Consider the following 471,770-nt stretch of genomic DNA (forward strand, 5'->3'; position numbering starts at 1 on the left):
TGTATCTTTATTCCTGTCCTGCCCCTAGGTTCTTCAGAAGTTTTTTTTTTTTTCTAGATTCCATATATATGTGTTAGCATATGGTATTTGTTTTTCTCTTTCTGACTTACCTCACTCTGTATGACAGTCTCTAGGTCCATCCACCTCACTACAAATAACTCAATTTCGTTTCTTTTTATGGTTGAGTAATATTCCATTGTATATATGTGCCACATCTTCTTTATCCATTCATCTGTAGATGGACATTTAGGTTGCTTCCATGTCCTGGCTATTGTAAATAGTGCTGCAATGAACATTGTGGTACATGACTCTTTTATTTTATAAAGTGAGTATTTATTTATTTATTTATTTTTGGCTGTGTTGGGTCTTCGTTTCTGTGCAAGGGCTTTCTTTAGTTGCGGCAAGTGGGGGCCACTCTTCATCGCGGTGCGTGGGCCTCTCACTATCGCGGCCTCTCTTGTTGCGGAGCACAGGCTCCAGACGCGCAAGCTCAGTAGCTGTGGCTCATGGGCCTAGTTGATCCACGGCATGTGGGATCTTCCCAGACCAGGGCTCAAACCTGTGTCTCCTGCATTGGCAGGCAGATTCTCAACCACTGTGCCACCAGGGAAGCCCGACTCTTTTTGAATTATGGTTTTCTCAGGGTATATGCCCAGTAGTGGTATTGCTGGGTCGTATGGTAGTTCTATTTTTAGCTTTTTAAAGTAACCTCCATACTGTTCTCCATAGTGGCTGTATCAATTTACATTCCCACCAACAGTGCAAGAGGGTTCCCTTTTCTCCACACCCTCTCCAGCATTTATTGTTTGTAGATTTTTTGATGATGGCCATTCTGACTGGTGTGAGGTGATACCTCCCTGTAGTTTTGGTTTGCATTTCTCTAATGATTAGTGATGTTGAGCTTCCTTCATGTGTTTGTTGGCAATCTGTATAAGTTCTTCAGAGAAATGTCTATTTAGGTCTTCTGCCCATTTTTGGATTGGGTTGTTTGTTATTTTGATATTGAGCTGCATGAGCTGCTTGTAAATTTTGGAGATTAATCCTTTGTCAGTTGCTTCGTTTGCAAATATTTTCTCCCATTCTGAGGGCTGTCTTTTTGTCTTGTTTATGGTTTCCTTTGCTGTGCAAAAGCTTTGAAGTTTCATTAGGTCCCATTTGTTTATTTTTGTTTTTATTTCCATTTCTCGAGGAGGGGAATCCAAATCAGAAAAGAAGAAGTAAAACTGTCACTGTTTGCAGATGACATGATACTATACATAGAGAATCCTAAAGATGCTACCAGAAGACTACTAGCGCTAATCAATGAATTTGGTAATGTAGCAAGGTACAAAATTAATGCACAGAAATCCCCTGCATTCCTATATACTAATGATGAAAAATCTGAAAGAGAAATTAAGGAAACACTCCCATTTACCACTGCAACAAAAAGAATAAAATATCTAGGAATAAACCCACCTAAGGCAGAAATTAAAGATGATACAAACAGATGGAGAGATATACCATGTTCTTGGATTGGAAGAATCAACACTGTGAAAATGACTCTACTACCCAAAGCAATCTACAGATTCAATGCAAACCCTATCAAACTACCAATGGCATTTTTCACAGAACTAGAACAAAAACTTTCACAATTTGTATGGAAACACAAAAGACCCTGAATAGCTGAAGCAACCTTGAGAAAGAAAAACGGAGCTGGAGGAATCAGGCTCCCTGACTTCAGACTATACTACCAAGCTACAGTAATCAAGACCATATGGTACTGGCACAAAAACAGAAATATAGATCAATGGAACAGGATGGAAAGCCCAGAGATAAACCCACGCACATATGGTCACCTTATCTTTGATAAAGGAGGCAAGAATATACAGTGGAGAAAAGACAGCCTCTTCAATAAGTGGTCCTGGGAAAACTGGACAGCTACATGTAAAAGAATGAAATTAGAACACTCCCTAACACCATACACAAAAATAAGCTCAAAATGGATTAAAGACCTAAATGTAAGGCCAGACACTATAAAACTCTTTGAGGAAAACATAGGCAGAACACTCTGTGACATAAATCACAGCAAGATCCTTTTTGACCCAGCTTCAATATTTATTTCCCATCCTCACTCTTACTAACACTCCTCACTTCTTGCAGTTCATGCACAATGTCAGTTACAAGTGTCTCTGTTAATTCCACTCCTTTAACCCCATGTCTCTGAAACAGCTGTCTTTAGGAACCCATCTTCTTAGAAAGTTGTATAGTGATATTCTCATCCAACCTTCCCTTCCCCTCACCCAAAAAACCCAGTCCAGCTGCCTCTTGAGACTGGGATTCAAGAGGTTAGCTCAGCCGTGAGCATGTGCCTATTCATCTCCAAAGTGCGGAGAGGCATAGGCCAGGCTGCCTTGACTACACACATAGTGCCCCATCTCTTTAACGTTAGGAAACAGTGAGCAGTTGAAGGCTTGATGCTGTAGCTATTCTGCCTAAGTTGCATGTGGGCTCCCCCACTTCTCGACTGGATGGTCTTTGACTAGTTAAACACTCTGTGCTTCCAATTTCTCATCTGTGAAATGGAGATTATAGCAAGATAATAATTTTGTAAAGAAGGGCCAAGAGGTCAACTGTGTTAAATGCTTCAAAGACTGACACCTAACCGAACAGTAGCTATTATTATCATTAAGCACTCCTTCCACTGGGAGAAAGTTTGCTCAAAATACCCAGTGTCCTGATGGAAAATATCTTGGTCCCCAGGCATTCTCACATGGCGCCCTCACAGCCTGTATCCTATGGTTCATAGGACAAGCATATTCTGGGAGATAAATTCAGCTCTTTTGTTTTTTCCTTCCGCAGGACCAGGGGCTTTCTGATGTTCATATACACAACCTCCACCCTCCCTTTTCCTTGGGGCATGTGTGTTGAAAACGTGACTGAAGCAGGAACATATTTCTAAGGAAGAGGTATAAGGGAAGAGTTTAATGTTGACTAAGATTACAATTTTTCAACTGAGATAAAATTCACTACCCAGCTTCTTTCTAAGTCCAAAAGATATTCATGGAAGAAGAAAGAAAAAGAAGGGAGCTGATATTTGCTGCAAGTTCACATGCGGGTCTTCAGTCCTGGCTCCCACAATAATCCTGCATGAAGGGGAATAGTTATCCTTATGTGGAGAAAAAATCCTAAATCCCTGAGATATGAGCTCACACAGGGATTAAATCCTCTCACCATGCCCCAAATTAAAAAATAACGGCATTTGTTCCTACTGAAATTCAATATCCTTGACTTTTTAAGACAGAAGGTGCTATTTTAGTTACTTTTAAGTAACACAATCTGCATTCTCTGGGAACAGACCCCTCAAGACTCACCCCTCTCCCTGCATATTTGAAGAGACCTCTAGAGTGAAGCGTGTCTCTCTCTGCAGAGTGAACCAGTGTAGGGTGGCTGCAGGGCAGGCTAAAGGAAGAAGCTGGAAAGCTGCTGAACCTTGGCACACAGAGCCACACCGTCTGCAGGTCAGAAAATGGCAGCCAGGACCCCGTCCTCACACCTGCTGAGGTCCTCAGAGCTGCCAAGAAGCTGCTCTGCTCCTAACCTGGGCATTCCCTTACAGCTTGCCAACTCCTGCCTGGCTCTCCATCCAAGAATGTTAAGTGAGGCTTTGAACAGAGTAAAAGTCCTGGTCATCCCTACCTCCCAGGCATGACAAGTTAATCCCCTGTGAATGAGCCAAGATTTAAACAACAACAACAACAACACACCTTGCAGCTGCTGGACCCACAGGTGCCCAACCCATTCAGGCATAAACCATTGGCCATGCTCTAGCCTGGAATTTGTATGACTCAGAGTGGAGAATGAGAGCCCGGTCAAGACTCTGGCCCACAGAATTGTGTTGGTGGTTAATTACCCTGGTCATCTATGCTAAGGTTCTCTTTCCATAGCCTTTGCCAATGGTCACAGTTTGTCATTGCCTTTTAATTTAGCTCTTGGCAGAAGAGGACTCTTGTTTTGAGATCATGAGAAATTGCAGGGTCTTTCCCTGATGGAGAAGGTTGTCTTCACTCCTCCTCTTAAAGTGTCTTTTTCTACTGGAAGCAGAGTGCAGAAGGCTGCTGCAGTAGAAAAGCAGCTCACCTGGAATCAGCCAGATATCAAATCTTGGTTTTGCTCCCAGCTCTGCCACCTGCCAGCTGTGTGAACTTCTGCAATCTACTTGGCCTCTCTTCACCTCAGTTTCCTACCACACAGCTGCTGTGGAGATTAATTCCAAATGAACAAGATAATGACGGAAAGGTGCCTGGCAAATGGTGGTGGCTCAGTTACTGTATCTTTCTTCTCTTCCTGTGTTTAGATCTGATGACTTTCACCATGGGCATTAACGATTGTGCTTTATCGATCACTAAGCGCAAATTCAAGACTCTTTTACTTGTGGTTATGGGGGATATGGTGGTAATATTCTGGAGAGGTTTAACATCTTACTGGGGAGAGAAGACATAATTAGAGAGTAGTACAGTCTCCCATAAAATGCTTAATTAGTGACTGCACACTCTGGGTTCAGGGCACAAGGAAATCTGTGTGGGCTCTGGTTATCAGGCTCGGCTTCATGGAGGAGATGATATGGAATGAGGAATTAACTGGCACATTGCCCTAAACATAGAAGCACACTGCCCTATAACGATGAACTGTGCGGAATGATTGTACGTGTTCAGTGTTTGGAACGAATAACTTCTAGTTTACAACCTAAGCAGTTCAGAGGAAGAGTGAATGCCCATGGGTGGTAGAGAACAAATTTTAGGAAGGACAAGGACAGAATTCTTAAGAGTTATGGACTTATTTTCATGTGGATTAGAAAAAAATTAACACATGAATTGTGTGAATTTGTATATTCTATATCCTGGCAGAAAGCTAAAGTTTTTTAAGTGTATTGATTTTTTAAAATCCATTAAATAATATTAAAGGTAGTTTGTGGATATGTCAACAATGTGAATGACTGAAGTTTGGGAAACTCTGCTGGAAGTAATAGGATTCATCTCTGGATACCCTGTGGATGAAAAGATATGAACCAGAATCTTCACCTCTCTGCTGCATAAAGCTGCAATCTTAAGCAATTGCTTTCACCTCTTTGTGCCTCATTTATTAAATAGGAATAATTATGATGCTACCATATCGGGTTGAAGGTTAATATCTATAAAGCATTTGTAACACTGCCTGGCACATTTTAAGAGTTCAATTAGAATAAGAAAAAAAAAACCAAAGCCCATGGGGGTCATATTTGTTTGGGGGCTGTCACTGACTAAGTGAACCATCTAGTAGGTCTTTAAGTGTTAATCTGCCCCACACTGATGCAAAATGATAGGTCAACAGATTGCACTATGGTTGCCAGGAAGGGATTCCCAGCTCTGTCATTCAAACCCTTGTGGGTTATTTAAGGTCACAAGTCCTTTACTGTATGACCAGAGAAATCACAGACTTGGGCAGCTGGGAGCATATTTCTGCCAATGTACAAATGCTGATGTAATTCTACAAACAAAGGCATGGGTGGTTTTTTCTGTGGACAAGTAAGAGCCCAGTCAACTGAGTTGAATTTACTCTGAACCCTCAAGTCGGCTCCAGTGAAGTACTGGGCTCCTCTGATTCATTCCAGAGGCATATGAAAGAATTAACCGAATCTTGTCTCTGTTTTTTTTTATTCAGTTGATAAACATTTTATTCTGACAATTCCAAAAGCTTGCCAATTTAACTTGGATGGTACACAGTTTGTATAAAAAGGTATTTGGTTCCACCCAGAGGTAGATATATTTTAGCATTCACCTACATTGCATTTCCAACTCATGATACATAGCCACTGGTTTCAGAATTTTAAAAATATATTTAGCAACACACATTAAGTGAGCAAGCACTGTCACTGACACAGAAACGCTGTCAAAGATCTGCTGAATAAAAAATAATGCTCAAAGTTCTGCCTCCAGGCCGGCCCTCTTGAGTACCAGACCCATACTGCCAGGACATCCCCCCAGTGCCTAAGGAGCAGTTCTCTTGGTGATTCCCAATGCACAGTAGTGTTTACACATGTTGAGAAGTCCTGTGGCAAACAATCCTATTAACCCAAGCATGTTTGCTAATGGGCTCCTTTTGAGTGATAACATTAATATTTCTCTTCCCTAGAGGACAGAATAAAAAATGCTGCCCCAGCATAGATGTAGCCAACCATCCACTCATTCATCAAGCTAAAAACCTGGGTGAATTACTCTACTTCTTTTCCCTCATCCAGCTAGTCCCCAAGTCCTACTGCTTCTACCTTGGGGATGTTTCTTGAGTCCCTCCCCACATTCATTCCTGCTACCAAAGCCTTAGCTTAAGTCTTGTTCAGGTCTATTTTGAATGTCCAGGCAAATTTTGAATGTCTTTAGTTCTCCCTGCCTTCAGCCTCTCTCCTCTATAATCCATCGTTCGGAGTTATTTTCCTAAAAATAAATCTCATCATATTACTTTCCCACTTCAAACCTCCCCTGGCTCCCCATTGCCCACATAAAGAAGCCGAAGTGATTATCATAGACATTAATTCTAGGGCAGAATATAGCATGGTAGTTACAAGCATAGAATCTGAAATCAAATAGCCCTGGATAGAGCTTGGGCAATTTACTTAGTCCTCCCAAGCCTCAGTTTTGTCATCTATAGGATGAGTATAATTATAGTGTAGATTTAACAGGATTGTGGTAAGGATTAAATCAGATAATAGATGTATAATATTCAACACAGCACCTAAAATATTGAAAATGCTTACAATTATACCATTCTTATTAACATTACACAATACTCTGAGTAACGGAGCCCTAGCTCTCCAAACTCATCAATGTACAGCCTTTCCTCACAGTGACCTATGTTCCAGTCACCCCAAACATCTAACCCTTCTCCAACACACCCTTGCCCATCTCCACGATTTTGCACTCCATTCCGTCTCTGCACAGTACTGTTCTCCCCTCCTCCAGTGGATATGTCCTCACGCCAAGACACCTCTCAGCAGGTTGAAAAAAATAAATGTCATAAAGCCCATGTACTTCTCTCTATGGGAAGATTCTGAAGCTTTAGTCTGCTTGTTTAGAATTGGGTGGCAATTTAAACCCACTGATTTAAACACACAAGATTATCCAGTTTCCTTAAAATGAAAGGCAGTATTCTTCTTAGCTTACACGGAGATCAGATTAAAAGCAGCAAAGGGAAGGACTCTAAAAGAAAACAGGCTAAGACACAAAAGCTAAGAAACAGGAAGGATCAGGAACAGTGACAGATCACTTAGCACAAAGCACAGCCTAGAAGGACTTCACAGTATTAACATCCACTTTAATGAACACTTATATAAAAAGACTGACTGGGCTAAGTGTAATAATTGACATACTTTATGATGACTCCCAAATCACCAGAAATTAGTAATGACAATAACATTTATATCTTTTATTAAGTGCTTACGATATGCTAGCATTAAGTGCTTAAGATATGCACCTCATTGTAGGTGGTATGATCAAGCTCCAAGTTCCATTTGCAGAGGAAAAATGAGGCTTAGAGAAATTAAGAGACTCTTCCTAGGTACTCAGTTAGTGAGTGGCAGAGTTCTATTGATTCTAGAGCTAGTGATCCCAACCTTTTATAAAATCGTCTCTTTACAAGGTTATTACGTTTGGTAAACTCTGTTTAAACAGACATGGAATAATATCAATGCATGATATTTACTATGCTGAGTGTGTATGACTTAAATGTATTTTATTAAAATTTTTATCTAGCATTGTTTATATTTTTAAATGCTCGTGTTAGCTGCAGAATTTATAAATAGGACATCTCATATTTCTCTGCTGCTGGATAAATGATGCTTCAAAAAGACAAGAAAGCCAGCTTCCACAAGAAAATGTGATGGCTGTGAGCATCTTTGTGTTGCAAATATCTATCGTGAAAATTAAAGTTTTAAGGAAAATTTTGTTTTATTTCCTCATAGGTTTTTCCCACAAACTAGAGTCAAAAGGCCATGTGCGAATTGGAACGAGTGGATTCAGTGTTCTTCTGACCTTGGTTTTGTTTCAGAGAGAGGTAAGTGTAAACTTGTTTCTCTCCTTGGTTCTTCTGCAAAAGCAGAACCACCCCTGTGGGGGACATTGCCTATTCCCTGTCCCTTCAAGCTTGTCCTTAGGGTGTCACCTTTTAAAGCCAGCTCTTGTCTCTCCTCCTATTCAAGCCAGATCCTCCCTCCCTTGTCTAATTCTTAGCCAAGCATAGCAAGGCCAGCTGGTGAGAGCCTTGTAAAAAACAATGGCACCAGACCCTGCTTAATGGAACGCTGCTCGCGCCAGTCAAAGCTTCCTGGATGGGAACAGTTGATTTTGAGTTGTGGCCCATTCTCTGACCCATACTGGAGCACTGTATTCAGTGGGGATTAAAAACCTTGTGAACTGGAGTAAGAAGAGATAGAAAAAAGAGGTCATTGTAGGTCTAGAGGGAATCAATATTGTCTCTTTGAAAAAGCCTATATCTGTTCCCAGACTGACCATCTGGGGCTGTGTGGCTCACAATCGGCTGCAAAGGAAGGAAAGAATTAAACTGGGGCAGAGGGAGAACTTTGTGAGGGCAGGTTTCCAATGTGGCTTGTCTGGGAAGACTAAGGAGGATCCAAGGAGGTTGTAGAGAGAAATAGTTCAAGAAAAGGAGAAAAACCTTAAATTCCTATACGTACCTGTAGTTCATCTGTCCCTCCTTGTACCTCTACCAAATGTTTCCAGTTGTGAATAAAGAACTATTTCTACAGGGCTCACAATTTCTTCCTCAATTCTTGAATGCTACTTTAGCATAATCTTACAAAAGTGTTTTTTGTTTTCAATGAAATTAACATTTCCAATAGATTCCAAACTTGAGGCTTATGGGCATGAACACGGGGTGGGGAGTGGTAAAAACTTAGATGGGTGTTGCTGCCTTAGTGCCCCTACAGCAGAGAAAGTGTTTCCTCTACCTGGGAATTCATGGCTTCACTTCTCTTTGGGAGAGAGTGGTAAGTGGGTGAAGACAGAGCAACAAATGTGGCCCAAAGAAATTGAGAATACAGATGTATGATGCTGAAGGATTCTTGGGCTAAAACTGAGTTTGCTCAAAGCAATGACCTTGCTCTGGTTTTAAGATACCAATAAAAACTGCTCCAGGAAACTTTCTGGATTTGGAGAGACTTTTACAAAGATAGATACATTTCCCCAGGAGGCGAACAATCCTGGGAAATGATGCAACTCTTGGTTCTTGAATCTGGGATTCAGCGGTAAAATGGTGCCTGGTAAATGTGTTGTTTAAGCAAGAGTGCTGAGAGCTTGAGTGTTGAAAAATTCTGGTTCTGGGATGGATATGCTTTGTGTCCCTGGATGAACCCTTAATATTATATAATCCTCAGTCTTCACTAATCTATTAAAATGCAAAACTGAATCTACTAAAAGGATCTTGTAATAGTAAGGTAGGAAGTTAGTGATTTCTTGTACATGGATCAATATTTTGATTGAGACGGGAGTTTCATCCATAAGGCTTGTCCACCAGGGTGTCCTAGAGCTCTTCTCCTCCATTATATTCCAGGAGCCAGTGGTCCAGCTGACTGTGAGAGAGAGCTCCACCTGCACTTCCCAGGCACACCCATCCTCATGACCCAACTAAACTCACTGTCTTCACACTTCAAACCTGATCTTCCTCCTTATTCCCATCTACAGCAACGTAGCATCAGCTCTTCCAGGTGAGAAGCTTCAGTACCACCCTTCACTCCTCCCTCTCTCCTGCTCTCCTCCATCCAGTACCACTCTCACGGTCTGCATCGTTTCCTCCTTTGTCACTGTCCGCTTGAATTCAAGCTCATTATCTTTCATCAGGGCCAACGGCAGCTTTTTAAAAAATTGAGTTGAAAATCACGCAACAGAATATGAACCATTTTATTTATTTATTTTGTACTGAGTTGTCTGTTTTGTAATTTTTTTTCAGCTTTACTGAGATATAACTGACCAAATTGTATAAATTTAAGGTGTACGACATGATTAACCCTTTTAAAGTGAACTTAGTACAATTACAGTATTGTGGAATCACCACCATTAACCCTGTTCCAAAGAATTTGCATCATCCCAGAAGGAAAACTGTACCCACTAAGCAGTTACTTTCTATTCCTTCCCACTCCCAGCACCCCCAACAACCAGTCTGCTTTCTGTCTCTATGGATTTACCCATTCTGGGTATTTTGTATAAATGGAATCACACAGTATATAATCTTTTATGTCTGGCTTCTTTCACTTGGTATAATGTTTTCTAGGTTCCTCCACATTGTAGCATGTATCAGTACCTCATTCCTTTCTGCGGCTGAACGATATTATTGTACGTATATATTATTATATTTTGTATGCATATGCCACAATTTGTCTATCCATTCATCTGTTGATGGTTATTTGGGTTATTTCTATCTTTTGGCTGGTGTGAATAGTGCCGCTATGAACATGCATGTACATGTATTTGCTTTGCAATTTGGGGAGTCTATACCTAGGAGTGGAATTGCTTGGTCAAACACTAATTCTATGCTTAACTTTTTAAGAAACTGCCAAACTGCCTTCTACAGCAGCTGAGCCATTTTATATGCTCACTAGCAATTACAGAGGTTCCAATGTCTCCATATTTTCACCAATATTGTTACTTTCTGTTTTTTGATTATTGCCATGCTAGTGAGTGTGAAGTGGTATTGATTTGCATTTTTCTAATGGCTAATGATATTAAGCAACTTTTAATGTGACTTTTAACCATTTGTATGTCTTTTATGAAGGAATGCCTGTGCAAGTTCTTTGCCCAATTTTTAATTGGATTGTCAGTCTTTTTGTTACTGAGTTGTAATGGTTCTTTATATATTCTGGATATTAGACTGATTAGATATGTGATTTGCTAAGTATTTGCTAAAAGCTGCTTATTGCTTTTCAAATCCACCATAGTGCTTTTCAGTGTCACCTTCGTGCTGGTATTTCCTTAACCTGAAATGTCCTACTCCCTTGCTTCTCCAGGTATGTGACCAACATTATTTAAAACTTGTTAGAAAATGCAGAATCACATGCTCTGCTTCAGTTACTATCAGGTCTTTCAATTCCAGTGATTTGGATGCAGATTTTATTTGAGAAGCATGGCTTTATTTTCTCCTTTTCTACCAGATCTCTCTTTCTATCGTTCAAAGCCCAACTCCTCTATCAGTTCCTCTGGGACTGGGAAGACTTTATCCCTGAACCCCAACCCAGTAAAACTAATCATTTCCTCCCTCTGCTATTTCCTTTACATACTTCTACTGTGTCTGTTTTCTCTACTAGACTATGAGTTCCTTGAGTAAAGAAATTGAATCAACTTCATTTCTGTGTCTTTTGCAGGCTATCAACCTACCATAGATATTTGATGAATTAGGTGAATAGTCATCTACATGAGGGAGATTTTATTGTCACCATATTGCAAATGCAGAAATTGGAGCTCAAGGAGGTTCAAGTGGTGTAGTAGGTGACAGAGTTGAAATTTGAGCCCAGGCCTCCTCATTTCAACACCCATGTTCTCACCTCTACGTCATACAGCCATTTTAAGAATTTCAGACAGTAAAGAGAAATATCTTCTTAGGTACTGCATGTAGGCAAATATCCATCCTAAAGTCAGGTAGTAACTCAGACTAAGGAAAACTAGGCCATTCAAAGAGATTGGTGCTGGAGAATGATGGCATGCCTTGAGAAAGCAAAGAATTATTTTGTGATTTTTAAGGTACATTTGCAAAGATCATTCCTAAAATGCGTTCTCTATGAGAACACACGTCTAAAGTGGCTGCCCTTTAAAAATTCACTCAAAATTACTTACTACCTAAATGAATGAGTAAACGTCTTTTTCTCAACCTGTGTGGGTGTTCCAGCTCACACATGTATACGCATGTTGCACATCTTTGAATATCTCTGTATTTGTGACTGTGTGTTCTAAGCTTTTGCTCATGAAAGTTTGGTCTGAGGATCAGCAGCATTGTTATCACCTGAGAAGTGGCAGAAAATGCAGATACTCAGGCCCTACCTCAGACATACTGAACCAGAATCTGCATTTTTAATCAGGTCCCCTGGTGCTTCATATGTCCATGAAAGTTTGAGAAGCACTAATGTAAATCATCCCAGGTATGTCAGGATAGACCTGAACATGACATGATAGCCTAAGCTCAAGATACTGAAAAGCTGCCAGAAAGAGAGATGTTTCAGCTACTTGCAGTACACTGGGATCATTATCTCAGGCCTCGGCTGTTCACACACCTGTAGGCAAAGATCTAATTTACCACTTAGAAAGGAGAGCACACACGTGCCACAAGCATATTTAAACCAATGTTGATACTTTATGATCCAGATTGGCCTCAAAGTCTTCCTCTGCCAGGATGTAGTCATCTTTCTTCAGCATGCAGAGAAACTTGCCCCTTTCACTCAGTAGAGCTACTCACCTGCCCATTTCTTCTTCTACCTGTTTTTCTTCTTTCCTTCCTCCCCAGCCACTCATTTAGCAAAACTACTGTTCTCTTCGCTCACTTCAATTCTGGCAGTTCATAGATTATTTTCTCCACTGCCCCATGCCTAAGAATTAGATGTGGAGCTTGTTTTGTTTTGTTTAGAGGGAGTTAAAGAACTGATATTTCTAAAATTGTTAAATATTTTAAAGAAAAAATGTTCTCTTCTTTCCTTAAATTGTCTTGGGAATCATAACATTGGTTGCTTGCACTGACACTACTTCCTTTCTTCATCTACTGCCACCCACCTGTCCTAAGCCTTTTTAAGACTGTAGAAGTTATACTAGGGTCACATTTTCTCCCTCTATTGGAGTGACACAGCCTTCAGCTTAAAAAAAAAAATTGGCACTTGGAGCAAGCTAAAGATAACAACTAGTGGTTATTTCTGAACATCATTTCTCTCTAAAGCGCTCTTCTTCAGGAACTGATGAAGTTCCTTCTATATTCTTTAGCTGGAGATGGCAAATGATCATGTGATGCAGGTGGTGCAATAAAATTATACAGGGTATAATGCAGATATGAAGTTGGAAAGCCAGCTTAGTAAATGACTATTTGATAAATAGAAGTACATATTTGATGCAGGTTGGAAATCTATTTCACAAATTCAAGAGTTCAGAAATGTCCATTCTCTTATTCTCTGCAGTTAAATTAGATCTACATCTAGCACCCAGCTATCTGTCCTTGCAGGATATTTAAGTTATTAATAAGACTTTCCCAAGGACTGCACAAAGACCTTGGGGTCTTACACAGCAGCACATCATCAGAGAGATCCTTCTGGCCATCATTTACCTACCCACTCTGTATATGTTTTCTTTCTTTAATAGATCTTTATTGGAGTATAATTGCTTCACAATACTTGTTAGTTTCTGTTGTACAACAAAGTGAATCAGCCATATGGATACATATATCCCTATATCACCTCCCTCTTGAGCCTCCCTCCCATCCTCCCTATCCCATCACTCTAGGTCCTTGCAAAGCACCAAGCTGATCTCCCTGTGCTATGTTGCTGCTTCCCACTAGTTTATTTTACATTCAGTAGTGTATATATGTTGATGCTACTCTCACTTCGCCCCAGCTTCCCCTCCCACCCAATGCCCTCAAGTCCATTCTCTATGTCTACATCTTTATTCCTGCCTTGCAACTAGGTTCATCAGTACCATGGTTTTTTTTTTAGCTTCCATATGTATGTGTTAGCATACAGTATTTGTTTTTCTCTTCTGACTTACTTCACTCTGTATGACAGACTCTAGGTCCACCCACCTCACTACAAATAACTCAATTTTGTTTCTTTTTATGGCTGAGAAATATTCCATTGTATACATGTGCCACATCTTCTTTATCCATTCATCTGTCGATGGACATTTAGGTTGTTTCCATGTCCTGGCTATTGTAAATAGAGCTGCAACGAACACTGTGGTACATGACTCTTTTTGAATTATGGTTTTCTCAGGGTATGTACCCAGTAGTGGGATTGCTGGGTCATATGGTAGTTCTATTTTTAGTTTTTTTAAGGAACCTCCATACTGTTTTCCATAGAGGTTGAATCAATTTACATTCCCACCAACAGTGCAGGAGGGTTCCCTTTTCACCACACCCTTTCCAGCATTTATTGTTTCTAGATTTTTTGATAATAGCCATTCTGACTGGTGTGAGGCGATACCTCATTGTAGTTTTGATTTGCATTTCTCTAATAATTGGTGATGTTGAGTATCTTTTCATATGCCTCTTGGCCATCTGTATGTCTTCCCTGGTGAGATGTCTGTTGAGGTCTTCCTCCCATTTTTTAACTGGATTGTTTGGTTTTTTTGATACTGAGCTCCATAAGCTGTTTGTATGTTTTGGAGATTAATCCTTTGTCTGTTGTTTCATTTGCAAATATTTTCTCCCATTCTGAGAGTTGTCTTTTTGTCTTGTTTGTGGTTTCCTTTGCTGTGCAAAAGCTTTTAAGTTTAATTAAGTTCCATTTGTTTTTTTTTTGTTTGTTTTTATTTCCGTTACTCTAGGAGGTGGGTCAAAAAAGATCCTGCTGGGCTTCCCTGGTGGCGCAGTGGTTGAGAGTCCGCCTGCCGATGCAGGGGACACGGGTTCGTGTCCCGGTCCGGGAAGATCCCACATGCCACGGAGCGGCTGGGCCCGTGAGCCATGGCCGCTGAGCCTGCGCGTCTGGAGCCTGTGCTCCGCAACAGGAGAGGCCACAACAGTGAGAGGCCCGCGTACCAAAAAAAAAAAAGATCCTGCTGTGGTTTATGTCAAAGAGTGTTTTTGCTATGTTTTCCTCTAAGAGTTTTATAGTGTCTGGTCTTACATTTAAGTCTTTAATCCATTTGGAGTTTATTTTTGTGTATGGTGTTAGGTAGTGTTCTAATTTCATTCTTTTACATGTAGCTGTCCAGTTTTCCCAACACCACTTACTGAAGAGGTTGTCTTTTCTCCATTGTATGTTCTTGCTTCCTTGGTTGTAAGTTAGGTGCCCATATGTGAGTGGGTGTGTCTCTGGGCGTTCTATCCTGTACCATTGATCTATATTTCTGTTTTCGTGCCAGTACCATACTGTCTTGATTACTGTAGCTTTGCGGTATAGTTTGAAGTTGGGGAGCCTGATTCCTCCAACTCTGTTTTTCTTTCTCAGGATTGCTTTGGCTATTCAGGGTCTTTTGTGTTTCCATATGAATTGTAAAATTTTTTGTTCTAATTCTGTGAAAAATGCCATTGGTAGTTTGATAGGGATTGCAATGAATCTGTAGATTGCTTTGGGTAGATTGCTTTTTCACAATATTGATTCTTCCAATCCAAGAACATGGTATATTTCTTCATCTATTTATGTCATCTTTGATTTTTTTCATCAGTGTTTTATAGTTTTCTGCATACAGGTCTTTTGCCTCCCTAGGCAGGTTTACTCCTAGGTATTTTATTCTTTTTGTTGCAATGGTAAATGGGACTGTTGCCTTAATTTCTCTTTCTGATTTTTTGTTGTTGGTGTATAGGAATGCCAGAGATTTCTGTGTATTAATTTCGTATCCTGCAACTTTACCAAATTCATTGATTAGCTCTAGTAGTTTTCTGGTGGCATCTTTAGGATTTTCTATGTATAGCATCATGTCATCTGCAAACAGTGACAGTTTTACTTCTTCTTTTCCAATTCATATTTGTTTTATCTCTTTTTCTTCTCTGATTGCTGTGGCTAAGACTTCCTAATCTATGTTGACTAAGAGTGGTGAGGGTGGACATCTTTGTCTTGTTCCTGATCTTAGAGGAAATACTTTCAGTTTTTCACCATTGACTATGATGCTTGCTGTGGGTTTGTCATATATGGCCTTTATTATGTTGAGGTACATTCCCTCTATGCCCATTTTCTGGAGAGTTTTTATCATAAATGGGTGTTGAATTTTGTCAAAAGCTTTTTCTGCATTTATTGAGATGATCATATGGTTTTATTTCTTAATTTGCTGGTGTGGTGTATCACATTGATTGATTTGCGTATATTGAAGAATACTTGCATCCCTGGGATAAATTCCACTTGATCATGGTGTACGATCCTTTTAATGTGTTGTTGGATTCTGTTTGCTAGTATTTTGTTGAGGATTTTTGCATCTATGCTCATCAGTGATATTGGTCTATAATTTTCTTTTTCTGTGCTATCTTTTTCTGGCTTTGGTATCAGGGTGATGATGGCTTTGTAGAATGAATTTGGGAGTGTTTCTTCCTCTGCAACTTTTTGGAAGAGTTTGAGAAGGATCGGTGATAAGTCTTCTCTAAATGTTTGATAGAATTTGCCTGTGAAGCCATCTGGCCCTGAACTTTTATTTGTTGGAAGATTTTTAATTATGGTTTCAATTTCATTGCTTGTGATAGGTCTGTTTATATTTTCTAATTCTTCCTGGTTCAGTCTTGGAAAATTGTACCTTTCCAAGAATTTTTCCACTTCTTCGTGGCTGTCCATTTTTTTGGCATATAGTTGTTTGTAGTAGTCTCTTATAATCCTTTGTATTTCTGCAGTGTCAGTTGTGATTTCTCCTTCTTCATTTCTACTTTTATTGATTTGTTCCTTCTCCCTTTTTTTCTTGATGAGTCTGGCTAAGGGTTTATCAATTTTTTTTATCTTCTCAAAGTACCAGCTTTTAGTTTTATTGATCTTTGCTATTGTTTTCTTTGTTTCTATTTCATTTATTTCTGCTCTGATCTTTGTGATTTCTTTCCTTCTACTGACTTTGGGTTTTCTTTGTTCTTCTTTCTCTAGTTTTTTAAGTGTAGGATTAGATTGTTTACTTGAGATTTTTCTTGTTTCTTGAGGTGAAATTGAATTGCTATAAACTTCCCTCTTAGAACTGCTTTTGCTGCAGTTCTAAAGTTTTGGGTCATAGTGTTTTCATTGTCATTTGTTTCTATGTATTTTTTTTATTTCTTCTTTGATTTCTTCCATGATCTCTTGGTTATTTAGTAGCACATTGTTTAGCCTCCATGTATTTGTGTTTTTTATAGGTTTTTTTTCCTGTAATTGATTTCCAATCTCATAGCGTTGTAGTCAGAAAATATGCTTGATACGATTTCAATTTTCTTAAATTTTCTGAGGGTAGATTTGTGACCCAAGATGTGACCTATCCTGGAGAATGTTCCGTGTGTGTGCACTTGAGAAGAAAGTGTAATCTGCCATTTTGGGTGCAATGTTCTATAAATATCAATTAAGTATATCTTGTCTAATGTGTCATTTAAAGCTTGTGTTTCTTATTTATTTTCTGTTTGGATGATCTGTCTATTGGTGTAAGTGGGGTGTTAATGTCCCCCACTATTATTGTGTTACTGTTGATTTCTCCTTTCATGGTTGTTAGCATTTGCCTTATGTATTGAGTTACTCCTATGTTGGGTGCATAAACATTTATAATTGTTATATGTTCTTGGATTGATTCTTTGATCATTATGTAGTGTCCCTCCTTATCTCTTGTAACAGTCTTTATTTTAAAGTCTATTTTATCTGATACGAGTATTGCTCCTCCAGCTTTCTTTTGATTTCCATTTGCATGGAATATCTTTTTCCATCCCTTCACTTTCAGTCTGTATGTGTTTCTAGGTCTGAAGTGGGCCTCTTGTAGACAGCATATATATAGGTCTTGATTTTGTATCCATTCAGCCAGTCTGTGTCTTTTGGTTGGAGCGTTTAATCCATTTACATTCAACATTATTATCGATATATTTGTTCCTATTACCATTTTCTTAATTGTTTTGGGTTTGTTTTTGTGGGTCTTTTTCTTCTCTGTGTTTCCTGCCTAGAGAAGTTTCTTTAGCATTTGTTGTAAAGCTGGCTTGGTGCTGCTGAATTCCCTTAGCTTTTGCTTGTCTGAAAAGCTTTTGATTTCTACATCAAATCTGATTGAGAGTAATCTTGGTTGTAGGTTTTTCTCTTTCATCGCTTTAAGTATATCCTGCCACTCCCTTCTGGCCTGCAGAGTTTCTGCTGAAAACTCAGTTGATAACCTTATGGGGATTCCTTTGTATGTTATTTTTTGTTTTTCCCTTGCTGCTTCTAATATTTTGTCTTTGAATTTAATTTTTGTTAGTTTGATTAATATGTGTCTTGGTGTGTTTTTCCTAGGTTTTATCCTCTATGGGACTCTCTGTGCTTCCTGGACTTGGGTGACGATTTCCTTTCCCATGTTAGGGAAGTTTTCCACTATAATCTCTTCAAATATTTTCTCAGACCCTTTCTTTTTCTCTTCTTCTTCTGGAAACCCTATAATTCGAATGTTCGTGCATTTAGTGTTGTCCCAGAGGTCTCTGAGATTGTCTTCAACTCTTTACATTCTTTTTTCTTTATTCTGCTCCTTGGCAGTTATTTCCACCATTTTGTCTTCCAGCTCACTTATTCGTTCTTCTGCCTCAGTTATTCTGTTATCGATTCCTTCTAGAGTATTTTTCATTTCAGTTATTGTGTTAATCATCTTTGTTTGTTTGTTCTTTAGTTCTTCTAGATCTTTGTTAAACATTTCTTGTATTTTCTCAATCCATGCCTCCATTCTATTTCCAAGATTCTGGATCATCTTTACTATCATTACTCTGAATTCTTTTTCAGGTAGATTGCCTACTTCCTTCTTCATTTATTTGGTCTTGTAGGTTTTTACCTTGCTCCTTCACCTGTGACATATATTTTTGTTGTCTCTTTTTTTTTTTTTTTATGAGTTGGATTGTGTTCCTGTCTTACTGGTTGTTTGGCCTGAGGCTTCCAACCCTGGAGTTTGTAGGCTGTTGGGTAGAGCTGGGTCTTGGTGCTGAGATGAGGACCTCTGTGAGAGCTCACTCTGATGAATATTCCCTGGGGTCTGAGGTTCTCTGTTAGTCCAGTAGTTTGGACTTGGTGCTCCCACTGCAGGAGCTTTGGCCCGACCCCCAGCTCGTGAACCAAGGTCCTGCAAGCCATGTGGGGTGGTTAAAAAAAAGAGAGAACAATAAAAAAATAAAAAATAAAATTAGACTAGGAAACTAAGAGATATGTTAGAAAGAATATAAAAATAAAAATATAGACAAATAAACAACCATAAGGTACATCAGTACCACAATAGTAAAGAAAGAGGAGGAGGGAATAGAAAAAAAAATAAATAAAGAAAAAAAAAGGCGGGAAAGGCCTTGGCTGTGGAGGGCAGAGCCTAAGCAAGGGTGAGGTTTGGGTGGTGGGCGGGGCCAATGTTCAGGACCCACAGGGCTGGAAAAGGTCCTGGGGGCTGTGGGGAGTGGGTCTTAGGCTAAAGGAACAGAAGGGGCCTAGGCGTGTCCCCCACCCCTGGTTTCAGAGGGCAAGGGACCTCACCTGGGAGCCCAACAGGCTTCCTGGACTCCAGTGGGCAAGGCAAATGCCCTCCTCTCCTCCTCCTGGAGGGGCCCTCCTGCCTGCCTCTCCTGATCTCCCTGGTGTATATGTTTGAGATACCCATTATCCCTGGCACATGATCCTTTCTGGTCCAATTAAAAAAATAGTTATTTGGTGTAGTTGGGAACTCTGTGTCCAGAGCCCATCTGCCCTAGATTGCCTCTTCCTTCTCTGACCTCCAGCTTTTTTTTTTTTTTTTATTCTATGTGAAATCTCTCCCTCTTCTCTGTAAATACCCTCAAATGCACTCCTCAGCTAAATCCCTTCATTGGGTTTAGGCTTTTGTAAAAGACAGGAGACATAACTGTCTTCAAATAGCTGCTGCTTCCAACCCTACAAAAATCCCCAAAGCAAGGACATATCAGGGTTCCAGCTACTTGCCTGAAATGCAGGGGAAAAGGAAAGATTTAGTAAATCAAATCCAAGTTATTATTTCAGAATAGTATCCAGACTGCTCTTGTTATAAGGAGCTTGTACCTATCTCTCCATCATCTCTTTCTGACCTTGCTGCAGAGAGGTCATCGTTCTCTTTGGTTTGTGGTCTACAATCATCAGTAAAGCATGGTCCCACTCTTCGTTTTATTTATTTTTCTCCTTTAACCCTGTCTCAACTCACACTCCTCCAAGGCACCCACTAGAATGCATTTAAGTATGCCTTTAATTGCGTGTACCTTGCTGAAATTTCTTTGAACTTTTAAAACACTTTAATATGAGTTCAAACATACGAAAAAGTCACAAGAACACCAGGAGCTGACTTATATACTTTATCCAAATTCACCAACTGTTTATATTTTGCCCATTTATCATTCTTTCTCTCTCCCTCACTCCCAAACACACAGAAAAAATATATAATTTTCCTTACATATTTGAATGTAGATTGGAGATTTACCCCTAAATACTTAAGCATATATATCCTAAGAACAAGGACATTTTCTTACATCATCACGGTACTGTTATCAAAATCAGAAATTTAACATTGCTATAATACTGTTCTATGAACAAAGAAAAAGAAAGAGCATTGCTCACCACCCTGTTCTACGTACCCACAGCAATTGCCCCGACAGTGGAACCTGAGAGGAATTTGGGATGAAAAACAGGATGTGGCGCTCTGTGCTTTGGGTAAACATGCCCTTAGATAGTTAGATGTATATCTTAAGAAGAATTTCAATGACCCCAGATTCTTGCATTTTCCTGTGCATAGAAAAGCACTAAAATTATTAACTTGATTTATCTGTTATTTGTGATTAGCAGTAATCTTTTACCAAGATGTATGCTTGACTGCATGTATTCCCTAGCCAAAAAAATTATATGTAAACTGGCTTCTTTCCTACCTTTTCAGAGCAGTTCCCTCAGAGCCACTGAGAGGCTGTTTCCCAGGCTATAGTCCTCAGCAATTCCCTAAATAAAACAAACTCAAAATGTTTATGTTGTGCATTTTTCTCTAAGTTGACTGTTCTCTAATACGGTTTATGTTCCAACTTCATTCAAATTTCCAATATTTCCCTTTATTTTCAACATTTTCCTCTAGTCCATGATTTAATCCAGGACCACTCTTTACTCTTATCTTGCATTTTTCTTTAGAGTCCTTTAATCTGGAACAGTTTCTTAGTCTTTCTTTTGCCTTCATGACATTGAAGTTTCTGAAGAGTACAGGTCAATATTTTTGTGGAATGTCCCTCAATTTGGGTTTGTCTGATGTTTCTTCAGGGATTAATTCAGGTTATGCATTTTGGGCAGGAACAGTATTGAGTTAATAGTGTCTCTTTCTCAGTGCATCATATTGGGAAGTACATGATATGGGTTGGTCCCAATTTTGGTGATATTAACTTTCATCATTTGGTTAAGATGGTGTATTCAAGTGTTACCAAACCAGGTTTGTTTTGCCCAACTTGCAGCAAGCCAAAATGCTGAGATGCTGAGGTTTGCAGCAAAGAGAGGGTTTATCCACAAGGCAGCCAAGTGAGGAGATGGGAAAACAAGTCTCAGATCTGCCTCCCCAAAGGTAAGGGGCTCCGAGTATTTACAGGATAAAGAATAAAGAAGCAGGGTGGTCTGAGGTGTGGGAGCATGGAGAAAGGTGATTGGAAAAAGATGCAGTAATCATCGTTCTGCACAGGCATAATTAAGCTACAAGCCTCTGCATGTTTGAAAATGGAGGCACTTAGCACGATCTGGCAGAGTTTTCAGCCCGCTGACATCAAAAGGCCACCAAGGGGACAGTCACACATGCCCACTTGGAGGGCTGGTGGTATGAAGGCAACCAAAGCACCAGTATGTCTGGAACCATTCAGCCTACATAAATGACTTTACACTTTAGGCTATATACATGGCTGAATGCTTTCTCAAAGCATTAATCACGTGTCTCCATGTATCTTCCTTTTTTTTTTTTTTTTTGCGGTATGTGGGCCTCTCACTGTTGTGGCCTCTCCCGTTGCGGAGCACAGGCTCCGGACGCGCAGGCTCAGCGGCCATGGCTCACGGGCCCAGCCGCCCCGCGGCATGTGGGATCTTCCCGGACCGGGGCACGAACCTGTAACCCCTGCATCGGCAGGCGGACTCTCAACCACTGCGCCACCAGGGAAGCCCCTATCTTCCTTTTGATTAAAGGATAAATTACTTATTTTCACATGCAAAAAAATTTTTTTAAATCTCCCAACTTTTAAAGAAAAATCCCTGCCAAAATCCACAATTTTCATATCCTCTATGATTTGTTTAATTATATATTTATACCAAGTATAATATCAAAGATCTGGAAGCACGTTCCATAATGGTTAAGAGCTCAGACTCTGCAGAATGTACAACTTTGAATCCTGTCTGGCAATTATTTGCTGTGTAATCTTGGCAAAGTTACTTTGCCTCTCTGTTTCCCAGTCTTCTCATCTGTAAAGTGGGGATGATCAGAATGATACCTCAGGGGGTTGGTGAGAGGAGTATATTAGGTAACACAGTTAAGCACTCAATGAAAGTTTGCTCTTATTGTTATCATTTAGATTTGATGAAATTAAAGCTACTTCTCTTGGATTCTTTGGAAACGAAATTGATGTTCAGATCTAGGGGTTATACTTGCCTTAAAAGTTAGGGAGAGATGAGTATACCACTGACAGAAAAAGGGATGTGTTTTCTAGGTAAACACTGGGTACCAGGCTTTGCCCTCACCATCTTAGTGTTGGGCCCTTCCTTTAAGGTCTATGGAGCCCAAGCAAGTGGGAAGGTGCTCGTGAGATGCATGTTTCTCTTCCACTGTGTTTTCTTACAATTGCTAAGAGGAGGCTGTACCAAAACAGCTTATTCTGGGGAGGCACTGGAACTGAGGGAACAGCAGGTCAAATTTAGAGTTTGAAACTGGGAATGAGACTGGGACTCAGGGCAGAGATCCACAGAGGATTGATTCTGTTGGGAAGAGGCCAGAAGCCAGTGAGGAGGGCAGGACTGAGCAATCTGGTGACTAGAGGAAAGAGGACTGCATAACTGGTACGAAGAAATGTTGCCACTTAAGACTGTAAGATGCAGATCTCCCCAGAAATGGTAAGGTGGGGAGATAGGAGACCCTGGCTGGCAATCAAAACAAATGTTACTCTTCAACAACATAAACGCCAGGGCAAAGAAGAGGGTCAGGAAACCAGTCATCAGATTAGCTGAGGTCAGGTGTTGAGTACATACTCAACAACTCGTGTGGGGCAGTGTGTAGTTTCCAAGCAGTCTAGAGTGCCAACAAAAAGGACCTGACGACAATGGCCAATCTGTCTTCTGCTTCTGCTCCTAGGTTAAATGCTGAACCCATGGTCTCAACAACAGGTGAGAGCAGGTAAATATTTGTGAGACATTTCACCGCACCCCAGCCCTGTGTGGCTAAGAGTGCAAGTGAAACCAGTTAGGGATAATCAGTGGTTAGAGCCAGACTGAACTGTACTAGATGTTACTCGGCTTCTTTTGAGGGTCTACACGTGTATATCTAAAAATGAAATGAAAATAAATTCTTGGCGTAACAACACACACACCATGAAAAAGTTTAAAACCTAAGTTGACTATGTACCCAAATTAAACAAATATAGCTAATTCTAAGTGTTTCATTATGGTTTAAAGGAAATCTACAGAAATGGGTCTTTTGGGCTTCCAGGTCTTTTCTCAACACTTCATTTATCCGAATGGCTTGGGTCATGCCCAGGTCCCTTTCTCTTTTGATCTGTTGTCTTTTCCTGATCTGTTTCTGTTGCTTCTTTTACCATACCCTATGTGAACACAGTCCTGTGAAGTTTTACTGTCCTTGTAGCTATTCATGTTGCCAGAGCCTACCTTACCCATTGCAATTAGCCACCTGTCCAGCCTTTGTTTATGACTGCAACTGGGCTTTGCTGTCCCTGATGGCACTTTCTCATATGTTCATTGCATTTGTCTTATTTTATTCATCTTCACAAGAAGATGAAATTTTTTATTGCTGTGTCTTTCAGACTGCAGCACAGGGGTCTGAGCATCTTTTATCCAGAGTTGGGCTGGAATCAATAGACAAAAAGCAGAATATTAGAAGCAATGAGCATGTCTTGAAGGAGAACAGTGTTAAAGCCAGAATAAGCCATCAAAAACCAGGTCTCCAACACAGTGAGCAAGGTGAAGAGTCGGAACCCATCTTGGATATAGAGCAATCACAGGAACTGATGTGTGGCTTGACAATGAAAATAACAAAGAAACGGGTCACCTCTTTTGGTTCCCTACCATATGCCAGGTATTTTCCATCCTATGAGGAGGTATTTTTTATCATTCCTTTATAGATGAGGAAATGAAGTTCCAAAAATGTTCTATGACTTAGCTAAGATGTGATGGAGCCATACTCAGGTCCATCTGATTCCAAGCTCACTATTCCCCTCCAATTCCACATTACCATGGATGGACAAGAGGTACAGAGAAGGAGACAAACATGGAAGAATGCATGTAGTATAGTTCAGGCACACTTGGAGGATTTTTTTTGCCATACTTCCTTCATGGAAATGCTAAGTACACTTTAAGAAGGAATATCAGATTGCACAGTCAAGATGTCCAAGAAGTGGTTAGATGAGAGAAGTGTCTGTATGAAAGCTGACTAGGAGCCAAGAAGTAAGGGAGCCCAGAACAGCTATGCTAGGATCTTGGGACTGGAGGCTGGATATCAAAGACCTTTAAATCAGACCCTTTGTGTCATTTTGGCCTAAATCAATCTTGGTAATCCCGTTTCCCCTTGCCTGGGATGGATAATTCTATTATCCTCCCTTAGGGATGAATGTGTGACCTAGTTTTGCCCAATGAAAACTTAAGAGCAGTCTGCTGGAGTGGGGACTTCTGGGAAAGATTTTCCTGCCTGATAAAACTTTGAGAAAACCTTCCTGCTTGGAACACTGTCATATAAGTATGTGACATTCGGCTATGGCAGCCATCTTGTGACCATGAAGGAACCACAGAGAAGCAAAAACATTCTATAAAATAACAATATCTGACCTTGGTATAGCCTTTGTATATTGTTAATAATTTGGAAAGTACTCTTATATACCTCATCTCATTTAATGCTTAAATAATCCTGTGAGCTGGTTATTTTGTGTTCTCTGGAAGGATCTAAAAGCTGTGGATTCAACCAAAGTGACAGCCGGGTGATAGAAATAAAGTTATCCAATATTTCCAGGTGGTTTTCTAACTAATCCTATATGGTTTAGTTTCGGAAACAGTTTCCAATGTTGCCTATAATGAGCTCCTGAAAGAGGCTTCTGACTTCAGACCCATGGGATGTTGCAAGGAAAATCAATTAACAGTTTAAAGCACAGGTTTGTGTCTTGCTCAGAAATGGATATTGGAATGGTTAAAGGCAAAAACAGGTAAAACTCTAAAAAGTACACAAGCACTTGTTGACACAATTTAGGGACAAATTACTGAGGAAATGCCAAAGGCTCAATGCTGCTTCATAAACTAGTTGGGAGTACAGACCTTGGGAATCATTTATCATAGAGATTTGATTATCATTCATTTGGAGAAATTTCACCATAGCGTTTCAAGGCAAATTCATAATGGCTTTAAATCACAGGTGCCCATATCTCTACCTTCTAAGTACAAATAATTTCATCCTGTTAAGTCTTAAATTAAAAGAAAAGTACTATTTGATTATATATAATCAAACGCTATAGAGTGGCATTGACCTATAAACAGTAGCACTTATAAATAAAGCAGAATACGGGGGAAATATATTTATTCAGTGCTTATCATGTACCACGTATATATTACATAATCTAGTTGACTCTCCCAACATCCTTATGAGATAAGATTATCAGTAATCTATGAAAGTGAGTACATCACAGACTCAATGAAATCACTTTTCAATGTGCAATAGACCAGAATATCATCCTGAATTATTAGACTCTGTGTACGGAAACAAAACATGCAAATCATTCAGTTAATTCAATTTTTACAATTGAGTCAAATGACCTTGTTTCATTCCTTGACCAAAAAACCCTACTTGCTGAGTAACTAATTAAAAAAAAAAAAAGAAAAAAAAACTTTTAATTATTAAGAGGTTGTACAGCCACAGCATTTGAAAGGATCTCAAACAAGCTGGTTAAATGGATTTGGTTTGGGGGCATCTGATGTAATTATCCTCCTACTTCAGACTTGATGAGAGCAGTTTACATAAGTTACCTTATTAAATTATCCCAAAATCCTATGAGGTATGAATTATTCATATTTTACAAATGAGAAAATAAGTTCAGAAATGTTAGCATGATGCCAAGATTGCAGAGTAAGACAATGGCAAAGGCAGGACCCCAGTCTAATGTGTCTTTTGCTCCAAAGCCCATGTCTATCTACTACTTTTCGTGGTAATCACTACACAACTGTATTTTTAACAGATGATAGGAAGAAATTCCTTTGAATTTTAAACCACAAAATGAACTGCTTCACTAAATGTAGGGTCTGTTAGACAATTTTTCTTAAATGAGAATTTTATGTATTTCCTATTTTTCTCCTTTAGGGAGTCACAGAAGGAGCAAAGGAGAAAGCTTTGCTGTTATTTCCAAGAGATTCTACATGAATCATGCCATGGCTGTGTGTCTACTACATGAACACATGGGTAGCATCATTTTGATAAAGTCCAGCTCTCAAGTCCAATTTCTATGCTCTGGAATGACTCGACTGACCAGCAATAGAAAGGCCCAGTGCCTACCACCCTCCTCTCAGCCTTGCAAAATCAAGCTTAGTGTCATTGTTTAAATAGGCAGGTATGGGCAGGCACAGTTCTTAGTCAAGTTGGATGTTAATTTTAATAAAAATAAAGTGAGTTGATGGGCATTGGATTAGGACTTGAGTTTGAGTCTTGCCTTGCCTCTTAATGACTAAAACTGCGGCAAGTTACTCCATTTCTCTGAGCCTCAGTTCTATTATCTAGACATGTTTCTTAAACCATATTTCTTAAATTTCCAATCCATTTGAGGAAGAATACTGATGTAAAATTCATTGAAATTAATTACCAGGAAAATAAAAAGCATAGACATAAAATATACGCTCTTTTTAGATGATTAGATTTAACAGTCAAAAAATTACTCTAATTGTTAAAAGTCTCTAGACACCTGCTGTCAGTGTCTCATCTCACTGTGGACTGGAAAGAAAGAGCTCACTGCCTGCCACCCAGTCCAGGAACTGCATTTTGAATAGCACGGATCTTTGAAACTAAGGCTAAAAATATCTTTAATCATTGGAGGGTGGTTGTTAAAATTCAATGCATAATGTATGTGAAATGCTTAGAAAAGTGCCTGGCACTTACAAAACATAAGGAAATTCCACTTTCTTCAATAAAATTAAACCCAGAACCTCTAAGGAAACAGCACCAGGTAGAGAATCTCCCAGGGAAAGTGAGTGAGGTAAGCCCCTGACTGAAGGCACTTGACCTTGTCCCCCAACTTCACCTTCCCATCGAGGTTTTCTTCTTGTTCTTTCTCTTGCTCTCACTCCCAACTCTAGCTCTGTCTATTCTCTTCCTGTTGCCACCATGATATTGGTCTCATGTGGGATGAAATTTGTTCCCATGCAGAGTCAGAAACTACATACAAGGAATATAAACAGCCCAGTTTACAAAGTATAAAGTTCTGGTCCCAACTCAACTTGTCTATTTGGTTCCATAAGCCCTTTGGCATAGAGGTTCTTGAGCCAGATTTGTGACCACCCAGCTCTATTCTTCATTTTTTTTTTTTTTTTTTTGCGGTACGTGGGCCTCTCACTGTTGTGGCCTCTCCTGTTGCGGAGCACAGGCTCCGGACGCGCAGGCTCAGCGGCCATGGCTCACGGGCCCAGCCGCTCCACGGCATGTGGGATCTTCCCAGACCGGGGCACGAACCCAGGTCCCCTGCATCCGCAGGCGGACTCTCAACCACTGCGCCACCAGGGAAGCCCTATTCTTTCATTCTTATTTGTCTCTGGGAAGTCACTTAAGAGCTCTGGGCTTCAGTTTCCTCCTGTATAAAATGGGGGAAAAAGTAATACCTATCTGATAGGATTGTTATAAAGATTAAATGAGCTAATATATATCAAGGGCTGAGTATAGCACCTGGGACATAATAAGCAACCTGCTCAGTAAGAGTCAGCTGCCATCATCATCATCATCATCATGGTCACATGGAAACACCTGGGTCCATCAATTCTCACCTGGTCAATACCTGCACAGCTAAAGCATTCTGAATGGACCGTAGAGAAACACCCTCCTAGACAAAAGCTCCTGCCTAAGAGAGATCCTATCATAACACCCACCTGACTATAATCCTTAATCTTAATTTCCACCTGGAGAGAGACTCCTTTTCCCTGAGCAAATGGTGCAAAAATGATCTCATCTTTTAAGTGAGACCCCTTCTGCTACTTACCTGGATGTGGCTCATTCACACAGGGCTACAGTCAACCTTAACACAAGTCCCTACTGTCACTTGCACATAACATGCAACACAATTACAATGTGTTTTGATATCCAGAAACCATTTCCTCACTGTACGTTTTCTATCGATTATCTAGTGCCACAATAATACTACATAACAAACCACCGCAAACCACACAATAAACATGTATTACTCATGCATCTGGGAGGTGTGCTCAGAAGCTTTGCTGATCTTGGCTCAGCTAAGCAGTTCTTTTGGTCTTGGACTTGCTTATATGTTCACGGATTGCCTGGGTGTTGACTAATCTAGATTGTCTCAGCTGGGGTGACTGGCATGACTTCACTCTGTTCTGTGTGTCTCTCATCCTCCATCAGGCTAACACAGACATGTTCTCATGGCGATGGCAGGGTACAAGAACAAGTGGAAACTCAAGCACCTTTTGGGTTTCTGCTTGCATCACATTTGTTAACATTCCATCGGCCAAAGCAAGTCACAAGGCTGAGCTCAGAATAGGAGTGGGACAGCAAGTGTTGTAAAGTTACATGGCAACAGGCATGGGTAGTGTGCTCATTAAATGTTAATTCTGACTTCTATTTCCTTATATTCCTATCCAATTAGATCAGGAAAACCACTTGCCGACTCATATTACCAAATCAGGACCTTATGTCAAGCCAAGATTTTATTGAATATACACTCTAGGATTTGGTTTATTTGTTTGTTTTAGTGGAATCTATATGGTACTTTTCCTTTTCTTTCTTTTCCCCACTAGGAAGAAAAGTAGCAAAAGAAAACAGATTCATTTTTAATAATGGATATCTGAACATTTCATGTCATAATCCCCAGGATGACTTATAACTCCTACTGGGACCAGTCTCCATCCCGTGGTATTATGTTGGTCTCAACAAATGAATTTAACACACAAGGAATAATACTCAAATAGCTACTTATTAGAGCTGAATGCTTTTCTCATAAAACTTGCAAAATACAAAATGAGCTTTCCTACTGAAGGTAGACTCTAGGGAGATTTCCTATGTTAGGAATTTGATATTTTCCTCTCAAATAAAAAAAAAATACTGCATTTTTCCTTTCTGAGAGTGTTTCCTAACTAAGTGGAGAAATTACTATTCCATTTCTTGAGGGGGAAAATGATTTTCATATGCACGAAACTTCCCAGGTAACATCTTGGTCAAAGGGAAATATGAAGTCACTCCTCCAGTCAATGACTTTGTGGGAGGGTTCCTGGAACGCATCAGTGATTTCAGAAAGGGTCCCCTTCCACTTTAAGATCAAAATCAGAACTTCCTCTGCCCCCCTGCACAAGGAGCTACTTGAGCATATACATGATTGTGCACGGAGGGAGGGTGAGGCAATGAGAGAAGGTAAGGTCCTTGTCCAAACTCTAGTTTGCAGGTGCTTTTGGTCCCTTTGTTATATACAAGGTCAGCTGGATAATTCACCATAAAGACGTGTGAAGGAAGTCACCAGCAGTGTGTAATGGTGGGGTCACGGTGTGGCGTAGAGTCCCTCCCAGTCCTCCCCATATTTATGCCACTGACCTCATACTTCTGTACAAAACCTGGACTCTGGGGTCAGACAGCAAAGGGTTAGTATTTTAACTAGGCCCTTTATAAGCTCTTTGACAATGAAAATTTGAAACGATTTCCATGAGTTTGAGGCTACTCATATGTAAAATAAAAATTTTTTCTTATACCTACAGTGATACCTGACATACAGAAAGTCACTAAATACCAATTTCCTATATCCCCACTTCATCTCCCACCATCCTCCCACCACCACCACCACCAGCACTCCATCTTCTAACTTTCTCCCCTGCCCCTTCTTGGTCCTTTATTCTCACCTCAGCCTCAAGCCTCACAGCCACTGCTTACCCCAGAGAGAGAGAGAGCCAGAGACAGACTAAAAGTAGCTAAATCTTGTTTGCAGAAATGTTCAGCTTCAAATTCATTTCTGCAGAAAAGCAGTAATGCACTTGAAGAGAAGAGATGCCAGAAAAAAAAAGAGGGAGCATGGGGTTTGGTCCTGAGGAGAAGGGGAAATGTGGAATGTTTATAGTGTTTCACTGGCATGAGACCCAGGCTTTCAGGGAGAGAGGGAGACTGAAATTACTTTGATTTTCATGGAAATTATCATTTGACTTTGATCTTGACAGAATGTCACTGAGTCAAATTCTGAAATTTAGGTTTGGAGGGAGAGATTTGGGGGAGGGAGTGCAGGCTGCGAGAAAGAATAGACGAAAAAAAGTAGATTTCATTCTGGGAAAAGTAGTTGTGTGTGTGTGTGTGTGTGTGTGTGTGTGCACGCACGTGTGTGTTGAGAGCAATGGGGGTGGCGGATGCAGAAACAGGGAATTCCCTTTTCTCCCCTGCCTTAAGAAATTCAGGTTTAAAACAGAAGTCGTAGAGAAGCTGAAAGAAGACTGTTCTTAATTCTCTCAGTTCCATGCTAGTTATAAACATTGGAGAGAAAATGGGATTGCAGACTGTCTGGTAACACAGGCACTGTAAACCTTTTATTATCATATTTTTGGCTTCTGGGCTATGATTTTAACACCATCTTTTAAGATGTTGCTCACTTAAAGCAATTGTGTTTAATTTTAAATTAAGTAAAAAACCTAACGGAAGTATTCTTCCCTTCAATTAATTTTCCATTTAAGCATATGATTTCCTTGCTGAAGAAACTCATGCCCTGAAAGTAATGCATAGATTAAGTATTTTCACACTTAAAGAGATCTATTAATTATGTAAAATAATATTAAAATAAAAAGCAGTGCATTGTAGAGACAGGTATTCCTGCAAATATTCTGGTCCTGGCTGGTCACAACTGGCTGTGTGATCCTGGCTTAAGTTGTTAACTTCTGAGCCATAACTCCTTCATATGGATTATGTAAGTGTAAAGGTCCTTTTAGCTCTAAAAACTTTATCACAGTTAGTCTTAAGGTGAATACAACACCTTAAGGTTAATATGAAATAAGTCCACCCACTTCTTAGATTCTGCAGATCTTAATTCTATAAGCAAATTAACTTCTCCAAACTCCAATTTCCTAATCTATAAAATGGAAATTATAATAGTGTCTATCCTATTAGGCTTGTTGTGAGGTTTGCATGAGAAAATGTTTGCAAAGAGCTTAGCATAATGACTGGCACTTAGGAAGTGCTCCAAGAATGTAGGTTTAAAAAGAAAAGAACAAGAGAAGCCGCTGTGCTTCAGAGTCAAATCATTCTCTGTGATTCTATTTTGGGCACTGTGGGCTCCCCAGTGTTTAGATGGACAATGTTAAAGAAGAGTTAGCAAAAGGTTATGGTGATGATGATAACGGCACCTAACCAGGTGCTATTCAAAATGCTTTTATCTGTGTTAACACATTTAATCCTCATACCAACCCTATGAGACAGATAAAATTACTATTTTATAGATGAGGAATATGAGACACAGAGAGGTTAAGTGACTTGCCCAATGCCACACTAGTAAAGATCATCCTCTACTTTCTTTAGTGAGGCTGGAAACTGACACTGACCCTGAGGTATCTGAAAACAACAACAAAAACAGAAAATTAATTCTTTGTTAGCCTCTTTGGTTTTTTAAGGATGCTCATAAAGTTAGATAATTAAATGATGCATAATCCTGAATCATCCCCAAAAGTTCCCTGCCTGTATCTAGCAGTTTCTTCCCACCTGGTGCTAATGAACATGCAAAAGAAGATCAACATTTGTCTAATGACGTTAACTAATGCTGCCCCCTGCATGGTGATTATGAGTGGAGCTGTGCTGTGGCTTCAGCAAGCAGGTGGTGGGAGTTCTTAATGAAGATTGCATACAGATTATAGCATTCTGGTATATTTTAGGATGAAATTCACCAAGGGTTCAAAACCTTTTCCAATTTGCTCACTCATCTCACCGCTAATAGGAGGGCTTGATGTAAGGAACTAGAAGCATGGGAAGAACTAAATATAAATCACATTAGAGCTACCCCCACAGTAGAGAAACCACTCAGAATGCTAATGAATAAAGCTTCTGTGATGCTCTTCATGAAAGGAACTGACAGGAAGCAAAATATGGACTCAGAAGACCAATTCTGACTAAAGAGCACTGGCATAGATGAGACTTTCTTTCTACTGGGGAATGAGAAGTCTGCTAAGAATTAAGAACTATATACACCTATGTGTAAGAGAACAAGTGAACTTGAAGGATTGGATGTGGTTAAGAGAGAGAAAGGAAACGGTGAATTGCTTTCTATACTGAGAGGAGAAATTTATTCATGCTAATGCTGGGAGGTGAACTATTGAAAAACGGTTCAATAACAGTGAACAACTTATGATTTATTCCCGGGAAACAGAATGGAGAGAAAAAAAATTCTCATTCTCCTTTGCTTTGTACACTTCATAAGGTCATGCTAAATGAACGTGTTCATTTTTTTCGCCTATAGTTGCAGTAAGTATATTCAAATATAATTAAATGTATATTTGCTAAACATGAAAACAAGACAAGTAGAAAAGCTCAAAAACCTACCTCATCATTTTCTGAACAATTTTCCACGGTTAAGAAGGAAAATTTGCTTTGTAGTAATTGTAAAAGCCATAAGACTTTTGTTTGTAGTCATTTCTGTTCATTTTTAATTTCTTCTACTAATTCAATTGCTTGAGAGGAAAGAATTTGTATTCAAAATCCCAAATTCTCAGCAATTGCATTCAGACACTACCATTTTGTTAGTCGGCATATCCACTTTTTTGTTTGGATTTCAAAGTTTGTTTTTAACCATAGACCAATATTTTCCTGTGTTTATTTTTCCCTATAAACATTCAACTTGTATTTCTCATTTCCCAAAAGGACAATGAGTTCAATGGTGACATGTTTATTAGTAAGGATGGGCTTAGCTGTGTGCAAATTAAGCCCAACTGCCCTAGAAGAATATTGAAAGTATCTCAGGGTTGACTGTATTATTTTTTCTGTTTATGATTTGAATTTCTTTTAATGACAAATACTAATTTCTGGTAGTTTGATCTTATCTAAGAGACATCAGTGGCTCTAAGTATGCTGAAGTGCTCTTTGTATTCATACTTACTCATCATTGAACAAGGCTGCCTTTTCATTGGAAGCAAAAAGATTTAATTTATACACCATTATTATATGCTCACATATATTATTATGGGCATGCACACACAGGGGTCCAAATCTATCCTTAATTATTCATGTTAGCAGAGACAATACAGAGCTATACACAATCCAAAACCCTTAAATATTTTAGTTTAGAATGTCCTGTTTGACTTCCATTTGGAGATGGAAAATTTACCAAAGTGATATATGAAATAAGTATTGATATTAGGCACCTGCTGTACAGAGAATTCTAAGTACCAGGGGACATTACAGGGTATAAAAGGAATACCTGGCAAGTGATTTGCTGAGAGATCAATCAAAAGGAGGGATAAACTACACAGTTGTGATGCTCTCTAGAGAGAGCAGGACAATAATGGATCAACTCATACGAAGTAATTGCCAGACTAAAATTCTGGTGATGAGGCAGTGAAATACAGAGCAAGCTTCTTGGGTTAAATTCATCTTTACTCCAAAGTTGAAGGGCATAATGGCTATAGTTTTCAAGAATGGAAAAGCCTTTCAGATCCCCAGAAAATTACAGAGAAGAAAGGCCAAGTGAAGTCACTGCTTTCTGGCTCCAGGATAGGTTGTGTTAAGTGACTTGTCCGGCGTACAGTGTGTCAACGGCAGAAGAGAGCTTAAAATTCCTGTTCTCTGAACCCTCACTCAGTGAAGGGATAGGGTCCTGGTCTTCTGTAATTGGATTAAATTCAATTTATCCACAGAACAGTTTTAATAGCTACTATGACTATGGCCACATAAGATACAGCAGGTTAAATCAGTTTCGTCAATTCCATTGACTTGAGTAACTGGGGTTTAAAACTACAGCCACACACCAAGCCAGCCAATGTTCCAGTCACATTAAAAACTCATTCCTCATCACATATGCCTCACATGTTTTTTCAGAGCTGCCATACAGCTAGAATGCACTAGTATAATAGTACCAGTTGTTAAAATATTAAAACATTTCTGTTCCAATTGGTAAATAGCCACATCTCTGATAGATCCTCCAAATGCCTTAACCACAAGAGCCACCCAGACTTCTCAGATAGTCTCCATAATCCAGTAATTGAAGGGGACACAATCAGGGCCCTTGAGGACCCTGCTTCATTCTGATTGGTCAGTGCTGGAGCCAGAGTTTGTTCTGATTGGTCAGTAGCAATGGCATGCCAGTGGTTAAGTATTACTCCTACTGTTCCCTTCCATGTTTTTGTTCATGCTATTCCCTCTGCTTCGAATGCTTTTTTTCATTTCACCTGTTCATATTTTCTCTCATGTCTGTCACAGGGAACTGGACTACACAATTGTGGGAGGTGGTAGAGCAGTATCTGTAAGGCTCTTGTCTCCATATCTGAGGCTGGTGCTCCAGGCAGTCAGGAAGGCTGGCATCCCAGAAACAAAGAAGGGCTGAAGCCTTGTCTGGTCTTGCTTTTCACTTTGGTGATGAAAGTGTCCTTCAGAAGCAAAAGCTCTTTATCACAGAGCTAAACATACACTCTGAACCCAGAAGTCAGAAAAGCTGAAGGAAGGCGCAAGGGAAGGTAGAGAAATTGCAGGCCTGGCTGCTGCTTCACACTAACAAGGTGAGTTAGCAGATTAGCATCAACATGTGTGCACCACAAATTGGCTGCTGCTTCCCTTCTGCCTGCGGCAAGAATCTCCTTTGTGGCCCACTCTAAACAGAAATGTAGAAGAAAAGGAATTCTGGGAAATGTAGTCAGCCTAGACAAGGTGACTCATTACAAAGCCATCACACCTTAGTATGAAGGCTTAAGTGCCATCCCCTCCCTTTCATCCCTCTCTCATCTGGCCAGGCTGGAAGTTCTCATTTCCTCCCCTGAGTTCCCAAAGCCCTCAAAACAAAACCACATGGTGGCATTTAGCAGGCAGCTCACCTTTTAATTTTTAGTCTGCTTATTTCCACCACTGGACTGTAATCTCCTTCAAGTTAGGATCTGAAGGTCGTTACACTGCCTGACACATGGTGAACAATTCATAAAAGTTCATGGAATGAATGAGGGAATTGTTGAATGAATAATGAACTGCCTGATGGAACACAGAGATGCTGTGAAGTGGGATTCAAGAGTAGTGCAGTCACTATTACTATACAACAAATCATCTCCAAAGCTTAGCAACTTGAAAAAACAGTTATTATTTCACAGGTTCTGAGAGCCCTGAATCTGGGAGCACCTGTGTGAATCGTTCTGGCTCAGGGTCTCTGGTGAAGTCACAAACTATTGGCTGGGGCTGTAGTCTTTGAAGGGGCTGCAGGATCAGCTTCCAACCTCACTCACATGAGTATTGGTGGGAGGCTTCACCTCTTCATCACATGCACCTTTCCATGGGGCACAACATGGCAGCTGGCTTCTCCCAGAGCAAGGAATCCAGAAGAGAGGGAGGCAATACCACACTGCTTCCTATGACCTAATCTCTGAGTCGTACACTGTTTTCCACCTTTTCCTCTTAGTTAGAAGTGAGTCACTAGGTCCAGCCCAACAGGAGGAGGGGATTACACAGAGCATGAATCCCATGAGGCTGCCTCACAGGTGGGAAGGAGTAAGGCTTTGGGCAGGGGCCATGCCACAGAGTTCCTTAACTGACCTCAGAAGAATTCAACTCACTTCCCACTACTTAGTGTGTACAGTCATGTTCTTTTCTCTCTTTTTCTTTAATTTTTTTTTTTTTTTTTGGTGTGTGCAGTCTGCTCACTGAAAATAAGCCTTTAATGTCAAGCCAAAGATTGGATTTTGTAGAAATACTTGAGAAGAACAAGGAGAGGGAATCCAATTTGGAACTAACCTTTCTTTACTAAAATGATTTCCACTGCTGCAGCCAAGTTTGTTTTGGCCTCTAGAAAATACTGGTGAACAAAGTTAACAGCAATTCCAATTTCACACATACACATACACATGTGCACATGCACACACACAATCCTGAGTTTGTATCATCAGAATAGATATTGTAACCTAGCCTGGGGAGTTCAGGCTAGCCTTAAGTGGTTGGACAGTAATAACAGATATATTTGTTCAACAGCTAATATAGCCAATAATAGTTTATTGAGCACATACTAAGCACCAGGTGCTGTGCTAAGGGTTTTCCATGTGTTATCACATTTAATTCTTAAACAATCCTATGGGGTAGGTACTACTATTTCTCCCATTTTTTACAGATGAGTAAACTGAAGCTTAGAGGAATTACATGACTTAGAGAGAAGCTTAAAGAAATTACTTACGTAAACTCACACAGCTAGCTGGTGCCAGGATGAGCACTCTACATTCTTAAATGCATCAGTACATGGCTGTCACCGTCCTTCTGGGAGACAAGCTACGTGCTAGGGTGGACGCCTATATTCATTGCTCATTCTTCTCTATAACCCTTTGAAGTAGGTATCATTATCCCCCTTTTACGGATGAGAAACAAAAGCTCAAAAGAAGATGTTGCTTGCTTTAGCCCGCACAGTTAATATAATAGCAGCCCAGGATTCAATCCCCACAACTGTCTGAATCAAAGGTCCATGCTCCTTCTACCACCTCTATTGTTTTCTAGCTCAGGGGTTTTCAAACTGCAGATCATAATCTATTAGTGTATAGTGAAGTCAAGTGAGTGTGTCCCAACCAGCATGTAAAACACTGGAGTAGAATAGAATGTAAGAGAAGGGAAGGAAAGAGAAGAAAAGTGAACAGAAAAAATTAGTATGCATCGCACATAGTGATGGTAAGCACTGCTTAAAGTTTTACTTCAGTTATGTATATAGGTATGTGTGACTGTGTGTGTGTGCACACGCACGTGTGTGTGTATGTGTTAGAATTTAAAATGCATTTCTTACTTTGGTTGCCATCAGAAGCATTTGAAAGCCTCTGCCCTAGCCATTCCATCTGTTCTTAAGGTCACTGCCAACAGTGCTCAGGTATTAATGATACCTTACCTTCATTGTACACACTTTCTTCTGGCTCTAACCACTTAAACAAATGTGGTTATAAAGATCCAATTCCTAGTGCCCTTTCTACTAAAATAATTACAGAAACCCATATGCAACTTACTAGCTGTGTGACTTTTGCCAAGTTACTTACCCTGTCTAAAGGCAGCCTCCCTGAATTTTACTTTCTCCATGTTTAAAGTACCATAATTATGTGCTCACTTATGCTGCAAGGATTGACTGAGATCATGTGAACGTCTCAAGCACACATGTGCCCAACACAACCATTAAATAAGTACCAGCTATTATTAAATTATCTACAGACGGTCCCTGACAACTTACAATGGTTCGACTTTATGATGGTGGGAAAGCAACATGCATTCAGTAGAAACTATACTTGGAACTTTCAAGTTTAATCTTTTCCCTGGGGTAGCGATATGCAGTACAATACTCTTGTGATGCTGGGCAGTGGCAGTGCCACAGCTCCCAGTCAGCCACGCCATCACGAGGATGAACAACCCAAACACAACCATTCTGTACCCATACAACAATTCTGGTTTTCACTTTCAGTACAGTATCCAGTAAATTACATGAGACATTCAACACTTTATTAATAGGCTTTGTGAGAGATGATTTTGCCCAACGGTAGGCTAATATAAGTGTTCTGAGCAGGTTTAAGGTAGGCTAGGCTAAGCTCTGATGTTCGGTAGGTTAGGTGTATTAAGTGAATTTTCGGGGACTTAACGGTATTTTCAACTTACGATGAGTTTCTTGGGATGTAATCCCATTGTAAGTGGAGAAAGACCTGTACGGAGACTGGAGGAGTCTTAATTGAGGGTCTCACATTCAAGGAAATAAAAGAATGAGGAGGGAAATGTGCTCTTTTCTAGCTTTGAACCCTCCAACCCCATGAAAACATAAATTAACCTAAGTAGGTCTGCAATCTTTTGGTTTATTCATCAAACACTTATTGAATGCCTACTATGTGCCAGAGACTGGACTAATCTACAATGACATAGTAAGAGTTTTTAGGGTGAGGCCCAAGTTTATAGATGCTTCCTAAAGTTGGGGTTTATTAGAAGAGCAGAGTGACAAATCACCCTGGCACCTTATTTTATGATTTTGGACAAGAGTGATCATTGCTTAACTCTTACACATAAGCTCTATCAAATGGACTTCAGTGATAATAGCCTCATTTTTTTTCAAGCCATGTCCACCTGGCATCGACACTGAATCTGAGGTCCTCACTTTCCATTTTTATAGCTTGGTTCCTTCTCTCTACACGCCACAATTGGGAGGATTAATTTTCTTTGTACATTGTCTTTTCTTCTCTCCAATTCCCAGGTCCCTCTTTTTCTTTTCTACCCCTGCCGTCCATCACTGACTCTCCTGTGTTCTGCCGATTACCTCTAGCCCTGAGCTAAGGGACCCACCTCTTTTTTCCTATACACATTTCTAATGAGAGGTGGATTAGCAAGAATCAAAGTGTGGTTCTTAGGAGGAAAAGCCACAGTATCCCAGGACAATGGTTTCTAATTCTTTACCACACATCTTTGCTTTGGGGGGCAGGGAGCTTGCCAAAGGAAAATTGCCTTTCCGTACCTAAGGTGTGTGCGTACAACTTAACACTCCTTCCCAAAGGGTCAGGTCCAAAAGCAGGGCCTCAGAAATGTTGGTTGACTTTAATTGAACATAAAAATGATGACATTTTAGCCTGGATTTACTATTAAAATCATAAGCAGTTATTTTTACATTTGTGTGCCCCTTAAAACTTAAAAAAATATTTTCACACACATTCTTTTACTTCACACACTTACACTTACACTGTCTCATAAAACCAATGAGAACAAGGACTGTTTGATGTAATAAGAACCCTGTGAAGTAGAGAGAGCAGGTATTTTATTCTCATTTTCTAAGACAAGGAAACTGAGATACTGTGTTTTACCCAATGTCACTTAGCTCTTCAAGAGCAAAGTTAATGGCGGAGTCTGAGCCTCGTGGCAGCCAGCACTTGTCGATCAGTGCCCGAGGCCTGAACACGTTTTGTGGCCAGCACACCATGGCTTGGTTCCAACTGCACCACATCCAACAGACATGGGTCTTTGAAGCCTTCTAGCTCTGGAACTCAGGCCATAGGCAGCCCCATAGTGGCAGAGAAACAGAACCTCTGGATAAACTCTTCCAGGGAAGCTTTACTAATCTGGGTGGCTGGACAATGTCCCTCATGAATATTTGTCAGCATGACTGTCACATTATTTCACTGTGGTCATAGGGACTCAGCTCCAGAATTCTGCAGTTAAAGCACCTGGATCCCAGTCTTTCAATGGCTTTGAGAGAACTCCAAAGGCCTGCCCTTGAGCCTAGTGGGCCTCTAGGCAAGATGTCCCTCCCCACCAGGATGTACTGTCAGTTATTCAGCCATGACAATGCCCTCAAGGGCCCTACACCATGTTACCTCTTCCTTCAGTTATGCGCAGCATCCCCTGGAAGCCAGTGATTCCAGACACAAGTAGCAGAACCTTGCCAAAGTAGACTAAGGAGACGCCAGTATGCACACCACCTGCCATGACCCTATAGCACTGACAATGTGGACAAGTGGTAAAGGCTAGAACTACCCATGTTATCATGAATTCTCTGATCACAAAGCAGACCCAGGAGAGCATTCACTGTTTTGAACAACATGCAGGGCTGAGAGGTGCCGGCTGCACACCCCACAAGGGCTTTCCCACCGAGGGAGATCAAGTACATTCAAGTGGTAAAAGCATGCCACAAACTAAAGCTACACAGTGGAGAGACAACAAAAAAAGAGAGGCAGCCTGCATCGACCCAGCCCACCCTAGCAGCACCCCTCACTCTTTCTCTAAGCGGAAACCCAGAGGCTGTTACACTACTGTTCTTCCACAGCTTTACCTGGCCCAAGCCCAGTGCCATGGATTCTGTAAGTGGGTATAAGGAGAGAAACTCAGATAAATGGAGCTTCTTTGAGCCAAGACCACTCCAGAAGTCTGACTCAAGTTTTGCCACCAGGCCTACAAAGAAGCCCAGAAGCCCTCTCCAATAGAGCTAATCCAGATCGAGGCCATCTGAATGGCTGAGGATCCAGCAACATTCAAGCCACCCAAGATGGACGCCCCAGTGATAGAAGGGAAGAAAAAATGACTGCAGATCCATAATCTCAAACTTGAATGTGCTCATGCCTACTGAGTTCTAGAGCTCTTTCTATTCCAGGGACTCTGGGTAGAGGGTGTCTTGTTCCCTTTTACCTTACCATAGGAAAGGTTTTGTATTTTGGGGTTTAAGTTGTTAAACTGAAGGTAGAGCTGGAGATATATTCGGCTTTTGAGAAACACTAGTGCAAAGCTTGTCTTTATTGTATGGAAGAAGCCATTCTATACTGCTTTAATTTACAGTCAGACTAAATCATTAACCAGTGATGTATGAGAGAACTCTTTACCTATTTTTATATCATTCACCCTAAACAAACACTTTGATTATTGCTTATTAGGTAAATATTTGTGTTGTTCCAAAACCCAGGCTCCTCAGTTCCATTACCACTGGCAATGTCCCTAAAAAGCATTGGCAAATAGTGGAGTAGAGATATTGACTGACTAGTTTAGACAACTTTGGCCCTCTTGACCCTGTGCTGGTACTGTGTGCTCTGGTCTTGTCAGTTAGGGGCACCTAAGATCTGATTGAGATCTGGGTACAATTAAAAATCAGACTTGGCAGGCATTTCTTTGCTGAAACTGGACTCTTTCTGCCCTTTTAGTCGACCTAATGGATCCCTTTTCCGGCAGCCAGTTTTATTGTAGTACCTCTTGGGCCAGTGCTGTTAGAAGGATGCTTTTTTGTGTGTGTCACACAGAGCAAGCACTTGTCTTACATATTCTTTTTTGCACTTTAAAATGAGATTAATTTAATTCCAATTTGGTTAAAAACCTTGTAAGGGAGAAGATTCAGTGTACTGGTTTGGAATGGATAAAAGGATGCTAAACTTTTTAAAACTAAAGAAGATGGTAACTACAGTCAGATTATAGTTTTGAGGTTCATGTGAAATTAGTGTCACCCTATTTTGTTTGGCCCAGGGGATTGAAACTCTTTTTTTTCTGGATGATGGAAGAAATTAAGATTTTTCTATATGAAGGCATTTTTTTCCCCAAAATGAGCCTCATACATTTTATACATATATATATACACCTTACTAAGGAAAGGAAATAAGAAAATTGCTTTCTGTTTCTCACTGTATCTCATTGTTAAGACTATGTCCTTGTTAAGACTCCCTGTCTTAAACATTGTCTTAAATGCCTATAGTTTGAACAGCATCTTGCCCTCATAAGCAACTGACCTTTTCATAGAGAGACCCTAGAGTCTAAAATTCAGAAAAATTAATTTATGTATTCTGTTATGCTTGTATCTCTTACTTGTTCTGATAATAAAATCCTTACTGTTTTCTCAAAAAAAAAGGGAAGAGAAACTGAGACTTTCTTCTCATATTTCAGCTCTTTATTTATTCATTCTACCACGTTTTCTACAAGCTAACAATATTTATTGTTGAAACTTCACATCACTCCAACACGATTATCATCTTCGTATAACAGATGAACTTTTTATCTTTAAATCTAAGACACCATTAACTATAAAGACATATAATATATCACTCCACAGAAAACAATGCAGTCAATTAAACTATGCTTAATCATGGGACAAATCCTTATTTCAGAGATAACAAAATGTGGAGCTGTATGTGTCTTAGAATTGGTGAAAGGGAATAACTGAGTTACTTACACTTCAGTTTGCTAATTTATAATATGTAATAGTTAACTTATGGAATTGTTGTGTTACTAGTTCCAAGTTTTGCTTCTTATAGACGTGGGCTAAAGAACTTCTCTGACAAAAAGGCAACAGCTCAGCATCTCATATGAAGAGGTAGAAGAGGTTTCCTCACTGAATGAGGATTCCCAGAGATGGACATTATGTCCAAAATAGGACTCTGTTGCATTGCTTCCTCCAGAGGAGGGGTTGGAAAGCCCAGGGAAATATTTCAATATTCTTAGAATCAGAAACAGACATAATAAGAGAGAATGAGGAAATCTGGTAGAAAATGCTGTTTTATTGGCTAATACATGCACAGTCCTGCTGAAGTTGCAAAATCAATTTCCAATCCTTCCTAGGGGGACATACACGTCCCTTTGTCTTGCATAGCCCATGTTTATGCCTGTTTTCCCAACATTACTAAAATTTTTATCAAATGGAAAAGGACTTAGAGGAGTCAAGACAATTTTGTGAAAGAACAAGGTTGGAGGATATACACAGCTTAACTTCCAGATTTATCATAAAGCTACAAAATACTGTGACATTGGTTTAAGAATATATAAATCTAAAAAAAAAAAGAATATATAAATCTGTAATCCAAAAATAAACTTTATTTACAGTCAATTGACTGTTGATCAGGAAGTCAATGTGATTCAATGGAAAAGGATACTTGTTACAAATTGTGCCGGACACTGAGTATCTGTAAGGGAAAAATGTGAACCTTGACCCTTACCTCACACGTTATACAAAAACTAACTCAAACTGTGTCACAGACCTAAATACAAGAACTAAAACTATAAAGATTCTAGAGGAAAATTTAGGGGGAAAATCTTTATGACATTCGGCTAAGCAAAGAATTCTCATATAGGACACACAAATAACACAAGTCATAAGAAAAAAAATTGTTAAGTTGGACTTGATAAAATTCAAAAATATTTCCCCATCAAAAGACACAATCAAGAAAATGAAAAGTCACAAATTTGAAAAAAAATCCAGAATATATAAAGAATAATGACACCTTAAGAAAAACCACACAATTTTAAAGAAATGAGTGGAAGATTTAGACACTTCCCCAAAAGTTATATGAATGAGTTCCCATTATGGTCAAGCATCTCCATGAGGAAGTGATACTTCCTGGTGATAATTATCAAATGCCTCACAGAGGGGGCCTTTGCCTGCTCTTCAGCAATGGCTGAGCCTGGTCAGGAACTTAGCTGGAGACCCACCAGCCCAGCTCCACACTTAGCAGAGTCTTCTGACTTTGCTGGAGAATACAGATTTCCTATGGTCACAAAGTCTCTCCACTGTGCAAAAACCTTGTTGGCCCTACATGGATATTGTAATAACCACAACTTCATAGGCCCCAGGAGGTTTCAGTATTTTTCACTTCCTCTTTTTATGGTGTTTAAATTTTCCAAACTAGTGATCAAAAAACACAACCTGAACCACAACCTGATAATGAGACCCAAACTTGATCGATAATTGCCATCTCCATGCCCTCCCATCTGTTCCACTAAAATATAGTCTTCATGAAGGTGGAATTTTTGCCAGGTTTCTTCACTGAAGCATGCCCAGCACCTAGAAAAATGACTGACACATAGGAGGTGCTCAGTAAATATTTGTTGAATGTAAATAAATTTTCTTGTAAGATCATCTTGAAAGAGCCAAGATATGTGGTTGTTTCAATTATAAGCATTGACACAATTTCTACCCTTCTCCAAATCTTCACACAGATCCATTATTTTAACAGTAGATGAAGTTAAGATATTGTTTTGACATCTTTATCAGGGACCAGATGTTTAAACAAGACAGAAGTTAACTTTTTGTAATAATAGTAAGTCTTTATATAGCTTTACACCAACCTATTTACATTATCAACTGATGTCATCTTTACAATAACCTTATGAGGAAGGTATTAATACCCCCAATTTACAGATGAGAAATGTGAGTCACAGGAAGTTTTAGTAGTTTTCCCCAAGTGGCACAGCTAATTAAGTCACAGATTTGGATTTGAACTCAGGAACTGCCTCCAGAATCTATGCTTTTAACCACTATATACCCATGCTTCTCAACTTTTAATGTGTATACAAATTGTCAGGAGATTTTTTTTTTAAGTGATTATAATTCAGCAGGCCTGAGGTGGAGCCCAAGATTCTGCATTTCTAATAAGCTCCTAGGTGCTGCTGACAATCTGAGGACCACATTTTGATTAGCAAGGCACTACACTGAACCACCTCTCTCGAGAATATCCAAGGAAGCAGGCAGTCTAGAGATATGGGCTGGTTCTGTACCATGAGGTGGTCTAAGGATGCAGGTGCCTTCTTTCTATTCACCATCCACTAGGGATTGCCCTCATCTACATGGTCAAAAATGAACCCCTACCACCATAGCCACATTCCAGTCTTTGGAAAGAGAGAAAGAGAAAGCGGAGAGCAAGCAGCTTCCTTTTAAGGGCATGACCAGAAGTTACATATCACTTCTACACACTGTTCATTAGCCAGACTTGATCATGAGGTCACACCAAAGCTGCAAGGAAGGTGGGGAAATGTAGTCTCCAACTGGACCAATGCACAGCTAAAACTCAGGTGGTTCTATTATTGAAATAAAGTTTCATAATGAATTAACGTAGATTGGTGAGACAACTTACAGTCTCTGCCACAGTAGATTTAAAAGCCTGTGATTTTCATCACATCTTGTTATCTCTTTCTTCTTAGTGTGAGCCAATACAGTATATCTCCTTTCCCCCCCCCCATCTTCTGCTGACCTGCACAGGAGTTCCTTTGGGTCTAGAAAAACCCATTTTACGACTAAGTAATCTTCCTTAATTTGATTCCTCCAAAGCTCTGATTAAATGGAAACAGGGAGTCCATTCTTGCACACCCTAAAAATAGTACCTTACGATGAATAAATAATAAGCATTTTAAACATCTGAGTCCCCCCTCCCCATCTTTCCTTAGCCACATTTCATTAGTGGCCCGTCACCTCTCAACCTCTACCTGATCCTCAGGAAACACAATGAAGCTGGAAATATTGTCCTTGAATTGATTTTGATTAATTTTTCCTCTTTCTCTAACTAGAAATCTTGAGGAGCAGCTTTTTGGCTTCTTATCTCTATTATAGCCAGAGTGGTCCCTGAAGAAAATATAGTGAAAGTAATTCATTCTAAGTCATAAGTCAATGTGATTTGAATCAAGTTTAGGCAAAGACTGGGAGGCTGCCCTCATTTTTATTGGAAGGTCTTAGCCTAAACCTAGCAACTCAGAGACATTTGGATTAGGCAGCTCACACAATGCACTCATCCTGCCAGCAGTCACGGATGAGTTGGCTGGAAGTAAAGAATGCAGTGAGGATCTGTGGTAGCTTAATACATCCAGTCACTTGTGCAGGTTATAAGAAAGGGCTTACGAGTCCTGCATATCACTCGGGAACCTGGATCTTTTTTAAGGAATTTTATCTTCACAGTTGGGAAATATATTTGAGACTACTGTTCTTTTTACAAGCTTTTGAATTAAGCACAAAAGCTGAAGATACCCAAAGAAGAAAAAGAGAAGCAAGTTGGGGTGAGGCAGAAATTATTGTTTATAGATCACAGTCTATAAACTCTGGGTTTCTGAACAGGTCATTCTGCAAAATCTACCAAACAGAACATTCAGAAATAAATTGAACTAATCCCTTTTGTGGCAGTCAAAATGTGGCCTTGCTTTTAGTTGGACCTGAGAGTTATTACTAACAACTGGTTTTCAAAAGATGGCACCTGTCTGTATATTGACAGAGGTTTTAGCTACTGAATGGGCTTCAGCAGACAGCACGGCCAATCCATTTGTTTTAGCTTTCTCAATAATCAGTGAGTATCACTGCAGGCTCAGTTGGTCTGGCTGATTGATTGTAAAGACAGCCAAAATGAACAGCTCGACCATCTCACAATCTGATTTCTCCGCCATGTATTGACCCAATCCAAGTTACATATGTTACAGTATTTGCAAAGCTGTCACTGTTATAAAACCCTTACTGGGTACTCACAATCGACAGGGGCTTTATGAGAACCCATTAAAATTGGAATCCAACTCACCCTGGCCTGTTTGAGCTGTGAAAATTCTTCTATATGGGAGCACGGAAGTGGTTTATTAGATATCTACATATTCACACAAATATAGCAGTAACAACAATGACAAAACAGATAGCTCTTTCAGAGAATTGCCTTGGATGCGATTAACTGAGCAGTAACTGGGAATGAAAGCAGATAGAGAATAACCTTTGGGTGTATGTGTGTGTCTTGTTTGTTTTTGTTGCTTTTAATCTGCCTTTATTTTACAAATCTCAGGATGTGTGGAGTGGAGACCAAACTCCTGGGCCCTGTCTTATCCAAGAAGAGGAGGTGCTGGCATCTGCTGGTAGAGGTGGGGACTGTTCCTTAGCAGGAGTTGTCTCATTAACTCAGGAGATGCGCTGGTCTGTCTGGAAACTGTCTGCATTTCAGACCCCCTGGCTGATTTACGGTTAAAAGCAAAATGGGTTGTTTGAAATCGTGGAGCCAGCGGTTTGCTTTCATTCATCCTTAAAGCCTTCGGTTGAATTCAGGATAGATCAGAGAGATCTCTCATTGCACTAAATAAACTTCTAACGATACTGATTGAGCTCCTCGGATGGGACACTATGGGAATGCAGGAAACTCGAGGCCCATTAAATTACTGAGCACACTTAGTTGAAATTATGATACTCTGTTCATCCGTGGCTAAATGAAGAGCAGAGGTTTAATGAGTTTACCAGGTTAAAAATGAGCCTGTGTCAAGCAGGAATCAGACTCATTAATTAGGACTCTACTTAAACTACTGAGTAGTTTTACTTAGCACAGTACTCAAGAAGGGGGAGGCAGGAGAGGCTTGGTGATGGGGATGGCCACCTTTGCTTGTGACCAATTATGAACCACTAAATGAGGGTTAAGAGGGCGCAAGGGGTAGAGAGAAGAGCATTTTAACCAGTTTTATCCACTGACCACAATAAACCTGAAAATTCAAAATCCCTGCAGTTTTACTTTTGAAACTGATTGTCACTCAGAGTGACAATTTTCTCCACTCTACGTGGAGAGGACAGGAGGTTCTCAGACCTCGAACAATCCCTGAACTCCCAGGCTGCTTCTAAAGCGTCAACCAGTGTGAAATGGGAACTTGTCAGGCTCCTTTGGAAAAAGACTGACTTTCTTACTGTCCAAGTCCTCAAGGGACATATGGACAAAACCAGTCTGTTCCTACAGTAATGGGAAGACACCTGCATTTCAATTAGCAGCAATTAGTTGAGCACTGGGAACTCAAGGTGAGGGCTTTGGAGAAATATTGGCTGCCTCTTTCTGTGAGATCTTTGAGCCTCCATCTTACCCTCTTTGAGCATCCATTTCTCCATCTGCACAATAAGGGTAATAACAACACATAACTCAAAAGGGTCTTGTGGGGATCCCTAACAATCATCTGTGCAGCTTGCTTAGTTAGTGTCTGGCATTCTAAACATTCTACAAACTAAGGTGACTCCTGTGGTCCACAGTCGACAACAAGGCAAAAATTGCTCCTTTTCACTTCTTGTTTCAACTGTGTGAAGCAATGAACATGGAAAAGAAAAAAGGAAACATAGATGTAAAATGCTTGGGGGAGTTTAGTCTGGTGAACAGCTGAAGGCACTGAGTGACTGTTCTTACATGAAGGGAGTCCATTTCTACAGACTTGCTGCTCTCTGGCTCGCTCTCTCTCTCTCTTTCTCCCTCCACACCTCTCATCCTCCCGTATCCCTCCACCCTTTTTGTTAGTACTGAAAGAGCCTGGTCCTGCCAGCATTTTCTTATAAAGCAAAGGCATTTTGTCCTTGATTCAAAGAAATTGCAAATGAAATTGTCATAGCCGAGTCTGCAATTTAATGTCTTTTATGCTTGTCTGTGACAACTCAGTGCTGTGTTCAACATGCTAATCTTCTGATTTGGGTGTCCTGATTTTTTAATTCAAAGAAAAGCAGCTGAGTTAGATGTGTATGATTTGACTGATCAGGGCTCTCTGCATGCACGAAAAGAACGTGTGTGAAGAAAGACCAGTTCATCCATACTGAGGGGATATGCTAGGGTGGATCAAACAGGAATTGGACAACCTTTTTCTCCAAATGGAAATCTGACCAAATGACTCTTTAAGTCAGCAGCTCGGAATGGTCTTTTTTTCTTCCTTCTGTAACTATCAAATATATATAATACATATCATATATATATCAAATATACAATCACATATATATCAAATATGTATATACAGTTATGTCACACACACACACCTATGAGCAGATGAGGACCAACTATAAGTGAAAAAAGGTCTCTAGCTTCCAACTCACCTCCTTCCTCTTGACACCTACAAGTGTATTATACTGCAGTGAACATTATGCCTCACGGTCTAATAGAAACAAAGGGACACTGAAACAAAAGGGACACTTCAGAAAGGCACTGGCCCATATAGGATGTTGCAGAAGCCTAATACTGGTAGAAAATTGCATTTTTATCTTGAAATACAGTCTTGTTAATGAGAAGAGAATCATATTATGAACTAAACGTTCTTTCAGATATTTATTAAGCCTTATTTTTAAGTTGTGCCTGTTCTGATAGCTCCAATTCATTCCTTCTCCTTTTCCCCCTTCCTTTAAATTGTCTAATGTTTAAGTTCCTAAGAAAATGTGGTGTGAAAATTAAGCTCCCTGAAAGGGACTTTTTAAAAGATCATTTTTGTATTCCCAATTTCTAGCTCAGTGTCTTACACCAAGTAGAACCTCACAGTTTTGATGAATGAAGGTTTAAGTTGCAGAAGCTTTCAAATATCAGTGAATAAAATAGGCTAAATAACTTAAAAAGAATTTTTTTAGTAACAGGGAGCAGTATCTTTCTTACTTGAGAAACTGAGAAAACTGAAACATTGGAAATAATACCATTCTGTATCTTAGGTCAAACAAAAAAAAAGTATATAATATAAATATACACAAATATATACATCCAAGCGAATTATCTGCAAAAATGTCCTTCCACTTAACAATTTCAGAGCAGAGGCACAAATGAACTCTCGAGGCTTCTTTCAGTAAGATGCTTGCTAGCAGCTAATAGTGTGTTTTGAGCAGTTGCAGGGCTCAAAAGCACTGTATAAACTCTAAAACAATAAAGAAATAGCTTGAATTGTAGCTAAAAAAAAAAAAGAACTAATGAAAAGGGACATAAGAGATATAATGGAAATAAATAGTTCTTCTTCCAACTTCCCTCCAGGGAGCAGGTTATGAAAGATAGCTGGAATAGTAACTGTGGAATAAAATTCTTCCAGGGTAGAAAGTAATTAGGGGTGAGTACATGAAAGCCCAGGTTTAATTGTTCTTTTTAATACAGTGAAAGAGGGCATTCATCATACAACTCTGAGTGTCGCATTAATGGAGCCTACCCCCAACAGAATATTATAAATTAATATTTTTATATGTCCTGTAATTATTTTGTGAGTAGCACATTTGTAGTGTATTGTACTGGGGGAATGTTAGAAGCATTAATCAGGTAAATGTCATCATTGCTTAAATACAGTTGTGTATTCTCAATTTTAAGCAATTTTTTTTTATATTTTAATATTCCAAGACACTCATGAAGATGACCAATAATTTCTTAAGCTTCTGAAAGGACCTATTTCTAGTTCTAATTCACTCTCTGACACTGATTTCTAAGATTTCTCTAGAAAGCTTATTTGGGGCCATTTTTGGATCCAACCAGTGGACAAGATAGTGAATTTTATTTACAACTTCACATTTCTGTTGGCTCATCAGTGCCTGGAGGTACAGTGTAAACATCTAGGACACCGCTGCCCGATTATGGCTTCACTTTCTCTTGTCTAAATTCTTCTCTGGAGCAAGTAGGGATTTTGTGACACAGATGTGTCTTCCTGGGCACAGTGCCATATGGACATAAATGGTGGCCTTAGGGCACTTTAGGCAATCTGGTTATAAATATCTTCTTATTCCTAAATACTCGACTGATAAGGTGATTGTGTCAGCTAGGTGAAATTAAAAACGAAATATGCTGTTGAACCATGTTAAGCTGTCCTTTTCTTTCCCCTAAGAAATTCCCATATGCTTTTGCAGTTGATACAAACATTCCCACAGCCTGGATTGTGACTCAAGATGCAGTTTCCTTTCAAATTCATCCTAGTAGCTTGGAAATCGCCTGGCTGTAATCCTGAATCAGCTACTGACTCTTCACGTGACCCTGGGCAAATTATGTTAACCTCTCTGAACCTCACTTTGCTCATCTATAAAATGGCAGTGGTAATAGTATCTGTATCTTTGAGACTTGCTGGAAGGATCATGAGTTAACATTTGTGATGTATTCAGAAGAACTTGGCCACACATAAAGGCAATATCAAGCTTACTACTATTTTCCCCCCAACTCTGCTACTGAAAGTTATCAAACAAGATATTTACTCCTAGTGTATTTTAGTTTCGCAGATAGTTGATAGAATGAGATAAAATATGTGTAAGGCTTGGAAAACTATTCAGGGCTATGTGAGGGCTTGCAAAATGCCAAAGTAAAGAATTAGATTAGTAAATAAAACAAAGTAAGATTTTTTTTTAAGCTGCTAAAATAATTATTCTCTGTTTTTAAATCCTACATTTTCATATTTATCTTTCAAGAGAAATCCTTATTGTACACATGAACATGCATATGTGTGCGTATACATACACACAGCCTCCAACAAAGGGTCCCTCATGGAATTAAACTTCTAGTAATGACTCCTTGTCAGTACTTTCTTGTGTTGATCATGTGTTTTATGGAACAGAGACAGAATTTTGCAGCAGGTATATTCATCCAGTATCTTGTTATATACAATAACCTTAGTAACATTTATTAAAACAAATTTATCATATGCTTATAGTAAGTGTGGAATTATAAATGCCATGTGATGGGCAATTTAGCCCAGATGTGTTCAGAATAGGTGAAGTCATCCCTCCTTTCCACAACACAACTCTTTGTTTTATACACACATATACAGACATACACTCCCAATCCTCTACAAAATCTGGTAAATAAACCTGGTGGCTTTCTAAAGCAGGTGTTGTTGGTGGGGTTTTTTTGGGTGGTGGGGGGGACTGGGTAGCTTGAATATATGATGTTTCCATCCTAAAGCAGGCCTTGAGAAGGATGGTGAAACAAGTTAAGACCAGACAAAACGGAGGCTTTAAGGGGCTGTGCCATCAAGCTTGGAGTCAGCTCATGAACACGAAAGATGCTGATGAATCAGAAAATCAGAGAAGAAGGCTTCAAGTTTCAGTCTCCAGAGACAGGTTGGCCTCAGAGATTTATTTTCAGATCTCTTTTTATTTGTCTCCACTGCATGGTAAAACTTGGGTGGGCAAAATTCTCCCCATTCCAGGGACCCTGTATAGACTGCTGTAGGATTTTATGGGACTGATACTCTGTTCTTTTTTAGAGGGCCATTTATGCCCAGTGTCTTTCCTCCTCTTAGCCAGTGTACATCAGACTCTAAATCTTCCTCCCCCACCTTTGAAAATTTATGGCAGCTTTCAGCCAGGCTTGGCTTAAAGCCATTGACCTCTGTGGCCTGCGTTATTGACCAGAACACAGCATCTTCTGCCCACATAATATATGTCTCTTTATCTCCCTGAAAGGAAAGGAAATGACTCTTGGAATAGCCAGGAACACAATAAAAGTGAGAGAGGCTTTCCCGTTTTTTTGTCCGTGGCTTTTGGCTTTTCAAAAAGCCACACTGGGATTCATATATGTGCCAGGCAGTACTTTGAACAGAGCATTGACAGGGCACCCTTGGGAGCAGGTATTGTAGGAAAGAAGCCCTGTCCCAAGTAAAATCACCATTTTTTAAGTTCTCACACCCTGAGCATAAGTGGAATGAACAGCCTTAAGGCAGCAATGCCTCAGAACTGAATACATAGACACACTGACACAGGAAACCCATGGAGATACTCATGAAAAACACAGCAGGATTCACAGCTCCCGCCATGCCCTGGGAGGTGGAGGGTCACCGTGGCACACAAGGTGGGAGCTGGGAGCGCCATGAGCGCTCATCTAGCCCAAGCTCCTAAATTCCCAAGTGAGGAAATCAAGGACCAGCAAGAAGATACAACTTATCCAAGGTCACAGAGCAAAGAGGTGTTAGCAACGGACTCCACTAGCGTATGAAGCACTGTATGACCTTGTCCTGAAAAGTACCCTCCCTCCACCCTGAGTGTTAATTCTCCACAAAATAAAGATGCAGAATGCCGTGTAGTAGCAAGGCTTGTACATAAAAGTCAGCAAAAGCCTCTTGCCTTCCCCTTTGAGGTATTATTTCCCAAATCCAAATCCCGTACTCAGGAATCCTCAGCTGCCCACAACAGGATACCAGATGCTTCTCACTGTCACCTTCAGACAAGAGTTGAGAGCAGCCAGAGAAAAACCCTAAAGGAAAACGATGCAGAAAGGGGCACTTACAGCTTTGCAGCCTTGGACAAGTTTCTTACCCTCTAACCCTTCACTTCTGTGGGTACAATAGGAATGGGAGCGCCACCCCTCCCAGGGTTGTTGTGAGAAGTCATAGCTGGCAGAAGTGCTCAGTCTATTTAAGTGCTATTGTTACAGCCTGGGGTTGAGAAAAACTGTGTCGGAGGCATATGCTGCTGCAAAACACTCAACACGAGCTGGAGCATTTTATCTGAGTGAGCCAGGACTTTCTGGAGAAGGGCTTTGGCAGAAGTCATGACTTTTAGCATAGCTGTAATTCTCTAAGAGCTGGCTGCCTACGTTCCACCTCCAGCATTAGTCCTCAGGTTTAAAGGGCAGAAAACCTAGGTGGTGCCATAGCCTTGCAAAATACCAGGAATATGTTGATATAGTCAGTTCTGTTACATAAACTAGAATCCAGAAACAAGATTACTAGCAGAAGACATTTACTATCTATTTATCTCTGTGATCTACCATAAGCAGTCATGTCCATTTAAAAAAAAGTTAACGGGATTAGACACAGAAGGCTCCTTATGAGTTTTTCCATCACCATTTGATTGCTGCTTGCTCCTAAGCTTTGTAAGCAGTTTCAAGGAGAAAAAACTTTAGCATCGGCTACAGTTTAAGTGAAATCTGGGGAGGGAAAACTTTGAGATGAGAAAATTCTACCTGGTACCTTTTTTTTTTTTACTTCTCCTGGAAATTTAGAGAAAACATGCATTATTAAATTTTAGCTGTAAAACATCTCAGCCCAGCTCATATAAACACCAAGGATCCATGGAGCCATTTAAGAACCAGTGCACTAGAGGGTTAATCCAGGACAAGTCATATTTCCTGGTCATCTAAGTGTCAAAATAAGGAAGAGAAAACTGGAGACTTGTAGGCAGGTGAGGTTTTAGTGTCTTGCCTAACCAGTAATACTGAAAAATATGAAACTATTTCAGGGTCTGTAGTTAACTCCTTAGACATTTTAATGAGCCATACTCCTATTTATGACCATAAAATTTCCCTCAAAAATGAAAGTGTCAAACTACTGGGATGTTAATAGCACCCTTAAAACTATGTTCATGTAAGTCAAATGGGACCTTAAAATATTTCTGTCGTCTTTAAAAATCTCAGGTTTCTCAGATTTTTCTTTTGGGAAATAGCATAATTAAGGGGCCTAATAATTCAACCCTAAAAATTGAGTTTCTACATCATGTTTTTAAAAATCAATGCCCCAAAAAAGAAAAAATCAATGTCCAACAGTCGGGAATTGGATGAATAACCCAAATATGTACCAAAATGATGGGTTATGCAGACTTTAAAGTTTTTCAGGAATGTCTAATGACATGGAAAGATAGACACTGGATTAAGAGAACTCAGTTTACTTACAACATTTTTAATCTATATATACACATAGAAAAAACTCAAATGGCTAATAGTGTTAATGCAATTAACAGCTGTTTTAAGTTTTTTCATATATTTGCACTTTTAATAAGCATATTGCTTTTATAATAACCAAACCACAATTGTTACTGTAAAGTTAGTTTCTGTGCAGTGTTATTTAATTGCTGAAGTACTAGAAATATAACTATTTCACCTAGAAGGCTGTCCCACCTGAAGACACCATTAGAACACAGCTTCCATGCCCAGAGAGAGGCACAGGACATGTGTATACATATACTGTGTTTCTAACAGTACTTTGTTTGCATAGACAAATGTCATATACAAAATATCTCAACTTGATTGGCTGTCAGGGTACATGGTGAATTTCAACAGACAACAATGATTAGTTGTAATCCAAGTGCTTATTAGAAACTACAGTTTCAAGCTCAATGTCACCTAATAATTTTAAGTAGCTCAGTGGTGAGAAATTCGATTTTAATTTTTAAAAATTAAAGGGACTTCCTTGGTAGTCCAGTGGTTAAGACTCCACGCTTCCAGCACAGGGATGCAGGGGAAGCAGTTTCGATCCCTGGTCAGGGAACTAAGATCCCACATGCTGTGAGGTGCAGCAAAAAAATAATAAATTTTAAAAATAAAATAAAAATTTGAAAAATTAAAAATAACACATCTGTTATTTCAAAACTACATCTCCAAATATTCTAAAGTCTATCCCTAGATCAAGCAGGGAGCTGAGTTCCCAAGGAATGATTTATCTGACTTACACCTGGGTGTGACACCCAACTATTTCTGTTAAGAATCATACTAAGGGGCTTCCCTGGTGGCGCAGTGGTTGAGAGTCCGCCTGCCGATGCAGGGGACACAGGTTCGTGCCCTGGTCCAGGAAGATCCCACATGCCGCAGAGCGGCTAGGCCCGTGAGCCATGGCCGCTGAGCCTGCGCTCCGCAACGGGAGAGGCCACAGCAGTGAGAGGCCCACGAATCGCAAAAAAAAAAAAAAAAAAAAAATCATACTAAGAGGGGAAAATGTGATACATGTCAGTGAGGTTGTTGAGAGTGTTAACAATATTACCATGTTTCCTTTAGAAAGACCTCGGGAAGAAATTTCATTTTGACCTTTTAGTAGCAAAGAGCAGGCAAGAATTAGTTTGTTTTTATCTTGTGGGTATTATGAATCCACTGACCCAGGTCCCTTTTCCAACTGCTGCCACACAGCTCGGAGCCAAATGTGCGGCCCAGCTGCAGCAAATGTGCAAATCAACGTGGTGTGTGTTTTTAAACCTAATTCTTGACTCAATTTTATGTTCCCACCATGTTTTCCTCTTTTTGTTTCTTGCTTTTTAGAGGAAAAAAAAAATTTCTGCTTAAGTCATACACATGCGTGGGAACAGAAGGACAGAACTTAGGGTGAAAAGCAGCAGCCTCTTGCCCCTCTGCTCTGCCTCCACCCCCATTCCACTCCCTAGATTCAACCTCTTTTAACTGTTTGTTTTTAGTTCCTTTAACAGTTACCTCCATAAATCTAGATAAGAGGCTTAACCTCTTTTTCTCCATTTATCAACTTGAGATAATATCTCTAGACACCTTAATATGAAAAGGGAGGATTTAGCTCATTTACTCTAAACCTCCTCCTCTTCCAAATGTTTTATATTATTATTTTCAGTTCTTCTACCATTTTTACCTTTGCAATTTTAAATACATAAACCTTCCAATCAGAAGCCCCCACTTCCAATTTTTTTTACTCATTTGTAGTACTATAAGCTGCCTAATTTTTAAAAGCAAAGACAACTAACAACGCAGATGCCAAAACAATAAGGCCAAAAAGTCTTCATGATGAATCCAAAGCTAAATAGTTAAGGAGCCCTAGAAAATGTGAAGGATGGTAACACAGGCTAGGTGGTTCTCAGACACCAGCGAAAGCTCAGCTTTATCATGGTGTCAGCCTCATTTATGGTTAAACTTAACATTAGGGCTTAAACTGAAGTTTGAATGATGAGTTGCAGGCATCTACCCTGATACTCAGGTGAATTCCTTTCAAAATTTGTTGTGGTTACTTGAAGTCTTAGGTTTCAAAGTTTGTCTTTCCCTAAAAATTTTAAGGCACTTGTTAAATACTCCTTTTTTCCAGCAGAGAAGTTTTTTTCTCCTCCTAGTCTCCTACTGCCTCCCATCCAAAAGTTGCTTCAAGGGCTCAGCGTGAGGGGTTGTGTTGACTTCCCGTGGGGTGGGGGGTACAGGTCTAACTCCATAACATCCTCGCTATGGTTTAACTCGGTGACACCCTTCCCATGGGCTCCTCACCCTGACACACAGAAAAAAGGGGGACCTCCCAGAAGAGCAGTTAGGGTGGCTCTGGCAAAGACAACAAGGGCAGCGAGTTGGACTTAGCCTCCCACCATTCAGCACCGGCCTCGCCCTGAAAAGACGATAAGGCAGGTCCTGACTGCAAGTATGGCGGCTGCTGACCAGACAATAATTAACCCTGCACCCTTGTCTCTTCCATGAACAGGTGTGGTGGGCAGTTGAGAGGACACAGGGAAGCAGCAAGGTGATGTGGGAGAAGAATCAGGGAAACAGTTGCGGCTGTTAGAACTATCCAGGGGTTATAGTTGGGATCTAATGTAGATGGTTAGGAAGCATGGCTAAAGAAGTATGATAGGATGGCAGGAATTCTTACGTGAGGGTATGCATGCACTTGAAAAATATGTTTAACATTATAACACTGTATGTTTGAGAAACATCTTAAAAAGGAGTACATGAATACCTTGCTCAGAAATTTCTTGAGTGAAAAATCAGGAGTTACAAAAGGTTGAGAAGCACTGCTTTAGAGAGAACCTGTGTACTTAATTAAAAACACCTAAAACGCTTTGATTCAAATCTGCCATAATTGATTACATTTGCCTGCTGTTAATTCTCTTGTATAATAGAAAAATTTATAACACATCATTTTAAATACCACAACATTGCTTTAAAAAAAAGAGTTAAACACCACCCCCCCTAAGTCTGAGCTTTGGGGGCAAGTGAATAAATGAAGTGGCGATTAAAGGGGAATCATTTTAAACACCACAACATTGCTTTAAAAAAAAAGTTAAACACCGCCCCCCCCCCCAGTCTGAGCTTTGGGGGCAAGTGAATAAGTGAAGTGGCGATTAAAGGGGAATCCGGTGGCAGCTTTGTTTTCTAATTTCTTTTAACAGAATGGGCCATTAGTTTGTATTTCTACCCAGTCCCTCTCAACCCTGCTGCTCTTAAGTGCTATTTATTTTATTTTTTTTTGCTTTTAGTTCCTTCGGACCCTCTTGAGTGAGCCTCAGCCCATCCACGACTGAAATCTTCTGCAGCAAGGGCTTGGTGCCCACCAGAGGCCCTTAAGCTTTAGTTTGCTCAATAATCATCCAGCAAGGTTGTTAAAGATGGGCGTTTTTCACCCCACTCTGTCCCCATCCCCACCACCAAGGCTAAAGGAGAAACTAAGAGCCTTTACCACCAGAAAAACAAAATTCCAGGGCCACCAGGATGACCAAATCCCACATCTCTGAGATCCCTGGCAGCCCTCCCTCCTCCATCCCAAAATCCACATTTAAAATCTTCTCTTCCACCACCTCCTCCCTCTTCTCCCCAGAGGAAAAAAAAGACAGAAAAGGACGCGCCACTAAGTCCTTCCCAGAGGACACTCCCAGGAGAGGGCCCTTGGTTAATTAAACCACCACTCTTAGAGGTTCTCATCAAGCAAAAGAGAAAGTTCTCTGTCTTTAAAACTCTCCGGGAAGTCCAGGGTAACATTTCCTCTCGGAAAGCTCTCCGCCACGATTTTCCCAGGGCTGCACTTGAGTGAAACCCCCAAAGGAAATTACCACTTAAATTAGGCAGGATGTGCCGGCTGCTTGTTCAGCCTCTGCCGCGCACGCCGCCCGGCAGGCAGCGCAAGCGGCTAACGAGCCTGGCGAGGGGCGCCCCGGCTGCGCGGGGCGGAGCCGGCGCCCGCGTGCGGGGTCTCAGGGGCCAGGTGCGCGCACACCCCAGTGAGCAGGGTGAGCACGCGGGGGAAGACAGGCTTCCGGAGGCCACTGGGGACACTGACGCTGGGAAGCAAAGCCATCTGCTCCTTTCCCGGCAGGTCCTTCACTGCCCTACCCCTCTGTCAGGTTGGGGGTCGGGGGGGAGACAGAAAATGATGGGCCTGCTTTGGGGCCCAGTCAACCCATCTTGGAACCTCCCAAGCTAAGTGCGGAGGCCTCCATAGAGCCAGAGTGTAGGCTCCGTGAAAGCAAGAACAAGATCTAGTTTGCTTTGCTTTTTTCCCCTTTTTTTAAAGATATAATTCAAATACCATAAAATTCACCCTTTTAAAGTATAGCATTCAATGATTTTTAGTGTGTTCAGGCGGATGAGTAACCATCTAATTCCAGAGTATTTTCATCACCCCAGAAGGAAACCCTTCTACCCATTAGTAGTCACTCCCCAATCTCTCCTCCCCAAACAACTAGTCTACTTTCTCTCTCCATGGAATTATCTATTCTGGGGGTTTCATATAAATGGAATCATGCTCTATGTGGCTTTTTGCATCCGGCTTCTTTCACTCAGTATCTATTTTCAAGATTCATCCACGTTGTAGCATGTGTTAGTACCTCATTCCTTTTTATTGTGGAATAATATCACTGTGTGGATTTACCACATTTTGTTTATTCATTAGTTGAACATTTGGGTTGTTTCTACTTAACTATTAAGAACGTACCTGAATCTTCATGTACAAGTGTTTAAAGGAACATATGTTTTCATTTCTTTTGATTATACTTAGGAGTGGACTTGCTGGGTCCTATAGTAGCTCTATGCTGAACTTTTTGAAAGGATCTGTTTTTATCCACTGCTGCAGTTCCCAGTTGATAGCCTAGCCCCTCGCACATTTCTTTGACAAGTGGATGAATAGAGTTAAATAAAGAAATCAGAACTCAAGTGCGATTATGTGTTTTTGAACATGAAAACATTTTATACCCTATTAAGAGCAACACAAATGGGATTTACTGTTATTCTTAAGTAATGAAGAAGAAATAAATTCCTAATCTGGGACCTATGGAAGAGCTACAAGAGGGTGGGGAATCCTCAGAAATTGTCTATAGAATTGTTTGAGTACATACAGATGTAGTGTTGCCTTCAGATCAAACAAGAGGAGTGTCTAGGTGTGCCCTGCTCTGGCATTGCCCCTCTCAACAGGACATGGTGCTGGGAAACCAAGGGAACATGCCCACTATAAGCCGGCCCCCTCCTTTTGTGATGCAAGGTTCTGCTCTCAAACCCTGGACTTCCCAGCCTACAGAGCCCAAGCTTCTTCCCCAGGTCCATCCTCCTGAGCATAACCCATGCCACTCTGGACAAAGGACAGCTGTAGACAGAGGTGGAATGTGCAGGGTAGGATTTTATAGCACAGGTGCTCAAGTGGCCCACCCACAGGGAGGGATGGCACCAGTGATGGAAAGAAGGGGGGAGGGTAAGCTGCAGGCTGAAGTTTAGCAGCTGAGGGATGAGGCCCAGCTCCACTCCCAGCCACCACTTTCCAGTGAGAAATAACAAGTAGTCCAAGAATTCTAAATATGAACCTGGCCTTCCAATCTTGGATTCCTTTGAAGAGCTCCAAAAGGGTGATAGCATCCATGACATTATGGGCAGAGGAGGACTGAGTGGGATGAGGAAAAACCTGTGGCATATGGTACATGGGCCTGCATTTCCCTTTGTGCTCTGTCCCAGGTCTTTCTTGTGAGTGTTGCAGAGGACCAGTGCACCTGGATATTTTTTCAAGATGGCATATAGCTGTCAGATTCTCAAAAGGCCTCAGGAAGTCTGAACCGATGAAAAGAATTGAAAACTAAAGGGAACACCAGAAAGAAGTCAGAAGTTGAGTTTCAGCCCTTCTTTCTCCATATACAAGCTAGATTGAGAACTCCTGAGCCAGATGGGCTTTGAAAAGACTCTGGGGGCAAAGTGTATGATATGTGAGTTTTTGAAAATCAAGTGTCTTTAGCCTTTTTCAAACCAATTTGGCAGAATGTATCAAAACTTCCAAAATGAGGAATGCTACTGGCTTGCTCAGAGGCAGTAGGCATCCTGGTCTCCCTACTGCAGAAGCCCAGCAATGGAAAGAACCCCAAATCAGGGCAGCAAAAAGTTCTCTTTGGTGTCAGGCTAAGGTACTTGGAGTTAACCTTGTTGATGGGGAGACCTGTTGACAGTTTTGAGAAAAGAAGTGGGTCAATGAAAGCATTACTTGGGGGAAGGATCAAAATAGAATCAATGAGGTAAGATGATGCAGAAAGAGGCTGAGGCTGTTGGGGTACCAAAGAAACCCTATTACAGAACAGCATTTCCTCAACTCTGTTCCTGTTATTCTAATGATCTGACATGTTAACAGGCGTTTCCTATTGTTGGCCAATAATCTAAGGACATGCTGAGTTAGAAAGAGGTTTTCATCACGTGATTCCCAGGACCTCTAATAGAGTTCTACTCAGCACAGTATTTTCCCATTATTAATTGCCCATGACACTCCCCATCAATGCCTCTCACTCCCTCATAGTTCACTACTGATGATAAAGAGCATGGGCTGGGATGTGCAGTGGATACAAACACTGCTGCTGCCACTAAGGATGACTTTGTAAATCATGTGTTAGGTTAGAATACCTTCGTCTCTTTAGGACTTGGAACTGCCACCCATGGACAGCTGTTATAAAGTTCTTGAACTAGAGCAAAAATCTACATTATCTTTTCTATACCTTTAAATTAAAAAAATTTTTCACTCTAAGTCTTGGGGATACAAAGGTAAAAGACATCAACTGCTACTACCTAGTTGGGGAGACAGATAACTGGTCAGACATTGACCACCCTTGAGAGGCAGACCCAGAAGCTTCACCAAGATCACCCAGAAAGGGCATTTACCCTTACTTTGGGGACTTGGGGATTACCCTCGAGGTTAGGGGATACCTAAGTCACATCTTGAAGGATTAGGCAGAGACTCCCCAGGATGAAAAAGAGAAGAAGAAAGTCTGTGCAGAGCCTTGAGGTATGAGAACTGGGGCAGGGTGAGCAGTTCTTTGTTGTCAGAGAATAGACTAGAGGTCAGGAAGTTAGAAAGATGGCACTAGTCAAGTACCAAGTCCTGAAGCATTACAACATGAAACACTGTGTGTGCTAGGTTAAAGAATTTAAGAAACCTATGGTAGAGCTTTTAACTAAGAACTAACATACTAAACTTATATTTTAGAACGGTCATTCTAAGTCTTTAAGTCTCTATTTCCTCCCTATAAAGCGAGAATCACACTGCTTCCAAGGGCTAGCTACCCAACATGCATAGATGCCAACACTATGGCACAAGCTTTTTGAGAAAAGAAAGAGCTTTATCGAGAGGTCGATGGGCAAAGAGACAGGAAGCAAGACTCTCAACCTGTCTCCCCACCCAGCGTTCCGGGCAGAATTTAAGGGGTTGGGGCAGAAGCTGATTGGCTAGTCTCAAATCAGAAATCAAACTACTCATGCTGCTGGAAGACAGATTTTCCTTATTGAAGGACTTAATGCTTTGTAAACGGCTCAGGTGACATTTCTATCCTTTGAGTTCTGCAGGCTGAAGATTCTTGGTTGGGGGTCGGGGGCACCGCTGTCTTGCACATGCGCAGTGCTGTCTGTAAAATAACTCCAGATTTGACTAATCAACAAGTTATTTAACAAGCCAAACCACTTTAAGCTGGTCAATGTTTTACATGCTGTTTCAAGACCTACCTTACAGAAGTGTTCTGAAGATTAAATGAAATTACTCCAATGCATTGAGCACTCAGCACACTTAGTTTTGATGAGTAAAATTATTATAAACCCTAGTTCTCATTGCAGTCTTCTGATTGGAACATAAGTACAAAACACATTGGGGTAGAGAGGGTCAGATGCAGAGTGTATTCAGTGACTCTCTCAAGGTCACTCAGCTATCAAGGGTGTGAGCCAGGACTGTCTGCCTTTAAAGCTCATGCTTTTTGCTTCCTACCCTGACCAGAAACTTCTCCTTCCATCTTTTTAAACTTTAGTTCTGCGTTAAGAACATCATTTCAGAATCCCCTAGAAACCATGCTGGCTTTTCAGAGAGATACTAACAATTACCTTTTAAGAGAAAAGCTTCTAGATCTCCATGCCTTAGCCCAAACTCTCAGTGTGCCATGGCTTTTCAACTTAGAAGGTATCAATGGTTTGGAAAGAGCTAGAACCTGCTTCCCTGGGGGAGAAAAGCCTGGCCACGCCTCTGCGAGTCTCTCATCACAGCCTCACTTTTTCAGTGTAACCAGCTCCTCGAGTCCCCAAGACAGCTTCTGAGGGCGCTGGCACGGGCCTGCTCCAGGGAGAGCAGGGATTTGCTCCCAGCCGGGGCAGCAGCCCCTTCCTCGTGGAGCTCAGAAGTGGCCCGTTCTTTGTGAGCTCCAGCAGCACTGAGCAAGGCGGAGGGTTTGGCTTGGTTTGATTCCTTACTGAGCTCAGCACCATTGGACTTTTCAGAAGATATTCTTGAGTTTCAGTTCACACTCCATTGGATTTCACTTCAACCTGAAAACTCACAGGGAAGGTCAGCTGAAACAACTGAGTTTGGGCGGCTCTCCCCTCAGAACCATAAATCACACTGCTGCCACGGAGGAAAGGAAGAGGGGAGCTGAGAAACTTGGCCTATCCTGATCTCATTTGCCCCAAGTGTATGTGAGGGTTGTGAGGGGGAAATTGGAAAGGGCAGGAATTTTCATTCCACACCTGCTTGGGTTTTCATTATGAAATGTTTCCATCACGACGCTGAGGTGTGTTTCCGTAAAACTAGATTCTGCCTGATGTGAATAGGCTACCAATACGGGCCTAAATGAATAATAATAAATGATAACCACTTAGATGCACTTTATATGGGCCAAAATACTGCACTAAGCCCTTGACTTTCATTATTCCATGTGATCCTCAAAACAAAACCCCATGAGGTAGGTGCCATTGTTATCACCATTTTATAGAGGAGGAAACTAGACTTAGCTAGAAACTTGGCAGAGTTGGGATGTAAATCCAGGCAAGAGACCATCACCACTCACACTACACAGGGAATTTTCTGGCCAGAGGCCCAGGGAACCCCCTGTTTAGCAGATTGGAAGCTAAAGGGTACTGGGTGGCCACGGGGCAGCATTCCCTCACCAAGGTGGAGCTGGAGGTGCTGATGAAGGCCACCTGCTAAGGTCCTTTCTGACTTGATGCCTCCCTGGTGCTCTGGCAGGTCCAACTGGAAGAGAGGACTCTGTCCCTCTTCTGCAGCATGGAAGCACACCCCATTAGGGATTCGTCCTGGAGTCTCCCCCACTCTTGCTCTCTGTGAGCATAAATCTCATTAACATTAATGGGAGTCGCCTCTGCCTCAAGGGGGACATAGGCTTCTAATTGCTGCAAAAAGAGGCCTGGGAGACCTCACCCCCACTACCACCCCCCTCCCAGTCCTAGGAATCCTTTCCCACCGCCCTCCACTGGGGCAGCAAAGGCCTGGCAGCTGCTCTCCCCAGCTTTCGAAGGCCTGCAATTCGGCATTTGATTTGGTTCCTCAGATTATTAAGTCATTCACCAAATAAAACTCACGTGCTCTTTAGAATGTCCTTTTAAAAAAATCTATCACAGCAGCTTGTTTCCTCCAGCCCCCTCTGAATTCCTTTCTGGGTCCCTATGGTGAAAGGCCAATTCCAGTGCAGTATGGAGACACGGCGGGTCTGGGGTCGGTTTGGTCTGCATTCCCTCAACAGAATCTTTTTTTTTTTTTCAACCCCCATCACAAGATTATAATATTCTGATTCACACGGTCTGAAGCTGCTTTCTTTTTTTTTTTTGTAATACCTGCATGAAGAGCGCTACTCCCGCTCTCCCCTCCCCCTCCCCCAAGTTATGCAGAGCACAGGCCCATTCTGAGACAGGGACACCTGGCCGGGGATTGGGTGACAACTGAAAGGAACTGTGCGAAGTATCTGGAGCAAATGTTGCGTTGGGCGCGGGACAGCCAGGGTCATCGCAAGAGCCCTGTGTGCGCCCAGCCCACGCGGCCCGAAACGGGGCCAGGCCGGCTCTCCTAGAACGGAGGTGCTAAAAAGCCAGCCACGACGTAACTACAGCTGAGAGAAAGCGAGAGAGAAAATGGTGAAGTCAAACAAAGGGGCAGGAAGAAAAAGCAGAGAAACAAAAGTGTTTCTCCCCCTGCAGGGTGACAGGAGCCGCCGCCGGAGCCCCAACTCAGTCCCCTCTTGCCATCTAGTGGCCATGACGTGTGACTGCAGCGCAGGCTGCTGCGGGCGAACTTGATGCGGGGTGCTGCCGGGAGATGGCTATCTCCTGGTACCCAGAGAAGACGTACCCAGCAGTGCAAAGGCTAACTTAAGCCAAATTCAAGCCGGGAGAGCAGACCCTTCTTCGTGGAAGGGCTTGTTTGTTTAGATTCGAAGTACTGTGCAGTTAAAGAACAGATGTGTGTCTCGCTCAATCTGCAGGTTAAGGGAGGCTGGGATTGGAAATTCCCCAGCCCTGAGCAATTTCTTTAAAAGGATTCACATGGGCAGCACACATTTAAATCTCCCTCAGGAAAAGCCGGTTCTCTAGTAATAAAGACTTTTCTTCCATTTTCCAACACTATCCAGAAGCCAAATATTCCTAAGTTTTGAAGCGGATGGAGCAAGGATGATGTTACATGGCTTCGTCTGCCGGAATCCACTCCCTAATGGGGGAACCCCAAGTTTTATCCTCATCTAATAACTAGCTTTCCTTTGAAAAACACATAATGCAGGATCTGGCCATTTTTTTCTCCTCAAGATTTTACCCGCTTCCAAACACAAAATATTTCAGGTTTCCGACGATAAAAATCTTGGTACTAGCGTTCACTGATGAAGTAATGTTATAAAATGTAGAGCTTCTCAGCAGTGAGAACTAAGATATGAATTAAATACATATGTACATAGTTAAACTTTTATATGTATACCCACATGTGTACCCTGAATGATTGTTTGCTACAGACTTTGATATCTGTCCACGCCAAAAATTCTTAGGTGTGTTAGATTCTAAGACAGTACAACAAAAAGTATATACAGCCGCTCAAAATTCCGTTTCTCTGTGCCTATATATACACAGGATGAACAACTGTAGATCTAAGCAGCCGTCTGCTTTCACTAGGCTCTTCTGTGTTCTTTCCTGATCACTATAAATGTATACACTTTTGCCACTGACAGATAAAGGTGCAGTCTAGATCTCTCTCTCCATACAGAGAAGGTCCATGGTGTTTGTTCCACAGCACATCCCAGTGCAGATCTGGGAGGTCCCTGACCATCCTGGGGGTGATAATGTATGCTCCTTTATATGAGGCAAGCTATGCTTTACTTAGGTACTGAAGACCGAAGGCCTAAGGGTCCTACAGAAACTTCCAGTTAGATGCATTGGCTTGCTCTGGGGCCAAAGGCCCTGTGGTAATGGACTCCACTTGAAGCCTGACCTCCAGAGCACTTAGCATGGCACAGTCAGACAAGCTGGCTTGGTTCTGTCTGTACTGAATTCAAAGGGGTGATTCTTCGCTTTAAGAGCCAAATGAGCTCAAGGATGGCAATTACAGGGAAGACAATAGACCCTCATGCAGATAGGAGAGAAGGAAAATGTTAAGGAGTTTGGCAGTCGCTTTGGTTAAGAAGTTATTTCACTTTGTTTTGTGTTTTACCCTCAGAGATTTAGTCTTCTTTTCTCCTCATGTATTCACCCAGGGCCTAACCTTAGGAAATTAACTTCTGCAGGCAATGAAAAGTATTTATCTTGAGGCAAATGGCATGTGATCTCTGTGGGCTCTTAGGTAGGAATCGGTTGGGAAAAGAACAATTTTCTGAAGCAGCAATGCCTGTGATAGATGATTAGATGCACAATAGCATTTAGTATGGGCTCTTATAAATCCATCTTCTAAAATTTCAGCCCCAAACTGGATGCTAATAGAATCTGCTACAGCATGACCCTTGAACTCAGCAAAGACAGGTGAGTCACTCCCTCTCCCACACTCCTCCCAGGTGCCCCAGATCATTGATAAAATCCGAGTTAACAAGGAAGGTGCCCTTAGCAGCTTCTGCTGGGAAGATGTCTGGAAGCACTGAGCTTCCTACCATCAGTGTAGACAGCTAACTAAAGCAGTGATGGAGACTTGATAAGACAATATTCTAGAAGCCACAGGGGGCATAAGCCATGGAGACAGGAGGAGCAGGAAGCAAGGCAACTGGTAATGTCAAGAGAACTGAGTGACAGAGTCCCCGGAAAGCAGCCATAATGGCAGAGCTCTTGGGAAGGGAGCAACTGACTTGTGAGGGTGTCAGATGACACAAAAACACAGCCACTCTACATGACCTTTCACATCTCAGTTCAGCTGGCTGAGAGGATGCACTGGCCACTCTCTGCCATTTGTTTCCTCACTCCTTGGCAAATAGCTCAACAATAACCCCCACCACCTGAGCGTACTGGGTATGTCACCCATTCCGTAAAGAAACAGGGATGATTGTGGCACAACAAAATGAGCAAAATGCCACTTCTTTTTGTTCATCACCCTTGCCACCCACTTCCCTTTAGAAATGATCCCAACTCTCTATTGTCTCTGGGGTGGGGGGGATGTTTAGCAGATTGAATTCTCCAAAGGTGCCCACAACAATATTTCTCATCCCACTTGTCCTTCTACAATATGACCTTGTCATTCTGCCATGGATGTGTTTGGGCTTGTGACTGCTTCAACCAAGAGGATAGGAGAATTGATCTTTGTGTGGCTTCCAAGGTTGAGTAATAAATGACAAAGGAAACACCTCTTGATGTGTGGCCAGGTGATTGGGAGGGTAAAGAGCCAGGTCAAGGACAGTTCCAAGAGGGATGCCCATTTTTCCTCATCGTGGCTAGGGTACCATATCTCCTCCGGTCTAAGATGTTACATATGCAAGAAGGATCATCAATTCAATGAGGGCATTTAGGAAACAAAAGAACCACCACTACCATGTTAAATGTGCCATCTATTATATGACGCATAAGAAACATTAAAATAGGAGACAAATGCACAAAATGCAAAGAAATATGGTAAGTCCTTCAGAATGTCTGGACGCTTTTCAGTACGGTCTAAAAGTACAGGGCAGGAAGGTTTCTGGATTTCACTTGTATGTGCAAGCAAGACAGGTTTATCTCCTAGGCACAGTGCCTATGGCCCACAATACATCTAGGGCTCTACAAAAATATTTTGATTTCTTTTTAAGTCAAAAGAAAAACAATTAACTTTTAGGCTGAATAAAATGTTTTAATATAAAATAGGAATATATTCATTTTTATACCAGCACACTCATAAAATATAATTTTTAATATGTAACCTATTCAATTTAAATACTTATAATAAATATTTAATATTTAACATGTTTTATCTAGGAAAGTCATTGAGCAGCTGCGTTGTCTTGATCACCTGCTAAAGAGGGTCCGACATGTACAAGCTTCGCTTTTCACCCTCTCAATACCCAGATCCCAGAAGGGATTTTTTTCCCGCTCAGTACTTCCCTGTTTGGAGTCTAGATGGCCCCACTGCTCTAAAGTTAGCTGCGTGAAGTTCTATGATTTACAAGGACTGTCCGATGCCTCCTGTGGAGCAGGCAGAAGTTACTTTTTGGTGGCGATAGGATTCTGTGTGCCCCGCTGGAGGCAGGCCTGGGATTTTTCATGGCTGTCATTCTTTTAAACCCTCAGTCCCCAAAGATAATCCATGGAGAGTAAAACCTGGCCATTTTACGCTATACTTGAATTACTGAGCATGCCAAGCCTGCATGAAAATTTTAAATGTCTAGGAAAATAAATAGGGTGCATAAAAAGATTTTATTGAAGTTCTCCAAATTGGAAAAAAACAGTAAATGGCTGCATTTTTTTTTTTTTAAAGCATCAGAGGAAGTCCCTGCAATTCGTTAAGAGATCTCTTGGCTCCCCTGAAAATAATGGACTCATATAGTTAGGGACAAACTGGCAGGAAAAAATACAACTCCCTGAAGCTATTTCATACTTAGGGAGATAGCTTATAAAATTTTTGAGTGAAACACTAAATTTTCCACTTTCAGAATTCTTGGCCTAGTCTTTTAGACTAGATGATTGCTCATGAAACCACGGAAACGGTCTGAATCATTCAACACTATTTTCTCTAGCTGCTTGGGATGGACATACATGCAAATGTGTGTGAAGGGAAGCAGACGAAGCAAGGTGTGTTCTAAGAGCTTAAACCCCTACTCAGAGCATTCTTGGGACAGGAGGATCATTTCTTATATATCTGCTTTTAATTTGTGTCTTAACGTCCATAGAGGCTTCTTAACCCTTGACTTCCATCTTGGCCACTATGATTTACTCCAATAATATAAACTTCAAATTCCATATAAATAATAGACATGTTTTCTGTAATGTGAGTTACCAGCAAGACATGGGACCTCTTGCCTGAGAAGTAACACAGATGGAGGCTGAAGGGACAAGGCAGGAGTAGGAAGCAGCCTTGTACCACAGCGTTCCCTGTGGAGATGTGTGCCCAAGCACTGTTATCTTTGGGAAAAAATAAGAATCAACTAAACTTTCTCAAAATGTGCTCAGGTGAGAGGTTTAAATGCTCACAAACTGATGATTACATACTTATGTGCGTGATGGAAAATGAACTTTATTTTCCAGTCGAGGTGAGATTACTCAGTATTGCACATGGCATGGTAAGTTCTAAGGCCTTAGTAAAGATATTAAAACTATGAAAAGGTGTTTAAGTCAGCAATTGAAAGTGAGGGGAACACAGGTAAATGGTCTTTGTTTACCACAGGTGCACTGCTGGGAGTGGGTTGACAATTTACTTTGAAGCCCCCAAATAGTAAGTATGAATAAACAGCACATATGTTGTGTCAACCCTATTGTAAGTTTGTTACCTGCATTGATTGACCCACTTAATTCTCACAACAAGCCTACCAGGTTAGCTTCTATTATTATGCCCTTTTTACAGATGAGGAAACGGAGGCACAGAGAGGTTCAATAACTTGCCCAAATCCCATGCGAGCCATTTTCACTGCTCTCTTTAAGCACATTTCTGTCCTTTCATTCTATTTTCAATTAGAGACTACATCAATAAAAGGCAAATTACAATGTCTAAGTTTTAGATTAAGCGATGTACTACCATCACCTTCCAAAGCACAATAAAGTAGAACACTCTAAAAGTAATTATATAAAGAGGGCCGGGAATCCCGCTCAGTGATTGTTCTCTAAGTGCCTCTCATTGGGCCTGTTTGCCAAATGAGCTGAACTCCATTGGAAGCAAACAGAAGCCAATACTAGTCTTTCGAATAACTACCCCCACTCACTCTGCTCTGTGAAATCGTTCCCCTTGATACACGCTTGGATAGGTTCCACAGCTTTCTAGGCACTTTCTGGTGAGAAAAAGTTCTCCGGCAGTGTTAAATAATTAAATACCAATCAGTGTAATATCAAAACTGCAACCTTCATTTAATTTAATCTCCCCACCTCCCCTCCCCACCACAGCCCCCAACACTGGCCTATCTCAGGCAAAGAGAGGCATGGGTGACTTTTCATCCTGTTCAAGGTTTAGGTCCTAGGTAAGGGAAGACTTCAATGATCTTACTTGCTTGGGACATTGTACTCTGACAGCAGAACCTCCTGTGTGGTGCTTGTACCATAGTTGGCCTCTTTTTCACTGGGCTTTGGTGGTTTCCTTGGCCTTCTCTCTGCTGGGAGGGGTAGCTTCCCTAAGACAGACAATTCTGTCTGCCTGGCAGGCTGACTGCTCCCAGTCTTTGGGCTTCTGGTGAACCACCTGTGGCTGGGTCTCTTTGCCCCTTGTTTCATATGGTGCCCTTGGTGAATGCCTTTAAGATGGCTCACAATGGGGCCCGTTTAAGGCATCCACAACTAAACTCTGGGGAAACACACCCATTGGCAGCAGGCAGGCAGGCAGCATCAACCTGCATCTCACCCTTGGATTCCCCACAGTCCAAACAGTGACATGGGTGAGCAGGAGGTGAAAAACCCAAGGTGTGGGAACGGAGAGGGGAAAGTGTCACAGAGGAGCAAGAGAGAGGAAATCACACCGAATGAATCTAAAACCTACAAACTATTCCAGAGCACAAAAAAGGACAGAATGCTTCCCTTTGTTTTATAAAGCCAGAATAAACAATACCTAAACATAACACAAATAACACCAAACAACAAGAAACACTCCAGGTCAATCTTACTTATGAATATAGACACAAAAAATCCTAAACACTAACAAACACAATTCAGCAGTATATTAAATAAATGATACACCAGAATCAAATAAAACATTTCTCAGGAATGTAAAGATGGCTAAGTATTAGGAAATCAGTCTATGTATGTGTTTATATATATAGTTGTTGGAACAGATGTACAGTTATTTCAAAGGATAATGACAAGATAGTAATAAAGTTCAATCCTGATTCCTTATTTTAAAATATATATATATTTTAGCAAACCAGGAATGTAAGGATCTTTCCTTAACACGAGGAAGAATATTTAACTTAAACCAATAGCCAGTCATTTTCTTAACAGCAAAGCAAGAACTAGCGGCATTCCTATTAGCAACAGGAATAAGATGAAGATTCCTTCTGTTCCCATTATTATGTACAGGCATACCTTGTTTTATTGCACTTCATTATGCTTCACGGATACTATGTTTCTTACAAAATTAAGGTTTATGGTAACCCTGCACCAAGCAAGTCTAACAGCACCATCTTCCCAGAGCATTTGCTCACTTTGCATCTCTGTGTCACATTTTGCTAATTCTCTCAATATTTCACTTTTTCATTGTTATTTTGTTTGTTATGGTGATCTGTGATCAGTGATCTTTGATACTACTGCTACAACTTACTAAAGGCTCAGATGATGGTTAGCATTTTTTAGCAATAAAGTATTTTTTAAGGTATGTGCTTTTTTAATACATAATGCTATTGCACACTTAACAGACTACACTACAGTTATTTTATACAAAATAACTAAAATGTTTGTGTGACTCGCTTTATTGCCATATTTGCTTTATTGTGGTGGTCTGGAACCAAACCTGCAATATCTCCAAGGTATGCCTGTAATAATGTCTTTAAACAGTGCATTAATATTTGAAAAAGAAAAGAGATACAGTTATTTTAAGTGAAGAGATTACATAATAACTACAGGCAAATAAGTATCACATCCTATAACCTTAAAACTCCAAAGCATCTACTGAAAAACTGTCAAGATTTGATACAAATTTGATACTTGAGACAGGAACATAAATTAAAATATTGATTATAAGTGAGAATATATTTTAAATAGAAAAACAGCAAAAAAAGTCCTACTCACTATTTTAACAACAAGGCACACAAAAACCCTAGGGATAAGCTTATGTGCATGAGCTATATGAAAAGAATCACAAAATCTGCTCATGGGACAGAAAAGTAAAGAGATATATGATGTTACTGGATGGGAAAATGAATGTTGTAAAAATGTCAAATTAATTTATATGTCTAAATGCAATCCAAATCCAAGTGTCAATGAGATTTTAATAATATTTGACAGTGTAATGATAAAAGTCACCTAGAGGCAAAAATGCACATGAAATGCCAAAAAGACCACAAAAAGAAAGAATAATCAATGAACATCAGCTCTACCAGAAATAAATGTTAAGGCCATAATAAATAAAATAACATAGCTGAAATTTTAGGAAAAAATTAAATTAGATCGCTCCTAAGGGTAACACTAAAGTAAACTCCAGGTGGCTAAGTGAGCTCAAAACCCGAAAGTAGACAAAGAAACCAGTACCTTTGTCGTTCCTTTGCGAATAAGGACATTCCAAAACATTCCAAAAAGCTGTTGAAGGAAATACAAAAAGGAAAACTTAGAAGATTTAATGTAAAGGAAAATGTGAAATTTCTGTAAGTCAAAGAATATAATTATCAGAACCAAATGAAGACCTCTCCCCTCCCCCTCAACAAAACTGAGAAGAAAATTTGCTACAAATAAGACAGACAAGGTATTTGTATCTATCCATAATGAACTCAGAATTCATACACTTCATTAGAAAACATACTAAAATCTTCACAGAATAATGGATATAAGATATAAACAGTCCGAGGAACTCCGATAAAACAGAGTGAATATTCAACTTCAGTATTAATTTTTAAAAGGCTGAAAAAACAAAATACTGTCATCCCACCAAACTAGCTAATGCTAAAAACTGATACTATTCAGTGTTGGCTGACTGCGGGGTATGGCATTTTCATACCTCAATAGGATTTACAAATTATTGCAATCTTCACAGAGAAATGTAACCATAAAAATCAAGAGCCTTGAGGCTTCCCTGGTGGCGCAGTGGTTGCGAGTCCGCCTGCCGATCTAGGGGACGGGGGTTCGTTCCCCAGTTCGGGAAGATTACGCATGCCGCGGAGCGGCTGGGCCCGTGGGCCATGGCCGCTGAGCCTGCGCGTCCGGAGCCTGTGCTCCGCAACGGGAGAGACGACGGCATGAGAGGCCCGCGTACCGCAAAAAAAAAGAAAAAACAAGAGCCTTAAAATAGAATTTGATCCAGTAATTCCACTTCTAGGCATCTATCCTAAAAAAATATATTAAGAATGTACACAAAGATTTTTACAGGTAAGTTTATTACATCATTATTTTCCGCGGCGTTCTGCCTCCACTGGGTTCCCCCTCCGCCGGGTTCCCCCTCCAACGGGTTCCCCCTCCAACGGGTTCCCCCTCCAACGGGTTCCGCCTCCAACGGGTTCCGCCCCACCAAACGTTCTGCTCCACCCACCCACCCCCCACCCCCGGCGCGGGTTCCACCTCCAAGGGTTCAACCAATCCCTGATCAAAAATGTTTTTTTTTTAATCCAGAAAGTTTCAAAACACAAAACTTAATTTTCCTCATATGGAGCAGTGCGCGGAAAACATGAAAGTGACGTGCTATGTAGGCACACCCCGGTGTAGCCTCCTTCCGGTTCACAAGTCATCGTCAGTCTCTCCTGAACGGGCGTGAGCGTTGAGCGCGTAACTTCTCATTCGTTGGCTATTTGTATTGTGTGCAATCTTTGTTTCTATGAAACAGTCTCCTAAAAGCAATTAAGTGGTCAAAGCAATCCCTCAAAGGCAAAGAGGGAAGGTGAAGCGTCATCTCTCAACGAGAAAATGGAAATCTTAGATGTTTTGAAAAGCGGCATTTCGCCTGTGGGAGTCGGCCTTGAGGTCAGAAGGAACGAATCAAGCATTCGCACAATAAAGCAGAAAGAAGCTGGAATTCGTGGAAGTGTTAGTGCTGCCGCTACAAGGGGAAAAAATTGTCTCCCTGGTTCCTGATAAAGAGCTTGCAAAGACTGAGAAAGCGTTAAATATGTGGTTAGAGGACAAGTCACAGAAGCATATCCCTGTTGATGGCAAAATGATGTGTGAAAAAGCACTTAGCCTCTGTGAGCCCTGCTGTGAGGGGCTGAGGAGAGCGAGCCTAAGGAGCAGAAGACTAGTAAGGGATGGCTGGCTAGCCACGCAAAGCGCTGCAGCCTCAAGAACTTAAAGATCACAGGAGAATCGCCATCCACTGATACCAAGGCAGCATCAGCGTTCCCAGAAGAGCTCAAGAAACTCGTAGAAGAGAAAGGCTACTTTCTGGAGCAAGTCTTCAATTGTGATGAAACAGGCTTGTTCTGGAAGTAGATGCCCCATCATACCTACATCCACAGGAGCGCCAAGCAGGCCCCGGGGTTCAAGGCCTGGAAAGATCGCCTGACTCTGGGTCTGGGTGGCAACGCAGCAGGCCACATGATCAAACCAGGCCTCGTTTGCAGGGCACACAATCTGCAGGCCCTTAAGCCCCAAAACAAAAATTGCCTGCCAGTGTTCTGGTAACACAAGAAGGCTTGGGTAACTCCATCTTGTTCTTGGAATGGTTCCACCAGTGCTTCATTTCTGACATGAAGAATTACCTCAAAAAGCAAGTGCTGCAATTCAAAGCCCTGCTCATAATTGACAATGCTCCCAGTCATCCCCAGCCCCCTGCTTCACTGATGAGAATGTGGAAGTGACATTCCTGCCTCCTAACACTATGTCACTGCTGCAGCCTCCTCCAAAGCATCAGTGTCTGCAATAGGAAGCCAGTTTTCCTGGCATAGATGATCCTTCTGACATCCTGTAAGAAGGTGTGAGTTGGCCTGTTGTCTCATGGCTTACCTGCAGTACCACACATGTCATCGACTCATAGCATCAGCACTGTAGGCCCCATGCAACAGTCATCACCATTGTCCTCGTCATCATCATCATCATCATCATCATCACAGCAGGGTTATCAAGAGAGGAGAACCAGGGTTTCGGTGAGTGTTAACACTGTGTGTGTGTGTGTGTGTGTGTGTGTGTGTGTGGATGTGTGTGTATGAGAGAGAGAGAATGAATTTATATTTCTCTATTTATAATTATATTTTCTATATGTACTTGTATTTTAAATATTCTGTGTTTTATTGTATGTATTTCCCGTTCAGGTCATTAAACAAAAGCAATTTATGCATTGGAAGAAAGAAAATGTTATGTTGTTGCTGACATGTGCTATGTAGTTAGGTCTACCGTGGTTGCATCTATACTAAACATGTAGACTTCTTTCCTTGACATTATTCCCTGAACAATACAGTATAACAACTATTTGCATAGCATTTACATTGTTTTAGGTATTATAAGTTATCTAGAGGTGAGTATACAACAGGATGTGCATAGGTTATATGCAAATACCATTGTACATAAGGGACTTGAGTATCCACAGATTTTGGTGTCTGTTGAGGTGTCTTGGAACTAACCTCCCGAGGATACTGAGTGATGACTGTGTGTAATATTGTTCACGTAGCTTTTTTCCATGGCAGTTCCTCAAAAGCTAAAGTTTTACCAGCGATTCCACTCCTAGAAGTATACCCAAAAGAATTGAAAATATATATTCACACAAAAACTTGCACATGAATACTCATAGCAGTATCATTCATAATAGCCAAAAAGTAGAAATAACCAAATGTGTATCAACTGATGAATGGGTAAACAAAATGTAGTATATCCATACAATGGAATATTATTTAGCCATAAAAAGGAGTGAAGTCCTGATACCTGCTACAACATCAATGACCCTTGAAAACATGCTAATTGAAAGAAGCCAGACACAAAAGGCCATATGTTGTGTGATCCTGTTCATTTGAAATGTCCAAAATAGCTGAATCCATAGAAACAAAGGATTAGTGGTGGCCAGGGGACAGAAGGAGGGCAGAATTGGAAGACAACGTGTTTCTTTCGGGATTGATGAAAATATTCTGGAATTAGGTAGTGGTGATGGTTGTGCAACATTGTGAATATACTGAAAATCACTGGACTGCACACTTTAAATGATTAAAATGGTCAATTTTATGTTATGTGAATTTTAATCAGTTTTTTTAATTATTAAAATAAATTTTAAAATGAAATTAAAATCATATGTTGCAGAACTATTGAAATACCTGGAGTCAGGTCTTTTATGTGACAGGATTTTACAAAGACCTGTGTCTAGAGTCTGGGTCCTAACTGACTGATCACATGACATTAGACAGGACATTTGTTGCTTTAAGGCCATTTTCTCATCTATGAAATGGGGTGCATTCCTCCCTTATCTGCCTCTCTGGGTTGTTTTATGGTTCAAGTGGTATAACCTTGACATACTTATCCCAAATGGGATAACCACAAGGCATAAGGGAGAATTATTGTTGTCTCTTTTCACCCTTGTCTGGATTCAAAACTCTCTGAAGCTGAACAGAATGCCTTAAGAGGACATGTCTTTGGGCTTCCCTGGCGGCGCAGTGGTTGAGAGTCCGCCTGCCAATGCAGGGGACACGGGTTCGTGCCCTGGTCCGGGAGGATCCCACATGCCGCGGAGCGGCTGGGCCTGTCAGCCATGGCCACTGAGTCTGCGCATCCAGAGCCTGTGCTCCGCAATGGGAGAGGCCACAACAGTGAGAGGCTCGGGTACTGCGAAAAGAAAAAAAAAAAAAGAACATGTCTTCTGCCTAGGTCAGAAAAGATGATTTTTGAGCTTGTTTTAAAGGTTGAGTTTACCAGGCAGAGATGTGGGAAAAGCCTTTTTAGACAGAGAGAAATGTGTATTAGAAAAACACAAACTCGGAAGATGCTAGATGTTTCATGTAGTTGGAAATCACTGGAATACAACTTGCTGGAGAGAATGATAGAGAGGAATCTGGGACCAGGTCATGTAGGCCCTTTGTAAAAGGAGTCTGTACTTTGTCTTTGGGGCAGTGGGGAGCCAATGGACATGCTTAGGAGGTGGGTGTCAAGATCAACAGGTAGAGCTGATAAGAGGTGGTGGAAACATTGCAGGTGAGAGGTGTCAAGGATCTAATCTGAGGCAGGATAAAAGTAAGGATAAAAAGGAATGTCTGAAGGGAAGGATATTTTGTAGAGGTACAATCCAAAATATTTGGCTAGGGGCTGGATATGTAGTGAAGCAGAGCAAGAATGAATGGCAACTATAAGGATTTTGCTTTTGAAAACTGGGTGTGCCACTCACCATACCCACTGATCAAGATTGGGTTTCTGGAGAAGGAGCTGGCGTAGTGAGGAAGACAAGTTTGATTTGAGATATGTTAAGAATTAACTTATATACTAATCATGGATCTTTGGATTGCAAGAAACAAGCCCACTCAAACATGTGCAAGTAAAAAGGAGTTTACTGTGAGAAGGCATTCAAAAATAAGATTTGTGAGGTCAGAGAACATATTTTTCTTATTCAACAAAGTATCTCTTGTACCTAGCAAAGTTCCTGACATAAAGTAGCTTGTCAAATGATATTTGAAAAGTGAATGATTGAATTTCATGAATTACAATGAGGGCAATAGAGCAGAGTCTCATTAGCCCTGGAAGATCCTCAGGCAGCCACCCACTCTCTCTCTGAAATCATATTGTACTTTGCTTTGCTTCTCTTTCCCTGCCTGCCCCAGATTCTCTCTGTACTGGCTTACTCTGCTCATTTATCTTCAGGACAAGGTCCCAAGCCCTATATCACCTTACTGTTGCAGGGCCCACTGGCAGAGGATTCCCACGTAAGGCAATCTGATTGGACTGGCTTGCATCAGGTAGCCAGTCTGATCAAATCAGCTGTGGCCTGAGAGATGAGGCCAGATAATGATTTACATGACTACTCTTTATGGACTGTGGGAAGACACATTCTCTAAGAGGGGAGTGTTGGCAGACAAAAAGTGACTGCATTTCTGATATAAGGCTGCACCCAAACATCTACATGTAGCTGGGACTATGGGACCTACGTTTGGACAGGGTGGCTGTAGATCTTGGAGTCATCAGTTTAGAGGAGACAGCTTGAAGAGAATATGTAGAATGATGTATGAAGTGATGGAAACAGAGGGAAAGAGCCAGTGAATGAGAGAAGTAATTGTCAGAGAGACATGAAGAAAACCAGGGGAGAATATTAAGAAACAGAAAAGTTTCATCTTAATTTTTTAAGGATTTGTCGATTGTTTCACAAGCCTGTGAGTTGAGGGGAAAATTAGACACAGTGTTTTGAGTGTCAGCCAGGCATTTGACATCTTTAATGACATGATTTGGGGACAAGGTAGAGAAATATAAACTGGATGAAGTTCAGTTAGGAGGATGATCAATCAGGCAAATGAAGAATCCCAAAGGGATCTGGGTTAGGGGATGATGTCCACATATGAAAGTCTAATATGAGCTAAAAGGCCCTGGTATAGTCTTGTCTTTGTGAACACTTTATAAACTGTGTGGATGTAAACAAGGATGGTTTACTTATCCAATTTGTGAATAGCATGAAGCTGAAAGCAATAGCAAGAAACTTTTATGACAGAGAGAGGGTCCCACGTGAATTCAGTGGAAAAGACAGGGGGATTATATTTCATTAGATAAATGGAGTGAGGCCATATGTTGTAGTGTGGAGAGCAGAGAACCGATACTTAAATCCTGACTGTGACAGGATAACTTGGCAACTCACTGAAACCAATAATTTCCAACCCACACCTGAGTCAAATCCCTGCTGGTGGGATGGGAACAGGGAATTCACATTTGTAACCTTTTTTCCAGGACAATTAAATGCATGCCAGCACTGTCCATAGGTAACATCTGAGAACACTAACTTAAGCCTTTAATAGGCTCAGTTTCTGGATCTATAAAATGAAAGTTCACCAGCATGATCCCTAAGGTCCTTTCTGGCTCTAGCGTTTGTATGTGTGTGTGTGTAAGGGGAATGTGTGTCTCCACAGAGGGTTTACCTATCATCTAACTGCTGGTCTCAGTCCTCACACTGGGGGCTTGAATACCTTCGTGACACGCCATAGTCAAGAATCCTCATTCTGTGATCGTAGTGAAGCTACAGTGACTTTAAAAGAATGCTTAACATGTAAATACACATTTATACACATTGGGTGATAAATAACACCTTAGGTCTCAGACACCGAAAGCCTCAATGACATGTTACACAGATAGTTTCTTTCTCAAGTTTATCCGTATCTGTATGCTCAGCCCCCAAGTTCACCCTTAAACATCTGATTTTCTTCTCCATAAAAAGAGAAGCCAATGTGCAGGGGTAAGAGCTAGGCAGGAATTAAAAACAAGTGATCATGACTGTGCATCATGGGTGTTTCCTCAGATCAAGGTGATTTCCTGCCACAGAAAAGGCTTAATGGAGCAGTAGTGAAAGGCTAAGGTAGAGCCATTGGCATCTCATCTCTCGGAGGAGATGCTGGCTTTCCAATGACACTGCAGAATCAAACCGCCATTAGGACTGGGTTCTGTGTCTATAGTCCTGGGAATCTCATCCAGTCACAGAAAAGCCCAAATCAAGGTCTATTTGGGCCTCATTCCACAAATAGTTATTGAGTGCCTACCGAGCATCAAACACTTTTCTGAAGGAGCTCACAGCTTGGTGAGGAAGACAGAATGGAGAGTTAGAATATAAGAGCATAGTGATGGGTAGACACACACAGCCACTGTGGAAGCTAGAGGAAGGACACCCATCCTTCCCTCCAGGAAAGGGGACTATCTGGTAAGGCTTCTTAGAGAAGGTAATAAAAAGCTGAGGCTTGAAGAATAAAGCTAGGAAAGTCTGCAGGTAAATGTAGCTAAGTGTCACTGTGCAAGAAGAGCCCAGGAAAGAGTGTTCGCAGTTGTTGTGAGCTTAAGCACATACACCTACCGAGCATGCCATATGTGGAGACCTACAAGGACAGAGTGCAAGTCAGGGAGTTATGAGACATAAGGTCAGAGACGAAGGCTGTGACAAAAATCTGAGGCCCCACTGAGGAACTCAGATTTTATCCTGTAGGAAATGGAGAGTCATTGAGGGGTTAAAAGCATTAGAGTGACCTCTATAGCTCCCATCTGGAGGACAGATTTAATGGAACTGAAACTAGAGGCAGGGAGACCCAGCGTAATGACCACTGATGAGCAAGGGATGATCAAGGCCAGTCTAGAAACATGGTGGTCGGAATGGAGAGGAGGGGAATCATCTTTTGAATATTTAGGTAACATCACCTGGACTTAGTGATGTGTGGGGTGAGGAGCTGGAGGAAACTGAAATAAGTTCATAGGTTTCTGGTTTGGGTGATAGATAGCTTGGCACTAATTTAAGGAGAGATTATACAGGAAAGTTCAGCAGAGTAGATTACTCTGAGATTTGGATGAAAAGGAAATGAGATTGGATGGTAATTAGAGGGGGTAGAGACAAAAGACTAAATTTCAGGAGGATAGGGACTATGTCTGCATTATTCACCCACAGTATCCTCAGCAGCTAGGTCAATGCTTACTCTTGGTAAGTCCTCAACAAATATCATTCTGAAGGAATGTGGAAGGGCCAGTGGAAGGATCGCTAAGATGAGAAGGATTTGAGCACATTTGCAAGAAGAGAGGAAGAAGCAACTGGGGACAGAGATGAAGCTCTAACAGAGGGAAGGCATGCTTGATACAATAAGGGGGATCAGAATATGCCACCCCAAAGTATGTCACCGTGGATTATTTTGAGCTGAAGGCAACTGAGAATCAACAGATGCAGGAAAAGTTCTCTGCCCTCCTCTCATCTGCCTAGTAGGGCATAAATTTCCCTTTGTGAAGGTACCCCCACCACCACCTGGAAGAGCAATTCTTATCACCAGAGTCAACATCAAGACGAGTCTGAATAAACAGACATTACTAAAATAACCCTTATCTTCGCATATGTTTCCTTGTTGCTTCATGTTTTATCATCCCTTAAAGCACAAACACTCTTTCCTTCATTAAAATGGTATGTAAGCCCCTAAGTCTAATAGCTTCCTTTAGTTTTACTTCTTTTCTGTCAACTCTTGTACATGTAAATATTAATAAAAATTTTGTGGGACTTCCCTGGTGGTCCAGTGGTAAAGAATCCGCCTTCCAATGCAGGGGACGCGGGTTCGATCCCTGGTCGGGGAACTAAGATCCCACATGCCACAGGGCAGCTAAGCCCACGCATGCCACAACTACTGAGCTCGCACGCCTCAACGAGAGAGCCTGCATGCTGCAAACTACAGAGCCCATGCGCTCTGGAGCCCACCCGCCACAACTACAGAGCCCACACGCCCTGGAGCCCGCACGCCACACTAGAGAGAGAAAACCCACAGTCCTCAACTAGAGAGAAGGCCGCGCACTGCCATGAAATATCCCACATGTCTCAACAAAGATCCCGTGTGCCGCAACTAAGACCCAATGCAGCCAAAAATAATAAATAAATAAATATTGTTTTAAAGTGCTAAAAAAAAGAGGTAATGAAAAAATAATTTTTAAAAATTTTGTGCTTTTTCTCCTATTAATCTGTCTTCGTTCATTTATTTTGCAAGCCCCCAGACACTGAACCTGAGAGGGTAGAGGCAAGTTTTTCTCCTGGACAATAGCGAGGTCCCAAAAGAAGTGGAAGAGGATTGGGCACAGGTATTTTACAGAAAGTGTAACATCACATCCTCTGAGACAAAAGTTGTTGAGGATGAATATAAATATAGGTGCTTATAGGGAAAATACTGGGGAATTGAAGGACCTTATGCCTGATGTCCTCTCATTTCCTTAATGAAGTAAGAGACAGTCTGAATGAAACACCTCCCCTCTGACCCTGCATTACTGTCCTTGAACCAACTGGACCAGAAGCCTGGGCTTTTCATTGCCACTCTGTCACATCCTGAATTATGCCTCCTTAAGCAAAATCGAGTCCCACAAGGCCTGGCACTTTATCTGTTGAATGGGAGTTAAAGATGTTTAGAAACTTTTACCAAAAAAAGCCTAATTTAAGATTTGCTGTATATTTTGAGACTCAACAATCATTTTTCCTTTACTTCTACTCTTTTCCCTCAAGATGAATTCTTTATCATCACGATCTTTAGTCCCACAAGTAGATAGCCCTGCCAGGCTTCCCTACCAGCTGCACAGACATGTCCAGACTTAACTAAATCCTAGGACAAAAAACAAATCTGGCTTTAAGCTGTATTCCCTGCTATGCAAATTTATAAAAATATTTCATGTCATAGACCCATGGATTCACTCATTAAGAGGTGAGTCCAAAAAGTTAAATATACAAAAGACTCTAAAAAGAGGTGAGTAATATGAAACAGTACATGAGAAACCATGCAATTCAGTATTCATCTTGTCTGAGTGAAAATCCTGACTAATAAAAAACAGACAAACATGGAAATAGTCTTTATTCACTCTGCCACTCAGATACATTGATAATATTATGGCAGTCCTTATAATTTAACCCTGCTACTTTTAAATGCGCAAAGAAAATGTAGTTTCATCATTTTCTACCACTGATTTAATCTTGGTGGGGGGGGGGGCCAGCTTGGGTCCAACCCAGTAAACTTGGTCCAATTCAAAAATTCAGACAGTCTCTGTAGATAACGGAGTCTCTTTTGGGTAATGCTCAGTCTTTCACAACTTCTCCCCATCCTTTTACTTCTCTCTAAAAGAGCACATGGCTATAGAGGGTGATTGTGGCATGCAACTCATGGTGGGCTATAGGGGAGAGGTAGAGCCTTTGACCCACCCAATATCTTCTGGATCAGGGCTTCTGAAACTTAAATGTGACACCAATTATCTATGTATCTTATTAGAGTACAGACTCTGGTTCAGCAGGTCTGGGATGATAACCCAAGATTCTGCATATCTAAGAAGAGCCCAGGTGATACTGGTGCAGCTGGTGTTTGGATACACCATAAGTAGTGAGGCTCTTGACCTTTGCAGAGGCTCTTTGACCTCTACTACCCTCCTGGGTTCCCCAGTTGGTGCCTTATAAATTGGACTGTCAAAAGACAGAATAACAAAAGAAAAGCATACACATTTATTTAACATAAGTTTTATGTGACAATGGAGCCCTCATAAGGAAATGAAGACCTGAAGAAATGGTTAAACCTGAGGGTTTTTTTAATACTAGGTTTGATGAAGAGTGGGAAGTCCTGGTAAAACATGAAAGGACCAAAGGGAATGAGCTAAAGGTAGTGAACACGGGGAAACTTAGCAAGGCCTGTTCATTCAGTTTCCTCTTGCCCTCCCTTCAGCAATAAGGATGCTCCTTTCCTCCTGGTATAGGGAGGGCCCCTCTCACATGAGGGTCTTGTGACCTGCTTTAGCAGAGAAGGTGGAGGTCAGAGAGTCCTTCCTGCTTCTCTGTTTCTCAAATTCCTTCAGCTTAAAATTTCACGGCATCATATTTTGCAGTAGTGTGTTCTGAATCCTGTCTCCCATAATTTTCTCATATCTAGCTGGATATTTCTGAAGTCTCATATCAGAGTGCAGCTTCAGGAAGGGGGAAACAGAATCATAAAATGCCTCCCCCTGGCTCTCTTTTTCTTTTCTTGCTGCAGCCCACCTGAGTGAGAAAAGCTGGATATTTCATTTCCTTTCTGTCATATCCTGAGTTATGCGTCCTTACTATGTTGAAGTCTTTAATTCCTATTTTGGATCTGTAATCTCCAATGTTATGGTATTTTGGGGGCCTTTGGTAATTAATTAGGTTGAGATGCAGTCAGATGGGATAGTTCTCTTATACAGAGATGAAGGGACCAGAGCTCGCTCTTTCTTCACCATGTGAGGACACGGCAAGAAGACAAACCATCTGTGAACCAGAGGAAGGCCCTCAACAAGAACCCAACCGTGCTGGCATCCTCATCTCAAATTTCAAGCCTCCAGAACTGTGAGGAATAAATACCTGTTGCCTAAGCCACCCAGTCTATGGTATTGTGCTGTAACAGCCCAAACGGACTAATATACTCCCTGAGCATAATCAAGTCCCAGGAGATCTGACACTTGATCTGTTGAATGGAAGTTAAAGAAATTTAGAAACTCCTGCATTTAAAAAAGCCTGATTTGCAAGACTTGCTATAGACTTTGAGACCCAATGGGTCTTTTTCCTAGGCAGGATCTGTTCTCTCTTTCCCTGGAGTAACAAGCCTCGCCATGGAGGTAGAAGGCAACAAGGCAACATGATTTAGGGAGGAAATAAAGCTATATTGGTTAATTATGTCAAATATATTTGATCTATAACCATACTCATACATCTCATAAACTTACCCATTTCTGTTCACATAGCCCATTTCTGTGCCTCCTTCCCTTCTAACTTAATTGCAGTAGAGTGATGACCTTACCTCACACTCCTGTCCTCCTGTTTTAGAAATCTAGCCCTTTCTGGAGACCCAGCTTTTCAATATAATGTTCATTATATGTTATGATACAGTAAGAGTGTGACAATTGCAGAGACTTAAGCAAGTGGCCCAGTCAGTATCCTCTTCCAGAGTGAACCTTGGTTGATTAGGGAGAGCACCCATTCTGCCCAGGTCAGACCCTGTGAGGCAACACTTGACGGCTCTGTTGGTACTTCGGTGGTTGTTGATGCAGCTACTGGTGATGATAAGAAGCTTTTTGTTGTTAAAGGGTTTATCCATTTTTTAAAAATCTGGTTATTAATTATCTAGCCCTCTGATTTCTGTAAGGTTAGGATTAATCTGTTTTAAGGGGAAAGGCTTTTCTCCTTGTCTGGAATGTCCTTTCCCCACTGTCTGTCTTGAAAATTCCTATTCAGTCTTTAAACCCAGCTGCAATGTTGCCCACTCTGTGTAGCATTCTCTGAGTCCTCCCCTCCACCCAGGAAGACTGAAGTTCTCTTTGTTCTGCGCCATTGCTGTATCTTGTAATCACCTCTATCATCACATTGTTCACAGGGTATCAGGAGGATTCCCCACCCTGTCTGTCTTCCTTACAGAATTCTCTGTGCTGTTCATACCAGTCCACCGTAGATGATCCATAAACATTTGTTGACTCAGTGAATAAATAGCACCAGGGCCAAAGGTCCTCCAAGTGGTAAAAAGGAATGCTGGAATTCAACATTGGACTGTTACCCCAAGGCCCATGTTTGCCCTGCACCAAAATGCTTTGCACTTTGGGAATTTCACATTGAGGAGGCTTGCTGTCTACCCATGATACATAGTCATGAGCTGCCATGAGCCCTGAAAGTTTTTCCAGTCCTTTCTCTCCTCCTCACCCTTCCTTTGATGAAGAGCAGATTTCCCAGAATTGCCTCTGGGACTGGGTTTTAGGGTGAGTGTTAGCAAGAAAACAGAGTGGACTGTCACCACACTGAGCCCTAAAGAATCAAGAGCAGGTTAGAACTCCTTTCCTTGAAGTCTTTCTATAAGAATCACTTGCATTTCTCATATGTTTACTGTGTGCTTGACATGTTAGTAAGTCTTTGCATACTTTATTTCATCATAATAACTTACTTTACTTTTGCATACTTTATTTCATCATAATAACAACACTTTGACATAGCAAAGTCAGTTATGTTATATCATAACTAAAGATAGTAATCATAACAATTACTAGTATGCCTTATTTCACAAACAGGGAACTGAGACTCATAAGAGAGATTGCTAATTGCCCAAGGCCACACGGTTTTAGCAGTAGTAGAACTGGGACCTAAGCCTGCCCAGGCATGCCTAATGCCAAAATCTACTCTCTTCAGGTAATGGAGTCCACCAGGAATAGACCAGTAGGCAAGAGTGCAGGGAAATTAATTATGAATTAATATTTATTGGGGGGTAATAGATATCTGTTAAGCTTTGTGGCCACCCAGCATCTTTGAACATCTTTCCTATATTTGAGTAATTTTCCACATTTATTATTTTTAATTGAAGTATAGTTGATTTACAATGTTGTGTTAATTTCTGGTGTATAGCAAAGTGATTCAGTTTTATATTCAGTATAGCAAAGTGATTCAGAATATATATATATATATATATACATATATATTCTTTTTCATATTTGTTTAATAGAGAATACTGAATATAGTTCCCTGTGCTATAGTGTAGGACCTTTTTGTTTATCTATTTTATATATAGTAGTTTATATCTGCTAACCCCAAACTCCTAATTTATCCCTCCCCTACCCCCTTTCCCCTTTGGTAACCATAAATTTTTCTATGTCTGTGAATCTGTTTCTGTTTTGTAAATAAGTTCACTTGTATTATATTTTAGATTCCACATATAAATGATATCATATGGTGTTTGTCTTTCTCTGTCTGACTTACTTCACTTAGTATGATCATCTCTAGGTCCATTCGTGTTGCTGCAAATGGCATTATTTTCCATCTTTTTTATGGCTGAGTAGTAGTCCATTGTGTGTGTGTGTGTGTGTGTGTGTGTGTGTGTGTGTGTGTGTGTGTGTATGTATGTGTATATATATATACACCACATCTTCTTTATCCATTCATCTGTCAATGTACACTTAGGTTGTTTCCATGTCTTGGGTATTGTAAATAGCGCTGCTATGAACATTGGGGTATATGTATCTTTTAGGACTAGAGTTTTTTTCTGGATTTATACACAGGAGTGGGATTGCTGGATCATATGGTAACTCTATTTTTAGTTTTGTAAGAAACCTCCCTACTGTTTCCCATAGTGGCTGCACCAATTTACTTTTCCAGCAACAGTGTAGGAGGGTTTCTTTTTCTCCACACCCTCTCCAGCATTTATTATTTGTAGACTTAAAAAAAAATTCTTATTGGAGTATAGTTGTTTTATATAGTTGTTTTTAAAAAAATTCTTATTGGAGTATCCAATAAAAAAAAATTCTTATTGGAGTATAAGTATAGTTATAGTTGTTCTTATTGTGTTAATTTATACTGTACAGCAAAGTGAATCAGCTATATGTATACATATATCCCCTCCTTTTTGGATTTCCTTCTCATTTAGGTCACCACAGAGCATTGACTACAGTTCCCTGTGCTATACATTAGGTTCTCATTAGTTATCTATTTTATACATAGTATCAGTAGTGTATATATGTCAATCCCAGTCTCCCAATTCATCCTACCACTCCCTTTCCCCCTTGGTATCCATATGTTTGTTCTCTACATCTGTGTCTCTATTTCTGATTTATGAATAAGATCATCTATACCAATTTTTTCAGATTCCACATATATGCGTTAATATATGATATTTGTTTTTCTCTTTCTGACTTACTTCACTCTGTATGACACTCTCTCGGTCCATTCATATCTCTACAAATGACCCAATTTCGTTCCTTTCTATGGCTGAGTAATATTCCATTGTATATATGTACCACATCGTCTTTATCCATTCATCTATCGTTGGACATTTAGGTTGCTTCCATGTCCTGGCTATTGTAAATAGTGCTGCAATGAACATTGGGGGTGCATATGTCATTTTGAATTATGGTTTTCTCTGGATATATGCCCAGTAGTGGGATTGCTGGGTCATATGGTAGTTCTAGTTTTAGTTTTTTAAGGAATCTCCATACTGTTTTCCATAGTGGCTGTATCAATTTACATTCCCACCAACGATGCATGAGGGTTCCCTTTTCTCCACACCCCCTCCAGCATTTATTGTTTGTAGATTTTTTGGTGATGGCCATTCTGACTTGTGTGAGGTGATACCTCATTGTAGTTTTGATTTGCATTTCTCTGATAATTAGTGATGTTGAGCATCTCTTCATGTGCCTATTGGCCATCTATATGTCTTCTTTGGAAAAATATCTATTTAGGTCTTCTGCCCATTTTTTGATTGGGTTGTTCTTTTTTTGATATTGAGTTGTATGAGCTGTTTGTGTATTTTGGATATAAAGTCCTTGTTGGTCACATCATTCACATATATTTTCTCCCAATCTGTAGGCTGTCTTTTTGTTTTATTTGTGGTTTCCTTTCCTGTGCAAAGCTTATAAGTTTGATTAGGTTCATTTGTTTATTTTTGCTTTTATTTCTATTGCCTTGGGAGACTGACTTAAGAAAAATGTGAGAATGTTTTGCCTATGTTCTCTTCTAGGAGTTTTATGGTGTCATGTCTTATATTTAAGTGTTTAAGCCATTTCAAGTTTATTTTTGTGTATGGTGTGAGGGTGTATTGTAACTTCATTGATTCACATGCAGCTGTCCAGCTTTTCCAACATGCTGAAGAGACTGTCTTTTTCCCATTGTATATACTTGCATCCTTTATCAAAGATTAATTGACCATAGGTATGTGGGTTTATTTCTGGGCTCTCTATTCCATTCCATTGATCCATATATCTATTTTTTGTACCAATACCATGCTGTTTTGATTACTGTAGCTTTTGTAGTATTGTCTGAAGTCTTGGAGGGTTATGCCTCCTGCTTTGTTCTTTTTCTTCAGAATTGCTTTGGCAATTCTGGATCCTTTATGGTTCCATATAAATTTTAGGATTATTTATTCTAGTTATGTGAAAAATGTCATGGGTAATTTGATAGGGATCACATTAAATCTGTAGATTGCTTTGGGTAGTATTGCCATTTTAAAAGTATTAATCCTTCCAAGTGCATGGGATAGCTTTCCATTTCTTTGAATTATCTTCAGTTTCCTTTATCAGTGTTTTATATTTCTCAGCATATAAGTCTTTCACCCCTTTGGTCAGGTTTATTCCTAAGTATTTTATTTTTTTGATGCGATTTTAAAAGTGATTTTTTTTTTACTTTCCCTTTCTGATATATTCATTGTTAATGTAAAGAAATGCAACCGATTTCTGTATGTTAATCTTGTATCCTCCTAGTTTGCTGAATTTGTTTTTCAGTTCTAGTAGTTTTTGTGTGGAGTCTTTAGGGTTTTCTATATATAGTATCATGCCATCGGCATATAATGACAATTTTACCTCTTCCCTTCCAATTTGGACACCTTTTATTTCTCTTTCTTGTCCAATTGCTGTGGCTAGGACTTTCAATACTATGCTGGCTAGAAGTGGTGAGAATGGGCATCCTTGTCTTTTTCCTGATTTTAGAAGAAGGCTTTTCACTGTTGAGTATTATGTTGGCTGTGGGTTTGCCATAAATAGCTTTTGTTATATTGAGATATGTTCCTTCTGTACCCACTTTGGTAAGAGTTTTCATCATGAATGTATGCTGAATTTTATCAAATGCTTTTTCTGCATCTGTTGAGATGATCATGTGGGTTTTGTCTTTTCTTTTGTTGGTGTGGTATATCACATTGATTGATTTGCATGTGTTGAACCATCTTTGTGACTCTGGGATGAATCCAACTTGATGGTGGCTTGGTAATTTTCCATATTAAGAGTCCTGCCTCCCAAAGGTAGAAACCAGGCATTTGCTCTTGTGCAAAAAGGGAAAATGCCACTCAACACACACACCAGGACTAAATGAATGGAGCTTACAAAGACAGAAGCAGTAGCAGATAGGCACGCCCCTCTAATCCATTGTATTCTAAGGGGGTGCACAGAGATCTAACAAGGCAGCAGACTCATAGAGACTCCAGTCTTGGGCCATGGGGTTTATGAGCTACATGGTTAGGAAAGCACCAGCCCCTCCCTTCAGGTGATCAGGGTTCAGGGTACCATGGTAATATGGCATGGTAGAACACTGGCTCCAGGCCTACCCTTGTCTTTCATGACTTCAGGGAATACCAGGCCTTTCTCTGGTATTTGCATAATATAGTTAGCTATCGGCTTGAACCCCAGCAACCAAGCAGCATTCAAGACCAAAGAAATACCACCCCTTCCTCTGGTATGATCAGAGTGCTAGGCTTTAAGTCTCATAGTTAACCAGAATTGACTGCTTTAAGCACCAAGCTATCGCCAGTTTCCATCATATTTGCAGGGGAGCAATTCATTTTCTAGAAGGCAGCCTGCAGAGAATTTATCTTAGACAAATTTCGCCTTTCTCTCCCTTGCTTTCCCAGCCTCTCTTGCAGAAAGGGCACAGGTATGTGATTTAGGCTCTGCCAGTCAGATGTACACATGTGAGGTTTTGGCTTAGAAAAGAGTAGGAGAATACAGGAGCATGAAATCCATTTCCTGGAGTGACTGATAACAGAGGCCTTTGGTTTCTGACAACAGTTGTGGTGACTCTAGAATCCAGGGCCCAGTATCAGCAGTGCCTGATGTCAGTGTCTGGAGGAGGCTGCAACAGGGCTGCTTCTGGGATTGACTCATGGTGTAGTTTGACATCTTTTCTGTCTGTGTGCCTTCCAAGCTGATCTGGTCCCTCATGGAAATTCTCTGAGCTACCTAATAACCTGGAATAAATGTATAGTCTGCTTTAACCAGCTGAAGTCATTTCTGTTGTTTGCAGCTTACATCTGTTTTGTGCCAGGCCTTATCCTAAGCATCGTTCCATTCTTTATTTCATTGGATTCTCACACAAAACCTACCAGACAAGTACAGTTCACAGTGCAGAAGAAAGATGGAGTAAGGCAGTGGCATAGGATGAGGCTGATGAGATTGACAGAAGAGAGATATTGAAGGCTCTAGTTGTCAACTGATGAGTTTTGGGCTTTCTTGCATAAGTGTCTATACATGCCCCAGGGTGTATGTGAGACTGAACACCACATATCTGCTGCAGACCTGGGGAGCAGCAGCTTCCCTGATGTGCAGACTTCCACAGACCCTTCCACGAGCTTCTCCACATTGGCAGCTGGACATGTACAGCATCTCAGATTCTCCCACAAGCTCTGACTTACCCCCGTGTACCAGTGCTTCACAGGAAGCGGCTAGAGCTGGTTCTCTGACGCCGTGATATCTTCTCCTACCTTCAAATTGTAACTCCCCACAGCAGTGCAAGATCTAATTCTTACACCAAAATACATAGTTCTTTTTTCTTGACTGAACTGTGACTGATCCAGTCAGTGAAATGAAAAGTGGGGTGGGTAATAACATGTGTGGTAAAAATAAATCTGAAGTGCACAATTCTGTTCAAAGCAGCCTAGAATAATGGAAAACACTTGGGCTTCAGGAATCATAAAGGCTTGGGTTCTAGTCTCAGCTTTGTCCCTTATAGCTGTGTGATGCCCTGTAAATTAATTATGTACTCAACATCTCTGAGCATCAGTTGTCTCATTTTAAAATGGGCATCATAATACTTACCTAATGAGCTTGGTGATGATTAAATACTTTGAAGTGTTGAGAACATAGTAAACTGAGCTCTCAGGCCCTTTCTATTTTATGTCCAATGTTTAGGAATCAAATATAATGAAGACATGTTGTTGGCCATTTGAACTAAGAATTCTTGTTTTTAATACTTATTTAAAAGGACTTTCTAGTAAAAATAAATACCTTTATAAAATACATTTTAAATAATAAGAATATGAATAAAATTGGGATTGCTCTGGGTTTGCCCTCTCAAATTGGTTTTTAAAAGTACTCTGTGCTATGTTTCTTTTTTTGTTTGTTTGTTTCTTTTAATATACTTCAAAAAGAAGTGCAAGTTTTCATGGGCTATGGATATTTAAGTGTTTAGAAAATTAAAATTTCACTTTTCATTTTTATAAATATAAAAATTTTTAAGCATAACATATATTTGATTGATAACTAATTGTTTACATAATGGCACATTCAAGCAATGAAATAAAAGCAGAATAACAGATAAGAGTTCATTGTACTCCCATGGAGAGGTTTATCAGTAGCTTTGAAAGCAGTTCTACCAAGTGTATACTTCTCCTAGTCTCAGTTGGGGTTTCAGTTTCCTCATAAATTACTACAAAGAAGGCTTAATGTGAAGTCTTCCAAGTTCTATCAGTCCAGGACCCTGAATGTGAGCTCTGATGGCAATAAGTGACATTTACTCAGTCTAACTCCTACTCACCAAATGAGAAAAAGGGGCAATAACTAGATTCTTCCCAACCCTTGAATGTGATAATTTGAAAAAATGATTAATGGCATGGTAGGTATAATAAAGTATTTTACTGAATGTTTTATAACCAGTATATAATTCAATCTCATAATCCCAATGATACAAAATTATTCTCGTTCCCCTTTTACCAACAAAGAAATTGAGGCAGCAAAAAGCTAAGTAACTCTCACAGTGGCAGCCAGTTGAGAAGAGCAAAGGCAAAGGGAGTACCGAAGTGTGGGGAAGGATGTTGGCTCTGGGAGTCAGTCAGGACTGACCTGGGTTCAAATCCTGACTCTGTCATTTAGTACCTTTGTGGTTTGGGGCCAAATTACTTAATCTCTCCAACCACACATTTTTGTTATCTGTTAAATGATAACAGTCATACGTCCTTCCAAGGGTTGCTGTGAAGATTAAATGAAATGATTTTAGTGTTCATTAAGTGGTAACTGGGCTGGAGATGTTAACGATTTATATTACCTCCCAAAGTGTTTCCTTTTAACAACATCCAGTGTCCTACGCATACTGCTGCTGCTTTAAAACCCAAGCACCTTGCACCAATGTTGTTAGACAAAGGTTAACCTTTTCACCAATTAGAAAGACTAATGCCACATAACTAAGTTGTTTCACGTTTTATATGTATTCAGAGGCAAAGTTCAAAAAATTGGCTCTTTCCGGCAGATTGCTGTGTATCATATTTCCCACCACTCATGGAAAGGCACTTGGCAATCCAGAAGGAATTTTCAACATGCTAGTTAATGCAAATAATGCATCTTCCCTGCATTCGAAAAGGTTAGAGAAATGTATTAGGTCTCTCTTTCATTGATTAGAAAACACATCCTCTTCTGACCTTTTCCCTATTTTACACAGTAGAACTGACAATCCGCCCCCCCCCCCTCAGGCATTATTGGATAATCCCCTACACCACTGCCTAAGGGCGAGAAACATCTTGACGCCTTCAGGCTCAGCTGTGCTCATTAGGTACAGAAATGACATGAGAAGATAGCAAATGTATTCAGATTTTAGTTTGTCTGCAGTTTGATATAATAATGTTTTATTTTTGGCCCCCAATTGCTCAGCAAAAGCAAAAACAAAAACCCTTGGTTAAACTGCTGACTTCCTCTAAATTGCTGAGCACAGGGATTGTAGCTTGATAAAGTCATTTAGCTGCTGGATGTTTATAGTCAGTCAAACCATGTCAATGGCTTTTGCTGGAGTTCTTCATGGGGGATGTGATGATGTTTATTTCTTTATGAGGTTGAAATAACTGTGAATTCACTTATACTACCTTGCAAGGGATTTTTAAAAATTTATTTCATCTTTAGGGCTTTGAAATATGGAATTCTATTTAGGTTTTCAGTGAAGAAGTCATCACAAAGAGAAAAGTATGTAAACTTTGGCTGAATAAAATTTGTTACAACTTCCCTAAATACTCCTAAATTCTGAAACATTAATACATCGGTCATCAGTCTTGAATGTGTTATACTCGGGACATTTCTTAGTAAGTATTATGGAGGTCCATTTAGGTAGAAAAGTTCATGATTGTGGCATGAGTACTAAAGAGAGAGAAAGAAGTAGGGGGTGGAAGAACTTGTGTAAATATATCTCATCTTCTGTATCCTTTTCCCTTTCTTTTCTCCCAATCCTGAAGGCAAAGGCTGTGTTTATCCAAAATCAGACAAAAATGTTGAATTAGGAAAGCTGTTGACTTTCCAGCCAGCCAGCCAGCCAGCCAGCCGTCCATCTATTCAATAAACATGTATTTGTTGAACATCTGTGAAATGCCAGACAATGTGCTGGAGTTACATAAACAATATTGGGTTGTTCATTAATTCAGTCATTCATGTAATAAACTTACCAATTAGCCAATGTTTGATTCATAAAAACTGAAAACAAATGATCACAACATATGGGATAAATTTATAAAAGTATTCAAAATGCTGAGGAGTAAAAAACTGAGGAAATAACTGACCTCGTCTGTAGCATATGTGTCAGAGGCTGAATTTCAGAGGAACACAAGCTGCCCCAGGACACATGGCAAAGCTGTCTTTGGAACCCTTAGCTGCTAAGGTGCTCAGGAGGCGGGGGATAGGAAGACAGAAAGGTTATGATCTCCAGAACCACACAGCCCTGTGTTTATGTCCCTATTGTAGCAGACTGCTAATTGTCCTCTAAAACCCATTTCCTCTTCTTCCTCAGGATAATGTAAATTGTGAATTTAGGTGGGCACATGGTCACTGAGATTAGACTATGTTTCCCAATCTCCCTTGCAGCTGGGCAAGGCTTTGAGATTAAGTTCTGGTCAAAGGTTACAAGTAGAAATAGTGCTATAGATTGAATGTTTGTGTCCCCCCAGAACTCATGTTAAAGTCCTAATCTCCAATTATATTAGGAAGAAGACTTTGGGAGGTGATTAGATCGTAAAGGTGGAGCCTCCATGAATGGGATTAGTGCCCTTATAAAAAAAGACCCCAGAGAGCTTCCTTGCCTCTTCCACCATGTGAGGACAAGAATATGGCTATCTGTGAACCAGGAAGAGGGCTCTCAACAGATGCAGACTCTCCTGGCCCCTTGATCTTGGACTTCCCATTCTCCAGACAATCTTCTGCTGTTTGTAAGCCACCCAGTTTATGATAACTTTCTATAGCCACCTGAACAGATGAAGAGAAGTAGTAACTTTGTAACTTCCAAGAAGTGTCCTTAAGAGAACTGGGATTTCCCTCCGCCCCCTTTTTTTTCTTCCTGCTGGCAAGTAGGTGGCCATGAAAGCTGATGCTAGAGCAACCATCTTGAACCATCAGATAGCCTTGTATGGAGGATGGAGAGCAACATGCATCAGAGTCTGATGGTCGTGAAGCCACCATACCAGCCCATGTGGCCTGTGAGAGGAACATCAAGCTTGCAATTTGTTTTAGCCACTATTGGGTTCCTGTCACTTACAGCTGAACCTAATCCTAACTGATACAATAAGATCTTAAGCAAATACAACATTAAACCCTCTGAGACTCAGTTTCTTCATCTACAAAATGAGGATAATGATATCTATGTTTTACAATTGTTTGAGGGACTGAATTAAAGTGATAAATAAATTTAATTCACCTAGAATAATGCCAGGTATCCAGTGGTGCTATTATAAACAGTAGCTATTATTATAGTAATGTTCTTTGTCTATCCAAAGCTCGAGCTCCACAAGTATCTAAACTTGAATAGAATAAAAACTCCTGTTCCCTGAGAGTTGTACCAACTGTCCTCAAGGCCAAGCACCAGCTGAAATCAAGGGTGCTTTACTTGAGAAGAGGGGATAGTGGGGTAGGAGGTGATGGGGGAGGAGGGTAGAGATGGAAGAAATCAATAGTTCTTCTTTTAAATATGAAAAGTTTGATACATGTATCAGACCTCCAAGTGGGAATACATGTTAAGTAAGCAGTTAGGCATATGATTCTGGAGCTTGTGAGAAAGATACTGGAGGAGCCACAAATTTGAGACTTGTCAACACATAGATGCTATTAAAAGCTATGGAATAGAATGAGATCAGCTAAGAATGTAGATATAAAGATGAGAAGGCCAAAGACAGAGCTTTCAAGAGTGCCAGTATTTAGAGGTCAGTAGAGGAGAAGGGGTCATTAATCAGAAAAACTTAACCAGTGTGCTGTCTTAGAAACCTAGAGACTCAGTGTTTTAAGGAAGAAGTAATCAATTGTATCAAATTCCACTGAGAGGTCAGGTGAGCTGAGGGCAGAAAATTGCCCATTGGCATTGCTGAGATATGGGTCACTGGCAACTTAGATGTAGTAGGCAGCCTCTAAAACATTCAGTAGCTTCCAATGATCCTTGACTCCTGGTATTCATGCCATTGCACAGTCTCTCCCCTTGACCATAGACTGGACTTACTGACTTTCTTCTAATAGAATACAGCAGAAATGATGCAGTGTCACTTCTGAGATTAGGTTACAAAAGACTGGGAGTCCATTTTGCTCTCTCTCTTTCCAGTGTTTGACTTGGGTGCTGACATAGAGGAAACAGATAGGTTTAAATTGCATTGGGATTTTTCAAGGCAACTATGATAGAGGAAGAGAGGGGTGTAGGACTTAAAAGAGTTTGTAATAGAGTAGTTCTATTAGTGGTCTCTAGGCTCTAAGCTAGGCAAGAAGAGAAGTGACGACGAAGTGTGTAAGGGAAAGAGAAGTAGTAGGACAAAGGATTAAAAACTCAGTGGGAGATGAGGACTTGGTGGAATACCAGAATAACCGAGGAGGAAGAATAAGAGGTAATGAGGTAGAGAGAAGAGTGCTTCAAGGGAGATTTCAAAACTTGTACTGGTGAATGTAATGTGTACAGTATAACCTTAAGAGTAAGTGGCTCAGATAGACTGAAGGAAACTATAGAAAGAAACTAAAGGTGCAGAACAAATCATTGATGTAGGTGTGGAAGTCATCCAGGATTTTGACAGACATATGGTAAGGATGACAGTAAGACAGAGGCCAGTACCACCAGACACAGGGGTAGCAGATTCTGTACTCAGAATACATTTCTTAGTCCAGATCACTCTGGCTGAGTCTGCTTCCCTGATCCCTCTAGCATCATACTTTAGAAAGTGGTAGCCCAAATTAGAACCATAATTTATCCAAATACAAACCCTTCTCATTTCCACTCCTCCAGGATACCTCTTACACCTACAAATAAATGGTATATTTAACAAAACAGCACAGAATCCAAGTTAAAAGGTAACATAATACTGGTGCCCAAGATTTAATCCCTCTAAACAGGGACAGTCACATCATACACTAGAGGTTGGAGGTATTGAATGATCTGAAGAAGAAATCAGGCTGGTTGATGCATGCTTCTCTGCCACTTTAGGTTTGGTCAGAGAACAAGAAAGATCAGGAAATTAGTGGGAATATAGAAGGAAAAATAGCAAATTTTGGCAAAGGAACTAAAAGGAAGGCTATGGGTAAATCTTTCAAATCATTTGCACATGCTCAGGGATGAACTTAACAGAAACACTGGTATATAAACATTTTTCAGAAATATTAAAACATATGGAGCCACATCAGTTTACAGGGTGACAGTGTGAAAAGCCACTTAAAGTTTGGAAGGCTACTTTTAAATTATCCTAAATTTTTATTTATTTTTTTTGCGTTATGCGGGCCTCTCACTGTCGGTGCCTCTCCCGTTGCGGAGCACAGGCTCCGGACGCACAGGCTCAGCGGCCATGGCTCACGGGCCCAGCCGCTCCGCGGCATGTGGGATCTTCCCGGACAGGGGGACAAACCCATGTCCCCTGCATTGGCAGGCGGACTCTCAACCACTGCGCCACCAGGGAAGCCCCTATCCTAAATTTTAATTAAGTGTTTAATTACCACGATAGCATGTGCTAGCTGCAGAACCCTGAGCCTGTTTCCTCAGCTATAAAATGGGGATAATAACCAAATTTCATAGGGCTTCTGGGGAGACCAACAGACATGGTATATGTGAAGGTGTTTCTTAACGTTGTAAAGTCCTCCATACATAAAAGCATCTTCATCATCATCCACATGAATCAACCATGATTCTCATTGTTTTTGTCTACCCAGACCCCTGCCCTCCTTCTTCCAGTAGTGGTATAGCTCCTGTTCCCTTGAAGAACTGTTCTTCCCTACTATTGGAATAAGAAATTCAGCATACCCCATGCACCTTGCCACAGTGAAGGGCCAGAAATTGGCATGTCATTTAAGCCAGCTCAATCAGAGTTGTTCTTGGGGGCCTTTTTTTCTTTTCTTGCCAGGAGCTACAAGGATATGTCCTCAGAGATGCTGGTGGCCATATCCCCTGCCACATAGGATAAAGGATATGCAGAAGGATAAAGGAACTGACATGCAGAAAGAATGAGAACTGAAAAACAGAATCCTGAAAGCATTTCCATCATCCTGTATGGCCAGCCCAACTTCATTCATCCATTCCATAATTTTCTTTTATGAATATATATATATATATATATATAGAGAGAGAGAGAGAGAGAGAGAGAGAGAGAGCATTTGGATTGCATTTTAGTCACTTCCAACCAAGAGTCTAGCTAATACAGATTCTACAATGAAAATATTTCAAATTTTAAAATGTGAAGAGAAGAAAACTTACACATTGTCTCCTTTTTAAACTATAGAATAGTGTTCAAAATAGTGAATAACCCAGATAATAACCCAGGGTGGTGCACACAGAATGAGAAGCTATCCATCCTCCAATAATCATCAAGTAGCAATAATATTAATTAGCAGGCATTTTGTAGAATTTGGTAGAGGAAACAAACCTCTTTAGGAATATGGTTCATAAATATTGAGTTAAAAAAATTTCTGGGTTTTGGTCCAGCTATTCTACACTAATACATGTTGTTGTTGCCATAAAGTCCTAAGGGGAAAAAAAAACCATTATAGATCAGTTTTTAGACTGGGTGCATTGATCCTCCCTGACTTTTTCCAGAACAATAGTGCCCTTTATAGAGTAGAGCTTTAACAGGACAATTTTTGTCTATATGTACCACATATTATGAAGCTCTAGAGTAGAAGTAGCCTTCGAGATACAGATAAAGTGAAGTAAAGATATATCGTTTTACAGATAAGGAACTGAGCCCCCCAAACGTGAAGCAACTTGGGCAAGTTCACAGAGTTTGCAGAGAAACTAGGTGAAGAGTCTTTGCTTATAAAATAATTCTTTGCTTTACAAAATGCTACACTATATTTTGCAAAATTTTAATTGATGCTAACAGTATAAATTTCCTAACCTGTGACCATATTAAAACATTAAATTCATAAAACTTTGATTTGTATACATTTCAGGAAAAAAATTATTATACCTGTAACTAATTCCAGTCCAGACACACTACATACGATATCAGAAGCTTAGAGTTTTTGCAATGAGTCGGTGTTGGGGTAGATAAAATGGTTTCAATTGCCAAATCCCAGTATCTTGAAGAAGTAGAGACGTTTGCCTGCTGCAAACATGAAATTCCTATTAAATGTTCTAGTAGTTCTTAAAGTAGTAAATGAAATCCTCATTGCTATAATTTTTGTATTAGGTAATTTTTAATCATTTCATGTTCTAAGTCACAAATGTTTAACCAGTTTCTCTTAGAGTGCAATTATTTTCATCAATCTTTCTGCATATCTAATGCAACTGAGAGATCTCCAACAGCAATCATATGTCAGCTGCGTGCATGAACTAGCCTTTTGACTCAGCAGAGCACAGCTCAGAATAGGAGAGTTTAAAGGGCAGCATTTTTCAGGTGTTATTCGACATTGCTTGCTGTTTGTCTTTATTCAAACTACTGAGCTCAGTTCTACAACTTGTGGGTCAGTTTTTGTATGTCTTTAGAAAGTGTTTGCCTAGTAGAGGACTGGGTGGAAGCTGATTCTTCATTTTTTTGCCATCTCTTATGCCCATCCCTGTAAATTCTCAGAAAGCCACTGCAGAGGGACCAAATTCCCAGTGGGTTAAACAGACAGTGGACAATACTGAGTCTTGTCTTAGACTCAGAACTGTGATTTCTGTATACTTTCTGTGCCCCCTTTTTCCTCCATTGCTTTTCAGGAGACTAAAGAAAGTATGAGGGTTAAGATTGGTGCTAGCCTTAAAGCTACAATCACAAGGAAGAGACGCCATACTTATATCAAGATACATACAACCATAGAAACCAAAAAGGTGCAAAAGAACAGGAACAGAAATGTCTCAGAAGAAAACACGCAATGCTTTCTTGCCATATAGCTCTCCTTTTTCCTGTACTTGCTCTAGTGGCAGGCTCCAGCTTACCTTCCACAAAGGAAATTTTTGACTCTGATTTCCCTATTGGAAGTCTAGGACCCCACCTTTCACTGGGACCTAATGAGAGGGGAAGAAAATTACTTTTTCCTCACCCTCAGTGTCAGGCCCATTTTTTAGACAATAGCATAATAGTCCACACAGATGTGAGTACCCTAAAAAAGGGCAAAGTTTCACATTAGTATTAAGAGAAATTTAGCTCCCATATTATCCATAGTTCTCCATTCTGAAATAAGATTTTTGGCTTTACCTTTGCAAAAGATAAATGAAAATATTTTTCTTAACATATAAAATAGTCCTTCTTAAAAATGAGTCCGAAAACAGCTGGCAGCTTTAAAACAGCAGCTTGAACTAACTTTGAGCCATTAAGATTTCAAAACTAATGACTCAGTGTATTTGGTGGGCCACAAATATGGTTCTAAATCTTCTCAAAACCACTGTGAAGGGAAATATGATTCACTTTGTGTTTCAAGGTGTCCATAAGATAAAAATAAACTTTCACCGTGGCTGTCAGAGACAGAGGGAAAACTGTGTAATGTGACAAAAACATCTTTCATAATCTCTATGTAGTTAACATAGCAACAAGCTTTATGAGGCTATTTCTTACAGTGACCCTCACTCTAAATTGGAGGCATCGTCATTCAGTAGAGGCAGTTCTATGGAGAGCCATTTGAAAGTGGGTTAAGAGCATATCTTCTGTTGATCTGACTTAATCCAGAGGCGGATTTTAAAGAATTCAGCCAGAGGTTCTTGATGTGAAGTACATAGCCCCTTATAGATGGCTTCCAAGAGTTCTATGAATTGGCTTACATGCATCCACCAATCAAATTTTTTACTTTAATTTATTCCTAAATGGTCTTTGTTAAAAAACATACATTTTAATGTCAGTTTGTAAGTCGAGATATTGTTTCATTCTAAATAAATGTGAGATGGCACTGGATACTATTGTATATGCTCAGGATCTTAAAGAGTGTAATGATGTCTCATGATTTCTTACTGCACATGCTCCGACATTTATGTTAGTAAACATCTTTCTATGTTTATGTGAGCTTTGCCTTCAATTGGAAAGTATTCAAGAAAAGGAGGTATAGTAACACCAATGTGTCCTTTGATTTGGCTTTTGTAACCAAATTTGCTAGGTAACAATGCTGGGGGAAAACCTTCATTAACCAGATTTGTTTTTTAAGAAAAAGGTTTGGGATCCTACTAAATCTTATAATTTTCCCAAACATAAAATCTTGTTTTGAAGCATTGAATAAGGTTGCTTATCACATTACCAAGCACAACTGGAGAAGCTTTAGTTAATCCATGTGCCTTGGAAACAGCTGAGCAAGTATGTGACTTGAAACAGAGGAAGAAATCTGAAGCAGTGTCTTTATTCAAGTAACATCACCTACCCCCAAATCCTTCTCATAGTTTTAAGCACATCATAGAAGAATTGGTGGCAACTCACCCTTTCCTTTCAACATGCAACTGGATGAAACCACTGCATTCCACAACTGAATTTTAGCTGCTGGGTTCGGGCCTATACTTAAAAGTAGAATTCTTCTTTCCTGAACTCTATTTTGAAACTTCAAAGGCCCTTACTGTCTCCAAAATGGTGACAAGTTTCTTTGCCAAGAAAACCTCCCCATGAGGATTATCTAGATATCCTGGGCACAGATGGAGCCCTTGCAGGACTTGGTAACACATCTGGTTTGCTGTTTTGATGAACAAAGAGGCTCTGTATGTCGTTCATGACTCATCACTGTCCTCAACGGCTTGCATTTCACTCAGAGACCCTGCGAAAGGACTCAAGAGAAGTTTTGCCATCATCTACTCAAAGTAAGTCCTCAATTTCACCAGAGCCAGGGCCTTCGTTCACCTTGTTTTCAAATGATTTTGTTAAGAAATAAGAGCAAAGTACAAATGTTTTCTACTAAACCAAAGTTCACTGGTTTTCTTGAGGACAAGTCTTTAAAGAGTAGATTGAAGCATCAGGGAGAAATATCAGTTTCATTAGAGAGAAAAGGAAAGCCTGCTCAATAAAATCTGACAGGAAGGTATTCATTCATGATTTGATTTTCTCAGCAATACTTTTGGCCTTGGGAGTGAGTAAAATCTTCCTATACAGTCACTGTTAGGGATGCTAGTAAAAATAAACAAAACAAAAACTATTTTGGCCAAGATTTTTTTTTTTTTTTTTTGCTATTCTGGAAGATAAAATTGGACATAGAAAACTAAGCTAACTAAGCTAATGTTTTAAAGCTAGAGAAAGGGCTTCTATAAATGGAGGAAAGAAGATAAAGCCTTAGAGAGTTTGGTATAGGCAGAAATCTGAAGACACAATCAAACATCGCAGAAAAATACTTCTCAGATTATTTGCTTAAGATTTCGAAAAGCAGATTCAGAAGACATCCTTTCCTTGATGATATAGGCAGCATCAATAACGCAGCCACAGACAAAGCTGACAGTGACACAGGACGAAGAAAATGATGCATTGCGAATTCAGCTGGAAGAATCTTGAGGGAATTCAAGTGCCAAGAAATAAGCTTGTCCTTGTCTGGCAAAGGGAGCTATTGGTACAATGTACATTTCTAAAGTTTTTTAGCTGTTAAAATGAAAAGTTGGAAAGCATTTGGGTCAAAGTCATACATATTCAAGACACCATTTCCAACTTCTTGTACAGGCCAAAAACAACCTCCTTGATACTGAAATAAACCTTCAGAATTAGTTTCTACTTTTAACTTTGTTTGCAGTTTTCGACCCTTTTTTTTTTATAGCAAGTATTCAATTATGTTTATATGAAAAACGAGAATGAGAGATATAATTATTTCTGGACAACATTTTCCTATTCTATCTATGAAGGAAATCAATTTCCAGTGCAATAAAGGATATTGATTGAAAAATATTATATGTATCAGTTTACAGAGTTTTTGCCTGAAGTTGGAATCTGTAGCTTTTAGCAAATGTTCAAAGCAGTCCATGACTCCAAAAAGTTTTAGAACTGCTGATCTAGAGAAACAATTGCACTAGTTATCCTTAAAGCAGGCAGTAAATACTGTCTGTGAACTGGGCCTTTGGTGGATATTGGGAGGTGGTGATTTGGGCTACTGGGCAAGTACACAGAGTCCAGTCAGATTATTTTGCAGTTTGAGTGCTGCATCATATGCTTTATCCCTCAGCATTACTAGGGAAGAATTAAAATCCTCATAATAGAACTGAGCTGTCTACCTAATAGAAGCCCATCCCTCCTCCTATCAGGTGAAAATTCTCTTCTGAATGCAATTTGGATTAGCTTTACTGCCAAGACAAGTGGATACTTGAAGCACCGAAGTTCCACATCATAGAATACAATAATTTCAACTGGGAAAAAAATGTATGATTTCCATTAAAAAAATAGAGTAAATCTTCTCTCTCATATCACAGAGACTGAAACAAAGAGTCGAAGAACTTTTGTGAAATTAGAAAAAAAGTCAGCTCTCTGTGGCTCATTGAATTTGTATGCATTGAAAATTAACCTTTGGAATCTTTAAACACTAGAATGTAAAATTGTGGTTAAATTCAAAGAGGGGAAAGTGAAATTCAGGGAAGGATTGAGTTTTCTATTGTAAATGCAGGTTCACTTTGCAGAACATCCAAGTGCTAGACGAGGCTGCTGGTGGAAGTGGGAAAATAAAGAGAAGATTTAGATCAGAACTGGGCCGCACAGCAGGAGGTGAGCGACGTGGGCAGAGCGAAGCTTCATCTGCTGCTCCCCATCACTCCGCGTTGCTCCCATTACCACCCGAACCCTCCCCCCAGCCCCACCCTACCCCCGTCCGTGGAAAAAATTGTCTTCCACGAAACCCGTCCCTGGTGCCAAAAAGGTTGGGGACCACTGGTTTAGATACATTCCTTGGTAGTATTGAGAGCTATATGTATATTATTTCATCAATACACGGTTCTTAATAAATAAACCCACAGCTGTCTGATTTCACTACCCATGCTTTTCCCACTAAGACCATGCTACCTCTTGAGACTTTTTGAGACTCTTTCCAGACCTCTGAGTTACTCCTCAGAGGGGTCTTCTCCCTGGACAGCAGTCTATGGAGTAGGCTCTCAGGTGTCTCCAAACTGAGAAACCTACCTGGATCTCCAAATACTTTCTGTTTCTATATCCCCCCGGGGGTTATGATTTGCCTTTCTGTTACTACATATTAAGCCCCTCTATTGTTCTTTGTGACCTACTGTCCCAGCCAACAGGTTCTACAACTAGGCTTGACCCCCAGGGAACTACATCTGCCACCCCTTAAAATTAGCTCAGTAAGACTGATTTTGGACTTCTTACCTTTAGAACTGTAAGATAATAAATTTGTGTTGTTTTAAGCCAATGAGTTTGTGATCATTTGTTACAAAGGCAATGGGAAAATAATATAGTTGTTAAGATGGCAATCTTGCCAAATTGGTTTCTAGATTCAACAAAATTCCAATGTGATTTTTTTTTTAGAAACTGACAAGTTGATCCTAAAATTTACATGAAAATGCAAAGGATCTAGCATATGCTGAAAATGGCTCAAGGGAATTTGGGGGGAATGATGGCATATGTTCTAAAATTGGATTTTGGTGATGGCCGCACAACTTTAGAAATGGCTAAAAAATCATTGACTTGTATTCTTGAAATAGTTGAATTTTATGATATGTAAATTATATCTTAATAAAGGTGTAAATAAAAGACATACATACTCATAAGGAGGTATAATTGCTTGTACATAATGCTTTTGACATTAAAAAAATTTGTTGAATCTAGGTAATGAGTGAATCTAGAACAATTAAGATGTTCTACTTTCTCATTTTTTTTCTCTGTGTTTGAAAAATGTTCTTAATACAAGTTGGAGAAAAGAATTATTTGAATTTCTCATTTGTTGCATTGTAACCTAGAAATTATAGAGAAAGAAGATGAGGTCATTGAAATAATACCTTATGCTACTGTATCATTAAATATAATTTTAAGTCATTAACTGCCTTTGATGCCTGCCTAATTGATTTTCACTTATTTTAAAATCTTCATAGTGTACAGGCATTTGTATAATCTCAGGGGACCATTCTGATAAAGAATTAAAAACCAGGCCCTTACTCAGTAACATAGCTCTTTATTATAACATTGATTCTATAAGAAAAGCAGGTTTTATTCTTATGATTTAGACTTTGGGCCTCCTCTCTGAGAAAATAACCTGCTAGGAATGTGTTAACTAACTGTTTTATGAACTAACTGTTTTATGAATTTGTTCACATATATCAGCTCTTTGTTTTTTCCACAACAACCCTTTAAGAACTTTCTATATCTAAATCCATCATAGAAGCGTTCGTTTTAAATATTCTTGATTGTTGATGAAATATCATCTCAGTGTTTTGGTCTTCACAGTTTAGATTGGTGCCTGCTATATTTATGTCTTCCTAGAGTCATAACATTCCAGACATAGAAAGATAAAGACATTTTCTTGGTTACTTGACAGAAAGTCTATAGCATGAAAATAGACACATTTCTATGCTATAGCCTTTACACTGGTTAAGTAAAATTTTATTGTCACTCATACTCACAGCTATGTTATAATAATGCATTCCATTTTAAGAATGGACATAAATCTTTTTTTCCCCAGTGTTGCTTTTATTTCTCTGTTGAAATATTTGCAAACTAGGGTCATAAATGTAATAATAGTACAACGCCTTTCATTGGCCCATGAGCAGAATCTCATCACATGCACATTTAAGCTAATTGAATTGAATGCTATAACTTCAGCAAGATAATAATAATGATTTTTAAACTAAAATACTGTAAAATATTGCTTGTGTACTTACTATTATATACTTACGATTACCAGAGATAGTTCACACATGTACAATGTGTATCTGTGCAGGATTTATTCTATATATACTTAATGAGGCATTAAGAGGTTTTTCAAGGGTGATTTGGCCCTATTTGTACTTGATTTTTTTCTTGTCTTACTGGCTGATGTTAGTATCTAAACCCCAAACACAGAGCAGAGGGAAGGTAAAGATTCATTGTCCCACTACCAGGAAAGCCTCCTGTGACACCCACCCTTCCCCAGGGGTCTCCCAGTGCCCACTTGGTGTCCCCCAGCCCTGCACATTTCTCACACATGCTACTTCCCTGGGAGTGCAGCTGTCTCTTTACCTGTCTGCCTGCCCCACTAGGGTGTGCTCCCCTTGCATGCAGAATCCATGTTTTATTTATCTCTGTATCACAAGTCCCTGGGGCATCCTTGGCACTCAATAAATACAGCCTTTGAATAGCTACTCAGAATTCAGATTATTCCAGGTCAACGTTTATTGAACATCTGCTGTTCAATAAGTGCTCCGGTCAAGCAGGGCACACAAGAATAAGTGAATCCAATTCTATTGACTGCAAGGAACTTGAAGTGTGTCACAGTTTAATAATAAAGAATAGTCTTCTGTGGTGAGAAGATTTTTACATTTTTTTATCTCACCTACTGCTCATGAAATTGTATATAACATAATGAGAAAGTAAATGTTTAAAATATCTGTTTGTAATGCTTATTATTTATGATTATATTTCTATAGTTCTAAAATAGTAATAGCTAACTCGTGCCTGGGACCATGATAAGTGCTTTACATACAATACTGTATATCATTTACACACAATACTTCAATGCATATGCTGTGATACATAAATTTATATAATACTTTACCTATGCTACCATATATCATTTGTTCTCCACCCAGTTACTACCATTTTGCCCATTTTATAGATGAAGAAACAGAAGCATGGGGAAGTTAAATAACCTGCACAAATCACTTTACAGTTAGAACATGATAGAGCCAAAATTTAAATCTGTTTATTTTCTCCCCCCCGAGTTTTAGCACAAAATTTTCAAATTTGAAAATCTACAGTTTAAACCGCCTCCTTTGTACACAAAAAGTTTAGTGTTATCAAGTTAACTTACTTCTAAATTCAGAAAAATCCATCTGTTCTGAATAATTTAAATCACAATGCCAGGGATTATAACACAATCTGATGCCACACCAAAACTGTGGTCACGAGGGAGTCGCTGATGGTTGTCCAATGTGCACTGCAGCTTCCTCTTAAAAAAAGAGAAGCCCTTTGATGGTCAAATTCAAAGCTAGGCTCAAGCTCTAAGCCAACCTAAGCTGGAAGCTTCTTCCATCTAAACAGAAAATGGCCAAATAAATAGGGCAGGCCGTGTGAACTTGCCATCGTTTTGTTCCGAGCAAATTAAGCCCCTTGTTTACTGGTGTGAAGAAAGAAAAGGAATTACTCAAAATAAATTCACGAGGATTAGGATGGCATGCAAGTGCTGACGTGGGAGTAGCAAAATATGTGTAGTGCTTGCCTTCTGTGTAAGAGCCCAGTTTTCTTACCAACACGGAGAATTCTGTTTATTGATGATGCATTTATTAGTTTACCTTTCCTGCTTTCCACAAAGTAATTGAGATAAGTACCTAAAGAACATATATACGTAAGGACAGTTTTAAAAAATCTGAAAAAGAGACTAAGCACCAGGAGGGAGAGATTACATCAGCAGCCACTGAGAAGATAGGTTAATGCAATTGAGAGTTAGATTTAGCACTGAACTTCTTGGCAGCCAAGGCTAAAAGAGGAACGTTATAAATTATGTAGTTCACATTATCTGATAAAAGAATGCAGTTTGTTCTTTGGGACACACACAAGATTTTTTCCTAACATTAAATTCTAAGAGGAACTTCTCCCTGGGATATATAAGGAATGAACAATGTTAAATTAACAGATCGATAGCAGTTTTGTAAAAGATGCAGAAATTTATACCGTGTCTTACCTTGTGAATCATTTTCTTTTCTCACATATTTTCTTGCATTTGTGTTGTATTAGCCGGCCCCCTACTCCAAATAATCCAATATAACAACTGCATAATGCCAAATAATTAGGAAAGATATTTTTCCTCCCCCTGAATTATCTCAAAATCATATGAACGGAACCTAAGCCAGATCTGCATTTCTCTTACAACATTTAATACAAGTGGAAATTTCTGAACAAAGAGAATTTAAGAGAATTACCAGCTCTTCAAGAACAAGGACTCACTGATTAGTGAAGTCCCAAGTGAGTAAACACATATTAAACCACAATCCCAAAAGGTATTGCACTAACGGTTATGTGCACTACTTTTTAGACTTTGGAATTTTATCATCCCTCACATTTGGGTCTACAGATAAAGAGCTTCTGATTTTTCCATTTCATCAAAGAAAGATTTCAGGAAACCCTATCATCTATTATTATTATAATTTCGAAAAAGAAGGACCATATTGACATAAGGAAAGTATAAAGGACATATATAAAGGATAGTCCTCTAAATTGAATATATTAGCTTTTTAAAATCCTGAATACATAATCCTTATTTTTTCCCCTTTGCTACAGACTGGTGACAGCATCACTCATGGGCTGGCACCAACTGTTACGGGGTGTATACAGAAGTATAAAGACACAACTCTTGCTTCAAACAAAGCTACAATCAGCTGGGGGGAATAAAATATAAACACTGGAAAACTAATAATAATTACAAGTGATAATACAACATTGTCAACGAGATTATAAAGTGCAAAAGTATTTATTATGTAAGGGGGAGACCTCTGGGAGTGGGGGAGCTATTGCAAGGCTTAGTGAAAGCACAGTGATCTGAGTGGAGTTTTGAGGAATGAAGAGAGATTGGAAATTTTAGAGAGGGGATATCAGGTAGAATTATTGTGTGGAATAGACAAAAACACAAATGCAATAGAGCTATTGGTTCAGTGGTATAAGGAGTTCAAAATTTCTATGTGGTGGTGTCATAAATTTCAGTTTGGTAGAACCATTGCTTTGTCTGTTGGTGGAAGCATTCTCCCTTGAAGACTAAGAAATCTATACCAGCATAGCTCAATGTTGGCAGGACAAAAAGCAAAATTTCTGTGAGTGAGTTATTAGGTGTAATAGTGAGAGGAGCCCGTACTGCTTCCATCCCTTGATTCCTGGACACACGTATTCTGGCTCTGGGAACTGCAGCATATAGTGGTCTCTGATTCAAATAATATACTGTGTCCTGTATTACAGAACCCCTTCTTTTCAGATGTTGTCTCCCAACTGGCATCATAACTGCGTCTTCAGTAAGCCATTGTACCTTTCAATTAGGCTAGCTGCTTCCAGATAATGAGGTCTGTGGTAAGGTCAGTTAAGGCAATGGATATGAGCCCAATGCTGCACTTCTTTTGCAGTAAATGAGTTCCTTGATCACACTCAACACTGTGCAGAATGCCATGATGGTGGATAAGACAACCTGAGTGTCCTTGGCTAGAGATGCTGGCAGAAACATTACGGACAGTGAAGGCAAATCCATATCCAGAATATGTGTGATTCCTGTGAAGATACATCTCTGCTGCCTCTGCGGTAAAAGAGGTCTAATGTAATCAACCTGCACCAGGTGGCCAGCCAGTTCCCACAGGGAGTGGTGTTGTGTCTAAGACTCAATCATGGTATTGCTTTTTGCAGATTAGATACTCAACAGTAACATTAGATCATTCTTGATATGGGAAAGTTCTTGTTGAGCCCATGCATAGCCTCCATCCCTATCATCATAACCACCTTATTCATGGGCTTACTGAGCACTGGTGGCTGGCATCCAAAGAGTGAGTAATTTTGTCCACCTGAGTATTAAAAATCTCCATTGCAGGGCTTCCCCGGTGGCACAGTGGTTAAGAATCTGCCTGCCATGCAGGGCACACGGGTTCGAGCCCGGGTCCGGGAAGATCCCACATGCCATGGAGCAACTAAGCCCCGTGAGCCACAACTACTGAGCCTGTGCTCTAGAGCCCGCGATTCACAACTACTGAACCCATGTGCCACAACTACTGAAGCCTGCGCACCTAGAGCCTGTGCTCTGCAACAAGAGAAGCCACTGCAATGAGAAGCCTGTGCACTGCAACGAAGAGTAGCCCCCGCTCGCCGCAACTAGAGAAAGCCCGCGCGCAGCAACGAAGACCCAACGCAGCCAAAAATAAATAAAATAAACAAATTTTTGAAAAAATTAAAAAAAAAAAACTCCATTGCAGTGAATCCCTGTTGGTAGGCATTCAGATGGGACACAAATATCTTCACAGTCTGTGCCCATTCATAGAAATCCAACTACATATCTTTTCCCCAGATTTCGTTGTCACCAATATTCCAATCCTCTTCAGTGCCCCGTATTGACAAAGCTTCAGTGTGAGCTGACAGGGGAAAAATATTTAAGGGTCGCATATCCAATTTCACAAAGCATGCAAAAAGGGTGAATTCAGAGCTGAGAGGCAATATATTGCTAACTGACTTATTATCATACCTTATAAGCCCTTCCCACTACTTATTATCTCTCTCTGATCCCTGCAACGCTCACCTCACCTACGCACATTTAGCACACCAGATACACTCCTGCCTCAAGAGCTTTGCACTGCTCTTTTTTACCTGAATTGCTCTTCCCCTAGATATTCAGATGACTTGCCCTTCACCTTCTTAAAATCTTTGCTTAAATGCTGTCCTCTTAGTGATGGCGTCCCTGACCACCCCAATACCACTATCCCCCTCCTTTGCTTTACTTTACTCCATAACACTTATTGACATATGCTACAATATATATTTTTTACTTATTTACCTTGCTTATTTTTAGTCTCCTCTCCAGAAAATGACCACCACGAGAACAGATTCTTTTTTGTTCACTGCATCCTCAGCACTTAGAACAATGCCCATCTCAGAGTAGGCACTTGATAAATATTTGTTTAATAAATGGTCTTTAAAAAACTTAAATGTTTGTGTACATTTAAGTTAAGGGTGATGAAAAAGTATATGGTTCCAAAAAATTAAAACATATGTCCATGAAATGACTTGTACAAGAATGATTATTGCTTTATTCATAATGGCCCCAAACTGTAAACCATCTACCTGTCAACAAGAGAATTGATGTATATTCTTACAATGGAATATTACTCATCAGTAAAAATGAATTAACTACTAATACACACAGCAGCATGGAGTCTCATTCTCAAAAATATGCTGAACAAAAGAAGCCAGTTATAAAATGTGCATTCTATATGATTCCATTTATATGTTCTGTAAATTGTAAAATGAATCTATGATAATAGAAATCAGAATAGTATTTGCCTAGGGAGAGAGGAGGGGAGTTCAAGGATACTTTCCAGGGTGATAGAAATGTTCTATATCTCAATTGGGGTGGAAGTTACACAGGAGTATACACTTATCAAAATTCATTGAATGACACACTTAAAATGAGTACACTTCATCCTATGTAAGTTTCATTTTAATGAAAAATTCAGTAGTAATTTGGATACGTAATAAAGTCACAAAAACAATCAGTAATCCCAATTGCTGGTAATTTATTCATTAAACCAGGAAAAGACTCATGACTCTCACATTCATCAAAAAGACTAAAGCAGAAACACAAGTCTTGGCCATATGGAAAGCAAGGTTTGAGTTCATTTCCCAGAAGTCAAGTCACAAAAGAGAAAGTGGCAGAGAGTTCAGGTATAGTTCGTATGTGGCTGAACAGGGACATAGGAAGTATAATTAAGTCCCCTCAACTCATTAAAAATTAAGAGACCTATAGTTCTTCTTTCCTTTTCCAGTATGACTCTTCCAGTCCTGTTATTTCTGATGATGGCTACTGCTGTTCAAGGCTGGATACTGGTTTGATTGTAGAAAGAGTTACAGTTATAAGGATTGTAAAATATTGAAAGAGACTACCTGGGAAAATGATAGTTTCCCTCCTTTACTTTTAATGGCTGAGTACTGTCACAAGCTGAGTTTGGATGACAATAGTTAGTCTTTCTGTGCAGGGTCTTACAAGCAGAAATTCAATTGTCCTTTAAGTTCTGTGATTTTACCACTTACGTTGTTTTCAACTCTGTTTTGCCATTTTTAAAGTTACATACTATACTTTCTTGGAATTGTTGCTAGAGTTAACCTGTGTTTTCGAGCCTGATAGGAAAACATTCACCAACTGTAGTAAGTTCCTAAGTTGCATGGACTTTCTCCATCAGCTTCCACCAGTCCAGACTTTGACCCATTCTTCAAACAATTATGACTCATTGTTCTTCTCTCTTGAATGATGTGATCAATCTCCTACACAAAAGAATATGTCAGGAAGTTCCATAAAGAAATTAAAAAAAAAGAGAGAGAGAGAGAAAAGAGAATTCAGACTAAACTGGCCTATTGGCATTGTTTAGGCATCTTACTCTACTCTGGGCAGAGTAAGAATGAAGAAAGCACTTTGCCATTATACCTAATAGAAGTCATCCCTGTCTCTGAGCATGTTGCTAAAACAGAAATAGCAACAAGTAATTGGAAAATTAAGATGGCCCTCAGGTAACTGAAGGTAAAGCAAACAGATCAAGCTCTTTGAAATCAGTAAGAAATCTGTATTTGTTTGCAAATTTGTTTGCACCTTCTTGGCATAAGACAAAGATGGCTTCTGAATAGAGGCTGTCATAAACCTGTCTTTTCAAACATTAAAAAAAAAGAAAAGATTAATTAGATTAATTAGATACAGGCTTATCTTAGTCTGTATCTGTAATAGCATAGACATTCTACACTAAAAACCCTGTTTACTTGCACTTAACACTGTATTTCTCAAGCTCAGAGGGCCATGGATTATGTTTTTAAAAGTATCATCTTTTAGCGTCTTAATGAATTGGTGTTGCACTGAATTCTCTTCAGAAATTTCTAGTCAACACATAAGACTTGGTCGATCATTTTGATGGAATCAGTTACTTAAGCACTTCTATAACTCAGAGCTAGTATATAATAAGGTTTAAAAAGATTTGTTTATTGAATGATAACTTTTCTCTGATATAAATTGGAGTAGATAGTAGTTTAACGTCAGCCAAATGATTCTGGAGACATAGGTTGTGGACTTCCTTTTTAGCTTCTAAATGGTGCAGATGTTTGGGGTTATAGCTGGAGTATTCACTTACGAAACCAAAATCTGGGAAATCCTCTTTTTCTGTGCCAGTTGGATTCTGCCTGTTCTGAAAGAAGCATCCCTGACCCAGCTTTGGCATTTCATCAAAGAACTGTGGGAATGATTGTTAAGAGTGCAGACAGGCACAGGTGTGATACAAATCTATCCCACCACTAAAAAGTTCATTTCAAACTAACAAGCAAAAACCAAATAGTCAACTGAAACTGAATCAGCAATGCTGTCTTTTCCATTATGCAAGAATATTTTTAATGTGGTGTGTATCATGGGCAAAATGTTTGCTTCTAGAATTGCTAACATTTCTAATGCATACATTCTTCTATTCTAAGTTTAGCATGAAAAAGCAATTAAAATTTGAATGGTGTATTTGGCCCTAAATGGATTCCTTATTTGGAAATCAATAACTTTGTTTCAGAAGGAAAATAAATATTTGGCATGTTGATGATTTGAGATTTTTTTCTCACCGCCAGAAGTCTTTGTCCCTTTCTTTTCTTTGTCTTATGAACCACTGAATAAATTTTAAGACAATATTATGTCTTCCTAATTAAAAATCATTTTTAGAATTCAGTTGGAGAAAATAAGCGGCCTGTGAATCAAATGTAATTGAGAATCCAGTGACATTTGTAGCACAACTATTGTTCAAGCTGATTTGATTTCAGATTTATTTGGGGACATGCTTTAAAAATGCATGCTTTTTTTTTCCTTCAAGTTTCAGCACAGTTTATAAGCAGCTCTGTTTTATGGTCTAGCAGAGAGAAGGTATTTCAGATGGAAGGGACAGTGAAAGAGTAAGAGCAGCAGAGGAATTTAAAAAGAAGCATAAAAACAATGGACTTGCTTTTTCACCCAGACTTCTAGGCAAGAGATATATCAAGGAGACCTTGAATTGTCTTCTCCCCAGGCAGTCAGACTGAAATACATACAGGTACTTGATATAACTGGTGACCAGAATTCATACAGTTAGGCATATGCCAGCCATGCAGTGTCCTCTGCTTGGTTCTTTGTCTCATGGGTCAATGCCAAAGTCTTCAGAGTCCTGTCCAGCTAGGAAAGGGCAGGAGTCTGGAGTCCCCTGGGTCTGGATGATCTGCCACCCAGAGAAACTGGGAGACTTGGTCTGTTTCATTCCATCTTGAGAGATCCTAATGTAGTTGGGGGTTTTGGTTTCAAATAGATGATTCCAGGCCTAACTCTTAGCTGTTCGGTTTGGGGCAAGTTATTTAACCTTTTCTAAGAGTCAGTTTCCTGATTTATAAAATGTAGCTACTAATAATACTTATCTCACAGCATTATGGTAAGAATCTAATAAACTGATGCACGTCAAAATCTAGCAGTGTCTCATGACAAGTAAACACACAGAAAGTGTATCGTAAAAAATATCTTAGTTAGGGCTTCCCTGGTGGTGCAGTGGTTGAGAGTCCGCCTGCCGATGCAGGGGACACGGGTTTGTGCCCTGGTCCGGGAAGATCCCACATGCCGCGGAGCGGCTGAGCCTGTGAGCCATGGCCGCTGAGCCTGCGCGTCCGGAGCCTGTGCTCCGCAACGGGAGAGGCCACAACAGTGAGAGGCCCGCGTACCAAAAAAAAAAAAAAAAAAAAAAAAAAAACTTAGTTAATTTAAAAGATCTCAGATTTCCGAGGGGCTCCCAAAAAGAATTTACTTTTTCTGGAGCAAAGATGTCCTGTCATACCTGAAGCAAAACACAGTCGCTGGCAGAATTTTTTTAGCCATGAAACCCAGTATCTAAGATAGACATGTTAGTGGGCTGTCCTTACAGCAGCCTCAAGGCCTCCATGGCAGTCCTGGAGAGGTGCCTTGGCACTTTTGGAAAACTACTGGAAAGACTCATCCATCTCCATCATAGACCTGCTCCCTTATCACCCATCTGCCCCTTCCCCTTGGGAATAAGTCTGGGTCCAAGGGAGCCAATTAGGCCAATATTATCCCAGTTTGTGTTTATTTACTCTCCTTACATCAAATTTTTTTAAAAGATTAAGTCTGTAGAAAATCCAGAATCAATAAATCCAAATTTTAAGTAATAAAAAGAAAAGGAAAAGAATAATTTTACTGGAATTAAAGTAAGAAAAATATTATAATTTTATAAAAGGGAGAAAAAGAAAAGAAGGAAGGAAGGGAGGGGGGAGAAAAGGGAATGAAGGGAGGGAAAGAAGGGAAGCCTTGATCTTCCCGACAGCCAAGGCAAAGTGGGAAAAGTGACAGTTTCTTAAGTTCCATTCTCTGCTTTAAAGACATTGACCAAATCATCAGAGGAGGCAAGCATTTTCTTGGCCTTATACTCTGAGATTCATTTATCAGGTAGATATCTAAATAAGAAATATTGAGCAACATGTATATAGGCCTTCAATATCATTTGGAGTTATTTTTTCAATGAAATATTATTCTGTATTGCACATATAACTCTTTTTGCCCCGACTCAGTCCTCATTAAAAGCAAAAGACCACATCATAGGTGGCAATTCTATAAATCTAGTGTTATGGAGAGGTGGTTCATGTACAGAAGAAGATAATCAGTGAAAGAGCTGGAGCAAAGTTCTTGCAGGGGATGAAGATGTTCAAGATGAAGGTAATTAAAATAGAGGCTGGTAAAGAATGGTGAAACCAAGGAACTGGAAGGGCCTCAGTTTGGACGTTGAAATACCTTACTAATTTGTGAGCCAGATGATAAACTCATCTAGTTCTCAGAAATTAAAAGATTTTCTAGGAATTGTGCAGATGGCAGAATCAAGAATGAGGAACGGAGGGTAAGAGAGAAAGTGAACTGAAGAAATAGCCGAGTGCTTGCAACCTGCTAAGCCTTCTGCCAGATGTTCCTGAGCAGTGAATTATTTAACCCTCACCACCACTCAGCATGGTCTTAGAGTCTCTGAGCGGTGGAGGTCAGTGTCAAACTGTGCTCTGCACCCCTTCACACCATGGAAGCCATGGAAGTGACCCCTATGGGCTTCCCAGGAGGAGAGTTTCAAGAGAGAGGGTAGAGTAGAAAGAAAATGGCGCAGAGGAACAGAACTGAGCAAACCCTCATATCCTATGAGTTTCAGGTACACGAAGAAAGTGTGGTCTCCTCAGTGAGAGTTTTACAGGGAAAGTCAGATTTCATTTCTTGTGTAGAGACAAAAAGAATGAGAAAAGAGTTGGAGGTGAAAAGGAAGGGTAAGTTCAAGAGCGTGGGGAGAGAAGGGCAGGCAGCGTGGGGAATAGAATAGCTGGCAGTGGAGGAAAGAGCTGCTGGAGGTCCGTTAGTGATCTGGAAGAAGTGTTAAATTTGTTGAAAGAGTCCCACCCAGACTGCAGATAGAATGTTGGTGTGGTGCCAGAGCTACTGTGGTCCTGAGCGGCAGACCCTCTCCTCGTTTTAAACCTCCCCTACCGCACCCCCCTGCAGCTAAGCAGCTAGTTCTGGGTTACCCGCCAAGGTGTCTTTTATGACACCTTGTTTACTTTTAGAAATCCTTTGCATCTGTCCAATCTGTATACTCCAACCAGATTTTATCCAGTTTTTAAATCTTGGGGTGAAAAATTGAAAGCAGGGAGAGGATATGACTTGCCCATCCCTCACGTGAATCTCATTATGAGTCCCTCTCATTGATGAATTTATACTCAGAGTTCAAGGAAAACAACCTCATTTCCTATTTTTGAAAATATTTAATTTATATGCTGCTTTCTGGGGAGATATACAAAGCTGTCTACCAAACAACGTTCCTCTACTTCTACTTGTAATTGAATCATCATAGAATCATTTCTACATAAATAAATAATAATAACCATCACAAAAAGCAGGCTAGGATTGTTAAAAATTAATCCCTTGCTGCTTTCTGTCATGATGGCAACATGAGACAGTTGGACGTCGGAAAGACATGTGCATGTGGGAATTGTTCAGATGAGACTCGGTTTATAGAGGAAAGGGTGTTGGCTGATGGAAATAGTCTAGATGTGTCTTATACATGAGTGACTCCAGAGTTCATGGAATCCTCTAGGGAAGGATGCTTAACCATCAATAGGAAGTTTTAAGTAGATGACTTCTCCTCACCCAGTCAATAAACAGAAGGGGTATCTCTAGGGGATAGGAGTGAGGAACAAGAAAATATCATCCTATTCCCTTGATTGTAAGACAGCGATTTAATAATACCTTTTGGTTTGTTGGTTTGAGTTGGGGAGGAGGGAAGAGGAAACTAGGGGCGGCGGGGGGGTGGAGAAAACAAGGAGATATCACATTAAACATGCATGTTGAAGGTAAGCCATGCTCCCATTTCAGAAACATCGAAACATGTGAAAATGTGCATCTTAGAATCAAGGCGATATGATAATAAAGCTAGTCATACCTTTTAAAAAATAACACTAGTAGGCATTTGCTCTTTCCGCAATGGTCATTTGCATGCCCTTAACAAGAAAAAAAATATTACGGTAACTTTTCAGAGGAGCCTTAGGTTGGCATCCTCAGGAAGAAAGCACTCTTGTAAACTCAGAGAGTTTCTAACATGTGCATCCAAATTATCTTGGACCTAGAACAGTGGCATATTGGGAAGTGGAGGCAACCAGCTAATTTGACTAAAATATTGAACCTGGTTAGAGCCTCATATGCCAGCCTTGCCAAAATGCACTGTCGGGAGGAGGCAGAAGGCATTCCTCAGATGACCCACAGGACTCATTTACTATGCTGGCACATCAGCATCCCTCACCTTGGTGGTTTTGTGACAACCTACAAATATGAATGTTTGGCCCTGGACTTTAACAGCATGGAGTAGGGCTGAGTGTATGGAGAGTGAGAATGGAAGGAAGTCTCTGTCCAACCTGGCAAAGGACTCTATTTGAGAGTAGGTCTCTTGACGCCAAGAGAAAAGAGCAGAAAAAGGAGAGCGTACAAGTAAGAGGGAAGGCCGAGAGGGAGGGAGGAGGGGAAACAAACTGCTCCCAGGATTCATATGCAGAACTATGGAGGAAATTCGCTGGAGACCACGCTCTAATGTGCTCCACAGTCTGCCCCCAATCCTCTCTCCACCCTGCTTCTCACTATTCTCCCACAAATGCTTTGTGTCCCAGAAGAATGGGGCTCCCCACCCTTGGTGCTTTTGAGTGTCCCATTCACTATAGTGCTTTCCTATCTCTATACGTTAACTATGCTGATACACCCCGTGGAATGTAAGTTCCCAACTTACATTGCTCAGAAAACTTTCCCTCTTTTAATGACCATCTTAAATGCCACCTTTTCCATGAAATCTTTCCTTGAGCCTACCTCTCTGCAATCCTTTTTCCTTCTTAAATCCCTTCTCTCATATTTTTTTCTAAATATCATTTGTGTCCTCATCTTATTTTCCCTGGTATAAGTTCATTCAGGGCAGGGGTTTTGTCTTAATAATTTTCCATCCCCTGAGCATGCGAAACAGTCATTCAAAGTCACGTCATATGAGTATTTAACAGAAACTAGTTTAATAAAGAGAATGAGAGAGAAATAATGTAAACAATGAAGGTAATTCAGACCTCTGTGGGCACGTGCCTAGAGAGAGCCTGAGTCAGCGGGCCACCAGAACCACCTTCAGAGGGTTCCATCTTCCCACCTGCCACTCTTTAATTCTGGTATTTAAAAATACTATTTTTTTTCTAGACAACATGGTCCCTATAAGCAAAATAACTACTTCATCAGCTGCTTAACCAAGAAATGATCTGTTTCAATGTAGAAGACAAAATCAAGCTGCTCTGGATTTATTGTAGAGCAGGATGTGAGACTGCAACTGGGCAATTTTCACCTTCCATACACCGCATGTTAGATGAGTCCCCACTGAATCTCCCCACATACTGCACTACAAGCCTAACTCATTCTCTAGTTACTGGTGCATCTACTTCCTGGAGTAGATGTGAGCTGCTTAAACGTGAGGACCCCTTCTTCCCCACCTGAGTCTTATCAATTCCTGGCACTTAGTAGGCACTTACTAGTTATTCATAGAATTACATTTCAGGCAAAGTAAAAAAGAAGACTCGAAAGCCTGATCTGCGATTTTTAGTGCTATAAAAGATATTATTGAGACAATGGGCAAGATCTATTAGGTAATGGAATTGAATAATGTTAATTTCCTGATTGAAAATTGTATTCTATGTAAGAAAATTCTTTATTTTCAGGAAAAACACAATGAAATATTTCAAGGGAAAAAGACATCATACTTGCTACTTTCTCTTAAAGGATTCAGAAAAAAATCACACACACACTCACACACACAAATGTTAACATTAGGGGAGTCTGGGTAAAGGTATTTAGAAATCCTTTGTACTATTCTTGCAACTGTCATGTAGGTCTGAGGTTATGTTTTTTAAAAAGCATGAGGGGAGAAGACTCTTTTGGACTGGCCAGGAAGTCCCTGAGGCCCCCAGCCCATCCTTGCTTAAGCCTCAGTAGGTCAGAGAGATTTTCATTGGCTTTTGCCTAAGTACAAAGGGCACAAAAACCCAATAGCAAGGTAAACCCTACCACAGGCAGCTACAAAAGACTTGGATTGTGATCAACCTAGGATTCTGTGATTTCTTCCCCAACCATATTTGGGAATCCAGGGCTCCTCCAAGTAAAGGTAACCTTCAAGTTTCTCAACTTTCTCCTAAGCAGAGAATTCCAGCAGCACTGAAGGATAGTAAGGATAATAGTGACAGTTATTATTCACTGATGACTTGCCATGTGCCGGGAACTGTGCTTAGGATTTTCGTCCATTGTCAAAATTCCTACTCATAGAACTCCTAGGACTTAAATAATATTATTTTACCCACATTACTGCTGAGATAGCCCACGCTTACCAGGATTCATCTAAGCTAATAAGTGGTGTGGTAGTTCAGATCCTCCAAAAAACAGATGCCAAGCAGAGGTTAGATGGAGAGACTTTATTGGAGGAAACCTCCACGAAAGATAAAGAGAAAAGAAGCAGGAGTGGGCAGGATGAGCATTCTGACAGCGACACAGGTCTGACTCCTATGAAGGAGAGAGAGGAAGGGAGGCCTCCCCCACCTAAGGCTCCCTCGGCCCCTCTTCGCCCCCCATTCTTGGATTAGGGGTCTGAGGTTTTTGCATGAATCAAAGTATGTTTATCATTTTTATGTGTTAAAGAGCTAGGGTGTGATGGTACCTTTCCTCTGACAGGTGAGTACTCCCTCCCATCCTGCAATGTAGTCCTTATAATTTGCAGTCTTATTTTAAAATTCTGAATTAGTGCTCCTATTGTTCATAGCATATGCAATTACATTTTTTTTCAGAGGTACTGCAAAATGAGCTATAGTTTAGCAGATTCCCTAATTAATGAATCAGGCCTGATATTTTCCCTAGCCAATTCCTTGTGCTATAAAACATCAAACTTTAATCACAATTTCACGGACAAGAGTATCATTTCAGCCATGATAAGGCTTTAGATCCACTCAGGATTATCAGAGGTCACATCTGGCATCAAGAAAAGATCAGACAGTGCATTCCCTGGTGGTCTAGCGGTTAGGATTTGGCGCTTTCACTGTGGTGGCCCAGGTTCAATCCCTGGTCGGGATCCCACAAACCTTGCAGTGTGGTACAGCTGGAAAAAAGAAAAAAGAAAAAAGATCAGGCATTTTATGGGGGGAAATAAGAACAGCATCAAGCCTGGGCCTGGAAAGAAGTAAGTTTTACTTAAAGCTCTCAGGCCTTTGTCAAGAATGAATTTTCATAACTTAAAAAGATGTCCAATATACACTACCAAATGTAAAATAGCTAGCTAGTGGGAAGCAGCCGCATAGCACAGGTCACATAGCTCCGTGCTTTGTGACCACCTAGAGGGGTGGGATAGGGAGGGTGGGAGGGAGACGCAAGAGGGAGGAGATATGGGGATATATGTATACGTATAGCTGATTCACTTTGTTATACAGCAGCAACTAACACAACATTGTAAAGCAATTATACTCCAATAAAGATGTTTTTTTAAAAAAAGATGTCCATCATCAATTATATATATTTTTTTATATTAACCAGTACTTTCCTGTCTCTGGGTAACAAGCCCTTGAAGGGGCTACAAGCTTATATGAAGGCCAAGCATCAATGGCATAGATAACATGCCCCTTATAAATAGCTCTTATACTTTTACAAAAACATGGTGATGCTGTGATGATTAATGACATGAGAATATATCTTAAAGCATTGCTATGCTCAAGAATAGATATTATCATTAGGTTATTTCTCAATCCATAGATACTAAAAGTATAACTTCCAGCTTTGTGATGTTTTTCTGAGTTTCAAAAGTAGCCTATATTCAAAAAGATTGGGAACCTCTGCTGTTGAAATGATTCCGTGTACCATCAAAGACATTGGACACTGTGTAAAGTCCCCCCATGTCCTTGGGCTAGGTTTTCCTTAAAAGTGATATCACATTCTCAATAGATTCTTTGGGGGTACTTCCAAACCCACCTTAACAAGGCGAAAAGTAAATCTATTTGCTGTAAGACGAATAGCAAAGTGGAATATCATCACCAGTATGTTAATTAATGAAACAAAATTAAGCAACTGTGTATTTATTTGTGTATTCTAGAAGCAGAATCTAGATTACAAATTCTATGTGAGCAGATTTAATTTGGGGGACAAGTTTCATTTAGTACCAATCTATTTCATCTGTTTATGAATCCTTACAATACAGTACAAATTGGCACCACTCTAAAGGACACAGAATAAGGACAGTTAAATTGGTCTTTTTCACACGTAGATGTAAACTCTTCTATGTAGCAACCATTCAGAAACTACCAGTACCAACAAAAAAAATTTGTTTCAAAATAAGCCACAGGGCTTCCCTGGTGGCGCAGTGGTTGAGAGTCTGCCTGCCGATGAAGGGGACACGGGTTTGTACCCCGGTCCAGGAAGATCCCACATGCCGCGGAGCGGCTGGGCCCGTGAGCCATGGCCGCTGAGCCTGCGCATCCGGAGTCTGTGCTCCACAACGGGAGAGGCCACAGCGGTGAGAGGCCCGCGTACCGCAAAAAAAAAAAAAAAAAAAAAAAAAAAAAAAAAAGCCACAGCCATTCAGAGAGCACTTAAGATTTTGAAATAACTAAAAGTGCTTTTCCAAAAATGTAGCATCTTAGGGGCTTCCCTGGTGGCGCAGTGGTTGAGAGTCCGCCTGCCGATGCAGGGGACACGGGTTTGTGCCCCGGTCCGGGAGGATCCCACATGCCGCGGAGCGGCTGGGCCCGTGAGCCATGGCCGCTGAGCCTGCGCATCCGGAGCCTGTGCTCCACAACGGGAGAGGCCACAGCGGTGAGAGGCCCGCGTACCGCAAAAAAAAAAAAAAAAAAAAAAAAAAAAAAAAAAAAAGCCACAGCCATTCAGAGAGCACTTAAGATTTTGAAATAACTAAAAGTGCTTTTCCAAAAATGTAGCATCTTAGGGGCTTCCCTGGTGGCGCAGTGGTTGAGAGTCCGCCTGCCGATGCAGGGGACACGGGTTTGTGCCCCGGTCCGGGAGGATCCCACATGCCGCGGAGCGGCTGGGACCGTGAGCCATGGCCGCTGAGCCTGCGCGTCCGGAGCCTGTGCTCCGCAACGGGAGAGGCCACAGCAGTGAGAGGCCCGAGTACCGCAAAAAAAAAAAAAAAAAAAAAAATGTAGCATCTTAGAAAAGTTTTTGGTTATTCAGTAGAGACTTCTTTACACAAACATAAGATGGGGGTCTAATGTGCCCACCTCCTTGAGGTTGCAGAAAATACAAATGCTACACCTAAGCTCTTTAATGCAAGCAAAAGTAGCCTATTCTAGTATGATTTAAATGGTCCAGCCCTCCTCCTTTTGTATCATATAAATCTTAGCTATGTAACTCCCTACACACACACATGCACACACACACACACACACACACACACACACACACAGACACATAAACACACACACGCAGAATCCTGGGCTACCTTTTTCATTAATCCATTACCTCCTGTCGTATCTCCCTGGTGATTTTTTAGTGAACGTTTTTCTATTACAAAATCACTTTTGTTAAGTCCCTAGATCTTTATTTTTGATTTAGTTTATCAGATCACATAGCAGGTTTGTCCCCTTGAAGCTGAAGTCCTTTCCGGGCTACAGATCCTCTGATTCTCTGGTTCTCCTATCAGTCAGAATAATTAGGACAGGTAAGAACACGGAGCACCTTGTAGGAGGTGGGAGTCAGAGACTCAGTGAGAAACGGAGCTGGATGAATCGGGGAAATGTTACAAAAATGGGGAAACTAGGAAGGCCTGTACTGAGACTCTACTACAGACGAGATGTTACACTAAAGATTAAAGGTAAATAAATCTTACAGTCCTTGCTAATCTTGTAAACTTCGTATTAAAGCTGTATACTTAGAGATATATTATAAGGCTCAAATTTAGAATTTGGTGGAAATATAATTTCATTTGTTACATCATCAAGTTCTTATATTTGAAAATCAACTCTTAATTATAATGTGGAATGAGCAAAGGTGTTATTTTAAACATGCAAACAACATAATTACAATTCCCTGATGTGTTCTATATACGCCTAGTTTCAAATATATAATCCTTCAAATGGCCATTATAAAAGTTAATATATATGAATATATATACTCACCCAATGGGAACAGGTCAGTTTGCACAAAGATTTTTACCTAAGGATTAGTTAGCCTAAATTCAACTACTTTTGATTGGTTATTTATCTGCTCTTAGGTTATACTCTCTTTTTCCTCTTTTGGACAATTAACTCATGATGCAGTTTGAAATGGCCAGGATAAAATCCATTCTAATGGGCTTCTCAGACATAATTCACCAGAGTTGCTTCTTCTGTTTCTGTTGATGCATTGTGCCATGATACTAGCCCGCAGACTGAAACCAAGATGTAAGAGTGATGTGCCCAGCGTGGTGCATTCTGACATACTAAACCTGAGAAAGCAGTCTCTCCTGGATTATTATTTTGAAGCTATGTAAATTAGGCATCTACACTGTAATGGAACTGCTGCTCCTCCAAACTCTGTACACCAGGTGTGAAATTGCTATATTGCTGCTCATCATAAACTACCTCAAACAATTGCATTCATTCTGCAGATATTTGTTGAGTACCTACTGTCGGTTTGCCATTATGCTAGATGCCAGTGGTACACTATGGTGTGGCAGAGATAGGCAAATGCCACTAAAAACTCATGCTCCCTCTTCCAGTGTTGAGGAGTCCCTAGGAAGTGGCTGCCTAGCTAGGAGTTATACTTCCCAAACCCCCTTGCACCTTAGGTGGGGCCATATGAGTAGTTCTTATGATAGAATATGTTTGCAAGTGATCTGTGTCATTTTCAGGTCAAGGTGATTACAAGTGGGTGCCTTCTCCGTCCTCTCTCTCCGCTACTGGAAGCAGAGGACTCTGAGCTCCTGAAGACAGTGGAGCCACAAGATGGAAAAAGCCTGGGTCCCTGAATAACCATGTGGAGGGAAGCTGCTCATCAACCAGATAAGAATAAGGAGGATTTAACTATGCAAAGAGAGAAAGAAAGGCAGAGAGAAAAGCATGTAGAGGGTGCTCCTAGTAGGAAAGTACGTATGTGAGGGACTTAAAGCAATTAGAATGTATCTGTCAATTTCAGCAGCTGGTTGCCACAAACGATATGCCTGGGGAAAGTCATCAGGGCCATCAAAAAACAACAAATTCTGATTAAGGTAAACAATAGAGCAAAAGATAAATGGATAATAACACCTGTTCCAATATGGAAGTCTTTGGTGTTACTTGTACTCCATTGCCCAGCATGTTGGCTACCCCTGTATATAGTTCTTTATGTTTTATAATCCAATATGACGTTATGAACTGATGTTGAAAGTAAAATGTTCTCTAGTAGGGATACAAAAGAGCCTCATTGTTTACAAAATGTTCAAAGTCTGATAAATATATATTAGCAAGAATTTAAATGCATTATATCTCCTTTAGTATAAAAGATATAAAATTTGTCCTTGGATGGGCTCCAAGGAGTCTACGAATTTCTTGCAGGTGCAGGCAAAAATCTCTGGGATTGTGCATAGATGCCTTTTTCTAGAGATAGATTCTGCAGCATACATCTGATTCTACAAGCTTAATGGATTAGTGTGTAGAAATATTTAAAAGTGAGGATGGATGGAGGAAAATACTTCCAATACTTCAAAAAAATTAATAAAGTGCTGAATTTTAAGTGAGCTAGTAATTAGGCAAGAACAGGGTTTAGGGAAATTGGCCCAGAGTCCATCCAATAAACTCAGCATCATTTAGGTTATTATTTCATTAGTATAAGCAATATATCCTCAGAGGTCATATTTTATTTTCTATAACAGACTGGAAAAGGAAGAAATCAGAGTTAGGAAAATTAAATCCCTTTTTCAGACTTTGTAGGAGAATCCCAAGGACTTCTCTAGTTACTTTTTTTCCCCTCTTAATCATCTGATTATTCCCATAAAATTGAAATGGGTGCCAAGAGAGCTTTTACCCTCAGAATTTAGATCTCTTCTGTGTGTTAGGGCCCAGTGTTTGCAGTGATTAACTTAATAGGGAAGTTCTCTCGCATTAGCCAAAATCTGTATTCTGCTCAACTTTAAAAAAAACAAACATTTTTTATAACCTCCAAATTGCAGACCAGTCAGTCTGAGAGACAAATCTTTTAGAATTCTCCATGAGTTTTCTTTTCACCAAATTTCAGGACCACATTTTCCATCGGCATATCTGGCATAATAAGAAACTAGTTTCAGACATGATCTTTCCAGTGTTCATCACTGTTATAAGATGTTTCATCTATTTATTGGAAACTTATGTATCATTTGCAAGATCTTTCTAACAGAGGATTCATTTTTTTTATTCCACAGACAGGAATTGCTGATAAATTTAGAAAGAGATGCCTAATATCTAAGTGTTGACAGTACTTTTGTAAGAATGTCATAGAAACAATCAAATTCTGGTAGGTTAAGACACTTTATTTTGTCATTTTATCCAGGGCAAAGTGAGCTCAAGAAGTCTGATTCATCATGCAGGTCGTGACACTATTTCTTATTATTTACCTTGAGAAATATAACTGCCGAACTGATTGGCACATGCATACCTGGTGATTAGCACATTCTCTCCAAGTCTTTAGGGAAAGTCAAATGACTACCTCAAGGTTGTTTGGTGAGCATGGATCTGAACACAGAGAGCTGAATGGTTTTGATAGCTGGGGTTAATCAAGTCATGGTTGTTTTATGAGCTCACTTAAGTCACAGGTGTGTTCTGGCAACTCATATCCCCACTGTATGAGAAGACCACTCCCATCGCACCCTGAAACTATAACTGGCTTCCACTACCCACTTTGGAACAGAGTGCTAGTTGCTAACCCTAACACCCATTCTTCCCATCTTTCCTAGGAATGGAATCCTGATTTTTAGTTATGCATATTGTCCCTCAGAATGTTTGAAATTATCTTTCACAGTGTGGAATGTAACCATATGACTAAGTCTGGACAATGAGATATTGTTGGGTATGACGAATGGCTTACAGCAAACTAGCACTTCCACTGAGAACAATTAGCAAAGCCAAATAAAAATACAAAATATGCAAACAACAAATATGTTTACAGCCATGAAAGGGCTGCTAAAGCAACCAGAATTAGAGGGACCGAGGATTTGGAGAGGGGGAAACAGTAGAGAGGTGAGTTGACCATTTGCAACTGCTATTTCTCTGAGAGTATTTGTCCATTCTGAACTAAAGCAAGAGGTTGAGAATCCAGGCTTTGCACCCATAGAGGGCTATGAGGGCTGACAGAGAAACCAGTAGAGATTTTGACGCTTTCATGGGGCCAGAGAGTTAAACTTGGAGACATCATGGGCCAAGATAGAGGTTGGGGGTAGGGGGCAGACAGAAAACTAAGCCTGACATGTGTCTGGCTTATTCCTTTAACTCTTCACCAAATTATGAGACTACACAGTGCAGGAGGCTAAGAGGCTAAGTAGAAAGCCCCTGGAAAACAGAACAGAGTTTCAGCTAAAAAGCAATGATTAGAGTTCAGGACCTTCCAGGCAGACAGGTCCAGAGAACACATCAGGTTCTTAGTTGGAAGCCCTGGAGGGCTATAGCTTAGGAGCAGAGGAGGACAGAGGTAGGTAGAGACTTACTAAAACTGCATAGCTCAGCACATAAATAAAATGAGATAATCAGACCCAATTCTTTTTGCCAAGGAAAGAAAATGGTGAATACTTCCTGGAGGGAAATAAAATCATCTGGAAGCCATACAGTAATAAATAGTATTTGGCAGTCAATCAAAATTATTACACATGTCAAGAGGCAGTGCAGTCTGACTTCAAATGGAGAAAAAAATTAGACAACAGATGTAGAACTACAGGTGATTCTTATATTGGAGTTACTGAAGATTTTTGTTTTTAATCTTTATTAGAGTATAATTGCTTAAACCAAGGATTTTAAAACAGCAATGATTAATATGTTAGAGAAAACAGATGAAAGGATGAAGAATTTCATCATAGAATTATAATCTATAAAAAGAATCAAATCGAAATTCTAGGGCTAAAAACCCAATACCCGAAATTCAAAATTTAATAGATGGGTTTAACAGCAGATTAGAGATAGAAATAGAGGGGATTTGTGAGGTGGAAGAGAGGTTGTTAGAAACACTAGAGTGAAGCACTAAGAGAAAAAAGGATCAAGATTTTAGAAGAGTATAAGACACACATAATAAAAAACCTGATGTAAATATAACTGGACTCCCAGAAGGAGAGAAGAAAGAATATGAGAAAGAAAAAAAAGTCAAGAGATCATGGCCAAGAATTTCCAAAACTGATTTTTAAAAAATCAGAGCAGCTGAGGAAAAAAAAAAGTATATTTATTACCTTTAAAAAAAAACACAATAAAAAAACCACAATAATGCTGACAGCAATTTCTCAACAGAACTGCAAGTCAGAAGATAATGAGATGACATCTTGAAAGCAATGAAATAAAATAAATCTAAAATTCTATTCAGTAAAATTATCCTTCAAAAATGAAGGCAAAATAAAGAAGTTTTTAAACAAACAAAACAGCATTTTTACCAGAAAATTTGCACTAAGAGAAATACAAATGGATGTTATTAAGGCAGAAAGAAAATTATCCCAGTTTAAAACACAGAAACGCAGGAAGTAAAGAAGAGCAATGGAAAGGATAAATAAAAATGAACTATAATAACAATGTCTTACAGGCTTTAAAAGATGTATAGAAATAAAATGCAGCAGTTAATAGGGGTGTAATTGAGTTAATCTAAAGTTTTAATATTATCAGGAAAATAAAAGATAATCCATATTAGACTGCAAATCAAGACTGCATGCTGAAATCTCTGATAACCTCTGAAAAAATAGTGAAAGAATGTAAAAATAAAAGTTAATGAGGGGCTTCCCTGGTGGCGCAGTGGTTGAGAGTCTGCCTGCCGATGCAGGGGACGCAGGTTCATGCCCCGGTCCGGGAAGATCCCACATGCCGCGGAGCAGCTGGGCCTGTGAGCCATGGCCGCTGAGCCTGCGCGTCCGGAGCCTGTGCTCTGCAACGGGAGAGGCCACAACAGTGAGAGGCCCGCGTGGCGCAAAAAAAAAAAGTTAATGGGGAAAATGGAATGATAAAAATTATTTGATTGATCAAAAGAAGTCAAGAGAGAAGAAGATAAACAGGTAAGTCAGAAAGAAGTCTGAAATATATTAAAACCACATATAACAGTCATCAGCACATGTAAATGAACCCATTGCAAATTTAAGTTCAGTAATGTAAATGAACTCAATACAGCAAATATTTGGAAAGATACACAGCAAACTGCTAACTCTGACGCCTTTGGAGAGTGAAAAGTGTCTGAAGGAGAATAAGGGGAAGGATTTTATTTTCCAAAATTTTGGGTTTTAGAAATGCTCCCAATAAGCATATTTTACTTTTGAATTAAAAAAAAGAGAACTGTGATACAATATTTTATATACCTATTTATCTAGCCAAGTATTCTACAAGTTTTGTCCATTTCTTCCTATGGACCTCACACATTTCTTGATAAGGTTATCCTTAATATTGGTTATTTTATGGTTTAAAAAATTATCATTGTCAGATATAGAAAACAAACTAGTGGTTATCAGTGGGGAGACGGAAGAGGGGAGTGGCAGTGATAGGGGTAGGGGATTAAGAGGTACAAACTATTATGAATAAAATAAGCTACAGGGATATATTGTACAGCACAGAGAATATAGCCAATATTTTATAATAACCATAAATGGAGTATAACCTTTAACATTTGTGAATCACTATATTGCATACCTGTAACTTACATAATATTGTAATCAACTATATGTCAATGAAAAAATAATAAATAATAAGAAATTATTATTGTGATAAGATCCTATTGTTCATTTTGTTTTCTAAAAAGTTACTGGTTGTATACAACAGAGCTATGAATTTTGTCATGGTTTTTTGTGTAACCTGCTACTTTACTGGACTCGTTAACTGAATTAGCATCCCTCTTTCAGACATTTGGATACTTTATCATCTTAGGACACACGAGTGCGCCCTCTTTCTACTTGGTCATGAGTACACACAATGCTGATGAACTGTTGGAACCCAATTCCACCTGTGACCATTAGAGCTGATCAGTTCTTCACGTTCTTCATGTTCAATACAGTTCCTATTTTTTCTGGGATTAGTCATAGTTCCCTATGCTCTTTCCTATCTACACAGTTTTTTTTAAATCTAGTTCTATAAACAAACACATTATTAACAGATTAAATTAAATGCCCACATATATGAATTTCATCTGCATGAGGTGCTCATTCTCATGCACTGGGGTCCCTCTGCTCTGGTTATCCAACCTCCCTGCAGTTGATACCAGCTCTCCTGAGACTGTGCTTGTCTGGCCACAAGGACTTCTGAAGGAGGTGGGACAACGCTGGGTCAAAGTGTCCGACCCAGCCTCACCCAGTACCCAGAATAACCCGTCCTCCCGTCCAGTCCTTCATTAGGACACATTACTCACACAGGGCTAAACTTTTCTTTGTTGTTTCCTAAGGTTCCAGCCAGCAGACTGATTTCTATGCCCCAGGGGCTGGATCAGAGTTTCCCAAACTGTGAAATATTCTGGAGGCTGTTGATTGGTGTGCTAAGGAAATAATCTTCTGCCAGGTACATAGTTTTCAATATCCTTAAAATTTTAAAGTTTTTCTGTCTTTTCATTCTGTTATATCTCAGAGCGTTTAATCTGTTCCTACATGATAGGAAAATCCAATAGGGTTTGGTGTGTTGTTTTGTTAATATATTGTTGATAGATTTGTTTTTAAACATAGGTGTAAAGAAGGGAACCAAAAACTAGCCTATCCTTCTATTCCCCGGATAACTACTGTGGACATTTAAAAAAATTAAACTAATACGTGCACATAATTAGAAAGTAAATAACAGGGGAACAAAACAAAAGGTGAAAGGTGTGTTCATTAACTCATTTATTTGTAAATGTGTAACCATTGGTCATGACAGGACCAAAAGTAAACTTCAGATGCTGCAATCTTTGGAGGTCAGGGGCCCCTCCTCGATAAGTCTTCATCGTGGTCTGGATAGAAAAGCCACCTTAAATAATCTTGAAATGTTCATTTCCCACATTGTATCAGAAAACTCTTTCTCTTAATGTTGTTAATCATTGTTCTGGAAACAGAGTTCTGTGGCCAAATACTCTATGTAAATGTCATCCATTTCTTTCATGAAATAGGAAGTGAGTTCCAATTTCATTACTCATGCTTTTAAAAAACAGAACGCATATATGTCCTTTAAACTTAACAGAGATGAGCGAGAATACTGTAGCCAATTCAAGAACATCTCCGTAACCTGGTATTGCTGACACTGTTATAGTGGTTTTATTTCAGGCACCTGCCGGTACAATCTATATTTAAGGACAAGGAATTGTGGCTATTTCTTTTATGAACCTGAAACAAGATCTGGAAAGAACTCAGAAAGATCACTCAGTATCACTCCTCATCTATAGGGAGTCTATGGAGAGCAGAACCGAAATTTATCTACCTGAGTTTCCCCATAGTACCCTGCAATTAGAATTAGCTCTATGAATGTTCTCTGAACTGACTGAAAGTCATAACCATTCAGAAGGGATGGCTTACACTTTAAAGATTTTTGGGTGGGTCGTCATGCTCTTCAACACAAAAAAAAGTATCCTGCGACTCTGACTGAACAAATGAAGATTTGGAGTCACAATATTGGGACTGGTGTAAAGTAGCCCTTACACAAGGGAACGCAAAGCATTTGGAAAGTCCCAGGGCAAAAGTTTTGTTTAAAGCAGATTTCACCCAGATTTCACCTACTATGGGGTGGCGCCCCCTCCCTTTTTGACCCTTGAGGAGCCTTTCTGCGCATGTGTAGTCAGGAAGGTCTCCTTGACCTCGAGAATGAGAAATATGTTGTCTCTTTATCTCGTATCTGGGCAGGACTCAGCTCCTCTCTGCCCCTGCCATTACCGTTATCTTAAAGTGTCCACCGAAGACGCAGTCCGGCTATTTACCCTGTTCCTCTTGTTACTTCTATCTGGAAGTGTAAACAGGAGGCTGACTGTAAATGTCTAACCTGGAGCCCATCTATCTCCTGCCTCAGTACAAAGAAATGAGGAACCTAGTCAAGGTCCCTCACCTGGTTAATGGCAAGTCAAGCCCCCTGTTCCTGATCCATGTGTTCTTTACACAGTATGCCCAGTCTTCACACCATGCTGATTCCACTATGTTACTGAACTCATTTTCGGGCGCTCACTGCTGTAAAGCCAATAATTGAGAGACAAGTGTTGGTTGGAAAGGAAAGGTTGCATTATTCAGGAGGCCAGCAACATGGAGAGAAGACAGACTCGTATCCATGAACCAACTCCAAAGATTCTGCTCGACCATGACAGTATTTAAAGGGAGAAAGGGAAAGTTATTGGCATTTAATCATTTGGGGAGAGGGTCAGAGTCTTATTTATCTTCTACCATGTGCGGACTTTCTTCTGATTGATTGGTGGTGAAGTAACAGGGCCATGTTCCAGGACTCTTGTGCTTAGCGTGAAGTTACCATCCTCCAGCTGGGTAGGGGCCTTAGTTCCTGCAGAAGAACTCAAAGATTAGATAGATAGATAGATAGATAGATAGATAGATAGATAGATATCTGATATTTATCTGTCTATATATACTTTTTTGGCTGCACCGCTCAGTTTGTGGGATCTTAGTTCCCTGACCAGAGATTGAACCCGGGTCCTCTATAGTGACAGCGCAGAGTCCGAACCACTGGACTGCCAGGGAATTCCCTCAAAGATATATTATTATGTATATTCTTTGAGGAGGAACCAGGACCCTGTCCCATCACTACACCATTATTTCTTGATTGCTCCTCCTTTGTTTCTGCATTCCCTCACTTTTCTGATTAGCAACTGTTTGAATCTGCCCTTTGGTACTCAGGGAGGTTCTAGGAGGCCAAAGCCTCTTTCTTACAAACAAGAAATGGGGGACACGGAAAGGATTTGTACCCAGGGTGGTGGTGGGGACCCAGAGGGTCCTGCTTGGTTTCAACTATATTCCTTGAAACTTTAAATTTCAGTTTTTGGGTTTTTTTTGCTATGATTTTCCCAGATAATTAAATCTTAAAAATAAAATCAGTAATACTCTTTCATCTGAATTATCCTAATATTTGATAAATAGCATTCCTTTTCTAATTTCATCTGGTTTAACATCCAAAGCCAAACTGAAATGAGGCAATGAAAAAGTTTTGATTTAATTTTTAGGAGGAAAAAGAAAGAATTTCATTCATCCATTCATTCATTATACAAGCATCAATCCATAGTGACATTTTAGATAAGGCAATTTACTGAGAAGCTAAGAAAGCTTAAGCCACAGGGACCCACACTTGTTCAGACCCCTTCTAAGGCCCTATAACTAAGTTGGCTTTTTTTTTTTTCTTAGGCCCATGAGAATGTGTGAGCTAAAGACCATATAACACCTGGACCTAACAATGAAAATAAATTGTCAAGCTCATAATTTAGATGCATTTGAACACATGGGTTCCCCAAGAACTAATCATGTAACCTAATTTGCTTTTCTTTTTTGATTGCTTTCTAGGTTAGTACAGCAAGGAATTTAATTCATTCACTCATGTAGCAAACGTTTATTAAGAACCTTCTATGTGTCAGCACTGTTCAAGGGTTTGTGGCTGTTGAAATGAAACAAAGAAACTGCCAGATATTTCTCTAGCAAAAACTGGTTTATTTGGAATCAGCAGAGAATTGTAATCCGGGGTCTGTAACAGTGGCGAGCCACATGCAAGCCCCTGCAGGGCAAGGGAAGGAGAATGCTTTAATAGAGAGGAGAAGGAGTCAGGAGGGCTGGTCAGGAGGGCTGTAGTAAACAAAGGGTCCATGGCTTTTCATTGGCTGAGTCCTTGCCAGGAAAGGAGAGGGGTCTGTCTTCTTCCTATTGGACTCTGCTATTGTTGCAGGGCGTGAGAGCGCCTCTTCTGGTCTCCCAACTCTATGTAAGTGAAGTTTCTATTTAATAATCTTTTTTACTGGGAGCACAATAACAAAGTACCTCAAAGAGCACAGTACAATGGAATTAACCATATATATCTTTAGTTTGAGTAAGTCTCTTAAGATGTATTTTTGAATAAGATGAAGTAATATTCTCTGCATGACAGCATTGTTGGGTGGATTACTTATTAGAAGAATGGCCAAACATTCAAGTATTGATTAATGGATTCATGTAAACTTAAACAGTAGTCTCTAGAAGAATATCACAGGGAATGTCAGTCCATGGCATTGTCTGATTCAGTTACTTTACTAACAACCTGAATGTAAAACATAAGCATCCTTATTAAATGTTAGCTGAAGAGGGTAATTCAATATGATAAATGACAAAGTCAAAACTTGTCGATATTTTCCATGAAATGTAGGTGGGCTTTCATACAAGGCTATTCCGTTATTGACAGCATTATACACCTTTATCATATTGTGCTGACAGGTGTCAAGAATAATATGTTAGTATGTGTTCAGTCACTGTGGTAGTTTGTCAAATATGTCGGCTTTAGTAATTGAAACATTTCTTTCTTCTAAAGTTAAAGAAAGTATCTGTTAGATATCATTTATTAAAACCAAACCTCCAAATATCTGAAAATCATTAATATAATACACCATATTAATAGAATAAAGGACAAAAACTACACGAACATCTTAATAGATGCAGAAAAAGCATTTGATGAAATCCAGCTACACTTCATGATTTTAAAAAACTCAATAAACTAGAAGTAGAAGGGAACCTTCTCAATCTGATAAAGCCATCTAAGAAAACCCCACAGCTAGCATTATACTTAATGGTGAAAGATTGAACATTTTCCCCCTGAGATTAGGAACAACACAGCTCTTGCCACTTCTATTCAACATACTACTGGAGATTATAACAAGGGCAATTAGGAAAGAAAATGAAATAAAAGGCATCCTGATTGGAAAGGAGGAAGTAAAACTCTGCAAATGACATGATCTTGTATATAGGATATCCTAAGGAATCCACTAAAACTGTTAAAACTAATAAATGAGTTCAGCAAGGTTGCAGGATATAAGATAATATACAGAAATTAATTGTATTTCTGTATACTAGTAATTGACAATCCCAAAATGTAATTAAGAAACAATTCCATTTCTAATAGCTTTAAAAACAATAAAACACTTGGGATTAAATTTAACAAAATATGTATGAAACATGTACTTGAAAAAGTACAAAACAATGTTGAAAGAAATGAAAGACCTAAGTAAATGGAAAGAATTCACATATTCATGGATCAAAAGATATAACATTGTTAAGATAGCAACACTTTCCAAATAGATCTACAGATTAAACACAATCCCTACCAAAATCCCAGGAGGCTTCCTTGCAGAAATTGAGGAGCTGGAGCTGGTCTTACAATTCATATGGAAATGCAAGGGGCCCAGAATAGCCAAAACAATATTGAAAAAGACCAAAGTTGCAGGATTCGCTCTTCCTTATTTGTCCACAACATCAGATGTTTCAGACCACAGTCTACTGTCAATATCATTTCTTCTTCACTAAATATCACTTTTCCTTCACTAAAAACAATTGAATTGTACATTTTAAAAAGATGAATTTAATGGTATGTGCATTATATCTCAGTAAAGATGTTTTTAAAAACCGCAATTCTGTAATGCATTTCAAAACTTATTTTTTTTCATTTCTCAAATATTCAACTACCTCATTTCACAGTTTGTAACAATGGCATGATTTCCAAACTGCTTTTCAGCTCTAGCACTATAAGCTGCCAACTGAGATGCAAATATTTCCCTAATTTCATTTTCCATCTCTTCCAGAACACTGGGTGAATCTCTCTGATGTTTATTTGATGAATAGTAGTAAATATATAATTATCAAGAAAACATTTATTCTATAGCTTTAATTGCATTACCCAGAAATGATTGAATAGGGGGGCTTAATGCCAAATTAAAAAATCCAGAACTTTTTAAAATTATGGTTAAAAATCTAACATTACACTGGTACATCTGTATAAATTCAGTAAGGTTTTTATGTCAGTATATTTCACAGAAATATTTTTTCTCTGACATCAATCACAAAAACTTTTATAGCATTTCAGATTTTATTCACATCAGCTCCCCAATATTAAAAAAACTTCCAACTCTCTTCAAAGTATTGAATTTTTCATTTAAAGGAAATTATTCCAGTATGTTTACATAGAACAATCAAAACTTCATCAACAATGTGAAATTTTATTTTCTTGATTTATGTTTTCCAACAAGAAGTGTTTTCATTTCAGGAGATATGTTTTTAACAAGCCAGGACTATAAATATAGATTATAATTATGTATCTATATTGATAGTATTCTTTTTTTGAAGTTCTATTAAATATTCATGCCTAAAACTGTCCATTATTTTTAAGGACTTTTACTTTTTTAAGAATTGGATTTTTCAAACTTTTGAGTTTTTTTATTTCACCCATTTTTTAATTTAAAAAATTTTTCTTAATGATGATTATAAAGTTCCTTTGTTTTTTTGTTGTTTTTTTTTTGCGGTACGTGGGCCTCTCACTGTTGTGGCCTCTCCCGTTGCGGAGCACAGGCTCCGGACGCGCAGGCTCAGCGGCCATGGCTCACGGGCCCAGCCGCTCCGCGGCATGTGGGATCTTCCCCGACCAGGGCACGAATCCGTGTCCCCTGCATCGGTAGGCGGACTCTCAACCACTACGCCACCAGGGAAGCCCAGTTCCTTTGCTTAAATCATGAGATTTAACAGAACATGTTTCCTAATTTAATAAAGATTTAAGTATTCAACATTTTTACCTTTTAATAATATAATTTTGATATCATTTCTTTTTTATACTCCAACAGATCCAAATTGTTCCTGTTACTATATATAACAGAAATGTTGAGAAACATATCCAAACTTTTTTGTTCCTTCATTCTTGGTGTTTGTATTCAACCTTTTGTTATAAATTCTTAAATCTCAAAACATTAAAATATGCACTTACTCAAGAATTACAACACAGTAACTATAAAAGACAAATAAAAAAGCACAATATTTAGATGAAATAGCAACTATAATTCCATGATGAACATAAACTGGTGATTCTCCCAAAACACAGAGAGTTTTGTAAAGAACACAGCACTGCTTACTGGACATTGGCCAACTGGTGGTAGAGCTACAACTATTTCTCAGATGTTGTTATGACAGGTGGCCATTTGTCAAGGGTTGTTATAGTAGAACTAATGAATTTATATTAGAGTTATATTATAAATTAACTTTACTGCTTATCACTGTTACTATCAATATAATAAAATTTACCAAGTGGTATAGAGTACTTCAATACTTTAACAACCAGTCAGGCCGTCAACTATCAGTCCCCTCAAATTCTGCATAAACCTCTCCTTGTAAGCGACAAGAGATACTCTTAATAAAGGACTATCTCCATTAGAGTCTGATGTGTGCCTGGCATGGAAAACTAGTAGGACTGGAAGTATTTGAGGAAAAACAGTGACTCTTTTCTAACACATTTTTTAACTGAAGTATAGTTGATTTACAGTATTGTGTTAGTTTCAGGTGTACAACACAGTAATTCAGTTTTGTATATATAGATACAAAACTGAATAGATATATTCCTTTATATATATAATAAATGTATTCTTTTTCAGATTCTTTTCCCTAATAGGTTATTACAAAATATTGAGTTTAGTTCCCTGTGCTATATGGCAGATCTTTGTTGGTTACCTATTTTATATATAGTAGTGTGTATATGTTAATTCAAACATTCTAATTTATCCCTCCCTCCCCACTTTCCCTTTGGTAACCATAAGTTTGTTTTCTATGTCTGTGAATAAGTTCATTTGTATCTTTTTTTTTTTTAGATTCTTCATGTAAGCGATATCATATGATATTTGTCTTTCTCTGTCTGACTTATTTCACTTAGGATGATAATCTCTAGGTCCATTCACGTTGCTGCAAATGGCATCATTTCATTCTTTTATATGGCTGAGTAGTATTCCATTCTGTGTGTGTGTGTGTGTGTGTGTGTGTGTGTGTGTGTGTGTGTATACATATACACACCACATCTTTTTTTTAATTAATTAATTTATTTTTAGCTGCGTTGTGTCTTCGTTACTGAGTGTGGGCTTTCTCTAGTTGCAGCGAGCGGGGGCTACTCTTCGTTGCAGTGTGCGGGCTTCTCATTGCAGTCGCTTCTCTTGTTGCGGAGCATGGGCTCTAGGTGCGAGGGCTTCAGTAGTTTTGGCACATGGGCTCAGTAGTTGTGGCTTGCGGGCTCTAGAGTGCAGTCTTAGAAGTTGTGGTGCATGGGCTTAGCTGCTCCGCGGTATGTGGGATCTTCCCGGACCAGGATTCGAACCCGTGTCCCCTGCATTGGCAGGCGGATTCTTAACCACTGTGCCACTAGGGAAGCCCCCTGCAAACGTTTTTAAGTTTAATTAGGTCCCATATGTTTATTTTTGTTTTTATTTCCATTACTCTAGGAGACAGATCCAAAAAGATATCACTGTGATTTATGTCAAAGAGTGTTCTGCCTATGTGTTCCTCTAGGAGTTTTATAGTGTCCAGTCTTACGTTTAGGTCTTTAATCCATTTTGAGTGTATTTTTGTATATGGTGCTAGAGAATGTTTTAATTTAATTCTTTTACATGTAGCTGTCCAGTTTTCCCAGCACCACTTATTGAAGAGACTGTTTTTTCTCTGCTGTATATTCTTGCTTCCTTTGTCATAGATTAATTGACCATAGGTGCGTGGATTTAGAAATCTAATACTTTTGCTAAGGACTTTGGCCAAGACAGGACTGGTAGCCCATTGGCTCTCCCAGTGAATTAATTACAAGGAAGACTATCCACTGGTTATTGGGAGAAGTGGAGACCTCCATGGAAGAGCATCAGCAGAGAAGACTCATCCTCCCCAATCCACTCACGAGAGAAAGACACACATGAATTCCCAGAGTTCCCAGTAGCAAGAAACATACTTCAAGGTAAATGAGAGTGTGCACACTGAGTTACAAGTATAATGATGTCCACTGCAGTGTTATTTGTAATTGAAAAATAACAGTAGGGTAATAGGGAAATTGTTCAATAAATTATCCACCCATAAGATGTAATGTAGGCCTTTGGGGGAAAAAAGTAGTCTTTTTATAAAGGTAGTACTGTAAATGTATGTTTTCTTCACTTGTCCCACTAAAATGCCTCCAAATTAACAATAAAATAAAATCATACAGTGAAGGGAATTCCATCTACCATGAACACAATATACGGCTCTATCCCAAACTACCAATAATAAAGAATTTCTATAAAACATAGTGATATTGGGCAAATTAAGGGAGAATTCCAAAAAAGTAATAGATAATGTTTCTGAGCTCAATGATATTCCCTCAAAACAAATGACAAGGCATGAGAAATCTAATCTCTTGCTTGGAACAACAAAAATTAAAGATACAGGTTGAGGAGGAGAAAATACACCTTGGTGCCACAATTTCGTGTAGAATTTGCAAGGCTGGAGTGGTCAGAATGTGGGCCAACCTTATTATTTTCTCAGACCTGGACTCTAACTTCACATGTAGTAGGTTGAATAATGCCCCCCCCCCAAATTCATGTCCACCTGACACCTCAGAATGTGATCTTCTTTGGAAATTTGGTCTTTGCAAATGATATTAGCTAAAGAACTCTAGATGAAATCATCCTGGATTTAGAGTGGGTTCTAAATCCAATGACTGGTGTTTTTACAAGAAGTGGAGACGATACAGAGAGACACACAGAGAAGAAGGCCATGTGAAAAAAGAGGCAGAGAATGAAGTGATGCTGCTACAAACCAAGGAATGCCAAGGGTTGCCAGGACCCACCAGAGAAGCTAAGAAGAGGTGAGAAAGGATCCTACCCTGGAGCCTTCAGAGGGATCGTGGCCCTGCCAATACCTTATTTCAGACTTCTAACCTCCAGAACTGTGAGAGAATACATTTTGTGTTGCTTTAAGCCACAAAGTTTGTGGTAAGTTTTTTGGAGGCCCAAGGAAACTAATGCACCACATAAATAAACTGGAGTGTGAAGAAAAAGAGAGAGGGGAGTATTAAGCAGATTTGCAGTGCTGATCAAAGTGGACTGAATAAAGCCAAATCATTAAACACAAAACATCTGTGATCTACTAGCCTTCATTAGGAACCACAAAGAGAGATTGAACACTGACCCCAGCTGACACCCATCAAAGAAACAGAGACTTCAGTCCTACAACGGCATGGAATTAAATCCCCCCAACACCTGAATGAGCAAGAAACATTCTCCCCTAGAGCCTCCAAGAAAGGGGCTTTGCTGACACCTTGATTTTAACCCAGTGAGACTATACTGGACTTCTGACCTATAGAACTGTAAAGTAATAAAAGTATGTTGTTTTAAGACACTAAGTTTATGCTAATACATTACAGCAGCAACAGAAAACCAACTGAGCAGGGATACAGGATGGGGCTGAAAATAGGAAGCTTGGTTGAAAGTCTTAAAGAAGCAATGAGACCTTTAAAGGCTTTCCCCATCCTGTGTAGCCAGGAGACAACTTCTCCCACCTAGCAGAAGACTGAGGTTGACCCTTTGAAGAAACTCAATCAGAGTTGGCTGGGACATCTGGCAAAGCTGTGGTCAAGTGTGAGCTACCTTAAAGTCTATAAATTGTATAGAGATCCTGATGCTTGTGCTTCCTGCAATGGAATGGCTGAGTCCCTTCTTGATTACCATAGAGTAAAACCCTCTTCCTGAGGGTCCCATTTTAGCAGGAGCTTTGAATTAGCATTTTAGTGTCTCACCCAGCTATTTACAGTTACCAAAGTGGACCAGACATTTTAGAAAGGCCTGTGACATGATAACTAAGCCAGAACAAACAGCAAAAAAGGAACTTGCAGGAAACTGAAACTTCAGGGAGAAGAAGGAAATTTGCAATAAGCATAATAAATATTCTCATTCATTCAAAGATATTTATCAAATGCTTATTATACTAGGCACTCATTTTTTCTAGGAGTTGAACCATAAAGTAGTGAACAAAGCAGAAAAAGCCCATGGCTTCATGAAGCTAACAGTGTCTCAGAGAGAGAAGAGATGCTAACAGACCTAAGAAATAAAAACAGGAAACAATACATAAAAGAAATGTGCAAAGAACAAGATAGAGCTTTTAAAAATTAAAAATAGAATAAGCTGGGGGACTTCCCTGGTGGTCCAGTGGATAAGACTCCATGTCCCAAGGCAGGGGGCCCGGGTTCAATGCCTGGTCGGTGAACTAGATCCCCCATGCATGCTGCAACTAAAACTCTGCATGCCACAACTAAATATCCCACATGCTGCAACTAAGACCCAGAGCAGCCTAAATAAATAAATATTTTAAAAAATAGAATAAGCTGAAAAATTTTAACACTAGAAGGGTTAAATGATAATGTTGAGAATCTCTCAAGAGATGGAAAATGGAGGGAAAAATACCTTAATTAGAGGATCAGGTAAGGAAGTTCAAAATCAAAGTAACAGAGATACCTAAAAAGGTAAAGATAATGGAGAGAAGAAAATTATTATTTTATATTTTTATTATTATTATTTTTTTGTGGTACGTGGGCCTCTCACTGTTGTGGCCTCTCCCGTTGTGGAGCACAGGCTCCGGACACACAGGCTCAACGGCCATGGCTCACGGGCCCAGCCGCCCCGCGGCATGTGGGATCTTCCCGGACCGGGTCACGAACCCGTGTCCCCTGCATCAGCAGGCGGAGTCAACCACTGCACTACCAGGGAAGCCCGAAAATTATTTTTTACCTATATACAAAAGTAATTTTCTCAGATGTATATGAGTTTCTAGAGCAGAAAAAAAATGAATGAGTAAAGATCCACTCCAGGGAACATTATCGTGAAGTTTTAATGATAAAACTAAGGGATGGTTCTAAAATCTTCTCAAAAGAAAAACTAGATCCCATCAGAAAGGACTGGGAATCTGAATGGCATCAGGCTTCTCTACAGCAACAATGAAACATCAAAGACAGGAAATAAATAAATGCCTTAAAAATTCCAAAGGATGATCATTTGTAACCTAAGAATTTACACAAAGCCAGACTTTGAACAGAGTATGGGAGGAGGATAAGGGCATTACAGACACACAAGCATTCAAAATTTCTCCCATGTCCCCTTCTGAGGAAGATACTGGAGGTTGTGCTCCAGTAAGCAGGAAAGTAGACAAGAAAAGAGGATTTAGGAAACAGGGCTCTCAGCACAAAGAGAATTCTCAGGATGCCAACCATGAAGCAGGCCCTGACAGCTGTTGGTCCACGTGGCAGCAGGAGGGCACGGGGCTCCAGGACTGACGTTCCCTGAGGGGGAAAACATGAAACTGGTAGATCAACTGATATTCCCTCCGTCTGAAAATGCTGAAGGGAAAATGTACAGTTCTAACAGAGTTTGAGGCGAATTAGTATACTCTGCAGCTCAACTAACTGATGATTATGTTTGCATAATTTCAAGATGTGTTCATTGACGTGAATATTCATTTATTCAAAATGGCAACACAACCTTATTGAAAGGGTGGGGAGAGGGTTATGTGGCGATGAGGGCTTCAGGGAGTCGGGGGTGGGGGGCGGTGGGTTGGCGAATATTGTAGGAGGAAGAACTCTTTTTCTTCCCTAATAGGAATTTAACAGCTAGCATTCAAATCAGAAAAATCAAGAATAGTAAACCGAGCCTACTTCTTCACAGAATTGTGATAAGCACCAGAGGAAAAGATATAAGACACCTGAAACGTTTGAAAATGGTTATTTCCAGGGCCCAGGAAGCAGGACTTATAAGCCTTGTAGAAATATCTGGAGTATTTGAGGTGCTCATTATATATCACCCGTCTTCCATCTTGACTTTGAACAAATTGAGAAGTAAGCCAAAAGGAGCGGCAGGTGAAAGAGAAATGATCACTATTTTCACCAATAGCGGCCGATCTGGGGAGATGGGGAGCGTTAAGCATCAAGCAGGCTTACTGACTGAATCCCAGTGTTGGGCCGGGGGGGGGGGCCCGCCTCCCCGCAACACGTGCATATGTTATTTGGAGGGGGGTCAGGTGTTGCTGAGCGGAATAGTGTGAGACCCCTGAGCTGGGAAAATGACTAGTGTCTCATTCATTTTACTTGTATGAAGTGAATAAAGCAAGTATTTTATTTCAGTATTCAAAACCAAGGATACAGTAGCATATTCCTACCGGCTCAAGGCACAGTTCTCTTTTATCCCAATATTTTAACTTTATATTGAAATTCTGAATCAGAGATAGGTAAAGAGAGAATGTAGTTTAAGGAGGAAAGCAGCAGGAGCACAGTGTTTTGAGCTTTTAGAAAGAAGTGCTCCTTGCTTGCCCTCTGAATGGGCTGTCCTGAATTCCTCTTCAGGAATTGCCTCTTCCCCAGAGTATCTCCTTTTTACCAGTATTATTTATCCTTATTTCCTTGCTGACGTGGCTCTGAGAGACTGAGGGACACCCTAGAGGTCACTCGGGAAGTCCCTGCTGGAATCAGGAAGACAGCCAGAGTTCTAGACTGCAGGTTTCTTGATGAAATCGATGGCCTGTGCTTCTGCACTCCTCTGAGCCCTGCCTCAGCACTGCGCCTGCCTCGGTGCCCAGGAGCCTGGAGCTGAGCTGGTGCCGCAAAGAGAAACTCAGTTTTTGTGCTTCCTGATTAAGCCGGGGAAAAAATTCCTGTCTCTAATGTGAAAATAACAGGCATTCATCATTTCTCATCTCCTAAATAGATTAAAAAAAAAAAAGAAAAGAAAAAGAAAGAGCAATGATTTGGGTATGTTGCTTTAAGTGCCATTGCAGAAACCACTGTCAAAAGCAAAGAAGCCTGTACTGCGTTCCTTAACCCCACAGATATTTGTTTCTGCTTTTATGGTTCTCATTGACCTGGAAGACGAGAGCCCCTGGCCAAAAAATGAGCCAAATGCAAAGGAAAACAAAGTCAGCTCAGGGTTGGGAACCTGAGGAGAACATTTTTTAGAGCACACTGGGATTCTATTTTGATATTTACACCTGTGATTTTTAAATAAGCAAAACGGATCCTTTTAGGAAGTAGATAGTTATGCTAGATTACAGACCAGCTGGTGGTAAAAAACATCCACCGGAATCACCTAAGGATGTAATCCCATCAGGAAAAATGCAACTTACTCTTACTTAGGCAGGGACCAAAAACCTCAGTCACATACAGTGAGGATTAGCAGAAAGAATGGGCTTTGGAGCCAATATCGGGTACAAATGAGAGCTGCTTAGTATTGGGCAAGCTACTTAGCCTCACTGAGCCTCAGTTAATTCATCTGTAAAATGGGAATAGTAATAGTGCTAAAACTCATGAGATTGAAAAGGGATAGGTGAAAACTTCTAGTTCATGGTAAGTACATAATATATGTTAGTTCCATTTTTTTGCTCCTATTGTCCATCATGATAGGCATTAGTGCTGGTCACCAAATCTTTCCATTCTTCTCCCAATCATGTAGTGCAACTGCACTTTCTTGCTCCTTTGAAGATAGATAGGGCCAGGCTTTTTGCTTTAGCCAGTGAAATGTGAGTAGCCGTAAATGTATCACTCCCAATCTGAAGCAAGTACAAGATTTGCCATGTGTCTTTTCTTTATGACAGCAACTGGCAATGTTCTAGATAGTGACCAACTTGGAGACAGGAGTGAGGATGACACAGCAGAATTCACAGAGGACAGGTAATGTGAGTGAGAAACAGAAACCTTTGTTGTTTTATGTCACTGTGATTTTCTGAGCTCTTTGTTACTGCAGCATAACCTGCACCCTCCTGACTGACCCACTCTCCTTTAAGGAACTGCATTTGCCACAACTCAGTTCACTCCACAGCCGTGTGCTGAATAGATGTCAAGCCCTGTGCCTGATGCTGGAAAATACATGATACTGATTCTTGTTCTCAAAGAGCTCATGATAAGGGGGGAAGAAGAAGGTCATTGTCAGAGTCTTTTATTTATTTATTTATTTTAAATTTTATTTATTTATTTTGCGGTACGCAGGCCTCTCACCGCTGTGGCCTCTCCCGTTGCAGAGCACAGTCTCCGGACGCGCAGGCTCAGTGGCCATGGCTCATGGGCCCAGCCACTCCGCAGCATGTGGGATCCTCCCGGACCGGGGCATGAACCCATGTCCCCTGCACCGGCAGGCGGACTCCCAACCACTGCGCCACCAGGGAAGCCCCTGTCAGAGTCTTTTAAAACTATCCCCCATTGATTCTAATGTTTAACAAGAGTCAAGGTTGGGAACTACTGCTTTTGTGCACATTGAATCTTTCATATATGTTCTGATTGCCTGCAGATGTTGATAACAGAGAAGCTAGAGATTATACTAGAAAGGAGAAAAAAAAAGCACATCAGAAGAGATTGAAAAAAGTGGTTAAACTGACAAAGTAAAACCTAAATATGTCATCTTTACCTTTGTTGCCCACAACTTTCTGGCTCACTCAGCTTTCTTTCCTCCACTTTCCTCTTATGAAAAGTTGCTAGAATTTTGTTTTCCTTTAGACTAAATGTCAAGTCAAAAGCAATGTAAAGTCGTTTATTATCACAATAACTCTAGAGCCACTTACTTTTGTAAAAAAAAATCCCAAAGATGTAAAATAAAAAGCCAAAATAACAAATTACTCATGGTGGAATTGTAGGCACTGTGCCCATTGGGGATGTCATTTTGGATGGGGGAAAGGGAACCTTCCCAACCCTACCTTAAATCACACCATCCTGTGTTTCTATGTGAAAATGATACGGGTGCTTAGTAAGTTTTACTAGTATCCTTTTGGCAGTTTTCATTAAGGTTTTTGTTTGTTTGTTTTGGATTTATTTTTTTTTTTTTTTTTTTTTGCCATGCCACGTGGCTTGTGGGATCTTAGTTCCCCGACCAGGGATTGAACCTGGGCCCTCAGCAGTGAGAGCGTGGACTCCTAACCATTGGACCGCCAGGGAAGTCCCTATCTTGTTCGTTCACTTGGAACATATTCCTGTTTCTTCCTTTTGCTTGACTCTCTGTGTGGTTTCTATGCATTAGATAAAACAGCCACCTCTCCCTGTGTTGAAGGAGTGGCCTCATGTAGAAGATGAACCTCATCATTCAACCCTACCCTAGCTCTTGGTTGCCTGTCAAAGTTTCGTGATTGTCCAAGCAGCTTATTTTATTTTTAGTGGCTCTCAGTAGTTGAGGGTGTGCCAAGATCTGTCAGTGTCCCAAAGTGGGGAATCTCAGTCAGCACCTAGATCTAGGCTGATTGAAGCCAAATGCTCAAGTAGCAGCTTTTAAAGAATACAAATATATACAGTCCTATGGGACAACAAGTGTAAGCCCTCTTGGTTACCAGAGCCAAGTGATCCAGGGTTATCCTCTGGGTGACAGACTGGGCACCAGAAGTAAAAACCGGGACACCAGACATGTGTAAAAGATCCCTTCCGAGAGATACTGGCGCTCTGGAGCGAGGCAGAGGGAGAGCACAGAGATGGTGCCCGCTGGGAAAGAAAGAGAGAAAGAGAGAAAAGAGAGGAAAGAAAGAAAGAAAGGAAGGAAGGAAGGAAGAGAGGAAAGAAAAGAAAGAGAAAGCAAGCAAGCAAGCAAGGGGGAGGAAGAAAGCCTAGAGTTTTAAAAAAAGAAAAAGATGGTGCCCCCAAGGCAGAGGGAGAGCAGAAAAAATGGTTCCCATCAGTCTCTGTCCCCAGAGAGCATCCCAGCAGGCCCCCAAATGTGTGTCAAATCAGATGTCTGTCCCTCAGGCTAACACGCCAAGACAAGAAAAGAGGCCTCTCTCAACTCTGTGTTTAGTTCCCTCCTGACTCTGGGTCACCACACTGAGGGTGGGGCTTACAGTAAAATTGTGTCCCAGCCTTTCCTACCCAATGGGTAAGAGTCACTCAGCCAGTTTTTGTTGTTGCTGTTTGTTTTTTCAGAGGACGTTGTTCTGTGTGTAGACTTGGAGTGTTTGTCGGAGGAGGTGAGTGCGGCATCCTCTTATGTCACCATCTTGAACCAGAACCTGGTTTCTTTTTTCCTTTGGCAGTTTTATATGAAAAAGTCCTTATTAGCTTAAGTATGACCCTGTACCTTTAAACAGTCATTACTGAATTTTGAAAGGCTCCTCTCCAGAATTACAACAGGAGCCCATCCCATCATTCTTAACTGGTAATTACCAATGACCTCCATAAACTCTATGTTCAAATAAATCATACAGTTAGTAGAAGGATAAATATGATGCCAACTAATGTGTATACTTATGCAGATATCTAAAAATAAATAGAGTTGGCTCTTTAATAATAATTCATGCCCATTGATTACTCTACTTAAATCTCTTAGCAAAGAACTTGATCAAGGCTACTCTGTAGTAAGTCATCATGTGGTGGTAGTAAATTTTCTCATGAGGCTCCCTTTTTCTTCATGACCAGGCAGTAAGGTGTGTGGACCTGGGACACCTACAGGTGTGGTTCAGTTTTACTGCTTTCGTATCGTGTGACCTAGACAAACGATAGGCCAGCTTTTCTCCATTACTACAATGACAGCAGTTTTAGCCTTCTCAACTGTCATGGCAGTTGACTGCCAAGTTCAGCTGCTAAATCTTCAGTCCAATGTGGATCTCATTGAGCTACTATAGAACTGTGTGTCAAATACTGCTAGTCGCCCACCCAACATTTGTTTCCCCCTTCTGTATTACTAGTGTATCCCTGATTTTCTACATGCTGATTAATAGCCCAGTTATTAGTCTAACTCCTTTGCAGCTAGACAGCTCCATGTGACCAAGTTGTGACCAATGAAATGTAAGAAGTTTTGACAGCATGTCCTTTCCTAAATAAAAAGGCCAAGCCTAGCAAGGAGGCCTTCTGTCTTTCACTCTTCATTTTTTCCCTTCTTCCTGCCTGGAGCACAGATGTGATGTCTGAAAGAGGTAAGCATTTTGTGGCTATGAGGATAAAAGTCATACATTAAGGAAGATAGATAAAGGATTTGGGTTCCTTGATGGCATTGTGGAGCTCCTCTGCAAACCCTGGACAGTCTGCTTTCAGACTTCTTTTTATTTTTATTTATTTATTTATTTTACAGCTTTTTTTCTTTATTTTGAAATGTGCTTGACAAAAGTTTGAAACAGCAAACTTAGAATAACAAATCATTAAGTTTTAAAATCCTGATAATCATTGCCTAAGCAACGATGTAATCCCAACAATAAAGTTGAATTAGTTCATTATTGAAGAGCCACGGAAAAATACTAATTTGATTACTTACATTAAAATGTTTTTGACAGTATATTAGAAATCAAGATTTAAATCAGACTTCTTTTTACATGCAAAAAATAAACTCTTATTTGGTTAAATCACTAAGGATGAGTTTCTGTTATACGCAGCCAATACAACCTGCATCCGGGCCTCATTCCCCTTCCCACCAAGTGGAGCTTCAGGGTCATCTGTGGGCTTTGGGGGGAGTCAGCTGGAAAACATTTGTAAAGATCCTAGTAGGAAGGGTGTGATTTTTAAAAATATATATAATTGTTTTCTTTTAAGCAGAACTTTGTATACAAGATCTTCTTAGCCAGATGCATCACTGTATCAGGGAAGATTAGGATTATTAGACTAGGAAAGCAAAGACAAGGGCAGGGGAGAAGTAAAGGCTAATTGGTTACCCTGAAGTCCAGTTTGTATGGAAAAGGCAGATTAAATGCATGATTGTTTTCTTTTTTCTAAAACAATTTCAAAATGAGTTCATTCCTTCTTACCCATCAACAGCGACCAGTCGAGTTACTTTAGAATCATTATGAACTTATAGATGTAATCATATTTGATACGTTTGAAACAATTGCAATTGTTATCAATTTTTGGTGCTCAGATTGGTCTATCCTTGTCTAGTGGGAGCCTATTTGAATTGATTCCTTAGTCTTCCTGACACAAGAAATGGTTGATAGCTTCCTTTATTTCTGTAAATATTTATAAATAAAATGATAGAATGTCTGGGATTTGCTTTAAAATGATGGCACGGGGAAAGGGGACTTGGATGAAACTATGATTGACCGTGATTTGATAGTTGTTCAAGCTGGGTGGTGGCCCCATTGGAGGTTTATTATACTATTATATTTGTAAACGTCTGGAATCTTCCAAAATAAAAAATATTTTTAAAGTTCACACTATGACTTCCATAATAGGACCTTAAATCCTTAGCAAGACAATAGTCTTAAATGCCTGGCTTTGGTGGGAGAAAAAGAGATTTCTGATTTCTCCAGGCTGCTCTTGACTTATCAAGAGGAAATGTAGAGGTCTGAGTATAGAGTTTTACCCAAAGTCAAAGGTAGTGAGTTTTCCAGATATGACCAACATTCCTCCTAGACCCAGGAAAGCATGAAGAAACCCTCTCTAAGTGGGAAACAAGAGGAGAGTGGAGGGTAAAGAGAGCAGAAAACGTTTGATGAAAGGTTTCTCCTGGTGGGTACCTCTTGGCAGTTTTGGTGGTGATCGCAGGGCCGGGTAAAAGTGGCTTCCCGCAGTAACCCGTCTGCCTTACCTTCGCCCACTCTTTGGCCCAGATTCTTGCCTCCAGTCCCCAACAAGCCTGGATCAACTTATTGTGGTGGGGGGATCTTGCTTTCACTGGGCTTGGAGTCCAGAGGCCAGCATACGAACGCTGTCTATGACTCAAAATGACAATGTCTTGGGTCTCAGTTTCATCACCCATGAAATTAAAGGTCCGACTGCAAGACTAAAGATCCTTCAGTGTCCCAGCCAGCCAAACCAGAGACCTCAGAAACCCTGGGCCTGAACATACAACCCTGCAGCCCTTCTTGCCTTTTCACTGATCGTCTTTGTTGCCATTACACATTACATGGCCTCCTAAATGTGTGACTGCTGTCACTTTTTGCAGATAATTGGAGAGGAGGGGCCCAGCAGAGATGACCCTAAAGTTGGCAACACTTTCAGGCTTTGGTAATCAGGCGCGTCACCGTCCTGTACGATTTCTCCTCTCCGTCCTTGCTCGCCTGCAAATCCTGACCCCCGTCCTCACTGCAGAGAAATCTGCGAAGGGACGGCTGCCGGCGTCGCCTCTGCGCCCAGGAGGCGTGGAGCAGAGAGCGCGGGAGCAGAGCGTCCTGCGGGCACGCTCCCCGCGCGGAGGCGAGAGGGAGGGGCCGGAGGGGGCCCGGCAGCACCAGAGGCGGCGCGCGGGGCTCGCGGCGGCTCAGTCTCCTCCCCAGCCCAGCCCCGGACGGCGAGAGCGGCGGCGAGTGCGAGCCGCAGCCCGGGCCTCGGAGCGAGGAGGCGGAGAGCCGGAGAAAGCGGAGGACCGGAGCGGCGGGCCGCGCTCGGGCCCCCGCCGTGTGCGCGTTCTCCTGGCGGATCCCGGTAAGTGCGGGCGGTCGAGCCCCGGCCAGCCGCCAGGCATGGTGGCCGCAGTGGTCGTTGTCCCCGTATCCCGGTTGCGCGCATCCCGCTGCAGGCTCACAGGTAGCTCCGCGGTGGACGTGGTGCCCCAGGCCCCGAAAGGAGTTAGCCAACTCTCTGCGCTCCCAGGCGGGGTTTCCGAGCCCCGACTTCTCCCACCCCAACCGCCCCTGCTTCCGGCTCGGGGTAGGGGGCGCTGGGCAGGGCCTGCAGTCGGGGAAGGCGCAAAGAGGGGCGCTCCCCTTCCCCACCTACTCACCAACGATTCGGGAAGATGCCGGCCAAGCCCCTCCTCAAACTGCATCCCAGCCTCTGGCTCGCTAGTGGGGCGTCTGTCCTTCAGTTTTATTTTCCTATGAACCCACCAGGGAAAGTTTGGGACCACACACGGCAAAGTTGGGGCGCGGCTGGGGGTGCACTTCGGCGGCGGAGCGGTGGGTTTTGCAGGTCGAGCCCGGCTCAGGCTGGAGCCGATAGCGCACCCTGGGAGTTGAGTCTGTCCCTGACGTTTGCCCCGGCCGAGCTTTGTGACAATCCCGAGCGCAGTGAGTTGCTTAATCGTTCACGCTAAGCATAGACATCTGTCAGGCCAGCTGAGAATCTCTGTGCTGGGTTAGGTTTATCTCAGGAGTAATAGCATCTCAGCCTGGTTTGATTTGGGCTCCCTCTGCAAACCTGAGTTCCAGCTAATCTCAGTGTGTCACTGGCGTGTGTTTAATTAGCTTATTTTACACCTGAGATGATCTCAGCGAATGCCTCTAAAATGAAATCGTTGATACAAGAAAAAACCAAAACCCCAAAACAAAACTGTTTTTTAAAGAAAATTAAAAAGGGGAACCTTCGCAATATCAGCTGTCATGTGTGGGTATTTTACCCTTCTCTGTGGAGACAGAGAATGAAAACTGCTTGGGTATCTCACCTACTAGAGAGTCAGTGTCAGGGCTATTTTTGGCAGATTTTGTGGACAGAGGTATCACTGCAGCTTGCATATTGTTTATGAAATACACATTTGATGTCTTGAAGCAGCCTACTTGTTAGAAGTTGTTTGATTTACTAAGTTGTCTATTTTAAATACGACTAAAGGTTGTTTTTTAAAATAAGCTTTAGCTGAATACAGTGTCTAGATATTTAGGGAAGACAATTTGTTCATGTCATCAGAACATTCTTTTGTAAACTTAAATTTTTAAAGGGCTACTTTTCTGCATTTGCTATAGGAGGGGCTTTCCATGAAAAATAGGATCCTGAGATCTTTATGTGTGCAGGAAAAGAGTGCTGTCTCCTCCAACACTCAGCCCTTGCCAAGTGATAGATTAATCAGAAAAGTGTGCCTGCAACTGGAATTATATAATTGGACCAAAAGAAAAGACAGTGGTTTTGGTTGTCAAATACGTAGATAATTCTAAAGGAAGTGATACCTTTTTTAGCCCTGGGAGGTTATTTGTTACATGAATTAAGGTGGGATAAATAAAGATTTCCATCTAAATCTATAAAATTTTTGTATTTAACAGACACAAATACATAGTCTATGTCTAACATTGGATTTACCAAAATGTTTGCCTTTGTACATACACTGTCATAAGTGCCTAGTATGTGTCACGTCCTACTCTTAATGCTTTATGTATTTTAACTCATCCTCAAAGCAGCACTTGGTGGTAGGTGCTGTAATTGTCCTAATTTTTGAAATGGGGAAACTGAGGCACAGAAAAATTAAGGAACTTAATCCAAGGTCACATGGCTATAGGATAGGATTTTTTCATATCTGCCAAGTTGTTTTGTAAAAAAGACATGATTTTACGATTCACATATCCTTGTTTTTATTTTTATTTAAGCATAAATGTTGAAAATATTTCATGTGAAGCCTAAGAATCCCTGATTGTGGAAGCACCCCAGAAGCACTGTTAACTGTAAAGTGAGGAAAAGTATGAAAGAACCATCTGGTTGAGTGTACAATTCGAAGACCACCACATCCACCAGAAGACCCAGGATGGATCTGCACCAAAGCACCACCACCATCTCTTTCCTTGAGAAATGGTGTTCAGATAAGTCACCGTCTGGCTGCAGGAGACATTATAATGTCAGAAAAAAACTGAAGTTGATTCGAATCTTAGGCCTTTTCATGGGCCTGGTAGCCATTAGCACTGTTCCGTTTTCAATCAGTGCCTTTTCTGAGACAGAGACACCGAGCACAGGAGAGGCCAGTGGTGCAAGTGGCCCCAGGGTAGCACACGATTACCGTCAAAGAACTCTCTTAGATTTAAATGACAAGATTCGAGATTATACGCCACAGCCACCTGTTTCTCAGGAAGGCAAATCTGAGAATAGTACAGATCATGCCCAAGGAGACTACCCAAGAGACATCTTTTCCCTCGAGCAGCGGAGACAAGGTGCCATCATTCTCCATGTCATTGGAATGATCTACATGTTCATAGCCTTAGCCATTGTCTGCGATGAGTTCTTTGTTCCCTCTTTGACTGTCATCACTGAAAAACTGGGCATCTCTGATGATGTGGCTGGAGCCACCTTTATGGCTGCCGGGGGCTCAGCCCCAGAACTTTTCACGTCTCTCATAGGGGTATTTATCGCTCACAGCAATGTTGGCATTGGCACAATCGTGGGCTCAGCGGTGTTCAACATCCTCTTTGTCATTGGCATGTGTGCTCTGTTTTCCAGAGAAATCTTAAACCTGACGTGGTGGCCACTCTTTCGGGATGTGTCCTTCTACATCATTGACTTGATCATGCTGATCATATTTTTCCTGGATAACTTTATCATGTGGTGGGAAAGCTTGCTTCTCTTAACAGCTTACTTTGGCTATGTGGTTTTCATGAAATTCAACGTCCAAGTAGAAAGATGGGTGAAGCAAATGATAAACCGCAACAAAGTCGTCAAGGTGACAGCGCCAGAGGCCCAAGCAAAGGTTGGTGGTGGTGGTTGTTTATTTAATGTCTTCTTGACCATAGCTCTGAACTCTTATGTTTTTTAGATCTGCCACTTTTTAAATGGGATGGTGTTTGGGGCTGTAATGAGTAGCAGGGTGCTTTATGCATTTCTTTGACAGCCAGACCAACATGACAGTGGGAAAAATAATTTGGGGGGTATTCTGGGGAATGTCTACTAAGTTCTCAAGCTACTTGCCTCAGAGTAAAACATTTATAAATATAGGTTACATAAGCTTCTCAGAGCAGGCTCAGCAGTTATTTGTTGCTTATTTTCTTATTTTTGTGAGCCGTTTTATTTTCATGGGAAAGTGTGTGTGTGTGCCTTGCAAGTTGCAGGGCTTTTTCGATTTAAATGAACATGTGACAGTTATCAAGAACCATCTCTTTAAAGGTGCTTAGTGAAGAAAGTTTGTTTGTGTCAGCAGAGCTGGATCTTTAAGTCAGCAGCCTAGGGCCTAGCAGGACTGGTCGTTAGAATGGGTCCTGGCCATTCTTCTTGATGCACACAATAGTGCTTCAGACCACTCGACCAGGCACCGATCGGGATATGTGAAAGAGTCAGTGGCAAGCCATGCTGCCTGCCTCTGTAGCTCGAGGGCCCATTTTGCACGCCGTGATAAACATGACCCAAAATATTTTTTATGGTAGGATTTGAGGGAGTTTTAATGACATTTTAGTGGCCATCCTACCACTTAGGTAGCAAGCAAGTTGGTAAAGAGCTTAGAAGAAATCGATCTGCAAAAATACAGATTAATTATTAAAAATAATCCATGGGCCACATCAATAAAATTTTCTGTTAAGTAGAGTAATGCCATTCTGATCTATATCCTAACATTGGAATGTCGTCTCGGAATGTGATTTTAAACAGTAAAACAAAATACATATGCAGACTTTTCATACTTGCATCTGGGGAAATTCTCATGTATGCAAAAAACGGATGTTGAGTGGAGGGTGAGATGTTTTGTCCAGAATGAAGGAAAAAATGATATTAATTTAGCATAATTCCTTTATGTTCAAGTTTGATGACCATCCATCATTTTTGTAGCAGCCGTGAAATAGAAGCAAAGCACAGACAAAAAAACCACTAGTAATATTTCTATTTATTCCATGCAAAAAAGAAATGTTCTATACTGTATTTTTTCTAACGTATCACTCAGTGTATGGTTGGTTGTTAGAAACTGTAGTAAAAAAAAAAAATCGTGGCAAATAAGCATTCAGATGTGATAGTGAGTCTGTATCCTTGAGGGCGTAAGACAGGGTCATCACTGGAGCCCAGTCCCTGATCTAATTTTGTAGCCCAAAGGATGATCCCTCAAGCCATCTCCTCAAGACTGGCTACAAGTTTGAGTGGTTTGCATTAGTCGTCTATGTGTGTATTCCAATTAGAATGCTAAACAGTTGCTAAGGGAAAGGCCTGTTTTTTAGAGGCAAGGGAATGATTTGGTGTCTTATAAATATCCTGGGCCCATCAAAGCTAAAAAGTCTTTTTGAGAACTCAGTACTTTTTCGTTTTGGTATGCCGCAGTGGAACTTTATTAACTTAGGCACAGACTCGGCTAAAGGTTATGTTGGCAACGTGTATGAAAAAGGAATTTGCAGAGCAGTCCAATGGTGTATTGAAGATTGCAGGGGGATTTTGTCTTCTGATAGGGAGGAAGGAGGTGGTTTTGTGCATTTAGTAATAACCTTTTAAATATGGTTTACAGAAGGTTTTTAATAAATTATAAGTCACTCATTAAATCAGCTCTTGCAGGATTTTTACCTACTATATTAGGTGACTGTCATGTCATTTTAATGGTAATTTAAAAGTCAATAACTTAGGCTGGCATTCCTTAAAGTTGTTACTCATATCCATAATTTTTGCTATGCTTAATATTGTGCATTTTAAAAATTTTGGAATTCTGGATTTACCTAATTAAAAAAGAAAGCAAATTATATTCATGACTATATCTCCTGTTTCTGATTTACCTCCAAAATATGTTCATTTTATTATTTTCCTTTGAGCACCAAATAGCTTTAGTTTATTCCACTTAATCGTTATTATTTATTTTGTCATTCAGTAACTAGATTGAACTATAAATTATCATGGGACCAGAATTTTTTAACATAGCTAAGTCTTGTTCGGTATGCTGGAACACAGATATTTTTAGGTGGAACAGTACATAATGATGTGTGATTTCCTTTAGGAAATTTTACCTTGCCAATTTCACTTTTGAATAATTGTTGGAAAAAAATTTTTTCAGCAGTTGGTCTTTATCAGATGTCTGACTTCAGAATCTTACGAAGATTTTGCTCTCTAAGCACTGAACATAAGGTGTCTCAAGGAGGGATGAGTCTTTGAGCTTGGCTGTCTTGTTCTCTGATCTGCAAAATCGATTTCTGGCTGTATACTCCACCTTTCCTACCTAAGTCAGTGCTTCTGACATCATCAGAACACTCAGAAAAAGACCCCAAGCCAAAGACAGCCCTCAATGGAGTCTTCATAGAGAGGAATGTGCTGTACAAGAGTTTAGGAAGCAAAATACTAAGTATATTTTTAGGCAAAGCTACCTCATTGTCTTAATTGCACAATTATGGAAGAGGGGAGTATGGGAAAGTGGAGGAAACATATTTTAGATATTTTTATACAAGTCATCAATGGTTCTTACTAAAAACTCATCAATTCTGCTGGGCTGTAGACAGTGAAATATCTTTGAAACTGCTTGCTTCCTGGACTGGTTGAAAATCTTAATTTGGTTTCATTATTGATGATGGGGCAACCATGGAGCATGAAAAATTAGAAAATACAAACATTTTTCTCATATTTAAAGTAATAGTTTCCCATTTTATTTAACTGTTCCACCTGGTGTTTGGTTTTTTAATTTGATATTTTTATTGCATCTTTTAGTGATAATATTATTGTTTAAAAAAATGTCGTGTAGTGTCATGACATGGTAAGGAGATCCTGGGCTTTGATTCAGGGAAAAAGGGTGTTAGCCCAGGTGTATAATAAGACTTGTGACCTCAGAGAAGTCACATAAACTCACTGAGCCTCATTTTCCTAATTAGGAAAATGAAAATAATAATACCTACTTCATAAAGTTGGGAAAATTACTAAATGAAGAAATGAATGTTAAGCAGCTAACATAGTCCTTGGCAAATGTGGGTTGTTCACTAAGTGTTAGTTCCTTTCCTTTCATCTTTTGTTCTTAAATGAAAAGTGAATCAGGATAAATTATTTCAAATTTGAGAATTTCAAAATATTCCTTGAAGATTGTAGTTCATGCCAGTGAATCACTGAGTTAAGCAGGCTGTTGTCTCCCTTAGGGGCATGTGATATTTGTCATATTATAATATTTTTAAGCCTAATTTCATATACAGTGAACGTATGCAGGGAAGACATTATTATAAACTCCAAGGAAACCTTCAAATGCCTTTGTTGTCCTGAAAGTTTATTTCCTAAACTGTGGTTTAGAAATATCTATGCTAAGCAGAGATTTTTGTTTTAAGGGTATTTTTATTTATAAATGATTGGGACTATCTTCCAAAAACCTCTCCAGAGCTGGTTGGGAATTAATTTGAATCCTGCAGGATGTGAAGCAATGGAGTTTCAGGGCATCTGGCATGTTTTGCAGTGTGCCTGGCCTGCCTGCTGAGGTCCCCTGATCTGCTATGGTGCTAGGCTGTCATTGGCCTAGAAAGCAGCTGTCCATGGTATTTAACTTCTTCTTAGACTTGGCACTGTAATCTGACAGCATGTCAGCCCAGTTCAAATGAAGGGAATGGTCTAAATAAAGATGCTTAAAGCTGGATAGTTGAAGGCAGGCTACTTAGTAATTTAGGTGTGCCTTGCTTTATTCATTTTGTGTGTTCCTGAAAAGTTGCTTGCCAGCAGAGTGTTTGCAATGCAAATTGTTATTAATGATCATGGGGAAATCGAAATTGAAACAATATTATAAACTTCATAAAGTGAAGTATTTCTGGTAAGATGCTAAACCATAAACAATTATATAAATACAAATGTATAGTCCCAAGCATTCTTAAGGCAAAGAATATGTTATAAATTCAACCTTTGTTTCCCCTCCATACCTAGTATGTAAATTAGTAAAATTAATGTACAGATTTCAGTGAGATCATCCTTATAGTGAGTATTACGTGATAGACTTGGAAACTCTCTGTCCTCAAAAGAAAGAAAATGTAGGCACTAAAATTCTTAACTGACTAGATGCCTGTGATTGTAGCATTCTTTTGAGTTCCTGGACCCAATTCAAACGTGTAGGGGTCGGGTAGGGGGTGCTTCCCTCCCAACACCAAGAAATTTTCAGACACCAGCAGGGTGTCCAAGAATTTAACTCAATTCTGACACTGTCCACCCAGAGAGAACATCAGTTTTCCACAAGTTAAGGGTTCAGTCCTACAAGACTGCCCCCACTCCCCATGCAGGTCACAAGTCCAGGTTGTTACCTGTAATTCTGACCTACTGGCTGTAAGTTAGAGGTTCCAGTGACCCCCTCCTCGGGTTCAATGAATTTGCCAGAGGATCTCTCAAAATTAAGAGAAACATTTCACTCACTAGATCGCTGGTTTCTTATAAAAGGATATAACTCAGGAGCAGCTGGCTGGAAGAGATGTCTAGGGTGAGGCACGGGGAAAGGCATGGAGCTTCTGTGCCCTCTCCAGGCACCACTCTCCCAGCACCTCCAGGTGTTCACCAACTCTGAACTCTGCCATTTTGGGGGGTTTTATGGAGGCTTCATTACGTGGGTGTGGTTGATTAAATCATTGGCCACTGGCGATTGATTTGACCTCCAGCCCCTCTCTCCTCAGTCCCACCCTTCAATCACACAGTTGGCTCCATTGGCAACCAGCCCCCATCCTTAGGTGCTTTCCTAAAGTTGTCTTCTTAACATAAAAAAACGACACCTTTATCACTCTCCACACTTAGGAAATTCCAGGGGTTTTGAGAGCCTCGAGCCCGGAACTGTGAACCAAGACCAAATATATATGAGAAATATATTTTGGTCATCTGAATGACCAAATATATATATTTCTTATAAATCACAGTATCACAGTCTGTTTGTTGATCTAGGGATACAGCATGGTGCTGTTTTCCTTGTTTTGCTTCCCTCTACTTATGTTAAAAGCAAACCCTTCAGTTACTGCATATGATTCAAAGGGTGAAGGAGGCACTTTGACAGACTCAGAAAGCCCAGTGGATTTTAATACACAGAGGGCAGATTGCCCATGGCTGTTTCCCTAGCTACTCTGGTTCCTCCAGCAAGAGATGACCTAAACTTTGTGAATCCTGGCAATGTTGAGAGTGAGGACTTATCACCACTTCCCTTCCTGTCTCCTTTCTTCCTCTCTCCTTTTCGCCTCCCTTCTCCCCCTTTTTTTCCCTAGAACCAGATAATTTGTATTTTAACTTTAACAAGGAATGAGATTGTTAAGTTGCTCAAAGATGAGTCAAGAACATCTGTGTGGATTTGACTGGTTTAGTTTCTTCATTCTTCTATTTTCAACCTCCTTTTGTTTTAGGTTAAGTCTCTAGTAAACAGAATATAGCAGCATTTTGTTTAATTCAGTTTGACAATCATTATCTTTTAGCTGGAAAGTTTAGTTTATTTACATTGATTGTGATTACTATTACATTTGGATTCTTTTCTATCATGCTATTTTAAACTTTCTATTTTTTATAACTTTTTTTTGCTTTTGTTTTGGATTGATTTTTTTCTAAATCTGCTTTTCCCATTAGTAGTTTGGAGTTTATACATCTTATTTCTAGTCTTTCACTGTTTACCCTAAAAATTTTAATGCATATATTTAACTCAACAGAGTGTAAAGCTAATATCTTTACACTCATGCTAAACATCTTGAGGGCCTTAGAGCGTTTTAACTAAGTCTCCTTTCCCCCAATGTAAATGATTTGAAGTCTACAATTTAAGTTCTACCTTGATGTTTTATAACAGCTTTATTGAGGTATAATCTTCACTTTTTAAATCCTACAAATTAGACATTATGCCATCAATGTTTTTAGAAGTATCCACATTTTTACCAGTTTTTCTCTTCATTTCTTTTCTCATATCAGACCTTTTCTCTATGACTTTTTCTTGTACTAACATTCTTTATAAGTTCCTTTAGCAAGAATCTGTTAATAGTATCTGCTCCTGATTTTTATTTGCTTACAGATCTATTTTACTTTTGTTCTTGAAGGATAGCTTTGGTGGGTAGAAAGTTATTTTCTCATTCCACTTTGAAATAATAATTCTACTGTCTCCGACTTCCACTTTTGCCATTTAAAAGACTGCTGCTGGTGTGAATGTTGCTCCTTTGTAAGAAGTTGGTCTCTTCTCTTTGACTACTTTATAAGGTTTTCTCTTTGTTTTTGGTGTTCGGCATTTTCCTGATGCCATGACAGGTGTGATTTTCTCACTTAATTATCCCCTATTTGTGATTCATTAGACTTCTTGAATTTGAGGATTAGTGCCTTCCACCAATTTGGCCTCTACCTCATTCTTCCCATAATCTTCTAGAATTCTGATTGGATATATGTTATACCATCTCAACCTGTTCTTCATGTCTTTTAACTACTCATCTTTTTCTGTGTTCTTCTTGCTGATCATTTCTTTATATCTGCTTTCTACTTTCTAATTTTCTCTTCAATTTTGTCTAATCTGCTCTGGTGCTCATCTGTTTAGTTTCTAATTGTAATTATTATATTTTTCATTTCTAGGTTTTGTGGCTCCTTTTCACCACTGTCAGGTTGATTTTCACTGTTTCTTCTTCTTCTATTATTTAATGCCTTCTTTTATTTTTCTAAACATATTAAGTATATTTATAATTCATAATTGGTATTTCTAGTGTTAGTGTCCTTGCAGATCTAGTTGTGTTGTTTTATGTTTCATGTGGGGTTGCTTTCTTATGTATTTAGTGATTTCTTTTAAAACTTTTTTTTTTTTGCTGTACGCGGGCCTCTCACTGCTGTGGCCTCTCCCGTTCTGGAGCACAGGCTCTGGATGCGCAGGCTCAGTGGCCATGGCTCACAGGCCCAGCCACTCCGCGGCATGTGGGATCTTCCTGGACCGGGGCACGAACCCGTGTCCCCTGCATCGGCAGGCGGGCTCTCAGCCACTGTGCCACCAGAGAAGCCCTCTTTTAAAACTTTGAACTCATATTTCATGGAACTTGACCTGTAGGGAGTCACTGAGGCCTCGGTTCTAAGTGTATCCCAACAGAGAGGACTTGTTTGCTCTTCTCTCAAGTTCCCGGGAGCCCAACCAACCTGGAACCATTCTAACATAAATGTCTGACTTTTTTCTACCCATGTAGTGTGAATTCAGACTCCAAAGCCAGGAGTGAGGCTGTGCTTAGAAATTCTTAAGGGAGACTCTTTTTTCTTGCTCTTTTTTTCAGTACCACTCAAAACTAAGGCCAAAATAGGCACATTCTACTATTTCCCTTTGGTAGGCAGATTTGTTTTTCCTTATTCACCCACTAAGAGTGTCCACCCTTCAGGGTTTCCAGCTTATTGGGAGTGGAGGCCCCTGAATTACCTCCTCCCTATCAGGCCTCATGTTTGTAGCTTCCACAATCCTAGTTTCTGACCACTGGGGAATGGCAAATACCTCAGAGGCAAAGCAACACAGACCCCTCTGGATTTGTGCTTAGTTGGTGTTCTAGGTTCTAAGAAATCCCTGCTTCCTCACTAATATAGTTGGGTAATTTAAAAAATATATCAAAGAATATAGTATCCAATAATTTGAGGTGTATATAGTGAAAATGGTTTCTCTGAATGTTTAATCATCATACTGCCAAAAATTATGTTTTAGACTTTGGATTTGTCAAGTGATAATGCATATAACAAGGGATGATAATACGTGTTTTAATTGTATACTTTCAGAATGTTTAATATAGCCTGACGTTGTAATAAAACTCCTTATCAACAGATCCTACCAATGGCAAATTTTGAGTCAAATCAAATGTAAAAGGCAATTCTAACAGAAAGTTTAAATTGTAGATTTGCCTTTTAAATAATATTTTTACCAGATACTTAAAGTAATATATTCATTGTACAGGATTATAAAAACACATCAAAATACAAAAAAATTTAAATAGCCTATAATCTCTCCATCGCACCATCCAGAAATAACTATGAACATTTTTGCATTTATTCTTCCAGACTTTCACTCACACACACACACACACATATGCACATATGTACCTATATATCTAAATAAGTTTGAATGATATTGGATATGCACAACTTTAAACTTATATTGAATATATACCATTTTAACTTTTTTTTTTTTTTTTTGCGGTGCACAGGGCTCTCACTGCTGTGGCCTCTCCCGTTGCGGAGCACAGGCTCCGGAAGTGCAGGCTCAGCGGCCATGGCTCACAGGCCCAGCTGCTCCGCAGCATGTGGGACCTTCCCGAACCGGGGCATGAACCCGTGTCCCCTGCATTGGCAGGCGGACTCTCAACCACTGCGCCACTAGGGAAGCCCCATTTTAACTTGGTTTATTATGAGCATTTCCTCAGATCATTAACTGTTTTTCACAATGGTTATTCACTGTTTAGCATTATCATAAAATAGAAAGTTATTTTCATATTAAATTTCACTACTATAAAAAATGCTACAGCCAGCAGCCTTACACATGAATTTTTGATTTTGGAGAAGCAGAAATTCTGGAACAAAGTTTATGAGCTTTTTAAAGTTTCTGCTAGGTTGCTACATCCTTGGTAGTGTGGACTATTATCATTTTTAATGTTTTCCAATTTCATAGGTGAAACAACATTACATTGTTTTAATTTGCATTTCGTTGATTAATTGGGAGGTTGAAAATATGTTTCTTGAGAATTCAAATTTTCATTTATAGATTGCCAATTTCCTGTGTGTCTTTTGTGTCATTTTTAAAGTTTGCTGTGATGACTCAAAAATCTCTTACAAACATATGCTGAGAAACCCTAACTTTAGCTCTCATACTTCCCCACATTTCCACACCTAAATCAAGGCAGGAAGTTGTTGCAATTTTTGTTTTAAAGGATGAATTATTCTAAAGAAGGAGGCCTTGTGACCCAGGAGTTAAGAAATGATGTTCCCAAGGGACGGGGTGTGCCCCCCAACCACGTGACTTTGGTGGATCCTGTACGTCCTAGGACCCTATCTCCAAATCTGGAAAATGGGTGATTTGACCCACATGACCTAAAAGATTACTTTAGCTTGTCATTTCTGTCCTCAGAGGCTCTCATCCTTACTATGTGGAATACTCTAACCATACCAAACTAAAATCTAACACATTTACCTAAAACAGAAGAACAGATTCTCACCATAACCACAACACCAAACTCTTTTCCTAACCTGGCTTACCTGTAGTATTTTCGCTGAAATGATTTAATTGACTTGGCTAAACAGTAATTTTTGTTTAAGCATGCTTTGGGAGGCAGTTCTTCCATACAGACAGGAGAACAACTTGCACAGGAGAAAATCATTTAAAGTTTACTGCAGGACTCTACACCTCCTCAGCTTTGTGGCTTCTGGCAGTGGAAACCCTCAGTGGCAGCTGCATGTGTGTCCCTGGATCACTGGTCTCTGCTGGTCTCTCCAAAGTCGAGAGAAGAGAGAGATCTGAAAACTGGACACGTGCTTAATACCCGATCTTTACCACATCAATGTTCTGAAACAGGTACCATCTCCACTGGCAGATCAGGAACCTGAGGACCAGAAAACAAATGATTGCCTAAGGTCCAAATTTAGTGGTAAACCGCATTTGAACTTGGGTCTGTCTGACTCCTAAATGCATTCTAGTTTTCTTGTTGCTTCCTACTGGACAGTTGGGAATAGAGACAAAGCAAACCTCCAAATTAGATGCACATTTCATATTAGGCTGTGTTAAGTCAGTGACTTTTAAATATTTTTTACCATGACCCCCACTAAAAAATATATTTTACATCTCAATTCAGTATATACACATACCCATGCACATATACATACATATGTATATGTTTACATATACATATAAAAATAAAATCTAAGTGTGAGGCGCATATATATATATATATATATATATATATATATATATAGCATTTTCTACTCTGTTAAAAATGCTAGTTTCAACCCTAAAATAATTTCATGACCCACCAATGGATTGTGACCTAAGTTTTAAAAAATAGTATTTTTAGAAATTCCTTTTTCTTCCTTCTTCCTCTTAGTGGGGCTGCCCTTCAAGGCTATGCTAATGTACTGCACAAGGGCATCTGTCTGACCAAGGGGGCAAATAGGGACATAAATCCAGACACCACTCTACTGGACAAGCTGTGTGCTTTGGTGTGGGACTGTGTCTGCCCAGGGGAAAGGGTGCCTTTTCTTAATTCCACAAAGGTGCCCTTTAAGCTGGTGGTGGCTTTGCTTCTTACGCCCTCTGGCTCTGACAGAGACTGATTGCAGGGTAAGGAAGGTGCAGATCAAAGCATGATGTGCTCCCTGAGCCTCGACTCATCCTTGGTTCCCAATGAGCTTGTCATCGGGTGGGAAAGAAACGTGGATGAAACAGGGAGATATGGCGTCAGAAAGAAGCAGAACCTTGCCAAGAAGGCTGACGCTGCATTTCAATTAGGTTGGTTACCTTTTTATGAAGGATTGGATTTGTAAACCAAATGATGCAGACACGGTTCTTGTCCTGGTAAAAGCTGATGGGTTTGGAAAGGGTCTGGGCACCAGACTATATTAATGCCATGTTTACAGCTTTAAAGGATGCACTCAGAATCCTGCACTGGCAGGAACCAAGCCTGGAGAGATGGAGTCCCTTTCAGCCCACACACTGGCAGTCTAACCCTAGTCCAGGTACTTTGCCCCAAGTGTCTCCTCTGAAAATGAAGGGGCTAGTTTATCTCCAGGGTCCCCACCAGCTCTGATAATTCTGTGCCTCTCTGTTAATGGGAAAGAAACAAATATATGTCCCTAATTATGGACTGACCAACAGAAGAGGTGGTCAGGTAATGAAGCCCTGAACTTACCACCTTCAGAGTACTTTTCCAGTTAAGAAGACCAATGAAAGGAGATTAGTTCCTTTGAAGGGGTAATGCAGGCTTCTTCACCTGTCCATAGGACGTTCTTAGAAAGGGTCAAAGTTGCTGGTGCTCTGTACTTTCTCTTTTACTGCTTGATGGACATTGAGCTGGGCAAGGAGGTTGCAAGTAGAAATAGAGGTGTCCCCTTCAGCAGCCCCATTCCTCCCACTTAAACTGTCATCTGTTGCCCTAACCACTTGTAGACTAAGGCAGTTTTATTTTTCCCTGTCACCTGATAGCAATGAAAAAGATGTTGAGCCACTTCTATTATTTTAGGCATGCGGTAGGCACTCAGTATTGGTGCTTGTGTTCTAGGAACCTGTGACTTTGTTTCCTGAGAGGGAGGATGATGTTTAAGGGTTAACACAATAGAATTATTATTTAAGACTGAGATAGAGTGTGACCCTCCTTGCTGTGTGATCTTGGGCAAGTTACCGAACCTCTCTGGGCTTATGTTTGCTTATCCATAGATTAAGAAAAAATAATAGCCCTTCCCTCCGAGAAAGGCTGTGAATTTTGATGCAATCACATAGGAAAAGTGATTAGCAGAATACGGTCCCACTCACGCACATATATTCTATTCCTGGTCTCTTTTCCTCTGAGTCCCTCCCATATGCTGTTAGCCTGCCCTCCTGTCATTTCAGGACCTTGCCTCACTCCCTAGGCCCTCTTCTCTCTGCCTCCCAAACAGCCAGATGAAGGAGCAATTCCCCAACTGATCCCTAGCTAATAGTCAAATCCTCAGTGTTTGGACTTGAACCTGCTTTCCTTCTGTTCTTGCAGAGGGTTTAGGAGAGAAGTAGTTTCCCTGTTTGGAAACTGAACCTTGCTCAACCACGAAGTTCTCTCGAGGTCCCCTGTCACTGTCCTGTAAATGTATTTACTCTTTTCTTGTATACATCATCAGTGTTCAATCTTAGCTTGTCACATCTCCATCCAGTCGTGGCTGGGCCTTATGTTGGTTTGCCAGCATCTGTGTTTTCTGCCTAGGATCAAATCACTCCCTTTGACTCAGGAACTAACCAATCCCACCTGCAGTATTTGGTGTCTCGCTTGGTATCTAGGGTAGAAGGGAAAAGGGCACTGAATACCCTTCGGAAATTGATAATGGTGCTGATGAGTGTTCACGATCAAAAGTCTGGGCCTGAATCATTCATAAAACAGAGTTGCTTATGTATTAAAGTCAAGGAGCAAACAACAAATATCTGACTTGAGAAACAGAATTCATTAGACATTCTCCAGTCTCCTTAGGTTGGAAGTGTGGCTGTCAGGGCAGGTAAGGGCCATCAATTCTAAAGGCCAGATCACTCCAGCTGTGGCCTCGAAGTAGCTCTCCTTACCGTGTAGCATTATGTAGTGTTTCTCTCTGTTGACTTTTTTTTTAAGATTTTCTGCTTTTTTTTAAAATTTATTTTTGGCTGTGTTGGGTCTTCATTGCTGTGCGTGGCCTTTCTCTAGTTGTGGTGAGCGGGGGCTACTCTTCGTTGTGGTGCGTGGGCTTCTCATTGCGGTGGCTTCTCTTGTTGCAGAGCACGGGCTCTAGGTGCACGGGCTCAGTAGTTGTGGCGCACGGGCTTAGTTACTCCGTGGCATGTGGGATCTTCCCAGACCAGGGCTCGAACCCTTGTCCCCTGCATTGGCAGGCGGATTCTTAACCACTGCACTATCAGGGAAGTCCTCTATTGACTTTTTATAACAGTTTTTTTGAGATATAATTCACTTATCATAGAATTCATCCTCAATGTGGAATTCACTGGTTTTTCGTATATTCAGAGTTGTAAAATCATCACCACTATATTTAGAACATGTTCATCACCACCAAAAAGAAACCTGTATCTATTAATAATCACTCCTCATCCCTCTTTCTGTCCCCATCCCTGGTAGCCACCAATCTTCTTTCTGTTGCTATAGATTTGCCTATTGTGGACATTTCAGATCAATGGGAATCATACAATATGTGGCCTTTTGTGTCTGGCTTCTTTCAGTTAGCATAATGTTTTCAAAGTTCATCCGTGTTGTTGCCTTTTTATGGCCAAATATTCCATTGTATGGATATACTATATTTTATTTATCCATTCATCAGTTAATGGACATTTGGGTTACTTCCACTTTTTGGCCATTATAAGTAATGCTGCTATGAACATTTGCTTACAAGTTTTTGTGTGGATATATGTTTTCAGTTCTCTTTGGTATACACTTAGGAGTAGAATTGCTGGGTCATATGCTCACCATATGTTTAACATTTTAAGGAACTGCCAAGCTGTTTTCCAAAGTGTCTGTACTATTTTGCATTCCTACCAGCAAGGTATGAAGGTTCCAATTTCTCTACATCTTTGCCAGCATTTGCTGGTATATGTCTTTTTGATTATAGCCACCTTAGTGGATGTGGCGTAGTATCTCATTGTGATTTTGATTTGCATTTTCTTGAAGGATGATGATGTTGAACATCTTTTTCATGAGCTTATTGGCTACTTGTATATCTTCTTTGAAGATATGTCTGTTCAAATCCTTTGCCCACTTAAAAATTGGGTTATTTGCCTTACTGTTGAATTTAAGAGTTCTTTATATATTCTGGGGGCAAGAACGTATATATGATTTGCAAATATCTTCTATTCTGTGGAATAAGGAATATGCTCCCTAGATGGGGCAGCTCCTCAACTGGAACTGGGTCTCCAAGCTGTTCGCTATTGTTCTCTAGGCATCTACTTATACCTAGAGTGATTTGGAACCTTTGGATCAACCCGAAAGCTGCCTGTTTCCTTGAGTTGGTCTTGGAAAGCTGGATGCCCTTGAAGCTAAGGACTGGAGGAAGATTTAGGGGTTGTTTGAGGTTCAGGACTTATTGATTATAGAGAACCTGGGAACGTGAATCTACTTGAACATTGGACCCAGGATGTTTGTTGTCTGGTTGCTACATCACCCTTTTTAACCTACTCCTGATTCTTCTCTGTATTATCTAAGAGAGTTTCTTGTCGTCAAATCCCTTTCCCTACGTATTATCCTGAAGCGTTGTCAAGAAAGCAGTTGGATCACAGTCCTTCTTTCCCAGATGTGAACTTCGCCCATGTTGCTGTTTGAACCTTGGCACTTAGCTTTATACGTCTTGGCTGTGGGCCAATCCTGCCCATCTACCCACTCTGTCCCAAAACCTATAACCTCTCCCACTCCAGGTCCTAGGAACGTTTGCATCCATTTCGAACAAAGGTTTGTAAGTATATGGAGCTACATACAGTACATAATAACAATACTAGTAATGATCTACTCTGTCATTGCCTGGCATGAACAGTAATTGCACAAACCTAATTAATGAGCACACTACGAGGTTAAAGAGAACTTAGCCATGCGATCCTGCTGTGTACAAAAATGCACAATTGGTTCAAAGCTCCAGTGGTTTTCCAAGGGGTTCAGGAAACATCCTCTCTCTTGCTGCTAGCTTGCTACAGCTGCACAGGGACTAGTGGCAGGGTGGATGGAGTTTGGGGGCCCTGAACAAGAGGCTGATTTATTTAAATAGGTTCAGATGTGCCAGGCTGCTCGTTTGGTGCTTACTTTGAAGGGCCATTACAAATCTGCTGTTTCCTGCTGCCTTTTATTTTAAGTCCAATTAAGCGGATAGCCACAAACAGCTCTGACCTTGAAAGTCTAAGTGAAGGTGAGAAATGAGAACAGGCTTCGGAAACATATGTTTTGGCGTCTTAATGCTCTGCAAGTCACAGACACTTAAGAAAAATAAATAGAACTGGATAAGATAGTGTTATGCTTTAGGAGGAAGAATTTAAATGCCCTGGGAAGTATTACCACATGCTTCACTGGTGCCTAATCATCAACCAGGCTAAAAATTAATCCAACTCTCTCATTTCACCGCGTGGCTCTGGGAGACCAGCCCCAAATGAGTGGTATAGCCAGTGACATTCAACATATCATCACCTTGGATCGCAGCCTCCGCCAAGCACCTCTCCTGAGCACTGCTTCCTGTCTCTCAGCAGCCCCAGTACATGCTTTTGGTTATTTGTTTTTAGTAAAACTACTTAGAGTCTTATATGACTATTTCCATTCAAGTTCTTGCAAATGTGGATCACAGGATGAACCTGTAGTTGAATAACTTGTATTGGATATGATCAGCGTGGGGCTTCTTATTAAAATTCTTAAAGTCCGGGCTTCCCTGGTGGTGCAGTGGTTGAGAGTCCGCCTGCAATGCAGGGGACACGGGTTCGTGCTCCGGTCCGGGAAGATCCCACATGCCGCAGAGCGGCTGGGCCCATGAGCCATGGCCGCTGAGCCTGCACGTCCGGAGCCTGTGCTCCAAAAAAAAGCCACCTGAAAAAAATAATATTAAGTATTTTGTGATGTGCTGTGAACTCCCCTTCTCTCTTTTTTAACCTTAACCTAACCAGTCCAGGAATAAAAAAAATGCTTGTCTGAGACTCTTTCTGACTCACTCTTTAACTCATTGTTAAATTTTAGTCTCTATACACCAATTTAAATATTTTAATGTTCCTACTCCCTTATTAAATGCTGACATTTTATGAGTTATATGTGTTTATCTGTCCCCAACTTTCTACATCAAGAAATGGGAGCAGATGGCTTTTTTCCCTTGTCTCATAGGATAGTGTGGTAGCTACTGAGGAGATATCTGAGCTCACATTCAAATGAAACCAGAGACACGAAGAGACAGTGGCAAAGGCTGAGTGAGAATATTAGAAAATAGGATTAGAGTGGTTTCAAGCACATTTTTAGTGTGGGGTTCAAGTAAATTGTCTTTATATAAAGGATTGCTCAAATGTGAATATCCTGAAAAAATGTTCATGTAGTCAGCTTGAGAGATTAATAAAGCACTTTCTGGCAATCTGTATTTGCATATAATTGCAATCCCATAAACTTCCATTTATCTGGAAGTCCAATATCCAGATGTCCAGAACAGAACCAAGATCCAAAGTCCAGATGACTTTTGAGCAGCCAAATAGATGCTAGAAGATCAGTGTTCAAAGTTCAGGCACTTAATCATACAATTTCTTAGACTCTTTATAAGAGTCTGTTTACTTTGATCGTATACAAAATTCAAATAAATTAGGTTGCCTGGTTTTCCAGCCCATAAAGAATTTAGAAGCAGCAAATGTGAACTGTTTGGAGCAGGGGTTGGGCAGAGTTCTGAGTTGGGGTAGACTCCTGTGTGCACAGTGATGGCCAGGTCTGCTACTGGCCTATTCAGTGTCTCTAAGCAGTTTACAAAAGGCTCCCTGCTCTGAGCAGACCAGTTAGAAAAAGCACACACACCCGTTAAGTGTGGACAGCTCTATAGGTACAGGATGTGATGAGCAGAAGACACGTTGGTGCAAAGAGAAAGGTGCCGTCTCCTCTGGGTAGGCAGATACAGTGCCCACCAGAACTCCTGGCATGGTGGGGTGCACAGGGTCCACTTACCCCGCAGCCATGTGGCTGTGGGCAGTACACATATACAAGGCGTATGCTGCCCCGTAGATCCCATCAGTATGACAGCCAGTGGCAACAAGAATCAGAAGAACTCTAAAACCGTACGACAGTATATCTATCTGGGGTAACTGCAGGTTCAAAACAGAGTGCTTCACCTTCTCATGGCGCCCGTGGACGTGAAAGTGATATGACAATTAACGTTGATAATACCCACAGAAACACTGAGAGAGTCTAAATCATGTTCAGTGTGCCTCGTGCTAGAGGCAGTGGCACTTTCGAGACAGGCTGTAGGTGGGAGAGGAGTGATCTACATATTTGCATAGCTGGTGGCATGACCCAGGCTGGTGATGATGGTGGCCTGGCCAGTGTGGTCACAACAGAGGCAGGGAGAAGTGGTCAGATTCTGGACCTCTCTTGAGGGTAGAGCTAACAGCATTTGCCGATGGATTAGATGCAGGGTGTGATAAAAAGAGAGAGATCAAAGGTGATACCAAAATTTTTGGCCTGAGTAACTGGAGGAGTGGAACTGCCATTCACTGAGATGGGAAGACTTCACGGGAGCAGGTTTCAAGTGGAAGATAGGAGTTAAATTTTGGATTTAAGTTTGTGATCTAAATGGTTAAGGTAAACATCTAAATGGGGATGTTGAGTAGGCAGTTGGAGATGAGTCCGGAATTCAGACTGGAAATACAAGTTCAGAAATCATAAGACTCTAGATAGTATGTGAAGCCATGAACTGAATAAAGTCACCTGGGAGTGAGTGTAGATAAAGAGAAGAGGTTGAAGGTTGAGTCCTGAGGTTTATAACGTTGAGATGGGAGAAAAATGAGGAAGAGCCAACAAAGGAGCCTGAGAAGTGGTAGCTACTGAGGAAATAAAACCTGGAGAATGAGGAAGCCAGGTGAAGAAAGCATTTCAAAGAAAAGAGAGTGATTGCATCAATTGGTGACCAAGTAGGGAGAAGACAGAGAATTGAACATCAGATTTAGCCACAAGGAGGTCATTGGTCATTTGACAAGACCAGTTTTGGTGGAGTGAGTAGGGTGAAAATCAGGGTAAAGTGGGTTCAAGGAATGGGAAAGTGGGAATTAGAGATACCTGTAAAGGGAAACAAATAAATGGGTGCAAGCCAAGAGAAAATGTAGGGTCAAGAGTTTTTTTAAGTGGAGGAAAGAATAGCACATTTGTGTGGTAATGGGAATGACACAGCAAAAGGGGGAGAGTTGATGATGCAAAGAGGGGAGAATTGCTGTGGTAATGTCCCTGAGTAAGTGGGAAAGGGGTGGGAGATTCTGGGTACAGATGGAAGGGTTGGCTTGGATGGGCACCACCTAGTAAGGGGTGAAGACAGGTAACGGCACGGCTGCAGGTAATGGGTGAGTGTGTTGGAGGGATTTGTGAAAGTTCTCTTTTTGTTTCTGTTTTCTCAGTAAAATCAGAAGCAACAGAGTTCCAAAATTCGATTGAAAAATGCTCTGATGAGTAATAAAAATTAACTGTCGATCACACCAACATTCAACAAAATGAAGTTGTGTGGCTCAGACTGAAGTACAAAAATCTGTCCTGCTTGGGAAACCAAGAAGCAGAGTGATAAATATTAACCCATCGTATTTTAAAAGACCATGTTATTTTTTTAACAACAGGATAGAGCAGGGCATTTATCAGCAGTTCAGTAACCTAAAGGGTGACTTTCTCACTCCCTCAGGAGCCCGAGCTATGCCAGTACATGGTTTATGGTAGAAACATAGAAGTCAACGAAATATAAGCTTCGTCAGGACAGGAATTTTTGTTCACACGTGAATCCCTACTACCTAGAAGAGACCTTTTAGGTAATTGTACATGTTTATTGAGCACCAAATATAGGTGCTTAGTAGACAATTAATGAATGATTGATGCCAAACCAAGGGCAACCAAAGTATTTTTCACTTAAAAGGATAGTTACCAATTACTTTAAGTGATCAGTTTCCACATTTTCAGTTTTTCATCTTTCAGGTGAGACTGTCCATATGGCTGCAGTGCTGCCTTTTTCTCCAAACTCTTTATTCTTGAGAACTGACTGCAGAATATTGCTTATAGCTCTGTTTTTATGGATAATTTCAGAGGCTTTTACGCCATAAATTCACTTTGCTGTTGAAAAGCCGGCAGAATCTCTGTGCAGAATGAAAATCTGCTCTCTGATCTTATCTGGTCCAATCTTATTATTAAATGGTTATGGAGATCATAGAGTTTAATGGGTAAAATGCCGGGCAACATCTGTTGGCAAGTTGGACACCTACACTGAGAAACCAGATATGGTCATGGAATTTCAAAACAAGGTCCTCTGATATTTAAATTATGCCAACTTGCTACCTCATGGCAGGCATAGTAAAACTCAGAAGCTAAGTAAAACTGTTTCGCTTTGTATTCCAGGTCTAGGTGCCTGTTTGTAGTTGTGTTTCGTTTGACTTTCTTTATAAACAGTAGGACCTCAAAGTAGGCGCATTGTTCTTGATTTCCTTTTCCGCAGCAAGATGAGCATCTTCACATAAATCAATAGGCGGCATACTGATTGCTGTGTAATCTTGACACAAAATAGCTGCGCAAGCACTTTTTGCACTCTATCGCAGGAGCCTCAGAGGAAAGGTGCATTGCAGCATGGGATAAGCTACTGAGGGAAGGCGAAGAGATGATTTTACCTTAGTAGAACGACAGGATATATTTTAGTTGCAACTTGCCTGATTAGCAGGAATTATCGATGGACCCCAGTGATTGGTAAGGGATAAAATAACTTTGAGGTATTAGATTGTAGTGCTCTTTAAGAGGAATCACCTTCCTTACTACAAACAAACCAAACCTGACAAGGGTCTCCCGTCCCCTTGGGCCCTCACATTCACAACCCAACCCCACTTGAACAACCTTCAAGGTACACACTACTCCCATTGGATGTTCTGGTCCCAAAGGCCGACAGAAGGAAACCATGCTTTCTTGTTCCTTTTTAGCAAGGGGAATTTATTTTCCAAATAATGTATATTCTAACTCTTAGGTTTGTTTTGTTTTTTCATTGAAGACTAATGGAAACAAACTACGGAAGGTCAGAATTTCATATGAAATAGTCCCAATTGCAAAGTCCAGAACAACTTTCTGACTGCCAACAGGTTACTTGTGGTTGTTCTTTCCCTCCCTCTTCCAGAGGAGGGATTGGGTCATGTTCATGGGGACAAGCAAAGTGTGATGGGATCTGGGCAAGTTGATGGGCTCTCCCTGTGCCTGTCTTCTTCACCAACTTAGTTCAGACAAAAGGCTGGACTTCATGTCCATGGCCAGGTCGTAGGTTATTTTCTTTCATGCTCTGTAAGCTAGTTCTTCCTTTTTGATATTGAAATTACCCTAATAAAGACTCAGTGGTGAAATCTCTTCTCTGTTGGTACGTCTAGATCTTTGTCAAGATCTTTGCTGGGTTGTACGTGATTTTAAAAGACTAGGAAATCCCACTGGCTTATTGGGGTGTTTGGGGTGTTTATTTCAATTCTGAGCTTCACCTTTTTTTTTTTTTTTTTTTTTGCGGTACGCGGGCCTCTCACTGTTGTGGCCTCTCCCGTTGCGGAGCACAGGCTCCGGACGCGCAGGCTTAGCGGCCATGGCTCACAGGCCCAGCCGCTCCATGGCATGTGGGATCTTCCCTGACCGGGGCACAAACCCGCGTCCCCTGCATCGGCAGGCGGACTCTCAACCACTGCGCCACCAGGGAAGCCCTGAGCTTCACCTTTTCTTCAAGCTATTTTTTAGCTGTCATGGGGATATTTCTGTTTTGTGTCTATTTTCTGATAAAGAAAAATAACCTTGTAGAATTTGAAGTGATCATTATTTAAAGCAAGAAGAAGAAGGAAGAGGAGGAGAAGCAGAAGAAACCAAATAAAAGAAATTACTTTAGAATTTTTTTCCTTTCTTCTTTGCAACTAAATTTATGAGTCAGTGTAATTTTCTAATGAGTATTGATAATTTTTTAAATGCAGCCATATATTTTGCTGGCATGCTTAGTTTCATCCAAAACTCTTGAATTTATCAACATACAGTGTACCGAATGCAGGACAGATCCTGCATTGGCTCTTGGGGTACAGAGATAAATGAGACACAACCCTTGCCTTCAAGGAATTTACAATTTACCATCATTTGGCCAGTCAGTTGTTTCAGTTGTGTGTTGGCAAATTGAATACATTGGCTCCAGAATTTTGAGGTAAACATTTCAGTTTTTTAGAGGCTGCAGTGGAAGCCTGGGGCATGGATTCCAAGCTCTAGTTTTATACATTTGTGATACCATTGCCTTCTCGCCCCACAGTCTCCCCTGAACTTCAGCATTTTCTAGGAGGACTTTAGAAAGGTGGTCTTTCTCTGCATGAAATGAACAGACTTAGGTCAATACCTCTTGCAAAGAGCCTAGTCTGAAATAAAACCAGATGAAATCTGGTTGTCTAGTTCCAGAATAATCTGGAACTCTAGTATAATCTTTAGTGCTTGCCAAAGGTGAATTAGTTGTCACCTAATAACGTGCTTGCCCAAACTAAGAACGTAGCTGAGCCGTGCTGTGCCTAGACTCCTGACCTGTGGAAACTAGGAGATAATAAATGGATGTTGTCGTGAGCCTCGACGTTTGTGACAGTTTGTTTTACTGCAGTAGAAAACGAATCCACTCATGATAGTAACAGGATATAAATAGCTATCCAGAAATGTAGGAATATCAATAGCTAGGCTTTGAGTGTTTTCGAAAATCACCATAGAATATTTAAGCCCACGATTTTCCTCTTCTTGGAATCCCTTTGGAATTTTCTTTTTCTCTTTGTTTCTATAGTTTTTTTAAAAAAAAAAAACTCCTCTGCAGAAGGACACATCCATTTGTTTATGGATTTGTGCATCAAATGTTTATTACGTATCGACTGTGTATGTGCCTGGCACTCAGGGGGGCATTTGGAGGTACAATCTGACTGAAGCATGGTCATTGCACACCAGGAGCTCACACAGACGTGAAAGCAGATCATCGTATACAGTTTGGATGCTCAAGTTTGAAGGTTATATCATGACACAGTGCACTGGAAGCAGGTAGCATTTACCTCAGTGAATTTGCCGTGGGCAGGAGCCTGGCTCTCAGCCCAGTGGACTCATAACCCTGATTGTAATGGCCCATTGCAAAGGGATTGTCTGTCAGAGGTGGACTTGTATTGCCCAAGCTCATTATGACTGCTGTCTATTAATATAAACCCAATTAGAGCCCATTAAAATACAATGAGAACTACATCTCTAAAATCGAAAGGAAAGCCCAAATCAACAAATCAGTGCCTTATTATCCCCCAGTAGACAAGTACTTGGAAAACCAAAGTATCATAATCAGGGTGACAATCTGTTAATTTAAAATGAGGAATTAAACTGTCAAGTTGACTGGTCTGACCATAGACTCTGTATAGATAACAAAACGGGAAGCCAGTTGATAGCATCATCATGGACTCAAGAAGTGTTGCTTTGCTAAAATGCTCGACAGACTCTCACCACAGCAGGGATGACCTTACTGAGGAAAGAGGAACATTTGCTCAGCCAAGATTTCCTCTACCCTTGACAGTCCTTCGACAGACCTGGCCAACTCTGTCTAATTGTGATACTTCCCTCTCTGTGCAATACCTGACCACCTGTTCACACTATATCTCCATAACAGGGTACAATAATATAGATTGCTACGTTTCCACCTGGTCAGTTACAATCACTTGTCAGTTCTCCTTCTTTAAGGTTACTCCCAAGTCACTTTGTTTTGAGTTTGGGATATTCCTATACTTTTTACTCCCACATCATAGACAGTCCTCTGGGTTTGTGTTCACAGAGGGCTAATCAATACAAGTTCTGGAATAGAGGTGTACAGAGGGCTCTACAGGAGCTTGGGGCAAAAAGACACTGACACTTACTGAATTCCTACTGAGGACCAAGTACTGTGGCAAGCATTCTACAAGCATTGCTTATGTGATCGATGAGAACCCCACTGCGTAGGAATTGGAGATTAAGGGACTTGCTCATAGTTATAGAGCAAGGAAGAAGCAGCAGGGTTTAAGCTCAGGCCATCTGAGCCCAGAGCTTATGCTCTTAACTGCCTCCTTTTAGTCTTTTAGTCCTCACACCCACTCTGAAGGAGGGAGAGATGTGTCAGTCTGGGTTCAGTTGCAGAAAATACAGAAACCACTCTATTATTTTAAAGAGGCGGTGGGGGGGGGGGGGCTTCTCTGGTGGTGCAGTGATTGAGAGTCCGCCTGCTGCTGCAGGGGACGCAGGTTCGTGCCCCGGTCCGGGAAGATACCCCATGCCGTGGAACGGCTGGGCCCGTGAGCCATGGCCGCTGAGCCTGCGCATCTGAAGCCTGTGCTCTGCAATGGGAGAGGCCACAACAGTGAGAGGCCCGCGTACCGCAAAAAAAAAAGAGAGAGAGGGCTTTAATGGAGGAACTGGGTGCTTACAGAAATCACTGGGAGGGCAGGAGGAGCAGTCTGCGTCTTCAGGAATTGCTCCCAGAATCTCACGGTAAGACTGGCCTGCCTGGAGAGCTGCCACTTCTGCCTCAGTTGGGAAGGTGAGGAATCAGGAAGCTGCCATGGGAATTGGTGCATTCTGGAACAAGCCACCAGTGCCCTGCCTCTCAGTACTTATGAGCCTAGTCACTAAACACCACAGGTTAATAAAAAAAAATCCTCTCCATGATTCCCAGGAGAAAGAGCAAAGGAGCAGTATAGCTTCTCAATGTCACCTTCTGAATGTAGTTTGAGAGTCTCTGCTTGGCTAAGCCTAAATAGCACCCTGCACCCTAGCTGCAAGGGAGGCTGGAAATGTCATTGTTTCTGGCCTCTGCAGTTCAGGAAGGCATGCTAGAAGGAAGGTGGGACAGATGCTGAGTGCCAGTCCCTGTGTCACTGTGGAGTCCCAAGCTCAGAGGGGGGATGTGCCCACGGTCATATGATGAGAATGATGGTTGGCCAGGCTCTCAGTGAATTTGTCACACTCCAAGCTCTGTGTTCACTGCCTCCCCACTGCCTGACTCAGCCTAGTTGGAGAATGAGTGTTTACAGGGGCATCTTCACGGAGAACCTCGATCTTGGAGGAGGGATGGACTGTGGTTCTGGGAAGGCAGGCAGTGCAGCAGGGTCTTCAGAGGCAGGTGAATCCTTCCTCTTACTCTGCCACCAAGGGTGTGACCCCTTTTTCAGAATCTGTGAGGACTCAGTGCAGTGGCTTACCTTGTTGAAAGCTAAGTAGTGAGCTTTCTCACCTCTGTAATGTAGCTTAAATTGTTAGTATTGTGGAAAGTGTTGGAGGCTCCAGTTTTTCCCTTATTTTTTTTAAAGAGTATCTTTCTTGGGCTTCCCTGGTGGCGCAGTGGTTGGGAGTCCGCCTGCCGATGCGGGGGACGCGGGTTCGTGCCCCGATGCGGGAGGATCCCACATGCCGCGGAGCGGCTGAGCCCGTGAGCCATGGCCGCTGGGCCTGCGCGTCCGGAGCCTGTGCTCCGCGGCGGGAGAGGCCACGGCAGTGAGAGGCCCGCGTACCAAAAAAAAAAAAAAAAAAAAAAAAAAGAGTATCTTTCTTGCGTGCGTGTTCAAATATACGATTTAATCAATCATTTACATACCTTTGCTGCTAGAAAGACCACTTGGTTCTCTCAAAGTTTCTCTAAAAGAAGCTGCGTGGTTGATGTGAGAGATGCTGGCAGCTGCCAGTTGTGAGAATCAGAAGGGACTCATGAGGAGCATCTCCTGCTCCTTTAGTGACAAGGAAACTAGGAAGAGGGTCACTCTTCCCATCAAATCTACATTCAGATGCCACAGGGTGCCTGTCTGGTCCTTTGTGCACTTCTACGGGGCTCTTTTCCATCCAGCCAGAGGGTGCAAAGAAAAGGAGAGGGTGTGATAGAAAGTGAATCTAGGTCTAAATGCCACTCCTGGTGGCTGAGGGATTAGGGGACTCCTCCTTTGAAAGCTGTAACTTAGGGATTCTGGCATTTCCATTTTTCTTGCGTTTGACATTTTTCTTCATTTACTCTGTTAATACCTGCAGAGAATTTCGAGCATAGTATAGCAGTTCAGAGCCTAGATGCTGACACCAGATTGCCTTGGTCCAAAATCTGGCTTAGCCACTTATTATCTACATGAACTTGGGGAAGTCACTTAATTTCTCTGTTCCTCAGTTTTCTCATCTGTGAAATGCTAATAGTACCTATTTCCAAGGGTTGTTGTGAAGATTAAGTGAATAGATTTCTTATACACACACACACCACCCCCCTCTAGAAGCATTAGCTATTATTGCTGATGTGGATTCTTCATTTCTTCCTTCCCCAAATTGTATGAGGTAGGTGTTTATTATTAAGAATATTTTGCATATGAGGAAATAGGCTCTTTGAGTTTAAGGAGTCTGTGCAAAGTGACAGAGCTTATAAGGGGCTGAGCCCAGATCCAACTGCCTGGGATTGCATGGCTGCACAGCCTGTGCTAAACAGCATCTTCACTCACCGTGATGATCATTCTGACAGATATAACCCTTGAAGATACCACCGTGTTCTTATTTCAGCCATAGGGAATCCTCGGCTTTTCTCATTGGGATCCAGCTGTAACCCCTCAGTTTTTGGGTCAGAATTGATCTCTCCTGCACTGTATGAACCCCACCGTGGCTCCACATTTGATTCCTCCTAATACATCTACAGTAACTCACCTTTCCTAGGTCTTTTATATCTGTCAAAAAAAAAAAAAATCCCCTGCATTCTTATCCTTATTCTGGATCAGGTCCTCATGCTTTCTGCATCAAGTTTCTCTCGTTTCTGTTCTTATTTCTTCCCTGGCAAGCAGCTGGCAGTGATGTCACATAACCAAATACCTTTCAGGCACTCATCAAATGAACATTCTTATGGTCAAGTCCTGCCTTTTGACAACTTTTTGGCTCCGTGGAAAGTGGTTACTGCATTACACATTCTAATTTTGGCAAGGGAGTGATTTCAGAGAAGCAGCTGGTGCACCGAGAGAAACAGGACCAGTTCTGTCCTTGGAGAAGATTAGGTGGAATCATAGTGCATGTGCTCAGAAATGCCTAATTCAGCCAGAGCCTTCCTCTGTTGCCTGGTAAAGTGCACACCCAGGTTGGAAAGGAGCCGTCTCCACCTCCCTTCCCACTGCTGATCTCAAGCCAGCCATGTGCTAAGGAAAGAACGTGGTCCTCTCTGCAATACTCAGGAAGGACGCAGAGCAGCATGTCAGGTGGGCCTGGCACCGCACTCCTCTACAGCAGCCTAATGCTTGATGGGGGACTTAGGCACGTGGCCGCAGAGCTTTGGAGCCCCCAGCTGTCAGTGTCCTGGTCCCTTTTTCCCTCCAAAATTCTCTGGCTCCTCTCCTCTCCCCCCAACATTGGTTCAGGTTTCTTAGGATGAAGCAAGTAGGTCAGTGATCCTCAAAGCTGGTACCTTAGAATCACCTGGGAAGTTTTAATAAGCCCCTCCAGGTCCCAGCCCACCACAGGTTCTTTTTTTTTTTTTAACCTTTTGAATCGGCTTTTTTATTTGGTAACAGCTTTATGAGATATAATTCACACCTCATACATTTCACTCATTAGAGTGTACAATTCAGTGGTTTTTAGTATATTCACAGAGTTGTGCAACCATCACCACAATCAATTTTGGAACATTTTTCATGTCCCCCAAAGGAAACCTTGTATTCTTTTGCAGTCCACCCCTCCCCTCATTTCCCCCTAATTCCTTCGGCTCAAGGCAGCCACTAATTTACTTTTTGTCTCTATAGATTTGCCTCTTTGTGGACGTTTCATATAAATGGAATCATACAATATGTAGTCTTTAGTGACTGGCTTCTTTCACTTAGCACAATTTTTCAAGGTTTATCCATGTTGTGGCATGCATTAGTATTTTTTAAAAATTATTTATTTTATTTTTGGCTGCGTTGGGTCTTTGTTGCTGCACACGGGCTTTCTCTAGTTGCGGCAAGCGAGCGCTACTCTTCTTGTGGTGCACAGGCTTCTCATTGTGGTGGCTCCTTTTGTTGCGGAGCATGGGCTCTAGGCGCGCGGGCTTCAGCAGTTGTGGCTCGCGGGCTCTAGAGCACAGGCTCAATAGTTGTGATGCACAGGCTTAGCTGCTCCGCCACCACAGATCCTGAGGCATTGGTTCTCGGTGGCTCTGAGCATCAGTATTTTTAGAAAGTTTCTCAGGTGCTTCTACTTTGCAGCTGAGTTGAACCCACTGGCCACAGTGCTTTGGCCAGCCCTTCACGTCTTGGCCTCAGTTTCTTCTATCAAATGGAGATAATAATGGTACTGGGCTTATAGGGTTGTTGTCAGGATTAAAGAGTTAAAAGTAGATAAAGGGTCTAGAAAATTGCCCAGCACATAAGCAGTCCTCCAGTATTAGCCACAGTAATCATTACTGCTATAATCATTATAGTCAGTGCTTGTGCAAAGTCCCAGGGATTCAAAGACGTGGTGAACAAGTCCCTGCCCCCAAAGCTCATCATCCTCTGGGGAAGACAGACCTACCTCTGCCACGCTCAGTGCGAACTGGTGAGTCCTAGAATGAAGGCAGGTCCACGTGCTATGGGGGTACAGACCAGGGAGCAGCTAACTCTGCAACACAGAAGGAAACAGCTTACCGGGAGCAGGCCTACCACTTGAGCAGGGTCTGGAAGGACGGATTTGCCAGACAAAAGCAGGGTAAATGAAGGACATGCCGGGTAAAGGAACAGTCTGTGCAAAGCCCTCCTGACCTGAACGAGCATCAGATGGCAGACAACTGGCTGGTAGTGGGGCCCCATCTGTGGATGGGGGAGAGTGCTGGTTGAGAGGCCAGAAATGAAGATCACTGCCAAACCTTGAAGGACCCGTGTGCCTGCCCCAAGGCAATTTGGAGTTTATTCTCCAGGCATGAAAAGCCGCTTAGGTTTTTAAGAAACGGTGAAACCTCCTCAAAATTGCGTTTCTGAGAAGAGAAGATAAAAAGAGGAAACGGCTGGGTGGGGAGGGGGCTCATTAAGACCTTTCTGCTGATGTGGAGGTGAGGAATGATGACAGCCTGAATTAAGGGACAGGCGGGAGGTGGGACTGGAGAGACATCTCAGAGGCATCCTCAGAGGCGTTGGCATTTCACTGACCGAGGGAGGAGGGAGGCTGGCAGCCTTGGGCTGTTGGTGCCTTTGTGCGCTGGCTGTACATGAGGCAGGAATTACCGGAGGACAAGTGGGTCTGGAGAAGAGAGAACGAAGGAAGTGTTGAGCATGCCGCGCGTGAGAGCCTTCTGGGACACCCAGGGGGAGGATGTTTACGTAGAGGTGTTCACTGGGCAGCTGGGAAGGAAGAGAGGGATTGTTGTGCCCGCTCAGCCTTTCCAGCCTTCTCTGTAAATCTTCCCATCTTCTGGATATCTGTAAAAACCTTGTCCTCCAACGAGCTTCACAAGCTAGAAATCAGTCATCGTCAAAGACGCCTTCCTTGAACCGCCTTCCCGACCCCAGTCTACACCAGCAGCATCCAACATCCATCCTCCTTGTTCAGGAGGCACTGGTAACTGCGATTCCTCTTGTATTGGCTTGAGTTCCTGGAGAACTCTGTGTGCATTGCTCCCCAAATTAGTATACTATTCCACTGGGCTTAATGGACAAAGGGTGATCCCAGATGGAAGAATTTGGTTTCTGGTCCCTGTGGCAGAATGCACTGCAGTGCAACCCTCACTCGACATTGTGAAAGAGGAATGTTACCAAGTCCCACGTGTGGGCATGTGACCTAGCTGCTGCTGCCTGGCTCTGAACCCGAAAGAGCCTCACCTAGTAAGGACTGCTAGATAAAAAACTGGAGACGCATTGTTTGAGTTTTAGGTAAACCATGAACCATTTCTTAGTATAAGTATGTCCCAGATATTACACGGAATAAGCTTATACTAAAAATGATTCTTCGTTTATCTGCAATACAAATTTAACTGAGCATCTTGGATTTTTATTTGCTAAATCTGACTACCCTAAACCCAGTCTACCTCAGGTATTTCTTGTAATGCGTAGAATCTCTCCTAATGAGAAATAAATGGCTCCTTTTGCTTTCAGCACAGGGAGACCAGCTGAACTCAGTTCTTGAGTAACGTAGCTCTGGTTCTCACCTACTGCACAGGCAGTAAACTCAGCTTTGTGTTTGTTTTTTTTTAAATCGCTGGTGGTATTTGTTTTTTCCTTTAAATACCTTCTAAAAATAGGACACCCAACCAAATATAAAAATACAGCCAAAAAAAGATCCCGGTTGGTGTAGTAGAATTCAGACAGTAACACTGACCAAAAGAAAATATGTGCTATTTCCCTGTCTTCTTTATTTTAAAAAAAAATTTATTTTATTTATTTATTTTTGGCTGTGTTAGGTCTTCATTGCTGCAGGGGGCTTCTGGTTGTGGAGCACGGGCTCTAGGCACGCCACTTCAGTAGTTGTGGCACATGGGCTCGGTAGTTGTGGCTCTCGGGCACTAGAGCTCAGGCTCAGTAGTTGTGGCGCACGAGCTTAGTTGCTCCGCGGCATGTGGGATCTTCCCAGACCAGGGATCGAACCCGTGTCCCCTACATTGGCAGGCGGATTCTTAACCACTGCACCACCAGGGAAGCCCTCCCTGTCTCCTTTAAACAGAACGAATAAATACCCGTGTTTTGCTCAAGGGGATTCTAGGTATCTGGATTGTGCTGCTTGTTTATTTTTGTTGTTGTTTATTTAACCTTTTTCACCTAAGCAACCTGAGCCGAGGGCAAGGAAGAGAGGTGAGCTGCCTCTGTGTCTGGAAGGCACACACTGGTCCTGCTGATTCATGAGAATCTTAAAGGTTTATTGATGGCATCTGGAAATAACTCTGGACGCTGGCTGTGCTGATCAGATGTGTCTCATCCTGTACCACAAGGTCTTGGGAGAGGGAAGTTGCACAATCTGGTGCAGCAACCTGTTCCAGAGAGGAGCAGTTTCTTTCTTTTTTTTTTTTAGGAGCAGGTTCTTGTTGTTTTAGTTTAGCACAAATGCACTTCCTCTGCACTCTCTCCCTTTGAAATGAAGGGCTACCATCATCCTCCGCTGGGGCTGAACTGTACCTTGTGATTCTTCCTTCATTTTACACCTAGAAATGCTTTGTCCCTTATGGCTAGACCAGCGCCATCGGGAAACTGGGAAGATGTTTTGAGCTGTGTTGGTAAAAACCAAAAAGGAAGCACAAAAAATAATTGGGCCTAAACTACCTAAAGAGGCTGACCAGGATTGCTGAACAATTAGGTTAAATTACAAAGGTCATAATTTTCACACTAACTAGCCATATCCGGCATCCGTCCTGCAAAATCCTTACTGCTCAGCCGGGACTGTAGGAGGTTTAAACACGCTCACACAGGTGCCCTCAACAGTTTTTTCTACCATCTACCCCACTGCATCAACAAAAGGCCAATCTTACAAATTCCTATGTCATGACTTCGTGTCGTTTCGGAGGGAAGAGAATGATGGTTTGTTGTTTGGCTGAGCATAAAGAAACCAGTGTCTCATGATAAAGAGGGAAATCTGCCTGTTTGTTTGTGAGGACTGCTGGGAGGCAGGGAGGCGAAACCTCGGATCTGCTCTCCTGCACAACGTATTTATATCTGCTTCGACTGAGCTGAGTGTGAGCTGCTGTCCAATGCTAATGGCTCTGGGTATTTGTCTTTAGTAAATAATTCAGTAAATACCCTGGGAAGCACACATGACGTTTGCTGTTGCATGTCTCTTTTGTGAACGTGCAGCTTTTGAAAAACCAGAAAATAGAGAAACCTATGCAGGCTTCGAGGTGGAGAAGCAGCCGAGTATCAGCCCTGAGCCCAGGCTCAGGAACAGGACTTTCTGAAATTAGCATCCAGCTGTGGCAGCACTGACTCGATCTGTGGTCTCCAGCATTTATGAACCTCTTTGTGCTTCAGTTTCCTCACCTGTGAAATGCATAGAGTTGTGTGGGTGAGACTGGTAAATACAGAGCAGCTCCCGTCGGTTCCTGGCACACAGATAACCTTTGTGCGTGTGGCGTGTGCGTGTGTGTCTGTGCCGTTGTGTGTCCAATCAGCCTGTGGTGCCGCTCTGTCCTGGGGTCATGTGAAGTAGCTAGAAATCCGTGAGTTTATGTAAGGCATTCCTAGGAGAGCTTAATTGCCAAATAAGGCAAGGAGAATTTGCTTTGGCTAATCTCATGAAAGGCAGCACGGCGTGTCAGGTAATCGTAAAATGTTTGTAATTAACTGCTGTCAAATGCGTATCACATACTGGACATCGTGCTAGCACTTCACCAGCATCATTTAGTCCTCTTGTAGGCAGCACCATTGTCTCTCTCTGACAGGTGAGGAAATTGAGACTTAAAGAGGTTATGTATAAAGGATCAACTTGCATAATATACCATAGGGCAAAAAAAGCAAGTTGCATATGTATATTATAAAACCATTTATAGAAATGCTTTAGACATATACATATATATATATATATATATATACACACACACATAATGGGAGAGAGAGAAAGGAAAGGTTTAAAAAAGTGCATGGGAATGATAACTAGCAAAGGGATTGAGGAAAAGAAGAGAGGGGAATGGGGTGGGAGAGTATGAGGGGCTTCAACTTTAATATTTTCTTTCTTTCAAATCAGTGTCAACATGGCAAAATGTTAAAATCTGAATAAGTCAGGCAGTGGATTCACTGGTGATCATTGTATTTGCCATATCTCTTTGAATGTTTAAAATATTTCATAATTTGAGAAAGAGGTTACAGCAGCGATCTGGAGAGTGCCAGCGCAGTACCGGCACACAGCAGACACTCCACAAATGGGATTGTTCTTGATAGGAGGCTTTCTTCCCTACGAACACTGCTCTGAAATAAAACTGTTGATTTCATTGCTGGGATTATATTCTGAAGTGAAGGTCCAGCAGGTTAGGAACTCTTACAAGAAACCCCCAAAGGAACTCAGAAGACCTTTGCACATGTTCTTGCTAACCAATGAGATAACCAAGTGTGGCTAAAAATAAATATCCACAAGTGCACTGAAAAAAGGCTCTTTGTCTGAAATAGCACTTTGGTTGGCCTCCCCGTGAATCTTCTTCAGGCTTTTGGGCCTTTGTTTTTTAATTTTGTATGTGAATTAAGGAAGTGAGGAAGGGAATACTGGATTGCCAGTGAGGAATGCCAGAATCAGGGAAAACTAATTCTCTGGGTCCATAAAAAATTAAAAGTTTCCCATTGCATGCCCTTGGGTATATTTTCTAATTTTTGGCTTATTGCAGGAGCAGTCTCAATTTTATTGACATACTAGGCTGTTATGGTAATGAAGGGTGTTTTTATTATTGGATTCTATTACAGTTAGTCACAGTGAGCCTGCACACACACCCTCTGCAGTTGGCATTGCCTCGGGCACCCCTAATAACATAGAGATATTGAATATTTTCATATCAGGATTAACAATTTCCCCTGTCTGTCATGACCTCTAGAAAAATCAGCAAAGCTGATTTCCTTTCATTTAGGTTTTGCATCTCCTTTCAGAGTTACTTATAACTTTGATGAACAATAAATAGAGAAAATAATTCTTGAAGTTTTCCATTTATGATCTCTCCAGAAAGTTAGCATAGGCTCTGAGGACAAGGGAGCTGCTTATCTCCTGACAATATCGTGCGACAGAAAAGAGGGCTGCTCCTGTGCGGGTGTGGGCTCATGCACTTAAAGAAAAAAAAGAGGTAAAGAAAATGCACAGTAACAGATGATGGGATTCTGGGTGATTTTTTGGTTTCTTCTGTTGTAGTTTCTGTGCTTACCAGCTTTTCTGCAGCTAATGTAGTTGACTCTTACAGGAAGGAAAAAATGCTATTTCTGAAACACAGACAAAAAGAAAAGGCTGCGATTTATGTCAGGAAACCAGATTACTGGTCTTAATTCTGACATTGTACTAACTGCGATTTTAAGAAAATCACTTAACCTCTTACTGCTAGTGTTCACATTTGTAAGATGGCCAGATGGGGATAATAAACTTGTTTGGCTTGCTCTGCCTAACATGTAGGATTCTTACGCAGAAAGTAGATGATAAAACGTGAAAATCCTTTAACAAAGAGTGCTCCATCAATGCAGAGACATTCCCTGACATGTAGAAGAGGGATTGCAGTTGTAGGGCAAGATACGGAGAGATAGATTAATTCCCCACACGTAGAATTCTTCCTCCTCCATGGATTCACAAGTAGGTATATTTTAGGGCAGTGGTTCTCAAACCTGCAGGCATCAGAATCACCTGGAGGGCTTATTAACACATAGATTGCTGGATTCACCCCCAGAGTTTCTGGTTTTGTTGGTCTTGGGAGGGGCATGAGATTCTGCATTTCTAGAAGGTTCCCCGGGTGATGCTGATATCGCTTTGCTTCTCCTGGGATCCCTTTGAGAACCACTGTTTTAAGGATGTACAAAAGTATATATATCACACAGGCGTTCTGGAGTATTTGGTGACTAGAAGCTTCCTGGTGACCTTCAGGAGTGCGCTTTCAGCAGAGTGGAAAACATACGGAAGCTGGCTGGTGAGAGAGTCATGGGTGTGGAAAAGGATAACAGTTACAGACTAGATGTTTGGGAAGTTCTGAGAGTGAAATAACATTCAAATAGGAAGCAGAGTCAAATGAATGTTTAAACGAGAGGTTGTGGTTGGGGCCCACGAGGTATTTGGCCCACTCAACCGATCTTTTGAGTTGTTCAGTCTTTTAAATTAGTGTCCACCATTTAAAAGTTATCAGATTTCATATGGAAATCTAGATTCCTGTCTGCTTTTCAGAAATCAGATGTGGTCTGTATTCCCCCATGACAGCAGTCGGCTGAACCAAGTGATAGCTGCTCCCTTTTTCTGAGACATAAGCTTTGGGGTTAATCAGCCCCATCTAACCCTTCCATCCTTTAGATGACCCAGCAGATCTCTATGAACAGATGAGTCTGCAACCGCAAAATGCAAAAAGAGGAACCTGCACACTTCTAGTCTGAGGACAGAGTAGAACAGGAGATGCTGGCGAGTTGTGATCATGACATGAGCAGGGTCCAACAAGAGGAAGGAGGAGATGGAATCAAGGACACAAGTGGGAAGGTTGATTTGGGGAAGGAATGGGAACATCTGCCGCCCAGTATGGTAAGGAAGAAAGAAAATAAGATGGAAGTAAAGAAAGAGGTATTTTGAATTGAAGATGGTGGTCTTGATCTTCTAGGAGTAGAGTAGATCTTCTTAGTAACGTAGACAAGACCTTCTTCTTGAGGGAAGAGGGCTTTGTCCTTGGGAAAAGAAGAGAAAGTTTGGCTGGACTGCTGTGCAGTGTTCTGGGCAATTGACACGAAGCAGGAAAACATGGCAGAGCAGCTCTCTGAGCCCATTTGAAATGAAATACACTGTGGCTTTCCCCTCCAGCAACACTGTGCTGCACGGGCGTTGAGGTAGTGATGATCCAGCACTGGAATTAGGACTGAAGGGGGTGAAGCCATCCTCATTTTAAACCACCGAATAATCAAATAAACACAACCGTACAGTTTAGGGATGGGTTAATCAAGCTAGGGAGTATCCTCCTTACCTGCAAGCCACCAAAACAAGGCATCAATCCATTCATGCTGTTGTCCCATGTGCCCTGTAGAGCATTTTTAGAGCCCTAAGAACTGTGCCTAAATTTCCATGCTTTTTGAATTAGGAGAGACAGTAGCATGCCTTAGGACAAACAGAATCCTAGAATCTGAGCATAATTTTCTTGGTAGCTATTTTAGACCGGGGCAGCAGTTAAATAATTTACCTAGCAAGTAATTTAGAATATTTTTATATTAAGCAAACAAGAACAGATTATGGAATGCAAAAAATCCCTCTCTTTGTTGCATATAACACAAATTCAAAGAAATTTTGCTTCATAGTAACTGTTTTGGGCTCTGTGCCTCCACCCAGCCCTAGCCCACACCCATCCTGTCCTTGGCTTGGGGACAGTGGCGAAGTCTGAGAAATGCCGCTGTAGGAAAACACTTCATTCTTCCAAGTTATGCTTACAACACAGTAAATGATCGTGTAAAAAATGTACAAAATCGGTGTCACCTGTATTTCAAATACTGTTTCCCTAAAAAGCAGCTGATTAAAATTCTGTATAATTTGTAAGGTGAATTACAAATCAGTGCATGATCAACTTCCCATGAACAGAAGTGGTAAACTGATTGACCCTATGACATAACCTCAGCAGTAATTATCCAGCTCAGCTCTAACTGCTCTCTTAGCCCAATACTGATTTTGACTTTTTAATTTTTGCATGCTGTTGCTTTGAAAGAAAGGTGTTAAGCACAGAATTCCTCTATTTTTCAAAATAACAGGTTTTTCTGACTTACGAGAAAAAATCTGAGACACTTAAAATGTTTTAAGGTTTTCATTGAAACAAAAGCGTTCTCTGGTTTTATTTGGAAATCCCCATGTCCTGTTGAGAATTCCATCTGTTAATAAATGGTCTCAGTTGTTTCCCTCCAAATGCAGCACGATGATTCCGTGAAGCTGTCATCCATTCCTAAGGTAGTGCTGCTGTCTCACTATTAGAGGTACATTTGTGGCCCATAGAAACCAGCTGACTCAATGTCCTATGAGGAGACATTCCCGAGGACAGGTTTGTGTGCTGAGCAGGGTAGGGAATAAGTTCACTGATTCCTTTTATAGGTTACTTCTTAGTTTGCCTTGCTTCTGAAAGGAGACATGTTGTAACGCTAGCTAGGGCACCTGTATGAAAGGAGAACCAGGCTGTGAATCAGAAAACCAGGGTCAAGTTCCTTTGGCCACTTTTATACACTTGAACTAAGAAAAGGTTCCAACGTCCCTGGACTTAAAAAAATCTAGACAGCGGGTATAGAGGAGGGAGCACAGAGAAGGGTAGTAATAATACAGCTCTATTCCATATGGCTGATGTGAGAATTCGGGGGGCGGTCACACTAATGAACATGCTTTGGGGAGGGATCTTCTTATGTACAAATATCACGTATTATTAAACAGAGTAACTGAGATGGCTGTGATTAGGGTATGTCTCAAATTTATTCAGAGATTTACTTACAGAAAAACATTGATTTTTCTTTTCCTTAGGATAATACCTGTCGATCTTTCCACAGCACATTTTGACTAAGTTCCCAATAAGTTGCTCTCTGTTTTGGGCAACACTAATTCATATAATACGCAACTTTCCTCTCATCTGCTTTTTTTTTTTGGCTGTGTTGGGTCTTCGTTTCTGTGCGAGGGCTTTCTCTAGTTGTGGCAAGCGGGGGCCCCTCTTCATCGCGACGCGCGGGCCTCTCACTATCGCGACCTCTCTTGTTGTGGAGCACAGGCTCCAGACGCGCAGGCTCAGTAGTTGTGGTTCACGGGCCTAGCTGCTCCGCGGCATGTGGGATCTTCCCAGTCCAGGGCTTGAACCCGTATCCCCTGCATTAGCAGGCAGATTCTCAACCACTGCGCCACCAGGGAAGCCCCTCATCTGCTTTTAAATTAAGCACCTACAGTATAGCTTCCACATACTTATGACATCAACACTTTGATGACAATTGCCTTTGGGATGGAATTCGGCTTTTCTGCCTCAATTTCAATATTGCCATATCAGTTTCATTCACAATGGGAAGATTTGAGAGAAATAATGTAAACATGTGAGAGACATGTGACTTAAAGCTCAGATATACAGTCAAAAATTATCCCATTATTCACTGTGTGAATGACTGAATCGTTAAGGCAAAACTCAATTATTTAATTTTCAATAGTCATTAAAAAAAAAGAATTGAGATAGCTGAATACTTGAATAATTGAAATTGTTTTTCTGCTTATCTGAGGTGAACGTAGGAAGGAGAAGAGTTTATTGATTTTTTTTGTTAAAGACAAATGTATGTTCAGTGAGAGAAAATAATTAATATTTTTATGTCAAGCATAGAGGCAGCAAGGACAGAGTAACTCTGGAAGGTTGTATCAGTCAGGATCCAGTAGTCGGCAGAAATCTCACCTGATGCTTGAACAGAGCGAGCTTGACATAAAGAATGGTTAACCAGGCAGAAAGTTGTTAATTATCTAAAGTGTAAGAGAACTTTAAGGTACCAGGGAGGTAGAATTTCAGGAAACAGCTGCCACTCCTAAGACTGGGGAAACAGAGGGAAAAGGCTAGAATTATTAAAACTTAGAAACTCGGAGGAGGGGGCTGCTGCCCTGATGCTCCCATCTTTGAGCCGAGGACAGTGAGGCTGGTTCTGTGAGAAAGGGCACGCTGGATTCAGCTGCTGGGAAGGGAAGGGACTGCCACCCCTGGGGTGAAACTCAAAGGATCAAGAAACTGACAGGAAGTGCCCAGGAAATAGAAAGGAAGGAGCAAGTTCTTTCTTCCTTCTGCCTCTTACAGACTTCCCATCTCCCTCTCATGCCCCTTTTTGGCAGAATCAGAAGGCCTGTTGGCAAACCAGAAGCATAGTTTGCAGGGAGTTCCCTGGCAGTTCAGTGGTTAGGACTCTGCACTTTCACTGCCCTGTCCCTGGGTTCATTCCCTGGTTGGGGAACTAAGATCCTGCAAGCTGTTCAGTGTGCCCCCCCTCAAAAAAAACCATAGTTTGCAGACCCCCATCCCCAGCTTCAGAAAGTTGGAATATGTATAGAACAGCAGGTTTGAGCTGAGAGGTAAATAGCTTAATCACTGGCACAAAAGTTTTCAGGCAAAAAGGTTAGCTGGCAGCAGCAGCAACCAAACCTGTGAGCTCTTAGAAAGGGAGAGGCAGCACTCTGGGTGCCAGGAGAGGCATACAAAATGTAGCATCATTTCATTGTCCTCAAATGACATTTAGCTTTATCTGTGTTTATTTACCCTCAGGTAGAGCCAGTGAAACTGTGATTCAGAGAGGGCAGTAAACCATCACGAGGCTGTCATAGGTCTCTATGGATAGTTCTTTTATTTTCTGGCCCTTTTTATAATGGAAAATTTTAAATGTAACTAAAATACAAAGAATAGCACAATGAACACCCTACCCAACACTCAACTATAACAGTCATAGTTGTTTGGCTACTTATGTTTTATTTAGCCTGCTGTACCCCCTCTCCATGCCTCCATCTTCCCATTGAACTATATAATTTCATTCATAATAATTCATTATGTTTACTTACAGCTTGATGAATTTCCAAAATCGAACACACTCATGTAAACGCCACCTAGATCAGAAAAAAGAATACTACGAGCATTTGTGCCCTTTTATAGTACTCTCCCAGGTCCTCTCACCACCCTTTCCCAAAGGAGTGACCACTATCACCTGTTTTGAACTTTGTATATATGGACTCATAGAGTATGCACTTTTTTGAGTTTGGCTTCTTTTTCTCCACATTGTTGGTGAGATTTTTCCATGTTGCATGTAGCCATAGTTCATTTATTTTCATTACTCTGTAGTAATTTATTGTATGAATATACCACAATTTATTCATGTATTCTGCCATTCATATACAGCTGAGTTGTTTCCAGCTTTTGGCTGTTACAAATAATGTTGCTATGAATATACTTGTACATGACTTTTGGTACACATTTGTACACATTTCTCTTGGGTATATATCAAGAAACGAATTATTGGGTCTTATAATATGCATAGGTCCAACTTTAATAAATACCACCTAACAGTTTTTCAAAGTGATGAGGCCAGTTTTCTTCCCACTAGTTCCAGTTTTTCCGTATTCTTGTCAACACTTGGCATTGTCTGAATTCTCCATTTTAAACATTCTGATAAGTGTGTCATGGAGTTTCATTATCACTTTAAGTTCTGTTTCCTTGATGATCACATTTTCTGATGCTTAATTGGCTATTTGGGTATATTTTGTAAAGAGTCTGTTCAAGTCTTTTGCATGCTTTTGTTGGGTTGTCTGCCTTTTGTCTTACTGATCTGTAGGAGTTCTTCACATATATTCTGGATATGAGTCAGACATAAACATTGCTGATGTCTTCTCCCCTTGTAGATTGCCATTTCATTCTCTTAATATTGTCTTTGATCATAAAAGTTCTTAGTTTTTAATGTAGTCCAATTTATCAGACTTTAAAAGTTAGTGCTCATTGTGTCTTGTTTAGGAAACTTTTACCTATCCCAGTGTGATAAAGATATTCTCCTATGTTATATTCTGGAAGTTTGTGGGGTTTTTTTTAACTTTTCACATTTATGTCAACAATCCACCTACAATTGAACTTTGTTTATGATGTGAGGTAAGGATCAAGATTCTATTTCCCTATATGGATATACAATTGACCTGGCACCATTTATTCAAAGGATTATTATTTCTTCACTGCACTATAGTTTCATCTTTGTCATAAATCAAGTGATTTTATGTGTATGAATTTGTTTATACTTTTTCTATTTGTATATCCTTGTGTGAATGCCATGTTATTTTGATTGTAGTGAGGACTAAGACATCTGATGGTGTACATTCTTGAACTTTGTTCTTCAGAACTTTCTTGGTTATTCTTGGCCTTTTTAACTTGCATATAAATTTTAAATTAGCTTATTAATTTCCCAACTGCCTGGTAGGAGTTTGATTAGGATTGCATTCAGTCTGTAATTTGAGTAGAAATTACTTCTTTGTGATATAGAATCTTCTATCCATAGCATTTTGTATCTTTACATTGATTTAGACTTTTCAGTTTCTCTAAATAATTTCATTTTCCTCATAGAGGCTTTGCATATCTTTTATTGGATTTATCTCTAGATGAATGATTTTTATAAATTCATGCTATTTTGACTGCAATAATTTTAAAATTTTTTATTTTCTTTTTTTGAATATATGGAAATGTAATTGATTTGCTAAATTCAGTTATTAATTCAAATAGTTTCTTTGAAGATAATTTTTCTTCTACATATGCAATCATGTTGTCTGCAAATGATGACAGCTTTGTTTCTTCCCTTTTAATCTTTATACCATTCATTTGTTTTTCTTGCTTTATTGCACTGGTTAAGACCAATACCTCTTTTAGACCAGCATATCATAAACATATACTGAACATAATAAATTTATTTTAAAATGCATGGGCTTCTCTCTTACTTGAGATCTGTTACTCTAAATATTCACTTTTACCCTAACATCATCCACCCTCCAGGAAAATGGTTCTCCACGTCTTGTGCATTGTCTTTGAAACAGAGGTGATAGCATCCAGATTCCATGACAATTTGCAAGTTGTGTTCATGTTGATAATGGGAACTAACACTGCTTTGTAGTGAGAGGAGGTTGGAGTGGCAAAAGCACTTAAGTAAAAGACAAATTAATTAAGTTGACAAATCTTTCTTTCTAGATAGCATGAATGCATATCTTCCTTGTATAATAAAGTATTGTTTCCCAGTAGTTTGGGCTTCTGTTTTCTTACTTCTCTTGTACTCTTATTTGTATTTCTGGGAAATAGCAAGTTATGCGTAAATTAGCAACATTTTTGCATCAATTGCATATCCCAGCTAAGGAACATTTTACAGTAGGAAACAATTTATATTACTCTTAAATTTGCATACATATAATTCTAGACCTAACATATGTGATGCCTCTTACTGATTCACTTCATTGGCATTTGGAAGGACACTGAATGATAGAGTTGAAAATATTTTACATGCATAAAAATATTTAATAAAATTTATTAAATTTTCAAAAATTAAATATAAGATATCAGGTTTCTTAAGTAATTTAAAATTTTGAGATTACTAATTTACTTGTATCTTGCCATCAGTTTTAATATATAATTTTGAATATTTTAGAAGAAAAGTAGTATTTTTGAAAACAAAAATGTTTTGGTATTTTATATTTTCTTTATTTTTTATAAAAATATATTAATTTACATACCTTGAATGCAATTGCATTTTATTTTTTAATCCTCTAAATCATTACTGTCAATAGTACCAATTATATGAAAATCTTGACTATAACAACGTGAGAAATTTGCTAAAATAAAGGTAGTATAAAAATAATTTTATGGAATAAATATATGAAAATTGATGGATTTTTCTTGCCTTCATTTTTTGACTTATTCAAACATGGCCAGCCCATCAACAGAGCACCTGACATGTACTATAATAATTACATTTAATCATCTTTAATATTTTGCCAGTTTTAAGTCATATATAAATATTAGCTTTGTACTTTTTTGTCATTATAAAGGTTTATTTGTCAAGGCAGGAGGACAGAACATATTTTGACAGTTTCATAACTTGATTTGGGGAATGTAGGCTCCATTTGTCTTCTTACCCCTGTTCCTGCAAATGAGCCTGGATGAGCCTGGCTCAGACCTCGGGTGCAGTGCAGTATAGAGGAAAAACCAGCGGGCATCCTTGTTTATCACATTCTTCAAATGTTCAGTTATTTCAATACTGATTTTTTTTTTTGTCTTCTCTATCAATTGCAGGGAGAAGTACATCAAAATCTCCCACTATGGTTGTAGTTTTTCTGTTTCTCTGTTTACTTCTGTTAATTTTTGCTTTGTATATTTTGAAGTTATGTTATTAAACACACAAATTGAGCATTATTATATCATTATGCTGAGATAACCCTTTCATTTTTGTGAAATGGTCCTCTTGATTTTTAGTGATTCTTCTGACTTTAAAGTCTACTTTATCTAATTTTAATATAGCTATACCAGCCTTCTTTTGGTTAAGTTTTGTCTGCAGTTTTCTACCCTTCGCTTTCCATCTTTTCATTCCCTTATATGCAAAGTGTGTCCCTTGTAAACTGTGTATGATTGGGTTTTATTTGCAGTCATTTGTTTACAATCTTTGTCTCTTAATTAGAGTATTTAGTCAATGTATACTTGATGTAATTATGGATATATTTGGGTTTAAATCATCATGCTGTTTTCTGTCTTTCCAATTAAATGTTCTTTCTTTCTCTTTTTTGCTACCTTTTTGATGAGTTATTACATTCTTTCTCTTTCCTCTATTTTATTATTCTTTTGTTAAAACTGTAGAGAATACATTATGCATACTTTACTTACTAAAGTCCAATATAAATGAGTACTTTTACCACTCTCAGGACATTGTGTATTAAGAGCCTTTTTAATCAGTTTAATATCTCCGATGTTTTGTGTTTCCATTGTCGTGTATTGTAATTCTAGAGACATTTTTTGCATGGTTCAAACTGACTGGCAGACTGTTCTATACAGTCTCTGCTCAAATGTCACTTCCTCACAGAGCCTTGCCTGTATCACCCTAATTCAAATAACCTCACCCCACTGCTTTCTTCTCCATTACCTTTCTTTTGTTTTTTTTCATGGATTTATCACCTGAAATGGGAAAAAATTGTTTGTTTTTTCTGTCTCTCTCATTAAAATGTAATCTTCATAAAGGCAGGGACCCATATGGCTTTGGAGAACTGCTGCAAACCACAAGTCAGAGGATTTTTTTTTTTTTTTGCGGTACGCGGGCCTCTCACTGTTGTGGCCTCTCCTGCTGCGGAGCACAGGCTCCGGACGCGCAGGCTCAGCGGCCATGGCTCACGGGCCCAGCCGCTCCACGGCATGTGGGATCTTCCTGGACTGGGGTACGAACCCGTGTCCCCTGCATCGGCAGGCAGACTCTCAACCACTGCGCCACCAGGGAAGCCCCAGAGGATTTTTATATCAAGAAAACAGGGGAGGGATACTAGGGTCACTTCAGAAATAGCTAGGGGAAAGATTTCCTCTAGGCATGTTTTTTACTCATCAACACTTCCTGAACACCTGTTCAAATCTGGGTGCCAAGCTGTGTACTGAGGACTGTGCTAGACTCCGTACCCTGTGCAGCAAGCAGCGTTCTCTATAAAATTCTTTCGTAGATCATCACTAGAAATAAGACCTGGTCAAAAGGTGCGAGGGAGTGATGGGCTGGATGACTGAAGAGAGTGTTGAAACAAAAGGGAATGGAAATGATTCTGCTGTTGAGGCATTTTTGGGCTGAAGGACATCAAGAGCATTGGTTCTGATACCCTTAGGTCAGCAGTGTTGAGATATGATGCAAAAGGCCATTCACATAAAAGGTACTGAGAATTCTAAAAGAGAATTCTAAATCCAGAGGACCTGGATTGATAGAGCTCTGTTTTCTTCATTGCTCAGACTCAAGAACCAAAGGCCACCAGGCCTGGATGCTTGGACCAGAGCACCACCCAGAGAGCAGCGCAGATGCGCAGTGTTTGCTTGGAACCATTTTAGCCTTTTTTATTTTCTAAACACCAGTCACATCTTAAGACTTCCAAAATATTCCACCCTTATGTGACTTCAGAGTCACTGTTGTCTTCCTCTGTAGCAGTCGGGCCTGGGGTGGTGTAAGGGATACTTCCCTGTGGCTTTTGCCCATTTCTGAAATTAAAAAAAGCAAAGAGGTCACAGATTAATACCTAGGTTTTACTCACAGAATGACAACTGAGAAAAAATCAAGATTTCCTAACAGTTGGGGCTGTATTATTTTCCCATTTTCAGCTCTCGGCCTTTTCTCCGGCCTGACAGGCAGATGGGAGAGCAGCTGGGCCTGCAATAAAAAGTGACCCTGGCAGTCAGTCCCTCTGTTTCATGGTCAGAACCATGGTTTTGTGTGTGAAGTGCAGTTAGCATTTGCAGGCAGAGTAACTGCAGAGGAAGATCCAGCATGGCTTTGGGAAAGAAGTGGATCTCAGGTTATGACATTGGGATTATATCCAAACACATACACGGCATTGCTGAAGTCTCCTTGTGAGGCTGCCAGCCCTGAAGGAGTTGCATGGATGGATGTGCTCACACAAGTATTTCTAGTATTCCTGCAAGTGTTGGTCTCAAGGTGCCCTGTCAGTCCAAGCCACGAATCAGAGCTCTTTCTAGAAGCTAATTGGACTGTTTGGAGATTAATCCCACAACCTGTACCTCTTCAGTGCCAGCCAGTGGAGCTAAGCTACTGGAATGTTTGGGCGGCAGACATAACTGGGTGCCCTCCGGGGGTCAAGCGCTGGACTGAGTGTAACTAGACAGGTATCTGCATCCGCCCTTTTATGGATATATCCAAATGTTCACTGGGAAGAGATTTTCTTTTAACCTGGTAGCAACTCTGAGGTTTTATATTGGACATCCATAATAAATACAGCAATAGGAATCATTTTTTGAGCACTTGCAATGTACCAACATGACCTCAATGCTTTTCCTCCATGTTCTCACAACGTGCAGGGTAGGTATTTTTATACCCATTTCACAGACCTGGGAGATAATGCTCAAGTGGTTAAAGAAACTGACTCCCAATGACTGGGTTGCAAAGCTTGGGTTCATATCCAGCTCAGTTTGACAATGCTGTTTCTGGTGAGAGCTTTTTCCTGCTTACACACTGTAGCCTTCTCACTGTATCCTCACATGGCAGCAAAAGGGAGAAAAGTGTTTTTTCTGTTAGGTACTTTCATAAGAAATCCAACCCTATCGAATCAAGGCCCCACTGTTATGGCCTCGTTTAATTATGACCTTAATTACTTCATTATAAGCCCTATCTCCAAATGCAGTCACACTGGGGATTAGGTCTTCAACAAATAGATTGGGGTGGGGGAAACAGAGACATTCTGTCTATAACAGAGTGGGTAATCCTCACAAGAAACACGTTTTACAGATGGAGAGACTAAGGCTCAGAGAAAGTAAGTCATACTCAGGACAGAGACAGGATTCAAACTAAGACCTGATTTTAAAATCCTTACCTTTCCCAACAGCTAGACTACTTCCTAAACTTTATTCAGTGGCTCAATGTTGAGACAATATATACATGAGAAGAGTAGCTAAACTTGATTTATCAGTTGCTTTATGTACTATGTTAGTTTGTTTTGTGCTGGCTTATTTTCAAATATGTACCTCGAGATAAATCAATATCCCTCAGCATTTGAACAAATAGATTATAAAGCAAAATAGACTGAAAAGCCTGGGAGTTTCAAGTATGGCCAAGTGCTTGAAAGATGAGTATCTTTTTTTTTTTTTTTTTTTTACATTGTCAGAAACTTTTATTACCAAAGGTAAAAAATAACCTAAGAACTGTAGGGCTTATGTGTAGGAAGGAGTAGGAGTTATGATTTAAAACACTGTTAACTGTGAATTTAAAAGCAGTCATATATGCTTAGAAGAGTATGCATTAGATAATATCTTAAATGTGTTTAAAACTTTTAATGCAAAGGTAATATATCCATATTTTAAGCAATTCAAGCAGTAGGAAATATACATATAACTATACAGATATGTGTTTTTTAAACAAAAATGACTCTTATGCAACTTGCTTTTTTCATTTAATACATAAGTTGGATTCATTTTCACGTTGCTACATGTAGATTGGCCTTCCTCTGTGACACAGCAGCCTAGCATTCCATAGTGGGGTTGTAACATCACTGGTTTAACTATTCCCCTACTGGTGGATATTTAGGTTCTTTTCTACAATCACAAAATCGTAGCATTGAACATCTTTGCACATCTTTATACACGTGGGCAGATAAATTACCTGTTTTGTCTATAGGATAAAAGCATGCACATTCAAGATGTTGACAGACATTGCCAAATTACCTTCAAGATAAGTTTTCACACTTAAGCTTTCCAAAGACACGTTCTACATCTGCTGTGATGAAGCATTGTCAGAGTTCTCCCTATGTTGCATATCTCCTCTTTGGTGACATTTGATCAGAAGCTTGAAGGAAGTGGGGGAGATTGCCATGCTGCTACAGAAAGTGTTCCCCAAAACAATAGTCCGGTAAGTGTACCTGTGGACTTGAGTGAGGTGAACTGACATTCTTTCACTGAAATGGTAGTTCCCATCTCCTTCTCATCCTTGCAGTTCATTCCACAAACATTAACTCAGTGTCTGCTGTGTAGATTGCAAGGTGATGGACACTAAGGCTGTTGGAGAGATAAGTAAGACAGGTGACGTACCCCAGACTTGTGTGCATTACTTTTCTTTTTTTTGGTCGGCATTTTTTTTTTTTTTTTCTGGAGAATCCTGACTAATACACCCTCAGTATGTGAGAGTGCACATTTTCCTCTATCCTTAAACACTGATATCATTCTTTGTATTTTTAAACTAGATTTTAATGACTGGGAAGGAAATTTTTCTGCTGCTTTGCAGTCTTCCAAACTCCACAGTGGGGCTACTTTTTCCTCATGTCTTTTCTCTGGGTTCTATGCTCCTGTCCTAGTCTGAAGCAATCTAAGGAACCCTAGGTCCGTAGCCAAAGGACTTAGCACCAAATCACATTACGCTGCTGATCGCTAGGCAGTTATTTAAATTTATTTTTAAATTTACATGCAGTAAAATTCACTCCTTTCGGTGTACTGCTTTGCTTTTTTAATCCAAGCCTCAACTCAAGTAAAAACAAATTGTTGCTATTGAATATGCCCTTGGCTATGGTTTGAATGCTTGTGTCCCCCCAAAGTCCATATGTTGACATCCTAATACCCAAGGTGATGGTATTAGGAGGTGGGACCTTTGGGAGGTACTTAAATCATGAGGGTGGAGCCCTTATAAATGGCATTATTACTCTTATGAAAGAGACCCCACCAAGCTCCCTAGCTCCTTCCACGACACGAGGATACTAGGAGAAATCTGCGACACGGAAGGGGGCCCTCCCCGACCATGCTGGAATCCTGATCTCAGACTTTCAGCCTCCGGAGCTGTGAGAAATACATTTTTGTTGTTTATATGCCACCCAGTCTATGGTATTTTGTTATAGCAACTGAATAAACTAAGACAACCTTTATCCCATCAGTGAATAAAATCAGCTAGCCTAGAATTCTTTGGGCCTCTGACTGTACAAATATTAAGGAGCCTTTCGATATTCAGAGTTTCCTAAATCAACAGTCTGTACAATTAAACTTATTTTTTGATGTACATCGTTGGTTACAGCTGTTTTTGTTTTATACTGAGGTAAGCAGTATGTGGCCTTTGAAAACTGTGCCTGCCTTTCCTGAGCCTTTCTCTCCCCAGAGTTGAAAACCTTCTATAATCATTACATGTGACAACTTAAGACTTTTTTTATTATAACAAAGCAGAATGAATAAAAGAGTTTTAATGAAAGGCGTTAGCCTTCAGAGCTGAAACTACATTAACAGCCTGAAGCCCTGGAAAATGCTAATACTCAGTATATTAAAAGGAGAGCTAGCTTAACCTCCTTAATGCCCATTTGCCTGAATTTATGAGATATCATTCTTTTCAGTTTGGTATTTTTGAAATTATCCAGCTGGGAATGAGTCAAATTTTTTTTGTCACTAATTCAATAAAAATGCCAGTCATACAAAGCAACGCAAGTGAGACCATCTGTCTTTCAGAATACCCAAAGAACAAGAAGGGACTATACTCTTTGGACCTGAGCTGGGACTGATATGCTTAGAAAGGAGGGCACGGCTTCCAAGCCCAGCTCACCTGACCCCACTCCACTCCCTACTTCCTTACCTGGTGAGAATTTGAACCATTTAGGGCTTCAGTTATTTCATTGGAAAAGGGTTAATGATGTTGATCTCTCGGGGCTGTTTATTTTGTTTTTTCACATCTTTATTGGAGTATAAATGCTTTACAGTGTTGTGTTAGTTTCTGCTGTACAGCAAAGTGAATCAGCTGTATGTATACATATATCCCCATATCCCCTCCCTCTTGAGCCTCCCTCCGACCCTCCCTATCCCATCCCTCTAGGTGGTCACAAAGCACCCAGCTGATCTCCCTGTGCTATGCAGCTGCTCCCCACTAGCTATCTGTTTTACATTTGGTAGTGTATATATGTCAATGCTACTCTCTCACTTCATCCCAGGTTCCCCTTCCTCTCCCCGCATGCCCTCAAGTCTGTTCTCTATGTCTGCGTCTTTATCCCTGCCCTGCCACTAGGTTCATCAGTACTGCTTTTTAAAATTCCATATATATGTGTTGGCATACGGTATTTATTTTTCTCTTTCTGACTTACTTCACTGTGTATAACAGATTCTAGGTCCATCCATCTCACTACAAATAATTCAATTTCGTTCCTTTTTATGGCTGAGTAATATTCCATTGTATATATGGGCCACATCTTCTTTATCCAGTCATCTGTTGATGGACATTCAGGTGGCTTACATGTCCTGGCTATTGTAAATAGTGCTGCAATGAACATTGTGGTACATGTGTCTTTTTGAATTATGGTTTTCTCTGGGTATATGCCCAGTAGTGGGATTGCTGGGTCATATTGTAGTTCTATTTTTAGGTTTTTAAGGAACCTCCACACTGTTCTCCATAGTGGCAGTATCAATGTACATTCCCACCAACAGTGCAGGAGGGTCCCCTTTTCTCCACACCCTCTCCAGCATTTATTGTTTGTCGATTTTTTGATGATGGCCTTTCTGACCGGTGTGAGATGATACCTCTTTGTGGGTTTGATTTGCATTTCTCTAATGATTAGTGATGTTGAGCATCTTTTCAGGCATTTGTTGGCCATCTGTATGTCTTCTTTGGAGAAATGTCTATTTACGTCTTCTGCCCATTTTTGAACTGGGTTGTTTGTTTTTGAGATATTGAGCTGCATGAGCTGCTTGTATATTTTGGAGATTAATCCTTTGTCAGTTGCTTCATTTGCAAATATTTTCTCCCATTCTGAGGGTTGTCTTTTGGTCTTGTTTATGGTTTCCTTTGTTTCATTAGGTCCCATTTGTTTATTTTTGTTTTTATTTCCCATACTCTAGTAGGTAGGTCAAAAAGAATCTTGCTGTGATTTATATCTTAGAGTGTTCTGCCTATGTTTTCCTCTAAGAGTTTTATAGTGTCTGGCCTTACATTTACGTCTTTAATCCATTTTGAGTTTATTTTTGTGTATGGTGTTAGGGTATGTTCTAATCTCATTCTTTTACATGTAGCTGTCCATTTTTCCCAGCAGCACTTATTGAAGAGGCTGTCTTTTCTCCATTGTATATTCTTGCCCCCTTTGTCAAAGATAAGGTGACCATATGTGCGTGGGTTTATCTCTGGGCTTTCTATCTATATTTCTATGGATCATGCTCCATTGATCTATATTTCTGTTTTTGTGCCAGTACCATACTGTCTTGATTACTGTAGCTTTGTAGTATAGTCTGGAGTCTGGGATCCTGATTCCTCCAGCTCTGTTTTTCTTTCTCAAGATTGCTTTGGCTATTCTGGATCTTTTGTGTTTCCATACAAATTGTGAAATTTCTTGTCCTAGTTCTGTGAAAAATGCCATTGGTAATTTCATAGGGATTGCATTGAACCTGTAGATTGCTTTGGGTAGTATAGTCATTTTCACAATATTGATTCTTCCAATCCAGGAGCATGGTATATCTCTCCATCTGTTTATGTTATCTTTGATTTCTTTCATCAGTGTTTTATAGTTTTCTGAGTATAGGTCTTTTGCCTCCTTAGGTAGGTTTATTCCTAGGTATTTTATTATTTTTGTTGCGATGGTAAATGGGACTGTTTCCTTAATTTCTCTTTCTGATCTTTCATTGTTAGTGTGTAGGAATGCAAGAGATTTGTGTGTATTAATTTTGTATCCTGCAACCTTACCAAATTCATTGATTAGTTCTAGCAGTTTTCTGGTGGCATCTTTAGGAATTTCTATGTATAGTATCATGTCATCTGCAAACAGTGAAGTTTTACTTCTTCTTTTCCAATTTATATTCCTTTTATTTCTTTTTCTTCTCTGATTGCTGTGGCTAGGACTTCCGATACTATGCTGAATAATAGTGGTGAGAGTGGACATCCTTGTCTTGTTCCTGATCTTAGAGGAAATGCTTTCAGTTTTTCACCATTGAGAATGATGTTTGCTGTGGGTTTGTCATATATGGCTTTTATTATATTGAGGTAGGTTCCCTGTATGCCCACTTTCTGGAGAGTTTTTATCATAAGTGGCTGTTGAACTTTGTCATAAGCTTTTTCTGCATCTACTGAGAAGATCATGTGGTTTTTATTCCTTCATTTGTTAACATGGTGTATCACATTGATTGTTTTGTGTATATTGAAGAATCCTTGAATCCCTGGGATAAATCCCACTTGATCATGGTGTATGATCCTTTTAATGTGTTGTTGGATTCTGTTTGCTAGTATTTTGTTGAGGATTTTTGCATCTATGTTCATCAGTGATATTGGTCTATAATTTTCTTTTTTTCTGATATCTTTGTCTGGTTTTGCTATCAGGGTGATGGTGGCCTTGTAGAACAAGTTTGGGAGTGTTCCTCCCTCCGCAATTTTTTGTAAGACTTTGAGAAGGATAGATGTTAACTCTTCTCTAAATGTTTGGTAGAATTTGCCTGTGAAGCCATCTGGTCCTGGACTTTTGTTGGCAGAGTTTTAAGCACAGTTTCAATTTCATTACCTGTGACTGGTCAGTTTATATTTTCTAATTCTTCCTGGTTCAGTCTTGGAAGGTTGTACTTTTCCAAGAATTTGTCCATTTCTTTTAGGTTGTCCATTTTATTGGCATATAGTTGCTTGTAGTAGTCTCTTATGATCTTTTGTATTTCTGCAGTGTCAGTTGTTACTTCTCCTTTTTCATTTCTAATTTTATTGATTTGAGTCCTCTCCTTTTTTTTCTTGATGAGTCTGTCTAAAGGTTTATCAGTTTTGTTTATCTTCTCAAAGAACTTTTAGTTTTATTGATCTTTGCTATTGTTTTCTTTGTTTCTATTTCATTTATTTCTGCTCTGATCTTTGTGATTTCTTTCCTTCTACTAATTTTGGGTTTTCTTTGTTCTTCTTTTTCTGGTTGCTTTATGTGTTAGGTTAGATTGTTTATTTGAGATTTTTCTTGTTTCTTGAGGTGATCTTGAATTGCTATGAACTTCCCTCTCAGAACTGCTTTTGCTGCGTCCCATAGGTTTTGGATCATCTTGTTTTCATTGTCATTTGTTTCTAGGTATTTTTTGATTTCCTCTTTGATTTCTTCAGTGATCTCTTGGTTATATAGCAACGCACTGTTTAGCCTCCATGTATTTGTGTTTTTTACTGTTTTTTTCCTGTAATTGATTTCTAACCTCATAGCATTGTGGTCGGAAAAGATGCTTGATACGATTTCAATTTTCCAAGGTTTGATTTGTGACCCAAAATGTGATCTATTATGGAGCATGTTCTGTGTACACTAGAGAAGAAAGTGTATTCTTCTGCTTTCGGGTGGAATGTCCTAAAAAGATCAATTAAGTCTATCTGGTCTGTTGTATAATTTAAAGCTTGTGTTTCCTTATTTATTTTCTGTTTGGATGATCTGTCTATTGGTGTAAGTGGGGTGTTAAAGTCCCCCACTATTATTGTGTTACTGTTGATTTCTCCTTTTATGGCTGTTAGCATTTGCCTTATGTATTGAGGTGCTCCTGTGTTGGGTGCATAAATATTTACAATTGTTTTATCTTCTTCTTGGATTGATCCCTTCATCATTATGTAGTGTCCTTATCTCTTGTAACAGTCTTTAGTTTAAAGTCTATTTTATCTGATACGAGTATTGCTACTCCAGCTTTCTTGTGATTTCCATTTGCATGGAATATCTTTTTGCATCCCATCACTTTGAGTCTGTATGTGTCCCTAGGTCTGAAGTGGGTTTCTTGTAGATAGCATATATAAGGCTCTTGTTTTTGTATCCATTCAGCCAGTCTGTTTCTTTTGGTTGGAGCATTTAATCCATTTACATTCAAGGTGATTATCGATATGTATGTTCCTTTTACCATTTTCTTAATTGACTTAGGTTTGTTTCTGTGGGTCGTTTTCTTCTCTTGTGTTTCCCGCTTAGAGAAATTCCTTTAGCATTTGTTATAAAGCTGGTTTGGTGGTGCTGAATTCTCTCAGCTTTTGCTTGTCTGCAAAGCTTTTGATTTCTCCATCAAATCTGAATGAGATCCTTGCTCTGTAGAGTAATCTTGGTTGTAGGTTTTTTCCCTTTCATCACTTTAAATATGTCCTGCCACTCCCTTCTGGTTTGCAGAGTTTCTGCTGAAAGATCAGCTGTTAACCTTATGGGGATTCCCTTGTATGTTATTTGTTGTTTTTCCCTTGCTGCTTTTAATATGTTTTCTTTGTATTTAATTTTTGATAGTTTGATTATTATGTGTCTTGGTGTGTTTCTCTTCGGGTTTATCCTGTATGGGACTCTCTGTGCTTCCTGGACTTGACTGACTATTTCTTTTCCTATGTTAGGGAAGTTTTTGACTATAATCTCTTCAAATATTTTCTCAGACCCTTTTTTTTCTCTTCTTCTTCTGGGACCCCTATAATTTGAATGTTGGTGAGTTTAATGCTCTCCCAGAGTTCTCTGAGACTGTCTTCAATTCTTTTCATTCTTTTTCTTTATTCTGTTCCCTGGTAGTTATTTCCACCATTTTATCTTCCAGCTCACTTATCTGTTCTTCTGCCTCAGTTATCCTGGTATTGATTCCTTCTAGAGTATTTTTAATTTCAGTTATTGTGTTGTTAATCACTGTTTGTTTCCTCTTTAGTTCTTCTAGATCTTTGTTAAATGTTTCTTGTGTTTTCTCCATTCTGTTTCCGAGATTTCGGATCATCTTTACTGTCATTACTCTGAATTCTTTTTCAGGTAGGTTGCCTATTTCATCTTCATTTATTTGGTCTCATAGGTTTTTACCTTGCTCCTTCATCTGTAACATATTTTTTTGTTGTTTAATTTTTTTTTTGATGGGTGGGGCTGTATTCCTGTCTTGCTGGTTGTTTGGCCTGAGGCATCCAGCACTGGAGTTTGCAGGCAGTTGGACAGAGCTGGGTCTTGGTGCTGAGATGAGGACTTCCAAGAGGCCACACTCCAATTAATATTCCCGGGGGTCTGAGGTTCTCTGTTCATCCCATGGTTTGGACTTGGAGCTCCCACCACAGGAGCTCAGGCCCAACATCCAGCCTGGGAACCAAGATCCCACAAGTCGTGTGGCATGGCAAAAAAAAAGAAAAAAAAGGAGCAATACAATAACAAAGAATAAAAAACAAAATAAAATTAGAAAGATAAAAAAATATATTAGGAAAAATAAAAATATGATTGAAACAACTGCAACAAGGTAAAATAAAACCACAACAGAAAAAAGAAAAAAAGAAAAAAAGGGTAACAAGCCAAAGGAGTAGAACAATGACAAAGTATAAAGAATAAAATAAAATTAGAAAAATAAAATATTTATTAGAAAAAATAAAAATATAAATGAATCAACAACAGTGAATCAACAAGGTAAAACAGAACCCCAATCTCAAAGAGGAAGAAAGAAGAAAAAGAAGACCTTGGCTGTGGGGGGCGGAGTTTAGGCATGGTGGAACTTAGGGGCAGGGTTTAGGGTGGGGCTGGGCCTCTGCTTAGGACCTGCGTGGACAGGGAGAGGCAGCACATGGAAAGGAGGGCCTCTGGAGTGTGGAGTTCCAGAGTTTGGAGGTAAGGTCCTGGGTCAGCGTGTGTGGGTGGGGTTTAGGTCCAGTGCGGTTGGAGGGGGTCTCAGAGGGGGTCTCTGAGTGTAGAGGTAGGGCCTTGGGTGGGGTGTAGGGGCAGGGCTTGGGCTCTGAGTGGCAGGAGGGAGGCTCCGAGGACAGAGGATTAGGCCTGTGAGCCCAACAGGCTCCCCAGGGCCTAAGTGAACAGGAAAAGCACCTGCAGCGTTCCCTTCTGTTCCTCTGCTCTGCTCCACCACTGTCTGCCCCAGTGTCTCCCCTGTCGCCACTGGACCCCTAACCATGGGTGTGTCCGGCTGGGTGTAGGAACTCCTCCCCTCCCCCCAGCTGCCCCTCAGGGGTGCTGGTCCTGTAGGTCTGGCCTTTACTTTTGCTCCCCCTTCCCTCCCTCCCACTCCCTCAGGACCTGGGTGGACTGGAGGGGCCCTCGGTGGGCAGAGATCAGGCCCTGGATCTCAGCAGGCTTCCGGGGGCCCAAGTGGGCAGAGGAAACCTGGCCATGCTCCCTTTTGACACTCTGCCCTCCCAGTGGTCCCCCAGTTTCCCCCTTTGGGTGTGGGATCCCTTCCCCTCCCCCAGTTGACCCTCAGCAGGGGCGCCAGTCCCTTCCCACCTCCACTTCTCCTCCCCACCTCACTCCCCCTCCATGCCCCATGTCCTACCTGGTTGCCGGGGGTTCCTCCCATCCCCTTGGGTGTCCACGGTCTCCCACCGGTGCCTGGTAGATGCCCTAGTTGTGCGGAGACACAAATTCCACGTCTTCCTAGTCTGCCATCTTGACTCCGCCCCCCAGGGCTGTTTAGACCCTTAGGGTTAACCTGCTTTCTTTTATGAACTTCTGGAGGTGTGCCATGAAGACTGGAAGCAACCCCTTTACCCCCTGAGAAGGAATTGGGAAGGATCTTGGTTTATGATTTCTGGTATCAATAGTAAATGACCATGTTTTCAAATAAATGTAAAACTGATCTGATCTTTGCTTAGAGGCATATAAGGTAAATATTAGAGGGTAGTTTTTCAAATAGAGTCTTCTTTTCAATACTTAGCATAAATGAATCTTTAAAAACTTTTTCTTCTAAAAATAAAGTGACAAAATCTTTGCTTCTTTAATGGTGAAAAAGTTTTACCATAAATTATTTCGGTGCCTAAATGAAATGGGTACAAGTCATAAATCTGGGACTGACGTCAGAGAGGAAGCCAGCAGGATGATGACCTGCTGTGCACCACCGAGCAATAAATAAAATACGACCTTTCTGACATGAAGAAAAAACCCAAAATGTACCCAGGGCGTTCATTATAATTTTAAAGTTAATTGGAAAACTTTCCTTGGTTTGAAAGAAAAGAAACGCTCTATAGATCAGGTTAAATTTGCCTTGAGGTAAACAGATCAATTCTACAGGATGCAAAAATATTCTATAGAACAGTTGGTGAACGGCAGATGAAGTGAACTGAGTTAACCATATGTGCTATCCTGTAATGATTTTAAGTGAGTCATCTGCATGACAACTAGAGAATATTTAATGCCAAATGGTCGTATTAGCCAACAGGAATTCGGTTATCATTCTAAAGAGAGCAAAATCACATTTCATACTCTGTTCAGTTTGGAGAAGGTCACCAAAGTCTCGGAGCTCCGACACTGCCTTCTCTTCCACCTCTCCTCCTGTTTTAGGGAGAGTGCTATGCCTTCTGATTGCTGCTTGGAAACAAACACTGCAATTTTATTTGCCTTCATATTAAAACAAAACAAAATGAATAAGCAAAAACAGTACACTCGAGAGCAATATGGACGCACGCTAATACACAAAGGAAGACTGTACTGTTGTTTATGGAACCAGGTTTAACCTTCTTCTTTTTACCTTTTTAGTTGGATATAAGATATTCTTGAGGTTATAGTCTCTTCCAAGCAATTAGAATATTGTTATTACAGGAAGGAGACTGCCTCTTGAGGGGAAGTGTAATCCTACACCATGTTTAATGTGAAATGCTTGTCCACATAATGAAAGGTCTTGCCAAGAGGTGACTCCAGGGAGATTGGTTTTTGAGGTGCTGTAAAGCTGAAGAAATCTTGATCAGGACACAAAGGCCTTGACTCTGCTTACTTTCCTTGATGAGGATGTGGCCTCCCTAGAGCTGAGTTTGCTTCAAGAATCAAGAGATCACAATGTTTGTAAATAATCCTTGTTAAGCAGAAGCCCAAAGACTGGGAGAATAAGGGTACTTTTTTCCCCCAATACCATGCAGGTCTGAATATAAAAGGGCCAGGGCATAGCAAGAATTGGACTTTTCTTTCAAACCTGTCATACCTCAACCCCAGAGGGGAATATAAGTAGCTGCTATGTATCCTGGGAGTAAGGGGAAAACCTCCCTAAGACATGCTACATCGAACGCTGATCTGTGGACCCACATCCATTCAGTTCTGCATCTTTAGGAACATGGAGAAGGAGTACATGTTAGCAATTTCCCCGAACTCTCACCCCTCCAAGACCACAGGAAAGTGGCCTTCGTAATGTGTTTTTAATGCTGCCATCTTTAGTCATACAACCATCTCATCATATTCTTATGTATATTTCTTTTTAAATGGCAAAAATAAATGTGAATATAAAATGATGTGGTGTGTGTAAATGAAGCCCTGGAAAGATAGTTTATTTTGTGGACAGATTACCTCCAAATCTGGGAGCTTTTGTCAAAAACATTTCAACAGTTTGTATGCTTTTCATCCTAAGCCAAAATAGAGTAAAAATAAAACGTTGAGCCAGATTCTCTTACCTCGACTGTTTGCTTATTCTGAAGGAGGTATGTTTGGATTGACATTACCTCATTTAGCTACTAAAGAAACAACTGATTGAGTTGTGTGTAATTACAGCGTGCAATGTGAAATTAACCATTTACCAGATCTGCAGTGTGCACGGTTTCTCATTCCCGGCACTATTGACAGTTTGGGCTTCTTTGTTGTGGGGTACTATGCTGGGCACTCTAGGATGTTTAGCAGCACCCCTGGCCTCTGCCCACTAGATGCCAATAGACCCTCCCTAACCCCTAGTTGGGACAACCAAATATGTCTCTAGACATTGCAAAATGCCCTCCGTGGGACAAAATCACCCCACTGGCATATACTGCAGTGGATAAATGTAACTACAGTATAAGGCAGAGGTTGTTAATGATGCAGACCAGGGCTGCAAGAGTTGTGACAGAGGGTAAGGAGCAAGCTCTTCTAATGGGGAAGATCAGGTAGGCTACGAGATTAGGGAGATTTAGTAGGCACCTGAAGTTTGTATAGGATTTTGGATTTAATCTGTGGCTTGCTTATTGGATTACCTTGAATGGTATCTTTTGCAGTTTGATGTTTGTATTTGAAATATGCCCTGTTGGTTTCAAAGATGTTTAAGTTGGTAAATATGCCAAAATTATAATGTGTGCATTAATTAAAAATTGGGGAAATTTAAGTAATTTTTATTTCTTTCTTTAAACTAAGACTGAATTCTTTTTGAACTTAATAATGTGGCTCTTTTGGAATTAGAGCAGCTGGAGGTAACTGGATTGGGCATAAACTCACTGTTTTCCCTTTACAAATGCCACAAAACAAAGCCACTTGGCATTGTTTTGCTGAAAGCGAAGCACTATAACAGACTTTGTATTAGTAATGTTATTTTTTGGCAGGACCTCAAAGCATGTCAGGTCATTTAGACATTTTATCCTGTCTGCAACTCATCTTTTACAGATCAGAATTGTGCACACTTATATTTCAAATATTTGTGCACACTTATCTTTCAAATATTTGTGGAATCTTCAGTGTGGTTTTAACTTTGAAGACATCAGCTTTCTCAAAGGAAATTATTTGCTCAAATTGTGTTCGCGTTTGAAAAACAGATGTTATCGCATGCTGCCCTGTTGGAATGTCATTCTCTTTGTCATAGCATCCCTCGTTAAATCTGACTGAGCAACAGTCAGCTATGCATTTAACCAAGTGTCCGAGATTAATCATGATTCTATGTTCACCAAACTTCGTGGCTCTAAGTTTCCAAAAGAGAAGTCTTCTAGGAAGACATGCTCTTAAATTCTTCTTCAAAGGAATTACCATTCTCTACCAGGTATTATAATTGTGTTGTATCAATATCACTGCATAGTAAATTAAATTATAAGACTACGGAAGAAGTTGTATTTGGATAGTAACCTTACTATGGTTGTACTACAAATCATGTTATACCATGAGTTAGATTACTTCATAAATCAGACATCTAAATAGTTCAATGCATTCAACCCATGTAAATTTATGAGTTGCGAACACTCAATGTGGCAGAATGCTCACATTATCAAAGACACACCTTGTACAGGACCCAGTACTTAATAAGTTCTGAAGAAACATTTGTTGAATTAAGCTCTATACGTTAATTTCAGTCCTGAAGTATGGTGTATAGAAGGCTTCTTGAACTGTGAACTTCCTTCAATGGTTTGTTCTCACTTTGACTCTGGCCCTGGACTTCTATTATTAATTATTAACAGAAATTCGCTTGAAATTATTTTTCAAGGAGAATTACATGAATAGGAAAGTAAATGATCTGTCTCTGTCTGATTCAGCTATACTGGAAGGCAAGGTAATAGCCGTAATATTTATTAGGGTCCCTTCTAGTGCTTTACTCGATCCTAAAGTCTTATGACAAAATTTGCTTACTTCATAGTCTATGTTAAGTCACTATGATAAGATGAAAGATTCAGTTTATGGCTTTAGATAGAGTTTAAGGGGAGAAAACTTTGACTGTAAATTAAATATAAGGTGCTAGAATATTTGGAATGGAAACACCCATATTAAATATCAGTTTTTAGATGGGGGAGGAGTACCAGATGCTCTGTGGGCTCATTCTTTTCTTGGTTCATCATATTTCTCTTTGTTGTTAGCAAAAATATGAAATAAATTAAAACTCCTTCACATTGATGCAACAAAAATAGAAAAAGAGAGCAAATGACATGGCTGCTATATAAAGCAGCCCTTAAAATAATTGCCGTAAGTTATTTGGAGATTTATGGTGAATTAGATTGCAAGAATATGCGTGATAAAAGTGGCATATGTCATTTAAAAACAGTATAATTCATTTAAAAATGAATCCAAGTATACTGCTTAGATTGACAGGTTTTTAAATTTTGATGATAATTTTATCGCTGCCACCCCCAAGCCCCAGTATTTCATGTGCCATTTGCTTTGGGATTTTCCTTGAATTAAAAATTGAGCAATCTTATTGCAGTGCAGAGAGGATTTCATTACTTTCAGAGGTGACCTTCCAGATTCTATTAGGACAAGAAAATAACCTTTAACAACGTCACTCAAAACCTATCTTCCCATACTGGCTTCACCTCCTTCTAGCACCTCCAAATACTGTAGGAACTCTTTCTTTGACATTTCTCCCTCCCTCTGCCCTTCCCTTGCAAAGTTGGTAATACATGTTAGGGTTGTTTGGAAGTCTTCTTTATCATTTTGTTTGTGTGCTGCCACTTGCATTTTGTTGCCTCAGCTCTTCAGGTTGAGAGTTAGGACCTTGAAGATACGGATTGAATATGCTGTTCGGGACCTTGAAGATACGGATTGAATATGCTGTTCCTGTGTAATTTCCCAGAGAGTTTAATTCAGATCCCTAATGGGCATCCGGTAATATTAACTGGTTCTTTCTGATGAAACATCTGTTCATAAGAACTACAAACCAAATATTAATTAACTATTCATGGCTTTCCTGTTGAAGATGTAATAGTGCCAAAGGAGGCATGACTTGTATTCACGTTTATTATATAACAAGTCATAATATTTTTTATTTCAAAGTGATACAAAAATGTGTCCAACCCAGCATTTTCAGCTCAGCCTAACTAACTCCTATGAAGACTCATACTTTCTATTGTTTCAGTAGAATTCCTAATCTCATAAGCTTTCCTAGGGAACATTCTGGAAAGTGGTATCTGATTTCATCTGCTCTAAGATTTCTTAATCAGTTTTTTTTTTAGCCTAAATAAATCTATGTGCATCCACCTCCTGCTATACGTGAAACTACTTGAATGCTGTTTACTGTAATTTCCATTTAAATTTAAGCAGGTCATATAAATAGCACATACAAAAAATATAATAGCAGTTGACAGATAGTGTCTGAAATGCTTTCTCCTCTCAGGGAGGATTGTATAACCAATGGGATGTGGGGAATTTGAAAAAATATCATGGAAATTAACCTTATATTAGAAAATGGGGAGTGAAGAGTACACAAAATAAGGTTGAAGAAATGAGGTCTACTTACCTGAAAAAGAACAACAAGCCTCACTAATTTAGTGACTGTTTACATTTATATGAGGAATAATGACCAGTATTTTCCCCATGGATGTGCAGACAGAGAGACTTTTTAAAAAGGACATAAGCTTTAGGTGGCAAACATTAAGGTTAGATAGGATGAAATAATATTTCATCATTGGATGAAAATGAAGGCTGTTTTGTGTTAGGATGATTTATTTAGAAGGACTGTGGAGTTGTTTCATTAGGAAGACAAGAACGAGGAAGACACATAAGTGTCTGAAATGACGGGGACTAAATGACATTTTAAAGAGCCTCCTATTTTAATGGTTTTAAGATTCTTTCCATTTATTATTTAAATTCTTTATTAACTTCCCTGATTCCATCATATTTATCATCTCATGATTAGAGCTTTTTTTTTTTTAACATCTTTGTTGGAGTATAATGGCTTTACAATGTTGTGTTAGTTTCTACTGTATAACAAAGTGAATCAGCATACGTATACATATATCCCCATATCCCCTCCCTCTTGCGTCTCCCTCCCACCCTCCCTATCCCACCCCTCTTGGTGGACACAAAGCACCGAACTGATCTCCTTGTGCTATGCAGCTGCTTCCCACTAGCTATTTATTTTACATTTGGTAGTGTATATATGTCCATGCCACTCTCTCACTTCGTCCCAGCTTACCCTTCCCCCTCCCCATGTCCTCAAGTCCATTCTCTACGTCTGCGTCTTTATTCCTCTCCGGCCCCTAAGTTCTTCAGAACCTTTTTTTTTTTTTTTTTTAGATTCCATATATATGTGTTAGCATATGGTATGTGTTTTTCTCTTTTTTTTTAACATCTTTATTGGAGTGTAATTGCTTTACAATGGTGTGTTAGTTTCTGCTTTATAACAAAGTGAATCAGCTATACGTATACATATATCCCCATATCCCCTCCCTCTTGCATCTCGCTCCCACCCTCCCTATCCCACCCCTATAGGTGGTCACAAAGCACCGAGCTGATCTACCTGTGCTATGTGGCTGCTTCCCACTAGCTATTGATTTTACATTTGGTAGTGTATATATGTCCATGCCACTCTCTCACTTTGTCCCAGCTTACCCTTCCCCCTCCCCGTGTCCTCAAGTCCATTCTCTACATCTGCATCTTTATTCCTGTCCTGCTCGTAGGTTCTTCATAACCATTTTTTTCTTTAGATTCCATATATATGTGTTAGCATACGGTATTTTTTTTCTCTTTCTGACTTACTTCACTCTGTATGAGAGACTTTACGTCCATCTACCTCACTACAAATAACTCAATTTTGTTTCTTTCTATGGCTAATATTCCATTATAGATATGTGCCATATCTTCTTTATCCATTCATCTGTCGATGGACACTTAGGTTGCTTCCATGTCCTAGCTATTGTAAATAGAGCTGCAATGAACATTGTGGTACATGACTCTTTCTGAATTGTGGTTTACTCAGGGTATGCCCAGTAGTGGGATTGCTGGGTCATATGGTAGTTCTATTTTTTTTAAGGAACCTCCATATTGTTCTCCATAGCAGCTGTATCAATCTACATTCCCACCAACAGTGGAAAAGGGTTCCCTTTTCTCCACACCCTCTCCAGCATTTATTGTTTGTAGATTTTTTGATGATGGCCATTCTGACTGGTGTGAGATGATAACTCATTGTAGTTTTGATTTGCATTTCTCTAATGATTAGTGATGTTGAGCATCCTTTCATGTTTTTGTTGGCAATCTGTATATCTTCTTTGGAGAAATGTCTGTTTAGGTCTTCTGCCCATTTTTGGATTGGGTTGTTTGTTTTTTTGATATTGAGCTGCGTGAGCTGCTTGTAAATTTTGGAGATTAATCCTTTGTCAGTTGCTTCATTTGAAAATATTTTCTCCCATTCTGAGGGTTGTCATTTCATCTTGTTTATGGTTTCCTTTGCTGTGCAAAAGCTTTGAAGTTTCTTTAGGTCCCATTTGTTTATTTTTGTTTTTATTTCCATTTCTCTAGGAGGTGGGTCAAAAAGGATCTTGCTGTGATTTATGTCATAGAGTGTTCTGCCTATGTTTTCCTCTAAGAGTTTTATAGTGTCTGGCCTTACATTTAGGTCTTTAATCCATTTTGAATTTATTTTTGTGTATGGTGTTAGGGAGTGTTCTAATTTCATTCTTTTACATGTAGCTGTCCATTTTTCCCAGCACCACTTATTGAAGAGGCTGTCTTTTCTCCATTATATATTCTTGTCTCCTTTATCAAAAATAAGGTGACCATAGGTGCGTGGGTTGATATCTGGGCTTTCTATCCTGTTCCATTGATCTATATTTCTGTTTTTCTGCCAGTACCATATGGTCTTGATTACTGCAGCTTTGTAGTATAGTCCGAAGTCTGGGAGCCTGATTCCTCCAGCTCCATTTTTCTTTCTCAAGATTGTTTTGGCTATTCGGGGTCTTTTGTGTTTCCATACAAATTATGAAATTTCTTGTTCTAGTTCTGTGAAAAATGCCATTGGTAATTTCATAGGGATTGCATTGAATCTGTAGATTGCTTTGGGTAGTATAGTTATTTTCACAATGTTTATTCTTCCAATGCAAGAACATGGTATATCTCTCCACCTATTTGTATCATCTTTAATTTCTTTCATCAGCGTCTTACAGCTTTCTGCATACAGGACTTTTGTCTCCTTAGATAAGTTTATTCCTAGGTATCTTATTCTTTTTGTTGCAGTGGTAAATGGGAGTGTTTCCTTAATTTCTCTTTCATATTTTTCATCATTAGTGTATAAGAATGCAAGAGATTTCTGTGCATTAATTTTGTATCCTGCTACTTTACCAAATTCATTGATTAGCTCTAGTAGTTTTCTGGTAGCATCTTTAGGATTCTCTATGTATAGTATCATGTTGTCTGCAAACAGTGACAGTTTTACTTCTTCTTTTCCGATTTGGATTCCTTTTATTTCTTTTTCTTCTCTGATTGTTGTGGCTAAAACTTCCATAACTATGTTGGATAATAGTGGTGAGAGTGGGCAACCTTGTCTTGTTCCTCATGATTAAAGCTTTTGAAACTTTCATCGTGAAAGAAAGGAGAAGACTTAAATGTTTGGTTATTTTATTGGACCACATATTTTTGTCTACATGTTTTTCTTCTTTTACTGTTTTTACTCCAATCAAGGCAAGTTACTAGGTCTAAAATTTTTTTTTTTTAATTCCAGATTTGCACAAAGACTCCTGTAGCCAGTATCAATGTAGGATCAACATTTCACAATGTTTATAATGGAAAAGGGTGACTGAAATCCAGCCAATATCATTTTGCTCTGGGTTTTGTGAGCATACAGAATTGATGTTTTGATTTCAAAATAAATCAGGTGAATTATATTTTAAAAGTAGTTTTAAATTTTTAGAGTGGAAAATTTTCTGTATTAGATGCTGTTTTCACCCTCCTTTTTTGTTTTCTTTTTTCTTTCTTCTTTTTTGGTGTGTTATAAAGAATTTTAAATTCCCCTCGCTTTGAGACAGTAGTAATTTTTCTTAACTTTATAAAAGGCAGTAGTTACCAAGGAGTGAAACTTGTAGGGAGAAGGATCAGAAATTGGCATTCCTATAACACAGAACTGCACACTCCAGAGCAGAATTACTGGTACCTAAACAGTTATTTGTATCAAGCACTGCACTTTGGAAACTTAGAGAATCAAGTCAGGATATTATTAACATCAGGGGAATATATGATGCTGGTGGAAGCTTTCAAAGGTGTCACACACACACACACACACACACACACACACACACACACACACACCAACCACCCTACACGCATAAATTGTTTCAGAACTACAGAAAGGAAATCGAGGACATGAGTTTCTGTTTAAATATTTGATATGAGTTGAGTGAAGAATACATCAGATCCTCCTGGGCTACACCGAGATGATTTTTTTTTTTAACACACAATATGTTCAGTGTAAAGTATTCCCATACCACAGACTCTGAGAAGAGGCTCCAGCTTTATGGAGAATTCTTAAGCACCATGGACAGCTGCAGATTTCTTCTTGCAGTTGTGTAGTTTAATACTCAGGGACCAGTTAACAAATTCTCTCGTAATCCATGTATTCACAGTGAAATTTCACCCTTGCACTTTCCGACAAGGCTGTCTCAGTTGGGCACTTTCATCTTCAAAACAGTCTTTCCGACTCCATTGTTGAACAGTTTGTGTACCATCTTCTGCAGGTTCTTTTGCAGTAGCTGGTAAATTATTATAGATTCTCAGAGTCAAACTGATGTCCCCAAATCCCAAAATCAGCCTCATTTGGTTTTGTTTGGCACACACAGAGGTTTTTAAGATACAGTATAGCAAGGCAAGAATTGCTTGTATTGATTGGTCATGACACTAGTAGCATAGCGTCTACAGGTTTATCTATAGCCTGCTTCATCCATTTATGTTACCTCCTTGGCCCCTATAGAAATTTGACTGTGTGAACCATATCATAGAGCTACAGTAGAATTTGGAGGGAATTTAGTGTTTTCTCAAAGACTAAGACCCTGCAATGTGATGTGACTTGCTTGAAGTCACATAATGTTGTATTTATTTTATGTATGTATTGCTAAACGTGGTTTCTAGGTGTAATCGACTCTATTATATGCAATAATGGAAACCCAAAGGGAGGATAATCCAGAAAGGTGGATAATAACATGAGGCAAAATATTCTGAGTCATTGAGGTGGTTATATGAAGTTTGTTGAGGTCTGAGGTCCATTTTACTTAGTGAGCTTGTTGGTATTCTTCTAAGTACTGAATATTTGACCTCAGTTGAAACTGAAACTTTCCATAAACCCCTAAATTCAGCCCAGGTTGGTTCCTGTCTTTCTCTGCTCTGCCTCTCACCTTCTGGACACTTTCTCTTCTGCCATTAGTGGAGATTTTAGATGCAAGTACTCTGATTCCTCTCATTTCCCAGCCTAAGCTCTTACCTTGCACAATAAAGGTGTCGGAACTAAGATGTAAAGGCATCTTGAGAGCACTGAGCATCATCTGAGAGCTTTGTGAAGAACTCAGATAAAACAAACAAAAAATGATGTGAAATAGTCTAGGTCAGATGTGAAACAGAGAAATAGTGCTAAAGAAGTTAGTACTGGGTTGCAAATAATATACAAGGTTTTAAGATGTTAGCCACACTTCCTCTCCCACTAATTTGGTGACAAGAGCGTTACAGTAGGTCCCCTGAGGAATAGTATGACTCTCCTGACCCAAAATTTGATGCTGGTAACCAAGGAAAAGAATATCTTGTGACTGTGAGTACCAGGATAGCACATTATGCCTCCGAAAACTCCTTCAAACAGTGAAGTCTTAGCAGTACATGCCCAGAAGAAATATTCATCAGGAACTGGCATTTGGGGTATTATATGAAGTGGAGGTGGAAGAGAGCGGGTGAGACTTTGCAGAGGACTTGATTGCTTTCTGCCAATATTCCATTTTATTGCAGCTAAGTTTCTCTTTCTCATACAGCTTGAAATATGTCAGGGGAAGTGTGTCCCACTTTCCTCAGACCAGCTCTACAATTTCAAAAAGGAAGACAGTGGTATAAATTCAGAGAGAGTCATGAGGGAAATAAGTTGATACCACACTTTAAAGTTCCAGAAGTTGAAGAGGACTTGAAAATGGGTCATCTTTTAATGAGCTAATATAAAGCCATTTCCACAGTGGGAACTATTGATCCAAGTATTTGAACGTGCATGAGATTTATATCCGGTCCTAGGCATTCAGTGACTCTGATACAATTAATGTAAGCCTGGCTGGCAGTAAGGGCCACAGTGCCAGTCTGAGTAACACAATTACGCTGGACCAGTGTGAAGTCATCGAGTTGTCATCATTGTCTTCATCTATCCCAATCTGATTAGATCTTAATACATGCATGCGCTGTTTTTTTGTGACTAAAATTTTCAGTGGAATTTTTATGTAGTTGAGTCACTGAAAAGTGAATTGTTTGACCATTTTATGGGATCGCCTACTCCAGTATAATTACTGCAAGAGGCTTCAGATGATTTTAGACAGAGAAAAAGAGGAGAAGCTGTACAGAGAATCTAAGAAAACAATTTAAGAGCCAGGTAAAAAATTCAGAATCTCAAGCAATACATTGAACCCAGATTAGGTGAGCTGGTGTTATATAACTTTATTGTTCATCAGTTTAACTTTCAAATTTAGATGACTTTGTATAGAATTCCGCTTTTTCTAGAGTTCTTTAAAAAAATCAAATAGGCTTTTTTTGGCAGCATCTTTTTGATCCGTTTTGGTTTTTGTCTGTTTGTATTTTTGGGTGTTTTTTTTTGCGGTACGCAGGCCTCTCACTGTTGTGGCGTCTCCCGTTGCGGAGCACAGGCTCCGGACGCGCAGGCTCTGCGGCATGTGGGATCTTCCCGGACCGGGGCACGAACCTGTGTCCCCTGCATCCGCAGGCGGACTCTCAACCACTGCGCCACCAGGGAAGCCCTGGCAGCATCTTTTTATTGATAAACTCATTTCATCCTATTCTTTGAAAATCAGAAGTCCATGTATGGTGCATATGGCAATTCTTGGTTAGTCAAAGAATTAAATTGACCTAACCATTTCAATCTGCCCCCATTTCCAAATAAACTGAAGTGTACTGGGCTTCTTATAGGGTACCTCCCTTCCATGGAACCTTGGTGTAGGTCTCTTTCTGATCTAACATTCCCATTTCTTCTCTGAAAACTTGAGAATCAGTGAGTCAGCACGGTCTGTCCAAGGTTTCAGAGAAATATGCTGCAATGTTTATAGCTCTTTGGCCTGTTTTCTAAGGTGCTATTCATTAGCTCTTACATTCTGATTCAGTCTCTACGTTTTGTCAAATGATGTGAGCGTGCCCAGTGTCTCAGGAAGAGCTCTCACTGTCTCTGGCTAGGTCAGCTACTGTAGTCCATCCATTATCCAGAACTCAGATGTCAGATTGCGAACAACTTTGAGCCTCTGGAATGGCACCAAACCAGGTTTGATGGGGGAGAGGGAACAGTGTTGGTAACAGATAAATGTGTGTTTTAAGGAATTCTTTATCCAGACTTTGAGCAGATAAAAGTAAGAGTAGTAACTAGGAAGACCTGGAAACCGAGATATTTTAGTAGTACCATTGACTGTCTGACCAGACTGAGATAATGAACACAGAAGCATTGAAGACATGACTGAGGCAAAAGAAAAAAGATAATTGAAGTAGAGAATATTTGACAGACAAGAGGATAGGAAAAGAAAAGAGACTGTGTGGACGAGAGAGGGCATGGTAGCTATAAGATAGAAACACTAGGAGCCTGAGAGAAAGAAAGGATCAAATAGAGGAGGCCAGCAAAGGGATTTATCAAAAAATTATTATAGATCTCAGCCATCTCTCAAGATATGGTTGGTCTAAAGGTAGATATCAGGCATCAACCCTGGAATAACACTGCTGTGATGTGGAGGGTTACATTTAATATAAGGATAAATCACATCACCCCAGGGATCACACAGGGTTGTCACTGCATAAAAAATTTACTGAAGGCCTTCAGACATACAGTGCCATGGTGGCCAGTGACTATGAGGTCAGGGGCCCACACGTTGCCTGGCATATAGTAGGTCCACGATATGTATGCTGAATGCAGTAATGAATGAGCTGTCATCACTGTCATCTGGTAGAGTCTTTGGCTGTAGAAAATTGTAACTACGCGCAGTTGGATTAGGAGTGAGTACGTTATATGTGGTGTCCTGCAGTGTGGACTGGGAAAGGCAAGGGGGCATGGAAATTGGAAGTGACTTGAAATGAGCAAGCCTAGGAAACCTGGCTGGATACATATGTTATTTAAGTGTTGTGTAACTTGTTTAAAAAGGGATGGTCTTCACAAGCCTTCTGCTTTTGTAAGTGTGTTTTCCATTCTGTTGATGTATTGTACGAGCCGCTATGCTCGGCTGAATGGGGGTATTTATTTCAGTATTTCTCAATAAAAAGAGAGAGTACGTTTCCCTTCTCCCCGTCCCCTCAATGACCTGCAACTCAAAACAATGTGAAAAGACAAATTTTAAAGAGCAAATTAGAAAAAGAATAGATTCTTATAGTTGACCAAGGCATGGCTACTTTGACTGGTTTTAACTTTTATAAACAGCCAGTATATAATGCAGCTATATAAAAATTGTCCATTGTTTATTCTTTACAGAGAACACCTTTGTAAATAGACTGCCACCCTCTGAGTAGTATTGAATAGCGCACCTTGGTCATATTAGCCAGGTTACCGGTGGACTGTGCCTCGTTTCACACACAATGAGAGCAGGTTGACTGTGCCCGCAGGAGCTAGTCTTGGAGCCTCTGGACAATAAAACCTTTAACTTTTAGAAAAAAAAAAATCCTTAGCACAGAGCTTTCAGAGGAGTCTCTGTGTTGATTCCAGAGGACAAACTAATGCACAGATAGATGCAGAATACTTCCCAAGAGTTTCCATCATTTTTTAGTAGACTGTCAGGGAAAGGTTATTTCAAATCTGAGCCTTACTTGAGGACACTTCAGCTACTCTCCAGCTAGGCAATTATGGCTCTAACCTTGAAGAGGCAGCATTGCTATCTTCAGTCATCTTTCTGCCTGCCCATGTGTCAACTGGGATATTATTCAGAAAGTAAAATGTTATTATGCAAGAAAATACAAGAAGAATTTGATATGTCCTATAGATACTATGGAAAACATCCAAACATTGTTCATTAAAATGCATTTTGTGGATGTCTAGAATTTTGTTCAAAGTCAAACAGTGAGTAATACTTTCAGAAAAATGTAGTCTGGTATTAAGTCTCTGAAAATGGTCATGTTCTGATGATGGTGGTGGTGGTGATGGGGATGGGGATGGTGGAGTTAGGAGAGGACAAGGCACCTTAGGTGTAGGTTTTCCCTACCTGTTCTCACATCAGTTCTTGGACTAATAATGAGGACTCCTTCTTCTCCATACAATGAGCCAAACAGAAATAGATGAGTGATGTGAGTTGCCAAGAGGGCTGACTAGACATCACAAACAAGGTTTGGAAGGTTACCAGAAGTTGATAAGACTCTAGAAAAAGAGTAAAGAAGATGATGATTTTTTTTTTTTAATCATGAAAACCCCAGGATGGAAAGGCTACTTTTCGTCTTTGATTTAGCCATCAATTTTGTAAAAGGCAGGCTTGTGGCAATGCATCATGGTTCCGCATGTGCTGCACTCCACCTGTGAGAGGAAGTAAGTTCCAGGCTACTCTTGGGAACCTCATCCTGAAAACGGGAGACCTGCGCTGTGCTCACCCTTGCTTGTGCTATGCACAGCTCAGAAAAGGACTTCTGTTCATAAGGATGACCTTAGGTCCCTACAATACACATACACACAAAGTTACAGATAGTCTATTAGGAGAGGAAGTATTATGCAGTTTCGACTTTAATCAGTGAAAACTTGGAAAAGATGAAAGTAGAATTAATTTTTAAAAGTTGTATTTAATGTATTCAGAAGTAGTCCCTGGAGACTCTGACCATTCACAAGGACCTACCACCAGTCAGGAGATATCTTTACCTCCTTCTCCAAAATATGCAATTTTCTTGGCACTTGTAATTTCTCTTGAATACTTAAAGTTCTTTCCAGAAGAAAGTCGGCCTCTTAGAAATCAGCCTAATATGTCTTCAGGAATTCAGAAAGAATATAGCAGATTTTCAGGGAAAAAAAAAAAAGTCAGTCTTACAATTAAGTAAGGACTTCACTACATGAATAAACTTACTAGTGCTGGGAATAACACCCACTGAATTGATAGGCCTACACAGTAATGCTAATCAAAACCTCTTAGAAACACATTTTCAACGAATAAGTGTGAAGGAAAATGCAGGTCTTTCTTTAATCAGACACTTTTCTAACTGTGACAATGTTTTTTTGCTCAATGGCAAGCAGGTATCAATGTTTATAATGGGTGAGATAGTTTCTTGCTGATATGAAATGACTGTAATTTTAGGTCTCAAAAGTTCATACCATTCGTAAATGTGGCTGAAAATTTTTAAATGTTTTATTTCTGCATTCAAAGCATCCTGATAGAGAACGTGAGTAAAAGTATGCCCATTATTAGGAAATTCCCTAAAACCTCATCATTGCTGTATGTAACAGGCAAGACAGCTTTTAATAGCTAAATAAAGCTGAAGGCTTTCTGTTGGTGCTGTGTTTCCCTTCCCCCAGGAGGAGAACTTCCTGTCTCTCTTCCAGCTTTCCACAGGGTAATTTCTTCCTTCCGTCCTTCGTAAAGCATCTACCAGCCGTTCAGGTTCCTGGTGCTAGGATTATAGCAGTGAACAAAACAGTGAAGACAGACAATAAACACAGAACTATCTGATATAATGTTAGCTGATGATAAGTACTGTGAGGAAAAATAAAACCGGGAAAGGGAACAGAGGAAGATGGGCTTTCTGTTTTAGCCTGGATTTTGAAAAAGTTTCCCTAGAGGTGTCATTTGAGTACAGACCTAAATTAAGTGAGGGAGTGAATCCTGCCGATATGTAGGACAGTGATTCCTACTAGGAGTGTCTCAAGGGACATTGGGCATCTGGAGATGCTTTCGGTTGTCACAATCTGGTCTGGAGGTGGGAAGTGCTACTGGCATCTAGGAGGTAGAGGCTGGAGATGCTGCTAAACATCCTACAATGCACAGAACAGCCCCCTGTAACAAAGAATTCTTCAGCCCAAAATGATAACAGCACTGAAGTGAAGAAACGCCCATCTAGGGAAAGAATATTTCAGGCTAAGAAGGAAGTTAACAACAGCAGGCTGAGAGATGGGAACTTGTGTGGCACGTTTGAGGAAAAGCCAGCAGCCTTGTGTGGCTGGAGCACAGTGACAAGGGGTATTTACCAGGAAAAGAATTAGAAAGGAAGCTCACAGCCAGGTCACATGGGGTAACAGTCAAGACCTCTGCTTCTTTGTTCTCTGCCTCTGCTTCCTACTTTACTAAGCTCCTGTTCCGTGACTCTCCCAGGAGAACTAGTCAGCTTTGCTAGCAGATGTCCTAGGAAACTAATTCTGGGGTTTTGTGGGAGAAAAGGGTTTCACCTACTTGTTTACCTAAACAATGAGTTCTCCCCAGCCGTCTTGCCCAGGGATGGAAGATCTTACTGTTGGCTATCCAAAGATTGGGAAGATCAGTTCATTGAAGTTCTGAAATAGAGGTCTCTGATATGGTAGTTACTAGTCTTATGTGACTGTTTGTATTTAAATTGATAGAAATTAAATAAAATTAAAAATTCAGTTCTTCAGATGTACTAGCCCACATTACAAGCCATATAGCCACATGCAGCTATGGCTGCCATATTGGACAGCTCAGACATGGAGCAGTTTCATCGTTGTTCTTTTGGGCAATACTGTTTTCAAATAATTAAATGTTAATAATATAGGGAACCTTTGAGTTGAACAGTTGTTCTTTTTGTGAGAGAAAAGGAAACTAGAACCAAGGAAGGTTAACTGACATGCCTAAGGTAACTCGATCAGTTAATTTTTGCCCCATAAAAACCACCTGAAAACTTAGTAGCAGCTTAAAATAGATCATGAGTTTAGCTTACAGTTCTTTGGGTCAGCAGTTTGGTCTGAGCTCAGCACGGCAGTTCTTCTGGTTTGCTTTGGCTTCATTTATGTGACTGCTGGGTCAACCGCTGACTTAGCTGGGGGTGGGTGTTCTTGTATAGCCTCAGCCGTGATGCTCATCATCTGCTCTATGTGTCTGGTATTTCTAGCTGACAACTTCATGCTTGTTCACATGGTGGAAGTGGCAGGGGTCACAAGAACAAGAGCCAAAGCCCAGGTTTGGAACTGCCACAGCGTCACTTCTTCATTGTAATGGCCAAAGCAAATCATAACACCAGTCCAGATTCAAAGGGTAGAGAAACTGACTTATGATGGAAGGAGCTACAAGGAATTGTGGCCATTTAAAACAATGTACTACCATCCTATAGCTAATAAGTTGAAAATTGGAACTCACACCCAAGTCTGGTATGTCTATTGGTGTTACTCTAAATTTCTTCAGGGTTTTTCCTGTGCAGTTTCTCTGACACGTTCATGAGTCCTGTTGCATTAAAACTATGTCTTTGATTTCCCAGCCATTTAGAAATTTTTAAAAAGTAAAACAAAACCCCTGAATTGTAGTAAATGGTATACTCAGTTAGCACTCAGCACATTCTCTCTCTTACCCTATCCAGGAAAATGACAGATACTTGTAAGTAAATAGCTAAAGAATAGTTTATTTTATAAAATATGTGGGAAGAATTTTGAGGAGATGCTTCAAACCATTGATATGGGATAGCAGCCAAGAAAATGGTCATCTAAAGCAGAAGCCTAATTTTGGAAATGGAGACACATTGAGGAGAGTCAGACTAAGAAGCTGGAGCACCTGAACATAGGAGGGTCTCAGAGTAGGGACAGAATAAGGATTTCGGGTCAGTGCTGCTATGGTAGGTAGACAAACATTGTAGAAGATTGCAATCCCAGGTATACAGTCAGGTGTCAGGCAGACTCTTTCAGCATGGCTACAATCAGTGTTTTCTTATGCTAGTAATCGATTTAAAATTATTTTCACAGTTCTGCTATGAAAATTTAAAAACCTTTCTTGAAAGTAGGTTCCAGAATGTATTAAGGGACTTAAAAATGTTGCTGCAGTCAAACAATCTAATTGACAATGTAAATGATAATAAAGCAATTAGTAAATCAATTATGATAACCACTAAAAATAAAGTTTTTTACATCCTTTTTTCATTAAACCGCAAAATAGTTACACAGCAAGGTTAAGTGGGGTAAAATGGTCAAATCTGTGTATATAGCTTTATTCTAACTTTTAAATAACTATTTTTAGTTTCTACAATGAAACATGTTTTTAGAATCAGAAAAAAAGTTTTAAATTTTTATTTCATACAATATAAAATATTTGAAAACTGTTCACCTCTGAGCGGGGTTAGAGTCAATGCTATTGCTTTTAGACAAAAGGTCAAAAATTTACCGAGGAATAAATAGATTCAAAGTAATTCGTGCATTTATCTAAATCCTTCCTGAAGCACCTCTTAAGGATAGTAAGTTGAAAAGATGTTTTATTTACTAAATAGAGTTCTATTTAATTTTTTTAAAAACCAAAGAAATCTTGAACCTTTTTCAGAAACTTCAGGGACAGTCCTCAGTTTTATAATCCAAGACTAGAAGAAATCCACCCCTTTTGGGGTTTCGCACACTTGAGTCATGAGCACTTCTTAGTCTTCTTAGATTTACCCACTAATGAATCCCATTTTTTTACATTCAGATTCTTTATTTTCATTGTAACTTTTTTATTACTTAAACTCTACCTGATTAAATATTTAAACAGTACAAAAATGGGCACAATGAAAAATAAGACTCCCAACCCAGAGCCTGAGTCCCCCATTTTCCCTTCCCACAGGACACTGTTATTTTCACTTCGGATGTATTCTTTCATCAATAGTCTATGATTTACAAGCATTTGCATAGACTCCCGTCCCCCGACCTTTTTTTTTTAACAAATGAGACCATATTATACACTGTTCTCCTGTTGGCTTTTTTCCCCTACTTTACTTATAGGAGATGATTTCATATTAGCACTTAGAGATCTCTCAATCTTCCTGAAAACCGTATGGAATCCTGGTCTCAAGTCTTGAGCTTTAACTGCTGTCAGTCTCGTGGACCATTTTTCTATGTTGTTCTTATCCTGACCTTCCCCAGGCTCTTCATGCTGAGACATCCAGTGACCTCTTGGAAGGGCAGACTCCCCGGTATTCTTCAGGAGCACAATAAAGTTCCCTTCACGTCTCCAGACCTTTTGGGTGGCAAGAAGGGGACTGCTGGGTTTACGCTTGATTAGCTGGCCCAGTTCCCTCAGGTTTTAAAGGCATGGTCCATAGAGGATCCTGAAGTCCTCTCGGGGGTGGAAACTTGAGTTTGGAACTCCTGGTTCAGAGTCTACTTTGCATCATTCCTCCTCACTGTTATTCTCCACTTGCCCACACTGCAGCTTCTATTTTGCTTTTCTGCCCACACAGCAGAGATCTTGTTCTAAGCTATGAGTATTACTCAGTGACTTTGTTTTCTAACTTTAAAAACAAGTTTAAAGAACAAAGTATCTTCAGCATCGCAGATACAGATTTCATGTTTCTACTGAGTACACTGTGTGTTATGTACTTTGATTTCCTTAGTTAGATGCCATCTTTAAAGTCCAGGCATTATCCCTATGTTATACAGGCAGTAGCTCTGATTTGAAAGGACACCAAAACTCAGATAAGAACTAGGCTCTTCAGTAAGTAGAGTTTACCCTTATTTATAAATTTGCTGAGCTCTTGGTAGTAGATGCCTCTAAAATGTTCTTTAAATGCTTATGACAATGGCTCTCAAATTTTGTGGTCTCAGGTCCCCTTTACGCTCTTACAAATTACTGAGGACCCCAAGAGCTTTTGTTTATGTCGGTTATAGCTTTCTATATTTACCATATTCGAAATTAAAACTGGTAAAAATTTAAAGCCCAAGAACATATAATATTACATCAGAGCCATTGCATCATTCCAGACACTTAGCCTCTGGGAAACTCCGCAGTATGCTTTGCTAGAATGAGAGCAAAAAAGGCAAGTATGTCTTATTATTATTGTGAAAATAATTTTGACCTCACAGACCCCCTAAATGGAAATGCAGGGACGCTTAAGGATCCCTAAACTTCACTCTGAGAACTGCTAGCCTACTGTATAAATTTGAAACAATTACTTTTTAAGGAGAGCCAGGTATTGTGTGTCCAGAAAATATTTTTTTTCCCCTGCTGTTTAATCTTCCCTTGGCCTGAAGGGGCCAATAGATCTCCACGGAGAGGACAGGAAGGAAATAAGCATTTATTAAGTACATTCTCACTGCCTTTTCCATCATCCCCACTTCCAGTTAATCACCAATCTCGTGCCATTTACAGTCATCCCTTTCCACTGACATTGGCCTAGTTCAGACTAGGATCATCTCTCACCTGCATTAATGCATCAGCCTTGCAGCTGATCTCCAATTCTACTCTTTTGCTCCACACTGTGGCCAGAGCATTCTTCCTAAAACCCCAGACAGATCATGGTAATGTTCATGACCCTTCAGAGGAAGTTAAACTTCCTTTGCATGGCTTACAAGGCCCATTCATGGATGGACTCTGCTGACCCCTTCAGTGTTACTTACCTTCTTTCCACTGCCCCCATCCTCTACCCCAAATTCATATCTTAATCATTTTAGTTTGCTGAGCACCTGAACATGCATGCTCTTTCTCACCCTTGAGCCTTTAATTGTGATACCCCCGCTGTCTGGAACTTCCCAGCCTTCCCCAGCTAAGACCCACTAGTCTGTCAGCCCTCAGTTCAGTGTCACTTCCTCCAGGAAGACTTCACCATCACCACCCCTGTCGTTGGGTAAGGTCCTCCTCTTATTGGTTCCCACGATAGCGGGCCCTCTCCCTATCATAGCACTTCTGACGCTCTACAGTAATGGTGTTGCCTTGGTTATATCCCTTGAGCCTAAAAGCATTCTGGGTTAAGGGAACATGTCTGGGATCATTTATATTCTCTGCCCTCAGCAGTTTCCAGCATATAATGGACACATGGTACACAGTTGTTGAATGAGGAATGAATCAACCAATCAATCAACTTTTTAATAACTTCCTAGTACTCCCTAATAAATGCTTTATTTTATTTAATCCTCTTAACTAAAGGAGATACCATTCCCCCCAATTTTGTGTTAAAGGAACTTGGACCTTTACTTCTGTTGTCTAATCCTCCCTGTAGCTAGGAAACAGTGAACCTGGGATTTGAATCATTTTCCTACCACAGTATGCTGAAATAAAGGGGTCACCAAAATGGGGGACAACTGACAGAAATGAGTAAAGTTTCAGGTAAATTTTCCAAGAGAGAATTCAGGCAAAGAATCATTCTGACAAAGCAGCTGGATCCTCTTTGAACTTCCAACTAGCGTGGTTGGAATCTTCCCATCCAGAACTCAGAATAAAACCACTGAAAATACTTGTTAAGGGAAATTGATGTTTCATCTTAAAAGCACTTTCCCAGTTGGCAGTCTTGAAAATGTCTATGCTCCTGTAGCTTTATAGCCTTGTTTAAAAAAAAAAATTATTTTATGTATCCCAAGAGCTCCAGGGACTACAACGTGAAGGTTACACAGACATTTCACACCTAGTGGAAAATTCTTATAAGTCTCTCTCTCTTCTGACAGCACCTTGTTACACTGATGAAATCCCTGTGGGTAGTTGTCTTCCAGTTCAACCTGTTGGTTCATGTTTATTTTTCCAGAAAGAACTCAATGAAATTCTGAGAACAGAAAAGGAATTAAAAATATAGTTTTATTGCTTTTATATTTTAAAGAGGCATGTTCATAGTAGAAAATACAGATAAGCAAACACAGAAGAATATTTAAATCTCCTTTACTTCCACTGCTGCTGGGATTTTGGGAAATACTCTTCTTATCTGTCTTGCTGTCTTGTACTGGCCCTCTTGCTCTCTCTGTCTCTTTCCCTGTATGTCTGTCTCTTTCACTCATATGTATCAATTTATACGTATTTTTAAATTTTACCAGTGTAGTACCATATAGAACTAATTCTTATGAAATCAGCCTGTTTAATTGCCACTTAATTGCAATATCTTTCCATGCCTCTAATCATCTACCTCAGTGCTTCTCAAACTTTAACGCATTGTGAATCACTGGCAAACTGTTAGAAATGCAGAATCTCAGACCTGGCTCCAGACCTACTGAATCAGAAACTGCATTTTAACAAGTTCCAGGTAAAAGTGATGGGGTTGGTCCAAAGACCACATTTCAGTAGCAAAGGTTGACATCCTTTCTGAAGTCTGCTGTGTCCTCAGTGTCAGTGTGTCAAAGTTTATGTAACTAAGTCCCATGTTGTCAAACATGAGTTATTTCCAATTTCCCCGTAAGGATGAGGCACATCTCTGTAAGTATTAGCCCACATCCGACATTATTTCCTTAGGAAAAAAATTCTGTAAGCAGTTTTCTGAATCATACATATTTTTAAGGGGGAAATAATTTATTTTTAAAGAGTCCAAGACAGTAATTGATTCCACCTCATAGCACATGAGACTAAAATGTAGCTGTAGCACTTCCTGTCACATCTGCATTCTCCCCTATCTGCAGGGAACCATAACAGAGCTTTCCTTGATATTTTTGGTAATTGTGATCACAGTTGTTATTATTTGAAATGCCTTCCCTCTGTCTTCTCTTCATCTAATTTTATCCACCCTTTAATCTCACCTTCTCCAGAAAGCCTTCCCTAATGGTCCAACTTACCGTGAACTCACTTGCTAAATATTTTCACCATTATTCTCTGGGCTAGTTATCTCAAAGCACACTTATTTACTTTCCCTTGATGCCATTTAAATATATCACTTGGCATCTCTCATCTCCATGACTAGATTGTGAACTGCTTGAGGGAATGCGTGCTCCCCCCAAGTCCTCTGTGACTCTCCTCACAGGGATTTACTCCAGAAGGGATTTTGGTACAGTAGAAAGAGCCACAGTTTGGAATGAGGAAGTCTGTGTTTGAGACCTAGCTCTGTCATTTACCAGCTTATATGATCGAGGAGCAAGTCCTATAACCTCTGAGAGCCCTAGTTTTGTCATCTATAAATAGGGGATAATATTTGTGCTGCTTACTTAACAAATTACTTAACCAGGTTGTTGTACAAATTAAGATTACAATCCATTATATTGTTTTCCAAAATTTAAATAATTCACTAAAAAAGTTGAGCTTAGCTGTCTTGAAACTTTATCTCATACATGCAAATCTCTTTCTTTCATTTTCCCTACCCCTCACAAAAAAGAGCATATCTCAGGCCCAGAGACCTTTACCCAACAGCAGTATGCAGCAGGAATTAAACAGTGTTGTCTTGTTTTCATTGCATTTATTTACTTTCTATTTATGGCAAGCAGTGTTGGTTTTCTAGTTATAGGAGTGATATAAAGTTCACTTTTTAAATAAACTTTAAGTTTAAAAAAAAGGCAAGGCAGTATAAAGTAAAATGGTTGGTAAATAATAGAGCTTAAGTTATGAAAATATGGCAGGGCTTCCCTGGTGGCGCAGTGGTTGAGAGTCCGCCTGCCGATGCAGGGGACACAGGTTTGTGCCCCGGTCCGGGAAGACCCCACATGCCGCGGAGCGGCTGGGCCCGTGAGCCATGGCTGCTGGGCCTGCGCGTCTGCAGCCTGTACTCCGCAACGGGAGAGGCCACAATACTGAGAGGCCCGCGTACTGCAAAAAAAAAAAGAAAAAAGAAAATACGGCAAAATATCATGCTGATGTTATAAAAATGACTGAAGTTTGAGAAACCTCTAACCATAGGAAGCCACATTCCAACTGTAAAGCAATATATGGATGTCAGTTGTTATTTTAGCTATTATTATGTAACCTCTTGGAAGACCAGTTCTGTGAGTTGTTCTCCAACAGAGCTCTAGACATAACAGAGTCTCAATAAAAATTGTACAAGTGTGATTAAAAATAGACCCAAAAGTCAAGTGTTCTGTTATTTGATATATGACTATTCATTATTTCAGCTTGCAGAAAAACCCAGTGAACATAGAGAAGAGAGTTTGTTTCTGATCAAGAAGTGAGACATAAATGTGATGAGGGGGTTGATCAAATTGACTAGGATGGTACAATGTATACCAGTTACAATTCAGAGAAAGTAGAGAGTATGTTACTTGACAATGAGTCATTTCTCTTCTTATCAAAAACAATAAGTATTTGAGGAGCACCAATTGTACAGAGGATACTTTGCTTGGAAAGATTTGACTAAAGCCTGCATTCATGGAAAAAAACAAAAGATTTACTATGCCCTGAATTAACATAATTACTGCTGTTGTATTAGAACTCAAAACAAGTTCACATAGAATTTTTCAGTTAACACTGTGACATCTCTCAAAGAGGACAGGTCTGTTAATTCTAACTCTACATAAAGAAATGAAATTAGTCAGACAGAGATAAAGTGATTACACTAAGGTCATAAAGTTATTTATAGCCAGAATGAAAAACAAAAGATTCTGACTGTGGATCTTGTCATTTCATCATTGATTTCCATCTAGGGTGAGCTTCTAGGATACTTCCTACATCTTCCTGATGGTCTAGGGGATTAAAGGATTTGACTCAATGGTTCTAGACTTGGATTGTACAATAGTGAGATTCAGTTAGATGGGATTAAATTAAATCATGGGATTAATGGTGTATTGGTTTGAAGACAGCAGAGAGAAATGTACCTTCAATTTGAAGGATGATGACCAAGCTCCTAATGCAGGTAGACCAAGTTGTGGGTGGCTTGTCTGCATGAGACCTGAAGGAGCCTTCCTGAATTCCTCTTCTTTAAAAAAAAAAAAAAAGGCAGGAAAATGCAGTGATTAAAATCTGAGGCTCTGGAGTTGAATAAACTTAGTTTCAAATTCTGCCTCTACCACTGTCCATAGGATCTTGGACAAGTTACTGAATGTCTCTGATCTTTAGTCCGAATATAAATTGGGAAGAATAATGGTAATTACCTCATATGCTTATAACAAGGATTTAATGTGGTAAAACAAAGAACATGTTTAGAACCATGCCTGCCTGGGGTATAGAAAACACTCACTAAGAAGATGAAAAAGATCTCTGAAAGGAAAGTATGAGCTCATGTTTTAGACATTTCAGGCTCCTCTGGGGTTCACAGTACTGCCTCTGGAATCAAATGATGGCAGTGCCCTTTATATCTCTTGTTTATTTCACTAACAAATTGTTATTATCCCAAAAGTTCTAAGTACAATATTTTCCATCATGTCTCAGCGCCTTCACCTCATAGGAGACACCCTACCCCTTTAACTGACATTTCCACTTTGTTGTCCTAATGTCACCTCCACTAAAATGGAACTCATTGTCTTTCTCTCAAACTCAGATCCCCTTCTGACTCCCCATTGTTATTATTCTCCCCTAACGGCCCAGTCTATCCTTGACTCTTCCCTCCACCTCCACTACTGTAGGCTTCTCCCCTCGTAATATTTAAGTTTGGGTTGCCCTAGAAGCAGACCCCAAGACACGACTTTGAGGACATGTGGTTTACTTAGGAGCTTCAGAAAACACAGATAGGAGATCAGAGGAGTATTCAGGGAAGGGGAAGCAGGCATGGAAGAGTGAGTTATAAAGGCACCACCACTGGGGATGATTAGAGCTTATTCCTTGAGGGGAAACTCCAGGAGATGGTGTAAAACATGCATGTGGTAGCCCAAACAATGTGCCCCCCCTAAAGATGCCCATGCTCTAATCTCCAGAACCTGTGCATAGGTTACCTTATATGGTAAAAGAGACTTTGCAGATATGACTAAATTAAGGATCTTGAGATGAGAAGATTGTCCTGGATTATCCGAGTGGGCCCAAAATAATCTAAATGGTCCTTATGTGAGGGAGACAGCAGGGTCAGAGTCAGAAAGAGATTTGAAGTTGTTAAATTGCTGACTTTGAAGATGGAGGAAAGGACCAAGAGTCAAGGAATGTGGGCAGCATCTAGAGGCTGGAAAGGCAAGGAAATAATTCTCCGCTAGAGCCTCCAGAAATAACCCAGCTCTGCTGACACCTTGATTTTAGCCCATTTTGGACTAAGACCCATTTTGGAGTTCTGACCTCCAGAACTGTTAGATAATAAATTTGTGTTGCTTTAAGCCTCTAAGTTTTGGTAATTTTTTATAGCATCAATAGGAAACAAATACAACACACTTAGGGTTCTTCCACCCAAAAGGCAAGGTGTTTATGTATTGACTCCTATCACTCATTGGCTGAGGGCTGCTGGGCGTGAGGGTGTTAATTCCCCAACTCTCAAGTAAAGGGAGGTAGACACAGGCAGTTCCAAATGAGGCAGAGCACAGCAATGGGCTAAGACTCCAGGGAAATGGACGGGGCACCAACAGTGTCTGCCATAACGTGCCCTTCACCTGCTCTTCCTGTCTAATCTGCCTCCATCATCATCTCCCCTGCAGATCAGTCCTTCCAGGCAGTCTCCCAGCATTTTACAGATTACTCTTCCTAGAATAAGGAGGGCCTTGAGTGGGTTGCTCCCTTTCTCAAACATCTGCAACGCTTTCATACTGAAAGATCCGCACAAAAGGAAGCCCAGAGGTCAGAAAATAAAACAGGGCTGAATCCCCTGATACCCTGAACTTTGAAATTTGGGTGTGCGGAAGAGAGAGCAGATGTGCTTGGATATCTGTTTGTGGACAGAGTTCCAGGCTTGGCACATGGACCTCTGAAACCTTGAAATGTGGATCCCTTAGGTCTGCGTTCCTTAGAATAGCAGTAACACCATGAGGAAGTGAGAAAACTGATTTGAAAATGGAGAAGGTTAATTAAAGGAAACATTTAAGACATGCGGTTGTCAATTGACACTAGAGACACCGAGCCTGAGAAATTCTGCACATTTAGAGAATGTCACACATATATTTAGATAAACCCAGAATTCAAGGAGACATAATATGCTGAAATCACTTCAGCGCACCAAAGCAAGGACATTCACCCCTCCTACTCTGCCTGCCCTGATGGGAAGTGCTTAAAGTTTGCATGGCAGACGTCAGGCTCGGATGACTCTCTTAAAATTTGTCCACCGTCCTCACATTGATTTGCCCGGGCTGTGCTGACTTTGTACTCCTTATTGGTCCAAACCATTAAAGGGTAGAGAAACGAGAGAGTCTGTACATGTTTAACATATCAAAAATAAGTATGCTTTAAAATTAGGACACATACTGCTGATGCCGGAGAGTTGGTTTGTTTTTGTTTTAATCCTTGTTTCGGAGTAAGGGTGGGGTGGTGAAAGGTAGAGCCTAAGAAAGGAAGGAAACTAACTTTTACTAGCATTGCACAAGGTGTTTAGTTCACAGTGACCCTCTGAAGAAGGCGTTAATAGCTCCACTTTACAAACGATGAGGCTAAGGTTCTAAAAGCTTATGTAATTTGACTGATGTCCTAAAACTAAAAAGATGGTCACTTGGGATTTGAGCCTCAATCTGGTTCTAGCATCTGTCCTCTATCCTATTTCTCATGTAAGACAGAACTTGCATCTATATAGTGCTTTTCAACACATTTTTCTTATGCTCTCTTTAAAGTTCATCTGTGGGGCAAATATCAGTGGCCACATTTTACAGGTAAAATTACAAAGGTTCAGAATTGTTTTTCCCCAGAGATTCAGCCAGTAAGCAGGGAAACAGGTCTGGGTCACAGGGCTTTTCAAGTCCATTGTAGTGTCCAGACCAGAAGGGGCTGAGTCGTTGTGGCCTAAAACCAGCTGGTAGCAGGCAGTTCATTTCAGAGAATCAATCTGGTCAGAAAAAAATTAACTAACACTTAATACTATTTATTCCTAATTATTAAATTAAAAGTCTGCTTATCAAAAATTTGGACAATACAGAAAAGAAGAAAATGAAAATCACCCAAGTATTATTTTGATACATTATACCCAGTACACGCATGCACCTATATGCACACTGTATTTTTTAGAAAAGTAGGATTATGCTGTATATAATTTAATATCCTGGTTTTCTCATTAACATTAGATGATGAGTATCTCCCCAGATGATTAAATAATCTTCAGAAACTGCCTCATGTACCATAATATTGCATGAATGTAAACTTAATTTATTTAAATTACTGTTGAACATAGAAATCATTCCTGGTTGTAAACTATTACACATGATGCAGCGATTTTGGCATGTAAACATGAAATTTACTTTTCCAATATCAGTGGGTAAGACGGCCAATTTCTACATCTCGAGTGCTGTTATTTTTAAATTTTTGCAAGATTGGTAGGTGAAAAAAATGCTTCTAATTTGCATTTCACAGATGACAGCCAAGCTGAACTTGCTTCCCCACGTGTACTGTATCAGGTGTTCTAATCCACAGAGTACCAGGTGTGTTTTCATGCTGCCTCAATCCTCAAAGACCCAGCAGTAGATACCAAGACAATCCAACATTCAAATGATTCCCGAAACTCCCATGTCAAGCCAGTGCCAGCATAAGAGTGTTAAACACCTCTGGGCAAGAAGTGGTTCTTAATCATCTTTCTTGTCCCCAGTTACGGGCTCTGAGCCAGACACCTGGCAGGTTCTGAACACATTTGTAGAGAGCATTACAGCAGAACATGTGTTCTAATTTTGGCCTTCTAACTTGCTCTGTGACTTTCAACAAGTTAGGTCTCCTCTCTGTGTCTCCGTGTGTTCAACTCTAAATGGATGGAAATGCGATGTGCTATGTGAACTAAGTGTTAGAGAAATGCTGGATCTTGTGTGCCTGTCACCTGGGCAAGCTTCTTTTTCTTCTCGCACAGAATGTGGAGAATTCCATGCAGATTACAGACTCCCCGTGTTTATAGTTCCCTCCCACCACTCATGCTGATGCACTGTGGCTGGAGCCCATTTCATTATCTTTCTCTTTCTACTTTCAAAGTCTAGCCCAGTGCATGGCACATAGGAAGTATCTGGAAGGGAGGAAGGAAGAAAGGAAGGCAAGGATGAATGGATGAAATATTAGAACTGCAGGAGATCTTACAGGTCTCACTGACCATCTTCTCGGTTACAATTTTATTTTTGCAAACACAGCTACATTAGCATCCTTACCTTATAGACACTTGCTAGGATAAATTTGAATAACTAGCCAGGGAATTTTAATTTGATAAAAGTTTTTCATATTAAACCATTTTTATTTCTTTGTGTTTTGCTTTGTTTTGTTACTGGCCATGGTCTTAATATGAATTTACTAATTGAAACGTATAGAGTGTTCCCTTTTAGTGGAAGCACACCATGTATGAAACAATGATTAGATTACAAATTTATTTTTTATATGAATTTTTCAACCATATCAAAAAAGGGTAAAGTTATCATTTCAGTTTCCAAAGCTAATTTAATGAGTACTTATGAAGCCAGTGAAACTGGAAAGTATAAATTATGTCTTTGAGGATCTTTTTTTTCCTGAATAATGAACATGTTTATTTTATACTTGCTAAATGTGTATATGTTTTAATGTTTTACTACTTGGCATATAAAATTTCTAAAATAACAAAATACTCTTAGCAAAGCCAGTGTAAGGAAATTAAAACTAATCCATTCACAGTTTTTCTTGTATCACTTATTTATACGATTAAAAATGACAGGCTGGGCTTCCCTGGTGGCGCAGTGGTTGAGAGTCCGCCTGCCGATGCAGGGGACACGGGTTCGTGCCCTGGTCCGGGAAGATCCCACATGCCGCGGAGCGGCTGGGCCCGTGAGCCATGGTCGCTGAGCCTGCGCGTCTGGAGCCTGTGCTCTGCAACAGGAGAGGCCACAACAGTGAGAGACCCGCGTACCGCAAAAAAAAAAAATGACAGGCTTTTTTTTTTTTACACATCTTTATTGGAGTATAATTGCTTTACAATGGTGTGTTAGTTTCTGCTTTATAACAAAGTGAATCAGTTATACATATACATATGTTCCCATATCTCTTCCCTCTTGCATCTCCCTCCCTCCCACCCTCCCAATCCCACTCAGAGGTAGCACTAACGATTGCAGCTTAACCTTATGAGACATTATAGTTATTCAAAACAACAGACTAAGAGAATTTAAATTCTGGGAGCTTTGAGGATGGTATCAGGACATACAAAACAAGAAACATTCCTCTGGCTTAGAGAAAGCCATGTATGCTGGGGACAGATAAGAAACCCAGCATCAGTGAAATGATTTTAAAAATTTCTACAAATGCACTCCTAGTATATTTCCTTAGTGAAAGTTATTCACCAGGAACACATTCTGATTTATATCTTTAAAGCAAAGGTAAAAACAAAACTCATTGTAATGAAATTTGCTTTCTAGTCAACTGAAGTACAACTCTTTTTTAAAACAAGAAAAATCCCCAGCAATTTCTCATAGGCCTCAACCACTATTTGCAGTCACTTGTAGGTTAAGTTTTCAAATTCAGATTCAACAAAAATGTAATCAGCCTATCAAAGGGTACCCAGCATCTTATTAGCAACAATTACATGTGTTCTTTAATTTTGGCTTTGCCATCATACAGTGAGGGAGATGTTATTCCCTCATTTTGCATTCAAAAAAACTGAGGTTCTGGAGAACTTTATGATTTGCCTAAAGCCACACAGGCAGGAAGCCAGAAAGCCCAGGTTATCAAGCCCAGGTTTGCCCTATTCTAAGTCCAGGGATCTCTTCACAGAATATTAGTAGCATACTCTACACTAAAATGAACTTTTTGGTTTTTCACATTTAATAGCACCTTTCTTTTTTCTTAATTACTGTCTTATTTTATTTTATTATTTTTTAACATCTTTATTGGAGTATAATTGCTTTACAATGGTGTGTTAGTTTCTGCTTTATAACAAAGTGAATCAGCTATGCATATACATATATCCCCATATCTCTTCCCTCTTGGCGTCTCCCTCCCTCCTACCCTCCCTATCCCACCCCTCTAGGTGATCACAAAACACCAAGCTGATCTCCCTGTGTTATGCGGCTGCTTCCCACTAGCTATCGATTTTACATTTGGTAGTGTATATATGTCCATGCCACTCTCTCACTTTGTCCCAGCTTACCCTTCCCCCTCCCTGTGTTCTCAAGTCCATTCTCTAGTAGGTCTGCATCTTTATTCAAGCCCTGCCCCTAGGTTCTTCATGACCATTTTGTTTTTTTAGATTCCATATGTACGTGTTAGCATACGGTATTCGTTTTTCTCTTTCTGACTTACTTCACTCTGTATTACAGACTCTAGGTCCATCTACCTCACTACAAATAACTCAATTTCATTTCTTTTTATGGCTGAGTAATAATAGTACCTTTCTTCATCAAGATTTCTACAAGCAGAACAATTGATTTGCAAGTTATTTATAGAAATCATTTCACCCATCACTGAAAGCAGCCTTCACAGAGCTTTTCAAAAGCATACAGAAATATTGCAGGTTAATGAAATGGAAAAAGGAGAGAGAAATTATTGGAAACTACCGAGCGTTTATGCATAAACACTGGAAGACACACATGTGGGGCAGAGGGATGACTCCCCACTGAATTGCCAAGGCTGAGTAACATTTAAGTAACACGGGTCAGGGCATTTAATTTTTTAGCCATTGCCCTGGTCCTTTCAAGGGGTCAGGGCACCTGACTGGAGAATTTGTCCTTCAAATTACTGGGTCCAAAACCAATCCTCTAACTTGGGGAACTTATGAAGACAGCCTAAAGTAGTAACTGGTGGGAAACTAAGTTAGACTCAAGGCAAGAAGCAAAGGTCAAAGCCAGAGAGCAAGTACTGGAGTCACGTGAGTGGGGAAGGGAGAACCCCAAACAGGAAGTGAGCCATGAAATGAAAAACTCGGAAGCTCCAAAACAAGTTGAGAACCATGGTGTGGGGCACATTGGGACAGTCGTTTCAGAATGAAGACTGTGGCCAGCATGAGGAAGTCAGAAGCCCTTTTCTGTCCTATCTCCTGCCCGATGTGTGGGACCACCCACATGGGTGAAATGAATTCACTTTTCTGTTTGCTCCCAAGTAGATGCCTCCTTCAAGTCTTCCACATGAATTCCCACAGAGCTTCATAAAGGCTTGTAAAATTTAATTAACTTAGGTCTATGCACACAGGAGTAAGTAATGTCCCATTTTACACATTCCGTACCCAAAGCACAATGACTTGGCTAACCCATGCTGCCTACTATGACAGAGCCAATGTGGAACTGGATTAGAACTCAGCTCTGCAATGCTGCCATCTTGTCATCTTTTGGGATGGATTTTTCCGGTTTCTTATATACCTGTGGCTCCCATCAGTGGGAAGAACCATATTCTAGATATCAATAAGTCTAGAAGAAACTCACCATCCTGGAACCTCCAAAATGGAACCCTGTAATGTTTCCCTGTCAGGTACACTCACGGTTTCACCTTCTTTCATTTTTACTGGTGTCATCGTGCTTAGTTACAGTGTGGGTCTATAAAGTGCAGCCCTTCCCAGCCACATGTACTAACTGCTTGAGGACGTGTGCACTGTCTCTCCTTGACCATCACAGAAACTGGTTTTGACCATCTTGGTCAAAAGGCATCATCAGTACATCCTGAGTGGAGCTTCAATCTAAGGATGTCACCCTGGTTCTAGAGGGAGACCCCTGAGGGGAGGGGCTCCTCTTCCCTTAGCTGCAGCATCATGATGTCCACTGCGGGAAGGGATCTGTTCTTCTAGCACCAACCACACAGCTAAAGGAAGTCTCTCTGTCTCTCCCCTGGGCCTTAGACATTTGAGAGAAATAATACAAAAACAGAAAATTTTTTTTAAAACTTGGGGCCGATTGACCCCGTAGGGAGATACCACATCAGTTCCTGCTGCCCGGAGCCCCAGAGAACGCTATGCCTATTGTTTCTAAACTTGATTCTTGATTTTCTTTCAATCCAGTGAATTTCTCTCCAATAAATTCCCTTTTCCATGTTAACAGAAAGTTTCCTTTTTGCTTGTAACCATAGAATCCTAAGGGCTACCCACCGCTCCCGCCCCCGCACCAAGAGGGAGATGGTGAGGACCATAGACCCATAGACCCAGGGAGGAACTGCCAGGAAGTATGAGGAAACAAAGAGGTGTGTGGAGCCCATGTGCCCACGGCTGGTGGCTCCCCACCCGGAGTCCTGGGCATCAGGTCACCAATAGCGTTCTTAAATGTTTCCCCCCCAAATTTTTCTTAATTCCCCCATTTAAGCACAGGAAAGCTGCCCTGTCTATATTTCAGTTGTTTGCTCTTAGCTAGATTTTCATCACCTAGTGTAGTGATCCTTGCTACTTCAGAAGGTCTAACTGGAAGCCTCCAATTAATAGAAGTGGAGAAATGAACTAAACGTTGTTTAATCAATGAAGCTTGGTTGGCCACATCTTCATGAAAAAATATAAAGACGTTTCGAGGAGATTTTTTAATAGTTCAGAGCACAACTTCCAAGCAGGATGCTGGCTGCTGAGTGTGTAATGCAGGTCACTTGATCAGAATGGCTGTGTGTGACCAGACCAGATGGCCATCACCTTCTCCAGACCCTTTCATTTCTAGAAGGACAGTGAGCTCCCCTGTATCCTTGAAAATACAATTCAACATCCATGTCATCTCCCTGGAACCTTCTCAATTCCCTCTGCTGAGGCAATCACTCCTTGCCTTTCTCCAGTACACTGAAGGCCTGTATTTTCCACTTTCCAGTTTTGTAATTGTTTCTGTCCCTCCATCTCTCCCACTAAACTGTGAACTCCTTGCCTGTGGTAGCTTTGCTTTCAGTGTGTTCACTACAGCACTTATTACAGTGTCTGACCATAATAATATGTAAACACTCAGCTAATGTTCTTTGAAGTGATTTGCTCTCCTCTCCTTGATGAACTCCCTGCACTAGGCTTTTACATCAGCATTATGCTAGGAAGAGGCCTGTGAAGCTGAATATTCATTGTGGATTCATGACTTTACTGCAACCTTAGTTAGTCTTCATTTTTTACCTTAAGTCTTATTTTGAAACCACTGCTCTCAGTTTTGTTTTGTTTTTTAATCCATCTCGCTCCACCGCAGTACAGCCAATCAATACATAAAGTAAAAAGCGTTGGAAATGGATGAAAGCCATTACTTTTTCTGGTGTTTCCCTTTGGGCCCTACCTTCAAAAATCTTTCACATCTTCCATCACTTGCTTAGAATCAGTACAAATTAGTTTCAACAATTACGTAGTTTAAGATCAACTATAAGTATCTCTTTGATCCCAAGTTAAAGATGCCATGCTATTTCATACCGTGCCTTCATGTGTTTACCCATGCTCTGTTTCTCCTGTTCCCTGGACTGCTGCTGTGTCACACAAAGTAATTTGCTGGTCAGACTTTACCGTGGGAACAGGTCTTTCCTTCGGGGTTGTCTGCATACCATGGCCGCAGGGATTGAGATTGTTCCACACCTGGGGTTAGGTATTGAAGTTTTTTCTCCTTTTGACATTTTTGTTAAAATTCATAGGAAGGGAAATAGCTCTAAAGGAGAGGATTACTATTTCATGAAACTGACATCTTTATGCCTTCTGGTATTCATTAGCAATTTAATTTAAGGTAAGGTTTCTCCCACTTGGGCTGACAGAATGGCTCAAGTTTTGCACTCAGCTACCTCAGTTCTGTATGTACCTACTACCAGTACCGAAAGGAAGTTACTAAACATAATTTCGTGTGTGCTGCCTTAGCCATTGAGAATCTTACTCCTGGCCCAGTGAACATTTCCGGATGTTCATCACTGCAAGTCAGCACTGTTAAAATTAGAATCTCAGGGGCTTCCCTGGTGGCGCAGCGGTTGAGAGTCCGCCTGCCGATGCAGGGGACGCGGGTTCGTGCCCCGGTCCGGGAGGATCCCGCATGCCGCGGAGCGGCTGGGCCCGTGAGCCGTGGCCGCTGGGCCTGCGTGTCCGGAGCCTGTGCTCTGCGGCGGGGGAGGCCACAGCAGTGAGAGGCCCATGTACCGCAAAAAAAAAAAAAAAAAATTAGATTCTCACTTCAGTAAATGTTCACGTAAAGCACATCCATGATGCAGGATAATGAGTTTCAGAGGCTCCTGTCTAGGTCCCAATTCCAATTAACCTGTGGCAGAGAGATCTGCATAAGAAATGTCAACAGGAAAATGAAGCTGGTGGATTTGGGCAGAAGAAATGATTATAAATCACCCTGGTGGAACCCATTCATCAGTGCCTATTTCTGTTGTGTGAAGGAATTGTTTTTGCAAACGAGTGTTTGTCAGCCCACTCAAATATTCTGCAAACATAATATACTGTCTCCCAAAGGTTGACTGAATGAGTCACTAGTGAGTAAAAGTAAGTGATCTCCCCACTCATTAATCTACAGATCCTAAATATGTGTTTGTAATGCTCATGCTAACTGAGAACAAAGACAATAGCCAAACTTCCTGTTGTTATATTAGCAGGCTCTGTTGTTGCCCATCACTTTATAGTCTATGGTTGTGCTACGTAGAGGGTGTCTTGACTCAAAAACTCTTTTTAGCTGAGCAATATGAACTAGGGACAAAGGGAATGGAGACACCGAAATCCCAGTGAGACCCCATTTCTCCACTGGATCATAGATGGTTCGCTTTCTGCACTGTGCCCCAGACGTCACCTCGGTTAACCTGAGGGTTATAGCAGTGAACAAGAGAGCCAATAGTTCCTGCCCTCTTGGAGATTAAGTTCTAGAGGAGGAAGCCAGAAAATAAAGAAAATAAATAATTTAGTAGGTGAATTTGCAGCAACATGGATGGACCTAGAGATTATCATACTAAGTGAAGTAAGTCAGAAAGAGAAAGACAAATACCATATGATATCACTTTATGTGGAATCTAACATATGACACAAATGAACTTCTCTACGAAACAGAAACAGACTCACAGACATAGAGAACCGTCTTGTGGTTGTCAAGGGGGAAGGGGTGTGGGGGAGGGATGGACTGGGAGTTTGGGATTAGCAGATGCAAACTATTATATATAGAATGGATAAACAACAAGGTCCTACAGTATAGCACAGGGAACTATAGTCAATATCCTGTAATAAACCATAATGGAAAAGAATATGAAAAGGAATGTATATATGTATAACTGAATCATTTTGATGTACAGCAGAAATTAACACATTGTAATAAATCAACTATACTTCAATAAAATAAATTTTAAAAATAAAAATAATAAATTAGCAGGTGAGAAGGGTAATGGAGACACATGAAGCAGAGAAGAGGGGCAGGGAGCCTCAATCTGAAATGAGGTGGGAAGGCCTCCTTGGAAAGAGTGGTATTTGAGCAAAGATTTGAAGGAAGGGAGGGAGAGATCTGAAAGCTTTTGGATATCTGGGGTGAAAGGCATTCCAGGAGGAAGAGCAAAGTCAAGATTCTGAAGTGTAGCTGGAGAAGATGAACAAGGACAGGTGGGGTCAGAGGCGTGGGGTTGGGGGCCCTTCTATACCTGGAGGGTCTCTGTAAGGGCTTCAGCTTCTGCTCTGAGATAGTTGAAAGGACAAAGTATCTGTATTTGTTCATTATGAGGAGATCTTTAGATTTCCTCTTGACGTGCTATGGTAATACCTTTGATTTCTTTTGGGTAAAAAGTAAAATTCAAGTAAGGAGGACCAGAAAAAGACCTTTCATTGTTTATTAAATAGAAATAAAGTATCACGCCAGACAGCCAAGTTAAAGAGAAATCAAAAGGCAAGGGCTTTACTCGGTTTCCTTAATCACTTCATAGGTTTACCTGCTCAGGCTGCTTAGGAGGTTTTGAAGACTACAGATGCATGCAAGCTGGATGTGCATTGCAATTTGGAAATCCTCCTGCTGAGTAGGCAGCCGAAGAGTGGGGTGCAAAGCTCCTTACCAGAAATAGATGTGGGAGAGGGTACTGAGAACTATATAGACTAGCGCCTTATGGTGTTGTGGTGCAAAGAGCACAGAATTTAGAGTCAGAATAGCAAACGGAAGCAGAAACCAGAATAATTTTCCATTACTGAGCACTGACTCTGTGCTGGGTCCGCTACTTCCATCACCTCTTTTCATCTTCATAACAAGGCTGGGAGTCGGTATTATGAGCCCATTATTAATCATGAAGAATGAGACTCAAAGAGGTTGAGTCATTTGCCTAAGGTTACAAAGCTAGCATGACAGAGAGAGAGCTTGAGACCAGGACTGTCGGGCTGAAGCCCCATTTATTTCTTTCAGTGGCACTCTGCTGCCTGGGGCCTGGCTCTGTCATCACTGTTCATTGGTTTTTTCTATGTGCTTGTGTATGTGTTTATATTTTATTTTTATATTTTTACATATTTATTTACACACATTTGTATGTTATATATATGCATTTGTTTATATGTTATATATAAACATACAATATGTGTATGTTTATATATATTTATTGTATCTATATATAAATGTATAATAGATTCCATAGTCTAGAATGTGTATTATATTAATATATACCACATATAACTGAATACAGTATTTATATACACATAAATATGTTTACACAGGTAATTGCCAAAATACATGAAACTTGAAGGTTTTATTCACTTTAATTTGGATTTTTCTTAAAAAAACACTTTTTTATTGTTGTAATGTTTATAAAGAAATCCCTTGGGTTAAGAAATTAATATTAAATAATAAAATCATTTCTCTCCAAAGCCAAATCTGTCCTTCCTAATACGTCCCTCAATAGAGGACAAAGTTTTATCTGTTTTATGTGACATTTTAATTGGAATGGGGTTGCTGATAGTAAAAGTTTCCAGTAATCAAGAGTTCATTTATGTTGCTTTATTTGCTGTCTTTAGTCTTTATCTTACCTAATTTCTAATGAAAAATTCTTTTCAAAAACTTTTCCTGCTGTGTTAGATATACATGTGGAAAAAGTACCTTCATTGTGGGAAAAAACAGAAAATACAGATAAACAAACAAAAATTACCTGTAATTTTACCACCCAGAGATGATCACTGCTAATGTAAGAGTGTATAAAGTCCAGGTTATTTAAAGCATCTAATTTTTAAATACTGTTTTCACTTATTCATACATTCAACAAATAATTATTGAGCACAATAATTAGTAAATGCCATTGTTTAGGAAAACTCCTTGAAACAAAGATCTGAGTTTCTTTTTATTACCAAAACTCCCGGGAAACAGTAAACAACTTGTAATGATTGCAGACTTAACCCCAGTCTACTCTGACTGCTCTAGGCTAATTAGCTTGAGGTCTCGACGCTGATGGGTGGATTGACAGTTTTTATCAGGGATATCAGAAACGTTCCTTAGAAAGCCATAAAGTTGGTCCAGTGCAGATAAAGCAGGCTTTGCTCTACCACCTGGTGACCTGGGAAGTGAAGGACGACTTATGGAGCACACAGAACAATTATCCTCATCCCGAGACATGCAAGAGTCTGGGCAATGTCTGCCTCTTCTCCCCCCCCCAACCCATTTTTATGGGCCTAGACATGCTCCAGAGGCTGGCAGATCACAGCACATTCTGGCTGTGCTTATTAGCTATGTGCTCTTGAACAGATAATATAATCTCTCTATGCCTCAATTTTCTCATCTATAAAATGGGAAAAAACTGCACAGGATTGTCATAAGGAACAAATAAAATATAGTGCATAAAGCATCTGGCACTTTGTCATGGTAGCTGTAATAACTATGATTATTATTTTAGGAACAAAATCATGCATGGGATATCATGAGTTCTTTTCACTTCCCAGCTTCATAGAATATATGACTGTTGTAGGGAGTTGGGTTTTTTTTTTTTTTTTTTTTGCGGTACGCGGGCCTCTCACTGTTGTGGCCTCTCCCGTTGCAGAGCACAGACTCTGGACGCGTAGGCTCAGAGGCCATGGCTCATGGGCCCAGCCACTCTGTGGCATGCGGGATCCTCCCGGACCAGGGCACGAACCCGCGTCCCCTGCATCGGCAGGCAGACTCTCAACCACTGCGCCACCAGGCAAGCCCAGTTTTTTAAGATTACCTTAGTCATAAATAGCTGTAAATATGTTGTTGTGTGGTCACACTTGGAAGCTTCTATCAGTATCAGCATTAGGAACGAGGATGCCAGAAAACCTAATAAAGTTCAGGGCTAACCAGGGCTGGATGAGATAATATGCCTCCCTATGACCTTAATTCTCACCTGTGCCTAACACCTGTAGCTGTAAATGAGGAGGGAATCTCAGGACTGGGATATGATATTCCTGAGGCTTCCCACGGGTACCACGAGGAATGGGAAGGAATGTTGAGGTGGTGGGCTTCTGAGCATGGAGTGATACTTACACCGGGTGCTGAGAATTTCACTGGGGATTTTGAATTTTGGATCTCTCTGGGTTCAGACCATTTCCTGAGTGCCTGTCTTGAGGGTGACCCATCTAACACAGAAGATAATGACCAATGATCAATAAGTGTGGGGTTTCCTCCAGTGTTTCTCAGTGGGGGGGGGGTGTCTCTGTGATGGCAGAATAATGGCCACCAAAGATGTCCACTTCCTAACCCCTAGAACCTGTGAATATGTTATGTGGCATGGCAAAGGGAGTTGCAGTTGCAGATGAAATTAAGATTGCTAATCAGCTGACCTTGAGTTGGGGAAATTACCCTGGATTCTCCAGATGGGACTAATATAATCACAAGCATCCTTACAAGTGGAAATGGGAGAGACAGAAAAAGAGATTGGAATAATGCAGTGGGAGAAGGACTCAACCCGCTATTGCTGGTTTTATAGAAAGAGGAAGGAGGCCAGAAGCCAAGGGATGTGGGTGACCTATAGAAAGCGAGGAAATAGATTCTTCCCTAGAGCCTCCGGACAGGTATCAGCCCTCTGATACTTTGATTTTAGCCAGGTGAGACCCATGTGAGACCCCTGACCTACAGAATTGTAATGTGATAAATTTATGTTAAGCCTCTAAGCTTTTGGTAGTTTCTTACAGCAGCAATAAAAAACTAATACAGGCATATAAGCATTTTGAGCAGCATAATTCTCTGTTATGTCAGACTGCCCAAAGCATTCTAGTGCCTATAGCATCTCAGGCTCTGACCATTAATGCTGCCAGTCATTGCATCATCCAGCCACACACACACACACACACACACACACACACACACGCACTTCCACAGGCACCATAGGAGAGTATACCACCCCTGGTTGAGAACTGTCTCCTGAGCAAGAATTCATTGTCTCTCTCTCTCTCTTTCTTTCTTCTTCTGGTTTTGGAGCTCAGGGACTGAGTCCTGAAGTCCCAAATTACATATGCCTTCCCCCTTCCTATTCTCTTTCCTTTTCTCAAACTATGAGGAACAATTATACTGTATAAGATGTAATAGTACAATTGAGCCAAATAAGGTAAGATATTTATTTTCAGGTTACCAGGGTAAGGGTATTTAGAAAGCCCAGCATGCTTCGAGATAGACCAATGAAATATGACATTCCTATGTGCACAGCATTGTATTGGGGCTGGGGCCATACAAAGATGGAAAAGGCCTGGTCCCTGAACTAAGGGCACTCCAGCTTAATGAAGGAAAAAATTTTGCAGTAATAACCATTATAGGAATTAGCAAATAACTGAGGCCATGGAAGAGAAGTTGTAGATCTGGGCATGTGAATGAGTACGTGTGTGTGTGTGTGTGTGTGTGTGTGTGTGTGTGTGTGTGAGAGATACTGTGGGTTGCACAGGAAGGGGACCATTATTTCTAATTGGCAAGAATAGAAAATATTTCATAAACTCAATGGCATTTGAACTAGACCTTAAAGGGGGAGTAGGACTTTGACAGGTGGAGAAGAGAAGCACAGACATGGAGATATGAAATGTTTTATGTTTTAAAGAAATTGCTCTCAATCTACTGCTTATATCCTAGGAAAGCAGCAGAGCGTAGTGCTAGAGCATCTGGGCTATATGATCTCATACAGCTCTGGGATCAAGTCCTGACTCTTACTTACTAGCAGTATGATATTAGGAATGACTTACACGCTCTGAGCCTCACCTTCCTCATCTATAAAATGAAGGTAAGAGTCTGGTGAGATTGAAAAATAAAATAGGCTGGGAGGTTATGGAGTGGTAGGAGATGATATTGAAAAGCAATCATGTTAGGATGTTGGCAGTGAAAAACTGGGATCATAAATCACTTCAATAGTTGATGGCTATCTATCATGTCCAGGCACTACGTGGCAGGCTGGGGAGGCAAAGATGAATCAGTGGCTGTCTCCACATCCAAGGAGCTGCCATTGTGGCCAGGAAGACAGATGTGTAAATTAAAACATTGTAAATGGAGTGGGAAGTGGAGAAGAATAGAATTAGTGTCAAAGCACCTCCAGGCTACTGAGGTGGAAGTGGGTGAGAAGGAAACGTCCCAGAAGGCTTCCTGGGGGAGGCACTGTCAGAACGAGCGGTGGGTTTAAGGATGGTTGTCTAGGGTCACAAGGTGGAGAAAAGCATTTCCAGGCAGAGGGAGCAGCATGACGTGGCTGGTAGACCACAGGCAGCACGGAACAGCTGGGATGTCAAGTGCTGGCTGGGCCGGGAGAAGCCCAGTAGGAGGCTCCACAGGAGGAAGAGGTCCTTCTGGCAGGCTTTCCAGGCCATTCCAAGGAGCTGACACTCCGGTCTGTAGGTCTCAGGACCAGTGAAAGGCTTCACCAAGGAAGAGAGAGAAGGCAATTTAGAAAGCTCCTTGGACCATAGTGGAGGATGGATGAAGAGCTCCAAGATGAGAAGCAAGAACACCCTTGAAGGGACTTCCCCAGTGGTCCAGTGGTTAAGAATCCGCCTTCCAATGCAGGTGACGTGGGTTCGATCCCTGGTCGGGGAACTAAGATCCCACATGCCATGGGACAACTAAGCCCACACACCACCACTAGAGAGCCCACGTGCCACAACTACTGAGTCCAAGCGACACAACTAGAGAGAAGCCCATGCACTGCAACAAAAAGCCCACACACCACAACTAAGACCCCGTGCAGCCAAATAAATAAATAAATATTAAAAAAAAAAAAAGAATACCCTTGAAGAGGCTATTAGAGAAGCTCAAGAACACCTGGTCCAGGGTGCAAACGTGGGGATAGAGAGAATTGAGGAGGTGAACCAGTGATCAGGAGGTGGCATCTCCAGGATGTGGTGACCAGTCAGACCTGGGCAGCGAGCACAAAGGCCTAGGATAGCTCCAGGCCTGTGGCTAGATGCTGGAATCATTATTGAAGAAAGGGAATGTGGGAGAAAGAATGGACCTGGGTGGGGGAGTAGAAATGGTAACTCACAGCCCGTTCACTTTTGAACATTTTTATTTTGAGACACCTGAGGGAAATAACCAGGTTGGAGAACAAATGGCTTTGGCAAGATTTCTGTCATTATTTTAGCAACTTCCTCCTTTCATTATGATTCTTGAGATTTTATTTTGTCTTTTTATATGATAACTCATTTAGGTTATGTGTTTAAATCGCAGGGAAATTGAGTTACGTCTCACTAGTAGTGGCATCTAGATTTATCAATATCTCAGCTGAAAGAACAGAGCCCAGTTATACAAACATAAAAGTGCCTGATCTTTATTAATTTGTACTGTTTTATTTCAGATATTTTAAGAAAAGTGAATTGTTTGTGTAGCTCTGTGAATGTGCACATAAATAGCACCTGTCGTGGCCACACTGTGCTTTATAATAGATAAAATGTTCTGAACAAAGAACAGGGCCCCACTTAGGGAGCAGTTTACTGTCTGAAACCATGAAAGGCACCAAGTAATATAGCCTCAGGGAAAAGGACAAGATGTCCTGCATTGAACAAAACTTAGTGGTTTTAGTAGCCCTTTAGAGTGGAAAAAAATCTGTTAAGGAAGAGAAAGTGCTATTTTATTACTGGTACATGCTGTTCCCATGAATCGTTAGAAATAAATATATGCTCTCTACACTACTTGGCTTTAATTCACTTACATTCCCTTTTTAATCAAAAATGTTTCAATCTCTGCACTAAAAATGATGGCTACTTTATAGTTGCATGGACAGAGCTAGAAATAATTTTTATTTTCTTATGACATCAGAGGGAGCTTGCACTGGTCCTTAACCACTCTATACCACCCAAATTAACTCACATTTTTCTCATGTTTAATTGAGGTAATGAAAACAAGGTCCCTGTACCTCATTTGGAAATAATGAGAATGAATAAGATGTGCCACTGAAGCATTCGAAGAAGAAAGCATTCTATTAATTATAAAATATTTTATCAAAGCTAACCATTCATCCTGTGCTTTCCATTACTTTTTACATGTATTAACTCATATCATTATCCTTACTTTTTACAGATGAGGAAACAGTAACCTAGGGAGGTTAAATGATTTGCCCAATGTATCGTAGCTCATGTGTTGCCATTCCGGGGTTCGTACTTACTTTTGCCTGATGCCCTTAGAGAATGCTACAACCAATCTATTTCAATTTGTGTCTATCAAGTCTAGATCACTCACAGTGAACGGTTCCCTTCTTCTCACTATGGAACCACCAGCCACCCAGTTACCCAGGTCAGAAACCTGGGCTTCCCAGCTGACACCCTGTCATACTTACCCCAAATCCAGTGTGTTGGCAGTTCTACAAGTTTGCCTGCCCAGCACTTCTCAAAGTCATCAATCTCTTCTCATTCCCACTGTCAAGCCGCCTACATTTCCTCCTAGATAGTAGCATCTCTTCTGCATACTCTCCATCTGTCCTTGCACCACTTCAACCCCCATTCCCCGGGGCCATGTTTGGGAAACTCACCTCTGATAGATTGTATCATTCCCCTGCCTAACCCCTCTCACTGGCTTTCCTTGAGAGCAAACGATCAGATGTAGATAAGAGTGAGGACCTATGATGTCACTAACCACAGCCAGGCAGCCTTGATGTTCTGGGAGGGGACGGCGTATCTGCACGATCAGAGAACCTGCGGTTTCAATTCCAGGTGTGCTAGTTTCTTAGGGCTGTCATAACAAAGTACCACAAACCAGGTGGCTTGAAACAACAGAAATGTATTCTCTCACAGTTCTAGAGGCCAGAAGTCTGAAATCAAGGTGTTGGCAGGGCCACACTCCCCCTGAAGACTCTAGGGAAGTGTCCTTGCCTCTTCCTAACCTCTGGTGGTTGTTGGCAATTCGTAGCGTCCCTTACCTGGCAGCTGCCTCACTTCAGTCTCTGCCTTGTCATCATATGGCCACCTTCTGTGTTTGTGTATGTGTGTGTGTGTGTGTGTGTGTGTGTGTGTGTCTGTGTCCTCTGAGTCCAAATCTCTCTCCTGATGAGAACATGAGCCTTCAAATTTAGGGACCACCTTAATCCAGTATGACCTCACCTTAACCTGAGTACATCTGCAAAGATCCCATCCCAAATAAGGTCACATTCAGAGGTACCAGGGATTAGGACTTCAGCATGTCTTTGTCGGGGGGACACAATTCAACCCACTACACCAGGTTTGCCCCCTGGCTTTGAACATCTTTAAACTTTGGATTTCTCATTTATACGACAGGAATGCCAGTATCTAATTTCCAGGGTAACTGTGAACAGTAATTGAGATAATGCACATAAAATGTTTATCACAGTCCGTCTCATAGAGACTACTCAGTAAATGGCCGCTATGATTTATTGCCAGACTTTTTCCTTTAAAAAAGTATCGGGCTTCCCTGGTGGCGCAGTGGTTGAGAGTCCACCTGCCGATGCAGGGGACACGGGTTCGTGCCCCGGTCCGGGAGGATCCCACATGCCACAGAGTGGCTGGGCCCGTGAGCCATGGCCGCTGAGCCTGCGCGTCCGGAGCCTGTGCTCCGCAACGGGAGAGGCCACAACAGTGAGAGGCCCGCGTATCGCCAAAAAAAAAAAAAAAAAAATTATCTGCAAACTAACCCCTGTTCTAAGTGCACCAAGGAAACTTGATATTTAAAGAAATCCTGCATCAAATACCCTGTGAAACAAAGCAAATAATTGTCTCTACTTTGTGTTTTTATTCTGATTTCTGTATTTTGAGTCTCCTGATGGTAGGATAGATACATGGACTGTCATAAAACAAACCAAAATTTAAACTCAAACGTTTATGCAAGGGTGCTAATCTATGTGTGATGTGAATTCAGACTAAGCCTGCAGAGAAGCTGGTTGAGGAAATCCATCCATCCCCCTATGGGGTCACAACCCTTCAGTGCTCAGGACAGCAGAAGCTTCTAAGCGCAGCCCTGCCAATCTCTTTTGTTTCCAGCTGTCCAGCTGCTTATTAGAAAGAGATGGGAAATTGGAGGGGAAATCATCCCTGCTTGCAAATTCAGATCCACACCCCGATGCGCTGCTCGCTGCCAGGTTTGTTGCTAGAAGCTTCAGTGCCTTGCAGGAGATCTCAGAGGCCCTGGGATTGCCTGTGACAGCACCAACCACAGTGCCAGGCATTTGTGCACACAGTTTAATCAGCGCAATTGGGTGAGGTTTCGGCAGACTCCAGTACAGAGGGTGGCAGAAATGCTTAATGAGAGAGAAAATGAGAGCCTCGCTGGAAAGCGGGATGGGCACAGTAAAGCTATTTCTCACACTCAGAAGCTGGAGTTGACCCCTGCCCTCCGACAGCTTGTGGAATGTAGACCCAGGGCTTTTCCTACTGTTCTGATCCACCCCCGTGTCCCCAAGAGTCTATTCTGCTGCCAAGTCAGGAAGCATTTTCTGTCACTAACCTTTATGGTTGACAGGGCAGGGAGGCGAGCAGCTTATCCTGGTAGGGGGAATAGAGATGGAAGAGATGCCTGCCTGTGCGTTGTGCTCTCCTCCATTATCTGTGAAAAGAGGCCACCTGAACTCGGGTTTGTTTGAAGCCATCAGAAGGCTACTGCTCTAGAACTTTGTTGTAACTGGGACAGCAGCACAAAGATCAGCTTCAGAGACTCACTTCCCTCTTTGGACACTCAGTAGCTATGTGGCCTTGGACAAGTCTCTTGACCTCTCTGAGCCTCTGTTTCCTCATCCGTGAAATTAGGGTAATGATACTTCCCTTGCAGGGTTGTCATGAGGGTTAAATGAGATGGCGTAAATAAGTAAAAAGTGCTCGGTGAATGTTGGATTCCACCTTTCCCTTTCCCTTTCCAGGGAATGGGTCAATATATTGAAAACTTAACCATTTACCTGCTTTGCAGGTGATAAATGCAGACTGTATCTTAAGTTAGAAACCTGTTTCCTCTCAAAATTATGAAGATAAATTAATATTTTGTTTAGCATATACTATGTACTATTCCCGCATTAATTTTATAGGTATGGGTTTGATATTAGTGATCTAAAACCAGTAGGACCTGGAATACACACACACACACACACACACACACACACACACACACACACACAACTCTTAGGGCAGTAGATGAGACCAGTGAGCAAGTTAACTGTGAGAGTACAACATAAATGCTGATAAAAAATGTTCAGAAAATAAGCATTAAATCAAACAGAAATGGCTGGGGACAGAGTGCTTTTTTGAGAATAGGTGTTACTTTTTAAAGGAGAAGTGGAAGAAACATTCTGGGCAGGAGGGACAGCCTGTATGTACCGAGACGAGACAATGAGGATTGGGTCTCCAGGTTCAGGGACCACAGGTGGCTCGGCATGCTTCGTGGGAGAATCAGCATCAGCCTTGGTCTCTGCCCAAGGGCTGGTAGATTAGTTGGGGGAAGTGCACATGCCTTGGAGGGCACCATGATCGCTGCAAACTGAGCAGAACAGACAGAAGTGTAACTCAAGGAGAGAGAACTTTAAACAAGCAGCATGGCTCCTTCTGTGTACCAGGCACCATGCTTGTGCCCTCAAGAATCATACAGTCTCGTGCTGTGCTGTCCAGTACGTGTCTTTACTGAGCCCTTGAAATGTGGCGAGTCCAACTGAGATGTGCTATAAGTATAAAACGTACTCTAGCTCTCAAAAGACTTGGGACAAAAAATGTCAATATCTCATATCTCATTACTAATTTTTATATTGATTACATGTTGAGATTATACTAATGTGGATATACTGGGTTAAGTAAAATAAATGATAATAACAACTTTTACCTCTTATTACTTTTTTTTTTTTTTTTTTTTGCGGTACGCGGGCCTCTCACTGTTGTGGCCTCTTCCGTTGCGGAGCACAGGCTCCGGACGCACAGGCTCAGCGGCCATGGCTCACGGGCCCAGCCGCCCCGCGGCATGTGGGATCCTCCCAAACTGGGGCACGAACCCGCGTCCCCTACATCGGCAGGTGGACTCTCAACCACTGCGCCACCAGGGGAGCCCTCTTGTTATTCTTTAAGTGTGGCTACTAGAAGATTCACAGTTACAAGTGTGACTCACATTATATTTCTATTGGACAGCGCTGGTCTTGAGATTGAAAGGTCTTTGCCTGGGGTAGCAGAGAAGGACAGGAGCTTGAACACTACTGTGGAAAATGAGTAGGGCTCAGGTGCACAAAAAGGAAGAGAAAGGATTTTCCAGAATAAGGAGAATGATATGTGTGTAAGCACCAGGAGGAATGTGCAAGGCGTATCTAGGGAATCATGAGTAGGCTGTCTGCATGCAGCAGGTGAAAAGCTCTCCATGGTGTTTTGATAAAATGACATATGTTGGTCATGCACTCTCAGGTATGTTGTTAGGCTTCATATGAATGATAAATAGGAAGAAGTGTCCGTCACTGGCAGTAACAATGGAAATTTACAAGGAGATTCCCTGATTTTTCTCTTTGGATGGGTTTGTAGTCAAGGGTTGTGCTAGAGAACATTAAAATGCTATTTCATGATTAAAGTTTTGGAAAAAATGAGAGGGTTGATGACTTTTGTCGTGCCCCTTATTTGAACTTCCTCAACCCAGTGACTTCTTGGAGTTATAAATATAAATGTGCCAAGGAATATATGGATGAAAGCACAGGAGACAGACCCCTACGTGAGGCTCTTAACAGGGGAATTAAGAAATGCCTCTATTCTCTCATGATGACAGCCTGTGAGACAACACTAGAAATGCCCCACGTGGAGCAACAAGAGATATTGAGCTGACCTGTTCCAACATGGTATCTTTTTATTCTTGTGTTTAAAGTACTTAGAAGAAAGATCCCTGCACATAATGATTTTATAATAATTGCTCGCTCTTCCTTAACCATCAAAAGGATGATAAAAAGCAAGATCCTGCCTTGATATTGTACGATGTGCTTTATCTAGTCGTTTATATAGAAATATCTGTGATATTTGGGGGTTCATACTCTACCATGGGCGATGTGATAAGGACTTGTCAGTTACATAATTAATGTCATAATTAAATAATAAATACACAAAAGACTGGGATATGAAAATACATAAATAAGGGTAAATTACATTGTGGTATTGGATGAGGAGGAATTACAAGAAAGGTTATTTAAACCAAAGTGCTCGTAATGGCAAGATTTTTACCCTGTTTCTCTTAGCTAGCAAACCCACAGGATCACACAGGTAGACTCTCTCATGACGGAGGAGGTCAGTTCATTCCCAAGTGGGAAGTTCTGCCAAAATGTTCAAAAACTTATCATCTGACGGGGATCACTAGCTGGTAGACTCTGGTGTACCAGCAACACCCCAGTGAGCCAGAATTACCACATGTCTGAGCTCAGCCAGACCTGAGTTCCAAGTCTGGCTTTGCCATTTACTAGTATGTTACCTTGAGAAAATTACAAAACCTTTCTAAGCCTTTCTAAGCCTCAGCTTCCTTTTCTGTAATATGGGAGAGTAACACTACTTGTCTTATAAGCGTCCTGAGGACTACATGAGATTAGGTTTGTAAAGTGCCCGATGCCAAAGGTTTGCAAGCTCGGTGGTGGTTGTGCTGGGGGTTCTAATATAAGCTTTCCTTTTGCAAGAGGAATCAGGAAACTGCCATTCCAGAATGAATTGCTTTTGCCCCAAGGCTTCTAAATCTTCCAGTTCCTAACACAGTACTTTCCCAGCTGCTCCCATAATAAAGAGTGAGGCACTCTGAAGTAGCATTGTTTCGATCTTTCTTTCCACTTCCTGGCTACTCCCTCACCTATCCCTCTTCTCAGGAAGACTTGCAGCCATCTCCCCTTTCTTCCCCTCACTCCTAAGGTTTAGAGATTTTTAAGAACTTTCCCATTTCTTAGATATCTGCATGGAGAACACTTTAAATTATTCACTTGAGGGGGGATAGGTGTTTTTCTTGGTGCCCTGAATCAAAACTGGCCTGTGGTGATCATCAAGAGAAAGGATAAGGTGTGAGGATAAATATAAATACACTGAGACATTAAGGGTTAAGTCATCCCTAAGAACTAACCCCCCCCCGACGCCCCACCCCGCCAGTGCACCTACTTATATGAATGAGTCACTTCTGCTAAAAATAGTGACATCCTTAAGAAGAAATGGTAAAACAATAATTACTTAGACAGCAGCTTCCTCCACCTGCTTCCCTGGGCAGGATGTAAAGACAGAGGCTCTGAGATGGTCCAGAGGGTAGAACAATCAGGGGATCCTCTGTGACAAAGGAAGACTTTCAGGTCTATACCTTTCATCTGTTTGCTTTTTAGTTCTTTTTTATCTGGAAGAATTGCAGCTTGCCAAGTAGCCAGCCTATTTGCATTTAAAAGGGACTTGGTCGCCTCACAATTCCCTGCCTGTTCACCTTAAAAATGAAGCTAAGGTCCTGTAGTTTTAGGCTTTGATGGTAATGGAGGCCGGGACTTGAGCTCCTGCTTGGCTGTCCTCCTGATGGTATTCACGAGAAGTGCGTGAGCATATTTGAAAATCCTGACCCCCAAGGACACTGGCTTCCACTTGTCCCATTCTGAGTGTGTTTGTGCCTCTTCAGAAAATCAGCTTTCTCAAGAGCTTACTCTTCATCACAGCTCTGCCGTTTAACACAGACCCAGCCGGTCTTACATAGCAAAAAATCAGGCATGTCATCAACACTGAAAGTACAATCTGCAGCTCTGCCCTCAGGCCAAGCGGCATTAAGGGAGTTAATAAAAGCACCGTATAAGTTTAACCTATGATGTTATCAGTATTATGACAGAGGATGAGCACTTGTGCTTTGCCACCCGGGATCCAGTTCCTAGCTTTTTCACCTTAGGAAAGTCAGGGACCCAGCAGAAAACATGTAGCACACTCAAAATAAGCAAGTGAAGAGAATGTAATGAAAGGACTGTTTCCAAAGTGTAGGGAGTTGGATTATTAGTTTCTTAGGGCTGTCATAACAAAGTACCACAAACTGAATGGCTTCAAGTAACAGAAATCTAGGGGCTTCCCTGGTGGTGCAGGAGTTGAGAGTCCGCCTGCCGATGCAGGGGACACAGGTTCGTGCCCCGGTCCGGGAGGATCCCACATGCCGCGGAGCGGCTGGGCCCGTGAGCCATGGCCGCTGAGCCTGCACGTCCGGAGCCTGTGCTCCACAACCGGAGAGGCCACAGCAGTGAGAGGCCCGTGTACCGCAAAAAAAATAAATAAATAAATAACAGAAATCTATCATCCCACAGTTCTGGAGGCTAGAAATCTGAAATTAAGGTGTTGGCAGAGCTGTGCTCCCTCAGAAACCTGGGGAATCCGTCCTTGCCTCTCCCTAGCTTCCGGTGCTGGCCAGCAATCTTTGGCATTCTTTGGCTTGCAGCTGCCTACCTCTAATCTCTGCCTCATTCTCCCTGTGTCTGTCTTCATATGGCGGCCTTCTTACAAGGACACCAGTCCTATCAGAATTCCCTTAATCCTTAACTCATTGCATCTGCAAATAAGGTCACATTCTGAGGTACTGGGAGTTAGAAAGTCAACAGGGGATACAAATCAACTCATAACAGTGGGGTTCAGGAAAGCCAGCCAAGGTCCCTCTAGCACCTGGGTCCATCGGGAGCCCTGGGTTACTGGAGCCCTCTGATACCTGTGCTATAGGAAAGGATGCCTGGCAGAGCTGTGCCTTGGGGAGAGATTGCAGCCATGCAATGAACAGTCAGGCAGGGAGGGAGCTAGAGAAATAAACGTTCTGACCTCTCTCTCTTCCCAACCTCTGATCTCGCGGATCTCCTGCTGGCACCTCCCGGTGATTGTGTCCAACAGGAAGCCCAAGGGCAGGAACCCGTTCATGCAGTCCCTAAAGGTTGGCCTCCCTGTGCATGGAGCAGGGTGAAAGGTTGAAGACTGGATGTGGAGGGGCAAACAGAGAATATTTAGCATAGCCTGTTAACTTCTCCAAGCCTCAGTTCACCTGTCTGTAAGTTAGGGATAATAATAGTGCCACCTCATAGGCTTGCTAGCTTGGTGCTCAGCAGATAATAATCATAAATATTAGCGATTGCTTTATGATGAGTTCTGGTCGTCTTCCAGTGACCCAGCTTCCAGGCCACTACCTTATGCACCTGGTGAATGTGAGAGGAATAGGTGTCATGCTTGTGAATGAACACAAATGTGCACACAGACCTTTTTCCCAGCAATGTTCTCTGATTTTCAAAGTCATAAACCCAAGTGAATGTTCTTCAACACCCGGGACCCATACTGGCCAGACGGCAGCTTGGGCAAAGGCTGGGGTAATTTCCACAGTGGAGGTAGGACCAATCCAATGCCCAAAGCACATTGTTTGGGAGATGCTATGGCTGATGCCCTCAAGAGCAGGACACAGATAACTCTCACGACAAGTAGAAATGCTGAGGTTCAGACTGAGAAGAAGACCAATTGTTATGCAGTGGGACATCGAGGAGGAGTTTTTTTTCATCTGAGAGGATTTTGTGGAAAGGATAGTATTAGGGCTGAACTGGAAAAAGTAGGACTTGGGCACATGGAGACTGGGAGGCGGGGGAAGCAACAGCCTAAGCAAAGTCAGAGTGGACCACACAAAGACCACATGGGTCAGGAGCAGACGTGGTGGCATCAATGAGAGTGAAAGGTAAGATACAAGACAACAAATAGGATTATGGAGGAAATGGGCCTAAAAACTGTAGTAATGGAGAAGGATCTAGAGTACCTGGTTGTCTGCACCAAAAGCATGGCACTCAGTACGTGATGTATCCTTGGACTGTCTAGGTCATAGCAGTTTGTCTTTCATGTTCCAAATGTAAACTGGCTCTTCTTCCCTCCTTAGAAGAAGATTGGAGATTGTCTGGAGAGCTGAGCTGAGAACAATTTTGAGTTCCTATCCGGCTGGGATCCCTGGGAGAGTCTGCTGAGATTGACTAGTGATGTCTTCTGTGGGCATGGGAGGAGGGCACGGTGGCTTGAAAACCGAACGTTTAACTTTCCAATCCGAAGCTGCCATCGTTGATTGTGAAAAAGTATCACGGGAGGCCACAAGTTCTAACTGCCCCTGCAGAGCCTAAGTCACTTTCTCCAGGCTGGATTTCTGAAACTTGGCCTGCAACTATGACAAGTGGGCCCTCCCTCCTAAATATATGCAGTTGTTTCAAGGTCCTTCTGAGATTAAGTTGAGACTCTAGTCTGGAGTTGAAAGAGGCAACTTCTGGAAGCCAGAGGTGGGTAGTTATTCTGCCACTACAAAGGTAGGAAACGCAGAGCCACCAGTCATTAAAGTGTCACCACACAGAAGGCAGCTCCCTGGGATTTTCAGGAGGGCCAGAGGGAGAGTCACCCTGGTGGAAGGAAGCCTGGGAAACAAAGAGGCCCCCTCAGATTGGTGGAGGTGGGAGGAGGTGGGAGTGGTGTGTGGTGGAATCAGGGAAGGGAATTCAGCTTTGCCTGGTGGGTGAGAGGTCCCACTGGACTAGACCCAAAAGAAGTTCGGGGGAGGGAACAGGTGACAAAAGAGAAATTGAGGCCCTTCAACTACCACAGTTGCAAAGAAGTGGGAGGAGAAACGGGTGGGAGGTGTGGAGAGATCCCAGGTGCACATCATATTTCAAAGAGGCAAAGGAACTGGAAAGAAGATGCAGAGAGATAAGAACAAGGAACATAGGAGCAGGGGGAGTCTGGTCTGTGGGCTCTGAAGGTGGGAATAAAAAATGGGAATCTTCAGGGCTTCCCTGGTGGCGCAGTGGTTGAGAGTCCGCCTGCCGATGCAGGGGACATGGGTTCGTGCCCCGGTCCGGGAAGATCCCACATGCCGCGGAGCAGCTGGGCCCGTGAGCCATGGCTACTGAGCCTGTGCGTCCGGAGCCTGTGCTCTGCAACGGGAGAGGTTGCAACAGTGAAAGGCCCGCGTACCAAAAAAAAAAAAAAAAAAAAAAAAAAGGGACTCTTCCAAACAGGACAAGTGAGAATCTGTGAAAGAGACTAAAGGCAGATCAATCCATGAGGATTTTAGAGAGTGTGTTTGGAATCCAGTAGTAATGACAGAGGCGAATGAAAAAGGAGAGTCTTGAGATGGAAAGTGAAACACTAAAGATTTTTAGATTGGCCAAAAACAAGAGAAGATCATTCTAGAGTTCTGAAGGCCAAAATAACGTAGGTCGTGATAGCCACAAACGGGATAAAATCAAATTGATATAAATTCAACAGAACTAACCACACAGAACAATCCCAATTTCCCAGCTATAAGTTTGTAGTATTTCTACTTCCATTATTTTTTAATATTGGTTGTAGTCTTGGCAACCACAGAAACTTTGTATTCTGTGCATTGTGCTATCTTACATAGCAATTTGACATAAATGGAAGTTCTCTCTATGGAAATCATCCATTCTCTGGTTTCGGAGAGAAACACAGTCTGGTTCACAGCATTGAAGCTGACAGTCTGAGGTTCGCACAAACAATTCCAAAAGTTTCAGAAATCCAGCCGGGAGAAAGTGACTCAGGCTCTGTAGGGACAGTTAGAACTTGTGGCCTCCCGTGATCCTTTTTCACAATCAACGATGGCACCTTTGGATTGGAAAGTTAAACATTGGTTTTCAAGCCTCTGTGCCCTCCTCCCATGCCCACAGAAGACATCACTAGTCAATCTCAGCAGACTCTCCCAGGGATCCCAGCCGGATAGGAGCTCAAAATTGTCCTCAGCTCAGCTCTCCAGGCAACCTTCCACCCACCAACTGTAATTGCCAGGGGACTTGAGACTCATCTGCCACCAGCCACTCTTCTTACGGATATTCATTGCTTGTGGTCTGTAACTTAGTTCTAACCTGTGATTCGTATTAGCTTGTTTTAGATAAAACAAGTAATGTAGGCAAAACAAAAGAAAATAATTTTCAGGTAATGCCAAAGTAGTCCATTCATCTTGAAATCAAAATCCCAGAGCCTCACACATCTGTAACACAGCCTCAAATTCAGAAGTATATAAAAAAGATATCCATCACTGCAGAGAGGTAAAATTCCTCACGAAGTCCATCTACCTCACTGTGGTGATGTGTGGAAAATGGTTAATGATTTAACATTCTTAATTACCCAGGGTCTTTGATAACCTCGCATACTGTCTATGTAGACTCAGGCAGAAAACTGGAAGACAGTGAGAAGCTGACCAGTGGCATTCTAGAGATGTAGAAGCTGATGGGAAGAGGGGAAGGTGTCTTCTGAGCCGTCTCTAGGAGTCCACAAAGTATTTTTAAACATGTGCAAATAATGAAAGGCTAAATTAAGAAAAAGTTAAATTGTCTAATATACTCTGTTTGCCAAGCAAGGAAGGATGTAACGAGTGTTCCTTAGAGAGGTTTCCATCAGAAATGACACTTGAAGTGAGCAGGGTTCAGTTATCTGGAAGATGCATTTTTCGTAATTCCTGTTCGATGATGTGGCGAGATAAATGAGGTATCGCGACGTTAATCAGTGAAGGATTTTCTTCACTACAGATTTACAGAGCTCCCCAGTTGTCCGAATTCCAGTCACATAAACATCTTCTAAGAAAGCACAAGAAAGATTCTCCAGTAATGAGTGCAATGATGACCGTGAGTCTGCAGCAGTCATTAAGGTGGCCAAAGGGAGCATGTCTGGGCTGAGCAAAGCAGCTGGACAGCAGTGAAATCATGAAACTGGGGTGATAAGCTGGGTGGAGGACGGTGGGGGCAGGTACAGAAGGATATTTATAGCTGAAGGAGAAAGGATCTCTGCCTTCGAGTTGTTCTTAAGTAATTACAGCGGGTGCGAAGTCCTCAGACCTACCAGACAGATTATTTTTAGGATAATATTAAACACCATATTTTGCAATGCCCCCTTTCTTTACCTGGAATGAAATTCACAGGTAATGTACCTAAGGGAGAGGGAAGGTGGACGATAACCTTCAGGTTCCTCACCAGGACAGTGAGTAGTCAGAGGAAGGGGGACCATTAACCAAGTGAAGAGAAGGGCAGGTTCTCCAGGCAGTTGGAAATGGTAGTGTGTCACCCAGGAGAAATGCACACGATTTAGGAACCCTCAGCTCTCTGGGAGCATGCAGGTGCTGCAGGGCAAGGCAGCCAGGCCAGATGTCAGGACTGCACCGAAGCCAAAGGCCCAGGCAAGACAGAAGATAAACTCATGCATATGCATATGGCAGGATGGATGAGTCTCAGAAACATATGAAAGCCAGATATAAAAGACTACATTCTGTGTGATCTTATTTATATGATAGTCTAGAAAAGGCAAAACTATAATAACTGAAAGCAGATCAGTGGTTGCTTGGGACCAAACGTACATCGCACGTCTACTACGTGCCAGGCACTGTGCTAGGCCCCAGGTATATGATGATAGAGGAATCACAAAGTTAAAGTCGGGACTTGGGATAAAACTCGACTCCAGATTCAACATTCTACTGTATTTGGACTGTTTTGTAGCAAGTTTATCAGCATGGCTACTTGGGTAACTTCAGGAGATTAACTTTTCAACTGGGAATGATACTTTCATAATGAAGAATATTAATCAGCATTGATAAATTATGAAGATGCTACTCCACTCTGGCAGGGATATTTATCCATGATGAGTGCTAGCTTGTACTTTTCTTCATTCAGCACATTTCTTCTTCTTTTTTTTTTTTATAAATTTATTTACTTTTGGCTGCACTGGGTCTTCGTTGCTGCGTGCGGGCTTTCTCTAGTTGCGGTGAGCGGGGGCTGCTCTTCATCACGGTGCACGGGCTTCTCATTGCGGTGGCTTCTCTTGTAGCGGAGCACGGGCTCTAGGCATGCGGGCTTCAGTAGTTATGGCACGTGGGCTCAGTAGTTGTGGCTCACGGGCTCTAGAGTGCAGGCTCAGCAGTTGTGGCGCACGGGCTTAGTTGCTTCGCGGCATGTGGAATCTTCCTGGACCAGGGCTCAAACCCGTGTGCCCTGCATTGGCAGACGGATTCTTAACCACTGTGCCACCAGGGAAGTCCCATTCAGCACATTTCTTGAGCACCTATCATGTGTCAGGCACTGAAAATGACAGGCATATGAATGAATCCCTATACTTAAGAGGATTATAAACTAGAAGAAGAGAGAAGACAATCTTCCTACTCTGATCATAATCAAGATGGCATGTGATCAAGTATCCTTGATACTTGAGAGAACATCAATGCACTACAGTGCTCAGGAGAGCTTACACTCACTTCTTCAGGCTGTTGAGGGGCATTTCAAAGACATTGTTTGCTCTTGATCCCTTGTTACCTGAGGCTGGGCCCTGAGAGTGAAAGGCCTCTGTCCTCAGGGAAGCAGGTTCACAACTTAGCTGTATGTGTCCATGGTTGGGAGGTGGACAGGAAGCAGCCTGAGGTGGGCTAAGTTTATCACTAGTCAGTTTCGAGGTCCCCAACTGGAACAGTGAATGTGAAGCAAAGCCAGGTGAGTTGGCTCGTAGTACGACTAGTTGAATTTTCCCCAGCAGATAATGGGACAGGGCATAAAAGGTAGAAAGCGTGGCTAGTGCAGAAGCAGAAAGAGCAGGTCATGCCACACCGTATTGTGAAAGCAAATGAGGTCATCAGGGTTTCAGATCTGTGCTGCCTACAGCTGTTAGGTCCACATCTGAGCTTGTTTCTGAAGAGGTGCCTCTTTTTCAGTTTTCGGATTTTAGAAGGTAGCACATTGTTTATCTTTGAGGCAGGTTGATTTCCTATCAATGCAAGTTGACCGCTTAGCTATGAGGTCTCTTCAAATGGAGGTTATAGCATATAGTACTCCCCTTCAGAAGTCTTTCAGGCCTGCCAACAGGACTGACTTCGTAGAAGGCTATTGATGTTGGCACCAGAAAAAAATAGAAGCTGATGTGTAAAAATATCTGTGAATTAATTCCTATTTTAGTTGTAAATCCTGTTTGCTGTTTGCTTTTCTGTTTTTATGTGTGTATGTGTGTGTGTTTGCATATATGTATGTGTATGCCATATTTTGTTTTCTTTGCAGGTCGCTTGGCTGTCTGTGAAAAACTGGTCTACTCAGGGACATTGCTGACTCTTTCTAATGAGGCCAAGGTCATGGTTTCAGTTCCCATTTGGCCAGTTAGCTTTGCTCTCTGCTTCCTTTAGTAGCCAGAGGCTGGTCCCTAATCATCACATCCAAGCTGTCTCCCATGGGATGGGAGGATGCGGGGGAAAGGCAGATTATCAGGGCTGGTCCACAACTGCAGTCAAGCTTATGGTCAGCCAGAGGCCTCCGGAAATGTTAGCTATGATCTCTCATCAGGTTGTTCTTTGTCTTCATGTGAACCGCTTCTTAATTTTCTCTGGGTTGGGTCCCTGCAGAAATCTGTTTTAGGCTCCATTCTCTTAACCAGTAGACTAGATTATTTCAGCATCCATCTTCTTTACCCCAGAGTAGACTGCTGGGACCCAATTAGTACTATTAGTTTTGGTCTTTGGAAAGTGTTGCACCTCTGGTTTCTTACATTTTCAGCTCTTGAGTCTGTTGCCAAAGAATCTGCTAATAAGAGCTAACATTTATTGAGTACTTGTTACCTTGTGCCAAGGCCTTCTACGTGAATTATCACCTTTAATCCTCAAAATAACCTATGAGATAGAACATGCTGTTCCTTTTTTCCAACAAGGACCAAGGTGTAGAGCAGTTACATTGCCAGGTGTTCAGAAAGTTGGGATTCAAACTCCTGCAGTCTGCTTTCAGATCCTGTGCCCTTTAGACACCATTATGATACTTCCCTGCAAACATGACACTGTAGGCAGAAGATCTAGCAACTGAGTGATTACTGCAGGTTCACACTGCTCTGAATCGGTCCGCGATTTGGAGCGGGGGTGCCCTTTACTGTATCACCCTTATTGGAGCTAGATCCAAGACGGCCACCTGGCAAACTGTGCTAACTGGACACACTCTTTCTGTGCGAGCCGTTAAATCTTATTCCTGTGCACTGTCCATATTTCTTAGTTGAATCACATGCCACTGGGGGTAGGTGGACTATTATCTGTACCTCAGAAATATTTTATCGGACAGAGATGCTTGAACACCCTAATACTTGTGACCCAATGAAGCCTGTATTTGAGGAATCCCTTGATCCAGATGTACTCTCTCGAAATGTCTATTTTGGGAAGTGATTTTCACATGCTGCAAGAAACTCCATGTTAAAGTCCAAACATAGTGTTCTGCCTAACCACCCATGCCCACAACCTTTATCATGAAGATAGGTTCTAGTGGCTTCAGAAACTGAATGGTATAACATCAGTGGTTTTTTTTAGTGTGCTGGTATTTCATATCTCCCTGTTGATTTTGAAATACCCAAAACATTTTGTGCAGGACAACTCAAGCTGAAGATCAACAAATATTATTCTGAAAAAAAAAAAGCTTAATACTTCTCAATTCTTATAATAAAAGTGAATACAAAATGCCTACTGCCCCATCTCAAGAAACAAAGTTTTGTATACTTGTATTTTTGTATACAAGTTGTATACAGCTTGTAGTTTTGTATACAAAGTTTTGTAGCTTGATTCTCGAAGCTATTTAGCTATTACTTCAAACCTCTGGATGCTTACGGTGCTTACAGGTTGGCTAATATTTGGCACTGATTCCTTTCTAGTATTTAAATGTCTCTGACTGATCCCTGATCTCGAACTTTTCTCAATGATTTCTACATTTCCCATCATCCACATCTTCCGAAGACTTGCTGGGGCGCAAGGGGGAAGTGGGTATAGTTTGTTTTTAATCAACGTTGGTAAAATTCACTAAGTCCTCTTATTTTGGAATGAATATCTTTAGGCCCAGACAGTTTCTGTAAAGCCAGTTTTATTAAGTAACTTTGAGTCATTTCCTTCCCTATTTTAGCTTTCTCAGCCTGCCAGCACACGTGGGTGGTACAGAGTCTGTGAAACTGAATACAGAGTGACCCTTTTCAGAGATTGTTTTATAAACATAAAACCCAATAACTAACCCTAACCCCTTAATCTTCAAAGTGTCCTCTTGTATTTAATGTCCCTCCTTTTCACTGAATCAGTATCTACCCAGTTCCCCTCTGCCCAAGAGAATTAAATATTGCTTTCCAAATAATACCCTTACAAATTATCTCCTTACAAATTGTCTCCTACAAATTGTCTTACAAATTGTCTCCTAGTTTGGGCTTTCTTTCTTACAAATTGTCTCCTAGTTTGGGCTTTCTTTCTACAGGTGAATTTTATTTCCTTCGCTTCTCCTTAAATGATCTGGTTTAACTTCCTTGTTTTGTAGCAACCTCTTATGTTGTGCAGGCTCTAGCTTTAGCCCATTTGATTCCTTTTCTTACCTTAACTTTTTCTCTCGTGTTCTGAAATTCTTTCCATAAGCGGCATCCAACTCTTTTGAGGGCTTGGGTTCTTTAGTTTTTGTTTTCTGATTTGCCCATCTAATCTGCATCTAATGTTTTTGAAATGTATCATCCTTATTTGGCAGATGTTTCTTCTTTATTGGAATCAGGCATCGTACTACTACTTATTAATTGGATGCCTTATGACTTGTTTAACTCTGCTGTCCATCTGGAGAATGAAGGCGATAGTAGTGCCTACGTTACGGGATTGCCGGATGGGTTTTATGAACTAATGACTCCCCACTGCCTCAGAGAGCTTATGGCGCTTCAGTTAATGTTAGCACCATTTTTATTTATGAAACCTAGTTCATAGGGCTGTCGTGGCTCGTTGGCTTTTCACCTTTCGTTCTCCTTTCTTGCCTTTCACAACAGCCCCCCATCTCACTGTCAGCAATAGGAGGAAGGGATTTCAAACTCAGAGTTCACAATCCTTATTTGAATATCCATGTAAAATGGATGTTGGCCAGCTCAAGTGTATCCTTGTTTATCACAGGCCTTCTCTTTGTGCTGCTTGTGAAATCAAGCATTTCCCATCTATTGATAGGAGCTAATGATTCTTATAAAGGTAAGAACCTAAAGGATTGGGGTTAACAGCAGAGATATAACTGGTACTCAGTTGATTCATGTGGCAAGCATTCTTTCCTGCTGATAATGAATCTTGTATATTTTCCTTTTTCATCTCAATCCAGAAATGTTTTTCTTTTGTATATGTTCATGTTAAATTACCTTTTAGTACTCCATTTCCTGTCCCTCCCGTGGTGCTCCTTGATCAGGAGTGCTGTTCTGAGCAGCGCTTGCTGCCCCCCTCTTCTCAGGGACATCTGTCACGTGAAAAATACAGCCGTGAACAGCCGCCTCTATCCCATCCTTCCCACTGCTCCTTATTTCTCTAATTTTAGAGACCTCTTTGTGGTCTTGTCCTCTTTGATCAAAATTTCCAGTGAAGGAGATTTAGGAAATCCCAACAGACCATCTGTAAGTTCCCGGAGATGAAAAGGATAACTTTGAACCAGAGTTTTGACAGCTAAATGTTCCTATAAATACCTTCACTGAAGTCTTAGTTTCTATGGGAGAGGCATAGATACTACAGCTTACTTCTTGTCAAGGAAGAGTTCAAACATAGGAGGGAAACAGAAATAAAAGTAACCTGCTAAATCAAGGCAGACTGTGGGTACTACTGCAGTAGAGGAATCCTCATGATAAGAAGGAAAAGGAAATTAATTTTATCTGGGAAAATCTTGGAAGGCTTCATGGAAGAGCTGAGAGTCAAAGGACAGAAATTCAACAGACTTCTACAGGAGAATGAATCAAAGATAGTATTCCAGACAAGGGCTACAGCTAAACAACTGGCAACTCCTTTCCCTCAGAGTGTGTGTGTGTGTATATACAAAAACATATTTGAAAATGAAGGAAAGAATTGTAGTGGCAAATAGATGCTTGGCAAGATCGGTTGCTGCCATATTTTTAAGGCTGTAAAAACTGCAAAAACTTACTTTCACTCTAAACATGCTCAAAGAGATAATATCAGAGAGGGGGAGAATTGGAGGACAGTGTGTTTAAATCTCATTCCTGTCTGATTTTTCCCTTGAAAGGGGAAAGCTTTTCATTATCTATCCGAATCTTTCTGGTAGAACTGTGTCTGTCACTCTTATCCCACCCAATTTGATGCCCTGGACACAGGTCCATTCCTCACAGCAGTGACCTTTCTTTAAAAGGCAAACCTGGCCTGACATCACTGATGTTTTGAATTCAGCATTCAGAGCTTTAGAGGGATTTCTTTCTGAAAGAAAGAAAGTGTGTCAGCCCTAAAGTGACAGCCCCCTGCTTGCTGCCAAGAAGAATACCGGTTTTTGTCATAATTAGCGGCAAGGGCAGTTTCAGAGAAGAGAAATGATCTGTTGGTGAAGTCTGAGAACAAGCAAGAAACTCAAATAGTTTATATTTTACTTTGTGAGGAAAAAAGACCTATAAGATTTATATGCACCAGAATAGACCTGTTTGACTCTTAGTTGTACAAAAGGGCTAGAATTCCTTGCATTCTGGCTAAAGCTCAGATCCTGCTCAACTGTGCACCTAAAGTAAGTTACTTGATGGCAACGACTGCATTGCTTTACATAATTTTCTAAGTGATTTCATATACATTGTCGCATTTATTCTTCCTAGCATTCCTAGGAAGGATTATCATAATGTTACAGTTGGGGATGCTGCATCCGGAGAGGCTGATAGCTTTCCCAAGGTCACACAGGTTGGGAGATGCAGGAACAACCCCAGATCCAGTGCCCTTTGCATTTCAAACAGAGCTGCTTCTCTAGGGATGGGCTTCTTCCTCTGTACAAAGAGAGGACCCAGCAAGAACAATTCTCTCAGAGGTTCCTTACAGACCTGAAAAGTTTATGTTTGTGATTCATAGTGAAAAATTAGTGTCAAGTCTTCTTTCTTGCAGAACCAACGTAGGGAACCCAAAATTGAGGTACGGGGTGGGCTGGAGCCCCTGGGTACTTGGGCTACTGGAGATGCCCCCCCCCCACTATCACCCAACCCCGTGCTACTCTTGACCTCAGACCCGCTGTCATTGGGACCTGCCTAGCAAATGCTCATCCTTTCACATTCTGTCCTGAGCGCCACTCTTTCCACGCCCTTCTTTGCCATCAGGTGTTAAAAACACACATTTATTTTTTGCCACCATGTTTAAAAAACATACCATGTTTATTTTATGTCGAAATTGTACTCTGAAGTACAAAATATGTCCTTATTTTTCTCTTACAGTCACAAGCTCACAAACTAAAATATGCTAGATCAGAGTCCTGAATAATTAATTGTAACAGTGCAGCACACTCTGTGAGGAGCAAAGAAATATTTTAAGTTAAAAAAATAGTGTCAAGTTTACAGTCAACCACAATATAAGATATTCCTGAAATGGTGGCAATTCCAGATATCATGGTCTTTACAAATGAATATGAATAGAAATTACATTAATACAATAGCTAATGTAATCTCTGGGAGTTGGATATATTATAACATCCAGGCATTTTTTTATGTCCTTGGTTATGTGCCCCTTCTCTCTGTATCTTTACAGTGTATAGCTTGAATACTAAAATTATTCTTTTCACCAATGGGGATAAGGAGCATCTAAAGAAACTGTACCGGCCTTCCCTGATGGCGCAGTGGTTCAGAGTCCACCTGCCGATGCAGGGGACACGGGTTCGTGCCCCAGTCCGGGAAGATCCCACCTGCCGCGGAGCGGCTGGGCCCGTGAACCATGGCCGCTGAGCCTGCGCGTCCGGAGCCTGTGCTCTGCAACGGGAGAGGCCGCAACAATGAGAGGCCCGCGTACAACAAAAAAAAAAAGAAACTGTACCAATAGAATGTAATAAAATAGGACGTCTTTTCTCACTTTTAAATACTGTATATTTCTTATTCTCCTTGTGTAGTTTCATGCCTGGTCAAAGTTTGTTCTGGAAGTTCCAATCCAAAGTTAGTTCAGGAAAAAGGCCCTATTTAAATAAATGTACTCTTAGACTTAGAGGTCACAGAATGAGAATTACTAATATAATCATTTACCTACAAAATTTTCAATGTGAATAAGCAGCATTAATGATGACAAATATTCCTAATGAAGAGTCCTATTTTCAGATATGTGCAAGTATCCATTAAGCGAAACATGAAAGTGGCATGATTTTTTTAATAAACATGAACTTTTTATATCAAGCATATTACTTGTGTAAAAATAGAGAGAAAATGTACATAAGCTAAGGTCAGATGAGAAAAACAGGATGGTAATTTAACATTAAACCAGTTGAAATTGGAGATAGAGAGTAGCATGATGATTAAGGACACAGACCTTGGGTGGACTGCCTGGCTTCAGACTCAGCTCTATCATTTACTACAGTAAGCTTTAGGCAAGTAATTTCATCTTCCCCTTCCTCAGTTTCCTCAGTTTTGCCATTCTGTAACATGGGGATGAAAATAGAACTTATCTCACAGGCCGTTATGAGGATTCAATGAGTGAATCTATGTGAAATACATAGACCCTTCCTGGCATAGTAAGCAAACAGTGTCAACTTAAAAAATTACAAACGTGTCAGTTTAGGCTGAATGTCCTTATTCCTCAGAAGCCAGTCTTCCACCTACATTCATTTGAATCTGACTGTCTTAATACTCTTACCTATTTCCAGAAGAGAACAGAAATCAACAATTCTAAGCACGATCTCTCCCCACCATCAATAATACCAGTGCTTCCATCATCCGTATCTCCAACACTGCACCTTACTCTCACTTTACATACATTTTTGACCTTTAGATGAGATGTGGTATTTCTCAGTAAGCTCCAGGTTCACAGTGTGGAGAGGGACTAGTGTGTTTCCAGGTGTGAGGGGTGTCATAGGTAGTTTATATTCACAATGACTTAAGTACCCAGGTTCATAAATTTACTTGCACCAATTAAAGTAGTTTCAAGGTTATCTCAATAACCTGAGCCTCACTCAACTGAGTTCCGACAAGCTTCCACAAGGAGGAAGGAGGCAAAGACGTAAAGTTCTGGGAAATCCTACGCTCTGTGGATTAAGCATATCATTGGCCCTTTGCAGTGCGAGTGTCACACACATCAGTATCATCCTCAAGTGTTACAGGAAAAGTTAATGTTGAGAACTGCTGTCCTAAGCAGCATGTTAATAGTGACGTACTGCAAGTGCTTTGCAAACTGGAAAGGCATACACAGATGTTCATTGTTATTTTCAGTAAATATATGTTATAGAAAGAAGGCTCAGACATGACACGTCTGCTCCTTCCAAAGGATGCAAGAGTGTTTGGGGCAGTTGTCCTGGGACATGGTGTCTATGGCAACAAGCCCCTCTTACCCACCCTCTGGAGCATATCTGGATTAGACTCGCTTGCTGGCCCGTCAATAGCAAACACTCCACATACAGAGAAATATACCCCAATGGTTCCATGCTCAATTTGCTAGCATTTTAGGGACATTTGCACCAGTTATTCAAATTTAATGATGGTGGCAAGTGTGGAGTAGCAGGAACATGTCAAAAAATAAGCTAGAGATACTTCAAACAAATAAGATCAATGAAAAACATAACTGACCTGAATAATGGACCCTTTGATCTCTGCAACAGACAATTTAGTAGAAAAGAGCTATTAAATCTAACATTTTTATAGTATAGTATCCACTGAATTTAGTAAAATGCAGGTATAAGTAAAGCACGTATTTACCATTTTTCAGTATTTAACATTAAGATAAAAATTCTTCATCCGATAGGGTCACGACAGCTTACATTTGATATGCAAAGAGCATTCAAAATCAGTAGTTACTAAATAAAATCCACTGATTTTTGTAAGTGGGAAGAAGATTAATGAATTCATTCCGATCTGTATTTTAAAAAATTAATACCATCTCTGGAAGCTGGCTCTTGCAATCAGGAAGCATGAAAAGTCATGGCGTCACAGCCCCATATAAGGCACCTTCAAAGCCAAATCAAACAACAAATCAGGTGAACGAACTTCATTTGGTCTGTGTGAGCAGGACCCATGGGCATGCTGCTGGTTAGATGGCTCTGCATTAGTGAACTCATCTCCCAGAGGAGTTAGCTTAGCACACTGACCCTGTGGTTTCGGTACACTGCCCCCTGGTGTCAGCCCTATGCCAGGCCGTGGATTCTGAGCCATACAAGCTGAGTTCCGGCTGCGCACTGTCACCAACCTCTCTGCTTGGGCAGCCTCCCAGATGATAACTAGACACATCTTCACAGAGATCACCCTGCTCCCTCCAAGGTCGACCAGACACACCTCCCAGGGCCTGCTGGAGTATTTATTTCTTCCTCTGGTCCCAGATCCAGATGTGTGGCCCCAGCACAGGACGTGAGGGAGTGTGTGCAGTGGGCCTAAAGCTAGGACGCCTTGTAGCCTCTGTGCCACCTGGGGAGTAAAACCCAGGCACATGAGGAACCAGTCCTCTCCGGCCTGCATCTTCCCCCTCCCAAAAGCCAAGCCAGTCTCCCTCCCTACAACCCGTGCTGGAAATTTAACACTCCTGTTCCCACATTCTTTCCCACCCCCAACCCCTTGCACCCCAGCTTCTTCCATCCAGGCAGACCCTACCCTAGGTATGTGGGAGCTAGGTCCTCAGCCTACTGAGGTTGGTGCTGATGTTTTTAAAAGAAAAATGGAGACACATTTTGGCAATAGAATTGATGGAATTTGCTGGTAGATTGTTGTAGGAGAAAAGAGAAAAAGAAAAATTCAGCAAGACTCCTAATTTTTTGGCTTGAACAGTTGGGTAGATGACAATGCCATCCTCTACTCAAAGGGAGGGGGAAGAGTAACAGGTTTGGGGAGCAGAAAAAAACTTCCAGTGAACATGTGTTGCTTTTATAGTCCAAACACATACATGTTATTTTAAGTGTTAAAAAAATGTTTAAACAAGCTAAAATAAACTAAAGAAATCTGAAGATATTTTGTAACATCTAAGTTTGTAATTGGACTGATCCCAACAGTACAGATAGAAAGGCACCTTCCTTAATATCTATGACCGTGAACTTTGACCTGTGAGGTCTGCCCACTAGAAATGGAATGGAAATGGCGGATGGGCAGTTGGATGTGCATGTTTGGAGAGGACAGAGTCAGGACTAGAGATGTCTGTTGATGGTATTTAAGGCCAAGGGATTGTTTGAAAACAGAAGAGAGCAGAGTCCTCAAGACTGGGAAGGAGGGGTCAGTGAGGTAGAAGGAGAGTCAGGAGAGAATGACAGGAAGAAGACAGATGCTGAGATGTCCAGTGAAGTGTAAGCACAGGGACGTGACCACTGCCTTTACACCAAAGTGGTCTTTGATGACTTCGATAAGAGCAGAATCACTGGACTAGAGCATCAGTCTCCTAACTAGTCTCCTAGTTTCCACATTTGACCTCCTTCCAATCTATACAGCAGCCAAAGCCATCTTTTTAAAACTTCAATCCCATCAAGCCCTTGCTTGAAAAACTTCATTTGCTTATCATTTCAACTTAAAATAAAATCTGAACTCCCAGGGCTGGAACTGGGGTGAGGTGAGTGAGGCACAAAATTTAAGCAGGCATCCAAAATCTCAGTTCAAGATAAATCATATTTTAATGGAGTATTTTTTAAAAATCACATTGACAAACAATAGCCCATGGGCCACACAATTGTTTTTTTTTTTGTTTTTTTGTTTATTTATTTATTTGTTTGTTTATTTTTGGCTGCATTGGGTCTTCGTTACTGCCCAAGGGCTTTCTTTAGTTGTGGTGAGCGGGGGCTACTCTTCGTTGCGGTGCGCAGGCTTCTCATTGCAGTGGCTTCTCTTGTTGCAGAGCACGGGCTCTAGGTGCACGGGCTTCAGTAGTTGTGGCTCGCGGGTTCTAGAGCGCAGGCCCAGTAGTTGTGGCGCACAGGCTTAGTTGCTCCGCGGCATGTGGGATCTTCCCGGACCAGGGCTCGAACCTGTGTCCCCTGCATTGGCAGGCGGATTCTCAACCACTGTGCCACCAGGGAAGTCCAGCCGATTGTTTTTATAAATAAAATTTTATTGGAACCAGGGCCAGGATTAGGATAAGGTACATGACAAAGGGTCATGCAAGTACAGGGTCGGAGCCTATCTTTATTTAAAATTTTGATCTTTTGTTCAACATGGAATTTGTGCATTAATTTTGATTTTTGAAAGATTGCATTTGTATCATTTATATTACCAAGTTTTTTGATGCCCCCTTAAATTTTGTGCATGACGCCAATGAGACATTTGCCTCACCTTTGTCCTGGCCCTGCAAACCCCATATCAAGACCTTTACTTCCCGGTGAACATGTATTGTTTTTATGGTCAAAAACATAAGTATTAGTTTTTTTAAATGTTGAAGCAACCTAAAATAAACCCTAGACATGTGAAGATGTTTTGCCCAGCAGTCCAGAGAGAAAGGCACTGAACACTAACATCTAAAAAGGTGAAGATTCAACTTCTTATTTTCCAAATGGATCTGATGTCACTTATGCAGTGAGTGCTCAGCAAAGCATATGGATTAATAACAGCAGGGGAGCCATTTTTAGCTAAAACTGACGGCGCTTTCGTGGAAAGGTTCCAGGCAGATTAAAGTTGTATAAGACATAATGCTTTTCGACTGCTTAAATGTGTTATGATCATAATTTTATTTTGTGACCTCTTCAGCAGAGAGAAGAGGTTTTTCTTATTTACCAGGTTATCAGTGACAATAACCAGGAAGCTTTAATTTCTTCATTCCTTTAATAAATTCAAGTTATTATACTGAAGCATGAATGATCTCAGAAATCTATTAACGAACATATTTTTAAGAGTGCATATGGTTTGAGGTTTGATTAATAGGGTAAATATTTGTAGATTTTCCAAATTAACAAGAAATATTCTCTTTCTCTTGACCTCTCCCTGCCCCCTTCCCTCATCACTGTGCCTTATGTTTTAAAAGTTGGTTTGCTTCCTCTGAATAACTGTGGATAAATGGATTCAGAAAGGCCTAAAAGCTATTGACTCTCATCTTAGTCAAGCTCTTATATTAAAGGAGGTGTGTCTATCTCAGTTTCCATATTGGAGATTTGAGAATCTGCTAATGCAAAATATTGTCATCATTACACTAAAAATTCATTATCCAGATATTGCTAATATGACCCCATGTCCAAATAAGATCCTTGATGAGAAAGACACATAGGTATGTACCGCGCACATACACATCCCCAAAGTATTTGCCTCACTGCTCAGTGGTAATTCTGTCATCTGGCTGGATGATGGCTGGCCTGACAGGGGACAGCTAGCAGGCTAATCTGGGCTGGCTCATGTGGTGGCTGGGCAGAATTCTAAGGGAACTTCTACCTGCGTGCAAGGGCCCTTGAGACCTAGTCTGGCATGCTGTCCCTTCCACCACATTCTCTTAACCAAAGCAAGTCATAAGACCAGCCCATATCAAAGGGAAGGGAAGTAAACTCCATCCCCTGATGTGGGGGAACTACAGTCACTGTTGCAAAGGTTCATGGATATAGGGAGGAGAATAATTGTAGCCATTTTGCAAACAAACCACCACACGTAAGTGGAAAACCCACACAATTACCTATAATATAGTGGCTTCACCCAGTGACATTTTAACAAATTTATGAGAGAGGGATGAAGAGCTGTGAGAAAGGATCTTTGCGCTGGGAAAACCACTTGCAAATGCAAAATGACCATTATTTGATGAGAAAATGGAAAAAATTGAAGCAGATTCCATTCTCATCTGTCTAGGGTGAGCATGACTGACTTGCCCACTTCTCTGCAGTTCCATGAAGTTGAAATTCTTGGCCAAAGCTTCTGAGAGATTCCAGATTTGTTCAGGGGTAGGAATTTAAACCTGGCTGTCTGCCATCTCTGAGTTTAGATATTTAATTCTTCCAGTTGTAGCTTCTTGTAATTTCATATTCTCATGTATGTTTGTTAAGTGCTATGTTAGAAATACAGATGTGACAGTCTAACTCATTGGGAAATAATCATTCCATTACAAAAAAACAAAACAGAGATTCCTTTAGCTATTCCAAGTTGTTTAAATGCATGTGAATCTCCAATTCAACAGAAGGAACAAGTAAAGGGAAGTATTAGAATCATGTGCCTAATGAATATTCATTGACAATAATGATAAATTCAATTTACTAAAACTTGATTTCCTACAGAACTTCTTAACAATGTGTGTATTGGATAAAAGGGGGACTCATTTGGAGAAAATAACCTTTCCTCATTCAACTAAGTGCTCTCTAGTGGCCTGAAAGTCTGTGCCCTCCAGATGTTAACATAGTCCCTGATCCCATAGCCTCCAGCCTGCAGAGAAGACCTGCTTCCAGACCAGATGGTGCTGGGCATGAACCCCAACTTTATCTACATCTGTAACCTTGGGCTATTTAGTCAGCCTCACTGAGCCTCACTTTTTTCCAGCAGTAAAATGGGATTGACAAAGCTTACAGAGCTATAAATATTAAATGGAATAGAGAGGTACAGCTTTAGAAAACAAACTTATGGTACCAGAGGCTAAGGCGGGGAGGGTAAAATTGGAAGATTGGGATTGACATATACACACGACTATATATAAAAAAGGTAACTGGAGAAGTAACAACTGACACTGCAGAAATACAAAGGATCATGAGAGATTACTAAAAGCAACTATATGCCAATAAAATGGACAACCTGGAAGAAACGGAAAAATTCTTAGAAAAGCACAACCTTCTGAGACTGAACCAGGAAGAAATAGAAAATATAAACAGACCAATCACAAGTACTGAAATTGAAACTGTGATTAAAAATCTTCCAACAAACAAAAGCCCAGGACCAGATGGCTTCACAGGTGTATTCTATCAAACATTTAGAGAAGAGCTAACACCTATCCTTCTCAAACACTTCCAAAATATAGCAGAGGGAGGAACACTCCCAAACTCATTCTACGAGGCCACCATCACCCTGATACCAAAACCAGACAAGGTGTCCCAAAAAAAGTAATCTATAGGCCAGTATCACTGATGAACATAGATGCAATAATCCTTAACAAAATACTAGCAAACAGAATCCAACAGCACATTAAAAGGATCATATACCATGATCAAGTGGGGTTTATCCCAGGAATGCAAGGATTCTTCAATATACACAATCAATGTGATTCACCATATTAACAAATTGAAGGAGAAAAACCTTATGATCATCTCAATAGATGCAGAGAAAGCTTTTGACAAAATTCAACACCCATTTATGATAAAAACCCTGCAGAAAGTAGGCATAGAGGGAACTTACCTCAACACAATAAAGGCCATATATGACAAACCCACAGCCAACATCGTTCTCAATGGTGAAAAACTGAAACCATTTCCACTAAGATCAGGAACAAGAAAAGGTTGCCCACTCTCACCACTGTTATTCAACATAGTTTTGGAAGTTTTAGCCACAGCAATCGGAGAAGGAAAAGAAATAAAAGGAATCCAAACCAGAAAAGAAGTAGTAAAACTGTCACTGTTTGCAGATGACATGATAATATACATAGAGGATCCTAAAGAAGCTACCAGAAAACTACTAGAGCTAATCAATGAATTTGTTAAAGTAGCAGGATACCAAATTAATGCACAGAAATCTCTTGCATTCCTATACACTAATGATGAAAAATCTGAAAGAGAAATTAAGGAAACACTCCCATTTACCATTGCAACAGAAAGAATAAAATACCTGGGAATAAACCTACCTAAGGAGACAAAAGACCTGTATGCAGAAAACTATAAGACACTGATGAAAGAAATTAAAGATGATACAAACAGGTGGAGAGATATACCATGTTCTTGGATTGGAAGAATCAGCATTGTGAAAATGACTATACTACCCAAAGCAATCTACAGATTCAATGCAATCCCTATCAAACTACCAATGGCATTTTTCACAGAACTAGAACAAAAAATTTCACAATTTGTATGGAAACACAAAAGATCCCGAATAGCCAAAGCAATCTTGAGAAAGAAAAACGGAGCTGGAGAAAATCAGGCTCCCTGACTTAGACTATACTACAAAGCTACAGTAATCAAGACAGTATGGTAGTGGCACAAAAACAGAAATATAGATCAATGGAACAGGATAGAAATCCCAGAGATAAACCCACGCACATATGGTCACCTTATTTTTGATAAAGGAGGCAAGAATCTACAATGGAGAAAAGACAGCCTCTTTGATAAGTGGTGCTGGGAAAACTGGACAGCTACATGTAAAAGAATGAAATTAGAACACTCCCTAACACCATACACAAAAATAAACTCAAAATGGATTAAAGACCTAAATGTAAGGCCAGACACTGTAAAATTCTTAGAGGAAAACATAGGCAGAATACTCTATGACATAAATCACAGCAAGATCCTTTTTGACCCACCTCCTAGAGAAATGGAAATAAAAACAAAAATAAACAAATGGGACCTAGTGAAACAAAAGCTTTTGCACAGAAAAGGAAACCATAAAGAAAACGAAAAGAGAACCCTCAGGAAGGGAGAAAATATTTGCAAATGAAGCAATTGACAAAGGATTAATCTCCAAAATATGCATGCAGCTCATGCAGCTCAATATCAAAAAGACAAACAACCAAATCCAAAAATGGGCAGAAGACCTAAACAGACATTTCTCGAAAGAAGATATACAGATTGCCAACAAACACATGAAAGGATGCTCAACATCACTAATCATTAGAGAAATGCAAATCAGAACTACAATGAGGTATCACCTCCCACTGGTCAGAATGGCCATCATCAAAAAATCCACAAACAATAAATTCTGGAAAGGGTGTGGAGAAAAGGGAACTGTCTTGCACCATTGGTGGGAATGTAAATTAATACAGCCGCTATGGAGAACAGTATGGAGGTTCTTTAAAAGACTAAAAATAGTACTACCATATGACCCAGCAATCCCACTACTGGGCATATACCCAGAGAAAACCATAATTCAAAAAGAGTCACGTACCACAATGTTCATTGCAGCACTATTTACAATAGCCAGGACATGGAAGCAACCTAAGTGTCCATCGACAGATGAACGGATAAAGAAGATGTGCCACATATATACAATGGAATATTACTTGCCATAAAAAGAAACGAAATTGAGTTATTTGTAGTGAGGTGGATGGACCTAGAGTCTGTCATACAGGGTGAAGTCAGAAAGAGAAAAACAAATACCATATGCTAACACATATATATGGAATCTAAAAAAAAGTGGTTCTGAAGAACCTAGGGGCGGGACAGGAATAAAGTCGCAGGACAGGAATAAAGGGGCAGGACAGGAATGAGGACACGGGAGGGAGAAGGGTAAGCTGGGACGAAGTGAGAGTGGCATGGACTTATATATACTACCAAATCTAAAATAGCTAGCTAGTGGGAAGCAGCTGCATAGCACAGGGAGATCAGCTTGGTGCTTTGTGACCACCTAGAGGGGTGGGATAGGGAGGGTGGCAGGGAGACACAAGAGGGAGGGAATATGGGGATATATGTATACGTGTAGCTGATTAACTTTGCTATACAGCAGAAACTAACACACCATCATAAAGCAATTATACTCCAATAGAGATGTTTTTAAAAAAAAAGAAAGCAAAGAAATTTTTAAAAAGTAAATAAATAAATTTTTAAAAATTAAATACAATAGATAACTAATAAGGACCTACTGTATAGCACAGGGAACTCTAGTCAATACTCTGTAATGACCTATATGGGGAAAGAATCTAAAAAAGAGTGTATATATGTATATGTAGAACTGATTCACTTTGCTGTACAGCAGAAACTAACACAACATTGTAAATCAACTATACTCCAATAAAAAAATTTTTTTTTAATATTAAATGGGATAATGCATCTAAATCAATTCATTCAGAAGCTAAGTGCTATTGATTTGTCCCTCACCTGCATTTTTCAATAGACGCTAACACAAAACAAAGCACAGTAAGCGAACGACCCCACAGAACCAGGGGATTTCACTTGTTTATTTTTCTTTATCATTTGTGTGTTCCACGTCTATCCTCCCACACTAAATATTTGTGGTGGGCAATGGCATTCAAAGACACGGGGTCTGACGCCGGCCTCTGCTCACTGGGTAACTAGTTGTCCTTTTCCCATCCAGTTGCTTCATTCGTTTGAGCTGCACTTCCTTCCAGCTACCAAACGGTTTAAAGGAGATACTCATAGTTCTGCTAATGCCGTGAGATAGCCATGTGAGAACACCTAGCACAGTACCAGTGCTTCTTTATGCCCCTGTTTTATTCCCCTTGGCATTTATTCTCATTTCCAAAATGGCCTGGCAGGTGAAAGAGGAGACTCTTTTCCTTTCTCTCACTTGTTTACTTTGGGTTTTTCGGCATCCTTCTGTGTTTATTCGAGGTGAGCATAATCACAGTAGTAAGCCGCCCTAAAGGCTGCCAAAGCCTGCAGACGGGGGACATCTGCAACAAACACAGTTGTGTGAGATGCGTGCCTGGTCCATGGAGCTGCCCTTTGGCACTCCGCCCAGTCTCTGCCCACTGAATAGAACTGGATCATCTGCAGTGACATTCAGATCTTTTTCCTGAAGAGTCTGAACTAATTGAGAACTTGTCGATGTGTGTAACATGCTTTGTGCTGCCTTCTGCTCTAGCTCCCCTCTGCCAGAACACACTTCAGTGGCATCGAGCTGTCATTGGATAGACTAGATGGGTCCTTCTGGAATTCCTTCTTTCTGTCATTTAGCAATTGATCATTTGTGCCCTTTGTAATAATGTCATCGAGCTTCCAAAGGGTGTTTTGAAAGCATTAGCTCAGCAATTCTTAACCTTTTTAGGGTCATAGACACTTACGAAAATCTGCGAGAAGCTGTGGATACTCTTCCTCCTGCCCCTGAAAATTCATATGTACACCAAATGTTACACATCATTTCAGAGATTTCACAGCTCCCCTCCTAAATCCAGACTGTGGACCCCAAATTCCAGCACTAAGTAGTATTTGTATTTATAAATATTTGTATGGACAGTATTGTCCACCAATAAGCTAATAGCAAACATAGTCAGGAAATGAATATTTGTGTCTAGAGCAATTTTTTTAATGAACCAAATGATTTTTCTTGATCTGCTCTCATGGGTTGGTGGGATAAGTAAGGAAAGGAGGAGGTCTTCACAAGTAAAACAGATACTTTGTTTTACATACACTTAATAACTAGCCTTGAGGACAAAATTATAAATATAAAAATAATTGACCATGTTTAAAAAAAAAACACCATTAGGAGGTGTTAGCCAGTTAAGGCAACATGCCACTTATTACATACAGACAAAATGCACACGCATTCAGTATAATGATTATGCAGGAGAATGACCATGTCCTTAGAAGATAACATGTGAAATGTTTAGCATGACATCTGCCACTTACTTTAAAATGATTCAGAAAAAAATTATCAATATATACATATATTGATAAAGCAAATACAGAAAATGCTAACAATTACTGAATCTAAGTGGTAGGAGTATGGTGATTCATTGTACTACTCTTCAGGCTTTTCCTGTGTTCGAAATTTTTCCTTATAGAACCTTAGAGGATAAACACACATTATTTTAAGAGAAATGTCAACACAAGCACAATCTTTCACTTTTGGACAGGATTTTCTTCAATCAGTGAGCATCATTTTCCCACAGGAACATAATTTCACTATATTAGAATCCTGTTGTAAGATGTCCAGCATTCCTATAGCTGAGTAAATAATATACTTTCAGTGATGATATTATACAACATTATATGATTATTATCGTCATTTAAGATGCTCTCTGGGCAGTAAGCTTGTGCCCTGGGACCTGCTGCAAAATGAAGTCTCTAGAATTATCTAGAAGTTCTCAATGTCTAAAGCCAAGGCTTCAGAGTCAACAGCAATTAGAAAGAAAGTTTTTTCTACAGGATATTCCTCATGTCGTTTTCCCCTAATTCTGCAACAGATTTTTAATTCCAACACTGAAAATACTGCTGAGTATTTGGCCAAGAAGATGGTACTGACTGTAATATCGGCACTTCCTGGCTCCAGTTGACAGTAATGCAGTTAGGATTCCCAGAGCATATCTTTTTCCATTTCTGTTATTGTGAGGCTACATCTGTTCTCAATGGTACACAATTTCCGTTGTGCTATTGACAGGTAGCAGATAAGATATGCCCTCAGAGACCACAGCCACTATGTGGGACCAGAAATTTTATTTTAAGGCCTGAACTTCCAACATTGTCAGTCCTTTAATACTTCATCAGCAAAAATAGAGCACTGTCCTTACTTAATGGCAGATCTCAATTTCATCTCTGTTTTTCTGGTTTGAACTTTGTCTTCATGCTATTGAAAGGATGCATGACATTGGAAATAATAGTTTATTTTTTAAATCATGTATTTTTTGTTCAAAGCAAGGCTAATGAATAAAACTCTAGATTTTCTTAAATAGCTCTAGGGAGGTTAGATGGCTTCCATTTTCTGAATAAATTTCCTTCTGCAGGAAGGTGAATTCAGAGTGTGTTTCATGTTTACTTGAGGAATGCAGAGAGAGTGATGCCTTGGACCCAGGGAAGTATAGCCATTAAGAGCACATAGTTTCAAGTTAGACTTCCTGCATTTCAACCCCAGTGCCTTCACTTACTACCTGTATGACTGTGAGCAAGTCAGGTAACTTCACTAGACCTTCCACTCCTGATCTTTAAAATGGGTATAATAGCAATTGGACATCCATAGGCAAAAAATGGATCACAACCAAAACTCATATTTTATTCAAAAATTAACTCAAAGACCACTACTCAATACTCTGTAATGGCCTATATGGGAAAAGCAGCTAAAAAATAGTGGATATATGTATATGTATAACTGATTCACTTTGCCATTCACCTAAAATTAACATAACATTGTAAACCAAGTATACTCCAATAAAAAAAACATATCGGGGCTTAAATGTGAAACATAAAACTAAAAACTTCTAGAAAATAATAGAAATAAAATCTTCTGGACCAAGGACTAGGCAAAGAATTTTTAGATGTGCTACCAAACCCAGTGTGTCAAAAGAAAAATTGATAAATTGGACCTCATCAAAATTAAAAACTTTTGCTCTGTGAAAGACAATGTTAAGAAGATGAAAGGACTAATTACAGGTGGGGAGATAATATTTGCAAACCACATATCTGGCAAAGGACTTGTATCTAGAATATATAAAGAACTCTTGAAACATAATATTTTAAAAAAATCCAGTTAGAGGGACTTCCCTGATGGCACAGTGGTTAGGAATCTGCCTGTCAGTACAAGAGACACAGGTTCAAGCCCTGGTCTGGGAAGATCCCACATGCTTCAGAGCAGCTACGCCCATGCACCACAACTACTGAGCCTGCACTCTAGAGCCCATGAGCCACAACTACTGAGCCCGAGTGCCACAACTACTGAAGTCTGCGTCCACAGAGCCCATGCTTCACAACAAAAGAAGCCACTGCAATGAGAAGCCTGCACACCACAACGAAGAGTAACCCCCGCTCGCCGCAACTAGAGAAAGCCTGCGTGCAGCAACGAAGACCCAACACAGCCAAAAATAAAATATAAATAAATTTATTTTAAAAATCCAATTAGAAAATGGGCAAGCGATAGGCACAAACATTTCACTAATGGGGATATACAAACAGCAAATAAGTGCATGAAAAAATGTTCAACATCATAGGCATTAGAGAAATGCACATTAAAACCACAATGAGATATAACTATACCTATTAGGATGGCTAAAATAAAAATTAGCGGCAATACCAAATGCTGCCAAAAATGCAGAAAAACCTGGATCACTCATACATTGCTGGTGGGAATATAAAATAGCACGGCCACTGCCACTCTGGAAAATAATTTCGTTGTTCCTTTTAAAACTATAAATGGTTTTATAACCCAGAAATTGTATTCTTATGCATATATCCTACAGAAATGAAACTTATCCTTATGCAGAAACTTGTACATGCATGCTCGAAGCGTCTTTATTCACCATAGCCCCCAACTGGAAACTATCCAGATGTCCCTCAATGGATGTATGTGGTTGATCCATATCATAGAATACTACTCAACAATAAAAGGAACAAACTGTTGATATCTGCTACAACTTGGATGACCCTCTAGGAAATTATACTGAGTAGAAAAAGCCAGTCTCAAAAGGATACATACTGCATGATTCCACTTACATAACAATCATGAAATTATTATAGAGGTAGATAACAGATTAGTGAGTACCAGGTGATATGGATGAGGAGAGGGGTGGATGTAGATATAAAGGGGTAGCAGAAAGGAATCTTATGGTAACGGTACAGTTAAGTATCTTGATTACAGTGATGGTTACCTGAAGCTATACATGTGATTAAATTGCATAGAGCAACACAGATGCCATACACACCATACACAATCACAAGTAAGTGCGCATGAAAGTGGCACAGTTCGAGTGAACTCAATAGATTGTACATGCCAACTTCCTGGTTTTGATATTGTACTATAGTTGTGCCAAATGCTGTCTTTAGGGGAGGCTGGGTAAAGTGTACACAGCACCTCCCTGTACTTTTTTTTTTACAACTACCTGTGATTCTATAATTATTTCAAAATAAAAAGATTTTCTTTCAATGCTTCCTAATAGAACCTTCCACCTAGAATTATGACAAGGATTAAATGAGCATTTAGCACTGTCTCTAGTGTAGTTAGTACTCAGTAAAAGTCAGCAGGGATTTTATATATTAATGGCCACCTTTGCTACTTAATTGGAAGACTACGTCTTAGAAGAAAGATTTAAACTAGAATATAAATTCCATGAGAGCAAGGATTCGGGCTGTTTTGTTCACTAGACTATTCCCATACCTAGAACAGTGTGAGGCATATAAGGTACTCATTAAATATGTGTTGAAGAATGAACGAAAGAGTGGTTTTGAAGATACCATGAAGGAAGATATTTGGCAAGTAGAGCACAAGGGCATAACTTGGTAATATCCAAGGTAGGACATAGATGAAATAGCTCAAATGGCAATTTGCCTGGACTGCCTATGAGAGCAAAGGGTAGGAAAGATAAGTGATCTGTGTAGATAAATTTGAAGCTTCATGTGATTCTCGTTACTGTAGATTGCATCAGCCTTAGGGGGAAAGTGCAATGGTAACTGTCTTCGTGTCAGGCCCCAGTGGTGGGATTCGTAGTCTTTATTGTGTACCGTACTTTTCTAGGGTGCCCAGGTATGTAATGGTCAGTGTCCAATGGAACTGTTCCTTACTCCCATGCTCTCCACTTCACTACATGGTGGTCCTGTTCCATTCAGTGCTTCCACCACACTCGCCTCTGCCACTACTATTGCAGGTCCCATTCAACCACCAAAAAGAAGACTGGCTCTCTGAGTTTAAAGGACCCATGCAATAGTGTTTGGGCACAGGGTCTAGGGATTAAGCCAGAGAATCAGTACCACTCTGTATTAGTCCAAAGAGTTTCTGCTGACCGTGACCTAAGCCCAGCACTGGGTCTAGGTCCCTCAACTCTTTTCTGTCTCAGAGTGAGTTTCCTGCCTATTTCAGCATCCTCCTTCCTTGCAAAGCACGAATCCCACAACTTTCTAGCTGTCAATCAAGAGATCCGTGTTTGCTGAGCATCCGCAGGATGCTGGCACACGGGCAGGCAAAATATAAAATACAAAGATGTGTAATGTGTAAGACACCCATGTTCAAGAAGGTTACGGTTCCAACCAAGCAAGCAAAATGGCAAACAATCAATGGGGAATAACTGTGAAATGATGATTCTAACTACAGTCAGAGTTCAAAGAAGGGAGCTTTTATATTATGACATTTCTACAAGTATGAGGAAAGAGTAGCCTGGTCGGTGCACACATCTCAGATACATGGGAGGAGAACGGTTCAAGAAGCAGTGGGTCATTAGCAGTGTCAGATGCTTAGAGGAAAGTGACACGGTTCGGTGTTGGACTAGAAAGAAGCCACGTGCCTCCAACCTCATTATATATGAGTGTGTGGGCTTGATTTCACTTATTTATTATGAAATGTGTATTTGTTGAGCATCTAGCACTACTGTGCTGTGGAATAATATAAAATGAAAAAAGCACTGTCTCTGCCCTCAGAAGGATGCTCAGTAGTGGGAAAGAGAGAGATGAAACAAATAATACAAAAGAATGAACTAGGGAGAAAATGGCGGGACACACAGAGCCTGAGTAGAATATGAAAGTAGCCAAGCTGTGTTCGAAATGAACCCACGACATGGGTGATCTTAGTTTCCTCCTGGCCTCTCTTAGGAACAGGAGAGCAGATCAAGGAAGGGGACCAATTCTCAATATGACTGCATTTGCAGTGGAAAATGTTATATATTTGTTATTTGTGCCCTCTGTTGTTTTCCCAAAGTTTAATTACACTTTTATTTTTTTCTACTGAAGTATAGTTGATTTACAATATTGTATTAATTTCTGCTGTACAGCAAAGTGATTCAGTTATACACATGTATACAACATTCTTTTTCATATTCTTTTCTCACCTACTGCTGAGCCATAAACTCCTTAATACAGGTCACTTTGATGTATGGATAAACTAGTTTGAAGTGTTACTTGAACCTACGCCATTGTGAAGGTTGTAGAAGTGCCTCTGTGACCTTCAAGACATTCAGAAGAAAATTTATGACAATTGTAGACAAGTCTAAATAATAATGCTGGAGGAGGCGAAAGATCAAAAAATAACCTCTATACTTTCTGTATTCCCAGGCACCAACTTTGCACCAAATGAACACAAAATCTGTCGTTCTGTATTAACAGCAATCACCTGGCAACGATTTTCTGGCTTCCTTTGGAAGTCAGAGCTCATAAATAGTTCTTAATATAAAATAGTAAACTAATTTTACTGTATTTGCAGTTCTAGTGACTCCTTCCCACAGGCCACTGCAAGGAAAATTCCAGTTTCTTGTTTCCCCAATACTTAGGCTCTGGAGCCCAGCTGTCTGAGCTCATATTCCAGCTCTGCGTCTTACTGGCTACATGGACATGGACAAATTGTCCAACATCCATTAGCCTCGGGGTCCTCATGTATTAGAGGGGGCAGGACTGGTTATAATACCTGTTATTGTGAGGATACAATGAGATATTATACACGAAGCTCTTGCCACGCACTGAGCTTTCAATAAATATTATGCATTATTACTGGAATCTGCTTTATTTGTGGCAAATTATTCTGTGGTATGACCAGCGCCAGCATTTGTCGGACTTTTAAGTTCACATCATCTTAGACACTCTTCCTTGGAAGTCAGGTAATCCAGACTTAACATGTGAGAGCACTGGGGTACTTTACCAATCAAAGGAAATTTGTGTGACTAATGCCAGAACGCCACTAACAGATTGTGTTTGATTGGCATATCAAAATGGCTCATTAGCAATTGTGAGAATTGCTCAAATGACACAACAAAGTATATTGGCAACATCTGGATTCCTAAGGGGGAGGCGAGAGATGGCAGTGGTGATCAGGGTTGTTAATTCCTAAATTAAGTGTATTAACAAAGGTGCTCAGTATCCCGAGTACAGAAACAGCCTGAGGCACTTCCTGCTTCTCTCTTTCCATTTACAGAATGGGGATTAATGTCTTTTATGTACCTACTTAATAAGAAGGATTCAGTAGGGGCTCTTAGGGGTAGATTTAAATAACCATCATTACTATTAATTCAGCCTCTGGAGCAAGCATTAGAGGAGCTTTGGTTCCTGACGCAGGACCGCACAGTCCCCATTCTGCCTGAGTGGCCTCACTCTCTCCTGCCACCTGGTTGCAGTTTTAGTAGCCACGTCAGGGACCCTAGGAGGCACAAGGTGAATCCTGCTCTCGGGGGTCTTACGCTTCCACTGTTTGGGAGGCTGGCTAGGGCAGTTGTGGTACACACCCAGTACAGCTTACCAATTCAGTGAGAAGCATTTAAACTCCTTTTTTGTTTTTATTTTACTCTTTGCAGCTTTATTGAGATGTAATCGACACATAATATATATAACGTCCGTAAGTGTAGGGGTCCTACCTTCTCTGAATCTTCCAGCCTCCAGAGCTTCCTGATCAAAACCAGGCCCACTAAAGTATAGGAGATGCAAAACGCTAGCCTCGCCTTGCCAATCCTGTATCCTTCAGACAATGCTGATTCATGGGACAGGGACAGAGTCAGGAGCCAAACCAAGGAAATATAATCTGTTGTGACATCTCCTCTCCCCTGGGCTGCCAACCTTGGGCATGCTCAATTAACCGTACTCTAGTGTCCTACACAAATCACCTCTCACCATCCTAATCAATGGAATTTTCCTGCTTCCCTTAGAAACCACCCTGTTCTCTAAGCCGGTTCACAACGCTGAACCTACTTGTGGCATATAGTTTGTCTTTATTCTCCCCTGTGGCTCTTATTATTAATAGTACTGATAGTAGAGCTAATACATAGCATTTACCATGTACCAAACATGGTCTAAGCACTTTACATGTATAAACTCATTTAATCCTCTCAACAACCCTCTGAAGTAGTTACTATTATTATCCCCATTTGACAGATGAGGAAACTAAAGCATAAAGAGATTAAGTAACTTGTCCAAAGTCACATGGCTAATAAGTGACAAAAATAAGGAAATGAACTTGCACAGTCTGGGCCTGAATTCCATATTCTTAATAACTGTATGACACCACTTCTCATCCTACGTTATTTCTTCCCTCATACAACTATTTAAAAGGTAAAATGTTGTTCCTAGCTGTCTCTAAGCAATTTCACTTCCATTTCATTTCTTTGAAGGGTATCTATTCTTCTGAAGTTTCTTTCTACTATCCCAAGTATTTTAAGATCATGGGAATTATTCAGATAAATCGTCAAAATGCTTTGCTTCCAAAGTTTCTATTACCGTGCTTTTTACTTAATTTCTGTCCTTTCTCTCCATCCCACTGTGTTTCTTTAAACCAGAGTTGCAAGTGGGTATTCTTGCAGCCTGGGCTGCCACCTTCAGCGCTTCACTGATCTTTGAGATTCTTACTTTCCTAAAGGACAGTGACAGTGGCGTAATTACCTGGCAACCAGTAGTAAAAGTAATTTGAATTTAAATCTCTTCGTATTTCTTCCTTTAGGAATTTATTTAATCCTGTTCCCCTTAATATTTTAGGGAGTATGTTAGGGGCACAATAAAGGGAGGCAAAGGGACATGATTTTGCGTCTGATTAAGAAGTGGTTGGGTTTCTTTCATTTTAAATTTCAGATTTGAAGTTTTTGCACCTTTTATCCAGTCTTCCCATAGGCTTTGAGGTTTATTCATCTTTAACCAGAAGGGAGATTTTAAATGTTTTTGCTTATTGAATGTAAATGTATTGAAAGCACAAGGAGGCATCATTTAATACTTCCTTGTTAATTTTTTAAATGAAAATCAATCATTCAAATCATCCCTCACCCAACCTTTCTAAATTCTAAGACATTAAAGTTAATATCAATTAAATAATGGATTAATATTTCTAATTGCCAGCATATATGTTTTGTATCACATTTATGACGAAACAATTATACTTTTAAGTCTGTTCTTGTAGACTTTATAGTGCTTCTGAGTCCTTTGCACACTGAATTTAGGTGCATTTCACAGGACTTAGTGAAAGGTTATGGTGGTGGAAGTTTATGGTTGTTACTTGACTGTTGTGAAAAATTGCTTGTCTTTCTATATCTGTTGCCAAAGCCACTGGCCAGAAAATCCACCCTTTATTTTACACACTTGTCTTTTGGCACATGAAATCTTCCCAGTAACCCACTTGATAATGTAATCTGCAGGTAGGTGATTACCAACCAGAGTAAACCGGGGGCTGTGTGTTCATGATGTAGCCATAAACTGTGCAGTATTTGCCTCATGTTTATGTGTGTGAGGTAGCCCTGGGGGCCTGTATGCAGGGTAAGCTCTGTACAAAGTCACATCAAAACTATACTTAGTAGTCAGGGGAATCATTTCTAACCAGTGGCTTTTAAGGGCCAAAGGAAGAGAGGTGGTTTAAGGGTTTGTGAATGATTGATAGCATTAAAAATACTTTGTAAATGAGATGTGTGTTTTATTATCCGGGATGGAGGAATGTGGTACTTTCAAAACACCTATCCAACGGGTAGCAAAATTCCCACTTAGAATTGGGTTTCCACCAGGAAGGACAACAGATATTAATGGCATCATCTCAGTTGCTCAATTATTTGCAGTAATTAGTGAGAGGGTCAGTTTAAATTAAAGTATTGAATTACAGGATACTTCATGTTAAGTAAAAGAGGTATTCTTCAAGAATTGCTGTGGAATACTATGGATGTGGCTTAACAGATCTTTCCTATAACTGGCACAGCCTTTGTGAACGGACCACCAGGAATTGGGCTTTGAAATTGGTACAGCCCAAGTGTATGATATTTCGGTGCGTTTAAAATTAAGGAAATTAAAAAAGCAGAATGCGTAATAAATATGCCGAGATTAATCCTCAAAGTCACATCAGTCCTCTTTTGAAGTTGTCTTTTCTGTGACATCCAGTGGGTTAGCATAGACTTGCCAGATGTTCAATGGCCCTGAAAAGAAAATCACCACACAGAGGCCAAAACCCAGATACTGAGTTAAATAATCCAGTTCTTAGAAACACTACGAGCTGTGCATATCTGGATCATTTCTCTGGTCCTTCACTAGTCACTTCCAGTGTAATTAAAGCCCCTTTAAAATTGAATTCCTAACATAATCAGAGGCACATTTCCAGGACTGTGAGTCTGCTTCAAGATGCGGTTAGAGGGGGGCTAAGTCAGGTGAGCATCAGGAGTCATCAGTAGAGGTGGGCAAAGCCCTGAAAATGAGCAATTATCATCATATGTCACATTTCTCATCTCTTTTGCAACAGGGCTACATAAAAGGAAAGTGCAGGGGTGTTTTAATGGCCTCAGCTGCCATTTGTGTGTGTCCCTAAATTTACATGTTGTAACCTGATGTATATTCATGTCTGCAAATTACACTTGAAAGTAAACTAATGATGCCAACCTCTGCCGACATTAAGCAGTGGGAAATTTTGTAAAGGATTGAGACCTTTCTCTGCACTGAGTTTTATCTTTGTAGAATCTATGTACAACACACTTTCTCTACGTTTATTGTGTCTTATGAGCCTCGTTGCTTATGAGAGAAAAAGCAAGTCAATGGAATAGAAATTTTTTTCCTCCTTTCAGACCAAAGGACAGGTTGGGATTTTTTTTTTCTTCCTCAAATATTTTTTAAATCTATCTTTTAAATCCAAACTCTCTGCTGGTGATATTTTTGTTCTTAGAAAGACCACACTTTTCTTTCCTCAGTTTCATCCCGTTCCTTCATGTTCTGTGATATTGCTGTGGTATCAATCCCAGCTCATAATTATTTGCCTCCCGTTTAGCCACAAGGTGTAAATTTGCTACCTGAAAAGGCGTGCTCTGACAGTTAATCTCCACGTGTGTCCAAAGGCTGATCTGGATGCACTGGATAATTTGCCTGGGGGATTGTTCTGTAGAAGGGGGGGCCATCTGTTGAGCTGTCTAATGTGGGAGACGAGAAAATGAAAGGACTGCCAGAGAGAAACGGGATCATACGGTGGCTTTTAGAGCAAAAAGGAAATCAAAGGACAATTTCAGGTCCAGTCTAGTTCCCCAAGCATGTTTCTGGAACTAGGGAAGCAGGGATATTTTCTTGTTAGTGTTTTTAGAGAAGTCACCGAGAGAGAGTCCCAAATTAGGAGGTTCTGGCAAATTTAGTCATGCCTGCGGGCTCTACTCAGAAATTATCTCCAGCCTAAACTCTTCCGTTTGTGCCTGAGCCTTACAAGTTCTTCAAGGGTCTGCAAAAGTGTTTGGGACCAGAAGAAAAAATATATGTTGACATTGACTCTAAGATCCAAAAATTATCTACAAGATTATGAAATGTTTAATTGACTGTTGACAAAATATGTACTATCAACTTCATTAAGTATTAAATTTAGCCTTCTTAAAAATTACATGAAACCAAATCACAGATTCAGTTTTCTCACTTTCCAAGATTTCTAGCATGCCAATCATGAATTAAGTGAATTGCATATAGCCAATAATTTGAAATGCAAAATTATAAGAATCCTTTCCATGTTTTTTTTTTTTTTTACACAAAAATGTATATCGTAGGTGGGATGTGAGGGCATCTTCACGTTCTTTCTGTGATATGTGTGGTAGGACTAAAAAAAGAGAGCCCAGGGCCCATGAAGATTTTAAAACAGCTCTGCCCTCATCTTCTCTACTCCGAGTGTGTGATTAGTCCTGAAGACACAGGTTAGCAAAGACGCTAATTGGAGAACCAGTGTCTTCTTGCTGTATGCACCCGTAGTTGAGGTGAAGTGACAGAGGCAGTGGTCTGATCACGAGGAAGTTCCCAAGGCACCTGCATACCGTTGGAAAGATCACAGGACAGTGCCTGGTTCTGTTGAAGAGGGAGTGTTCGTATTAAGCGGGGGAAGCAAAGCCATCCAGTTTGGGACATGTTAGAAGAGCACCAGTGTCCCATGTCTGAGTTGTGTTCTCTCCCAACAGATGACCAGCTCTCACGTGCCCTTGTGTTTTAGTCAACTTTTCTCAGTGTGACAGATATTTCCTTTTTTAGAATGGAAAATGTGAAGTGGTGGGGCAGGAAAGAAGGTGGATTATCTGGATTCCATGTGTGATGACCTTGGTCTTTCCTCCAAAGGCTTAACGTCTTCAGGCTTTTATTTTATTCATCACACTTGGGACGGTGAATGTCAGTTCCCTCCGAAAGATAAGGAATATGACAGGTCCTTGTAATCCCAGCCCCAAATGACGACCACTAATAAGAATAACCACTAATGATTCTTGCAGAACTTTTTTCTTTACATATACTGCAGTATTATTAATTTATTTTCTTTTATAAAATGAGGTAATAAATAAGGCTTTTAAATTTTTTTCACTTAACGATGTATCTTAGATATTTTTCCTTGTCAACACATGTGTACTTAGCTCATTCATTGTAGTGGCCACATGACATTCCACTGGATGGCTGGACCACAATTGATTCAACTGCCCTCTGTTACGGGACATTTAAGTTGGCCATTCGGCTTTGATCTTTCAAGCGAAAGTACCATATGCCTAAATAAACCATGATATATTAGCTAGAAATAGACACTCTTGACCCCCTGCGTTGGCATAGTCCTTCCCAGGAGCAGAAAGAACCAAATCTTTCCCTATACTGATGCTTGTGATTAAATGTAAAACCTATATGTGTTTAGTTATTTCTGTGTCTTCTGTTTCTGCCTTTTCCTCTTATGCAGTCATCTGCAGCCAGGGACAAGGATGAACAGGCTCTACCGGTAGGAAGCAGTGGCCTGGCCTGTACCTGTTCATGTGCCTGTGGAGGGTGTGAGGGCAGGGGTGGGCAGAAGGGGCTCTTGTGCTCAACATCCTCTCCCTTGGAATACTTAAAGGGTTTAATCTGCTGGTGTGTGTATGCTCTGTCCTATAATTAGTGTCAACTGAATTCTTACATTCAATGACAGATTATTTCTGGGACCGGGTTTCAAAAAGTTTGAGTTCTCTCTTTCACTTGAAATGGAAAAGTTGAAAGAGTGAGATATTTCCAAATTACGTTCCAAGGGATGTTGAGCAGATATTTGGGGACAGCGAGGGATCTAATGCTTGGTATCTGTTTGTGTACCTGCATGCACCTATTTTTTTGGTTGGAAGTTTCTTTTGGTTCCATGAAAAGAAATGCTGCATGAGATCTTTATATTCAATATATACATAATGCCCCGAAGACTGCTTTAAGTTCTGTAGACAGAATCCTAGGCTAATGAAGATTTCCACAAGAGAGTTCTTTCGGTTTCCCAAAATAAGGACCATAGTAACAGTGATTATGACAAATTATTAACAACAAACACATTTTCCAGTTCCTGTCCAATTAACCTGTCACATTTTGTATTGTGCAGCTTGGCAAGGAAATGACCATCAGTTTTTGTGTTCAACCATCAAACAGTGATTACATTTCAACTCTATTCAAATCTTTTAACCTTGCCCCTAAAATTTTTTGAGCCTTAATCTTCTGAATCAAATAACACAATGCATTAAAAAATGTTCCAGATTTTTGAGGCTGAAAGGACTAATAATGAAGATATATATGACCCCATTCTTCCTCCTGTGATGCTCAGAGCAGAGACTTCTGACATGCATTGAGAGCACATAGGATATGCCTGATCCAGTACTGGGCTATGGGTGCAAACCCAGTCTCTTCCTTTGTGAATCATGATCTGGTTCACCAGTGAGACGCCAGTAATCCCCTCTGATTCTTCTCCAAACCCTGTAGAGTTGGAAATATTATTTCTAATAGAATATCAATTATAATAAAAATCACACTAAAAAATTCAGATTTCTCCATGTATCTCACACTGACATTTTACCCATACTTCAAGCTTACTCTGGGTTTCATGTTTGTCTCCAAACATGTGGCTCAGTTTTAATAAGTATTCTGTAAAACAAGGGACGAATGAGCAATAGTTTGGAAACACTGTCCAAGTTAATCAAGTTAACCAGACTTCTTTAGTGTTAGACTTAGTGGTCTAATGTGTATCTTAAAACTCTAAAGGTGAGTTGGTCTAGGATGTAGCAATGTCCAAATATATTTGGTCATGGAGTCTCTTGTGGGACTTTTCTTGGGAAACCCCCTTGTGGATCTGGAGTGTGATGGAATATTTTGCAAAACCCTGTAATGTAAAGAACTCTTTGGAGCCAGGAAGGTTGTCTGTGGATTCATAATAGGGGATTCTCTCTCTTCAAATCTCATTTAACATAGACTGTAAGGCTTCATGGATGAGAGCTGTGGTTCCCATCATGGAGATGAGGTACCCCAGAATGTGTGCAGGACGTCCCTTTGCGGAGCAAGGGGGAAATATTAGTACCTCTATTGTTTGCTTTCTTTGTTACTCTTCATTATTTCTACTTTTGCAAATGTTTTATGATATATATGCCCATATTTTAGTATGTGTCTGGATATAGATAGAGATACATATGGATATAGATACAGATATAGTTAGATGCATATATACACACTCAAAAATTTGACTGATAGGAGGCACAATACAGACATCTTAGAGACCACCCACTGGTTCAGAGAACAGATTTTGAGGGAAGCAGAGCTGCAACCCATTCCTCTAGCCTCCATTTTTTATCTGTGTGACCCGAACACCTCATTTCACTTCTCTGAGACTAAATTTCCTCATCTGTCTAAAGGGAACAATAATGGTATCTAGTTCATAGGGTTCAGTCAGAGAATGGAGGTGAAGGCTATGGCACGTTGACTAGCATATAATAAGTTCTCAACAGATGATAGCAATTAATCCCTTTAGTAGGAGAGGATGTGAGAATGCCATTCCTTCAGGAGACTTTGAAGGAATGTGCGCGGAAGATCTTTGGTTCCGTTGTGTGTGAGCCTCTGACAGACTAGGTGAGGACTTGCCTTGCATTTCTGAGCACTAACGGCCTCTTTGTCTGGTCCCTCTGCTCAGGCGAAGCCGCGTCTGCAGCGGGGTGGAAGCTCCGCCTCCCTCCACAACAGTCTCATGAGGAACAGCATCTTCCAGCTCATGATACACACCCTCGACCCGCTCGCTGAAGGTAAACATCAGGCTTTCGCTTGGGGGGGGGGGGGGGGGGCGGAGACACGATGTGCAAAGTGCTCTTTCACGCTTCCGTCACAAACCGGCTGATGTCCGCGTGTTAACCTCTGCCAGAGGCAGCCCTGGCCCTTCTGCGTGCTTATCTGCAACCGCCCAGCTCACGATCAGAGATTTTTCACCACGAGCAGGAGTGGCGGTTCGTTTGCTGATTCTGTCTTTTGATGCCTCCAGCATAAATACAGTACGCTACGAGGCGGAGAAGACAAGAGCGGTTTCCCTCCCTTCCAGCTAGAGTAACAGTTCTCTTTCGTCATCCTGCTAAGTTTCAAAATGAAGTTATAGGTGAAGAAAAATTGATAAATTGTACATCTTAAAAAAAGAAAAGGGCTTCCCTGGTGGCGCAGTGGTTGAGGGTCCGCCTGCCGATGCAGGGGACACGGGTTCGTGCCCCGGTCCGGGAAGATCCCACATGCTGTGCAGCGGCTGGGCCCGTGAGCCATGGCCGCTGAGCCTGCGCATCCGTCCGGAGCCTGTGCTCCGCAACGGGAGGGACCACAGCTGTGAGAGGCCCGCGTACCGCAAAAAAAAAAAAAGAAAGAAAGAAAAAGAGGAGACAAGAACTCCATGACTTAGGAGGGCTGTGATTAGTTTGGGGAATGATGTTCACTGCAGAGCACTGATGTTGTATCTATTCTTTGGCAATTGGAAGATGGGAGGTGAGCTTCTAAGCACCCAAAGAGCGCTCTCTAAGATAACTGCTTAGGATAGACTGAAGAGGCCTGGTTCACCTCCTAGGGACATTATATAGACCATCACCAAGAATTCAGTATTGTGATCTTCCAGTTTTACTCATTCACAAGGAAGCCAGGTACATCTTGTTTCTTGAATTGCATAAGTATCCTAAAAAGTTAATTTTTCAAGGAAGCAGATATCTGATGCATCAAATAAATATCAGAGTTAGGCTACTAGCAAAGGGTTCAAATATAACAAAGTCTTCTGTTCTCCCTTCATCCCTGGACCTTACAGTGAGGCCTGATGTTACACGGAGGCGAATGGCCTGGGAAACAGGTCTCTGCCACTGACAAATTATCCCCACATAAATCAGAGCTCTTAACCAATATAAAGCTTGGCTAAATAATTTCAAGGGTTCAGGCCATCAGGAGATTCGGGTGCAGTCAAGAAAACTCTGGGACCTCAAGAGCGGCTCCCCAGGTCCTGTCTCCCCTCGTTGGACACGCACCTTCACCCAGAATAATAAGTGAGGATCACGGGCTCACCTCTCACTGTGGAGCATTTCAGTTATAAAACATTTCCGCCTTATACCCCAGAGAGTTACGTAGCTGATGTGATATTTTCCAAAGAGCCTTCTTTCATAGATCCTGGGTTCTGTTTACTCAGGTAATCGTTTGCCAGGAACATCCTAAAAAGCATTACTCTCTTTACCAGAGGTCCACATGACAAGGAAATTAGCCCTGGCCACTAGCCTTCTTTTCCTCCCCACCAGGGTCACCCCCACAAAAATGATCTCAGGGAGTGAGGGGATCGCAGGCCAACCTCCGCCCAGCCACGAAGCATTTGTGTGACTTTGGGCAACTTAGAGCCTCTCTGGTACTTGGTTCTTTCACCTACAGTAATAGTTACCTTTGTCTGGTACTTTATAATTGACAAAGTATTTTCACGCCTGTGAATCTTTGCTTTATAATAACACTTCATAGCTAACATTATTATTCTAATGTCATAAAATAGGGTACCACCAAAATAGATCTCAAATGTACCTCCTTCTCTCTCTGCCAGCTGTTTATTCCAAGCCATCTTCATCACTTCCTAGCTGGTCTTCCACTTCCTCCGTTGCCTCTTTGCATATTTTCCACACAGCAGCCCAAGTAATCTTCTTAAAAAGTAAATCAAATTATGTCACTCCTATTAACCTACAGTGGCTTCTCGTGGCTCTTAGGAAAATTGTGAAATACTTGCCGTGGTCTGCATGATCTGTCTCTTTCTCCAAACTCATGTTGACTCACTTTGCTTTAGCCAGACAGAGGCCTTCTGTCGTAAAACATATACTTTGCTGCCTCAGGGTCTTTGCATAGGCTGTTCCCCCCGGCCCAGAATACTTTTCTTTCTCCCATTTTCTTCCACTTTTCCCAGCTTTATTCCTGCCCCTTCTTCAGTGCTCTGTGTAAATGACACCTCCTGACCATGCAGTATAAATCAGGGCCCCAATCATCCTCTCTCAGTGCACGCTTTAATTTTTCCTTTTTGCCCACATTACAATTTGTGTGGTTATTTGTTCACTGCCTGTCTCCCCCAGGACATGGTAAATTTCTAGAGAGCAGGGATTCTGTTTATTTACTAGTTGTCCCCAAGATCTAGCAGTCTACCTGGCGCATGGTAGCTGCTAAGCCTTAGAAGAATTAAGCAACTTGGCCAAAGTCATGCTTTGGCTCTGTTAGTCACACAATTTCAAAACCCTCTAAAGCCCCATGGGCTTAAGATTGTATTTTGGTTATTTTGAGCCACCATCTTCTCCACTCATCACCCAAAACAGTCAGGTGAGAGAAGAAAGGAACTATCTTATCTGCCCCAACTTGATTTTGAGCAGGCAGGCAACTGGGTATATTTATTTCTGGCAAGGCACGTTATGTAGTAATTGAGGACAGACTCCAGAGCCAGACTCTCTGGATTCAAATTCCAGCTCTGCATTTATTAGCTGTGTGACCTTGGATAAGTTACTTAACCTCTCTGTACCTCAGTTTCCTCATCTGTAAAAATCAGGATGATATATAATGATGTCTACATCATAAGGTTGTTATAAGGACTAAAGGAGTGAATATACATTAAGCATTGAACACATTGCCTAGCAGATCGTAAGCACCATATACAGGTTTGAATTACTCTGTTCCATTATTTTGAAAAATAACGCAGCATATGAATGTTTTAATTTAAAACATTCAAAAGGTTATGCGGAAAAAAAAAGTCTTCCTCCTCCAACAACCTCCCAATTTTCTCCAGTCCCCCAATTCTCCCAGAGGAAACCACATCTACCAATTTCTTGGGGCTCATTCCAGAGATGATCTATGCATATACAAATCTGTCTGTGTGTGTGTGTGTGTGTGTGTGTGTGTGTGTGTGTGTGTGTGTCATTGACCATAGGTCTCAACAATCTAAATTTCTGTGGTTTTTGTTTGAGGGAGTTCAATTTCTGGTAGGGCTTGTTTTTGTTTTTCTGTTTGGTGGGGAGGTTATACTTTGTGAGATAAGAGAGAGGGAATCTGAGTTGTCTCGGAGTTGGGCCATCAGTGATTTTCCGAAACACTTGGCCCTCGTAGGGCTGTGCTGCTATTAAAATGTTTGTTCCTGCTGTACCAAGATGTGCCTTCCAAATCTGGACGTCTGCTTTCAAGGTGAAACCTCTCCCCGAAAGACGTGGAGTGCTCTAGTGGTGTGAATCTGGGAGAATGCTGAGAGCCATAATCAGTTCTGGACTTGAGTGATTAGAAAATATAGAAAGTACTTCAATGCTTTAAAATTGCTCCATAGCACACGGCCAAGAAAGCAGATTGCTCTGGTATTTTTCCCCAAAAAAATTCACAATCATTTTCCATTCCAAGAACATTCCAAGCTCTCAGAAATAGTCATCTCTCTTTTAGTTTGCATCTAATCACTTGAGTTCACACATCCGCATGCCAAACTGTCACCTTGTAACAATATAGAGCATGCTGGTTACATCACCAAGCTGACCCCATGAACACTGCAGTGGCTTCTCTGTTATACTAATGGTTGTTCCTGGAGTCTGCCTTGCTGAGTCGTGCACTGGCACTACATGGCAGACAGTGTTCATAAAGGGAAGTTTTCAACGTCACCTAGGACAGATGACCTATGGAAAGACAGTCAATGCCCTTCCCCAGGGCACTGATTCCTACACTAGTTGCCACCTTATTATGGGGGCCTAATTGTTTGCTTGTTTGCTTATTGGCCTTGGGCTCTCTTGGCCCCATTGTTTCCCTGTTGCTGGAGGAGGAGGGTGCTGAAATATTTGTTACAGCAGAAAATTAAACTGAACTACTAAAAAAAAAAAAAAAAAATGCCCTTTTTCTCATCTGTGCCATTCCGGTGTGAATCCAGTGATGGAGCCCTTACTAAAAGCTTTAATTGGTAGTCAGTTGGGCATCTGAGCCCGAGCCAGGAGATCCGGCAGTGTTTGTGTTTGTTATCTATTGATATGTAACAGAGCACCCAAGACTTAGTGGCTTAAAAAACTACAAATAGAACTACCATATGACCCAGCAATCCCACTACTGGGCATATACCCTGAGAAAACCATCATTCAAAAAGAGTCATGTACCAAAATGTTCATTGCAGCTCTATTTACAATAGCCCGGAGATGGAAGCAACCTAAGTGTCCATCATCGGATGAATGGATAAAGAAGATGTGGCACATATATACAATGGAATATTACTCAGCTGTAAAATGAAACGAAATTGAGCTATTTGTAATGAGGTGGATAGACCTAGAGTCTGTCATACAGAGTGAAGTAAGTCAGAAAGAGAAAGACAAATACCGTATGCTAACATATATATGGAATTTAAGAAAAACAAATGTCATGAAGAACCTGGGGGTAAGACAGGAATAAAGATACAGACCTACTAGAGAATGGACTTGAGGATATGGGGAGCAGGAAGGGTAAGCTGTGACAAAGTGAGAGAGAAGCATGGACATATATACACTACCAAATATAAGGTAGATAGCTAGTGGGAAACAGCCGCATAGCACAGGGAGATCAGCTCGGTGCTTTGTGACCACCTGGAGGGGTGGGATAGGGAGGGTGGGAGGGAGGGAGACGGGAGACGCAAGAGGGAAGAGATATGGGAACGTATGTATATATATAACTGATTCACTTTGTTATAAAGCAGAAACTGACACACCATTGTAAAGCAATTATACTCCAATAAAGATGTAAAAAAACCACCCCCATATTATTCCTGCTCGTGGTTTCATGGATCAGGAATTTGAGTGATTCAGGGATCAGTGGGGTGATTCTTCTGTTCTATGTGGTATCAACAGAGGTCATTTGATGTTATTAAGCTAGAAGACCTGCAGGTTAGAAGGTCCAAAAGGGCCTCGCTCACACGTCTGGCACCTTTGAAGGTACAGCTGGAAGGCCAGGCTCGGCTGGGCCCCCTGACTCTCCAGGTTGTCTCAGGGCCTTTCCACATGCTTGGCATTCTTACATGGTGGCTGAGGACTCCAAGAGCAAGCCTTCCAAGAGGCCCAGGCCGTGGCAGCAAAGCTTCCCATGACCTAGTCTGGGAAGTCCCAGGAAGTCACTTCTACTGTATTCTACTAATCAAGCCATCACAAAGGCCAGCCCAGACTCAAGACGGGGAGGAGGAGACTCTGCCTCTCCATGGGAAGATAGCAGAGAACGTGAAACCGCCTTTCATCTAACCTAAACTGTTTCAGGGACACACATCACTGAGAGCTTCGTCTGTCCATGGCTCACTGGTGTGCTCTGGGCACACTACACTGTGTGGAAGGGACAAAGCCATCGTCAGCTTGCCTTGGGTGAAGATTCAGTCCAAACAAGTCCGAGCTGTGCCTTTCCGTGGCCACAGAGTTCCGAACAGGACATTGTTGATGAAAAGAAGGAATCTGCTTAAGGCTCATATAAATGGTTGGAATAAAGATTTTGTTTCTTTTATAAGAAAGCCCTGGAAAACTAGCACTATTGGTCTCTGAGACCACAGTATGACTGTCTGAATTGATCTTTCTAAAAAATCCGGTGTCCCGTGTTGGTTTCAACATTTCTCTATCCAGCCATTATATTTACCCAAGTGTACATCTTTATGAACCTAAATCAAGGATGCTGGGTATAGCGCTTTTGGTGTGAGAAGTAGCTGTTGTTAATTTGCCTAATAATAATAATTATGATAGTATTTGCAGAGTGCTTACTATAAGACGGGCGCTATGCTGAGTGCTCTACGTAAACCATCCCATTTAACCCTTACACTAGCCCTACTCCGTCAGTCAAAGAAGGACGCTGAAATGTAAAGAGGCTGTGTCTTGCCTCACCAGGTGACACAGGAAGTCAATGGCAGAGCCAGACTTTGAACGTATGGCTGCCTGACTCAGTCCATTCTTGTAGTTCTTGTGTTGCTCTGCCTCCTTGTGGAACCTCGTGTCCAGCTCAGTGTCCCTTTTTCTTCTAATGTAGATGCCAGCCTAAATACCAGGGGCTCTGACCTATCCCTGGACCAATTATACATTCATGTTGTAAGATGTGAATTTCCCCTACAGAAGCCTCTGCAGCAAGGCCTGGCCTGGCCTTAGCTTCCCCCCCTCCATTCCCTCACACCTCGAGTTGCAGCCACACTCGTGAGTCCACAAGCGCACCTTGCTCTCATTCGCTTTTGCTTAAGCGCATGGAATTACCACTGATCTCACCATCCAGCATGACATGGGTACTGTCCTACACAGCAAAAGGAACCACATAGCCAACTCTGTAATTCCGGGAGAGCCCAGTGACTGGGTGATGAAATGGAGAGGTTGCTGTGAGGACAAGGCTTAGGGTTTGGCCGTGGTGCATACGTGGTCCAAGAGTCAGACTCTCAGCGTTCAGATCCTGGCTCAGCCTCTAGCTCTGTGACCTCGAACAAGCTTCTCAACCTCATCGGGCCTCAGTTTTTCCACTTTTAAAATGGAATAATGTTAGCAGCACGAGCATAAGTTTATGAGTAGTATTTCCAACCTGAAAGGGCCTTGGTTTCTTCATTTGTAAAAAGGAATAATAATAGTTCCACCATCAGAAGTTTACGGTGAGTATTCAGTACAACAGTACCCAAAAAGCGTATAATTAGCGCTCCGTGACTGTTGGCAATGACTTTTCAGTTAAAATTGTGTTCGGTGTCATGTAATAGAATCCAACTACAGTGGCTTAATTTAATAGTTTTTTTTTCTTTAAGACTTTATTTTTCTGAAGCAGTTTAAGGTTTACAATGAAACTGAGAGGAAGATACAGAGATTTCCCATATACCTCCTGCCCCACACATGCATATCCTCCTCCATTATCAACGTCACTCACCAGCATGGTACATTTTTGCTGAGCATGAACACTGACACATCATAATCACCCAAAGTCCATAGATTACCTTAGCGTTCACTCTTGGTGTTGTACATTCTGTGGGCTTAGGCAAATGTATGATGACATTTATCCATCATTGTAATATCAAGCAGAGTATTTTCACTGCCCTAAAACACCTCTGTCCTCTGCCTATTCATCCTTCTCTCCCTCTCTCACACACACCCCTGCAAACCACTGATCCTTTTATTGTCTCCATAGTTTTGCCTTTTCCAGAGCATCATATAGTTGGAATCACAGTATATAGACTCTTTAGGTTGGTTGGCCTTAATAGTTTTGTAGGATTTTATTTAACTAGAAGCCCATTAAAAGCAGTTCAAGGCTAGTAATACAGCTCCTCTTTGCCATGAGAGACCTGGTCTCCTGTTTTCTCATTCTTTCATCCGGAGCCTGTTTCTCTCATCCTCATCCCCAGAGGATGGAAGCTACTCCCCTCCCCCACCCCATCATCATATCTGTATTCTGGGAAGGAGAAGACACTGGCTGTCTTTTTTTTGTAATCAGAAAAATCTTCCTTGTTCAGGGAACTAAGATCCCGCATGACGCAGCAAAAGCAAAAACAAAAAAACAACGAACAAAGAAAAACCCTTAGTGTTCCCAGAAGCAGACTTCCACTTACATCACATGGGTCAGAGCAGGGCTATGTGACCACCCCATCCTACAAAGGAACCGGGAGTGGGCACTCTGCCTCCCCTAACAGGGAACTCCATGGTAGATGCCAGTGAAGGTCAAACGTCCCTTCTTCTTCCTGTCCTTAGTAACGATGTCTTTTCAAGTTCCTGACTTACAGAGAAGAGATGTGACGTTCCCCTTCTTCCTCCCTTTTAAAGTGTTCTCTGGTGGCCCATGAGTCCAACTTTTATACCATGGCCCTGAATCCTTCCCCAGAAAAACCATGCCCCAAAACTTGCCATCTAAGAGCCCTGGTTCCCCTAAGACACAGGTGAAGTCATGGCCTACCTCTGTTCAAAACCATCTCACCAGCAGTAAAAGCCCGAGATTTTGTGGTGACCCTAAGGCCCACTGTGACCTTCCTCCCTCCCTTCTTCTCCGTCCTGTTCTTCTCTTTCTCCGCCGTCCTTTCCTTCCTCTCATGTGTCCTTCCCTGTGCCCCACTCCTCTGGCTACCTAGCAGCTCCTCCTCACAAACTCCCAGCATCCTCCTGCCTCAGAGCCTTTGCACATGTTCCCTCTTCTCCCAGACACCCACATGGCCCCTGCTGTTCCTTCCTTCAAGTCAGCCTTCGCATGTCACCTGATGAGAAAGATCTTACTCAATCGGCCTTTGAAAAATAGAAAAATCAAAACAATGATAATAAAGCAGAGTTCTGGACCTTTCTTGCCCTGCAACATATTTCTCCATAACTGCCATGAATATATTTATTTGTTGTTTGCTGCCTGTCTCTGCCCTTCCACCTCTGACAGGGCAGCACATAGGGAAGGCACTCCTCTATCTCCAGGGCCCAGCTTACATGGATCCCAGTCCATATTTGTTGAGTAGATTGAATGAGTGCCTGCTTTTAAAATGTTTCTGCTGGAGAACATATGTCTCTAGCCACATAGATTGTCTTAATCCATGCCCTGTCAAAAGGCTCTTTGGCTGTGACCAGCAAAGTCCTGTTCCGTTGATGGTTGTCTCTGCAGTAGTGAAAAGCAATCATGTCTGCTGTGGCCACCACTGTATCTCCAGCCTCTAGGATGGCACTGACTTGGTCAATGTTTGCTGGATGATTGAATGAGTGAATCTCCTTGTAGTTCTAGAGTTATTGCTGCAGTGGGGAAGGTTTGCTCTCTGCCACTCACCTTCTTGATGAGTTCTCCCGTCCACTTCTTTGTCTTTTCTTTCCAAACCCTTTGTTCTTCTCTTATTTCCTTTTCTTTTCTTCCCTTTGATAAACTGTTGATCCTTTCATTTCTTGCATTTCATGGGCCTAACACTATATGTTCAAAGAATTACCATCGGGCTTCCCTGGTGGCGCAGTGGCTAAGAATCTGCCTGCCAATGCAGGGGACACAGGTTCGAACCCTGATCCGGGAAGATCCCACATGCTGCGGAGCAACTAAGCCCATGTGCCGCAACTACTGAGCCTGCTCTCTAGAGCCCGCAAGCCACAACTACTGAGCCTATGTGCCACAACCACTGAAGCCCGTGCGCCTAGAGCCCGTGCTCTGCAACAAGAGAAGCCACTGCAATGAGAAGCCCGCTCACTGCAACGAAGAGTAGCCCCCACTCACTGCAATTAGAGAAAAGCCCACGCACAGCAACAAAGACCCAATGCAGCCAAAAATAAGTAAAATAAAATAAATTTTTAAAAAAAGTTTTTAAAAATTTTTTAAAATTACCATCACTGCAAGATTATAAGGAGTTTATTGTTTTAACCATTCATTTTACAAATTCAAACACCTCTAAAATAGCATCTACCACGAAATTGGGTATTAAGTTGTGTTTGAGAAGAATACAAAAGAAGAAGCTCCTTATTCAATTTTTATGGATTCTTGGATTCCCTTCCACAATTCTAGTAATTTCTCCTTCCTTGTGGAATTTCAAACTTTGATTTACATTTTTTCATCATAACAACAATTTTATTATCAATAGCAAAACTTAACAAATAAGCACACTTGATACCTTAGAAACACAAAAGTAGGGATAGTACTTGCCTAGGGGGCCTGTAATTGAAGTGAAGGATTATTTAACTACAGGGCATGACTCTGTTTAGAACAGCAGGTCTCCAGGCCTGATACGTGTTTCTCTTGAGGCTGTTTTTATGACAAAATCTTCAGAATCCTGTAATGAGATGTCTGAAAATGATACCGTACTCATAGTATGATGCCTGCCTTCTTTGCTGTTAGAATGACGGGCAAATTTCCCCCATGGTAAATTCACTTCACGTTATCACAGCCAGTCTCTGCTGTTGTGACTTTCCATCCAACACGTTTATGTTACTTTCATTCAGGTTGACTGGAGGAGTGTCCTGGGAGCATTTCGCCTGCCTTTCTGAAAGGGACAGTTTGGCTCCCTCATTTTCCTCCCACTAGCTCCTGTGACATCCTGATGCCACCTCTCCTGTTGCTTTATCAGTCTGGCTCAGGCAATGTGAGGTGACATGAATTCCAGGACATCTTGATTGTAAAAGCCTTACAAATGAATAGCAACTCTCTATTTTTTCACCATCTTCCCTGTACCCTAGATTATGTGTTTTCAAACATGGTTTTTAGTAGCAGCAGAACCTTTTGTTCAAAGGAATTCCCACAGGGAAGAAGAAACACTCTTTTTAATAGTTAAAACTATTAAGAGTTCACTCATGTCAAATCCTGTATCACTATGCCCAATTCAGTTGCCTTCCTCTAGACCAGCAATATCAAACATAAAAGAAGTGAAGGGCCACTCACAAGGGCAACAAAACCAAAAAGTACCAAGGATTAACCCAAAGAAAACGTTTAAGAACTTTATAGCAAAAACAGTAAATAGTCATTTCTGAAGAAATGGAAGATCTAAACAAATGTTGGTATATTATAAAGATATCAGTTCTCCCCAAGTTAAACTCTAAGGGCAACTCAATCCTAAGTGAAATCCCAAAAAGATATCTATGGACTTCATAACTGGACTTCTAAATTTATATAGAATAAGCAGGAAGAGCAAAGGCACTTTTCACACAAAAGAACAAAAAGGGAAAATATGCCCAGCAGAGATCAAGGTGCATCACAAAGCAGCAGCTTTTAGGTGCTCTTGTTGAAGGATTTGGGAGGAAGGGGAGAAGGCTGGACCAGAAGCAGCCAGGGTGTCCCCAGAGGCGGCCCTCGAAGAGCAGGAAGAAGCTGTGAGCACCACTGTCAGGTCTGTTACCGGCTCTGGGTGAAGCACTGTGGGGATGGGAGAGGGGCTTCCTCGAGCCCTAGAATCAGCCATGTGAAGGAGCAAGGCCCTCATTCCCGAGGCGGTGAAAGCACACCTTCACGGAATCGATACCACATCATGACAAGTGCAGATTAATAAACCCAATGGAGAATTCTGGCTGGTGTGCAGACAGCGCTGAGCGGCCGCAGAGGAAACTGTCAGTGCAGGTGAACTGCGCTGGCCAGATCTTCAGACACTTCATCTCCATGTGAACCTGAGGGCAGGGCCATCAGGAAGCGGTGCTTTCAGAGAAAGTGAGCTTCGAGAGTGGTTCTCAAAGGAGGTGAGGAGTGTGGGAGGGCAGGAAAGGTGGTGAAAAATTCAGGGCAGTGGAACTGGCTGGAGAGACTCAAAACTACGTATGGTTGGCCCAGCCGAGATGGGGCTCCTTTGAAAGATGAGCGGGCATGTGGCTGTTTGCCCGCTGAACTAAGGCTCCAGCGGCTTCTCCTGTCCAGGGGCCCTTGGGGTGTGTCTGTGTGTGTATCTTTTTGTGTCTGTGTGTGTCTGCATGTGTGTCTGCATGTGTGTCTACCATACCTGTGCGTGTGTGATTTAAGTGTAGGAAGCTAAAGGCCTAAGAGATGCTGAAGAGGAAAAACAAGAAAGTGGAACTTACTAAGTGCTTGCTCTGTGCAACACACCTACCAGTCACCTCCTGGAATTCTCCCAGCAGCGACTCTGGGAATTATTGTGTGTTTTACCTCTGAGGAAAGTCAGGTTCAGCGAGGTGACGCTACTTGCTCTTGGTCACCCAGCTCCTAAGTTTGCCTTCGGAGCCTGAACGCTTTGCACTCACACAGGACTTCCGTCTGTAGCCACAAGTGTCCATCTCCCGTACACACAGCCATGCAGCTCCCTATTTTGTAAGATTGCTTCAGTTCTTTAACGTAGACATTGAGTGTTAATTTGGGGCTGACACTAAGATGAAACTTCCACTGGCTTGCTGGGTTTTCTTTTTTTCACACCAAACAGCAGAACCTATTTCCCCAGCCTCTATTTTTAAAAACAGCTTCAATACGAGCTTTCAGAAATTGTCATTTGAAACCAGAAGAAAGTCATTTTCATGCCTATTTGATTCAAAATGGGGAGAAGTTATCCCTGAAAGGCAGTATTGTAACCTTTCTTTCTGTCCCAAATCGTAGATCAGTTTAAATTAGCAAGAAAGATGTTTGCGTGCTGCCCCAGCTGGTGCGTGAACAGGCAACAGGAGTGAAAATCTTCGCTGGAGAAGAATAAAATGCAATCTACTGGCCTTGTTTTTAATAAGATGACAGCAGTTTAAATGCCTGGAGAGAGGAAGGCAAGCTATTAATGCCTCTGATAGAGCCAATTCAGGAACAAGTTAAATAGCTCCTCTCTTTGGGGAGTAGTAAAGCATTACTCTCAGATTTGAACATCAAAGATGGTCGAAATTGAATCTCTCTTTGTGTTGTACACATTACAAATACATTTCATTTGGGGCATGAAGGGAATGTGAATGGTCTTACTGAAATAAATGCTTTTGAGGTTGGGAATAGTTTCTCTCTCTCTCTTTCTCTCTCTTTGTCTCTCTCTGTCTGTCTCAAGTTTGCTTTGAAGTCAAGTCCACAAAGATATATGGCCAAAAAATTGACTTGATGCCATTTAAATGTAAACACTGCACGCAGAAAGAAAAAGATGATGAGGCATCCATAAAGTTACAGCTTCATCTTTGTTCTCTTGAACTTATCACATGCTCGAGATGCAGTTAGAACTCCTTCAGAGGAGAGGACTCAGAAATCCCAGAGACAGAAAGCAGCTGTCACAGCTTTGACTATGTGGAGGACCGAAGGATGGGGCCATCAGTGAAGGTGAAAAAAGCACTTCAGTTTCGTCAGTGACGGCCCATTCCAAAAGCATGTTGACATAGAAACATCATCTGTGAGATAAGTGCGTTCAAAAGTGTTTTCTCTCAAATGAAACACTAAAGACACCTCTGCTTTGTTTAATCAATAGCCAGGCCTCACTTAGTGGAATGCAGGTTGGACGCCTTGCATTCGGTTATGAGACACTTTGCTCTGACAGTAGCCAGATCTCTTCCTAGTTTGTCTCTTGGTCTGGGATTTGCACTGTGCTGTGCACTCACCTCTGGATGTTGGTCATACCATAACAACACATCCTTGAGCTGCTATGAGGGTCCATGTCTCTTCTGATCTCACGATATCAGAGCCACCCAATCTGGCCCCTTTGCCTCAGCCATTAAAAAGAATTCCCTGACCCACATCAAACTGTCCTTTGCCGGTTGCCTTGGGGCTCAGATGAGACTATATGATACACGTGTGTGCAAGGGCACGCGCGCGCGCGCGCACACACACACACACACACACGCACTCAAAGAGTGCAGCAGCATTGTGATTTATATAAAGCTTATGGCTCTACATCAGATCGGCTTCTTATTTGTGTGTGGGTTCATGTATTCATTCATTCATTCATTCGTTCATTCACAAAATGCATTCCTATTGCAAGCTGAGTAAGTATTCACCCCATTTGGGAACATTTCTCTTTACAAGCCCCCACTGTAGGTAAGTCTCTGGGGGAACAGAAGCTGGTGCTTGCCCCAGACTAGTTAACTTCCCGAAAACCAGCTTAAATGCTGTTGTTGAAGCTGAGATTCAGCAGTGCAGTTGCAGTAACCTCTGTGGCTACTTCTGCGGTGGTGATTTCTCTCTTTGACTTCCCAGGCTGGCGGCACTTAATCCCAAAGAACCAGTAGCGAAGGTAGCTTTGCTTCAACTCTAAGGCCTTTAGGCCAGAACCACCATCATTGGCAGGAAATAAAAATCATGGTGAGTCCATCTCATTCCAGAAAACTCTTCGTAATGAGAAGTCTCCTCTTCCATTTCTGAAAAAAACTTTACCCAGTTGTTATCTCCCTTTCCATGCGTCCTATTCCCATTCATGGCACAGCAGGTCACGCAGAGTTTCCTATCTAGAAAAAGTTACAAGTTCTTTTCTTGACCTCAAGACTGTTCCCCATCTTCTTTGTGCAAGTCAGGATTAGAAGGTGAGGAGCTGACCCTTGGAGCTTAAAGGTAGCATCTTGCAATGGGTCCATTGAGACAGACTCTGTCCCACGCTAGGTGTGTTCATGGTGGCATCTTCCCACTAGGCTCGTGGGAGGAGGAGTATAGTGCAGCTGCTCAGCAGACACACTGTGGAGCCAGCCACCTGGGTTTGAACCCCAGCTCTGCCACTTACTAGTTGTGTGACCTTGGGTGAGTTATTTAACTTCTCTATAACTCAGCTTCCTCTTCTGTAAAATAGGGAAGACAAGGGCATCTATCTCTTAAGGCTATTGAGTGTATTCAGTGAAGTGCTGTTCACAGAGCACATAGAACAGTGCTTGATACATCATTAGTTCTAGGTAGGTGTTTGCCAAATTGCTTTCAGTTCTTTTCTTTTTTCTTGCAGCTGTCATATTTTTAGGCAGTTTTCAGTGGTTCAATAGTAAGTCATTGAATTATGTATCTTATCTCTATTTTCCCTTAAAAAGCAGCCTCTTCACCATGTACCAGTTTTTTAGATCCTGCCACACCTGTCTATAAGATAAGATGGGAACTGGTCTTTTTGGCAATCTGGCTTTTAGTTGAGCAAAAGTCATCCTGAAATTGAATAATTATACTTTCTGTATTTCCAAATTCTCCTGTCCTTTGCACAATGAGAAGTACATCAATGTGACATGGTACTTAACTCATTTCCTTCCAAAAAGTCCCAGTTTCCTCTGGGGTCCATAGCTTTAGGATATTTGGCAGACTAAAAAAAAAAAAATTCCTCTTTCCAACATATTGATAAAAATCTGCAAAAGCAATTACTGTACTAATATTTTAACCCTGCTGAAACATCCTTAGGGCACTGTTTGTGCAGTTAGGGGTTATAAGATCCTACAGTGCCCTGCTTCCTCCTATGTCATCAGAGCTCTGGTTCACTGGCAGGCATTTGCTGTTTAATATAAGGCGCATAGTGGACTATTTAGGAAACGTATCTTAATCTTTCACCCAATCTTTGCATCCTGGATTTTAAACTCACTCGTATGGTCCCATTTTATATAGTATGGTATTTAAGTAGGAGTAATGGTAAATGGATTTACACGTCAATGAAACTTAGAGGATTGCATGAACATTCTTTTTACTTTAAATTTGATCCTTTAAGTTTTCCATAATTTGGGGTGATTGTTTCTATTGTGGGAGGGAGCCAGGTATTCAATGCAGTGACATCCTGAACAACACTGAAGTGCAGAATACAAAATTATAAGGGTAGTTTTGACTTTGAATTACTTCCACATCAGTGGCATTAATTTCCTTTGTCTTCCAGTCGTTTTTCCCTCAATTTCATTCTGTTCTTAAATTCTCTTGCCTTCTCATTCTTCTCTCTTATCTCTTGCCCTTTTTTCCCCCTTGGATGGCTGAAGTTTGTTTGTCTATTTTATTGTTTTTCCTCTCCTCTTCTAAGATACTTTTCTGATATTTTTTGATGCTCAATGCATCAGAGGATAGAAACTCAGCTGTGCTGCCCCAACGGCTGGATATAATTTAGCACTGATTCTCTCTGCCTGGCAGACTCTTCTGAATCCAGCCAGGCTGCAGGATGGGATCCAGGAGAACATCCAAATTGTTCTCTTGCCAGCCTGCGGCATCCATTCCGCACACCAGTGGGGATTTTTTGTTTTGTTTTTTTATCTCCATTTCCGAGCCATTGCCACCATTTTGTCTTCTGTGTGCGGAGGACTCTCCTGATGGCACTTTTGCTTGATGTGAATCCTCCTACTTTACAGAAGCAATGAAGAGGATTCCAACAGTTGAGGCCGCATGCATTTTCCCATCACAGACTTCCTCCCTGCAGAGATAGTGAAGACAGAATAGTAGAAACTGTGGAGTTAAAACACGAAAATGGAAGGAATCATAGACGTCCATACCAAAGGCAACTAGGCTGAGGAAGATTAACAGAGCACTATTAAATAGAGATTTAATTCAATTCAGCAGCATTTGAACACCTACAGAGTGCCAGGAACTATGCTGGGTGTTCACATTAACAAAATGAGTATGTGGATTCCTTGCCCTAAAGGACAGAAAGCAAGTAGGTTAAGGTGCCTTTGATGAGCACGCACAGAAGGGTATACTTGGAACAGACACGCAGGAGAAAATGACTTACACTAGGGATGGGGGGCATTCAGGAATGCTGCCTGCAGGAGGGAACCTCAAACCTGGGTTCCAAGTGATTCAGTAAGTTGGGAGACCTAATAAAATTCCAACACAAAAAGACGGTATGCGTGGGATTTAGAGGTCTGTGTTCAGTTGGTGTTTTGAAAGCCTCACCCTGGTAACAACGTGAAAGATAGGTGAAAGGTGCCAGGACTAGACAGTAGGTGGTAAGAAAGGTTAGGAAATGAGAGTTCCAAAAGGACTATTGCAGTAACCTCAGCAAGGCCTCCTACTAAGGCGGGGACAGTGGGAATGGAACAGAAAAGACAGAATTGAGGATATTTAGGGGTAGAATTGATAGGGCTTCATGACTGGTTGGGTTGTGGGTATGGCTTATAGAAGTATCAGCATCACCTAAAGCTCCGCCCTGTGGATATTAGTCACATGTGATCTAACCAAGCTCGCATCTCTATGGAAGAAAACAGTGGGCTTATCTGCATGTGCCACCTCGAAAAATCCTTTAAAACACGGATAGGGGAAGAGAATGGAATACTTGGCCACTTTTAAGACTGAGCAATAAATGTGTTTGTATCCTCCACCCCAAATTTGATAAGACTTAATCAGAAAGTACCTTTTGCCTGATTTGGTAAACATAATCTTTCCATTTACAGAGATGCAAAAAAGTACCCAAGATGTTAGATGTCATTAGTGAATATGTTAGCTTCTTAACCCACTACCTACCCAAAAAACTTATGAAGAACATGTTTTAGTTGTCAAGTCAAAGCCCGTGGGGCTCCACAGTACAAATGATGGGGCCATCATGCTATATTGTCACGTGCTTTTCTCCATCCCTTTGGGAAAAGGGAAAAACATTCTGCCAAAGTCTCAGTGTTTAAAGTTACCTTGAGATTGTTATTGAGATTTTTTAGGGGCTTCCCTGGTGGCGCAGTGGTTGAGAGTCCGCCTGCCGATGCAGGGGACGCAGGTTTGTGGCCCGGTCCGGGAGGATCCCACATGCCGCGGAGCGGCTGGGCCCGTGAGCCATGGCCGCTGAGCCTGCGCATCTGGAGCCTGTGCTCCGCAACGGGAGAGGCCACAACAGTGAGAGGCCCGCGCACCGCAAAAAAAAAAAAAAAAAAAAAAGGACACTCATAAAAGCCCAGGAACTCTTTTTTTTAACCACACTGGGGTTGATTCTCTTGCCTGGTGGCTCACTGTTTTTCTTTAAAACTCCTGTCCAGAAACCTGCTTGCTCGCTCCTGTTCTCTCCCCTCCGCAACCTGCTTCAGAAGGAAAGCAGCAGAGCAGCTCTTCCTATAGTCCCATTTTTCTTGCTTGATCATCCAGAGCATGTAAATTACAGTGAAATATGGCCTGAGTCAGCTCCTCACAGGACAGAAATCAGTAACCATTGACATTGCCAAGCAACACCGCAGAGGAGCAAGGCTGCAAATTAGGTGACAAATTTATAAGAAGTTGGAGTATCTGGGGACTCGCTTGGGCGTTTCATCATGAACCATCTGGACGATCCACAGTAGTGACCACACATTATTGTTCACTGTCCGAGGATGAGAATTCCCATATAATTGTATGGCATCTCCCTCTGTGATCCTCACCTACCTTTCCGAACCTTTCATTGTGTTTTTCACATTCCAGATATTTCCCTGCAAAATAATTGGGAACAGTTATACCTAATGGGCAGTGTTCATTCCTCTCCAAAAGAAGATTGTTTTAAAAAATTTACTCTGTCGGCTCATGTGATGGCAGAGCTGGATGGGCAAGGACATGCAAAAAAAGAGGGTATTAGTCATGGCATCATAGCAGCTGCATTGGCCTGACATGGACTCAGCCTTGGTGTCCCAGAGGAGCCTGAGGTGATAGGTAAGCCTTGAGGGAGACAAGGAAGAGAACCAGAGTCCTTGACCTTCTGGAGAAGGGTGACCTAACAAGGACCCCTCCCAGTTCCAATAGCCTAACTGGTCTCATTTCTTCATTCATTCATTCAAGTAATATTTATAAGAAAATTGGACTAAGCCTCCTGATTTTAAACCAAAGATTACAAATTGCTGGGCCAAATATGACCCAGAGTGTTTTTGTTTTTTTTTTAATTTGGAATTAGTTGCCAACATTTACATCAGGAATTTTCACATAAAAGTCCGGATCTCTGGCTTCCCTTGAATAATCAGATCTATCAGCACTGTAACTGCCTTCCCCCATGGAGTGGGAGCTGACTGGCTGCTGCCCCTCTTTAGGCACGCACTGGCCAGTTTTCCATAATCCTCACCACTCCCTATTGTCGTCCCCAGTCCACTTTCTCACCTACACACCTGGCCCCTGTGGTTCATTGATGCTTTATCAGAATGCTGCTGTACTCCAGACACTGGGCCAGCTGCTGGGGATCTTTCTGACCCCTGATTTGGCCGCCAATGTAGTATCAGTATTTCCTAGTGACTGGGACTGATATCAGCAGATGGACATCAACAAGGAGATACATGTAGAAAGTGAGGGAGATAAGAACAACAGCAGTAACAAACCAGTGTGTCTGGGTTTGCAGGAAGCTTGAAAAGGAAGAGTGAGTATTTCATGAAGGGGCTGGATTCAGAGGACGTGAAAATCAGGTGATAAATGTCTAAGAGGTGGTGTGTGTGTATGTACATAAATCCTACTTGACATCAATAGCTGATGGAGGGTTACCCACAAGTTCAGCCCTTTGTTTTCATTTGGAAAGTTCTTGCCTTGCTTCCAAAAGCCTAAGTGAGTGGTTTTAATCTCATAGAAGAAAAAGCAGCACTCGTTAGCATAGTTTGGAAGAGCCGAATATGAAAAGAACCCCATAGGGCAAAACCACCTCCGTTTATACCTTGTATATGACATAGATGTTTTACCACATGTTGGGTACAGCTGTCCCCAGGTAACCGTGTATTCAGGAGCCTCTTAGGGAAGTTTAACACACAAATATCATTCCCCCACAGACTGTTAAGCAGAGCTTCTGCAATGAGTCAGTACTTTAAAAGCTTTTTTTGAGTGAGAATTTGAATCTGAAGGTTAAAATATTCCTTTTCTTCTGACTTGAGTCTGAAGTGAGAATATGGTTGTTTCCTCACTTAACCTCAATCTCTTATTAAAGTTTTATTTTTTTAGTTAAAACAAAATTACTTGCCTTGACATGAACATTTGATATAAAAGAATAATGACCAAAGAAAGCCTTTTAATGGAAAGCAATTAATTTCAGTGGTCCATGCAGCCCTTTTTTAGGTAAAATCAAACAAAAAGCTTTAAATTGGGCTATATTAGAAATATCTTTTAACTCGGAATACTTTTTTGTCTGCGCTAGGTCTTCATTGCTGTGCATGGGCTTTCTCTAGTTGCGGCGAGCGGGGGCTACTCCTCGTGGTGGTGCGCGGGCTTCTCATTGCAGTGGCTTCTCTTGTTGCGGAGCACAGGCTCTAGGTGCATCGGCTTCAGTTGTTGTGGCGCACGGGCTCAGTAGTTGTGGCTCACAGGCTCTAGAGCGCAGGCTCAGTAGTTTTGGCGCATGGGCTTAGTTGCTCTGCGGCATGTGGGATCTTCCCGGACCAGGGCTAGATCTCGTGTCGCCTGCATTGGCAGGCGGATTCTTAACCACTCTGCCACCAGGGAAGCCTATACATGTTTTTTTTTTGATGAAAAATTTTCACACAGGAATAGAAGAGAAGCAAGATCAACCCACATACCCTGCAAGAAACTTAAAAATTGTATAGATCTACAAATATAAATGTTATGTTTGTAGGGAGTGAACGGAAAATGACAAATACACAACTCTCATACTATTCATTCACAAAACCTCAATAATGAAAATAAATTCACAAATTAAAAAAAAAAGAAAGGAAACCATCTCAGGCTAAAATGTTAATACTGCCAAACATGGTTCTGGAAGTTAGCCAGGGCAGCCTTTCATTAAACTGAAAGTTTTCCTTTTGACAGTCTTCCTTATGTTTAAGATGTCTAGTGGGGGTTGTTGACTTGCAGACATTGAGCATTGACATTGACATTGGTGCCCACCTGCAGAGATAATTAGAGTTTGATAGGATCTAACAACCTCATGCTGGGCTGAAATAGATATTCCTGTTGGAACTTTGGCAGACAACGAAGAGAGGTACCAATTATTAAGGATGCCTCTGCCACCCAGCACAAAGTGCTATAGAGACATGTTCTTATCTGATCCTCCAAAAACCCTCCTGAGAATAGGTGTTGATTGCTCTTGTCCCCATTTTACTGAAGAAGAGACTAAGGTGCAGAGAGGATCACCCAGTTCATAAGTAGTAGAACCAAGCTTTGAATGAGCTTTCTTATCTGTCTCACTCAGAAGTACTTTTTTTTTTTTAGTTTAGTTTATTGAGGTATAGTTGATTTACAATGTTGTGTTCATTTCTACTCTACAACAAAGTGATTCAGTTATACATATATATAAATTCTTTTTTATATTCTTTTCCATTATGGTTTATCACAGGATATTGAATATAGTTCCCTGTGCTGTATAGTAGGACCTTGTTGTTTATCCATTCTGTGTATAAGAGTTTGCATCTGCTAATCCCAACCTCCCAAGCCATCCCTCCCCCACCCCGCCCCCTGAACTTTGATAGTGATATTATGGTATCAGCAGTCCAGAAGCCTTAGACATCAGTGCCTGCCTTCCTCACTTCAGCAAGTCCAGGGAAGTTCAACAAACCAAAGCATCACTGTTATTTGGGAACTGTGCATTTATATGCTTCGTTTAGGAAATGCGAGGAGAGCATGTGATATGAGAAAAGCACTGTTCTAGTTGGGAGAGATCCAAAGAGGAATCCAAAGAGGGTCTCAGCCTCCAACATGTGGAGAGACAGTCTTGTGTGCAGATATTAGAAGGAAAGGTGCATAGGTCCAAAGCTGGAACATGGTGGTCAGACGAATGAAGGGTCTGCTTTTTACCGCCTGTTCCAATGGTTACGGTCCATGTTTTGACATTCCCCATAGATCTGAGAGTAGAAGGGCAGGACTGACGAAGAAATTTCTTTCTAATTCTAGCCCCAGCAAGGCAAAATATCTTTTATTGTTGGGCAACAAATAGCTATTTTAAACTTCTATAAGTACTGTTGAATTAGTTTTAACAGACTAAACCCGTGTAAAACACCAAGTTCTCTAAGTGTTCTGCTCCATTTCCCATAGGTTCTCTTCCACTCTTCTTGATGATGCTTGCAATAATGAAGCTGCCCATTACCGATTGCTTAGTGGGTGTTAATATCTCATCTACTCTTCACCACAACTTTGTGGGGTAGATATAGTCATGCCACTTTACAGCTGAGGACACTAAGGCTCAGAGAGGTAAATTTGCTCAAAGTCACACAGCTAATAAGTGGCAAATCTTGGGTTCAAACCTATACCCTGGCTTCAAAGTCTATGTTCTTAACTTCTGTTTGCTACTGAAAATAATGCTTTCATGGATGTGATGTAATCTGGTATCTGTACACACCTCCTTGATAGGTATTAGACAACTTTACCAAGAAACTACTGTCTGTTGTTTAGAAACCTTAATTTTTAGATCTTCAAACTCAGTTCAAACCGGTATCAAAAATAAAGCAGCTCTTTGATTTAAGAAAACAAACAAATTAATCATTTTTTTCCATCAACCAACACTTAATAAATACTTGCTCTCACTGATTTCTCTACCTCTATTCTTCATTCTAACAAAATGAATTCAGCATAGATGCTTCTGTTGACTTTCTGTTGTATACGTCAGAATTTTGAGGCCTGAAAGGTGAGAAGTCACTTTTCTGCTGCTCCTGTCTGGGGAGATTTGCTGAGAAAAGGGTTAAGAATGCCAGAGGCTTCAAAAGTAGAGCTGAGAAGGTCAACGTTGGAAGGAGAAATCTGTGTCCATGCCCTTTTTAAGAAAGGAAGAAATTGGGAGCCCAAAACACTAGTCCTTATTCAGATTCTTTGAGACTAAAGATAAGATCCTTCCCTTGACTTGTCAACCAAGAAATATGGACAAGAATTCAGAGGTACCTTAAAGCCAGGTGATGACGTTGCTGACAAGACCTGAAAGGAAGTGGACAGAGGAATGACAAAAGGTTCAAGCCCTCCTAGAGGTCTGGGAGCTTGGGTGCCTGTGGACCCAGCTGTCCAACTAGCATGAGCGAGTGTGGGCACCATGTTAGACAGCATTCCCAATCGGCTCATAGGCTCATCTCAAACACCAACCACTGGGTTCTGGAATTTTTCTTAGGCTGTATGTCTTCTTAGAGAAATGTTACCTAGAAGAGGCACCAGGTGGTACCCAGCATGATATTCACTGCTGATTCATCCCTCTTCCAGTCCTGGCTGCCTCTTGCTCAGTTGACGTAATGGAAGTTGCTCAATGGTACTAAACAGCAGCCTCTTGAATCCCCCCACTTCTCCCTCCCATCCCAAAGAAACTCAGCTTGGATTGGGCGCAGTTTGAATCTTAATCCAACGGTGCTAAAGGTGCCCTGGCTCCTGTCCATGGGGAGTGTGCTGACTGGAGGCCATTGCCCCTTCCCGGTGAGTTTTCGTTCATGCCTCTCAGACCACTTTCCATGAGGTGTCCATGGTATGTGGGACACCAGCCAGGTGCGTGATGCGCTCTTGCTCATGTTTGTCCTAGTCGCATGTCACACTCCTCTTCCTACACCCCCTGAGCCCCTGGTCCAAGGAAGGGAGGCACCAGCTCTCGGAGATGCTGTCCCACCAGCCCCAGGATGCTGCCCTGACCATTTGAAAGCGTTGAGGTGCTGAGTTCACCGTCTCACCATGCCGTTGCTGTCAGTGTTAAAAACTTCATTCCAGTAGGCTGGTTTCCTTCACACTCTTGCGTGCCCTTTCTTTAGTAAGCAACAAACATGGTTCCCTTCACTTGGGCAAATATTGTTCCCTTGCCCTCCTAGCTCACTGTGCTTTAAGTTGCTACATCACCTGTTGTTATTCAGCCCTTCACTGCTCTTATTCTTTCTCTTCCACCACCTTTAGCCTCCTTTTTTATATGTTTTGTCCAATTCTTGTCCCCCTGCCCCAGTCCTCATTCAAGGAAGCAGCTAAGAAACAATCTAGGTATTGCCACAGCAGCAAGAATGTGTGACCTTTGTCAGTCACCCACAGATCCAATTTTGACTATGTAAAAATAAATTAATTAAAGAATATGATTGTATTTATTTATACCTGGCTCCAGGAGAGAGGAGGTAAAAAATAATCACGTCTGCCACAGGCAGATGTTTGAAAGTTTCGGATTGAGACATGAAGACCAGTGTGTGCATACAGAGAGGTTGCATCTCAAAAGACAAAAATACAATAATGTATCTTCATTGTGTAGAATATGGTTTACACGCAACTTTGCAAACACAGAGCTGCCCACGTTCTGTTTCCTCGGCAGGTAAAGAGAATGCCAACTGCTTATTCTACTGCTTTACCTCAGGGAAAGAGTAGAGGTTACAAAAAAATTAGTTGGCTGATATAATTCATCAATTTACTGCAAGATTATACACACACACACACAAGTACAAATGCATAGATTATGTGTAAAGCCACCATGAACATGTGTTTTAATATTTATGAAGGTATTTGGATCATTTTAAAATCCCAAACTTGTGCAATGTCATATACATAATAGACTACTCTTCTTAAAATACCAGAAAAAAAAAATTTTCTACAGAAGGCAATCCCCAGAAGTCATTTTTTTTTTAAAACTTCCTTGTTTTTACACAAAATTCAATTTCTTATTGAAGCACTTGCATCCTTTGTCGTGTATCTAACAAAATCCAGAAAAGGCAGGATTTTGCAGAAACATAAAGATGAGGTGATTTTTCTCCCCAAGGCGTAATTTTGTGTCGGTGTGTTAAAATAGCTTTAGGTAAAATTTTAGGCACATGGGGAAAGAATATATATAGAATGTGTATAATATAAGCAGAAGAATATTTATTATTGTGTTTTAAGCTAAAGCCTTTTGTACACAAAACCCATCAGTTCTTAGTTCATTCACATGTGAATTTTTAGCAGTCGACCAAGTTAATGAGCCATGGAAGCATTCTACAGATTCACAGGAATATCTCTTGAGTGTCATTAATTTCTTGAATTTTTATTGGGAGAGTGTTGTTATGACCAGGGAAAATATTTCGAACCTGCTCACAATGATGCTTCAGAAAACCTGGAATTTTCAGATGAACAAGAATGAAAGTTTCTATTTTAGAACTGAAGTAAGAAAACAGAAATGGTGCGTCCCCACCCCCTCCGTCCCTCCACCCAAGCTGCCACTTCCACCAGCTGAGTGAGAAGAGCTTGCTTTCCGCCCGTGGTTTCCATTACAGCCGAGTCCTTTGGTGAGCTGCACCCAGGAGATTGCCTCCTGGCCCCTGCAGTCTGTACAGCAGCAGACAATGCCCTGAGCTGGGAGTTGTGGCTGCTCTGTCACCTGTCTGGGCCACGTGCCCTTCCCTGGGAATACGCCTCCCCCTTCCTCCCAAAGCTTTCAACGCCTTTCCCATCCCCCGCCCCTTCCCCCCGCAACACACACCAAAGCATGCTGCACCCATGGTATTCAGTGCTTTCTGTCTAAAGTACAAGATTAGAAATGAAAGGGAAGTTTAGAACCTGGTTTTTTATTGGGGATTTTCCCAGGTAGCCTTCCTTACTAATCTCTAGGAAGTAGTTCTATTGGAGAAAAGCTGTGAAATGAACTCCTGGGACTGCTGTTCCACGGCAAGGAATCCTGGTGTCTACAAGCCTCAGTGGGTCTGGGCATTGCCCTTGTCCAGCCCTTTCTCTTGGAATGTCACCTCTAAAAATTATAGGCCTAGGCTGGACCTGGTGTGAAGATATCTTTGCCAAGTATTTGTTTCATCAGATGTTAAAATAACTGTGTCCTATTCTGGAATGCAGGGCAAGTCCTACCCCCGGTGGAATAATATATTTTAAGTGATTTCTGAAAGTGGGTCGTGAAAGCCATCCGCCACATGGCCCATGTTTGCACATCTCTATATAGTTACAGTTGCAGAATTTGACAGTGTAACTCTGAATCTGATTAATTGAGAATGTGTAAAAACAAAGTTCTTGCATTACAGCTCGTTCCTTATCTTTGTGTCTTTTACTGTGATGTTGTAGAACTTGGATCATATGGAAAACTAAAATATTATGACACAATGACTGAAGAAGGTAAGAATGATTTTAGAATTGTATGCACTGGCTTTTTATTTCGTTTATGGTGTCTGTGGCTTGCCCATTTTTTTTTAAATTTCTTTTCCCCCTCTTTGCATGACTTCAGTGACATTGTGTGTTTTATTATTCTTTCCACATTTTCGTCTAGTTTTTGCCATCGTGTTGGTTTGGAATTGGAGACGTGCAATACCATGAGCAATCATGTTATTCCATTCAGACGATCCAAACCATCTCAGTTGTGTAACACAGTCAGAGAAATGGTGTCAGCAACATAAGCACAGGCCCACACCCACTGGGTCATCATTATTTCCTCCACGTGCTCACAACATGTAGAAACACATCGAACCAATACTCTTCTTTTAATATGCCCCAGTTTCAGAGGAGGGGAGGTTCTGGTAATATTCTGATTTATGCAAAGGAATGAGCGATCTAAAGGAACCACTAGGCCCCAAACCAGTCGGAGACCTGTTTCTGATGCAGAGGGCCGTGTCCTTAGCTGTCACAGTCCCTGTTAACTCACCCAAGAGAGGCCAGGGCCACCATTCCAGCCAGTGGGATTGTATATATTGGGATTCACACTCCGTGAGATTGGACGTATCATTTTAACCATTGCCCCTGAATAAGTGAAGTCTGGCAGAAACTTCTTTTTCAGTGTATCTACTGATGAATTCCAGGCTCTGTCCCAGAGCACGGCCTTGCCCCAGTCAGAATGACTTTTCTGAAATACGTGCACCACGGAACAGCAATTTGAGAATTTTTGCTTTCTTGTAAAGGGAGTTGTTCTCTTGCCCTATCTCTCACACATACCTCTGCCTTTTGACTAATAAATAATATTTGTAAGTTATGAAAACATTTGGAGTTTTCCCGTGAGTTTTACACTGATATTGACAAGAAATCAAAAGGTACCCTAGAAGGGGAATCAGTTAATTTTATCCTTCAACATGAGAGAAACTCCCCAAAGTGTTGTATATCTTATTTTCAGCTTCTAGTATTTCTGAGTTGCCTTAGCTTGCCAAAGATCTCCTAGTTGCTTTGCAGGAAGCAGGACATCCAACAGCCCTCGGTAAGAGCAAGCCCTTTCCAGCCCCTCCCCACTCTGGCTTCTGCACTGTACCCGGGCCCTTCTCTGCTGCTACCTCTGTGCTTTCAGTTAACCACTGTGATGTTTTCTAAAGCAGCAGGCCACAGTAAGGATCTCAGACTGGGCTCTGTTGTAGCCCAGGGCCCTCCCAACAACCTGGGGAAATGCAGACCCTTGGGCAGTGAGAGCCCCAAAGGCAGAAAGCTACCTATGAGAATCAGTATTCCACCACCGCGGGGATAGAAAGAGCAATCTGTACCTTAAAGGAAGGCTCCTGTCCCGGCTGTTATTTTTAGTTCGTGTCTTCAAACCACTTTGATTTTTCTTGGTGATTGGCTTGGGAGGCCAAAGGTTTGGGCCTCACTGATTTTATAATTCGGTTCGGGAGTCTCACAGCCCTCAGCCTCGGCCTCATGGCTTGGGCAGCTGGTGGGTTTGTTACCTTCTACCTGAGCAGTGACGACCCCTCACTTTTCTCTCCTTCCTCCATCCTGTCCTCTGCCTGCTGCCCTTAGCTTCCTGTGGCCGGAGCAGCTTCTGGCTCTCTGTTGCCTCAGTTGCCCCTTTTCTCCCTTACTGTTCCCTTCCTTCCTCTTTCCACATCTATTTGAGCAAATGTGGCCATCCGAGTGTTCCCTTAATCTTCCCACGCCAGACAAACCAAGATTATGCGAAGATGCAAAAATGCTACTTCCGAGCTGATGCTACCACTTGCTATCGAACAGCTGGGCTTTCTAGGCAGGGAGACAAAGCCAAAATAATATCTGGAATGAGAAGGCTGACCAGCTTAGCAAGATTGTGAAATCTTCGCAAGATCGTGAAATTGTCTTTGGGGGCCCTCATGGTCACCTTTAACGTTCCTTATCCTTCTCGTGACTGCCCCATTCCTTCATGCGTATCCCTTTGTGCCCCATGCTTAGCTGAAAATTCATCCCTGTTACGGTGATAGCTAATAATAGCTAAGGGAGCACTTGAAAAGCATGTTCTATGAAATACTACTTCCAGATCATGTCATTAGGAATTTTGCAACAATTGGGGGAAAAAAAGAAAGCAAGCTTGATTTCATAGTTAAATAAGCAGGAGAGCTTCTGAGTGAAGTTAAATAGATTTCTTTACCACGTGACTTGTCAGAGCCTTCAATATGTACCCATGCACTGCAGCATATAATAGTAAATCGTATAGAGGGATGGAGTTTGCAGTATTTCCCAGACTTTTTTGGTCAGAGGACCCATTCTTCCACAGAGCCTCTTGCGGAACTCTTTTAGAAATGCTGGTTAAGACATTATCCTTCACCTAGAATAGGAACCTCTGAAAGATTCAGAAGTTTTCTAAACACATAGCAATCCCTCTCAGGCACTCATGGAAAGGATACTTTGGAACAGGAGGTCTCCCTACAGCCCCCTCACATTATACCCTTTGGCAGCTGCCTCTGTGACAAGCCAGGCCTGGCTTAAACCTAATTCTGGGATTCAACTTAAAAGACGCTCAGTAACCTCAGACCTGGCAACCACCATGCATGACTTCTTCAGATTCTAAAGGGCCTCCCCCCTCTCATTGAAAATAATAGCAACGACTGTGATATATATCACTTCCATGTTGTACAGTTTAAGGAGATATAATAAAGGTGAAGATGTTATGGGCAATAGGGGACTAGTATAGCCTTCAGGAAATGTCCCCCTCCGTTTGAGCATTTCTTTTCACAATTTTAGAAATGTGACTAGCCCTTGACAGGGCTTTATTGTAATTGCCCACGTGACTGGTCATTATTTGTAGCTGTTTCCAGAGAGAGCTCTGGATGTTGCGTGACATCAGGTACTTGCAACGAGACCTGTTTTATCTTTATTCCCTAAAGTGGATTAAATGGAAAGATGAATTATATATGCCACCCCCTGTCCTAAGAGAAATGGTGTGATGATTTCCTCAATATAGAGAATTGTCCAGCACAGATTCAGTTTATTATTTTAAGCACCTACTGTATGCAAGTTATTCTGCTGGGTGCTTTGTTGAAACACAAGATTAAAAGGTGGGCAGTTTGCCCCATGGAACTTGTAGACGGGGGAGAAGTAAAGCACAGCAATCACTGAGCCACCAGGAAGAGAGTGGTAAGTACCACAGGTGCTCAGAAAAAGATGACAGACTATGGGAGAAGGAAAGGTTGCTTTCAGCGGGGGGCGGGGTGGGGAGGGATTTCGTGGAGGTGATCTTTGACCTGCACCCTAAAAGATCAGTAAATACGGAGTAAATTGGGAAAGGAGGAGTGGTAAGTTCCGAGCCACCCGGCTGAGAGAAGGATGAAAAGAGGGGCCACACCAACCCTTACTGGGTGCCTCCCACCTGCCAGGTGCAGTGCTGTGGGCTTTTTATATATTCTGTGTCATTTACTCCTTGTGGTGATCACATAGGTAGATTTTACTGAAGATGAGAAAACCAAAGCCCAAAGAAGTGTTGTATTAGATGAGGAAATGAGGACACAGAGAAGAAAAGTAATTGGCTCTGGGACTCGTAGGTAGTAAGTTGAGATGAAGGACCGGAACTCAGGACTGTGGCATGCCACACCCTGTCCTCTCAGCTCCACTGTGGTTGCTCCACAAGGTGGAATGAGGAACTGGACAGTGCAGATTGGCTACAGTGTAGGAGTGGGAAGAAAGGCTTGATGGAGACCAGACCATGGGAAAGGTTGAACCACAGACTAAGAATGACAGTGAGCTATTGACTGAAACATGGCCCCCCTACTGGAACACTTTACCATTAAAATGTTACTTTAATAAAACAATCTATTTACTCTCAGACACTGGACAAAAGCATAACATTTTTTTAAAAATTTGCCCCTCCCCTCGGAGCCCTTTCCCTCCCTCCCTTGTCTTCAGGTGCCCAGAACATAAATGGGAACAGCTCCCTGGGCCACACCCAACTCCCTCTCCCACCCCGAGCCAATCAGAATTTTATCCACTCAGTCATTCATTCCCTAACATATTCTTTCAGCAACACTCAGTATGGACCAGGCACTAGACTGGGTGCAGGGCCTGTGGAGATGAAAGACAGTGCTTCTCCTGAAGAATTCACGCTCTAGTGGGAGACGTAGGCAGAGAGATGAGTAGCGTGATGGGCAGAGCCGAGGTGCCAGGGGAGCCCAATGGAAATGAGGCCAGGCTTCTCAGAAGGGGCCATGTCTCCACTGCCTCATTCCTGCCTGCCAAGGTGATGACTCTCCCACCAGCCACCTGATTCTAGTGTGTTCACTTGATAATAGCTGAGCACCTGCCTCTGTATGAGTCATGTTCCTAGACTTGATAGATTCGTGAGCTTCACTCCTCCCAAAGACTCTGTTTCCCTCAAGATGTTTCCAAGGATACAAACAAAGGACTCCAGGGCTAGTCTTTTGGTGACCTCAGATCCCCCTACATAGGCATCCATCCCTTTATCTCCTCATGGGGTGATACTGAATATTCTTGGAAGAGCAGTCTCCAATTTTTACTTAATGTCAATAACCCAGAGTTTAACACTACTATATATAAAATAGATAAACAACAAGGACCTACTATATAGCACAGGGAACTGTATTCAATATCTTGTAATAACCTATAATGGAAAAGAATCTGAAAAAGAATATATATACACGTACATATTCACATGTACATGTATAACTGAGGTGTACACTTGGCTGTACACCTGAAACTAACACAACATTGTAAATCAACTATACTTCAGTTAAAAAATAAATAAATAACCCATAGTTTATTTCTCATCTGCAGCCACCCAAATTTCATACCATTATCACTCCAGAACATCCTCAATAAATTGAACTTGGCTTCCTTACTAAAGTTACTTTAAATGAAAATGTAGAAAGTTAGTTCAAAAGAAAACAAACTCATGTGATGGAACAGAGACATTCAAAGGAGAGATGCCTTTCCACCAGTGGCAATATACACAACTAATCATTTCTGCTCTTTGGAGATAAACATTCACAGAGACATGTAGGTAGGTAGGTAAACAGAGATCCTGACTAAGGATACTTTGCAAAGATGCAATGTATTGTCCTAAACTCGTTGCCATTTAACAGAAGCCATTTCTAGAAAAATAATTTCTCCACTATTTAAAAAGTCAATCTTTGTTCATTTGTATAAGGAAAAAAGAAGATAGAAAAGTTTGTTGTAATATCAAAGGCAAAAATAATCTTTTCTTTAATGAAATTAAGGCTAGTTTCATGGCAACCTATTGGCGACCTCTTTACCAAGCTGAGAAACTAATAATGTCTTATGTGAATCATGGTTTCCTCAATTAGTCATGTGGCTGAGTTTTGAAAACCCGCATTATTTCAAAGAAACAGAAGCAACCTAAGGTTACATAGCCAGTCATTTGATGTTCTTAACTGCAGTGAAATATTCCAGTTCTTTCTCAAAGAGAAATTGAATTTTGGAGTACTATTCAACAGTAGTTTCCACTGCCCAAGAGGTATCCTCTGAAAATATAGTCCTAAAACAGGTCCTTGATGCTATCTGTGGCCTTCACATTATATTTTAATCCTGGCTTTGAATGGATGAGACTGTGTTGTATACCCTGATATATCAAGCAGGATAGTTTCAGCTCTATATAGCAGAAAATCCAGATTAACAGTGGTTTAAATCAGATGGAAGTATATTTCTCTCTCAAGTAAAAGAGGTCCAGAGGCAGGCTGTACATGGCTTATATGGAAGCTTCACAGTAATCCTAGACCCCAACTCCTTCCATCCTTCTTCTTCATCATCCTAATATATGACTTTCAACCTCAAGGGCACCTCATGGTCCAATATGGCTGCCACTAGAGCTCCAGCCATCGCATCTGTATTCCAGGAAGGAGGAAGGGCCAAAATTATTTTCCCCAGCTGTTTTGTCTTCCTTGTAAGGAGGCTTCCTTTTAGACCCTCCCAGTAAGATCTGTCCAAAACTCAGTTACATGCCTACACATAGTTCAAGGAAGCTTGGAAATGTAGTATGTTAAGCTGGGTGATTTGCTAGCCCCAATAATTCAGATATTATGTCATTAGGAAATGAAAAAGGAATAGATATTGATAGGCAACTTGCAGTCTCTCCACAACAGAGAAATATCACTTTCATGTAACTGTATGTTGTTGGGGAGGACTGAGACCAGAGCAAGCTCTGTGAGGAAGGTTGAGAGCTCATGCTAAGTTTAAGATGCCTATGGAACATCCAGATGGAGATGTGGAGAAAGTGGAATTGTGGTCTGGAGCTTGGGAGAGAAGTCAGGGCTATAGATGTAGATTTGAAAGTCGTAAAATATAGGTATCATTTAAAGCTACAGAACTGGATAAGAATACCTAGCCAATCAATAGGAAAGAGGAGGCCAAGGACTGAGCCCTGGGGACTCTAAAGTGTAGGGTCTGGGAAGAAGGGAGACAGCCCAGCAAAGGAGACTGTGGTGGGCAGAGGACCAGGAGAGAATGGCATCTCAGAAGCCAAGGGAAGAACTTGTTCTAAAGGAGGGGCATAAAAAGGTGATGGCATCAATGAATTGACCAATGAGATCAAAGAATTTTTGTAATAGAAAGATAAAAGAGTTATAGACAGAACGTGAGATGTTTCCAATCAGGAGTTTGGATGTGGTGGAGTTATTGCTAGTGACAAAGTCTAAGGTCTAACTGCAGGAGTGGATGGATGAGGTGAGCTGGAGGAAAGGGCAGCTGGAAGCGAGTAGGTGAGGGCGGTGGGGAACCAAGTGTTGCAGGGCTCACCACGTAAGAGTTACTGTGGATGGTAACACGAGTAATGGTGGAGAGAAAAAGAGTGAACTGGGTTCTCATATATTCAGGAAAGAGGGAAGGATGACTTGGAAGTCATTTGGGGTATAGGTGGTAGAGTTTATTGGCCTGGGCTTCAAAGAAGGACAGAGAAATGATCTATAAGTGGTAAGGTAGGAGGAATGGAATGTGGGCACTTGGAGAGACAAGAAGTGTCACTTTCAAAGGCCACAGGAGGAAAAGGGCCATCAGGAAACAGCTATGTTTCAGCTGGAACAAAAAGACAACGTTCATAGAAGAGGTTAAGACATAAGAGGTTTACCGATGGCAGGGCTGGGAGGTTGAGTGAGTCCAGGGATTTTCAGAGCCACTTGGTGATAAGCATCTCGATGGTGATGGATGGTGCTGAAGTGAACAAGGATGTAGCATGGGATGGGAACAACCTAACAATGTTTTCAAACTTCTTCCTAGAGCCTCTTTCTTGCAATTGGTTGCGTGGGAAGTTTGCAGTGGTAAAGTGGGGTCTATCTTTCCAGGAGAGAGGAGCTCTGAGGAATCCCCCTGAGTCCAGCTTGGAGTGGGGAAGGTTGAGGAAGGAGATCAGCTTCCTTAATTCAGGGGGAGAGAGTTCAGTCCAGCACAGGGAGGACCTTTCTTACAGACATGGCCAAAGATGGGATGGCCTGTCTCAGACAGGAGTGAGTCTCCCATCTCTGGAGAAGCCAAAGAAGCCTCCATCAGAAGGATGTTCAGATAGTGGACACCTTGATGCCCCTTCCAGTCCCATGTCCAAGATTCTGTCCTGGTGCCTTTGTTAAGTGTGACGGCAGACATTTTGGGTTTGCAGTCTACCCTTAAGATTAACTTGATCTTGCATTTTGATTAAGCTGCCACCCAAGATTGTGGTAGGTATGTTCCTGGGTCATAGCATCTGGAATAAAAGGCTTGTGTATTAGTTGATCCATTTCACAGCCAAACTCTTTATTAATGTGGTTAAATACAGCAAATAGTCCGTTAGATAGTTCCTGTGGAATAGACCCTTAAAAGGACAACCACCCACTCCCCCAAAAAATCCTATATTCTTAGTTACAAATCTAAACTTCTACCACAGTAGAAATTTTAAATTGCAAATTAATTTTAACTATTCTTTTTTATTATAAAAACATTACATGTGCACAGAGGTAAAAAGCAAACATTACATAAGGAAAGATAATAAAAGTGAGTCCCCCTTTTACCTCAGATTCCATTCATTCCTTACAGTTAACCACTTTTATCAGTTTTTTAACATATTCTCTTTTCTTCTATGTACTGTTCTATACCTGGCTTTTGTTTATTAATATGTCTTGAAGATATCTCCGTATTAGCACTTTTTTACTTTCCTCATTCCTTTTTAGCAGTTGCATAGTATTGCACTGCCTGGCTCTTCCCTAGTGGGTTTGATCAGTCCCCTGTTGATGAAGATTTAGGATATTTCCATTTTTGTTCATTTAGTTATTACAATGCTACATGAGCATCTTCTTTGCCCATATAATAAACTCTACTGAATAGAAGATATAAATAAAGATATAAAATAAATGTCTGGAAATAGAAATGACAGATCAGAAGACATACCCACTTCAGACTTCGAATGATAGTGCCAAATTGCCCTTCAAAGGCATTGCACCAATTTACACTCCTAGTAACAGTGAAGGAGCAAGCCTTAAACAACAAATTTAAATAAGTTCTTTGAACAGAGATTCAAACTGACTTCATTCCAAAGCGGATAAGCCTTCATAATGTAACTACCTTCTCATGTTCTCATTGCTAAACCTGACTTTTTACCAAAGTTGATTGAAAGCCAGGGTGCAGTTCTGATGGAAGTCCTTGTCCTTTCTAAATGCAATGACAAGGCAATTCCTCCCACACAGAATATCCAATTTCCACTGCAGCGTGTGCTTTCTTGCCTCAAGGCCATTGATATCCCTATAGAAAGTCCAAGAAGTACACTGCAGGTTAACTTTCTCCCTTCTGGTTACCAACGAGGGTACCCTCTGTTGTGCACAGACACCATTTCCAGCACCATGTTATGTTTCATTCATTCCAGGTTTATGGTTTAACTCATTTGGTCCAACTTTCCATAACCACACAATTTTTCTGGGCACCTGAACAGATGCTGTCTGTTAAGGCTGAGCCTTCTCCGAAAAAACAGATTGAACTCATCAGTTATTAACCACATTACTTTTTTAGAGATGTATTCTTACAAGTCTCTCCCTGGGGCTGGATCTTAGGAAGACAGCAGCCTAGTGTGTGTGCATAACCAAACTAATCAGCTAGTAACCTGTATCAGATCTGTCAGAAAGACCAAACCAGCTGTGCGTAAATCCACGGTCTTCCTGAAAACCAGGACCAAGGAAGTCTTCTCATTAGAATACATCCAGCTCCTCAAACTTCATTGCATCTTATTTTCATGATCTAAACTGTCAGCAGTAAAAGCAGAAAGATTGGACTTGGCAAGTAAAGGCAGACTTTGCCACATTGCATATGTAGAAGGTGTTAAGTGGCAGCAGAAGGCAAACCATGGATGCTTTTTTTTTTGTCTATTTCTGACATCTTCAGAACTGAAAATGTTAAGTTCTCCTTCATCAGTCAAACTTGAATACTGTTATTATAAATTAATAATATAATTCCCCGCCCCCACGAAACTTTCTCTTTGAAAAAAAAAAGTGGGAATCTGTTATACCAGGAGGTTGGCATGTTCAATTAAGCATGGTAAGTTTCTCTTTTGATTAGATCTGAAATGAACTGAAGTATCTCATTTTAGTCATGGGCCACTAAGCCTTCAGTCCCATTTAGTTAAGAACCCACGGCAGGTGCCGGCACTTCTGTTGCAAACCCACATTTCAAATGAGATTTACAGGCACCAGTTTACCATGTAAAGTTGAGGATTCAGAAAAAATAGAACATAAGAATTCAAGTTAACAGACAATTTGCAGACACATGAAATCCAAGTGACAGGAGAGGATGGGTGTACATGAAACAGTGGCTGCTACAGAAAAAAATCTTTCCCTTTATGCCAAGATAAATAACTGGGTAATATATAGGCTCATCATAAGAAAGAACTGTTTTGTTACACTCCGTTTTTTATATACAAGTCAGAGTAACCGTTCAACACATATTTATTGAGCACCTACTATTTGCCAAGTGCTGTGAACAAATCAAAACTCTGCCCAAATGAATACACCAAGGTCACAGCCCATTTGCAGAGAGACATACCCAAGATACAGGCTTTGACAACCTGATTCCGAGGAGCTCTTTTCCACCCCTTAGGTGGCATTGGGGCTGGATGCTGGCAAATCTTGGATCTGAAGCATGCCTGGGTAAAGTGATTCTTTATTGGTTTGCCTCTTAGGTATCCACAGGGTGCGAGGGATGGGAGCAGGGGAAAGAGGTTCAAGCCCTCTATCCGGCAGCCCCTCCCTGGCTCAGAGCTCCAAAGCTGAGATCAGACAAACCCCTTTGAGGATGTTTGTGTGTGAGCCATTTGTATCTGTGTATATGAGATAGAAAGGTTCAGAAAATTAAGTTCCTTAAATAAAACAGGCGACCCAAAATGATGAAGAACAGTAACTCCCAAGCCGTGTCAGCCTCGACTAAGGTCAGTAAATTGGCTCCTTGCCTGAAACATCGTAGTTTGCTATCTGATACCTGTGCGAGTTTTTTGGTTTGTCAAATTCCAATTTTGCCTGAACTTGATTAGGTTATCTTTTTTTTTTTAAAGAGAGTCTCAAAATAGACAAACATTCATTGTAAACACTATTAGACTTTGGAGATTTAATCACAACATTAACTGGGAAGAGAGTCTGGTGAGTTTCCTGCGATGTGTTTCTGGATCTTCCTTCTTTCTCTCCCCTGGAAAAGAATGTAAACTTCAAATAGATTTGCATACAGCAAGAACTCCAAGCATCTCTCTCTCTCTCTCTCTCTCTCTCTCTCTCTCTCTCTCTCTCTCTCACACACACACACACACACACACACACACACACACACACACGGTTCCCTTTGTTGTTTGTGTTAATGTTATATTCATAAACACTTACTGGGGACCAGCCTACGAAGTAAGTACTGGGGGGACAGATGAAAAGCAACATCCCTGCCTTGAGGGGCCCACAGGCCAGTTGGAGAGAGGGTCAGTAAAACACCTCTGAGGCTCTGTGATAACTGCCATGACAGCATCAGTATCAGAGCGGTGTTATAAAGTACCAAGGTGCCTTGCCAGCCCAGGAAAGGGACTCGGGGAGAAGCTTCCTGAAAGATGAGATGCCTAAAGCAGAGTCTTAAGAAGGAGTAAGACAAGAAAAAATAACCGGGGAGCATTCCAAGCCATATGAAGGGTAAATTAGAAGGAGGCAGGTCGGCAATGTGATTAAAAGCTGGGAGACCGATTCAGAAGCTGTAGCCAGCATCCAGGCTGGAAAGGTTGGATCTAAAGTGTTCAAAGGTAGACTCGAAAGGACTTGGCAACTAATTGGATATGGGGGAGAGGGAGACCTCTAAGGTGGCTAGAAAACACTGGGAGTGAGGAAATCACCAACAGAAAATACAAGCAGAAGAGCAGATTCCTAGGAAGGAAAACGATGTATGGAAGTTTGGGGCATGTTGAGTTTAACCATCAGAGGGACTTCCCAGTGAAGGTCCATTGGGAATGGTCCATTGGATGAGAGGATCTGGGCCAGAGATCTGAATATGGGAATCGTCACTATCCAGGCGGTGGTCCACTGGGTCCCTTGGGAGAATGTGAGGTGTGAGGAAGAGGGAGCAACGAGGGGCCCCTGAGGAGTGGTGACACTTAAGGAGCACTCTCGGTACTCCTTGAAAATCAAAGAGGATTTTGAGGAGGGGAGTGAGGAATATCAGATGCCACTGAGATCCAGGCAAGTGGAGGTGAAAAGTGGCCACAGTGGGTTCAGTGGAGCAATGCTGACAAATGGCAGATGCAGAGTTAAGAAATGACCGAAGGAACCCTAAGGACACAGAGGCACCAGCACAGACTGATCTTTCCAGAGGCTTGTCCATGAAGAGAAGAGAGAGCAGTGCCCGCAGGAAACCTGAAGTGAAGGGAACAGTTGCCACATTGAAAGACTTAAGCATGTTTATATACTGAGGGGAAAGGGAAGGATTGAGGATAAGATGACTGATTAGGCAGAGTCCCTGAAACGGCAGGAAATGGGGATAAAGGACAAAATGTCAACCTTTAAGATCCCAACTTTTGAAACACATTGGAAATCTTCCAAAATACTTAGGAAGACACTCTCATATTTCCAATGATAAGGTGACCCCGTTAGGAGAGATGTTGTAGAACCAATTCATATGTAGACAGAACTGTGCTTTACTTGAGACTCCAAAGGTCATTGTTACAGCAAATTATTTTTAAAAACCTTAATAAGGAAATCAGCGTGCTTCATTTCATTATATGATGGGTTTGGCCACCACTTGAGATACGATTATGTAAATATTCTTATTAATTACAAAAACTAGTCCTGTGATTATATCTATAAATATAACTACAATTAAATTACGTTCATCATCTTTATTATGTGGTCCATTCACAAAATATTTACAAAGACACTTTACAAACTACTTTATGACAATACTAGCTTAATTTCCATTATTGTCAATGTAATTTTACAATAAGTGGTTTTACATGGTGTTTCACAAAAATTAGAGGAAATAATTTAGAGGTTGTACCTCAAAAGTAGATTTAAGAATAAGTAAGTAAACTCTATGATCTTGGTGTTTTTGTGCAGGACGAGAATATTATTTTTAATATTTTGCTTTTAAGAATAAAAGTCAGGTCAGATCCAAGAGGAGTTTATTCCTTCAAGCTGCTAGGTAGTGTCTTGTATCTTAGAACTTCCACTATTCTCTGAGTTTCCATGCCCTCCCGAGAAGGCCCACACCATCAGAGCGTGAATCTCAAGTCCTTGTTTCTTGTCTCTCTGGCTCCAGGCTGTGAATGCTACAAGGGCACCCACCAGCTGGATCTTATTACCAAATGTTGCCTGATTCATAGCACAGTCTTAGTTAATATTTGCAGAATAGAAGATTGTGACTTGTACTGACTTGGAAGAAAAGCTGACTTCCCAGGGGAGCTAATATACCGAGAGCCTCACTGTAACTCAGTGACTGCATGTGACGTGCCAAGCACGATTCTAAGACGCTTGTTGAGGGACACAAAGATACACAGATGGCGGAGAGGTCTCTGCCCCTGAGAAGGCTGCCCTCTGGTGGGGAAAGCAGACAGGTGGGCAGCAAACTGAAATAAGGGCTGTGACAGGGGTACAAAGTGCCGTGAGAGCGGCGGGCGGATTTCCACTTGGGAAGATGGGTGTGTGTATCAGCAGAGAAAAAGCTTCGGGTCTGGCCTTCAGTTAGGCCTTGACAAATGAGGAGTATCTTCATACAGAAGGAGAAGCCAAAGCCCAGCTTTCCCCGCCCTGCTCTCTGCTGTGCTCGCCGGGCCTCCTCTTCCTTCCAGTGCTCACCTGGGCAGCCTGGCAGGGGAGGTGCAGGAATGGGATGACTGGTGTCCCCCTCTGTCTTCCATCTCTGGTGCATAAACACCTGGTCCAGCCCATTTCTCCTCTTTACCTTCGGACAGTTCCTGGGGCTCTACGTAGGGACCCTCAGCCCTACTGGGGCCTTGGGCTTGGGTGGACTTGAAAGGATTTACTTTGGGTCATTAGCCAACGAGAAGCACGTGAACCTCATCACCTTGCCAGGAAACCTCAAACACAAGGATTGATTGAGCCCCACTGGGCGCTGGGGATACGGCAGCGAACAAAACAAAACCGATGAAAATCCCTACCCTCGTGGAGCTTGGCTGCTAATGGGAAGCAGCAGATAATCAATAGCAATAAGAATACAGTAAATTAGATGGTGAAAAATGCTTTAGAGAAAATAAGCTGGGGATGAGAAACGCTGGAAAGAAAAGCCGCAAATTTAAATAGGCTGCTCAGAGCAGCCTTGATGAGAAGGTGACATTTGAACGAGTACTTGAAGGAGTTGAGAGAGTGAAGCCCGTGGATCCCTGGGAGAAGAACATTCCAGGTAGAGGGACCAGCAAAGGCCATGGCGCTGAGGTGGGAGGGTGGACAGTGTTTTCCAGAACAGCAAGGAGGCCAGCGTGCTTGAGCAGAGTAAGCTAGGAGAGGGGGAGGGGATGAGGGAGGGGATCGAGGTGAGCTTCACTGGACAGAATTTTCCAGGTCACTGGGAAGACTTTGACTTTCACTTTGACCTCAGCAGCCACTGCAGGATTTTGCACAGAGGAGTGAGTGGCGTGATCTGATCACTGAGACCAGCCTGGGGGACAGAGAGGTAAAGGTGGAAGGGAGACTGGCCAGGAGGCCAGCAGCATTGTTGCTCGGCCCAGGGGGGTGGGGAGGGAAAAGTGGTGAGATTCTGAAATATTCTGAAAGTAGAGACCCCAGATTTGCTGGTGGATAACATGTGGGATGTGAGAGAAGGGGAGGAACCCACGATGACCCCAAGGTCGGCGTTTGCTCTCTGCCACGTCAGTTCCATTGCATGCCTTCTCAGAGAGACGATGGCCTAGCTGCCTGACCTGAGTCTCTGCTTCCAGACAAAAAGACAGGGGATAAACAGGAAGAAAGTTCAGCGCCCTTTTACTTTCGAAGCTACCAGCCAAGCCATAAACTTCAAAGACGGAGACGGGAAAGGCAGAACTGAAAACACAAAAATAGTTTCTAAAACACTGTCTAAGTATTCCCCCCTGTTTCATTTTCCCTTTTCTTCTCCCAAACCAAGGTCTGTTCACCGAGGTGTGTGTGGCCACTCCCTTTACATCTGTAAATCTCTTTGGTCCTATCTCTTCTGTGTTTCTGGTGCTCAGAATGTTCATGGCAGCCGGGAGGGAATCTTAGCTCCAACCCAAAGGGTTCCTGTCCAGCGCTGCTGATTACTTGGTGGGAAAGATGTGAAGGAATTTCCAGGGGTTGTTTTCATTCATTAACAGCAGAAACAGAAGCAAAATGCTTTTTCTTTGAGTAAACAGAACCTCCGAAGGTTATTTTGTGAAGCGGCTTAGAGCTTCTGTTTTATGGCAGAGAGATTGGTTGAGGATTTTGACTCCTCAAATTTTGTTCTTCCAAAATTTGTTCCTATTCATAATAGGCCTTTCTGCTTTGATCTTCTCCCACACTTCCCTGCTGCACCCCCTCAACACACAGTCCCCTGAGGACACTCAGCTGGTATTCTTCTGCAAATTTCAGAGCAAGCTAAACTATATTAAAATTGTGTACTAGGTTTTGACGTGCTAGGTGCCTCATGATTTGAGCAGAACTTGCTATTTCTGCGATTTTAAGTATACAAATAATCTGTCGCTGTACAAAAATACAGCACTTTAAGGGTTCACACTGCAGCAGAGTATATTTTTTAAAGTGGCCTTAAAAAATGTTAAAAATCACTCCTTCTCTCACCTTGAAAAGTGCTCAAAATTGTCTTCTTTATCCCCAGGCACAGAGCTACAGTTTTTTCTTAGATCTGTCCATGTCAACCCTTATGCCAACGTAGAATCCATGCCTAAAATAGTCTATGGAAGCAGTGCCTTTACTGCCAAGGTCTCTTGCACCGGAGGCTGCTAAGCTTCCATTCTATTTTTAAATATCAAGCTTTTTATTTTCAGTAATTTATGGGGTGAAGGTCCTGCATTCACTTCCATAATAATAACAACCCTTTCTGAGTAATTTACTGTATGTCAGGGCCATCTAAACACCTGCTGTGTATCAAACCATTAAGTCTTCCAGCAACTGTATGAGCTGGGTGTTCTATTTATCATCCCCATTTAAAAATTCTGAGCCTGAGACACAGAGGAGGTAAAGCCCTTGTGCATCAGGAAGCTCTTCTGAGCCACCCCGAATCCACTGTGCAACACCAATAGCTCTTGCCTGTACCCTGTCCTCACAGGGAATGGGAGAAAGCTGATGACTCTCTTTTCATTTTAAGATCACGAAGGTATCTAAAACACAGAGGGCCAGCTCCCTCACCTTGACCTTCTTAATTTCGGGAAAGTATAAAGCGATCCTTCTCCTAATTGGTTTTGGAACTGACTTTGGAGGACTCACTGAAAACTAAACACCAATCCGACAAGGCCTCCGATGCTTCCACTGTCGGGTCAGATGCAGCTAATTCTCCAGTCCCGCCTGTGTGGCTTGAGAGAAGAGACGATGCCAACGATTGCTCTAAAGCAGGGGTCCCCCACCCCGGGCCGCACAGCAGGAGGTGGGCAGCGGGTGAGTGAGCAGAGCTGCATCTGCCGCTACCCGTCGCTCTCATTACCGCCTGAGCCATCCACCGCCGCCCGCCCCTCTCCATGGAAAAATTGTCTTCCATGAAACCGGTCCCTGGTGCCGGGAAGGTTCGGGACAGCTGCTCTAAAGAAATTCAGGGGCTTCCCTGGTGGCACAGTGGTTGAGAGTCCGCCTGCCGATGCAGGGGACATGGGTTCGTGCCCCGGCCCGGGAAGATCCCACATGCCGCGGAGTGGCTGGGCCCGTGAGCCATGGCCGCTGAGCCTGCGCGTCTGGAGCCTGTGCTCCACAACGGGAGAGGCCACAACAGTGAGAGGCCCGCGTACCGCAAAAAGAAAAAGAAATTCAGGGCCGTGTCACCCTTGCCCCTGGGCTGTCTGTTGGTTTCTTTTTCCTCTTATTTACAGAGTTTTGCTAATGCCAGGTGCTGTGATCTGTCCTTTACACGTATTTTCTCACTTAAGCCTGCATTTAGCTCAGGAGTCAGTCGTTAACATCCCTGTTCAACAGGTGGGAAAACTGAAGCTCAGAAATATTCATGGATTTACCAGTTCTCAGCCAGCAGAGCCAGTGAGAGAGGCGGGGCTTAAGCCCAGGCCTAGCTGCCTCGAAATCACATCCTTTTAACCGCAATACTGTGCTGCTGTCCTCAACACACACGCATCCTGCGAGGTGTTCTCCCAGCTTGTGGCTTTAGGCTGAACAGGTTCTCAAGGTGCCAGGTCTTCCTACCCCCAAACCCAGAGGGTCCCTTTGAGAATCATGTTCTGTGCTCACTCTTGTCCTGTCAGCATGATCCTCCCAGCTTTTCTCAAAAGGTGCCCTGTGGTGATTCCAGGGGTGTCCACTGAACTGGGATGAGGATGCCTTGCTGGCGAGGCTCTGCCCCACCACCTCAAGGAACTCGCCTGTGTGCTAAATTCGAAAGGTGGGCCTTCACCTTTTCTGTGTGCTGCTTTTCTAGAAACTAATCTCTGAAAATCCTTTTAGGCCTTGGAGCCGCCATTGTCAGCACTCACAAGGCAGAAGGGCTGCCAGGTGCTGCAAATTGGGGCAGAAGTTGTATTAAAGAAGTTGAAGGGGTGGGTGGACAAGAGCTGCTCCCCAGGCAGCCTCTGCAGCTTTGCCTTGCTGCCCAAGGGCTGAACCCCTAGAGAAAACAAGTAAGGTCTATCCCTCCCATTTTTCCATAGCACAGAAAATCTGAGGTGCTCCTGCAGTGGGAAAATGAGTGACACACAGTCTAGAAAACCCTTGCTGGTCTGTGAAAATGTTTGAGAACCTATGAAATCCCAATTCTAGAATCATTTCCCTACCCTGTCCTCGCACTCCTCCTTTAGAGAATTTGGGGAAACCAGCCCACGAGTGACAGTGGCCAACACCGTTATGAAAGGTGTTTCCTGGCAGAGGGAGTGGCCAAACCCTTCCACGCTTTGGGGCCCCTTTTGTTATCATTTCTCTCTGGCGTTCATCTGAGCTCTGAAAAGATCCTTGGAATCACACACAACATGTGATTAACTGGTTTCTATCAAATATTTTTCTCTGCCATGTTTCATGACTTTCGGGCATGACTTGGATTGGATTACTTCACGTTTTATTTCCCCAGGCTTGTTTGTTTCCTCTTCTGAATGCTCTCTTGCTTTATTATTATTTTACATATAATTTTTAAATAGCAATTGTTGATCATAGAGCTGCAGAATGTTCTAAGTTCAAAGACAGACCCCCAATCCACAGAGTAGCATTATTACTAGAATCATCACCTTCTATAAAGTTTTAGAACCTCCCTTTTCCTCTTCTTGCCTTTCCAGCAGATGATTTGAGGACTTCTTAGGGTTGTCTTCCACAAGAAGTACCCCTCTTTAGGCTTCAGGCTGCCAAATGCTGAGAATCACTCTTCATTATCCAGCTATCTACTCCCCAAATAAGACTAGATTCGGCAGCCAGGAACGTGTCTTGCATCCATGCTCCCTGGCAACCTCCAGACAACCCCAGCTCCCTGCCTGTTTCCTCCTTCTTGAATTCCTTCTTTTTCTCTCCTTTTTCTTTTCTTTTTTTTTCCCTTCTTCCCTTTTACCTCCTCCTTCTCCTAGTCCCCAGACTTCTTTCCTTTCCTCTTTTCTTCCCCGAGTTTTCCTTGGAGATTAAATAGAAATTCAAATTACCTTCCAGCGTGGGGAACCTGATGCTGACCTTCAGCCTCCCTCAAGGATGGACATCATGCCCATCACTAGTCCTTCCTCCTCATTCCTTATGAAGCCCAAGCCACATACTGACCCACTTTTCTCTGCGTCATGTTCCTCTTCCTGCTTCCTTGGAGGGTGTGCCCAGCAGGGCACATTCATTACCTAGACTAAGGTACTTACCTGCTGGAGGCTACCTTTATGGTAGCAGGCATCTAGATTTAAGACTAATGAAGCTTGCAAGCAGAAGGGGCTCTGTCCCCCGTCATTTTCACCATTGAAGTCAACTGGTCCCACTCTAGTTTACAGCTTCTGTCATCCCCAGCCAGGCACACAAGTCACCTCTATGACCACTCCCCAGGATTTCCGTTCACAAGGAGGGGTGGGGTGCGGATGCCAACCTGCCATGCCCCATCCTAGGAGGACAGGCTCTCCAAGAGAAACATTTTTGGGCTTGATTTGGCTTGGTTTTGGTCTAACTAGAAAAGTAGATGAGCTCCTCTGCTAATATGCTGCTAGAGAACCCAGCCAACCCCCAATGCCTAGTGGGAAAATTGTAGGAGTTGTGATATTTTCAGGGACTCATCATATCTGAATCTAGGCAATAATCAGTCAGTTTCAAATGAGGCTCCTTTGTACCTTGAACGTTCCCGGGGGAAAAAATTAAGGATTAAAAGAGAAAGAAAAATGCGCTATGTTTCACATAAAGTAATCTCTACACTTTTGCATGCTTTTTTCTGTGCTTGTTGCATGCATTTACCCATTAATTATGTCAGTAATGGAGAAGAAATGAAGCATTACTTTTGTGGTACAGCTGTTTAAAATGATTACTTTGAAAATGGTATTTTTTCCAGCACCTTTCCTTAAGCGTCTCTTCACCAACAGACATTACTTGCTGTGCTTAGTTGCTCACCCTTTACCCTAAATCCCCAACTGGAATCAGTTGCCTCCCTGATGCTTTAATTGCAGCTGACTCAGCTAATTCGAAAAGCTGTGATGCATCCCAACTCCTGTAGAAATTGCAGTGTTAATCAAGATAAATGTTTGAAAACCAAAGTCAAATCAAAGGACCCCTGGACTTGGCTTTCCATGGCCAATTCTGGGATGAGCATATAATTCCAGAGACACAGCTATGCCTCCAGAGCAGTTCTGTTTCTCTAGAAGCATTACTTTTGTGGTAACAGCTGTTTGAAATGATTACTTTGACAATGGTATTTTTCAGACCTCAGCTGTAGAGGGAGTTTTGGTGATGATTGGTGCTTTCGTTTTTTGTAAGCAATTGGGAGGGAGGGAAGAGGTCACCTTTCATCTGTGATCCGGCAGCTTGAGGTTCTCAGAGAACTGGGCTGAAGAATCACAAGGTAAGAAAGTACCCTTCTTGCAGGTCATAGGGCCTTTGGGCTGGGCAGAAAGGAGTGGGTGCCGCTGACCGGCTCCATAGCTGAGGAAGCCACGTTCCTGCTTCACCAGCGCTTCGCCATTTGCCACGAACCTCTCTCTTTATCTTCCTTCTCACCTGTCTCCTTTCCATTACTTTCTCTTGCTTCAGGGAGGTTCAGAGAAAAGGCTTCAATTCTCCACAAGATCGCCAAGAAAAAATGTCAGGTGGATGAGAACGAGAGGCAGAATGGGGCTGCTAACCATGTGGGTGAGTCCGGGAGACTTCCATCCCGTGCCTTTCCTGAAGTACATGGAGGGGGGCAGAGAGACAGGACCCAGTGTGGACACCCCAACTCAGTGCAGACACAGAACCCCGCAACTCAGCCCTTTCCTGGGTGTCAGGAAGAGTCCCACTTCCCCCTCATGGGTATAGGGCATAAATAGACACAATATATCACCTACCCCCAGGGGAACTTTAAAAAGAGCAAAACGAGGGCTTCCCTGGTGGCGCAGTGGTTGAGAGTCCGCCTGCCGGTGCAGGGGACGCGGGTTCGTGCCCCGGTCCGGGAGGATCCCACATGCCGCGGAGCGGCTGGGCCCGTGAGCCATGGCCGCTGAGCCTGCGCGTCTGGAGCCTGTGCTCCGCGGCGGGAGAGGCCACAGCAGTGAGAGGCCCGCGTACCGCAAAAAAAAAAAAAAAAAAAAAAAAAAAGTCCATGCTCATGTTCTTGAATGGCGAGTTGGTCAGTTTGCCTAGAGAATGCATACCCCGGGAGTTGATAGGGTACTCAAGCTCAGACATCAGGCCAGAGGGGATGCCAGAGAGCTAGTGAAGAGAGGAAGAGGGCTGAGTACACTAAAAGGCATGGAGGAGAAGGGTAGAAATCCTTTGCCATCTGACACTACCTCAACCCTGGGCCTTATCACCCCTCAGAGACCACTACCTTCTCCCTTGGCCCAAGATAGGGTGTTCTTCTCTATATGGCTCTTACTCCTACTTGACTCCATTTGCTTTCTTTGTATGTACCTGATTATGTCACAGAAAAAATCGAGCTCCCAAACAGCACCAGCACAGAAGTGGAGATGACACCATCCAGTGACGCTTCGGAACCTGTACAAAATGGAAATCTCTCCCACAGCATTGAAGCCGCGGAAGCCCAGGTATGCCTCTTTTCCATTGCTCTTCCGGACCGCCGTTCGCGTCGATATTCTAGCCCAGCAGCACAGACTTAACGCTCTCCTTGGAGGCCCCAGCTCCCAGCTGGGTGGACACCAGGTGGAGTCATCCATCCTCATGTATATTTCCCAGTACCAGCCGGGGCACCACATGCGTCAGGCTCTTCCTTTATCCAATAAGTACACATATTCTCTAAGCCACTGTTTCTCAGGGTGAGATTGGAGGACTCATGGGGATAAAAATGCAGATCCCTAGCCCACATCCCAGACCCGATGAAACTGAATCTCTGAGAAGCAGCACCCAGGAATCAGCATTTTTAACTCCCTTCCCTAGTGATTCTTAGTAGATGATAAAGTTTGATCACTGCTGCAGTCTAATCCTTTCTCTGTCTTTAGGGCCAAGATTAAGTAACAGAGAAACCACAGCCATCACACCTTGGTTAGCCCCCTTTGGCCTTCCCTGTCCCTGCAGTTGAAATTAATCAGTACTCTGGCCCAGTCCACCATTCAGTGTTGCAACCATTAGATAGTTTGATCTAATGGCTATAATATTTAACATTTATACATACAGTGTGCCACGACTTTGGTGCTAGGTGCTTTAAACCATCCAGCTGAAGGTATAGACGTTTAATATCTCCATTTTATAGCTGAGGAAGCCAAAGCTTAACAGGATGAAGTAGTTATTCGGGATTACTTAGTTTGTAGCTATTAGAAATGAGATTTGATCTCAAGACTGTCTAAATATAGTGTCTGTACTATTTCCACCAAGCAGCACTGCCTCCAGACCACAGTTGCTCAAAAAAGTAGGCAGAAGCAAAAAGTAGGTGGTGCCTGTTAGATTTCTGGATCTCACCCTCCTCAAGTGAATCAGAATTTCGAAGGCATAGAGCCCTAAACTCACATTTTAATCAGTCACCCTGGGTCAGTGTTTCTCAAACTTTAATGTGCTTAGGAATTTCCTGGGGGATCGTGTTACAATTCAGGATCTGATTTGTCAGGTCTGGAGTAGGGCCCAGAGTCTGCAATTCTCCTGAGCTCCAAGGTGATTCTGATGCTGCTGGTACGAGAACCACACTTTGAGTAGCATTCCCCTCAAGTTTGTGACCCACTTCTCTAGGCAGAATTTTCCTGATGAGCGATAATGAAGCCAGACCACAGCAAATCCATTCCAGCACTCTCTTCTCCTTTACACCGGGATACCCTCTGCAACAGAGGAAGTCTGTATGTCTCAGACAAACACTTGCTCATTGTTGCCTGTTGCCTTTATTCCCTGAAGAAAGGTGCAAGGAAAGTTTCTTTGTTTAAAGGAAAGGATAAAGATGTCAAGCACCTTTTCATATACCTGTTGGCCATTTGTACATCTTGTTTGGAAAAATATCTATTCAGGTCCTTTGCCGGTTTTTAAAAAAAATATTTATTTATTTGTTTATGTGTTTATTTGGCTGCATCAGATCTTAGTAGGGGCACGAGGGATCTTTGTTATGGTGCGTGGGCTCTCTAGTTGTGCCGCATGGGCTCAGTAGTTGCGGTGCATGGTCTTAGTTGCCCCGCGGCATGTGGGAGCTTAGTTCCCTGACCAGGGATCCAACCCGTGTCCCCTGCATTGGAAGGCAGATTCTTAACCACTGGACCACCAGGGAAATCCCTTTGCCCATTTTTTCATCAGGTTATTCATTGTTTGCTATTGAGTTGTTTGAGTTCCTTATATATTTTGGGTATTAACTCCTTATCAGGTATATGATTTGCAAATATTTTCTCCCATTCCATAGGTTGCCTTTTCATTTGTTGTTTCCTTTGCTGTGCTTTTCAGAAGGTGTACGTATATCAAATCATCACGTTGTATACCTTAAATAGATAGAATTTTTATTTGTCAATCATACCTCAGTAAAGCTGGGGCAGAGGGGGAGAAATGGCTAAAGGAAAAGATAGAGAAATGGCAGCTCCTTCTGCCCTTGTCTCCTCTGCCTTCTAGGCTCCCACCCTCCTGCCCAGAGCCCTTCGGTCCCTTCGTATTAGCTCAAGGGTGAGCTGGCAGAGCAGCTTATGTCCACATGGATAAGCAGCATGTGGCAGCAGGAAGCAGGCCCCAAGGATACCTGGCTGCCCTTGGGGATGACGCAGTCACAGGTGTGCAGAGGGCAGCCTCATCATCGTGCCTCTCCATCTGGCTGGCAGAGGGACATCTGTGTCCCCCACACGGGGCACCTTGCTGCAGGGGAGTGACAGAGTCCCAACTGACCCCTCTCTGAGCAGAGCTGTGTCCCCGGGTCTCACGCAGGGTAAGAGGGCAGATTTGGGCACCATCCTGTTACACTGAGAGCTCAAGGGCACACAGACCTTCAAAGAGCCAGGCTACCAGCTGCCTGCAAGACAGCCTGGCAGTGAATTCCAGATCCACCAGGAGCGAGTTACCCAACCTCGCTTTAGTTTCCTTATCTGCAAAGTACAGAGAGCCATAGTACCTGCCTCATTAGGGATATTAGGAGAGTTAAATGAGATAATATACGTAAAGCATATAGCACAGAGCTAAATGATGTTATTTATATTATTATATGTTCATACCTACTTATATAAACAGCCTCCAAAGTGTCCTTTCCCTATAGGTAAAATGCTTATTGTAGATAAAATGAAAATGAAACATATATATATATATATATATAAAAATATATATATATATAAATTTGAGAGTATTCAGGGTATGATAAGTAAATAAATAAACATCTATGGTAGGGAAATCATTATGGCCCAGTGTGATCAGGGAGGTCTATACAAAGTGCTCTGGGAGACTTCCAGAGGAAGAAATTGACCCTGGCAAGGGAAAGTGTAAAAACTTAAGAGAAGAGGTAACATTTGAGCTGGGTATTGATAGGTAAGTAGGAGTTTGTCACTCAAAGAAGGAGGAGATGACCGAGATGACATGTTCGCTTAGGAGGGAGATTCCTGTGTAGTGATTGGTTGAGAAAGCCAGGGGAACTGAAGACAAATATAAGGTGAGGAGTGGGGAGAAATCCACTAGGAAAAGTAAATTGGGCTGAAATTCTTCCATTGTTGAATCAGAAAATTTTCAGTGTTCATCTAATGTGTGTCAGGCAATGTGCTGGGCCCCAGAGATGCCCACCCATCCTAGCAGAGCAGAGAGCCTGCTAATGTAAACCAAGGTATAATTATAGACAGCCATAGGACCATGAAGAAAATAAAGCCTGGTGACTCAGTGGAGGGGCCCTTTTAGGTTGGAAGGTGAGGGAAAGCTTCACTAAGGAAGCGTCATTTCAACGGAGGCTGAACTTTAAAAACAGGTCAGTCAAGGGAACAGCACCCACAGAGGCAGAGATGAGCTCGGCTTGTTTGAGGAACGGAAAAGTCACTGTGGCTGGAGAGTGGGGAGTGGAGGGAGGCATGATGGTGGCAGTGAGGTCTGACAGGAGGGCCGAGTGGAGCTGGCCTGCCTTGTAGACCATGATACAGAAGTTGACTTCATTCTAGGGCAGCAGCAAGCTATCAGAGGTTCCCAGATGTGATTTGCACTTGTAAACGATCCAAGGGACTGCACTGGGGTGTAGAGAGTGGATTTGTGGCAAGAGATCGTGTAGTAGTAGTGGGGCAAAGAGGTCGCTGCAGGAGTTGAGGCAGAGCTGATAGTGGCCTGGACCAGAGCAGTAGACAGGGAGGGGAGGGGAGGAGAGAGGCACAGGGATCATGAAGGGCATTGTAGGCACCGCTCAGCAGTCTGGACCTCCACCTGCTGGGAGTGGAGAGGCGTAGAGGCTTTAAAGGGAGCAGTGGCAGCTTTGGATTTATGTGGTAAGAAGAGAGCTCTTTCTGAATGGTCAAGAAGGGGCCAGAGTGAGGGAGGACAGGATGCAGGGCAGAGAGGTAAGAGCCTGTTCGGTTCAAAGATCAGCAAACTATGATCTGTGGCCAAATCCGGCCTGCAGCCTTTTTTTGTACAACCTATCAGATAAGGATGTTTTTATATTCTTGAAGGTTTAAAAAAAAAAAACAAGGCAGCAGTAGCATATGTGACAGAGACCGTAAAGCCCATAAAGCCTAAAATATTTACTATCTGGACCTTCACAGGAAAAGTTTGCCCACCCCTCATTTCAACCATCTGCAGTCTTTCCAAAAAAAAGAAAAAAGAAAAAAATAATGCGGAAGCTCTTCATGCACTTATATGGAATGATCTTCAATATATGTTGTTAAGTGGGAAAGGCAATGTGCCAAATTACATCCAATATACTCTTTCTATGTAAGAGAAAAAAAAGGAGGAAAATAACATATAAACATTTGCTTTGGATGCTATTGAAGAAACTGGTCATGCTGAGTACTTGCAGGACAGGGGCCTGTGGTAGGGAACCAGGGTGGGAGGTAGCCTTCTGCACACGTCTTTCAGTATGTAGCCTCCTGTAGCTTTTGAATTTTGAATGAGTTAACTGTTTTACCTATTCCAAAAAAAATGCAACAACTAAAAATAATAATGGGTTAAATTAAAACAGAAACAGTATGCATTAGTCCTTTAAGAGTAGAAGAAGTATGCGTTAGTCCTTTAATAGTAGAGTCTCTGAAGACAGACCACAAATTGAAGACAGAGTTCAAATCCCAGATCTGCCACTTACCAGCTGTGTGACTTTGGACAAGTTACTTAACCTCTCTGTTCTCATCTTCCTTCTCTCTGAAACAGGAATAGTAACCTATTTCATAGCATTATTGTGAGACTCAAAAGCTCGTATAACAGTTCTTGGCACATGGTAAGCACTGCATAGGTGTTTGCTATTATTAGCAGTACTTAGTAAAACTGTTTAAAAATGGCTGTTAGGTAGCCCAGATGACAAGGCCTCAGACCAAGTATTGGCTGTGGCAGGGGTGACAGTGGCTGGATGTGAGAGCTGTTTCTGAGGCAGAATTGAGACCCTTTGGTAATAAATTGGTCACAGAGCATGAACAAGAAAAAGCAGTTGTGGGTGATACTTGAGTTTCAAGGCTGGAAAAACTGGGTAACACAGTAAATTAAGGCTGTGATTCCAGAGTCAGAAAAAAAGGTGTGAAATCAGGGCACTCAGGCCACCCAAAGCACAACTTCACAGAAAGGATTCAATGCCTTTTTATTGTGTTGGTTTTCTTTCTTTCTCAGTTGTATTTTTATCAGGCTCCAGGAGGAATGAGGTGTGCATCTCGACTTTATTAATGGAAATGATGAGCCCCACACACCACACACTCACTGCTGATACTCTCCTGAGAGTTTAACCTGTCTCGTGTAATTAACCTGCTGTTTTCAAAACCCTCTTTACCAATGAACTAATTTTACACTGACACCTCAGCTCTGAGACCTTCCTTCTGTCCAGACTTTGCGCTGGCAATGAAGAGCATTTTAAAATATTCTCTTACCAAGGAAGCCCCTTTGCAGGAGGTTTTCTGCTTCATTTGTATATTTTGTGGAACCAAGAAATAATTTGACTTTTCGAACAGCTTAGTGCTAATTATCTTCTCCCAATACCTGCTAACAAAATGCTGTCAATTCTAACAGAACTGATTTGAGCTGTCAGTGAGAATTTACCAACCTTCTGAATTTTCAATGTTGGAAATTTATCCAGGTTTGAAAAACAATTCTAAGATATATTCTCTCCCACTCAGAACCCAGCATTTTCTTACATTTTAATTTTGCCAGTCTAGACAACAGCCAGGTGATTGCACGTGGCCGGCTTGCTCAGGGAAGCTGCCTGCCTTGCTGCGTCACCAGCCTCCAGACACGACACATCCAAACTCTTTACATACACACGCACAGTGAAAGGGTAGGAGGGGAAATGCCTTGCAAAGTTCTTAGATTCTGAAATCTGAAAATCTAAATTTTTTCTTGTATTATGCTTTTTATATGTTGCAGCTTTTATTTCATTTCACCTCTGAGACTTCTCTCTGTCCTTAGGGAAATCCAGATTGTCTTTGCTTTGGTTAAGAGTTGCCCAGATGCACCAGTGGGCAAACAGACTTATTTAAGATAAACACATTCCTAGAAAAAAGAATATGTATGTGCGTGTGTGTGTGTGTATATACACACACACGCACACACACACACACATATACTCACACAAACATACATGTACTGATAGATAGATAGATGATAGAAAATGTATAAAATGCAGACTTTTTTCTTTTTTTCTCACTTTACAACTTAAATATCATCTTGCTATATTAAGCCCTTCCTTTCTCCCTTTGGGATTTCAACCCTGACTTATTTCTCCCCAGTCTAGCATTCGTCCTCACCTAAACTCAGTATGGTTTTTAAGATCTGCTCTCATAGTGCTGATAAAAATATTTGGGTATTATGTGACTAAGTAAAGGATGAGTAGGGAAAGATGATGGGTGTGATTGTAAGCTTAGATTTCTCTTAAGAAAAATAAAATAAAATGCACAAAGGTATTTCTCTACTATTAAATGTGCATCCCTGAGGGTGGTAAAAAAGCGCTGTTGTCAAAGACAGCGGTTTGTTTTAGATTATTGTTGTCATTTAAAGTTATAGCGATGATTTAGAGCTCCGTAGAAAGACTTCATAATAAACATTGGTCCAAAACATTAGCTCTGATAATATTTCCAAGATTATCCAAGCAGATGGGACCTAGAATCCATATGATGTCTTTCTTCCTAAAATATTACCTTTAGTTAGTAAACATTTACTTTCTTAGCAGTAGTAAGTTTTAATAAAGGCCTTTCGAACCTCAGATCTTCCTGTTATTCAGAGAGCAAGTATCTCTTCTAAATGATTAAGGTGAAATAGCCAGATCCACCATTTTGAAAGTTTAAAAACAGCTAAGGACCGAATTTCCCACTATTGATGAGATTATTCAATCTCTTGGAACATTGGTGAAGCATAATAAGAGGATTCTGGCACTCAAGAAATGGAGGAAAGTAGAATATAGTGGAAAGTGGGGCTGGATCTCTGTGTCTGACACAGCCAGAGCACAAGGGCAGTACTGGGGAGAGAGGGCAAGGCCTTTCTCTTGTGAAAGAAAAAGAATATCCAAAGATTCTTCATCAGACTGGAGTTTGCAAGGTCCAAGCCAAGAAACTTATTAGTATCTGAGAAAAGCTAATACAAACTATAGAAAAAAGCAAAAATTACAGTGTTTTGTAACTACCAGGCCTTAGTACATGGGTTCCATTTCTGGAGGAGATAACATTTTTTCCTTTCAATCTATACATATATGTTTTTAAGGAAAAGTTGAGATCTAGTTTCTATATCTGATGACCTGTACAATATTTACCAACTGCTTAAAATGCACTCAGAGGCCTTCTGACCACACTTGAAAATGAAATAGATAGATCTGACTCTTGGGTTTCTGCCTAAATTTGAATATTGACAGAGAATCATAACTTCACTTAGAATCTTACTGTTAATAACACCATTTGTCATTGTGCTTTCTGAAGTAGTTTGAAGAAAGTCTATTAATTATTCACATAAGATACATTAAGAGCTGCCTATTAATAAAAAGAAAAAACTCCATTGACACCCTGAAAAAAATACCAACATTAATATTACTGTTCCTATGAGTAATTGTAATCCAGTTGATGATAAAATGATGAGAATGGCTTTTGAAATGTAGCTTTTATGTTGACGAATCTTTTACGATTTGTATCAGCAGGATTTACGAAGCCCATGAAAACTATACAAAAACCAGTTTAAAATAGCAATACAGAAAGAAATCCATCTTGTCCGTAGGTTGCACCTCAGAATTATTTGGGCAAAATGCAAAGTGAAGGAAAGTAATTGCATTTCACCAGACTCTCCAAAAGCCGTTTTACATTAATATAAAATGGTTTCTTGGCTTCTTGGAGAACTTAGGTCCAGACAGCTTCATCACTCACAGCAAAATATTTTGAAATCTTGGTTTCAATTCAAAGTCATGGAGAAGCAGATGAAGTTTTTTCAAGTTGCCACTGCTGAGTGAAACCTCATCATTTTGTATTTAATATGCTAAGTTCTTGATGCTAGATTTTTTTCCATCTATATGTAAAACAAACCATAAGATGGTATTTTAAGGGGGGGAATTATTTCCTACTGCTAGACAGGCAGAGATTAATCACTTTTTAAAAAATCTGTGTGCTACATAAATGTTAGCTCTGTTGGTTCAGGATGTCCACACAGAAGGCAATACAGATGTCTCAGATGGTGCTGCCTTCCAAAAAGAGATGCTTTTTGACTGACCTCTTCTTGACTTATCTCTTGGAAAGGGATAAGTGATAGAAGCACAGAGGTAAAAACGGAGTTGAGAGATGAAGGATATTGGTAAATAATGCAAGGGCAAAGACATTGAGAAACTCAGAGAACAAAAATAAAGAGATTTCTCAAAGACTAGGTAAAGAATGAGTGAAAGGGTGATTTAAAAATAAATTAGAGCAAGTGAACATTTTATTTTCAAAGCCAAAAAACAAAAGGTTTCAAAAATAAGGTATTTTTAAAAGATAAATATCCATAGGGACAGTGTGTAGAAGTCCACTCGGGCTCCCGTAACAAAAAAATCACAGGTAGTTTAAACAACAGAAATTTATTTGCTTACAGTCCTGGAAGCTGGAAGTCTAAGATCAAGGTTTCGGCCAATTCAGTTTCAGGCAAGTGCTCTCCTTCTGGCTTGCAGTTGGTTGTCTTCTCTCTCTGTCCTCACAGAGCCTTTCCTACACAAAAGGGTGTGGGTGGAGAGAGAAAGGAGCAGGGGAGTGCTCTCTGGTGTCTGTTCTCACAAGGACACTAATCCTGTCAGACCAGGGGCTTACTCTTATGATGTCATTTAACCTTAATTACTTCCTTAGAAGCCCCATCTCCAAATACACCCACACTGAGGGTTAGGGCTTCAGCATATGAATTTTGGAGGGACACACTCTGTCCATAATAGTTGGTAAGGATTCATCTTAGAGTTGAGTAACTGAATTTTTCCAAACAAGACTCTGGTCTTCCATCATTGTGTCTAACAGTTTTTCTTCCTGGCTCTCCTGGTTTTATTCCCTTTTAAAAGAGGAAAGGCAAGTGGCAAATGAAGTTGTCCCTAGAGCCCTTAGCTGACCCATCCCAGAACTCTGAGTTTGCACTCAAAATGACTCATACACACCTTGTTTGGCAAGTCCTGAACGATAGCTCTGGGGTCCCAAAAATTCGTTTTCACTCAGACGTTTTGAGTATAGGTCTTTGGGTCTGTAAGACAAAATGATCCACAACCTAGTAATGAGATTTTTATGGATCGATATTTTGAATTTCAAGCACAATGTTCTAGCTCTGTAATAGACAAAATGAAGGCTGCTGGTATGTTGACCCCACTAATTGGCCAACCACTTTAGGGAAAAAAATGGAGATGAGATGAAAACCACTTACTGTCCCTGAGCCAGCTGACACTTATGGTGGGAGTTTATAATAAATGCCTACTGCTCAAGCCACCCAGTCTATGGTGTTTTGTTATGGCAGCCCAAGCAGACTAATACGCTGACCATATGGATATTTTCTTTTTAAAAAGTCTCCTTTTTGAATAGATTTCCGTTGTAGTAAAGCACTCCATGGAATGTTTCTTGGAAGGCACCTTCTACTTGCCAAACACATGTTGGTTTCAGAGCCTTTCACTGTATTAAAGTGTGACTGTGCATTTTTGAGAGCTCCAACTCGTGTGTTGTTTTTAGCTCTGCTCAAAAGACAGAGTCAAGGTATCACAATATTATGAGTCTGCTTGGAAGCTTTGTTTCAGATAGAAAGTCTACTTACAGCCCACCTACTGAAATAAAAGAGCATTTTCTCCTTAGGGCTATGGAATATATTTACAAAGGCCTTCTGTTTATTCCTCTTACCAAAGTGGAAAGTAAATTAGATTGTTGACATCACAGTAGTCCATGAATGCTCAGTGAATGTTGGATGAATGGATAGATGGGGAACACAATTATTGCAGTTTCCACTTTCACATGAAAAAAATTGAATTACAGAATTTTATTGCTTGGAAGTATCATAAGTCACCTAGTTAAACTTCTCTCTCCTGGATATCTTTGAAGAAATTCTTCTCCTAACTATTTGTTAAAAATAATAATAATAACTAATGTTTATTGACTGTTTACTCTGTCCCAAGCGCAGTTCTAGGTGCTTTTCCTGGACTGTCTCAGTTAATGCTGTAACAGCAGTCACATTGTAAAAGAACGTTCTGGAGCAGAAGTAGGGTCTTCTTCGTCTTTTAGTCCCTTCTCCAGCAATCCCTTCATTAGGTGAGGCACGTTCAAGATTTCGTCTCTCTCTAGGAGCCTCCCACGTACGCTTTGTACAGGTGCGCACACCTTCTCGTCAGTTCCCAAGGAAACCTAACTGGAAAAGTAAAACATGCCACCTTTGTCAAGGAGAGTATTTTTAATGCTTCAATAATGAAAGAGGACGAAGGCAAGAGGAGAAGCAGATCATCCCTGTTACAAGACGATGCTGTTCTTTTGTGCATATTCTTCCCCTGAGGTTCCACTGGCCTTTGAACACGGAATGCTGGAGTCTGGAAATAACCCACCTCCTATTTCATTTCTTGCTGGAGTTAACCTTGTAAAGGGCTTAATCCATCTCCTCCAATGTCCCCTAGATACTCATTTTAGAAGTAGCCAATACAGGATTATCCACAGTTATGGGAATCAGGGGTGACATCAAGCAATGAAATGCACATAAAATCTCGAGCCCTCATTATGGTGTACTTGATTGTCACCTCCTCCTACTTCAAACCTGGGCTAAATTTCTGCACTTTTTTCTTGGATAGAGATGCTAAAGAGCAAGTCTTTCTTTTTCACCTGTATTTGAAGTCCTGACATTCTTTGATATCTTATCAATACCCACATTTCATTTTTAAATTTGTACCTGGCTCCTTGGAGGTATCACCCAAGGAGATAGAAGAAGGAAGAGAGTATCACCATGGCTCCTTCCCCACCCATGCCCAGATCTGCCCTTCATTTCTCCTTCAAAGCTGCCCTGGATGGTATAACAAAAACACCATAGACTACATGGCTTATTTTTTTTTTAACATCTTTATTGGGGTATAATTGCTTTACAATGGTGTGTTAGTTTCTGCTTTATAACAAAGTGAATCAGTTATACATATACATATGTTCCCATATCTCTTGCATCTCCCTCCCTCCCACCCTCCCTATCCCACCCCTCCAGGCGGTCACAAAGCACCGAGCCGATATCCCTGTGCTATGTGGCTGCTTCCCACTAGCTATCTACCTTACATTTGTTAGTGTATATATGTCCATGCCTCTCTCTTGCTTTGTCACAGCTCACCCTTCCCCCTCCCCATATCCTCAAGTCCATTCTCCAGTAGGTCTGTGTCTTTATTCCTGTCTTACCCCTAGGTTCTTCATGACATTTTTTTCCTTAAATTTCACATATATGTGTTAGCATATGGTATTTGTCTTTCTCTTTCTGACTTACTTCACTCTGTATGACAGACTCTAGGTCCATCCACCTCATTACAATAGCTCAATTTCGTTTCTTTTTATGGCTGAGTAATATTCCATTGTATATATGTGCCACATCTTCTTTATCCATTCATCTGATGGTGGGCACTTAGGTTGTTTCCATCTCCGGGCTATTGTAAATAGAGATGCAATGAACATTTTGGTACATGACTCTTTTTGAATTTTGGTTTGCTCAGGGTATATGCCCAGTAGTGGGATTGCTGGGTCATATGGTAGTTCTATTTGTAGTTTTTTAAGGAACCTCCATACTGTTCTCAATAATGGCTGTACCAATTCACATTCCCACCAGCAGTGCAAGAGTGTTCCCTTTTCTCCACACCCTCTCCAGCATTTATTGTTTCTAGATTTTTTAATGATGGCCATTCTGACTGGTGTGAGATGATATCTCATTGTAGTTTTGGTTTGCATTTCCCTAATGATTAATGATGTTGAGCATTCTTTCATGTGTTTGTTGGCAGTCTGTGTATCTTCTTTGGAGAAATGTCTATTTAAGTCTTCTGCCCATTTTTGGATTGGGTTGTTTGTTTTTTTGTTATTGAGCTGCTTATAAATTTTGAAAATTAATCCTTTGTCAGTTGCTTCATTTGCAACTATTTTCTCCCATTCTGAGGGTTGTCTTTTGGTTTTGTTTATGGTTTCCTTTGCTGTGCAAAAGCTTTGAAGTTTCATTAGGTCCCATTTGTTTATTTTTGTTTTTATTTCCATTTCTTTAGGAGGTGGGTCAAAAAGGATCTTGCTGTGATTTATGTCATAGAATGTTCTGCCTATGTTTTCCTCTAAGAGTTTGATAGTTTCTGGCCTTACATTTAGGACTTTAATCCATTTTGAGCTTATTTTTGTGTATGGTGTTAGGGAGAGGAGACAGAATTTGACTCAAAGCCTGAGTGTTATGATTCCTTTTGGCTCCAGTAGAGTCATCTTGGTAGTATGTAGGAACCATGTGTCATGTTCTGGGTTAATTCGAGCCCTCATTATGGTGTACTTAATTGTCACCTCCTCCTACTTCAAACCTGGGCTAAATTTCTGCACTTTTTTCTTGGATAGAGATGCTAAAGAACAAGTCTTTGTTTTTCACCTGTATTTGAAGTCCTGACATTCTTTGATATCTTATCAGTACCCACATTTCATTTTTAAATTTGTACCTGGCTCCTTGGAGATATCACCCAAAGAGATAGAGGAGGGAAGAGAGTATCACCATGGCTCCTTCCCCACCCACTCCCAGATCTGCCCTTCATTTCCCCTTCAAAGCTGCCCTGGATGGTATAACAAAAATACCATAGACTACATGGCCTATTAACAGAAACTTATTTCTCATAAATTTGGAGGCTCGGAAGCCCAAGATCAATTGTCTGGTGACAGCCTTTTTCCTGGTTCATAGACGGACATTTAGTCACTGTGTCCTCATATGGCAGAAGGGGCAAGCTAGCTTCCCAGTTATATATAAGGACACTAATCCCAATCCTGAGGACTCTGCCACCCTGACCTAATCACCTCCCAAAGACCCCACCTCTTGATACCATCACCTTGGGGGTTAGGATTTCATCATATGAATTTTGGAGAGACGCAGATATTCCATCCATAGCAGACTCAAGAAAAGGAAGAGTGCATCCAAGAATCAGATGTTTCTGATCAGCTTTTGCAAGAACGTGGGGCATCCAAACCACCAGACATTAGTTCTAGACTCAAGAAAATCAACCAAAATTATGTCAATTATGTTCTTAGTGTTTGCCATAGCTAACATTTTTGTTTTAGTAGATTTGATTTATTACAAAAAGCTGGAAAACCTAGTGTAATTGGACATAAAGCACATTCATACCTACTTTATAGGAGTGAGGAGGGGAGGACATGTGGTATTTTGGAAGAGCCTTGGGTTGGGAGTGAAATGAGCCTGGCACTGTGACCTTCCTTCAGCATATCCCTTCATCTTAGGGTCCTCAATTGGGAGGGGGCGGCGCTCAATGACCCAGGACCCCTCCAGCTCTGAAATTCTGGGGCCCTAAAGTTCCTACACTAGATGATTGCAGAGGTCTATATGATTGCAGCTTGTCTTTCAAGATCATTCAGTGTCCAAATGATAAAATGAATGACAAGTTCTTGGACAGGAAGGTGGTCCCACATTAAAACATTGCAGGGGACAAAGAAGCTCTGCTTCACAATGACAAGGTTTGTAAGGACTTTGGGGGCCTAAAAGGGGGTGAGGTGCACCAGGTCCAGATGCCTTACAGGTGACACGTATGTGTTCTTCTGCTATTCCAGCATTTCCGTTGATTTGCCTGGGGTCACATAGCTAGCTAGTGGCAGAGATGAGATTAATGGCAGAAGGGAAGAAGGTTAACATGTGCTGATCCCCTGGTCTCTCCCAGGTACTGTGCATCCTGAGACTGCCTGAGAGTTACTATCCCCAGTCTACAGATGAACACCTCCCACATAGCCTACATATTTCACGTGGTTTTTTGTTTGTTTGTTTGGGTTTTTTTGCGGTACGCGGGCCTCTCACTGTTGTGGCCTTTCCCGTTGCGGAGCACAGGCTCCGGACGCGCAGGCCCAGCGGCCATGGCTCACGGGCCCAGCCGCTCCGCGGCATGTGGGATCTTCCCGGACCGGGGCACGAACCCGTGTCCCCTGCATCGGCAGGCGGACTCTCAACCACTGCGCCACCAGGGAAGCCCTTTCACGTGTTTTATTAGTGGCTTTTGTTGAGGGTGACAGTTTCAGTATTCTTGATGCACCCACCCAGCCTCATATCTCAGGCTCGGTGAATGTTTTTATGGATGTCTCTTCCCACTCCGAGCGCTTCGGGGTCTTCTTGGGGATTCATAGCACGCACTGCACTCCATGAGCTTTGCCCCATTTGCTCATTCGTGTGGGCATCTGTGTGACTGAACAATGTGGAGGTAAAACTGATTCTTTTTTTCTACAGATATAAATTGTAGAAACAGCAACAGCAACAAATATACTAGGAACCATTCTTTTTAAGTAGAAGTCCAAATCACTTGAAATCTTCACCTTCCCCCAGTTTGACCCTGGCCCAATATTTTAGCATAAATGAATTATATTTTTACAGAGATACCTAAGTACTGGCATTGCATTTTATCCAGCATCATGCCACACTGAAGGGACTCTCCAGTGGGAAGAGGTGGCTTTCCTGAGTGCTGAACTGACTGGTCCTTTTGAGGGGGTTAAAGAAGAATCAAACCCCACCGAGTTGAGAGCTAGGCAGGTGCAAGCGATCCTCTGAGCTTTGCTCCTTGTGAACTGGAGATGAGATGTTATTACCAATCAATAAAACTGAACTCAGGGATGGCCTATTTTCAGCTGCCTCCTGGGTGTTCATTTTAATTCTCTGACAACAGAGATTGCATTAAAGTGGGCTCACCTTCACGCAGGAATCTTGCACAGTGCCCTTCACAGACAAGAATAAGAAATTGAGTTGCCTCCAAGAAATATTTTTCTGGCTGGAGAGGCAACTTCTGGACTAATAAATCCAACTCAAGCCCCTCCAATGGGAACCTGACACTTATTCTGGGGCAAACCATCCAGACGAGGCACAAGTGGAAATAGCATAAGATGCACGTGCAGGGCTTCCCTGGTGGCGCAGTGGTTGAGAGTCCACCTGCTGATGCAGGGGACGCGGGTTCGTGCCCCGGTCTGGGAAGATCCCACATGCCACGGAGTGGCTGGGCCTGTGAGCCATGGCTGCTGAGCCTGCGCGTCCAGAGCCTGTGCTCTGCAACGGGAGAGGCCACAACAGTGAGAGGCCCGCGTACCAAACAAAAAAACAAAACAACAACCAAAAAAAACCAACAAGATGCATGTGCAAAGAAGCTGAACCAATTCTCATAATGCTAGGCCACAAATGGACGGGCTGCTGTCACTCCTCCCATTCACTAGATAAAGGAAAATAAAAATGAGTTGATTGCTCCAGAGACCTCCCAATAGGTGCTTACTGCCCCCTGGAACTGTTCTCTTCTATCTGTAGGTGTTCTGATAGCCAGACCTCCAGATTCCAACCTTCAGTATTGATAATGAATCCAAGAAGGTAGTTGTCCATTTGTCATGTGTTGTCACGTACAGTAACATCTTTCCTCTCTCTCACTCATAAAGTTATCCCCAAAATTCTGTTGGACCACTGCAGAGTTTTATTTTTAGGTCTGCCCCACCTTCACAAAGATTCGAGGCTGCTTGCAAAAATACATCTGATGTAAGAGGATAAAATGACTAGTTTGAGAAAATTCAGCAAAGGATGGAAAGGAAAGGAAGAGAGTTAGACTAGAGTAAGGTGAGTGCAGATTCCAGTGCTGTGATTGCTGGACAGGGTTACAGATTTGGCTCTGAACTCCCCAGTACCAAAAAATAAAGATTATCGTTTCCCTGATGCACGGATTTCTCAGTTTCTCGGAGGAAGCCTGACTCTTCCCAGTGCTGAGATGTGAAAGAGTTTTCTCCCTTGATTCCTCCTAAAGAGGACACTGGATCAGCCAGGATAAGGTTCTACTGTGAGCAACCAAAACCCCAAGATAACAACAGCTTAAGCAAGATAGAATTTTCTGTCTCTCCCAAGTCTTTTTAGGCAGCCCGGAGCTAGAATGGCTCTTGATGGGTGTCAGAGGTCAGATCCTTTTATACTATTTCTCCACCTCATGGTCTAAGATAGCTGTTCAAGCTCTGGCCAAAATGTCCCCATTCCTGGCAGCCAGAAGGAGGAAGGAGTGAGGAAGGATACACCTCCACCCTTCAAAGATACATCCCAGAAGTTGCAGAGAATACTTCCCATTCCATCTCATTGGCCAGAACTTCATCCCATGACCACACCTTGTTACAAGGAAGGCTAGAAATAGTCTTTATTCCAGACCCAGGCAAAAGTAGGCCTTCTATCACTAAAGCGCAAGGGCGGTGTATTAGGTTGCTAGGGCTGCTATAACAAAATACCACAGGCTGCGTGGCTTAAACCACCGAAATTTATTTCCTCACGGTTCCGGAGGCTGGATATCCAAGATCAAGGGGCCTACAGGTTGTTTTCCTCTGAGGCCCCTCTCCTTGCAGATGGCTGCCTTCTTGCTGTGTCCTCCCACGGCCTTTCCTCCGTGCATGCACATCCCTGGTGTCTCTCCATGAGTCCTAATACCCTGTTCTTATGAGGACACCAGTCGTATTGGGTTAAGACCCGCCCTAATGTCCTCATTTTAACTTAATCACCTCTTTAAGGGCCCTATCTCCAGTCACAGCTAAGGTCCTGGGGGTTGGGTCTTCAAAATATGAGTTTGGGGAGACACAATTCAATCCATAACAGGCAGAATAGATACTAGAGAACACGCAGAAGCTGTTGCCAGCATCCCCGTAACTAGATAAAGAATAAATTCTTTGGAGCCATTTGTTCTGTCTCCCCTTTGAAATCCAAGTCTCCTTCAAATCAAGAGTCCCAGAACTTAGTGCAATGCTTTCTACCTAAAAAGAACTCAGTGAATACTTGCAGGTGGTCATGGTCATGGTCACCACCCAAGGAATCCCAGCTCGAGCAGAGAAAGGCAGCCAGGATTCCTGATTCTCCACCACCTGCTCTTCCCACCAGGCTGCACTGACTCCTTCAAGATCAGACAACCAGAATGTGGAAACTTACAGTTCTACGTCTTAGGCTCAGATTTTCCATGTCAGAGATTACAAGGCCCTAAAGCAGTCATTGGTACCCTGGTTTTACAAAATTCTAGGGATTCTGTGGAGACCCCAGTAGATCTCAAACTACCTTAAGCTATCACGAGACATTTGAATTTTTTCAGGATCATTTTGCCTTGTTTTTTTTCTATAGACGTGCTGCAGAAGCTTTAGGAGGTAAGGATGGATTTTTGCAAGGTCAAAGCCAGGATGCCGCAACTCCAGGAAAAGCTGGAAAATCAGTGGCCAGCCTCTCCCGGGGCCGAGACAAATGAGCATGCCAGCAGCCCCAGCTTGGGCAAAGGCAAATCGAGCCCCCAGACTTCGAACAGAATTTTTTCCCTCTAACCAGCTTGCAAGCTGTTGCCCACTGAACCAGAGTGAGATTGCACTTGGCAAAAAGACAAAGAGAATTTCCCCTGAATATGCTGACAACCTTGCTCCCCAGGCACCTCTAGAATCCTCCGAAGGGTTCTGGGCTCCTGTACTTCTCTATAGCAAGATTTGTCCCCAAGAGGCCGTGAAGTCCCCACGGAGAGCACTGTTTGTACAGCCTGAGACCCAATCTCTTCTCCTCGTCCGTTTCTGCCCTAGCAACAGCAACCTCAGATGCAGATTTTGGAAGCCGTACAATAGAGCTAATTGTTTGTGTTGGACCAGTAGTATGTTTAGAGCTTATGTATCTAAACAGACAATTATTTTCTGCTATATTCTAGGGGTACTGCCTGCCTGGTGACTTTGGCAGATTGAGAAAGGAGCTAATCCGTAGGTTATAAGCACAAGGGTTATTGATGAAATGTCACCATCTGTTGGTGTCATTAAAATGATATGAGTCATAAAGAGTTGCTTTTGTTTTTTCTCTGAAAAAGGTTAGCTTAGAGTTTAGAGAGGAGTTGCTCGATTGCAGATGGCAGTGGGGGACCTGACTGGGGGGAGTGTCAACTCTGGAAGGGGGAGGAGCCTTGATGAGCTCATCAGATCAGCCTGATGGGTCTTCAAGGAAGTGCTGGCATCCTCTATCTGAATAAAACCACCTACCTTGCATGAGACAGGGTACTTATTAGGCAGACTGCAAATTCTCAACTCTCCCATGGTCCTCCCTATTCCTGAGGCATCTACCAGGTGGGGAGGGGAAAGTCATTCATTTGGATTAAACAAGAAAGATCGTATCTGGGAGGGAACAGCTAAAATGCACCTGTCTCCTAATCTTCACTGGTCTGATTACACAGAGATTATTCATGTAGTCAACTGACAGCTTGGGAGGCTGGTGAGCCCAGCAGGGAGTGGTACTCTCTACATCCGCTACATCTTCTCGGAGGACGATGAGTTGGCCCAGAAGAGGAACCAGGGGCAGCATGCCCAAGCTTCTGTCAGGGATGTGAGCCCTCGGGATAAGTAAAAGAAGCAGTGGATGAACCCGCATGAACTACATAGCAAAGGAAACAGCTTTTGGTTTTGTTGACTTTCTCTGTTGACTTCCTGTTTTCACTTTCACTGATTTATTTTTTTTCTCACAAACATTTTTTTTATACAGCAGGTTCTTATTAGTTATCTATTTTATACATAGTAGTGTATACATGTCAATCCCAATCTCCCAATTCATCCCACCACCACCCCACCCCCGCTTTCCTCCCTTGGTGTGCATACATTTGTTCTCTACATCTGTGTCTCTATTTTTGCCTTGAAAACCGGTTCACCTGTACCATTTTTCTAGATTCCACATACATGCGTTAATATATGATATTTGTTTTTCTCTTTCTGACTTGCTTCATTCTGTATGACAGTCTCTAGGTCCATCCACATCTCTACAAATGACCCCATTTCGTTCCCTTTTATGGCTGAGTAATATTCCATTGTATATATGTACCACATCGTCTTTATCCATCCGTCTGTCGATGGGCATTTAGGTTGATTCCATGTCCTGGCTATTGTAAATAGTGCTGCAATGAACATTGGGGTGCATGTGTCTTTTTGAATTATGGTTTTCTCTGGGTATATGCCCAGTAGTGGGATTGCTGGATCATATGGTAATTCAATTTTTAGTTTTTTAAGGAACCTCCATACTGTTCTCCATAGTGGCTGTATCAATTTACATTCCCACCAACAGTGCAAGAGGGTTCCCTTTTCTCCACACCCTCTCCAGCATTTGTTGTTTGTAGATTTTCTGATGATGCCCATTCTAACTGGTGTGAGGTGATACCTCATTGTAGTTTTGATTTGCGTTTCTCTAATAATTAGTGATGTTGAGCAGCTTTTCATGTGCTTCTTGGCCATCTGTGTGTCTTCTTTGGAGAAATGTCTGTTTAGGTCTCCTGCCCATTTTTTGATTGGGTTGTTTGTTTTTTTAATATTGAGCTGCGTGAGCTGTTTATATATTTTGGAGATTAATCTTTTGTCCATTGATTCATTTGCAAATATTTTCTCCCATTCTAGGGTTGTCTTTTCGTATTGTTTATGGTTTCCTTTGCTGTGCAAAAGATTGTAAGTTTCATTATGTTCCATTTGTTTATTTTTGTTTTTATGTCCATTACTCTAGGAGGTGGGTCAAAAAAGATCTTGCTGTGATTTATGTCAAAGAGTGTTCTTCCTTTGTTTTCCTCTAAGAGTTTTATAGTGTCCGGTCTTACATTTAGGTCTTTAATCCATTCTGAGTTTATTTTCGCATATGGTGTTAGGTAGTGTTCTAATTTCATTCTTTGACATGTAGCTGACCAGTTTTCCCAGCACCCCGTATTGAAGAGACTGTCTTTTCTCCATTGTATATCCTTGCCTCCTTTGTCATAGATTAGTTGAACTTTATTGATTTCTGCCCTAATGTTTATTATTTCTTTTCTTCTGCTTACTTTGGATTTAATTTGCTTTTCTTTTTCTAGTTTCCTAAGGTGGAAATGTAGATTACTGATTTTAGATCTTCCTTCTTTTCCAACATATTGCATAGCAAAGGGATGGGGAGCATAAGAAGTATATTTAATGAGGATGCAGACAACCTGAATAAATCGTGCTGACTTCCTAATTCTGCCTTATTCCCTAATCCTCTTATATCTCTCATATTTGGTGTTTAAAATTCGTTCACCCACTGCCAAGGACATCCATGAAAGAGAAAGAACCTTTTTCAGTATGGCTTAAGATTAGCTTTTTTTAATAATTTTTTTTTAATTTTAACTTCTGGAGAGAAAGTGGGGGTGATTGTGTAAACCACTACAAATCCTTTTGGCAGTACTAGGGTGTAAATTATAAATAATAAACATAACGTGGGCTTTCCTGGTGGCGCAATGGTTGAGAGTCCGCCTGCCGATGCAAGGGACACGGGTTTGTGCCCCGGTCCGGGAAGATCCCACATGCCACGGAGCGGCTGGCCCATGGCCGCTGAGCCTGTGCTCCGCAATGGGAGAGGCCACAACAGTGAGAGGCCTGCGTACCACAAAAAAAAAAAAAAGAAACATAACATGCAGCAAATCGGGCCTCACACCCAGCCCTGCCTCTAGTCTTATCCTTTTCCTCTAAGACAACTTGCCCAAGCCTGGCCCACTTACCACCTCCCTAGGGAGAGAAGTGCTGGGGGGATTCAGTGCTGCTTGAAATAGCACAGGATGCTGGAAGCAAGAGCCATGGGTGGGGGGCAGGGGGGAGGGCAGGAGCTGTATGAAGCCTGTGTGGGTTATTTATATGGTCTCAAAAGGAAGCATCCATGGAAATGTTCCTATTGATATTTTTAGACCTGACGCTTGGTCCTGCTGCTGCACTTTCATTTTTAAACAAGCAGAGAAGGGAGTGATTGATGCTGTCTGCAGTGCTGTTTCGGAGGCTTGGAGGGCCCATCTGACAGGCTAATGGTCATCCTGCCAGGCCCTGATCCACCTTCTGTCCCTTCTAGCTCTGGGACCTCAGAAGCTGCTGACCTCAGCAGGCAGCGAATAATACGCTGGCCGCTTGCTGCCAGGTCAGAAACTCTGAAGTTTACCCCCTGGCTCTGCAGCCCTGTGTGCTCGACCCCCACAGGTTTAGCATCCTCTACTTCCATACTCTGTTTCTCTGTGAATGCATATATATGTTTGCATAATAAGCCTTTGGCCGGAAATAAAATGGTTTCGAATTTAACGAGGTGATTAAGCAGGTTAGAAACTCACAACCACACAATAATCCATGAACTTAACTATTCCAGGGTCACTGAAGGGAGTTGAGTATTGTTACCGACTGATTTCTGTGGTTACTTTCATTTGCCCACTCCAAATCAGTGTTCTAAAAAAATGATTTTTAATTATTTTAATTAAAAAAAATGTATTCCCAAGGATACTGAATCCTGTGGCTTTCTCCTTAAGAAGAGAGAAGAAAGTTGGCATTGGGGTCTTTTGCTCTGCAGGTATGGTTTCTCCTAAGTTCATGGATCAGAGTCCACTCCAGTTGAAGGATCAGTTCAGGAAAGTGAGAAGCTGGAGAGTGTTCAGGGAAGGGAAAGACAGTTCTTAAATTCTCATGGCTGAGCAATGCATTGTTTGTTCCTGGGAGTCAGACTATGACAAGGTGGGGTTCTCTTACAAACCTAAAAATTACATGGATGAAGCAGCTGAGATGACCCAAGAAAACTCCTAATGAGATCCGGAACTTCTCTCCTTGCTTTGTGGCCTGCAGATGTTATTGTCTTTTTTGTTCATTTTCTCTCTCTCTCTCTTTCTACAACAGACCACAGAGACGGGTGAAGACGAGGAGGACCAGCCTCTCAGCCTGGCCTGGCCTTCCGATACCCACAAGCAAGTCACGTTCCTGATTGTTTTCCCCATAGTGTTTCCTCTCTGGATTACCTTACCTGATGTTCGCAAACCTGTGAGTAGAGCATTTTTTTTTTTTTTGAAATGAATTTCTTGTAAAAAGCGCAGCATATAGCAGTATGCACAGCCTGCTTCTACTTGTCTTAAAAGGAAAAGGGGGTGACGTATACACATGTATATGCATATATATGTGCCTGAAATTTCTCTGGACAAATACACAATAATAGTGATGGTTCTGGCTGTTGAAACTACGTAATGAACGGCCCCAAAACTTAGTGGTAATGAAATGACAACCATTTTATTCTGCTCGTGGATCCTGTGGACACGTTGGGGATGGCTGGTCTCTGCTCCACAGTGTTTGGGGCCTCAGCTGGGAAGACTCAAGTGGCTGGGGGCTGGAATCATCTGGAGATGTCCTGGCTCACGTTTCTGGCACCTGGGCAGAGATGATTCAAATTCTGGGCTCAGCTGGGACTGTCTACTGGAGAGCCTAACGTGGCCTCTCTACGTGACTAGGGTTTTCTCACGGTATGGAGGTGTCAGGATAGTCAGATGTCTTACATAAGAGATCAGGACTCCAAGAGTGAGTGTTCTAGCAACACAAGGAGAAGCTGCATTGTCTCTGATGGCCTAGTCTCAGCAGTCACAGAGTCACCTCCACTGAACCCTACTACTCAAAGCAGTCGTAAGTCTGTCTTGATTAAAGGGGAGGAGATAAGAAGTCTCCCTAGAATATATCAGTGTCCTATAGCATATGACACCCTCGATGGTAGCAGTTTCAGAGAACTTGCGACCATGGTTTAAAACCACTACAGTGATTGTCTCTGCAAAGGGGAACTGAAGGTCTGAGGCAGAAGGGTGACTCACATTTTGTTGAATATTTGTGTACGTGAATTATTCGTTCGATTCAAAAAATAATTTACAGAAATGCTTTCGTCTGGTGTAAATGCCTGTATGTCTGATCTGCTCCCACCAGTATTATTATCATTACCATAATCAATATTATTATCTGCCGCTATTATGTACTGGATGCTGTGAACACAATACCATCTTATAATCAGCAAAGTACAATCTGAATGTAGATCAGATCAAAAGAACATCCTTTCCCAGTAGCGTCAAACTGGGTTCCTGGGCCACTGTCCCAAAGGGTGAAAGAACTAATGAGAGATAAGGAGAAACAGCTCTACTTTTTATTATGGCCCTATACACACACGTACTCATTCAACAAACGTGTGTACCTACTATGTATCATGCTCTATCCTTGGTATACTCCATAAATTCTATTGTAAATCTCAGAAAACATCTAGTATGGGCATATACATATATATATATATATATATATATATATATATATATATATGCCTGCACTATATATATATATATATAATTATATATATATATATACACACACATACATATAATTGGCATAAGTAGAAAGAAACTTAGGCAAAAAGAGTTAACTAGCTCAAGCCTGGTCACTTCCTAGGTCATAGAGCTGAGATTCAGATCCAGGCCCGGGTGACCACACAGCTTGGGCTCTTCCTCATATTTCTTTTTTTTTGGTGGTGGTACGTGAGCCTCTCACTGTTGTGGCCTCTCCCGTTGCGGAGCACAGGCTCCGGACGCGCAGGCTCAGTGGCCATGGCTCACGGGCCCAGCCGCTCCACAGCATGTGGGATCTTCCCGGACCGGGGCACGAACCCGTGTCCCCTGCATCGGCAGGCGGACTCTCAACCACTGCACCACCAGGGAAGCCCCTCTTCCTCATATTTCTTGATGCCAGAAGGTAGAAATCTGAAAACATTATTTCTAAAAGCATTTGGAATAGAATACTGTAGTAACATCCAGCATAATGTAGCATCCCTCTTCAAGAGCCCTGTGATGATCACATCTTCCTCCCTTGAAAAAGACTGGAGAAAAATCCTGTCTCGTTACCCTGACCTAGAAATAATCCAGCCTGATAGAGAGCCTTGTCTTGTCAAGTACAGGCCAGGAATGACCCCTCATTTAAGGACTCCTGACATTAGACGATTCCTAGGAAAGGGTGAGTGTAGCAGGTGTGGCTCACTTAAGGTGCTATCTAGGTTTCTTTGTTCAAGATGCTGTTACAGAGCATCTGCTGTATGCAAAGGCCTGGCTTCCTGGAAACCTGCAGCCAAATAGCTGGAATGCGTTCAGTTTCTTCTTGGCTCCCATCACATTAACATTTCTGAGATGTGTGTGCTCACATGCACTCACTCACTCATTCTCTCTGTCTCTCTCTCTCTGTCGCCATTGCTCTGCTGTTTAGTCCGATGCTTTTGCTTAACTCAGGGAGGAAAATGAGGGAGACAGACAGGGTTTTCTAAATCCCCACAGCAGGCCTAGAGTGATATGGCCCAGAGTAGTGGGGTCTGGTTCACTGATAAGACTGACTGATGTTATCAAGTAGATAACTAACAAGGACCTGCTGTATAGCACAGGGAACTATACTCAATATCTTGTAATAACCTATAAGGGAAGAGAATCTGAAGAAGAATACATATAATATATATTGGGTTGGCCAAAAAGTTCGTTCGGTTAGTGAATACATTGTTCAATAAAATTCTTGGTGAAAATGAAAAATGTGTCTTTTATTTTCACTTAAAGCTGAACGAAATTTTTGACTAACCCAATATATAACTGAATTGCTGTACTGTACACCTGAAACTAACACAATATTATAAATCAACTATACCTCAATTTTAAAATTTTAATAATAGTTTTAAAAATAAATTTTTAGGGCTTCCCTGGTGGTGCAGTGGTTGAGAGTCCGCCTGCCAATGCAGGGGACACGGGTTCATGCCCCGGTCCGGGAAGATCCCACATGCCACGGAGCGGCTGGGCCCGTGAGCCATGGCCGCTGAGCCTCCGTGTCCAGAGCCTGTGCTCTGCAACGGGAGAGGCCACAGCAGTGAGCCTGCGTACCGCAAAAAAAATAAGTAAATAAAAAATAAATAAATTTTTAACAAATGAGTGATTGATGTCAGCACACAACTGCTGAAGCCATCAGGAAGATGTGCAGGAATGGGAGGAAGCTGCCTATGACTCAAGGCCCTAGAATCTCAGGGTTGCATGGGACTTTTAGAGCAAAGGCTGGCAAAGTGTTCATCCCCTCCGTGATCTGATCTGATAGGTCAAGGAAACTGTTAGGGAAGATCAGAGTTCTCAACCTGTAACTCCTAGACAGCAAACAGGATTCCACCATGGCTGTAGTTACCTGGATCGAAACAGAGGCTGATACTCTTATCCTGAGGGGTTCAAAGCAAGCAAATACAGCTGAACATGATGTCCCCCCTGTAGTACTGCTGACTGGTCATTCGCTGAGCAGCATCCCGTGGGAGCCAGCCCCTGCAGCGTGCGCTGGGGTAGCCAATGGGGCTTTTCCTCACTGCACCCCCAAGGGCCATCCCTGGATGGACTGGATTTTTTTCTGTTTCTTTCTGAGTATACCATGTGCTGTTCCAAGCAGAAATGAGACTCCTAGGTAGAACACTGGGTGTTTCTAGATTTCCTCAGCAAATATTTATTGAGCACCTATTATATGCCAGGCATCAGGCTTATGCCCTAAAAAAGATATAAAGACACATCAGTCACAATTCCCATTTTTAAGATGCTCTAAACTCAGTAGAGGAAACAAAGCATGACCACATAGAACTACAGAGCAAGATTGCACAGCTGTACTAGTGAGAGCAGCTAGACTCGAACCCAAGTCTCCTGACTCTGGAGCGTTCTCATGCTACCATTTACTACAGTGGCTTTTCCCACACGATTCATGAGCTGTACAATCATGGGAAAGTTACTTCTCAACTCTGGACCGCATATTTCCTCCTCTGTGAAATACAGGAGTGGAGGAAGCTCTCTAGATTCCCTGCCAGCGGTGACATTCTGTGATTCAGGAAAGCATAAAGAGATAACTATCAGTACAATATTGCTAACTTAAGGTGACCATATATCCCCGTTTGCCTGAGCTAGTCCGAGTTTACTCTCAAAGCATGCCGGTTTGAGTTATATGGTCATTCTTTGCGTACATGAAATGCCGAACGAAAGCATGCCGATTGATACAAAGGCCAGTAGGTGGCTTCTTACTCATGCTCAGCTCAGGAGAGTTTCATTAGGCTTGATCTTGTGTCAGTTAGCTCTTGCTGTGTAACACACCACCCCAAAACTTAGTGGCTTAAAACAACAAGCATTTTTTTGGCCCATAATTCTATGAGTTGGTGATTTAGGTGGGGCTCAGCCTGACAGTTCTGCTACTTACTTATACGGCTGAGGGCTGGTTGGTGTAGGCGTGTGTCAGCTGGAACACCTTGTCTCTGTTCCACTGGTCTTGTATCCTTAAGCAGGCTAGCCTGGGCTTATTCACATGATGGAGTAGTGAATGTAGTGAAAATGAAAGAGTAGTGAAAGTGAAAGCCGCAAAGCCACAAAGATCTAGTTCAGAATCTGCACACTGTCATTTCCACCACATTCTATTAGTCAATTCAAGGCATAAGGCCAGCCCAGATTCAGAGGCTTGGGAAATAGACCTCATCTCTTCATGGGAGGAATTGCAAAGTGATGCGGTCATTTTTGCAGTCTGCCATGGTCCTCATGTCCTGCCACAAGGGCCTCTTGAAAAATTATCTAGGGAGAGGAGAGACAGAAGAGAAAACTATCAATTAATAGACACTTGCTACTCCTCAGAGCCTGGCAGCTCTGCCTCCTGAGTAGTTTTTGAATTACCCACGGAGATGAGCATCCCAAACCTTGACAATAATTACAATGAAAACACGATTTTTTTTAACATCTTTATTGGGGTATAATTGCTTTACAATGATGTGTTAGTTTCTGCTTTATAACAAAGTGAATCAGTTATACATATACATATGTTCCCATATCTCTTCCCTCCTGCATCTCCCTCCCTCCCACCCTCCCTATCCCACCCCTCCAGGCGGTCACAAAGCACCGAGCTGATATCCCTGTGCTATGTGGCTGCTTCCCACTAGCTATCTACCTTACGTTTGTTAGTGTATATATGTCCATGCCTCTCTCTCGCTTTGTCACAGCTCACCCTTCCCCCTCCCCATATCCTCAAGTCCATTCTCCAGTAGGTCTGTGTCTTTATTCCTCTCTTACCCCTAGGTTCTTCATGACATTTTCTTTTTCTTAAATTCCATATATATGTGTTAGCATACGGTATTTGTCTTTCTCTTTCTGACTTACTTCACTCTGTATGACAGACTCTAGGTCTATCTACCTCATTACAGATAGCTCAATTTCGTTTCTTTTTATGGCTGAGTAATATTCCATTGTATATATGTGCCACACCTTCTTTATCCATTCATCCAATGATGGGCACTTAGGTTGTTTCCATCTCCGGGCTATTGTAAATAGAGCTGCAATGAACATTTTGGTACATGACTCTTTTTGAATTATGGTTTTCTCAGGGTATATGCCCAGTAGTGGGATTCCTGGGTCATATGGTAGTTCTATTTGTAGTTTTTTAAGGAACCTCCATACTGTTCTCCATAGTGGCTGAACCAATTCACATTCCCACCAGCAGTGTAAGAATGTTCCCTTTTCTCTACACCCTCTCCAGCATTTATTGTTTCTAGATTGTTTGATGATGGCCATTTTGACTGGTGTGAGATGATATCTCATTGTAGTTTTGATTTGCATTTCTCTAATGATTAATGATGTTGAGCATTCTTTCATGTGCTTGTTGGCAGTCTGTATATCTTCTTTGGAGAAATGTCTATTTAGATCTTCTGCCCATTTTTTGATTGGGTTGTTTGTTTTTTTGTTATTGAGCTGCTTGTAAATTTTGGAAATTAATCCTTTGTCAGTTGCTTCATTTGCAACTATTTTCTCCCATTCTGAGGGTTGTCTTTTGGTCTTGTTTATGGTTTCCTTTGCTGTGCAAAAGCTTTGAAGTTTCATTAGGTCCCATTTGTTTATTTTTGTTTTTATTTCCATTTCTCTAGGAGGTGGGTCAGAAAGGATCTTGCTGTGATTTATGTCGTAGAGTGTTCTGCCTATGTTTTCCTCTAAGAGTTTGATAGTTTCTGGCCTTACATTTTGGTCTTTAATCCATTTTGAGCTTATTTTTGTGTATGGTGTTAGGGAGTGATCTAATCTCATACTTTTACATGTACCTGTCCAGTTTTCTCAGCACCACTTACTGAAGAGGCTGTCCTTTCTCCACTGTACATTCCTGCCTCCTTTATCAAAGATAAGGTGACCATATGTGTGTGGGTTTATCTCTGGGCTTTCTATCCTGTTCCATTGATCTATATTTCTGTTTTTGTGCCAGTACCATACTATCTTGATTACTGTAGCTTTGTAGTATAGTCTGAAGTCAGGGAGTCTGATTCCTCCAGCTCCGTTTTACGTTCTCAAGATTGCTTTGGATATTCGGGGTCTTTTGTGTTTCCATAAAAATTGTGAAATTTTTTGTTCTAGTTCTGTGAAAAATGCCAGTGGTAGTTTGATAGGGATTGCATTGAATCTGTAGATTGCTTTGGGTAGTAGAGTCATTTTCACAATGTTGATTCTTCTAATCCAAGAACATGGTATATCTCTCCATCTATTTGTATCATCTTTAATTTCTTTCATCAGTGTCTTATAATTTTCTGCATACAGGTCTTTTGTCTCCTTAGGTATGTTTATTCCTAGATATTTTATTCTTTTTGTTGCAATGGCAAATGGGAGTGTTTTCTTTGATTTCACTTTCAGATTTTTCATCATTAGTGTATAGGAATGCCAGAGATTTCTGTGCATTAATTTTGTATCCTGCAACTTTACCAAATTCATTGATTAGCTCTAGTAGTTTTCTGGTAGCATCTTTAGGATTCTCTATGTATAGTATCATGTCATCTGCAAACAGTGACAGCTTTACTTCTTCTTTTCCAATTTGGATTCCTTTTATTTCCTTTTCTTCTCTGATTGCTGTGGCTAAAACTTCCAAAACTATATTGAATAAGAGTGGTGAGAGTGGGCAACCTTGTCTTGTTCCTGATCTTAGTGGAAATGGTTTCAGTTTTTCACCATTGAGGACAATGTTGGCTGTGGGTTTGTCATATATGGCCTTTATTATGTTGAGGAAAGTTCCCTCTATGCCTACTCTCTGCAGGGTTTTTATCATAAATGGGTGTTGAATTTTGTCAAAAGCTTTCTCTGCATCTATTGAGATGATCATATGGTTTTTCTCCTTCAATTTGTTAATATGGTGTATCACATTGATAGATTTGTGTATATTGAAGAATCCTTGCATTCCTGGAATAAACCCCACTTGATCATGGTGTATGATCCTTTTAATGTGCTGTTGGATTCTGTTTGCTAGTATTTTGTTGAGGATTTTTGCATCTATGTTCATCAGTGATATTGGCCTGTAGTTTTCGTTCTCTGTGACATCCTTGTCTGGTTTTGGTATCAAGGTGATGGTGGCCTCGTAGAATGAATTTGGGAGTGTTCCTCCCTCTGCTATATTTTGGAAGACTTTGAGAAGGATAGGTGTTAGCTCTTCTCTAAATGTTTGATAGAATTTGCCTTGTGAAGCCATCTGGTCCTTTCCAACAAACAAAAGCCAAAAAACATCTGGCTTTTGTTTGTTGGAAGATTTTTAATCACAGTTTCAATTTCAGTGCCTGTGATTGGTCTGTTCATATTTTCTATTTCTTCCTGATTAAGTCTTGGCAGGTTGTGCATTTCTAAGAATTTGTCCATTTCTTCCAGGTTGTCCATTTTATTGGCATAGAGTTGCTTGTAGTAATCTCTCATGAGCTTTTGTATTTCTGCAGTGTCAGTTGTTACTTCTCCTTTTTCATTTCTAATTCTATTGATTTGAGTCTTCTCCCTTTTTTTCTTGATGAGTCTGGCTAATGGTTTATCTATTTTGTTTATCTTCTCAAAGAACCAGCTTGTAGTTTTATTGATCTTTGCTATTGTTTCCTTCATGTCTTTTTCATTTATTTCTGATCTGATTTTTATGATTTCTTTCCTTCTGCTAACTTTGGGGTTTTTTCTTCTTCTTTCTCTAATTGCTTTAGGTGCAAGGTTAGGTTGTTTATTCAAGACGTTTCCTGTTTCTTAAGGTGGGCTTGTATTGCTATAAACTTCCCTCTTAGAACTGCTTTTGCTGCATCCCATAGGTTTTGGGTCGTCGTGTCTCCATTGTCATTTGTTTCTAGGTATTTTTTGATTTCCTCTTTGATTTCTTCAGTGATCACTTCGTTATTAAGTAGTGTATTGTTTAGCCTCCATGTGTTTGTATTTTTTACAGATCTTCTCCTGTAATTGATATCTAGTCTCATGGCGTTGTGGTTGGAAAAGATACTTGATACAATTTCAATTTTCTTAAATTTACCAAGGCTTGATTTGTGACCCAAGTTATGATCTATCCTGGAGAATGTTCCATGAGCACTTGAGAAAAATGTGTATTCTGTTGTTTTTGGATGGAGTGGCCTATACATATCAATTAAGTCCATCTTGTTTAATGTATCATTTAAAGCTTGTGTTTCCTTATTTATTTTCATTTTAGATGATCTGTCCATTGGTGAAAGTACTGTGTTTGGGGTCTCCTTTTCACAGGCTGCAGGTTCGTAGTTCCCATTGTTTTTGGTGTCTGTCCCCAGTGGCTGAGGTTGGTTCAGTGGGTTGTGTAGGCTTCCTGGTGGAGGGGACTAGTGCCTGTGTTCTGGTGGATGAGGCTGGATCTTGTCTCTCTGGTGGGCAGGTCCACATCTGGTGGTGTGTTTTGGGGTGTCTGTGGACTTATTATGATTTTAGGCAGCCTCTCTGCTAATGGGTGGGGTTGTGTTCCTGTCTTGCTAGTTGTTTGGCATAGGATGTCCAGCACTGTAGCTTGCTGGTGGTTGAGTGAAGCTGGGTGCTGGTGTTGAGATGGAGGATCTCTGGGAGATTTTTGCCATTTGATATTAAGTGGAGCTGGGAGGTCTCTTGTGGACCAGTGTCCTGAAGTTGGCTCTCCCATCTCAGAGACACAGCACTGACTCCTGGCTGCAGCACCAAGAGCCTTTCATCCACACGGCTCAGAATAAAAGGGAGAAAAAGTGGAGAGAAAGAATTAGTAGAAGTAGGAAGAAAGAAAGAAAGAAAGGAGGGAAGGAAGGAAGAAGGAAAGAAAGAAAGGAGGGAGGGAGGGAGGAAGGAAGGAAGGAGGGAAGGAAGGAAAAAGGAAAGAAAGAAAGAAGATACAGTAAAATAAAATAAAGTAGAATATAATAAAGTTATTAAATTAAAAAATATTTAGAAAAAAAAAAGGGACAGATAGAACCTTAGGACAAATGGTGGAAGCAAAGCTATACAGACAAAATCTCACACAGAAGCATACACATACACACTCACAAAAAGAGGAAAAGGGGAAAAAAATCATAGATCTTGCTCTCGAAGCCCACCTCCTCAATTTGGGATGACTCGTTGTCTATTCATGTATTCCCCAGATGCAGGGTACATCAAGTTGATTGTGGAGCTTTAATCCGCTGCTTCTGAGGCTGCTGGGGGAGATTTCCCTTTCGCTTCTTTGTTCTCACAGCTCCCAGGGCTCAGCTTTGGATTTGGCCCCGCCTCTGCGTGTAGGTCGCTGGAGGGCGTCTGTTTTTTGCTCAGACAGGACAGGGTTAAAAGAGCCGCTGATTCGGGGGCTCTGGCTCACTCAGGCCGGGGGGAGGGAGGGGCACGGAGTGCGGGGCGAGCCTGCGGCGGCAGAGGCTGGCGTGACGTTGCACCAGCCTGAGGCCCGCCGTGCGTTCTCCCGGGGAAGTTGTCCCTGGATCCCGGGAACCTGGCAGTGGCGGGCTGCACAGGCTCCCCAGACGGAGGGTGTGGATAGTGACCTGTGTTCGCACACAGGCTTCTTGGTGGCAGCAGCAGCAGCCTTAGCGTCTCATGCCCGCCTCTGGGGTCCGTGCTTTCAGCCGCGGCTCGCGCCCGTCTCTGGAGCTCCTTTAAGCAGCGCTTTTAAACCCCTCTCCTCGCGCACCAGGAAACAAAGAGGGAAGAAAAAGTCTCTTGCCTCTTCAGCAGCTCCAGACCTTTTCCCAGACTCCCTCCTGCAGGCTGTGTTCACGCAGCCAACCCCAGTCCTCTCCCTGCGCTCCGACCAAAGCCCGAGCCTCAGCTCGCAGCCCCGCCCGCCCCGGCGGATGAGCAGACAAGCCTCTCGGGCTGGTGAGTGCCGGTCGGCACCGATCCTCTGTGCGGGAATCTCCCCGCTTTGCCCTCCGCACCCCTGTTGCTGTGCTCTCCTCCATGGCTCTAAAGCTCCCCCCTCCGCCTCCCGCAGGCTCTGCCCGCAAAGGGGCTTCCTAGTGTGTGGAAACCTTTCCTCCTTCACAGCTCCCTCCCACTGGTGCAGGTCCCGTCCCTATTCTTTTGTCTCTGTTTTTTCTTTTTTTCTTTTGCCCTACCCAGGAACGTAGGGGGTTTCTTGCCTTTTGGGAGGTCTGAGGGCTTCTGCCAGCATTCAGTAGGTGTTCTGTAGGAGTTGCTCCGCGTGTAGATGTATTTCTGGTGTATCTGTGGGGAGGACGGTGATCTCCACATCTTACTCTTCCGCCATCTTCCCCTCCCCGATTTTTTTTTTAAGGTATACATCTAGTTTCAGAGTAAATAATACTCCCACTTGCTTTTATTTACACTTCATTTATATGCAAATTATATGACAGTGCTTGTTGAATTATGCATTCTTCCAGCTCAGATAATTAATGGTGGGCTTCACTTTTATAGTTTTTTTAAATTAATGGCTTTTAGAAGTACAAGAACTGAAATGCAAACCTTAATGAGGAATATGTCTTTGATGAAAATTGAAAATAATAAAGGAAGCAAAGACCCCAAAAGTTTTATTTTCTCATGGCCTAGGATGGATGTTCTTACAAAACAAGAATGCATCTCATGAGATATCAGAATATGACCCATCAGAGCTAGGAAGGTGCTTCAGAACCCAGCTAGGTTTTTGCAATTTCTGTCATGCATTGGTTCATTCACCAAGTATTTATTGTGTCTACTATGTACCAAGCACCGTTCTAGCAAGGATGGAGTGATTGAGGCCCTGAGAAGTTGAGTGACTTGTCCAAGCAAAACCAGCTAATAAGAAGCAAAGCCAAGACTCTAGGCCATATCTCTGCAGTCACTTTCACCTCCCTGAGTTTGTTTTCTTAACTCTTAAAAATCAAAATGAGCTTAATATTGTCTAATAACATCTGCCATTACTATCCAAGCACTTGTTCTGTGCCAGGCAGTTTGCTAGACACTTCATGTGTGTGGAAATCCTCAGACCTACTAGACATTGTTATTCCTCCCATTTTACAGAGAAAGTAACTGAGATTTAGAGCGATTAAATAATTTGTCTCAGGGCACAGAGCTGGTAATTGATGAGCAAGGATTTCAGTACTGGTCACAGTAATCCAGAGACCATACTTTTAATCTTTAACAGGATTGCTTTGGAGAACTCTGTTAAATATGTATGCCCCAGAACCTTGCACAGAGGAGATGCTTAGTGAATATTTGTCGAATTTAAATAAGTTAGGAGATAGCCAATTTGTGCGACCAGCTAATGTCCAGTAATGTTTTTTAAGCCAAGAAAATATCACTCTGATGTACTAGAAACTTCTAATGAGAATATTAGCTGTCAATTATACAAGTAAACCATTACATTGGAACCAAATGGACACATGTGCCAGCCAACACATGGATACAATTTGCTTTTTGCTAATTGGTATGAGGTCCATCCCAGCAGATGTCAGGATGAACCGCCATTACTAACCATAAATTGACACATCAGACCTTGGCTTCAGGAGCTCTTTTCTTCCTTCCAATGAGACTGGTAACTAAATAAGAGTACACGTGCTACTGGGCAGTGATAACTGGAATGAGACCACAGAGTCCAAAGAAGGGAAATAGTCCAGAAAAAAACGAAAGAAGGAATTACCTGGGCTGTGAGATTGGAAATGGTAAGGTACTTTGACAGCCAGGGAAACACTTAACCAAACTGTTGATGCATGAAAGGTTGATGCTTCCAAAGCAGGAACAATATGGGAGGCTGGGTGAGGCAGACGGTTGTACAGCTGGAATGCTAGTCTGTATTTCCCTGAGGCTCTTTATTTGCTGACATTCAGAGCATAGGCTAGTATTATGATGATGATGATCATTATGTGTCCAAAGTCGGGTATATTTTGAGCATTATCGGCCCTGTCTTTCTTTAGGAATGAGTATAACCTAGATTCCTAACATCTAGGAATGCGTGCTTATATAGTCAGAGAGACCTAGATTTGAATTTCATGTCTAGTTCAAGATCTGGGTACAGCGTAAGTGCCCAGCCTTTACCTACCCCTAGTTAATGATGAAGACCTGAAATTTTACAAAGAAAAAATATTTTTAAACCTTTCTTTCAATGAGTTCCTAATCCAATACTAGGTACCTTTAGATGTCCACTAATGACTAATTGGCTTCTTGATTAAGACTCATAAGCATCAAATTTTGAAACACAGAGGTTTTCAATAATATGTTGGTGTAAACTTAGCACCTTTAAATCCTTAGTCCGATTCCTTACTTTCTGCCTTTTGACTGGGAATGGTCTATGGTTCAGGGATGATATTTTTTAGATGAGAAATATGTTCAAATAATTTGATTCTGACTTGTGATGCTGTATCAATGAACAGACATGCAAAGGTACAAAAAAATTAAACAATAATAAAATAATAGTTACATACTTAGTAAGTGAGCTAACCTGGAAAGGGGCCATACCTATGAAATGAGGACTCTCCCAGGATATCCAGTCCACGTGCCATGTCATAAAGTGTGGAGATGGTACTCTGTTCCCTCCCAGGATGCTCAAAGTCAAGCTAAGGATTGGCTACTGCTCAAACCACATGGGTGGTCCCACATCACAAGAGGGGGCCCTTCTCTTCCCTGTGATAGAGCATGGCGTGGGAGATGAAGCCCTCATCACACCTAGGATCCTGAAACAGTGACTTGCGGCCAGAGGAAAAGAATAGGGACTCTAATCAGCTGAATGCCTTGCCTGGGAAAAATTGATTTCTTGGCACTGGCAATTCCAAGGCTCAGGGAATCTGGTCTCCAGAATCCAGCTGAACCCCTTGCTTTAAAGGAATTTGCTTTCGAAGTGAATGTCTCAAGCTCCACTTTGAAAATTTGATGACTTTTTTCCCATAACCCATTAAATAGTGCTTAGGTCCCCAGAAGGAGTCTGAGTCTTTGGCTGAAATATTTTCCTTCGAAGAAAGGGAAGGAGTAGGGGGAAGCATTTAAGAATAAGGTTGTGGCTACTCACCGTGGTTAATGCTTTCCCCAATTTAATCAAGCCCACTGGTCTTCCAGACATCCCAGCTAACAAAAGGCCCAAGAAAAACCACAACCACTGAAAGAAAGAAATGGTTATTGTGAAATTTAATAGAACCATGTGAATGATAATGAAAACATATATTAAAAATTTGAAATTAATAGAGAGAACATAAGCCTGTTTGGGGCAATAGACTGTGTTCATCGTTAAAGATATTCAAAAGATTACCATATACAGGTTTACCTTTTCCTTTTAATGAAGCTCTCAAAAGCCATGGCAGAAGTGTTCTATGTGACTGCCCAAGGTCAGCTCTTCAGACAAGTGAGATAGCTTTCATCCAGGTCAACTCCAGGATTCATTTCTCTGGACAAAATTGGATGGCGTTATCAAAGCAAAAAATGAGACTGTTTCTCAAAGTGGAAAGCTTTGAAAGAAAAAGTGTTTGGCAATGATAAATGAGAGACTCTCTGAGAGCATCCTGTTATCTGAGCATGTTTTAAAGGATCCCAGTTTTGCAAAAAGGGCATCAACAGGACACCACTACCATCCGGTGCAAGCGTGGGTTTCCCTATAGTGGGATGGATAAGAAACACTGCATTTTGAGTGTCTGATTTTGGCTGATGCTTGAAAGAAACTTTAAAAGTGCTCATACTATAAGCCTGAGATTGCACAAAGCCCAGGGCTAGAAGCATAATTGGATAGAACATAGTTAGGGGTGGAGAACAGGAGAAAAAGCATTCCCAAGAACGTCTACTGTGCCACCCCCGTGGAGAGCAGCACAAGCGAGCATCTGCTGTTGATACTTGTGTGGCTCCAACGTCCTGGAGACTGGCCATCCTCAGGAATCTGTATTAATTGTGGTGATGGCTCCTTCTGTGTGGCTTTTCCTCATAATTCAGGGGACCGTAAAAAGAGCCAATGTATTTTGGAAACTATTGATCCTTCTTGCTAAATGTAATTAATCCCGTAGGCTTTCTGGCATATGGATTATTAGGATACATGGGTTGAAGCAATAGAAACTGATTCTCATGAAATTGAAGAGAAGGTAGAAAAGGGAGCAGGAGAGGGAGAGAGAATGTGGGGAATTGAGGGACTGAAGGCAAGACTGAGAAACCAAGCCTTGGAAAGGGCAGGAGCAGAGAGCCTCTGAGAAACCAGCAACAGAACAGACATTCTCTTCAAAAGACTTCCATCTCAGAAACTAGCTTTGGGATGGTTTGGCTTCCACCAATTTCACATCCTCAAGAGAGAATCTTAACGTCCCAGCTTGACCAACGCTTGGTCATTTATTTTGATTGCTAATTCTACCAGGACTGCGGGCAGTGAGGGAGAAGTAGCTGAATTGGTGGTCTTGGCTTTGAGCTATCAGATCACCTCAGTTAGCACTCACATTCTCTCCTCTTTCTGGTTCTCTTTCAGTCATCAAGGAAGTTTTTTCCCATCACGTTCTTCGGCTCCATCACCTGGATCGCAGTATTCTCTTACTTGATGGTCTGGTGGGCACATCAGGTAATGCCTTGAGAGTGACACACATCTGCCTGGATTTTCTCTTGGTTGCTAAGTGGCTAACCAGTGTGTTTGCTTTCTGAAACTGTCACAACAGTATTGCATCTAACAAATTACATATTCCAGGACTGAAGGAATTTCTTCCACTTAACTTTCCCTCGTCTCCTGGCCCTTCCCTAATAGTGTGGACTCAAATCGGCATAGCCCCAGACAGCCATGTGGAGGAAAGGCAAGTCTCACTGCTTCTTGCCCTCTAAAGCCTGAAGCCAGGCCTGGAGGAATGTCAGAGTTTTTCCTGGCTCAGCAGCACTTACTTTCTCTTGGGCAGCCACTCACCTCATGTTCTCATCCAACTGGCTCTTAGGGAAAGAACTGGAGACAAAATGGTCTCTTCCTTGAGCCTCCATTTACAAAAATGATGATGTATTTCCCTTTTACTACTTTTAATTCAATACCAGTCATAATGCCCATCACCAGAATAAACTCTCAGGAATTGTTCGTTGCAACACATGAATGGAGGAATGCGATGCAAAGGTCTTACATTCTCAAAGATAGTAACGGTTACCATTATTGATTGAATGTATACTACATGCCAGGTAATTCACATCCCTTTGTCCTTGTACATGGGTATAATTTCTATGAGGGAGGTACTATTATTATCCACAGTTTACAGATAAAGAGTTAAGCTTAGAGCTAATTTTAAAAAAAATGCCCAGGATCATTTAGGTAGTAAAAAGCAGAGCTGAGATTCTAACCCAGCACTCTGCAGCTCCAAAACTCATGCTTTTAATCTCTATTATAAACTACATAAATTCCAACTGCCCACTTGTATTCTTTGTCTAATATACCCTTAAAATTATTATACTTAACAGAAATAAAATATAGCAATTTGAAATAAGGAAATATACACCAAGGACATATGTGGATAGACTTCTCAACAAATGTTGCTGGAATAACTGGATTTCTCTATGCCAAAATAAATGAACTTAGACATTTACCACCTGCGATACTCAAAACTTAACTCAAAAAAAAACAAAAAACAAAAAAAACTTAACTCAAAATGCACGATAGTTCTAAACGTAAGAGCTAAAAACATCTAGAAGAAAACAGAAAATCCCCATAACCATGGGATAGGCAAAGAGTTCTATGATATAACACCAAACCATGATCCATGAAAAAAAAAAAATGATTAACTAAATGTCATCAAAAGTAAAACTTCTGCTCTTCAGAAAACCTCATTTAAAAAATGGAAAGACAGGCAATTCCCTGCCTGTCCAGTGGTTAGAACTCTGCGCTCTCACTGCCGAGGGCCCAGGTTCAGTCCCTGGTTGGGGAACTGAGATCCCATAAGCCACGTGGCACAGCCAAAAAAAAACCCAAAAAATTGGAAAGACAAACCACAGACTGAGAGAAAATATTTTCAAATCATATCTCTCTGATAAAGCACTTGTATCCAGGATATATAAAAAGCTCTTAAAGCTCAATAATAGAGAAGGCAAGCGTCTACAGGCATCTTAATGTTTAAGATGGACAAAAGATTTGGGTAGATATTTCACCAAGAAAGGTATGCAAATGGCTAATAAGCACAAGAGAAGATAGTCAACATCGTTATTCATTAGAGAATGCAAATTAAAACCACAGTGAGATACCACTTCACACTCACTTGGATGGACATAATCAAAAAGACAGAAAATAACAAGTGTTAGAGAGGATGTATAGAAATTGGAAACCTGATATATTTCTGGTAAGAATGTAAAACACTGCAGCCACTTTGTAGACAGCTTGGCAGTTCCAGAAAATGTTAAGCATAGAGTTACCATATGATCCAGTGATTCCACTGTCTATATACCCAAGAGAAATGAAAACATCTGCACAATTTATATGCAAATGTTCACAGCAGCATCATTCATAATGGCCAAAAAGTGGAAACAATCCAGGTGTCCATCAACTTGTATGGGTAAATAAAATGTGGTATATCCACACAGTGGAATATTATTCTACAATAAAAATGAATGAAATACTGATACATGCTACAGTGTAAATAAACCTCTAAAATATTATGCTAAGTGAAAACAGCCGGTCACAAGAGATCACATGCTGTATGATTCCATTTATATGAAATGTGAATAACAGGCAAATCTGTAGAGGCAGAAAGTAGGTAACAGTTGCCTAGGGTTGGGGGGGTTGGAGGGCAATGGGAAGTGACTGCTAACGGGTATAGAGTTTCTTCTTGGAATGACGAAAAATTGAACTTAAATTCTGGTGATAGTTGCACAACTCTATAAATATACTAAAAAACCGCTGAATCATATACTTTAAATGGGGGACTTTTAGGGTATGTGAATTATATCTCAATAAAGTTGTTTAAAAATAAACATAAGGGGCTTCCCTGGTGGCGCAGTGATTGGGAATCCGCCTGCCGATGCAGGGGACACGGGTTCGTGCCCCGGTCCGGGAGGATCCCACATGCCACGGAGCGGCTGGGCCCGTGAGCCATGGCTGCTGAGCCTGCGCGTCCAGAGCCTGTGCTCCGCAGCGGGAGAGGCCACAGCAGTGAGAGGCCCGCGTACCACAATCAATCAATCAATCAATAAAAATAAACATAAGATACCACTTCACAACCATTAGGATGACTACAACCAAAAAGACAGACAATAACCATTTGTTGATGAGGATGTGGAGAAACAGGACTGCATATATTTGTCAAAGCTCACAGAACAGTATGCTCTTTTTAAAGGGTGAATTTTACTGTATGGAAATTACACCTTAATTTTTTCAGAAAGAAGATATGGCATCACTAACAAAATCCACTGGAAATGTTGGCTGATAAACCAAGCATTATTCCTACAAGATATTTTATATTATTCCTATCACAGTTATTTTACTGACATTTGACCTCAGATTACTCTTCCTTAATATTTCCAAAAATCCTCGGCCCCCTGAAGAAGTTCTGTTTGCCCCAAAGTCATTATTTTCTACATTTGTTGAAAGATGTTTGCTACCGATACCCAGCAGAAATCATTGCAGAAGGTAAGCTGCTTCTCAGCCTCCAGATTTCCAGGCTAAAAGGAGTGTTTGTTTGCCATTTATAGATATATAATGGCCTTTCCTAATAATCATTTTTATTCTTCCAAGTACTGATAAAGGGAAAAAAGTTATTTTTTTCACTTATTGGAATATATTGTTTTCTAGATATTTCTCTTTAGTCATCCTAGGAAACATCATCCTACAGGCTTCCATCTCTTTCTCTACTCTTTAATGATTATCTTCATTCCACAATCCTGTTTCCTTTTCATTCCCTTGTAGATAAATACAAACACAATGCCTGGAACAATAATAATTACTAAAAAAAAAAGCCCAGAAATATAAAGTGCATAAAGAGAAGCCTTACTAGCAAATAATGAATGAGAAGTTCCTCTTTCTTTTCTCCAAAGAAGTGCTTTTCTCTTTCAAAATATCCAGACAGCTGATCAAAATAGCAGATTCTGTTCTAAGTCTGTAGCTCTAATTCCGTCACTTGTGCTTCTAAACTGTAAAAGCTATAAAGATAACAAGTGCACCATGTGGTGCTCAACTATTTTGTTATCCACAGTTTTACCAATAATAAATGCTAGTTAATACAATTATTTGGCTACTGTTTGGCCAAAAATAAATGCCCTTCACATAAAACACTTTGTGCATACTTTCCTTTAGTTTGGGGAGTTTTTTGTTTTTACATCTTGAATCTTCATCTTAGTAAATTTCATGGGTGAAGAAAACCTGTGATTCAAATCTATCCCTCATCTAGTTAACTGGATGTTAATTCTCGGTTAATGCTAAGAGGCAGATACAACCTCACGTCTCATTTAGCCAGTATGGCATTTTGCAGATCCCCACTGAACCACAGCAAGGAACTGGGTCATGGAATATGGGAGCAGCACTGGACATGGATTCTGAGTGGCCTCGCTATTTATTTCTATTAGAAAACAAAGGAATTTCCCCCAAGAGACTACTGAGGTCCTTTCTAGCTGTAAACTCCTCTGATGCTCCCCGATTTGATCAGAGTGCTGTTCCATCCATGCACCCATCACCTTGCCTCTGACTCGCCAAAAGCCCACTTCAGTGAAAGAGACTCGCAAGGAGCTTCTGAAAACGGGTTCTCCTTCAGTGAAAGTGTTTCTAGAGCCACCCAGAGTCATCAGGGTTTTGATGTACAGTGAAAATTCGTCATGATTCATGTGACTTCCCACTTTGTAAACTGACCCTGCTAAACCAGCTTCTGTCCCTGCTGCCGGAACCCTGAGGGTTGCACGCTGATATGTTGGAGAGGGACAGGAGTAGGGTCTGAGTTATCACAGCTGATATTTATTGAACATTTTCTTTATGCCTGACACTAGTTGCTATTTGCTTTATATGCATCATCACATTCAATCGTCCCAACAACTCTGAGGGTAGATATTATTATCCCCATTTTACACATGAGAAAAACTGAGACTCAGGGAAGTTGGCCACTGTGCCCAAGGAGTGGCAGGCTAGGATTTGCACCCAGGGCTTTTTGTACCCCATGTTAGCACTCTTAACCACACTACCATTAACACCTCTCTTCAATTTCTGCAATTTTCTGTCGGTAGTGGCATTCAAACTCCAGATACAAATTTTTTTTAAATAGTCACTGCTTTAAAACTCCCTCTAAGATTTTAAATTACTAAGAACGTATTAGATAGTCTGGAACTTATTGAGGGCGACAATCATTTAGTCAGCATCTTCACAGTCTTTGAAAATGTTTCACTCCACGGACTTCCCTGGTGGCGCAGTGGTTAAGAATCCCCCCGCCAATGCAGGGGACACGGGATCGAGCACTGTTCCAGGAAGATCCCACATGCCGCGGAGCAACTAAGCCCGTGCGCCACAACTGCTGAGCCCGCAAGCTACAACTCCTGAAGCCCACGCTCCTAGAGCCCATGCTCTGCAACAAAGAGAAGCCACCACAACGATAAGCCCGCACACCGCAACAAAGAGTAGCCCCCGCTCGCCACAACTAGAGAAAGCCCATGCGCAGCACCAAAGACCCAATGCAGCCAAAAATAAATAAATTTGTAAAAAGAAAGCGTTTCACTCCAAATCTAACAAAAAGTGTCATCAGGGAGAATATTTTGCTCAAATAGGGCACTTTTGTACAAAACTCTTGTTTAACTTTTTCTAGGAGAGTCAGTAAAAGTCATGCTAGTAAAATCATCTAAGTATGCAGATTGATTTGTTTATTCAGCAAATAGGTATTGAGAGCCTACTATGTACCAGGCTATGTTCTGCTTATTAGGGAGACCATAGTGATTAAGGCCATGACCCTGCTCACGTAGATGTCACTTTCTAATGGGGAGCAGTGAATCTGTGCACCACGAGGATAGGTAAACTAGTTCAGCTCACCAGGCTCTAGAGCAGGCATGACCATCAAAATAAAAATAGCTCCCAGCTATGTTTTTAAGCTAGTGGGAACCGGGCTATTCCTATAAATCGAAACAGAGATTTAGAAATAGGTTTATTCTAGAAATAGACCCAGAGACATAGAAAACAAACTTATGGTTACCAAAGGGGAAATGGGGGGAGGGATAAATTAGGAGTTTGGAATTAACATAAACACACTACTATGTATAAAATAGACAACCAACAAAGACCTACTGTATAGCACAGGGAACTATACTCAATATTTTGTAGTAACCTATAAGGGAAAAGAATCTGAAATATATATATATAAAAAACTGTACACTTGAAACTAACTTTGCTGTACACCTGAAACTAACACAGCATTGTAAATCAACTATATTTCAATTTTTTTAAAAAGAAAGAAGTTTATTCTATTCCCCCAAAACCTTTATTCTTACGTGCTACTTTGGCCCTTTACATTTTCTCAAAAAATGCTGGATGTCATCAGGTAGGAAACCAAACTGAAAGAATTGCCGTAAAGGTTTTCAGAACTGCAGCTCACCAACTCCAGAAAACATATAAAGCTTTTAAAAGAAAGACAACACGAAGACAAACACATTTCTCAAGAGACTGGAGGAGCATACATTGAAGGCTAGACCAACTGTCCAAGAGAAGTCATCAGTCTTAAAAGGCAAAGACCAAAAGAATATAATAAATGTGCCCCTGTCACTTTTCAATGATGACATACATCGTTGTCAAACCCATTTACAAAGGGTTTTTCCATAAATTATAATTTAGTCCTCACAACCACCTTATAAGGTAAGTATTATCGTACCCACTTTATGGATCAGAAAACGAGGATAAAAATATAAGTAACACAGCTGTGTGTTATATATGAAAGTTGTTAAGAGACTCAATCCTAAGAGTTCTCATCACAAGGAAAAAGAATTTTTTTCTATTTCTTTAATTGTATATCTATCTGAGATGATGGATGTTCATTAAACATATGATAAACATTTCATGATGTATGTAAGTCAAATCATTATGTTCTATACCTTAAACTTACGCAGTGCTGTATGTCAATTATATCATAGTAAAACTGGAAGGAAAAAAAAAAAAGAAAGAGAGGATCAAAGATATTGCCCAGTTGGTCCAGTTAGCAATAGGTCAAGTACTTAATAAATTCCAGAGCCAGACCTTAGACCAAGGTCCTCTGATTCCCTAACTTGCTTTCTCCACGGCTGCCTTGCTGATTTACATTCCTGTGTTACAAAGCCCAAAAACACCCAAAATCAAGTTTTCTGTGAAAATGGTAGAGTCTAAAAGTGTTTAAGAGTGGGTTATAGACACTAGGAAATGTTAAGGAAAAATGGGAACACTGGGTGTCAATTCTTAATCTTCAATGATAAATCCAGGGGCAAATCTGCTACAGGATTTGGTGCCATTGTCAGGCACTGGCCCCTGTAGCCAATGACCAATTGGCATTTATAACTCTGATCTTCTGCTTCCCCTGCCTGGTCTTAATAAAAACCATATAGAGACTGCACTCTAGTCTTCTATAGCTCTTTTTGGAGATGATCTGTTTAATCCTCATGTGAACATTCCTGATCCCTTGGGTCTGAATATCATTAAAATATAAAATCCTTTCTATCAATGATGGTGCCTTATTCCTTGTTATCATCTCAATACTCAACACAGCACAGAGTAAGAACTCATTAAAAGGGAGTTGCATTCAAATGTTAGTGGTTTTGATGGTTTTGTGACTTCAGACACTCATATGTTTGTCCCTGTCGTTGCTTTTAGGTTGGAGAGACAATTGGCATTAGTGAAGAGATTATGGGTCTGACCATCTTGGCTGCTGGGACCTCCATCCCTGACCTGATCACCAGTGTCATAGTGGCCCGGAAGGGGCTCGGGGACATGGCTGTGTCCAGCTCTGTTGGAAGCAACATTTTTGACATCACTGTAGGGTGAGTAGAGCTAGTTGTATAAAGGTGCACATCACCTCCACCACTGTCTTTGTCTTCTTAGAAGCTGTGAAGACATGACCAGGATCTCAGAGCCCGAAACCAACCAATACCAATAGAAAGTAAAGACTGGTAGTACCATTCAATTTCACCAACTCCAATTTTCATTTTCAGAGAACTTCATGAAGAGTAAGTTATCCGTAGACAGGCAGAAACACATAACTTGCATACGGAGTGGGTGTTGTAGGAAATACTTCAAGAGAATTTCACCTATAAAATGGCATTGGCTATATGTCATGAATATTCAACATTCATAGGTGACTGAGATGCTCTGGTGGTTTCACTGTATTTTTTTCCATGTTCTAATTCTAATAAAAATCCCCACCAGCCTCAGATGAGATTTGGATTGGAAAGCAGACTGGAACAAACATAGGCCCAGAAAAAATATCCCATCTCCTTCCTTGGAAAATGCTGGCAGGTTTGGCATTATCATTTCTTTATCTGTGCTGGTGAAGATATTCTAGGTTTTTTGAAAGTCAGAAGATGAGATCTGTTCTTACAGTTAAGCAAACTGAAGTTCTCAATATGAATAATCTCAAGCGGATCCGATTGGGGAGGGATGCTGTCATCTCTATCATTTCATTTAATGTGTCCACGTAAAAGTAGTCTGATAAATAACCTTGAAGGGCAGCCCCTTGAGAAAGTAAGACATGGGATATTACCCTTATGTTCCCGGAAGAACTGAGCTCTTGCATTTGAGTTTGGAAGACCACTAAAACGGATCTACTTTCTCATTGAACATCTTGAATATTGTTCTCTTTTATCTTTTCCACTACCTAATATATAAAATAATTTTTTCATTCAGTATCTACCACATGCACTGTACATACATTTTTATCTATTTAAGCCACACGACGATCCTATGACGTATGTATTTTCATCCCCATTTTTCAGATAAGGAAACCAAAGGGCACAGAATTCACACAACTAGTAATGAGATAGCTGGGATTTGAACAGAGTCTGTGCTCTCAACTCCAGCACTACCTGTGCATAAAACGCTGCTCTGAGCTTCCACTGTCTGAACCACCTTTGAGTTCCAGAGATGCCCTCTCCTACCATTCTTTCTTCCTTTGCTGGCATCTCTCCCTCAGGAGCCCTCCCTGCTTGTCTGTCTGGAAAACTCCAATTTACCCTTCCAGTGTCAACTCAAATCCTGGTTTTTCTGATTCCCTTAAGTCTTGCCTGGGGGCTCGTGCCCCTGTATACTTTCTGTATATCTGTATCTCACACTCTTGTCATGCTCCTGTCTATCAGTCTGCCTGCTAGACTGTGAACTCCCCAAGAACAAGAACTCCCCAAAGCCTAATACGATGCTTAATGCATGGCAGTGGTTTGGCAGATGTCTGTAGAATGAATGGATGAATGGATGGGTGGATGGATGAATGAATGAACGAGTGGATGAGTGAGTGAATGCCTGAAAAGGTGTATTTTAAAGGAAAGACATCCCTAGTATAAACAGTGTTTCTCAGTTCCACTGCCGACACTTTTAGAGTAGTTTTCTTGGTCAATATCTTGTATAAACAGAAAGAAAATATTCTGTACCACAAAAAGAGAAAATCCTACACATTGGGAAAAATTACAATTGTTCTATGAGACAAATTTGTCGTGTTTTTGAAAAATATTATAGTGAATTGCAAGATGCTTTTTGTTCATTGTTCTTAAATTTTATATATCTTGTAACTTAAATGAAACTTAAATGAAAGTTTAAAGAAAATCACCCCTAATCCTACTACCCCAAAACATTTAACTTTTGTGTGTTTTTCTCCTAATATTTCAGAAAGTTTTCTTAGTGAATAATCAATTTTGCCCTGTTGGAGGGCTTTTATTTTTCCATTTTAAAGCCATTTATGCCTAGCAAAGAGTAGGCATCTATTAGTAAATTACTAAATCAACCATTTTTCTAAGTTTCTTCATAGCTCTCATAATTAACATTCTACAGCTTCAAAATATTCCATCCCGTTGCTTTCAGTTTAGCATTTACCCTTTAGTAGGACCTTTGTATTTTTTTCAATTTTCTGGTATCATGGGTGTTTTATGAACACCTTTATGAAGAAACATCTCCTCTTTTAATTATTTTTTAGGATAAATTTCTTCAAGAAATATTGATGGATTGACGATTATAAACATTTCAATGGTTATTGATGTAGTATATTTTTCTAAAAAGTCTTTCCCAAGAGTTTATACCAATTTACAAAGTCATTAGCAATATATTGAGTGTAACAGTTTCTGAATAGTCTTGCTAGCATTTGCTTCTTGTTTATAGGATTCATACGTACTCAAGGTAAAGGATTTAAAAACTACATGTAAAGCATAAATATATATACGGCGTAATACACACCAACATATCAGCATATATAAAACATAAATACAAGCCAACACCACTTTTTAAATTATTATTGAAGTTAGATTGCTGTTTATGTTTATCCTTCTTTTTAAATATAGAATCATACCATGAACATTTACCTGTATCATTGTTTATGATTTTTAATAGCTACGTAAAATTACATTGACTTATAGTTTGCTATTTAACAAGCTGCCTATTATTAGAGATTAAGTTATCCCTAATTTTTCACTACTCAAAATAACACTGAAATGATCACCTTTCTGAATAAAATTGCATCTGCATTTCAAATTATTCCTTGTGCTTAATCCCTGACAATAGAATTGATTGGTCAAAAGTATTAAAAATGTCATATGTCCCCCAAAGGGTTTTTATCTATTTGTAGTGCTGTCAACCACAACTTCACCAGAATTGGATGTGTGTGTGTGTGTGTGTGTGTGTGTGTGTGTGTGTGTGCGTGCGCGATTGCTATTCTCTGTCTCCATTTAAAAAAAATAATTTGGTCATTTTCACCACAGATTTCCATACCTTTTCTCCATTTATCATCTCCTCCTGTCATCCTGTACAGATCCTCCAATTCACCTCTTTAGGGCTAAGAGCAACACTTTAATCTCAACTAGGAAGGAAACCCAAAAAAGTGATTTCAGATCAAATTCAGAAATCACCTGCAGCAGCCATGTCTTTGATCTTGTTCAACCGTAGAATACATTCTCTCTGTCCTCCCTAATTTGACTGGGAAATAGATCAGGGTTTCTCAAGTTCACCTGACTTCCTTGTAAATATGATTCCCTGCATCAGCCAGGCCTGAGTCCTAGTGAACCTAACAGGACACTCGTCTCCAATCACAGATTCCGAGAAGCTAACGCTCCGTCCTGTGCCTTCCTCAGCGTGCCTGACTGCGCCCCCTTCTACCCTGCTTCTCTCCCCCACAGGCTCCCACTGCCCTGGCTCCTGTACACCACCATTCACAGGTTCCAGCCCGTGGCCGTCAGCAGCAACGGCCTCTTCTGCGCCATCGTCCTCCTCTTCATCATGCTGCTCTTCGTCATCCTCTCCATCGCCCTCTGCAAATGGAGGATGAACAAAGTGCTGGGCTTCATCATGTTTGGCCTCTACTTTGGATTCCTCGTGGTCAGTGTCCTCCTGGAAGACAGAATCCTCATGTGCCCTGTCTCCATCTAGCAGGAAAAGCCATATCTTGAGCCAACAAAATGGACTGTCCCTCCCCGCTCAGGGTTGTAGGCTCCTTGACCTCCGCTGGCGCACAGCCCTGGGCATTTCAAGTGTTCCTCCTTGGTGGCTTTGATAAGGGGGTGGCTTCGCGCTGGGCCCACTCATTTCTTGGGCTGCTCCCACCCTTGCCTCCTGCAGTGGCTCCATGCAAGAGACAAAGAGATCCCAGCATTTGGGGCTTCTCTCCCTGCACTGCTCACAGGTATTCCTCCCTGGTCATTGTCATGATGCAAAGAATGACAGAGGTGATATATATACATATAAAAAATATATATTATGTATAGATGCACATGCACACACCCCTGCCTGTTCCTGTATTATACCTCTCCTTCCACACCTATAGAGTAGTACATACCTGTATACAAATACAAAGAAAGAAAAATTATAAATATATATATATATAATCATATATATATATATATATATAAATACAACTGCATCTTTTCAGGGATAGCTCTAGTATATTTCTAGTACCTATTTGAAGAGGGGCATCAACCTTCAGTCTGAGCTTTACCTCTTAAGTGCAAGAGGTGAGCTAAGAGAATCATTGCTGTGACCTTCAGCCTACCTTGGACATACTGGGATTCTGCCTGGTACGGTGGATATTTTAGGAAAATAGATTGCACGAGGGAGGGCTGGGTGGAGAGGGCCTGTAGGGGCCCTGAAATGAGCCCTCCAAAATATTCCCACAAGCCAAACCGGGAAGACCGTCTCTCCACCCCAACTGGGGTACACTCTCTGAAACCCACAGGGTTATTGGGACATTCAGAGGTAAAACCCAGGCTGGGTGGATACTGGTTTGGGGCAAGGGGGAGGTGACCAGGGCTGGGTTTGGGGGAGGGGGGGTTATATATTGCCCCAGCATGCAAGTAGAAAATATGATTGCAAAGCAAATTAGTGCACTTCTAGGACAGCAAGACTATATAAACGGAACCTATACTGTTGCAATGCATGTCCCATTATCATCAAAAGAAGGGGGGCAAGTTTAGTTGTGATTGTCATTCAGACGTATTTTGATGCTAAGGGCATCAAAATGCCTGCCAAGAAAGCCTGGATATGTACTAAGAAATACCATCCAGCAGAGGCGCTCAGCGGGACTTGCCCCCTAAGGACGTGGTTCTTTAATGCATCTTCCAGTGTGGTCATAAAGGGCTTCAGTGGCTGAAGGAAGAAATCATTGTTCCTCCAACCGATAGAACTAGAATGACTCTGATCAATACTGCTTGGATTAAGGCAGCTTCAAGATGTTTGGAAAGGCGTTTGTTAACTAGGAAGGTTTCTGAGTCCTGTGTCTAGTGGTGCCAGGACCAGGATCTGGTTAAAGCCCATGGACCATGGGTGTCTCTCCTGCCATCAGGACCGCATTTGGGACTCTTTCTAGCTCACAGAGTACACTGCAGACTACACTCAACAGCTTCTTTACACTGGCTTCAAGCCAGTCACTTCAAGGATCTGATTTTCAGAGCATTCAAGGGACATCTTCATGTCATTCATTCAGTGCTCCCAAGTTCTATTTGACATTTTGTATGATTTCTCAGGTCTATGTCAAAAGAAAATAAAACCGACAGAGAAAAAAGATTAGGTGGACTAACTTACTGAAAAACATGCAGAGTTTTTCATTTCCCCAAATCATGCTTCCTTATAATCAGTTGAAAAAGTAAATAGAGGATGGTGCATTATTCTTTAGCCATCCTGCATCTAAGTTGGCACACACCATGGCTTCTCTCCAGTCTGTTGTGTCACTGATGCTGCTATGATTTTGCGGTGAGCACGTCCCTCCTAACACAGGGAGACAGGATGCAGAACTCACAACTGAATAAAGATGAAGATCAAGCTCAGCATTCCTTCCACAAAACCTCAGCCCACTCCACAGAGCATGGCAGTCACAGGCAGTGCCCATCATTGCTCTTCTGAGTGGAGGCCCAATGGGAAAGCAGGAAGCCAAGATGGCTGCCACCCAGGAGGCCAGCTTCCCAGTCTCTCCAACTGTGCAAAGTCGGGTGTTCAGTTGCGTGAGAGAGACCCACGTCTCCTTCATCAAGGGCAGGATTTTGTGTTGAAGCAAGAATTCGTGTTAGTTCCTCTGAGTGAAAGAGAAGGAGTAAGTGAACATTGAGTTAAAAACCCTGATGGTTTTCCCTGTGCATTACTTGAAGGGGAGCAGAGTTGTTTATTGCAGGAATGTGTATGATGGACTGGTTGGTTGTGTGGAAGAAAGTTTGAGTAGGTGACTCTGACTCAATTGCAGATTGACTATATAAAACCAGAAAGGAGGAGGGAGATCCAGTGCAAGCCTGTTCTTATTCCAGCCCTTCCCCACACTCACCCTGCCTCCTCACTCTTTCCCATTCATTCCCAGCTCACGGTGAAGACTCATCCAGGCAGCCACAGGGCATTTGACTTGCCTGGGAGCTCCCTTCCTAGGGAGTGTTGTCAGTCATGAAAAGTTGCATTTGAGAAGATGCTGTTTCTCAGCCCAGTTCCCACCTCAAGGGTGTGCAGTGTTGGCTCACTGGCCAGTATGCAAGCACCTCCCTGCCCCTGCTTGCCCCCTATAAGTTGTCTGTGAGGTTATGTGTTGGGCTTGGGTAAACCCAGACAGAAGTGTATAGGATGCAACAGCGGATCTTTAAAAGCATTCAAATCATTAACATAATTATAAGAAAGAACTTTCCACAATACGGTTTTCTGAGTAGTTCATCTCTAGTGCCTGTGTAAATACATATATAAATATATATCTTCATACCAAATCTATATATATATATACACAATACCACTTACATCATCACCCTCTGACCCAATTACATCCAGGATCCAAAAGCAGGGAGCACCAAAGTTTGCCTTAGTGAAAGGAAAGGAAAAACATGCACACCAACAACCAAAGGGAACATTTCCTCCTGATCTCATAAGGTTTGTTTTGTGCACAAGTACATACAAACACACACACACATGAACCCTCCCTGTATATTTAAATGGCCAGCCATATCCCTAATGGTGATGTAGAGGCAAAGAATGCACAGTGGAAAAGTACAGGGGAAAAAAATTTAGACTACAGATACTCTCTTTGTTTTTCTGGAACAGGGTGAAAATATCAAAAATTCAAGCGCCAACCTCTTACTGTTCAATCTAAAATAAATGAGCTGGGGCTTCCCTGGTGGCACAGTGGTTGAGAGTCCGCCTGCCGATGCAGGGGACACAGGTTCGTGCCCCGGTTCGGGAGGATCCCACATGCCGCGGAGCGGCTGGGCCCGTGAGCCATGGCCGCTGAGCCTGCGCGTCCGGAGCCTGTGCTCCGCAAGGGGAGAGGCCACGGCAGTGAGAGGCCCGCGTACCGCAAAAAATAAATAAATAAATAAATGAGCTGTACGCAAATGGTTCCCTTTACCTGCAGCAAACCAAGCAGGTCTTACTTGCTGTCACCTCCCCTGTCACCCTAGGCAGCCTCAGGACGGGAGAACGACTTGGTTCATGCTGAGAATACCCAAATAGACCCTTCTCAATTGCCTCTGGGAATGCCCACGCCGAGTTCAGCTGCCCTCTGAACCTGCCTAGACCCTCAAGAACTGAAGCTGGAGATGAGAGGGTTTGCATGCAGCTTCCCGGGCCTAAGCTGAGCCAGGCAGCAGCAGGTCAGGAAAACACAGTAACGTACACGGACTAAGGGGGAGGGTTGCTTATCAGTTTGGCTGACGCAGCAGAACTTCCTAAAGCCTTGCCCAGAAGATTATAAAAACAGGCAGGGACTGTTGCATATTTGGGGAAAATGCTTTGTAAGGCTTCTCACAGGTGTCAGCTGACAGGGGCCATTATAATTTATTTTCTAGGGAAGACGTGAATCAGGTGTTTGGAGGCCTTTCAGCAAAACACAGCTGCTTTGCTGATGAGACATTTGATGATATTAATGTACATCACTGCTGGGCAGGGAGAGAGTTGGCAAACTCCCCACCAATGCTCATAGCTCTTAAACTCCTCTGTGACAAGGATGAGCTATCAAGGGAAGCCCTCCACCCAAGACCACCTTAACAGAAAGCTGACCAGGGATGTGACAACAGATAGAGCTGCTGGCCAGACAGACAGCTGGAAAAGATGGGACTAATGTTAACTGCTCTGCCGAAATTGCTGGGTTGGAATAACACGTGGGTCTGAATCCAAGCATGTCAGAAAACTTCAATATGCTTTCTTCCCTACATCTACCAACAAGGCAGGCGTGCACACGCACACGCACACACACACACACACACACAAGATTATGAGCATGCTATGCTTCCTTGCACCTGGACAGATTGCTACTCCAATAATTAAGTGACTAGTAATAATTAATTGGATTGTTACAGCTCTGTTCCAGAAGAAATAAAGGGAAACTGTTCTCAGGATGATTTCTGGAAAAATCAACTGTCTCCTGAAAGCTTGTTATAGAAGCTAGTGCTCATTCTTGCTAAGCCAGATCTTACATAACCACCTGGCTTAATATTTTTAAAAGACACATGCTCAACTCCTGTACCTCCCTCGGCAAGACTGTCTTCAATTAGTAGGTGAGGGCTTGTCGTGAAGAGAAAGTTAGTGAAAAAATGAAGAATAAGGAAAAGGAAGAAAGGAGAAATTAACTTACTTTTACCAGGATTCCCAAGAAAGCAAATATCACATTGATATATATCCCTATGTAGTTTTAAATAATTACAAATTTCAGGCTTTTTTACCCAATTACAAAAGCCTATATAGAGTCCCAGATAAAAATATGTTCCCCTCTCAAGAAGACATTGGGAAGAAAGGTAAGGGCCTCCACTCCACTAGCTATTTAAGGTTAGCTCCTTGCCTCTCTAGCTTTGTGTTTCGTTTTTTAATCTCACAGCTTCCTATTCATTGAAATATCTAGCAAACAAGAAAAGCAAGAAGGGCACACTCAGAGCCAGCTGAACTCCACCACTCATTGTGAGATTACGCTCTTTTTTTTCACTTTACTGGAAGCTTTGAAAAGGCACAGGCAGGACTTCCCTGGTGGTACAGTGGTTAAGACTCTGTACTCCCAATGCAGGGGGCCTGGGTTCGGATCCCTGGCCACGGAACTAGATCCCACGTGCACGCTGCAACTAAAAGTTCACATGCCACAACTAAGGACCCTGCCTGCCCCAACCGAGACCTGATACAACCAAATAAATATCTTTTTTAAAAAAAGGCATGGGCTGCAGCACAGAAACCACCAGGAGCCTTTAGGTGTCTGTAGAAAACACGGGTGCACTCATGTTTGTTATGGAAGTCACACGTGCTTTCCACCTAGATGCCCCCCAGTGTGCTCACTGCTGCTTCGCCCACCTTCCTCACTGCACAGGGCATCGGCCTTGCCCAGCACCACCTGATTTCCATCATGCTCTTTAGTGGCAGTTTTGTTTAAACAAAGTGAGAGTAAGCTACAAAGGGCCCAGGAATCCACAAGTCAGCCAGTTTTTTTAGAGAGAAAAAGGAGCCTCTAATTATGACTGGATAGACAACTCTGTTCAAATTAGCAAACAAACAGTGGGGACACTATGGAACACCAAATTACCTAAGCCAAAGCCCTTCCACCAAATGATTGGTTGGCAGACTGGAAAACCATAAAGAATTTTTTTAAAAAACTGATAAAGACCTAAGTGTGAAAGAGTGCCATGGAATTGGCATTGAGTTTACCAAAGGTTTAGTTCTGTTAAGAGCGCTTGTTCAACCTATCACCCTGATCCAAAAGACAATCCCTTTGCAGGAAAGAAATCCTAGCATAGATGTTCCTGGTGTAACCCAGGTCTGTCAGCTATTAACATTAACAACCATCCGTGTCAGAAAAGTCTTCCTCCAGATTCACCCCAGCCCCTCAAGGTGGTGAATTCACCTTTTTTTTTTTTTCTGTTCGGCAGAAAAGAGTTGCATCTGGGCACTCTTCACTGATTACCCCTGACAGAGCTGGGAGTCACCACTATGTGACCCTTTATCTATTTGCATCAAATGTTATCTTCAGATTTTTATTTCTGAGTCTTTCTCTCTAACCCTCAATAATTTTTAAGTTTTTCTTTACTTAGCCTTTTAAAATGCTTTATGTTGCTCTGAAATCATGGAACCTTTTGACTACTCATGGCACAAGTATAAGGTCTGAATAGGGAGGAATGACAGCCTCAGACCCAGTGTTTACCCCCTGCTTCTGCACTCCTCTGTGCCCCTTACCTTTTAGAAAGTCACACTTCATTGCTAATTCACATTAACCTTGTGTGCCCTGTGACTTCTATATCTTTCTCCAAGACATTCAGGTGAAGCAAGTGCATTTCTCAGCTCGCCCAGTGCATTTGGATGGATGTTCTTACCTACCATGAGCCCCTCTCCCTTGGGCCTTACTGAGTCTCAGTTTGTTTCTTTCTAACCCCACTTCCAGTTTTCAAGTCTAGGTTGGGCCCAGTGCTTACTCCCCTTCCTGCTTCTCACCACCAGCCTCTCCACTTTACTTGTACTTGGCAAGTCTAATGAGCCTTTTCTCCATCTCCGCATTAAGGTGAAGATAGAAAAATGCTAGCCCCGTGGGCCTAACAACTTACGTTTTGTGTACTTGACTACTTCTTGGGGGGTGGGGGGAGGGACTCCCTCCTAATTGATACTAAAATGGGAACAGAATTCACAACTACAAGAGAGTCACAGAAATGCCTTAAAAGCACCAGTAGGCCTCGACTCAACAAGTACTAACAGGCATTTATCCTCCGGTGAAAAGTCTGAACACTGATGCGGCATTGTCTTGAGGCCCTGGTGAGGTGAAGCTCACGGACTTCGTTTCTATGGTCATAATCCCACACTCAACAAGTACTCAGAATGGGAGAGACACCACTGGAGATCATTCAGGAACTCTGGACCTGCACTTACCTGCACTGATTTACCAAAAAGAATCTATATTTTCGCTCTAAATAGGAAATGGGGGAAATGGTTGGACCACCTCTCATCACCCAGCATTGCAGTGCATTTACTTCCTTGTGTGGTGGGTTGGCTGGGAATTGTAAGATTGTTGATTGGTGTCGTGGCCCAGGAAAATGGGGTACAGTTCACCAAAAGGCTGCAAATTTGCTCCTACATTCTCACTTATTGGGTTGCATATTCCTTTACAATGGATCTGGAAGTAACTAAGTCCTTGGGACTGACAGTTCTCAAAAAGCATTCAACTAACCAAAAGAGAATACTAATTTTTTAAATCATGTCATCAAAAAAAGAGAAAAAAAAAGGAACGAATGAATGAAGTCTGAATCCCCAAATAAAATAATTTTAAGGATGAAATTACATGCAGGAATTAAGGGTAAAAAATTCTTTGCCATTTAATTAAACAAATCTCCGATTCTTCTCATCAGGCTAAAACTGAAGGACAATGGATGCCTTTTAGGTTTTTTAATTTTTTAATATTGCACTTTATAGTATCAATACTTCATAAGAGACAACTGTCTTAATTAAAGCCATAAAATACCAATAATACATATATTCAGGGCTTCTGAATATAGTCAATCGATAAGCAGTCCATGAGTCATTCCTGTTTTGTATTGTTTGTTGTAAATTAGAGTTTATCTGTTCTGTTTTTTAAGGCATACAATTATTGTTCTAGACAATCCTAAGCTGATAAATTTTAGATGTGTACTTTAATAAAACTGAAAATCAAAGAAATTGTTCATTTCACAAAAGCATTCTTCACTTTCAAAATAGCTTGTTAAATAGCAAGGTCCTTTAAATAGCAAGTTCTGATACTACAGTGAAAGTATTTCCTTTTTTAAGTTACAGATTTACTGTTTTTCAGGAATCCATTTGTTATGTAAAGCAATATAGACAGTGAAATGGATAATTAGCATATATGTACCCGGAAAATTTAAAGTTCGAGTTTTTAGGTAAATATAAGATGGGTCTAAGAAGTTCCCTTATAAAAGTGGCAAATAGAGATATACAGTTTATCAATAATTTATTACACCTAAATTATAAACCTTCCTTGGGAAGAAAGCATATAAAACAGGAGACTTCATAATGCATTGGATTTTTTTCCCCTTTTCTGCTAAACTACATAATTTCTGGCCCAGTATCATAGACTGCTTACACGCATGTACACACAGATGTCCCCACAACTAGAAACTTCGTTTCACTTCATCACAATTTTTTACATGATTTGAGTAAAAGCTAAAAGAATGACTAAAAGGCACTTAATAGCCTAGAAATATCTACCACCTGGGTACCTAAATTATCTCTATAGAGTAAATATGTGTGTGAAATTGACCAACCCCATCAATTTTAGGTTTAATTGGCCATTTGCCCTAAAGAAAGATTGTCTGGATCCAGAGCCAGTGATGTTTCTGTTGGGGGCTGTTTTGTGGTCTGAAGCGTCTCTCCAAAGGGCAGAGACTCTCCATCTGGATGAGGGAAACTCTGTGGGCATATAATCCTGTTGAACCCTGCACACGAAGTTTTGTGCCCTGCACCTAGCCTGGATGTTTTTCTTCTGCTCCAGTTTGAAAAAACTCCAGAAGCAACAGCTTCCGTCTCCAAGCAATCTGCAGTCTCAACAGTGCCATCAAAGAGTAGCAAAAACTACCTTCCTGGTTTAATGAAGTGGCTGCTAGCACTAAAGCAAAGATAACTTATACTGTTGTTCTTTGCATAGTGTTAAAACAGAGACCACGTTGTCGACACCGACCCCAACATAGGCATTGCCCTAGAACTCGTAAACTGTCTTTTGGACAGGTTACCTTACAAATATCAGAATGCCATTTTTGTAAAGGATCTTTTTAGGGATAGATGTCATCTCATGCTTCCTCTGTTTGCCTCCATTTTCAAGAAGCATTTTAACCTCTATACCCCTACAAGGATCCAGTTGATGCACTTCCAAGTTACTTTTGTCATTTCCCGTGTGTTCTGTTTATTGTGATCAATTTTCGCTGGAGGAAGAGATGTATGGAGATTTTGCGTCAGTTTATTCTCTGTGAATATGTCTGTACATAGATGGAAAGCTGTATTTATTTGTACATAGTCTGTTTGGAGTAATGTGTTTCTGTCACATGGACTTCACTCTGATAAAGGGCGTTTCTTCACTGTGTTCATGTTACACTTTCCACACCTTTGTGCTTCTACTACTGGTAATCAACTCATAGAATATCTCACTTTATGTAACTAAGTCTCCTCGGTGTGAAAAGTAATAGTAATAAAATTATTGACTCAAAAGAAGTGTGGTTTTGCTCTTTCCCTGCCACCTCGGAGTCCCTGCCGCCATGGCCGAGGAAGGCATTGCTGCTGGAGGTGTGATGGACGTTCATCCTGCTCTGCAAGAGGTGCTGAAGACCGCCCTCCTCCACGATGGCCTAGCACGTGGAATTCGGGAAGCTGCCAAAGCCCATCTTTGTGTGCTCGCGTCCAACTGTGAGGAGCCTATATATGTCAAGTTGGTGGAAGCCCTTTGTGCTGAGCACCAAATCAACCTGATTAAGGTTGATGACATCAAGAAACTGGGGGAATGGGTAGGCCTCTGTAAAACTGATGGAGAGGGAAAACCCCCTCAAGTGGTTGCAGTTGCGTGGTGGTTAAGGGCTATGGCAAAGAGTCTCAGGCCAAGGATGTCATGGAGGAGTACTTCAAACGCAAGAAATGATCAAATTAAAAAACTGGGCTCTTGTTCTTAAAAAAAAAAAAAGTGTTTTGGTTTTGGAATAATCCTTGCCTTCAGCTAATCGGGACCCTCAGGAGCGCAAGAAATTGACACACAGTTGTGGAAGTTTCACTGCAAGGGCTCAAAGGAACAGAGGGCAAGAAGTAGTTACTGTTGATTATGACCATTTACGGGGTGCTTACTAATGTCATTTGAGCTTTCCAATGCCTGAGGGAACCTTGCGCACTGAAAGGACTACTCTAACAATTTGCTTTTAATTAGTTAAATATATTGAAAGTTGTAAATTCAAAAGCCTAGCCTTCTCTAAGCCTTTAAATTCAATTTCGAAGTCTCGTATCAACCTATTACTTTCTGATAAAAATAAGAATTCAGAGTCAGTTTTTTCTTTGATTACACTCAATTAACTGATAACTTTAAAAGATTAAATTCTAATGAACCCAATTTACGAATTTAATTCCCTCAGGAACTTTTTAAATTTTACACATTTAACATACCCGATTCTCTCAAACACTCCAAAACCCTGACAGACTTACAAACCTAAAAAGCAAAATCTTCCTATGCACTTAAGCAATTCCTATTAATCTAATATATCAAACTTAAATAAAATATAATAAACCAGGCTATCCAAAACACTTAAATGCCATTTACAATCTTAATAAAAGTCTACTACACCTTTAAAATCAGTACCATGAGTCTAGTATAATTACACATTTCAAATTATAATCAGATTATCTAGTAAGCCAGATTTATTTCAAACACCTTGAAATACAAATACACACAAAATATCCCAAGGATTATAAAACTTATTCCTAAATCATACCAAAGTATTACTACTATGAATTTGCTTTACTTTATTATCTGTATTTCTATAACGTCTTCCCAGGCTTTGAAAAGTCACCTCACTATGGAGCATCTCTGGTAGGATAAGATGATGTAGGTGGAGTCACAATACCATTATTTATCATTTAGAGAATTAACCCAGAACATGACACATGGTTCCTACATACCACCAAGATGATTCTACTGGAGCCAAAAGGAATCATAACACTCAGGCTCTGAGTCAAATTCTGTCTCTTCTCCCTAACACCATACACAAAAATAAGCTCAAAATGGATTAAAGACCTAAATGTAAAGCCAGAAACTATCAAACTCTTAGAGGAAAACATAGGCAGAACACTCTATGACATACATCATGGCAAGATCCTTTCTGACCCACCTCCTAGAGAAATGGAAATAAAAACAAAAATAAATGGGACCTAATGAAACTTCAAAGCTTTTGCACAGCAAAGGAAACCATAAACAAGACCAAAAGACAACCCTCAGAATGGGAGAAAATAGTTGCAAATGAAGCAACCGACAAAGGATTAAGCTCCAAAATTTATAAGCAGCTCATGCAGCTCAATAACCAAAAAAACAAACAACCCAATCCAAAAATGGGCAGAAGACCTAAATAGACATTTCTCTAAAGAAGATACAGACTGCCAACAAACCCATGAAAGAATGCTCAACATCATTAATCATTAGAGAAATGCAAATCAAAACTACAATGAGATATCATCTCACACCAGTCAGAATGGCCATCATTAAAAAATCTAGAAACAATAAATGCTGGAGAGAGTGTGGAGAAAAGGGAACACTCTTGCACTGCTGGTGGGAATGTGAACTGGTACAGCCACTATGGAGAACAGTATGGAGGTTCCTTAAAAAACTACAAATAGAACTACCATATGACCCAGCAATCCCACTACTGGGCATATACCCTGAGAAAACCATAATTCAAAAAGAGTCATGTACCAAAATGTTCATTGCATCTCTATTTACAATAGCCCGAGATGGAAACAACCTAAGTGCCCATCATCGGATGAATGGATAAAGAAGATGTGGCACATATATACAATGGAATATTACTCAGCCATAAAAAGAAACGAAATTGAGCTATTTGTAATGAGGTAGATAGACCTAGAGTCTGTCATACAGAGTGAAGTCAGAAAGAGAAAGACAAATACCATATGCTAATACATATATATGGAATTTAAGAAAAAAAAATGTCATGAAGAACCTAGGGGTAAGACAGGAATAAAGACACAGACCTACTAGAGAATGGACTTGAAGATATGGGGAGGGGGAAGGGTAAGCTGTGACAAAGCGAGAGAGAGGCATGGACATATATACACTTTTTTGGGGGGGGCGGGTTAGGCAGGGTTGTTTTTGGGTTTGGGGGGTTTGGGGGTGTTTTTTGCTGGCCGTGGGGCTTGAAGAATCTTAGTTCCCCAACCAGGGATTGAACCACACACGCCCTTGACAGTGAAAGTGCCGAGTCCTGAGCACTGGACCGCCAGGGAATTCCCCAGAGGACTGGTTTGTACGTTTGGCCACAGTGAAGATTTATGGCAGTGAAAACACCTGATTTCCTACAGCACAGCGGCCCTGCTTGGGTTTGGTCTTGGTTGGGTTTTTTTTACTACTCACTCTCAATCTTTTGTAATACCATTTTCTAAACTTATTGTTGAGTGTAGCCTCAGCTTAAAGTTTTGTAATACTAAAATCATTTGCGCTCCCTTATTTAAACAACAATCTATTGTAGTATCCGTTTGATTAACTTATAAAATGTTAAAGGAAAATATTTCAAATAAGCAATTTTCATTGTTTTATCACGGTATAATTTGTAAAAATAAAAAAATTACAAAAGAAAAAAAATTCCCCTCACAACCATTTATGTTAGCAATTGGCTTACAAACATCTGTATAATTAATGTTTCCAAAAATAAAAAACTACTCCCTAGTTTTCACAGATCCCAAGATACTGGGGTCCAAATGCATTGACAATTACACACAGAAGTCCTGATAGAAAGTGTGCTATGATCAGAATCCAGAACTGTTGGAAAGACTGACCTTGGTCCACCTCTTCCTGTGCAGCTGTGTGCATGTTACTCAATGACTCTGCACACCAGTTCCTTGTCTATGAAATGCTACAACTGAATTACTCCCCAGCATACCCCACTCCCGCCATAAGTTATTGGAAAGAGTGAGTCATTATGCCGTAACGTGCCTGGCTCATAGTGGGCTTTTAGTATATGTTAACTCCCTTCTGCCCACCTTCTGTGATCTTGAACAAGTTATAGAACCTCCCTAAGATTCAGAAAATATTTTAAGTCGGTCCCTTATTGAGATGTCAGTATATTTTGTAAGCTTAAAGATTACAGGAATCCTAACTGTTTGTCTCAGTACGCTAACACTACACAGATCCCGCCTATTCCTGGGATGCCACTGGTCCCAGTCCCCCACCTACCCTCATCCAGGAATGCGCCAGGTGACCCTGGTATCTAAAAGCCTAGCCTGGTTAGAAACAGCATATAGGGCTTCCCTGGTGGCACAGTGGTTGAAAGTCCGCCTGCCGATACAGGGGACATGGGTTCGTGCCCCGGTCTGGGAAGATCCCACATGCCGCGGAGCGGCTGGGCCCGTGAGCCATGGCCACTGAGCCTGCGCGTCCGGAGCCTGTGCCCCGCAATGGGAGAGGCCACAACAGTGAGAGGCCCGCGTACCGCAAAAAAAAAAAAGAAACAGCATACAAAGACAGATTCCATTTCAATCTAGGTGTCAGGCTCATCCAGGACATGAAACCTTTTGAGGTGCACCCAGGATTCCCACAACTTTTGGAGGCTTTGGTGATATACCTACAAATAACACACTGAAATACTAAACTTCTCCTGGTCAATCTTGCCTCTAGGGCCAGCTCATACATTAAATATATTCTGTATATTTCTGCAGGGATAGACCTAAGACATTGCCAAACCAGTACTGGCAACACTTGGTAAATTATGCCACTCAGGCTGCCTCACCCACAGCAGGTATCAATAATCAGTCACAGAACCATCCCCCACTTTACTTTCTCAGCTGAGCATTACTGGCAGCCGTTACCAATCAGTCCCTGTGACGTGCAAGAGAAAATCGAATTGCCGTGTTTTAGCCTAATCTATAAATGAGGAAATGAAGACTAAATCAGCAGTGTTACTTTCCTGAGGTCACACTACTAAGCTGTAGAACTGGATATTAGGGTCTGGTTTTTGTTTTGTGTATAGTCTTTGCTGCAATAGCCAGAAAGCATCTGAGGTGTTTCGCGTGTCGCCATGGGTGTTTTATATACCCAACCATGACGCACAGCGGTGCAGGGTGGAGGGTTTGCTGTTCACAAGCCAGAGTAGCTAGAGAACTACGATAAGAAGACATCTAGTTTAAAAGGCTTAAGTTAGGTCATTAGTTAGGTTATAGCCAGACAGCGAGTAATAGCAACTTCTAACTAATGAGAATTGTGTAGGAAGAAAAGAAAGGCTTTTGCTGCTGGGATTTAAAAATGGAATTTCCAGTAAATAATAACAATCACCTCAGGGACAAAAAGTCAAGTTATGCCCAAATTCGATCACAAAGCTGTTGGAAAGTATGCATACAGCTCTGACTGCTGCCAGCAGCTAACGACCCATGTCCCTGAAATGGAATCAGGTCAGGGAAGGTTGTAAACATTCTAGCTTTCCTGACTCCTCTCAGGAGCTCACTCAAATGCACAATCCATCCCCATAGCAGTTCCACTGAACTTAAGGGAAAAAGGAAAAGTGTTTTCCACAGGGAGAGTAATGCTATTCATTCCCATTGGCCTGATTCAGGGATGGCCCTTAGGAGAGTCTGGGCAGTAAGGGGAAGACCCTGTCCCCAACATCCTCAGATTCCCCCTCCATCCCCGGACTATTGTCTAGAATTTCATCTTAGTGCCTTGTCTCTCCAGCTCAGGGATTCTCAACAAAGAGGTGGCACCCAAAGGGCATATCAGAAATTGCCGGGGGCTTTTTAAAACCTGACCCCACCTCCGGCTGCCCTCTCCAACCTGGCCAACGTGTACGCTCCCAGGCAAGAGCCGTAGCAAGCTCTACCTAAGCTGCAGCAGTGCTGTGTGGGAAAAGGATTGAGAATCCTGCTTCGCCTAAGGCCCTGATCCCTGTAGAAACTGTAACTGGCTCTAGGAAGAGTCCATGCCTGGAAGTTTCTACAAATGACCTTATATTTATTCATGCGTTCAGTCATGGGTTGTCAGGACCTACAATGTGCCAGATACAGGCGTTAGCACTGGGGGCCTGGAGGAGACTAAGTTCCAGCCCCTCTTCTTAGAGACTTTGTAGTCTGCAGAGGAAGATAAACACGTCACCAATCAGGACTTGTACTAGAATAAGCAGCCTAGAGGGTGGTTAAGAAGCCAGACTGCCTGGGTTTGAATCTCAGCTCTGCCAGTTACCAGCTCAGTGACCTAAACCTCTGTGTGCCTCACTTGTTCCATCTATGACCTCATGAGAATTGTTTTATGTGGGTTAAATCAGCTAATTTTTTTTGGAACACCCCAGAACAGTGCCTATCTTATAGTAAGCAATATGCCCCACTTGATAAATCTGTGCTATAAATAAGTGTCTTGATGTCAGCTGAGCCCACAGGACAGTGTTTTAAGTCCATCTGAGGGTTCAGGGAAATCTTCGGAGAAAACATGACTCCTGACTGCAGGTGGGGGATGAGAAGTCTGATGAGGAAACCCTTACACCAAGTGATAAACGAAAACACGTGGCATTTGGGGGAACAATGTTCAGTACGGCTGGAAGGGTAGGGTCTGCTGGAGAGTGGAGAGACAGGAGCTGAAAAGGTGGGCGGTAGCAGACTGCAGGGGAGCCTTGTCCAACCCACCAAGCAACCTGGACCTCATGCCACCAAAGCTTCTTCACCAGCACACGACATGGTTGATCAGGCTTAAGAAAGCCCTCTGCACACACTGAAAAGAAATGGCGCCTTGGCTTTGCGTCACCCTGAAGCTGGGAGTGAGGAGTTCGGGGCTATCAAAGAACCCCGAGTGGCAACGCGTTGATAGTTGTTGAGGCTGGAGGATGGCTACATGGGGGTTCACGATACTATTCTGTTTCTATGTCTTTGCAGTCTTCCATTATAAACAATTATCTTGAAAGGGCGGCTGGGAGAAAACTCTTAGGCACCACCCGTCTCTGCTCTTATCAGTCACTTGCGCCTCAGTGTGAAAGGAGGAAAGTTTTGATGGACGTGAAGTGGAAGCAGGGGGTGCCTGAGGTAGGAAGGGGCAAGAAAAGCAAAACTGAGCAGGAAAAGGCTATCACCAGGGAGGCTGGGCTGCCCGACATCAGTCAGCCTCCTTCCCCTCCTGCATGTTTCCCGTACCCCTACCTGGATATCATGCCCGACACAAATTTTAGCAATCAGCTCTCTGTACTCTCAAGGCCAGGCCACTTCTGCTCTGGCCCCCTGGCTCTGATGCTAATATGTTTCCCTGGGGCCGCTGCAGACTGACTTACCTCCAACGAAGGAAGTCCAGGTGCCCCCAGGACCGTCCGGAACCCACTTTAGCATCCTGGATGATGAGTGCTTTCTGAAATGCGCTGTTCTGTCCCAGGTCTTGGATCTAAGATGTATCACACCTTTTGTCCTTTCCTCAAGGACCGAGAGCTCACTGGAGGACTTTTGGTCACCGGCAGGAGTGGGTTACAGCAGGAGAGTCCTTAACTGCATGCGCCCCTGCCACCGACGCAGGGTGACCCCCCGGGAGAGTCAGAGAGAAGTTCAGCCTCTGTGAGCCCTAGGAGAGAGCGTTCTCAGGAGCCACTGATGATAGGACAGGTGCTGCTTGTTTCATAAAGAAGGTTAATTGAAGCCCGCGCATGCGAGTCACGGCCCAGGAAAGAGCGAGTATGCTTGAGCGCGGGCAAGAAAGAGAGCGTCAGAGAAAACGGGAAAATGGGAACTTCTAGAAAGAGGCAGGCCTAAGCCAAAGGGTGTTTCTCGAGAGAAGGGGAAATATTCTTGTTCTAAAGCAACGCAAAATCTACAGATTCTGACCTATGCTAACGGGTAGTTAAGTGGGACTCTTGCTTGCATCTTCTTCCTATTTCTACCGGAGACCGGGGAAGGGCTCTTGAGTCGCCGAAGGAGACCCTTGTCCACTCTAGTTCCTTCTCCTTTTCTGTTGGAGTGGGAGCAGAGGGGTCACCATCTCCCTGTCAGCTGCTTTGACGTCTGGCAGAAACTAATCTAATGACAAGAGACTGACTCAGATTCTTTCTGGGAATGAAGCATGGTGGGGGCGGGGGCGGGGGCGGGGTGGTGATGGAGGGGAGGCAAGAAAGCAAGAGAGAGAATTTCAGATCAAAGCCGGTGAGGAGGGCAGCGGCCGGCTTCCCAGCCTCCCGCCCTGGCTAAGCACCGCCGGGCGCCAGGCCGTGGGGAGAGGACCGCCGCCTCCAAGCGTCGGAAAGAGCTCGTGGGGTCCAGCGAACACCACTGCTGCTGCCAGGCCTCCTTCCTGGCCACCGGGTGCCAGGGCCATGGGGGGAACATTGAGAAGATCTTTTCTAGATGAGACCCCCCCAAAAAGAAGGGCAAGGTGGGAAGAGGGACGGAGGGAACAGAGGTGCTAGGCTGACTACCGCCTCCCACGCTAGCAATAAGCAAAGCAAGCGGGAAGTTCTGGGTGCTGCTGCCCTCTACCGGCCAAACGGTAGACTGAAGGTGACCCCACCGAAGTGTCCTGAAGATGGGCCGTACACTGTATAGTACACAGTATCTCAGTTCCCAGCCAAGAAGCCTGGGAGTGACAAAAGAGAGAAGCAGAGGCTGGGGAGGCCCCGAGGCCCAGCTGCAGCCACAGTATCGCCAGAAAGAGCAGAGGCCCAGCTCAGGGCAAAGCTGATGGCCTATGGGTTTGCTCACCCAGAAGCAGGCTGTCCTGTTGCCCCACAGAGGGATTTTTAAACGTGTACAAATGGTTTGGGGTTGTCCTGTGACTCTGGAGCGCCCCCTGGTATTTAATGGGCAAGGCCCAGCAATGCTAAATGTCCTTCAAGGTGAGGGGAAGTCCTAAACAGAAAATCTTTCCAATCAAAAGGCCACATGCTCTCCCCCTGAAAAAGTGCTGATAAGACCTTGCCCTTGCTGGGTCCGCCCCTCCCCTACCCCCATTCCCCAGGTCACTGTTTCTCAAACACAGGGAATCTGGGACTCCTACATATATGTTCAGTGACCTCTACAGAACCCAGTTTAAGAAATACGACATCAAAATTCGATGTTACTAGTTCTGGAAATCGTTTGGTGATCATGTGATCGTAAACACACATGCAAACTCAGGCACTAAAATCCCATGCTGCTGTTGGTTTTCAGATGGTCATCAGTGATCCTGAATAGGTGTTGATTAATCTTTTTGAGAGTGAAATCACACTTGTTACAAGGTTATAAAGAACGCTCACACCCTCAAGAATGTGCCTGTGGACGCCCTCGGTATAAGCCAAGGATACCCATGGTTTAATCTTTGTCGATCAAGGTGTTCTGGCTTCCACAATTCAAGAGCAGCTGCATAAGGCAGCATGGGCAGCACCTGGAAACTTAAAATCACGTTCTCAGAACTGGTGTTGAGACCCAGCAAGCTGTGCTCTAGCAACTTCTCCAGGTGGTCCTGATGCTCACTGACAGTTGAGAACCACCGAGCTATAAAGCACAGTCATCATTTGAAATGTAGGTGTCGTATTTACCTGTAACTTCTCACAGAGAAGTGAGATATAATGTGTGTGCAGAAGAAACCAGGCCCATCAGACTCAGAAACCCATGTTCTTCTAAATTCTACTGAGTCACTGTCAGCAGTGTCTAAAACACTTTCTGTGATGATGAAAATGTCCTTTATCAGTAGCCACTAGCCACTGTGGCTAGTGAGCATTTGAAATGTGGATGGTGCAGCTGAGAAGTAAATCTTTTATTTCTTCCGTTTAAATGTCAATAGCCACATGTGGTTAGTGGCTAATCTGTTGCACAGGGGACAGTCGATCATTCAGTTTTGTATAAAAATGCCATAGTGGAAAGCTTCACCCAAAATAATCCTCAGGGGAAAAAAACACAAGAGCGTTGGTACAACTAGCAATTAATCATATTTCTCATTAATCTTTTCTCAGTGGAAATGGTGACAGATTCTTCTTAACAGTGTCTGAGTTAAGGAAATGCAATTCATCCACAGACTCAGTTACTCAGATTTAAGGATGCCTGCCTTCCCTAAGTGTTGGCAGCCAGCAGGAGCCAGGCATGGCAGCTGTAGGTCTGCCAGCCAATGGACTGAATGGGGACAGCGAAGGCGAATGGGACCGTTTCAACAGTTAATCTTTTCTTCTCTTGACAGACTTTAGACTCCCTGTCTTGTTTCTTCTAATCACTGTTCTTCTAAGTGTCGAGAGGACATAGTCAAGTTGTTACACCCTAGAGTCTGACCCATAGCAGTGAATTTAGCATGAATAACAGTGATCTAGCCATTACTCAATGCTGGGCAAAGCAGTCCTCCAAGGTGGTAGGCTAGAGTAACAATCCCTATGCAGAGAAAAGATTATAGGGCGTGTCACTCGGTTAGCATCATTGGCTTCTGTCACTTGGCCATTCAGTGCCCACTGAGATGGGAATCCCAGCCCATGGGGCTCGTCAATAGATTTCAGAACAGGTGAAAGACCCCCAATGAAGGGACCAATTGAACAAGACTGTGCCTCTTCTTGCCAGCAAACGGGATCCACTGTGCACTTCTACTCCAAACCTCATTATTTGCCTTTTGAATTGCCTAAGCCTGGGCCCTTTTGAATGCAGAAAACAAATCAACCACAGCTGAAGGCAAACCATATCAGTATTTTCTGCAAAACTAGGGCCTCAGTCAAAACCCTGAGCCTGCAGGGAGATGGTGGAGAAGCAGACAACGAGAACAGAGAGTGGAGGGCCTGAGACCAAGAGGACTTTTGATATCCAACAAAAGTTGGATATCAGGGCCCATGCAGGGTGAAGCAACACGAAAGGATGAAAGAATGAACAGAAGATGGGGGAAGAAGTAAAAAGGCTGCACAAAACAAGAACAACACGGGTCACAAATCCAGTCCATGTTCTGCCCGATGCCTTTGCACGTGCTGAGCTACCTCTGAAGACAGGGCCTGTCTTGATGACATCCGCCAAGGAGTCCAGCACACTTCAAATACTCATCAGTTTGAAGTCATGGTGACTTTCTAAGCCAAGGCCTCTCAAACTCTCAAGCATATACATCACCTGTATGATTTGTTAAAATATGTTAAGGTTTGAATTGCTATTTCAGTAGGTCTGGGAATGAGGCCTGAGATTCGACTGTTTTTTTTTTAACATCTTTATTCGAGTATAATTGCTTTACAGGGTTGTGTTAGTTGCTACTGTATAACAAAGTGAATCAGCTATACATATACATATATCCCCATATCCCCTCCCTCTTGCGTCTCCCTCCCACCCTCCCTATCCCACCCCTTTAGATGGTCACAGAGCACCAAGCTGATCTCCCTGTGCTATGCGGCTTCTTCCCACTAGCTATCTATTTTACATTTGGGAGTATGTATAAGTCCATGCCACTCTCTCACTTTGTCCCAGCTTACCCTTCCCCCTCCCCGTGTCCTCAAGTCCATTCTCTATGTCTGAGTCTTTATTCCTGTCCTGCCCCTAGGTTCGTCAGAACCTTTTTTTTTTAGATTCCATATATATGTGTTAGCATATGGCATTTTTCTCTTTCTGACTTATTTCACTCTGTGTGACAGACTCTAGGTCCATCCACCTCACTACAGATAACTCCATTTCTTTCTATGGCTGAGTAATATTCCATTGTATATATGTGCCACATCTTCTTTATCCATTCATCTGTCTGTGGACACTTACGTTGCTTCCATGTCCTGGCTATTGTAAATAGTGCTGCAATGAACATTGTGGTACATGACTCTTTTTGAATTATGGTTTTCTCAGGGTATATGCCCAGTAGTGGGATTGCTGGGTCATGTGGTAGTTCTATTTGTAGCTTTTTAAGGAACCTCCATACTGTTCTCCATAGTGGCTGTATCAATTTACATTCCCACCAACAGTGCAAGAGGGTTCCCTTTTCTCCACACCCTCTCCAGCATTTATTGTTTGTAGAATTTTTGATGATGGCCATTTTAACTGGTGTGAGGTGATACCTCATTGTAGTTTTGATTTGTATTTCTCTAATGATTAGTGATGTTGAGCATCCTTTCATGTGTTTGTTGGTAATCTGTATATCTTCTCTGGAGAAAGGTCTGTTTAGGTCTTCTCCCATTTTTGGATTGGGTTGTTTGTTTTTTTGATATCGAGCTGCATGGGCTGCTTGTATATTTTGGAGATTAATCCTTTGTCAGTTGCTTCATTTGCAAATATTTTCTCCCATTCTGAGAGTTGTCTTTTCATCTTGTTTATGGTTTCCTTTGCTGTGCAAAAGCTTTGAAGTTTCATTAGGTCCCATTTGTTTATTTTTTTATTTCCATTTCTCTAGGAGGTGGGTTTAACAAGTTCCCAGGGAGGCCAACATGTTGGTCCTTGGACTACACTTTGAGTCACAAGACTTTTTTCTCTCTGTTGGTCACAAGGTAGCTTGTTTGGTTGAGAATCACACCAGGAAAGTCAAGGACATCAGTTTGATCCCCATAGGTGGGATCACTGTGTTCTATGGCTGCAAACTGAACCCTCAGGTTCAGCTGGTTGTCTTGGGTCTTTGTTGCACACACACACTGGACCAAAGGAGATTCAGTGGGAAGGGATGCCCATGTAGAGGTCAGCATGTAACACCTGGGCTGCTGGGGGGGAAACCCAGCCCTGAGCCACAGCCGCAGTGTTCCATAGCTCTGACTCTGCCTTCCCTCCCTCCCCAAGGTCTTGTCAGCCCTATTCCCTGGATGTCGATTTTAGAATTACTTCTAGACAAAATCACTCAGAAGCAGGATTGCAAACTAGTCTCCTCTCTCCTGCTGACTGGATGATCTGAAGTGGCTGCCCACGGAGCTAACTGGAGGAAGATGCTGAAACCAGGTTTTGGCTCTGCTGGAAGAACTGTCATACTGGATTAGTGATGTCTGCCGTGGGGGAAAAACGGGGAAAGCGGCAGCATAGTCAGCACGGGGCAGACACTAAGCCGGTGTGAAACTCTCGCAGGGAGGCCTGTCTTGTCTCCTCTCGGAACCCAGAACAGAAGAAGGCTGGGGGCCGTGGCAGGCGACACGCCACAGCACCTCAGCACACACTCAGCGTGAAGTTCCCCCCCACACACACTCCACGCTGCTGCATCCCACACGCGGACTGAGGCTGGAGAATCACGAGGCCCCAGGTCACCTGACTCCAGTTCTGTCAGAAAGGGGCACCAAGAACACTCTTGGGGTGTCCTTTCTCCCCCACTCTGCTGGCTGCCTCACAAGAGAACATGCACCCAAAGGACTCTCAGTAGACAGCACTGCAGACTCCACATTTTTTAAGAAAACTAACTTTAGAGAATGGGAAGACCTGGGTTTTAGCCCCATCTCTGCTACTTTTAGAGAAGACACTTGACTTCAGTTTCTGTATCCATAAAATGGAGTTTAACTAAGTGGCCCCAGATTCCCTTTGTACTCGTAGACTGTACAGATCTACAGTTTTAGAGGAAATTCAAACAACAGCCCTAGGTGCCCATCCACAAGTCACAGCTGCATTCTCTCCCCTTTGCGGCAAATTGGATTCATTGAAAGGCATTTTGGTCTCTGGTTAGTGAGTTAGTGCTGTTCATATCTCAAGGTCTCCAGAAAGTTTAGTGAGAAAACTAGATTGGCAGAGACTTGGTACTATCGGCCTGACATAGAGAGACGAAGTATGAGGTCCTAATTCATTTTTTTAAAGTTCCTGGAAGGAAAACTGCTCTAAGATAAAGGCAGTGATCCTGAAAGGGTGATCCTGACCACCTGTGTGCAGATTTCCTGGGAGAATTACCAAGATCGAGGGGAAAGGGTAGAGTAAAAAAAACATCAGTTTTAACAAGAATTATGCCCCACACCACCCCTATCCAGGTGATTCTCATGCACACAAGTTTGAGACCCACTCACCTGGGGCTTTCTCTGCCCCCCTCAGTGATTTCACAGTGGTGGGAAGGAGCCGGGGGGGGGAGGGGCGGGGGAAACGTGCTTTACACACAGCTGTTCTCGGACAGCAAGAGCTGGAAATTGATTTAATTAGATGCATCTGGTGTTGGCGCTGAGCTCGCATACTTTGACAGGTGTTTACTCGCTGATGGAATTTTAAAAAAAGGTCCTCGGTTAAAAGATCCTATTTTATGGCTACGGATTTGGCTGTGGCTTTATTTTCATTGGTTTCACACCATGCATTTTAACAAGATGATTTTCTGCGTCTAGTTGAAGAAATATGTGTGTGTGCAGCGATACAGTGTGTTTCAACAAAACCCAGGCACAGTTTGTACGTTGATAATATATTTAAAAGGCAGACATGCTATCATAGAATCGAGTGCGTGATGTGACCAACAGCTTGGTGGTCATGAGGTTCATGGATCGCTCCAACTGCCTTGTAACATTTCTGCTTTTTAACGTATAATAGCAGCTCTGTGCCAGACCTTTGACTCGTTGAAGTGTTCTAACTGGAGTGACTAGATTTCCCTGATGTAGAATGTAAAAATGTTACTTAGAGATGGAGGGAAAGAGAGGAAGAGAAAGAAACAATTTCTTAGTAGCACGTATCACAATTTCCTGTCCCTCTGACCACAGACTATAAAGGACAGTGAGATAGACTCTGCAAAAATGAACCATCATTATTCCCCGGTCTGTTGCCAAGTCTCTTGGCCATGACTATCAAGAGGTATTCACCTTTCCCTGGCCTTGTAGGTCGATTTGTTCTGATTTGACCAACAGAATAACTAAAAGGACATTATGTCTGTTCAAAGCTTAATCCTCAAGAGACCCAGCAGGCGTCCCCTCATTCTCTTGTCATCTGCCTAGACCCTACGTGAGTAAGTCCAGGCCAGATGGCGGGAGGATGAGGCATGTGGAGAAGAGACGAGCCATCCTAGCTGAGAACCCCCAGGCCAGCCAGCCCTGACTGACCCCGCAGCTGGCCACAGACCCTGAGTAAATTCAGCGAAGACCAGAAGAACTGGCCAGCTGAACCCGGCCCAAATGGTTGACCCAGAGCCGTGTAAACTAAATACGTAGTTTTTGTTTTAAGCCACTGTGTTTTGATGTGTTTGTTACAGAGCCAGAGCTAACTGATACATGGGGAGGTGTATGCGCGTTTTATTTATCTTGATGTCTCCACCCAGCACGGGGCTTGGCATGGTGTGGCACTCAATAAATAAATGATGAATAAGTGAATGAAGAAATGCACAGATTATTGTGGCTGGGCAGTGACTAGCCTTTAGATGCTTCACTGTTCCGTGTACCGTGGAATAAAACATCATTCTTCCTTGGGCTATATTAATAGGGACATTTCAGAATGCTGCCTTTTTGATAGCAGCAATGTCTCTGTTATTAAGTAACAGATAGGAAACTGGGTAGCTCCTGCTCTGAAGTCTGAGGCACATGCCTATAATTCTCTAAAGAACTCAAACCATTAAGTAATTACTTTGAAACTGCATTCTCTAGAAATCCACTTCTTTAACCTATCTGCAGAGCAGCCCTGAAAGGCAGACTCTCCCCACATCACAGAAATGAGCCCCCTGTGGTTTGTTCCCTTCCACAGAATTACTGCCTACATCTACTCGGGGACATAATCAGAGGCTGTGAGAAATGGAGTGAGGTATCTGAGCGTGCTTGCATGCCACCTCCAGATTCTGACAGTCACCAACCCACTGTTCATAAAAGAGTCAAGTCCATACAGACCTGGTAAGAATTCAGGGCTCCAACTAACATCCAGGCAGGTGGCATGTGGGCATCAGGATCCATGAAGAAACCCAAAAACAATATTAAAGAATGAAAAAATAGGATCTTAAGAAATATCTTCACTGCATATTTGCTACTATACTTAATGTTCATGAACTGTTAAAGTTGCCAAGAACAAAGACAAAATAGTAATATAACTGCTCAGTGTGACAACAGGGCTTTGCTATTATTGCTGTGTGATGATTTGATTTAATTCTTTTACCACCTGTCTATATTTGTAATATCTGTGAAATCTTCATTTATACCTTAGGTCTTCACTTGGATGGAACCTACCATTTGTATGTTAACATTTGTTACTAGGATTCTTTTATCATTGGCCTGTAACAGAGTAGTACATGTCTCCTGAAAAACATCATGAAGAAAAAAAAAAAAAACCATCATGAAGGAAGACACAGAAAAGATAACATCTGGATCTTCCTGGAAGAGCTTAATAATGCATAGCTCAGGACCTCTTGAACCTGCTTAGGAAGGAAGGGTGTGGAGAGGTCATGCCCATCATCCAATATGTGCATATGTACACAGGGGGACATGCTTCCTAAGGTAGCTTCTAGTTACAGAAAAGGTTAGAGGAACAGTGGGTAACTGGAGACACATCTTGAAAAAGGCATGTGCTTTGGGAACAGATCAAGGCTCAACTCTGCTATTAAACCTAGAAATTCCTCTTCTAGGAATCTAGTCTACAAGTACACAAAGAAGGATATTCAAGGATAGTCACCACAGCATTATTTTTTACAAAAACTAGAAGAAAACTGAAGTGTCCACTAGCAGGAGATGTGGTTGAATAAACATGGTATGTTTCTTCAGTGGATCACTACGTAGACCTTAAAAGGAATGGAGCATTTCTAGTTGTGCTGCTATGGAAAGAACCTAGTTGCGTTACTATTAAGTGAAAAGAACGAAGTGCAGGAAATTGTACATGTCGGGCTCCCATCTATGTGCAGGCAGGAAAAAAAAAATCGCATCAAGATACACAAGAAACTGTCAATCATGTTTCCATGTGGAGAGTGGGACTAGATTAGAATGTTTTTTCCTAGTCCAGGATTAAGAATGAGACTTTCTCTTCCTCATTTCCCCTTTTGTTTACTGTTAGAATTCTTCTCGTGTGTGTACACTATTTTTGCAACTGAAAAATAACATCCTACCTCTGTCACGTAACAACTACAGTAGATTGCAGAAGTGGACATGACCCTCCATCCCACCCCTCCCGGTATTCAGGCCCCTTTGCAATATGACTGTGCAGCTCCTCCCAACAAAGAATAAGTAAGGTTTATTTCACCATCCCTTGAATCCAGGCAGGCCTCATGCCTTGCTTTGGCCAATAGATTATGGCGGAAGTGACAGTACTAGTTCCAAGCCTAAGTATCAAGAGGGCTTGCATCCATCCAGCCTTCCAAGCAAAATCCTACCAGGCTGCCATATGAACAAGCCCCAGCTATCCTGCTGGAGTGTGAAAGAGATCATGTGATGAGTTGTGTCCTACTCCCAACACCCCAGCTGACAGCCAAATAATCTCTAGAGTTGTGAGCTAAACACATGGTGGTTGATCTCAGCCACTAGTTTTGGTGATGACTTGTAACATAGCAGAAGTTAACCAGTATTCCAACCATGTGACCTTGGGAAGAACGTTTCCTCTTCTGTAAAATGGGAATAACTACACCAACTACGTAAGATTTTTGCAAAAGTTTAGGTGAGATTATGTATAGAACACACTCAGATTTCCCCTTCCCCATGCCCAGTAGTAGAATATGAATCTTGAAGGATGGAACAGAAAGGAGGTACCGTGGCACAGGCCTGGAGCTGGAAAAGCCAGAATCAAGGGGGGTGTGTGTGTGTATGGACAGGCTTGGAACACTGAGTAAGGTCTTCTTGGTTGGCTCCTATAGAAAGAGCTGTCGGCCCAGGGACAGGACAGGCAAGTCTATGCCCTTAGACCACCTCCTGACAGACTCAGAAATGGAGAGAAGGCACTGCGATGTTTCTAAGCAGGACCACCCTGGAGGTCAGCGTGAGGAAAGGGTTACAAGATTCCTAACAGCAGTCCTTCCTTCAGCAGGATTAGCAGCTGTGGCAGCTATCACAGCTCGCAGCCCCTCACCCATTATGTTAGGTGCCTGCAGGTACAGATGCACCAGAGGGTCTCTCTCCTTTGGAGCATAGTATTCAGGGGTTACCTCTGGTCATAAAGTCACATTACTCACCAAAGCCTGCCAACGCCGTGGGATTTCATGTAGTGGCCACGGAAGATCCAGCCTCCCTCAGGCCATTCCAAGTAGGGAGCTCTGAGCTGCCCTGCTCCCTTGGATGATCCCAGAGGAAAAGTTCTCTCCCTCAGAGGAGCCCTGGGGAGCAGCTCTTGGGGTCTTGGAACAACAGAACCAATTAAGCTTAAGACACAGGAAAGAAAGCCTGCCTGGGCCTGCGCAGTCTTCCACCAGAGTGAGGCCTGAGGAAGAGCAGAGAGAGGTTGGCCCAGCCTCCCTGCAGAGAAAAGACCTTGAGAACTAATCATTCACCCCTGCAGGGCACTCACAGAATACTGACAATGAGAGGACATCAGCCAGCTGCCCATCATGGGGGATGGGGGATGCGGGACTGCCAGGGAGTGCTAGGCATCTATCTGTCCTACAGGTTCTGTACCAGGAATTCTAGCCCATAAGGTAGGCCAAGTGAAAAGGCAGAAGGAGTGTGGAAAGAGCATCCTAAGCAAAAGGAAGAGTATGGAGAAGAGCCCAGAGACAAAGGGCCTGGAACGTTATGAATAGTTGGAAGTGGCTGGAGCTCACAAGGCATGTGGGCCATGGCCCTGGCAGGTAACAGCACACAGAAAGCGGGGTTGGGGGCGTGGGAAGACTGTCCTAAAGAACTTGAATTTCATTCTGAAGGCGATAACTATCTTTTTACTTTCAAGTGGAGAGAAGTAATTTAGCACAGAGCCTAGCAGGTAGTAAACGCTCAGTTATTGTTAGATGGATGAATTAAAGAAGAAATGAGGGGCTTCCCTGGTGGTACAGTGTTAGTTAAGAATCCGCCTGCCAGTGCAGGGGACACGGGTTCAAGCCCTGGGCAGGGAAGATCCCAGATGCCATGGAGCAGCTAAGCCCGTGCACCACAACGACTGAGCCTGCACTCGAGAGCCCGCAAGCCACAGCTACTGAGCCCCAGTGCCACAACTACTAAAGCCCATGTGCCTAGAGCCCGTGCTCCGCAACAAGAGAAGCCACTGCAGTGAGAAGCCTGCGCACCACAGCAAAGAGAAGCCCCTGCTCGCCACAACTAGAGAAAGCCCGCACGCAGCAATGAAGACCCAATGCAGTCAAAAATAAATTAATTTAAAAAGTATTAAAAAAAAATGAATCTGGGTCCTACTAAGCCCTCAATTTCAGCAGTCTGTTAAACTGGGGTAATTCTCCATTTTTCATTATAAAAACAGCTACCATTTACTGAATACTTATAAACAAGTACTATCTCACTGACTCCAAAATGTAGCTGCACATTGGAATTAGCTAGGGAAATTTTTTTTAAATATTGATGGATGGCTCTCACAACCAGAAATTTTGACTGAACGTATCTAGGTACTGCTCAGCAATGGGATTTTTGAAACTCTTCCAGTGATTCTAATGTGCAGCCAAGTTTGAAACCCATGGCCCTGTGTCTCATTTAATTATCACAGCACCCTCACGAGGCAGACTCTGTCATTATCCCCATCGTGCAAAACTGTTGTGCAAATACCCCTGTTAGAACATTGCATGATCCGAGCATTTGTGAAAGAAAGGGAGATTGTGTCCATAAGTCAGGGTAGAGTTTATCAGCTGTTAGGTTTGCTCAAAGTCTTAGAGGTGAGACTCGTGCAGGTGTAACACAGACGATGCAGGACAGGCAGGGCGAAGGCCTCTACATTCCTGGACCGGAACAGTACGAGCCAAAAAGGGACAAAGAGGAAGACCATGGCGATTCAGCTGAGAAAGGAGAGAAGAGTTAATGCTGACAAACGCTTTGCATTCTCCTGTCATTACAAGCAGCTGCCTGCCCTTTTAATAATTCTTTTGTCTTCTCCAGAAGGACAAAACACATTCTACATAGAGAGACCTCTGTTAGCAGCTGCGGTAGTTGGTTTCAAAGGCAAGAGGGGAAAAGTATGAAAGACAAATTTTAGTGATTTTTTTCCCTTAAATTTGTTGAGCTAATGTGATAAGGAGAGAATATGTATTACTAATGTATTATTAAATCAAGTAGCAGCTGGTTCTCTAAGACAGGGACACCATTAAACAGCACGCCAGTCACCACAGCAGATGTGGCCTCTAGGGGGCTGAGGGTAGGGAAGCTTCTTCAGTTCCGGAGTTGCCCAAGATCTAGCTCTCCCCAATAATTTTTCTTAGATTCCTCCTGCATTCATTTCCCCTTTTGTTTACTGTTAGAATTCTTCTCGTGTGTGTACACTATTTTTGCAACTGAAAAATAACATCCTACCTCTGTCACGTAACAACTACAGTAGATTGCAGAAGTGGACATGACCCTCCATCCCACCCCTTACTTTGTTTTAAGTAACAAAGCCAAGCTTGATGTCGAGTCAGCAAAAATTTATTAAAATGTCACAGGAGGGCTTCCCTGGTGGTGCAGGGGTTGAGAGTCCACCTGCCGATGCAGGGGACACAGGTTCGTGTCCCGGTCCGGGAAGATCCCACACGCCGCGGAGCAACTAAGCCCGTGCGCCACAACTACTAAGCCTGTGCTCTAGAGCCTGCGAGCCACAACCACTGAAGCTCACACGCCACAATTACTGAAGCCCGTGGGCCTAGAGCCCGTGCTCTGCAACAAGAGAAGCCAGCGCAATGAGAAGCCCATGCTCCTCAACGAAGAGTAGCTCCCGCTCGCCGCAACTAGAGAAAGCTGGTGCACAGCAGCAAAACCCAATGCAGCCAAAAATAAATAAATAAAAATAAATCTTAAAAAAAAACATTCTCCTACCTTTAAAAAAAAAAAATAATAATAATAAGTAAAATGCCCTGAGGTGAGAAAGGGGTTGACAGATTTGAAGAGCTGAAAGAAAATGACTGTGACTACAGTTAGCGAGTGAGAGGCAAGTGGCGCAAGATGAGAAGGGAGAGGTGATGGGACCTGATTCTGTAGGGTCCTGGAGGCCACAGAAAGGAATTTGGATTTTTTTTTCTAGGAACAGTGAGCAACGACAGTAGATTTAAAGCAGGGGAGTGGCATGACGTAAAGTGAGTTTTAAGATCACAGATTGTTGCAATGTAGAGAGTAGATTAGATAAGGGGGCAAGGCAGGAGGCGCATTAAGAGGGCATTGTGGTGGTCCAGGCAAGAGAGTGCTGGCTTGGGTGACAGTGGTGGCAATGCCGGTGGAGATCTAAAGTGGGTTCAAGAGCTGTTATGATAGTAGAATCAACCAGACCTGCTGATGGCTTGATGGGTGGCAGGGGGCTGCAGGATGGAAAAGATTGGGTATCAAAGAAGAGAAGCATTGGATACATGAGTCTGTAGCTCAGTACAGGCATCAATATACAGAAGACAATTAACTAATGGGACCAGATGGGGTCACCAAGAAAGAGTATAAAAGAAAAAACAAAAATGGAGGGTCTAGGAACATGCCTTAACAAACACCACCATTTAGAACCGGGGTTGGCAAACTTTTCTATAAAGGGCCACATGGTGATGTTTTAGGCTTTCTGGGCCATGCCATTTCTGTCACAACTTTGCCACCATAGCATGAAAGCCACCATACACCATATGTAAACAAGTGAGCATGGCTGTCTTCCAATGACACTTGAAATTTGAATTTTGGATTACTATTCTCTTTTTGTTTCTTTCTCTTTAATCCATTTAAAAGTGTAAAAATGTATACCTTACTCATAGAGCACTACAATAACAGGCAGTGGACCAATTGGGTCCATAGGCCATAGGCTGCCAACCCCTGATTTAGATCAGAGAGAGAGGAAAGGGCCAACAGGTGAGAGCAGATGCACGGCCTTTGTGGTAGCATGAAGAGACCCACCCCAGCCCGCTCCAAAAGGGGAAACCCAACAGTGATTCAAGGTTACCAGTTGGTAAGACAAAAAACGCCTAGAGCAGCTGCAGAAAACTTTAGTGGTGGCCTGAGAAAGGTTAGTCTCCCTGGATCCTTCCAGGACTAAGGGGGATTGGAAACCTCAAGCCCCGTTGTTCTGATTCTACTGGAATTTTGAATTTTGAGCCAGATGTGATTTCCATGACCAGGGCAATCACCCCCACATCCTTGATTCTTCTTATCCCAGTTGATGGAAAAAAGGACAAAGGAACTGGAATATATAAAATATTGTAAATCTGAGGCATTTTTCAGGAGAATCATAAAAGGAACCACTGAATATCGATGATCAGGATGTTAATGCTATTTAGGCTGTAGTAGGCAGAATTCTAAGATAGCACCTGCTGTGAGCTGAATTGCGTCCTCCCCACCCCCACCAGACTCATACGGTGAAATCCTAACCCCCAGTCAGAATGTGACCTTATTTGGAAATAGGATCATTGCAGATGTTAAGATGAGGTCATGATGGAGTAGTGCGGGCCCCACACCCGATATGACTGGTATCCTTATAAGAGGGGCGAATTTGGATACAGACACACAGAAGGACCAATGATGTGAAGAAGGCACAGAGTGGAGGACGTTTCTACTTGCCAAGGAATGCCAAAGATGACCAGCAAACCACCAGGAGCTAGGGGAGAGGCATGGAAAAGATCCTTCCTCACAGTCCTCAAAAGGAACAAACCCTGCTGACACCTTGATCTTGGACTTCTAACCTTCAGAGCTGCAAGACAATAGAGTCTGTTGTTTAAGCCACCCAGTCTGTGGTACTTGTTAGGGCAGTGCTGGAAAACTAACACAGTGCCCAAGATTCCTGCCCCCAGGTATCCACACTCTGCATAATCCCCTCTCCTTGAGTGTGAGTGGGACTTGTGCATGTGAAGGATATCACTCTTGTCATTATGTTATACGACAGAAGGGATTTTACAGATGTACTTAAGGTCTTTAATCAGATGACTTTGAGTTCATCAAAAGGGAGATTATCCTGAGCCCTTAAAAGGAATTGAGCCCTTCTCTGAGATGTTCAAAGCCTGAGAGTGTGAGTTCCTATAGGAAAAGACAGAGTGTCAAGGGGCTGAGGGTAGCCTCTAGGAACTAAGAGCGCCCTTGGCCAACAGGCAGCAAGGAAACAGGATCCTCAGTCCTTCAACCACAAGGAACTACATTCTACCAACAACCCAAATAAGTATAAAAGGGAACACAGAGCTCCAGATGAAAAAGAAACCTGGCTGACACCTGATTTCGGTCTTAGGAGACCCTGAACGGGGAAGCCAGCTACACCATGCCTGGACCTCTGACCTACACAGCTGGGAGATAATAAATAGATGGTGTTGGAGACTGCTAATCTTACACGACTTTGGTTATGCTGCATTAGAAAAGTAACACATGTGCCAAACTATGAGAATAATAAAGTATTTTGAAAGAACCTAAATGCAATAGGGTAAGTGAGGGTTTTTTTTTTATAATGTTAATCATATATAGGAAAAGTAAGAGTAGCAAAGCACTTTAGATTTCCAGAGTGCAATAGGGAAAAGCAAGTTTTCAAATATGCTAAAAGTAATTCTAATTGCCATCCATTGGTGAGGAGAACACAGATGAAAAGAGGCCTTATGAATCTAAGGAAGCATAATGAACCCACCTCCACACTTTTCGGGCTCCAAATACACGTGTGGCTTCATAAAGACTGTTGAGGAGCAGAAGAAGAAAGGAATCTTCTTCTTCCCATTGTTACTCACCCAGAAGCAATTAGTGCCAGGGAACAAAGAAAGCCATGTGCCTTCTTATTCTAAGGCTTGGGAGACTGGAGCCAGGTGGGGGAGGGAGGGACCCTGGGAGAGTCTGCCTCTTGGGAGTAATTTGACAGAAACCAGGTCTTCCATTGACGGTGGGCAACATAAACAGACTCATCCGTGGATTTCTAGGCCCAGCTTCTAAGTAGTCTTCCTGTCCTTCCGTGTCTATTTAATGCTGGACCGAGAGAATTGGGAGAGTTAGAAAACAAAGTAGCATTTATTGAGCACCTACCATACTAGATACTTTCACACTGTAATTTCAGTTAGCCCTCATGGCCATCTGTAGTAATCAGAGTTCTCCAGAGAAACAGAACCAATAGGGTGTGTGTGTGTGTGTGTTTTATAAGGCATTTGCTCATGCAGCTATGGAAGCTTGCAATTCCAAAATCTGCAAGGTGGGCTGGCAGCCTGGAGACCCAGGAGACCTGAAGTTCCAGCTCAACTCCAAAGGCCGTCTGCTTTAGAACCAGGAAAAGCCAAAGGCAGTCTGCTGGAGAATTCTCTCTTGCTCAAGAGAGGCCAGTCTTTTTGTCCCGTTCGGACCTCCAACTGATGGATGAGGCCTACCCACATTGTGGAGGGTAATCTGCTTTACTCAAGGTTTACCAATTTAAATGTTAACCTCATCCAAAGTACCCTCACAGAAACAGCCAGAGTAATGTTTGACCAAATATATACCTGGGCACCCCTTGTCCCAGCAAAGTTGGTATATGATCATCACACCATCTGAAAGGTAGATACTGCCCTCAATTCCTCTAAGCCTCAGTTTCCTCATATGCAAAATAAGTGACATATCCAATGAAGTAGCTGGTTGGAGGTCAGTCTCTCTGACTTCAGTGTTGCAGCTGGGGTGAGTGTCATTAAATCTCACCAGGAGAGAAAGTTCAGTTCTCCCCCGGCTACATTAATAACCCTCAAACTAGTAGTCAGTCAACTAGCAAGAGTTGAGCCCCGTCAGTAAGCTGAGCAATGAGTTGTCAGGAAACTAAAATCTCATCTTGGAGAGAAAATCAAAAGCAGCAAAATTGTGTAGCAGGTCTTATTTTCTCTCCTGTACAGGTGTTCGGGGAGTCGAATTGCTCCCGTGAATCACACCGGAAGTGGGAGGTGGCACAGGGACCAGGACCCATGTCTGTCCCCCTCTCCTGCTGCCAGAAATCTCTCTCTTCTACATTGACCACAGAGAAGATGAAGCACTCAGACAGCAAGATGAGCACATACATCAAATGACTTTGTTTTATGAGGGGGATTGCCTACTGAGGTCCACCTAGGCAAGAGAGTACATACTCCAAAAGCCTCTTCTTTCAGCAGGATGTAGGCAGGAAGGATTCCCTTAGGACAACCAGACAAGGAATACAGCTTCCTGGGTACATTTCCCTGACATCAACACGTGATCTGGTGCCTCTACTGTGTTCCTGAGCCTGAGTTCCACCCCCTCTAGAAGCTGACTTCCTCTCCACCTCCGGCCCCCTATTTGTCCCCAGACCCCCAACCTGGTGCCTGCCTTCTGCTTGGAGGTGGCTGTGTAGCCACTAGTGACACCTAGTGGCCAAGGTGGCGGCAGCAGCCAAAGAACCAGGATTCCGGGTTTTCCCTTCTGGAGGTAAGAGTAATCACGACTGTCCCTTGGGCAAAAGAAGCCCTCAAGAAGAGTATGAGATTTCCCAGGAGGGAGGACCCCTGTGCAAGAGACGAAAGAGAGGTGGGATAAGGGCTCAAAGTCATGTGGTTTGAATATTAAAAGGAACGTGACTTTATTTGCTGCTCTAAGCTGACCACAGTGTACCCATGTTAAAAAGCACAGAAAGACTTTTCTGGTCAAGACTTCCAGGGTCTGACTCCTGTTTGAGCCTCCCTTCCTGTCCCTCCTCTGTCTATCTGCATTGTCCACTGTCCACCGTGCTCGGTAGCCACCGGTCACGTGTGGCTCTTTAAATCAAATTAATCAAAATTAAAAACTCAGTTCTTCATTTGCACCAGCCACATTTCAAATGCTCAATAGCCACATGGGCCTGGTGGCTAACATACCAGACAGTGCAAGGCTATAGGGCATTTCCATCATCGTAGAAAGTTATAATGGAGAAATGCTGGTTCATAAGCTAGGAATTTTTTTGCCCAGGTGTCTTTAAATTTTTTTTCAGTTTTTCTTGGAAAGAAGAAAAAGCAGGAAACTGGATGGGACTACTTGTTATATACTTCATCAACAGGGAAGCAGAGACAGAGAAGGAACTGGCACAAATTTGTCTTGACCTGGGTTTTTTCCAGATGCCACATTACTGTGCGTCTCTCCCAAGAACATGAGCCATGTAGGCATGTGTGTTTTAGGCTCTGTCTGTCACTGGAGGGTAAGACAAGGCATTCTCTCCCTTCTTGCTTTCTCTCCAAGAAAAATAACTTTTCCTGACAAAGGGTGCTTGGTGGAAATGTCTGGGGCCCTCTGATTTGGGATGAGGTAAGGCTCTTTTCGAACACAGACTAGCCAGGTTCTAAGGCAAAAAAGAAGTCCTGGGGAATTCCCTAGTGGTCCAGTGGTTAGGACTTTGCACTTCCACTGCAGGGGGTATGGGTTCGATCCCTGATTGGGGAACTAAGATCCCACATGCCGCGGGCCACGGCCAAAAAAAAAGTCCTGAACCAGTGGCCATTAGACTTGCCACCAATATCTATCTAACCACCCCGTGGGGTCTCCAGGTGACTCTCTCATTCATTCACTCAACCAACATTTACCGAGCACCTAATATGTGCCAGGAACTATTCTAAGCTATGGGAATACAGCCACGAGCTAGACATAAACCTTCCCTGATGGGGCTTACATGGAGAGGGTGACCCACAATATAAATAATGGTGCCACATCTGTATGATGGGTGCAGGTCAGCCATGTAAGATAATAACTACAGCTGTCTCATTTTGAATTCCATAACCCCACCCCTGTTCCACACCAAGTGCTGAGCTCTCTGCTTGCCATAGACTAATGAATCCTCACAGCAGCCATGTTGGGTATCAGGATCGTTATTCTCGCCTTCCATATGTGCAAACACATTCAGAAGTAAATCAAGTTGCTCAAAGTCACCCCACTGGTTCAGGGATATGCCAGCATTCAAACCCTGGCCTCCTTGACTCCACTTGGCAGGAAAAAAGGATATGTGTTCAGGGCTTCCTTGGTGGTGCAGTGGTTAAGAATCCGCCTGCCAATGCAGGCGACCCAGGTTCGATCCCTGGTCCGGGTAGATCCCACATGCCACGAGCAACTAAGCCCCTGTGCCACAACTACTGAGCCTGTGCTCTAGAGCCCACGAGCCACAACTACTGACCTGGTGAGCTACAACTATGGAAGCCTGCATGCTCTAGGGCCCGCGTGCCGCAACTACTGAGCCCAGGTGCTGCAATTACTGAAGCCCGCATGCCTAGAGCAGATGCTCTGCAACAAGAGAAGCCACCACAATGAGAAGCCTATGCACCGCAACGAAGAGTAGCCCCCGCTGACCGCAACTAGAGAAAGTCCACGCGCAGCAACGAAAACCCAACGCAGCCAAAAAACAAATAAATAAAATAAAATAATTTAAAAAATAAAAAGAGCCTGCATAACTTGTGGGAGTTTTAAGACAATTATAGTGAGTCCTGGGATGATCAGCAATCGGGAAGGACTTCACTTGTGCCCTGGTAGCAATACCCTGAAAGGCCACTAGATGGCAGTATTATTCCAGGAGTCTCTCCAGGTCCCTCCCACCCTGATGGCTAAGGTTTTCTTTGTTCACAAGCATCCATCTCTAGCCAGTGTCACCAATAATGCCATTATGCATTTTCTGCCACCCCATGCCCCTAGCCTCACAGTTAGCCACTTTCCCACCACCGGCCTTAACACAAAAATAAACTCTACTGACTTTATTGCCATTTGCTACAATAACGTCTGGTCTCTGCTCGTAAAAGCAGTTGAATCAAATGTTTTAACGAGAAACATAAAACAAGCCAACAAAAACCCAGGTGAGGTTGATCTTTCCCTTTCGTGAGTTAATACTCAGAGGGTCACCAGGCCTGGAGGTGATCAGAGACAGAGGTGCCAACGTGAGATACAGATAACTCTTCAAACTGGGGAAAGGGGCTACCAGCCCCTATAAAGTGGGGCAAGAGGGGGCTGAGCCCCACCCGAGAGAGCCGAGGAGGAAAACCCAAATAGCGTATTTAAAACATTTTTTTTAATTTATGGAAAAATTCAACAGTGCAAAAGGAGACAGAATAGTATCAGACCCAGATAGCATCTTAAGGAGTGGCTGAAACCATAAACCAGGAGAGGCTTGAGAAGAGGTGAATTCCAAATTTGTTCAACTCCTAAGGTGTAAGTTTCCAGCCCCCGGGGTCTGCCCCCTTCTGGCCCCTCATAATGGAAAGTCCTCACACGAGAAGGGCCCTGGGGTTGGTCTCAGAGGGCAGTCGGGAAAGTGGAGCTATGGAGTTGCCAATTTCATCACCAGAAAGGATGTGAGTCCTGGCTTTGTGTCCTGTCACACAGTTCATCATCTGGGTGGCTTCTAGGGACATCTGAATACCCAGAAAATTCTATGTCTGGGCATTTTCCAAGACCCACTGCTTACAGCAGATTATCAAAGACCTCTGTGTCCACCCCTCATCCCCTCACCCTGGCCAGAAAAGAAGTCTAAAAAAAACCACTGCAATGATACTAATACTGCTGAGCCAGCCTTCCTCCTCTGATAGTCCTGTTATTCTTATAAATATGATTGCCGATGAATCCCTTAATTTAAAAAAACAGTCACAGGAGGGACTCGCCTGGTGGTCCAGTGGTTAAGACTCCATGCTCCCAATGCAGGGGGCCCGGGTTCAATCCCTGGTCAGGGAACTAGATCCCTCACGCATGCCGCAACTTAGAAGTCTGCATGCCGCAATGAAGATCCCGCATGCCGCAACTAAGACCCGGCACAACCTAATAAATAAATATTTTTTTTAAAAAATGGTCACAGGAAATTAAGAAAAACACATAGATACAGAATTTTCCTTCTAAACTCATTTACTATATTATATTGTTCCTATGATCTTCCTTCCAGTGACTGGATGAACTACAGCTTAGGTGAGTTGTTTTCTATATTTGAGATTTTATATCCACATGACATAATTATAGAACTTTCAATAAAAATAAACTGCCTGTGGGTACCTCTATACTGGAAATATGTAGGTGTATTCATTTCACAGCTCTGAGAAGAAACCAACAATTAACTACACTAATTTTAAGTATGTTTACTAACAATGATATCCAAATTCATTAATAAGTGAATTTGAACAAATGCACTTTACGATCCATTAAATGTATTTCTCACTGCAGCCGCTGCAGAAATCATTTTGGAAATAAACACAAACATATACGTATTCACAGAAAATACCACTTATAGCTTTAATATCAAACATAGCTATCACAGTCAGTTCAAAAAAAGAGCATAAAGTGCAAAAGCTCCATTTCAAAAGGCCTTGAATTACTCCCAAAGTAATGGAGATGAAATGCTACCACAGCCCGTGGGCCTACCACCCATATACAGCACACCCTACATGAAGGACAGAACAAGGTATATATCTGAAAATACTCTATTTGCTCTGATTACATATTGTGGTTGCAAAATCGCCGTAAATCTGGTTTAACATATAGGGAAAGACACAATTCAAACAATTAGTCCCTTAGAGTAGGGGTCATTAAAAAAAAAAAAAAAAACATCTGTAGGAGAAAGATGTCTATAAAATCCATTGAGAATCCCAACCTGGCCCGAGACTCCTCTTTGACCGGCTGGGTCAGCAGGACCCAGGCAAAGAGCTGGCTATTAAAGGTTCCAAGTTCATTTGGGGAAAAGGAGCTATGAGGGGGGCTCTGGCCAGGCAAGCTTCAGCCCTCACCTGTCCCCCAGAGATGGTTCCATGTCAGCCCCGAGGGATACAGAGCCGGGGAAGGATCACATCCCAGTTTTGGAGCCTTCGGTATGGCAGCAGCTCAGGTAAGCATAATGAACTAGTAAGAAGTTTTTACACACCTGAGAAATCCAATAAATAGAAGACGTGATGGTATTTTTACAAAGCCTGTGCTTGATGACCATCAAGGTTAGTCCCCCAACAGAACAACTCTGATCCACAATTCATGTTGTATAGGCACTCTTCAGAAGGACAGGCACAGAGTTCCCCCAAAAGGTAGCCTATTACCAAACAGGTGTAGATATCTCATCCCCAAACACCTGCAATATACTCACTGAAGTGCTTGTTTTACATTATAATAATAAAGGGGAGAAAATATTTTCTAAAAATCATCAAACATTATAAAACAAGAATCATTAACTTAAGTGATCACTTGGTAAATTAATGTTTTTTAATATTCTAAATCCAGTTCCTGCTGGGTATCTCTCTTAGGCAAATTCTAACCAGAACAAATATCTAATAGCCATGCTGAGGAAACGCCGTGACCTAACTCCTAAATGTCAAATCTCCACTTCCCTGAATTATCAGGGGGGAAAAAAAGGATTCTTGATTTCACATCAATTAATGAAATGAGCTATGCACTTTTTTAAAATCTGAAAACATCAAAACCTGTAGAACCATATATTTAACAGCTATTTTCTATGACTTGTCCGTCTAAGTGCAGAAGCATATCAAAAAGCAGAGTTCAGTTCATTATTTCTTAGGGCCCATTCATGTGAGGCTCGATTAAAAGGGAAGGCTCAGTAGTAAGTCTTAGAATCCAGTGATGAACACTCAAGAGCATAGCTAACTCTCTCGTATATCCCAAAACCTGCTCTTCAGGAAAAATATACAACTGGCATTTATATTCCATTCAAGGTACAAGATCGACTGTCAGCTCTAAAAGACATCAATGGACAACTATATTAGGAAAAAAAAGACAAGAAGGAAATATATCAAAATATATTAACAATGGTTGTCCTTGAGCTATAGAAATACACATTACTTTATTTCTTCTCCATCAACTTTTCTTAATATCCCCATTTTCTTTAAAACGCATGTAGTGCTATGAGCACTATGAATACAAATATAAATATGCATGATGCCATAAACCTAACTTAAAGTAAGATTGGTATATTCCTACTCTTTTTAAAATTTTGTTTATTTTATTTATTTATTTTTGTCTGCGTTGGGTCTTCGTTGCTGCACGTGGGCTTTCTCTAGTTGCAGCGAGCCGGGGCTACTCTTCGATGCGGTGCTCGGGCTTCTCATTGCGGTGGCTTCTCTTGTTGAGGAGCACGGGCTCTAGACGCGCGGGCTTCAGTAGTTGTGGCACACAGGCTCAGTAGCTGTGGCACACAGGCTCAGTAGTTGTGGCACACGGGCTTAGTTGCTCCGCAGCATGTGGGATCTTCCTGGACCAGGGCTCGAACCCGTGTCCCCTGCATTGGCAGGCAGATTCTTAACCACTGCGCCACCAGGGAAGCCCTATTCCTACTCTCTTGATTTACCATCCCACGCTGGCAAGCATAGTGATTTCTGTTCAAAAGCAAAGTCTTGTCTTCCTCAAATATACCCCATTCCACACTTTTTTCTCAGTCTTCATCTCATTAAAACCAATCTCTAGAAGGGCATTCTGTTTTTCATAACAAAAGCATTCTCTCCGAAACTTAACTTAGTCATTTGTCTTGTAGGAGAAGCAGAGAAATAGTCCTGTGAGTTAGTGTACTTACTTCCTTACTTCCAGCAGAATCACATTGTATCCCTATTTCCAAAGGTCACTCAGAACCTTCCGGAAGGGCAATGTCAAAGCCTTGGGGGCTGGAGGTGGTGTTTCCCACGGAACACACCCTTCATTTCACAGGGAGAAATGGTCCCTCCTTAATGGTTGGGACAATGCTCCCATCACTGAGGGGCTTTCAAGACAGAAATTAAACCTCACACACACACAAAACATTTCCTACACCCTCTGCTTCTCCTTATTTACTTTTTCCCACTAAAAGAGCTGGGCTTAGAATACAACAAACTCCCTACCTGGAGCATTTTTATATTGCAGGATGGAGGAGATGAGAATCCGTGCCTGGTGGGTCAATCTGGATGGTCTGACGTTTCCCTTTAAAGAAAATTCTAGACTTGAAACCCAAAAGACTTAAGAGCAGTTTTTCCAATTCTGTTCCACAAGCCACCTAGGTCTCAAATGGGTACATTAAAGATTCCGAGTATCTAATTCAAATACCGTTTTTTAAACTATAATAAAGCAACATGTACACTCATTCAATACCAAATTTTTCTACCTTGGAAACGACCAATTTGTTAATTTCCATTTTCACTGTCTTTTATATTATTCACGAAGTGCTGTAAGTTCAACCTCGAAATAAATTTAAGCTAATAAAATACAAATTATTTCACATATTAGGTCTCCATAAAGATTTCTTACTGCAAACAGGGTTCTGCTGCTAAAATAATTTGAAAACCACAGAAGTAGAATAAAGTCACTCATTTCTAAAGTCTAAATTCAGTTGCTTCTTGGACTTTTCGCCTGCAATTCTGTGCAAACTTTAACCAGAGTACGACTTCCCGGACAAGCCAAAAACTGCTACTGCCCAACTCTTAAATACTTAGGACAGTGACATGATTCCCATCCACACAAGAAGGACACATCTGTTCTGCCCTCTCCCGTGATGGAATGTTGCAAAGCAAGAGATGCCTGAGTTAGAATGAGTATCCCTGAGGTCACGAATTCCCACCTCGCACCTTGAAGACATATGCGGAGTCTCCCATTCAGCCCAGTGAAGAGGACAGCAGTTGCAGCCAGTGTCACTTTAGGTGAGAACTCAGAAGGCAAGAGATTTGCCCTGCTGCACCCAAAGCAGCCAGTGTGTAGTTAAGGCCAGCACTTAAGAAAAGCACGTGGTCAAACGCCGGCGCGGAGAAACCATAGGAAGCACCTCATACTGTGAGGATACCGAGTGTAATTCCCACAGTAAATATCAAAGACAGAAGCGGCAAGATTCTTGAGGATAATTTCCGGAATAGGACAGCATACAGGAGGCTTCCAATGAGAACAACTTCTAAAATTTCATGTTTGCTCCAGTTTGAACCAGGACCCCTACCACGATTGTCACAGGCCGTTGGCAATGTCACAGAGGTCAAGCAGTAAAGGGGTGGGTCTCTGCATGGAACGCTCACACCACTCACACCGTAGCTAGTCTTCTCTTTGTGTGTTGGAGCGTACTGGGCTGAGGGGCGGGGACCGTGTCAGCATTTAAAACTTGCGCTTATCTTCAAGAACGGCGCAAAGTGGAGTGTCATTTTTGGCATACACGGAGGGTTTTTCTTGTTAGCTTCACCCTGATCTGAAGTCAAGTTCCCATCTCTCAGAAGAGGTAGCAGGAAAAGGATGCACACATGTATGTAAACCCTGGGTTACGGAGAGATGCAAGGGGGGAAACCAGCCTCCTTAGCCGCGAGCCCTGTGTGTGTTCCATTTGTTTGCTTTCGTTTCAGGACAGTTTCCCCAAATGAAAATCTCTGGCCTCTTCCATCATACAGTCAGAGGGTCTTGTCGGGCGCAGGATTTGTCTGTCAAGGGAGGCTCCGCTCCGAGAGCACATGGGAACGGTGGGATCTGGAGCAAACCCTCACCAGGAAGCGAGGCGTGTGCAGCGCTGGGTCCCCCACGGGACGGCTCTGCCATCACCATAAAGGACGCAGCCCAATGAGCACTGCAGCTGGAGGTGACACTGAGAAGACACACCTAGTGCCCCTCGGCCCTCTACTTCCCATCTTTGGGAAAGGGGAAGACACCCGCTGCTCCCCAGGCACCGTGGAGTCCTGGCGGTCCACAGACACACTAGTTAGAACCCAAGGGCACTGAATTTTTAAAAGACAGACCCCACCCCCGACTCTGCGAACCCCGCTGGCTGTCTCTGCTGGGAGATGAAGTTTAGGTGCGTGAGAGAAGATAAGCAGAGAGGCCAGCCACTGCCTCGCCATCACGTGATCTTGACGGGTGATTTCTTGTTGGCGCACAGAAGGGACACGTAGGGGACACCGATGAAGGCCCATCTCTCGCTGGGCCAAAACTTGATGACGGGGCCTTGCTCGGGTATCTCGGAGGCAGCATCAAAGTAGGCGAAGCACACGCAGCCCAGGTAGGCGGCCAGGCAGATGAGGATGTGCCTGCGATGGAGACGTGGCGGCGTGAGAACTGAGAGAACCCGACGCAAGTGAGACTGTGCTGGGTTTAGCCCGTTCCTCCCTCCGGCTAACCTGCCTCTCCTGGATGCAAAGACAGGCAGGGGCCTCCTTTAATTAAGAAGGCCCAACAATCCCTGGAATAGCAGAAGAATGGTAACTCCTGAGCCAACAAAGCCTCTTTTGGAATGTTCTAAAACATTCCAGCTTGATAACAGGAAAAACCTGCAAATGCCTTTGGGGCTCAGCCGACCGAGGCCCCAGGATTTAAAACAGAGGCACTAATATGATATCACTTATATGCAGAATCTTAAACAAACAAACAAAAAGAACTTATTCACAAAACAGAAACAGACTCACAGACTTAGAGAACGGAACATTTGGTTCCCAGGGAGGAAGAAGTGGGGGAAGGACAGACTGGGAGTTGGGATTGACATGTAAATAAACTGATGAATGAATTAAACTAAAAAAACAAAATAAATAAAACAGAGGCACTAAGGAAATAACCGATGAGCATGTGGAACTAGTGCCCCCACCCTTCTAGCTTTAATAATCGGCTGTACACATCTGACGCCCTTCATCAGGAATAATTTTATACTGATTCACCTGCTTTTGCACTTTAGTAAGGGAACTCTTTTTTATTACTATTATTAAATTCACTGTGCCTGTAAAAAGTTTTCATATTGATCTTTATCATGCAAGGGACCATTTAAAGGCATGTAATCCTACTTTTGTACCTTATGCTGAAACTTAACTCGATGAATTAAAGACTTAAAATACATTTAAAGACAATTAAAGAAAATATTTTTATAAACTTTGGTGGGGGAAGCCTTTCTTAGAATGACACAAAGTTCAGAAACCCTAAAGGGAATGGCGGTGAGAGCCACATGCAATGCACGTCTCTACATTTAAAAACGCATGGAATAAAGATGGCTGTAAGAGTACTACCAGTTTGCTTAGTTGAGAACAGTGTCATTTAAGGGATGTCACAGTCACACTGTAATGCATACAGAAGGGAGAGGAAAAAAAAAAAAACCTAAAGGAAAAGACTGACAGATGTGAGAACATGAAAATTTTAAACCAGTATGACACAAAATATAATTAACATACTGAAAGGTAAATGGGAAACTGGGGGTAAATATTTGCACCATGTGACAAAGAATTAAAAATCCCTATCTTACAAAGAATCAAAAGACTAATCATCTCATAGGGTGTCTGGGATTAGCTTTAAATAATCCGGGTGTGGGTGGGTAGTGGGTGAAGGTGGCATGAATGAGATTGGCCTCACGTAGATACTACTGAAGCTAAGTGTTGCCTACCTGGGGGTCCCATGTATTATTCTCTGTACTTTTGAAAATGTTGCAAGTGTGCCCAATAAATGGCCTATAGGTAGTAAACAGTAATGACTGTCTCCTATGTGTCAGGCACTAGGTGCTGGATATAAACTTTTAAAAATGGAAACACTCCACAGGGATGATAAAGAAACTTAAAAGGCACATTTCAAAAGAGGAAAGATATAGTAATTTTACATTTGAAAAGATGCCCAACAAAATACTAATTTTTTAAAAAGACATGAAAATAAAATCTTTTCAGGTTAACAAAGACTTTTTTTTAAAGTTACTAATATCCAGTATATGTGAAAGTGTATCTTACAGATACACTTTTACTATCTTACAGATTTTAGTAAAAAGTGTTAGTTGATATAGTATCTCTGGATTTGGCAACATATTATAATTTAACCTAAGGACACAATTCAGGCATATGAACAAATACAGATGTTCATTACCGATTATTTGTAAAAGCGGAAAGTTAGAAATAACCTAAGTATCCATTAATAGAGAGGTTGGTAAATGAATTATAAAGCATCCATATTGTGAGGTATTAACTGGACACAAAAACTGCTGAAGATAATATAAACGCACTGGTAAGGAAAGCTGTCTATGATCTAATATGTAGTTTAAACAACAAAAGAAGGACCAATATGCATCATGTATAGAATGATGTTATTTTTGCTTTTAAAAGGAGAATTAGAGAACTATGTATATAAAGCACCTGGAAGGATGCACTTCAGGCTGTTAACAATTGTTCTCTCTCTTTGGTGGACAGAATTATGAAAGTCTCTCTTTCTATACTTACCTATTGTTTAAATTTGTTATAATAAATAAATATGTCACTTTACAACTGGATGAAAAAATGGTTCAACTTTGTTTTTGTTTTTATTTTGAGGCCACACCACACAGCACGTGCGATCTTAGTTCCCTGACCAGGGATCAAACCTGCGCCCCCTGCAGTGGACGCACAGAGTCTTAACCACTGGACCACAGGGGAAGTCTCAGAAAATGGTTCAACTTTGGGGGAAAAAAAAAAAAAACAACCTCAGAAAGTACACCAAATTTAGAAACAAATTAAGTTGGAATCCAAGTTATTACAGTCGACTTTTTGAATTTTACTTAAATCACTGTATGATAAGGGAGCTTGGATCGATTAAAAACGTATCTTCAGTGAGATCCCATTTACACAGGTGGATACATTTATCAAAATTTACCAGACTACACAGTTAAAACCTGTGCATCTGATCATTCCCAGGAAGAAAACCACTGGATTTCCTCCCCAGCTTTCTGAGTACGGGATTCTGCGTGCTGTTCTGTAGCTTTCTTTTTCTTAAGTGTATCCTGAGCCTTCTAAGCTGTAGATGCTCCAATTCCCCATTACTGAGCTCCTAGACTGGTTTGTTGTCACCAGGTGGGTGACCCTGAACAAAGCCAAAGACACTGTCCCTAGGTGACCTGTGAGGCCCAGGCTGGTCACTCAGGCTCAAAAGGCGTGCTTGGTTCCTATTCAGGACCGTCCTATCCCCACATCACATCTGTCCCAAGCCTTCACCACCTTCCCCCACCCTGGAGATCTAGCTAGAGCTCAGGTTACGGATTCAAGTTCCGAGCTCCTTTCTGCTTTAATAATGGAACTAGAGGTGAGAGACCACAGACGTGAAGCACAGACAATTAGGTCTGTTTGTTCCGGCTAAGCCTGCTCCCTGGAGCTGTTTCTGCTTTTTCTATCGCTTCTGAAATGTCTGACAGTCTACTTGAGGAGAGGAGGCACCCAGGCTCAGCTCTGTCCCCTGTGTACATCTGCGCTCCGCGCAGGGAGAACGGAGTGACAGCGAGGGTAGACCCTGCCTGGTGACCACCCACCCCACCACGAGCGGGGCTCACCACACGCAGTGCAGGTAGGGAAAGTGGAAGGACGACAGCAGCTCACAGAAGGCCCGGTCACTGATCCAGCAGAAGAGGGCGAGGGTCCACCAGAGGCCCGAGAAGAGACCCAGCTTAAAAACACGCACGTTGTCACACCTGCCCGGGGATGCAGAGAACAGCTTGTGTCAGTCCTGGCTCCTGTTACCTTGCTGGCCACTTCTTCTCTGCTTCCTCTTGCCTCCCTGGCCCCTTGGCACCGGGGTTCCCACCCAACGCCCCGTCACACGCGCTCACGGATGTAAACACCGTATGTACCCTGATGGCTCAAAAAGCCACACTCCTCACCGAGGCCTCTCCTTGACTCCAGACTTAACAAACCACATGTCACATTCTTGACATGTCCACCCGGTGCCCAGTGTTGATCTAAAGTTTACACGTCCACAACGTACTCCTAAATCCTTCCTTCTGCCCAATGCCCGTCCTTCTCCCAGCCCTCTCAGGAAGAGGTCACTCTGTGCTTTCAGGACCTCAGGCCAAGAATTGTGGAGTCCTTGTTCTCTTTCTCACCCACCCCACATCCAATCCATCAGCCCCTCAATATATATGCAAAATCTGACCTCTTTCCATCACGTCCACCTGGGTCCAAGCCACCATCATCTCCTGCCTGAGTTACAGCCACTGCCTCCATCCAACCCCGCTCCTACAGTCACCTCTCAACACCCTGCCCAAAAGCCTCCGACTGCTTCCCTTCTCCCAGAGGGCAAGCCAAAGTGCTCACGGAGGCCACGAGGCCCCAGTGTGCTGGCTTCTCCTCTGTGCTCCACCCCCGTCCTCCATACTCTGCCCCTCACTGCCTCTGCTCATCAAACCCCCCAGGGACCTCTGCCATTCCTCCAAAATCCTGGGCACATTCCCCCAGGCCTTAGCACTTGCCGTTCCTGCCACCTGGAATGCTGTTCCCAGATATACACGCGGCTCGCCACCTCCAAGTCTTCGCTCAGATGTCACTCAGTGAGCCCTCTGCTGAGCACTGTTCCTAACAATCGCACCACCTGTTTCTACCCCCTAAGTGACCCTCGCGATCACCTTCCTCCCTCCTCTAGTTCTCTCTGTAGCGACTACAGCCCCGCTGACATCCTCCGTGTTTTCCTTATATATTTAAGACCTATCTCCTACCAGCAGGTAAGCTGCTCACTGCTGCACCTCCAGCCCCTGGGACAGCGCCAGGCACATAGGAGACTCACAGCACTCCTGAACGTACGCTGGAACAAAAGGGTTTCTGAAATAAACCCCAACAGCTCAAAGGAAATTTCAGCTGCCGTTCTCTTTCCTTGTCACCAAATGGCTCGCGAAGTGGGTGACTTCTATTCCTAGGGAGAAATGCCCAGAGGGTCCTCCGAACCCTCCCTCAGGGTCTCTTTCCCTTAAAGGACTGCTCCCCGGTCAGTCAAGCTCGCTCACTCTCAGGGTCAGCACTGGTTCATATTTGTTGAACGAGTAGACGGTGTCAGAAGCCTGACTTGCTGAGACCTTTCCCAGCTGCCTGACAGAAACATGAGTAAAAGTGGCAGTGAAAACGGGATGGACAGCAGGCTCAGAGAGACCCGCTCAAAAAACAAACTGAGAAACCCTGTCGGTAGGAGGGCTAAATGCACCACCTGAAAAAATTTTTGAAAGAATTAATAGAGCCCATGACGTAAGCAGTGAGTACTTTCTAGTTTAGTGACGAAAACAGAGATGAACAATTTCCATTTTCCCTCTTCTCTTCAGCACACTCTCCTCTGAATGGCTCACCCTTGGACCCGCGGCCCCTCTCCCAGAGCCCTGTCCCCTCACTCCGCCCATTTTTCTCCACCCTGCAGGTCTCAGCTTCAAGGGCACTTTCTCAAATAGACTTTCTCTGACAGCCCAAGTACCATCGAACTCCCCCATCACATTCTCTCCTGGGGCCCTGCCATCTTCCCTCATAACATGCATCACAAGCTGAGAGTGTGTATTTGTTTAAGTGTTTGTTAATACCTAGTATCCGCCTAGACTGTAAGACCAGTGAGCGCAGGAACTAGGCCTACTCTTTTACTAATGTATATCCAGCATCTAGCAACAGTGCCTGGTCCAGAATAAGCACACTTAAAAAGAAGCCTTGCTCCATGAACAGATAAAACTGTCCTTCACTTCTTTATTTTAACTGCCTCCTAGTGATCTGATCAGAACATTTTTTTAGATTAAAAAAACAAAACAGTGACAATATTGATTGGGTACCAAATTCTCAGAATCCACACCAGGCACTGTACAAGGCAAAATAAGCAGGCCTGGGCTTCCCTGGCGGTGCAGTGGTTAAGAATCTGCCTGCCAATGCAGGAGACATGGGTTCGAGCCTGGGTCTGGGAAGATCCCACATGCCGCGGAGCAACTAAGCTCGTGTGCCCCAACTACTGAGCCTGCGCTCGAGGGCCCATGAGCCACAACTACTGAGCCCACGTACCACAACTACTGAAGCCCGCACGCCTAGAGCCCGTGCTGTGCAGCAAGAGAAGCCACCACAATGAGAAGCCCGCGCACCACAGCGAAGCTCGCGGCAACCAGAGAAAAGCCTGCATGCAGCCACGAAGACCCAACGCAGCCAAAAGTAAAATAAAAATTTATAAAAAAAAATAATAATAAACAGGCCTCTTGCCATGTTAAAAGGTAAAATGAAAACTAACAAAAACAAGCATCAACAAATATGTAGACAGTAAGCCTGGTATAACAGGAACTATGTAAGCTCAATTTAACTAAACCTAGGCTTCCTATCTGGCTTAAGGGCCACACCAGCACAGAGAGCTGCAGATGCAGTGTACGTGGCAAGAGAGGCTGAAAGGCAGGTGGTCACGGAAGAGGCGGGGCGGGGCTGACACTTGTGAAGCAGGGAGGAAAAACAAAGTCCTGCAGAGTCAGGAACTCAGGGCACCTGGTACTGACCCTTTCTCTGCTTCTAGAGACACAGGTCCTGCTGTACACCACTAACAAGGTCTACGTGAACTTGAGGCTTGCCCAAACCTGCGCTTCGTCAGGTTTTATCCCCACTTTTCAGGGCTTATAACACAATGTCAATGTAAGGTTAAACGGGAAAAGCAGGACACAAGTCATATATATACACACATATGTATCAGGACCCTATTTTACGATAGAAAAACTGAGAGGACGGCTGTCGTTTCTTCTCTTCTTGACCCTCTGTTGTGCTCTCAAGGTTTTCCTTAACAATAAATTCACTCCTATAATCAGAAAAAGTCTATTTCAAAATATTCTCAACACAGCTGAGTCACTTGGTGATGTGACAACACAAATGCCAGTCACTGTCAGGTCATGACCCCCAGACATAAGAACATTTTGTTTCCTCCTGGTCTGAGAGAAGGTTTAATAAGGACAATGAATGTATGAAAAGACTAGAAACAAGCTCTAGGAATGAGGCTAATGAGAAATGGAAAGCTAAAAAACAGCCCCTCCCCTATCTGTTCTGAGCAGAGGGAGGTGGGATGAGGAACATTTAGCTGAGACATGACAGATCATTGCTGATGACAAGCAGGGAACACTCTGGAAGGACATGACAAGAGCGACAGGGTATCTTCTTGCTGGGGATGTTATCAAAGCAGGCCAACAAGCATCTTCTCTTTCCTCTCCGGGACTTGAGTGGGAAGTGTGACACAGCAGTGTACAGGGTCCTCGTCCCTGCCCACGTGGAGTTACGTCAAGCAGAGGAGACAGACATTGAGCAAAACAACAGCACGAATACTTTTTAAATTACAACCAAGACGGGGGCCATAAAGGAGAAGTATGGGATGCTCTGAGAGCATATAAATGGTTGAGCCCAAACCTGAAGGATGAGCAGAAATGAACCAAGCAAGAGGGTCAGAAAGAAGGGACAGCATGCACCCAGACCTGGAGCCGGGAGGAGCCAGGCCCCCTTGGGGACACGGAAGGTCAGAATGGCTGGAGGACAGAATGTAAGGGGAGCTTTGTGGGGGAGAGATCCACAGGCAGGGACCACGTGGAGGATTTTGAACTTTAACCTAATTGTGATGCCAACCAATAGAAAAATAATGATGATCAGATGAGATGACTGGAGAAGGAAGAGGAAGCCAGACCTCCGGCTTGAGCAAATGGGTAAATGGTGCTCTAATTTACTGAGGCTGGAAATATTAAGAGAGCCAGAACTGGAAAGGGAGATCAGGAATCTGGGTTTGGATAAGTTGGATTTGAGATGCCTGTGACACGTGGAGTTGGAGAGGTCAGGCAGGCAGCTAGATACACAGTGGTGGAGTAGAAGGAAGGACTGGGTTAGAGCCATTTGCATACATACAGGAATTAAAGCCATGGAGTAGACGAGAGGTTGTAGGGGGAAATATAGTGGGAGAAAAGCAGAGAGGTGAGGGTGTACCTTATGGGGTCCCTACATGGACAGGTGCATAGAAAAGAAGGAGCTTACAAGAGGGGCTTGAGAGGACCTGCCGCAGAGTTGGTAGAAACTCAGGAGGGCGTGGTGTCATAGGAATCACGGGAAAGAATGTTCCAAGGATGAGGGGGTGAATTGTGCAGAGAGCTGAGATTCAGGAGGACAGAAAAATGACCATTGGATGCACAACCAAGAGGGTTTGGGTATTGAAGTGGGGACAGAAGCCAGATTGGAGTGGCCTGAAGACTAAATAAGAGGTGATGGATGGAGACAATTTTATTTATTTATTTGTGTGTGTGTGTGTGTGTGTGTGTGTGTGTGTGTGTGGCCACGCCACACGGCTTACAGGATCTTAGTTCCTCCACCAGGGATTGAACCCGGGCCACAGCCGTGAAAGCTCCGAGTGCTAACCACTGGACCGGCCAGGGAATTCCCTGGAGACAACTTTTAAATAAGGGTGGCTGTGACAGACAGGAGAGAGAAAGGGTGAGGGCTGGAGACAGATGTGACTGAGTCCAGGTTTGGGTGTTAGAGAAGATGGGGGAGATTCAAATACGGCTGCAGGCTAATGGGATGGATCCTTTGGAGAGGGAGGGATGACACAGTAGACAACTTACGGGGGTAAACTAAGCATGGGAGAAGAGGGAATTATCAAGGGGCAGAAAGGCTGACCCTAGGTGGAAGCGGGGATGCTTCCCATGATACGGCAATTTGCTAATGTCGTGATGAAGACCAATTAGCAGCAGTGAGGACTAGCTTTTTAGGGGCCAAGATTTTAAGTATGGAACAGAAATTATTTCCTCTGTAGTTACTTGCAAAGGTTGGAATATTAAAGAAAGATATGTTTCCCTGCTTAAAGATCACAGTTGTGAAGCAGAATTTAAACCTTAAAAGCATCTGCCCTAACCACTTGTCTTTCATTTGCTCTTGTTTAGGTAATATGAATTTAAAAGTTGCCCTTTCCTTAGCTATTTTTTAACAAAATTATAGACTAAAACAGATGATTAGACTCAGGAGTTAAAGTGACAACAAGATTGCAATGAATTCTCAAGAAACATAGCTAAGTGCAGAACATTCGATTGACTTCAAGCCTAACAGCAGGCAGCATCACTGGACTGACTGCTACAAATCCATCCAGATGTCTTATAGGCAATTTATCGGGTTGGCCAAAAAGTGCCTTCAGTTTTTAAGTAAAAATAAAAGACACATTCTTCATTTTCACCCAGAACTTTATTGAACGTATTCACCCTTTTGTTCCACTACCTTCTGCCATTTTTCAGGCAACTTCATAATTCCACTTTCGCAAAATGTTTTATCTTTTTGAGCACCTGTTCCAGGTGCCTTTTACAGTCTTCCAGGGAATTGAAATTTTTTCCAGTAAGAGAATTTTGTAAAGACCAAAATAAATGGAAATCTAAATAGACGTTTCTCCAAAGAAAACATACAGATGGCCAAAAAGCACATGAAAAGATGCTCAACATCACTAATTATCAAAAAAAAAAATGCAAATCAGAACTACAGTGAGGTATCACCTGACAGCAGTCAGAATGGCCATCATCAAAAAGTCTACAAACAATAAATGCTGGAGAGGGTGTGGAGAAAAGGGAACACTCTTGCACTCTTGGTGGGAATGTAAATTGATACAGGCACTATGGAGAACAGTATGGAGGTTCCTCACAAAACTAAAAATAGAACTACCATATGACCCAGCAATCCCACTACTGGGCATATACCCTGAGAAAACCATAATTCAAAAAGAATCATGTACCACAATGTTCACTGCAGCTCTATTTACAATAGCCAGGGCGTGGAAGCAACCTAAGTGTCCATCGACAGATGATTGGATAAAGAAGATGTGGCACATATATACAATGGAATATTACTCAGCCAAAACTTTTAATCTTTTTGAGCAAAGAAGTGTTCCAGATGCCTTTTACAGTCTTCCAGGGAAATGAAAATTCTTGTTAGGAGAAGTTTGCGAAGACCGAAATAAATGGAAATCCGAAGGTGCAACGTCTGGTGAATACGATGGATGAATCAGAACTTCCCAGCCAAGCTGTAACAGTTTTTGCCTGGTCATCAAAGAAACATGCGGTCTTGCGTTATCCTGATGGAAGATTATGCGTTTTCTGTTGATTAATTCCGGATGCTTTTCGCCGAGCGCTGCTTTCAGTTGGTCTAACTGGGAGCAGTATCTGTTGGAATTAATCGTTTGGTTTTCCAGAAGGAGCTCATAATACGGGACTCCCTTCCAATCCCACCATATACACAACATCACCTTCTTTGGATGAAGGTGTGGTTGGTCGTGGTTCATTTCGCTTGCCCCACGATCTCTCCCATTCCACATTATTGTACAGCATCCACTGTTCATTGCCCGTCACGATTTGATTTAAAAATGGAAGGTTTTCATTACATTTAAGCAGAGAATAGCATGCAGAAATACGGTCAAGAAGGTTTTTCTCGCTTAACTTACGTGGAACCCAAACATCAAAGCCATGAACGTAACCAAGCTGGTGCAAATGATTTTCAACGCTTGATTTGGATATTTTGAGTATGTCGGCTGTCTCCCTCATGGTATAACGTTGACTGTTCTCCATTAACGTCTCGATTTGATCACTATCAACTTCACCTGGTGTACCCGACCAGGGAGCATCATCCAGTGAGAAATCTCCAGAACGAAACTTCACAAACCCTTTTGACATGTTCGATCAGTCACAGCACCTTCTCCATACACTGCACAAATCTTTTCTTGCATTTTGGTTGCATTTTTACCTTTCTTGAAATAATAAAGCATAGTCAGCCAAAAATGTTGCTTTTTTTCCTCCATCTTCAATATTAAAATGGCCACAAAAATTCACCAATTTTAATAAGTCCTTTTTTAAATTTCTTTTTGGCTGCATTGGGTCTTGGCTGCTGTGCACAGGCTTTCTCTAGTTACGGCGTGCGGGGACTACTCTTCGTTGCGGTGCGCGGGCTTCTCATTGCGGTGGCTTCTCTTGTTGCAGAACACGGGATCTAGGCGCACGGGCTTCAGTAGTTGTGGTTCACAGGCTCTAGAGCGCAGGCTCAGCAGTTGTGGCACACAGCCTCAGTAGTTGTGGCGCACGGGCTTAGCTGCTCCGCAGCATGTGGGATCTTCCCGGACCAGGGCTCAAACCTGCATCCTCCGCATTGGCAGGTGGATTCTTAACCACTGCGCCACCAGGGAAGTCCCGATAAGTGGTTTTTTTAAATGCACGCTAATATGACAGCTGTCACATACGATCTAACAAAATTGTTTTGAATGAAGTTAAAGACAACTAAGTACTACTAGAGCCATCTTATGGAAAAAAACGAATGAAACTTTCGGCCAACCCAATAATTGTTTTCCAAAGAGTTTTAAGATCTGTTAGTGTTCTGGAGTTTTAAGATGTGTTAGTGTTCTGAAATGGGTCTCTTACTTCCCAGGTCTGTGAAGGCTACTCAAAGCCGACAAGACAAAACAAGACAAGACAGGGCAGAGTCCTTCCACTGCCAGCCAGCAAGTTTAAATACCTCTTCAACCACCTCTGTCCCTACCTGGTATTGCTAATAATCAAAACAACATACAGAGACAAAGCATTGGCAGGAAATATATACATGTCTCCACTCAAAACAAAGACTGAGAGAAAGCTTATAACACATTACACAGAGAAACTCTCACTAAGGTAGATAAATGTAAGACTTCAATTAAGAGCATCTATGTCCATGACCAAGAGTCATGAATTAAAATGGATGTCTACAAGTGAGTGCAGAGAAAAAGAAGCATTTTCAAAGAGTATTACAATAAGGGCAGTGGCTGAGTTGTGTTTTAATTGGGGCTGAATAAGACAGTCATAAACGCACAAGAGCTAAACTAAAATGTTTCTGGATATCAACCTGAACTCTGCACATACAACTTCCCACAAGAAAATGCTTATGCAAACAGCAAAGGCTTTACCTGATAGACTGTAAGAAACTAGGCCTCAGAGAAAGGAGCAGTGCTGCTTTGTATATAGACATTCATTTCTTTTTCCTTCTGTATGTAAATGCAATAGCCTCTCTAGGACTTTGCTTTCCTCCTTATTCGTGTCACATGAGCACATCTATTCTCCTTTCTACAGAATTACCTCTAGGCAGCTTGGTCTAGGCACTCACCAGGTCCTTGAGATGTTTCCTCCTAAGCTAGTTTCGAACCATTGGGATGCATTGCATACACTGCTCCCCTCTTTCTGAAAATGAGATCATTAACATTTTGAACCAAACCAGGCAACTTGATGCTAATCCAAAAGTCAGGAACTACTCTTTGTGAGGGGTATCTCCTCTTCCACATTCAAGGGCAGTAAAAGAACCAGGAGCTGGTTTGCTCCTACCCCAGGGACAGCCTCAGGGCCAGGCAGGAAGACCTGCACCCACCTCCTTAGCTCAGCAACGAGCAGCGCCGTGCAAGGAACCCCCAGGGTCATCAGAGAGATGTTGTTGATGGCAGGCTTGACAAACGCCAGGCACGTTGTAACTGCAGACAGGACGCAGACCACCGCCTTGAACCTGCCCCTGCATGGGTGAAAGCAAACCAAATCCATTAGCAAAGGAGGTCGTGTTGGTTTGTTGAATGCTGGCAAAGTACGGGCACTGCTGATGGGAGTGCAAGCTCAAAGACATTCCACACTGAGTACCAGGAACGTAAAAAACCATTCTCGTGCACTGGCTCAGTGATTCTAGGAATTTATCCTCAGGAAACAGTAAGAAATTTTCAAAATATTTAGCCATGAAAATGGTAAAATTAAAATCAACCTAAATCCCTAAGGGTGAGATATGAATACTTGATTTTTTTTTAGCGGCATTTCTCTGTATGTTTTTTTCAGATGTTTTACAGCATGATTGGGCAAACTCTCTCTGTAAAGGGTCAGATAGTAAATATTTTAGGTTTTGCAGGTCACAAGGTCTCTGCCTCAGCTACTCAACTCTGCCACTGTGGACAGCAAGTAAGCAAATGGGCATGGCTATGCACCAATAAAACTTGATTTGCAAAAACAGGCAAGGGGCCCATCTGGCCGAAGAACATAGTCTGCCAACCCCTGTTCTACAAGGTGAACATGTATGACCTTTATCAGAAAAACAGAGACCATTTACAAACCATAAAACTTCCTAGATTAAAAGAAAAAAATGCGCTATGTGTCTAGCACACAAAAGTCTAAAATTCTAGCGTCTATATTTACTGACAATCCAGTCTAGTATGCATTGGAATTTTGTGTTAGGTTTTCGACATGACAAATCTTAGAAAAATAATGCATACCATCCTTACACCCTTCAGTGAAGGTGCTTTCGGTAGCAAGATCTAGAAGTGGCGACGTGACCCTGGACATGCTCCTTCTTCCCTCCCTGGGACTCCGTTTCCTTATCTACAAATTTCCTGTCTAGTCTGGACTAGATCATCTCAAAGGCCATAGCCATGACTGAAATTTAGGGGCACATGATTTTCCTGAAGTTTCTGTTATTCCTCATTAGCACAATTTACTTTGGCCAAGAGCCCTGGAAAGGGTCACAGTTAGGAAGCTAATCTGCATGAAATTCCATTATAAGGAAATCAAAGTGCTTTGAAACCTTCAAAATACAAATGGATCAGGGCTTCCCTGGTGGCGCAGTGGTTGAGAGTCTGCCTGCCGATGCAGGGGATGCGGGTTCATGCCCCGGTCCGGGAAGATCCCACATGCCGCGGAGCGGCTGGGCCCGTGAGCCATGGCCGCTGAGGCTGCGCATCCGGAGCCTGTGCTCCGCAGCGGGAAGGGCCGCAATGGTGAGAGGCCCACGTACCAGAAAACAAAACAAACAAACAAAAAAACAAATGGATCTCTTAAAGAGGAACACCACTTATCATCAAGGCACAGGAAATCATTGATCAAGCTGCCAACATTCTGACTGGAATGAACAGGAATTGTAGCCCTGAACTCCGACCAGAGGGAAAATATATGTATATGGGAAAGGATCCAGGCAGCAAATCCTCAGGAGAACCGTGTTCTTTTCCTGGCCTTGCCGGCATCCTTCAGCTACCGGATAAAAGTCTGCGACTCAGCCTGAGGACGGCAGCGTGACAGGCCCCAGCCCTGAGCATGCGCAGGGCCCTTGGGGACCCACGGTAACTCTGTTACCGGGTTTGAGGTTCTGTGACACGTCAAGGCTTTTTTGCCTTTTAGGCTGCATAAACACATAATCAGATACTTCCAAATTGCATCATCTCTCTGTAGCCAATGGTTTAGGACTCAGGCACAGGACACGGAGGGCAACGTGAGACCCACTATGTTCACATTCTGCCTCCATCACTTAGCAGTGCTGGGGTCTTTGGCAAGTCACTAAAACTCCCCAGGCTTCAGGTGTTCCGTATGGAAATCAAGACACTGGCCCCATGGTGTTCATACAAGCATTAAAGCACTCCACACAGAGCCTGGTACATGGTGTGTGCTAATAAAATCCATTATTTCTGTTATCATGACCATCCTTTGAGAAGAAATGTTATTTTACATAACATCATTGTTGATAATATCACACGCAGGGAAAAGCTGACTGAGCTGGTGCTGCAATCAGCAAAGGCTCTATATAGTTCTGCCGAAGAGTTCAAAGGCAACAAGCTTGACGAAGCACGCTTTTTCTAAGGGGAACGTGGGCAGACACTTCCCTACCACTCCCCAGAGGGTGTGGAGGAATGCACTTCTGGAAGGCAGCTTAACCAATGAGGACATCGTGTGAATGCACGATTCTGCAACCAGCAGAAGTCAACAGAGGTCACCAGCCGACCCCACAGTCACCAGAGGCCCTGGGGATAGACAGAGCTAGAAATAACCCGGAAGCAAGGGGTCCCCATCGGGTGTTTTCTAAACAACCCTTACTGTAGCCTCTGTTCCTGTTTTCAACTTTCCAGCCCATTATGGGCTCAAACTGAACACAAGGTCAGGGAACCCTTAGCACCCCTTCTTCCTGTATTCCCCAAACCAAAATCTAGCAACCAAATACCATCATCGTAATATTATTGTAATAATGCTGTTACTGTTCTTATCATTAGCTACCCTTTAAAGCAATGGTTTTCAGCCCTATCAGGCCCTGAGCTCCTTTTATATCAAATGTTTGGTAATGCCCCCTTTACTCTTCTGAAGTGAAACAGAATTTATGGATGATAAAACCTCCCATCACTGGGGCCACCAAAAACATGTCCTTAAACTTCCCAGATGGCCTGCATGGGATAGAAATGTCCCTGGCTAAGATCCACTGCTTTAAACTCCCCTTTAAGACTAAAATACAACCTATCTAGAACAAGCCCCTGATACTCACAGGACTCCAGCATTTGGTCCTGGAAGGTCCACCCCCGTCATTTTCTAAGGAACTGATACAGCCCAGAGAGTCTGAGATGGAGTCCCCAGGTTATCCAGGCAGAGAGAGAGCAGGACAGGGAAACCTCAGCCTGCAACCTTGCTATTCAGGATTCAAAAATGAACTGGATCATAAAGTGAGGGCTGTCCCTACATTTTGTAGACACAACATCATAAAAACCAAGATAAATTCTTTAGAAAATGGATACAATTAGCCTACAAAAAGCCTTTTTCTCAAAACAAAAATGTCAATTTTTTTTTTAATTTTTTTTTTTTTTTTTGCGGTACGCGGGCCTCTCACTGTTGTGGCCTCTCCCGTTGCGGAGCACAGGCTCCGGACGCGCAGGCTCAGCGGCCATGGCTCACGGGCCCAGCCGCTCCGCGGCATGTGGGATCTTCCCGGACCGGGACACGAACCCGCGTCCCCTGCATCAGCAGGTGGACTCTCAACCACTGTGCCACCAGGGAAGCCCCAAATTATTAATAACTATCAACAGCTGAGTGTATATCCTGACAATTCTTCAGACATTCCAGGCAAGATGAAAGACAGCCCTTTTTTTAAAAATCCCACCACTTACTTCTATTTACATATGAACTTTGATAATTTCCCTGCCGTTCCAGATATCTTTATCTTCAAAACTCTTACCTGTATTAGCCATTCATAAAAACTTCTAGCATTTAGTCTTTACTCTGTAAGAGACACTATATTATACACTTGATATGATTTTCCCGTATATTTCTAACCCCTAAAGTAGATACTCTTACTATCTCCACTTTACAGATGAGCAAAATGAGGTATCAGAGCTTAAAAAAAAAAACTGGATTGTTATTGAAATCCATATTTGTCTGATCCAAAGTCACTTAGTCAACACATTCTCCCCTCTCTTCTCTAGAAATCTCACACTGGAATCACTCCTAATAGGTTTTTAGAAATATTCCAGCAAAGTCTAGATCACTGAAAAAAAAAGTGGGGGGCTGAGGGGAGACAAATCTTAACTATCGTGTAAGTTCAGGCAGTTAAAACACACACTCCCCAGTCTCCAGAATTCCTGGTTTTGACCCGAAATCTTTGGTGTGGCCTGCCATTCCACTGCAGAGCTGCCACCTGTCCCCGCATCATGGGTGGTGAAGCCCACACAGAGGGGTTTGGGCTTCTGGCCTTCTTGCTCTCCCCACCACTGGCAAATTGAAGGCCAACAAATAGAGCTGAAATCCTTATTTACAGTGAGCTATAACACGCACCTTTTCTTTCTTTGCTCGTTAAAATTAGCAATGTTCATTCTCTCCTTCAATTGGTGTGCATAGCTCAGAAATGCTGGGCAGAAATTTCCACGTGCCATTGGTAATAACGAAAGCTAACCTGAAGCACTGACCATGTTCTTAGTACTCTACAGAGTGCTCTGCAGGATCATCTCACAAGAACCCTGAGGTGAACACCATGAATTACCTAATTCTACAGATGAGGAAACAAAGTTGAAGAGTCAAGACAAGTTATACAGTTTGTAAGCAGGGAAGCTAGGAATCAAACCCAGGTGGGTCTCCAAAGCCAAGGATATAGACATATAGGGTGCTCAGTGCCTCCAAAGGACTCTCCCCAAACTGAAGGCAGAGAGTTCACATCTTCAGCAGAGAAAGGCTGCAGAGTGCTGGCGATGGAAGAGTCCCAGGTGGTCACAGACCCCCCCGCCTCAAAATGTGTTTCATTATTAAAGTCGGTAAGTTTTCATTACTACAGCATTGCCCCATTTTCTTCTCTCCTGCACCCACCAAGAGACAAGAAAAGAAAAAGATTCTCTATTATGAACACATTAAAAACTGTCCAGTGGAATTTCAAACCCAGGCCTCCAGAGCACCACAAACAAACAAAAACCCTTATTCCCATTTCGTCAGCTTCTCACTCAGATCCCAAGACTTGAACAATCAGATCTAAGAGCAAAATGGTTCCTCAGCTCTCAACCTAATGCACGTGTGCTAAGGGAAAGCATGGAGGTGACTGGTGGGCACCTTCTGAGACCATAGAAAAGGCCAGAAGGTAAGGGGTGTGTCTCTCAGGCAGAGGCAAAAAGTCCCCACTGGCCAAGCCACTTCGTGCCCCTGCTCGAGTGGCATCTACCTCCACCCCTGCCCTCACCCCTGCCCGACCTCCCAAGGCTTTCTGATTACCCCCCAGTCATTCTCCTGAAGCTGAACAAGGAAACAAGACACACAACTGAAACACAGCAGGTTGGCTTAGGCTCTTTCCGGTTTCTATTCTGGAGAAGGTCTCAGCACGATGGAGAACATATTTCATCTAAGACCAGGAACACCCTCCTTTTCGCTTCTACTTGTAAACAGCTGCTCTCTCTCTCTCTCTCTCTCTCTCATTTTCTGATAAGTAACCTCTTGAGGATACGTCTATCTGCTCAATGGTTATTTAGAGATAATACTATTTAATTCAAATCCTGCTGCCCAGGATGAAGATTGTACAGCTAATCCATTTAAAGTATGTTTTCTTGGGATTCCCTGGTGGTCCAGTGGTTAGGACTCAGTGCTTTCACTGCCGGGGCCCAGGTTCAATCCCTGGTCAGGGAACTAAGATCCTGCCAAGCCATGTGGTGTGGCCAATAAATAAATAAATAAAGTATGTTTTCTCCCTACCTCATTTAATAATGCATTTTTTAGGATTAAAAATTAACATGTGCTCTTTTTTAAAAAAAAATTGTAAAACAGTACAGATTAAAGGTAAAAGTGAAAGTTCTCTCTCCACCCCAATTCCTAAGAATAGCCAATGGTAGTAGCTGCTGTCCTCATCCTCTCAGGCATGTTTATGCATATACAAAGACATACACTCAAAAAGAGGCTTCATTCATTCTAAATAAATTAGGGTGTTACACACACAGGTTCTACAAGGTGCTTTTTGCAGCCAGCACGTTTCATTGACACTCCTCCACCTCTATCCATACAGAACAGCCTGCGTCTCTAATAGCTGCATTGCTCCTATTCTCCTCCCATTACCAGGAAAACTGTAATGAACTCTTTTATTTTCCTGGTATAGCTCTTCCCTGGGCACACACAGCTTGCTTGATTGAATCCATATTTTTGGATTGTTTATCTATCTATCTATCTATATATATATATTTTTTTTTTAACTAAACAGTGTGTACAGAGAAACATATGAGTAATGAGTTCTGGGAGAATTTCTCATCTTTATGACGCTGACTCTCTTCTGTTACTTCAGATATTAACAAGAGTGCCTCAGAAAGACCTTCTCTGACCAAACTCTAAACCAGCACCCCAAGTCACCACTACCCCCTTACCAGCTTCATTTTTCATCATAGCACTCTCACACCCTAACATAATATTATTTATGTGTTTGTTTGTTGATTCATAATCTCTCCAACTTCAGTGTAAGCTCATCAAGGGCAGAGACGTTGCTGTTATATCCTAGTGCCTAGAAAACTTCATAGTAAATAGTTCATGGTAAATAGTAAGTCCAAAAAATATATACTTGATAAATAACCATGTAAGAATAACACAATGGGGCTTCCCTAGTGGCGCAGTGGTTGAGAGTCCACCTGCCGATGCAGGGGTCCGGGAGGATCCCACGTGCCGCGGAGCGGCTGGGCCCGTGAGCCATGGCCGCTGAGCCTGCACGTCCGGAGCCTGTGCTCCGCAACGGGAGAGGCCACAACAGTGAGAGGCCCGCATACAGCAAAAAAAAAAAAAAGAATAACACAATGGATATTAAAATGCATCCCTTCCTGAAATACTGGATTTCCAGCTTAAAGGTGTGTGTGTGTGTGTGTAGCTCTCATCAGAAGCAATACTGACACAATTTGAATATTATCTATAGCGCCAAGAACCAGTTCCTCAGTGTGGATTCTACTGTAAACATTTAAAACTCGTGGAGTTGGGTGGGACTCAGGAAATATTATAGCAGGAAATCAAAGGTCTTTGAACTACCATTCAGTCTTTTCTCCTGCCCTGAAAATCCTTCTAGTTTTGCTAGTACCAGTAAGGGGGATATTGACTTTTTGTCCTACTGTCAGGTAACTTCTTCCCCAACATATTAAAATCACCTTTTTTATCTGGCAGTTTGGTTTTGGTCTGACAGTACAATCAGTGGATATTAAATAAGTATATGATAAGCTCATCACTAGGTTAGACTCAATAGGGTGTGATTTTTCTTTTTTTTTTCTAATTTATTTTATTTTTGGCTGTGCTGGGTCTTCGTTGCTGTGTGCAGGCTTTTAGCTGCGGTGAGTGGGGACTACTCTTCGTTGCGGTGCACGGGCTTCTCATTGCGGTGGCTTCTCTTGTTGCGGAGCATGGCTCTGGGTGCGCAGGCTTCAGTAGTTGTGGCTTGCGGGCTCTAGAGCACGGGCCAGTAGTTGTGGCGCACGGGCTTAGTTGCTCCATGGCATGTGGGATCTGCCCGGACCAGGGCTCAAGCTTGTGTCCCCTGCATTGGCAGGTGGATTCTTAACCACTGCACCACCAGGGAAGCCCTTTTTGTGTATGTGTGTGATTTTTCTTGATATATACTAGGTTGGCCAAAAAGCTCGTTCGGGTTTTTCCGCAAGATGGAAAAACCCGAACGAGCTTTTTGGCCAACCCAATACATCATTATATTGGGTACCACACCTACTAGTAAATGCAAAAATTTAGTACAAGCTTACCTGTCATTCCGAAAGATCTTTGGTAGATACCTTCTGGGGAACCACATGGCCAGAGCACACATCAGAACCCAAAGGATTGCAAGTTCATCAAGCATCTGACCCAGGAAACTAAGGGTTGCATGGAAGTAGACGGATCCAATTCCTAGAATCAATTACAACCAATAAAAAAGGTCACATAGAAGAACAGACTCACAAATTCAATACACTGCTTAAGGATAGCCCTTTCACAAACAGCAATGATCAGGTCACTCTATCTCTCTGAGAAAAGAAACTGAAGGAAGAAACTCACACCACCTAGGCATGCAGACTTCAAGTCTAGAAAGAAGATTTGAAGAAGGGCCCAAACACCAGCACATCAGATCTTTTTTTTTTTTTTTAACATCTTTATTGGAGTATAGTTGCTTTACAATGGTGTGTTAGTTTCTGCTTTATAACAAAGTGAATCAGTTATACAAATACATATGTTCCCATATCTCTTCCCTCTTGCGTCTCCCTCCCTCACACAGATCTTTAATAACTGCACAAACACACTCTGTCTTCATCCACCTGTTCATGGGAACAGGCAGTAAATAAAAGTCAACATTCTCTCACTGTTAAGAATTCCCAATCTGCCTGTGGAAGGAAATGAAAATTATACAAGTATTTCCCAGAATAATGAAGGATCAAACATTTGATCCTTCATTTGTTTTCTTTTTTTTATTTTAGTCCATTAGAAACCACAGTTTCATCAGACTTCAATTGTTTCACATGACTTTCTTCAGAAGTTCACAGAAAACTGCACTGGCACAACACCAGTAGCTATTACATAAATGAATTCTCAAACGCAATTGTGATAACTACGGTCAACCTTGCTATCAAGCCCAAAAGAGTCCTCCTTTTGGCATCTAGCAAACAACATAAAAGTTTGCTAAGACGTCAGAACGACTTTGGTTTACAAAACATAATGTTCAAAGGGGTCAGGGAGTGTGCAGAATTCCATTTCCTCCCTTTCAGCCCGTGCTCGCAAACGAATCCACTTACCCACTACAACTAACAGAGTCCATATTAAGTAGATGCCACTGTTGAAGCATGTTGCATATTGACGAAACAAGCACATGCAGATGGGCGGTAAAATGAAAAACAAGACGTTGCTGATCTGGGGGGAGAAAATGTAAAACGAAAAGATGAATATTAAGTAAAAGGGCAAAAAGTAAAGCAGCTTGTTCCCAGTATGTCCTTTGCAAATGGAGATGAATGTGGCCATACATCTTTTTTTAACCAAAAAAAAAAAAAAGCACAACCAGGAAAACTCACAACTTCTTTAATAACACTTTAGGGGGCTCCTTCCCGCCTCTTTCTTTTTTTTTTTTTTTTTTTGGCTGTGTTGGGTCTTCGCTGCTGTGCACGGGCTTTCTCTAGTTGCCGCAAGCGGGGGCTACTCTTCTTTGGGGTGCGCAGGCTTCTCATTGTGGTGGCTTCTCCTGTTGCAGAGCACGGGCTCTAGGCGCCCAGGCTCAGTAGTTCTGGCGCACAGGCTTAGTTGCTCCACGGCATGTGCGATCTTCCCGCACCAGGGCTCGAACCCGTGTCCAGACCAAGGAAATCAAAACTAAACAAAATGCATCGCAAACTCCAGAACTTGAGGTGTAGTACAGGTAGGAATTGGCAACAACAGTAGCTAACGCATGCCTCTGTCACCATCTGGGAACAAGAGGGAATGGGAATGACACAGTCTTTAGAAAGGGGAGAAGGACAGAGTGGTAGAGAAATAAAGAGAGGACAAGACCTTTGGTCAGGGGTGCGATAGGAGCAAGGCTGCTGCTTTTGGTTAAAGTTCAAGACTGAAATCCCTCATGGGGCTGCATCCTTCTGGAGAAGAGGCTACCTTGTTCTAGTTGGCCCATTCTGGTGGGGACCTTTTCCTCTTTCCCCCGCTAGGAGCCCTCTGAGCTACTGGTGACCCTGGGCAAGAGTCTGGATAAATGGCCTCAGCTGTCCCAGGTGGTATGCAGTCTCCAGACTTGGAAATATAGCCAACTCTCATTTATTTACTAAGAAGCAGAGAAGGAAGAATCAGGACAAGGGTCTACATATTATCACAGGCTTTAACTTTCCTTGGAATCATTTAAAGAATCAGAGATCTTTAAAAAAAAAAATCAGAGATCTTTAAGAGTTAAAATGAGAGATCTTAAAGATCATTTGCTTTACAAGGGGATATAACTAAGGGCCCAGAAAGGCTCCCAGGCTGGCCAAAGTCAGAGAGGCAGTCACCCACAGAGCTGGGGCCAGCATCCAGCCACTCCTTCCACTGCCCCAAGCTGATGTTTTTTCGCCTCCAACCCACCCAACCACATTCTGACCTCCTTGGCTTCATGCCTCAATGGGCATCTAAAAATTCTGAATTGCATCACACACTGTGCACCTATGACTTTTATGTGATTTAAACACGGCTCTCCTTTTTGTTAAACACAGAAGTAGGAGGAATAAGAGGAGGTGACAGGGGAGAAGAGGGAGAAAAATGTAATTGTTATACTATAAGTAACTTTCTCCTTTCACGTACATGAATGTGTTCTCCGTGTAAGAAAAAGAATACATTACAAAACTAAAGTCTTCCTTTCTATCCTCCTCCCTGGAGATATCCCCTCTTCTCAGATTCACAATCTTCAATTTCTTTGCATTTATGTAAATACACATATATATCATATATTACAACATTATCATTCTGCAACTTCCTCTCATCATTCGACAACATGCCTTGCAAACCTTTTCATCTTAGCTCACAGAGCTTTATCACACTTGCTGTAAGTGCTGCAGACAGAAGCAGTTTATTGAGCCATTCCCCAGTGGGAGGCGCACTAATTTGCAGCCTCACCTACAGTGCCAGGGAATAAATATAGCACAGCTTTTTACCCCAGTACAGTCATCCCTCGGTATCTGTGGGGGATTGGCTCCAGGACCCCCTCAGATACCAAACTCACCTGGATGCTCAGGTCTCTTTATATAAAATGGCATAATATTTGCATATAACATACACACATCCTCCTGTATACTTTAAATCATCTCTAGATTATGTATAATACTTAATACAGTGTAAATGCTATGTAAATAGTTGTAAATACAGGGATTCCCTGGCGGTCCAGTGGTTAAGACTTCGCCCTTCCAGTGCAGGGGGGGCGAGTGTGATCCCTGGTCAGGGAACTAAGATCCTGCATGCCGCATGGTACGGCCAAAATTTTTTTTTCAATTAAAAAAAAAAAAAAAGACATCAATCTATGAAAAGGAAAAGACCAAATTAGAGGGAGACGCTCTCCTAGACAAAAAGAGGAAGGAACTCCTAAAGAAATACGGAAAAGCAAACAAGTCGTTGGTAAAAGACAGATTCATTTGTTGAAAGACAGATTCAATGGCTCCATGTCTACTGAGAAATGAAACTTCCCCTCAAAGTTGTGTGGCTCACTAAAGTTGAATAGTTCAGCCAGGGGGTATTTTTTAAAGCCTATTGTTGGACTATCCTTTGGAGAATTGGTTTGTTCAATGCCTGCAGAACAGATTTTTTTTTTTCATTAAAAGGAAACCACAATTTTAAAATTTATTATTTCCTTAGAAAGTTCCTCATTCTATGAATTCCTACCAGCCATTTGTACCAAAATAATCTCAGGAACACACTGCAATCTCATCCTGACGCATGTGATTGTGCACTTTCCCAGACAGAGGGTAAATACTGACAAAGCAACAGGCTGTAAGTTTTTCTCAACAGCAAGTTCATAAGCAGCTAGGGGCATTACCCTGGCTGAGTAGACTACGTATCTTAATCGTATGCAGATTCCTAACTGTCCATTCCATTGCTCCCTTTCTGCCTCTGGAACGACCAACTGTCCTGGTATGCCTGGCACTGAGGAGGGTTTCCAGGACACGGGACTTTCAGTTTTAAAACTGGGCAAGTCCCAGACAAACCAGGACAAGTTGGTCACCCGACTCAGAAGCCTTCCTGCAAAATCCCCTACCCCACCTCCACAGTACACCAACCCCAGCAGAGTACTAATAACACCTCAGTGACTTGTACATACCCCTCCTATGGTCCTCACCATCCAGATGACTGTTTGCAGGTCTGGTCTCTGTGATAGGCATACAGTTGCCCAGCAAATGGGTGGGTGGATGGATGGAGGGAGAGACTGATAGATTGACTGATGGATAACTCTGCCCTACAGATAGTGGGATGTGGGCTTTGGCATATAAAGAGAACTCTACTTATCTTGACGATTGGGGGCAGAGCTGATTAGGAGAGGTGACAGATCATGGACTGATTTTAGGCATATATTTTGCTTCAGGACTTTTTTCCAGCCCCAGTTGATTTCCTTCTGTCCTCCTGAGTCCCCAAGAGAATTCCCAAAGGCCAAGCTCGGTGATTAAAAGGCATACCCCCCTTTTCTCCAAAGCTGCTAGGTCTGGAGTCTTTCTCTTTAGTGTGACTGGGCCTTAAAACTTAAAACATAGGCTTCCCTGGTGGCGCAGCGGTTGAGAGTCCGCCTGACGAAGCAGGGAACACGGGTTTGTGCCCCGGTCCGGGAGGATCCCACATGCCGCGGAGCGGCTGGGCCCGTGAGCCATGGCCGCTGAGCCTGCGCGTCCAGAGCCTGTGCTCCGCAACGGGAGAGGCCACAACAATGAGAGGCCCGCGTACTGCTAAAGAAAAAAAAAAAAAAACAAAACAACAACAAAAGAAACCTTAAAACATAAAAAGGAACTCAATTCAATAAAACTTGTATTTACTTTTTTTTTTTTTTTTTTTTTGCGGTACGCGCGCCTCTCACCGCTGGGGCCCCTCCCGTTGTGGAGCACAGGCTCCAGACACGCAGGCTCAGCGGCCATGGCTCACGGGCCCAGCCGCTCCGCGGCACGTGGGATCTTCCCGGACCGGGGCACGAACCCGTGTCCCCTGCATCAGCAGGCGGACTCTCAACCACTGAGCCACCAGGGAAGCCCTAAAACTTGTATTTACAGGAAACAGTACAAAATGTGCAAAAGCAAAAGACTGTGTAAGGGCATGATGTGTTCTTGGAAGAGATATTTGGGCTTGGCTGACGCAAAGGACAATGACAAAATTTGAGGCAATGGAGATTTGCGGGGACCAAAAGCAAAATGCTCTGTACTCCCAAACATGGCCAGTGGGAACACAGATCAGAGTACTCTCTCTGGTGGACCATTAAGCAACAATTAAAAGCCTTTGAAGTAAATACTCCCCTCCACACAGCAATTTCCCATCTAGAATTAGTCCTTGGAGAAGTACATCCAGGTGCCTATTTGAGGACATTCATTGCATCACTGTTCAGAAACCAAAATGAAAACAATAAACAGAAACTTCCTTAAATGTCCACCAATAATGAATTGGCTGGTTTAATAAATTATGGTCAATCCATTAAATGAAATACTGTATAGACATTGTGAAGAGGAAGATAATTCTATATGATCCAATATGGGATTATCTCCAAGACAAATTAAGGGAAAAAACCAAGGTGCAGAAGAGTTTCTGTAGCAGGATCTCAATTGGGTTGTGTGTGTATATACACACTGCACACATATCTTCTATGTCTACACAAATACACGCTTTTGCATGCTTATAAAATGTCTGAAAAGATACGGAAGGGTATTTTTCACTTTATAACTTGCCTACTCTGATTTTTTTTTTTTTACCATGATCATGTTGTTACTTTTATAATAAACAACAATTTCCAAAAACTACTTTAAGGGACTTCCCTGGTGGTCCAGTGGTTAAGACTGTACTTCCATTGCAGGGGGCCCAGGTTCAATCCCTGGTTGGGGAACCAAAATCCCGCATGCCACATGGCACGGCAAAAAAAAAAAAAAAAAAAACTACTTTAAACAAAACTTTTTTTCCCCATATCAAACACCACGATTAGCCTAGAGATCAAATGGTCCCAATGCAGGAGTTTTAAGTTAAAGAATGACTGAACAATAAACACCTGTATCATGCTAAATAAATAAATCTAAAGTAGCTACAACGGCATGTGCATCTTCAAGAGCAGTATTTTAGCAGGATCCAAGTTAGAACGTCCAAGTTCTGACTCTAGTTCTGCCATGTTCTTGACCTTAGCAAGTTGCAAAATCTGTCTAGACCCCAGTTTCCCCCTTTACAAAACGGATGTAATAAATAGCACCCACTGCTGAGGGTGACTGTAGAGTACCCAGCAGAGCTTCAACACATAGCGAACAACTAGCGGTAGCCAGGAGTGACTAAAGTTGCAGTAGTGATGTGCTACTGCCAAGCTCCATTAAGAAGGTTCTAGATCCCCCTCCCAGTCTTCTCCTGATTTTACATCTTCATTCCTTCAAATTTTTTCTCTAAATGAGTAATGATTATTATTTTCTTGTAAAGTGGATAATTAGGCCTGCTGCCTTGTTATGAGGATTTAATGAGATGTTTGTCACCAAGTAATAGCTCGATGTCTTCCTTAATACAGGCATAAGATAAGCATGGGTTTGTCCTGTGATGAGGAACAGAAGGTAACTAGGATGTGAGAAGAAGAGGAGGAAGCGTTTTTTTGGTAAACTCTTTGGATCGACACTCTACAAAGTTTGATGGCCAACTACTTCTCTGAGACCTTCAATCTCTCCACTTTGCTAAAGCAAATTCTGCGGTTTACAAGTATTCCAAAGAATTAGGTTTGCCAGGCAGACCAGCAGAGCTAATCAGCTACAGACACTGCAACTGAAGATCAACAGCTCATTTCTAAAAAAGACTTTGGCACTCACTAAGGAACAGCTCCAATGGGACTAGATTAAAAGTTAAGACAAAATAAGGTCTTCCCCTCATCCAGCACTCTGGGGCTTTTCAAGGCAGACCCAGAGCAGCTATACACTAACATTTTTGGCCAAATAACCAGGCCTGACTCTGCTGGCCTCAGACTCCACAGATAATTACCTTGCTGGGTGTGTGAGAACCTGTCCCCAAGCTGTCATTTCTTCATTAACTCTGGTGAAATCCTTAGTAGTACTCTCCACTTACAAGTGGAGAAACTGAGTTACTGCTGTTGAAAGCACCCAGCCCTGCTCCAGTTCATCCTCTGAAGGCACCTGTCCACACCTGATAGCATGCTCTGAAACAGGTTGTACAATAGGTGAAGGGTGGCCACCTCCACTGACTGCACCTGTCACAGCGTCTAGGGGCAGCAGAGGGCCAGGTTTCCTTGAGGAATTAATTCGGTCATAAAAAAAGGAGGAACGTTTGCTGGGAGGGCAGCAGTGGATTTCAGCAAAGAGGGGAGGGAGAGTGCAGGCTCTGGATTGTGGCCCCAGCCATGCCAGAAATGTACGCAGAGCAGCTCCCCTCTGGAGAGCTCAGTTTTCTCATCAATGAATAAGAGAGGGACTAGCTCATGGGAGATCCTTCCAGGCAAGAAGTATTTGACTCACGCCAAGGACATTCTCTCCAGCAAATCTAAGGGGAAAATCCCAAAGAACAATCTCAAATTCACAGCGACTTTTAAACCGGGAGTTCCTGTCTTCCATGTTAGGGCAGTGAAATGAAAAGCCACAGAAATGACCATGCAAAGTCTCACATTTTGGTACCAGAATCCTGAGGCATGGGCATAGCAAAAAGAAGAGGCATTTCCTTCCCAACTGCAGGCTTTCTCTCCCACAAAGACTAAAAGCACACAGGATTCTGCAGTGGGGAAGTTTCGTCTTGCCCACATCTAGAGACCTAGGCAAGTCCATAAAACACGCACACGATCCCTCCCACATTTCCCTTTCACTTCCCAGGTTTAATAACTGAAGAATGCACAGGCCTGCGGGAGCTGAACTTGGGGCTGGTGTGAAACTCTGTACTAAAGGCAAGGAAATAAGAACTCGAAGCAATTAACTTAATTCTGGCCCAAAGGAACTCGACCTATTATTGGTGTACGCTTGGGGCGGGGCCAACCTTCGGAGTGGGCCCCGCCCCAGAGACCTGCCGGGAGGTCTCCCCGTTTCCCCGGACTCCTAGAGCAGGTGCTCAGGGCAAAAACGCACAATGCGACCCAAGTGCGTCACGCCACAGAGATCCTAAGGGACGAAGGGAGTAGTCCTGGCGGGTTCACCGCCCCCAATGACCCAAACTGGAAGTATGGGCTGACACGGAGCACTGACTCCGGGACAGGTGAGGACCAAACAAGACAATAGAGCCATCAGAAAGAAATGACTTAGAGGAGGATGAGCCCAGATGTCGGCGATAGGGACAGGAGAGGAGGACAGATGGAGAACTGGAAGGCGCGCAGGGGAGGGGGCGTGGGTCGACTCTGGCCCTGGAGCGAAAATGCCCCAGATGCACGCACAGACCCAGGTCCAGGCTCCAGGCGCCGCGGCGCTTGGGGACAGCCCCCTCCCGCGAGCCCGGCTGCCATCCCCACTCCCGCACTCCGCACCGTGTTGTAGAACTCGGCGATGGCAGGCACGATGGTGTAGTTGTCCTCGCACCAGTCCACCTCCGAGCTGCCAGCCCGCAGCTGGTCCCACCAGTGCGGGGAGCTCATGGCCGCTCTGGGGCATTGGAGAAGCTGCTCCCGCAGCCGAGAAGAGGCCAGAGCTGCTGCTGGAAACCAACTGCGGTGGTGGCCCCAGCGGCGTCGGCTTTATGCACCACGGGGCAGCCGCCGGATGTGGCGCCTCCTGGGCCGGCCTCTCGCGGCTCCGCTCTACAGCGTAGGACGTGACTGGCTCGCAAACCCCTCCCTCGGCTCCGCCCCGTGGGGGAGCCCGCGGGACCTTGAGCTCCGGCCTCGCCCACCCCGGAGGCGGGATGCGCGGGGGAGGGGAGAGTGGGGTTGGGGAGGGGACCTGTCTCCTCCTCCCCCACCCCTGGACGCGTCTGTCGCCAGCAGGTGGCAAAGGCCTCGACGGGCCTGCCCACGCCCACCTTGCGGCTCAGACTTGCAGGCGGCTCAGACTTGCAGGCGCCCCCCTACCCCAGTTGCGCAAAGAGCGCCAGAGCCCGCCCTGGCAAAAATGTGAAAACCCAGAAATTAAGAAACCCAGGAGGACCCGGCCCCTACGAAATCGTGGCAGTCTTTGCTCGGACTTGCCTGCATGTCGGCGAATATGTCCGAGTGCACGTGGCACGCCTGCACTCACGGCCGAGAAAAGCCCTCAGTCCCTCCGGCTTGCTTGGTGCGGTGGGCTAAGGCAGGAAGACCTTGGAGTCAGTCTGCAGTGGAGCCGAGGACTCTCCCATACAGCCTCTGCCACCCGCACCTGGGTAGAGCGCTTCTGCAGTTTTGAATAACTTCCTGCCCGCGGTCCCGTGGACTCCAGTGTTAGAAGGTAGTCTTCGTTTACACATAGGGTCAAACTTCAGCTATCCCAGTCCCCAAAAGATGCAGTGTGGCTGGTATGACACCTCCAGAACATCCCAGGTACAAGAGATGATGACAGGTATGTTGCACTTACTATGTGCCAGGCGCTGTTTGAAGAGCTTCCGAGTGTGTCACTCATTTAGTGCTCCCAGAGGGGATCCTGCGAAGTGGGTTCTATCAGCAATGCCATTCCAGCTAGTAAGTGTCAGCGCTAGAAATCAAATTCAGGATGATCTCAGATGTGCTCATCACTGCTTTGCTTTTGCTGCTGTAACTATTCTGTAGTTTCTAAACCAAAGCTAATCTGGTTCCAGCGATTCCTGAAGAAAGAGAAAACTGTCATTTTGGTTTTGGTCATAGCTCTGGTCCTTCTTCCTTGGGCAGTTCTAGGATTCCAGGTCAAGATGGCGGTGGCAGAATAGGCCCTGGTCAGGTGACTGTCAGTAGGATCTCTTTGCTCCAGCCGTCATGGTACCCGGAAGGCCAGAACCTCCCCAGAGGCTGACCTCTCTCTGGCTTGACAGTCCCCTTGGACCCTGGCTGGTGTTCCAATGCCTTATGCCCCCAGTGTCCTTCTTCCACAGGTACCTGCACAGACACTCACTTGTCTTTCCAGCTCTTCATCACTGGCAGAAACTGCAAGGCCCACTCCTCTCCTAGTCTCCAGGAAATCCAGCTTTCTCCACCCAGAGCCAGACCACACTCCTCCTTTGAACTTTGTCCCAACTCCTATCGTGTCCTCTTCCTAAACAGCCAGTTCCACTGTGTCCTGAAATTCAGGACCCAGTCACCTTCTCTTAAGGTCAGAATTACCCAGATCTGCAGGATACCCAGCGTGAGCTGGCCGCTGAAGTGGGAGGAAGAAAACATTTCCCACAGACACAAAAGAAAAGTACATCAGTTAATTTCTCAGTGTCTCACAGTGCTACACCAACTGCCCAACAATAGTTCTCCATGTTAAGGTTTTACTCCTTCTAATATTTTAGGTGGAAATGTGTTCATATTCATTAATTCTGATGGTGTAAAACACACCATCATTTCATATGCCAGTGGCTCTCAGAGTGTGAGATCCCTTTCAGGTCAAAGCTCATTTCCTATTAACACTATGACATTATCTACCAGGGAAGCCCCAATGCTGGCACAATCTTGATCTTACCTGAAGGCATCGACAGAAGGTTTTCAGACAACAGGCAGCATGTTTCTTTTCCAGATGGTCTTTATACAACTTGCTGACGGAAACATGGAGATTACAGTTGCCAAGTCTTCCCACCAGGAATAACCACTGAGTTTGTGTGTGTTCAGGCAGTGACAAAACATCTCAGTTGTCACCTGATCAACCATGACTATAAAATGCCATTCATTGTAAGATGAACCTGAAATTCAGAAATGTTACAATGCAGAACAGTGTGAGTTTTAACATCAATGAAATTTGGAATTTGCTGGATATTATTCATTCTTCTCTCCAAGTCCTGCTAAGAGAATGCTAGGGAGTTTTCCTCCTACACGGGAACTCTTATTGTCGGTGACAGTTCTGTTTCAGAATCAAAGCTGACCCCTTGGATTCTGTCTAATTAAAACTGAACAGAGAGACGGTGCTTAAGCCAAAAGCCATTGGTGAGCAGCATGAAGGATGCAAGTTACATTACTCCAAATATGCCTGTGTTGATTTTCTTGGAAGCGTTTTAACAGTTTTCTGATGTTTTCATCCACTCTCTACATTGCTAACATTTTCTCAATGAATATAACCTTAGTCAATTACCTAATGATAGGTCATGATGTTAATTTTTTATATAAATTTATTTATTTAATTTATTTATTTTTGGCTGCGTCGGGTCTTCATTGCTGCGCGTGGGCTTTCTCTAGTTGTAGCAAGCAGGGGCTACTCTTCGTTGTGGTGCGCAGGCTTCTCATTGCGGTGGCTTCTCTTGTGGAGCACAGGCTCTAGGCACGCGGGCTTCAGTAGTTGTGGCGCACAGGCTCAGTAGTTGTGGCTCGCGGGCTCTAGAGCGCAGGCTCAGTAGTTGTGATGCACGGGCTTAGTTGCTCTGCGGCATGTGGAATCCTCCCAGACCAGGGCTCGAACCCATGTCTCCTACACTGGCAGGCGGATTCTTAACCCCTGCGTCACCAGGGGAGCCCCATGATGTTAATTTTGAAATGGACTTATATTAAGAGTATGTTGCCTTAGCAACTACCATTAATGGTTTAATACAAAATCTGATATCTGGAGTAAAAAGAGCTTGGGGAGAGTTGGGGTAAGGATGGGGGGGTGACAGCAGAGAACAAGGTGCTGCTGAGTTCTGACGATGACTTTGCTTCTGGTGCTTTTGGTCTAAAGATGGGTCAGTGATAGAGATCTAGGAGAGAGCAGTTTTGGAGAACTGCCCTTGCAGGGAAGTCAGGATGCCAGCATCCTCTATTTTTACAGAAGTTATAACTTTTTTTTTTTGGTCTAAGTAAATATCTGATAATAAATATCCAGTTCAACTGGTCCCACAAGTAGAAACCAAAAAAAAAAAAAGAAAAGCAAAAGAAAAGCAAATGCTTGTGTAAATGAAGCAAGAAGTGCATGATCAAAGATGAAATTTTCTGTTTGGCCAGAGTTTTTCATCACTGGTCATGCTTGAGGCTTATTGTTTAGGCCAGTAACTCTCAAGGTATGGTCCCCAGACTGGCAGCATCAACACCACTTAGGAACTTGTTAGAAATGCAAAATTCTAGGTCCATACCCCAGACCGATTGAATCAGAAACTCTGAGGTTGGAATCCAACAAGCTCTGGCTTAACAAGCCCTCCAGGTGATTCTGACCCACTCTCATGTATGAGAATCACCATTTTAGCCAATGTGTGGTGGAGCAAAAATTCACTCTGGGCCATACACTTTGCTTTCCTGGAAAACCAAATCCAAGCCAAGACTGCTGCTGCTACCAAGAAAAAGAAGAAGAAAAGAGGAGCCCAATGAAGGAAGTCATCCTTTTATCAGGCTCGTCACCAGGAAACTGGGGCCCGGAGTCTGGCCCCCTTCTCCAGCTAGGAGGGAAACAAAAAAAGTCACCAAGGATTTTTTTTTTTAATAGTTTTTTTTTTTTGGTTGGTTGTTTTTCATTGTATTTATTTATTTTTGGCTGTGTTGGCTCTTCGTTTCTGTGCGAGGGCTTTCACTAGTTCCGGCGAGCGGGGCCCACTCTTCATCGCGGTACGCGGGCCTCTCGCTGTCGCAGCCTCTCTTGTTGCGGAGCACAGGCTCCAGATGAGCAGGCTCAGTAGTTGTGGCTCACGGGCCTAGTTGCTCCGCGGCATGTGGGATCTTCCCAGACCAGGGCTCGAACCCGTGTCCCCTGCATTGGCAGGCAGATTCTCAACCACTGCACCACCAGGGAAGCCCTGGATTATTATTTATTTATTTTTTTAATCTAAGAAGTCTCCAGGCTCAGAATTATGGGGGAGGGCTGCAGGAAGCAGGACCTTGCCAGGGAAACACTAGTGCACCCACTCCAAGAAAGCAGCCACCTTTGCTGCCATGGGTGCTCTCTGGTTGTTTACTGACAGCCGTCAGAGGCCACTTTCTGCAGTTGTCACTAGGCCTCTCTTTAGAAGTGCCTCTCTCCTTTCTCTAATCTGTGCTGGAAAACCACAAACAATGTTAGGACTGGGTGTATGTTGATTCTGATAGGAGGTCTGAGGCGTTGCCCATGCCTGAAGTGCATGGAAGTTGTTAACATGTGTTTTGACCTCTGCTTTTGGATAGAGAAGCTGTTCCTTTGTTCAATAACTGTAGCTTGCAACAGCGTAGCAGCAATTTGGAGCACCTGCTTTGTGCCAGGCTCTATATTAAGTGCTGGGTAACAGGAGACAAAAATATCATTCTTGCCCTGGTTGAGCTTAGTCTAGTAGAAGCACACAAACCATTAGAATACAACACGACAATTGCTGAAACGGAGGTGCAGACACAGAACGGGGAAGCAGAGCAGTAGGGGGCCCAAGTCTGCACTGAGAGCCAAGGGGGGCTCATCAGGGGAGACAGCCTCCAGACTGAGATGTACAAGGTGAATAGGATTTTACCAGGCAGAGCACCGAGCGGGGCGGGGGTGAATTCTTTAGAACGAATAGTATGTGCAGAAGGATGGAGGTCTGAGAAAGTGTAATAATTCAGGAAACTTCAATACTATGTTTCAGCTGGAAACGTGGCAGAAGAAGAAGCTGAATGAAACGACTAATGATGTGAAAAGAGTAGGTCTTTAGGAAGGAAACCTTGATGGCTGAAGAATAAAATAGACGTCAGAAACTACTGATAGGCTTCCCTGGTGGCGCAGTGGTTGACAGCCCACCTGCCGATGCAGGGGACACGGGTTCGTGCCGCGGTCCGGGAGGATCCCACATGCCGCGGAGCGGAGGGGCCCGTGAGCCATGGCCACTGAGCCTGCGTGTCCGGAGCCTGTGCTGCGCAACGGGAGAGGCCACAACAGTGAGAGACCCACAGTACCACAAAAACAAACAAACAAAACAAAACAAAACAAAACAAAAAAAACTACTGATAATGTTTCTCAGTAATCCAGGTGCGGGATGATATGGGCATGACTAAGATATGCATTCGTTCTTTTGCATCTTTTACATAATTACTGAATATGTGATGGGCTCTAGACAGTTTTCTAGGTGCCAAGGATAACATCGTAAACAAAGCAGATGCTGTCTCTGCCCTCACAGAACTTGCAGTCTAGGGGGAAAGTCAGAGATTAAATATTGCATAAATAACTCATTACAGTTGTGCCACATGCTGTGAAAAAGTACAAGTCCCGTGACAACAGAGAGCAGTGGATGTGATCTTGTCTGAGGATGTCGGGGAAAAGGCTTCCCCGAGGAAGTGAATTCTAAGCTGAGAAAAGTGAAGTTTGAGGCAGGGGTAAAGGAATTGAATAAGGAATGTGACGGAGATATAAAATAGTAGTTGTGATAGATTGCACTATGGATTTGAGATACTTGATGCACTTTCCCAACCCACGGATATGGGACTTGACTTTGTCATTGGCTATGGAAAATGAAATGTGCATGGAACTGATTTGTCCACGACTGAGCAGAGGCTTTGAAACTGATTCATTGTCCTGCCATTCCTCATTTCCCTTTGCCATACCCCATATTGGGACTGCTTCTTCAGCCCGGATCCCAGAAAGAAGACACCTACAGCAGAACAGAGCTGAAGTCGACTCACGGCCAACTCGTAACTTGAGCAAAAAATATAACTTTGTGCTGTCAACCACTGAAATTGAGGGAAATTGTTTCTTGCCTCAGAATAACCTAATGAAGGCTGACAAATACAGAAGGAGAATTAATAAAACTTAACTACCGATTAGAGGCAGGACATGAAAGAGTGGGTGGAAAATACAAGAGAACTTCAAACAGTGTAGCCTGAGTGATCAGAAGATGGCTAGGTTACTAACCCAAAAGGGAAGATAAGAGGGAAAATAATGGTTTAGGCTTTGATGTGTTGAATTAAAGGGCAGGCTGAACATCTAGGAAGATATATTCTTTCAGCAACTGGAAAGGCAAATCAGGAGACCAAGGACAAGTCAGGATTAGAGAGAAAGACTTGTGGATCATGATTATAAAAGTGATACCTGAGAGCTCTGGGGTAAGTGAGCTCACTGGGGCTCAGGAGGGAGAGAGAGTGGAGGCTGGCAGAGGGCAGATCCTTGGTCGTGCCTGCATTTTCAGAGGCCTGAGTGACAAGGAGGCACAAGTCCTGGCAGACGAGGAGCAGGCATGCTGGGTTGAGAAGTAATCAAGGGTGCAACACCACCTACAAAGCAGCCTTGACCCCCAAAATAGTGAACCTAAACCATATCAAAACTCTAGCTCTCGGGGCTTCCCTGGTGGCGCAGTGGTTGAGAGTCCGCCTGCGGATGCAGGGGACACGGGTTCGTGCCCCGGTCCGGGAAGATCCCACGTGCCGTGGAGCGGCTGGGCCCGTGAGCCATGGCCACTAAGCCTGCGCGTATGAGAGGCCACAACAGCGAGAGGCCCAAACTCTAGCTCTCACTACCAATTCACAGGAGGTGAATCACCTGGAGATCTTGTTAAAAATGTTAAAAATGCAGATTCTGATTCAGTAGGTCTTGAGTGGGGTCCCAGATTCTGCATTTCTAACAAACTCCCAGGTGATGCAGATTGCCGCTGGGCCATGGGCCGTAGTGTAGAAACAAGGCTTTGGGAATGGGAGAAATGACAACATGCAGATGCAGTCAATAAAATGCAGATTGAGGGAAACGCTTCATAACAACCTCGTTTCTTAAAACGGGGAGGAAACCTATAGATTTTCTATAGAGACATAACAACCAGTTTGCAATCCTTTCTTTAGATCCTAATGAGAGTATAAACAAATGTTTTTTAGAGCAATTGTGGAAATGTGAACACTGGATTTTTTTTTTTTTTTTTTTTTTTTTGCGGTACGCGGGCCTCTCACTGTTGTGGCCTCTCCCGTTGCGGAGCACAGGCTCCAGACGCACAGGCGTAGCGGCCATGGCTCACGGGCCCAGCTGCTCCGCGGCATGTGGGGTCTTCCCGGACCGGGGCACGAACCCGTGTCCCCTACATCGGCAGGCAGACTCCCAACCACTGTGCCACCAGGGAAGCCCTGAACACTGGATATTTGATATTGGGGAAATTATTGCTGACCGAGGAGGTGTGATAATGGTATGATTATGTTTTAAAAGGTGATTCTTCAAAAGGCTACATACTTTATGATTCCATTTTTATGACATTCTGGAAAAGGTAAAACTAAGGAATAAAAATAGATCTGTGGTTGCTTGAGGATGGGAGAGGGAGTTCACTGCAAAGGGATATGTATCCTGATTGTGGTGGTCACCTGACTGAAGGAGTTTCTAAAACCTCAGAACTGTACCTTAAGAAGGAAAATTTTACCTCATGTAAATTATACCTTAATAAACAGGACCAAAACCAGAAAACAAAACAAAAAAGGGACATTATTATTTAGAGATACATACTGAAATATTTACAGACAAAATATATCTGAGATTTGCTTTGAGATTATGGGGAAGGGTGTTGGTTTGGTGGTACAGATGGAAGAACACAGGCTTTAAATGGATTCTTATTGAACCTGAGTGGTTGAACCTGGGTGGTAGACACGTAAAACTAGTCTCTTTACTTTGTACGTGTTTAAAATTTACCATAATAAAAAGTTTGAAAAAAATTAAACCAGCAAAGGGCTTCATTAGCTGGGGTGTCTCCATAAGCACCCATGTAGCTGAGAGCACCAGAAAGGCAGCTTGGGGAGCAAGTGCTGGGGGGTTCGGCCTTTACCAGTGGGTACGCTTAAAGCAGCAGTTCTGGTCAAACCTGTGGTTCTTCCCTGTCCCCTTCATTCCCAAGGGCACAGACCTAGCAAAGAGATTACCCTCACCTGAGGAAGCGAATGGCAAGTGGAGGCTTTGGTAAACAAGCTAGCAGCAGCCTGGGTGGGGTCCAGGTGGTGCTGTGGCCACAGATTCTCTGGAACTAGGAAGCTTGAAAGGTCAGGGACTGGTCAGTGTCACACCTCACAGTCCAGAGTGCCCCTTGGGACTAGGCTGTGTGGCTACTGAGATGTGCCGGGAGGGGGTCTCTGGCACGTCAGAGACATCACGCCTACTCACAGTGGCCTATACACTTCATGCTTCCTTCTCTCTGCCTTGTCTTCAGCCCTTCCAACACCAAGAAGCACCTTGGGGAAATGGAAGCAGCAGGAGTCAAGGGGGAGGAGGCCAGGTTGGGGTAAAAAGTGAGTAAAGGGTGGATGAAATTTACTTGGTAGAGAGAAATGGTACCCAGTTGGGCAGGAGCTTGAAGAAGGGTTATGGAATGGTCCTCTAGTACAGGAGGGCCTTGAGCAAATTTTAACGCCCAGGTAGAGAAACAGATTGACAATGTAAAAGAAAAAAAAAAAGGGTGATTAATGAGACCAGATCCTGAAGGAACTGCAAAGAGGTGGAATGCAATTTGCCTGGAGAGAAGGGACAGCATGCAGTAGACACGTATTGTTTTGTCCCAGAATCCCCTCCTTTTCTGGGACCTTCTGCCTCTTCAGTGAGGTCTGCCCACCTCCCACATTCCGCTGCCCTCACCTCCATTCAGATGGCTACCATAGGAACAGCCGTGGCAATGCACTGTGACCCGACTCCGTGGCTAGAGTTCATTGGTCCAAGAGTGGGTCTTGGCTCAAGCTGGCTAATCAGAATGCACCCATGGGAATTTGGAATCAGAATGGAGCTTTCCGGCTCCATCTGGCTGCCTGATGGAATAGAGATTTGAACTGAGGCACTATTGGTAACTTGTTCCAATGGATGGAGACGTAGGCAGAACTGGTACACAGCATAAGAGAATGATGAAGCAGTTCCAAAGAGAACTGTATAGATAAGAGACAGTCCAAATGGGAAAGAAGTCCCTGGCTCCAGCTCTGCCCAGGGATCTAGCTACATCCAAATATTCCCAAGATACCCTGGAACCTTTAGAGTAAAGTTGCATTTTTGCTTAAGCTAATTTGGATAGGATTTCTGTGACTTAAAACTAAGTGTCCTAACAGAACTCTATGCTAAGAAAGAAGGGAATATGGAGTATATATACGAATGTCTGGACACATTGTGAGGGTGAGAGAAAATTGAAGCAGTTCATACTTCTGAGAAAAGTGGCAGGATGCGTTGTCTACTGAAAGAAAGAGGTCCAGGTAAGAGGTCAAGGGCTTTAAAGAAAGCAGAGAAGACTGGAGCCAATGAGAAGATCATCCCTTTTTTTTTTTTTTAACTAAATTCTCTGATCATTTTAATAGTTGGAGGCAAGACTCTAAAATGTAGTATGTTCTATAGATGGAGACAGTCATTGCCCGGAAGGTTGCAGACGACACCAAGAAAAGCCACAGATCTTTAATCTTTCTCATTAGCAATGCAGCCTGGGGAACAAATGATGAGAAGTTAAGGGATGCTTGACCCTCTTAGAAATATCTGATGATTCCCAAAATGAGTGAACCTACCACAAGGGCTGGGATTTCTCTTCACATGAAAAAGTTTCTAGTGTATTTTAGGATGAGCAGTTTGAAGAAACCTTTGCTAGGATGTGCAGCGACAATTTTAGAGAATAATCTTGGGCATACTCCTTGTAGTCAGATATCAACTGACTACAAACAACTCATGAATTATCATCCTGGTGACCTTTCCAGCCAGTCAATTAGGAACGAGAAGTGGATCAGGCCCAGGCCGTCTCTGAGCCAAAGCTCTCCCTGCCCTCTCTGCTGCTTCTGGGGTCTGTGTGCTTTCCTACTGGATGATGTCCTCGACTAGATTAAATCCCACTCTCAACTTCCACCCGTGGAAGAAACTGCTGGAACCTCAGTGCCAGTTTTTGTTAGAATTGCCATCTGAAGTTCTTGAGCCCAGAAGGTATGTTCTTGGTACGCCTCCCCAAGGCTGTCCATCATCTGAATCAACCCACAGCACCTCAGCACCAAGCTCAGCCGTCGATCTCCTCCTTGTAGCAAGGTCAGTCTGGGTTGGAACCCCCACGGAAAGCCTACCCAAAGCACAACTTGGAAGAGGGGAAAGGAAGGCATTGCTGGGAGTGAGAGTGACACGAGTAAAGTTAGAGGGACATGGGTGATGACAGGTGATGATGTGGTGTCACGGATGATGAAGGCAACTAACAAACACTCATTGAGAGTCTACTGTGCACCCAGAAAGGTTTAACTTTTTTCATGTATCAGTTCATTTATCCCCGACAAGAACTCTGTGAGGAAGGTATTACCACCATTTTACAGATGGGCAAACTAAGGAACCGAGAGAGTGAATAAGTTGTCCAAGGTCACATAGCTATTAAAGAATGAAAATACATGGGACAGGGACTTCCCTGGTGGTCCAGTGGGTAAGACTTCATGCTCCCAGTGCAGGGGGCCTGGGTTCTATCCCTGGTCAGGGAACTAGTTGTACATGCCACAACTAAGAGTCCGCATGTCACAACTAATAGATCCTCCATGCCAAAACGAAGACCCCGCACACCCAAAATAAATAAATATTTTTTAAAAAGAATGAAAATACATGGGACAAAAAGAAGATTGCCCCATAGAGTGAATTGATCTGATAAAAAACAAGATTTATTCTTGTATTTTTCCTGTCATCCCCTTTCCTTCCTGCCCACCACCAAATATTTAATAAACATATGCCAGAGCTTGTTTTCCACAGCACTGCAAAAACAGCCCTTAGTCCCTGACCCAAGGGGTGAGAAATCCATTGTAATTCTTGCTCCTGGGTATAGTTACAGAAATATTGGCAAGGAGTTTTCCTAGCTTCATTTCTTTGATTTAACTTCCTTTCTCAAACATAGCATGGCATGTTTTAAAATTAGTCTCTTCCTATGAGTAGAAATTGCCCTTGAAATTTAGTTATTTTCTGTCTAAATGATCTTTTTTTCCTGTTTTCTTGACTGGAGCCAAATATGAGACAGCTTCCTGAAAGGCACAAGCTCATTTCCTCCCTTTACTACTTCTCTTCCTTCCTGTGTTTATATCTCCCTTTGGAAAGTATCTCCTTCCCCAAACACACTTGCAAAACTCACTTGCTCAGTGCCTTAGGGGAAATTTTACCTTTACTGATTGCTTCCAGGATTACTTTAACTCAGTGTTATTGAATACAAATTCTATTCTGTTTAGTCAGGCTCCTCATGGTTGAGAGACTACCTTTGGGCCCTGTTAGGAGTTGGATGGTGTCCCTCACAAAGTCTTATGTAGAAGTCCTAACCCCCAGTATTTCAGAATATAACTGTATTTTGAAGATTAGGTCTTTAAAAAGGTAATTCAGTTAAAATGAGGTTATTAGGAAGGACCCTAATTCAATATGACTGGCGTTCTTAGGAGAAGAGGAGATTAGGACCCAGACACACACAGAGGAAAGGCCATGTGAAGACACAGAGAAAAGATGGCCGTCTATAAGCCAAGGAGAGGCCTCAGAAGAAACCAATCCTGCTGACACCTTGGTCTCAGTCTTCTAGCTCCATCCAGAATTGTGAGAAAATAAATTTCTGCTGTTTAGCCACCCAGTTTGTGGGATTTTGTTATGGCAGCCCTAGCAAATGAATATGGGCTCCATCTCAAAACCACCTTTTTCACTTTCAAACACTCAGCCTCCAAACCTGTATACCTAACAGCCTGTTGGATATCTCTACTTGTATATCCCATAGACGATTAACACTCAGTGTTAACACCATTTTCTCCCACCCCTCAGCCCCAGACAATCACCATTCTCATCCTATTTCTGTGAGTTCAGCTCTCTCCTTTTTTTCTTTTTTAGATTTCACATATAAGTGAGGTCATGTAGTAATTGTCTTTCTCTGTCTGATTTATTTCACTTAGCATAATGCCTTCAGGATCCATCCCTGTTGTTGTAAATGGCAGAAATTCCTTCTTTTTATGGATGAATAATATTCCATTATAGATAAGATACATTTTCTTGCCTTTTTTCCCCCCCTTTGGCCGTGCTGCACGGCTTGCAGGATCTTAATTCCCTGACCAAGAATTGAACCCACGCTCTCAGCAGTGAAAGCGCCAAGTCCTAACTACTGGACTGGCAGGGAATTCCCAATAGATACATTTTCTTTATCCATTCATCTCTCAATGGACACTTAGGCTGTTTCCCTTTCTTGCCTATTGTAAATAATGCTGCAATGTACGTGTGGGTGCAGATATCTCTTCAAGGTCCTGTCAGTTCCCAGGGATGATGAGATTACTTTAAGAATTGCAGTCTTGCTGGGTTAGAGCCAGTTATGTGATGTTGCTGGGTCTCTAGGGGGGGTCCGTGGCTGGCGGGCGTGTTATTAGGGGCTGGGGCAGGCATGGATCCTGTCTGGTCACGGGTGGTAAGGGACTGCCTCCAGTACCTTGTTCAATATGGTGGTGCTGGGAGAAGGGTCTGCTTCAGATTCTGCAGCTGGGTCCTCAGACAGCAGCCTATCACCAGGTGTTTGGAGGTAGTTCCCACCTGGTAATTGGATGAAATCCTGGGTGGACCTGGTAATTGGATGAATCCCTGGGTGGGCGGGACTGGCTCTGGATTGTGGCTGAGAAGGGCTGAAACCGAGGCCCAGGGCTATTTCAGGTTTCACTGAGGTCTGCAGACCTGGCTCGGGAGGCGTGGATTGGTAGGTCTCCCGCCAGGGCCCTGGGTGGGCTGGACTGCTCCACGGCCGTGGCCACAGGGGCTGGAACAAAGTATAGGGCCATTTCATGATCTCTGGGGCATAGAGCGTCTGCTGCTCGGTCCTTCTGTCAGCAGGACTGTTCGCTGACTGTGGCTAAGACGGACTGGAGCCCAGTTCAAA

At 41.9% G+C, this 471,770-nt stretch overlaps 2 protein-coding genes and 2 pseudogenes across 9 annotated transcripts; 3 read left to right on the forward strand and 1 right to left on the reverse strand.

The window, feature by feature from the left end:
- The first annotated feature begins 39,604 nt into the window (after positions 1–39,604).
- Positions 39,605–40,492, forward strand: LOC101319310 (putative monooxygenase p33MONOX pseudogene; annotated as a pseudogene).
- A 110,340-nt stretch (positions 40,493–150,832) lies between these two features.
- On the forward strand, positions 150,833–387,991 carry SLC24A2 (solute carrier family 24 member 2). 2 transcript variants are annotated; one of them, XM_019934886.3, is made up of 10 exons: positions 150,833–151,765; positions 291,747–291,785; positions 293,973–294,081; positions 319,406–319,456; positions 339,313–339,411; positions 340,186–340,304; positions 362,124–362,255; positions 376,938–377,027; positions 384,228–384,394; positions 387,725–387,991. In XM_019934886.3, the coding sequence occupies exons 1-10, from the start codon at positions 150,833–150,835 to the stop codon at positions 387,972–387,974; spliced, it is 1,989 nt and encodes a 662-aa protein (XP_019790445.1). In that variant the 3' UTR covers positions 387,975–387,991. The 2 variants fall into 2 exon arrangements, with proteins under 2 accessions (XP_019790445.1, XP_019790446.1); XM_019934887.3 differs by lacking the exon at positions 319,406–319,456.
- On the reverse strand, positions 348,850–458,734 carry ACER2 (alkaline ceramidase 2). Of its 7 annotated transcripts, XR_012332489.1 has the most exons (8): positions 458,497–458,733; positions 451,118–451,232; positions 450,098–450,239; positions 442,495–442,632; positions 433,671–433,808; positions 375,510–375,596; positions 349,412–349,494; positions 348,850–348,980 (listed from the first exon to the last, which is right to left on the reverse strand). XR_012332489.1 is itself a non-coding variant. In XM_073806095.1 (6 exons), the coding sequence occupies exons 1-6, from the start codon at positions 458,602–458,604 to the stop codon at positions 416,397–416,399; spliced, it is 645 nt and encodes a 214-aa protein (XP_073662196.1). In that variant the 5' UTR covers positions 458,605–458,733; the 3' UTR covers positions 408,002–416,396. The 7 variants fall into 7 exon arrangements, 5 of the variants coding, with proteins under 5 accessions (XP_073662196.1, XP_073662193.1, XP_073662194.1 ...); XR_004526999.2 differs by lacking the exons at positions 348,850–348,980; positions 349,412–349,494 and adding an exon at positions 365,132–366,844; XM_073806095.1 differs by lacking the exons at positions 348,850–348,980; positions 349,412–349,494; positions 375,510–375,596 and adding an exon at positions 408,002–416,400.
- On the forward strand, positions 397,265–397,649 carry LOC117312618 (small ribosomal subunit protein eS12-like; annotated as a pseudogene).
- Positions 458,735–471,770: the final 13,036 nt, after the last annotated feature.

The sequence above is a fragment of the Tursiops truncatus genome, chromosome 6, assembly GCF_011762595.2.
Source record: "Tursiops truncatus isolate mTurTru1 chromosome 6, mTurTru1.mat.Y, whole genome shotgun sequence".
NCBI lineage: Eukaryota > Metazoa > Chordata > Mammalia > Artiodactyla > Delphinidae > Tursiops > Tursiops truncatus.

What these genes read in the sequence shown, in the direction of transcription:
- SLC24A2 (XM_019934886.3), top strand. Translation starts at nt 150,833, where the DNA reads ATGGATCTGCACCAAAGCACCACCACCATCTCTTTCCTTGAGAAATGG. An exon ending in AGGATGAACAGGCTCTACCG is followed by an intron (nt 291,786 to 293,972) that starts GTAGGAAGCAGT and finishes CCCTCTGCTCAG; the next exon opens with GCGAAGCCGCGTCTGCAGCG. An exon ending in TGGGGCTGCTAACCATGTGG is followed by an intron (nt 339,412 to 340,185) that starts GTGAGTCCGGGA and finishes ATTATGTCACAG; the next exon opens with AAAAAATCGAGCTCCCAAAC.
- ACER2 (XM_033858054.2), bottom strand. Translation starts at nt 458,604, where the DNA reads ATGAGCTCCCCGCACTGGTGGGACCAGCTGCGGGCTGGCAGCTCGGAG. An exon ending in AAGATCTTTCGGAATGACAG is followed by an intron (nt 442,633 to 450,097) that starts GTAAGCTTGTAC and finishes TCACCCATGCAG; the next exon opens with GGGCAGGTTCAAGGCGGTGG. An exon ending in CCCTACCTGCACTGCGTGTG is followed by an intron (nt 430,441 to 433,670) that starts GTGAGCCCCGCT and finishes TCTCCATCGCAG; the next exon opens with GCACATCCTCATCTGCCTGG.